We start from the raw sequence: 444550 nt of genomic DNA on the forward strand, positions 1-444550 counted from the left end.
TATCCTTCTTTAGAAAAATCTATTTCCAAATTAAAGTGTATGAGAGCATCATTACACACTGCCTGTGTGTTTTGCCTTGACCTTTCCCTATCTGAGCAATTAAAATGCAAATCTCTGAAACCATTCCAATCTTCTATGAATTCCAACTCTAAAATACTTCTTTAAAATATCCCTCCATTTACTACAAGTTAAATTATAAAAGAACCACCTAAGATTTTGAGAGTGGAGAAAAGAAAAAATGTTGCCAGCACATATCTTATGATAAAGCCAGCTGGATGAGGAGTAACTGGTACGTTTCTTTCCTCAAAGTGATTATGAATTTAAATTATTGTAAATGAATCAATCATACAACTTATTCAGTTAATACACCATGCTCTACTTGTTCCTACCTTAACAGGAAAATTTCAACAGTTGCACAGAAGGAGAAATTTTAAACTTGTTCTCCATTTGAGATTTTATACTGTAGAAAGTAAGGCCTGCCCTGCAAAATAATCTCACCCATATGTTAAGGAACCTCAAGTCGAAAGTGTAACACTAAACTAAAAAGAATGCTCTTTTTTAGGCAGTTTCTTACTCTAGTGTGATTTTCAACAAAATTTTCCAGTTTGTAGTAAACTCTCAAGAATCCCATCTTTACTCAAACAATCAGCACACCCCCTAACTCAGTCACACATCCTGAAGATAATATTAAGACTCTTTTGCTGTATACTGTTCACAGCATTTCTTTATTTCTGGTGATTTAAGATGCACAGATAAATCCCTGCAAGCTTTGAGCCTACAATGTTTATCTATATTCCACTGTAAAGAAATTCTCCCTTCTACAAGCTGACCCACCCTGGAAATCACCAAGTTTTTTGCACAGTTTTACAAAGTTTAGCTCTCTTTCATCATAAAACATTTTGTCTGATTTTTCCATGTGAGTTTTCTGCAGCACCTTGGTTGCAAAGCATTTTGCTTTAGAGTGTGTGACTTCACTAAGTTAAAAAAAAATCAAATGGCAACATGCTGGAATGTCCCATTTGAGGAAATTATTCTTCCCCAAGTTCCCAGTTATCACATTCCTGGAGTGCAGAGCAGGATACAGTATTAATTTTCCTAGTGTCACATAATTATAACATGACTTTCATATACTCACAACGTACACTAATTTTAAACATACATTTCCAGAAAGGATTTTAAAAATATTTTACAAAGAAGCCTTCACTTTTATGTGCCTATCATCTCTAGAAGGCCCAATTGTTTAGGCTTCTATGCATTTCAAAATGAACACTTGATCCATTTAGCAGTCCATGCAAGCAATACTACTGGAGAAGCTGCCATGTATATTTGCAGAAGTCTGCTTGACGCTGAACTTATTGTATTTGTCTTTCCAGTTCCTCAAAGACTTGACCCAGAGGATTCTGGAGGATTTAAAAAAAAAAAAAAACTACACCTAACCTCCTCCCCCAACCCGCCCTTAAAAAAATAAATAATAAAAAAAGCTGCTTCGCGCATTTGGTTGCAATTTGCATGCGTTTAATACTTAAAAAAAACTCTTCCTAAAAGAAAATTAAAACAACCACAGAGCACCCTTTCGCTTCGGAGGAAAGAAACGAACCGTTTCAGGCATCGCCAGCTCCCCAGGCTAGGCTATGACTCTGCCCCCGCGCACTACCGCCCTGCTCGGCCTGCCCCCAAGTAGCCCAGCCTACGGAGTAGCTTCTTAGGCCAGAGGACTCCGCCGGAGCCCGCTTGTAAACAGCCCTTGAGCCGCTGCTTCTGCAGGCCCCTCCGCAGACACAGGGCCCTCTCCAGCCGGCACAGCTCAGCCTCTCCCCGCGCCACAGGCTTCAGCCCAGCCCAACGGGCTGCAGCTCCGCGCCGAGGAACCCCGGATCCCCTCCGCTGGCCCCGCGCCAGCCCGGTCCCCTCGCCCTTCGCCCTCCCGGCCAGGAAATGGGCAAGTCCTGACTTACCTGTCATTACTTTCTACGCCATCTTGGATCCACTTGTCAACGTCCCCACAAAGCATTGTGGGTAAAAAAAACCCTTCTCCCTCACCCCCCCCCGCGCTTTTCCTCCACACCAGGAACAGAGCAACAAACAAAGTTAGGGAGGCCGAGGAGGGGGCGCTTGTGTTGCGAAAGCAATAAAAGGGTCGAGATCCGGGCGTGCGGGGGATACGGTGGTGAGGCAAGGAGGTGGTTGGCATCTTGTAGCCTATGGGTTCAGTCAGGGGGGAAAAGTTGGTCGCTTCTTGCAAAAATAACCGCGGGGTGTCTTTTTTTGCAGGCGGAATAAAATAATGGGCTCAGTACGTCCCATAGGCAGGCCGCGAGGCGAATTTTAGCCAGAGACCTTAAAAAAAGCATTCTTGATGTGTGTGTGAGTGTGTATATAGATTCAGACATATTAAATAATTTTCTTTCTTTTAAGATATTTTATTAACATTTTCAAGAGGGAAAAAAAACACAAATTACATATACACACATTCACAGTTTGTACTCCTTCGGGGAATCTGTCTCTTCATTTCAAACATCCTATACATTATTCTTATAGTCTACGTTTTATTAAAAAAAAAAGGGGGGGTATTAAATAATTTTCTGACCAACAATGGTTTAGTCAGGGATGTATAGGGTTGCCAGCTTTAGGTTGGGAAATTCCTGGGTGTTTAGGGGGTGGAGCCTGAGGAGGGCGGGGTTTAGGGAGGGGCGGGACCTCAGCGGGTATAAAGACATAGAGTGTACCTTCCAAAGCAACCATTTCCTCCAAGTGAACCGATCTGGGTCACACAGAGACCAGTTGTAATTCTTGGAGCTCTTCAGCCACCACCTGGAGACTGGCAACCTGAGGGATGTGCCACACGCTCCTACGCCTGCTTACTCGAAAGTAAGACCCACTGTATTCTGTATCATGCATGACATTGCAGGCAGCCTTGGAGCCTTTGCTCTGTTTAGTGATTGTATCTCACTGGGTCCGGGATCCCGAGTACTGTCAAATTGCTTTACAATTCATATAGATTTGAACTGCACACATTTACCAGAAATAAACAAGATGCAATTAGAAATATTTATAGACCGATGAGTACTTGATACTTTATTTAGTCCAAGAGTTGGAAGGTGATGACCATGTAGTCCAACCCCAGAAATCCAAAATGAAAGCAGTCCTGAGACATAGTTAGCCATCTTCTGCTTGAAAACCCCACCAGGGAGAACTTTGCTAATTATTAATTAATTAATTGTTTCTATTGGCTGGCAGCTCTTCTACTTGTAAATTTCTCCAAATGTGCAGCTGAAATGCACACTCCTGTAATTTAAGCTCATCAGATCTAATCTTACCCTCTGGAGCAGCAGAGAGCAAGGCTTTGTCCTCTTCCATGTGACAGCCCTTCAGGTACCTGTAGAGCACATTCATGTCTCCCCCTATCTGCAAAGATCATCTGAAGTATAAGGAAAGTGCCAGCAGTCAGTGCCTTTGATTATCAACGTAAGCTTACTCTTATGCATCTGATGCAATTATATATTCTCTGTTGTACTTCTCCAGAATCATATGACCAATTAAGTAAAATGTCACCGTTCCCTTGAAATCACCAGTATTTGGCCATGTATCTAGTGATTATGCTTAAAGAAAACAGAAATGTAATTAATGGTAGTTATTGCAAGTTGTTCTGTGTTTGGTTTTTTGCAGATAAATAATTGGCACACCACTTTCAATTTTGTTAAACTAAGATATTCAGGTTGCAGTTATAGATGGTAAATAGACGAGCAATAACTGCCATGTTCAGTTGTGCATCAGGACACAAATACTATGCATTTAAGAGATGGCATGGTAAGATCATGCACATCACCTGCACATCAATTAAACTGCCCTGTGTACGCTCTATTTCCAGGTCAGGTCTGCCTGTTCATCTGATGGCATACTAATGTGGGTTGTTTTTTTTAAATCAGTCTCTTGATGATAAAAAATAGACTAAGTGCTGTTCACACTTTAATATTTACCCTCTGATCAAACTTTCATTAACCTCTTGGTCCATTCATCATTGTGTTTTCTGTTACCTTAGAGCAGTCCTCATTCACCCTTTTTCTGATCTGTGCAGCCCTCATAACCACAATCTTGCCTTACCCACACAATTCAGTGTCTTCCCTACTATTCCATTATGACTTTGTCTACCATGTACATCCCCCCCTTTCCTCCTTCATACCTGAACATTCAAACTGCATGATTGGAATAAACACAGTAAATTAAGTAAACAGCATAACCTGAAGTACCTATATCGTCCAGCTTGCTAGTTAAGATCTGCCTCACAAGCCCTGCCCTGTGTGTTCCTGCCTTCGGAGGTGAGGTGAGTGGCAACCAGAGACAGGACTTTTTTGGTGGTGGCACCTCCCCTTTGGAATGCCCACCAAGGCTCACTTGGCACCTACACTGCTCTCTTAAGTACCAAAACATTTCTGTTCACCCTGGCTTTTAATTAAAAGGTCTTTTAACACCAGTTACACAGCTCATTCCTGAGCCCTGCAGTAGCTGGGGATAGTGGTTTCGTGGCCACTGCAGGGGAAAAGGGGGGCATTTTTTAACTAAATTAAACGGGGGGGAGAAGCCTCACAGAGAAAGGCGATGCTGCACCACCGCTGAAGCATAAGGGGGCATTCCCGGGCTGAAAGGGGTTATTAGTCTATCTACCGGCAGCGCTGCCCCCGGAACACTCTGGGGACGCCTCCTGGGATGTCGGTGCAAGCCTATGGCTAGAGGTGCAAGCCTTTTGGCATGTGATCAAGTGCAAGAGCCAAAGGGCTCTTGGTCCTTGGCTCTCAGCCTGTGGCCTTGATAGACCATGCTGATGGATATCAGACCTGCCCAGGACATTTTACTTACCTTTTTCCATTTATTTAAACTGTATTTTGTTCATTTAAATTGTATGGGTATATTTCTAAGCTTCTATGGGATCCCATCAAGGAGAAAAGTGTTAAAATGCTCTTAATAAATAACAGAGAAACACAAACATATAATTTAGACAGAGAAAAAAGAACACAACTCCAATATAATGGACTGGTTCTGGATCCACTGGGCCAGCTTACTCAGGGCCACAGGTTGCAGTCTAGGAGCTCTTGAGGGCCAGCGTGGTGTAGTGGTTAAGAGCAGTGGACTCTAATCTGGTGAACTGGTTTTGATTCCCCACTCCTCTACCTGAGCAGTGGACTCTAATCTGGTGAACGGGGTTGGTTTCCCCACTTTTGCACATGAAGCCTGCTAGGTGACCTTGGGCTAGTCACAGTTCTCTTCAAACTCTCAGCCCCACCTACCTCACAAGGTGTCTGTTGTGGGGAGAGGAAGGGAAGGTGATTTTAAGCCAGTTTGAGAAAATCAGGGCATAAAAACCAACTCTTCTTCCTCTTCACCATGCACCCTAGAGACCCACTGCCAGTCAGACCATGGTAGACTCATTATAAGACAGCTTCATGTGTTAAAAAAAAAAAGATTTTATTGTCCATCACAGAGTTGTGTACTTAACCCTATAGATCGTGGGTTTAAGTGTACTTAACTGGGTGTTGGAGTATTAGTTCATTTACTAATTTTGTTAGAAGAAGAATATTTCACCTTGAAACTCTTAATGGGTTAATTTCAATTACTACAATGCTTAATAGCTGAATATGTTGACAAAATGTCTATATCTCCCTTAAAGCAATTATGTAGAGTTAACTATTTATGAGTGAAGCATGAACTGCAAAGTTCAAAACATAAGCTACAAACAGCAGAAAAGATAAATTACCTACCAGTAAGACCTTCCTTTTGCCTTGCCCTGACATGTCAGGATGAAGTTTTCTTTAGAAGTATCTTTACCAAAAATCTAAATATCAGCCTTGATATAAAGAAGAGCATGTGAAAGGCCACTGAGTTTTCAAGGTGATGGGCAGAGCAATCCTATGGGGTGATACTTCTGGGGCAGCCGGGGACGGCACAGCTGTGCCGCCTTCTGAGCTGTTTGCTGCACTGAGCGCAGCAACCCGAAAAAAAAAAAAAAACCAAACTCTGTGAAACTGCTCTATACAGTTTCACAGGGCTTTGCCACCATTTTTGCTGGCACAAGTTCACCAGCAAAAATGGGTGTTCCTGGGGCGAAAAGGCTTAGGGAAAGTCAGCCCTGCCCCCTTTAGCACCAGTGTGAGGTCTTGCACCAGAGAAACACTGCCACCAAGGCTGAGCCAGTGCCTCATGCTGCCATGCAGCTCCCCAGCACCAGGGTAAGTGGCCTTGCAGTGGCATAAGTGCCCATTAGGACTGTGCAAGTGGCACGCCGCCGCTGGGGTCACACTGCCTCCAAACCCCTTTTCCCCCTTTCAGGATTGCACTGTAAACAGATGTTAAGATAAATGCATGAACATGCACCTGAAGATTGGCCACAGAGGAAAAAGTCTAGATGTTAAATTTAACGTAGCATAATAAACACCTGCCAGGTGTTACTCTATTGTACAAAAAGTGTCTTGTGACCCCTTCAAGATGATAGATTTGTTGAAGCATTAACTTTTAAAGGCTTCAATATATGTTAACCTTTAAGTGCCCCCAGGACTCCATTTTGTTTTTAATATAGTGTAAACTCCGTATACCGTTCTCTTCTCAGACAGTGGCTTAGATTTGGTTAAATTCTAGAAAGTAGTTATTACAAGCGGCTGTGAAATAGAGGCATTTGGTAAAACAGAATATAAGAAGAGAACATCATAGCCATATTGATCAATGCTGATATTTAATTTCTTTAACTTATAGTCTGTGCAAATGAAATTTACGGTCACCACTTGACCCTCCCAAACTTTGCGAAGTACTATGATTTTAGCCATTGTCTTTCCTCAGGAAACACCATTTTTTAAGTTAAAGGGCCAGTCTTGGGAATATTGGTATTTCAGTTAATGGGCCTGTGGTGGAAAAGTCCTGCTCTCACCTGCAGGCCCTACTCCACTGTGCCCTCCAAAGCTTTCACAACACTTGCAGGGGCTTTTTCTCTCTCTTTTCAACCACTGCCATTACCTGGTGTTTGTAGGAATTGCACACTAGGAGGGCCAGGACTCCCAGCTTCCCTTCTCAGTTCCACGGCCTTGCCTCTGTGTCTCCCACTATCTAGCGTCTGATTATCATGGAGAACACTTACTGCCTCGTGTGCCACTGGGGAGTAGCCACTTGCCAACTGACTGCCACTCCCCTTCCTCCTGGCACTTCTTTTAAAATAGCGTGTTCAAGACGGTGGAGGTTTATGTGATACAGAGAACCACTATCGGTATACAAAGTTATAAAGCATTTATTGAAAGAAAAATGCCCAAAGGCATATTCTCAGCATGGCACCAGATTGAGCAAGGGATTCAAAAGAAAAGGATAAAACGCAATTCCTCTGTCCCTTCCTCTGTCCATGTCCTAGTGGGTGTTAACATCAGGCAGGCTCTTTAGCTTAAAAGGTTCCAGTTGTCTCCTGCTATCCAGCATCTGGTTAGCACAGGGACAGCTTACTGCCTTGTGCGCCACTCAGGGAGTAGCCACTCGCCAACTGAATGCCCCTCCCCTGCTTCCCAGTGCTCTTTTAAAAATAGCATGCCTGTAATAATGGAGGTCTAATTGCTACCAGCATTAAAAGTTATGAAGCATTTATTAAAAAGGAAATGTCCATAAAGCATAATCTCAGCACAACCCCAGATAGAGCAGGGAATCTAAAAAACAACAACACTATTCCTCTGACCCGCCCTCTGCCCATGCCCTAGTAGGTGTTAACATAAGCCAGCCTCTTTAGCTTAAAAGGTTATAGTTGTTCTAAAGCAAGGTAAATAAAAATCAATGATAAAAAAAAATCAGATTTTTATAATTTTAACTGGATTTTTAAAAATAAAATGCTTCTAAACATAGCTTTTTGTTTAAGATACATTTTAGTCCAAAGAGTAATCATCATGAAATAAGGATTAGTTTTTAATTATGTAGCATGAGGCTGTAATGTAATGTTTAATTTTTTTGGTAAATGAATTCTATTAATCCATTCACAATGTCATGCTCTTCCAGAAGTTTCTGTAAGATTATTTTGGGTAGTTTTTCTATATAGAAGGTATTATCACAGTTGCTTGGTTTTGCAGTTCTTAAACTATGAATCTGTGTTTGCAGAGATAACATGCCTCTTCTTCATAGCAAAAATTCTATAAAATAAACAGTCGAGAAAAAGACCTTAATTCCATTGTTCCTTAGCAGACCTATGTACACAGAATCAAATCCATTACCTCTTAAGTGCTAAGTTTCCAGAGGTTCAATGAACAGAAGATTGTTTGGAGTGGAATAGATCTGCACAAGGAGCTAAGTGTTAGGAGGGAGGGGCAAGCAGTAAAAATGAAAGTAAAACCTTTTGAGCAGAATACTGCACGAGTCTTGAGATCTTCGTGTGTATAGCCTGAGGTTTATCATATTATTCTCTCCCTGGAAGAGAAAACATACACTGACAGCAGGCCATAAAAGAGTGTAGAAAACCATGATTTAAATCTAGTCTTACTGACTAGTGATTTAAATCAATTTGAGTTAAATCAAATCCACCCTGTTCTGAAGTAATTCCCATTACCTCAAAGCCTCTGCTCAGCGGTCCAGTCCTGCACATGGCTACGGCCACCTCCAGCAGACCTCAAGTAAGTTTTCTTTCTGCCTTGATGGAATCAGAACAAAAGAGTGCCTCCTACTCATGCCCAGTTTTATCATCTGTCTTCCTCCTCAGGCCAGGTCAAAGAAGCTTTTCCTGAAGTCTCAGGAAAAGGCTTCTGTAAGGATTTCAACCTCCAAAACTGTTTCCTGCTAGATGTTACCTGTCTAACTGGAGGGTGTGTGTTTGTGACCTGACCGTCTTATTGTGTCTAGCTAGGCCTACCATTTGCACTTATAAAGCCTCCTCGTGCCTATATTCCATCTCCTCGTGCCTATATTCTGCAAGAGAGAGAAAACTTTAAAACTCAAGGTGAAGGTTTTGCTCAGTTTAAACCTGAAGCGGTCAATTGCTGTGATAAGCAGCTAAGTGTCTTGTATTTCACTGGAAAATGCATTATCTTATTTAACCACCCACTCCAAGCAATGATACAACTCTGAATTAAAAATTTTTTTATTGTAAATGCTTCAATATTAATAATGAAAAAGTATAATAATGTAAAAAACACAATATTATATGTAGAATATATGAGAGTTAGATTACTTGAAAAACAGATTCTAGCAAATTAGTACAGATCTGGATACAGAAACACAGTAAAAAATTCAAAGATACATACCATCAATGAGTCATGTTGGGGAGTCTTAAACAAGCATGCCTGAGAAAGAATCTCCAACTTCTTACAATGTTGGATGCATATATATATATATACCTTCTAGAAGTTGCTTACCATAAGAATCAGTGAAATATTTGAGAAGGTTATAATATTCCCATGCATGAAAAGACATATTCTCATAATTCAAAAGACATAAACATTTATCCTTAACTTTGATATCATGTCAGATGGACAGATGACGTAGGAAATATAGATATCAAAATGTATTCTCAAAATAAAATTTCCACTTCACTCATCCTTCTTCAAAGGCTATTTACCACAAAGACAAATAAGTCATTATTAAATGTGCATATAATGCATTTCCATCAGACTTTAAAGCCAAGTAAAAACCACATAAAAACAACATAGACGAAAGAGTTCCCCATTCCCATTTGGGGGGCGGGATTTAAAAAGAGTTTAAAGAGTTTCTTTTAACCTTTTTTTCCCTTCTCTCCTTGCCTTGCACTATCAGCAAACCTCAAGCCTGTCTGGCTTTTGTTCCCAAACATCTGATTTTGCTGACTGCACTTTGTGATATCTCACTCCGTTCCAGGAAAATCAAAAGAATCCATTCAAATCTATGCTGAAGTTTGTTAACAAGCTATACTTTTAACTATATTGAAAACCATAACAGGCCCTCTCCTTTGACAAACGAAGCTTACAAACATGATGGGGAGGGGGCGTAGTTCAGTGGTAGAGCATCTGCTTGGCATGCAGAAGGTCCCAGGTTCAATCCCCGGCATCTCCAGTTTAAAGGCACTAGGCAAGTAGGTGATGTGAAAGACCTCTGCCTGAGACCCTGGAGAGCCACTGCCGGTCTGAGTAGACGATACTGACTTTGATGGACCTAGGGTCTGATTCAGTATAAGGCAGCTTCATGTGTTCATGTGTGTTCATAAAGGAAGATTAAATGAATTCACAATACAGAAAATATATGATAAATGAAATGTGGTTAACAATAAGACAGATAAGATTGCAATATTGCATGTAATATTAGCATTCTATAAGCAATCATATGTTAGTTGCTGAAATCAAATCTCATATCTTTATTTAGGTTAGTCAGTGTCAGATTCAAGTAGATTGATGTCATCAGGTTCAAGGAGAAGGTGGTGGTGCATGTAATTGGTCCAAGTCAAGCACACCATAAAAATCAATTCCATGATCTTGTATATGACTTCTCAGTTGGGATAAACAGTCCAGTTCAAGTACAGGAAGAGACAAAAGACTCTTGGCTGAATTATCATGAAAAGGAAATTTTCATTGAACACTTCAAAGCAATATCTGCATGCATACTCCACACCTAGATATTCTGAGTTGATATGGATAAGGTTTGTAGTTGGTCCGGCTATTGCCGTAATAATAAAATCATTCGATATGGAAACTGTTACAGTAGACATGAGTAAGCAAGGCATCTCTCTGTAGTGGAGTGTATGCTAATGAAGAATCCCAGGGTTCTAGGAAATGTTTCCTCCATTATTTCTTGAAACATTTCAGCCATGTCAGCCATGTCAGCCATGAGGACAATCTGTCTTAATGAAAATTGAGCCTTAATAGTATTCATGAAAACTGATAGGTTCAAAAAATGTATCAGCAATGTCCAAAGTACTTACAATTTCTTCAAGATTTTTCAAAAGAATTGCAAGCCACTATACCACTTTGGAGATGAGATTCTATCTTGTCTACAGCTGGAATCTGTGTGAACCTCAGTGGAGATTTTGACTATCTTTTTTAACACATCAAGCAAAGCATTCCCGTTACATTGTGTCTGGGAAAACTGCGGTGACTGAAACTTATTTACACAAACATCTGACAATTGTCCTTGAGTTCTCTCATACAGGTTTTCGCTGAGCAGGTTTGCAGATAACAGTACTCCATGCTGTAATGTTTACAAAAAAAGTTAGAAACATCACTGCTAAGCATCTTTTTGCTTTTCAGGAATCCGTATTGTAATAGTTTTTTTTCTCCTTTTCTCCTGTAAGAAAATTTTAGGTTTTTTCTCCAAAAGACAGTTGAAGTAAAAATATTAAAAAATTTCATTAAATGTCATTCAGTATTCAGAGATGTTTATTTTTCTTCTAGAGAAGTCTTGAGCTAGGAGCAGTCCGATGTGTATCTGTTGACACAATGTCTTGAACTTCTAAGAACATTAGCCTCACCCCTCTTAGAGCGAAGATAAAGTCTTAGAATTCTTCATTCACACCAACCACTTTCCAAGCATGATACAATGCCTATGCTCAAGAAGACTGACATAGATTTTACCTGGTAATGTGAGACGTCCAGGCTAATCCATTGCTGCATCTCTGTTGCATTTTTGATCACTCTACTTCAAGTATTGGAAGGAAAAAATACATAGTTGAAATGCATGTTCACTTTTTAGTGTTTTCTGTTGTCTGTTGATTTTGAGCTATCTTTTGCTTTAGCCACAAGTCTCTCAGGAGATTCACTTTGATGGCTAGTAATTCTTTCTTGACTTTTGACAAGAATTCAAGTAGAACATGACATTCAAGTAGAACATGACACTTGTCTTTGATTCCTCTCTTCATTCCCTCAGCCAGGAGTTTAGTCAAAACACATTTGTCCTTGTAATTTTGCATTCCATCCTACTACTATTTTAGTGGAGTATGAATGGCACTGTACTCCAGTTTTATGGCCAAAGATTTTGCTCAGACACTGCAATGAAGGACAGAGTTCATTCTGTGGGAAAAATGCTTGGAATAGCCATTCTTACAAAGTAAGTGAGTGTCTTGATTTCAACTTCTACTGTCCGGGTTCGAGTGGGAAGAAAATCAGTAGATCCCATGCATCTGTTGACTTGAACTAAAATATCAACTATTCCTTCTGAAGAAGAAAGAGGCCTGACTTCAAATCTAGAACAATGTTTTAAAACAAAAAAATAACTTTTTTTTCTCATATTAGCCCATCAACACATTTTTTCAAGTGTAATAATGTTGCATTCCCCGTGTCCGTCACCTAACCCAGAATGAGCTTTCTGGACTAGTTTAAGACACATATTACATGGAAGAAAGAAAAATTTCCCATCAGGCTTAGTTACTTCAACTTCCTCCTGTTCAGTTCTTACATAAAAGTTTTCTCGGGGTAACCAGGTAATTGTGACCTGGATGTATTAAGACACTGTACCAGATCTGTATCAAAAATAGACATGATATGACTCAGGTATGCACTGTGTGACTAGCCAGCTGTGCTAAATCATCTTACACCTGTGTGTAGGTATAGGGAAAAATTCCATGGCTTTTTGTCCCAGCTCAGAACGTCTATGAATTTCAGGATAATTTTCAACAATTTGTAGGAGCCCCGTGGCGCAGAGTGGTAAGCTGCAGTATTGCAGTCCAAAGCTTTGCTCACGACCTGAGTTCGTTCCTGAACGAAGTTGGTTTCAGGTAGCCTGCTCAAGGTTGACTCAGAGGAGAGTAGACATGTATCAGTTGTTCTTGTGCCTTCTGCACTGTGGTAAAAAACTTTTCTGTAGGAAAGAATCTTTACCAATATCAGTCATTTCAAATCTTAGAAAAGTAACAGTAGATTTAGCAATTTCATATTTTTTCAAATAAATAACATGCCCTCTCCTGTGCAACATTTTATTCTGAGTCTTCCAACTGTGAGGTAAGCACATGATGCTTGTGTTGCTTGCTTGTATGTCTGGAATCACTCTCATCTTGTTCAGGATGAGAATGTCCATGTTGAATATGTTGTACCTTATGCCCTTGCTGCAGTGGTCTCACAGGCCTCTCTTCAGCAGGCTCTTTATCAGTAGCAGCAGGTACTTGTCTATAAGGAGTTAGAGTCTCCTTTTCTGGATGCCCATACCAGTCAAAACGTCTTAGGCTGTAACCTTGCCTTCCTTCACGTGCACTTTTATCACTGCTTGAAGCAGTCTTCCATCCTTTACTGGAAGAAGTTTTAGGAGAGGTGGTATGGGGTTGTTGTCTAACACAGGGGTCGGCAAACTCATTAGTCAAAAGAGCCAAATATCAACAGTACAACGACTGAGATTTATTTTGAGAGCCAAGTTTCTTAAACTTAAACTATATAGGTAGGTACACTGTTTATTAACTTAATAAACTTTAATTAAAGTTTTAAGTCTTAATTAAACTATAGGTACACTGAATAAAACTTGATATCATACTTAATAGTGATCTTATTTATTGATAAAAATTAAATTGTAAGTCCCTGCCATTTCCCCGTCCGGAGTCCTCGTCTGGAGGCCTGGTCTACCACCATAAAGGCCTATTGGTAGACCTGGCCTCCGGCTGAGTCCCATTGGGAGGCCAGGTCTACCCATTGGCTTTCTTGGCAGTAGACCTGGCCTCCGGAGGCCCATAGAAGCCAATGGGTAGACCTGGCCTCTGAAGGGGGACTTTTACCCCCTCCTCGGAGTCCAGGTCTACCGCCAAGAAAGCCAGTGGGTAGACATGGTCTCTGAGGAGGGAAAAAAGTAAGGTATCCATAAAATTAAATCGTGACAATGACTGACAATGTGAACAATGTGACCAAACTTTTCTCTAGATTCACAGACGCAGTAAACACATGAGAACATAAGAAAGGCCGTGCTGGATCAGACCAAGGCCCTTCAAGTCCAGCAGTCTGTTCCCACAGTGGCCAACCAGGTGCCTCCAGGAAGCCCACCAGCAAGACCAGTGCAGCATCATTGTCCTGCCTGCGTTCCATAGCACCTGATATAATAGGCCTTCTCCTCTGATCCTGGAGAGAATAGGCATGCATCATGAGTAGTATCTATTTTGATTAGTAGCCATGGATAGCCCTTTCCTCCATGAACAGGTCCACTCCCCTCTTAAAGCCCTCCAAATTGGCAGCCATCACAACCTCCTGGGGCATTTAACCATGCATTGTGTGAAGAACTATATAGGTAGGTACACTGTTTATTAACTTAATAAACTTTAATTAAAGTTTTAAGTCTTAATTAAACTATAGGTACACTGAATAAAACTTGATATCATACTTAATAATGATCTTATTTATTGATAAAAATTAAATTGTAAGTAAGGTATCCATAAAATTAAAGTGGGTCTCCATTGAGGTGTAGATCTTGGGAAGAAGACCGGGTGCAAACGGGGGGAGGGACAGAGTGCAAAAAGCTCCATTTTGTCCTTGGGGAAAACCATCTTGTTTCATTCCGGGGTCGACAGAGAGCCTATCTGACACCTCTCGGCAGCCGCCCTGGCGCATCCTGGCCACCTCGGCCTCCCGCGCTCGCCTCTCCTCCTCCTCTCTGCCGCCGCCTGGCCTCTTTCCTTCCTTCCCTCCCCGGCCGTCCTGCCGTCCGCCCATCAGCCCCTCCTCAGCCTCCAAGGAGGAGGAGGAAGAAGAGGAGGAGGAAAGCGGAGGGGTGTCCTCCCCCCTCCCCTCTTGCTGGCGTTCTCCAGCGGAGGAAGGGAAGGGCAGGCCACGAGGGGGACTCGCTGGAGCTTGCAGGTGAGGAAGGCGGGGGAGGGTGTGTGTGTGCTGGATCGGGGCCTCCCTCCTCCCCGATTCTCGGGCCAGCACGTTGCAAAGATCCCCCCCCCCCAGGCGCGGCGGCGGCTCTGGGCTGGCGGAAAGGCAGAGAACTTTTGCTGGACTTCTGCGTGCGCGCAGAGCCCGGCCGGAGCAGGGAAGGGATGCCAGGCTCTCCTCCACTGCGACGTGCAGCCCCGATCCTCCGCCGAAGGAAGCCAGCCCCCCCCCCTGGGCCCTCCGCGACTGGGGAAGGTGGCTTCTCTCAGGTGGGCGGCCGCGATCCTGCAGCCCAGAGCCGCACTCAAGGGGCCAAAGAGCCGCATGCGGCTTTCGAGCCACAGTTTGCCTACCCCTGGTCTAACAGAATATTTCTGACCTTGCTGTTCTGATGCAGATGCTCCTCTTTCGTCGATAGGTGGGGTCCTCTGCTGGAATATCTGGAATATCTTCTTCATAAATCTTCCTGCTTGCTTTGCTCCTGATGGGCCAGGATGTTCCTTGGTTATCTTGCGATGCACAGATTTTCCTGTAGAATCTAATCCCAGACTTTAATAAACAGTGGTTATTATATGTGGAAATTGTTGCTGTCGAGGAGGAAGAGGAAGAAGAGTTGGTTTTTATATGCTGACTTTCTCTGCCACTTAAGGGAGAATCAGAATGGCTTACAATCACCTTCCCTTCCCCTCCCCACCCCACAACAGACACTTTATGAGGTGAGTGAGGCTGAGAGTGTGTGACTTGCCCAAGGTCACCCAGCTGGCTTCGTGTGTAGGAGTGGGGAAACAAATCCAGTTCACCAGATTAGCCTCCGCTGTTCATGTGGAGAGTGGGGAATCAAACCCAGTTCTCCAGATCAGAATCCACCGCTCCAAGGACTGACAAGGCAGTTTCAATTGAAGCAATCACAGCAAGACCAGTACAGGTGGGTTTTAAATGTCCCCATACCAATGAGAAATCAGCTTTCAACATCATCCCCACTTCAAAAGCTGCTATCAAACCTTCACTCTTTGCCAAACCTGTTAAAAGTTTCAGAAAGTTCAACAACTGGAACCACTCCATGTGCTTTCTTATATAAGTGTCCAATCACTTGAGGCCACATATTTGCTTCTTCAGCCCTAATTGACAGAGAAGGGTGTTCTGCTATCAGAGCATTTACCACTCGAACTCTAATCTCTGGAGAGTTTATTGGCATTGTTCCATCTATGGCTTTGATTTTTCTAGACAGCCATACAGCAACCTTCTTTGTATCTGGAGGTGTATCTCCAACCACAGCTTGAAGTTAACTTACTGGAATGGTTGCTATGCCTGCAGCCATGAAAGCTGGTGCCCCGAGCCCTTGAACACAATGTTGAATCATTCTGTTAAGTACTTGACTTTAAAAGTTTAATTCAGCCACTCTGCAACCTGCTGTCAATGCATTTATTTCATCTCTAGTAATAGGTAAAAATCCTGCTGCATATGGGTGGTCAGGCTGCCAAGCCTCATGAAATGGTCCATGAGGAGCTGGTCCTGGCATAAATTCTACTTGACCTTGACCCAGCTTGAAAATAAGTTAAAGAAATTACAGAATCTTGTAGATCCATTGGCCCATTGTTCAAAGTTATAGTTGGCTGTGCCAAAGCCTATTGTGCGTTGTCTTCTAGTTCTAATTGGCCTCTCATGTACCTATCTCCCAAACTGTTAGCAAGATCAGCCCTGGTTAGTATTTGAATGGGAGACCTCTAAGGAATACCAGGGTCAGACACAGAGGAAGGCAATGAAAGTCTCTTGCCTTGAAAACCCCACAGGGTCACCACAAGTCAGCTGTGTCTTGACAGCACAAAACAAGCAGTGTAGTCCTGAATAAACTTATACCCTTCTAAACCCACTGAAGTCAATGGGCATAGAAAGGTGTAACTTTGTTTAGGACTGCCCTGTAAAAAGGATCTGTTGTTTGGTGTTGTGGAAACCTCTCTCCTATAGCATATGTATGTATTTTAGGGTTTCATTCAAAGAGCTAAAAGGGAATGGGGAAAACTATAGTATGCATTCAGGAAAGTCTATCACAAACAGAGGATAATAACAATGTTATGGAAAGGGTATTATATGCCACCCTTGACTACTGTACTACCTGGCAGATAGATCAAGAATCATGATTGCAAAGTGGCCTACGAGAGGATGTGCTTTTACAAGTATGTGCACTTTTTATATAATATGCAACATGTAAGTGAAACAACACATCTAAAAGTAAAAGACATCATCATCATTAAATTTCACTCTAACCTGAGATTAATTTTTAAGGACAAGAACAGTTCTGCTATCACTTGTTGTAATACATTTTCTTGTGTTATCAAAATCAAATAGAACAGGAAGAAAATTGTGAGTACTGAATGAACTTCACTGATTTCTAATATGTTTCGGGTCACAATTCAAAGCTCTAGTTCTTACCTTTAAAGCCTTCAGTGGTGTACTCCCAGATGATTATGAGGTGAAGTGAGTGCCTACGAAAGACTGAGTGTCAGCAGAAGGTGTGTGAATTTTCTGTTTATCCCCCACCCACCCCAGCACTCCCTTTCAACCCCTGGAAAAATTATTCCTGGAATTTCTACACAAAGTGCTATGTATTATGAAGGACTGCAGACATTCATGGCATTGTGTCTACATGGGTCTGACAACTCCAGGAATCATATTTCCAGGGATCAAGAGAGACTGCTAAGTGGGGATGGGATGTGGGGGAAATCCAGACCCTCCAGTGCCTTCCACTGATGGCTAGTTGCAACCAAGTAAGGATCTTTTGGCTTGTGGTGCCCCATCTGTGGAATTTCCTTCATACATCAGACCATGAGACACCTACTTTTGTTGAAATGTAGGCATTAGATGAATAGTATTTTTCCTCTTTGCCAGCATGCATAGGCGTGAGATTTCCCCCCTGCCTTTGCTCTTGTGGTTTGGATTTAGTGTTGTTGTTTTTCATACTGTTTTCATTTCGCATTGACTATATTTTATAGCATTTATTTATTGGAGTTGAGCCACTACAAGAATCTTGTTGAGGTAGCATTAAAGTGTTTTAAACGAATAAAGCCGCAGAAGCAGCATTGAGTGGAATCAGCTTCATGATTGAGAGATTAATTGTAAATACTCCTTATCGTATAGAGCGGCATAGAGAATCATCATCAAGAGAAAACAGAAGAAGCTGGAGAGACTTACATGAGAGGGATATTATGTCAAGCTTTCAAAGAAAAAAAAAACTCTTCAAAGGCTTAGATGAAGAAAGGGAGCGAAATACTGAAAGGTAACTTACAAGCAGCCATGTTCCAACTTGTTCCCTATTCCCTTCTATCAATTTAGGACAGTAAAATATAAATTAATGATAACAGCAAGGCTGATCTTGCCATCTGTTTCAAACCTTGATTCCATTGCCAATTTACTCCTGAAATGAGAACACACATCACCATAATTAAGAAGGTGATATATATATATATATTAATTTAAGGGATTTTGGAGTTACTAACAAAACAGCTTGCAATGCATCCTTTTTATTGAAATCGCTGGGCTCAACTTAAATTTCCATATGCTTAATCTTGTCTCTCTCACCAAAATGAGCATATTTTCTTTAACTGTGCTGAATATGTTGCTTTCCAGCTTTAATTAAAGGTATTTTGTTGTCATGTCACATATGACTTATGGCGACTCCATAGGATTTTCAAGGCAAGAGACATTCAGAGGTGATTTACCATTGACTGCCTCTGTGTAGCTACCCTCATATTCCTTGGTGGTCTCCCATCCAAATACTGACCAGGACTGTTCTTGCTTAGATTCCAAAATCTGATGAGATCAGGCTAGCCTGTGCTATCCAGGTCAGGGCCTAATGACATATCAGACCATTAACTAGAAGGGGAAAAAATGAGAATTTCTCTAAGTTTTTGGAAAAAAATACTAGTGTGTTACTACAGTTTAATTCAATTCAAGTAAATTATTAGAGACATTTACCCACAGCAAAGAGGAAAATGAGCTACAACAAACTCCATGCTGTTCATTACATCATATTCTGTTTTAAAACTACCATACTAACGCATAAAATAAAAAATGATAACTGAAGTTCTATGCCTGAAATTCTCATACATACTCTGCCCTTCAATTTAACATTAGAATTACCTTGTTACATTTAATTATAAAAAGAATATATTAAAACATACTTGTACATCTGGAAAAACAAAAAGATAAGGTAGACAAATACAGAAATATTTGTTGGACACATCAAGAAAAACTGGGATAAATCAAAGGCCATTTCTATTACACAGCCAATATAGTTTTATTATGTTTATTCCATCAATTGCAGCAAAAATGTTATAAACTAAATGAATAATCAAAGGAACTTAATTGTCAACAATTCTTCAAGAGTGATTATGTTCTAGGTTTGTCCTGGGAGAGATGAAACAAACAAACAAACCCAAAAACAAATATGCAGTAGCATAAAGTCTCTTTCTATGACCAATTTTCAATGCCTCCCTAAAGCATTAAGGCTACTGAGGCATATCACTGCAGGTTATGTATCATCTCCTCTTTGGCAATGAGATGTGTAGTTTTGTTAACTAGAGCCATCAGTGAATTGAGCTTGTGAGACCAGTCATTGAGGAGGTTATTTGGGTCCTTGGGTTTCTGGAAGTTGATAATTCCTGCCAGCCTATCTACTTTTGCAAAGATGGTCTTATTCACCACTAAGTTGGATAAAAACTCCTCAGATTCCTGCAAAACAAGCAAACAGCACTAAATTAGGTACTTAAACTGAAATCCACACATCACAGTTTAGGGCTTAGAATGAAATTCTTTTGAATGTTTTCAAAACACAAGGATGGATCCAGTGAACCACAGACACAAGGACTAATGGCCACACAGGTTGGGAAGCTGCAGTAGGGAGGTAGAAGGGGGCAAGATTGCTTCCTTCTTTCTCTTCTGTCAGTGGGGCTGACCCAAGGAATAAATTCTTCCACATTTGGAGAGGACTCCTTGGAGTTTTTTCCAAAATGTGGAACCACGGGAAATATCTGCAACTCAGCACCTTCCGCTAATGAATCATGGGATTCAACCGATGTTGTTTGAAGACCAAAATAACATGATGAAAATCAAATCCCACTGAAATAAGGAACATGATCCAGCCACTTCAGTTTTGCTAATCTATGTATCGGGTTGTTACATTAGACACGGTTTTTTATAATACTGACTCTGGTACTGAAATGATATTGGTGCCCTCAAACACAATCTGCCAAGTAATAGTACAAGTCAAGATAAGTATCTTGCATAATGCAAGACTAGGACATGTACTTTGCTGAAGAAGATAATATGTATGCATAGTTAGATAAGCTTGTTCAATTACACAGGAAATTCAGAACCCTCATATTTATCCCCATATTTCTAGATGCCCAGGAGGCAAGGGGAGAATCAAGAACATTAATTGTATGTATAAATGGAAAAGTGTTAGACACAGTGAAAACAGGAAACAGATAAGTTGGGGTGGACACAGTGGACTGAGGGCTGTAAGGGATAAAGCTCTGTATGATGAAGAGATACATAGAGCATCTGCGGCTAACAACCTCCTACTGACTTAATAAATTTGGTTAAGTTAAATTATGCAATGGCCACACCACCCTTTGTGAATGAGCCCAGGGGACTCCAAGGCGTTATTCTGAACAGTCATTGTTTACCAATGTCACACTTTTTACCTCAAACAAAATTACCAAGGAAATCTGAACACCACTTACATCAACCGATAAATCCAGGAGTTGTGCCATTCTCTTCATAGTAATTCTGGTATAATATTTTGCCATTATTCTAATATTCTAAAAATAAAACATTAGAATTTAAGATTATGGTCAAGCAACCAAAATATCTCCATAAAATAAAAGTAGTAACAGAAACAGAGCATGCTTAGACTCTATAATGGTATATAGCTTGAAAAAAGAAATTATTTAACTTCAGGATATTAGAAAATGTACAAAACATACTCAGATTAATCATGCTAACACCACAGTTAGTAATTAGCTCAACCAGAGATCTGCAAGTAAGGTTTACACACATACACAAAGCAGCCTGAATCCTCAGAGGGTTAAAAACTTATGAAAGTATTTATAAAGGAAGTTGCAGTATGCAACACAGCAAATTAAACTGGCCTTTAAACTTTCCTAAAATATGTTAACTATATTTGGATATACTCAGAGGTGGTATAAGGTTTGTCATTAATCCCTGAGAAACAGCTTAACATGGCAATACAAAAGTTGTAATCAGTCCTATTTAGGAAAAAAAAACCTTTGTACATAGGATGAAAGTAGCTACTAACAGCATTTCTCACATTCTAATTAATGCTCTTAAGCAGGTTGTACTTACATGCTCCACAACTCTGTTTTTTAAATCTTTCCATCGTTTTTCACCTTCCTCTGTATAACCAAATACATCTGTTGCAGGGCTTTCTAGAGATCCTTCTCTTAATTCTTTTCCATATTCCTCAACTAAGACAGTCCAGCGCATCAATTCCATAGTAGTAAATAATTTTAAAAGATCTCTGTCAAAAAACAAATAAACCTCTGTAAATGGTTGGTAGAAATGTTTTTCTCTTATACTTTAAGATGGTGCATTTATTTATTTATTTATTGGTTTTCTATCCACCCTTACTCTCCAGGCCAAAGGCCAGGCTCAGGGCAGCTTACAACGAACAATCAATACAAAATACAATATACTTCAATCACTGTAAAATCACAAAATACTACAACAAAATCAGTAAAATACAGAGCCAAAACTAAATATAACAATAAGTAGCACTCTTTACAGTTTAAGGTCACTTGTAGGGCCTGCAAATAGCTAGAGCCTCCAACGTATCAGATTATAATCAGGCCATGGTAAGAATGGGGGGGGGGGGCAGCATAGATGACAACTCATAGCTGTCCTCAACCATAGGCCTAGTGGAATAACTCCATTTTGCAGGCCCTGGTCTCATTAGAAAGGAAGTTCCACCAGGCCAGGGCCAAAAAAGCCCTAGCCCTGGTCAAGGACAGCCTCATACTCTTTGGGCCGGGGACTACCAGAAGCAACCTTGAAGATCATAAAGCTCTGGGGGGGGGGGGGGTTTCCAGGAAATTTAAAATTTCTGGAATAGCTCCTTCTTTAAACAACTCATTAAACTTCTTGAAGACAGACACTAATTCACAGAAAGGAGTGCACCCACAGCGCCTCTTATCTGCAGGTCCGTACGTATGCATACTGCAGAACATAAGCCAAAAAAGTTACTAGAGTTTTGGTGTGATATAGACAAAATGGTTATGCACAAAATTGTGAATGCCAGTTCTTATTTGTACATACAATAATTGTGTACAAACTCAGGCATTAGGTTAAATATTGTAAATACTGACAGCTCAAATACCTTCACTGTATATTTCAATATATTTAAAATATACCCTTTAGGCATATGTTAATGTTCATAAGGAATGTAGATTTTGCACTTCAAGTAATGTTTGTACAGGGCCATTTTCCATTACATTCACACACCAACCTGTTGTCATAACACAATAGAGGACTGGAAAAGTTACATACTTATACTTGGCGATGTCTTCTAGTTTTTTATCACTGCTTATTCTATGCACCAAATCAGACTGCTCATTATCATAAGGTGATAGGATAACATAAAGAACCACACTCTTCAGTGCCTGTTTGAAACACAAAGAAGAAACTTGATTTTGCAGGGAAAGAGTATCATTTGCTATTAGGCATACTAGAGTGATTCACAAAAGCAGCAAACCAGGCTACCTACAGTAATGTTTTGATATACTCAGGGGACTCCCCAGGTATGCAAAAAAATGACAATGTAAATTTTTAAAAAGCCTTTTAACCCCACCCAAACACTAAAGGACAAGGAAGAACATAGAATCATAGAGTTGGAAGGGACCACCAGGGTCATCTAGTCCAACCCCTTGCGCAATGCAGGAAATTCTGAACTACCTTCCCCCCACACCCCCAGTGACCCATACTTCATGCCCAGAAGATGGCCAAGGTGCCCTCCCTCTCATAATCTGCCTAAGGTTATAGAATCAGCATTGCTGACAGATGGCCATCTAGGCTCTTCTTAAAAACCTCCAGGGAAGGAGAGCTTACCACCTCCCAAGGAAGCCTGTTCCACTGAGGAACAGAATGCTGAGTGCAGTTGAGCACCATGAAAGAGGAAGGAAGGGAAAAAACAGAGGGCTAGAACTTACAGATCCTACTGAGAATATTTGGATTCAGGGGGGAGACTTCTGAATCATTATTGCCTCCTGTGATTTCTCACAAGGCACTAGCTTGTTCCTTTTAATAGCTCTACCTCTAGCAATGTTTCACACATCACATGAAAATCAGGCTGGCTGGCATATTTACTGGGCCAGGACTGCAATGCATTTGTACTTAATCAAAACTGACGTGGGTGATCTACAGAGAAGACTGCAAACTCAAAGGCCTAATTTGAGAAATTCCATTTTTTGCATTTTACATTTTTGCATTTTGATCACACACTTCCTCCAAGGAACTCAGGTCAGCATACAGTATTCTGTGATCCTCCATTTTATCGTAACCCTGTGAAGTAGGCTTGGCTGTGAAAGATTGGCCCAAGGTCATCCAGCAAGCTTCCATGAAAGGGTGGAGATTTGAATCTGGGTCTCTCCCAGATCCTAGCCTGACATTACAACCAGTACTCCATGTTAGCTATCACGAGTACCCCCTAATCACCTGACTTGGGCCATCTCATACACAGACTATGCGTGGAACATTGGAAACAAATACCAGATTGGATCCAGACTAAATTTTCTGCTAACAGAAGGGGTGGTGTAATTTCTACCAATTCCTCTTCATTACCCCAGTGCTCCTTGGAGGTTTCCCATCCAAATACTACCAGGATCGACCTTGCTTAGCTTCTAAGATCTAACAAGATCAGGCTAGCCTGGGGCAGCAGACCCTCAAGTTGCCTTTAATGATGTTCCTGAGGGCCTCTGTCCACCAGGAGCAGTATTTCAATGAGATCAGTGGGCTGGAAAAGGGGAGGCAAGAACACTGTATTTCACAGACAGAATTGCTTTGCATAAGCAAAAAATTTAGTCTAGATTCAACACAATGTTAAAAACAGTGGAGGCAAGGAAGGATCTCTCACCAACTCATGCATCGTACAAGTTGCAGTGCTAGCTTTTGAACTAGTCCACAGATTTCTAGGTCACAATTTACCACACCCAAACAACTTCACCAACAACTTACTGAAGCCTCACAAAGTAGATACACTAAGGCAGGGCCCCTCAACATTTTTGAGCATGCAGGCACCTTTGGAATTCTGACACAGTATGGTGGGCACAGCCACAAAATGGCTGCCAGAGGAGGAGGAGCCAGCCACAAAATGGATGCTGCCGCTTACCACTATGAAGGTCCTTATGCTATGGTGCAGCTGCTACCAAAGAAATGTTTTTAAAAATCTGTACAAGCAATCAAATTTCCAATGGCCAATCAGAAGCCTTGCTGGGCAAAAGACCCACCTGGCCCTGCTCACTCTCTAAAAACATTTGGCAGGTGCCAGGAAAGGTGTAGGCAGGCACTATGGTGCCTACTGGCACCATATTGGGGACCCCTGCACTAAGCTAAAAAGACAAAATTCAAAGAGAGGAGAGCCAAGTTTTCTCAAAATCTGAATAATGGAAAAGGAACTTGTCCTACATCAGAATCAAAAGGGGAGGAGATTCAACCAACTGTAGAGCACTGACTTGGACGGCCCAGGCTAACCCAATCTCATCAGATTTTGGAAGCTCAACAGGGTCTGCCCTGGTTAGTATTTGGATGGGAGACCACACAAGGAAGTCTAGGGTTGCAGTGCAGATGCAGGCAATGCTAAACCACTTCTGAACATCTTTTGCCTTGAAAATCTTACAGGGTCACCATAAGTCGGCTGTGACTTGACAATACTTTCCACCACCACCAACCGACTGAAGTACAGGATCTGGAACCCCCAGAAAAGTGTGTGCAAGGAATCTGGTAAAACACCTCCTCTTCCTCCATTTTCTGAGGCAAAGGAAAGAGGCAGCACAATTTCACCCAATTCCCCCTTGTTAACGCAGTTGGTTACAAGGATCCCTCAACCCTCAGACAGGATTTTCTGGATCAACAGCTGGGGGAAATGGTGAAAGATTCTGTTTACCTGTTGCCATTTGTTGCCTTCAGCCTGAATGCAAGGAGTATCATAAATAGCTCTGTAGTGCTTACAAATGGAAAGATATGAACCTTCATGCTGATCCAGCTGAATCATTAAATTATAGTATTTCAGTTTTGGTTTCTGGAATGTTAAGAAATGTTACGTTAATACAGACACACTGAACTTGTCAAGAATGTCCCACAAGTGTTAACAGATAAATCTATTTCAAACACATGAGTATAACTGCATAAACTAATGCAGCACAAAATTTCTCTGACATACTTCTGTGTTTTCTTCCTGAAAAAATTTGGTGTTAATTTTCTTGCTAATAATTTGGGTTCGAATGTAGTCTTTCACAGCCAGGCAAAGTCTCATCTGTTCCAAGATAAATTCCACACGCTCTTTCTTTTCCATTGATCCATATGTTTCCACCTAAAATACAAAACATATTCAATAGATTATATATCCAATTTACCCCATTAAAAAATCTTATAGGTAAATCATAAGACGTGTCTTAGTAAGATATAAATCCTATATTATTGTGCAGTCAAGTTCATACCTTGGCTATTTAAACTTTTGGTGTAACTTTGAGCATAGCTGTTCTCAGAAAAATTAATTCAAAGGCTTTGAGCGCAATCCTGAAAGGGGGGGTAGATCCGCTGTGGCCGAGAGCAGCAGAGCCACAACACGTCCTCAGAGGCTTCCCGGCTGTGGCAGCCAACCCCCACCCTTTAAAAATAAAATTCAAGAAAAAAGGGGGGAAAGGCCCCATTGAAAAAAGCAAGGCTGCATCACCAAAAAAGGTGGTGCAACCCACCCACCCCGCCGCTCAAGTGGGTGTTCTAGGGGTGAAAGGGCCGTGGAAGCTGCCTAAAGAGAGGGGTCATTCCAGCTCCAAAGCAGGAATGGGCTGTGTATGATTAAAATCTTCCCCCCGGAACTGGATTTTGGGCTGCTGCCAGAGGGAGAATGAGAGAAAGTTGAACCAGAAATGCTAGTCTGGATCCAAGCCAACCTGTTTACTTACACTACATCCAGATTTTTGTAATGCGGAGAATACCAAACATCTGCTCAGTCATGAGCCCAATAAATGTTTCTAACCGCTAGTTTAAAATACTTTTGGGGCCTTATGAAATTTGATGTTGACCTCAGAATTTAAAGGTGTTTTACTACCCCTGTTGACAAACTTTATTCCTCTCAAGAAAAGTATCTCTTAATAGACAACTGGTGGCTAAAGAATAACAGAACAACAGAACTCTTCCAAACTGTTTTAATAGCAGTGAACTAAGCAATAAAAGCTATTAAGTAAATAAATAAATCCATTTTTCTATCAATTTCACAAACATAAGTCTGGTTCCTGAGCAAATTCAAAGTTATAACATATGCTCTGCAAACGTGAAAGTAAAATTTGCTTTATCCAGTACTCCTAGGGAATAGGGTTGCCAGTTATGCAATTGTGCTTGATTCTCAAGCTTCTTGCTCTGCCTTGCCTGTACCTAGTAGAATCCACAGTGATCAAACCCCTCCACTGGAAACACCATGGTGACAGGCCCCGTGCCTGACTGGACCCATCCACCTGAGCCATCCTACACAGCAGCAAATGGTCCAACTGGCTGGGAGCAGAGTGGGCTCCCAAAAGTTTGAGGCAGGCTGAGGGGAAAAGAGGCATCCAATGACATTAGCTGGCAGTGCCAGTTGCCAGAATTCCAGCGTTGGCTGGAGGAATACAGCTGGTCAGCAGAAGAGGTGAGAATGGGGCACACGAATGTCTGAAGACATAAGGGCATGGTGGCTGAGTGGGAGGAACTTGCCCTCTGAGCTATGTTAGCTAACTAAGTGTTCTGTGTAATCAAAGGCAGGTTAACAAAGCTTTTATCGTATACTGCAAGATCTAGGGCTAGAACAGAAGCTGTATCTGCAGATCTCGAAATACTACTCCCTCTCCCTCATTTATCTCTTTAAATGTGTACTGTACAAATCAGCTAGAGAAGTCCTAGATCTTGCCAGAACTCAGTTTTGACATCTGCTCACAAATCTGTTTTCAGGTATCAATGAGAACAGCACTATGAAGCTAGCAATCTTTGCACTGGCTGGCAGCTAAGCTTTGCAAGAACCTTTTTGGAACATATCACAACACACCCTGTAGGTCGTGTATTTTAATACTTCTGAAATGTATAGTTTTTTGCCAGGTAGCCAAATGATAAAACTTTATGTAAAAACAGATTTAAGAGTCAGTACTTATCAAAATATTCTTCACTTCATGTTAAACATTCCTGGACCACTACCTGAAGTTCTTGCAAAATTGAGGCAGCTTCTTTTACTTCACCATTCTGTTCTTTTATTGTTGCAAGAGTCTTTGTCAGCCGAGCCCTCTCAATTTCAACATAGATCTGCAAATAAATAAATATAAATAAAAATGAATAAAAATAATAAATAGTAGATTTCCTGTATATAAAGTGTTCAAGAATACTCAGTGAGCTATATTAGGAGCATGATCTTTCCATGCATGGCTACAGCACCTGTGCAGAGATCTCCACAAAGGGATATAGAGTATCTTATAAATTCTTAGCTGTGTGGATGGTCAGAAAAATCTAGGTTAACTGCATATTAGGGTGATGGCTTGCTGACCCAGGTGCATATTTAGAGCGCAAACATGGGAAATTAATGTCTGAAGAGGCTGCCATTCAAGCCATCACTTCATAATAAATTTGCAACACAATCCTAAGCTCACTGACTTTGACAGGCTTAGAAGAGTTAAACTGTTTAGGATTGCATTGTTGTTAATTCAGAATTAGCCTACATGCTCAAACACTGCAAGCCAGCAAAGTATATATTAAAAGAAACATTTTAAACTAGCATTTTGTGTGTCTAGGAACCATCTCTCAATTCCAAAAGACTGCCCCTTCTGTTGGTCTCCTAATTGAGAGCAAAAATGAATGGATGGCAACAGTTTACACACATCTTCTATTAGTTACACCTCAGAAACCTTAAGCTACAATAAACACAAAAGCAAATAAAGCGCACAAGATTATACTAGTTTTGCTGGTTGTATACCGAATAAAGGTTGTCTGTCTGTACTAGCAGGCTTTTCTTTGTCTTTATCTTAAATCTCCAATTAACTCCACCTTATAAACAAACTAAGAGCCCCATGGCACAGAGTGGTAAGCTGCAGTACTGCAGTCCAAGCTCTGCTCACGACCTGAGTTCGATCCCAACGGAAGTTGGTTTCAGGTAGCCGGCTCGAGGTTGACTCAGCCTTCCATCCTTCCAAGGTCGGTAAAATGAGTACCCAGCTTGCTGGGGGTAAAGGGAAGATGACTGGGGAAGGCACTGGCACACCACCCAGCAAACAAAGTCTGCCTAGAAAATGTCGGGATGTGATGTTACCCCATGGGTCAGGAATGACCCGGCGCTTGCACAGGGGACCTTTACCTTTTATAAACAAACTGGGGTTTCCTGTGCGATTCTGCAGGATGCTCAAAGCTGTGCTTCGTATCTGGAGCTTTATTTTTCCTTGTTTTAGCTTTTATTTAGGGCTCATTTTACTTGTTTATTATTACCTCCCGTAGCCCTTTTAAGTTAATTCAAGTTCTTATCTTTTTCGTTTTATTGGCTCTGTTCCCAGGTGTGATTGTAGCCAGTTCCCAGGTGTGAGATTGTAGCCTTATTCTATGTTACTTCACTTCTTCTCTCCCTTTCTTTTGTTCCTTGTCCTATTTTATCTTATATTTTAAACATTTTAAATCCTTTTAGCCTCTATTTGCTCTTTGGTCTCAGCCAGTTGTGTTAGCTCGCTGAGAAACAGCCTTTTCTCCTTGTTTGCTTCTTCATCAAGTGGGCGGAGGGATTAAAACAAAGGGTCCCTGTTCTTTTTCTGCAGTTTTTTTTTATATTCCTATTTATTTTTCTTCTCAAATTATTTTGCATCCTCCCCTCGGGCAGTGGGGGTGCGGTTTTACACCTGACCCACATATCATCCCATTTATTTGTAGGGCTTTTAATTATTCTCATTATTCTAATTATTCTACTTCTCCTATTTTTATCCTATCCTTTTCTATTCATTTATCCTATCTAAATATTCCTTTAGCTGGCCTTTTCTTTTACCTATTGTTCTTAATTTAATTTTAGCTTTATGATTTACCCAATAAATTGCAAGGAAATCATTTTCACGCTCCCAACGTGGCTGCTCATTCGATACCAATTTTACTTTATGCAGATGACGCAGCCCTTCTTTCCTGCTCGAGGGTGGGATTAAGACGTCTTCTCCAAGCCTTTGCATCACACTGTCACACCAATCTGCTTACTATTAATTATGCTAAATCAAAAATCATGTGTTTTCAGAAATATCCATTACGACAGAAAGTAAATCACTGAGTTCTAGATAGGCACAGGATTGAGCAAGTGTCAAATTTCAACTACTTAGGCTTGTATTTCCCCTCTTCCAACAAGTGGAAATCTCATTATTTTCATTTTCTCAAGTCTACTAAAGCACATCTAGCTGCAATTATGAGATTCTTTTATCATTCGGGAGAGCAATCGATTCCATTAGCTCTGGAAGTCTATAAGGTAAAAATTAGATCTTACCTGCTTTATGGAGTTCCTATTTGGTTTCCCACATTTTCCTCTAAAATAGAATCTTTGTAATCAAAATTTTTATGTGTCATCTGTCAAGCACCTAATTGTATCTCAAACTCTAACTTATACTTAGAGGCTGGTCTTAGTTCCATCTTCCTGTTAGCATGGAAACTGTGCTGAAATTCACATTTTTTTCTATTAGATCAGAACTTTCTTCCTGATCTTTTAAAATGGACTGAGCTTGACCCTTTCGTTGTCCTCTTGGACAAAGATAGTAGATGAAAGACTTTCAAGTTTACAGATTTCCTATCCAAAATTTTCCCTTGGACCTCCCTTTAGTAATGAAACAGATACTTACAGATTTGGAACACAGGGATGCCAAAAAGAAATGTGCACCCTCTTTCTGGGGACAAAGTACCCCATCTTCTCCAGTGCTACCAGACTACCTAGAATTCTTAATCATGCCAACCTTTCAAAGACTTTTCTTCTTGGCCAGACACGCCTTACCCCTCAATGAATTATTTGGCAGATTCCTAGATAGCCCATTCGAACAGAGAGTCTGCCCATGTGGAAAGGCAAAGACTGAAACACTTACCCATTTTTTTACTCAGTTGTGATTTATATTCTTCTATAAAATCTTCTCTTATAACTCCATTGATTTCACACTTTCCTATTTGTTCTCACGACTATCATTTAATCTATCTCCTGCCTAGTAAAGATAAGGCTGTTACTTTAACTGTAGTTTATTATTTAATGGCCACTTTGAAGAAACACCGAAAGTTATAAGCAAGTTATGCCTAAATGCTTATTTGCATACAGGCGCTCTTTTTGCACTGGAACTGGATAAACCAACTGGTGACTTGAAAGATAACTGTATATCCTAGGAATGAGTTCTAGGAGTAACAAACCTCTCAGCTCTTGAACACGGACAGCTTTTACCTTTCCTTCTGTAACCATGCGCAGTGTGTCAATTAATCGCAATTTGATTGGTAGATCTGTGATCTCTTCAACGTAAGTGCAGCACTGCTGGACCATTTTCGCAACAGCCTAAAATGAACAACAAAAAACCCCTATAATGTCGCATCACCACAGCCCTGCATAAATAGCATTTTTATTTATTAAAGCATCAAAATAGGCTGATTCTTAAACAAAGTATCTGTTCACATAGAGAATCTTTGCAAACACATAAAAATGGGGAAACATTACTAGTCACTTCTTTGGCTTCAATAAACATCAGCTTCTATTCGCAGATTGAGACCACACAGAACATCCACATCTCATAGAACACAAAACTATTTATTTTATTAGATTTTAAATCTGCCCTTTCCCAGGTAGGTCAGGTTCAGGGCAGCTTATGTTCAAGGCATAATTTCAATAACATTCCGTTTAAAATACAACCACCATAAAACAAATAAATATAATTAAAACCTGTAATATAAAATGGAAGATATTCTAATCGCTCCCATTTTAGCAGCTCTTTCCAGTACAAAGTTTCACTGGCAACACAAAGTTTCACTGGCAACACAAAATGAAGCACAAAAAGGACAAAACTCTCCCATCTGCTACTAGATCTCCTTTAGAAGAATTGTGTTTATTTCATGATTAAGGGATAAAATATTCAGAGTTTCTGTAATTGAAAATGAGACTTATTGCAGTACTTGAAAAAAATCTAACATCTCTCTTAGCTTAATGTATGGGTACTACATGTGGTGTTACTAAAAAAAATAGCTATAAACACCATGAGATTTCTGTATACCTGCAATTAGGAGGGCTTTCCCAGATGATACAAGTCTTTTGGAACTATACAGGTACAGCTGCTGTAGGAAATTTAAACAATCTTCAGGCAAGATAGCTTTTTCTTTTCTTTTTTAGAATACAGTATAAATTGAAATTTTAGAGCATTTCTGTTGGTATTACATTTCCCCAGCACTCAAACTACAATCGAGGCGGGTCGGGGCTGCTGATATTGTTAGATCTTTCAGCAGCTTTCAACACAGTCGATTATGATCTCTTAGATGACCAGTTCGCCAATGTTGGGATTCGGAGCACAGCCTTATAGTGCCTGTGCTCCTTCCTCTGAGGTTGGGGACAGAGGGTGGTACCTGGGGAGAAGGTGTCGCCACGACACCCTTTGGTGTGCAATCCTCTTTCCTATGTTGTTTAACATCTACATGTGCCCCTTTGCCCAGCTAGTCAGGAATTTCAGGCTGGGCTGTCACTAGTATGCTGAGGACACCCAGCTATACCTGTTGATAAACAGATGAACACATGAAGCTGCCTTATACTGAATCAGACCGTCAGTCCATCAAAGTCAGTACTGTCTACTCAGACCGGCAGCGGCTCTCCAGAGTCTCAGGTAGAGGTCTTTGACATCACCAACTTGCCTAGTCCCTTCAACAGGAGATGCCGGGGATTGAACCTGGGACCTTCTGCATGCCAGGCAGACCCTCTACTACTGAGCCACAGCCCCTCCCCAGATGGCCAGATGCTGCCCTGGACACACTAGGCTGTGATGAAATGGTTGAGACAGAGCTGACTGAAGCTAAATCTATCAAAGACGGAAGTTCTGTGGCTGGGTTGGGGCATCTTGGAAATGGGGTGCCGGCTCCTGACAGCATGCAATTGACATCTATGCCTGCTGTCAAGAGTCTGGGTGTGACTCTAGGTGCCTCCTTATCAATGGAGGCGCAGGTCACAATCGCAGCCACAGCGGCATTTTACCATCCCTGCCAGGCTAGGCAAGTGGTGCCCTATCTCTCCTGGCCAGACCCAGCAACAGCGATCCAAGCGAAGGTCACCTCTACGCTAGATTACTATAACTCACTCTACATAGGGCTGCTCCTGAGACTGATCAGGAAACTCCAGCAGGTTAAGAACACTGAGAGTGCATATTCAACCAGTGTTCCAACAACTGTACTGGCTCCAGGCAAACTACTGGATCAGGTTCAAAGTGCTGGTTTTAACCTTTAAAGCCTTACATGGTCTGGGACCATCGTATCTTCAGGACTGTCTCTCCTGGTACCACACCCGCCCCCAAGAGCATTACACTTTGCGAATACCAACTTACTGGTGGTCCCTGGCCCAAAATATGTCCAGCTGTCCTCAAACAGGGGCAGGATTTTTTCCGCCCTGACGGAACTCTCTTTCTAGTGAGACCAAAGCCCTGTGGGATCTTGCACAGTTCCACAGGGCCTATAAGACTGAGATGTTCCACCAGGCCTATGGTTGAGGACAGCAACAGTGTCCATCATAGCTGGCCTCCCTCTCCCTCTATAATCTCCATCTATACTGTTTCAACTGGGGACTCAGATCCCCAGGCTTGTCATAGGCTCCAGTGATGAATAATAGTGCCAACTGATTAATTAATAATGTTATTGTATATGACCTAGCTTTTAATTTATATATACTATGTTTTAAATGTGTATGTAGTATATTTTTATGATTGTTAGCCGCTCTGAGCCCAGCTTCGGCTGGGATATAGAGCAGGATATAAGACTAATAATAAATAAATACATTTCCCTCTGTATCCCTCTCCTCCACTATTCCCTCTTTCCCTCCTCCTGGCAGCCCCGATATCCTCTTCCCTTTCCCTTCTCTCCTTCCCACTCACCAACCAATCTACCTTTTATCTGCCAACCCATCTTCAGCTATGTGTATTATTTATTTACTTCATTTATTCTCCACCTTTCTGCACAATGAAGACCCAAAGCACTTTACATCATTCTCCTCTCCTCCATTTTACCCTCACGACCACCCTGTGAGGTAGATTAGGTTGAGACTGTGTGACTGGCCCCAGGTCACTCAGTGGGCATCATGGCGCAATGCAGATTTATTTATTTATTTAATTTATAACCCACCCTCCCCAGCAAGCTGGTTCAGGGCGGGTAACATTATTTTAAAAATAGCAACCAATATATATACAAAATAAAACCAACAATAAAATTCTAAAACCTAATGTGATGGCGCATCAAGACTAAAAGAGAACTGTAGGGACTGCTCAGGTGACACCCTTCATAATGTGTAGTTCCCACTCAAGGGAAGGAAGGGGAGGGGAGGCCAGTAAGCTGGTATTAATAATATGAGCTATTATAAGCGGCTGTCCTCAATTATAGGCCTGGTGGAAAAGCTCTATCTTGCAGGCCCTGCGGAAAACTTTCAAATCTCACAGGGCCCTGATGTTATCAGGCAAAGCATTCCACCAAGCCAGAGCCAGGGCTGAGAAGGGTGGGTGGGTAGTAGAGGCATGCCCAGGGACAGCACAGGCAGGCTGCCTTCTAATTGGTTTGCTGACAGGCGCAGCAAGCCAAAAAAGTTATTTTAGGGAAAATCCCATGAAACTGCTCCATACAGTTCCACGGGGCTGTGCCTCCCTTTTTGTGGGTGCAAGTTTGTGTTCGCAAAAGGGGGTATACCTGGAGCAAAAAGGCTTAGGGAGCTGACGAACATCACCTCCTTTGGCGCCAAATGCAACCCCTTGCACCAGGAAAATGCTACCATGGCTGCTGCACCAACACCCATGTGTGGCGCTGCTGTGCGGCTCCCCAGCGCCAGTGTAAGTGACCCCACACCGGTGTTAGTGCGTTTAGCCAGTGCAAGTGGCACTAATGCTGGTGCAGGGGTTACGCCGCCGCCTGAGGCCATTTGCCCCTCCTTGAGGATTGCTCTGAAAATAGCCATATCAAAAAGATGTAGGAAGATAATATTCTCATATTGCATTCTGGGCCAGAGATGTTACAATTAAAAATAAAACTGTGCCAGTAGAATATTAAAGATGACACTACAAGCACTTATGTGTAATCCTTATTTAAAAATCAAAGCAATAAATAATTTAGCTTTCAGACATGGAATAAAAAGACTAACACAGAAGCGGTAATGCAATAGCTGATAGAGAATCTCCTAGGCCTCTGGTTCTGGGTAGGGTCCACATATACAGTTGCCAGTGGCAACCAGACTTTTACACTGGCAGCCAACAGGAAAACTACTGCACCTCACATTTTTAAACATCCTCCTCAACAAAGGAAGGCAGAGTATGCCAGGTGAGATGCAGCATCATTTTCATGGGTTGGAGGGGAGTGATCACTGCACACAGAGGCTGCTATTTCCACCACCCTGTAAAACCCACTCACTGAGCATCAGATGTAAAAAGGATGCTTTTATTTTGCCCCTGTATAGCACAAAGCTAGAAAGCCTTGCTTTAATGGCTATTAGAACAAATGAGCTCTGCCAAGTGTAGCCAAAATTTCTGGAACCTAGTTTTTGGTTCCTCCCTTCCCAGTGTAATCTTACCTGTTTTAACTGACTTCTTCTCTTTGATAGAATAATAACATTTTCATTAAGGGCATCCCAATCTTTAGCTTCATAACACATTTTTACTACAGCAATCAAAATGCGAGATGTAGACACCATGTCAGAAGCCTAAAGAGAAAAACAAGTAATTAGTTGTAGATTATACTACTAATGTTTTTGAACTGTAAAGATGTTCAAAGAGTTGTTTTCCATCTACTTAAACCAGCTCAGTTCCAGAAGTAGCAAAAAAAAGGAGGCGGGAATCAATAGTCAAACTCTTTCTCCTTGACCTTCAGTAAAGACCACAGCAGGAGGACAATTTGGAACATCTAAACGCCGAGCTACGATACATAAACCGTTCTACTGTCTCAGACACAGTAACAACATGCTACTGAAAGAAAAAGATCCTTCACCTTCCTTTACCACTTGCAGATGGGGAGAAGCAAAGGATTTGAGTTCTGCAAGAAGCTGATAGCACAATATGTCTTGCACATTACATTAATCTAGAACAGGGATTCTTAACAGGAGCCATAACCCCAGGGGACGATCTACAAATCTAGGGGGGGATTTAGAATATTTGGAGCGGTACTTAAGATGGAGTTTGCTGGTGGCCATCACTGAACGTATGCCAGAGATATTTGTATCATATGCTTAAACCTTCAAAGCACCCATATATATATATGACTTCCTTTCTAGACTGCTACTTTTTGTCTTAATTTTCCAGTTATGTCTTGGGTGGCATTTGATGATAATGTTGCACACTTGGTGCTCAGTAGTGGATTAAAGATTAAGAATCACTGGCCTAGAACAACTGCCACCATCTGCTTTCCCCACCTCATTCATAAGGATGCACTGGCAGGACAGAAAAAAGCCAATTGTTACCATTTTGACCTTCAAGAGAGGCAGTAACTGCAAGTACAATATGGCTAAAAGGTATTCACGAATGACTAACTCCCATTACATGATTCTGGAATATGGGTAGAGAGGAAAAGTCAATAAATACTTTCTTTTTAAAGAACAGTTACTTAGTGTATGTCACTTACAGTTCGAGTCTGTTTCTCCAATGACAGCAAAGTCTCAATTGCTTCTTGAAGCCTTCCATCCTAAAATAAAAAACATATTGACCAAAATGAGAAAAAGTACTTTTAAATTAGAGTGTCTAGCACTACAAATTCAACAAGTCATTTTCAAAGTCAGTTTAGTTTAAATGACTTAAAGATACCTTGAGCAGCTATATAGCAGAGAGGAGGGACACAATATTCCAATAATAAAATCTGTATCTCTGTTATACAAACCCAATAATGAACTAAAGATATCAAGTCCTCAATCCAGCTAAAGTCAATCATGATTAAGACCCACTGAAAACAAGGGGGCTGAAGTTAGTTGCAACCAATTTTTTCAATGGGATACTCTGTACAAAATCAGTCTTAATGTACAGAAATAATCCTTAACATTCTCTGACCTAAGTTGGGGTTGGAAACGCTTATAAACATATAGTCTGACTTCCTGAATTCCGCTGTTCTATTGATGAAAATGCGTATGGCTCTGCGTAGATCTAGAGAGTGCCAAGCCCGTTCTCTTGGACAGGATGGCTTTGGGCAAAACGAGGGGAGGATGATCTCCTGAGCTCGATGGAAGTGGGAGTTTACCTTTGGGAGGAAGGTAGGATCTGGCCTCAGAGCCACCTTATCTTTGTGGAATACTCAAGAGTCCCTTTCGAATGGACAGAGTTCTCAGTTCTGAGACACACCTGGCTGATGTTATCGCGGACAAAAACAAAACCTTCATTCGAAGATATTCAAGGGAACTGTTTTCAATAGTTTAAACGGTTCTGTAGTGAGCGCTCTAAGAACCAGGTTAAGGTTCCAGGTAGGGAAGCGATGAATAGTAACTGGATGTGTTTGGGTGACTCCCTTCAAGAAGGCAACAATGTGTTGATGTTTGGAGGCAGGAACACCGTTGGAAACGGGGAGAACGGTAGTAAGGGCTGCGACCTGGCGTCTAAGAGTGGGTGCTGATAGTTTTAGGTGCACCCCTTCCTGAAGGAATTCTAGGATCTTGTTAACCCCTGGCTTCAGAGGGTCCACCTTCTTCCTACGCGCCCATCTCACAAACGCCTTCCAAGATGCATTGTAAATGCGCCGGCTAGCAGGTCTACGCGCTTCCAGAATGGTTGCCACGACCTCCTTGGAATACCCAAGTTCTAGGAGGCTCCTCCGTTCAAGTGCCAGACGGTCAGGCAGAACCACTGAGGGTCTGGGTGGATCAGGGGACCCTGCCGAAGAACTCCCCATGATGATGGGATCCACCACGGATCCTGGGGTGACATCTGACTCAATGTGGCAAACCATGGTCAGTGGGGCCAAAATGGGGCTACAAGAAGAATCTTGGCCTTCTCCTGTTGGATCTTGTGTAGGACGTCAGGGGTTATTGGCAGAGGGGGAAAGGCGTAGAGAAGCCCTCGAGGCCATGGACTCAGCAAGGCGTCTGTCCCTTCTGCCTTCGGGTGGCAATACCTGGAGAAGAACGTCGGTAGCTTGTGATTGGCAGCCGAGGCGAACAAGTCTATTGCTGGAACTCCGAATCTGCTGGTGATCTGTTGGAAGATGTCCTGGTCCAAGGACCACTCCCCTTCGTCCACGGTCTGTTGACTTAGCCAGTCGGCTTGCACATTGAGGACTCCCTTGATGTGCTCCGCTCGTATGGTTTTGATGTTGCACTGAGCCTACGTGAAAATCAGCTCGGCCTCCCAATGGAGGACCTCGTGCCTCCCTGCTTGTTTTGTCAGCCTTGGTGGTATTGTTGTACGTCCTCACGAGGACATGTGGATTCCAGATTATTGTTGAGAACTTCTGAAGTGCGAGCCTTACTGCCCTTAGTTCTAGAAGGTTGATGTGAAGCCTAGCTTCCTCTGGAGACCAACAGCCCTGGGTCATCTGACCACTGAGGGTGGCTCCCCAACCCTCCAGGCTGGCATCGGTTAAACAGTTAGAGCAGTTTGTCGTGAATGTTTTGGAGGCTGTTCCGTAGGTTTGCCTGGCAAGACCACCAACGGAGGCTCTGTCTGACCTTGAGAGTAGGAGCTATAGACTTGTCCCTCTTTAGGGTAATGTCTCTCTGAAATGGTCAGAGCAGCCATTGCAACAGTCTGGAATGAAACCGAGCCCATGGGACAACCACTATGCATGATATCATGAGACGAGCCGATCTGGATTTGGCCGTGAGTACTGCGAGTGAAACTATCTTTGCTACACGTTCCTGTGGCAGCGACAAGGAGTTCTCCTTTGGGTTTATTCTGACCCCCAAGTGAATCATGACTTGGGCAGGGCTCAGGGAACTCTTGTTGAAGTTACCCGTGCTCTTGAAGTACCTGGATAACTCTTGCTGTGTGTAGTAGGGACTGATCCCTGTTCTGAGCGCAGATCAATATGTCGTCCAGGTACGGATGTACCTAGATACATTCCTGTCTGAGAGAGGCTATGACAGTGACCAGGATCTTCATAAAGACCCGTGGGGGAGGGCCCTGAACTGGAAGTGGTCATGGCCATATACAAAGCAGAGGTACCTCCTGTGCATAGGATGAATAGGCACATGCAGGTACGCCTCGGTGAGGTCTAGCGCTGTCATGAAGGTGCCGGGCTGAAAGGATTCCACAATAGAGCGTAACGTTTCCATCCGGAAATGCTTGCTCTCCATCCTTCTGTTTATGTATTAAACTCTCCCTCTTCCCTGTCTTCTTCCCCGGAATCTAGGGTGGAGGAGGGGGAATCTCAATGAACAGCAGGGGAATGTTCAGCAGCTGTTGATTTCATTGCCACTTTTGTGGGCCATTGTTTGGAATTGGAAGCCCCCACAGAATTAACATTAATCTCCTCCCTTGCATTAAGGGAGTGGGTGGAAGTGGTGGAGGGGGACCCACAGGGACCCAACCAGGAAGGGAGGAATGCGCATTTGAAAGGCTTGAAAAGCCTGCCATTGTCTCTGCAGGGCCACATTAATCATCTCATCGGCCTCCTCCCAGGAAAGGTGGTGCCCGCCTGCCGCTTCAGAAGAGCGGGCGGGAACGTTAACCACTCTGGCCCGGATGGAAGTGGCTGCCGCCGCCTGAGCCGCAGAATCACTTGGAATCGTGCTCTGAGCAATCGGGGAAGAGTCAGGTGTCTTTTTCCCAGCTATCGCGCAAGCGTTCTTACCGCCTCGTTTCCTCCTTTTATGGCCCTGGTGCAGCAGCGCGCTTTTTGCACCTTTTTAGACTTCGGCTGCACCGGAGGTGACTCCTCACCGGTCTGCATCGTACTGGGTTGCTCCTGATTCCCTAAGGAATTCACGGCCATTGGGAGAGTCGCTGTCCTTTTGGGCGGATTGGACCAGCCCAGCCTGATAGTCCTCAACTGAGAGGAGATAGTCTTCCCTAACTGCAATGGCGTCCGCCATCCTGAAAGCCCTAACAACATTCTTAATTTAAGGAGAACACAAAGGAAGGGAGGGAAGGCGAGAATTGGATAAGGCAACAGAGGACTGGCGAGAAAGAGGTAAGACACAGAGAAGGTAGAACTTTTCCTAAACCTAGACCTAAGCTCAGAGCTGTGCCTAGACACTGCTCTCCCCTCAGAAGCAGGACGGAAACTGGGTTCTTGTAGGCTGTTTTCCCGCCAGCGGAGACAGGAAGTTGAATTTGGTCATGCCTCCCCGTATAGAGCAAGGAAAACACCAACAAGCTCAAGATGCCCTAGCCTCAGAGGAGAATGGCTTCATGCTGCTCCCTTCCCCAGTCAGGCAACCTGTGTGCCTGGTGGGCTGTCTGTTGAGAGGGGGTGGGGCCAGCATCCGCCTCCAGCGACGTGGTCTGAAACGGAAGAGGTGGAAGCATCTTGACTGGCTCCCCTTCCTTTGCACCCCAGGTAAGCTGGGCTCTGGGACCTTTGTTGGTCTTCCCCCGTCCTCTGCTCCCCATTGATGGCAGAGCCCAGCCCACCCAGGCTTCCCCGCCCGCCGATCAGCTGATTGACGGGCCTTGCCTTAGCTGGGGCAACTTTGCTCCCCCTCCACCTGGCTGCCCCCTCCTGGATTCTTTATCCCAGAAGGGTTTGGGCCCGTCGGGGAGTACTCCAAGGCAGCGGTCACCCCGGCGTCGAGTGGGTCGTTCACCCCAGCCTCGAGCTGCCCGGTGCTGGCTTTTAGAGTTGGTGCGGTTGCCGTGGCCTTGTCTGTCACCGCGGCACTGGCTTCTCCATTGCCCAAGTCTAGGAAGGCTGTGCCTGAGGTGGCCTCCACTACCGCAGGCCCAGCTGAACCCGGACACCAAGTGTGAGGAAAGTATTTACATACTTGAGATTCCAATAGATGTCTTTCTTTTGGAAGAAAGTATCAATATAACCCCATTAAATATATAGACTGTGAACGTATCAAACTGGTTGTATTGAAGATTTAACCCATTATATATTATGTTTGTCTATTATACGATTCTCCAAGAGGGAATTTTTGACTACTCATCTCACTCACTGAACTGGTTGATCATCACAGGATATAACTGTTTATCTGCTGCCTGATAAAAAGTATTTCTTATCAGGTTGCACTATATACAATTGCAGGAAAGAAAATCTGAGCTAAGTCTGGTGGAAAATAGAGGCCCAAAATACAGTATTAATGTATATAATTTTTGTATTTCATTCCTGAGTTTAATCTATATATGTTCTTGATTTTTAGCAACAATTATATGTTTTCAATGGTTTCTGGCTATAGCAATAAAATGATTAATTTTGCCCTAAAAGTTGTCTTTCAGAGGGGATAAATAACTCCAGAGTCAATTCTACAGAACACAATTACTTAATTATTTTGGCTAAGCAGGAAATTTCCTCCATCCCAACAGCTAAAGCAAATAGTGGACAGCAGTCCTTATCCTTGTCCAACATTCCCAGATGCCACAATGATAGCAGAAGGTTAGCTTACTTAAATGTTATATTACGGCACTATGGGAGGAAACTACTGAAGCCCATTAGGATGCTGCATTCCTTATTGACAGTTACCACTCTAGGAAGTAATCCTAGAGCATTTTTCTCAGAATGTTATAAATAAGGAAATAGGTTAAAAAAACCCATAATCCCCCTTTATAAACCTGGGAAACTGCAGGCTTATAATTTTAAATAAATAAGGAAAACATGCATATACTGCCATGCGCTCTTGCTATTACCAAATCATAGCAGGTTTATAACAATCTATTTTTCCCACTCAATGGGCACGTTGTGAAATGCTGACAATGTGACGGATGTATCCAACAGATTTATTTATTATTTCCATTTGTTACCCCACTCTTCCTGGCCAAAGCCAGGCTCAGAGCGGCTATTAAAAGCCATGGGGCAGTAACATATGTATGGTAGCAGTCTCTGCCAGCCACAGGCTATTAGGGAACAAGGACTTAGTATCACACAACTTCTTCATGCACTTTTGACTTCTGTTGGAAGCAAGAAAAAATTCTGTACAGTGAGCTTACCGCTTACATTATTGGAGTGGACTTACACTATGTAAAATGGAGTATAAAATAATGAGGTGTAAATGAGCTCAACGCTCCCCCCAAAAAGCATCACAATACAAAAGACGAACTGATTAATCTTAGAGCTCTTATGGTCTCATGCCTACTTGAAAAACTAACTACCCACCCCTGCATATTCGTAATGCCCTTCTCTACCTCTTCCCATTCTACTCGATCATACAATTTTCTTCCGGTCCATACAACCAGCTACCCGAATCAAGCCAACGGATCAAGTCAACAAATACGCGGCCAGAGCGCAGCCACCTAAATCTAGAGGGAGAAGGGGCCCTCCTCTCCCCCTTCCCCCACACTCCCAGTTCCGATGGATGGCCTCTTCGCACAGACAGCGCCGCCCATGCAGCAGCCTCTCTGTATCACTCGAGCTGGTTTCCTGCCGCTCAGGGATAAAACCGCTTCCACGAAATGGACCGCCCCGGAATGACCCTCTCCTGCGAACGGCCGGGCCCGCTCTGCGCTGCGGCGCCAGAACCAAGGGCCCGTGCGGCCTAGGTTGGGCCGCACCATGACTCAGCCCCTTCGGCGGGGTCCGGTGCCTTACCTGGGCCATCTGCTCGCACTCGGGCAAACGCTGGTCCACGGTAGCACTGTAATCCACTTCCATTTTCACAATGCGGCCATCGGCCCGCTCAGTGCCATCGTCCGCCATTGCTGGGTCTCGACTAGCCCCGCGCCTCTCCCCCCGGCCTCTCTCCCACAAACGCTCAGTCAGTGAACCAGTCAGATTCACCGGAACCGGAAACCGGCATACACAACCGTTTAGGCAGCTTCCACGACAGGCCGCCCCCACCCGCCCGAACTGGTATCAGGCACTGAGATAGCCACCTAAAGAAACGCTTCCTCGTCGGGGGTGGGGGGAGGCGCAAAAGTGGAACGACTGTTGGGGCTGGGAGTCCCCGCGCAGCAGAGGCGTTTCTGGGAGTTCGTTCCACGTTGAAGGATCTTGATGTTCCACCGACACAGGGTGCCGGTTGCAGAAGATACGCGGGGAAGGGAAGATTTAAGTCCGCAGAGAAGAAAAAGGCTTCGCGCAAAAGCCGCGTTTTTATTCTTTGCACATGCCATGCCCAGGCGCTTAAAAATAACTCCGTGTATTGACGTTCTCACGGCATGGTTCATGACGAGGAAGCCCCACAGACAAAGCGAGTTGGGGGCGCGCCTGAGCGGGCGGCTTTGGCGAAACAGGTTTGCTCGTCCCCCGGCCCCCGTTGTGCTGTGTCGCCGTCCGAGCTCAGGGGGCAGCTTTGGAAAATCCTTTTCTCCGCCTGAGACCTTGGAGAGGTGCCGACAGAATAAACGATAAATGAACGAGTGTATTCGACGCTTTCCCCGCGACTGCACAATCAGCCAGCACACAACCACCTTCCCCGCGAATTTTTATTAAGCGAAAGAAAATAGGAAAGGGGGTGGGAATATCAGAAAGAATACAGAAAAGCACAGGCGGACTTTGCCTTAAATTTGTATAAGGTTGTGAAGACAGAAGAACATAGTATTCATTTTCTATTTCTTTTCACCGTGTGTTTCTTTTTAAGAAGCAGTCTAGCTCCTTCAATTCCGCATACTAAAATGCTAGGGTTGCCAACCTCCAGGTACTAGCTGGAGATCTGTTATTACAACTGATCTCCAGCTGATAAGAGATCAGTTCACCAGGAAAAAATGGCCGCTTTGGCAATTGGACTCAGACAGACAGACAAGTTTTTATTGCGGCGTTGCCATTCTAAAGAAACTTAGTAAAACTATTTACATTTCACAATTATAAATTAATTTAAAAAACAAGTACAAAATACAGTACAAATCCATCGATTTGAGTTTTACTTTTCTCCCTAATTTAAAATTGAACTAATTTTTGCGGAAACCTTTGAAGGGCGTACTTTAAGAGCTATTGCACAAAACCCAGCTGTGGCTAATGTAACCTGTTCTTTTCCCCCCTCCAAAAGTGCCTACAATATTGCTGAGTCTGTGAGCTCCCTGGGGCCCTTTAACGAGGGGAGGATGTGCTTGGAAGCAATTGGACTCTATGGCATTGAAGTCCCTCCCCAAACAACGCCCTCCTCAGGCTCTGCCCCAAAAATCTCCAGGTATTTCCCAACCCGGAGCTGGCAACCCTACTAGCTGCACATTATAATAAACTATGGTGTGCTGAACTGTGATTTGGGACACCCAAATCCCCAAACCTAAAACCACTTTCTTGGGAGTAAGTAGACTTGTATAGGATTCTGAATAGCCCTGTTTAGGATTGCATTGTGAGTGTCCTTTGGCATGTCAGTCATTCTCTTCCTCAAGATTATTGTGAAGATAAAATGGAGGAAGAGAGAACCAGGCGTGCCTCTCTGCTCCTTGGAGAAATGGTGGGATTCTGGATCTATCATCTACAAACTGATACCAAAAGGCCTGAATGAGTCAGCAAATTGGATGTGCTGCATTTGACTGTACTAATCTGTACAAAAAAAAATTCTCTCCTTTCCTCCACACTATCTCTGTATAAGGCAATACATGGGGAGAGTGCATCCTCAATTAAGATTTATTAGCTGACTGTAGTAGGGATTGTGCTATTATTTATTCATGATTGTTGATGTTATACACATCCTGAAATTCTGGACACTATATACAAGGTAAGTTTTAATTGGAAATTTGGGATATTTCTAAGGAATGGTTGTTGTAGAAAGAATTCTTTTATGGGCATTATAACTTAAGATTTATTAAAAATATATTTTGACCCAGGTATGAGCCATGAGTCATGTTTTAAGGCACATTAACTATTTTAACATAAAGCTACACAGAATAAAAGGTAAACATGTAATTTCAATTTTAAGAAATTGGTTATTTATTAAAATAATACTAATTGGATTTTTCTCCCTCCAAAAGGCTTTTATATTTTTTACCTTGTACAACGTTTGTGTCAGGATGTGTATTGTAAAATTGTGTATGTATGACCACTGAGGAAGGCCTGTAAAAGGCCTAAACACGTCTGGTCAGATTTTGGTCATTTTATGTACTAACATCAACTGTTATGTGTTGGTAATATTTGTAATTATGTTTGTGCTTTTAAGGAAGCCTGTATTTTAGGCCCTGTGCAAAATATATAATAAAATACATTTATTGGTTGTTATATTAGATAGTGTTTAGCTCAACCTTTTTGGTTTCCACAGTCAGTATAAGACAGCTTCACTTGTTCATATGGTTCCTGCCTCAATAGATTAGAGGTAAAACCACACCAGGGCATTAGATGTTGCGTATATTCCACTGAATGCTAGACAGATGTGACACATGACACTTAAAAAGTTTTTGATCCTTTATCACACTGTTAGTGTGCAGGAATGAAAAAAGAAATACAGTGTGTTGTGTGTTTTAATTAATTGATGGCCATGCAGGAAGGCTGATATATAATTAGACTTCTACCTCCTTGTGTTTCCTGTGTGTGTGTGTTGCCTTTGTACAGATGCATGATACCTGAAATTCATTTTTAGATATCCATCCATTTTTCTTTTCGTTTCTTTTTCTTTTTTTGCAGTTGTCCACATTTAGGAAGGTTATTTTCAGGGATTTCTGAAAATATAGAAATATCTCTGTAGTCACAATTACAAGATGCCTCCTTTTCTCAATCCATCTCTTTTTCCATGACCGTGGGCGTGGACCATGCCAGTGAAACAGACAGGGTGTAAAGAAAGCATTGTCAATTGACACAGACTTTCCCCAGAACAGAGGGATGGTGAGGAAAATGTCAGACAGGAAAACAATGCAGAAAAAGAGTTACTTAGAAGCACATGGTTACCAACTAGTGCATATGGGCAATCTGAGGTAGGTCACTGGAGAAAGCTCATTCTTCCATACTACCTGGAGTATAGTGACATTTAAAGTGGGAAAATATAACTTAGAATTGTGTTGATGGGTGTTAACTGAAGTGAGGGAATATTCCCAAATTAATATTAACTCTCTTGAGTTTAGTTATTACTCATATCAGTTTTATATTAGAATGTTCATTGATTTTGGAAGATGTCTATGTACTCCTATTTGCTTGTCTCATGGAGGCTAACCGATGGTCAATGAAAATGGACCCTCCATGTCCTTACTACAGCTAAAAGACTTCTATTACAACACTGGTAAATCAATGGATTGAGGACCTTAAAACTCATCAATATTTGAACATATAGCATATAGATGGCAGTTGTGCATGGACTTGTATTTAGATATTTGGAAACCATTTGTAGAAACGTATGTCTAGATCCACCACCACTGTTACTATATTTTTGTCTTTATGTGTATTCTTCTTGGTAGTAGATACCTACTAATGATTTTTTAAAGGCAAGAAGCTGCTAGTGATGGGGAATGGTGAGCAAAAAGGGAGATGGTTCCCAAACCTGCTTTCAATATGATCAGTAAGATTTGTCCTGTGGCCTTCTACAGGGCATAGTCCTATCCCCAATGCTATTCAATCTCTATGTAAAGCTCTTGGGAGAAATAACTTATAGTTTTAGAATTGGATGTCATCAGTATGCTGATGACAACCAGCTCTCTGTCCAAATCTCCTAGTGAGTAACTGTCTGATTACAGTGGTTAAATGGCTAAAGAGCGAACAAACTGAAATGGAATCCTGACAAGATGGAGGTAATATTGATTGGGAAGGCTGTGGTCTTGAAGGGACACTGCTTTTACCTTCAGTAGGATTTATCTGACGCTTGCTCATTCAGTTAAGAGCCTGGGGATTATAATGGATCCGGCATTACTGCTGAAGAAGCAAGTTAATACAGCTGCAAAAAATGCTTTCTTCCCACTTAGTTTAGCCTAGAAGATGGCCCCCTATCTTGACCTGGCTGATCTGGCCACCTGGATTCATGCCACAGTAACATCAACATTAAAAAATTGTGCATGCTACATGGGTCTGCCCTTGAAGTCAGCTTGAAGACCCCAGTTGGTACAAAATGCCACAGCAGACGGCAGGTGGAGAATGGATATAACACCCATTCTGCTATCACTCCGTTGGCTGCTCATCAGTTATTAGTTTCAATTCATGATACTGGCTATCACATGGGCTTCATGGCCTTGCCCTCATATCTGCAGGACTATCCTCCTATGCTCCGCCATGACCGTTTCGTCTGAGCAGGACCTCCTGCAGGTACCACCCTGCAAATGGAATAAATCAACATAAGAAAAGCCCTGCTAAATCAGACCAGTGGTCCATCTAGTCCAGCATCCTGTCTCACACAGTGGCAACTAGTTCCTCTGGAGAACCAACAACAGAGCATAGCTTCTTGCTCTCACACTGCGCCTGAAAGTTGTCATGCAGTGTCTGCAAGGTGTTGGGGCTTTTAAAGGAGCCCAACTCCCAAATATTTTGGACTTTCTTGACCACTGAGAGAGTGTGACTAGCCTAAGGTCACCCAGTGAGCTTCCATGGCACAAGTGGAGATTTGAACCTGGGTGTCCCAGATATTTGTCTGACATTCTTAATCACTACACCACATTGGATCTTGAGGCCGACTGTTGTGTCGCACTGTGCTGAGCACAGGCCAAGTGATAACATGTCAGCGATAACTTTGCTTTGGGGAACTGATCCACTGGAAAAATGCTAGCCATCAATGCTGCTAGTTCAGCATAGGGGCAGCACAGAGAAAGTGCTTTGTTATGGCGCAATAATCTTTGCACCCTGTGGCCAGTGGAGGAAGCCTACAGCTCCTAATTCTGGCACGGTTTAGCCCTAGTTAGGAGTTTATTAAGGAAACTCCCCCTTGCTTTCATTTACACACACAAAAGCTGAGTAGAATTTAAATGTCCTTCTGCTCTACAGAATGCTGTGGTAGCTACTGTCATGTAAGCCTTTGCTTGTGCCATGACATAAGAATGGGACCTGAACTGGTTACTGAACAGGTATTTGTATAGTTTTTTGTTTTGTTTTTTTGCTGGCCAAGAACAACTTGTAGCCATGTGAAAAAGGAACATGATCTGAAAATTGATTGCACAGTATACTGTCAACACACCTGCATCCAAGTTGTAGCTTTAGTTCCTGTGTGGTGCGATATTTTATTTATTAATATCCCACCTTTCCGCCTCTAATACAATAAAGCCTAATAAAATCTAATAAATGTAATCAAATAGCACAGATTTCTTTTTTTAGATGCCTCAAGTCATAGTTTTGTTATAGCTTCTAGAGAAGACAAGCATTTTTTACTTTGAATTAAGTCTCACTGGGTTCAGTACATATACGGGCATAAGAATGCAGCTAGTTTGAGAGGTTTATCTATTCACTAGGTGGCAGTATTTGTCTCTGAACTCTGGATTACAAATCCTAAACTTGCATATAAATAGATCCAACATATTCAAATCTGTGAAATCATTTATTGTTTAATACAAATGTTTTCATATTTTTTAGAATAAATGTGTCTACATAACTGTTGTAACATTCTGTGGGCCAGAATCAGACTACTGTAGTAATAAAAAATGCCATTATCTTTCAAACATTTCCCGAATGACTAGGTAAACACTATTGTTAGTAGCTTAGTGTGATTATTAAGAATAAATTCTGAATAAAGTACTTAGGTTAGGACTGGTGATTTCCACACTGGTTGCTTGGATGTGTGTTTTTTCCCCACTTCCCCACAACACTGTGATGTTTCTGTGTACCTCCTAAGTCCTTTGAATTCCCAGCTTTGATTTTTTTTAAAATTTCTAGCACTTTTAGTTATGGAGATATGTCTTTCCCCTTATAACTCCTTCCCTTTCCTTTTACCTTAGAAGCTCATTGATTTACAAATCTGGAGCAGCAGAAAAAAATGTATTCTTCATTTTTTAGACACTAGGGATAAAAGAACTAAAACAAATTTTACCACCACCAAAGTAATTTTAGGATCCTTATCTCTAAGTAAACGAAACAGAGATTCCAAAGTATAGGGAGGTTTCTGACCCATAGTAAGTGGCTTAATATAGTAATCCCTAATATTCTTTTTAAAAAGGCATTCAAGCAGAACATAGAATGATGTATCAATCTTATTAAGGCCATAAGAGCAAATTCTATTAAAATAAGGCCTATTCAAAAATCTTCCTTGTAAGACCATAGAGTCTCCATAGCAAAAGGGGCTACAGAAGAAGAAGAGTTGGTTTTTATATGCCTACTTTCTCTACCACTTAAGAAAGAATCAAACCGACTTACAATCACCTTCCCTTCCCCACAGCAGACACCCTGTGAGGTAGGTGGGGCTGAGAGAGCTCTAAGAGCTCTAACTAGCCCAAGGCCTCCAGCTGGCTTCATGTGTAGGAGTGGGGAAACCAACCCGTTCACCAGATTAGTGTCCACTGCTCATGTGGAGGAGTGGGGAATCAAACCCTGTTCTCCAGATTAGAGTCCATCACTCCAAACCACCACTCTTAATCACTATACCACACTGGCTCTCTACACCACACTAATTTACAGGTGTAGTAAACCAATTTTCATTGGCACCTTTGGATACTTTTATTTTCTTGGCAGGGGGTGGAGCTCAAAACAAACCATGAATGTGATGCTGTAATTAGTTTTGCTGATAGTGGGGAGTTTTTATTTATGTTATTTATAGTCTGCCTTTCTCACAGGGACTCAAGGTGGATTACATGGAATGAGTCAGTACAATCAACAAAATGGAACATTCAGTAAACCATGCATTGGGATTGTAGAAGTCCGGAACCAACCAGAAATCTAAAAGATAGCACTGAATTATGGCATATGTATTAACGTGACTCATTAAGCAGTGCAAAAATTATATAATACAATCCTACTTACAGTAAGCTGTACACAGCAGTATAGACCACAGTACCTAATCATTTAGCCAAGTAAGGTTGTAAACAATTTTGTACCGCACAACCCAGTTACCTGGGCAAAAAGGCCCTCTTGAATAATTGAGTTTTGCATAGATTGTGAAAAGCTGGGAGAGTGGGAGCCTTCCTGACCTCGGGCAGGCCATTCCATCAGATGGGAGCCCCAACAGAGAAAGCACGTGCACGTGCAGTTGTTGATTTTCTCCATTTGTAGATTGGCACCTACTGAAGGCCCTGCTCAGAAGAGCGAAGTTGTTGTGGTGGAGCATAGGGGGAGAGATGGACCTGCAGATACGAGGGACCAAAGCCATGAAGGGCTTTGTATTTGTTAGCCAATACCTTAAATTAATCCCAGTAACAAATGGGCCGCCAATGGAGTTTCTGGAGAATGGGAGTAATAAGCATGCTCCATCTAGCTCCTGATAATAGCTGAGCCACAGCATTGTGCACCAGTTGGAGTTTCTGAGTTGATTTTGAGGGGAGATCAATGTACGGTGTATTACAGTTGTCTAGTCTCGATATTACTATGGTGTAGATCTAGGTGACCAGATCAGCTGTATCCAGGTAAGGGGCTATCTTACAGGCTTGGCTGAGTTGGTAGAAAGTGTTTTTGCAGCTTTATTAACTTGCTTCTCCAATAATAATGTTTGATCCTGTATAACCCCAAGGCTTTTAACTGAGTCATCAAGGGTCAGCTGAACTCCATCAAAAGCGAGGATAACAACGTCTTTCAAGATCTCTACCTTCCTAACTAGCATTACCTCTCTCTTTTCAGGGTTTAGTTTCAATTTGTTCACTTTTAGCAAGTTAACTACAGCAGCCAGTCAGCTATTTAGGACCTCTACCACATCACCAGAAGATTTGGATAAGGATATATAGAACTGGATATCGTCAGCATATTGATGACAAACAACCCCAAAACCTCAAATGATTTGATCTAATCTTTACATAGAGATTGAAAAGCATGGGAAATCGAACTCACGCTTTTGAACACCACCAGATAGGTCCCGCAACGATGACAACTGGTTTCCCACAGCAACCCTTTGAGTCTGATCTGTGAGAAATGATTTGACCCAATTCAAGGTAGATCCCCTAATACCAACTTCTGTCTCCAAGTGTCTCAACAAGGTGGCATGATCTACTGTATCAAAGGCTGCAGATACATCCAATAAGAGCAACAGAGGCACAGCTTTTGTCTACACTCAGACGGAGGTCATCAAGTAGAGCTAGCAATGCCATCTGTTCCATAGCCTGGCCTGAAGCAAGACTGAAAAGGGTCTAGAGCAGATGAGTTATCTAAGACGACTTAGAGTTGGTCCACTACTGCTCACTCAGTCACTTTACCCAGAAAGGCAATAATCGGCCAAAACACTTTTCTGTAGGGATGGTTTTTTAAGTTTCAGATGAATAACCACTTCTTTGAAGGGCTGAGGGAAGGTGCCCTAAGTTAGTGACTGATTTTATAATAGAAGATGCTAAGGGTTTGTTGATGTGGTCCTTCCATGATTTTTGCAGCCAGGATGGGCAAGGGTCTAGGGTACAAGAAGTGAACTTCACAGATCCCAGGATTTTGTCAACATCCATCACAGAAACTGGGTGAAAATGATCTATGAGTAGACCAGGTAGTGTATAGGCCTTTGTTCTGGTGTAACTATGTGTACTGCCTAGGGTTGCCAGGTGCCCGCTGGTGGCGGGCAAACCCCCGGCCATTTACCCCTCTGCCCGCCGACCACCTGAGGGTTGGGGGGCAAACATGGACACGCATGTGCATATGGCACACGGTACTTCCAGTTTAGAACTGGAAGTGCCTCCTCGCAAGGGGCCTTTACCTCTTAGTTTGAGTGGTAAAGGGCTGCTTTACCACTCAAACTAAGAGGTAAAGGCCCCTTGCGAGGAGGCACTTTTGGTTCTAAACCAGAAGTGCTGCATGTGTGTCGACGTGTGCACATGCAATTACAAAGAAAAGCCTCCTGCTGGAGGAGAGGAGGCACCTGGCAACCCTAGTACTGCTCTCTGGGGGAAGGGGAACAGTGTACCTGGAGTCCATGGGGTCTTGAGATCATGAGCCCAGTCACTGTTTCCTTATGCAGGTTGCTTTATTTACCAATCCAGTCTCCTGAAGGTATGGTTTACTTCACCCACCTTAGGTTTACATTACATAGAAGAGCCACAATATTGCAACCTGATTCCTACTTCTGCCTTCTTCTTCTCCTGCCATTTCTCCTTCCTTTTTATAGTCTCAGCTTAATGCTTGGCCCTTGAGCCAAGCTCCGCCCTCCTCTTCTCTGTTCCCTGTCCTGCCTCAAAACACCTGGGCCCAGAGACCCTTTGTTTTCCCATTCAGGCTTGCTCTCTGCCTCCACACACTTTGAGCTTCCTTGGCCAGACTGCCCTGTTGCTGACTGAACCTTTCAATGCCAGTGATAGTTTGCATTTGGAGTCTGCAGAAGGGTAACAACTATCCCTCTTCCCTGGCCAGTTGTGTGGGATTGGTGGAGGACCATGTAACCAGGCAGTGTTAGTTGGGCCAGACACACCACATCATTTTCCTCCAGTCATGTTTCTGTTATACACACCAGGTCAATTTTTTCTCCCTGTAACCTCTCATAGAGGTGTGCAGTTCTGTGCTTCACTGCTCTGGTATTGTACAATATTAGTGTAGATGTGGGGAAAATAGGGGCGCTTATATCATCGACTCTTGGGATGCTATGGAGGTCAAACATGCAGTGAGCATCCTTGCCAAAGACTGGACCTCTATGATAAATCCCACCCCCCATGCCTTCCAACTCCCACGCTGGGATATTGTATTCCTTAAACATCCTTTCCCAGGTAATAATTTCTCCTAGCTTCTATTAATAAACCTCCCCAACACCCCATAATCACCTTCTAGTGACCACAGAAATCTATGTAACAATCTAGGAGTACAGTCATGATATGCTGAGGTTAAAAGATGTCCAACAGCTATTGTTCTATGTCAGTACAGCTACTGGCTTCCAGGTAAGTAACTGGTGTAGCTCTCCTTCCCTACAGTGATGGTGTAAATCTTTCTGTTGTGTTGGAAATAGCTCTGATTTTTATGGAGGTATCCATTAAAATAATCACCCAATATGATTTTGTTCTATGTTTTTCCAGATAATGGAGAAAACATTTAGCGAGGTGTTAACTGCATTGATGGAAATTAAAATAATTTCCTGGTTTTCTGGCTGTGCCTTTTAACAGTCTTTATCAATATTCTTTTTGGTTTTTCAAAAGAAGTATGTTTCTGCAACTCAAGTAGTTGAGGGGTGGTTTTGTATCCATCCCCTTGAAAAAACTGGAAGGCACCAGACACTGGGTTTGGGGAAAGAGGGAAGGCTGCCTCATGCAGTACAGCCAGTGAGAGGGCTGAGAACAGAAAGCTACTTAAAGCTGTTCCCTTGTTGTCCCACCCCCCATGCCTTCCAACTCCCACACTGGGATAGTGTATTCCTCAAACATCCTTGCCCAGGTAATAATTTCTCCTAGCTTCTAGGAGACAATTTTCCACTGCAGCGCTCCCCACCCTTCCCTTCCTCCCTGTGGCAACGATATGGGATTAGCTGGTTGCTTTGGGGCCAAGCAGGAATGTTTTGGGTCCCTGTCTGATTGGCTGCAGTAAGGGACCTTTCTTCCTTCTGATTCACGTTGTTGTGGGGTTTATGGGTTCGTGGGATTATGTTACTTTCTTTTCGGTTTGACTGGGTTGTTATGTTTATGGATATGTATAGTCATCTAAGTAACGCTAGTATTCATTCTAGGATTCAATAAAGTTTTCATAAAATTGATAACCGAAACAATGCTATGCTTGTGGTTTGTAAACATGATTGTGGTTAATTATTAGGTATATATAATGGATGATGAGTAATAAGCCTGTGGGCTTATTCCCGACAAGAACAATACAATTGTCCCAAAGGGGTTGTAATAACAACAAAACATCATCTCTCTAAGGATTAATTACCCAGACCTGTCAGTCAGGTTTTGGCCTTAAGGAGAAAGTCTAAGCGGGCATTGTTGGAGGAGTTATAATTGCTTTCTTAACATATCCATGGATCTGCCCCAACTTTTACATGGGCCAAGATCCTGACATCATGAAGACTTTCATTTAAAGCTTTATTCCATTAGGGTACAGTAAGTTTTTGGTCTCTAGATGTGGTCTGAAACTGATATGTAATTCTGGATCAACTCTGGTACACTTCATGCCATTTCTTCTAGTCCTTCAGGTACAAGGCCATCTTTGGCAGTAGGTAATTGTTGTTTTATTTTTGCTATCCTTGGAAGCTGTGTTGAGAGGATGTGGATAAATCTCCATACGAATCACTGACAATGTCTGCCTTGTCCCACAGCCCCATTCCTACTAGAAGTGTGTTAATTACTTACCTTGTGGAAGGGTAGACATATGCCTGGATTTTATTCCTTTAAAGATGATCAACATGAAAGGAAATGTGCAGCACTAACATTTGTGCATTTCTCTTAAGGACTTAATGACTGGGCCTAACTCCTGTCTATTCCTTAGGGTTTTGGTTTGTTTGTTTGTTGTTAAGGAGAGGTCCAGACTGCCCTGCTGCATACAACAGCATGCAATTTGTGTGTTATGCTAAAGGGATACTAACAAGCTATGATATCCCTAGTTTCTTTTGCTTCAAGTGAGATTGTAATACCTCTCTAGGGTGTCTTTTTAGTTATTGCTGGTGCTTCTGCAGTTTCAATCAGGTCTTGGCCAACTACCCTGGTTTGCAAGAAATTCCCTTCTGTTTTTTTCACTAAACCCCTAGAATGAAAGATTATTTCTGGGATTTAGGGCTTCAGTCAGGTGGTACAGAGGTGGAGACCAGCTCTGCTTACAGGATGCTGCTTTCCCTGTTGCAGTACAAACCTAAGTTTCCATTGCTAAAGTAGAAGATATGACTGAGCTATGAGTGTGTTATACCCTTGGTTTGTCTCATGTTGCACTAGTATTATTTATAGTAATTTTGGGACACAAATGATTCATTATGGATTTTTTGATACTTCATTTGAAATGGCTTGTGAAACTGGGAATACTGGGGCAAATGCCCTTGATTCTATCTGTACTGTCATACAATGCAATGTGTTCACTAAGATGCTATATAAAATTAGGATTTCTAGGACCTTGTTCACATTTTGGCTGAGCCTAGAATCTTAGCTGTAGAGAAGAGGGTATCAACATCCACTACTGTTGGGTGTTGGAATGAAGCATATTCATTCTTGTGATACTACTGGTTCTGCTGTTGAAGGCCAAGATTGCACTCCTTGCAGCAGGGTCAGGATCAGCATACCTTGAGATGGGGCAGCTGCCAGGCCCCATGGATTCTGACAAGGCCCACTGCTACTGACTTCCTTACTAACACATCTCCTCTGATGCCTGCACTCACACCCTTCCACTGCCTGCTTCTGAGTGCTTTGTCACCTATTCTCCCAGCTGCATATGCTGCCTAGCACTGTTGGAGAAGGGCATATGGGTAGTGCACATTCCCGGTGGCCATAGTGGCACTCCTAGCTGCATCTGCCACCCAGCACCATTAGGGAACACACAGGCAGTTTGAGCTGCTGTGACTACAGGAGCACATGGGAGAGTGGGCAAGAAGGGAGGCCTAGTAATGGGTATAGGGGGGCCTGAGCACTCTCTGCCCAGGGTCCCCCAAAACCTGGAGCCAGCCCTGTCCTGCAGTTATCAGCTCTATTTGCCTAACTTCAATCTCTTAATTTTACTGGGTTTTTAAAAATAAAAATATTATGTCCCTCATTTCAACATAGTTCCCCCAATTATATTGGTCTAGAAACTTATTCAGTATTCTGAAATTGATTTGTGTAGTTATTAGCAGGAAATACATGAGACATATATATGTAGGCAATAACTGCTAACGTCTCTAGGCAGAGCAGAATTTTTAGTAGTAACACAGGGTTCTAGGGCCCTCCAAAGCTCTGTCCATCTTTCTAAGTCTAGCAAAATACATTGCACACATCATTGAGTGAAAAAAATTAAAACATTCAAACACATTTGAATACAATTAATAAAATTTATCTACTCCAGTTTACTCATTAACGTGTGTGCTAAAAGTGAATGGCAAGAGAGAGTTAGGGTAATGGCTTTTCCACTTGTGATTCTACTGAATATGCTAAGAAAGGATGACTGCTTTTCAAATTTAGAGCCCGTTAATATGAAGCTGATGAAAAGGGAAATGGGTGAAGTTGTCACATCCTGTTGCAGTGTTTGCCTGTCCCAGGCTGTCCTTCTGCATTTACACAGGTCATACGTTTCAGTGCCGAGTTTGTTCTTTTAAAAATCCATTTATATTTTTTGTGCTTAATAAAAATGGAATTGAAATGCTGTAATTGAAGCGCCTGCAGAGACTCCTTTTCCACATGGCAATGGAGCAGCAACAAGGCTTCCAGAGGGCAGCTTTCCTTCCTTGCATTTCCCCTTCCCGCTATGTGCCATAGTGGCCGTTCTCCACCCCATTCGCAACACCACCTCGCTACAAGGAGCTATTTCCAAGGCTGTTTTTTTATATATATAAAAAAAACCTGGTAATGGAAATACCGATGTACCATTATATGAGTATGCCAATTTCTTGTTTTTTTTAAAAAAAAAGCCCTCAAAAAAAGTCCCCTGGCCGCTGGCACTCGAGCAGAGACACGCTGCTTTGTTTAAAACGTTCCCTGCCTTCCCACTGCAGGCTCCCCATTGGTCAGATGGGGCCATCCTTCCCGCTGACGTCAGCCAAGCGCTCCCACCCTCGCACAGGCTGCTGCCGCAGCTGTGGAGACCAGACCCAAGGCGGTAGATAACGCGGGCGGCTTTGGTGGGGCAAACTGAGGCGGAGGCGCAGCCCACCGCAGCCATGCCCAGCGCAGAGCACCTGGGCTGCTAGTGCAGTAAGGAGGGGAGAGCCGGCCAGAGAGCCTTTTGGCTTCGGGAGTCCGCATCCCTGCTTGGCGGCCGCTGCGGGTGGCGGTCACATTGCGGGGCTGCTGCAGCCCCGTTCTGCCCTTTTTTTCTTTTGGGTCTGGCCCTCCAGGAATGTCTTGCTAGAACCGCAACGACGACAACAAAACAGGCCGCGAGGTTTATTTGTTTCCATCTCCCGAGCCACGGCTGTCTTTCCATTCATCGCGCTCGCGGTTGGCGCTTGAGACTCCTTTGTGCGGAAGGGGGGGGGGAGAGAGAGAGAGAGAAGAAGCCGTCACGTGACCCCCGTTAGAAGACGAGGGAAACGGGCAGCTCGAAGGCGCGGCGTTGCTTTCCGTGCCGGTGGGTCCGCTCCCTCGCGGGCGGCAGGGGTGGCGGTTCCTGCCGACGTCACCAAGCCCACCTTCTGCGGGGGGGGGCGGGGGGGGCTGCTGTAGAAGGCGGTTGGGGTTTTATTTCGGTTTTGCCACATCCGGGGCGCAGGAAGCCCTCGCGTTTCTCTTCAGTGGCGGCTCGGCATTGCGTGTGTAGGAATATGCTCATGAAGGAGTACCGGATCTGTATGCCTTTGACAGTTGAAGAGGTAAGCGAGGGCTTTCTTTCACCGCTTCCCTCCTGAATGTGACTCGAGGGGAGGGAGTCAATGGCCGGTTTGTTTAATGAGGTTCCTATGATTCATACAAATCATCTTCTTCTTCTTCTTTTAAAAACCTACTTTGTTCAATTGCCCTGACCTGGATGGCCCAGGCGAGCCTGATCTCGTCAGATCTCAGAAGCTAAGCAGGGTCAGCCCTGGTTAGTATTTGGAGGGGAGACCACCAAGGAAGACCAGGGTTGCTGTGCAGAAGAAGGCACTGGCAAACCACCTCTGTTAGTCTCTTGCCATGAAAACCCCAGAAGGGGTCGCCATAAGTCGGCTGCGACTTGAAGGCACTTTACACACACACACACACTTTGTTCAATTAAGGGAATCATATTTCACTTGTGGTCCAAGAAAAAAGTGAATACACCGATTTACTGTGTCATCAAAAGTCTCGATTGGCTACTCAGCTTTGGTAAAGACACATATGCAAACATCTAATGTACCCAGACATACTTCTGAGGGGACTGATTTCGGTTGAAACGATTTTTTTGCCCGGCCAAAGAAAGGCTGGTATTCCCAGCGATGTATTAAGAGTTTGACACTGTTATAAAAAATCCTGTTCGCACTTTGGCTGTGAAGACGTCTTCCAACCTTTTTTTAGCCATAGTATCCAAAAACCCTTTTAAAGCGATGTTTTTTATAACATTTCCAAACTCTTGATACATCGCTGGGAATACCTAGTGCGGTAACAGCCAAAGCTTCAACAGATAAAAACATGCTCCGCTAATCTCAACTTGTTTTTTTTTTAATCAGCTCCTTTCATAGTCCAAGTTTAGATGGTTGATTTTTTAAAGTTTTTGTGATAGCGTTCCCAAATAGGCTCACTTTTTCCTCCAATAAAATTTTTAATTTTTCCATTCTAATAATAAGAAATTTTGTTAAATGTGTGTAATTAAGTACATACCTGTATACATTACATATCTAAGAAAAAAAAAGATAAAAAGTAAGTATATTGAAGAGGGAGAAAACGTGGAAATGAATATACTGGTCATAGTTTGGTCATGTTTTTACTTGTTGAATGCAACAGGGTTAGGTATTATATTAACAGTGATTTGATACCTTTTTATTATTTTATTGGGGGGGAGTTAAACTGTTGCATATATAGTATCTCCCAGAATCCCTTCTAGCAAGTGACAATGCCTTAAAATTTTGAATATGAACCTCAGGATGATACAAGATACTTCTTTAATGGCAATTAAGGCAACTCTTATAAAAGTTTCGTTTTTGCTTTATCTTTTGGCAATGTACAAAATACATTTTAACATGTCTATAGTCCACAAGGGGAGCTTTGGATACATTTTTGATAAACCTTTGTTCTTCCTTGTGTCTTTCTGTTCTTTATGCAAAATCCACAGAATATTGATTAGAAAACTGTTACTGGATTATGTACTGCAACTATCTTTTTAGTTTTAAAAAATTACATATGTCATTGAGTTCTTATATTGAAAAACATTTCTAGGCTGTTGTGGCTTTGTCCTGTTGGAACCAAATTAGCAAAATACGCTGATAATAGCACACTTCAACACATTTGTGGACAATGGTAAACTAGAAATTCAAGATTTTAGTTATCTGATGCAAACTCTTGCATCTGTGCATAATTGTTGGATAACCCCACTTCAGTCCATCTGAAAGATATTTATGAATCATTTGGTCTTTGCTGCAGGTACTGGATGTTGTACACATGCATGAGTCTCACTCCTTTTCTACACTCCCCCCCCCCCACCAAATCAAAGCTCTGGTGCTGAAAAGAGCCTTGCAAATCCCACAACCACCTTGTAAATTGAATTTAGCTGAGAGAAAATGACTATTACATGGTTTTCTGTGTAAAAGAATGAACTGGGGTAAAAATTGTAACTTTTACCATAGATTTATCTTAGAATCATAGCTTTGGAAGGAGCCATACAGGCCATCTAGTCCAACCCCCTTGCTGAATGCATCATCAGCGTTTTGATGAGAAGTGTTATTAATAAGCTGAAAGAGATTGTGGCTATGAAAATTATAAATTCCATCATAATTTTCTTTCTGTGTTCTGTCCAGTAATTAAAAGTCTTGCTTCTGGAAAGTTTTGGGCACTTGTCTTCAAGTAAGTGATCTTCTAAAATTTAAATTGGATTTTTAAATTTAAATTGGTTTACAATAATAAAATATTTTTTAGAAAAAATCTATCTAAAGATAGTTTTCTATTTAAGGTACATTATAGTCCAAAGGTTATCATGAAATAACAATTAGTTTCTAATTATGTAGCATGAGGTTGCATATTCATTCAGTGTTTTTGGCAAATGAATGCCATTAATTCATTCACATTAATCCATTCACAATGTCATGCTCTTCCAGGGGTTTCTGTAAAATTATTTTGGGCAATTTTTCTATCAAGAAGATATCACAGATGCTTGGTTTGCTGTTCTCAAAACTGTTGAATTTATGTCTGCAGAGATAACATGCCTCTTCTTCTCGGCAAAAATATTATAAAATAAACATACAGAGTTGAAAGAAATACCTTAATCCCATTGTTCCTTTGCAAATCTATGTATGCAGATTCAACCGCCACCTCTTAAGTGCTACATTTCAAGAAGCTCAATGAATAGAAGATAGTTTGGAGTGGAACAGATCTGCACAAGGAGCTAAGTGTGAGGAGGGAGGGGCAAGCAGTAAAAATGAAAGTGAAACCTGAGCGGAATACCCCACAAGTCTTGGGATCTTTGTGTGTATAGCCTGAGGTTTATCATATTATTCTCTCCCTGGAGGAAAAAAATCTATAATAGCAGACTACCTGCAGCGCCTTATGTTGGAGGCAGATTTTGAGAGTCCCGTTCCTAACCAATCCACCCACCTGCCCCCCATCGGCCCAGACACAGATGCACACACATGGTTGTCAAAGCTGAGAAAACGTTATCGGGGGAGGATTGGGCATGGGAGCATTGAGCCTCTGTATCCACCTCTGGGCCAGCTCGGAGCTCAGATACTACTCACTCCTGCAGCAAGTTTCAACGAAGGCTGATCTTCAACAGGAGAAGCCATCTGACAGGGCCAGATCCATTATGAATGGAGGCTGAGTTAGCAGGTGAGCCCGTGGGTGGAGCGAAAGGACGTCAGTTGCATGCAGAGCTTCACCTGCTGGATGGCCTCCCACAGCAGTCTGTTGAGAAAAAATAGTATGCATGTCCACAGATGGACACCACAGGCATCCTAGGATGTTCCACCAGTCCAGTTGGGAGTCTGCAGGGGTGGGGTTTATGGCACTGATGCCACTGGCCCCTCCCCCTCTGCCTTTGCCAATGCAAAGTCTCTCTCCCCCCTGACTCCTGCATGGTGCTGCTGCAAACGCCGGCGCTCGTTAACAGGTCCAGCTTGTCATCCTCGGGGGGACTGAAACATAAAAGTTGTGAGTTGTCTTTGGGGATGCATAGACCTGTCAGTGTTGGGGTGCTGTTGTTGACCCCAACACCCTCCCTCCACGACCATCTGGAGAGGCCCCTTACTGCAGGGGATGGGAAGCAGTTGCACATCCATCTCATCCCCCCTCTTCTGCCCTCTCCCCAGAGCATCACACCCCCTCATTGGCGGGGACAAGGGGCAAAGGCAACATGTGGGCTCCAGAGCTCTTGCCACTGCCTGGCACTGATGAGCACAAGAGCTGCCTGGTTTGTGAGGGCTGCCAACCCCGGGAGAGGGGAAGGGGAGCTAATATGGTGGTTTGGGAGTACATTGCCCAGCTTAACTGTCATGGCATGGGCGCCCCATCAGATCCTGCCTGTCCATCTGTTGTACCTGAAATAGAACTTGAGTGGGAGGGCTCGGCGTTTGGCCTTTGCTCTCCTGGGAGGGTTTTTGTGCAAAGTGCCAGCCCTGTTGTGCAAAGTGTTCTCCCTGTGCTAGTGCCACCACCATGGGAGGTGCCCCACTTGCTCTAAGTCCCCATAGCAGGGAGCTGACAGACAGCATCTCAAGCCACGTGCACCTTACCTGCCAGAAGGTGTGTGCAGGGAGACTGGTGCTTATGAAGGGGGTAAGGCTCTGCTATTGGGTATTGCTGTGGGGGCTTGGCCCCCTTCCAGGCTGGTCCCATTGGCCAGCCACTTGGCCGGCTTCCACAGCTGCCACGGGCCTGGGGGCATGGCTGTGCCAAGGGAGGGCGTTTGAGGAAATGCCTATTATGGGGCTCTATGGGCTGTGTCATGATTTCATCTGGCGTAACTATGCTGGAGAAGGTGGGTGTTCACATGCCGAAAGCCCTCAGAAATCCAACTAGTGGTGACCCCACCCTCTGGAATGCCCCTTTTGGTGTCGGCGTGGGCCCCTGCAACAAACTTGCGCTATCATGAGAGTTGCTCCACCGCCCCTGCATTGTTTTGTTGTGCCACTGCAGCACCAGCATAAGTACCCTGCTGCTGGCGTCCCTGGTAGTTTGGATGGCACAAGTGGCACTTCTGCTACCGTACAGATCATGCCACTTCCTGAGGTGCTTCACCCCCCCTTCAGGATTGCACAGTAATACCAAAGATATTAAGATTTGCAAAGAAGAAGAAGAGTTGGTTTTTATATGCTGACTTTCTCCACCTTTTTAAGGAGAATCAAACTGGCTTACAGTCTCCTTCCTTTCCTCTCCCCACAACAGACACCTTGTGAAGTAGGTGGGGCTGAGATAGTTCAGAGAGAACTGTGACTAGCCCAGGGTCACCCAGCAGGCTTCATGTGTAGCAGTGGGGAAACCAACCGGGTTCACCAGATTAGTGTCCACCACTCATGTGGATGAGTGGAGACTCAAACCCGGTTCTCCAGAGTCCACAACTCCTAACCACTACACCACACCGGCTCTGCACCAAGCTGAGGCTGCATCCTTGTAAATACAGCCAGAGTTGTCAGTGGGTGTTTTGACTGTCTAGCTGTATAAAAGCAGCAATTAATGTCTGTTTGCAATACAAATGATCCTCATGGCATAGTTTAGTATTTATTGTTATATCATTTACTGAAACATCTGAGCATATATTTGCTCTTAGGATTTGACTGTTCTTAGCTGTACCACAAGTTCATGAAGCATGGAAGGAGGAAAAGAGGTGTTGTGTTGCTTAACACATTTCCCCTCTCTCCAAGGAAACCCAATATTTCCTTCATTCCATGCTTGCTGCCCATCTCTCTGCACCATCCTTATTCAAATTGTGCCACTGGAGTCCTGTGAGAAATAATATTAAGCACAGAATAGTTTTCAAGGGGAAGCAGTGAAATTACTACCGAAGTGAGCACCTTCTTCTCAAGCCCATTTATGGAATCCACCTTAATGAGCTCAAGCCAGCTGCCATCCAGATGTCAAGATGTGGCTTCTGAGGATGTGAGGTAGCAGCTGGTAAGCTTGATTTTCCTTAAGATTTCCTAAAGCTGTACAACACTACTTGAAAACAAGCTAGACAACAGTATGGCATCTCCCACCCTGCAGGATGGCTCCAATTTACTTGCCTCAAAGTGAGCTTGGGAACAATTGGTGGCAAATGAAAACTGCCTCGGATGATGAGAAGTCAGAGCTGACAGCACAGCTGTATCCTTTGGGAAACAGAGTCAAAATGTTGGATCCAAAGAGCACCAAACAGAGTTTTGATTGCAGAACGCATCTTTCCTGCCTCCCTGGTGCAATCCCCTACATTCCAAACTTCTCAAATGGTACTCAATAGCATTATGGATTTAACTACCAAACAGAGAGTTGCCAAAAAGAGGAAATGAGAACTCCAGGGGAAAGTTGGTGGCCTTTAGATCTGCTTGCATAGAACAAGCTGTGCTTCCAAGGTTCTAGGGGGATTGGAGGGTGCCAGTCCTGAAAGCTTTGTATGGGACTGGCTTGCATCTTGCTCTTAGCTGAAACAGCAGATAGAATGTGTATAGACTTTGCCTTTAGACATAATGAAGTTGTGGTTTATTGCTACAGGAATGAGACTAGGACGTCCTCAGGTTCATGTACTCCCCACTCCCTGTTTTGTCTGATTTGCTTTCATGAGAGTACTAAGCCTTCAGTTCCCACACCTCACTTGAGGGGAGGTGGAGCTCATAAACGGAAGGATTTCTTAATGACAAACCATAGTTTGTTGTTAACATTGGTCTGAATGCAGTGATGTTTTTCATCGGGTTACTGCACTTGTATTCCCAGCGATGTATTAAGTTGAAAACTTTAGCTGTGAAGACGTCATCCAACCATTTATTAGCTGTGGTATCCAAAAACCCTTTTAAAGCGATGTTTTTTTATAACATTTTCAGACTCTTAATACATCGCTGGGAATACAAAGTGCAGTAACCTGAAGGAAAGACAGACAATTCTGTATCTTTTCTCCTTGGAGAATTGCTCTCTCCTTCTCTGAGCATCCAAGGTTTTCTTAAGAAATATTACAATGGATAGCAAAGGTCAGTCAGTGATTACACAATGGAACTAAAACAAGGCATACCAAGATTAATGATTAATGAGATCAAAAGGAAAGAAAGACAATGAAACATTCCATCTTAAAGTCAGCATCCTTAGAGCAAACACTGGCTGTCTGTTACATAGGATGAGTGGATTATCAGAAGCTAATCCCTTTAAAGTTGCTACACTGAGGTGAGAAGGTGACCAGTACAGAAAGTGGACTTTGACCGGGAGCTTTCCATAGACCTAGAATTTATTGTGACCAATATTTCAATATGGCAAGAATCAGGGTTCTGTGGAACCAATATTAAAATGGCGAGGGTGTGGAAAACTGTTGTACGCAATGCCTTTGTGCCAAGGGCCTGCCCAGCTGACACGCAAAATACATACAAGAATCTTCTACAGTAACCCCCTTAGTCAGAGTTAAAATTTTTAAAATCAATTGTCTTCCAAGTTGAGTTCCCATTTTGAAAAAAATCAAGGGAAATTTAAGGATCATGGAGCCCAAATTTTGCTGCTTCAGAGCTTAAACAAAACTTTGTGCCCAGGGGTATCTTTGAGACCAGTTCCTGGGAGATCCCAAGCAGAAATATTAAAATAGTGCTGGGCTTCCCCTTCCACTTATTTGTTTCTTAGAATACTGATAGCATGGTGTACAATGGGTTAAAGCTCAGTGCTAACAACTTGCAGCCGTCCATGCAAATGGCAAAAGATTGCTTGGACTGAGGTAGTAATTAAAAAGGATGACATTTCCAGTACTATCCAAAGCAGTAACACTCTTCTAAGCCTTCCATGGATTTAGAAGGGTATAACTCTGTTTCACATGGCATTTTATTTAGTCCATGAGATGAAGAAAGGCAAGAAGTGCAATAACGCTGTAGACTCTGGTCCAGCAGAAGTGATACCTCACTGAGTAATTGTTTTCAGGATGATTGTGTTATGTTACTGCTCTGTGACTATTATTGCATCCAGTATTTTTATGTATCTTATATCTTAGCAACTTTTTGTCAGAAATAACTAAATCTCTCATGGTACTGTAATTTGATTTTCTGCTTTTGTTTCGTAACTTCTATAGCAAGGACTACACAGAATGGTGTGTGTGGGGGGATACATAAATATGTGCCTCTCCCTCTCCCTTGTTTCCTTTTTCATTAAAAAAAAATTATTTCCATGCCTTATTTGGGCCAATTGAGGTAATTCCTCTTAATTCAACAGTGGGCAGTACTGGGGTTTTGCAATGGGCCTTGGTTTGCTTCTGTTGTCCTGTCCAGTTTGAGATTTTTGTAAGGGTATAGTCTATATATAGGTTGGTATAGTCTCTTTTTTCCCTTGTTGTCTGATGATTTAAATCTTAAGGAAACATTAGTCATTATCCTTGGGATGTTAATACTATATATTTTTATCTTTTGCTTTCGGCAAAGAATACCTTAAATATTAACATATCAAGCTGCTTTATGCCAGCTAAGACAATTGGTCCATCCACCTTAGCATTGTCTACACTGACTCGCAGAAGTTCTCCCTGGTGTCAGGCAGAAAAATGTCTTTGCCAGTGTCTGCTACCTAAGTTAATTTGACTGGAGATACCAGGGATTGAACCTAGGACTTGCAGTATGCTGAGTTTGAGTTCTGCAGCTGAGCCATGGCCCTGAATGTTCTGTATAATGGAAAAGGTTTCTTCAATCAGAAAAAGATCATCTTCTGGGAAGAATATATAAACTTTTAGTGAAATTTGACACGGAAATGAAACAAGTCAAGCCATGCATGATACAATGGATGCAAAATATGGGTCAAGAAAATGACCTAAAAGACTGGGAACATATTTGGTCCAAATAGATCAAATTCACTTCTAGCCAGAGCCTCAGAGAAAACTGGCATAAACTGTTTTACAGATGGTACCTTACACCTAAAGATATTTGTAAAATAAGTAAAAATTCAGATGGACTATGTTGGAAAGGTAAAGAGGTCGACAGCACCTTTTTTCATTGTTGGTGGTCTTGCAAAAATGTTAAAAAAATTCTGCACAGAGATACATTAGGAGATGCAAAAGATATTAAAAAGGTTTTTTTTTGTTGGACTTCAAGATAATGTTATTAGGGATTTTACCATCAGATATTGAGAAAAATATGTCAGAGTTGTTCAGATATATGATCACAGCAGCAAGAGTGGTTATTGCTGCCAACTGGAAGCAAGACAGTATTCCATCAATACAAAGCTGGCTAGATAAACGAGCAGAATATGCAATGGTGGTGAAGCTGACAAATATTGTGAATAAAAGACCCAGAGAAGACTTTCTGAGGGATTGGAAGTTGTATTTATTGCAAAGTGGAATAAAATTTAAAAGTGGATGCTGTAGAAGATATAATTACTAACTGGCAGTCAGGCTGTTAGCAAAAACTATATAGAGTTCTGATATATAGGTACCGTATATACCCGTGTATAAGCCGACCCGCGTATAAGCCGAGGTGCCTAATTTCTCCCCAAAAATGGGGAAAAATTAGGCACCCGCGTATAAGCCGAGGGTCGGCTTATAACTCCTCCCCCCCCCCGCAGGCTTACCTGACCGGCTCCTGGCGGCGAAAAGAGGCGCGGGCCCGGTGGGGGCGGCTTTCCTGCAGCCGCAGGAGGCCGCCCCCAGGCCGCTCCGGGCGGCGGAAAGCGGCACGGGCCCGGCAGCCTCCCAGGCAGGCCCCGCTGGCCGCTCCCAGGCCAGTGGCGGGGGGGCGGCGGGGGGGCGTCGAGGACTGCCTGGGAGCAGGCAGGCCCCGCTGGCCGCTCCCAGGCCGCTCCCAGGCAAGCGGGCCGCCGGGGGGGGCGGCGGGGGCGGCAGCGAGGCCTGCCTGGGAGCAGGCAGGCCCTGCTGGCCGCTCCCAGGCCGCGGGAAGGCGAGCGGGCCGGCGGTGGGGGGGGGGCGGCGGGGGCGGCGGCGAGGCCTGCCTGCTCCCAGGCAGGCCCCGCTGGCCGCTCCCAGGCCGCGGGAAGGCGAGCGGGCCGGCGGGGGCGGCAGCGAGGCCTGCCTGGGAGCAGGCAGGCCCTGCTGGCCGCGGGAAGGGGCGCGGGCCGGAGGGGGGGCGGGGGGGCGGCGAGGCCTGCCTGCTCCCAGGCAGGCCCCGCTGGCCGCTCCCAGGCCGCGGGAAGGCGAGCGGGCCGGCGGCGAAGGATGGCGGCAGTGGTAAGTTTCCCTCCTTCCCCCTCCCCCCTCCCCCCTCCCCTCACCTACCGTATTGACCCGCGTATAAGCTGAGTTGGCTTTTTTCAGCCCTTTTTTGGGGCTGAAAAACTCAGCTTATACGCGAGTATATACGGTAGTTCAAGTTATTTTAGCACAATTTCAGTAATACCTACTATATTTAGTAAAAGGATGCTTGGTCAATAGGTAAGAAAAGTTTAGGATTTATAGTAGAAAAAAATTCTAATATAGTACAATGTTATCATAGTTTCTCTACTTATTAATTTTTCTCCATCACATATATAAAGTGTATAGGCTTTGCAGTCCCCTATCTCCAATTATAACATCTTTTACAATATATAATACATGAAAAACATTTATATAATAATTGAAATTAGGTTGATTTTAACATCGATTCAAATATTAACAGATATTTGTCTTGTCCAAGTAATGCAGTATGTAGTTTTGAAGTATGTATGTATGCATAGTGTTGTGTTTTTTGGAGTGTTATTGTGTATTGTACTGTTAAAAAAGAAAATAAAAAAATATTAAAGAAAAGAAAAGGTTTCCTCAGTTAGATGTAAACATCACGATGTAAACATAAAAACTTGGAACTGTTTCTAGATGAGCTCAGTAATTACTTTAAATGTGTTAATAGATTATATTTTTCTACTATATAATCAAGAGTTATGTAATTATTTATAATATCCAGGCTATATACACAGAGAATATAATCAATCCCTCAAACTATATTTTGAGAGCAGCGTAATTAAAATGATTTCCATTTATAATAAAAATTTGTTGTGCAGCCAGATAAGGAATAGCAGCAGGCTTTGCGTGTGTACTGTGTGCCCAGCTTTTCTGGGGTGTGTCCTTCTTCGGTATATTTTCTGTTTACATGTATGCAGGCTCAAATGTCAATGAAAGAAAGTGGTTTATGTTTTCCAGGAGGCCATGCTGGTAATCAAAACCATTTCAAGATATTTTACCAACTCCAAAGAACACACCCTCTCCATTTTCTCTGCTTCACTTTTGTCACTTGCTGTAACAAGAATTGGAGTATGTGTTCCTCATCCATTTAATCTTTCTCTTTCAATACTGGGTAGCAAACCACACAAACCCAACAGATCTCTCTGGAGTCTTATGAGATTCTTTCATCTCTCAAGAGTTTGGCCACATTTCAGTATCCCCTTCTTACATCAACCCAAGTAGGTGCTTGGGAGGCTTGGTGAGAGGAACAGCCCTGCTTGTGGAGTAAATATGCATGTACTTGGACAGTTTCAGAGGGTAGCTGTGTTGGTTTGCAGTAGAACAGTTAGATTCGAGTCCCTAGAAGGGCGCTTTGACTCTCGAAAGCGTATACCCTGAAACTCTTGTTGGTCTCTAAGGTGCTACTTGCCTCAAGTATAATTGATGTACTTGGACAGTCAACCATGTTGTCTGTTGCTCTTTACACACACTCACCTCATAGAACTGTTTCCTATTATACTCTGCAGCCTGTAAAATATACTGTGACAGATAAATTTTAACGTGACATTAATTTATATTTGATATATAGCAGAATTAATGTTGAGAAAAATCAAATTATTAGAGCTTTGACTTCTTAAACTCATAGGTACAGCCAGCAATGAGTTGTCCGCTAGGATAAAAATTTTCTATCTGAGATGGTAATTAGGGGAATGGTAATTAATATCTCAGAAGAAGTTTCTTTTAGTCAGAGCTCATCAGCCAGAGAAAAAGGACATTTTGTATTGAGTTGAAAGTTATTTGGATCTGTCTTCAAACTCTGAATAAAAATGGTTATAGAAATGCACATTACTTGCAGGCAATGCACAAAGGAAATAAACTGGCCAAATTAATTTTTAAAAATCACTATGAATTACTGAGCATAAGTAAATATTCCCCCCAAACAGGAATATTTTCAATAATATTTCATCCCTGGGAGTTCTATTTCTTCTTTTGCAGCCATCTATGGACCTTGCAAAGCCACCAGAATGTATTAGAATACTAAATACCTGCTTATTTGCCTAATGACTTCGCATGCATACTTTACTTTTCTATTTATACAAAATACACCCCTCCTAATTTCTTTCTCTTTGGGCAATGAGGCTGAAAAGGACACTGGCATCCTAGTTGAGGGCTTAGTTATAACTGTTTAAAAATAGAGTTTTGGAAATGCTAAAGCCAATAGAAGTAAAACAAGGAAAAAACACTAAACCCATTTGTCTTTTTTTTGTGATAGGATCAATTGCTGTAGTTCTGGGCAAATCATTTATAGTAAGCTTCCCTGCTCATAATTAGTAGATATTTCTGTGCCAACTTTATTTGTACATAAAAATGGAATAAATTAAACTGTGAACTGGTTCACACGGTGGCTATGGCTGTATATTCACACCCCTGCCAGAACAGCAAGCGGCATCAGAACAGGTGGGAATAGCATCTACACATCCCATTCCACACCTCTTCCAATGCTTCTCCTGCTCCCCCCCAACCCGCCCATCACGCCTGCACATTGCACAGAGCTCCCCACAGACTGCAACCACTATATATAGCATTGGGTCGCAGGGGAGGTCGAGAAGTGGAGAGAGGTGAGAAGCCTGAAGAGGGGGCTAGCTGCTCACCGGAGGCTGCCTCCCCACCAGAGAAGCGGGACCTGCGGAAACCTGGCTGGTGGGGAAGGAGAAGGGGAGGGCTAGGCAGCAAAGGGAAGGATGCTGCTGCTTCTGCCCAGCATTAGGAATTGGGGCTGGACAGGTGTTTGAGAAATTGACAATCAGGTGGAGGACAATCAGGTGGAGGAGGGATAAAAAGTGGAAGGAAAAGCAGGCCGAGGAGGAAGCATGGGGAGGGCACGAACGTTTGGCAAGGCCCTGTATCCTGAGGGTGAATGCTCTCCAACCAAGGAGACCAACACGTTCTGAGGCCAAGCTGCTTCCCCAGCAGAGTGCCCTGGGACCAGGGACACATCACAGGCATTATTGCTACATCATTTACCAATATACCAAGCCAGATGTTATGTCCTCCAGGTGGCTGTGTTGTTGGGGCCACTCTGTGTAGTGTAATAATTTCTAAATGTTTATTATAAGAAGGTTTTATGTGTGTGTGTATAAAGAGCCATCAGGTGCAGCTGACAGAGCAACCCCAGCAGGAAGCTTTCAAGGCAAGTGAGAAGCAGAGGTGGTTTGCCATTGCCTTCCTCTGTAGTCTTCCTTGGTGGTCTCCCTTCCAAGTACTGTCCCTGTTTAACATTCAAGATCTGATGAGATTGGGCTATACCATGCCACCTTCCCTCTCAAGAAGGTTTTATAAATAAATGCTATTATTTTTTTATTATCAACATCTTTTCAAACTTATTTGTGGTGGTACTCATTGGTACTAAGTATTGGCACCTTTGGAAGGGCTCTCCCAAATCCTGAGGGGAGAATTGGTGGAAATTGGTGCAACCTTCTGTATGAGTATTGGCACTTTTAAAAATAAATAAAAAGCACTCGATTTATGTGTTCTGATGGTTTTTTTAAAAAAAAAGATTGATCCTTTCACCTCTCCTTTTGCTTTGTAGTACAGAATTGGACAGCTGTACATGATCAGTAAACATAGCCATGAGCAAAGTGATCGTGGAGAAGGTGTAGAAGTGGTGCAGAATGAGCCTTATGAAGATCCAAATTATGGAAATGGTCAGCTGACAGAAAAACGAGTTTATCTGAACAGGCAAGTTCTTTGGTTATCCTCCTGTAATCCTTCTGTGTAGATGAGTTTTAATATTTTGTAAGTAAACATATTCCTCCACAGTTTGGCATTTTCAAGAAAAGGGGGAACAGAAGACCACTGTCACTTAAATAAAATTTCACTTTCATTGATAGCATGTTCCATTTGGAAACAGCGTGGCAGAGATTCAGAGTACCGGGACTAAAAATCACAATATTTTATTGTGTTTCACTTAAGGCAAAGTTTTCTGAAATGCCTTAAGTTTGACAACGTATCATTAATTAAATTCAGCAGTCTGCTTGTGTGGAAGGAGTCATCACAACTTAAAGCACTTCCCATACTAGTTTAGTTGTATTGTATGTGCTCCCCACTTCCCAAGAGATGAGAACTTACAAGAGCAGCAGCACTACCCGTGTATAGTTTCCTTCAGCTGCATGAGCACTGCAGACTTATGGAATCTTTGTAATATTTGAGGCAGGAGGGTTACCAGTATACAACCAGAACAGAAGACAAAGGTCATTTATGCATGGATACTTTCACTCATGTTCGCCCCTGGTCTGTCTTGGAGTTGTTCCTTGGAGTTATGTGTGAGTTTTCCCTCCATTAGAGACGATCTCACTACCAGCCCTTACAAATCCCAGGATTTCTCATCCCTCTATTAACCCGATTTTCAAACTTCCATCTCCCCTGAGCTCCATCTCCCCTGAGCTCAGCCAGCTTGAAATTCCCATGCATAAGGCAAAGTGCAGGACACGGAAGCTTGAGGGAGTGACATTTCTCTCACAGAAAGAACTACAGCCAATTACAAAGCGTGTCAAGAGGCAGGGATTCAAATGCTTCCAGCTTCCTGGGAGTTCTTTCTGAGCAGAAGAAAGGCATTTAGAAACAAGGGTTGGGTTTCTCTCCCCCCCCCCATTCCTTTTAGGGAGCTCCCTTTTGTTTTTGTTTTTTAAAGTGCTTTTTGACCTGGCACAGGTTTCTGCAGGGGGTGGGCCTTTTAGGCACTACAGCCATTTACAAAGTGGCATTTCAAGGGGCGGGAACTCAAAAGTTTCTTGTTTTGAGCTTGGAGACTGCTGGTGCATAACTTCTCAAGAAGAAAGTGTGGGTCCAGTGAGCAACGAACCTCAGGTAAAACTCCCATGCATAAGCGACCAAAGAGGCACACCTGTAGGTTGACTGAGGGAGACATGCAACCCAAGGTTGTTGTCAGGCTGGTGCCTAGCGGCCAAACCAGGTGGTGTCTCAAGGTCGACCTGTTGTTCAGTTCTAGTTTTGTTTCTAGTTTTGTTTTGTCTTACTATTCCCTGGGAACCAGTGTGGGTTGCCGTAGCAACCAGTAGTCGTCCAGAATGTTCACTTTTGCCCTTATATCTCCTGTACCCTCAGTTCTCCCCCCATTAGTATCCTTGCCAATTTCCAAGTCGGTTTCTGTAAACTCGTTGTATATTTTCCAATAAACCACCTTTCTATGGAAGGCCTGCCTAGAAGTCGTTTTGTGGGATTTTTCTGGTGAGCCCAGAGCTGACAGTTGTTCATCTTCAGCCACCTCTCTGCTCTCTCTCCTCACACAATTTTCACAGAGCATTCAGAAGTGGTTGGCAGCCTGATACATTTCAGTATTTACTGTGTTGCTTTACTTGTTTTTTTTTTATAATTTTTTATTGATTTTTATAATAAATCCAAAAAAGAAAAAAGAGGGGGGAAAAGTATACATAATAATAAAAGATAATAATAATAAAAGAAAGAGAAAAAAATAATACATACATATATAGAGCATACATTTCTGTTATTACATTGTTATACATATAAAGATATATATTAAGCTCTACTTCGAAAACCCACCACCCACCACAGTGCCCATCACCCATGGACTTCTGATGGGGTGTAGTGACTAATAAAAAAAATCACATTATTATACATTAATTAAAATCACAATGTACTATAATTCGTTAACTATATTTTTAAAATCCGTTTTTGCCAATTTATCCCAATATGCAGCGGCCTTTGACCACATAATTTTAAATTCCTCCATGTCTTTACCATGTAAAGATACTGTAATTTTGGCCATCCGCATATACATCCATAATTTTTCTCTCCATTCTCTAATTGAAGGTTTATTCGTTTGCTTCCATTTTTTTGCAATTGTAATTCTAGCTGCTGCAAAACTATATTGGCATATGACTCTATCACCTTTATCCAATTCTCTATTTGGAATACCCAATAAACAAAAAGCGGGATCTCGCTTAATTTTTACTTTAATCAAATTATTAGTTTCATTCATAACTGATTGCCAAAATCTCCTAATTTTTTTGCAATACCACCAACTATGCATAAACATTCCTATATCAGTACCACATTTCCAGCAAAACACTTTATCATCTTTTTTCATTTTACTTAATAGAACCGGAGTTATATACCATCTATAAAACATTTTGTATAAATTTTCTCTTATTTCATTCGAAATAGTAAACCTAAATTCATTTCCCAAAGCTTTTCCCAAATTTCCAAATCAATATTATATCCTAGATCTCTCATCCATTTCAACATGACCGGTTTAATCCTTTCTTGTTCTAAGTTCAATTCTATAAGTACTTTATAAATCCTACCAATCAATCCTTTATTACCTTTTAATAATAATGTCTCAAAATTGGACTTAGTATGGTTAAATCCCAACCTATTATCTTTGATAAAAACATCATTTAATTTATAATACATAAACCAGTCTTTTAATTGAAGTTCTTCACGTGTTTTCAATATCCATATCCCATCTCTATAATCTATCAATTCTCTATAAATATCACAGTCCAAATTTAGATGTGCACCTCTTCGCATAAAAGCTTCTATAGGATTTATCCAGCCGGGAGTTTTACTTTCTAAAGCGTCTTTATATTTATTCCATATTTGTAATAAGTTTTTCCTGATAATATGAGAGTTAAATTCCTTATTCACTTTCTGCTTCTCATACCATAAATAAGCATGCCACCCAAATCGCAATTTATATCCTTCTAATTCTAATAACTTTGGGTTCTCCAAGAGAATCCAATCTTTAATCCAGGTGAGACATGCCGCTTGGTAATACATTTTTAAATCCGGTAGTCCCAATCCTCCCGTCTCCCTTAATTCTATTAAATTATTATATGCAATCCTATGTCTTTCTTTACCCCAGAGAAATCTCAAAACATCTTTTTTCCAATCTTCAAATATCTGTACCCCTGTCACTATTGGTAAATTTTGAAACAAAAAAAGCATTTTGGGCAGTACCATCATTTTAATTACTGATATTCTTCCCCAAAATGATAAAGGAACTTTTTCCCAACTTATCAAATCTTTTTTTATTTGTTGCCATTGTTTCACATAATTGTCCTGGAATAGATTAAGATTATTATTCGATAACCATATACCTAAATATTTAACTTTATGTTCAATATTGAGTCCCGACTTTTTGATTAATGTTTGTTGCTGTGAAAGAGTCATATTTTTAACCAAAATTTTTGTTTTTGCCTTATTAATTTTAAAGCCTGAAAGCTTTCCATAAACCTCCAAAATTTTATTCCATCTGTCAAACTGTTCAAACGGGTCAATCAAAAAACATACTAAATCATCCGCATAAGCTTTAAGTTTATAATGATTTCTCCCTATTCTTACCCCTACTACATCATTAGATTTTCTAAGGTTGTTCAATAAAACCTCTAATACTAAAATAAAAAGTAAAGGGGAAAGAGGACAGCCCTGTCTCGTTCCCCTTTGAATTTCAATCTTTGGTGATAAAGACCCATTCACAATCAAATTAGCTGTTTGATGTGTATATATACTTTTTATGGCAGTTTTAAAACTACCACCAAAAGCCATATATTCTAATACCTTAATCATAAACTGCCAATTAACATTATCGAAAGCTTTTTCAGCATCCAAAAATATAAAAGCTATTGGTGTTGTATCTTGTTCCGCATATTCTAAAAGATCTATTACCACCCTAACATTTTGACTAATCAATCTTCCTGGTAAAAATCCAGCTTGATCATCATGTATTAATTGATTCAGTACTCCTTTTAATCTAGTAGCTAAAATAGCTACAAATAATTTGTAGTCAATATTTAACAATGAAATCGGACTATAATTTTTAACTTCCAATATATCAGAATTCACCTTTGGTATTAGGGCTATATTTGCTTGCTTCCAGGTTTGAGGGATAATATCTTTTGTCATCCCTAAATTCATAACTTCCAAAAGATAGGGGATTAATTGCTCTCTAAATGTTTTATAATAGTATGCTGTAAAACCATCTGGTCCAGGAGATTTATTCATTTTACTTTTTTTATAGCCTGCTCCAATTCATCCTTGGTTATTGGAGAATCTAAAAATTCTTTATTTTCTTGTGTTATTTTTCGGCAATCCCATTTGGCAAGATAAGCTTCCATTTCTACCTCTGAAACTAACTTTTTTTTATATAGATCTGTATAAAATTTCACAAATGTATCTACTATCTCCTCTTTAGTTCTTGTTATCTTGCCCTCCCTTCTAATTTGAATTATTGGTATTTTTTTATCTTTCTGTTTAATTTGCCAAGCTAACATTTTACCTGGTTTATTAGCATGTTCAAAAAATCTTTGTTTAGTATACATAACTTTTTGTTCAATTTCTTCAGCAATTAAAAATTCATATTGGTGTTGGCAATTTCTAATCTTATTTTGTTGTTCTTGTTTAGCCCCTCTATCTTGCAATCTACATAGATATCTCTCCGCCTGCTTTATTTCATCTAATATGCATTTTTTCTTATTCTCCCTTTCCCTATAATATCTTGTGTTTTGTTGGATTAAAAGCCCCCTAATTACTGCTTTACCAGCGTCCCAAACTATATCTTCACTGGTACCTTTATCCATATTTTCTCTAAAATAATTCGTTATTTCAGTTTTCAATTTGTCTACAATTTTTTTATTTTTTAAAAGAAAGTCATTAATTCTCCAGGGTTTGTAACCTCTATTTCCCATTTCAATTTTAGCTGATATCGCGTTGTGGTCTGACAACACCCTAGGTAAAATCTCAGAGTTTTCTAAATTCTGTACCAGACCCTTTGATATCCATATCATATCTATCCTGGAATATGTGAGATGTCTCTGTGAAAAAAAAGTATATTGCTTCATATTGCCATGTGTCAACCTCCAGACATCAAACATATCCCACTGATCTGTAAGAGCATCAAAAATCCCTGGTAACTTTCCTTCATTACTTGCTTTTTTCTTTTTCCCAGATCTATCTACCTTAGGTACCTTAACTCCATTAAAATCCCCCATCCATATCATTTTTTCAATAGCATATTCAGCTAATAATAGTGCTAAATTCTCATAAAATACCATTTGATTTATATTAGGTGCATATATTCCCACAAGCAATACCTTTTGTAAACCAATTGTTACCTCCAACAACAAGACTCTTCCCTCTGTATCTTGATAAATAACTTTTGGTTGTAATAAAGCAGGTATATACATAGCTATTCCATTGGTTTTTTTACTCTCGTTACAAGCCGTAAATAGAGTGCCCAACCTTGCATGTTCCAACCTGAAAACATCCTTTGGGAGTATATGCGTTTCCTGTAAGCAAATAATATTAGCATTAAATTTTCGTAAATGGTGAAATATTTTCCTCCTTTTGTTGGGAGAGTTCAATCCATTAACATTCCAAGATAAAACCTGTAACATATCAAATCTTCAGTTAAATCCCATATATTTCCACGGTAAATACATACTTGACTCCTACTACTGCAACCCCCCCTGCCCCCCATATCTATTCAATCTTCAGTCTTCGGTATCCTCATTTGGAGAGTCCTCTGATGAAGCTACTGGCAAATCTCTACCACCAGAAGCTTCAGATGCCTTTTCTTCTTCTGTGGATTCTCTAGTTGGAACTTGTTTAGCTGACTTGAGAGGTTTAACCAGTTCTGCATCATATCTTCTTAAAAAATGGTCTGCCTTATCCACTTCCGTGAACTTGAACCTTTTCGCCTTAAAGATGAATGAGACACCCTGCGGGTATTCCCATCTGTATTGGATTCCACTGAGTCTTAAACGCTGGGCAATCTCCATAAAATCCTTCCTCTTCCTCAGCAATCTTGCAGGTATTTCTTTCATCAGCCTCAATGACTCATCTCCAACTTTCAATGGTGTTTTGTAGTGAGTGTTAAGTATTAAGTCTCTGTGACTTCTAGAAAACAGTTGAAGCAGGCAGTCCCTCGGTACTTTATTCCTGGTTGCATATGCTGAATTTATTCTGTAGGCTGTCACAATCATCCCTGCAATCACCTCTTCAGATTATTGTAAAAAATCTGCCAAGAGAACCATCAGATATCCACGCAGGTCCCGATCCTCAATTTTCTCTCGCAATCCACTAATACATAGGGAAGATTCTTTTATCTTGAGCTCCATCATTGCCATCTGGTCATTTTGGGTCTCTTGTCTGTCAGCTACAGATGTTATTGACATCTCCAGGGTATCCACCTTCTTCTTAGTTTCTTTAGTTTCCTGTGAATTTTTTTTTAGCTTGGTTTCTACCCTATCTTGCCTGACAGCCAAGGATGAGATTGTGTCCTGCAAGGCAGCTATTGCAGCTGAATTCTGAGCTATAGTAGCTGTGTTCTGAGATAGCTCGTTTCATTTCTGTGACATCCTGATGGGTCTTAGTTAGCAGTTCAAAAACAGAAGTCAAAGTCACTTCATGTTTAGTTTTTAAAGGCATCTTAGCAGCAATAGATGTTGTTGCTATTGGAGAAGTTGTCTGTTTAGTTGTTTGAGTTATTTGAGTCACAGAGGACCGTCTAACAGGAGGCTGTACCACCAACTTTGTATCTTTTAAAATGTCCTTAATGTGTTTCTCTTTCTCACCCATTGGTGAGCCAAAAACGACTGGAGACTGAGGTTACAAGTCCATTATAATCCAAGGGAAAATAGGGGGGGGGCAGAAAGTTCCTTTTATTTCATTTCATTCAGATGAAGCAAACCACTTTGGAGAAGACAATCATTATGACCACTAAAAAATTTCTATGCTATGTCACTTGATTATTCTCCAATTCCTTTCTCTTGCTTCAGTGCTCTTTGGTTTTAAAAGAAACTTTTTTTTTTGAGTGCTTCACTCAATTGGCAAAAAGCCAAAAATCACAGAAACAGAGCGTAACTGAATTATAGATAATTCAGAATTGTCCTTCCCAAAACAAAAAACTGCCACACACCCCAAGTTAGTGATTTTTTAAAAATCAAAAGGAAAAACTTTATTGATAATCCAAGAAACAAAAAGTCAGGTCCCACCTCGCTCTCTCCTGCCCTCTTCTTTAAGATGGCGCCGTCTCTTCGGTGGAATCCGCCAGAGCGACCGCCGCCGATTTCTCGGCGGTTATCGCTCCCATGGCAGATCCGCCACCGGCACCCAGGACTGCATCCCCTCTTGCCCCGAGGGGTGCCGCTTGCGAGCTCTTCCCGGGGCTGATTTTGCTCCCCGTAGCAGCGAGCGGCAGGAGCGCGGCTTCGCGCTTACAACGGGGGGGGGGGGTTGCCCGACTCGGAAGTCACTTGTTTTTTTTTTTTTTTAAACACCTAATTTGTGGACAGATCAAGTAGGTTGTGCCAAGAGATGATTAGGTCAAGGTCATCAGTAGGTTCTCACTCCGAAGTAGAGGGCCTCTTAATATGGGTGATTACTCCCATATTTCCAGTAATTTTTGTGACAAAAAAGATAGCAGCCTGAAGTTCCCTACTCTAATCACTGCATATTTTGCGTGTAAACTGCTGTCAAGTCACAGCCGACTTCTGGCGACCCCAGCAATGGACTTTCAAGGCAAGCGAGAAGCAGAGGTGGTTTGCCATTTCCTTCCTCTGCACAGTCTTCTTTGGTGGTCTCCCAGCTCAGTACTGACCCTGTTTAGCTTTTGAGATCTGAGAAGATGAAGCTATACCATGCTGCCTTCCTTCCCAACCATTGCATATTAGTGCTCGCATAAAGACATATGAAAAATACATACCAAATCCCCAATAGGTAAGCTGAGCAATACAAACGCCAGGTTGAACATTTTTTAAAGAAAGAATGAACATATTTTATAGTGAGGAACACTGATTTTGAGAGAGACATTATTACCACAGGCCCAGCCCCTGAACCTGCAATGATTAAAGAATTGCAAGAGAAAAAAACAAAAACCAGCAGAAAAATAGTGAAGACTTGAAACAGCTACTGGTGAAAATTCAAGCAGAAAGTGCTAAAGTCGTACTACAGCTGAACATCAAAACAACAAAAGTGATGGCTACTGGGGGATTACTCAACTTTAAGGTTGACAATGAGGAAACTGACATTGTTCAAGACTTTCTATTCCTTGACTCCATCATCAACCAAAAGGGAGACTACAATCAAGAAATCAGAAGGAGATTGAGACTGGGAAGGGCAGCCATGAAGGAGCTAGAAAAGATTCTGAAGTGCAAGGATGTATCACTGGTAACCAAGATCAAGTTAATTCATGCCTATTAATATTCCCTATTACTAAGTATGGGTGTGAAAGTTGGACAATGAAAACAACTGACAAGAAGAAAGTAGATTTATTTGAAATATGGTGTTGGAGGAGAGTTTTACGGATATTGTGGACCACCAGAAAGACAAATAAATGGATATCTAAATCAAATCAAGCCTGAACTGTCCCTAGAAGCTAAAATGACTAAATTGAGGCTATCGAATTTTGGATGCATGATGAGAAGACGAGTCACTGGAAAAGACAATAATGCTAGGAAAAGTTGAGGGCAGCAGGAAAAGAGGAAGACCCAACCTGAGATGGATTGACTTGAAGGACTGTCATATAGAGGATGGTGCCAAGTTCTTTTCTGTTGCCCCAGAAGGTCAGGCCAGAACCAACAGGTTGAAATTAAATCAAAAGAGTGTCCATCTAGACATTAGGAAGAATTTTCTAACAGAGCGGTTCCTCAATGGAACAGGCTTCCTCAGAAGGTGGTAAGCACTCCTTCCCTGGAGGTTTTAAAGAAGAGACTAGATGGCCATCTGTCAGCAATGCTAATTCTATTACCTTAAGCAGATTATGAGAGGGAGAGCATCTTGGCCATCTTCTGGGCATAGAGTAGGGGTCACTGGGGGAGTGAGGGAGAAGGTAGTTCGGAATTTCCTGCATTGTGCAGGGGGTTGGACTAGATGACCCTGGTGGTCCCTTCCAACTCTATGATTCTATGACTCTATAAAGGAAACCACAGCCATCAGTTTGTAAGACTTGAGCAAGGCTGTTAACAATAGAACGTTTTGGAGGACATTGATTCATGGGGTTTCCATGAGTCGGAAGTGACTTGACGGCACTTAACACAGAGAGAAGGTTGATAATATTACTTTTATGGTGATCCAATGACACTACCATCTTTGTGGGAACTCCATTTGGCCTTAGGCAATATGATGTGGTCCTTACTTCCTGAGTGGATGGGGAGCTTATTGTGAGGGATTGTCTGTACAGGGTGTTTGGTTACCAGGGGAGAAGAGGTTGCATATTAACATTCTTGAATTGAGAGCAGTAAAATATGCTGTTAGCTCCCTGTCAGATATCCTGCAAGGCAAGAACATCCTCATTCAAACCAAAATGTAGCTGCTATATTTTACATAATCAGGGCAACACAGGATCAAGACACCTCAATTCAGAAGCCATGGAAGCCTGGCATTGGGCTTTAGGCCATGAAGCTTCACTCAGGGCCATATAAATAGCCAGAGTTCACAACTCACAAGCTGCTACACTGAGCAGAGTCTATATTTCAAACCACAAGTGGTGTCTCTGAGATGAATACATCCAACCCATTTTTGATATCTGGGGTACCCAGCAGTGGATTTGTTTGCTACCCAGGAAAATACCAATGCATCCAGGATTGGCAATGACCCTTATTCTGTTCCATGATTGGCAATGACCCTTATTTGATTGGAGACACCTACCAGTTTGTATGGTCTGGGACACTCTTCTACATTTTCCCTCCTTGCCCTTTGTTAACCAAAGTGGTATTGAAACTTATCAAGGACGGTTCCCAGACCATTCTAATTGCTTCCAATTCTGGCTTTCGTGACTTTTCAGGTTAGACCTAGGGAATTATATTAATTTGCCCACTGCACCCAATCTGTTGAGGTGCGGCTCTCTATTTCAACACAGTGTGTTGCACCTGCAACTCACGGAATGGAGAATAATGCCCAATTACAATTCTCCACTCAGGTTCAAGAAGTCTTAGTCCAATCACACAAAGTATCTACATGATGTTCTTTCATGAACAAATGGAAGCATTTTTCTACTTGGGTCTTGTCTAGGGGAATGTCACCTTCTAGATGCCCATTTCTTATTATTTTAGAGTATCTGTTTTCTTTGAAATCGAAGGGTTTATCACATTCATCCACCAAGGTTCATTTAATAGCAATTTTGACCTACCATCTCCCATTCGATGGGGGATGAGTGTTCTCTCACAGATTTTCTAAACAATTTTTGAAAGGTATTGTCGAAGGCTTTCACAGTCAGAGTTCATCAGTTCTTGTAGGTTATCCGGGCTGTGTGACCGTGGTCTTGGTATTTTCTTTCCTGAAGTTTCACCAGCAGCTGTGGCAGGCATCTTCAGAGGAGTAACACTGAAGGACCGTGTCTCTCAGTCAAATTTTTAAAAGGCTTTTTCAATATGTTCCCACTTCAAATTTAAAATGAACGTGGATCCCAGTTCAAAAAGCTTTCCATCCCTTGAGCAGTGGTACGCTCCTTGGCATGGTGGGGTATTGAGACTAACCTGTGAGAAGGGGTCACTTTTGGAGTCCAGTCACACAATGTCCAGTTATTTTCTGATGCATCCCTCATGGGTTTGGGTACTCACTGTGCAGGGGAAGTAGTCAATGACTTTTGGTCTGCCCATGAATCAGCACTGCGTATTAATTTATTGGAACTCCATGCCATCAAATATGCCTTTGCCTCTTTTGCAGGCTCATATTGGGAAGGAGGATCCTGGTGGCCACCAACAACACCTTGGCAAAGTACTACCTAAACAAGCAGGGTGGTACAGGGTCCAGGGCCTTATGCCAAGAAGCAACTGCTATATGGGAATGGGCAATCAAACACAGTGACTCCATTACAGCCATCCATACATCCGGGAGTACAAACATAGGGGCAGATGCCCCGAGCAAGGAACACTCCCTTGAGCATGAATGGTCTCTCAAAGAGGAATGCATCCATCCGGTGTTCCATGCTTGGGGATGGCCGCAAATGGACCTCTTTGCCTCAGCACAAAACATGAAGTGCCAGCTGTTTTGCTCCAGGGCAGGGAGGGACAGGTGCTCCCTGGAGGACACTTTTCAACTGAACTGGCAAGGCCAGAAGATATATGCGTTCACTCCTTTTCCCCTCCTCAATCATGTAGTAGGAAAATTGAAAGGGGAAGGAGCATCAGCGATTCTCATCACTCCTTATTGGCCCTCCAGGCTGTGATTCCCTATTCTGTGGATGGTGGCAAGGAGGCAGTTCATGCACCTCCCTTGCCACACAGACTTTCTCTACATAGGGCAGGTGTACCACCACGATGTGGGGAGACTGCACCTGATAGCCTGGCTAGTCAATCCCTAAATACTTGGCCTGATGACATAGCAGAAGTCCTCCCAGGTTACCACAAACCCTCTACAAGGAGATCTTATAACTCTAAGCAAAGCAGATTTGCCTTGTGAGCAGCCAGCAAAGGCTTGTGCCCTGAATTTTGCCTGCTCCTGGGGGTGTTTGCATAGCTATTATCCCTTAAGCATGAAGTATTGGCTAATTCTTCTATCAAGGTGCCCTATATGCTAATAAAGATTTGTGTTGTGTTGTTGTGTGAATCAAGGTGCACATGGTGGCCATTTTGGCTTTCCATGTGGGAGTTGATCATGGATCGCTTTTTCCAACATCCATTGTAAAAAATTCTTGAAAGGATTAAATAACCTCTTCTCCAGGGGGGCACCCTGCCCCTCAGTGGAGCCTTCATTTAGTTTTAAAAGGTTTGATGCAGAGACCCTTCAACCTATGGCATCTTGCAGCCTAACCATGCTTTCAGCCAAAACGGCTTTCCTGGTGGCAATTATATTAACTGACTAATTGTAGAGACACAATCATTTAGAAAATACCATAATCTGTTCATTTCTTTCTGGGGAGTAAAAAAATGGGGAAACAGTGTCTGCACAGTCCCTGTCTAGATGGGTGATGAATGCTATACGGATGGCTTATATGACATCTGGGTTGGACTGTCCATTTTCTGTCATGGCACATTCCATGAGGGCCCAGGCATTATCTGCGGCATTTGGTGCCAGTGTGGATATCAGGGGAATTCAGAGCTACAATTTGGTCATCCGCATCTACTTTTGTCAAACACTATTCGATCGACGAGGAGACAGCTGCAGAGTCCGCTGTGGAAAGAGCAGTGTTACAATCAGCATTGCTTTAAGCAGCCTCACACCCACACCCTTGATAAGTGAGCTTGCTGTTCTTCCCATGTGGTACTGTACAGAAGCCACAAAGATGAAAACAGAGTTGCACTTACCTGTAACTGCTGTTCATCGAGTTGTCTTCTGTGCAGGCACGCATCCTTCCCTCCTTCCCCACTGTGGGCTGCTTGGATTCTCATATTTCAGGCTTCTCCATTGTGGCAAGAGGGGAATTGAGGGAAGAGCACTCCCCCTCTCCCTCATCACATGCCCTTTTCAGCAAGAAGAGCCGGAGTGGGAGGGGGGAAAGCACTCTTAAAGCGACAGACTTTGTTAGAAGTTTGCTAGAAATTTCTCTGTGGCTGGCCTGCACAAGTGCAGTTCCCATGTGTGCCTGCACAGAAGACCACTTGATGAACAGCAGTTACAGATAAGTGCAACTGTTTTTCATCTCAATCCTTATCCTGATGGATTGATACAGCAATAAAGCTGTGTTATGAACAAGCCCTGGTGCCCTTTCCCCTTCATGTTCATGCCCACTCAACCAGAACACAAGTTTCATCTTTATGGCTTCTGTGCAATCCCACATGGGAACTGCACATACACAGGCCAGTCACGGAGATCAACTGAAAAGCATCTGGAAAGATCGGCTCCGTAGGAGCACTCCCACTCCCCTCTTTCCGTGTCCTAGTCTTAACGGCTTTTCCTGCCTAAAAGGACGCGTGACAGATGAGTGCGGGAGCACTCTTTCCCTCAGTTCTATTTCAGCTACCACAGGGAGAGGACATGTTTTTCAGCTTCGCATATTTTCCCCTTAGTGATTGCCCTTGAGATGATTTCTGTTCCTTTCTTCGATTGAGATTGTTCTCCATTTTCAGAAGATGACTTTATTAAAAGAAATGCCACAGTTGTGACACAAAGATGGCAGCCAATAATGAACACCAAGACTACCTGTTCTGCCTAGGTGAGGACCATATTGTGTCATCCTGTTCGTTCTGTGCCCTCTTCTTCTGAAAGCCAGGGAAGAAAGAGCCTCTCTTTATGAATAGTCCCTCCATCTGTCTCAACCTTAGAGGTGTTTCCGTCCTGTTGATCTGCAGATCTGCCACGTGGTCCTCTACCAACATCTTGGAAAACATTACTCTCTGGACCTGCAGGCCAGAAAGAAAGCAGAAGTAGGTAAAGCTGTTCTCTGATCTCTGTTCCAATAACATAACAAGTGAGAAGACAGAAACAGGGTTGCACTTATTTGTAACTGTTGTTCGAGTTGTCTTCTATGCAAGCACACATTCCCTCCCACCTTCCCTGCTGTGACTTCTCTGACTTATCTTGCTTACAGTGACCCTTAGAAGACTTTAAAGCTTATAAATTAATCTCTCCATGGCAGGCCTGCCTAGGTGCAGTCCCAATATGGATCTGCACAGAAGATGCCTACAACTTCGTTCATCAAGTAAAGTTGTCTACCATCACCCATTGAGCCCTTTAATAGGTTTTTTTCTCCTTTCACAGATGAGCCAGAAAGCTCTGCACCTCATCTGTGAAGGAGGAAAGGAGTGTGTTGTGGCCCAGACCTCGCCAGGCGAGGAATCATCAGAGGAAGAGCCAGACCAGGATGAACCAGTCTCCCCTGAGCCTCAAACAGCTGAGAGTCCATGCCAAAGTGAACCTCAGCAGGAAGAATCACATGCCAGCCCTGCTGAGAGTTCTAGAGTGGCTGCAGAACCACCTCACTTTGCTGACCCAACTCCAGCTGGAACTCAGCACACCTACGACCCCCCCAGCTCACCTGAAGCAGATAAACACCATAGGCAACACGGTAGAATGGAGCTTCAAGCTAAAAGATGCAGTACCCAATTAGAAGCACTAAGGAGACAGATGGAGGACTGTTAGTCTTCAGAGAATGACACCTGAGATGAGCAGAAAGCAGGATAAAGCTGTGCCTAAGACAAACGGGCGTTGGGAAAGCAACTTTGCAAAGAAGCCAGAGACTTTGCTGATAACGCTTCCCTGAAAGGACTACAGAATTCTGACAATTTGGACTGAACTATTGACCTTGCCCTTGTGTGTTGACTGTGATTCCTGTTCCCAACTCCTGGTGGCGGAATTCAATCTACTGTCGGGACCTCCAGCCTCCAGTAAGCTGAGACTCTGTAATCTGACCTGGCTCAGCACATCTTGCTTTCCCCATCGCATCTCATCTGTCACCAGGGAAACCAGCTCCTGTTTTCCTGGGAAAGATGACTGAAGCAACAGCTGCTGCTTTTGCTGACCTAATGGCTTGAAATCAAGCGTTACGGGACCAAGTGCAGCAATTGACCACAGCAGTTGCTGGGATGCAACAACAATTAGCAGCCATTGCAGCCAGACCAGCAGCCACACCTCCTGTGAAATGCCATGTGGCTCCTCCAGAGAAGTTTGGGGGCAGGGCAGAGGAGTTTCCCCGGTTCCTTTCCCAATGTAAGCTGTACATGAAGGTGCGGGCTCGGGACTTCGGTGATGACCAAACCAAGGTCATCTTCCTTTTGAGCTTACTAAAAGACCAAGCTGCCAAATGCAAGCTTTTTACAATGCTTCCAGGCAGCCTACGCTGACCCTCAGGCACTAGGGCGGGCTAGCAGACGTATCAGACAGCTGCGACAGGGACAGACTTCAGTGGCAGAGTACACCTCGGAGTTCCAGGTAATCAGCCTCCCGACACTTCCTCAGATGAAGAGGAACTAGAGGGAGAGGGCAGGATGAGAACAGAGGAGCAGCCACAGCAGACAGTGAAAGGAGTGAAAAGCAGGGAGACAGTGAAAGGAGTGAAATGCAGGAAATCTCACCGGGTCTGCAGCCTGGCAGCTCAGGAGAATCGGCTGTGTCTGGGGTTCAGCCACAGGTGGAATTACCTGGAGGGCCGCCGAGACCACTTGAACAGAGATGCTGGAAGATCAGGGCGGTGATAGAAAGCCGGTGTAAAAGTGCAAGGCTACAGGCTCTGCACAGAGCACTCAGCAACAATGAAATTGGGAATGCCTTAAAGCATAATGAGCAACAGCTGCTCTGCATTAAGATAGGACCTATTTAGGCAGGCAACAAGTTCAGCACTATGTGGGATCAACTTATCTGTTTGTAGCTACCTTGTGTCTCTGTTATTCTCTGGACTCCTGGACTTCTATTACCCTGACCTCGGAACTGGAACTGAATCTGACCTTGAATTTGGATTACCCCTCTGCTAGGAATTGGAATTGAACAGAACGGTACCTGACCTCGGACTAGTTTCCTGACTATACTACCTGCCTCTAGCCCTTGTATCTGCCAGCATTCTGGACACCTAACTTTTTATGAAAATCAACAGGACATTCATTAACAATGCAACTGTAACAAGAACTACTCTACTCTGAGGCCACACTGCTTTAGGGTGAGAGATATCCTCCTCACACATCACTTTTCACTTTTAAAATACTAAGTCTCCCTTGCTCGCACCAAACAACATAAGGCAGCACAAGCAACCAAAAAAGTTGATGTCTTTGATTGACAGTCTTCAGGAAAAAGTAGATACCTTAGTTGTAAGAAGGCTAAAGCACTGGTTGCTGCTGTTACACTGCCATCTTTCTGATCAGTTCTCCATATCAGCATACAGTTTGGGAGGTCATTAAGAAGATAAAGGAAGAGCAATGTGTGGGGGGAGCATAATTGTTATTGGTCTGCTCCCACTTTGTGGCTTACAATAGTATAAAGTACGGGAGGCAACTTATAGTCTGGGCTCTTATATAACCACAGTGTTGAATACCAGGACTGAGAGCTAGGGCGAGTTCCAGTTCCGGTTGAACTGAGAGCAGCATTGCAACTGAGCTCCGCTCTGCAGAGCGTTTACTCTACTTTTATCTTAGCCCTTTGCCTTTGTTTGAAAAATTATTTTATTGTTTTAGTGCCCAGCCTGCTGGCTGGTGCCTATAAATCTTTTTTTTCCCCTCGCCCCTGCAGGCTTGACAAGTTTGTTGTTGAGTTTGATGCTGAGGCAGAAGCTGGGCTACGCCTTATCCAAACAAAATTCTTGATTTAGCCGTGAGTGCAGACTCCTCAAACAAGCAATATCTAGGATAAACAACAATGATCATTCAACCTTTTGGCGGACCGTGAATTCTCTAAGTAAAGGCTATGTCAGAGTCCCCACATGTATCCCATCATCAGTCTGGGTAGCTTACTTCAAGAGCCTTTTCTCCTACTCTTTGGACAACCAAGGACTTATACCTGTAATACCTCCTATTTTGCTAAATTCCTGGCCAGATGTGTCTCCTAACAAAATTAAACTGCTCATTGACCGCTTATGCTCAGGGAAAGCCCCAGGTCCTGATCTAATCCCCTATGAAGTGGATAGTAAATGGTGGGCCGACATTCTTGCTCCTGTATTTATACAAATTAATGCATCAGGAGCCATCCCAAAATCTTGGAGACATACTATAATAGTCCCAGTCTTCAAAAAGGGTCAGCACTTTGACCCAAGCTGTTATCGCCCAATCAGCCTTTTGTCTTGCTTAGGCAAATTGGATTCCTCCTACTTATTAAAGAGGCTGTTGGATTGGGTTGAGAGTAATGACATCCTTGTCTGGGAACAGATTGGCTTCAGAAGGGGTTGGTCTGTTACAGACCATTGTTTAGTGCTCTCTCACTTAAAGGTAAAGGTCCCCTGTGCAAGCACCAGGTCATTCCTGACCCATGGGGTGGCGTCACATCCCGACGTTTACTAGGCGGGTTTTATGGATTTTAAAGGAGCCTTTGATGCCATCCTGAGGGAGAGGCTTTGGTTGAAACTATCAAATTCTACTATGGATAGGAGGTTACTATGGCTCATTCAACAATTTCATACTGACCTCACAGCTCAGGTTCACTGTGGCGACCAAGGAGAACTAACTGAGCCCTTTGAACTGGCCAAGGGAGTTAGAAAAGGTTGCCTCCTTGCTCCTCTCTTGTTTAATCTATATCTGAATGATATGGCAACCAATTTCTCAGAGTCTTGTCATCCCCCAAAGCTTCCAAGTCGTCCCACCCCAATTCTACTCTATACTGATGATGCAATTCTCTTGTCCCGCCCAAGAATTGGTTTGAAAAGATCCTTACAAACCTTTTCTGAGTTCTGCTCTAGGGAAGATCTTAAAATAAACCATCACAAATCTAAGATTATGATCTTCTCTAAGAGGAGAAAAATGCCTTTTTTCGCTGGGTATTAGACGGCTTTGAGGTTGACCAAGTCAAGGAGTTTGTTTATCTTGGCATTCTTTTTCCCCATAACCTAAATTGGAATGCCCATCAAAAAGCAGTCTCCAACAAAATTAAACCTGGGGTCGGTGCTATTGTCAACTTTTTCCATACCAAAGGTGGCAAATATATTCCAGGGGCTATTCAGATTTTCAATCTAAAAATAATTCCAGTTATTCTTTTTGGTGTTGCCATTTGGATAACTGTTGTCAATGAATCTACAGATTGTCCATTGCTTCAGTTTTCACGAAAACTCTTAAAAGTCCCTCGATGTGTTGCTGGTGTTACCCTTCACTCCGAGTTTGGCCAAATGTCACTTGAAGTTAGGGCATGATTGGCCGCCTTTAAGCTACAACTTAAGCTGCGCTTTAGCACTGAGGGGCTCCTAGCTTATCTGAAGCACGACCCTTTTAAATCCTCATGGCAAGAAATCTTAGATGAGAAATTGTCATTGTTGGGCTTCTCGCAGGATGTGTCATTAGATATTGGGAAAACTGAAGCTTTCACCAAAATTAAAAAGCTCATTAAAGAGCTTGATTATAACAGCACTACTTTTTGTGCTCGCCGCGTTTGCTCATCCCAGTTCTTTGGAACATCACCACCACGTGGTTTGCCTGCTTATACTTATTATTTGACAACTCCTCGTCTTTCTAGAGCCTTCTGTTTAGCTAGACTGAATGCTAACCCCTCTATGGTTATGCAGGAAGAATTTTGAATATACCATATCCAGTCAGGACCTGTCCTTGCTCTTCTGGCTCTATCGATTCATTAGCTCATGCCCTCTTGGAATGCCACTTTTACAAGGAACTTCGATCACATTATATATCTCCCCTTTTAACATATAAATCTAATGCCTCTGTGTCTGACATAATGCCTTTTTTACTAAGTGACAGGGATCCCAAGGCTACATTGTCAGTGGCAAGATTTGTTTCAGTTTTTATATCCCTCAAACATTAGATATATGCTGCTCAAGGAGCTTCTAAGGGATAAAGGAAAGGAATACCAGGACCATATTTGGCCTTTAGCCTTAAGAAGTTGTTTTCCTTAGTCATGGTTTCCCCTGTGACAGGAGTCACTACCTTTTCTATAAGCACAGTCATTCTTTAGATACATTAAGTTGCTTTGGACTTTTTCTTGTTACCCAAGATATATCTTTCTCTTTGCAGCAAACTTCCAAGCTGGGCAAGAGCTGTTGTCCCCAAAATATTTTATGTAACTGAGAAAGCCTGGAATTACTATCCTTACACAATTACAGGTAAGCATTTTGAAACAAATTATTATGAAAAGGTTTTTTTTAGAATACTACTTACTGTATTTTTCGGTCTATAAGACGCCCCCATGTATAAGACGACCCCTATTTTTTTAACCTAAAATCAAGAAAAAAATGGGGTCATCTTATACATGGGGGCGTCTTATAGGGCGAAAGAGTCCTGTCGGACAAAGAAGAGAGCCAGCGGGGAAAGAGGTCGGCTGTTGCTGCCGGCTTCCATGTATAAGATGACCCCCTAATTTTGAGACTTACTTTAAAATTTAAAAGGGTCATCTTATACATGGAAAAATATGGTAGATTTGTCATTTGAAGCTCCATTTCACAACCCTGAAAGCAGATTCTGCAATACTTTCTGAAAAGTCTGTGCATTTAACAACTATAAGATACCTCAAACACCCATAACAATAAAACAGAAACTATATGAAATAATAGCTACTTAAAAAATAAGCCAAATGAGTTATTTCATTTTTAATAGGATTCAGCTTTCTATATTTTATCTGATTTCCCAGACATTTCTAATGTAGGACATCTAATAGATTAATTTTAAAAATCCTAATCCCTAAACAATAGATCAAATGTGATTTGTAATTTAGCTCTTACTCCTTGTTCCCTCCTGTTCCAATGTCTACTCCTAATCCCGATTCTACATCTGGGTAACAAAAATGAGGGACATGCATCCTGGATAGGAGATACACTTCTGTGTGTGTGAAGAGGAACATGAGGTACAAGTGGGCCATAAATTAAATATGAGCAGCCAGTGTGATGTAGTGACAAAAAAAGCTAATGCAATCTTGGGGTGCATCAACCGAGGCATAACATCCAAATTGTAAGATGTCATAGTTCCACTGTACACTGCATTGGTCAGGCCGCACCTGGAGTATTGTGTGCAGTTCTGGAGGCCTCACTTCAGAAAGTATGTAGACAGAATGGTGCAGGTGCAGAGGAGAGCGACGAGGATGATCAGGGGCCTGGAGACCAAGCCCTATGAGGAAAGGCTGAGAGAGTTGGGAATGTTTAGTCTGGAGAAGAGGAGATTGAGGGGGGACATGATTGCTCTCTTTAAGTATTTGAAGGACTGTCACTTAGAGGAGGGCAGGGAGCTGTTCTTGTTGGCAGCAGAGGATAGGACTTGCAATAATGGGTTTAAATTGCAGGAAGAAAGGTACTGGTTGGATATTAGGAAAAAACTTTTTACAGTAAGAGTTGTTCGACAGTTGAATCAACTACCTAGGGAATGGTGAACTCCCCTCACTGGCAGTCTTTAAGCAGAGGCTGGACAAGCACTTTTCAGGGATGCTCTAGGCTGAGCCGGCATTAAGCAGGGGGTTGGACTAGATGGCCTGTATGGCCCCTTCCAATTCTATGATTCTATGATTCTATGATTCTAGGTACAGCTGTGCTGAACTGTTACATCATGGGAATCCCAACAAGCACCACTACATTCAGAGAACTGTGAGACAAGCCCCAATCATTGAAGAAATCTCTGCTGCCTTTCCCTTTCAGTATATCACCTCTCATCCTGCACCCCACTGCACTGGAAAATCCCCTGGGATGGCATGAGATCTGATCTGGGTGTGCTCTGAGAATTGCCAGAAATCACCCATCTCTTGTGTGATTTCTCACATGCACAGAGGAGAAACCTGCATACATAGGAGGATAGTTTCTATTGATTGTAACTACACTGCACTATGATATTACCAAAGATCTCTGAGCCTCAGGAGTGGGTTTTCAAGAGGTGCAGAGGGTTTCCATGGAAAGGAAATAATCTATTTCATGAGAGAACTTCACTCATAGTTCTCTGGATCCAATCCATAGTTCAAGGTAAGGGCCTTAGCTGATAGTATTGGCAGTTACAACTTCAAATAAATGCTAGAACAAATCACTGGGTACAATCCAGTTATCCTTAAGTGAAAGAGCTGTGGATCTTTCTTCCCTTCCCCAGCTGCCATTTCCAAGAATGTGAAAGTTTATTTGTGGGGTCAGATTTGGGTGGATTAATAGCCATATCAATTGATGTACGAGGCAGAAAGGATGTTTCATCTGCGTGGCTTCTATGCAGTCCCACATTGGGACTGCGCATGTGCAGGCCAGCCATGGTTAAAGATTAGTCGGCTTTCTAGAAGAATAGAAAGTAAGAGCGCCCCCCTCCCCTCGGGTCATGTAGCCTTCCCGCCCAAATGGTCACATGACCAAGGGGGAGGGGCGCTCTTCCCTCCAGTTCTCTTTCTGCTGCCACAGTAACAGAACGTGTCTTCAGCTTCTCCTTCTAATGGAGCCCAAAAAGACTCCTTTTTTCAAGAACTGCCGCACATGCGGCACCAAAATGGCTAAAAATGATTGTCACCAGGACTGTCTTCTCTGCTTGGGGGAGGGTCATATCCCTTCCTCTTGGAAGTCCTGTGCAAAGTTTACCTTGAAAGCGTTGAAGGTCCGATCTTCCCGCCTCAAGTCTCATCTCCATGAGGAGTCTCTTCGACCAGACCCCGGTGAGGGCTCTTCAAAACGCCCAGCAGATTCTAAAAGACAGGCAGAGAAATCCTCGGAGCCCGCAGCTAAAGTCCCTCGTCAGGAATCTCAGCATGGCATGGGAGGTACGTCTAAGCGCCATAAATCTTCTCCTCGTTCTTCTAAGGTGGCCAAGATCGACTTGCCCGCCAAGTTCATTGCCCCCGAGTCTTCGGATCGGTGCCCACAGGATCCATTTCGGAGCCGATCTCCTTCGGCGTCACCTCGGCGCCTATCGTCTATCGAGGTCAATGCTTCTCAGCGGCAGCCTACTTCGTCGCTGATTGTGCTCAAGGACTCGCCTCCTCTCAGTCCCTTGGCTACCCCCTCTGCTCCAGTTCAGAGCGGGGCCCAAGAGGAACGGCAGCTCTTTACCCAGCACCTCCTTCAACTCTATCGGGATGTGCCTATGCCGACTCCAGAAAAGCCCCATGCGATCATCGACGCCAGGGCGGAATCGACTTCTGTGGCTGCTTCCATCACTCTGATTCCTCCTGCCCCTATTGGCAAGGAGATTGATGCATCGGCGAAGGTCTCCGACCTTGAACACCACTCAAGTTCACGGCGCCGTTCTGGGTCAAAAACCCCTTTGGGTTCTGTGCGCGGCTCTGACTCTCAGCATAGTACTCGCCGCTGGTTGACCTCTTGACACCTGTCCGGCTGTTGACGCCGTTCGACATCTTGACGCCGGTTGGGCTCCCAATGTCCGTCTGGTCATCGACCCCGGTCAAACTCCCAACGCCTGTCCGGTCATCGGCGCCGGTCAAACTCCCAACGCCCGTCCAATTATCGACGCCGACCAAATTCCCAACGCCCGTCTGATCATATTCACTGGTTGAAATCCCATCGCCTGTCCGATCATTGATGCCGTTCAACTTCTAGAGGCCGATCCACTTCTCGCTGTCGATCCACTCCTTGACACCGACATTCTCGACGCCGGTCCAGCTCTTCTTGTTCGTCATCCACTTCAGGAACCTCCCACATGCTCTTTTCCTGAAGGCACCAAGTGGGTTTAGTCAGGGGAGGCTTTTGATATGTACTGAGGGCAGGCTTCATGTGCTAGTTTGTTTCTTCTGGTTCTTCATGTCCAGCTCTCTCTTTCTGAGCCAAACTATGTTACAAAGTATCTGTGCACATGGAGCAGCAAAATCCATGAAATAACTCCCCCAGCACAGTTTTTGCATGACAAAACTTTTTTTGGGGAGGCAGGAGTCCCCCCTCCCTGGTGGCACCATTCCAAGCCCATTTGGTCTCGGTCAGTCTCTCTCTCTCTCTCTCTCTCTCTCTCTCTCTCTCTCTCAGAGCCAGTTCCCCGCAGCTGCTATGTGAATGCAGGAAACATGGGAAAACAAGTGTAAACAAGTATAAAAATGTAATGTATAGTTTGGCTCTCTATCTGTTACATTTCTATCCCATTCTTCCTCAAAGAAGCTCGGGGTGGCATATATGGTTCTTCCTTTCTCCATTTTATCTTCACAACAACCCTGAGAGAGTGGGTGATATCCTACTTTAGGCTGGACAAAACCTTCAAACTTTGCTTAGTGATAGCAGGACCAGAGACTCACCCTATGAGTTTCATGGCTAAGTGAGGATTTGAACCTCAGTCTTCCAAAACTCCAACCATTACACAACATTGACGTTCCCCTTTCCTCATTACTTTAGAAGTGAAGAGAGACTGTGATCACTCCACTGCCAAAACAACTGTATGTGTGGTGGGATAAGGGAATTGGGCTCAGATGCAGTCCATCCTACTTGGGCAGGCTGTCTCTGATCCCAGTTTTTTCCTGACTACAATTGCTTTGGAGATAGTTTCAAAAATTACTGCTGACTAAGAGGGAGGCTAGACCCAGTGTGAGCCCATTCCTCTTCCACTTTCAACTGTATTTATCATAGTAGAACATAAAGGGTGAAGGGATGAAGGATCCATTTGGCCTCCGCCTCTCTCCCCTAATTCCTGGCATGTTTTCACTCTGAGTCCCAGGGCATCTTGGAACAGATGGGTGATTCCCCTTTCTGGTGCTAGGGTAGGCAGGAAGTAAATACACTTTTGACCCCACTTTCTGTTACCCGGCTAGAATCACCCTGCTGCTTCCAGTTCAGTTTTTCTCCTGCCTACCTAGAAGAAGGCAGCTCTGCAGGTTGCTCCTGCAGCTTCACTACCATCAGGGCAGCAACCCTCCCTTCCTCCACCGATCACAGGATCCCTCTCAACTCTCCTCCTTCCACTCCTACAATCAGCGGGGGAGGAATGGCGGCGTTGGAGCCAGCGATCGATGGGTACCTTGATCCCAAGGACCACATTGAAGGCCTCCTCTCAGTGGAGCGGCAGGCAGCAGATCTGCCCGCGGCTCTCCGGACCGGGCTCCTGCAGACATGGACCGGGCTCCTGCAGACATGGTTTTGCCCAAAGACAAAAAAGAAGACCGGGCTCCCTCGGGGCGGTAGAGCCCGGCACCTCCAAAGCCACAAAAAGGAAGTCGGGAGGCGGTGGCAGCAAATTGTCCTCTAAAGGTGCCGGCTCCTAAAAGACTGGCAGTAGCAAGGAACGCAACAAAGACGCCGCAGACCGGGCAGAGGTCCATTCAGCCCACACGGGCAACAAGGACCGCCCCGACAACTGTGCCCACCCCCAGGAGAGGTCCGCTTGGTCCGCACAGGCAGGGAGGACCTCCGGGAACCTCACCAGCGTGTGTAAACCGTCTGGAGTCAGCCGGACCTACCCGGACCATCACGGCTACTCGGGACCAGCCAAGACCAGCGGCAGATGCCCCTGCAGCAAACTGGTGAGCTACCTGATGCCCCTGCAGCAAACTGGGAAGTAGGGCCAATGGCGGCGGTGGGGGTGTGTGGCTCCAACACCCAGAGGACTTTCTAGCGTTGATAAGGAGGGCCCTGAGGGAGGAGTTCCCCTTCCTACAGGGCTCCAGCATGGATCCCCCTGTGGCAGATCGCCCCTGCCCAAGAGGCTACTCCCCCGAGCTGCAGAGCCGCCGCAGACACAGTCTCAGCAGAAGCCCTAGGGACTCTGAGGCCTTCGTCCTCTAAAGCTTCCAGGAAGGCATGGCCCCCACAGGAACCCAGCCATAGGGAGCCCTCCCCAGCCTCATCCAGAACCTCAGACTGTGAGAAAAGCGAGGAAGGGGAATTCTCCTCAGATGAGGAGGAGGAATTCCAGACCACACCAGAGCAGCAGACCAGGCTCTTCAAGACAGAGGATTACCAAAGCCTCCTGTCTAAGGCCATTATGGCCCTCGATCTCATGGACACCAGTGAGACTGGGGAAGAAACCAAGGCCAATTCCAGGCCTAAGGGGCCCCAGGAGTTCTTCCCCAGAACCCAACAAAGTGACCCCATTTCCAACAAAGTGACCCCATTTCCAGAGTTCTTTGAAATGCTGGTCAAGAGGGAGTGGGAGAAGCTTACCAAGTTGAGGCAGTTCCCAAACAACATGAGGAAGATGTACACCCTCGCTGCACATGCCATAGAGATGCTGAGGCCCCTCCTTGTCAACGCACCCATAGACTGTGCTCCAGTCTTCGAGCCTGCTTTCAGAGAACAGCGTGGACTCCCTCAGGGATCCATTAGATAGGCAAGAAGACATGGCCTCTAGGAAAGCCCATGATGCCTTGACAACCTCCATCCAGGCAGTGGCCACTCCTTCGCTCATCGCCAGGGCAGCAATCATCTGGGCCAGTAAGCTGGCCACTCTCATCCCCCCCCGACCACCGCAAGGCCGTGGAAGGCTTCAACAGAATTCAGAAGGCCGTCGCCTTCATAGCAGATGCCACCCTGGACTGCATGTCCCTCAGCACCAGAGCGGTGGCAGCCAACACGGTTGCGATAAGGGCGCTCTGGTTGAGAGCATGCCCAGTAGACTTCTCCTCCAAAATCATGCTTCTCGCCTACCCATGCCAGGGGGGGCACCTCTTTGGAGACAGACTGGAAGACATCCTCGTGGAGACAAGAGACAAGAAGAAGGCCATGCCCCTCAGCAGGGGAAGCTCATCCACATCCTATTCCTCTTTTCGATCCCACCACTCCCTCTCAAGACCCATGTCTGATCCCCGCCATCCTGCATGGCCATCCAGAAGGAACGCTCCAAGAGGAGGCAACAAGTTCACCGGCAACTTCCAGCCCCAAGGTTGCGACAAGCCAAGCCACTTCTCCAAACAGAAGAGACAGTGACGCTGGGCTGGTTCCGGTGTGGGAGAGGCTGCACCACTTCAGAAAGCAATGGGATCGTTCCTCCACAGACCTCTGGGTTCAGTGGATCATTCTCTCAGACTACCAGATAGAGTTCTTCCAAACCCCTTCAGTCCGCTTTGTTCCATCTCCCCAACCCAGCCACCAGGAGAAGTGCACAAGGACATCCGCGGCAATCCACCACCTAAGTTGGATAGGAGCCATCGAACCCGGTCCACACAAAGAGAGATCCTCAGGGATTTATTCTGTCTTTTTCACCGTTCCCAAAAAGAACAGGGATTGGCATGCGATCCTTGACTTGAAGTAGGTAAACTCCTTCATCCACGCCAAGCGCTTCTGAATGGAGACCCTACGCTCAATAATAGAAACTCTCCGCCCAGGGACCTTCATGACATCGATAGATCTCACGGAAGCATACCTCCGTGTGCCCATCCACACCAACCACCACAGGTTCCTCCGCTTCACCTACAATGGTCAACACTACCAGTTCAAGGCTCTCCCCTTCGGCCTGTCTTCAGCCCCATGGTTATTCTCCAAGGTACTGGTCACACTGGTGGCTCTCCTCAGGAAGGAGGGCATACACGTCTACCTGTTCCTGGACAACCACCTAGTCGCTGCCCCCACGGAGCACATAGCCACCCAATGCACACAGAGGGTGATCCAGGTCCTACAGTCCCACTGGTACCTGGTCAACTGGGAAAAGAGCCATATAACACCTTCTCAGTGCCTCCAACACCTAGGCATCATCATAGATACCAGGGTCAGCACGCTCTTTCTCCCCAACGACAGTACACCAAGATCTTCCTGACTCAGTGCCTGATCAGGGCCATGTCAGCTGATCTGTTGACCCTGGCACACCTGCAAGGTCAGATTATTGCCTGCACTGACGCAGTACCTTGGGCCCACCTCCACACCCGTCCCCTCCAGTGGTTCCTCAAGCCGCACCAACATCACATTGTGCAGAAAAGGAACATTTGGCTCACATTGCCATCACCCGTCAAGCTCAGTGTTCAATGGTGGACCCGACCCTCCAACCTTCGAAAGGGGCGTCAGTACTGGCACACCCAAATAGTCCAGGGCTTCACCAACGCCAGCTTGGCAGGCTGGGGGGCTACAGTCAATCATCGGATGGCTCAGGGCTTCTGGATGCAGCAGGAGAAGACCCTGCACATCAACCACCTCGAACTCAGGGCCATTCGCCATGCCCTCATAGCCTTTCACACAACGCTCCAGGGCACCCATGTTCTGATCCAAACAGACAATGTTTCAGTGAAGGCCCACATAAACAAGCAGGGGGGATCCAAGTCTTCTTCTCTCCACCAGGTAGCCATCCAGATCCTGAAGTGGGCGGAGCGACACCTCATATCTATCAGAGTGGAGCACATAAAGGGCAAGCTCAACTCTCAGGCCGACTGGCTAAGCAGTGCAGCGGCGGTTAAGTATATATAGCCTTAAAGTATATTAAATGCTTGCAATTATGTTAATTAAATGTAGTCTCCTGCCGGGAACATGGCATATATAACCGTGCAATGTTTTAATTTCACTGGAGGTTGGAAGTCAGATAGAAGTGGAGTTATTCTAGGGCGCTCAGCCAACGCGACCTTCACTAAAACAAACAAAGATTAGGCAGGAAAATTTCCATCTCTCCAGTGGGGGTAATAGAGATTCATTATAAGCACTGTCTTTCACATCCTTGATGTGACTTTCTCATCATATTATAATTAGCCATTTGTAGTTATCTTGCTTGACATTCAGAATCTGATTATTCATATATCTCTATATCAGTTAATTATATAACCTTGCAATAGAACCTTGCTGATATATTGAAGGAGAAATTTTGTTTAATATTTGAGATAGTTTTAAATCCTTAAAAAGATTTAGTGTGAAGATTGTAATAGATAATCACAGAAAGGGTTCCCATGGAGAAAAGGTATATAAGGGGTTGAAAATTCTAAGACGTTGGAGGTCTTTATTTGACTTCCCGAACAGCGGGTTCAATTAGATTGCCTCATTACTTTGGGTAACTAATTCTAACAAGGAAACATACCTTTTAGTGAGGTATAAATCCTATAGATTTAGTCACTGATAACAGTAATTGAGCTTCTTCAGCAGACAGATGATAGACAAGGGCGAATGGGCTCTTCAACCAGCAACGTCCCGCCAGATAGTCTCTTGCTTCGGCACGCTAGAGGTGGACCTCTTTGCCTCCCCCTCGAATGCCCAGGTCCCCCGGTTCTTCACGCACTACACCCATCCGAGAGCAGAGCAGAGCAGACTGACACTCTTCTGTCAAACTGGTCGGGGGACTCCTGTATGCCTTTCCACCGCTCCCAGTGATCCTAAAGGCCCTGCGGAAGCTACAACAGGAGGAAGCAACGGTCCTCTTCGTGGCACCCGACTGGCCACGCAGGCCCTGGTATTCCACCCTCAGGGAGCTGTCAATCCAACCCCCATGGAGGATCCCAGTAACTGTGGACGTGCTTCACCAAGGTCCACTCCTGCACCCTGACCCAGGCTGGCTACGCTTGACCATCTGGGTATTGAGAGGCAGCGGCTGGTAAACCTGGGATACGGACCCGAGGTGGTGGCCACCATGCTGGAATCCAGGTGGCCCTCAACCAGCAGAATATACAACACAGCATGGAAGGCCTTTGTGAGATGGGGCAGATGAAAGAACGTGGACCCTCTCAAACCATCCACAGGTGAAGTACTGCAATTCTTGCAGGACAGAGTCAAGCAGGGCCTCAAAGTCTCCACCCTTCGAAAACAGCTGGCGGCCATAGCCACAGTTGTCCCTACCCTGGGGGGCCACACCAATACAAGGCACCCACACATCATGTCCTTTCTGAAAGGAGTGGCTCTCATCTCACCACCGGTGGTCCACAGGTTCCCTTCTTGGCTGCTGCACATGGTCCTATCTGCACTGACCAAACCTCCCTTCGAGCCCCTCAGGGAGGTCCCTCTCAGATATCTCCACATGAAGGTTCTCTTTCTTACAGCAGTCATGTCAGCATGGAGAGTCTCAGAACTGGGAGCCCTCTCGGCAAGGAAGGGGCTCTGTGTGTTCCACAAAGACAGGGTCGTCCTCCATCCAGACCCCACCTTCATCCCCAAGATTAACACCATATTCCTCCTTCAACAGGAGATCTGTCTCCCATCCTTCCGTCCACAGCCTTCCCACCCCAGGGAGAGGGAATGGCGCACCCTCGACCTCAGACATGCATTGCGCACGTACATAGACCGCACCAGCTCCTTCAGGCAAGTGGACTCACTCTTCGTCTCTCCGTCTGCTCCTAATAAAGGCAAGAAGCCATCCAAGGCAGACATCAGCAGAACCCTGTGCAAGTGCATTGAGGAGGCGTATAAGGTCAGCAACAGGCCAGCCCTGCCAGGCATCACAGTGCACTCAATTCGCACCGCAGCCACATCAGCCGCCTTTGACAGCCATGCATCGGTCGAGGAGATCTGCAAAGCCGCTACATGGTCATCCATCTCGTCCTTCATCTGGCACTACCACCTGAATGCGTACTCCACAGAGGACGCAGCCTTCAGCCGCAGAGTGCTCCAGCATGCAGTAGATGAGGACAATTCCCACCCTCAGATGTTATAGCTCTTGGACATCCCGTCTGTTCCAAGATGCCCTGGGACTCAGAGTGAGAATGGGACCTTGGTTACTTACCGAGAAGTAAGTAAGTAACTAAGGTCCCATTCCCATGTGTTCTCTGTTTAATATACTGGCAGGACTGCCAAGAGCCACCATGGTTCTCCTGGGGCTCCCTTCACATACCATCTAGTCCCAACCTAAACATCAAATGAAAACAAATCTCATCTCTTGCCCAGCTCTTTGGGCCACCAAGAGTGACCAGCACCTCAAAAATGTTGTCCCCCTTAATCTCCTGCTCTATATTGATGTAGCTCTTTAACATTCTACTTTTTAAAAAAGGCATACAGATTACAGAACACCAACCTTGCAGAAAAGTGTATGGAGTTTATTTAATTCATACATGCCAAAATGGTTTATCATTGTTGAATTGGACTGCAGTAATTAAGAACATATATGGAATAGTGGTTTCTTTCCTCTAAGGATTATCCCTAATTTACGTTTTGTCTCACTTGGAAGAACGGTATTTGATCTTATACACTATACTATGAGAACCTATATACTATACTATGAAATTAGTACCCAGTTTCTCGATACAGCATCCGACTCCTGTATTTAACCAAAAGCAAAACTATTCTGAATGTCAGATAATCCCTCTGAGAAAAGATTATTCATGAAAGATATTTATTACTGTACATACTTGTAACTTGTCTGCAAATTTAAGATGGCCTCTTTTTTCTGGGTGTTACATGTGGGGGGACTATTCTTCCTTTAGGGAAATAGACTATGGTTTTTTTTGCTGATTTTTATTTTTTTTGCTGGTTAAATTTTGCTGAATTTAAATTACTTGCATCTTATTCATTCTAAACATAACCCTATATGTGGACAGAAAAGATTGATCTTTCTACAAACCTGAGAAAAGCCCTGGGTTTGCAAAAAATAATCTGAAACCTAAAATAAATACATTTTGTGGTGTGTGTGTGTGTGTGTTAAGCCTCCCTATTTAATAGATGCATTTTCTGTAGCTTTAAGAAGTAAATGCCTACTCAGAGGCTGTTATGGAGGTTCTTAGGCTACCATAAGAGTTTTGCCAGCCTTCAAGCCTTTGCTTCTGTCAGTAAAAGGCAGAGGAGGGAGGTGGGACAGCTTCCAGGGCTGTTTTGGCATTCGAGGGAGGACTTACCAGGGCCAGGGCCAGCAGCAACTGCTGACAGGCCCAGCTGTTCACTACTATTCAACAGCAACCACTGCACAAAAGTGAGTGTGGTGATTACAGTTTCAGACTGGGATCCGGGAGACCCAGGTTTATATCCTCACTCTGCCATAGAAGATCACTGGGTAACTTTGGGCCAGTCACACACTCTCAACCTAACCTCCCTCACAGAGTTGTGAGGATAAAACGAAGGCGAGGAGAATGATGTAAGCTGCTTGGGGTCTCCATTGGGGAGAAAGTTGGGATATACATGAAGTAAATAATAAGTATAGCTGTAGATGGGGGGGGCAGATAAAAGGTAAGTTGACTGGTGGGTGAGAAGGAGAGAAGGAAGCAAGGAAAGGGGAAAAGGTATGAGAGCTGCCAGGAGGAGATAAATAGGAAATAGTGGGGGAGGGGATACAAGAGAAAATGAGATGGCCCTCACAAGTCCTTGCATGACCCCCACTTTGTATATATATATGTCGAATGCTAAACTGGAATATTCCTGTGATTAGGTACAACTAGAAATAAAATAGAATAAGTCCCTCCCCGCCTACTATTGGGAAAAAAATTAGACTGTAAGTAACTTCTTTTGTGTGTGTAGTAGGTCATTTGACCTTTCTCCCAGCAAAAGAGCAGCCCATGCCACTCTCGAGTTGATGGATAGATCTCCTGTCTCCACCCTTGGTCTGTAGGCCCCATTTCTTTGGCAGCCAGAAGTTGTAGCAGAAATATCTGCTATCCTGGTACTTCAGTAGTACATTCTCTCACTTCTTCCCATCATTAGCTTAAGGCAATTAGAAATTCTGCACTCCTGCAGTATTCCATCTACAGAGTTCATATTGTCCATACTATGTGTGTCAGCACAATTCTTAATGCATCTTTGCATTTTAATTAAAGCAATGTGAGCAATAAAATAATGATGCCATTATTTTTCCTTTTCTTTGCTTTCCACTGGACAAACTTGGATCAGAATACACGGTGAGTTCTGCTTACTCTTTGTCATGTTAATTTATTTAGAGAGATGTTGTAGTAAAGCCAAGCAAAAGATTCCAAAATATTTTCTTCCATAGTGGCACAAATGCTGAGTAGAAGACAAATCCTTCTTTTTTAAAGAATGTTGCAGGTAATGTTAGGAGAACTTTATCAGTTATTTAAATAATGATAATTTCAGAAACTTGATATATTTGGGTGAGCAGTCACCATAATAAAAAGAAGTGACTATTTAAAAACGTGCCAGGGGGTAAAGTGCAGCTCATTGTTCATAATAGAGACAGGTTTAATTTGATCTTGTATTAATTTATAAAATGATAGTCTCTGGGTACAGGATCTGGGAAAACTCCATCATCAGCAGATAAAATTAAAGGAATTTAGCCACATAAAGGCTATTTTAGCCCCAGAAACAAATTTTAAGGCATAGGAGACCATAAGTATTTATTTGTTTGCAATATTTTTCCTGGTTTTTCAGCTCAAAAGGGGGCTCCCAAAGAGGATTCAACCTTAAATCTGTAAAAGGTGCTTTGGGAAGGGGTTGTTAGAGTAAGATCTCAGTCAAGGCACAATAGAAGAGTGCCTTGTTCTTGTCCTACTAGCCATACTGTGACAGCAGATGAACCTGTATGCCTGTTTCAGTACCCAACAGTTTGTTTTGATAGTGCCCTCATTGTGGTAAGCTTGTTCTACTGCCATTTGCATTCTCCATTGTTGCCCCCCACCCTTTGGAGCGGACTTGCAGATGTCATGAGGAAGATTCTATCCCTTCCTGCCCTTAGGAGGTCATGCCATTTGATTTTGTTCGAGGACTTCATAATTATAACACTGATTTCCCTCTTCCATTTGCGTAATTTATTGATGGCAAGATTGCCTGTTAGTTTGCTGTGCATGTGTGTGTATGAACTCTCAACTGGCTCCAGGCAAAATTTAATATAGTTTTGGGTGTATTGCACTGAACAGAATAACTTTCCGTTCAGCTTTTTTCTGCAATCCAAAACTTATAGGACTATGTTGCTACAACAAGAAAGTTCATTCTTTAAAAAATATATATTTTCTAACCATTAAAATACAAGCATACACTACATAACAACAAAACAAAAACAACACAATGCAAACATTAAAACCAAAATGAGCTTTAGTTGGGTGAACATACAGAATTTTGTTTTCATTTTGTAATCTACCTTATAATATGCTGTTTTAATTTTATGATGTTGTACATACTACTTTTTATACAATCATTCATCTCATAGGATGCTTTACATAATAAAGCTAGCCTATATTAAATCATGTTAATTCATTCATAACTGGTAACCAACTTGTTTGTTTTCTAAGAGAACCATAATAAACTTTCCAGTATAAGCTTGTATCTGAGCATTTTCATTTCTATTTATACTTTGCACTTGCGTAATAAATCTAATTATTTTTATACCTAGATATTTTATTGCTTCTTCTGTCACCTTGCATCCTATAATAAGTCCTACCATGTCTTCTTGTCTTGAAAGGTTCATCATCATCATTTATTGAATACAGTCAGGATAACAATTGCAGTAATACAATACAATTACCCCAACATTTATCGGGCTGTCTCTTGTGCCAACAACAATCTCCGTATTCTGATGGCAATATAACAGAACTTCGCCATTGTGTATGAGACAGTGGTGTTCTTATCTTTGAGCAGAAAATTTGCAATTGAAGTGCTAGCATATAAAAGAACTAGAGTACTCATGAAACCTGGCCAGCAAAGGTAGAATTAGGCAATTCCTAATATCCCTGTAAAATTCACAATTCAATAATATATGTTCAATTGACTTGATCTCATTAGCATTGCAGGGGCATAAACATGCCTCCAGGAGCCAATGTTGAAATCTTCCACTGAGTAGAGCCGAAGGGAAAGCATTAAATCGGGCTCTAGAAAAGGCCCATCAATACTTCGAAAAGGTGATAGTTGCTAAATATGAAGCAGGAGAGATTCCCGCCCATGACTTTAATATCCTATATGAATTTAGAAGGAGAGCTGTCTCATTTTGCATCTCAATATTGGTAAGGCAGTGGATTAATGTTTTTGCCCTTCTGAGTCCTAGTTCCAATAATTGTTCAGGGTCTATGCCTAACGTGAACAATTTTTTAACTATCCCTTCACTCCAAGTAGATTGAGGGATGAATGAAAGGAGGAAAGGCATTAAACTTGTTGGATGAAGGTGTACTTTCAGCCAATAGTTGATAATAATCATCCAAGCCCTAGTCTCCACTTTTAATAATCTTGCCTCCTGACATAATATTGCATTAGCGGTACATCTAGGAGCATTGAAGAGAGCCAGCATAAACTCTCCCCCTTCTGTACGATAAAATATGAGGATAGCTGCAGTGCACCTTGTGCAGAGTCAGTTACTGATTGAGCGTGAGCAGTCGTTCTTCCATTATATTGGAAAATAACACCAAGGCATTTGACACACTTCACCTGATCAATTTTATGTTCATCAATATACCACAAGGATCTTTTGAATCTATTATTAAAGCACATTATTTTTGTTTTGGCATAATTGATAATCAGGTGTTCCTTCTGTCAATGTAAGGCCAGAGCTCCCAAAGCCCATTTCAACCCTATTTTAGTCTGAGAGAATCACCGCATCATCTGCATACAGAAGTATTGATAACTTTCCCCCTGCCAATTTTGGTGCAGGGATATCTACATTTTGCAGTTGCTTTATGAGCGAGTCAATATATACAACCTTGTCTCACTCCTTTCTGGGTAGGGATTGATTCAGATAGATGGCCCTCCTGGCTGAACCTGACCCTGGTGTTCTCATGAAGTTGGATAATCAGAGCCAACAAGCATCTATAAATTGTAGAGCTAGCAAGTTTGGTCCATAAGTGACCTCTAGAGATAGTATCAAAAGTGGCTTTGAAGTCTACAAAGGCAGCAAATAGTAAGCCCTTGCCGATAAGTACATGTTTGTCAACTAGGTGGTGTCAGATTAAACAGTGATCAATGGTTGATCTACTGTGTCTAATGCTGGCCTGCTAATCTTCTAGATAGCCTTCTTGGTCTAGCCAATCACATAATTTAAGACAGAGGTGCTTGGCATATAGTTTAAAAGGCTGATAGGTCTGTAATTGGATGGGTCTATTTTGCAGCCCTTCTTAAAGATAGGGACTATTATGGCCATGCCCCAGTCCTGAGGAATTTGGGCTGTTTGATCAATGTAAGTGAACAACTCAGCTAAAACTGGGGCCCACCAATCAACATTCGATTTTAGTAAGTCAGGAGGGATGAAATAATAACCTGGGGCTTTGCCACGCTTTAGCTAAAGAATTAGTTGTTTGACTTCATAAGATGTTACTGGGGGGCATTGTGGAGTGGAGTCAAGTGAAATTTCTAATTGAGTATTAATATGTTGGTCTCTATATAGAGAGGAGAAATAATGCTCCCAAGACTCAGCAGTTATAGTATTGGCCATGTGAATAGTTACAGACTAGCAGCAGGTAGAGATTAATCTCCAGAAACCCAAGGAGTCTTTAGTCTCCACAGTCCTAATAAGAGCCGACCAACTGTCATCTATAGTTAGTCTTTTTTATTTCTTAAAAGAGCTTTGTATGTTCTTTTGCTTTCTAATAACTCCAATTTTGTATATGGTGAGAGGTTAGTTTTGAATTAATTAAAGTGTCGCAAAAGATTTTTCTTTGTGGTTACACATTCCTGATCAAACCAGTTCTTGGTTGGAGTCTTTGGGGCAGGATAAATTAATCCTGGTTTGGATAGTAATGGTCTCAAATATTAATAAGTTCCTCATATGCAACAAGAATATTAATATAGTTATCTGAATTTCCAGCGAGTCTGACATGGATCTCTCTACCCTGCTCTGTGTTTGCCTATTCATTGATAGCATTGCTGAGTTGTGGGCTCCATTTAACTTTAAGTCTTCCGGTTGCATTGATGCATCTAGATGTAAATGGGTGTCTGGGTGTCTAAGGTATTGAGTTCCAAACCCACAAGCAAGAATAAGAGGAAGGTGATCACTTTCTGGCCTGGGTTCTACTGAGAAATTCTTAACCCTTGTGGCCATATCATGAGATACCATTAAATAATCTATGGTGGAGGATTTAGATCAAGACCAGAAAGTAAATTGGCCAGGTTGGTCTCCCAGGGCAGCCCCGTTTAAAACAACTAGCTCTAATTTGTTAGCTGCCCAAATAAAGCTCAATCTGGCCATGTTTTCTACAGAGTCTAAAGAAGAACAGGGAGGGAAAGGATGTATACCCTCATCAGTAGGGGGCCAAAAGCAATACATACTGGCCAGTGCAGTATCACTGCATCCTAACCTAGCATTAAAATCGCCTCCAATTATCAACATGTTAGAAGGGTGTTTTTGGTTTTGATATATAAAATACTCCACTTCCTTCCATGTTGCTTTTATCTGTGCATGTGATTGCTGTGGGGGTAAATAAAGGTTGATACAAAGAAACTTTAATTTACTAAAGAATAGCAATGCTGCTACAGCCCAACTAGCAAAAAAAGGTATTTTCACATGTACCTTCAGTTGAGTAGACACAAAAATCCCCAACCCTCCACATGGTCTCCCCCCTTTAGAGCTTTGAATACTGTCTATAATCACAGGAAAATAATTAGGAATGTCAAATTCCTCAGTCATCCAAGTTTCCTGTAAAAAAAAAAAAAATCAAACCTGGAGATAAATTTGATAAAATCAAAGTCTATGCCCGTGTTGGCGAACCTATGGCACACGTGCCATAAGCGGCACGCCGAGCCCTCTCTGTGGGCACGCGCGGAGCTGTCGCGTCTGCCCCCTCCTCCGCCCCTCCTCGCGGCCTCGACGCAAGTTTCCGCCGTGCCGCAGCCAACTTTGTCGCTGGGCGGAGGCGGGGGCGAGGCAGCAGGCGTAGCGGTGATTGGTAAAAAGAAATTCCTCTCCAGTATTATCACCTTGCAATCATACTGTATCATTCTCCAAAACAGAGAATCGATTAGTTACTGAAATTCCTTCTTGAGTTGTCTTCTGTGAAGCTTTATTTATGCCTTGGAGCTAATTATCCATTTTTAGTTGTTTCCCAGTCTTTATTCTGGCCAGAGGGGTAGGGCTGTTGAAAAAAAAAATCGGTATAGTTCGGCTTCGGCAAAATTCGGCCCGTTTTTATTCGGGCCGTGCCGAAGTCCAAACTCCCCCGCTTCGGATCCCCGGAAATTCAGGGGGATCCAGACTTCGGGGGGAAATTCGGCCCTTGCGCGCCTTCAGGGGGCTTCCCTGAAGGCGCGCGGGGGCCCTTTAAACAGATCTGCGCTTCCCAGCTGGGAGGCGCAGATCTGTTTAAAAGGCTCCCCACGCGCCTTCAGGGAAGCCCTCTGAAGGCGGGCGGGGGCCCTTTAAACAAGCCCCTCTGTGCTGTCTGCGCAGGCAGTGCAGAGGGTTTCCAGACCCCCCCCCAGCCCTGCTGGGAGTCCCAGCAGGGCTGGGGGGGGGCTTTAAATAGATCTGTGCCTCCCGGCCGGGAGGCACAAATCTATTTAAAGGGCCCACTGCGCGCCTCCAGGGAAGCTCCCTGGAGGCGCTCAGCAGGTCTTCAAACAGATCTGCACCTCCCAGCCCTGCCGGGAGACCCCCCCCAGCCCAGCTGGGACACCCGGCAGGGCTGGCAGGGGGCTGGCAGGACCCTCAGAGGGTTTCCAGACCCCCCCAAACTCTGGGGAAGGGGGTGGGGGGTTGCCAATCCCCTGTGCCCAGCCAGCGTTGTAGGTGTCAATGCAAAGAACTTGACACAATACAACATATTCTCTTGTACTGTCCACTTTTCATACAGCTTCGATGCAGCTTAATTAGTTCTCTTCCTCAATTTACTACTGCAATGACTACTGGAAACATAGGCCATTTATTGGATGACAAAAGCTTCGAAGTTACCTCTCAAGTAGTCGAGTTCCTGGCCAAAGTCCTAAAGGAGGGAGAAAGAAGGAGGGGAACCCTCATTTAATTGTTTTTATAAAATTTACTGATGAACTGTGAATTCATTCCTTTTTTAGATCCATATCTAGCTGTTTTACCTGTTTGTTTTGTTACTATAAATGCCAATAAAGGTTCTGTATTCTAAAAAAAAGAAGAAGAAGTTCTATCGGGAGATGGTTTACACCTCACAAGGGTAGGAAAAAATATGTTTGGTGAGAGCCTCGCAAACCTGATCAGGAGGGCTTTAAACTAAATCCTATGGGGGAGCGAGACAACAACTTAAAGCCTAGTACCGTGTTGGCGAACCTATGGCACGGGTGCCACTTCCGGCACTCGTAGCCCTCTCTGCCGGCACGCGCGGTTCCTCCAAGCCGCTGGCCTTTCCGGCTCTGCCCTGCCCCAGATGGGGGAGGCTGTAGCCCAGGGGTGGGGAACCTCCGACATCATTGGCGGTGGCCCCCGGACTCTCCCACAGAAGCTGCCGCCATTGCCGCCACTGGAGCGTGCGTGGCCGGCCAGGTGGGTGGGAGAGCGGGGAACAGAAGCCGAGCGCCCACACTCGGCATGGCCGGCGGCTTCTCCGGCGCCCTCTGGGCCTGTGCGGGTGGAGGGGCGTGGCTGGCCGGTGGGTGCGAAGGAGGCGTCCTCTGCCCTACCCTGCTCGCCTCTCACTAGCCTGCCGCCGCCGCCACGCCCCACCGAGTGGCAAATCCAAGGCAAATCCTCCCATGCATAAATGGCCTCTTTCTTTTTCTGTCTCCCTCTGTCCTTTTCTTTCCCTACTTTTCTTTCTCTCCCTTGCTCCATTTCCTTCTCCCTTTCTCTTTTTCTTTCTTTCTCTCCCTCCCTCCCTTCCCTTCCCTTTCCTTCTCCCTTCCCTTCTTTCCTTCCTTCCTTCTTTCCCTCCAGCGGCTTCTCCGGCGCCCTCTGGGTCTGTGCGGGCGGAGGGGCATGCAGTCCTATTCCACCTTTGAAGTGCCCACAAGCCATCCTCCAAACACCTTTCCATTTGTCTTGATATGTAGAGAGAAAACACTAAGGAACTAGTTGCCAATCTCCAGGTACTAGCTGGAGATCTCCTCCTATTACAAGTGATCTCCAACCAATAGAGATCAGTTCCCCTGGAAAAAATTGCCACTTTGGCAATTGGACTCTATGGCACTGAAGTCCTTCCCCAAACCCCGCCCTCCTCAGGCGCAAAAACCTCCCACTCATGGCAAAGAGGAACTTGGCAACCCTAGCCTCTCCAAAATATTGTCGAAGGCTTTCACGGTCAGAGTTCATTGGTTCTTGTAGGTTATCCGGGTTGTGTAACCGTGGTCTTGGAATTTTCTTTCCTGACGTTTCGCCAGCAACTGTGGCAGGCATCTTCAGAGTAGTAACACTGTCCTTCAGTGTTACTACTCTGAAGATGCCTGCCACAGTTGCTGGCAAAACGTCAGGAAAGAAAATTCCAAGACCACGGTTACACAACCCGGATAACCTACAAGAACCCTAGCCTCTCCCTCTGGGCCCCCTCTGGGGGTGGTATTCAGGTTAAATTGCCGCATTGGCACTCGGCGATAAATAAGTGGGTTTTTGGTTGCAGTTTGGGCACTCGGTCTCTAAAAGGTTCGCCATCACTGGCCTAGTATGATGACAATAACTGGAGACGAGAACAATAAAGATTTGCAGGGAGTGGCATGTATGCGAGGAAACATAACCTCACAGGTAAGTACAGAAACGAAAACCTCTGGGCACATAAACCATGGATTCCGATGTTTGTACATTAATGCACAGAGTATGGGAGGAAGAACTTGAAGCCCTAATACAGGAAGGGGATTTTTACCTAATAGGCATTACTGAAACTTGGTGGCATGTCACTCATGATTGGAATATTAAGATTGAAGGGTACAACTTGTTTAAAAGGGATAGATAAGGAATGGGGGAGTAGCATGATATGTCAAAGATGTGTATACTTGTGAAGAAATACATGAATCTGAAAATGGAAGTCCAGTCGAGATTCTATGGGCAAAAATAAAAGGAATAAGACATAATCGTGATATTATGATGGGACTCTGCTATCGACCACCAAACCAGGCAGAGGACTTGGATGAGACATCCTAGACCAGATGACAAAGTTCTTAAACGGGACATGGTGGTCATGGGAAATTTTAATTACTTGGATATCTGTTGGAAGTCCAACTCTGCTAAAAATGCAAGATCCAATAAATTCCTGACTTGTCTTGCTGACAACTTCCTATTCCAGAAAGTAGACAGGGAAACAAGGGGATCTGCTATCTTAGACTTGATTCTCACCAACAGGGAAGAACTGGTTGATGAGGTTAAAGTAGTAGGCACCCTGGTAGTAGTGACCATGTAATCTTGGAATTTACAATCTTGGGGAAAGGAAAAACTGTATGTAGTCAGACATATAGGTTGGACTTTAGGAAAGCAAATTTTAACAAGCTTAAACTTATGCTGGGTAGAATCCCATGGTCAGAAATACTTAAGGAGAAGGGGGTTCAAGAAGGGTGGGAGTTTCTTAAAAATGAAGTACTGAAGGCGCAATCACAAACCATTCCTATGAGAAGGAAAAATTGGAGGAGCCTAAAGAGCCCAGGGTGGCTCCATAAACAGCTTTCTAAAGATTTGAGAAATAAAAAATACTTCTTTAGGAAGTGGAAGGAGGGCCTTATAACCAAAGATGAATATAAACAAATGACTAGTGCTTGTAGAGAGAGTGCTAGGAAAGCTAAAGCTCAGTATGAGCTTAGGCTAGCGAGAGATGCTAAACACAACAAAAAAGGGTTTTACTATGTACAGAGTAAGAATAAGAACAAGGACAAGATAAGCCCATTGTGGGGACTGGAAAGTGAAATTGTAACAGGAAGAGAAGGCAGAACTCCTCAATTCCTACTTTTCTTCAGTCTTGTGAGAGAAGCGGTGCTCAACATGGCATAAACAGAACACATGATGAAGGAAGGGATTTGCAGCCGAAGATTGGCATTGGGGTAGTGCACAAACACCTAGTTTCTTCAAATGAAACAATGTCCTCTGGGCCAGATGAATTGCATCCAAGGGTACTTAAAGAACTTGCAGATGTAATTTCTGAGCCTCTTACCATTATTTTTGAGAATTCTTGGAGAACAGGTGAGGTGCCATAAGACTGGAGGCGGGCAAATGTCCCCATCTTCAAGAAGGGGAAAAAGGAGGATCCAGGTAACTACTGACCCATCAGCTTGACTTCTATATCGGGAAAAGTTTTTGAACAAATCATTAAACAGTTAGTCCTTGAGCATTTAGAAAAGATGGATCTGATTACTAAGAGCCAGCACGGGTTTCTCAAGAATAAGTCATGTCAGACTAATCTTAGCTCCTTTTTTGAGAAAGTTACTACCTTGCTGGATCAGAGGAATGCTGTAGACATAGTTTATCTAGATTTCAGTAAGGCTTTTGATAAGGTTCCCCATAACAGTCTAGTTGACAAATTGGGAAAATGTGATTTAGATCCTGTTACTGTTAGGTGGATCTATAATTGGTTGACAGATCGCACCCAAGGAGTGCTTGTTAATGGTTCCTCATCCACTTGGAAAGGAGTGACTAGTGGAGTTTCCCAGGGATCTGTCCTGGATCCTGTGTTGTTCAATATCTTTATAAATTATTTGGATGAAGGAATAGAGGGGATGCTTATTAAATTTGCAGATGATACTAAATTGGGAGGGGTAGCAAATATGGTAGAAGGCAGAGCCAGGATACAGGATGATCTTGACAGGCTGGAGATTTGGGCTAAAACCAATAAAATGCATTTTAACAGAGATAAATGTAAAGTTCTGCATTTAGGTAGGAAAAATCAAATGCATAATTATAGGATGGGGAAGACTTGTCTTAGCAGTAGTGTGTGTGAAAAGGATCTTGGGGTCTTAGTAGACCAAACACTGAACATGAGTCAGCAGTGTGATGCGGTAGCTAAAAAGGCAAATGCAATCTTGGGTGCATCAACATAAGTATAGTGTCCAGATCACATGAAGTGATGGTATCACTTTACTCTGCTCTGGTTAGACCTCACTTAGAGTATTGTGTTCAGTTTTGGGCACCACAATTTAAGAAAGATAAGCTGGAACATGTCCAGAGGAGGGCAACAAAGATGGTGAGGGGACTGAAGACCAAGTCCTAGAAGGAAAGGTTGAAGAAGCTGGGTGTGTTTAGCCTGAAGAGGAGAAGACTGAGAGGGGATTTGATAACCATCTTCAAGTACTTGAAGGGCTGTCATATAGAGGATGGTGCCGAGTTGTTTTCTGTTGCCCCAGAAGGTCGGACCAGAACCAATGGGTTAAAATTAAATCAGAAGAGTTTCCATCTAGACATTAGGAAGAATTTTCTAACAGAGCGGTTCCTCAGTGGAACAGGCTTCCTCAGGAGGTGGTAAGTGCTCCTTCCCGGGAGGTTTTTAAGCAGAGGCTAGATGGCCATCTGTCAGCAATGCTGATTCTATGAACTTAGACAGTTCATGAGAGGAAGGGCATCTTGGCCATCTTCTGGGAATGGAGTAGGGGTCACTGGGGGTGTGTGGGAGGTAGTTGTGAATTTCCTGCATTGTGCAGGGGGTTGGACTAGATGACCCTGGTGGTCCCTTCCAACTCTATGAGTCTATTAATATTTCCTTCTATATAAATATTTTCTTCTCTCATTCATTACTTTATTATTATTATTGTATTCATTTTTGTAGGGGGTACAGAAAGAAGAAAGGGAAAAAACACATGGGAAAATTAACATTTCGTTTTGTGTCCGTGCCCAGGTTAACCAGTCTACATCTTCTTACCCCAGTATATGATCCCTTATAAAAATGCAAAATCTAATTGAGAATTCAAAGTTCCTTGCTACTTCAATTCTATTCTATGCTTCACCACTCTTTGCTAAAAAAAAAAAACTATTATAACCATTAACTTCAGCCAATATCTGAGACTATATTTCCATAATGAAATGCCAAACCCATTAAGAGTACAGTAATCCAGTCTGTTTGGAATAGCTTTCCAACTCTAATTTAAGTCTAACCCTGATCCCTCATTTCATATCCATAGTTATCTCATGTATATCTGTCAATAAATAATTGCCAACTCTGCTTGTAATCATCAATCTGCTTTCTTCGAAGCAAGTTCATTAGTCTTGACATAGTTGCAAACTTGTGCAATTTTGTAATCCGTTCTAATTCTGGTACATTCTTAGCTTTCCAGTACGTCATGAATAAGATTCTTGCTGCCATTGTTGCATATTGAAAAAGTTCTTTATGGTAAGATTTTATCTGAGTAGGAGTTATCCCAAGCAGCATATACTTAGCATTTAAGTCAAAGTTTGTATGTAACATGTCTTGGATTTCTTTATGAATTAACTTCCAGTATTTCTGAGCCTTTTTGAAGTCCACCATTGGTGAAAGAAAGTTCCTTCTATTTCCGAACATTTCCAATAGTTTGCTTGACTAGATTTATACGTCTTTTGCAAGTCTTTTGGTGCAAAATACCATCTGTAAAACATCTTATACCAATTTTCTCGAACAGCTTGCGACTTTGAAAATTTTACGTTGATCGTCCACATTCTTTCCCAAGTTTGCATTGGAATTATCTCTCCAAGGTTTTTGCATCCATTTAACCATGCATGTCTTGACCTGTTCTGGAGCTGTTTTGGAAATTAATAATAACTGATATATTTTTGATAACATGTGGTCTTGTGATTTAGTGATCATCTGTTAAAAATCTGTTAGCTTTCTGTTTCTTCCTGTCTGCTGATGGTTATTTCTTAACCCATGTATTACCTGGTGGTAAGCATACCAAGAAATCTGAAAATTTTCATCAAGCAATTCTTGAAAAGATTTAGTTTGCCTGTGTATTTTAATCAAGTCTTTATATGTTATATAATCATTGTTAGCCCTGCTTGTGAAATCCATGTATGCTTCTGTCGGTGACACAAAGCCGGGAGGAAAGGGACTAAGTATCCCTTTTAATTGATCCCACACTTTTAATGTGAGTTGGTATGTTTTCATCATGTCCCATTTTTGACACTATCTTAGAATTTTTAGTCCATAGTAGGTAATGAAAGCCTTGACCCAAACTGGCTTTTTCTAATCTGATCTTCCTGTCCTCTGGGTGTAGAATCCAGTGTTAACGCCACCAAGGTTGCAGCTTGATGGCACAGTTTCAGATTTGGTAATGCCAGACCACCTCTATTTTTCTCGTCCTGCATCACTGTGAATCTTATTCTTGGTTTCTTTCCTTTCCACACAAACTTGTTAATATGTCGTTGCCATTTTTTCATTATGGTTGCGCTTATGCTAATTGGCCAAGTCTGAAACAGAAAATTTAATCTCAGCAGAACATTCATCTTAATAGTCGCTATACGACCCATCCATGAGATTTGAAGTCTGTTCCATCTTTCAAGATCTTTTTCTATCTTGACCTATGTAGCTTTGTAGTTTAAGTCATATAGTGAGTCACTTCCTGCTGGCATTTTTATTCCCAAGTATTTAACATTCTTTTTTGTGATAGAACATTGTAAGATATTTTGTATTTCAGAAATTTCTTCATTTGATACATTATATAGAATCATGCTGGTTTTTTGTTTATTCAGTTTGTATCCAGAGTAACAATTGAATAAGCCTATCTGAAGTTTAATCTCTGATATTGATGCCTTCAGATTTTGACAAATTAATACCACATCATCTGCTTAGCTCCTGATTTTGTACTCTTGATCTTCATCTTTCAGTCCTTTAACTTCAGAGTTCAATCTTATCTTGTTAGCCAGCACTTCCATGGCTAAGTTAAACAACAAAATCCTGTAAATAAAATTCCAAGAGACATTGTCAAAAGCTTTTTCAGCATCCAAAAACAACATTGCCGCTCTCTTTTTCTTTGTCTTGATACGGTTAATTGCAGCCAGGACAACTCTAACATTATCTTTCATCTGTCTTTTTGGCATAAATCCTGTTTGATCTGGATGGATTATTTTCGGAAAACATCTCTTCAGTCTTCCTGTCAAAATAGTCATGAGAATTTTGTAATCAATAATCAGCAGTGAAATTAACTTCCTTGTTCTTCTTTTGGTATTAACAATATATGAGCTTCTTCCCAGGATTCTGGAACTTTTCCTTCCTGTAGTAGATCATTGAAAATCCTTTGAAGATGGGAGGACAAAATGTGTTCAAACGCTTTATAGTAACTGGCTGTCAAACCGTCTGGCCCTGGTGCTTTATTTGGGTTCAACTTCTTGAAGGCGTCCATAATCTCTTGCATCAAAACTTTTTGATTAAGTATTTGTCGATCCTCCTTTCAGAACCCCTTTAAGTTTGCCGAATGAATATGAGTCCAAATTTAATTGAGATGTGTCATTATTTTTATAAAGTTCAGCATAAAAAGTCCTAAAAATCTCTTGGATGTCCTCTTCTCTATTTGATAATTGATTGTCTTTGAAGACCGCCAATATCCTTCTTTTCTCTGATTCCTTTTTTAGAGTATTCAGTAGAATTGTTCCGGGTTTGTTGGCTTGCTCAAAAAATTTGTGACGTACAAATCATAGGGTTTTTTTTGCATATCTTCAGTTTCAATCCCATCTATTTGGTGTTTCAGGTTAAAAATTTTGAGCAAATCTTTTTTGTCCCCCAACTTTTGATGAATTTCTTCTACGTGGCATAATTGTTCATGTAGGTTATCCAATAAGAAATTTCTTTCTTTCTTTTGCTTAGATGCTAAGGCAATTAATCTTCCTCTCATATACGCCTTACTAGCATCTCAGACTGTTCTAGCCACCATTCCAGATGTATTATTCAGCTCAAAAAAAAATTTTAATTTCCTCCTGGCGCTGTTTTAAGATGTCCTGCTGGAGAAGCAAGTTGTCATTAATCCACCATCTTCTTAGACCTTTTATTTCTCCTTGCAGCTTTATTTGGATTGGGTTATGATCGGCAAAAGTTGCGGGTAAGATAGAGATGTCTTCCAAGTTGTTAAGCAGAGTGTTAGATATCCATCCTAGGTCAATCCTGGAGTATGAATTGTGTCTGTTAGGGGGGAAAGTATAGTCTCTCTCTTTTGGATGCTTAAATTTCCAAGCATCTGTTAATCTCCAGTCCTGTAAGAATTGAAAAACAAGCTTTGGCAATTTGCCCCTTTTAGTTTTGACCTATTTGTCCTGTTTTGTATCCATGACACCATTCATGTCTCCAACTATGAGCATTTCTCCTTGATGAAAGTTGAGTAAATCCTCAAAGAAATGTTTGAAAACCTTTTCCTTTGCCTGGTTCAGTGCATAGAAGTGCATTTGCAAACATATATTTCCTGTCATTGGCCCCTTGAGTTAATAAAATCAGATATCTACCCTTCTTGTCTTTTAAAGAGTCTATTACTGTATGTTTATTGCCCTTCATGTTTTGCAACACCTTTTTTTCAGTGGATGATGAAGATGACTATAAGGTGCCTAATTTATTACATTGTATAAATTCTTCATGAGAGTCCTTGATATGCGTTTCTTGCAGGCAAACCAAATCTGAAGTGGATTTGATGAGTTTATGAAATATCTTCTTTCCTTTAGCTGGAGAGTTTAATCCATTAACATTAATCGAAGTAATCTTTAAGTTCTCCATTTTACTCTAGTGTTGTAACTGTCCCTGTAACTGTTGTTCATCGAGTGGTCCTCTTTGCAGGCACACATCCCTCCCTCCTTCCCCACTGTGGCCTGGCTCACTGCCTAGATGGGTCTGAGTACCACGGTGGCAGAAGGAGAATTGAGGGAAGGATGCTTCCTGCCCCTCCGTCACGTGTCCAAAAGGGCAAAAAGGACCGTTGACGGAGGGGAGGGGGAGCAATCCTTGTTGCTAGGCTAAAAATAAGCTTTCCAAATGCTCCGCTGCAGGCCTGCGCACACGCAGTTCCCATGTGTGCCTGCAAAGAGGACCATTCAATGAACAACAGTTACAGGTAAGTGCAACTCTGTTCTACTCTCCAGTCTTCTGGTACAGTGATTGATTTTAGTGTTAATTACATATACTGATTAGCAGATAAACAATTAGTGATGTTACATATACAGATTAGCAGATGAACAATCTCACATTTAAATTCCCAAAGTACTCTTGGGTGTATGCCATCAGAACCTGGTTTTTAATTTCCCCAATAGGTCTAGAACTTTGTATCTCATCACCTCAGTTTGACTAACAGCGCATTCCTGAGATTCGGCGGGGAGAAACAGTGGGGAAGAGGTTCAGCTGTGCCGCCTCGTAAAACCATTCCCTGCACGCCAGAGGAAAAAAGCCTTTAAGTGGCTTTTTTTTGTAAAACGGGGTCTTCTCGCCCCATAGAGAAAAGTGAGGCTGCGCCTGCTGAAAAGCTAATGGCAGCTCCTCCCTTCAGCCTGCCCCGAGAATGCCTTCCAGGATGCCAGGATGCCTCCCAGGATGCCAGCTCAGCCTTCTACGCCGGTGGGACAGCAGCGGACGGCCCTGCCAGTGTTCTGGGGTGGTGCTGCCATGGCAGCATCCAGTGACTGGCATCCAGGCTTCCACACCGGCGCTGGGGCCACTAATGCTGACATAAGTAGCCTGGGCTCCAGCATGGGGCCCCTGAACGCCGGCACAGCGTCTTCCTGGCCTCTTAAGGGCTTTCGCCCTCAAGGCTCAGGAATGCACAGTCCGTTCTTCAGATTCTCTTCCTGAACAGTTGCTCTGACCTGGGTACATGCGCCATGCTTTCCACAGTGAACACAGATGCAATGAATCCATTGAGCTTCTTCTTTTAATTTTTTTTTCTTAGCTTCTCTGCTATCTCCTCATCTTCCTTTAGCAGTGCTTTTATTTCTTGGTCATCCAAAGGCCCAACTGCTTCTCCGACTGATCTTGTGCTCTGAATTTATTTAAAGAAATGCTTATTGTTTGCCTTGATGCTTTTAGCAATCCATTCCCTACATTCTATTTTTGCATGCCTCATTATTAAATTGCACTTCTTTTCCCTTCTGTACACTTCATTGGGACAGACCTTCCACTTTTTAAAAGAAGCCTTTTTGCTTTTTATGGCTCCCTTGACTTGGGCTGTTAACTGCGTATGCATTTTTTTAGACTTGACTGTACCTTTCCTAACCTGGGGAATGCATTCTATCTGGGCTTCAGTTCTTCCGTGCATCCATTAGGAATCTGAAAGGGGAGGATTGGTCCCATAACTTACTGGAAAGTTTCCTGGTGGGTTGCTGCCCTGGAGAACAGTTTGGACCTATAGCATTTAATATAAGTGTAAGTTTTCCTGTTACCTCCTTCTGCACTACTGGATTCTGGCTAACATTGGTGTGGGATGAGGTGATAGCTGATTTATACAAATACATGGTTATTCCTTCCCATTGTCATTTGTTGTCAGCCTTAGAATCATAGTGTAGAAAGAACTCTAAATATTAATTACTGGAAAACAAAGGCAGTCCCATACGTGACACAAAAATTCTAACTCAACAGAACAGTAAAATCATATTGTTGTCTGTGAATTCTATTCTTTAGTAATATTCACACTTTAGTCCTGTAAAATTCAAGGCTGAGCAAACTAAAGGTTATTAGTTACTGGAGAATTTATGGGGGAGGACACTTTCGTCCAACATTGAGATGATTTAAATTCAGTTTATATGCACATTTTGTAGGCAAGGCTGAAATATTTTAATGTTGAAGGGATTCAGAGAAGGTTTCTTGAAACCTTCCTCAAGTTTATGCCTGCAGTTTTTCCTCAGAATTGAAACTGGGGTATTCCCATTAGAAATAAGAATATACTGATATCTTTTCAATTTGGGAGCCAAGATAGAATATGTGATTGTCTCCAAAACTTAGCTTGTTCAATCGAATCCATTTCAGCACCCTGTATTCTGATATATGATATTAGAAGGCAGTTCAGGTGAGTTTTCAGTTGATTATTATTCTGATATGTGCCTTAAAGCAGCTAAAGCAACACATTAAACAGGAATAGACTGAAGGGTGTATATATTCAATAAGAGTGTCATCCTAGGCTTATCTAAGATTACCCTCTGAGTCTCAGTGATTAAATACAAAATATGGGCAGGGGATTATCTAAATTACATAACCAAGTTTCCCTTTAGTTTGTCCTTTTCAGATTCCAACTAATACCATCTCCAGTTTTAGATGGCAGATGCTATAGCATGGTACATAATCTGCTGGTCTATATGAGATTGGGAATGTGAGCTGGGATGAGATTGAGAATGTGAGCTGTTAAGGTAGAACTTTCAAAGAGAGCCCTTGGGGTCTCTTGATGGCTTCTGTATGTTGATTGTTAGGGGCAGGCATTTCTAATGGATGCTCTAAAATTTTTAAATGTTTGTAATGTATATGATCTTTTTAATCTGTTACCTACCTTGGGTCCCAGTTTCCTGGGAAAAGGCAAGCTCATAAATGTCTTTTTTTAATAATTAAAATTTATTGGATAATAGCAATAACAATAAACAATAACAGCAACTGAAAGAAGCAGGAAAAAAAGAAAGACAATCTTCATGATTTAAAATACAGTATATCTATATACACGATGAGACAACAACAGGATTCCTATGTTACAGCTTATTTCTTTGTCTTCATAATTATCGTTCCGTCCTGACTTGAGCACAGTGCATTCCCCTTTCTCGCTCATAAATGTCTTTTAATTAATTAATGCAATGTTCTATGGAACTGCTGGCCTAGGTATTTTACAGTGCAATCCTAACCAAAGTTATACGCTCCAAAGTCCATTGAAGTTAATGGGCTTAAAGGGGTGTAAATCTTTTTAGGATTGCTAGAAACCAGCATGCAAAGTCTCTTCAGAAATCCATATGGATTTTTTTCCTGTTCATTTATTGCATCCCAACTAATTGGAACAATTCTCTTGAAGCAGGTCAGTGCCTTTCAGTGATTATGCTATTAGAATTGACCCCTTCCTAAGAAGTGGTATGTTATCTTATTCAGTTAATCACCTAATAAGCAGGACACAACTTATTTAGCTTACACTAGTAAACTCTTTTTAAAAAATATTTATTCAATAAAATAAACAACAACAAAAAACATACAACAATCTTCATAATTTAAAATATGTGTAAACTTAAAAAATTAACAGAATTTCTATATTACAACTTATTCCAATATCCTCATTCATACTACCACACCGAATGCACGGTTTAGTCATCTGTAAAATAACTAGACTATCATTGCTGCACAATGTCCTTTTTCACCCTTAATTATAAGATTTTCCATTTTATTTACAGCTTGTAACCATACCTTATCTAGACTCATTGTATCACCACTTTTCTGATGTGTTGTTAACTTAATTAAAACATATATTTCTTTAACTTTAACCAACCATTCCTCTATCTTTGGAGTCATTTTTGGTTTCCAGTGTCTGGCAAAAGTCATTCTAGCAGCAGTTATCATGGGTAACCCCCATACATTGTTTATCTTTAGTTAGGTTTGGAACTAAATTTAACAAGAGTATCTCAGGTTTACCCAAGATGTCAATCTCCATTCCAACAGATAGGTATTTCACTATTTCAGTCCAGAACGCTATAGCTCTCTCACACTTCCACCACATATGTATAAAGTCTGCTTGTTTTACAAGTAAGCTCTTTTTATTGTATAGCTTCAAACCAGAATATGTCTACGCAAAGACTGGAGAGATTTAACTTTCCTGTTTCTCTACACCTATATTTATATGCTTTCAATATTAAATAATATGAGAGCAGAAATTACTGCTGCAATTCAACCCCTGCAGCAGTCAAGGTTGAGCAGTCAAAGTGGCTTCAGGGTTGATGTCCTTGACTCCATCAAATACTAGTAATTAGACAGTTTGATATCATTACAACAGTCAGTTATATTAGATATTTACTATATATAAAAGATTTAATTCTACTGGCAACTTAATACTTTAAGAACTACGGTAAAAATAAGCATAGTACCATTATTGTATTGAATACCTATAGTTAATAAAGCTAATATCATTCTAATATTCTTAGTTAAGTATTTCTCAGTCTCCTTTTACTGGACTGTCGAGAGAGACATTCTTTAGCAATTGAAGGAAACATTCCTTAGCAGTCGAAGGAGACATTTTTTTTTTTTTACTAAGGCTAGATGTCGGCTAGAGCTGGCATCCTTACATATTATGTAAGACTTGGCATATTTTCAAGGTCTCCACACTAAGTTTAACTGAAAACAGCTTTTGACTGCTTGATCTTATATTAGAGAGAGACAAGCCTCTGAATGGATTTTAATAGGAGCTTAATGATTCAGGAATGGGGAAAATTCTGGCTATTTACAAAACTATCATTAACTAAAAAATACACAAAATACAACATTTCATATGGTCCCATATGTCAAAACCTGTAACACTCTGACTTGCCATTTATTGTATGATCTTCACTTCTTACTATTCCCAGCACTCCCTTTTTGCAAGCTTCTGCTTTTAATACATCAAAGAATAAATGGATCAATCCATCCATTAATTCTCCAGTATTAGTTCACAATGGATAGATACCGCTTTTACCAGGTTGATAATTGCACACACATTTTATATGGAAGACATATACAGGCCAGTATAGCAACTTGTAGACAATCTAACCAGATTTTTGTATAATTAGAAATATACTATACAACCTATATACATGCCTGGTCTGATATATAATTGTCTATATATGTTTATATGTCTGTAAATATGTGCGTATGTCTTACATGGGATTCAATTGACCACTGAGTAAGGCCAAATAGGCCGAAATGCATCTGGCATGTGGTTACAGCGTATCAACCTTAGGAAATGCCATTGTGCTGTTTTAACTATTTTTTAAAATAATTTTTATCTTGACATAGTTCCTTAAATAAATTAATTATTTTATTGGGCATATTTATTTATTTTTCTCTTCTTGTTATGTATGTTAATATTTTGCTTCTATGCCAATAAAGGTTTGATGAGTGAGAAATAAATCAAATCTTCACTATTAATTTATTTATCCCACCCAACCTTGGGTACCCAGCATTGAAAAAATCCCCATAGACTTTAATGGGCCTGAATTTTTTGGGTAAACCTAGAAATAAGCCGAATACCCATATTTACTGGCATGGGTATTCGGCTTATTCCGGGTTTACTAAAAAAATCGAGCCCAATAAACCCAAACACAAAATTGACCAAATTTTTTTCACAACCCTAGGTGACACATCAAATATGGCCTATTTTCCAGTTTTCTCTCAAAAAAGAAGTATGTTTATGCAATTTCCAAAGGGCCAAATTTTACTAAGTTTGCTATATATAAAATACTAAAAGTGGCTTGCCCCTATGTGGATTATGAAGGCTGCAAAACTGGCCACCAACAGGTTGGGGTCCTTAGCTAGGGAGTTTCCAGATATGCAGAAAAAACATGACTTTGTAGCTTAACCAAAATGAAAAAAATCCATCAAAACCTGACATGATGAGAACAAAATGAAGATTACTTCAGAAGCGTTGATGGAATGTTGAAAACATTAGGTTACTATGCCACACTTCATATGCCTCAACAAATCCATTTTAATGGTTACTTGTATCTGTTATAACTATCCTGCCAATATCAGTGGCAGCAACAAAAGTTGGGTTGTTATCAACTCAGCCCCCCCCCCCCCCGCACTTGCGTACTCTCAGAAGTCTGCAAATTTAAATAATATAAACACATGTCTTGGAAGGCAATTTCTCCACACTTGCACATCAAGTCACAGGCTGGAGCACAGGGGACATAGAGGAGAGGAAAAATCTGGTAAGAGTTTGGCCACTTTATAAATCAAATTTAGTGCTTATGCTCACAAAATACAAGTGGTGTATCAAGAGTAACATTTGTACCACCACCACTGCTACCCAAGTATCAAGTTCTCTTTTATATGAGCACAGCAGTGGTAGCGTAACCCATTGCAATCACAAGGATCTAAAATGGAGGACCTGTATCTGGGAAGTCAGCACCAACATGCATTACTGTTCCCTCCTCTCATGGCATATAGTGCCCTTGCAACATTCTGTGGGTAGTCCATGGCAAATAACACACTCTGCAACACCAGCCAATGGTAGTCTGTCCCATGTCGTCCTCCCCTCCGGCCGCGCGGGACTCCCAGACATACCTGCCTGGTTGGGGGTCTCCCAGAGACGGGGCTGGGGAGGTAACGGGACACAGGCCTAACTTATCAGAGGCTGGCAAGGCAGACGAGCTGGGCAGTGGCCGAGCCTGGTGGCTCAGCGTCCTCCTGGCAAGCTGGCTGGGCATTGGAAGAGACGGTGCCACCTCCGCACTTCAGCTGACAGGCGGGGAGGAGGGCAAGCAGCAGGGGAGCCCAGGGGCCTGCGCTGCCGTTTCCATGATAGCCAGAGGATGCTGGCCCTGTGCAGCAGCTGATGGGTGGGGAAGAGCCTGGGCACCTGGAGCGGCAGGAAAAGGGAGTGAGGGAGGAATGGCAGCCTAACACAGGTGGCAAGAGTTCTAGGAATGCCTTGACAAGGATGGGTGGAAGGGCTAGGGCGGGAAAAGGATGTGAGGGCGGCCAATCATGAAAATGGCCTGAGATATAGGAGATCAGCTCACATCTGGCCTCTGCCACTCATTCAAACAAAGGCAAACCAGTTTTCTCAGACACACCCATTTGTGTTATGGGGCTAATACTACTGCCCACCATATATGGTGGTTGTGAGGGTTATGACAAAGATAATATGCATGCAGTCCTTTGAAAACTGCAATCTTGATTTTAAGTGCTATTATTATTTCTATACGCTAATTTCCAAATAACACAAAAAGGTATATGTTTTACATTATGTTATTTATTTAATAATAAGTTATTACTTAAATTATTTATAACCTGCACCTCCTGATGTGACTTAATCAACTTCATGCAGAAATCTGATCTTCTATTAGCACAAGCCCTGATAACAATCAGCAGAAAGTGTGCTTTGCTTGGCCAAAGAACACATCCACCATTTATTTTATTGAGGGCTCTTATTACTCCATTATATTTAACACTGAGTGCAACTATTCAGTTTCTGAAGTAACATGATTTCAGTGGAGTGGAGCCTTCTCTTATTTATGATCAAGCACTTATACAAACACAAAGCTCTAAAGGTTGGAAAGTGGAAACAAGGCACTCTTTAGTACTGAATCTTGTTTGTACTATGTTTTGTGACTGTGCCTTTCCTACTCTGAAAAACAGCTGGGTTTATTTTTACAGATGCCAAATAATTTCCAGTAATTCAGAATTACTGTTTCTAAGGGACAAGGCAACAAAGAATGCCTCTGACATCTGTTTGGATTTGCTCTGAAGAGTTCCCATTTGACACTGAAAGGAGCTGAAACAATGTTTTTCTTGGTGGTGAACCACAGGTTCAATTCAAATGAAAGGATGAAGTGCTATTATCTGACTTTGTCCAGTGTTTCTATTTCAGAACGCTGTAATCCCTTTTATCCACTTCAGATGCAATCACTGTGGAAAGATTACTATTACAATAGTCATCATATGCTGAATGAAAAAAATGCCATGTGTTTTTGGTTGTGTGCCTTTTAGTGCTTTGGCACTTGCCGTGGCTTGCTGTTCTTGCATTGTACTTCTTATCGCTATGGCAGCACTAATCAATCCTAACACTAAAAATAGCCCTTTAATTTTTTTAAAGATGGCATCTGTAGTGAATTTTTTGTATGCTTTCTCTTCTCCCTCCACCCAGCGAATATTCATGAAGGCTTCATAATTACACCATTCTCTTTTTGCTGTAATGCCTGTCCTGTTCCTGCAATTCACAGACAAAAATAAAGGCACCCTTGTAAACACCCCTCTCTCACTGTGATCACTACCTGAGCCAGCGTGACGGGAGAGCCAGCATGGTGGTGTAGTTAAGAGCAGTGGAGAACCGGATTTGATTCCCCACTCCTACACATGAGCGGCAGACTCTAATTTGGTGAACCGGGTTGGTTTCCCCACTCCTACACATGAAGCCACCTGGGTGACCTTGGGCTAGTCACAGTTGTCTCCGAACTCTCTCAGCCCCACCTACCTCACGGTGTCTGTTGTGGGGAGGGGAAGGGAAGGAGATTGTAAGCCAGTTTGATTCTCCTTAAAAGACAGAGAAAGTTGGCATATAAAAACTAACTCTTCTTCTCTCATTACACATTGCTGAAGGTCCTCTCTGCCTGCCATATGTTGAACAGGGTATAGATAGTCAACTATGGGGGTGGGGTGAGGTGGAAGTAAATAATTTTGCACTTATACACCTGCCTTTACACTTCTGGGCACTAGAATTAAAATGCATCTGACTTCCACTCACTAGAGATCTGGGAACAGAGTTACTATGGCAATTTTGAAAGCTTGTTGGTTTGATTCAACTATTCCCGTTTCAATTTGGCCTCTCCTCTGTGTGAATGAAACTTGTGAGTCTTTATTTTCATGCTATCTTCTGGTTCCTTGCATCAAACTTTCCCCAAAAGATGGATTCATTTTTCAATATTAGTTGTGTTTCTCTAAATCAGCATTATACATATAATATACATACAAATGGTTATGGCGTGCATAACACGCACATGTTCACAAAACTAATGTTGCAGGTCACTTCAGGCATCACATGAAAGCATGATTTCTATGATTGGTGGGGTTGTTTCAATACAGTAACTGACTAGGGTTAATTGGGGTTTGTTGAACAAAAATATGAAGGATATAAAATCGGAATGTTAACTTTAGGTAGTCTTACAGCCCAGTCCTAAGGGGGGGTCACAAACTATAAATAAAATAAAATAGAAAATTTTATAAGTAAGGGTGAAAAAGGGGAATGCATTGTGCTCAGTCAGGACAGAATGATGAATATGAAGACAAAGAAATAAGCTGTAGCATAGGAATCCTGTTGTTATTTTATTGTGTATATAGATATATTGTATTTTAAATCATGAAGATTGTCTTTTTCCCCCTGCTTCTTTTAGTTGCTGTAATTGTATATTGTTATTGTTGTTCTCCAATAAAATTAAAAAAAAAATCCTAAGGGGGGGATAGTTGGTTGATGGCCAGGGACGGCGCTGTCATGCCACCTCCTGAGAGGCTTCCCAGGCTATAAATAAAAAATTTAAACTCACTTTTTAAAAATTCCCATGAAATTCCCCAGTTGAGTTTGACGGGGCTATGCCACCTTTTTTGCAGGCACAACTTGATGTCTTCAAAATGGTGCATTCCCAGGGTGAAAGGACTTTGGAAGCTGTCTAAAGGCAGCTCCGTCCCCAGGAACGCCCCTCTGAAAGTCGGTGTGAGACTCACGATGGAAAACGCTGCTGGGGAGGCAATGCCAGCACATGAGGCTCACGCTTACGAGTTGCTCCCTGGAGCCGGCATAGGTCGCCCTGCGCCGGCGACTGTGCCACTTTGGATGGCGCAAGTGGCACAGACACTGGTGCAGTGATCACACCGGCTTCCATGCAGCTCCGCCCCCCCTCCTTCAGGATTGCACGGTTAAATATGGAGGTGGGATGAAAAATGAAAGATGCACCTGGGATAGGGCTGTAAAAGGTCATGTGTTTACACTGAAAAACTTCTAAAAATCATCCCCAACCTCTTCCCAAAAGGCAAATGGACCAAATTAGGAACAGTATACTAGGAAATCTTAGGAATAGGAACTGTCTCTGGTAAATATATGGACAATTGGAGCATATGTAATTTCCCAAGTTCCTAGGAAAATGCTAATGTATTAGCATCAGCTTTCCAACACCTACATTTAGGAATCATGGGTCTAAACACATTGTTTTCCCTGAGAGGTCTCGAGACTTGAGGACTGCCTGACACCTGAAGACAAGGCACAAAGTTCCAGGGAAGAATCTGATCCTCTACATGTTATTTTAGGTAGGTGGGGCTGAGAGAGCTCTAACAGAGCTGTAACTTGCCCAGGGTCACCCAGCTGGCTTCGTGTGTAGGAGTGGGGAAGCAAATCTAGTTCACCATATTAGCCTCCACCATTCATGTGGAGGAGTGGGGAATCAAACCCGGTTCTCCAGATCAGATCTGATCCCAAGCCCATCCGAGACTGGCAGAAGGGGCTCTGGAGGTACCTCATTTTTCCACATGGAATGTGGAATTTACCTAGCTGGCCCTGGTCCCAAGTTGGTAGACCCCACTTCTCCAGCTTTTTTTTTACCATTCTCCAATATCAGAAGAAGAAGAAGAGTTGGTTTTTATATGCCGACTTTCTCTACCACTTAAGGTGTAACAGGCAAAGATTATATAGGAGATATTGTCGAAGGCTTTCACGGTCAGAGTTCATTGGTTCTTGTAGGTTATCCGGGCTGTGTAACCGTGGTCTTGGAATTTTCTTTCCTGACGTTTCGCCAGCAACTGTGGCCGGCATCTTCAGAGGAGTAACAGTGTTACTCCTCTGAAGATGCCGGCCACAGTTGCTGGCGAAACGTCAGGAAAGAAAATTCCAAGACCACGGTTACACAGCCCGGATAACCTACAAGAACCAATTATATAGGAGAGTTTATAGAATTTTCCTAGTAAAGTTCATAAGCACAGTCTTATTTAGAGGCTTGTCTTTCATTTAAAAGTGAACCAGCCTAAACATTTTCTTGCCAAGGACTTGTACTGTTGTATTCTTGTGCCAAAGTCACGGTCTGCAACTTTCTGTCCTGGAATGTTGCCATTTTCAGAAATACTCTTTCCTTTGAACTTTTCACGCTTATCAGAAATGCTTTTGCTCATGACCTTATCTAGGTACTTTTTGTTTTCTGCTGACTGTGAACTATTGATGCAATGTAATAATACAATGTGATTTTATATTGAGTTTTAAGTTTTATAAAGGAAAGGAAAGATTCATATTTATCGTATTATTCGGGAGATGTGAATGCTGGTAAAATCCAACATTATAGAAACATAACAAAGGCACAAACTGACTGTTTAGTACATGTGGCTATGGTCAGCAAATGACCTGAAAAGGACAGGAACTCCTTATATGGGTAAATGCAGAAGAATTGCTGCCCCAGGTAACATACAGTTCATGTGCAGGTTTGCAAAAAAACTCTCAAGATCAGATAGACACTGATCTTGAAGGATATAAAAGAAGGAGCTTCCTAGCCAGTAAGTAGAGAGTACCTTACAGGTTAGAACCATCTGGCCTAAATGGATCTCTCCATCCCTTGCGTGGATCCTTGCGTGGATTAAGGCTCTTGGAGCTTTTCAGTCCTCATGGACTGGAGGAGCTTAGATCTTTCCAAGTCTTTGCGTATACATGAAGGTTCTAAGAGCTCCCTATAGATCTCTCCCTCCTTTGTTTGGAGGCACTGAAAACTCCTTGATACTTGCATGTACTAAGAAGTTTTCAGTAAGATCTATCAAGCCCTTATAGACATGGAAGTTCTTAAAACTTCCTTAGACTAAGGTCTTACACAGAACTCTTTTGTCTTTACATGGCTTTAAGCTTTACATAGTTTTCTAGTTCTGGCAAAGCTAGAGATGGCATGCACACACACAGATCTCTCTGATCTCAGCATAGATCAGAGGATTCTCAAACAAATGGAAAGACTCATAGACTCAGTCCTTTCATAGGCTGAGAACACTCAGAGATTTCTCTATAGTTTCATAAACCTGGTCCTGGCATGGACTGAAAATATGCTCTATAAGCTCATGACTTCAGTTCTTTCATAAACTCATAAATAATCAGAGATTTCTCTAGCCATTGCATACACCAAAGATATTTAAAGACTAAAATAACACGTAGAGGACCTTAAAGGTCTATTCATCCTAAACATGGATTGGGAACTTTCAAGCCTCTCTAGTCCTGCTGTACTGGGGAGGTTCACAAATGACATGATTGGGTAAAGTATGCCTATTTATTTTATGATATTCTAGATACTTTGAATTAAGATGCTTTTAACTAAATCAGATCTTATTCATTGCACTAACCATTTTTACAAGATTTCTGTAACTGTTATATTTTCTGAATGAAAAGTTATTACTGTTTTAAGGTTTGAAACTCTCATATAGAGGTATGGCGATTGTTTAAGATTGCTTGCATACATGAACAAGTTTAGACTCATAATGTCTGAACTTCATAACATTTTTAAGACTTTGTAACCATCTACATGCATACATACTATATTATATAAACTGTAAATACATATACATATTTTTCATATTTTTGAAGCAATTCAATAAAAAGCTTACTCCAGTAAGAAAGCAGTTGAGTCCTGCTTATTAGGTGTCTAACTGAATAAGATAACATACTTCTTCTCAGGAAGGGGTCGATTCTAAGAGCATAGGCACTGAAATGCATTGACCCGCTCCAAAGGGAGACTCAAACCGGCTTACAATCACCTTCCCTTCCCCTCTCCACAACAGACACCCTGCGAGGTAGGTGGGGCTGAGAGAGCTCTAACAGAGCTGTAACTTGCCCAGGGTCACCCAGCTGGCTTCGTGTGTAGGAGTGGGGAAGCAAATCTAGTTCACCATATTAGCCTCCACCATTCATGTGGAGGAGTGGGGAATCAAACCCGGTTCTCCAGATCAGAGTCCAACGCTCCAGACCACAGTTCTTAACCACTACACCATGCTGGCTTCCCAGAAATAAGAGTCCTGTACTGCTACCACCATCAAAGTGTTATATATCAAGTCTCTGGTGGTGGTGGAGGAAAGCCAGGATACATTCTTCCTCCCACAAATTTGCATGGTCATGATTCCAGAGCAAGTGGGAGGAGTAACCTATTTTGGGTTCCCTCCATCCACCATCAAAAAGTTCTCTTCATTATAAATACCAATATTCTGTTTAGTTCTAGAATATCAATATATCAATACAACATTGTAAAGATAGGTTGAGCAGCTTGTCTGAATTTACATTAAGCGCGCACACACAAGTCTCTGGCTCCTTCCCTTATGGAGATATGCCTTTTTCCTTATTTCTCTGCAAGGGAAGAGACTAGAGACGAAAGAAAGAAAGAAAGAGAGAAAAAGAGAAAGAAAGAAAGAAAGAAAGAAAGAAAGAAAGAAAGAAAGAAAGAAAGAAAGAAAGAAAGAAAGAAAGAAAGAAAGAAAGCTCGGAATTCAGACAATCTGCTCAACCTATCATAATGCTATATCAATATAAGCATGTGCAAAAAATTAAAGAGTGCTGGGTTGCCACCTATGATGCCACCAATGACAACAGCACCCTTCATTGAAAATCTTCATTTTTGAAGGCACGTGTGGGGAAAAAATAAACTAACTCCATAAAGAAAATTCAAAAGGAGGGCAGAGGTGCAGAAGAACCATGCCTAAACCAATTCCAACATTTACGGATCAACTGCCAAGATAATCAGGCATAAATCGAGCATGTGGAAAAGCCCTTAGTTACCCAAGTTTGTTTCCATCTTTTTGAGCTGGTTTTGACTCAGTCTTCTAATAAAGCTATTTCCTCTACAGGTAGGCCATATCTCTCCCAGTCATTCCTGGCATTTTTCAATCAAGAAGTTCACAGAGTACCCTCCTTCAAGCTAAACTTTAAGCATTAGCAGAGTGCAAATGAGTAGGTGTTATTTCACAACAGAGAGTATATAGAGTAGGTGTTATTTCACAACAGAGCTTTCTCTGCTCCAGCCAAGATCTGGTTGGGTTTGAATGTCCCCTGGCAAAATCCTCACTGTTCCATGTTTTTATCCCCTGCATCCCCCAACCTCATTCCACTGATTTGAGAATAAGGAAGCTCAGGGAAAGCTCCTGCTTTATTTGAAAGATATTCTGGGGTGGGGTGGGGGACAAAGAAGTCTTATAGGTCAAAAGAACATTATACATTGTAAATCACAGTGCAGTTAGAATGCAGTTTTAAAGCAACCTTCCTGCAGATAGTTCAGAAACCTGATTCTCATGCATTTAGAACCACTTTTCTGTTCTTCCGACATGCATGCCAACCATGGGAGAGAGGCTGAAAAATAAGTGGCATGTGCAAATTTGGCTTCTTTTAATATTGATGTTGATCAATAAAGATCTCCCAGTCTAGTGCTCTTCATATGAAGCAGCAGGTTTTATACAGCATTGCATGGAAATCAGTGCAATGGATGACTGATGTTGTGTTATGAAGCCATGAAGGTAAAATAAGTTCAAAATGAAAGGGGCAGAAAGTCCAAAAAGGATACAAAGCCTTGCTCGGGATGAAATTGTTAGCATTTAGATGCTGTATCTAGTTTTCTTGAAGGTTTAAAAGACAGGAAACTTGTGATGTTTAACAGTTAAAATGCTATCTAATTCCTGCACAAATTTATGGCATAATGTTACAAACGTTTAAAATCCATTGAAAAGGAGGGGGGTGGATCACCAGTCTTAGATCCTTCTGAGCTAGAGAACTGCCAGGACCCACGAAGGGCCAGACCAAATGATTTTGCGGGCCTTAAACGGCCCCCAGGCCTGACGTTCCCCACCCCTGGTGTTTGGTCTACTAAGACCCCTAGATCCTTTTCACATATGCTACTGTCAAGACAAGTCTCCCCCAGCCTATAATTATACATTTGATTTTTCCTACCTACATGCAGAACTTTGTATGTATCTACATGGAAATTCGTTTTATTAGTTTTAGCTCAGTTTTCCAGCCTCTCAAGATCACCCTGTATCCTGGCTCTGTCTCCAACTGTATTTGCTACCTCTCCCAATTTAGTATCATCTGCAAATTTAATAAGCATCCCCTGTATTCCTTCATCCAAATAATTTATAAAGATGTTGAACAACCCACGACCCAGGACAGATCCCTGAGGCACTCCACTTGTCACTCCTCTCCAAGAGAATGAGGAACCATTAACATGCGCTCTTTGACTGTGATCTGTCAACCAGTTACAGATACTGTACACCTAACAGTAATAGTATCTAGACCACATTTTACCAACTTATCAACAAGAATATTATGTGGAACCTTCACTCACAGCAAGTCAAAATCTGAGAGAGAACTGGTAAAAACAGTTCTATGGATAGTATATAGCCCCAATGGATATTTAAACAATGAACAAAAACTTTGATAGTCGCTGCTGGAAATGCAAAGAAATAGATGGGACTTATTTTCATTCGTGATGGTCCTGTAAAAAGAAATTAAAAGTTCTGGATTGATGTCCACCAAAAAATGCAGAAAGTGCTTAAAACTAACTTCCCTCTAGACCCAGAAATAACGTTACTAGGAATATTACCGCCGGACAATGAAAAAAACAAGAGGGAACTATTTAGCTATATGCTAACGGCAGCCAGAGTCATAATAGCAATGAAGTGGAAACTAGAAGTAATTCTAACAATATACAACTGGTAAGAGAAAATGGCAGAAAATTCCGTGATGGCCAAGCTGACGCACCTGCTGAACAAAAGATTACTGGGAGAAAATGGAAAATTATGAATATGCAGAAATGTAATATTTTTGAGCACGTTCAGAGATTCAACATGCTAAAAAACAAATAGCCAATATTAACTAATCTGTGTATTAGTTGTGATATAAGTTTTAGTAGAAAAGTGTAATTAGCTTAAAATAGTTTACAGTGCATTCCTGAGCTTTCGGCGTGCAGAGACGGCATGGCAGAGGCGCTGCCACGGTGCATCCTAAGCAGTTCCCTGCCCGCCAAAACCTTGAAAAAAGCCTTTTTGCAGCTTTTTTCTTTTAAAATGGAGCTTTTCACCCCATTGAAAATAGCGAGACTGTGTCTGCTAAAAAGCTGGCGCAGCCTCGCTCTTCTCCGCGCCAGCGTACACGGGGCAAAAGGGGTCAGGAAACTACCTACAGGCAGCCTGCCCACCAGAATGCCCTGGGAACACCCCCTGGGATGCCTGCATGGAGGGCCCCAATGCTGGCGCAACCCCTTCCTGGCCTCCTGAGGACTTTCACCCTCAGAAGTCAGGAATGCACTGTTAGAATAGTTGTATAAGATATATAAGCAAGGCACAAACAATATGTTCTTTTAAAATCTTTATTGTATGTTTTCAGATTAAACAAGCAAATATATATTTTTGTTATTAATTAATTAACATTCAAGATAAGAAAATAGCAATATATGTAGTACAGGCTTAAGTAGGGTGTAACTAACATATGTTGTGAGATTAAACAAGTGGAATTACACTTTGGATACTGTCCCGAGTCAGCATGCCCCCCACCTTGGGACGTCAAGACCCGGGGCCACCTACCTTGACCACAGGGGAGTCGTGGGAGACAGCCGCTGGAAGAAGAGAGGGTGACAGGGCAGTGAAGTGGCAAGAGCCATGCCGCAAAACAGCTGCGACGGCCCCACCCGTCTGCTCACACTCCAAAGCTGAGATGCGCCAGTGGAGCCCAGCTCGGAAAGAGCCAAACGGGCACGCCAGCCCAAGGCCCCCCGACACATGCACCCACAGAGGTCTTGCGTCTCTGGGGGAAGCCCTCCCCAGCATCTGGCCCATCACTGCCCAACAGCTGAGAGGAGGGCAGGCCCAGGAAACAGCCCGGGGATTCCCACGGCCAGGCAGGCAGACGAGCCTAGAGGAGGCAGGGCTAAGGAGAGCCCCTGATAAAACCTCCCGGGTGGGAGGAGCCAGGGGGGTGACAGGATGGAGCCAACTGGGGAGGGTATTTAGGGCTGGCGGGTGCGGAGGCCGAGGAGGATTCCTCAACTGGGTGATTTGGCTCGACTTGTGGAGAGCAAACCTGGCGACAACAGAAGGGGAAGACAGCTCTAGTTCCCCCTCTGAATGGTCTGAGACCAAGGAGGCCCCACCTGGCAGACTGGCACCTCCAAAAAGAGCGGCGGGCACCGACACCTGCATGGCGGAGCTCCACAGATACTAATAAATTAACATTTCACTTATGAAGATAACATTTCACTTATAATTCATGTAATACAAGATTAAATAGGGTATAATTAATATGCATTTTATAATTAAATAAATTAAATAAATGTTATTGCAATTTATAATAGACTCAAATAACTAAGGGATGGTGGATATAAATTGAAAGGCACATTTGGTAATGACTAAAATAATGTTTGTTATGGGTATGTCATGTTATGTTAACTTGTTTTTGTTAATGTTATGTGTACGTTTTATCAGAAAAAAATAAAAAAATGTTAAAAAAAGAATATTATGTGGAACCTTATCAAAAGCCTTACTAAAATCAAGATCCTCTGAGAAGGTTGAAAACCTTGTGTTGTTTCTGGGTGTGGGTGTTTTTTTGTTTTTGTTTTTGGTGCTTTGTAATTATCGTTAGCTACCAATGTTATTATTAGATATAGTAATGATGGATAGATGAACTGATGATACCATTCGAGGTTGCTGCTGTTCTGATCAGTATTTTTTTTCTTTGCAGTGTTCATTTTTACCCAAATTCTCCATTCACATAGAGACAAAATATGAAGACAACAAAGGAAGCAATAATAATGTAAGTGTGACCTCTTTTTAAAAATTAAATGTGAAAAATATGTAAAGGCGTAAGTTACATTGAACATCATGGATGTTTGAACTGAGCTAATATTTAGTCAGCCATATATGCATCTCCTCCAATAGTTGTATAAAATTGCTGTGGAAAGGGGAATTCATGTGTGTAGTTCTCAATGTGTAAAACCAAACAGAAAACAGGTAAAGGAAGACCTCAGACTATCAGAACTGTGAAGGTACACAGTACCAGATGTCAACAGCAAGAATTCAAAGAAAAAAGAATTTTGCAAAAAATGTATATAAAATTTATGAGAAGTGAAATACAAAAATAATTATATTTGTGTCACATATCAAGAAATGAATTCACAGTAAGTGATTATTCTTCACTAATACAAGAAAGTCACACAGTCAAATGGCAAAGAATTCTTCAGTGCAAGACAGGAATGCTGGCTGATAGTTCCTGTTTCAATTTCTTCATCAGTCCTCACAGCCCATAGCTAATGAAGCCTGTTGTAAGCAGTTACAAACACATAATAAACCTTAGCCACTACAGAACAGTAACTTAAAGCATACAGTACAGAATAAAACAATTTATGTTAAATTCAAAACCAGGCTTTGCCTCCAAACCAACTCTCAGTTTCAGAAGGGCTTGATCGCTTAGAGATCAGTTAGTACATACTGACATGAAATCACAGTCTTTCCAGCTGAATTTAAAGGGACATTACAAATGTGGGAGCTGTATTAATTGCAAGCAGGCAGCTCAAATTCAAACTTTCACTCATCCAGTTAGTCAGCGTATCTACACATAGTTGGTATCATTTCACCAGTTGTAACTCAGCTAATGTTATCTATATGTTACAATGTCTTTGTGATTTACTATATGTAGGCATGACTTCTCACCCTTTAAAACGGGTGGGGAACGTAAGGCCCTGGGGCCATTTAAGGCCTGCAAAATCATTTGGTCTGGCCCTTCCTGGGTCCTGGCAGATCTCTAGCTCAGAAGGATCTAACACTGGTGATCTGCCCCCTCCCGCGGACAGGAATAGCCTCGATTCAAGGCAGATGTGAGTTTGTTTTGCTGAGAAAAGGAAGTTTCCCCCCCCCCTTGCAGAAGAGTCGTTAGCTATGGAGCTGCTAGGACTGCCCAACAAACTGTGGTAACCCTTTCCCACCTGGGCCATGGAGAAACGTATTCCCTCTGTACTACAAGAGGGCTGGGGGCAGAAGTGGCAACAATAGAGGGGTTAAAGGAGACAGGGCCAGAATGTGCAGGGGGGCGGCGTGTTCTTAGCCAGTGTGTCCTCATTTCATCCCTGCAGGCGGAGGTAGCAGGAGCCGGCTGTAGAATCCGGCCCCGACCATGTGGAGCAGGAGCAACTCCGGCATGCGGCTGGACAGCTACGCCTGGCTGTTGCAACAGACCATCCTGTGTCACCAGGTGGGCGAGTGTGCCACAGGTTGGATGCCTGCCTGCTTGCCCGTGCCGGGGGGGTCATTTGGGGCAGCTGCCTGCTTGGGGCTTGGTCGGCTAATTTTTAAGTTGATAATTTTGTATGGGCCGTGAATGATGTTATAAATATCCAAATGGCCCTTGGCGGAAAAAAGGTTCCCCATCCCTGATCTAACCCATTATTTTATTCAGTTTCTTTAATTAAACTAATTCCTCTTCAGTGGCTAAGGTTTATTATGTGTTTGTAACTTTTTACAACAGGCTTCAGTAGCTATGGGCCATGTGGACTGATGAAGAAATTGAAACAGGAACTATCAGCTGGCATTCCTGTCTTGGATTGACAAATTCTTTGTCATTTGGCTGTGTGACTTTACTTGTATTTGTTAAGAATCATCACTTAACCGTTAATTCATTTCGTGATGTGTGACTTTGTAAATAGCTGTTATGTATTTTCACACATTAGGTATTGGTGTACTATGGACATAATGGAGGGTGAAGAGGTTAGCACAGATTGTTTGTGGCTTCCTAGAGGCACCTGGTTGGCCACTGTGTGAACAGACTGCTGGACTTGATGGTCCTTGGTCTGATCCAGCAGGGCCTTTCTTATGTTCTTATGATTATAAAACATTAGACATCTTTTAACAAACTGTTGAGTGTCAGCAGAGTCAGAAGAGAATTGTTTATCATTTCCCAGTTTCTTTTTCAGCAGAGAGCTGCATGAGCAGACTGAATAAGGAAATGACATTTCCATACCCCTCCACCCCAAGTGGAGAGTATGTCTAAGGGTCAAACTGACCATAGCATGGGTCTTCTGGTATTTGTTTCAATGCTATAAAGCAGCCATGGTGGATATTATTTAGATCAGGGTACAGTTCTAGGGCAGGGAAGGTTTAACAATTTCTTCTGAACTATTTCCCTGATAGAAACTGCCTTTTATTGGTCCTAATGGAGCTGCTAATAGCAGATGGGGGTATCTATCAGAGAATGAGCACAAAAGGGAAGTAGTTGAATACTCGGTGGCCTGGTGTTGCATACAGGCAGGGCCTTCAATCACAGCAATATAGAGGTGCTGGACTGAGCAGGGCCTGAAGCTAAGTTTGCTCTTGCCGGGGGGAGCCAGCAACGCAGAGATAAGCACAAAGCAAATACCCTTAATAAAGGAACCAGGTCACTCACTGACATGAGTTCCTTGTCCTCAAGGTCTTGACTGCAGGCCACAGGTCTTCTCCAGAATTCCAAGGCATGGGACAGGAAACAGGAACCTAAAGTGAAAATCTTCTCACAACAGAGGTTAGCAGGAATAAATCTCTGCCACGGTTATCAGAGTCAGCAGGAATGCAAGAACGTTGCTCCCACATGGGGAGCTAACCTCCCTTCTTTTTGATGAATAAGACTGGAGCTGAGGTAGGAGAGGTGGATGGACAAATGAACCCACATTCCAGATTCTTCTTCAGGAACTCTTGAAGCTCCACTCCAAATCGATAGCGCTGTCATAGGGGTGGAGAGGAGGGAGCTGGTCAGCCCCCTTTTCTTCAAGCACATCCCCAAAACCAGCGTACTGGTCGGGGAGCGTAGGCATTTTTGTACTGGGGGTTACTGTGGCGAGCATGGGTTCTGGAGGACCTGTCTGAGTCAGAGGGATCTGAACTGTTCATTGAACCCAGTCTATAGCAGGATTAGCCTGGGCCAACCACATCATTCCTAACATGACCGGAAACCGGGGCATCTGTACCAGATTGAAGGAGAGCTGCTCTTGATACTGCTGTATGCACATTACCAGGGGTCCCGTCTCTTGCATCACTGGTTCGGACTTGACTAGACGGCCATCAGTGGTCTCCACCATAGCTGCATTAGCCTTGGGCTGCATTGGCACCAGGTTCTGGTGGGCAAACTCCAAATCCATAAAACAACGGAGTCAATCATGGCTAGGACTTTTTTCGTCGTTGGTCTGACAGGCATATCTTGATGGGGAGGCGGAGTGTTTGGTCAGCAAGTGCAGCTGTAGCCTCTTCATTCTCCGCCAGTAAGTGTGGGTGGGAGCAACGTGTTGCATACAGGCAGAGCCTTCAATCACAGCAATATAGAGGTGTTGGACTGAGCAGGGCCTGAAGCTAAGTTTGCCTTTGCCAGGGGGAGCTGGCAACGCAGAGATAAGCACAAAGCAAATACCCTCAATAAAGGAACCAGGTCACTCACTGACACGAGTTCCTTGCCCTCAAGTTCTTGACTGCAGGCCACGGGTCTTCTCCAGAATTCCAAGGCATGGGATGGGAAACAGGAACCTAAAGGAAAAGCTTCTCACAACAGAGGTTAGCAGGAATAAATCTCCGACATTATTATCAGAGAGGGCAGGAATGCAAGAATGTTGCTCCCACAAGGGAGCTTAACGTCCAGCCTCACTTTTATTGTCTTCTTGATCCTCCAGGTGTGTCCTCTCGTTTGCCGGCTGTAGCTCTTCCTGTGGCAACTTATGTTGTTTTAGCTAGCAGCCTAGCAGACCGTCTTTTCTGCTGCAATGCCAATCTAGCTTTTAATCTTCTTTTTTCCACTGGTTGAGGAGATTCTGGGGGGCATAGGTTTTCCTTTCCCTGTTCCTGCTCTTAGGCTTTGACGGACAGGCTTCTGGCTCAGAGAGCCGGTCCTGTTGTTCCGGTAAGCAATCTGAGGGTGTGGTGCCTTGCTCTGTTGTTTCTTCATCTTCTGAAGAGTAAAGCTCAGGCTGACTCATGACACCTGGCACCGCAGTCTTGATCCAAATCAGCCCCCATAGCTGCTTTTTAAAGGTAAAGTTTCAGTCAAAAGATCCAGTCATAGATCTCCCACATAGCATGTAGTTTGCATAGTTGTAAGAATGGGTTCAATACTAGCAAACTAGAGTTGTGAAGCAATTGACAAGATCAGAATTCAGGAGGCATCCATAAAGGCAAAAATTTCTATTGATATTGTTATTAATAACAATACTATAATTTGTATAGCACAAAAATAAGTCAAGTATGGCATACAGACTTTTAAAATATAGGCTCTTACCTGAAGGCAAAGTCTCATCTTGCTTTCTGTTGCATAAGTGGACATTAATGCTTGGAACTCTGTATGTAACTGAGTTTCAAACAGAGCTTTAGAACAGAGCTTCCTATTCTAATCTTATATGCAAATAGGGAAGTCAGCCAAATCTTTAAATACTTAAATCCGGTCACTGGAGCTGTGAGGGGACAAGACAGGTTATCACAATCCATGGATACTGAGCGAGAAAGAGACTGCTTTCCAAAATGTTCTATTGGAGTTTTAATTTTTCTCCTTAGTCCCTTTATTTATTTTACCTCAGTAGAAATGAGACACTAGAGGCTTTTTCAAGTTAACAATCAAGTAACAGAGGTTTATTAAGCACTGTACAAGGGATGGACTTGGAGGGAAAATGATAGGTAGGGAAGGTATAGAACCAGAGCTAGTTTATAAGTTTTACTACAGAGAAGGCATAGATCTTAGATGGCTTAGTTAGCACAGACTTACAATTCTTAAATTAAGTTTCCAAATTCAGTTCACAGAACTTCCTATAGATGTTCCTATTCAGACTCTGCTGCCTAGCTAACAGGGAAGTATGGAGATTATACAATATCCCCCCTCCCCTGAGAACATAGAAGTAGAAGAAGAAGAAGAGTTGGTTTTTGTATGCCGACTTTGTCTTACCACTTAAGAATCAAACCGGCTTACAATCACCTTCCCTCCCCCTCTCCACAACAGACACCCTGTGAGGTAAGTAGGGCTGAGAGAGCTCTAAGAGAGCTGTGACTAGCCCAAGGTCACCCAGCTGGCTTCATGTGTAGGAGTGGGGAAACCAACCCAGTTCATCAGACTGGCGTCTGCCGCTCATATAGAGCAGTGGGGAATCAAACATGGTTCTCCAGATTAGAGTCTGCCGCTCCAAACCACCACTCTTAACCACTACACTATGCTGGAGTTTGTTCCTCAAATCTCTCTTCCAGTTCTCTCTATAAATCTACCCCATTTTTGTGGCAGTAATCCCTTAACAAAACCCTGTATCTGGAATAGGCAAATCTGAACCCTCAGGTTCCCAGCGTCAAAACAGCTACTGAACTCGCAGGTTACAAAACACAGACTCTCTCCCTTTTTCAGAAAAGAGAGTGAGCTCCCTAGCGCCACCCACTCCCTGTCAGTTTTTTTTTGAGCTTCTCTCAAGGATTAACTCTTTGTGCATCATACAGGTCTTTCTACAAACCTTTAAAAAAAAAACCCGAAAATGATAAAAGGAGTCCCTGTAGCTTTAAGCAATAGATTTCTTCAGTGGCTGTTGCTAGGCAATCACCACATTCCAGGCTTCAGTTTCTGTGAGTAAAAGGCAGGGGAAGGGGGCAGGACCCTTTCGAAGCCTATTTTGACCTTTGAAGGAGGACTCACTTGGGCCAGGCCTGCCCAGGGTTGCCAGCTCCAGGTTGGGAAATTCCTGGAGATTTTGTGGTGAAGTCTCAGGAGGGGAGAGTTTCGGGAGGGGAGAGGCCTCAGCAGGGTATAATGCCATAGAGTCCACCCTCCAAAGCAGCCATTTTCTCCAGGGTGATAGATCTCTGTTCAGTTGTAATTCCGGGAGATCTCCAGGTTCTACCTGGTCCCCACTGTGAAGAAAGGTGGGATTAAACTGAAGTAAATAATTCATAAATATAGCTGAAGATGGGAGGTAAATAAAAGGTAGGTTGGTGAATGCTGAGAAGGAGAGAATGAAGCCGGGAAAGAGAAAGAGAAAATAGTGTTGGGAAAGGGATAGAGGAGAAAGTCAGGTGCCACTCCGCAACTCCTTGGGCCATTGTTTCCTAGTTAAAGGCTGTCGGAGGGGAGCTTAAGACATGGGCATTTGTCCCTTGCAAAAAAAGAGAGAAAGCAATGCCTGCAATGCGAGGAGCTTATCCTCAGGGAGGTGGGAGATGCCTGATGCTGAGTCCAGCTTGATACCCAGGTAAACCAGCCACATTGTAGCCCCCTCTGTCTTTTCCTGTGCCAAAGGGCCCCCCAACTCTGCAGCTAGACTCTGAAAAGCCCCAACCAAGTCAGCACAGTGCCCTAGTACCAGCCTCCCCCAGGAAAAGGAAGTCATCCAGGTAATGCATGACATAGGGTGAGCCCGCCCTAACCTTCGCTGCGCATTCTAAGAAAGTACTAAACTTCTCAAATGCTGTGCAGGCCAAGGAGCACCCCTTGGTCATAGCTTTGTCCACGTACCACCCATCCCCGAACCGGAAACCTAGCAAACAGAAGTCATCCGGGTGAACTGGCAGCAGTCAAAACGCTGACTGGCTATCACATTTTGCCAGCAACTCCCGGGGGTCACATGCCCTTGCTAGGCATACCACCTGATCGAATGAGGCTTACTTTACTGTGCAGTACTCCTGGGGGATGGCTTTGTTGATAGATGTGTCTTTGGGGTATGAGAGATGATGAGTGAGGCAAAATTCCCCTTTTAAAAAAATAAATTGTTAATGTTTTTATATAACACATACCATTCATACACTTCACACATTCCTTTAAACTCCATATCCATGACAAGATCTTCCTCGAATAACAGAGTGGAGCTGATATGTTCTATAACAGTTAATGCATTTCTTATTAATCTTAACTTACATATATATTCTTTACAAAAATAAATACATAAACCTTTCTTCTCTAACTTACATTAAATCTAGATTATTTATCTGTAATTATGTTGACTTAAAACATTAGTACTCCTAAATATAACTATCTTTCAAACCAGATATTTTCCCATGTCCAATCTACTGTCTATTATTATTTCTATACATAGTTACCTATGTAGTCATCAAACTTTTCAGTGATAATTAAAATATGGATAAATATATATCTAAATCTAAATATTTATTTAGATATATATTTATATCTATATATCTAAATCTATATATATATCTAAATCTATATCTAAATCTATATATATATAAAAAAAGGTAAAGGTCCCCTGTGCAAGCACCGGGTCATTCCTGACCCATGGGGTGACATCATATCCCGACGTTTTCTAGGAAGACTTTGTTTACGGGGTGGTTTGCCAGTGCCTTCCCCAGTCATCTTCCCTTTACCCCCAGCAAGCTGGGTACTCATTTTACCGACCTCGGAAGGATGGAAGGCTGAGTCAACCTTGAGCCAGCTACCTGAAACCAACTTCTGTTGGGATCGAACTCAGGTCGTGAGCAGAGCTTTTGACTGCAGTACTGCAGCTTACCACTCTGCGCCACGGGGCTCCTATCTAAATCTATACCTATATATATTTCTATCGTTATTATTTGTTGTTGTTATTGTTGTAATTAATGTATTAACCCCCGCGGCATCTTTTTGGGAACCACCCCCAATGGGGACACCCTTAGATTAGGTAATGGGGCTTCTGTAAATGGGCCGGCTACTCGCCCCATTGCACACTCCTTTAGTACCTTCGTGGCTACCACCTCTGGCATCTCCTTGGCTGACCATAGGTTCCCAGAATCCTTGGAGACCCATGGACCCATAAATGGGATCTGAAACCCCCCAGCAAAACCCTCCCCAATAAATTTAGCCACATCCCTAAATGGGTATCTGTCCAGTAATGCCCCCAAAGCCAACTCTCTCAGCGAGGATGGATCATTTGCTGCTCCCTGCTGTGTTACTGGCTCCCCCGTCCTTGCAAGCAGAGGACTGGCCTCCCCGAAAGGGCTGTTGTGCCCCCCCTCACACCCTTTGTGCCCTGGGGTGGTGACCTGAACAGAGCTCACAAATGTGCTCAAACTTGCACTTTGCTCTAGAGCAGGAGCAGGAGCTATAGTCTCAGCACACCTTCTTGAAGGCCTCCCTTCTAGCATCCCACCTCCCGCCCTTTCCATTCTCAGCTTTCCCTTTTATATGTGGGTTAACCACGATTACAGGTCATCAGATTCTGAAGTTCTAGTTGTACATTAATGTATTAGGAAATGCACCTATGGGTCTGCCAAGAACATAATATGTTGCTTTGAAACTGATATTTTTGTCCTTTGAATTAGTTCATAACGCTCACTTTTGAAGTTTAGGAATTTTTTAATGAATGTATGACTACTAGAATGTTAAAAGTCTATCTACTTTAAATCATGCAGATATTTGATAATGAAGCCAAAGATCTTGACAGAGAAGTCTGCTTTATTGATATTGCCTGTGATGAAATTCCTGAGCGCTATTACAAAGAGTCTGAGGTAAGTGAAGTATTTTATGCTTTGGATTGATTTTAGGGTTAGCAGGCAACTGGCAGGAGCTCGGAGGAGGGACATGAGGGGGGTCCACAGCATCACATGCACTGTGACAGCACATCTAGGGAAAACCCAGAAGTGACTAGAAATCACTGGAAACTCTATCGTTCTCTGCGATTCTTAGAGCTTCCTGCTGTCACCTCCAGGTTTTCCCTGGAAGTCACATCACAGCACACATATTGCTGAAGAGTTTGTTTTTTTAATTTTCTCCCACAGCTTCTTGGAGCGGCAGTGGGCAAAGCAGATTACCAGCAGTTGGCCTTCCGTCATAGTGGGAGGCCTGGCAACCCTAATTGTTTTAGATTTAATTTGCAGAGTGCAGAGAGTCCATAAAGGCAGAGAGTGCAGAGAGTCCATAAACTACCCTGCAGAGTAAGTACTGTCACCTCAGGATAACTAACAGTGCAATCCTAAGGGGGAGGGAAGCCATTAGGAGGAGGTGTGACCCCAGTGCTGGCGTAAATGCCACTTGCATTGGCTAAATGGGCATTTATGCCGGTGCAGGGTGGCTTCCATCAATGCTGAGGAGTGGTGCAGTAGCACCACGCATGGACGACAGCACAGCCACAGCAGCAGTGTATCTCCAGCGCAGGAGCCGAAGGGGCGTTCCCGGGGCAGAGGTGACTTTAGTCAGCTCCCTGAGCCCTTTTGCCCTGGTAATGCCCCCTTTTGCTGACACCAACTTGCAGCTGCAAAAATGGTGATGCAACCCCGTGGAACTGCACTGAGCAATTTCACAGGACTCGGGCGAGGTTTTATTTCTGCCTTGCAACTGCAGTGCAGCAATCTGCTCAGGAGGCAGCTCAGCTGCACCTTGGCTGTGCCGTCCCTGCCACAACTACCCCCCCCCTTTTGGATTGCACTTTAAGTCAATTTTTTCATTCTCTCTAGTGGTAAGGAACATCTGCAGATGTGTGGAGTGGATTCCAACATTGTTATCTACAGTAGGCTCTTGGGGCCTAAATAGACAAGAGGATGGGAGATTTATTTATTGAGAACATTTTTATGTTACCTCTTCAGAAACAAGGTGGTATACTAAATAAAAATAATAAAAATAAAACATTAAAAGATATTCATTGAAATCCAGCAGTTAAAAAGCTTCAGCCCAGCATAAAAACATAGATCATAAAAACAAACCACAAGCAGCTTAAAATAGCCACAATGAGTGTCAAAACCAGAGAATACAATCAACATGAGTGGACAGACAGTTCTAGTGCTTCTCCTAATATCTGATCCTATTACTTGAGAGAGCTGCTTCCCTCCCCCTCCCAATGCTCCAGGAATCCTGTAAAATAGAAGAAAACCAGACCTGGAAGCCTTAAAATGCTGCCCCCAAATATTTCTGGAATTTTTGGTACCGAATTATCAATATTCTGAGAATCCCTAACATTGCTCCAGATACCCAAATATATCCAAACTGGAAATATCCAAATGCATTTCCCTACTGCAGCTCAGTAGCAGAACATCTGCTTTACATGTAGAATAATTTTCAAGTCCAGTATCATCTTAAAGACAACAAAAGTTCCAGGGTATAAGCTTTTGTGAGCTAAAGCTCACTTCATCAGATTCAAATAGGAATGAAGCTCCACCAGTCTAATATCCAGGTCAGAAGGTGAGGGGAGGGGTGTTACAAGGAAGGGCCAGTTGAAGATTCTCTGCAGGAGGACTGCCACTCTTAGGTCAGCAATGGAATGTCCTGGAAGATTAAAATGGTTTCGGAATATTGTGATGTTTTATATCAGACTTATGTCCATGTATTCTTTTGTAGAAGAGCCCAGTGGCGCAGAGTAGTAAGCTGCAGTATTGCAGTCAAAGCTCTGCTTATGACCTGAGTTTGATCCCAACGGAAGTTGTTTTCAGGTAGCCGGCTCAAGGTTGACTCAGGCTTCCATCCTTCCAAGGTTGGTAAAACAAGTACCCAGTTTGCTGGGGGTAAAGTTTAGATGACTGGGGAAGGCAATAGCAACCACCCTGTAAACATAGTCTGCCTGGTAAACGTTGTGATGTGACGTCACCCCATGGATCAGTAATAACCAGGTGATTGCAAAGAGGACTACCTTTACCTTTATTCTTTCGTATCCCCTGACCTGGATGGCCCTGGCTAGCCCAATCTTGTCAGATCTTGGTAGCTAAGCAGGGTTGGTCCTGGTTAGTACTTGGATGCTAGACCACCAAGGAAGTCCAGGGTTGCTACTCAGAGGCAGGCAATGGCAAACCACCTCAGTTCGTTAACGTGGCTTCTGTGCAGTCCCACATGGGGACTGCGCAGGCGCAGGCCAGCCACGGAGAAGATTAGAAAGCTTCTGGAAGAGTCAGCTCCCTAGGAGCACTCCCCCTCCCCCGTCAGAGACCAAGCCTTAACGACTTTTCCCGCCCTCAGGTCACCTGACGGGGGGGGAGCACTCTTCCCTCAGTTCTCTTTCTGCCGCCGCGGAGAGAACAGCTATTTTCACGATCTTCCTTTGCAGTTTGTCTGAGGTAAAGTAAATCGATTTTTTTCTATAGATTTCTTTCCTCTTACTGCCTTTTAATTTCTTTTTTGGGAAGACGTGTTTTTTTCGGAAGAGTTTTATGGATATGGCACCTTTTAAAAAATGCCGCTCCTGCGGCCTTAAAATGGCGAAAGCGGATGAACATCATGATTGCCTTTTTTGTTTGGGGGAGGGCCACATTGTGGCTACCTGTAGGCCCTGCTCCCTATTTACTGACAAGGGTCGCCGTGAGCGGGCCAGAAAACTTAAGGCAGCCCTATATGAGAAGGCCTTCCAACCCGATTTGGAACCCGGGGGCTCTCTGTCAACTTCTAAGAGGCCACTCGATACCCCTGATGTCCCTAGGGCTTCGTCTGAACCAACAGCAAAAAAACATAAAGAGAAAAAGAAACATCTTGTTCACCTCGAGAAGGGCTCTAGCTCCAAGGGAGGGGGCAGCCTGCAGTTGGCGCCGACAGCTTCGGTGTCGACCAGAGAAATATCGACTCCGGGCTCGGAGCCGATAGGAACGAGAGCCAGGGCATCGTCTTACTCGCCGCCCCCGATTACGGCGTTGTCAGCTTCTCCTAGGCACAGAGCGCCATCCAGAGGTTCCAGTCCCCAAGAGTGAGATCCAAGTCGCCCAGGGCCGGCTCGCCTGGGGACCGGGGCCGTAGCCCTACCAAGCGCCCGCAGAGTGCGGTAGCACCTGCTTCAGGGCGTCCTCGAACCCCCTCGCCCGTGGGGGTCGAGGTGGACCTTTCGTCTTCGGAGGAAGACGTCATGGAGGTCGGGGAGGTCGTCGCTTCCGATTCGGACGACGTTCCAGAGAGAGATCCCCCAGGCATGATCTATCGCCCACACGTCCAGGAATGGAACCCTTATGGGTTTTACCCACCGCCCTGGTACACTCCGTTCCCATACGGGGGCCTCCCGTACGCCTATGGTTACTATCGGCGCCATGCCGACTTGGGTCTTCGACGTCATCCAGGAAGCGACTACGCCTGCTCAGTCGACGTCGAGCATCATCGTCGCGGCTCCGACCATCGCGCAACGAGGTCCCTGAAGGGTGCGGTCGGCGCCGAACCCGATCGTCGAGCGAAACGACTCGACTCCATATCGGCTTCGAGGGCACAAGACCCTTTGCCATCGACGTTGACTGCGCCCATTGGCCCCGACCACAGGAGCGTTGCCTTGGCGCCAAGGCAAGTCCGTGAGGTCGACGTCGACACAGACCAAGACTCTGAGGACTCAGAGGATACTTCCCTCCCATCCCCCGATGATGCGGTGGGGGACCCCACACCAATATCTCCTACAGAGGATGTAAAGTCTTTTTCGGAGTTACTGCTCCGTTTGGCTAAGGCTCTAGGTCTGCATTCGGTTCATTCAGATCCCAGACCTTCCGACCCCATTATGGGGGTATTGTATAGCCCAGATGCAGGACCCCCCAAGTTACCTATGGTACAGGGTATTAAGGAGGTGGCTATGGCATCTTGGCACAAACCGGCTTCAGTGGTGGCCTCAATCAAAAAGGTTGAGAATTTATATAAGGTTAACGAACAGGAATGTCAGTTCCTTTATAAGCACCCTCCCTCTAATTCTATTATTACCGAAGTCCTGGCAGCAAAGTACAAATCGGGCGCCCACTCCTCTCCTTTAGACAAGGAAGGCCGTAAGCTGGACGGCTTAGGCCGGAAGTTATATTCTTCGGCATCTTTGGGTATCCGCATAGCCAACTACGGGGCCCTTATGGGGCGTTATCAGATGTTCCTCTGGGACAGGGTGGCAGAAGTCTTTGAGTCTCTGCCTGATGATAAAAGGGCTCTCTTAAAATCCATCCAGCTGGAGGGACAAATATTGGGAAAGAACCAGATAGCTGCCTCGAGGCATGTGGCGGACTGTTCGGGCAGGGCTATAGCTTCTAGCATAGCTCTAAGGCGTCACTCATGGCTCAGGGCATCCTCTCTTGCCCCTGATGTTAGGGCGCGCATAGAGGACATGCCTTTTGATGCCAAGGCATTGTTCTGTGAAAACATTGACGAGGTTTTACATAACCTCAGGAAACAAAAAGCGACAGCTAAATCCCTAGGGGTTACCCTCCAATCAAGCCATTCTTACAAACCCCGGGCATATGTCAAACAGTCTCAGCCATATTTTCAGGGCAGATTTAACAGGTCCCATTCTTGGGGGTATCAGCAATCTCAGGCTAACCCACGCTTCCACCCCACTCCCCAACAAGGGAAGAGATACAATCCTAAAGGGAAGGGCAGGAAAGGTAATTACTTTCCTCAGGACAGCACAACAAGAAGGGCCCTGCCTGACTATCAGTATATGGTGATAATGCCATGTTTGGAGACCGACTCTCTAAGTTTTTCAGTAAATGGTTGCAGATTTCCCATGACTCCTGGGTTTTGAATGTAGTTCAGCATGGTTATTCTATCGAATTCCTTTCTGTTCCTAAGTATACTCCTCATATTCATCAGTTCAATACCAAGCCGGTCCAACAAGGGCTGCTGGATGAGGTGCATTCCCTGTTACACAAGGGTGCGATCCAGGCTGTTCCAGCTGACGAGGTTTTCTCGGGGTATTATTCCAGATATTTCTTGATTAACAAGAAGGGAGGAGGAAAAAGACCTATTTTGGATCTTAAAGGGCTGAACAAGTATGTGCGCTACAGGAAGTTTAGGATGCTTTCGTTAAAAGACGTTTTGCCTCTTCTTTCAGGTCCTTTGTGGTTCGCCGTCTTGGACCTGAAAGACGCTTATTTCCACATTGCCATTCATGAGAATTTCAGAAAATATTTACGGTTTTGGTGTGCAGGTGTAGCTTATGAGTATAGGGTGTTACCTTTCGGACTTTCCTCAGCTCCACGTACCTTCACCAAAGTCATGTCCGAGGTGGTAGCCTGCCTTACCTTACAGGGGTGCTGTATATTTCCGTACCTCGACGACTGGCTGGTGGTAGCCAATTCACAGCAAGATTTGGTACAATCAGTAGCCATTACCACCTCTACCCTCACGGAATTGGGCTTGGTTATAAACTTCGAGAAATCTCGATTAGTCCCTACGAGATCCATAGAATTCATAGGTGCAGTATTGCGGGCGGACTCTCAGGCAGCTTTCCTTCCTCTGCCCAGAGTCCGAGCCTTACAGAAACTGGTGGGCTTTCTCACACTACAGAGGTTCCAAAAGGCTGTGATCATTCAGAAATTACTGGGATTAACGGCATCCACCACGATGGTGGTTCCATTTGCACGGCTCCACATGCGACCATTACAAAACTGGTTCTTAAGAGCTTTCAAAATGAATGTGGACCCTCAGGGGAAGAAATTATCGATTCCCAGGTACATCGTCAGATCCCTCGAGTGGTGGGGAGACGAGCTTAACCTGCTTAAGGGGGTGCGCTTCGGGGTCCTTGCGCATGACGTTCAACTCTTTACAGACGCCTCTCTAGGGGAGAGCTCACATGGGTTCCCTCTCAGCAAAGGGCCGTTGGACTCCTCCTGAGGCTTTGCTGCATATTAACATCCTAGAGATGAGGGCAATTAGATATGGCCTTCTTTCTTTTGCAGACTTTCTGACAGACAAGGTCGTCCTCATCGCTACAGACAACACTACCGCAAAGTTCTATCTGAACAAACAGGGGGGAACCATCTCCCTAGCTCTATGCAGAGAGGCTATCCTAATCTGGGGATGGGCGATAGAGCATCGGGTGTCCCTCTCAGCTATACACGTAGCGGGAACCTCCAATATAATGGCAGATGCCTTGAGCAGGGATACTTCGGAGGACCACGAGTGGGCTATACCCCTGGTTTTCCTTCAACCCATTTTCCTACAATGGGGTTGGCCAGAGATAGATCTTTTTGCCTCGGCAGACAACTCAAAATGCGACCTTTTCTGCTCCAGGGCGGCTACAGAACCGGGTTCCCTGGGGGACGCGTTTCAGATTCACTGGGGGCGGAATTTGCTGTACGCTTTTCCTCCAACCCCCCTAATTCACAGGGTAGTAGGGAAAGCTCGACAAGAAAGGGCGGATATGATCCTGATAACTCCTTTTTGGCCAAAGAGACCTGGGTTTGCCACCCTATGGGGCATGTCTCGTCGCATGTACAGGAAGCTTCCAGACACCCCATACCTCCTGGAAAGGGGGTCAGTTTTGCACCACAACCCCGCATCACTCCATCTGGTAGCCTGGAGGATCATGCCGTGACCTCTTGGTCGGACAGGGTAGCTCACATTCTCCTTTCCTCCCGCAAACCCTCCACCAGGAGAGCTTATGCTCTCAAATGGGCAAGGTTCTCCTCTTGGGCCTCTGGTTTGGGGATTCAACTGCAAAGGGCTTCACTGCCTTTAGTATTCGACTACCTTTTATCCTTAAAGGATGGTGGGCTATCGAATTCTTCGATTAAGTGTCATTTGGCAGCTATTTCATCTTTCCATGATGGTATAGATTGTGCTACTTTGTTTTCCAATAAACTTTGTAAAAAGTTTCTTAAGGGACTGGACAATGTATTTTCTCCAGTTCGAGCTCCTGTCCACCAGTGGAGCCTTTCCTTAGTTCTTTCCCACCTTACAACTAAACCCTTCGAACCTATGGCATCAGCTGACCTCTCTCTGGTGTCATATAAAACAGCTTTCCTGGTAGCTGTCACTTCAGCTAGGAGAGTCAGTGATCTCAGGGCTCTGAGAGCAGACCCCCCTTTCATGAAGTTTTTTCCCAACAGGGTAGTCCTGAGGCCTAGTTTATCTTATCTCCCAAAGGTGGTCTCCAAGTTCCACCTGTCCCAGGACATCACATTGCCAGTGTTTTTCCCGGTCCCTACCTCTCCAGCCGAGAGACAACTCCACTCTCTGGACCTGCGCAGAGCTTTACTGTTTTACTTGCAAGCAACCAGACCGTTTCGTAAAGATAATAACTTGTTTATTTGTTTTAGCGGTCCAAGTAAAGGGAAGGTAGTCTCCACACAAACCCTATCACGCTGGGTGGTTTCCGCCATCAAGTTGGCATATCAGTCAGCAGGGGTAGATTGCCCCCTTCAACTGCATGCACACTCCACTAGGGCCCAGGCGTCTTCGGCAGCCTTCAGCGCGATGGGCGACATCGAAGAGATCTGCAAGGCTGCGACATGGTCCACACCGATGACCTTCATTCACCATTATGCCATTGACGTCAACTCCAGGGCTGATGCGACTGTGGGGAAAGCAGTGTTGAACACGTTATTTCGTTGATCACCGCACACCCACCTCCACAGTAAGTGAGCTTGCTATTCTCCCATGTGGGACTGCACAGAAGCCACGTTAACGAAAAACAGTGTTGCACTTACCTGTAACTGTTGTTCGTTGAGTGGTCTTCTGTGCAGGCACACATCCCTCCCTCCTTCCCCGCTGTGGGTGGTCACCGTAAAAGCGTGTACTCCCCGCGGCGGCGAATGGAGAACTGAGGGAAGAGTGCTCCCCCCCCCGTCAGGTGACCTGAGGGCGGGAAAAGCCGTTAAGGCTTGGTCTCTGACGGGGGAGGGGGAGCGCTCCTAGAGAGCTGACTCTTCCAGAAGCTTTCTAATCTTCTCCGTGGCTGGCCTGCGCCTGCGCAGTCCCCATGTGTGCCTGCACAGAAGACCACTCAACGAACAACAGTTACAGGTAAGTGCAACACTGTTTTTCGTCTCTTGCCTTGAAACCCCTATAAGGGCACCATAAGTTGGTTGTGACTTGACAGCACTTTACACACATATTCTTTTGCACAGGGATGGCCTGTTTGTCTGATGTAGAGAGTAGAAGGGCATCACTGACACTTGATAGAACATGAGCAGAATGAACATGATAAGATAGGTGAATGAACATGATATGGCTAGTGTTGTTAGGTCCGGTGATTGTGTTGTTAGTGTATATGGGGACAAAGTTGGCATCTTGGTTTAATACAGGCTCTAAGTCTGTGTCCATGTTAGGTAGTGCATTATTGTAAGTGAGAAGTTGTTTAAGGTTAGGTGGCTGTCTGTGGGCGAGAAAAGGTCTATCTCTCAGTGCCTGTGAGAGAAGAATATCATTATCCAGCACAGGCTGTAGGTTGAACTGGTTTGAGCTGTGAGCTGTATGTGACCATCAGTGGTGTTCTGTTGATGTTTTCTTTGGGCCTATCTTGTAGCAGGTTATCCTTGGGTACCATCCTGGGGTTGTCAATCTGTTTTCTGTCTACATCAGGTGGGTACTATAATTCCAAAAATGCTTCTGAATTACAATACGCACCAGCTGTAGACAATCGTGACTTTGATAGATCAGTGGGCTATCTCAGTATAAAGCAGCTTCATGTGTATGTACAGGAGATGACAGATGGGCGGCTTAGTTATTCATGAGAAAATAGATCAGTTTATCTGGGCTCTGTGTGATTCTAAGCAGCTTTTGATCCTGGCCACCATCTGCATTTCTAAATTTGTATAGTTTAACATCTGATGTTTGATTGACTTCTGTCTGCCTGCTTGATCTTGCTAATTTTTAAGTGATTAGGCTTAGTCAGGTTTACGTTAGGTACCATTACTTTAGGTAAAACATTTGTATTGCTATATTGCTGTTTACTAGGGAGAGACTACATCTGAGAGTTTATAGGGGGTCAAGGCACAGCTCTGTGACAGAGCACATGCTTCCTATGTGAAAGTTCCCTGGCTCAGTCCATGACATTGTCAGTTAAAGGATCTCATCATCTCTGTTTGCCTCTAAACCCAAGGGCAAATATACTCAATGAACAGATCAAAGAAAGAAAACTGGACTTAAGGGATGCTTACTACCGGGTGAGGATCCGGGAGGGAGATGAATGGAAAATTGCATTTTCCTGTTACCTAGGCCTGTTTGAATATAATGTCATGCCTTTTGGATTGGCAGTGGTCCTGGGGGTCTTTATGCAAATGATCAATGAGGTGTTCCATGATTTGTTGTTTAAAGGATAATTCACAGTGGGTAGCCGTGTTAGTCTGTTTGCAGTAGTCAAAAAGGGCAAGAGTCCAGTAGCACCTTAAAGACTAACAAAAATATTTTTTGGTAGGGTATGAGCTTTCGTGAGCCACAGCTCACTTCTTCAGATTCTTCACATTCTAGCTGTATCTGAAGAAGTGAGCTGTGGCTCACGAAAGCTCATACCCTACCAGAAAATATTTTTGTTAGTCTTTAAGGTGCTACTGGACTCTTGTTTAAAGGAGTGATTGTATATCTAGACGACATACTTATTTACACTAAAACCAAGTAAGAACATGTGGCTTTGGTTAGAGAAGTCTTGCAAAGGCTCAGAGATAACCAGTTGGGTTCCAAATTGTCTAAATGTGAATTTCATAAGGATACTTCGCATTTTCTAGGGTATATGGTGTCTCATAGGGGGTTGTCCATGGATCCAGCTAAAGTGCAGGCTGTTTTGGAATGGAAAATCCCCACAGCACGAAAATAATTACAGGGATTCCTGGGTTTTGCAAATTTTTACCGTTTCTTCATCAAGAATTTTGCCCAAGTACCGTATATACTCGTGTATAAGCCGAGTTTTTCAGCCCAAAAAAAGGGCTGAAAAAGCCGGCCTCGGCTTATACACGGGTCAATACGGTAGAAGGAGGGAGGAGGGAGGGGGGAACTTACCGCCGCTGCCGAGCCACCGCCATTTACTCCCGCCGGGAGGGGTCTTGGGCAGCCTCTCTGCAGTCGCAGGGAAGCTGCCCTGCCCCCGCGGGCCCCCGCCGCCATTTTCTCTTGCCGGGAGGGGTCTTGGGCAGCCTCTCTGCAGTCGCAGGGAAGCTGCCCTGGCCCCCCCAGCCCCCGCCACCATTTTCTCCTGCCGGGAGGGGTCTTGGGCAGCCTCTCTGCAGCCGCAGAGAAGCTGCCCTGGCTCCCCCAGGCCCCCGCCGCCATTTTCTCCCGCCGGGAGGGGCCCTGGGCAGCCTCTCTGCAGTTGCAGAGAGACTGCCCTGGCCCCCCCCGGCCCCCACCGCCATTTTCCCCCACCGGGAGGGGCCCTGGGCAGCCTCTCTGCAGTCGCAGGAAGGCTGCCCCGGCCCTCCCCGGCCCCCGCCGAATTTTCCCCGCCGGGAGGGGCCCTGGGAGGCCCCTGCCCGTCGCGCCGCTACCGCCCACGCGCCTGGGCGCCTTCCTCCAGCCGGCAGCGGCCTGGAGGGGCCTCCTGCCGGCCCAGGAAGGACGCGCCGCCGCTTCGCCGCCTCTCCAGGTAAGTAGTGGGTTCAGGGGCTTTTCCCCCTCCCCCCCCTTGGATGGCACTGGGGTCGGGATGGGTCGGGAGGGCCTGGGAGGCGGCGGGAGGGCGACCTGGGGCAGGGGCCCTGCGCTCTAAAATGGCGGCTGCCATTTTAGAGCGCAGCATTGCGGGTAAAGGAAATTTCTTATTGCCCCTCGGCTTATATGCGGGTCAATAAGAAATTCCCTTTTCTGGCCTCTAATTTGGGGGGTCGGCTTATACTCGGGTCGGCTTATACCCGAGTATATACGGTAGCCCTCCCCTTAACTGACCTATTAAAGATGAAAGGTCAGGGATTGGAGGCTAAGCAACCCAATGGCAGGCTAAAATGGACTCCTGAATGTCAGGACGCTTTTAAAAGACTAAAAGGGGCTGTTCACCCCAGAACCCATTTTGAGGCACCCAGATCCTGAAAAGAAATTTGTGGTTCAGGTTGATGCTTCTAATGTTAGGCGGGATCCTATTACAAGCAGGGGAAGATGGAAAGTTAGCCCCCTGTGCATATTTATCCAAGAAGTTTACAGAAGCGGAAAGAAACTGGGAAGTTTGGGAAGAGGAGGCGGCAGCCATAAAACATGCATTATCAGTATGGCGTCATTTTTTGGAGGGTACGGATGTTCCGTTTGAGTTGTGGACAGATCATAAAAATTTGGAGGCATTAAAACACCCCCGCAAATTAAATGCAAAACAATTACGTTGGGCTGAATTTTTTGCCAAGTTCCAATTTGATTTAAAACATGTGCTGGGGAAACTAAATTTCCTGGCAGATGCTCTGTCTCGTCTACCACAGCATGAGAGTGTAAAAGAAGAAGTGACTGATGTAGTATTTACTCCGAAACAATTGGAATTGTCAGTTACCACTAGGTCCCACATCAAGGCCCAGGGGAAAAAACATTTTAATTCCCGAGAGTTTACAGGAAGTATTAAAGGGTGCGGGATGGGCTGATGAGGGGGGGGGGTCATGTGAGGTCGGAGTTACAAGAAAAGAATGGATTTTGGTTCAAGGGTGACAAACTGTACGTTCCCCCCAAGGCTCGCATTGAGGTACTGAAGCTGAGCCATGATAGTAAGATGGCCGGTCATTTTGGGTTCGTAAAGACCCTGCATTTGGTATGGAGGCAGTTTTGGTGGCCCTCTCTTCGACGCGATATAGAGGAATATATAAAGGGGTGTCCAACGTGTGCCATAGTAAAAAGAGCTGGGGGCAAATCCCATGGGTTATTAAAACCTTTGGAAACTCCCTCAACCCCCTGGTCTGTGATGTCAATGGATTTCCTAACAGATTTACCCTTGAGCTGTGGTAAGACAGTTATTTGGGTGGTTACTGACTTATTCTCAAAGCAGGCCCATTTTGTGCCTTGCAATGGATTGCCAGCTGCCCACAAACTTGCGTCTATGTTTATCCAACATATTCTACGTTTACATTATATTCCACAGAAGATAATAGCCAACAGGGGGGCACAATTTGTGTCAAAGGTTTGGAGGGAATTCCTAAAACATTTGGGGGTGTCACAAGGGTTATCCAGTGCTTATCATCCACAAATGGATGGTCAAACAGAGAGACGAAATTCGGTGTTAGAATGTTATTTAAGGTGTTATGTAAACTATCAACAGGATGACTGGGTGAAACTCCTGCCATTTGCTGAGTTTGCATATAACAATTCAGTACATCATAGCATGGGGTACTCCCCATTTAAAGTGGTCTGTGGTGTGGATTTCCCACCATTAGCAGTCTCAGAGGGGGTTGCTACTGCCTCTCCTGATCTATTTCAATGGTCAGCTGCTATTAGAGAATCATGGCCCTGGCTGGTACAAAATCTGGAGGAGGCTAAAGCTGCATACAAACTTCAGGCAGATAAACATCGTGCACCTGAATGGGATCTGAAGGTGGGTGACAGGGTTTATGTTTCCACCCAAAAATTTAAAAACCGACAGCCGTGTAAGAAACTGTGCAACGAGTATGTAGGTCCTTTTCCAGTGAAGAGGATGATCAATAATGTCACAGCGGAATTAATACTTACAAGATCCCTTAAAGCCATTCATCCTATGTTTCACTGCAGCCTCTTAAAACTAGCTACCTTTTCAGACAAATGGCATCCCCAGGAGGCAGAACTTGTTCCTATCATGATTAACAATGATATGCATTTTGAAGTGTCCAAAGTTTTGGATTCCAAGGTTCACAAGAATCGTCTGCAATATCTGACAGACAAGTTTTTATTGCAGCATTGCCATTCTAAAAAGCTTAGTAAAACTATTTACATTTCACAATTATAAATTAATTTAAAAACAAGTACAAAGTACAAAATACAGTTTGTATTTGAGTTTTACTTTTCTCCCTAATTTAAAATTGAACTAATCTTTGCGGAAACCTTTGAAAGGCTGACTTTAAGAGCTATTGCACAAAACCCAGCTGTGACTAATGTAATCTGTCCTTTTCCCCCCCTCCAAAAGTTTCTGCAATATTGCTGATTCTGTGAGCTCCCTGGGGCCCTTTAACAAGGGGAGGATGTGCTTGGAATGCGCTTCTTTGTAGCAAGGACATCTTAATAACACATGAGCCACTGTTTCCATTTCTCCAGTTTCACACGGGCAAAGTTTTTCACTAGTCGGAATCCTTTTAAAACGCCCCTCTACCATTGCTGAGGAGAGAGCTTGAAAGCGAGTCAGTGTAAAAACTCTCCTTAAACTTGGACAGTCTAACTGATACAGGTATAATGCTGGAGCCACTTTATACTTATTGTTAGCTGAGATCCTATATTTCAGGCAGTCTGCAATATCTGATCTCATGGAAATGTTCGCCTTCTTCGCATAATGAATGGTAAATGCTGATAAAGTATTAGCAAAAAAGTTAGTTGTTCAATTCCACACATCCTATCCAGACAAGCCCAAGAAGGGGAGGTCTGTTTTAGGGGAGCAGAATGTCATGATTGTTTGGTTTCAATGCCTGTTATGATGTATATAGTATTGTTTGGTTTCAAAGCCTGTCATGATGTATATAGTAATTCATTTGTTTTGGTAACCAGATCAAAAGGTTGGATTGCTTGAGCTATAACCTGAATCCCGGGCGGGAGTTGGGAAAGTGGAACAGTGTGTGTGTGTGTGTGTGTGTGTGTGTGTGTGTGTGTGTGTGTGTGTAAGGGAGGGTTTTTAGAATTCACACAGCAAGGCAGAAAAGTGGTCTTGAGGGGGACAGATAAGACTGAAAGCTTCTGAGTGAAGAGAACACCTGGCCAGGAGGGGGATGGAATCTGGCTCTGGCTATAACTGGAGCCTACTGGAATGAAAGTCATTAGAGTCTTTATGCTGTACCAAAGCTCTGAGTTTTTCTGAATGCTCCCTGGAATCACAATAAACCACTGGTTACTGCTGAACAACTACTGGGTGCCTGGAATTATTGGAATATTATCGGGACAACGAGAAAGCTCACACCCTACAAGTTTGATGTAATTTGCTTGGAAAACAACCACTCCGGCTGCCTGCCCCCGTCCCCTGCAGAAATAGTCTTCCACAAAAAATAATGGAGCTGAAATTTTTCAGAATTAAAAACACACAAAAAAAATCCAAACCCAAATTCCAAAATGGTATTGGAGACCCAAATAACCCAGAATACCAGCATGAAAACTGTTCCTGAAATTCAAATCCTAAGAATACCATTTTTTTTCTAATGCACATGCTTAAACTACAGCTGAATTCATTTCAATTTCAAAAGTAATTTGTCATGCAGAATGGGGTGTGTGCTGCTGTTAGGGAAAATCGGATCCTAAAGCTGCCTTCTTTGGAAACTGGCCATAATGTTTTGTATACCTCACTGTTAGGAACAGTGTAAATTCAGTCTTTAATGAGAAGAATTTTAAAAGGTTAAAATAGGATTTGGTGCTCTGCTTCCACGCCATCACAGATATGTGTTGAAAACAATGAAACCTACTCATGCTGAACAGTCACAGGATTACAGCCAACATCTGTCTAGTTCAACACATAATAGTTGAGCAAGTACCACATTAGCAACCATTTTTAACTACTTGCTTCAGAATCTCCCTTTCTTCCCCCCAGTGCGTCTGCAGATATAATTTATGAGAAAACTCATTCTGACAGAATAATTTTGCTAGCAAATTACTCTGTGTTTTCAGCACTTTGTAATGCCAAGTGCAAGATGTTTTAAAAATAGCACTTTCAGTATCAAGTGCTAACAAAGCAGAAATATTGCTGCCTCTATGCATGATTTGCAGTTAGGTATACTAAGTGCTGAATGTAATTATTGTCTTTTGCTGGTGGTGTGTATGTGTGTTGAGAGGGGAGCAACTGTGCCTATTTTGATCATATATTTTTTCAAAAATGTTTTCTGACTACACTGAAGAACTATTGAATTGACATGGCTTTCCTAAATGAAATGAGCACTTAATTTGAAAAATATGAAAGTATGAATAATATCAGTCAAGCAGAATTGACTGAAACATCAAAAGCAAACATCTGTCATTCACAGTAATGTTTCCTGCAGTTTTTTACCAGGACTCCATTTTAGAAGGCATCTCTGAAAAAATCATATCTACATTTCTTTAAACCCAACATATTTCATGCCACATCTAAAGTAGAAGTAACACCAACCTTTGATCATACCTAGTGCACCCATGTTTACACCTCATTAACATGGATGTTAAAAGGGCCAGGCCAATTTGAAAGTAGAAGAGTGGCAAACTGACAAACTCACCTTATTGGTTCTTGTAGGTTATCCGGGCTGTGTAACCGTGGTCTTGGAATTTTCTTTCCTGACGTTTCGCCAGCAACTGTGGCAGGCATCTTCAGAGTAGTAACACTGAAGGACAGTGTCTCTCAGTGTCAAGGGTGTAGGAAGAGTAATATATAGTCAGAAAGGGGTTGGGTTTGAGCTGAGTATTGTCCTGCAAAAGTATTGTCCTGTAAGTATCAAGATAATGTGCTAATGAGGGTATGGTATGTCCTTCAGTGTTACTACTCTGAAGATGCCTGCCACAGTTGCTGGCGAAACGTCAGGAAAGAAAATTCCAAGACCACGGTTACACAGCCCGGATAACCTACAAGAACCAATGAACTCTGACCGTGAAAGCCTTCGACAATATTTTTAAACTCACCTTATTTTCCAGTACTACCCAAATAATGCTGCAACTAGCACATGTGTTTTAGCCAGGGTTGCCAAGGTGGGGCTTGGAGATCTCCCGGAATTACAACTGGTCCCCAGACAACAGAGATAAGTTCCCATAGGGAAAATGGCTGCTTTGGAGAGTGGACTGTATGGCATTATACACTACTGTGGTCCCTCCCTTCCCAAACTCCACCCTCTCTATGCTCTACCGCCAGATTTTCAGGAATTTGGCAACCCTAGCATTAGCCTCAAGTCACCAGAACTCTCCCTGGAACTGACTCTAGTGTATAGCTGTTAGTAGTGAACTTGACTGAAGGACATTTAGGATATGTTATGTTGGGGACAATAGGATAGCCCACTACCTGCTCCTCCCCAGCCTAAGAATCTCTCTTGATCCCTGTTTCATGCCCACAAAAGGAACCACAGAAAGATCTCATTGGTGTTGCTCCATGAAGCTGCTTGGCTGTGAAGGTTTCAAGCCCAGGTTCAGATGTTCAGGGGAATGGAGGTGGCAGACCTGAGGTAGAAGGTAGACTGTACCACTTCAGACTGCATGTGGAGGATCACAGTTAGGAATGCTCCCATGTGTTTAACATTTATGTTTAGCTAATCATAGTCTGTTTTGTACTGTCAGTTTAACAACTCTCTGGTGCTGAAGCTACAGTCTTTGAGTCTCATCAAATTTAACAGGTTTGAGAAGTAACTTGAACTTTGTCTGTTGGTACAGTACTTTGGCTACCTGCTCATAAAATAATTTGATAATATTCATTGGCAAAAGCCATGACCTTAAAATAATGGATGGGGTTTTCCTGCTTTAGTTTCATTCATAAGGTATTTCTAATCAGCTTCCTTCTCAATGAATACATTTTATTATTGTATTTTATTATTGTAGGCTGACTTGAGTGCCTATTAGGTGGAAGTGTGAGGTAGAAATGAACAAAAAAACTAAATAAAATGCTCTTTAGTGCCATTAGATAAACTCGTAGGCAGATTATAAAATACTGGCAGAAGAGGACACTTTTTAGAAACAGAAATGTAGAGCTTTTATTACCCACAGCGTACACATTCATTTTTCCTGTCTCACTGTGGCCTCTAGGAAAACTCTTTGTGCACGCTTCTATAGAGTCGAACCTGAGAAAGCCCAAATTAGTTCCCACCAGTGTAACAAACAAGAAATGTGTAGAAAAGGAAGTTTCAGGCCATGATCTTAAGACTCTGGCATGCATTCTGTTGCATGCTCAGCAAGAATGCAGAGATAAAATGGCGCTGGTGTCAGATTTCATTTGGGGTCTTCTGAGAAGATGAAACATAATGGAAACCATTCACTTAAAATAGGGGATAAAATGTCTATTTAAAACTAAATTGATCCCTGAAAAGGCCAAGAATCAGTAGGATAGGAATACACCCTCCCAAAAAAGTGAAGTTTCTTTCATTATGTTGGTATAGTTTTCAAACTAGCAATGCTGGATTTGGTTGGAATAATGGTTGGAAACTATTCCCAAAGATGTTAATAAATGATTGTATGCATACAGCCAATGTCTGATATAGAAGTTCAACCCAGGAGTGACATATCTAAATTCAACACTTATAGATTGTTTATGCATGGGAGTTTTACCTGGGGTTCGATGCTTGCTTGACCCACACTTTTCCATTGTGAATCCAAAATTTGGTATGTACCAGCGAAGTCACCAAGCTCAAATCCATAAGCATCTCCCTGCCCCTTGAAAACACTGCTTTGTAATTGGCTGTAGTACTTACTGTGGGAAAAATGTCACCACCACCCCAGCTCCCCTGTCACGCACTTTGGCTTATTGTGCTTACTGTGAGAAAAACATCCAGCTCCCCTCTACCCCCGGTGGAAACCCAAGTGCCATTTTACAAAACAATTTCAAAAACTGGTGCTCTTTAAAAGGAATGGGGGAGGGGGGGCCCAATCATAATTTTAAAACCCTTTCTTATGTGAATGTCTGCTTAGAAAGAACTCCGGGTAGAGACAAAAATCAGGAAGCATTTGTGTCCCTGCCCCTTTAAACGCTGCTTTGTAATTGGCTGTAGTACTTACTGTGAGAAAAATGTCACCACCACCCCAGCTCCCCTGTCACGCACTTTGGCTTATTCCACCCAGGCTGATCTCAGGGGAGATGGAAGAATCGGGTTATTACAGGAATAGGAAGACCTGGGATTTGCGAAGGCTGGCCAAGAGGTCATCTCTAATGGATGGAAAACTCATGCATAACTCCAAGGAACAACCAAGTCAGACCCGGAGCAAACTTGAGTGAAAGTACCCATGAATAAATGACCATTGAGTCATACTGGGTTTAAGCCTGTTGGAAAAGCTCAACCTACTTCACCATGTGCATTGGAAACTTAGGGCCAAATAGCGATGCCAAAATAATGCCCTACTTGTTGCTAGCAGGGCAAAGCTCTTGCAGTTTGTGTTGCTGTTCCATATTTTGTGCTACCGATACAGATTTATTCTCAGACCGTTTTTTCCCTCATTAAAAAAAAAGGTCTTTCTTTTATAGGATCCTAAATATTTCAAATCAGAGAAGACTGGAAGAGGCCTATTAAAAGAAGATTGGAGAGAGACTCAGCAGCCCATCATGTGTTCCTACAAGTTGGTGTCTGTAAAATTTGAAGTATGGGGACTTCAAACTCGAGTAGAACAGTTTGTTCACAAGGTGAGTGAAAGATGGTGCCCCAGCTCAGCTCTTATCTTGTGCATTGTCAGCATATGCATAAGTCAGGGAGGTGTGTGTGGATTTGATTTCATTGTTTTTGATTACATACTCTAAATGATGAAGGGTGAACAGTGTGAATGTGAATGTTCATTTCCTTTGTATGTGTATTTCTTCCTGATGCTTGGTAACTTGGTTCATGCTCAAAGCCTTCCAATAACAAGTGTGCAGTTGTTACCAAGAATTCCTCCATATTTCAAAGGCCTTAGAAGTAATTCCATCTACCTTTGAATTATGCCTGAATTCTTTATAAGTTTCTGATTTGCTTTTTGGATAATATTTTTCTGCAGTGAAGCCTGCCTAGGAGTGTTATACTTTAAAAGCAGCTCAAAACCAAGAAATACATGTGTTTTCTTTAAAATAGCAGTTTTATTACAGCTCTCATTAGTAGATAACTGATTATTTAAACTTAACCCAAGCGGAGAAGTGAGAGTGTCACTGATAGCACCATGTATATGGTTTGTTGGCTTATCGTTGTATGTGCCCTTGCAAACTCATTGATGTTTTTAGGAGGCCATGAAAGACAGAAAAGTTGTGCAGGCTGTGGGCTCAAGAATTGAGATTTTAAAAAATGGCGTGATTACTTTACATGGTGTCATGAGTTCTACCTAGTTGAATTCAAGGGCAACAATACTTTTATTCAACTGAGTAGAACAGAGACAATCTGTACTTTCAGTCTACACATGTACATTTTTAGGCTTTTCTGGTTATTTCTTCCTTCAGTAATACTCCATCAATACATGAGAGCTAGGAGAGTAAGCCAGCAAAAAAGCACTGGGGAAAACTTAGTACTAACCACAAGCCTTCATCTGTGATTTAAGCTTTAGTGTTAGCCAAATTGCTCAGTTATGAATATTTATATGGGGAATTAGCAGATCAATAGCTAGCAACAGGCATAACTGCAGGATCTAACCTGTGTCTACCAGAGTCCGTTCCGTGTTTCAAGGAATAAGGCGGAGGCGGTGGTTTTGCTTTTAAAAGGTTTACTCAATAATATGTACACACGCAGACAAAATTACATATACACCACACACATTCAGAGCCTAGGAAATAAAGGTTGTAGAATAGAGACGTTCGCCAATGTGGCAGTTTCCCTTTGAAGAGGGGTAATATTCACCTGATCCTGTAGAGGGGATGTCTGGGGTTTCGTGCGGCTAGAAGCAAGAGAAAAATGGGGTCAGGGATTCCCGGGGCTTGACCAGCAAGGCGGGAGGGAAGCGTGGTTGGGCTGCGCAAAACCCACACCAGCAGAGTGACAGCACGTATGAGAGGGGTAGAAGGAAGCTAGGGTATGGATGAGAGCGACCCCAGTTATATTCTTTCTGGGGGTGGGGGAGTTGGGTTTACCCCCTCGTGGTTGCCAGAGCGAACAAAGGCAAACAAAGACCTTAATGGTCGGCTGCTAAGGTGGGGCAGGGGGGCAATTGAGACAGGCTAACCTAAACCTATTGACTGCGCAATTCTGGGAGACTCGGGAGCCGGTCGTTGATGGGATTATCGAACTGGAAACAAAGAAGTGAATAGCTGCGTCCAGGTGAGTCACTTCCACAATGCCGGAGGTGCGGTTTTCTGGAGCTGATATCTCGGTGCCTTTTGATGAGCCATTAATCATACAGATGGAGGGGTGGGTGCTGGCTACGTGTCTAGTTGTTCCTTGCGAAATGGCTTCTGCTGGAGACTCGAACGGGGTCACAGGGAAATGGATTCCCTCTGGTTCATTCAGAGGGCCTGCCTGCCCTTGGTCCCTCCTTGCCTGTTTCACTGGATAGTGCGTAAGCCCTTTCCCTTGCGTTTGGGGCTTGGCATACATCTGGAACTGTGGTGACACATGTCTTTGCGGTTGCCATGTAAATGGTAATCGTTTGGCAACAGTAGTGACTTTCCTCTCGGTAGGGTGGCTCTCTCAGTTGGGGGATCTCTGGTAAATTGTTCCAGTGTCCAGTCTTACCACTATCATTTTATAGCCAGTTGTTATTTAACTCAGTAGGCAGTATCTGACAAGTATAGCAGCATGCGTGCCTACAACCAGGACTATTTGTGTTATATACAGGGAAATGCCTAGCACCTTTACGAATCTGTTCAGTATGGCATCACTAATTGGTTGTAAGACTGGCAGGATTGAAGCATTACCTATAATGATATCAAAATTTTAGACACTGTTAGACATTAAAAAATATATTTTAAAAATTATTGGGGTGTAGCAAAATAATCTGCAAAGTACAATAGTCACTTGTGGAGTCCCTCCCTACTAGACTCCGCTCCTGCCGTCAGGGTAACACTGGAAGGTCGGGTAGGTGGGACCTCCTCGGCCTCAGATCACTCCGAGGGAGAGTCTGAGCTGCCCTCTCCCTCGGAGGAAGCCAGGGTCGTGGCCTGCAGGCAGCTCGCCCAGCCAACCCTTGCTCACTCTTCAGCCTCAGTACTCATTGCCCTTTTATACCCTCTTTCCTGGGCTTCACCCCTCCCTTTCTATCCCAAGCCCCACCCCCTCAGTCCATATAAGGACAGAGAGAGGCTTGCTTCTGCCTTCTCCTGCCCTTTGCAACTGCAAGCCCACCTTCCCCTGCCCCGCCCTATCCAGGCCCTCCCGATTTTCAGCTGGTGAGATGGCCCTTCGCTGGGGCAGAGAAGCGCCTTCTCCCTCCCAGCCTCCGTCGTCTCGGTTTGCCCCACCCCATTGGGGTTAGGTTTGGGCTCCTGCGGGGGTGAGGAAAGGCCCTAGACATCCCTGTGGGACTTGGGCTCGGGACATCACAATTTAATCAGATGCACAATATCTTGCATTGTGTGTATTTCTAGTATTTAAAAATAGGTGATAAATAAGGTTTTTAGATGCAGCATCCCCCTTCCTATCTGCATATGACTAAAAGGAAAGCAAATGTCTAGGTGAGTGTATTTTCTTGTTCATGTGTGCTTCCTAGCAGTAGGATCACTTTCCACAGACAGAAAGTGTAGCAAACCTCATATAAATGGTTCTAAGATTTACCAGCATACAGTCTTGCCATTCAGAACATTTGTGGACTTAGACCTAGTGAAAACGTACTGTAGAATGTTATTTCTGATTATTATTTTTTACAGAGGTGTCCTTAATGTTGTTCTGATTTACAGGTAGTCAGAGATATATTGCTGATTGGTCATCGACAGGCTTTTGCTTGGGTCGATGAGTGGTATGGTAAGTAATTTGTTAATTAAAAATGTACAAGTAGGAACCTGCAAGGACTTGTGGGAAGCATCTCAGTATCCCCTCCCCCACTATTTCTTCTTTCCCTTTCTGGAAAGCCCTCATAGCCTCCCCTTTTCCTGCTTCCTTCTCTCCTTTTAGGGTTGCTGACCTCCAGGTGGGGCCTAGAGATCTCCTGGAATCACAACAGATCTCCCAACTACAGAGATCAGTCCCCCAGTTAGGGTTGCCAGTTCCAGCTTGGGAAATTCCTGGAGATTAGGGGGTGGAGCCTTGGGAGGGCAAGGTTTGGGGAGGGAAGCAATTTCAACAGCTGTTTTCTCCAGAAGACTTGATCTCTGTCATCTGAAGATCAGTTGTAATTCCGGATGATCTCCAGCCCCCACCTGGAGGCTGGCAAACTTGTTTCCCATGGAGGAAATTATTTCTTTGGGGGTGGAGTCTTTCTGAGGACCTTTCTGAGGTCCCTCCCCTCCTCAAACTCCATGCTCCCCAGGCTCCACCCACCAAATCTCCAGGTATTTCCTAACCTGGAATTGGTAACCCTATCTCCTTCCCACCCAACAGCCAACCTGCATTTATCTGTCTTAAGCTTCCTCCCCAGCAGCCTCTACCTAGGAAAACTAGGGCCCGGTTGTGTGGGCCAGGCCCACTGGCATTGTAGGGAAACCTCAAGGACTTGTGGGGAGGCACCTCACTTTCCCTTGTATTCCCTCCCCTCCTCTTTCCCTCCTCCTACAACCCCATATGCAACCCCCATATCCTCTCCCCTTTTCCTGCTTCATTCTCTCCTTTTCAGCCATTCATCAACCTACCTTTTATCAGCCTCCCATCTTCATAGAATCATAGAGTTGGAAGGGACCCCCAGGGTCATCTAGTCCAACCCCCTGCACAATGCAGGAAAATCACAACTACCTCCCCACCCCAAAAACCCCAGTGACCCCTACTACATGCCCAGAAGATGGCCCAAACATTTTCTTTTTTATTTCCAAAAAATTGACTTTTTGCATGGCTTCAACATGTCTAGAAATATTGCTTTTCTGTTCCCCTCTCCTTCATTATACTTCTGTAGTTACCAAAGCGCTGAAGCAGAATTGGCCACTCATACCTGCCAAGTGAAGATGGAAAGTTGCCCTGCCAAAATAATCATACTATATATATTTCCATTTAGAAATTGCAACCATAGCAGTGGGTGTATTCACTCTGTTGCACTTGCATTTTACTGGGAATTCCATTTTTGCATGTAAATTGCTGCCACTGGATAATATAAAATTAGTTTAGTTTGGTTCTCTGGACTAATACTTTGCTGCTAAAGAAAAACCTTCTTTCAAGTACATTATTGAATTGTCAGCACACCTTCAATATTTGTTACAAATGTTAAGCTAGATATTCAATTGGGTGTGCAAATCAATTGATTCTACCACATGAATTCTCTGTAAGGTAATGTACAACAGCTGAGGATTTGGCCTACTGTAGAAATGAGGAATCTGCTGACTGAAGTGCAATATTGTGCACCAATCCCCAGCCCTAAACTTGTTCACTCATAAGAATTGTTTACTCAGACTCAGTGGGTCACTTCCAGGTAACCACACTTAGAATTTCAGCCTAAGAGCGCAATCCTGAAAGGGGGGGGGTGTACATCTGCGGCAGCCAGGAAAAGATCCACGACAGAGAACAAAAAGAGGGGTTTATTAAATAAAAGTACTGAAAAGGGGGGAAATGCCCCATTGAACAAAGCAAGGCTGCACCACCAGAAAAGGGGATGTTGCCAGGGCGAATGAGGTTAGGAAGCTGCCCAAAGGCAGCTCTGCCCCCAGGAACACCCACACACACCAGTGCAGGCTTTCCCTTCAGGGAATGCCCTGCTGGCACTGCTGCACGGTGGCAGGGGCCGGCAGCCCCCAGACACCGGTGTGTTTGCCCCCACACCGACGTAGATGCCACCTTTTTCCGTGACATGGTGGCACCTACGCCGGCATGGGCTCAAGCCAGCTCCTAAGCAGCTTTGCCGCTGCCCCCTTCAGAAATGGGCTGTTAGAGGCTATTTACCTTTGCTGCAAGGCAACATTACTTCATCATTTGTTATTAGCTCAAATGTTGTAAATGAAGAGCATGTATTGCGTCTGGGAAAAGTGCTTCTGATCATGCAATTAACGGTGCCTATAAGCTTCATTCATCAAAGCTTAATGCTCCATTCTAACGGGGTGGGGACATTCTTATACTAAAATATGGTAATCCCTGTCTCATAAAGTGAATAGATTGTGTTAGGGCTTCATGTTACAACCTGGTAAGAAACTGACGTGCTAAACCAATAGTTTTGGTGGAATCTATTATTTATTTTTACATTTTATTTACAAAATTTATATGCCACCTTTCTGTCCTTACAAGGGCCACCAAGATGGCTAACAATTTAAAACATACATAATAAAACCACATTTTAAAACCATTAAAATCAACCCCCACCAAACACATGAAAACTATTAAAACCAGAGTTAAAATACATACAACACATAAAAACAGCAATTAAAACATTAGGAAGGAGGTATCACTGAGGAAATGCCAAACAAAATTACAAAGTCTTCACCCACTGGCAGAAGATGGCAACAGAAGGGGACATATGAACCTCCCTGGGGAGAGAATTTCAGAGCTTTGGTGCCATGACCAAGAAGGCCTTCTCCCATATTTCCACCCACGCAATCTCAGAAAACAGGGGCACCCAAAGCATAGCCTCCGAGGATTCCTTAAGGGAGTAGGTATTCCTTCAGGTATATTAGTTCCAAATCATACAGGGCTTTGAAGGTCAAGATCAGCACCTTGAATTGTGCCTGGGAAGAAATTGGGAACCAATGTAGATTGGCCAAGACTAGAACTATATGGCCCCTATGACCCACTCCAGTCAACATCCTGGGAGCAGCATTCTGTACCAATTGAAGTTTCTGAACTCAATTGGTACAATTCTCAAGGGCAGCCCCATTACAGTAATCTAATCTAGAGGTAACCAGGGCATGCACCACATTGGCCAGATCTTTTCTGCCCAGGAGAGGCCACAGCTGGCTAACCAGTTGAAGTGGTAAAAGGCATTCCTGGCCACAGCTGACATCTGCTTATCCAGCAGTAGGCCTGGGACCAAGAGCACCCCAGGCTATGGATCTGTTTCTTCAAGGGGAGTGCAATCTCACCCAGAACAGGTGATACCTTACATTTTACATTAGAATATAAGATCTTTTCCTAACAGAGGGTATCACAGTCCCTCTTACATGGGTACTCAGGGAGAGAGAGCTTGCTTGTTTGTTTGCCATAATGTTTATTTAGAATTTTAATTTTCTCCTTCTTAGTGCCCTTTACTTATTTTATCTCAGAAGAAATGAGACACCAGAGGCTTTTTCAAGTTAACCACCAAGAAACAGAGAGTTATTAAACACTGTACAAGGGATGGATTTGGAGGGGAAATGATAGGTTAGGAAAAGCGTAGAACCAGAGCTATTTTATAAGTTTCACTTCAGAGATCCTAGATGGCTTAGTTGGTTCAGTACTGAATTCTTAGATTCAGTTCACAAAGTCAGTTCAGTTCCCAGAACTTCTTATAGATGTTTCTATTCAGACTCTGCTGCCTAGCTAACAGGGAAGTTGGAGACCATACAATCCTCTTCCTCAGAGAAACACAGAAGTACGGAGATTTCTCCTCAAATCTCTCTTCCAGTTCTCACAATAGATATACCCCACTTTTGTGGCAGTAATACCTAAACAACAACACCCTGTATTTGGAATATCTCCTTCCCAGAGCCTATTCCCTTCCAGTGACCTGAGAAAGGGTCCCTTTCCTCCCAATCTCTGCCTGTCACTCCACAGGATTTGTTTTACACCAGTTTAGGAAAATCTGAACCCTTAGGTTCCTAGAGTGAAACACAGCTACTGAACACGCAGGTTACCAAAATCAGAATACATTTCCTTTCTTCTGAACAGAGAGAGTTCCTTAGCTCCGCCCACTCCCTTTCTCTGAGCTTCTCTTAAAGATCAACTCTTTGTTCATCACAGAGGGCTTTTCTGCATTGTAAATATTGGGCATGTTCCAAAGTTCTGCAGGACTCCAGTGCACACATGGAGCTTCACTGTTCAAGGGCTGCCTATTCTCTTCTCTGGCCTTTTCTGCATTGTCAGTTTCCTCATGTCCAAGTTCCTGTTTCTTTGGGAAGGGGGGGGTGTTCAATTCCCCATGTATTTTGCTCTCTCTAGTGATAGATTCAATATAACAGAAGATTAAGCCTAAACACCTGCAGATTTAAACAGCAGCTTTTTACATGTGATATAAAGTTGTTCGATATCGAATCTACCACTAGAGGAAGCAAAACACGTGCCGAACTGAAACACCCCCCCCCCCCAAGAAACAGGAATTTAGACATGAGGAAACTGACAATGGGGAAAAGGCCAGAGAAGCGAATAGGCAGCCTTTGAACAACGAAACTCCATGTGTGCACTGGAGTCCTGCAGAACTTTGGAACATGCCCAATATTTAGGTCTATTAGATAGCTCTAGAATATAAACTACAGGTCTACCTAGATGTATCTGGGCATAGCTTTTATAGAGTTTAAAATATTACATTAATTCATTGGTTCACCAGTACTCAACTATTATCCCATAGAGCAGGGGTGTCAAAGATACGGCCCACGGACTGCATCAGGCACGCTGAGGGCTTTATTTGGCCCATGGAGCCGAGGCAGTCAACCCTGCTTCTCCCTCCTTCCACTCTCGCTGCGTGCTCACCAGCCAACAGGGCCAGATCTTAGTGGGGACTTAGATACACAATTGCAAGCCAGTAAAAGAGCTCTTTTCAGCCAAGAAGCTTCAGGTCGTCATCACCCTGCCCATCCTCTGCCTTCCCCAGCCCCAGAGAGGACGGAACAGTCAAGTCCGGAGCCTGGGTGAGGAGGAATGAGGCACTCTTCTTGAGCAGCAAGCAGGTGAGGCACAGCACTGCCGATCCTGACAGCAGGGGGGGTTCAGAAAGGCAGCAGGAAAGAGGGTCGCCACCATGACTCCATGCAAGATCCTGGTGGGGTGCTGCCTTCTTTGTAGCCCACCATTCTCTTTTCTCTCAAAGCTCCCATCGCACTTGTTTTCCATCTCCCCTTCCAACCTCCCCTTTCCCCTCCCCTTTCTTGCTGTAGCCCGCCTTCTCTTTAGCCCGCCTTTCTTCCCCCCTCAAAGCTGCTGTTATACTTGCTTTCCATTTCCCCTTCTAGTCTTCCCCTTGCTGTAGCCTGCCTGCTCTTTCTCTTGCTCTCAGGGGCTTCTCTCCCGGCACCTTTCTTTTTCATTTTTACACCGGAACACACTGAAACAAATAGATTGTTGCTGGAAGAGAGCCAAGGGCTGCAAAGGTACCGGTGAAGAGGAGAAGGGGGTAAAGTATGAGGAGAGATGCAGGCTGGCCGCCTATGTGATCGACACGGGTTTTGCTACCAGCCCTGGCTCCCCTAGCCAAGGAGCCAGTGAGGTGGAAACATCACCACATCTTGCCGTTTGTGAGGATAGAAAGCTGCCACTGCTATTGTTCAGCCTACCTGCCGTGTATATTTATAGGGCACCTATCACGACTGGCTGCCCTCTCCAGAGCCCCAGCTGTGTTGTAACATAACTGAGTCAGGTCAAATAACTCAAACCACTTTTTTAATGAAAAGGTTTATTAAGAAATAAAAAGTCAAAATTAATTAAAATGCGAGTACAGTAATCTTAAAGGCACCCTGGCAAAGAAAATAACAAAGTCTTTCTAAATATATTTGCAACTCTACTACATAGCTGAGGTTCCTTACTCGTAAGCTAAGCTGGTTCAGGCCTTGGTTTCTTGCATTGCGGCATTGCTGTAGTTGAGCAGAATAAAGTGCTAAAGCAGTTCAGGTGATGAAGATAGTTAACATAGAATAAGCATGGGTAAACTTATGGCAATCTGGACCCTAGTCAGATGACCCATGATTTCCAATCAGAAACGGTGGTACAAAGAAATCTCTAGATGGTTCAGGCCGGACTGTGCCCTAGGAGTGAAGAGTGAGATTATCCCCCCTCCCAACTTCCCACAGATGAACTAGCTTCCAATTAGGTTGGTATGTTGGCCCGGCCTTGAACGGGTCTTATCTGCCTGCTAACAGGCTGCTGGTGCATCTTGTTATCCATGGTCTCTGCTAGGCCTCCACAGCTACAAGGCAGCAGTTTCTAAGCATTCAAAATGGAGAATAGTGATGCTAAGCTAAAAGCTAACACAAAATGGCTTTTCCTGTCTTCACAGCACCCCTTTCCTATTTAAAAAAAGAATTGCCTACAAATGCCTCATAAGGAGACAGCTTTATAAAGCAAGCTTTTGCTTGTGTGTTAAAAACTTTAATACAGGTGTCCAGAAAGGGAGGTATGTACAGACAACTCCCTTGAGAGAAATTGAAATTATTGCTTTTTGGAAGCAAAAATGACTGAAATGCTGTTTGTTACAGAATTAAATGCACACACAAATGGGGTTTTCTAGGAGGCGTGGTAAATAACACATTTCACAGATGACCTTAATAGGATACAGTACATTGGAGCTAGTATTGATCTTTCAAAATAGGCTTGTTTTGGGGAGGAGTTTTTCAGCTTTTTCTCCATTTTTAGTTAACCAGCCAACTGCAGTAAAAGTGTTTCATCAAGTGGCACCAGCACACCAGCTTACGGGAGCAAGACTCTGATTCCAGCCTAGAGCCTCTCAGATAATGTACAAGTGTAATTATTCATTAACAATTCATGGAAGTCAGCACAATTTATTCTATCGTTTAAAAGAGTTGTTGATTATATATGTATATTATATATGTATATAAAAATATGTGTATAATATACAGGGACATTATGTTGTACTTTTCCCCCACTTCAAAAAATATGTAGATCCAGCTCTGCCAGCCAAGGCAGTCACCTTCCAGTCCAGATCAAATTTAATGCCAAGGACCAGAGATACATACTTTATAGAAGACACAGGGAAAGCTAATTAATGATATTATTTTTTTACTTTATTTTTTACTTAAAATACAAACACGCTTAAAACAATAACAAAAATAATATAATTAATTGACTTTGCCTGTGTCTTCTATTAAGTTCATCTCTCCAATACCAGGCATTGCATTTTATGGTATTTATTTGTTTGTTTATTTGATTTGGTACACATGGCCCAGCCCAACCAAGTTACATTTATGTCATATCTGCCCAAGTCGAGTCTCCAAAGATCAACAGTCAGATTTTGCCGGTATGTGCCTGGCAAAATTTTCTTTCAAATCACACTTTTATACTCTAAATGGCTCATCAGAAGGGGATCACCCTGGGGAATATACTTACATGGCGGGCTCTCGAGCCAGTACCCTTGACTATATGCTGGTGTGCTCTCAACTATTGTTAATGGTAAAGTCCTTCCAAATTCTCCCTTATTTAGAGGGAGATCATTTTCCTTTATGCTTACAGGTCACTTTACCTTTAGGGGACACCCACCTTAGCATTCTTTATACAACGGCCACATCAGAATCTAACCCAATGGGCAAACGTATAAGATGGTCGAATGAGCTGCAGTCTAAATTTAAAGATCACCTGTCAGCGGAGGAGGACGTATATTCATACTGTACAGCCTTTTTAAATCCAGCCCCAGATCAAAACCCATTAATACTCTATAGGGATTTTATTCAGAGATTAAGACCCTTGCTTTTTAGCTCATGTCAGCAACGAAAGAGGCCGGTAATTAAATCTAAGCCCTGGTTTGACAAGGACTGCCTTGAAGCAAAAACAGCCCTTAAACAAGCCTATAGTAAGTTCATCAAAGCTCAGGGTAGCCAAATCAAGGCAGCTCAGCAATCCCTTGTCCTGCATAAAAAGATGTACAAACTCTTAATCTCTCAAAAGAAAAAGGAGCACTTTAAGGAGTCTTGGAGATTATTGATTAAAGCGACCAAGGCTAAAAATACATCTGTATTCTGGAGGCTAGTCACTGGTAGCAACTGCAAGAAGAACTCACCTTTAGATTCACATGTGGCCACGGATAGGTGGGTCATATTCTTTCAGAGCCTTTATGATGACGTGCATCTTTTGGCACCCTATAGTCCTGACCCGTCAAATATTCCCTCCTGGCAACCTGTCTCGTTAAATGAGGTCAAATCCCATATTAACCAACTAAGACGGGGTAAAAGCTCCTGGATATGATGGTATCCCCCCAGACTTTATCAAGGAGAACATAAATTGGTGGGCTCCCTTTCTTTCCACACTGTTTACCCACATAGACTCCACTGGAAGAATCCCTAAAGACTGGGGGCTGGCAATAGTCGTCCCCTTTTATAAAAAAGGAAGTAGAAAGGACCCTTCCAACTATAGGCCAATTAGTCTCCTAAATGTCATCAGCAAATTATACGCAAGGCACCTGCTATATAAATTAACCCTTTGGCTCAATCAAGAGGATATTTTGGCAATAGAACAGGCAGGCTTTAGGGAAGGGAGAGCAACGATAGAGCACTGCCTATCTAGCAGAGAAATATTCTAATAAGGGACAACCCTCTTTATATGCGGCATTCATTGATTTTAGGGCAGCATTTGATTCGATTGCCAGACCTTTACTCTGGGACAAGCTCGAAGCCTCAAATTTAGATAAGACTCCTGATGCTGCTGTGAGCCCTACATGAACAGACAGCACTGAGAGTCAGGTGCAATAGAAGAGGACATCTTACTGTCCCCATAAACACCTATAGAGGAGTTAGGCAGGGCTGTTTACTCGCCCCCCTGCTATTCGCCTATTATATAAATAACATAGTCAGTTCCTTGAATGCACCGGATTTACATCCACCTAAACTAGCGGACAGGCATATTCATATATTGTTCTATGCCGATGACGCGGTACTTCTTTCAAGAACCCCAGTTGGCCTAAGGAGGGCGCTAGTGAGGGTGGGAACGTTTTGTGAGAAGGAATGCCTGACAATTATGACAAAACAAAAGTAATGGCTTTTGGTAATTGCCCCAATTAAAGGAGGTGGAGCATAAATGGCCATAGGTTGGAACAGGTAACCCAATTCAAATGTCTTGGAAAGACAATCCAGGCATCTGGCTCCAAGCTGGCCCATAATACCTATGTTGCCAATTTAGGGGAAAGATCAGCCCATTCAATAATAAATTTTCTCCGGACCAAAGGGGCACACTATATTCCAGCAGCCCTTAAACTTTTTCAGGCGAAAACTCTAGCACAAATGTTATATGGAACACAACTTGACTCTCCACCCTCATGTCTTATTCCCATTGAACGAGTGCAATCCAAGTTTCTTAGAACTTCCCTGCAATTGCCAAGATGTGTATCAAATGCTATGATCCGTTTAGAAACTGGCATGATGAGGCAAGGGTTCTCTTGTCCTTGCTTTATCTCTGGCTGAAAATTAATTTCAACCCTAAGGGTCTTCTTCCATTGATTCTTTGTGATACCTTTAGGTCAAAGTGGATAATAGCCATTGAAGACAAACTAAATAACCTGGGTTTTACCCCCTTAGCACTACTTCAATTAGGGTGGGATCAAGCTAAGTCAACTATAAACCAAAGGGTTAAAGATATCGAGCGACAAGTAGATTTAGCAAGAGTGCCCTTATTTATGGCTCCCCCCAACTCCAAATTTATCCTTGCAACAGCAACCTATCTCCGTTACTTAGACATAAACAAATATAGGAGGGCTTTTACCTTGGCTAGGTGTGCAGCCTTACCCTCTGCTATGTTAGAGGGGAAATTTAAGAAGATACCCAGGGCAGAGAGACTATGCCCCTGTAAATCCGGGGATTTAGAAACCACTGAACATGTTCTCCTGAATTGTAACTTTTACACAATACCCTGTTCTAAGTTTATCGAGCCCCTCATACTGAGAATGGGATCCGACAGGGAAAGAGAAAAGATAGAAAAGCTCCTACAAGGAGATAATCCCTCAATCACCTCTCAGGTAGCAAACTTTTGTATGGCAGCAATGAAAATTTGTTGCCACAGAGTAGTCTCTTAGTCCAAGTGGCAGATGTAACTTGGATGTTATTTATTTTATTATTTTTATTTTTTAAAGTGATTTAAGACTCGGACTGTAAACCTTTGTTGGTAAGACCATTTTAGTCCATGTATCTTGTTTTATCTGGCCAAGGGCCGCAAATAAACAATCTATCTATGTCATATCCAACCCTCATAACAAATGAGTTCGACACCCCTGTCATAGAGAGTTTGGTTTACATAATCTCTGAAACAGAACTGTTTACAGTGCAGAAATAACAAAGGCATGTTATAAAGAATATTCAAGATAAGTGAATCCTTGAGCTGTTCCTTAATCTTCTCCAGGAAATCTTCTAAATTCATTTTTAGAAGATGTTTGCCTCTAGTAAATGTTTGTACCTCAGCAACTTTTTGCCTCACTGACTTCACAAAAACTTCCCCGTTTCCAAGCTTCCTTATCCCAGTCTCCTTATTCTTTGATTTTCCAACTTAACCTTCTTATACCTTCTTTAGCTGGTTTAATTGTCTTTATCAACAGTCCTTCATAAAACTAGTTGGCTTCTTACTTTTTTTGGCTTTTGCTAGAAAGATTATTTCTCCCTAGAGTGTTCCCTGTTATTAAAATCTGGATTGAATTAATAGAAAATCCCAACATCTTGAACTTTTTTCAGATATGACTATGGACGATGTTCGAGAATATGAGAGAAATATGCATGAAAAAACCAACATTAAAGTTTTCAATCAACATTCATCTACTGTGACTGAAATAGAGAGTCATGCCAAAGGAAGTGTATGTCATGTCTTTAAAAATCTTGCCCATTATCTGGTGCAAATAAAGAACAATAATATAGATCATATTCTGCACAATAGGGATTCCTGTAGGAACAAGCTTCATCACCAGAAATCATAATCCTAGATTCTTTTTATGTCCCATTTTCATAATGAAATTAAACTGGTCTTGGCAAACGTCAGGATGTGTCCAGACATACATCACTGGAATGGTGAACCCAATGTAGAAACACACTTACTGCATTTGTTCAGATGCAGTTCAAATCTTTACGGTCTTACTGTTTGCCGCTGAAACTAGCTGTGCATGTTTGTAATTTGTTAGCTACCTATGACCTTCCATTTACAAAACAATCTTTCAGTTTTTGTGATATTTATTTAAAAAATGACAAGAAACAAACATTTAATACATGATGTATCGTTAAATAAAATGGTAGATAGCTTTCCTCAAATATGGAGGGAGCAGGTAAGACAGTCAACTGAAACAGTGTCCATGTCACTGATTAGTATATCTGCCACGGGCATTCTGAATGAAAGAGGATGCTGAGCTTATCCCTCTGATGAAATATGTACACAACATCTGTATACAACCTTGGATGTATTAATTGCTCTCCCAATGAAAACGAAATTATCAGGTTTGGGCTCAGTTAATTGGGCGTACCAGGAACCAATTTTTAATGCTACTCCTCTGGGTGAACAGGCACATGGTTCTCCAGCATCTATGCAGCTCTTGAAGCAACAGCCATTGAAATCTGCAGTCTGATAGAACAATCTGACAATGTATGTTCTGATGCAGCAGTTTCCCCCAGGCACACGTTCTTTTGTGCACACAGATCGTCTGTCTGTATTAAAATTATTAACAACTTGTATGTGTACAAGGAATCATATGCTGAGCTTTGGCTTAAGTACTTCAGAGCCATATTGAGCACCCAGGTTGCATTAATCAAATAGTAAAAAAGAAACAGGTAATGGATGCGGGGTCTGTCAATAATCCAGTAGACTATAGAGGGGCTTTATGTGAAAAGATAATTTTATTTGCATGGAGCATGGTGAAGCCACATGGCTATATTATGCAATATCGTGATTATCAGTTTCCATTACCTGACCATTGTATCCTTCTCACACTATTCTGCTATATTTCTATATTGTGTGGTTGGTTTGGCTTCAGTCAGCCTTTAACATTAAATTGATGAGAAGCCACTAGCGGCCTCATAATATTGACACCAATGCAAATTGCTCTCTTCACAGTCTTTTCATGTAAACCTCACACAGAATTCATGTAAACCTCACACAGCATGAAGTGCCAGAAGTGATGTTGCCGTGTCAGGGCGAGACTGTCAGCCACCCTCCTTTTTCCAGCCATTTCCCCCCTACTGGCCAACTGATCGGCAGCAGGGGGCAGTAGCTGGGGGTGGGTGATCCCCCACCTCCAGTGGGGGAGGGCTAGCAGCCCTACTTTGACCTGATGCCTTACAACTCTCAGGTGACCTTTTGCTCAACTCACCCTGAATTTTGAATTAGTAGAGGGGAAATAACCAACAATATTTCTCTGGAATTTTGTAGAGGAAAAATTATGGTGAGCTAATTCTGCCCTCTGGTGGAGATGTGCAGTGATAATTTAACAATTTGAATGAAAGCCAAAGGTCTTTCACTGATAAAACAATGAAATCTTCTTTGGCCTGACTGCACTTGCATTTTGTAGTGGCCATTATTAAGTAGTGTAATTCCTTCAGTCTTATTTCCAGCAGTTGAATTCTAACAAATTTATTGCTTTTGTCAGTATATCAGGGACAATCAAGTTACTTTCCACCCTCAGATTCTTCTAATTTAAACTGGGATCATCTGCCATCAGTGAGTTCATTGTGGTATGAGGAGAATGACCAGATGGAGTTTGGGTTTCCTTTCATATACTTATGCTGGTTTGAATGTTTAACAGTTCATGGAGAAATAACATTTGGTCACTCCCAACAGAGATGGGAAATTGTTCCAGAATTCAGTAGAGGGTTGCCACCCAAAGAGCTCTAGAAGAAGGAACATATTGACTTGGATTCAGCTGAGTTTCACTGCCCCTCCCTCATATTCCAACCTAAAATGCCCCCTGAAATGCTGCTCCTATGGGACTGGGGACTCCCTTGAACAGCATGAAGGGGTAATTGAAGGTCTCTAGTGGGAAGCTGGAATTAGCAAAAGTTGTCCCTCCCATTTGAAGAAATCCTCCCCTGGATCCAATCCACTGGGAGACTAAGAAAATTATGTCTTATGTAGGTCAGACTGTTATCAGTACTTTCTTAGAATATACCTTCCTTATAACACATTCAGTTACAGGTATCTTTTGCAGTTACAGTGCATTGCTTTTTCTCATTGAATATCTCTTAAATAAATAACTTTGAAATAAGGATCATGAGGCAAACTTAGGTATGGGCTGACTGGCTAACACACCGGAATGCCCCTTCACTCACACACACACAACACATAAATCTGACACACTGAAAATCAGTATGTCAGGGAGAGACGCTAGGGTAGATAGTTTCTCTAACATCTAATGATTTTCTACCAAAAGGGGATTTAAAAACAACAACAGAGGAACATCCAGTCTTTTGAGATCCCACTTGCAGTCTGAAATGGCATAGTCCAGACACAAGTGGAACAATAAACAAAATTATGGAATTGTACTTTTGAGATCAGTGTCAACATTCCAACTGATTTAAGTGAGATATCTGTAAAGAATTTGGATATCAAGGGTTCTCTGTCTTAAAATGCCTTATTTGGAAGTATATATAGAAGAAGTAAAGAATAGGCAGGGCATCATGCCAACAAAAACAAGGTGCCTCAATAATCATGCTTAACACATGGTATAGAAATTATTTTGAATTTCCTGGCGTCTACTTCCTAAACTGCAATATTTTGCCTTCTACTCCATCATAATGTAATCTATAAAACCCATGTCAGTTATTTTTTATAAAGCACTCTAAAGCACCTTTGCAAAAACTTTCAGTAATTTGAGAGAATAATAATAGAAACAAAGAAATAAATTGTTTGCGTGTGTTGGGCCTCATCTTGCTCCCATTTATATGTGACTTCTGTTCTACACAGACATTAACAAAGCAGCCCATCACTGCATGTCTTAATACTGATGACCATGTGAGAATTGTTAAACAATTAACAGTGTACCCCTAAGCAGAATTACACTTTTCTAAGTCTATTGAAGTCAGTGGTCTTAGAAAGGTATGTTTAGGATTACACTGTACATTACTCCATTTGTCCAGCAGCTATGAGAATCAGAGGAACTGTGTCTGAAATGTAGCACAGCAAATTACAGTGGCCATTTCTGAAAATGGTGAGCCAAGCTCCCCTTGAGTCATAATATATTCATCTACCCACTGGAATGAGACCTTTGGATTATCATTTATACATACATTTTATAATGGAAATAAATTCATGCATTGGTTCTAACGTTCATTTGTCTTTCTTTTCTTCTCATTGAAGACATGACTATGGATGAAGTCCGAGAGTTTGAACGAGCAACTCAGGAAGCCACGAACAAGAAAATTGGGATCTTCCCTCCTGCAATATCAATCTCTAACATTTCCCTCCCTTCTTCGATCCGCAGTGCTCCTTCTAGTGCTCCATCCACTCCTCTATCCACAGAAGCACCTGAATTCCTAACAGTTCCCAAAGACCGACAACGAAAAAAATCTGCCCCAGAAACTCTCACGCTGCCAGATCCAGACAAAAAAGGTCTTTAAATCCAGCATGTTGTGTTATGACACATCATACCTGACAGAACAATATTTGTAAAGCTTATAGCCATTCTTTCATTTAAACAAATTTGAGTAATCTAGATGAATGACTCCTCCCCCCTCCCCCCGCTTGTCCCTTAAACAGTTAGGTAAATGCATGCAAGAACATAGGTCCTGTGATCTAATTCCCAAACTAAAGCTCTAAGGCATATGACAGTTGTTGCTATCAACACAAATTTAAATAGCTTTCAAAAGCAAAATAAGCTCTTCGTACCAACTGTAGTAAATGCAGATAATTCTCATATATAGAGAAACAATATTTGTGCTTGGAGGTGTAGGGATTTAATAAAGCTGGTAAGGATATCTTAAAAGAATGAGGGACTGTTTAGGGACAGGGTCAAAGGACAACATTTCTCATTTCAAGCTATTATAGATCATTTTCTAAAGTGTTTAAGGTAGACTCAAGCTGAGTCGGCTTTAAACAAAACATTGGAACTGCTTCACTCTGAAAAACACTTGAATACCAACAGTAATTATTCAAATTTTTGTTTTACTGACTATCTCAGGATTTGGGGTGTAGCTAATGCAAGCTTTAAGCTCTTCAAAGAACCAGAAGAGCAATTATATGTTAACTGTGCAATTCTGAAGGGGGAAGGTGCCATTGGAGCTGGCATAACTGTGTGCCGGAGTTCGTGCCACTTTGTGCTGTGATAAAGTGGCTATGCCAACAGCACGTGGGCACTTATGCTGGTGCCAGGGAGCGATGCATCAGTGCGGGCAGCAAAAACCTGGAAGTGAATGCCCATGCCGGTGTGGAGGTGCGTTCCCGGGGTGAAGCTGACATTAGTCAGCTTCCAAGCCCCTTTCACCCTGGTAACGTCCCTCTACACTGCAGCATTGCTATGCCAGCAAAATAGCTGGCATAGCCCTGTGAAACTCCATGGAGAAGTTTCAGTTTGTTTGTTTTTTAATGCCTTTTAAACTTTTATTTTTTGGCTGGGAAGCCTCTGTGGAGGCTGTGCAGCTGCGCCGTTCCCGGCTACCATCTGTCTACCCCCACCTTTAGGAATGAGCTGTAAATCCCTTGAACTATTTGTATATTGCAAAAAACATTATGACTTATTTGTTGTACACAGTTGTATAACTTTTCTATTTTAGTATTTATTAAAGCTTAGTAACTTGTCATGGACAAATCTTTACCTGATAGAGTTTAGACTTGCTGCTTCCTCCTTCCTCGGCAAGGGTGGTAGACCCATTAAGATGGTCTGCCCCAGGCAGCTGATGGATCCTGATGGTTCATCTTCGTGGCTTCTGTGCAAGCACACATGGGACTGTGCATGTGCAGGCCAGCTGTGGAAAGTTTATTTTAGCTTCTAGAACTATCGGCTCTGCCAAGTGCTCCCCCTCCTCAGCTGCATGTCGCATTTTCCTGCCCAAACGACTGCATGACTGAAGGAAGGAAGCACTCCTTCCCTCAGTTCTCCTGCCACTGCAGAGAGAGGATGTGCTTCATTGGTTCTGCTGTTTCATCTTTGGAATTTTTCTGAAAGCCGAAATGAAAGGAAAGAGTAGGAAAGGGCCCTATTTAAAAAGTGCCAAAAATGTGGCATGAAGATGGCCCAGAATTATGCCCATGTGGATTGCCTTATGTGCTTAGGTGAAGGGCATATTCCTTCCACATGCCGTTTGTGTGCCCTGCTTACTCCCAAAGCTCAACAGAAGCAGGCCACAAGATTAAAGGCATCCTTATGGGAGAGATCATTGGGGGGCCCTGCCACCTCGGAGGGTGCAGAGAAGATGGATTGATTGTCCTCGGTAATTTCGTTCCCATGGTGTCAGCAGCATCCGTGCCAAGAGACAGTGCTCAGACATGAGCTTCTTCAGAACCACCTACAAAGAAAGCAAAAAAAGTATCTTAAGGAAAAGTTGAAAGACAAGCCCAATCAGAAGTCTAAGTCCAAGGCTCCATCTTTGTCAGCACCGAAGGACTTGGGTCAACGCCAGTTGCTGTCAGTGTCACCTCAACACTGAGGATCCCTGGCACTGAGCAACCCAACGTGGGGCCGCAGCCCACCTTCGCCTCGATGTCAGACCACCCCGGAGCATAGTACTACCCCTTCATTGTCAAGCACTCTCCATGTTTCACCTGACCAGGCAAGCATTTCTCAATCTCCTCATCGAAGTCAATCCCCCCAGCATCGGGAGCATTCGCCGATTGAACATCGCCCACCATTTCCTCAACTCCAAGACCACCATCAGATCCAAAGTCCCCTTTGATACTGATCACCTTCCCCAGCATATTCTCAAAGCCAAGAACTCCATCACTGTCATGGGGCCGACCCGGTTCACCATCATCTGATGATGACGTCATGGAAATCCCAGGCATGAGGCTGATGGATGGGCAGGGTGACACTCGCTGCCTCACCATCATGAAGCCCACAATAGAGGATACAGACACCAGTGGTACCTTCAACATTCATGTGGGTATCACTATCCTTGTGTGTCTCCATGGAGCACCGGTGACCCTCCCAACCCAGCTCCAGTGAAAACCTTGACATCAAAGGGACAAGACAAAATCCAGCACAGCATTTCAATCTCAAGGGTCCACAGCTCTTCAGTGGCACATTACCCACTGCCATTGGAATCGGAAGAGGGCCTACAGCAAGATTCTGGAGAGGAACCTGATACTAGTTCCATGCCATCGCCAGATGATGCAGTTGGGGATGCTACCCCAATTTCATCACTGGAGGACATAAAACTATACTCTGAACAATTGATCAGAATGGTGAAAGCCCTTAACATAACTACAAAGAGTCAAACCCCATTATGGTTATCCTCTACACCTCTGACCCTGGACCAGTGACCCTACCCATGGGCAAGGGCTGAATGGACATTATCAATACTAACTGGGCTAGGCTAGCCTCAGGCACCTCCTTCACAAAGAATCTTTATAAAATTAGGAAGAAAAGGTGAGATTTCTTGTTTCACCACTCAACGGTGAACTCTATGGTGGCTGAAGCTCTCTTAGGGCGATATAAGCCTGGTTTGCACTCATCACTCCAAGACAAAGAGGGTCATAAACTAGATATGCTAGGAAATAAAATCTATATGCCCGGGGCCCTGCGTCTTAGAATTTCTAACTTCCTAGCATTAATGGGGAGGTGCTTATATTTTCTGTGGGATAGGATGACCCAATATATAGATACCTTGGCTGACAACAAGAAAACGCTAGCAAACGTCTTGCAGATGGAAGGAATTGACTTGGTCAGTGGCAGCTGAGCACTGCCAGATATGTTGCAGATAGCTGCAGTAGGATCATGGCCTCCTCCATCATATTAAGGAGACATTCCTGGCTAAGGGTGTCAGCCCTCGCACACAATACAAGGGCAAGGGTAGAGGATATGCCCTTTGAAGGACAAACACTGTTCCGCTAACAGACTAATACCTTTTTAGATAAGGAAGACAAAATCTAATGCAAAGTCACTGGGTATTGCTCCTCAATCATCAACCTTTTATAAACAGATGTACTTTCCTTACCATGGCCCTCAATACCAGAGGCCTTATAGGTATTCTAGTGGTCAGTATCAACAATCCCAGCATCAGCGCTCCATCTCAACTTCCCAACAGGATAGGAACTTTCAACCTAGGTCAATGGCTCACAAAAGAACCCAGTCCCCCCAGCTCGAGCACTTAAAAGGAAGGTGGCATGATTAGCTGAGGCTACTATATTTGGGGACAGGTTGTCCATTTTTCTGCCGGAATGACAAAAGGTTACAATTGATGCTTGGGTTCTCAAAATAATAAAAAGTTGTTATTTTTTTTGGAATTTCAGTCTTGGTCTCCTTGTTGTCCTCCACCATCTACTGTTTTGAATGCACCCCCACTGTTGAAAGACGTGGTGGAGATTTTAGCCAAGGAAGCCATTAGGAGGGTGCACCCTAATGACATTAGCAGGGGATATTACTTCCGTTATTTTTTGATAGACAAGAAGGGAGGTGGTAAGAGACCCATTATGGACCTTCAGGGATTGAACAATTTCCTCCTTATCAGGAAGTTCCAAATGTTATCATTGTCAAAGATAATCCCCTTACTAGAAGAGCGGGTTTATAGTCTTAGACTTAAAAGACTCATACTTCCACATTTCCTTCCATGAGGACTGCAAGAGGTTCCTCAGATTTGTATGCGAAGATCAGCATTATGAGTTCAACGTCCCTTCCATTTGGCCTGGCCACAGCACCAAGGGTTTTCACAAAATGTCTCATCGTGGTTGCACATTTGACCTTGGAGGGATGCTCAGTGTGCCCCTATTTAGAAGAAAAATAAGAGTTGGTTTTTATATGCCGATTTTCTCTACCTTTTAAGGAGAATCAAACCGGCTTACAATCTCCTTCCCTTCCTCTCCCCACAAAAGACACCTTGTGAGGTAGGTGAGGCTGAGAGAGCTCAAAGAGAACTGTGACTAGCCCAAGGTCACCCAGCTGGCTTCATGTGTAGGAACGGGTAAACCAACCCGGTTCACCAGATTAGGTTCCACCGCTCATGTGGAGAAGTGGGGAATCAAACCTTGTTCTCCAGACTAGAGTCCACTGCTCTTAACCACTGAACCACACTGGCTCTCTTAGACAACTGGTTATTTACTTGAACTTGAAAAACCTTTAATGGCATAAGTACTGGTTATTTGTAGGTAGGTCACCGCACGCCTTACGATCAACACATTACCATCTCTGGGTTTCATTATTAACTATAAGAAGTCTAGATTGCAGCCCACTCAAGACCAGGAGTTTATTGGGGCAAGGTTGGACTCGGTTGCTGCAAGGGCATTCCTCCCTGTCCAACGGATCTGTTCTATTTAGAATCTAGTTTGACACTTTACCAACCACAGGTTCCAAACAGTGCACTGTATTCAGAGGCTGCTGGGGCTCATGGCCTCTACCACAGCATTAGTTGCCTTGGCTAGATTGCACATGAGGGTATTGCAAAACTGGTTTTTATGCAAATTCAAATCAAACGTTGACCCCCAGGGCAAGTGCCTATTTATTCCCAGGTCTGTTCTAAGGTCCCTAGATTGGTGGGCCTCAGAGGAAAACTTGTCTGGAGGAGTTCCCTTCTAAACTCCCCATCCTCAGGTGCACCTTTACACTGATGCCTCACTGTCAGGCTGGGGCGCTCACTGCAAGGGGTTACATGCGCAAGGCCTGTGGTCACCATCAGAGTCTAAGCTGCACATCAATTTGTTGGAGCTGAAAGCTATTAGATTTGCTCTTGTTTCTTTTTCAGCTATAGTCGCAGGGAGGTCAGTGCAAGTAGCTATAGACAGCATGAGTACAACATTCTACATTGCCAAGCAAGGCATCATGGGCTCTGTTGCTTTATGCACAGAGGGGATGTGTGTGTGGCAGTGGGCCATCTGGCACAATACAACATTGATGGCCATACATATAGCAGACCAAAACAATATGGTAGTGGACATCCTGAGCAGGCAACTGGAAGACCAGTATGAGTGGTGCCTCAACATCACCTACTTTACTCATGTGTTCAAAATGTGGGCACTCTAGAAATAGATTTATTTGCCACCCAATAGAATACAAGATGTCCCAGATACTGCTCCAGAGCTGATATGGGATGCCAGTCCCTAGGGGACGCGTTCCAGTTGAAGTGGACAGGACCGTTCTTTTACATATTCCCTCAATTCCCCCTGTTGAGCAGGGTCATAGCAAAGGTCAAAGTGGACAGATCCAACTGTATCCTCATCACCCCATGTTGGGCCAGGAGGGTCTGGTTCATGATGCTGTTGAGCCTGGTCAAGGGGAACGTTGTTCTTTTCCCCAACTCACAAGAATATCCTCTTCAGAGATTCCCTGTACCACCACAATATAGAATAATTGCACCTAGCAGCTTGGAGGATCGCCCAGTAAGCCTGAGGTCAGATAGGGTGGCACAGGTCTTAGTGGCATCTCATAAACCGTCTACTAGGAAATTGTATGCAGCAAAATGGCTACTTTTTCCATGTGGGCATGTGTGAGGGGCATTGTTCCGGACTGTTGTACACTACTGGAAGTGTTTGATTATTTGCTACCTTTAATTGAAGTATTGGCAAGTCCAGCATCTTTCAAAGTTCTCTTGGCAGCTATTTCTGTGTTTCACCCAGAGATTGACTTAGAGTGTGTGTTTTCTAACCCTCACTCTAAAAATATTTTGAAGAGATTGGACAATCTTTACCCACCGGTGTCCCTACCTATGACCCAGTGGAGCTTCTCCTTGGCTCCGTCCCAGCTGATGGGTGCTCTATGTGATTCCATGGGTTCTGTTGAGTTATTTCTTTTGTCTTACCAGATGGCATTTTAGTGGCCATAACATCAGCCAAAAGAGTGAATGATTTGATGGCCCTCCGCCAGGATGCTCCTTTCACAAAGTTTCACAAAGATAAAGTGGTCCTTAGGCCTAGCCTCAGTTTTCTTCCCAAGATAGTGTCCAAATTTCATATGTCCCAGGACATTGTGTTACCTATCTTTTTTCCTAATCCGGAAACAAGGGCTGAGAAGTCTTTACTCCCATTGGACGTTCAAAGAGCCTTATTGTTTTATTTAGAGCACCCAGCTGGGTTCAGGAAACAAGACAGTTTATTTATTTAAGAGGTACAAATAAAGGAAACAATGTTTCTCCACAGACTATCCCAATGGATAACCACAACCATTAAGTTGGCCTACCGGGGCAAAAGTCAAATGCTCCTTTCAGGTGAAAGCCCACTCAACCAGGGCTCAAGCTGCTTCCTCCAAGGTGGACTTTCATGACAGCTGTAAGGCAGCTACATGGTCAGTGCCTTTGACCTTCATCAGATACTACTCGATAGATGTCGACTCTGCACAAGAAGCAGTTGTAGTAAAGGTGGTGCTGCAGTTACTGTTTCATTAGCAGTCACACACCCGCTTCCTTGGTAAGCAAGCTTGCTATTCTCCCATGTGGGACGGCACAGAAACCATGAAGATGAAAAACAGTTGAACTAGCCTGTAACTATTCATTGAGTGGTCTTCTGTGCAGGCACACATCCCTCCATCTTTCCCTGCTGTGGACTGCACATTTTAGCCTGCAGAGTGAAATCCGTGGCAGAAGGGAGGAGAACTGAGGAAAGAGCTCTTCCTCCCCTTCAGTCATGCAGTTGTTTGGGTGGGGAAATTGGACGCGCAGCTGAGGGGGAGTGCTCGGCGGAGATGATAGTTCTAGAAGCTAAAAGAATCTTTCCCATGTGTGCCTGTGCAGAAGACCACTCGCTGTACAACAGTTACAGGCAAGTGCAACTCTGTTTTTTCTTATTGGCACCTGGGGATTTTCTCACCTTGGCTGCTGATGATTCAGTTGAGACCCTGACAGCTCTCTGGAATAGGAGATGGTTCGACTGTTGACACAATTGCTCCTAAGCACCCTCTCCCCCCACCCAGACAGAGCCAAGTAGTCTCCTTGGTTCACTGGGGAACTGATGGTAATGAAAAGGAGGGATGATGGCTAGAGCACAACGGGCAGAAAATTCAGAGCAAGAATGATCGAACACAGCATACAGCCCATATTAGAGCCTGTTCTGTAGCAGTGATGATGGCAAAAAAGCCATATTTCTCCACAACCATTGTATCTGCACATAATTCTCTAGCTGAGCTGTTTAGTGCGGTACAGTGGCTTTTATAGCATAGTCTCAGGGAGTTGGATGCTGACCACAAGAAGGCCCACTGTGATCAATTTGCTACTTACTGTGCAGACAAAATCACCCAGATCCGCTCTGGGTTAGATCCTGGCGTGGATGCATGTTAAAAAAAATGTACCTTTGGCACCAGCTTGTCCAATTTATATGGATACTTTTCAGCTTGTGTAGCCTGAGGATATGGTCAAGATCATTGCAGAGGTGAGACCTACCACCTGTGCTCTCAACGCTTGCCCTTCCTAACTGATAAAAGCTGGGTAAGGGGAGTGGTAAATGCTTCCTTGAGGGTGGAGGTTGTTCTACCCGTGCTCAAGGAGGCAGTGATTAGACCTGTTTTGTAAAAACCTTCCCTAAGCCCTACTATGTTGAAGAACTTCAGGCCAGTCTCCAATCCTCTATTCTTGGGCAAGGAGCTTGAGTGGTTCTCAGCTCCAGGGGCTCATGGAAGAAACTGGTTTTCTGGACCCATTTCAATCTGGCTTGGAACAAAGATGGCTTTGGTTGCCTTGGTTGATGACCTCTACTGAGAACTAGACAGGGGAATGTGATCCTGCTAGTTTTGCTGGATCTCTCACCTGCCTTTGATAACTATGTATCCTACTGAGCTGCCTCTCAGCGCTGGGAATAACATAGGGCACTGTGTTACAGCTCGCCATCACAAAAAGCAATTTCCCCATTGGAAGAAGCCACTGGCTGGCCCTACGGCAGCAGCAGCGGCACCTTTCCGGCCCCCGGTCCCCAAACCTTCACTCTCCCCTTCCAACTGGTGTCGGCTTCCCCTAACCTCACCCAGAGGACAGCAGAATGGCGGCTCCTTCAGTCACCATCGCCTCTACCTTCCGTCAGCTTCCTCTCACTCTCCCTCACTCCCACGCCTCCAACTGGCACTGGCTTTCTCCTACCTCACCCAGGGAACAGCAGAGTGGCGGCGGTTCCTTCCGCCAGTCATTGCCGAAGTCTCCACCTGCCTCCCCTCCAGCGGTGGGACAGTGGGACGCCGTGGTGGAGGAGTGCAGAGTCATGCCGTTGCCTCCACCCGCCAGACCCCGTGTCTCTCTCTCTCCCCGGCGGCGCGCTTTAACGTTCCATGCGTTCAATTTTTTGAACACGCAATCAAAAGATGTGCTATAGGGGAGGGACAAAAAATTTCAGAAATACCCATGTGTTAACAGCCAAAGTCAGAGGCATAAAAGAAGAAGTGGAACATAGGAAGACAAAATGAAGAGGCAGACTCTTCATCTTGACATTTCCTTCTCCTTTTTGTGCCTCTTCCCTCTTCCCAATGTACTGCCAGAAATTCCTATTTCCTGAAACTGCCAAGGAGGAACAGAAAATATAGGTTCCTTGAATGCTTTATTGCCACTTCAGGTCTAGCCACAACCTCATGAGTTTATAGCTTCCCAGCTCTTGCTAGAAACAACAGGGAAGGAGGACAGAAAAAAGGTTGTAGAAGAAGAGTCAGCTGTGATAACATGAAAGAAACTCTTAAGTTTGGCGAACAAGCCACTCAGAGAGGGAAGGGTAACTTGGTCCATCACTTTCAGCTGCCTTCTCAAAGTAGCAAGATGGCAAATATAAAAGTTGACCAGGGACTTAAAATAGCACAGTCCATATTCCCCCACATTTGCTAGTGAGTGTTATAATTGCGCTGTGGTGTTTTATCAGCTTTTATCAGTTTTAACAATTATATAGAGGATTCCAAACCTTTGTCATAGCAGGTCTCCTCAAGTCTAGGCAAAAACAAGACTGTTTAGCAAGCAGTGTCTGACATCCATTCCAGCATTGCGAGCAGGCAAATTAATAGAAAAGGAAGTAAACATAGATTAATTATGTCATTTATTTGTTAATTTAAATATTTACCCTACCCTCAATCCATAGCCAGTTCTCCAAAAATGGGCCCTTTGAAAGCAAAACCTTGTAGGAAGTTCTTCCACTTGCTTACAACATAGTTTATCAACACCCCACACGAGACAGTGACCCTAGCTAACAGTAATTAGAAAGTTGGGGCCAAGGGAACAATTGTTGGATGCACAAAACAGGGCTATGGGGTCAGAGAGGAGCTGTGCCTGGTCTCACTAGACAGAGAGTTCCACCAGACCAGGGCCGAGAAAGCCCTGGCCCTGGTTGAGGGCAGCCGGACACACTTCGGACCAGGTACAACCAGCAGGAAGTTATTTGTTGAGCATAAGGCTCTTTGGGGGGCATACCGGGAGAGACGTTCCTGTAGATACAATCTTCCCAGACTGTTTAGGGCTTTAAAGGTTAATACCAGCACCTTGAACCTGATCCAGTACTCCACCTGGAGCCAGTGCAGTTGCTGGAGCACTGGCTGAATGTGTGCTGTCAGCGGGGTCCCAGTAAGGACCCTCACTGCTGCATCCTGGACCAGCTGGAGCCTCTGGGTGAGTTTCAAGGGCAGCCCTACGTAGAGCGAGTTACAGTAATCTAGCCTGGAGGTGACAGTTGCATGGATCACTGTGGTTGCATATCAGGGTGGGAAAGGTAGGGCAACAGCTGCCTTGTCTGGCAGAGTGATAAAAAGCCACCTTGGCTACATGTGTGACCTGTGCCTTCATCGACAAGGAGGCATCCAGAATCACACCCAGACTTTTGACAGCGGGCACAGGTGTTAATTGCACACTGTCAAGAGCCAGGAGCTGGCGCAACTTCTCTGGTCCTCCCCAACCCAGCCACAGGACCTCCATCTTTGATGGGTTTAGTTTCAGTTGGCTCTGTTTCAACCATTTCGTCACAGCTCCCAAACAACTGGTCAGTGTGTCCTGGGTGGTATTTGGCCAGTCATCCATCAACAGGTAAAGCTGGGGGTCATCAGCATACTGGTGACAACCCAGCCAATACTCCGGACTAGCTGGGTGAGGGGGAACATATAGATGTTAAACAACATAGGGGAGAGGATCACTTCCTTCAGAACCCCACACACCAAGGGATGACGTGGCAATACCTTCTCCCCGAGCGCTACCTTCTATCTCCAACCATGGAGAAAGGAGCACAACCATTGGAGGACTGTACCCAGATCCCAGTGTTGGCAAAGCGGTGGTTACAGCCTACTGAATTCCAGGGAGGGGGAGGAATACCTCATGTAATTTACCTGTCTACATTCAACAACTTAATAGACAAATCTCTAGTCCTGGTTTTACAGAGCACAACAGTGTTTACAAGGTGATGAGAAAGTAATTTGGAAATCTGTAGTGGTAAAGAAAACTGTCAGCCCCTGAGCTGCTTCTTTTGTGTTAAGTAGATCTTAAGAGTTTGTTCATTCCTTAGCTATGGTAAGTAAAGAGAAAGGCAATATGCAGCACACTTCGACATACACTGGGAAAGAGAGTAGATCTCACTGTCTTGGTTGTAGCATCACTCTTCAGTCTCAGGAATTAGTATCAGACAAGGGGTTTTCTCCCCTTTGTCACCACTTTAAAAATTATGAGCCATTTCTTTTCCAGACACAATTATCCAACCACTGTCCAATTACTGAATACATAATTTGTTAAAACTGTGTGTACCGGTAATCCTTCACAATTCTTTTGATGCTTTAAATGTTTAACCCTTTCCAAGGTATATCAGGTCTTTGTTGTGAGTGGCAAATATGTTAGAAATCTTTGACTGGAGTGAGATTATACCTTTCTACCGCCAGAGGCATATAGAGGTGTAGATACAGATCTCAGGATTTTAAAATAAAAAATAAAATTAGTGGATGTATTTCTAGAAAGCATGGAAGCATGATCTTGTGTGTTTAAAGGTGTAAATGACTTAAGCCTTCTACTAACTTTCCAGTGGCTCCCTATTTAAATATTAGATACAAAGGTGAATGTTTAGAGGTGTAGTGTTAGTAATGGAAGGGTGGTGAGGGAGACAGAATGTACTCTGTGGGGATGCAAAATTCGGGAAAGGCAACATAATCCAGTAATTATGGATTCAATAAGCATCCCACTTAGCTTCATGTCTTTTCTCAATTATTGTCCATTTTTTATTTCCCCCCATCTTTCCTAAAATCCTGATGTTGTGTACCACTGTTGTAAAATCATTTTTCTTACTATTCCAAGCTTTTCTGAATACAAAACAACCCTAAATCTGCATGTGATCATTGAGAACACACAGGTGTACTGCCCCTAAATAAATTGTGGTGATCTCTATATGCATATAAATATATTAAGCTATTCTCTTCCCAATATTTTGCACAAATCAATAGGACAAGACATTAAACAGTTTTATTGTGCTGAGTCCCCCCCCCACTTCCTATGGTATTGTTGTACTACTTTGACTTGAGAATAAGATCAAGCATTTGTGCTAATGAAGAAATGCCCATTTTAAAGATAGCAGTTAAAAGATTGCATAGTACAAATGTGAAAAAGAGAAAGATAATCAGCTTGCCATGGGAAAAAATAGCAGTACACACGAAACTGCCTTATACTGAATCAGACCCTTGGTCCATCAAAGTCAGTATTGTGTACTCATACCGGCAGCAGCTCTCCAGGGTCTCAGGCAAGAGGTCTTTCACATCACCTACTTGCCTAGTCTCTTTAACTGGAGACGCCAGGGATTGAACCTGGGGCCTTCTGCATGCAAAGCAGATGTTCTACGAACTGAGCCACAGCCACTCCCCTAAAAATGGTCTCTTCTGTGATACTTCCCCCATTCAATGCTGTAGCTGTAAGCATTCATTCAGTTTAGGTATGATGTCAAAATCTGGTGCTTAACAAAAAGACACAAAAGAGTTTTAATCTATTGCACATCTAAATGATGGCTAGCACAATCTGCCTCCTGCTCCCTGTCTTTATACTGATATGGGCTAATGGGGAAAAATCTGTTACATTTCTGGAGAACTGAGTGATTGTATGTCCTATGCTTTTCAAGGACCGCACAAATCATGCTTGGTTTTTCTTCATTGCTTTTGCCATTCATCTACTGATAATGATTTATTTAATGGCTTTCATTGTCTTTCATTGTCATATTTCCAATGCAAGTGTAAATAAATCAAATTTCTAGCATATTTTTGTTGCACTAATATGTCTTTTATAAAAAGTGGCTAGGCTTCATGTCTGATTTATCTCGATTTGTACAAAATCTGCTCTTATGTTTTTAGATGTGTTTGCAAGGAACAGACAGATCTGTCTGTCAACATTTTTATTATTTGTTTTGTGGAACAAAGTCATTGTAGTTGGCATTATGTTTAAAGTGCAGTGCAGCAGAATAAAGTTAAAATGATATTACATTGCAATGGTGTAGTCTCTTTGCCCCTTACCATGACTGGCAAATTGTATATGTTGAAGCTCTGTTAGAGCCATTAGGAAGTGGATTCTGTAAAGCCAACATACAGTTACCAACTTCAATGAACCATTCCTGCCCTGAAGGCAAACTCCCGAAATTGTCAGCAGAGAAGTCCTAGTCTTGACATTACTTTCCAGCACAATATATTAATCAAGAAAGGAAGGGTGTTCTTTCTTCTTTAAAGCTCCACTGTGAGAATTTCCATAAGGACAGATCCATACTTCACATGCTTGCTGCCGGAAACATACAGCAATTAGGTTTGCTGCATAAAGTGTAGCCAATATGTATGCTCTTTAGAAACCTGACTAGCCTCATAGGTGTGTAAAGTCATGATCATATATATTGTCCATGTCTTTGGTCCAGGCATCGCATTTTCTACATAATCTGTTAAGCCACCGTTGGATACAGTTATGTTCTGCTGCTCTTCACATGAGTCATGCGTCTTTCCAGCCAGTTATACCATTGCCTTCAAAAAGACCCAAGAGGAAAATAAATCTACATAAATGAGACAGTGAGTCATGCTGTGATCCTCACCCTGCTCAGACTTCAGTGGTGCTTCTCCAAAGAGACAGCTTGAGATGGCCATATTCAGTCTCATTTGGATTTCCCTTTTAGTAGATGACAAAAAGCGAACCCATGAGGACTTGTGGGAGGCATCTCATTTCTCCCTCCCCCACTATTTCCTTTTTTCCTTTCCTGAAAGCCCCATAGCCTCTCCCCTTTTCCTGCTTCCTTCTTTCCTTCCCACCCAACAGCCAACCTATAGTTATCTGCCCCTGTTTTCAGCTATCCCTGCCCCCCAGCAGCCTCTATGTAGGAAAACTATGACCCACTTGTGTGGTGCCAGCTACTAGGCCAGGCCAAGTTGTGATAGGATGACCTCAAGGACTTGCGGAGTAGCACCTCATTTCCCCGTGTACCCCCCTCCCCACACCATTTCCTCTTTCCCTCCTCCTGGCAACCCCGATAATCCTCTTCCCTTTCCCTGCCTCCTTCTCTCCTTCTAAACCATTTACCAACCTACCTTTTTTCTGCCTCCCATCTTCAGCTATTTTATTATTTATTTCATTTAAACCCCACCTTTGTCCACAGTGGGGACCAAAGCAGCTTACATTATTCTCCTCTCCTTTTTATCCTCACAACAATCCTGTGAGGTAGGTTAAACTGAAATTATGTGACTGAAACAATATCACCCAGTGAGCTTCCACAGCAAGATGGGGATGTGAACCTGGGTCTCCAAGACCCTACTTTGAAGCTACACCAGACTGAATTTCATTGGGTGGCTGCTGTGAACAATAGCAAGCAGCCAGGCCTAACTGAGTCATCCATGTCCAGTGGTATCAAGTCACCCAGAGGTTGCTGACAGGCCCATGCCTGACCCCAATGAATCCTCACTCAAAGGCCAAAACAGCCCTGAAAAGCACCCTGTCCCCTGCCCCTTACTCAAAAAGGAAGCCTGGAATACTGTGGTTGTCTAGCAACGGCCACCGAGGGTGTCCATTTTTAAAGCTGCAGGCACTACTTTTATCATTTGGGGTGTATTTTATTCCCCAATGTATTTTTTTTTTTTTAGATTTCACATTTTTCTGCAAATCTGGGGTGTTTTCAGGCATGTAGAAAGACCTTTCTTGCCCATTCAGAGCTTCAATCACCAAATTTAAGTATCCTCAGATTTGGCCAACTTGGCTATTAGAATATGCAAGTGAGGACCTGCAAGAAACTTGTGGGGAGGGTGCATCCCTTCCCCTTTGCTTCCTTTTCTCCCCCCTTCTCTAACAATCTTCCCCCTCTTTCTCACCTCCTCCCCTTCTATCAATCTTCCCCACTTCTCACCCCCCCATTTCCCCCACCTTTTCCCTGGGAATTTTCCCCTCTCCTTCCTTGTCAACCTACCCCCTTTTCTATGTCTCCCCCATCCCCTGCTCTGGTAATCACTCCATGCTCCCTCCTTTGCTTTTTCCCCTCTCCCACAACCCCTTTTCCTTCTCTCTCTTCTCCCTTCCCCCACTCCTTCTCTTACTTTATGGCTGTATGTCTTTCCCTCTCTTTCTAAATCATGCCTAATGTCACGCCTCTCTTTTTGTAATAATACACAATGGTTTGCTGCACTAGAACTTTAAAACATACTGTCATTTAGAATACATCAAATGTTTGCACTTCATATCTGCTAGTAAATGCAATAGGGGAGAATACATGAACTTGTTAAGTGGAAGTTGCTGTCATTATTCAGACTTAATTTAGATGACTTATGTTTCATAAAGGCTTGCTCTTGACTGTTTCCCCCCCAATTATGTGGACAGCATGATCCTTGAATTACAGTTTCCTCCACTTTTTGAATGTTACTTATAAAAATGAGTTTGTGTTTTATTTCTGAGGCAATCCTTGAGTTTGAATGTTGTGTATTATAGAGGGGTTTTTTTTGCTGATAGTGTTACTGTTGGTTAGATGAGCTAGTTCCATGAAAGGAGGACCAGGTGCCCTGTGTTAAAGAATACAAGGCTTAACAAGGAATGCAAGGCCTTCTGTTAGGCCTCCATTACTTAGTTGTTGCTTTGCAGTTATTTATTATTGTTTTAAAATCTGCCTTTTCTTACATTTTGTTGTAAATAAACTACCAAACAATCTTTCCAAGACTGCTTGTTTTCCTTCTATGAATTCATGCAACAAGCTATATTTATGAATTTTTCCACCTCGTCTTCTCTACAGAATCCTGAAATGAGACAATACCTGATTTGCTGAAACATTATACATCTCCAAATTAATATGTTCATTAATACTTTTGGTACCTCTCAGTTACAGCTAAAATGTTACATGAGTGATAATCCCCATGCCACTCTGAACTTTGTTGCAAATGCAGCTAGAACTTCAACTTGAAATTGACCACTGATGTGCGCCTATAATAGTCTGTTGTTTGAGATTCTCTGGGATCAAGACCTCAGTTCACTAGACTTGGAGAGTCAAGAGTGAGATTATTTCTCTTGGTTGTACTCCATTTGATCATTTGATCATTTAAGAAACCCACATGGATGAGAATTAAGGTTGCCAACCTCCAGATGGGGCCTGGAGAGCTCCTGGAATTAGAATTAATCTCCAGACAACAGAAATAAGTTCCCCTGGAGAAAATGGCTGCCTTGGAGGGGAGACTCTATGGAATTATATCCCCCTGAGGTCCCGCCCCTCCCCAAACCTCTCTCTCCCCAGGCTCCACCCCCCAAAATCTCCAGGTATTTCCCAACCCAGAGTTGGCAACCCTAGGGAGAAGTCTAGAATCTTTTTGTTTCCTGAAGGTCATCTCAGATGGATGACCATTTACAATATTCCTGCATGCTTGCTTGTTAATGCAATATACATTCTAGTCTTCCAAAGGAATTGGAAAGGCATGTGCCATCTTATCATCAGTGGTGAAACAGAACCAAACTAGATATGACAAGACAGCCACAGTTTCTATTCATAGGTCTGCCCCCATTCCTTTAAAAAGTAAGGTTGGGCAAGTTCTATATTTTATACTCCTCCTGTGCTTTAAGATCTCTTTTCCCTGACAAGCTCCAATGCCTACAGGAGAAAAGTCACTGCCCTGACAGATCATGGGAGGTAAAGCACAAAATTTACAGAGGTCTTTGATGCCAAGATTTATAAGTTGTCAGTTCTACAAAAGTTTTTTTTAAAAAGTTTAAAAGTTGCTCAGGCATTTAAGAGTAAGCTTATACTCAAAGATGGCCAGTGCCACTGTGAATACTGCCATTACAGCTGCACTCTAAAAGATACACGCTAACGTAGTTATTCATAACCGAATGAAATAAATAAAAATTAGAGTATTGTCGAAGGCTTTCACGGTCAGAGTTCATTGGTTCTTGTAGGTTATCCGGGCTGTGTAACCGTGGTCTTGGAATTTTCTTTCCTGACGTTTCGCCAGCAACTGTGGCAGGCATCTTCAGAGTAGTAACACTGAAGGACAGTGTCTGAAGATGCCTGCCACAGTTGCTGGCGAAACGTCAGGAAAGAAAATTCCAAGACCACGGTTACACAGCCCGGATAACCTACAAGAACCAAAAATTAGAGTGTTTCCTTAAAGCACAATTCGTTTAATCTAAGAATTAGTTGAGTTGTATTCGATATCAGGTGGCCACTGGAACACTATACTTTTGTGAGTTCCCAGTTGTAAACCTGTTTCTGCATTCAAATCTCTAAGACCCAATTGCATCTCAGCTGCTAAAGGAGTACAGTAAAATACAAGACTTTGATGAAAATACAGACAGAAGAACCGAGTCTTCAGTATACTAGTATAGTATAATGTGATAGCGTAGCATTAGTGTTATATTTTGTCTTTGGACAGAAACATACAGCAAATAAGAACAAAGCACTTCCTCATGGGTCGCCATGAGTCGGAAGCGACTTGACGGCACTTAACACACACACTTCCTCATAGAAAAAGATGCACATCATATGTGATGAATGCACAAGCATCTATTTTGATGTGTTTATATGTGCTGTCTGGCTGTGACTTTCCAAAACAGGAAAACGGAGACGTGTGCAAACACCCCATCTACAATCTATATATACTCTGTCTACATTTTCCTTCTACTGAGGTGGTTCCTGTTTGGTGCGAGGAGAGCTGTGCCCATCACCACCATGGCAGTTTACCGTGGCAACTGAAATCATGCTCCAGCAGTCAATGGACCCCTGGGAACAGCTTATGAGGCAAAATTGAGATTTGAAATTGGGAGGGGCGATGACACAACCCCTCACCCTTCTGCAAGCAGAAAAGGAGGTTAGGCTCTAAGTCACTGTCTGTGATGAAACTGATCAGGTTTGAAGTTTCTCTACTGATCTTAAACTGTAATGGAGCTGATTACAATCTTCCACAAATGGAGCAATTTCAGGAAAGCAACTTTCATGCCTCTTGATAAACAGCTGCAGGGAGTAGGGGGGATTAGTTTAACTGAACCTCACTCAGCCCCCACCGTGCCACATGACATATTGTTTTGGAGGGTCTCCCAACCCCTAGCACCACCTTTTTGAGGGGCACAATCAGCTGGTGGGGGAAGGGTGGTAAAAATTGCTTCTGCAAACTTGCTACATCTTCAGAAACTTGGATCCAATCTAATCTGTCTTGCACCAATAAAAGCAGTTGCTTTGGGGCTTCTAAAGAATCTTCAGCCAAATGGCTCATCATATTAGTCTAACAAAGGAGACTTAGATTTTACTAAAATTCAGTCACAATATTGTGTTATTTATTTATTTATTTATTTATTTATATTTTATCAAATTTATAATCCGCCCTCCCCAGCCTAGACTGGGCTCAGGGTGACTCACATAAAACAGATTATAAGATACAAATATGTTAAAACAGTAGTTAAAAACCAGCCCATACAGTCAATAATATATAATAACGTATGTCCAAAGAGTGTGACAAATAGACCACAGCAAAACCTGCTGCATTCCACATCCCCAAAGGTGGAATGATTCAAGGGGTGTGTGTGTGCGTGCCGGGTAGGGAGGCCAGCATTGATGGAAACCAAACATAGCTGGCCTCAACCATAGGCCTGGTGGAATAGCTCTGTCTTGCAGACCCTGTGGAAATCTCTGAGGTATACTGAAATACTTCATGAAGGCGCCAGAGTGGTATAGTGGTTAGGAGCAGTGGACTCTAATCTGGAAAGCCGGATCTGATTCCCCTACTCCTCCACATGAGCAGTGGATTCTGATCTGGTGAACCAGATTGGCTTCCCCACTCCTACACATGAAGCCAGCTGGGTGACCTTGGTCTAGTCACAGTTCTCTTAGAGCTTTCTCAGCCTCACCTACCTCACAAGGTGTCTGTTGTGGGGAGAGGAAGGGAAGGAGATTGTAAGCCGGTTTGATTCTCCTTAAAAGGTAGAGAAAATCAGCATATAAAAAACCAACTCTTCTTCTTCTAAGTCTGCTCCAGCTTTTAAAGGTCTGTATCCCAGCAAAAGGGAAAAATACCACACAATTTAAATGAAACGTTCCCTAGAGTCAAGTTTCTCAGGAGGCAGTATGTTTAATTCACACATATTTCTGAAATAATAGAAATGCTTGTCTTTGTAAAGGATGTTCATCATTTCTGAAGCCATTTCTTTTATCAGATGCAGCAGAACTCATCTACATTTAAATGAAACCTCTTTTGCATGATCAACCATCCATATGACTGTTTGAAGAGCTGTGGGGAAAGCTTTATTAATATACGTCAAAATAATGCATACCATATCCAAAGAAAACCTGCAGATCTAACCCTACCTACTTGAAAATATGTAAACACCCTCCCCCAAGGAAAAGCGAGAAAGATGCAACAGGTGGCAGACTTTGGGCACATTTGTTAGCTATGTATTTGTTATTTTTATATGAAAATGGTACTTTCAAACCAACCTGTATATGGGAGGTATGTAAATAAGTGCTTTAAGGTTAACGTTTTCTGAAACATCTCCAGTATCTTTATTTTTAAATGTGCAGCCTTACTGTCATTACCAATCCTCAAGACAGCATGCAACAATTCAGAGATCACATTCACACATATCAGACTGGCTCATGGTTTGGTGGGGCCCTGGGCAGAAAGTGCCCAGAGCCCCTTCCATCCTCTGACCACTACCAGCCTCCAACTTATAAATTCTTCCTGCTCACTGACCTCCATGCCCCCCACCTGCTTGTGTACCCTTCTTCCATCTACTCGCGAGCCCTCCCACTGCATGGGTTCACAGCTGCCCACAGTCCCTTTTCCCAATGGTGTCAGGCAGGGCACAACTAGGAGTGTCACTACTGTGGCTGCCAAAAGTACCACCACCATATACCACTTGCACAACCTTCCCCAGCAGCACTGACAAATGGCAAGACTGGTCCAGGGAGTCAGCAGCAGTGGGCCCTGCTAGAAGCCTTGGGCCCTGGCAGCTGCCCCATCTCAGGGTATGCTGGCATCGGCCCTGTGCACCTATATATAAAAAACAATAACTCCTTAAATTAAAGATAACAATAGCAGTTCAAAGCTTAAACTCAGCTCAACCACTAAGTCCATTTATGCTTGGTTATTAGCTGCACAATCCCAGCGGTACAGCCCTGGGGCTTTTTTTTTAGTTCTCATGAATTTTCCATCCTTTAGGGGTCACCCCATGGCTGCCTTGCACTTGTCCTGAATTTCCAGGAACCTGTTTTATCGCAAATTTAAATTTTGCCCGAGCCATTGTGAAGCAAAATTAGTCAAAATTCATGAATAGTAGAAGCTTTGGGATTCTCTGCTCACATGCCCCACTCTGGTTTCCCCTCCCACTCCTCCTTCAGCCAGGCTTCCTCCAAACCCTTCTGTCAACTTCCCCGAAAGTCATCTCCCCATTCATGTTTTTTACTACTGTTTCAAGTTTGACTCCCACATCGCGCGCCCCTTTTTTCAATTGAAATTTTTTTTGGCTCCCTTAATGAGAATAGCTGTACAGCAAAATGACATTATATGCCTACTGCCCGGCTAGGTCCCTTTTGTATTCCTCCCCACTCGCCTACCCACACAGATAAGGAATTTTATTAGAAAGGGGGTGTTCAGTGAGTTTTGTCTGAGCTCCCCTTCTGATGGAATTTCAGCACGTCATTGCTGATTTTTCATGCTCCCCAATCGTTTAACGCCACATTCCCCCCCCCCCATAGTAGAGGTTTTCAAGCGTTTGTCCATGTATTGTAGGAACATTGTTATTATAGCAGGGAATGCTTATTGATTATAATTGTACATTATTATTCCACAGCACAAACACTTCCCTGTTCTCCATTTTTTTTAAATTTCCCAGTATATCAATATACTGATGTTATGATAGAATGAAATGAACGTCTGGGAGCATTTTCTGTGACATGACTGGGGATTGATTGCAGGGTTTTTGTTGAATTTTTATGTTTTTGGTTTGTCACAAATGGCTACTTTGTCCACTCAAGTGAATCCTCACAATGGGGCTGGTGAAGGTAAAATCACATTTGGACATAACAAAAAAGCAGTTTAGGGGGGAGGAAATGCTTACCCTGACGCCAGTGGGTATTTTTAACAAGCATTGTATTGTACAAACTATGAGGACCCCCCCCCCCCAATGATTATGTCCCTAGTAAATAAGAGTAGGCAATACGCTTAACAAAGATTGGAATCTGGGGCTGTGTAGGGTTGCCATCCGCCCAGTGGGTCCTCAAGCTCTCCAAGAATTGCACCTGATTAGCAGACAACAGAGACCAGCTGGTTGATTATTGGTGAGATTCTCATCCTTTGTTTCAGAAATGATCATTCAACACAGCCAAGCAATATTTTGATAAATGTATTCTCATTCCTGCCTACAAAGAGCTGCAGCCAACGAAAGCACATATGCTTCAATCCCCCCTCACAATTCCATTTGGGGAATTTACCTCCCGATCATGGGAAGGGGGGTTAGGGAGCACAAGGTCTTTCGCTTGGGAGATCTTATTTGTTTTGGTATTAATTGCATTAGCATTTTATCGCTAAAAATGCACCCTCTCTCTTTTTTTTTTAAAGGTGAATTCAAGTGTTGGTGTAGTGAGCTCGGGTGCGATTCTTCCGGTTGGGAAACTAAATGGCCACTCTAATTTTGGCAAAAAAGGCTACTCAGTCCACAAAAGAGAATCCACAGCAAGGGCTAGGGGGGATTTTTAGACAAATCCTAAGGAGATATCTACAACGTGCATGCATGCCTAAAATTGAGAAAGGGGCGTGGTGAACGATGTAACGAGGATGACACTGATGGTAATCACCCCCAATTGGGTTGAATACCGCATGGTTAGGCTTATCAAGCATAAGCCCTCTCCAATCAGCCTTGGGCTTTCTCCAGTTAAATCGCACCCATGAATAGATTTTTTAAACTTCGGATCAGAAAACTGCATCTAGCAAGCAAAGGCTTACCCCTCAACTTGTTTCCTATGGTCATCTTTGGAATATAAAACTCAGTATAGAAAAACATGCCCTTGAACATCTACAGTGGGGATTGCTCTTGTTCCTAAGGAACCACACCTAGGATTAAGAACAATACCTGGGCAACTTCAGGAAAGCTGAAGTTCAGACAGCTCTGAAACCTCTGCAATCCTGTGTATGCTCACTTGGGAGCAAACTGTATAGAAGACAGTGGGCTTTTGAGTAAATGTGACTCAGGTTGGGTTATAAAACTGCAGTTCTCACACAGTTCTGCTACCATCTGTTCACCTGATACATGTTTCACCATAGCTCTTTCGAAAGTAACTGGGCTGCAAATCCATGCACATTTGTATGCATTCCGTAGTTCTTCAATGTGATCTGTGGATCATAATACAGAATGATCCTGATACCATACAATGGCCAAAAGCCAGAGCTACAGATCAAGAAGTTTCCAGTTTAATTCTTGCCTTTGACCTAAACTCACAAAGTCTTGAACAAGCCAAAAATTATTCACTTCAGCCGTTCCTCTACAATATGGGGATAATAATATAAACCTACTTTACAGGGCTGTCTAAAGGATTACGAGATATATGGGGATTTTGCTCTTTGTGGACAGCAGAAGGCTATTTGGGGGCACTTTCACACAACCTTCTGCTCTTTCCAAGCATGACTTGTGGGACTCACAGAGCTTTCCCCTTTTAGACAAAGCAAAAGAAAATTCTTCTTTTCTATGACTTGAAGGGAAAACAATGGGGTAGTGCAAGCAGAGCCTCTATGTGAGAGCTCTGCCTGCTGCCAATCCACAGAGGGGCTCCAGCATCCCCTCATCCCTTTATTTGTTTGTCTTTTGTTCTGGTTAACCTCTGAGCCCTGGTATCCCTTTAACCACAGCTCAGCTGTGAAGCAGGAAATGTGTGCTGCTGAGGAGGGCATGCAATTTGTCACCTCAACATTTTTGCATTTTGTGCTGGTGGCAACAGTAGTGCAGAGACCATCTGTGCCCATCTTCACCTTGTTCACTGCTGCTTCTAGAGCAGAAGTGCCATTTCATGTTCTAGTGTAGCATTATGTATGTGAAGCATCCTGAACCCGTGCGAGCACTGGGTCATTCTTGACCCATGGGGTGACATCACATCCCAATGTTTACTAGACAGACTTTGTTTATGGGGTGGTTTGCCAGTGCCTTCCCCAGTCATCTTCCCTTTACCCCTAGCAAGCTGGGTACTCATTTCACCAACCTCGGAAGGATGGCAGGCTGAGTCAACCTTGAGCCGGCTACCTGAAACCGATTTCCGTTGGGATCGAACTCAGGTCGTGAGCAGAGCTTGGACTGCAGTACTGCAGCTTACTCTACTATTTATACTACTACTGCCCTAAATGTCTTGTTCATTACAGCTGGGATCCAAAAATCCGGCTAAACAAGGGGTGATCACCAGTTCCCTTGCACTCTTGAAAACCTGCTCCAAAGGACTGGGAGGCAATTTAGAGCAGCCTTTGAAAAGGAGATGTGAGGTGGACTGCAGATGGGCAGATATTGGTAGGGTGACCTCTGCTTGCAAAACAGGATCTTTGGATACAAGCTCCTGTCTTTTAGTAGGATGGCTGCTTCCCAGTCAGTTCTGGAGCCCCAGTCATCTCATTATGGCATCTTAAGGTTGCTCCCTTTTTAAGAAGAGCTGCATCAAATTTACCAGCAGGTATTTAACTATATTTACTGTGTTTATTAAGAAAAAAATCCCAGGATGCAATTCCAGAACAAGGAGGAAGAACATTTTATGGAAAGCACACAAATATTTGTTCCGGCAGAGTAAGGGACCAAAGCAAAGGAGAATACTGCTCATCTGGCAGCATCCTAAGAACTACAAATGTGGCCACTACACTGCATCATGCTAGCAGCCAACCCCACCAGTTAAAAACACAAACACAGGTAGATGTATTGATCTATTGGGGGGAGTCCAAATAGTAACATAATCTATTTACTGAGATCAACTAAAAAGACATGAAGTATTGAGCACAATTTTGAATTCAGGTTAGATGTTAAGCAAAGCATCCCCAAAACAGCAGGGGTGGGAGAGAGAAAGATTTTCAGGTCAGGCATGATTTAGGAGTACCTTGTCTGCAGTCTGCAATATTAAAAATGGAACAGAGAAGACTATACCTGATACAAAAAAATCTATGACTGAGACAGAGCTGAATAACTGCCTTTAACGTTTCAAAATGAAACTAGCCATTTCTCTTTCACCCAAGTAAGCCTTTAACCAGGCACTGTCTAACCTAATTACAACAGCATAATACCCAGAAGATACACTTCTGGGTAGCAGTGATTTTGAACAGGATCTTGGGGTGGAGTGTAAGTTAAATAAGAGCAGCCAGTGTGATGCAGCAACAAAAAAAAGTCTAATGCGATCTTAGGGTGTATCCACAGAGGTATAACATCCACATCACAAGATGTCATAGTTCCGCTGTACACACTGCATTGGTCAGGCTGCACCTATTGTGTGCAGTTCTAGAGGCCTCACTTCAAAAAGGATGTGGACAGAATCGAGCAGGTGCAGAGGAGAGCCACGAGGATGATCAGGGGCCTGGAGACCAAGCCCTATGAGGAAAGGCTGAGGGATTTGGGCATGTCTAGTCTGGAGAAGAGGAGGTTGAGAGGGACCATGATTGCTCTCTTTAAGTATTTGAAGGGCTGTCCCTTAGGAGGGCAGCAGAGGATATGGCTCGCAATAATGAGTTTTAATTATGGGCGGAAAGGTACTGGTTGGATATTAGAGGGGGGAAATTTACAGTAAGAGTTGTTCAATAGTGAATCAGCTTCCTAGGGAGGTGGTGAGCTCCCCCTCACTGGCAGTCTTTAAGCAGAAGCTGGACAAACACTTGTCAGGGGTGCTCTAAGTTGATCTTGCATAAAGCAGGGGATTGTACTAGACGGCCTGTATGGCCTCTTCCAATTCTATGATTCTATCACACACACACACACACACACACACACACACAAAGGTCAGAAGTTAGAGCAGCCAAGAACAGTTAAGGCAAATACAACAGATTTGAGAGAAGGAGACAAAACACAGATGAGACATGACACATTTGGTTATGATTTTTAAGGGGAAATTAAGCATTCTGCCTCCCCGAGGGAAAATCTCACTTGTAACAATTTTGGGTCTGAGGGTTATACTCTGATGTAAGTCAAGCTACATTGGGGATTCAAGGAACTGAGCGACAAGAAGATTGATGAGGAGTTTTGCATCCAGGGTTTTAAACAGTCAAATGAGTCCTTAAGGTTGTTACAGGCTATGGATTAATTTAATTTCCTAAAGTATAACTTGAAATATCAAGTCACACATCATCTCCCTATGCATTTAAATTATCTTGCTATGTGGTCACAATACCTATAGAAACATATGTCTGGCCTACAGTAAATACATTCCCTATACATCTGTTGAATCTTCATATTATCAGTCAAAGTACCCTAAGGGACACTTTGGGGGGAGCTGTGTGGGCAAAAGGGAATAGCTTTCACTAAAGCTTGTCTTCGAGGACAGTCTTCTGACAGAGTCCATTTGTACAGGTTTGATTCAGGTTTAGGCGTGGACCAGGTTCAAGACCCAACATTCCAGATGTTTCACTTACTAAGAGATGGTCTGATTGGTGTTAGGGACTGTACTTAGGCAACTTCCTAATGTTCTGAGACGAGCTTTGGAGACGGTGACCCAAAACTCATTCAGGAGTTGAACTCCTGGTATTTAAGGGGTAACAGAGAAAACCAATAAGGTTTGCTTTAATGTCAAAATGACCAGGCAAAGAGATACTGGGTCTTTACTGGAAGACCCTCAAAACTGGAAAAATCAAGAACTGCTTTGGCCAGGATGATGTCAGTTTTTGGTATGAGAGGAAGATATCCTGAAAAGGGTATAAGTGACCGGAGAGCTCTACAGAGGGAAGAGGCCTATGGTCTTTCTCTTTCAGGTTATCCTCTACTTTCTAAAAGAATGCTGATATAAATTATCTCAATCGGACTGCTTCAATTAAAGCCAACTCATTTTATTATTGCTCTTGGAAACTGGTGAGATTACCGTAATCTGGTATTACAAACAGTTAGCATTGTGGTAAGAAGAGTCAGCATCGAGGTACAATGTGTAAGAATTTATTGAGATTTCTATTTTGAGGGAATTTGTCTTCTTTGGTTGAGATGAGCTAGTGGAGTATTCCTGTTTGGGGGGCTTTATCTTCTTGGGTTGAGAGGAACAGTTGAGTATTTAATTCATAAAATCTGAGGGTTTTGTTTTGTTGGTTTTTTTTTTTTGAGAGAGTTGATCCTCTTGGATTGAGGAATCTGTAATAAGAAGTTGAAAAGCAGGAATTAACTTTGTCTTAAAATCTTCATTGTTGCAGCTGAAGTAAACTTCGTTAAGTAACATCTAGATTGTGTCTGGCTCTTTTTACACTGGATTATAATTCTTTTATACTAAGGATAAAAGATCCCTTGAAATTCAAAGTTAGCCTGGGAGCAGACAGGTTAACCGATCTTGTGCCCTAGTAGGAAAGCCAAACAAGAAACTACACTGTGTGTTGTCTAAAGATGAACAGGCTGTTTTCCCCCTTTGACAAAACAATTATCTTCAACAGCACCTCCCTTATATACCTCATTCTTGCGTTCTATTAATCTTCAATCCTGGCAGCCCAGCCACACCTTCCGGTACGGTAGCCGACCCGGGTCAGTCCGCTGCAGCAAGAACAGCGCCAGAACTATACAATTTTTAGTCATTCACAACGTCAAGCTCTCCATACAATTTTTAGTCATTCATACAATTTTTAGTCATTCACAACGTCAAGCTCTCCATACTCGTGACAAACCTCTACAATGACGCTGGAGTCCAGTAGCCGCTACACCCCGTATTTGACGTTTCTACTTTGCCGCCGCACACTAACGCCGCTCTAGCCAGCGCCTCTCTGTCGCTCGTTCACTCCAGCACTCCCTATGAGATTACTTCTCCCTACGGGGGTGGTGGCACCGCCCTCTCCTAACGGCGCGTGCGTGCGGCGGTTTTGCGCTCGAACGTCCCCTCTCCCCGTTCGAATCCCCGCCCCTTCCTTTCCAACCGCCGAGAGAAACTAAAAGGAGGGAAGTTGTCTCGCGCGTTGTATTCTTCCCCCCCCTGCCCACTTCTGAGGGCTGGTTTATTGTTACCGGCTGTGTTTCTCGCGCGATCTTGAAGATGGCGGCGTTCTGTGAGGAGTTCACGTTGTGTACTGTGGCCGGTTCCGGGGGCTGTGCTCTCCCCCAGGGACCGTTGGGGTTGGAGCCGGACGGGGACCGCGTGTTGCTCACTGACCGAGGCAGGACGGTCACGCTGTATAAGGTAAAGAGGCAGTTGTTGCCCCCGCTTTCCCCCTCCGGGCCTTTATGGCTCTGGTTCTGCTGCCCGTGCTGCTTACCTGCTCTTTAAGTGAGAGTGAATGAGAAGAGCCAGACTCCTATGACACGGGTGTGGTAGGAGTGGGGGGGATCCTTTTTGCAGGCATTTTTGTATGCAGATCCAGTTCTGTTGCAGTCATTGCACTATGTTAATTGTTCTCTTCACTTTTAAAATCCCCTTTTGCTCTACTTGTTCTCCATCTCGTCTTCACCATTATCAAGTAAAGCCTACCAGGCAGGGTTGTTGTAAGGGTAGAACAGAAGAGGGAAGAACCATGTATGCTATTTAACAGAAGGTGGCGTTCAAGCTTTATTATATCACGCTCAATAACATCATGTCATAACAGTTGATAGCTTTGTTGGTTTCTTTCCTCTCTAAGGTTTCTGACCAAAAACCGTTGGGTTGCTGGTCTGTCAAACAAAGCCAGGTCATTACTTGTCCAGCTGTGTGCAATTTTGAAACAGGAGAATTTGTTCTTGTCCACGATGATAAGGTATGGAGCTGTTGTTTTAATTAATGTGACTGGTATGCAAGAAATGCTGTATTGCATTCTGTGACCTAATTGGGGACAGGGTAAAAGGCGGAATAGCCTGGAACAGGCATTAAACAAATAATAGTACTGAAAAAAACCATGACATGCCTTAAAGATCCTCCAGAACAATATTTTTGAAATCAAAACGTGGAAAGTGTGTGCATTTGTTAACCCATTCCGAGCCAAAATGCCTTCGGAACACCGCAGCACAGGCATTAAATAATAGTACCACAAAAAATAATGGCATGCCTTAAAGACTTTCCAGAACAATATTTTAGAAATCAAAACACGGAGAGAGCACACATTTATTAACCTTTTCCAGTGTCCTTGAGGCATGCCACTGTTTTTTGCGGTAATTTGTTTAATGCCCGTTCCGGGCCATACTGTGATGTCTTGAAGAAGAAGAAGAGTTGGTTTTTATATGCCGACTTTCTCTACCACTTAAGAGAGACTCAAACTGGCTTACAGTCACCTTACTTTCCCCTCCGTACAACAGACATCCTGTGAGGTAGGTGGGGCTGAGAGAGCTCTAAGAACCATGATTAGCCCAAGGTCACCCAGCTGGCTTCATGTGGAGGAGTGAGGAAACCAACCAGATTAGCATCCACCGCTCACATGGAGGAGTGGGGAATCAGACCCGGTTCTCTAGTAGAGTTCACTGCTCCAAACCACCACTCTTAAGTACTACACCACGTTGGCTCACCACTGTTTTTTGTGGGACTATTATATGTTTAATGCCCATTCCGAGCTGTTCCGTGGTGTTCTGGCAGCATTTTGGCCCAGAAAGGGTTAATAAGTGCACCTCTTTCCACATTTTATTTCTGAAATATTGTTCTGGAGTGTCTGTAAGGCATGCCACTGTTTTTTTGTGGAACTGTTATTTGTTTAATGCCCGTTCTGGCTTTTGCCCTGTCTAAGTGTACTAGATATGTGAATGCGTGTGATTATTTTTTACCAAGCTTAATTGAGTCTTTACCAGGAATATAATGAAGAGCTTTTTGTGTCCTAATCTCCTCTGTACATTAGTCTCCAGCCTTTCCAAAAGTGATAGAAAATCTTATGATCTCAAAGTCACGTGCCAGGAAGAGAGGGAGCCAGAGTTATGACTTTGTATGTATCAAAGCTAGGATTGTATGCAAACAGACGCAGGAGTCATAACACCCTTGGTCTCTGCATACGCTCACTAGCAGCAGATCTTTCCAAAAGGCAGCACAAAAGTGACAGCTCAAGAGGGACTTGTGACCTGGCAAGTGAGGCTCTGTGTCCCACCTTAGGGTTGACTCCATGGGTACAAGACCAATGGTCCCATGGCATTATCCCTTTATAAGAACACATGAACCTGCCTTATACTGAATCAGACCCTTGGTCCATCAAAGTCAGTATTGTCTACTCAGACTGGCAGTGGCTCTCCAGGGTCTCAGGCTGAGGTCTTTCACATCACCTTTTGCCTAGTCCAGGGATTGAACCTGGGACCTTCTGCATGCCAAGCAGATGCTCTGCCACTGAGCCACAGCCCCTCCATGTGGAGAGTCTGCAATATGAAAAATAGCTTATTTCTTCAGCATACATTTAGGAGTTAACATGTGCCCTACTGCCATATTTTTATCTTGTTCATGTTTTTATATACAATATTGGTTAAACAGCTAAGCATCATAAAAAGTAATGCCACAATCATATATGTACTTAAGTTGAAATAAACAGGCTGATTTCCATATACACAGAATTAGAATTGGACACTAAATCTTCCTACTGAAGGTGGGTTGTTTTTTTTGGGGGGGGGGGTTTGCACAAGGGTTAGTGCAAAAGGGCAAAACTATTTTGTTGCTCTCCCTCCTCTGTCTCTTTAGCAACTAGCAGTAAATTTGCACTGGCAGAGGTCAAGGCAGGGGCTTTGTTTTTTCTGTTTTACTAACGTTGATTTGTTGCATTAATATTTGTAATTTTAATGTATGTAATTTTCAAATGCAGGGAAACATGGAGTAGAAATTTTTAAAATGCATTTGTTTTTTGTGGGTGTAATTCTGTAAATGTACCTTGGCTCAGAGGATTCTGGCAGTTCTGTAGGCCTGTTGGAGTTATACTCTATGTGGCATATGTCTGCACATGCATGTGTACTCTGGTCAGTGATGTGGGTTTCCGAAATTTAAATAAATAAAGTATTTAAATATTAGCAAAACAAGGCAAATACACCATGTACAAACCTGAACTATGTTCAAGGACTGGGTTTGTCTGTGCTTCATATCCCGTGTTTAGCCCATCAGACATGATTGTTGCACAGCACAACAGCCCTAACAATGATAAATAGACTATATTTACATATGTGGGGTGGAAATTTTTCCATGGAGAAATATAGCACAAACAGATTCATTCTTTCAGCGTCTCAATTTTCATCTGATGTTCACAGATTATTCTGTTATCAGATATGGATCCTTATATTTGCCAAAAAATGGCACTGTATGGCCTGGTGGCCAAGAAAATCAGGGTGAAGCAAATCACGAAAGGTGGTAAAGCTAGATAGAGCATTTTAATTTCTTAATTTTGTTTTTTTATGGTTCTGTACATTTTAACCTGTTATATTATTATACTGTTTTAGGTTGTAATGGCCTATGGCCTTATACAATAAACTTGACTTGACTTAGCAAACAGATTATTGCTCTTTATTAAAATGGTACATTTTTAAAGGTTTTACAGATCTGGAAAGAAGATGACACTAATTTGGATAAAGTATTTAAAGCAACGGTAAGTGTTCATTAGTGTAAAACTGTAGAAGAGGACTTTTTGCCATATCACTCTGAGTAGCTGGTCTATTGGATCCTGCTTAATCAGTCTGAGTACTTCCCATAACACTCTTCCTGTTCTTACTCAAAGACTTTTTCCCTTATCTTTGGCCTGGCCTATGATAGTGAATGCAGTGGGCATTGCCATCTTTCTGGTAGAAGGAATAAAAAGTAAGGTGGTGATTCCCTGTTGGCACATTGCCTGGGATCCTGAATCAATATGAAATCAGTCTTTTTGCTCATTCCTCTGCTGTGATCACAGGGTCTACTTGTGCTGCTACATTGTTGGCACTACGTGCAATTTAAGACAGAAGGAAATCAGATCTTTGTGAGGAGCCTGATATAGTAGCAGCCAGGTTTAAGAGGGAAACAAGACTAGAGAAAAAATAATTTCTATACAGTGGAGCGTAGAATCCAGCCCAGTATTTTCACTTTTAATACTGTTTACCTAACCAGAATTGTAATTTAAATGCTGTCCTAATTGAGTTGGTTCAGAGTTCAAGCAACTGTTTTAATTATTTTGTATTTGTATCCTCCCCTTTTCAAAGAGGTGCAAAATGAACTGCATGAGATCTTCAGGTAGTCTTCTATCCAAATCTTGTTAGCTTCAGAATTAGAATAAAAGCATTGTTCTCTCTGTGTCATTAGTTAATGGAGCAGTGAAGTTGGATAGAGTAAAACATTTTTGCTGATTGTTACAATATTTATTTGTGGGTTTTTAAACCAGGAAACCTGGTTTATTTCCATTTAAACTGCAAATGAATAAAAAATAAATTATGAGGGTTTTTTATTGTGTTTTTGCAGCTGTCAGCAGATGTCTATTGGATACATTCAGTGCCTCATGCTGAACCCCTGGTCCTGTTCAAGAATGGTGCTGTTAAGAGTTTGGATGTTCTGCTAGCAGCACCTCAACAAGAAATTAAAAATGTTTTCTCAAATGAAGTGATTAGGTAAGTGCCATAGTTTGGACTAGCTTCACAATTAAAAGATCAAGTAATGGAGGAGTCATTAATGCAGGTCACTTCCATCCTCACAATTTTGTAGTGCTATCTTTTATTTCCTGTTCATTACTGCAAGTTAAACAAAACATTGCTTCGTAATAGTTAACAAGCCTTAAAAGCTGCTCATTTAGCAAATAGTGCAAAACATAGAAGTGGACCTTAATCCAAAGAGTTCAAGGCTCTTGCCATCAGCCTGCCAGCTTCTTACTCTTTCATCAGGACTTAGCCACTTTGTAAAGGAGGATATGTGAAATCCCACTCACTGGTCTGTTCCCATAAATTTGTACTTAATATTGAATATTTTATGTATGTAACTGACTGTAAGCTGACTTGAGTGTTCTTGCTCTTAGGAGGAGGAGGGCATCTTGCAGATTGGGTAATTCCCACTGGTTGCTTGGGGAGGCAGGAACAAGGTTTCCATTTCCTGTTTCCTTGAGGGAATCTTCCTCTCTTCTTCAGTTCATTTCCTGACTCGCTAGGGGAGAGCAGCAGCGAAGCAGCTCCCTTGCAATTAGGTCTCAGCATTAGAAAACTTCCCTTTTGTTCCTATTCAACCTTGCTACCTTTTCTCTCCACATACTCTCCTCTCAGCTTGCCCTATACCTCCCAAGCTTGTTTAGTGCCTTTTCTCTCGCTGTTTCCTTCCCTCCGGCAGCCCCCCTTTTTCTTGCCAAAACAAGCTGAGGACGACATTATCTCCGATGGGGACCACCTCCTGGGTCTCCTTGTGCCCAGGAACCACCAAGATGACGAGCCCTCCTGCAACCGCAATCGTGGCATAACGGAGGAAGGGACCAGGGGTCAAGTCGATTGCATCCAAATGGAAGAAGACCGCAATGCTTTAAAAAGCCGCAAAGAAGGCGCCCCTGGAATGCATGGCACACAAGGCTACCAATGTGGCACCTAGTGGCCTCGAGGGTATGCCGGTGGCAGCAGACAAGACTCCACTAATCCAGAAGTCTTCGACTTCAACAGAGGTTGCCAAGAGGGGACCCCCCTGCACCAGCAACAGCTACATGGGGGATCTTTGATCTGCATGTAGAAATTGTTAGGAACGCTTTAAGGGCATTCCAGCTACCCTCCCCTGCTCCTTCTATTAGGGTTCGCAGGGTTCCACCTCATGCTCCCCTCAGCAAGGGTCCCAAGACCAATTGGACACCAGGGTGGGGATGCCTTCAAATTACAATGGGCCCCAGGGACCATGGCACACCAAGGCGGCTGGGAAGGCCGTTCCACCTGCCCCCATTTTAGCCTTTGTGAGCAGCCTGCCTCTTTCTCCCCCCCCCCCCCCACTGATGAGGATAGAGAAAAGGGAGAGTCCTCAGAAAAGGACACACCTGTAATAGAGGAAAAACAGAATAGATTATGTAGTGGTGAGGACTTTCAGTCGCTCTTGACCAAAACTATTGCGGCTCTAGATTTATCAGAGGATCCTGAACTAGCAGAGGAACCACAGGGCAAGAGACTCAGGCCTAAGGGAGTTCTTCCCCAGACTCTCTGGTCTTATTAAAGCTGTGCCATGGCAAACAGGCAATTCTCAGACACCTCTAAAAAGTTTTATAATTTCGCCAAACATGCTGCACAGCTACTGCAGGTTCCCCTGGTAGCCGCGCTCCAGTCTTCTGACCTCTTGGCGGAAGACAGGTTGGGTTCTATCAGGGACGCTTTAGATAGCAAGTCTGATTTCGCCTCCAAGAAGGCGCACGAGTGTTCTGCTCTGGCCATGAACGCAGCTGCGACTTCAGCCCTTGTCTCGAGAGGCTATAGTCTGGACACGCAAGCTACAACAGCTAATACCAGCTGATGATAGAAAGGCCTCAGAAGCGATCAGTTGCCTTCTAAAGGCCATTACCTTTCTGGCAGATTTATCCTTTGACATGATAATGTTTGCAGCATGTGCCGTGGAAGCCGGCTCAGCCAGTAGGAGGGCATTATGGCTGAGGGCATGGCAAGCAAACTCTCATTCTGAGGGAATTCTTATGGCATATCCCTTCCATGGAGATAAGCTGTTTAGGGAGAAACTCGAGAGAATCCTGGTTGAAACCAGGGACCGGAAGAAAGCCATGCCTAGACACCTGTGCAAGGAACAGACCTAGGGTGTCAATCAAGATGTGATTGACACCCTCTTGGCCTCTAGAAAACCGGCCAACCCCAGAATCTACAATGTATCCTGTACAGCAGCAGATCTAAGGGCCAGAGGCATAAGGTGTGGTCAGGAGCAGTCCAAGTTGAATGCCGGGTTGTCTTCAGGTTCCAAGCAGCAGTACCAAAAGCGTTATCCAAACGAGGGGTCAGGGTCCAGTCTGGGGTCTGAGTCACATGATCTCAGAAACAGCCAGTGTTCATAATCAACGCTGAGTGTCAGCAACAAATTGTTCCCATAATGAGTCAGCCACAGTAGTCTGCTTAAATAACCCTGAAGTGGATCAGCTGCTGCACTTTACCTGACTCAGTATTCTCTGCCTGCTGAAGCTCATTAACCTCATTGCAGTCATCTGGGAGTGTCCTTTGCTGAGCTTATAGTCTGGTATTTCTTCTCTGATCATGTAGCTATTCCCTGAGTCTTTTACATCTCTGTTGCAGCAGCTCTGGGGGGCTTTCTGGCACTTCCTGAGGCTGCACAGGTAAGTCCCCTGTGCTGGCAGCTGTAGACAAGAGAACGCCCCTTCTGCCTGTGGTGGTTCAGCCTGCTGCAGCTGCTCTGTTCCACCGCCTTCCTCTGCTTCAGGGTCCTCTTCATCTGAGGAAGCCTCAGCAGACTGACTCATGACACAATGCTTACAGGAAGGCATTTGTCCGTTGGTGCCGCTGCAAGCATGCGGACCCCTTAAAGCTGAGCATCAGTCAGCCTTTCTACAGGACGGAGTACAGCAGGGCCTCAAGGCATCTACACTACGCAGGCAGGTAGCCACCGTAGCCTTGAGTAACAGGCCTCCTGTTATTGACACATCCTCACATCAAATCATTTCTAAAGAACGTAACACAGACCAGGCCACCCACAGTCCACAGATTTCCAACTTGGAGGCTACACCTCGTTCTCTCAGCACTCACCAGTGCTCCCTTCGAGCCCCTCTGAGAAGTCGGACTCAAGTGGCTCTGCATGAAGACACTGTTCCTGACATTATGTCAGCACGCAAGGTATCCAAGCTGGGTGCCCTGTCAGCAAGAAAGGGCTGTCTTCCATAGAGATAAGATTCTCTGCTTGGACCCTACATTCACCCCTAAAGTCAGTTCCCTTTTCCATAGGCAACAGGAGATCCTCCTTCCTTCTGTCCTCACCTTCAGCACGACAAGGGGGAGTGGCACACCCTGGACCTACATCGGGCCCTACACATCTACATCAGGCGTACTGAGCCTATTAGACGATGAGATGCACCAAACAAAGGGAATACAATGTCGAGAGCAGCCATCAGTACCACCATCCAGCAGTGCATCAAACAGGCATACAAGATGAGTGACATCCCTATGCCCCCTGGAATTACGGCTCACTCCATTAGAAGCTCAGCCACCTCAGCTGTGTTTGACCGACAGGCATCACTGGAGGAAATATGCAGGGCAGGATAATACACTACTAGGGGTTGAAAACCTAGATCCATAGCCTAAGATTAGCCCTCTTGAGATAAAAGCTCTCATTTCTAGGTTAAAAAATGGTAACGCTCCCAGCCTAGATGGTATTCCGCCTGAACTGCTAAAAGAAAATATAGACTGGTGGGCCTCATTTTTGGCTCCCCTGTTCACTTATATTGATTCAACTGGACCTATCCCTAAAGATTGGGGGATAGCTATAGTAGTTCCAATTTATAAAAAAAGGCAACAAAAGAGACCTAGAAAATTACAGGCCTATTAGCCTTTTAAGTATCATAAGCAAGTTATACTCTAGGTATCTATTAGATAAATTTGTAATCTGGCTTGAACAAGAGAATCAAATTGCACTAGAGCAAGCAGGTTTTAGAGAGGGAAGATCTACAACAGAGCACTGTCTGACATTACAGCTTACAATTGAAAAGTATGTGGCAAAGGGCCCAACTTCTTTATATGCTGCCTTTATTGATTTAAAGTCAGCTTTTGATTCTATCTTAAGGCCCACCCTTGGCAGAAAATGGAAGCTAATATAGACAGACTACTTTTCTTTTTAATCCGAGCAGTACGTGAACAGTCATCACTTAGAGTGAGATGTAGTCCAAACGGCCATTTTACCAATCCAATAAAAACTTCTAGGGGTGTTAGGCAAGGGTGTCTTCTAGCACCACCATTCAATTATTACTTCAATGACACAGTAAAGATTATGAGAGAGGTTAACTTACATCCACCTAAACTAGCTGACCGACATTTACCAATCCTGTTGTATGCAGATGATGCTGTACTGTTATCTAGAACACCAGTTGGGTTGAGAAGAGCGATGGATAGGTTTGCAGCTTTTTGCGAAAATGAACATCTCGTAATTAACTTTGATAAAACCAAAGTAATAGCATTTGGCTCGTACCCAAAAATTAGGAAGTGGGTTATGAACAGGAGTAGGATAGAGTAGTGATTGGAATGCAAAAGTAGGAAACAAAGCAGAATCAAATGTTGTTGGCAGATTTGGGCTAGGAGCACGGAATGAAGCAGGAGAAAGCCTCGTAGAATTCTGTGAAGACAACAATCTGTTCATTGCAAACACATGTTTCAGGCAACCAAATAGACGATTGTATACATGGACATCACCAGACGGCCAGTATGAAAATCAAATAGATTATATAATTGGAAGCAGAAGATGGAGAAGCTCTATTCTCTCGGCCAAAACAAGACCAGGAGCCGACTGCGGTACAGATCATGAATTGTTAATATCGAAAATCAAGATAAAGCTTAAGAAAAATACCAAAACATTCATAGCACCAAAATACAATCTAAGCAATATTCCCGAAGACCATGTAAGGAACAAATTTGCATACTGAGTTTAAGTGAATGTAAACCTGAAGAACTATGGGTGGAAACTAGAGATATTATCAAGGAAGAATGTGCAAAGACTATTCCTGTAGCTAAAAGAAAAGAAAAACCTCGATTGATGTCTGAGGAAACTCTTAAAATTGCCAGAGATAGACGAGAAGCAAAAGTAGAAGGTGACAGAAATAGAATCAAAAGTCCAACGTTCCAGCAACTCGTGCATAGAGACAAAGAGACCTATTATAATAACCAGTGTAAAGAAATAGAAGAGAACAACAAAAAAGGAATAACAAGAGATCTGTTCCACAAAATCCAAGAAATCAAAAGGAAATTTAAAGCACGGTTAGGCATGCTGAAAGATCAGCATGGAAATACATTAACTGAACAGGACAAAATAAAGAAAAGGTGGGAACAATACACTGAAGAACTATACAGAAGAGATGACAGGATAAAAGATTCTTTCCAAGAAGAATCTTTTGAAGAAGAACCTACAGTTTTAGAAAGTGAAGTGAAAGCTGCATTGAGAGCAATCGGGAGAAACAAATCACCAGGAGCAGATGGGATATCAATAGAGCTATTCCAAGCCACAGAAATGGAGTCCATCAAAATCTTGACAAGAATATGCCAACAGATATGGAAAACAAAACAATGGCCCACAGACTGGAAACGATCCATTTACATTCCAATGCCCAAGAAAGACATCAAAGATTGCAACAACTATCGGACCATCGCATTAATTTCTCATTCAAGTAAAGTGATGCTCAAAATCTTACAGCAAAGGCTGTTACCATATATGGAACGAGAAATGCCTGATGTTCAAGCTGGTTTCAGAAAAGGAAGAGGCCCTAGAGATCATATTTCAAATATACGCTGGTTACTGTAGCATACGAGAGAATTTCAGAAGAAAATCAGCTTGTGTTTCATAGATTACAGCAAAGCTTTTGACTGTGTGGATCATGAAAAGCTATGGCTGGTTTTAAAGGAAATGGGTGTGCCGCTACATCTGATCGTTTTGATGTGCAATCTGTACTCTGGACAAGAGGCCACAGAACAGAATATGGAGAAACCGAATGGTTTCCAATTGGCAAAGGTGTCAGACAAGGATGTATTATCTCCCTATCTCTTCAATCTATATGCAGAACATATAATTAGGAAAACTGGATTAGATTTAGATGAAGGTGGAGTGAAAATTGGAGGAACATTAATAATTTGAGATATGCCGATGACACTACATTATTGGCAGAAAATAGTGAAGATTTGAAACGACTACTGCTGAACGTTAAAAGAGAAAGTGCCAAAGCAGGACTACAGCTGAACGTCAAGAAAACAAAAGTAATGACTACAGGAGAATTACACAACTTTAAGGTTGACAATGAGGAAATTGAAATTGTTCAAGACTTTCTATTCCTTGGCTCCACCATCAACCAAAAGGGAGACTGCAGCCAAGAAATCAGAAGGAGATTGAGACTGGGAAGGGCAGCCATGAAGGAGCTAGAAAATATTTTGAAGTGTAAGGATGTTTCACTGGCCACCAAGACTAGATTAATTCATGCCATCGTGTTCCCTATTACTATGTATGGGTGTGAAAGCTGGACAGTGAAGAAAGCTGATAGGAAGAAAATAGATTCCTTTGAAATGTGGTGTTGGAGGAGAGTGTTACGGATTCCTTGGACTGCCAAAAAAAACCAGTGGGTTATAGATCAAATCAAGCCTGAACTGACTCTAGAAGCTAAAATTACTAAAATGAGGCTGTCGTATTTTGGTCGCGTCATGAGACGACAAGAGTCACTGGAAAAGACAGTCATGCTAGGAAATGTTGAGGGCAGCAGGAAAAGAGGAAGACCCAACAAGAGATGGATTGACTCAATAAAGGAAGCCACAGCCTTCAATTCGCAAGATCTGAGCAAAGCTGTCAAAGATAGGACATTTTGGAGGACTTTCATTCATAGGGTCGCCATGAGTCGGAAGCGACTTGACGGCACTTAACACACGCACACACAGGATAGAGCAAGTTAACAAATATAAATATCTAGGGGTTGTTATCCAGGACACAGGATCAATGACAGCACATTGCAACTTTTTATCTGAACGTGCGGCAAGGTCAGTACATTCCATTCTAAAGTTTTACCATTTTAAGGGAGGCTTTTATGTGCCAGCGGCCCTGAAGCTGTATCAAATTAAAATCTTGCCTCAGTTGCTATATGGTGTCTATCTAGGTCCCTCTATATCTTGTTTAGACTTTCTAAAGATACAGTTTAAGATACAGTCTAAATTCCTTCACGCTATTTTGCAGGTCCCCCCTGTGTATCTAACACAGGGGTGGGGAACCTTTTTCCTGCCAAGGGCCATTTGCGCATTTGTAACATCATTCGGGGGCCATACCAGGTGTAGATCTTCCGGTGGGGGGGGGAGAGGCTAGGGTTGCCAGGTCTCCAGCCACCACCTGGAGGTTGGCAACCCCAGGGCATACCACGCAGAGAAGGCCTGGAGGGCGCCCCCGCTCCCCCCCTCCCCGGCGGGAGGGCAGCCAGCGGTGTGCCTGAGCAAACGAGGCCCCAGGGAGGGCTGCCCTGCACCGTGCCTCCACGGCAGGGCCCCAGAGCTCCAGAGGACCACAAAAATGTCCTCGGGGCCGCATATGGCCCCCGGGCCTGAGGTTCCCCATCCCTGATCTAACACCTTAACTTGACTGGAGACTGGGGTAATGCGGATTGAGGCAAGAGTTCTTCTTCAATCAGCTTATCAATGGCTTAAGATAAATAAAAATGGAAGAGGACTACTTCAGCTGTTAAGCCAAGAATCTTTCCAGCCTAAATGGATACAGGCAGTTAGAAACCATTTAGGGAGAGTGGGCCTTTCTTCAAGTGAGCTTCTGAAGTTAGACTATGAACAAGCAAAAAGCTTAGTTAAACCAAAGATTGAGGATGTAGAGCAACAACACGATCTTAACAAGACACCAGGTTTCAGAGCCCCTATGAAATCTAAACTTATGGCCCCAGCCCCTTATCTTTTTTGTAAATACAAAGAAGCCCTATATCTAGAGAGACTCTGCCCATGTTCCATGGGAGAGATGGAGACAATGAAGCATGTCTTTTTTTGATGTCCATATTATAGTGATCTGAGGGGTTTGTCTATCCTATAATAGTTAAGTTTGTCTATCCTATAATAGTTAACTGCTGAATTACAGTTGATATTCAAACTAAAGTCAATGCATTTACCTGGGCTGAATAAAGACCTTGCATTCATGGCTCATTACCAATGCTGATTTCTCCACAACCATCTCTCCCCTGGACATCACAGACTTCTGCATACCACACCTAATCCCATCACGCCGGCTATTCACATTTACATACTGTTAACATTTACATATTAATGCTTGTCTGTATTCACTCTCCTCTACTTAAAGACAGATGTATTCACATTCTAGCTGTAACTGAAGAAGTGAGCTGTGGCTCACGAAAGCTCATACCCTACCAGAAAATATTTTTGTTAGTCTTAAGGTGCTACTGGACTCTTGCCCTTTTCTACTATAATAGTTAAATTCACAGAAAGTCCAGAGCAGGTATGGCTGGATAAATTATTAATTGACGATCTCAAAACAAGTGGCCAGTTGTTGTGTTGGTGTGATAAAAGCCCGGAGCAAGAAAAAGGCCGATAGAAAGGATAAGGAAATTTAATAAGTATAGAATCTCTGCTCCAAGTTTTATACTGCGAATAGTATTTTATGTTTTTTATTTGTCTTGTTACCAGTTTTTTAAATGTAAGGTTTGAGATTTTGGATTTGTAGCATGGCAATGCAATATAATATTTACTGGTCTATGACTGTAGTAAATTATTATTATACAGGGCAGCAACATGGTCCTCCATCTCCACCTTCGTTAGACACTACAAACTGAACACCTGTTCTTTGGCCGATGCTGCCTTCAGACAAAGGGTCCTGCAAAGCGTGGTGGAAGGTGACTAGTACCCACCTGGGAATGGGACACAGCTCTTAGAGGGCCCAATCTGTAAGATGCCCTCCTCCTCAGAATGAGAATGGAACAGTGGTTACTCACTGTGAGGGGTCCTTCTACTCTGAGGCAAGGAGGGCACCTTGCCCTCCCCAAATGAAGAAGAAATGAAGCACAACAAGGACAGAAGTGATGTCACACAGAATGCACTACTAGTCTAAGGGCCAGTGCTAGGCCTGGACCCAACAAATTAAAAACAACAACACTGTATAGTATCCTCCACTTAACTTTTGTTTCCTTTCACTCTGCTCTGCACAGTTGAGTTCTTTTGTTCAGTTATTGTTTTTTCTATGTTCCTCTAGTTCCTTCCTGTCTTTATTTAGCTTGGAAAGTTATTGAACTGAAGAAGAGGGGGCGATTCCCTCAAGGAGATAGTAGTTGGAAATCTTGTTCCTGCCTCCCCGAGCAACCAGTAGGAATCACCCAATCTGCAGGATGTCCTCCTTGCCTCAGAGCAGAAGGAACCCTCATGGTAAGTAACCAGTGTTAGGTTTTCAGATAAAAAAGACAGGATAAAATTTTTTATAAACTTTTGATTGGATCCTACAAAGTGCTAGTTGGGAGGCAGTCGCAGATTCTGATCTTCCCCACATGCCCTCTCTCTAGCAGCCTCTTTTGAGGCATGTGTCAGGGGACCCATATGGACTCATCTTGCAACACAGGTGGTTGTACTGAGGTAGGAAAGGGAGTAAGCAAAATGGTCCCCCTCTACCGCTCTTAGGCCAGTGAAGCCTCTTGTGCCAGCAGAAGCACTAGTAGCAGAAGAATGGGCAGAGGATGTCTGATTCCTCCTCTTGATTACACTGCTCCATCCTGTATGATATGGGTCCCTGGACTTCTGGTTCATATGGGTCCTTGGACTTCTGGCATCTGCTTTTTGTGCTGGAAGATGGGAAATGTAGGTGGAAAAACCTGTTTCCATGAGTACCTTGCAGTTGCACTTCATAAAATTAAATGTGCATTTGAATCAGTATTATTGCTTATACTGACATTTGGGGAGGCATTTGAATTGCTAAAAATGCTTTGTTGCTTTAAATAATGTATTCAACATTTTATTTGGCAGTATTTTAATTGTCTTCTAGTAATAATCATATAATTGATTTTTAGATGGAGTGAAGCTTTTGTGGAAGTAGAAAAGCCTTTTGTTGTATTTATTACTGAGCAGGTGAGTGTTTAAATGTTTTAAAGCAGCCATCTGACTTTGTATGACATTGTAAGGCAGTTTGCATTAAACGTTCATTGGAGTTCAGATGACAGCAGTTGTGTCCATTTGTGTGTCTGTTTGTGTGTCTTCTGTAGTAGAAAAGAGCAAGAGTCCAGTAGCACCTTAAAGACTAACAAAAATATTTTCTGGCAGGGTATGAGCTTTTGTGAGCCACAGCTCACTTCTTCAGAAATCTCATACCCTGCCAGAAAATATTTTTTGTTAGTTTTTAAGGTGCTACTGGACTCTTGCTCTTTTCTACTACTGCAGACAGACTAACACGGCTACCCACTGTGTGTCTTCTGTTTCACATTCTTACCCACTCTGTGATGAAATAGTACTCCTTGTACCCATTCAAATCAGCAGTTCCATCTGGTTAGTAAGGCTGACAGCATGTACATATTCCATGTTTTCATTTGATGTCTGGGTTCTCTCTCTTTAGTCACAGCAAGCTCCTTGAACTTCAAACGCAGCCTTGACTTCACAAATTGATATGATATTTGGGTTAACATATTTCTAACAAACCTGTTGAATGTCTTATCTAAGTGACCTTGTAGTAACAATGGACAATCAGAAATTGTGCATTATACATGCGCTCCTCAGAAATCATACTACTGTTCAATGGAAGAAATGTTGCTGTTCCTTTGGAGGATTAATAGAGGTGATACAAGGCTCTTCTGTGATGTCATACCGCTTTTCTAATTTTTAATTCTCACGATATTTAAATAGGTTATATTTAATGAACTGCCAGTGAAAGGTGCTGGCAAATACAGATTATCCCTCTTTGTCTAGCAATCCCTTTTGACCTGCAGAAAATGATGCCTGGGCTTGCATAGACATACATCTGTAGAATCTACTTGCAGAAGGGGGGAAGTTCTCTCTCCTTGCTACAGCTCCTGAAACCCATGCATTATCAACTACCACCTTTCAAAAAGTCAAGAGGGATTGCCAGAGGAAGGAAAAATCATGGGCATTGCACTGGTGGTTGGATACAACCCAGTTATTTATTTGCAAACATAGAAATAATCTGTCCACATTGAACATAAAGAACAGCCTTTGTGGGGACTGTTTCAAACTAATTAGGAAATAATTCTTGTTATGTAAGAAACTGTGGCAAATCTTTACAAGCTGAATTGCTGTCTCACTTGCCTATATCCAACCATACAGTTAAGTAAACTAAGAGCAGTGATTTCTTCCCCCACCACATACAGCCCACTGAGTCCCTTGAATTTTTTGTTCCTGGGGTGAGAGGATTTTAGGGGAACTAGCAGAAATTGCCACCTGTTTTAAAGAAAACTTAAGTGCCCTTAAATTGTGGGAATGTGCTGCTGATGTTATCATATGAAGCTCTTTTATACCAGTCAGACCTTTTCTTTCACTGTTGTCTTGCTGATTAATATTGTGTTGTGATTGCCTTTTCAATAAGAGCATCTTGGATTAGCTGTTCTGTATTTACTAATACTTCTGCTAATGTTGCTCTTAAGCTTTAAAATATGAAATTTGATATATGATGCACATAACTGCTAGTATCCAGCTGCACTGTCTTTTATATGTTCAATTGTGTGGAAAATGAAAAAGTCTAGTCTTTATTTTCAGGATGTGAATTGCTTCATATATGTTCAACACTGTAATCCATATATCCTTCACAAGTTTAAACTTGATCATGGAGGCGAGTCATCCACTCTACTGAGCTTTGCAGTATCTTTGAAAAACAAAGTTGTCACACTCCTGTGTTTGTGTAAGTAATGTAGTATATTTAACTGTTTAGTGCACATGAGCATGCATGATGCTACTTTTACTCCGTGTTTTGCAATTAGGCTTTATACCAGTGACAGACATAACCGTAATTAACTGGACATCCAAAAATAATTTAGTTTTTTCAGTCATTGTTAAATATCAGTCATAAAGCTGTTAGTGGAGGATGTTACATGAGAATAGGGCGAACTAGTGTGTGTCCTGTTGGTATGGTGTTCCTAGCTATGCATGCAAAAACAGAAAAGCTGATCCCTCTCCTGCCCTCTTGACTCCACCTGGCAAGTAGTGTCTTAACCTTGACTCAGTGGGAATCTTTTGGCAGCTGACGATTGCGTGCATGTGCTAGGCAAGGGTCTTTCTACCAGTTCTGTACCTTGTTTATATTTTTACAGATTCCAGTGGATGTGTTTATAAGGTTCTGGTCCCACTACAACAGAATGACTCTGGGGAACAGCATATTTTACCAAAGTCACTTCTGACCAGACTTGAACAATCTGGCACTCTTTTTAAGTGTGCTTCTATTGCCATTCTTGATAAAGATCATATTGCTGTAACGGGATGTTTGGATTCCACAGATGGAAAAGTTAAAGGTAAGGCAAATTGTTTCAAGACTGAACAGCTGGCCTAAAATTGCTCAATTTGTTTCCGCTAAGCAGGAAGGAAACATCTAGAAAGTATGCTTGGATATGGTTGAATCTGAAAGTAATATTTTTCAAGCAAAAGCATTTTCATTTACTCAATGTGTGTTTGTGGGGGGGTTGAACATTTTCATGGATTTTCTGCTTGAGCTGCAGCCCATATGCTACAACACTATTCCTGAGGGTCTTTCCAGCCCCCAGGAGCAACTAGTGTGGGGATGGGAGAGTTCTGCAGAATGTGGGACTTCTGATGATGGGTTGGAACATACAAGTGTGTCACAGGGCAAGGAGGGAGGATGAGGAACAGGGCGAGCTGAGAGAAGAAGCTCTATGGCAAATTTGGGTTTACTTCTTCATAATGTGTGAAATGGTCATGAAATCCAGCCAGCTGCTCAATGATGCTGTATTTTCATAACTACTTAACATTAAAAATAACAAATTTGTACATTATTAATGGGTGTGTGTGTTGTGTTTTTTTTTGGAAGGAGAAAGTGTATTTTGCAAGTAGGTCCCAAAAAGTATATTAAACTTAGAATTGCATCCCACTGCAAAAAAATTGAGAACAACTGACAAGCTAATTACAAAAGCAAAAGTTATTGGGAAATAATTAACTTGTAATGAATTACTTTAACTTCTGCAGTGTAAGGTTAGGGTACTATAAATCTGAACAATTCACTGAACAATTTTCCTCATGCTTATTTGGGAAGACCAGGGTCAGCTTGCAATTTAAACAAAATTAAAACAAAGGAAAGTAATGACTACTGTCAAAAACAAAAGCCCCTTTTAGAGGTGTAAGTAAGTAGCAAGCCTGGAACCCAAGTGCAGTTCTTGAAAGGAATTTTACATAGTAAACAGTACAATCACATGAAGGGATGGTTCCTGCAGCAAGCAAGATGAAGTCACAGGTGGTCCTTTGCTGCTAATGACTTCTGGTTTCTGCTAACTTATTATAACCTGCAGGCATCTCTTATCAGTAGGGTAAGTATTACTGTGCTGTTTGCTAAGCCCCTGACTACTGCAAGACTAGGAGAGGAATGCTCCTCTCATCAGGCTTTGTTTGCATGATGAAGTAAACATCAGCTTGTAGTCATATGGTGGCTTTCTTGGCTTCAAGGAATATTTGATGGTGGTCAGCGAAATACACCAATTGACTGTATTTGGTGAATTGAAAGTGTACCCGCTCTAGAATGGAGAAAGATTAAGGAAAAGACATGTTGCTTGTCATCTGATAAATCATGCACAGTAGAGAAGGAAAAGACATGTTGATTGTCATCTGATAAATCATGTACAGTAGAGATGAATTACACAGCTGAATGTTAAAACAGAGGTTTGTTGAGTCTGTTTTAACATTCATAATACTAGCCTGCGTCGCTACTAGTTGTTAAAAAACATACAGTGAAACTGCAGTAATTATGGCAGGTAGTTAATGGAGAATTTCTTAACGTATTAACTACTCTTTTTGTTGATTTTGGGATATATCGCGAAAATATTTTTAATACATCTCAGTTATTATCTGTGTATGGGCAAATATTTTTAATACATCACAATTGCTATCTGCATGGGCAAATAGCATGACTTTTACATCTCTTTATTTTCCTGTTTGTAGAAAGCATTTCCTTATGGAATATAAAGTTTCAAACACTGCAGGATTCTAAAGAATTGCCACTGGGATCCACTGGACAGGTAGGCTTCAATATTTGTTTCTAGGGACATAGTTAAATTTGCCATAGCTAGTTCACAGTAGAAATTCATATATAGATCATAAGGGAGATTCAGTATTTTCTTAAATATTTGGTCTGAAAGAAATAAAATACTATGACTGTTTTACATAAGAGGATATTTTTGTTCCTGGGGTGAGAGGATTTTATCTCTCTATCTATCTATCTATCTATCATATACACACACACACACACACACACACACACACACACACACAGAGTAATATATATCAGCTAGTCTTGCTGATATTTACGATTCTCCATCTCATTCTTTATCAGTTCAGCATTTAGATTAAAAAAACATTTGTGGTAGGCCAAAAGAATGTCTAATGTTGGACCTATGCTAGTTCTCTGTTTCCTGCTCCAGGTCACTCTCAGTAATATGTGTTTATAGGGTGACATTAATTTTAGTCCCTTCTCTGTGAATGAATGAAGTTTCCTAGGTGCACTTGAGCTTTTATAAATTTCTGTGTTAGGGCAATGGCAGTGAAAATTGACTTTAAGGAGGTACACTTGTTCATTGAACTATCTACAGGGACTTCAAGCAATAGTTTATTTTTTAATGATTTATATGCTAATCTTTCACACCTGTGGGCATGCAAGGCATCTCACAATAACAATTACATAGCATTAACATCCATAAAACATCAACTATTGCATCATAAATAGTTAAATCATAACTGTAGTACGTGTGCAGCTGGTTGAATGGTGTTCTTTACATAAAGTTAGGAAACTATGGAGGAGGATTCTTTTGGAACATAGCATGATAATCAGTCATCTTTATAAATATGTATGTGCTCAGTTCTTACAAAGAGCTATTATGACTTTCAAAATGCCTAATTCATGTTAGTAAGATCTGAAGCTAAAGGTTGGAAGAAGCTTCATTTATGAACTGGAAATCTCAGAGTTTTGTAGCATCTTAGATTGCAGGTGTGGCTTCAGTGTGAATAAGCAACAGTTCATTAAATGGTATCAGCTTGCTTACAGTGTATTCCATGTTTTCTAGTGTTGGTGTTATGGAGACAGACTCTTCGTAATGCATGGGAAAGAATTAAAAGTAATTCTGTATAAGTGTGAAACATCATCCTTAGCTGCTGCTCTTGGGAAAATCAAGAGTACATCAACATCAGGTGAGAGCTTAATTATGCCGTTTTAGTTCCGTACAATGGACTTACCACTTCTGAAAAAAATGCATGTAAAACTACTAAATTCAAAAGGATGTAACTTAGGGAAACTTGGTATAGTAGAAGGCATTTTTGTTTGGGTTTTCAGTTTCAAACTAACAGTGACATAATATCCAGCAAACTGTTTTAGTTTCTGTATTCTGTCTATTTCTCATGCTTAACTGTCTCCTTAAGTCTGGTCAAGAGAAATGCTTCCTGGTATATATGTTGAAGAGTTAAGATGCATTGAGTTAAATATCCTAATGAAGAGCTCTTGATTTTGTTTTAATTATTTACATTGTACCATCAATATCTGTGGCCCTTTATAGAGCAATGAAAGCAAAACACAGATTGCTAGCTTGGAGGAGTTAACTCAAATTCAGGTCAAGGAGCAGAAAGCAAAGAGGAGTAGAACAGAAGTAAGGATAATGATGGATGAATGCATGCAGTGCTCAACAAATCCCATATTGCCATGAGCCCTAGTATTTTCTGCAGTGATTTTATTGTACTGTGTCTCAGTGATCCTCAGAAGTACAAACTTATTTAACATTTTGCATCTGAATGTTTTGTAGTATGACACAAATGTCAATTATAAGCTTGTCATTGCTTGTTCATATGCAAACTTAACTTTACATCATTCAGTGATGGTTGATTAATTTATTTTTGTAATCAGTTGCTTTCTGGCACCATTTATTAAAAATTTTAAATTACTGAAGAAATTATGAGAAACTGGGAAAGTTTGGTTAGGATTAGAGGTTAGCTTTTTGTTGTGGTAATAGTGTTCTTTCATACTAATTTATATACTACAACACTTTTGTCATAGCTTTAATAAAATTATGATAAGTAGTGAAGAGTTTAGGAATAGCAATAATTAGAAAATATGATCACCAAAATAAGAAAATACGATCACCAAAATACAAAACCCAAAGCCTGAAAAATGAGTCTGGATCCTAAATTTTTGGGCTGGGTCCTGGAGCCAAAGATGATTTGTCAAGGTATGAACATTTGTGTTGTATGTACTTAGACTTTGATTCAGTCAGGGATAAAGCAGGTGTTAAAGTTTCATGAAATACCTGAGGTTTGAGCTGGGATTTGGGTTTGGGAGAGAAGTGTGGCCCCATGTATGGAGGCTGTATTGTGCAGTGGTTAGAATATTGCACTAGGATACGGAAGACTAGAATTTAAATCCTGATTCTGCCACAAAGTTACCGGTAACTGGGTCACCAAGAGCCTTTCATCCTTTAACAGGCTATTGGGAAGTTAAAATGAGGAAGAGAGAACCATGTACACTACTCTATATAGATATAAGCACAAAAATCTTTTGGGTATAATTCAAATATTTGGTAAAGTCCATATTAAGTGTTGATATAATCATGATTATCAGTTTGTTTAGATCATTGGTTCCCAAACTTTTCCGGCCACCGCCCCCTTGGTTCCACAAACTGAACCCCAGCGCCCCTACCCAACAACACAGTTGAAGGGGCTCACCTCTAGCACCCCCCTGCTGCCCCTTGCCTCTTATTGCCCCCTTAGGTAATCCCACTGCCCTCCAGGGGGTGGTACTGCCCACTTTGGGAACCACTGGTTTAGACTTCTTGCAGCCTTCATAGCCTTTCTATTGCATTATGCATATGATCCAACTCTGTTTTTATAATATAAGAAGCATACAAATTGAATAAAGCAGGTAGCTTACCTGAAAGAATAAGATCGCCTGGTTGAGTGACCTTGGTGAGTGAAAGAATTATATGTCCTAAAGCCTGGAATTCATGATAGCTTACAAGTCATGCTCCCTGGTATCAAATACATAGTAAGAAGAGACCTATTGTGCTGGACTTATAATGCTTGATCTTGGAAGGGAGGCATTTTCCTCAATGTCTCTTTATCTGTATAGTAAAGCAGCCTTAGCTTGGCATATGTGGATTCTCTCCATGTAAATTTGATTTTAATGTATTTGTGCTAAATTAAGAATTCCCTTTAAAGTGGTTGTTCCATATTATATGTTTCTGTGTTCAAATAATGATTTAAAATCCTGGGGTGTTTGAATTTTTAAAAATATTGGGTTGGATCCCATAACTCCTTTTCACCAAGTGAGGAGTCTTACTTCAGATAAGGATTGATCTACCATTTAAAACTACACATATCTACCCTTCAATTTTTTGAAAAGCTTCCAGAATGTATGACCACAGCTCCTGCTTCCCTCTCTTCCTTTCTTATGTCAATAATGTAATCTGCTGGGAAAAGACTGTATGGATTGAATTGTGGCATTGTAAAAACTGAGTTCCTTGTTCAGTCTTATATTAACATGATTTTCTCCTTGGGAGATGCATTTTATATATTTTTACTTACAGAAACAAAGTCTCTGTCTGTGAACTGGAATATGCTTCAGGAAGATGGCCTGTTATGTGTACAACCAGATCAGCCTGTACCTGCCAAGGGTGCATCTAAGAGGCTTGTATGTTTCCATGCTATTACCTCTCTCTTTCTGTAATGTTATTTAATAAATATGTATTTAATATAAAGTGTACTATCACTTTAGTCTCTGTGTTCCAGAGAACTAGCAGTGTAGCTCTGGGTTTAAATCTGTGCCATCTGAACATTTCACACAGCTGATAAAGTGAATGCCGGCTCACAAAATCTTGTGTCCCCATATTTGTCTTTAAGATGCTAAAAGACTGTTATGACTTAAGGCCTAGAAACAAGTAGAACCATCAGAAAGTAGTGCTTTTCAGTTCCCAACACTGAGGCATCCCAAAGGAATACTGTGGCTGAACACTGCTGAGAGATGTAGGAGAATCACAGCCAGGGTCATTCTCCCCTCAGCATGGCCATGGTAGTCTCAGTCCTCAAGGCTGCCTGACTGATCCAGATCAATTTATTTAGAATATTCATATGTTCCCCTTTCTCCAGAGAATCTCAAGACCCAAGGTGGGTAAAGATAGTATAGAACAATTTGATGAAGAGGAATATTAAAGCAGAACTAAAAGCATTAAATGCCAATCTTAAAACATCTCATGCCTCCACCAGCAGGGTATTACCCCTTTGCCAAACACACTGCTTCATCCAAAAGCGTTTGGATCTGTCCAGCCATCACTCTTTCAGTAACTTTACTCAAAATAAAAGTCCTGTTATTATTAAAATCAGCTGGAGTCAGTGATGGCATATTACAAAACAGCCAACAGGCAACCCTCCCCAAAGATGAAGTTATTATTAAGCTTATCTAATTGACCTGTTAGCTTGTATTAGAGTGTCCTTCTATGTGCTTGGCTTTAGTGATCACATTCAGTACTCATGTAGAGACAAGTTACCGACTGACTTAGTAGCCAACTTAATCTACTAGAAAAATCTCTACAACTAATTATAATGTAGTCATGGTTAATGTTGGAAATTGGCTAATTTATGTGGAAGGAACTATGGAACTTTATTTCTCTGGATAATTGTTCCTTTGCAGTTGAGGTCAGGAAGGACCACATGTGCAAAAACACAACTAGAAAGCCTAACAGTGGAACAGCTTCTGTTAATTATAAAGGTAAGTATGAAAAATCCTTCTTAAAAGTGAAAGGGAAAATTACTAGGAATCATCATCCTGAGAGGCATCCTGAGTTCTTGTATTTACCTTTGTGCATGTGTATGTTTGCATGAACCAAATGAACTGTCCCTTGAAACTGTTGTGCAAGAGCAGTAGTTCACATAGAGTGCTAACAGTCTGTTTCCTTTTGGGTGAAACAGCAAATTGAGTTGTATTTAGGTCATGTGAGTTTTATCAATTTCATATTGATTGGTATTACAGCAACTAGACATATTTTTGTGAATAAATCTAGCACAGCTAGGTTCCCACTGAAATTAAGGGGTTTTCAGCATTACAAGTTATATGAGATATTGGGTTGGATCCAGTCAACTTTTCTGCTGGTGAAAAAGATAGGAGGTATCCTCTGACCATCCAAAAAGGCTATGCTGAGAAGTATGGGACCTGCATGTGACAGGATTGTTGAGCCTCTGTCCTTCCTCAGAGGGTAGCCTGCAGAAGATAGTCCCACTGGTTAACGCTGCATCAAGATGGGTTTTTTAAGCCCCTGAGGAAATATCCTCTTCAGAGAATCAATTAAGCATATGTAGCCTGTCATGGTAGGATGTATCAAGCCCTTTCTTAAGAGACAGCGGAAATCTTATCTTGTGAGCGCTCTCTTTCCCCTCTATCCACAATATACACAAATAAATGGGCTCTTGTTCAGGACAGAGTTTGTTCAGAGATAACAGGGAATTATGTATGTTTTAAATTGTTTTTCACCTTGGCAGGCCTTGGAAGGGCAGAAAGGCATGTTCTGTACATGTTGCAAGTGTCTTGGCTGTGATAAGACAGGCCAGAAACTATGTTCTACTTTGCACATGACTTCTGGGCCCTTGTTTTTGAGCTATCAACTGAACTTCAGTTGAGATAAGTCTGCACTCCCTGGTGTCCGCCTCTGATACCTCTGATAGACAAAGAGCGCACTAGTACAAACGCCATGTGGGATGGGGGCTGTAGTGTGGGGAGGAATTGGTTGAGATTAAAAAAGAAAACTGGCTGGATCCAATCTTGTCAGATCTCAGAAACTAGGCAGGGTTGACCCTTTCAGATATTTGGATGGGAGAACTCCAAGGAATACCATTGTTGTGAACCAGAGGCAGGCAATGGCAAACCACCTCCAAATGTCTCTTGCCTTGAAAACCCCACCAGGGGTCACCATAAGTCAGATGTGACTTGATAGCAAAAAAAAAAGTATTTGCGAGCATGAAAAAGGGTAACTAGTATTTAAAGTCCACTTGATTAAAAATGTGCTCATTAAGTACTTGTATTAAAATTATTAAAAGAAAACTGCACGTACCAGATAGTATCTTCCTTGAGGTATTCCATTTAGTGTGAAGGGAGAGGTGGAAATATGTTCTTAAGATAGTGGCTTGGATCATGTAGACCCATTCTCTTGCATCAAGGGAAGGCTTTTAATGCCAGAGGAAAGTGCCACCACCAGCAGAACTGATCCATGGGATCGAGCCCACTGCATGCTGTGTTGTGTAGGCGACAAAAAGCAAAGTGTACTTTTTTCTTCAAAACCATTACTTTAAATCAACATGAATTTGCATATTGTCGAAGGCTTTCACAGTCAGAGTTCATTGGTTCTTGTAGGATATCCGAGCTGTGTGACCGTAGTCTTGGTATTTTCTTTCCTGACGTTTCGCCAGCAGCTGTGGCAGGCATCTTCAGAGGAGTAACACTGAAGGACAGTGTCTCCCAGTGTCAAGTGTGTAGGAAGAGTACACATCATCACACAACCTTTATTGGCATAAACATCAAGAAAACATTGTCGAAGGCTTTCACGGTTAGAGTTCATTGGTTCTTGTAGGTTATCCGGGCTGTGTAACCGTGGTCTTGGAATTTTCTTTCCTGACGTTTCGCCAGCAACTGTGGCAGGCATCTTCAGAGTAGTAACACTGAAGGACAGTGTCTCTCAGTGTCAAGTGTGTAGGAAGATATAGTCAGAAAGGGGTTGGGTTTGAGCTGAGTCATTGTCCTGCAAAAGTAATGTGCTAATCATTGTCCTGTAAGTATCAAGATAATGTGCTAATGACGGTGTGGTATGTTAATATGGAACCATTGTATCCTGAAGTGACCCCAAAGCACTGGAGAGCAACGGCCAGAAGCAAGGCTTTTCAGTTCTTGTAACTCCACATCGATAAATATTTGTTTGATCAACGCAAAGGCACTATTTTCAGAGAGCAGGACCAAATCATTAATATAAGACCAATGACTGAAATTTTCTTATCAATGAGGGCCAACCAATCAGAAATATGGTACTCAGCGAGCATAAGGTAAATAAGGCTATTAGGGTCACATCTAAAATGAAGACGTAGCCAAAATTTAATCGTTATCATCCAGGCCTTAGTTACTAGACGTCTCTGGTTCAACTCCAAGCATATGGCCGCATAAGATACGCAGGCTGGAAGCCCTAAAAATTTTCTCAAAGAACTTTGCTTGAACCCGTTCAAGCAGTGCATTGAAAGCAGAGATCCAGATTGGCGCACCATATAGTAATCTAGCGCAGATTTTTAAATTAAACATTTTAAGTACAGCAGGAATAAACTGGTTTCCTTTGGTAAAAAAGAAACAAGAAATTGCAAGAGCTGTACCATTTATAGCTTTTGCCGTTTCCCTAACATGAGTGGCCCAACTAAAATTATGCTGAAAATGGATGCCAAGATATTTAAAGCATTTAACCTGTTCAATGGATTTATCTTGGAAGGTCCATTTAGTGGGCTTCTAATTTTTCCTAAAAACCATAATTTTAGATTTTTCAAAATTTAGGGATAGTTTATTTCTAGAACAATAAGTTAGAAACTGATTTATCCTTTCCTTTTACCTTTTATCCCTTAGAAGCTCCTTGATCAATTGATCTTGAGCAGCATATATCTAGTGTTGGAGGGTTATAAGGACTGAAACAAATCTTGCCACTGACAATGTAGCCTTGGGGTCCCTGTCGCTTAGTAAAAAAGGCATTATGTCAGTCACAGAGGCATTGGATTTGTATATTAAAAGGGGGGAAATATAGTGCGATCGAAATTCCTCGTAAAAGCGGCATTCCAAAAGGGCATGGGCTAATGTGTCAATAGAGCCAGAAGAGCAAGGGCAGATCCTGTCTGAGTATGGTATATTCAGAATTCTGCCCTGCATTACCATAGAAGGGTTAGCATTCAATCTAGCCAAGCAAAAAGCTCTACAGAGACGAGGAGTTGTCAGATAATATGTATAGGCAGGCAGACCACGTGGAGGGGGTATTCCGAAGAACTGGGATGAACAGACGCGACGAGCACGAAAGTAGTGCTGTTATAATCGAGCTCTTTAATGCACTTTTTAATTTTGGCAAAAGCTTCAGTTTTCCCAAGATCTGATAACATATCCTGCGAGAAGCCCAGCAACGCCAGTTTCTCATCTAAGATTTTTTGCCATGAGGATTTGAAAGGGTCATGCTTCAGAGAAGCTAGGAACCCCTCAGTGCTAAAGCACAGTTTAAGGTGGAGTTTAAAGGCGGCCAACCACGCCCTAGCTTCAAGTGACATTTGGCCGAACTCGGAACGAAGAGTAACGCCAGCAACACATCGAGGGGCATTTAGGAGTTTTCGTAAGAACTGAAGCAGTGGACGATCTATAGATTCATTGATGACTGTAATCCAGATGGCAACACCAAAGAGGATAATTGGGGTAATTTTCAGGTTAAAAACCTGAATAGCCCCTGGAATATATTTGCCACCTTTGGTGTGAAAAAAATTGACAATAGCACCAACCCCAGGTTTAATTTTGTTGGACACTGCTTTTTGATGGGCATTCCAATTTAGGTTATGGGAAAACAGAATGCCAAGGTAAACAAACTCCTTGACTTGGTCAACCTCAAAGCCATCTAATACCCAGCGAAAAAGAGGCATTTTTCTCCTCTTAGTGAAGATCATGATCTTAGATTTATGATGGTTTATTTTAAGACCTTCCCTAGAGCAGTACTCAGAAAAAGTTTGCAAAGATCTTTTCAAACCAATTCTTGTGCGGGACAGGAGAACTGCATCGTCAGCATAGAGTAGAATCGGGGTGGAATGGCTTGCAAGCTTTGGGGGGTGGCAAAACTCTGAGAAATTGGTTGCCATATCATTCAGGTATAGATTAAACAAGAGAGGAGCAAGGAGGCAACCTTGTCTAACTCCCTTGGCCAGTTCAAAAGGCTCGGTTAGTTCTCCTTGGTTGCCACAGCGAACCTGAGCTGTGAGGTCAGTATGAAATTGCTGAATAAGCCATAGTAACCTCCTATCCATAGTAGAATGTGATAGTAAAACTGATTTATCAATCTTTTCAGTCCAATTTTAGTGAAAGTAGGACTGCATCGTCAGCATATAAAAGCAATGCCACATGCCTGTTCCCTATTTTTGGGCAATGACCATCTATACCACTCAAGAAGGGGGCCAAATCATTTAAGAAAAGATTAAATAAAGTTGGCGCCAGGACGCATCCTTGCTTTACCCCAATTTCTGTTGAAATCTTGGGGGTTAACTCACCCTCAGTAGAGCACCTTATCTGGCAAGTAGTTCCAGAATGTAAATTTTTTAATAGAATTAAAAGACGTTTATCAATCCCCATATCATACAGTTTTTTCCATAGCATAGATCTGGGTACAGAATCGAAGGCACCCTTTAAATCTAAAAAGGCAGCATGTAATTTAGGCCCCTTCCCTTTTTTATATTTGCCTATAAGATGGTTTAGAACGGCACAATGATCTAATGTTGATTTGCCATGACAAAAGCCAATCTGCTCCGATCCCAGGATTTGTTGATCTACAATCCAGGTTTTAAGCTTTCTCGCTAAATGGCTGGCATATAGCTTCCCAATGGAAGACAAGAGGCTGATTGGCCTATAGTTGGAAGGAAGCTGAGGATCGCCTTTTTTAAAAAATAGGGACTATTATAGTGTTTCTCCAGTCATCTGGTATAACCCCAGTTCTATCTATAACCATAAACAGGGCTGTTAGGAAGGGAGCCCACCAATGATGAAAAGATTTGATAGCATCAGATGGAATAACATCCGGGCCAGCAGCCATACCCAGTTTAATAGATGCTATCAAAGATTCAACCTCCTCAAGCTGGACCGGATCCCATTCTGGGCACTCGGTCAAATTGGGATAAAACATTTCATCCCGGCCATCACTACCACCCTGAAAAATCATATTCATGCCAGTCACCCATAGTGATCACTCCATTAACCAAGCCATTGCTCCCCAATGAGTTAGCAATTAATGACCAGAATTTCTTTGAGTTATTCCTATTTGTTGCTTGTATGAGGGATTCCCAATTTTTTAACATAAATTTGTTTTGTTTATTTTTATATAAAAGGTGGATGGCCTTTTTCAGGTCGAAATACTCCTTTGGAAGTTGCAATAAATTCAAATCTCTATAACGCTGGTAAATTGATCGTAACTGACATTTCCACACATGGCATTCATTATCAAACCAACCAGATATTGGCACATCCCTATTACGCTGTTGCTGTTAGGAAGAGTAATATATAGTCAGAAATGGGTTGGGTTTGAGCTGAGTCATTGTCCTGCAAAAAGTATCAATGGTAATGTGCTAATCATTGTCCTGTAAGTATCAAGATAATGGGCTAATGAGGGTGTGGTATGTTATTATGAACATGCAAATTAATTAATTATTGACATGCAAATTTAATGAATTTGCATGTTCATAATTGAGTTAAAACTCATAAGATAAATGGACTAAAGTTTAGTTAGGTAACAGTCCTACCTTTTGATGGGACTATTGAATTTTTCCCCCCAGAATTTTTCTCCAGATGTAATTGAAGAGAAGCTGATGAACTTTTTGTCCAGTGCTCAGATACCAGATTTCCAAGTCTCTATTGGTAACATCCTATTGGCGCTCATGAACAGATGTGAAGCAGAGCCAGCATTTTATCCTTCTAATTGCCTAGTGCAACTGGCCCAGATGCAAGGCCTCTCTTACAGGTGACTTCTGATCTTTCTTAACAAAATGCAAAGTACTAAAGGTTTCAAAAATTGATTAATCTATTAATTCTGATTACTCCCAGGAACTTTTGAAAGATTTCTGTGAAAGAAAACAATATTAAACAACTCAACTAAATAGATCTGGATATTGACTATTTCTTCTGTCTCAAAGCTGTTTCTTCTGTCTCAAAGCATTTGCCCAGGCTTAATGACAGTTGCCTTGGAGAAAAGAGATGTATGCTTGCTACAGCTGTGTCTGCAGCGGTTTCCAGACATTCCTGAAGCAGTTACCTGTGCATGTCTGAGGACATTTCTGAGGTACATGTAAAATAACTTTACCTACACTTCAGTTAATGATCATTCTCATAAGAACTTCTTTCAGCTACTAAAATTTTTTCAGATTCCTTTGTAATAAAGGGGTCTTGAGAGAAGGCATACTTTGGAAAGCAGTATCACAGGTAGAAATTATTGCATGCATATGCTTTGTGTTATTTTTCTTTTGTATCAAAATTGTTGATAATACACATTGTTTCAGTTAGCAAATGTCATTTTCCATGCAGAAAACTCATTCACTTTTATCTATTTTATTATTTATTTTTAATTATGTCATTTATGGTCCTCTTTTCTCACTTGACTCAAGAGGGGAAAAGGCGGATTATAAATAACATAATTAAAAAAATAAGAGTGAGTCAATACAATCAACAGGATGGGACATTCAATGAACAATGCAATAGGAATTAGGATTGTAGAACCAGCCAGAACTCCTGTTGTAGAACATGACAAAAAGTATTCTAATCCTCATAAAAATCTTGGCAACATGTTACATGTAGGGTCCTTTACACAAAATGAAAGTTGTGCTTTTCTGTCTGTATTGTACATTACGAATCATCCTCTTTATTGAAATATCAATTTCAGGGGTATCTTTTAAATGTCATATTCAACAAATATCAGTGTTCCAACTGTATAAATTTACTTTCTGTTTGCAGCCTTGGTGATGACAGCCTTGAAAAAATGAATGTGAATATAGATTCTGTAACTAGTTACATTGATACTGCACCTAACAGAAAAAAGGAAGATCAGTCTAAAGTGATACAGAATGGATTCAGTTCTGAACTCCTAGAGGAAAACAGCTGTGATGCACAGTTAACACAGAAATCTCATGCAGTAGATACAAGTAAATTGTGCCCTGTTGGACCACAAAAAGCCACATTACTGTATCCTTTGACCACTAAGAAAAAATGTTCTTGATGGACTTAACTTTTTCCCATAGTCAAAGAATGCTTTTGCTCAGAACCGCATTCTGCCAGTCTGATATTGTAGCTTGATTACAAAGATAGTTAGCTCCTGTTTATCATGGGGATACCATGACCCAAGTAGACTAGTCTTTAGTATGTATAATGAATTATATGAATAGATCATAATGTTTAACTGGATATAAGCATGCACGTAAAGTCACAGGAAAGATACTCTTCACCTAAAAAGGTTGGTCAGAAGCTGTCAAGTTGGTTCCTTCATTCCTCCAAACTTTTGCTGATTATTTCCCCAGGGTCTTTCTCTTGACATTAATTCTTGAGGGCTTTGGTGGTCTGGGCTTATGTAAGTAAAATGCATTGCATATTGGCAACAAAATCCCTCTGAAGCTCTCACGCTGATTTTGAGGTACTGACCTAATCGTTTGACACTTTTCTCTCCCCACCCCCCTCTGCTCTCTACTGGCTGAGGATTTTTAGAAGTGCTCATAAACCAGTGATCTGTATGTTGAGGGTCCCCTAGGACTTGTGTGCCTTTGCTTCACAACTTTGGAAATTAATTCCTTGGAGCTTTGATAGTCAAAGCCTGTTCTCTGAGACAATGCAAGGCGTTTGATAATTAATTGATAATTAATAATTTTTTTGTTCATTCTTTTAAAATAGTTGAATTTTTTATTATATGACTCTTTCAGGTAGGGTTAGATACAAATCTTAATCCATGTTGATTCTTGACACAATTAATTTGAACCTTATGCAGTAATTCCATTCTGCGTTCAGCATACAGTGAGACCTTTCTTTTGCCTCATTTGAAAGATCTGTCAGCTGAACAAGTCATTGTAAGTAATATTCAAAAAACTGTTTCTTTCTAAGTAGCATTATTCTTTTTCTTAAAGCATTTGCCAAAAAATGTCCATTGAGCATCATGCAGCTCTCTTAACATAGGGAAACTCAAATTTGATAGCTGTGACAGAAAAGACACTTGTGATTATTGTTATCATCACTGCCCTTAAATAGTAATGTAAATTCTTACATTGATTTTCATAGATGGAGAGCCTTCAGAAGTTTAATGTCTGCTTTTTCCTCCACCCTACTTTCAGTTTTTGTAACATCCAGCCTGATGAAGAGTTCTGATGGACTTGAGAGTTTGCACACTGTTCTGTGTCATTTAAGCTGGCCCTTAATTAAAAGTGTTACTTGGACTATGTTCAAGATAGAACATAAACACCACATTTGAAGTAGGTTTCTTCTTTCTTTCTAGTTATTTCTCCAGTATTTGCAGTTCCTCTATATGAAATGCAGTGAACAAGCTACTACAAAACTTCCTGGAATGTTTTGTCCAACTATAAATCAGGTGAGGAGAAAGCTCTAAAACTTGCTTTGTTAATCCATTCCAGTCATCAGTTTGTTTACAGATGCACCTATATGAATCTTGCTCTTTTAGCTGAAGGGATCTAATGTGTGCATTCCTGTGCATGTTCAGATTTCATTCCTGCAGAATGGGTTGGAGGTGGGTGACTTCTTTGTTTGCATTAGTCCTTCTCCCATTAGCATTTGTGTGGTTTATGTGCCTAACAATAATCAGGTCTGCAATGCATTCTGGTACATTCACAGAATCATTACTAAATAACAACATAGTATCAGCTAACTTTCAACAGCCATGCGTGTTTAAATTTAGAATGCCTTACATTTATAATTGTTGAATGTGTTAGAAATTTGTAGCAAAAACTTAATGCATGCTGGCTTTTTATTCTGTGCTATGGTTTTGTTTTCAAATATCTGTTCTGATGGCAGTCTCAGATTTAACCACCAAACTATCATCTTTATGCTGTGTTGCTCTTGATCATCAGATGGCGTCTGCAGTATCTGTAGTATGTCACATGAGTGCTACAGCTTGTGCATGTTGATACTGCTACTTTTTATCATTACTGGAATTTTCATTGTTACAATGAGTGCGAGTGGGCAGGGAGAAAGTGAAAATCTGAAATATAGAGTCCTTGAGGTGGCCAAGCATCTCCTGTGCCCTTGGTGTATAGAAAACAATTTTTTTCTCTTATTCCCCCTCTCCAAAAGTAAGGCAGGTGTCATTTAAAGTGCTTCAGTAGCATCTTTTTGGTTCAATAGACCCACAAAACAGATAACAATAAATAAAACGCAATCATAAAATCAAGTAAAACACAAAGGGTTAGATCTAGTGATTTGTCAGTGGTTTGACACAGATTTTCCCCTTGTGCCCCCACCCAAAAGCAAGAGAGTTGATTCTAAGGTCATGGGATCTGTGTAGAGAGAGAGGGAGAGTTTAATACGGTCCAAGACCAGCATAAAAACATACCAGGGATCTGTGTAGACTAACACCCAAGTGAGTTGGAGGGAGTTGCTCTGTGGAGGGGGACAAAATTGCCTGTCCTCCCTCTTTTGTCTACTTTCCAGGGGTTGAAAAGGGCAGCTGGGGAGGAAGATCCATGATCCACCACAGATTGGTGGATTCAACCCAATGAGCACAAACACATCCAGAAGTTCCTATACTTATGTACAGCGTGTGTGTATACATACACACACAATGTTCAACAGAACAGTCACTTGATAAAACACCATGAATTTATTTAGTCCTCAAAAGCAGTCTTGAAAAGAGCAGTCTTAAAGTATGGAAGAAAAGACTTGGTAACAGCTCTATATAATTAATACAGTTGAAAAGAAGATGAAAAAAAGTTGCTGTCTTCTGTAAAATATTTACTGTGTTTCTCAGTGAAACTTATGGCAGATTACATAGCAAGTCAATAACAGTCCATATGAAGAAACTTCTATTAAGCACAGTATAGTTCAATACTATCAATATGAGGAGATAACTAGTAAGCAATGTACTAGGATTACTGAAATCTAAATTAGCATAGCAAATTAGGCATGATACAGGGAGTGGATATAATGAAGAAAATTGTATTTACATCAGTCACAAAAGTGTCAGAATTTCAAAATATATTTCCACTCTAAGGCTGTTAAAATACATTTGCACTGAAACTATCCAGTCAGCTGGACTAAAACACAAATGTGCTGAAGATTGGGCACAGTGCTGTTTGGTTTCACTCCACAAATGCTTTTGTAACACTTGTTTCATTTTCAGATCATGGACTGGATGTGCCTGCTCCTAGATGCTCATTTTACAGTGGTTGTAATGCTTCCGGAAGCAAAAGGGTTGCTTTCTAGCCTGCACAAGTTTGTAAGAGCCCAAGTAAGTTTCTTTCCATTGACACTTGAAACATGAATGTGGTTTTATTGTTGTCATTATATATGGCACAGAAACCCACAATAGTAGTCATGTGGTGTAGAGATTACATTGGTCTTGTTTTAAGCTGTACTTCACATGCTCTGTCAAGCAGTTCATGTTGACTTGTAGTCAGTTCTTGAAAACAAGTTTTGATCACTTGCTTCCTTTTTTAGGTTCATTTTTGCTCTGAACTGAACAAGATTGAAGGAAGTTTGAAGGAATTGCAGAAAATAAACAACCCAAAAGATGTGGGCTTATATTCCATTGAGGTTCTAAAACTTGTTTGAGCATGTCACGTGTACTTCATAAAACTGTTTCCACAAATCTGTTCTATGGGTCTGTGTTTTTTTTCTTTGCACACCATTTTGAGAACTCGGCTGGGGTTGCTGGTTACTTCGGTTGTTCTTTTCTCATTTATGTTACTGAGAGCTTCTGTTACTGATGATCAGTGATGGTATCCCCAGAAATGGTTCTGGTTGCAATTTTCGCTAAAGACCAAGTACACAAATGTTAGATCAAAATACATAAGGCAGTGATCAAAGGAAAGTTACTAATCCATTCTTTAGAATAATTTTTTTCATTTGTGCTTGCAGCAAACCAAATCTGTAGATTTTGCTTCCAAGCTAATATCATAGATCCAACTGCAGGTAATTACTGTTCTCAAGTTAAAACGTATACAAAATATTGTCGAAGGCTTTCACGGTCAGAGTTCATTGGTTTTTGTAGGTTATCCGGGCTGTGTAACCGTGGTCTTGGTATTTTCTTTCCTGACGTTTCGCCAGCAGCTGTGGCAGGCATCTTCAGAGGAATAACACTGAAGGACAGTGTCTCTCAGTGTCAAGTGTGTAGGAAGAGTAATATATAGTCAGAAAGGGGTTGGGTTGAGCTGAATCATTGTCCTGCAAAAAGTATCAAAGGTAATGTGCTAATCATTGTCCTGTAAGTATCCAGATAATGTGCTAATGAGGGTGTGGTATGTTAATATAGAACCATTGTATCCTGAAGTGATCTGTTAATGTGTGAAATCCAAAGCTAATCTGCATGGCTATTGTTGACTGTAGTCTTTGTTAGTCTGGAGGTTTTCAGGACAGGAAGCCAAGCCTTATTCATTCTTAAACTCTCTTCTTTTCTGTTGAAGTTGTGCTGATGTTTATGAATTTCAATGGCTTCTCTGTGCAATCTGACAAAATAGTTGGTAGAATTGTCCAGTCTTTCAGTGTCTTGGAATAAGACCCTGTGTCCTGTTTGTGTCAGTCCATGTTCAGCCACTGCTGATTTCTCAGGTTGGCCCAGTCTGCAGTATCTTTCATGTTCTTTTATCCTTGTTTGTATGCTGCGTTTTGTTGTCCCGATGTAAACTTCTCCACAGCTGCAAGGTATACGATATACTCCTGCAGAGGTGAGAGGGTCTCTTTTGTCTTTTGCTGATCGTAGCATCTGTTGTATTTTCTTGATGGGTTTAAACACCGTTTGTAGGTTGTTTTTTCAAAGGTTTCTCCATCCTATCAGTGACTCCTTTAATAAATGGCAAGAATACCTTTCCTATGGGAGACTGTTTTTCCTGTTTTTAATCTGCAAGTAATGATTAGCACATTACCTTTGATACTTTTTGCAGGACAATGATTCAGCTCAACCCAACCCCTTTCTGACTATATATTACTCTTCCTACACACTTGACACTGAGAGACACTGTCCTTCAGTGTTACTCCTCTGAAGATGCCTGCCACAGCTGCTGGCGAAATGTCAGGAAAGAAAATACCAAGACCACGGTTACACAGCCCGGATAACCTACAAGAACCAAAGTATACAAAATACAGTCACAGCTATAGGTTTAGATCCTACGGGTAGCTTCCCTCTGCTTACACATCATAATCCTCTGTTGTGGAGCATCTTCCTCCAGTGCTTGGTGCTTTCTGTTCATGCAAGACACAGCTTTTTGTACCAGTGAACCACACTGTACAAACAGAAGAAAGTATAGGATTCAAGTCACTGCAAAAATCAGCCTAAAGATTTTCAGTGGCGATCCATCGTAGAGGTAGAAATTGCAAAGCCCTAGCCTGTTTACTCAGAAGAATTGTGTGGCAGCAGACAACACATGTCCATAAGTGCTGCTCTCAGCTATCCTCTGCCAGGGTGAACCAGTTCTGGATGCCTGAAAGCTCTCTTAAAGCAGTCTCATCACCCATTTACTCTGCAAGTAATACTGTGTCAAAGCACTATGTATAAATAAAATGGAACCATTGAGGAAGTAATTGATACAGTGAATCCAGAACAGCATCCAAAACAACTGGGTAAAACAGTCACTATAATGAAGGCAAAATCAATCCTGCTTCCCTTGATTACAGGGGGGGAAATTTCCCCCAGGCTTTTAAGTTGGCAGCTGACCTTGATCCATACCATGACTTTCATGTGTGTTAGGTGCCATTAAGTTGATTCTGACTTATCTCAACCCTATGAATTAATGACCTCAAAAACATCATTAACAGCCTTGCTCAGGTGTTGTATACTGAAGGCCGTGGACTACTCTAAAATAGCCACAATTAAGTATGCAGTTACACCAGACTGTTATCTCTTCATTCGATACTATGCCAGAAATTAATTCAAAAAGAATAGTTATAATAACAGAAAATACAACTTGCATAGCAACAAAACTGCCATACCCACAAAGGCCCTACAAATCCATTGCTACCCACCAATCACAATGTTGTGCCTGGTGATACCCCCACACAACCCATATATAGAAGGTACCTAGTAGGAAGTAATACCAGCTTGATGTCTGGCAACCTTTTCCTCAAATCCACTCCACCCTGTTGCATGCACTAATTTGTTGCATGAAGCATCAGCCTGCCTGGGTTTATTTGCCAAATGCATAACTCACAAAAGTTATATCAGGGATAGCAGGCAGGACTTCAGTGCCCTGGTAGTTCAAACAAAAAACTGTTGCATTGGGAATAATATAAGGCAGGAAGGAATAACCTTGTCATGCACACATACACCTCCCAGCACATTCTCACTATATGATGGACATTAAAATACCTCTTCTCATGAGTGCAAGATGTAGCTCAAGGGGGTTTAAACCACCCTCCCTAGCAGTCTCCTTTGGAAAAACAGCAGTTATGAGGGACAACAGGAATTTAATGTTATTCCAACCATAGGAAGTAACCAGTTCTACAGCCTGGGAAAAGAAATTATGTACAGGAAATCTATATCTCCTTCTACTCACCCTTAATTTAAAAAAAATCTTCATTTATACCCCACCTTTCTCCCCATTGGGATTCAAAGAAGGTTACAGCTTCTCCATTTTATCCTTACAGCAAACCTGTGAGGTAGGTTAGGCTGAATGTGTGTGACTGGTCCCAGGTCACCCAGCAAGAAGGCAAGGGTTCAAGTCTCACTATGGATACAATACTGTGTAAGGGGCAAGTTCCAGCCTTAACAGCACTAAAGTGAGTGAAGGTAGGTCTGTTGAGCGAGAGCCAGGCCCTGCGGAATTCAGCACAATTCCGCAGGGCCTGTAAGACGGAGATGTTCTGCCAGGCCTATGGTTGAGGGCAGCAATGGTTCCATCATAACTGGCCTCCCCTGCACTTATCTGTACCATCTGTTATTATTCGGTGTAATCCTGGATTATTTTACCCACCTCACCTTCCTTACCTGACTTGATGGATATCTCTACGCCTGAAGGGTGCCTGTGGATTTGTGAAATTGAGTAATTTTTAGATTTGACTAAAATTTTAACAGGGTGCTATAACCTGTCAGCACTTGCCCTAACGAGAACCACTAACCACAGCAGGAGACGAAGTTGTCCAAAGAAGTTGGTTTAATGGTAGCATAGGTAAGCAGAGCATAGAGAACCCAAGACAGCAATGGAGGAAACTGGCATGCACCTGATAATATAAAGCATTGCAAAAAGCACTCAGCAGTACAGTCTCATGAGATTATTTCGAACACAGTACAAACAGTACAGAAGCGCCGCTGTTCCCACGGACATCTGCCGGCTTCAAAGAGACCAGGAATGCAAAACAATCCTTGAGGAAAGAGTCAGTGAGAAAACGAAACCAACTGAAACACAGGCCTGACATTCTGCTCCCCTTAGGGCCCCCTCCCTTTCTGCAAGGTGGATGGTTTATGAGGGTAGGCGGTGTGGAAGGCGTGCACTAAGTGTGGGGCGGAGACATCTCGTGCACGAACCCATTCACCGTAGGCAGGGGGGAAGTGTTTCCAACGGACCAGGTACTGCAGAGAGCTGTGACGCACACGAGAGTCCAAAATCTTTGACACTTCGAAATGCTCCTCCCCCCACCACCACCATCACAGGTTGCTCAGGAGGCGGTTCCGGGTGCCAATCTGTGGAGCCAACATGATGCTTGAGGAGACTGACATGGAAGACAGGGTGGATACGCCTCAAGGTTTTAGGGAGAGCCAGTTCCACAGTGACGGGGTTAATTATTCGGGTAATGGGATATGGCCCCACGTACTTGGCACTGAGCTTATTACATGGTTGGGTGGACCGCAGATTCCTGGTGGAAAGGTACACTAAGTCACCAATCTGAAAGTCTTTGCTGGGAGAGCGATGCTTATCTGCTTGAGCTTTATATTTGCGTTTGGCCCTGTCCAAATTCTTTACTAGCCAGGGCCAAGCGGTGTGGATAGTTCGAGTCCAAGAGGCCACATCAATATTACCCTCCTCCCCCGTGACATTTACACAACCAATAGGACCGAAATCCTGACCATACACAGCGTAGAAAGGACTAAAGCCTGTAGATTGATGCACAGCATTATTGTAAGCATATTCAGCAAAAGGCAACAGTTCAACCCAATCATCTTGGTGATAATTGACATAACAACGTAAATAACATTCCAAAACAGCATTGACACGCTCAGTTTGCCCATCCGTTTGGGGGTGATAAGCACTAGATAAACCCTGTTCCCCCACCCAACAACTTGAGAAAGGTTTTCCAAAATTTTGCCACGTAGGTACTTCCGTGGTCGCAAATTATCTTACGCGGAAAGGAATGTAGACGGAAAACATGTGACACAAAAAGGCGGGCCAACTTGGGGGCGGAGGGTATACCCGCACACGGAACCAAATGTACCTGTTTGGAAAACAAGTCAGTAACAACCCACAGTACAGTTTTCCCTTCACTGAGTGGGAGGTTGGTCATGAAATCCATGGCAATCACTTCCCAGGGTCTGGTGGGAATTTCCAGTGGTTGCAACAGTCCTGGGGGCTTGCCTTGGGACCGTTTGACAGTGGCACAAATGGGACAGCTGCGAACAAAGGAATCCACATCAGTATGCATGCCCACCCACCAAAATTGTCTGCGCAGCAAGTGAAGGGTTTTTAAGAAACCAAAGTGCCCTGCCGTTTTAGCCCCATGGGCCATTTGCAGGATCTCCCTCCAAAGTATTTTAGGCACGTACAATTTCGAGTCTTTATACCAACAACCACCCCTTTCCAGCAGGCCTGGGGGTAGTGTCTGAGCAGTGCGCTCGGCTAGGCATTGAGTACGAAGGGAATCCAGGAAGGAGTCGGATAGGATCACCCCCCCCTGCAGAGGAGGGTGAATTAGGAGCCGTCGGCGGTGGTGGCGGAGTGGGGGGGGGAACCGGTTGATGTGGGGCACTGGTGATAGGTGGCACGGATGGGCCTGGTGAGGGAGTCGGCTTTTTTTTTGTCTGACGCTCTGTGGTCCACTGCTTGGGTCTGGGACTGGAGCAGAGTTTGGGACCGAGTCTTTACAGCTAGAACGGGTAGGGCTCCTCTGTGCGCTGGGGTGAATAAGGAGTCTGTAGGACGGTCGATCTTTCCTGGATATTGGGGAAGCCTGAAAAGAGCATCAGCTAGCCCATTTTGCTTTCCAGGCACATGCTTAAGTACAAAACGGAATTGAGCGAAGAAGTCAGCCCAACGTTGTTGTTTTGCGGACAGTTTGTGGGTCCACGTGAGGGCCTCTAGATTTTTGTGATCTGTCCAGACCCCAAAGGGGACCCTGGAACCCTCCAGAAATTGCCTCCACGTAGTGAGGGCATGATGGACGGCTGAAGCCTCCTTTTCCCAAATTGGCCAGTTCAGTTGAGCGTGCGCAAATTTCTTCAAAAAGTAAGCACAGGGGTGAAGACCACCGTCAGACCCCCTCTGCAGAAGACCCCCCCCCCATGGCCACATCAGATGCATCTACTTGTACAACAAACATTTGGTTTGGGTGGGGGTGTTACAGTACAGGTTCAGAAGTGAAAAGCTGCTTGAGGGTTGCAAAAGCAGTTTGACATTGCTCAGTCCAATGCACCTTGGCGGTGGGTAACGTAGCAGAGACCCCTTTACCCTTAGTTTTAAGAAGGTCGGTGATTGGTAGCGCCACTTGAGCAAAGTTGGGAATGAAACCACGGTAGAAATTGGCAAAGCCTAGAAACTGTTGCACTTGTTTGCGGGTGGAGGGAAGAGCCCAATCAAGTACAGATTGTACTTTGGCAGGATCCATACTGAGGCCCCGATGAGAAATTATGTATCCCAAAAAAGTCAGTTGTTCTTGGTGGAACTCGCACTTAGATAACTTTGCATAGAGTTGATTATTACGGAGACGTAACACTTCTCTGACCAGAGTAATGTGTTCATCCATGGATTTAGAGTAAATAAGGATATCATCAAGATAAACCACCACGCCCCGATATAATAAATCATGGAGGATCTCGTTAATGAGTTGCATGAAGACCCCCGGGGCCCCTTTTAATCCGAAAGGCATCACGAGAAATTCATACATTCTGAAGCAGCTAGAGAAGGCTGTGAGGGGTTCGTCCCCGTCACGAATCCGGACCCGGTAATAAGCCTCAACCAAGTCCAATTTGGTGAAAATGCGCCCCTCACGTAATTGCCCCAAGATATCTGAAATCAACGGTATGGGGTAGGCATTGGCTTGGGTAACGGCATTGAGTTTTCGGAAGTCAATACACAAGCGCAAGTCACCCTCCTTTTTACGGACAAAGAAAGCAGGGGCCGAGTTGGGGGCGGTTGACGGTCGAATGAACCCTCGAGCAAGATTTTTATCCAAAAAGTCACGCAACACAGCACGTTCGGAAACGCTCATAGGGTAAATCTTGCTTTTAGCCAAAGTGCAGTCTTTCACTACTTCGATTGCACAGTCCGTGGTATGGTGGGGGGGCAAGGCATCACATTCTTTTACATCAAAAACGTCTTCAAAGTCTCGGTATACTTCAGGTAATGGGGTTGGCAACAAAGTATCGGGGGTTAAGGCTGGATTGGGTGGAGGTACAACCACAACCTCACGCCGGTGCTGTTCACATTTAGGGTTGGTAAACGTAATCGTTGGTAAACGTAAAACGTAAAACGTAATCAGCCTCCCAGTCTATGTAGGGACTGTGTCCTTTGAGCCAATTAATCCCCAAAACGACTTTGTATCGGATGGGAGCTATGGTAGAGTCTATTTGCTCCCAATGGGAACCGATACCCATCGCCACCCCCCGTGTGCGACGGTCGACTGGCCCACCTCTAAAATGGCTACCGTCCATTTGAGCGAATTGGACGGGAGCCGGTAGGTCTTCGGACGTGACTTTTAGGGCTGCAAACGTGGCCTCATTGATTAAAGTGCGCCCGCAGCTGGACTCTATGAGTGCCTTGACACGTATTTGGGGGCCCTTTTTATAGTGTTGTAACACTACGTCCACATAAACAGTGTGTTCAACTTCACTCACCATAACAGGAGCCTTGGGTTTTGTAGGAGATTCTGCAGGGGTCTGTGGGGACGCTCCACTCACCACAGACCGCACCCGTTTTTTGACAGGTCAAGAGGGAATTCCAGATTTAGGGCTGGAGAATTCCATTGATTATCCTCGTTGGAAGAAGGAGAGCTGTCCCCCACTGGGGCACTTGTAATCCGGGACCCTACGGGGTCGATTGGTGCTGGAAGGTTAGACGATTCTCCGACGTGAAGTGCAGAGGGTGTGGGTCGTCCCGGCGCTGCGCTGCGGGTGGCCGCGGTGCCTCTGCGGTGAGGTTGTCCCTGAGCTCGAGGCGGTACGCTTGGTCGAGTGGGTTCGGGACGCTGAGGACAAGCCGCTGCAAAGTGACCCATTCCACCGCAAACGAGACAGGCCCCTCTCTGGAATCGAGACTCGCAGCCCAGAGGGAGTCGGGTTGGTCTCCGCGGGTTGGGAGTCGAAGGTTTGGTGGGCGGCTTTTGTCCGCCCTTCTCCTTGGCCCTATTTCGGACTAGCGAAACGAATCGCCGGCAGCTTTCAACTTCCTCAGCCAGTAAAATCCAATCTTTAAGGGTATCTGGGTCGCCCCGCATATAAGACCAGTTCAAAATGTCCGGGTGTAAGGCTTCACGAAAGTAGTGGATAAGGGTAGCTTCAGGCCAGTCCACTACCTTACTCGCGAGTCGTTGGAATTCATCTGCAAATTCCCGAACTGGGGAGGAGCCTTGTCTGAGTTGTAAAAGTTCCGCTTTGGCTCTTTCTCCCATGAAGGGATCTTTAAAGCGCCGTCGCAAGGCGAACATAAAATTGTCGAGGGAGCGAATGGAGCGAGGGATGAAGATGGGATAAAAACCCAATAAATAAGCAAACAAAAATTATGTTTTGGTAAGGTGACAAGGTTTCCTGTATGACTTTCAACGTATCATCTAAACGGTGCTTGTATGCTTTACAAGGCTACACATGCTTTGTTCGCACAGCTGAGACCCATAGCCCTTGCAGACATTGTGGAGGTGTGCTAAGCTCTCACGGCCATTTTGCATGCATTCTCAGTTCCCCTGTGGCCGCTGGAGGGTTTTGTCAAGCTTTTATAAAAATCATTTGATATATTGCTGTAGCCTGATAACTATTTGTTTACTAGATCCTGTGAATGTCCAGGTTCCATTTTTTTTTTAAAGTCTCAATCCCTTTTTGTTGTGGAGACCCAAGAGGAAAGGCATATGTGGCGATCATCCTTAAAAGCCTTGCTTCTCCTCCAGGGCTCTGTACCAATCCTTGTGATTTAGGCCTCATGGAAATCCAAGTGATTGTCAACCAATCAGAGCTCATGGAACGCCACTGGATGGGAGGGGGGGAGCCAGCCTCATCTTAAGAAGGGTAAAGGAAAACCTTTTTTCTTTTAGATAGGAATTTTGTGGCTCTGGATCGTCAGCTTAGCCAGGCTTTTATTTGGCTTTTTGGTTAGGGTTTGAGTATCCGCTTAGAGAAGAATGCTTATTTTTGTGTTTCAAATAAGCGTCCTGTTAAGGACCCATCATTCCTAACTGGTGTGTGTAGGCTGTGTGTTAAGGTGCTCTGTGAGAGAAAAGAGCAGCTTTGAACCTGATGAGGTAACCTGTCCAGAGAAAGGGGAATCAAATCTCCCCTCCAGTTATTTACTTTATTTGAGAGCCAGCTTTACTTTATATATTTAAGTTATCCACACTTCATATTTACCTCATTAAATGCTTTATTTTCCGTTCATCTTCAGCTGTGTCTTGTCTGTCTAAGTCAAACATCTAAGAAGCAGGGTCTCTATTTGCCTCACATATAAGTACAACTTTCGTCTTTCAGGTTTCTAAATAAGAGACCTTTAGGGTGCACATAACTTACATGCTACCAATCTTTAATTTAAAGCTTGTGTCCCTCTTTATTTGATTGTGGTAGGTTGGGGTATAAAGAATCCATAGGAGAGGCCAGAGTGGGGGACTGGATATTCTTCAGTACAGGAGGCAGCTGCCTCAGAGTCCCCCCACCCCACAGCCTCCGCAGCATATCTCCACAGTGAAAAGGGCTTTGGACTGCTTTATAAATGAGAGCTGGGAATGCAAATTATTTAGTATAATGATCTATTTACAACATTTTAGTTATATGTGAACTGCTGATTTTTAAAGATGCCTTCCAGTGTCAGGGGAAATAGCACATGCTGGCAGGGGAGGGCTGGGATAAGGAAAAGGGTGCTGTGAGGGATACAGGGTGAAATGTAGACTCTCAGACTGAGGAGTTTTGTCAGCCAATGCCAGCAGGCAGTGGGCGGAGTCTGGTGAGCTGACAGGAGTCTTCTTGGAGGGAGGGAGAAGTTTTAGCTCTGAACTCCCAAACTGTGCAGTTGTGTGTTGAGACTCTTAGAATCTGTGCGTTCACATATTACCTAGCTTACATTAACCAAACCTGAGTGGTGACAAAGGGAAGATTGGGGCAGAGAGAGAAAACCCTTTCTTCAGTCACAAAGTGGAAGGTGGCTCCTGAAATAGGGAGACTCCTAATTCAGTGTTTTGGGGGGAAATATTCGTTTTCCACAAGGTGTGGGCAAATCTGAGGAGTGGGAAAAGTTGTGGATAAACCACTCTCTAGTGTTCTCTTTGCTACGGTAAACCGAGTCCACGCTGAGTATAATGAACAAAGTCTGAATATTTACTGAATAGCCTGAAGAGTCCGTACTGAAAATTAACTACTGCGCCTGTAACCATTCAAGATTAGAGCTGTTCCTAATCAACTAAGCTTTGTGCCTCTCTTGAAGTAAAGCATTCAATCTATCTACCTCTTTGTAAATAACAAATTTCAATTTATCTTCATTATAATAAAATCAGCTACAGCCTCTAAGCCTCTCAGTTTCATCTGGGGGGAGGAAAGGGAAGCTTTCTCTCACACAAAGGTGACAAGGTGTGGGGTTTAAGAAATATTAAAAACCTTCATGTTTATTGGTGGCAGCAAATTTGTGGGGTTCAGGGAAGACGAACCCTCACAGGTGCTATCATGGATGGAGCCTTCAAAAATGCACTTTTCCACCTATGCTGCATACAAATATACTTTGTGATCTTTGCCAAAAGATCATACTAAACCAGGTTTGGGAAGAATCACAGCAAAGTGGGGGGAAACTTGGAAAGTGGGCAGTTAGGAGACAATTTTGTGTAGATGCTCCCCCTGAAAAGCCCACTGCAGTATGGATGCCAAACCAGAACAAAACCTCTGTGCGGAACACTCTTGCCTCACTAGTGTTGCAGTGAAATTGAGCCTTTAAGTATGCAAGGCTTCAGCCCCATAACTAGGACAGCCCCATATCCAAGCTATAGACCTCCAGGCAGGAGTGCTCCTGATGTGCTCCATTGGAGCCATGTGGCTATGGCTGAGCACTGGGGGCCTTTCCACTTCTCCATGGACATCAGTGGGAGTTTAATAACTTCTGATATATTTTTTGGGGGGGCATCATTATACCTGGGGGTGGGGCAAAGCTTTGCCTGGAGGGAGCATAGGATCAGGACAAAGCTGCCCTCTGATGTTCAGTTCCCATTTTTGATTAGTGGCCATTCTATAATTTGTAGTTTTGAACATGTAAGGGTTTATTCCCGATCCTATCCTTGTCTGGCAGGTGTAAACTCAACAATAGGGTTGAACTGTTAATCTTTTTACTCAAAATCATAGAAACAGAGAAACATAGGGAAAGGAGTTGTAGATTCCTTCAGACCTTTTCGGTGACCTGGTCTGTGTGTCCTTTTTAGAACTGAACAATTGTAAGAAATATCCAGAGTGGGCACTGACCTCTAGAAGCCTGGGGCAGTTTTAGAAAACTTGTTTGATGCTGTATTTGTTTAAATGAAGTGCCCCAAATTATAGGCTTGGGCTTTGTTTCTTATTTGGGGTTTGCAGCTGTAGCCTTTCTGACAGAGCTAGAGTCAAGGTAAGCTGTTGGTTTTATGCAAGAAGTTTGGGTGTGGGAGAGAAGAACCATAGCAAGGAGACTATAATCTTGTGGAATGTGCCGTATGTACAAAAGGCCTTTATAACATTTTTGACTGTAGAAGAATGGCACAATGATACCATGTGTCTAGAACTGTTGGGGATAGAACAGTATTTTTTAATCTAGCCTTCAGCATAACATTTGTTCAGCATATGAACTCTTCATGATTTAAATATTATATGATGTTAGCCAATGTGATGTAGTGGTTAAAGCATTGGACTAGGATCTGGGAGACCCGGGTTGAAAATTCCCACACTGCCCCATAGTGGTGGTTTGGCAATTGAAGCCACCGGAAAAAGTCCTGGTGGGCTGATGGCATAGGTGACTACCACCACCCCACTCCCCAAGCAAGGGGCAGCCTTCATCACATACTAGCCAGGCAGGCATTTCTGCAAGCTGGTGGCCCCTCACCCCATGCAGGGCAGGCGGCAGCTGGTTACCGCATGAGCAGCCAGCCCAAGCCCCGTGCAGAGGACACACTGGGCCCAGCCCAAACCCGCATAGAGCAGGGAAGGAGGCGCCTGGCACAGCCAAGCCTCCCATGGCAAAAGAGGCACCTGGCTGAGCCCCACACAGTGAAAGGGGGCCGGGTGGGCAGGCAGGCTCTTTCTCCCTTTTGGGCAGCTGTCCTGGGCCTGGAGCAGGCCATGAGCAGGGCCTTTTCCCAGGGCCATTTCTCATTCACAGTCTGCCCTGGCTCCTTTGGTTCCCCACTGGGGAGAAAAGTGGTGTATAAATATCTGAAATTATCTTTTTGTGCTTTATTTCTACTTAAGCTTTGTGTTGGAAACTTCCACAGAAATAGCATTTAACATTTTGATTCTAATATTAGTAAGTAGAAGTCCTAGGCTGCAATCCTAAAAACAAAACAAACCCAGCTTTGAGGTGAGTTGTTATCAATATGTCGATGATACCCAGCTCTATATATCCTTACCCAAGTCTCCTGGTAATGCAGTAGAGGTCTTAAATCACTGTCTGGCTGCTGTAAATTGGCTAGGAGCAAACTAGCTGAAACTAAATCCTGAAAAGACATGTAATGTTAGTTAGGAAGGCAGAGATCTTGAAGGATATTGTGCTCCCCACATCTGATGGAGTTCAGCTGACCCTTGCTGACTCAGTTAAGAGCCTTGGAGTTATACTGGACCCAATGTTATTGTTGGAGAAGCAAGTTAATGCAGCTGCAAAAAAGGCTTTCTCCCAACCCATCCTATAAGATGGCCCCTTACCATAAAATGGCCCCTTACCTTGATCTGGCTGATCTGGACATCTGGATCCACACCGTGGTGACATCCATACTAATCTACTGTAATGCACTGAACATTTGTCTTCCTCAAAATCTATTCAGATACTCCAGTTGGTGCAGAATGCTGCAGCTCAGCTATTGTCAGGAGCTAGATGGAGCATGCATATTAATCTCATTCTACAGTCACTCCACTGGCTGCCCATCAGTCACCGGGCTCAATTTAAAGTATTGGTTAACACATACATAGTATTGGTTAATACATGCCTCGCCCCCTATGCACTGCCACAACAGCTCCACTCATCTGAGCAAGGTCTTCTGCTGGTGCCAACCTGCAAATTGACAAAATTAACAACTGCCTATACATGTGACTTCTCCGTTGTGGCCCCCGCCTTATGGAATGGCCTGCCTGAGGAGGTCAGGAAGGCTCCTACACTCCTGGCTTTCTGCAAACTGCGCAAAACTGAACTGTTCAAGAGAGCTTTTCTATGCAGGCAATAGTGTTGCACTGTACTAAATAATTCACAAAGTTACTTAGATAAGTTATTAAGGACTGTGGCCTATGCTACTGTGTTTAGCTTACTGAAACTAAGATCCTACCATGTAATTTTTGTATAATTTAATGTGTCATGTTAAGATATGTGTGTGCTTTGCCTCAGTTCTGTTTCTAGATTTCTGATTGGTTCTACAACCCTCATCCTATTATATTGTTTATTGAGTACCCCATCCTGTTGATTGTATTGATTTACTCTGTGTAATCTGCCTTGAGTCCAAGTGGGAAAGGCAGCCTATAAATGACATAAACAATAAATAAACATTTTAAAAGTAAGTCCCACCAAAAAACGTGACTTCTGAGTAGACCTGCTCAGGATTGCTCCTCCATTGGCTTAGGTGGAATATACTTGCACATTATGTGACCAGGATCAGAGCCTTCAGTGTTCTCAATATAGGTTGCAGTGAGGCTGGTCCAGGCTCCTAACATTTTGGCATCCTGCAGTGTATAAAATGAATATCTTGTCCTGTTGTATTATTGTATATAGGTTGTATTATTATTGTTAAGGTCTGTGACCACAATATTAATAAATTGACTGACTGACTATCTTGTCTAATGTATGTTTAGGTAAGACTTTTTTGTGTACTGTGTTTGGTTTTGAAAATCTGGTGATACCACGCTTGCATGTGATCTATATGCAAAGTCTGTACGTGTGAAAGTTGGAGGTGGAAACAGGACTGTAGGTCTATGCAGGGAGTCACATTACTCAAGAGCCAGTGTGGTGTATTGGTTTGGAGCGTTGGACTCAGATCTGGAGAACTGGGTTTGATTCCCCACTCCTCCTCATGAACAGTGGAGGCTAATCTGGTGAACTGGATTTGTTTCCCCACTCCTACACACGAAGCCAGCTGGATCACCTTGGACAAGTTTCAGGTCTGTTAGAGCTCTCTCAGCCCCACCTACCTCACAGGGTGTCTGTTGTGAGGAGGGGAAGGTGATTGTAAACTGGTTTGAATCCCCCTTAAGTGGTAGAGAAAGACGCCATATAAAAACCAACTACTTCTCCTTCGTCTTCAACAAAAACCATGAGCATTTCTATACCATATTCAAAGTGCTTCAGATAACACTGTCAGCCATCTTTGGTCAGCATTACCTCAGTAGAAGTTGGATGCCGTGGAGGCTGGATCAAGATGAAGGATTAGGAAATCTCTCCTCTCAGTAGCACAATAACATGGCACTATTAAACTCCAGAGCTAGATGAGGAGCTTCCTATTCACCTGTTTTTGAACGTTAGAAGAATGTACAGATAATGCAATTGATCTGTGCTGAGGTTCAGGTTGCTCATATAACTGTGAACCTGAGTGGTACAACATAGACAGGGGTGTGTGTATAACTCTCTCGCTGTATGGGGGAAATTGGGATTAGAGAAAAAAAGGCTTTGGAGCACTTTTTGGCTCTGCTCGCTTTACAGCTTAAGGAGTGTGTGTGTGTGGGGGGGGTGATGTGACGTTAACTAGGATCAACGTTTTTTCTCCAATCTTGGCAAGGCTCCGTCCCCCCCAAAGCAGTCAGAATCCTTATAAGCTTAGAGCAACATGGGGTAAGGGAATTAGGCTGGGGGGGGGTGCAACTCTCTTCTTGTGTTAGGGTTGCTAACCTTCAGGTGGTGGCTGGAGATCTCTCGCTATTACAACTGATCTCCAGGAGAAAATGGCTGCTTTGGAAGGTGGATTTTATGGCATTATTCCCCATTGAAGTCTCTCCCCTCTCCAAACCACAGCTTCCTCAGACTCCACTCCAAAATCTCCAGGTTTTTCCCAACCCAGAGCTGGCAACCCTATCCTGGGTACTACCCTGCTCAAGATAGTAGTAGATAGCATTTAGAAGCTTGATCCAACCCATTTTCCCTATTTTCTTACTTTTTTCTGTCCTTTCCACCCACTACCTTTATTTGCCCACAGTCTTCAGCATCCCACTTCCATCCCCCTGGCAGCCTCTCCCTGGAAAACTCTCTGCGTTGCCGGCCCCCAGGTAGGGTCAGGCCCAGCTGCACAGTGGGCAACTCACAAGGACTTGTGAGGGGCACCTCACTATCCTCTGTGCCCCCTCCCCACACTATTCCTTCTTTTCCTCCTCCTGGCAGCCCCCATATCCTTACCATTCCCTGCTTCCCTTTGTCCTTTCCACCCACCCATCTACCCACCTTTTATCAGCCTCCCATCTTTAGTTATCTTTATTATTTGCCTTTCTGCACAATGGGGATGCAAAGCAATTTACATAAATCCCCCATTTTGCCCTCACAACAACCATGTGAGGTAAATTAGGCTAAATGTATGACTGGTCACCCAGTGTGCTTCTACAAGAGTGTGGATTCAAATCTTGGTCTCCCAGAGCCTAGTCTGAAACACTAACCAGCCTATGCACTGGCTTTCTTGGGGGGACACTGTTGTTGAACAGTAGCAAGCTGGGCCTCATAGATAGGGTTGCCAACCTCCAGGTAGTAGCTGGAGATCTCCTGCTATTACAACTGATCTCCAGCCGACAGAGATCAGTTCCCCCGGAGAAAATTGCCGCTTTGGCAATTGGACTCTATGGCATTGAAGTCCCCTCCCCAAACCCCGCCCTCAGGCTCCGCCCCAACAACCTCCCGCCGGTGGCGAAGAGGGACCTGACAACCCTACTCATAGAGTAGTTCAACTCTTGTGGTAGCAAGTCACACAGTGATTAGTGGTGGCTCTGTTACTGATAACTCCTCCTGCAATGGCCAAAACAGCCCTGGAAAGGATGCTGCTCCTTCCCCCTGCCTTTTACTGGCAGAAACCAAGGCTTGCAGGCTTTTTATTTTTACATTTCAGATTTTTCTTCAAACCTGGGGCAAATCTGTCCTATGTGTCCATGGTCCCAATCTCACGATTTAAGTATCCACAGATGGAACCATGTTGAGAATTATATATATTTATGATGGTAGTGGAGAACTAGAACTGAAAAGTGGTGGCTTGCTTAGGACCACATGGTATGTTCATGATTTCATACTCTGACATACTCTTACATTATACCAATTCTGCAGAAAGTAAAACTGCAGGCAGTAAATTTCTTAGAGGCTAAAAGTTTTTTTTTTTAATGTTATCACACCCCCACAAACACATGAACATATGTTCACGTATCTCTTAAACTCAAGATTGTCTGAAACGTATTATTGGAGACTTAGAATAACTGTACTATAATGCCAGATGTATATGGGGAACTGTGGTTATAATACATGAATTTGCAGCTGGTAGGGCTAACATGTTTCACTTTGGGATACCAAGTGTATAGGGCAAGCAGAAATTGTATACATGTAAATCACTTGAGTGACAAACTTGTACATAGCCTATGATAGAACCTTTCTCAAATTTAGCTTAACATTCTCAGTGTTGTTTTTGTGCTGAAAAGAACAAAAAGTCACATTACCTAAACAGTAGAACAAAATGTTGTTGACATAACATGGTGGATCTTAGTGAGATTATGCAAGCAATCATGTATACTTTCGAACATAATTTATTTCATATATGCATTCACAATTAAATGCCTATTGCTGAAGTTACTGTTACCTGCTTCTGAATTATTACTTGCTGTTATACTAGTCACACCAAAACTTCTCCAAAATAAAAGACTCAAGAAGATGCTTGAGAAGATGATTGATTAAACAATCACTTGTTTTCCATCTCTAGTCACCTGGATTAGGGACCTCAGGATTACTGAACAAGCAATTCCTCCAGACCTTTAATATTTAGCACCAATGTTTTAATGTTGAAACGATGCATCTGACATGAGTTAAATGTCTTTGGTGGTCCAGTTATGCTACGTAAATAAGATTTACATATATTCATTGAAATTTCCTATGCTACTAGCAGGATGATACATTAACACTGCAAAATGTTGGTTATTCTTTGGTTCTTGTAGGTTATCCGGGCTGTGTAACCGTGGTCTTGGTATTTTCTTTCCTGACGTTTCGCCAGCAGCTGTGGCAGGTGCCTGCCACAGCTGCTGGCGAAACGTCAGGAAAGAAAATACCAAGACCACGGTTACACAGCCCGGATAACCTACAAGAACCAATGAACTCTGACCGTGAAAGCCTTCGACAATATGTTGGTTATTCTGTTTACAGAGTTGTTGAAATGCTGGGCCAGTCTTACAAAGTAAAATCTTCTTAAAATGACACCCCTTCCTTCCAGGCAGTTTTCTACCCTATGCCTGAAAAGGCAGAGAGTGGGGCCTGCTCTGGACATGTGGCAGAACACTAAAGTGGCAGAATAGACTGCACCATTTCACATTGCAAGTGAGGGATTGCCTTTCTTATAATGGAAAACTAGCATAGTATGGAAAGGGCTAGGCTGGAATCTTTCTCCTTGATATGCTACATTTTTTAGCTGCATGGAATATTTGGTGGTAGAAAGTGTCATCGATTCACAACTGACATATGGTGACTCTGTAGGGTTTTCAATGCAAGAGATGAACAGAGGTGGTTTGCAATTGCCTGCCTCTGTATAGCAACCCTGAATTTCCCTGGTGATCTCCCATCCAAGTACTAAGCAGGGTGAACCCTGCTTAGCTTCTGAGATGTGACAAGATTGGACTAGCCTAGGCCAACCAGATCAGGGTGTGGCATATTTAGAGTATATGGCAGGTATTACAAATGTGAGTTTTCCTGCCTATTTCAAATGAGATAGCCCCATCTAACTCACTCAAATTTATACACTAACTCATTTGGCTACATGTGAAGACCAGGCCTATATCACACCTTAATGAGGTGTGGATGAGGGGAGCCAAGTCTGGAAGGTGTAAAGAAAAGCACTCCTCAGTACACAAGGATAGGGAAGACCTGGATTCAAATCCTCCTCAACCATGAATCTCTCAGGGTGACCTTGGGTCAGGCATTCTCTCTTAGCCTAACTTACCTCTCAGAGTTGTGAGAATGAAATGTAGGATGGAAGAATCATATATGCCTCCATGAACTCCATAGAGTAACGCTGAGAAAAATATAGATAAATTATCATTCTGTTTGGGAAATACAGCCAAAGTGCTGTATTCCGTGAGCAACACTCATGGAAGTTCACTGTTTCTTGTGGATGTTGTTGTGGTAAGCTGTGAAGCTGATTCTTCATGTAATTAAGGTAATGAGATCTCCACCTTAAAATTTCACTAGGCGTGGACACTTGTTTTCCTGTTCTTAGCAGCAGAATTAGGTTCTTTGATAAGAGGCGAAAAAGTTATTTCGCCACTAAGAAGAATCTCTTAACTTATTTATGTACTGTATTATGTCAAATCTAGGCCCACAACTATTACATTAACAGTTAAAGTGACTAATTTTCAAAATGCTTCCAGTTAATTATGCAGATTTTTAAAAACCTGCAATGCTAACAAAAACAGGAATTGCTGACACAACCTTACAAGTTGCATTCCCTGCATAGGAAGGAAAGTCACTTTTAAGGGTCAAATGCAACACATGCAGGCATAATTTAAAAACAAAGACATTGGATTTTTAAAATGTAAAAATAATAGTTATTATCAAACCTTGATAAATGTGTATAACACATATGTATTTTATCAGTTGGCAGCTGTAACCAAATCAAATGACAACATAATAGCCTGATATGCACTCGAAGGACGTGTGTATTGTTGATTTGGGGGGAGGGTTTAAATAAATGGATATTTCACTCTATAGGGCATTGACATTTTTGAGTTTTTTTATCTTTTGGGCATGCATATAAACCACATTCAAGGTAATATGTGGCAAGCTGAAAACTACATCCTCTGTGATATGCAAACAGCTTTATGTATACAATCTCTTCCTGCAATATGCAACCAGCTATGAAATATTTTGTACTGAGTTCCTGTAATATTTGTAACAGAGAGCAAGGCACTCTGGACATGCTGAAATGTGCTCCCTAATTGCTTTGCTTGTTTCAAGTGGGGCCTTGCTTTAGAAACCTGTTCTCAGAGTCCCTGGCTCAGATGAAGCCCTTCCTTCAGGAGTGTAAATCAAGGGGAAAGCCTTGGGAGACAAATGGAGAACTGCATTGTGTGGGGAGGGGGACAGAATACACATATGCACTAGTGTACCATAATAGCAAAGCTAACAATCATTAGTCCCTGGTTCAAATCTCCCCTCTACTGTGAACTCCCTTTTGGCAAGCCACACTCTCATCCTCACCCAACATCCCACCTTTACAACAGGGGGATCATAACATTTCTTTAATAGACAGGGAGATAATAATATCTATCTCACATACAGAACAATGAATATGAAGTGCTTTAAACATTTGGACATGCTGTGCAAATGCTAAGTATTTCAACATACAGAGACTTGTATGATTTCACATTTTTTTAAAACACAAGATAATTTGAGATGCCTACTTCTTGAACTAGAGTGTGATGGAGGTTAGCTATGTTGGACAGTCTAACTAGTACGGGAGTAACTAAGGCTGCAATCCTGAAGGGGGGCAAAGCTCCTTAGCAGCCGGCCGTGACCTTGCGCTGGCATAGGTGCCACCTTATCATGGAATAAAGTGGCTCCTACACTATCCCAGGTGCACACATGCTGGCTCCGTGGCTCCCCAACAGGAAATTCCTAGAAGGGAAAGCCTGCACAAGCGTGGGCATTCCTGGAGGCACAGCTGCCTTTAGGCAGCTTCCTAACCCCTTCCGCCACAGGAATGCCCCCTTATGCTGCAGGTTTGCTGTGCCACCTTTTTGGTGGCGCAGCCCTATTGATTGCAATGGGAGCATTTTATTTTATTGGAATATGTTTTTAATTCATTTTCATCGGCTGGAAAGCCTGTGAGGAGTTGGCGCAGTTGCCACTGCAGATCTACCCCCTCCTTCAGGAACAGGCTGCCCGTGTGTCCCTGGAAGCCAGGGCCCTGCTTTGCTGCTGAAGATGTGAGCAGGTGCTTAGGGCAGCCCCTAGAGGTGACGATACCGATAGGAGAGTAATGCCTGGTGTTGCACGTAGGGTTTCACTTCCAACCATTTTAAAATCAGCCTCTATCTGAATTAGTATTAGAACCTCACCCCCAGGAGCAGTTTTAAATCTGTATGAATTTCAGTGAAGTGATATAACTGAGCACTAGCTTTTTGCCTTCAGGGCGAAAAGGACCCTGCTTGCTGAAGGGGAAAAAACGGTTTGTGGAATAACCGTAGCCATTTATGCATGGGAGGTTTTGCCTTGGAGTTGCTACTCTCCAGATGCACGTTTTCCCCATTCAAACTCTCAAAACTCTGCATGGGGGGCTTATGTTGTTGTTTTGAGAATTTGGATGGGAAAGATGTGCATCTCGGCAGCAGCAAACCCAAACCTCCCGTGCGTGAACGGCCTGTGCATGGGGAGGGGGGGAGTTGGCCCTGTCGCTGCGGGTTAACAGGTGTCTGGCGCTGGCGGTGAGGGATGCTGTCTGAAGGGCTGGCCAAGAGCCAGCAGGCGCCGGGCCTCGACGACGGCTCGCGGAAGCAGCGATAGCGCCACAGCAGCAGCAGCAGCAGGCCATCAGCGCCCTCTGGCGGCGGCCCTCGGCCTAGCAGGTAGGTCACGTGAGGCGCTGAGGGCCTGCCGCCGCCGCCGCTTCCCCCAGTCAGAGCGGAGCGAGCCGAAGCAGAGACGAAGAAACAAGATGGCGGCCGGTGGCGATCCGGAGCGGGACGCCGGCGATTCGGATTGAGCCCTCGGCCCTCGCTGCTCGGCGGCCCCCCTCCCTCCCTCCCTCCCTCGTCCAGAACTCTTGCCGCGGGGCGGAGCTCCCCCGCAGCCAGCCGCCCGGCGGGATCCCGAGTGCCCCCGCCGCCAGGCGCTCCCCACCCCCACCCCCTCGGCCAGCGCCCAGCGATGCGGGGCCGGCGAGGCAGGCCGCCCAAGCACCAGCAGCCTGCGGCGGCGGCCCCCGCCCGCCCGAGCGCCCCCGCCCCGCCCGCCCCGCCCGGCCCCACCGGGGGGCTGAGGTCCCGGCTGCGGGGCAGCAGCCGGGGCAGGTGGGCGGCCCAGGCGGCGGGGCCCAGGCACAAGGGGCTCGCGGTGGCCCAGGCCGCGGCCGCCGCCACCCCCTCCCCCAGGGGGGGCGGCAGGAGGAAGGGCGGCGGCGGCGGCGGAGGAGGAGGAGGAGGAGGAGGCAGCAGCAGCAGCAGCAGCACCCCTGGCGGGGGAGGCAGTAATGGCCGGGGCAGGGGCAGGGCTGGAGCGGCGGCGGCGGCGGCGGCGGGGGGAGGCGGAGGCGGAGGCAGCCGGAGCAGCAGCAGCAGCCAAGGCAGGGCTGCTTCTTCCCGGAGGAGCAGGAGCAAAGTGGTGTACGACGACCATGAGAGCGAGGAGGAGGACGAGGACGAGAGCATGGTGTCCGACGAGGAAGAGGAAGGGGACCCGGCGGAGAAGCACGACTCCGAGGAAGAGGCGGCGGCGGCGGCGGCGGCGATGGGAGCGGACGGCGACTCGGACTACCCCGAAGAGATGGAGGACGAGGATGATGCCAGCTATTGCACCGAGAGCAGCTTCAGGAGCCACAGCACCTACAGCAGCACCCCAGGTAGAGGGAGGGAGTGCAGGCGGGAGCTGGTTGCGCCAGGGAGGGGAGGGGAGGGGAGCCTCGCGCCCGGCTCCCTCCGCCAGGGCAGACGTGCCCGGGGCATCGGGGTGAAGGAGAGAAACGCCTGCTGGGGAGAAAGGGAGCTTTGGGACCCTGTGGAGGAGGAGGAGGAGGAGGTGCGGGCAGAGAGAGAGGTGAATACATTAAGCGTCGTCGAAGCACAGAAACAGGGATGCGCGCCACAGAAAAAAGGTGGGCGAGTGGGTGGGGAGCAACCCACAAACAAACAAACACGGAGAAATAAAAATAGAGCGAGGTCCTCCCAGTGCAGGCCTATAACCTGTCGTGCTGAGGGGAAATGATGTTTACCAGCACCACAACCACCAAAGCGTCAAACGACTAGTCTGACATGATGCCTGTTAGCATCAGTTTGGGATTCCAGATTCCATAAATGAGGAATAGGAGTGGTCGTGCACAACTCCCCCCCCCCCCCGCATATATGCTTGAAATAGAATGGTTAAATTTTAACGAAAGTGCATTTGGTTAAATTTTGGTCCACTTTTTTGGGCTTTTTATAGCACTTTAAAAATCGAATAGCTGCAATTTTCCTGCAAAGTTTGTGTGAATTTCTTATTTCCTCTTTCCAGTTTAACTACTTTTTAAAATGAGCCGGTTTGTTGCCTGTTTCTTCAGAGTGTTTTTAGGAGGCAGAGCTCTTCCTAGTAATTTTAGGACATCTTTTGAGACAAGAAATCTAACTTGTCATGCTCATCTTTTTAGACATTGCTGTTACTTGCCAGGTTTAGGGTTTTAATGGTAGTATGATGTCTCATTTAACATTTAATAGAGTGCAATATCTTTCATTTTTAGAATGTAAATAGAGCAATTTCTGCAGCATATTACATCTGGTGGTGTGCTTGAAAGTAAACGGGGCAACTGTGATAGCTAAGTGTTTAAGCAAACAGCTAAGTATCAGGATTGGGACCAAGTTATTCACTGATGAATTGCTGAGAAGACTAGTAAGGGCTTTAATAGTTGCACACTTTTTGGAGGAAAAAAAAGAGGCAATACAGTTTGTTTTTTGCAGGATGTGTTTAAAGTCACTGGCTGTGTGAAATTTACCAAAGAATGGGGCATTTTCTTGCTTGCATCACATCTTCAAAAGGATTTTAACACTTCTATGTTTTAACATTAATTGTAAGATTCTGTGGGGTAGTCTGTGATGTACTGAGGTTTATTGGTTGCTGGGTGACTTTCATGAAGTTGAGCTTTCCTGCTAAGAGAATTCTATGGCTGTAAATTAATTGTATATTAAAGTTTACTGTAAGGCTTGTATGGCTATAGTGTTCTCCTTTCAGTCTCTTTATTCTGTTTATTTATATTCAGGACGAGTCTCAGTTCAGTACCTTTAGAAAACAAGTGTTATGGATGTTGACTTTGGTGATATATTTTTAGCTTGACTGTAATACAGTTTTAGTCCAAATTCTGCTTTTAGCTTATTTCTGGTATCTTAGATTTGCATCTTATTGGCATGCTAGTTATTTAAAATAACGTCATTGATGTTATAGACAACTAACAAGAAAGAGAGAACTTTCTTATATATAAGGTGATAGTGTCAGTATTTTTTAAAAGTTTGTTCAAGGTAATGATATGTCAGTACGGCTTAGCAGTTAACAAACAGCCAGCTTTGTGTTAGACTTTTTTTGTGACTGATCCTTCCTTTCTACAGATGTGGTTAGGGTTTTCTTATTGTTTCAGCGGCCCACTCGTTGGGTGTGAATGGGTAGATATTTGTCGTTCTTTTCTGATTTCCCTTCTGTTCCCTTATTTGGGTTAGTATTTTTGAGGTGTTGAAATTTTGAGTGTTAGAATTTATTACCTGGGATTGCAGGATAGCAAATGTCTCCAACAGTTTACTTTGGTTTCTGTTTTGGTATTGACATTATTTTCTTATTGTGAGTCAAACACCATAACTGACGACTCATATCAGTGGGCTTGTGAAGCATGAGGAGAATTTATTTTGCTTGGTAAAAGTTCACATTGTTCTGATGAGCACTGTACAAGAATGGCTTAGTGTAAATGTAATGTTCTTCTAGCCATGGCAAGTGGCTTGCTAGTGTTCTCCCCCGCCCCCCACCTTTGCTTGCAAATTCCCTTTCCCTCATTTTTTAATCATTGCACATTAACATCGGTATGGTTGCATGAGCGCAAACCAGAGTTTCAAACAACTGGCTATCAAAAACACTGGTTTTGTTATAATTCATTAGGTTTTAATAGCATATGGAATTTGTGTTTGAAGACTTGGGAAAAGAGAAAAAAGACTTCGAATTGTGCAAACTAGCTGGATGCTGCTGACCTAACTATGATTTGGTTTGAATATTACACCTAAAAGTGCGGGCAAGCTTTTCTTTGCTTTTTAAAGGTAGTTTCTTGCTAGTGGTTGTCATAGAAGGTTAGAATTTTATGAAGCATTTGTGTTTGCAGTAACTCAAATGCTTAACAATTGTGTCATGGGTTCTTTGGTAATGAGTATGCAAGAACGGAAAGCTGAATAAATTAACTTTAAGTTCTAAGCCACCCTTCAAATTAAATTAATTTTAACTACCATACTTAAAGATTTAGTACTTTATGTGTGTGTGTGTGTGTGTGTGTTAAGTGCCATCAAGTCGCTTCCGACTCATGGCGACCCTATGAATCAATGTCCTCCAAAATGTCCTATCTTTGACAGCCTTGCTCAGGTCTTGCATATTGAGGGCTGTGGTTTCCTTTATTGAGTGAATCCATCTCTTGTTGGGTCTTCCTCTTTTCCTGCTGCCCTCAACTTTTCCTAGCATGACTGTCTTTTCTAGTGACTCTTGCCTCTCATAATGTGACCAAAATATGATAGCCTCAGTTTAGTCATTTTAGCTTCTAGGGTCAGTTTTGGCTTGATTTGATCTATAACCCACTGATTTGTTGTTGTTGTTTTTGGCAGTCCATGGTATCAGTAACACTCTCCTCCAACACCACATTTCAGAGGAGTCTACTTTCTTCCTGTCAGCTTTCTTCATTGTCCAGCTTTCACACCCATACATAGTAATAGGGAATACGATGGCATTAATTAACCTAATCTTGGTGGCCAGTGACACATCCTTACACTTCAGAATCTTTTCTAGCTCCTTCATGGCTGCCCTTCCCGGTCTCAATCTCCTTCTGATTTCTTGGCTGCACTCTCCCTTTTGGTTGATGATGGAGTCAGGGAATAGAAAGTCTTGAACAATTTCAATTTCCTCATTGTCAACCTTAAAGTTGTGTAATTCTCCTGTAGTCATTACTTTTGTCTTCTTGATGTTCAGCTGCAGTCCTGATTTGGCACTTTCTCTTTTAACTTTCAGCAGTAGTTGTTTCAAATCTTCGCTATTTTCTGCCATTAATGTAGTATCATCAGCATATCTCAAATTATTAATGTTCCTCCCTCCAATTTGCACTCCACCTTCATCTAAATCTAATCCAGTTTTCCTAATTATATGTTCTGCATATAGATTGAAGAGATAGGGAGATAAAATACATCCTTGTCTGACACCTTTGCCAATTGGAAACCATTCCGTTTCTCCATATTCTGTTCTGTGGCCTCTTGTCCAGAGTACAGGTTGCGCATCAAAACGATCAGATGTAGTGGCACACCCATTTTCTTTAAAACCAGCCATAGCTTTTTGTGATCTACACAGTCAAACGCTTTGCTGTAATCTATGAAACTCAAGCTGATTTTCTTCTGAAATTCTCTCATATGCTCCACTAGCCAATGTATATTTGCAATATGATCTCTAGTGCCTCTTCCTTTTCTGAAACCAGCTTGAACATCAGGCATTTCTCGTTCCATATATGGTAACAGCCTTTTGGATGCACACCGTAACGTGGTGAAGGGGCTTGTGCCTGTGTCAGGGAAGCTGCGAGCAATACCGTAAGGGGTCTAGACTCAAGAGGCTAAACTCTTAGCAGAGTCACTCAAAACGGAATGGTCTCAGCTGAGACACCAGACGAAGATGCATCCACCGCCTCCTTAAGGGATCAATGGCCACATCTGCAGAAGAGAACAGGCAGTTCCAAAGCTGATGAGGGTAGAGGAATCCTTGAAGGTTAGCTACTGGGCAGCGGTAGTGGAAGGTGACACTGGCGGACGATCTTTCGTAGATAACGGCAGTGCCACTACAGCTAACCCTGGTTAGCACTGTGCAGAAGAAGGCACTGGTAAACCACTTCTGACCAACCTTTGCCTTGAAAACCCTATGATGAGACAATCCAAAATAGAAAAAAGTACTTTATACTAGGAGTTAAATTTTTTGTCCTTGTATATTTGGAAAATGGAATAAAAATATTTATATGCCCACTTTTCTCCCAGTCATCCTAGGACTCAGGCGGGTAACAACAGTGTAAAAACAATAATAGTGTAATAAAACTAAAACAATTTATGCCCCAACCAGCTGGGTATTCCACCTTTATCTGGGCTCAGGTTGCCCCAAAATCTTTCTTGAATAGCTCAGGAGGATAGAAACCTCCCTGACCTCTTCTGAGCCCAAACCATATATTTCAATTTGTCCCAACATTTGTTTCATATTTTGAAGGGGGGGGGGTGTTCTATGGTTTAAAAAAATTCAGGCATTTTACATCTTTAATTATGTTGGCACCTAATAAGGTGCATAACACTGCATTGTGAATAGGGTCCATCATGACCTCTTCCCCATTGAAAGTCTGCTTGCAAAGAATACAAAAAGACTCAAGGATAGTTCTAAGTTATGTACAGGAGTAGCAGCAGACAGCAGGTGGGCTTAAGACAGCTGCACATGGTTCTGTTCTAGTCTCCTGTCCTCTTGAGGTTCTCACAGTATAGGATTCACCTGTTGAACACAGTGTAATCACTGAGCCAGTACTTACCCATCCCTTGTAGGCAGTTCCACTGAAACTCTGTCTGCAGTTTCTGCTGGGTTTGCTTCATGGAGCTGTGATACTGTAAGCCAAAAGTGTCAGGAGTATCTGAGTATCATGAGTATGTGGCCAGTAGAAGCAATGGTTAGGGTGGCTGATAGTCACCCAGAAATACAGTTTTGTTCCCACTTGCATGTGCACAAGACATTGCACTGACATTACAGTGATGTACTGCTGGGAAATCTCCAAGGGAACCCCCCCTTCTGTACTATGCATACTTGCCCTATGCCGCTGTGTGGGCAACATTTCTAGCAATTGTTAAGGAAGGATTGTTCAGCCAGTACACAGTAGCTGTATATTGAAAGTGGGGGGAGATGTGATAGACATTTGCAGCAGTTGAACGTTGAGGCATGGAACATTCTTCTCCTGCGCAGTCATGTGGAGTGCATCATCCTCTAATTCCCAGCTGGAAGAGTAGGGTATAGATACCTGTTGGGTATGTATTCTGAGGAGTATACCTGTAAGGAGACTGAGGAGACAAGTGGTACCAATATACTCTTCCTAGGTTTATTGTCCTAGCCTGGTTGAGTAAACATGAGGTCAGAGTGGTCTAGCCCCTGCCATACACTCTGTCATCTGGGATAAGGGTGTCATGGTTTGGTTTTGTATACTTCTTAGGTGTGCAGTGATTGGCTGCAAAGTTAGTTGGAATTTTAGGCTCTGCTGAGGCTGTGAAGGCAGGCCAGGAGGCAGTGGGGGAGCCGTTGTTTTTAACTCTCATTGGTTTCAGTACACTGAAACCTTGATGAACCATGAGCTCCTCTAATAATATTGACAGGTGGTGTTACATTTCTAATAACTGTGCAGACACTAATGTTCACTTCCCCTTTCCCACTTCTAATAAACATTTGTATGTCTTAATGCAAGATTCTTAGTTGTGTCCTGTTAAAATTGCTGGAATTTTTTTTTTGTGGTAGTGACTTTGACAGTCAAGTCTACATGATTGATTTAGAGTTTTGCACATGTGTCTTCCACAAAATATATACTTTATATTGATTTCTCTTAAGATCTCATAAGACTCTTGTGACACTCATTCACCATACAGGCACATTTCTGCAGGGGGCTGCAGTTTGCTAGCAGGAGCCAGAGGGGTTTTATATACTCTGGCAGTATAGGAATTGTCCACACATAAGATTGTGCTATGAGAGTGCCTATTATGACAGGAATTAAAAATAGACTAGGACTACAGTCCTATGTACACTTTCAAGTAAATCCCATGGAACTTATTTCTGAGTTATACAGGCATTTGGCTGTGAGGGGGCCTCTAATCAAGTGGAGGAATAATGACAATGAAGAACTGGAAATATGCAGCTCTGAACTGCTATATTAGTAGCGTATCTGAGAAGAACTTAGGCTTTTAGTTGGGCTGGGGGGAGAATGGCAGGGCCAGAGAACAGTGTAATACTATACAATATCATTTGAGGATTTCTATCTTGCTACTGCTTGCATGAAGATTTCTATCCTGCTACTGCTTTGCATGTAGTGGTTTATAAATTAAAGCAAATAACCACAAAAGCATCAATAACAGCATTACAACATCAAATGATCCACAAAATATATAAGATACAAAAACCGTAGCAGAATGCAACTTAATCAATAAATGAACCTGCTAATACATTCTTCAGTTTTCAATGCTGTATGTATTATTTGGGAATGTATTCTCATGTGTTCCTTGTGTTTTCTCAGGGTTTTTAAAATGCTTTAAAGGTCTGGTGTTTGTGTAAGAACTAGCGTGCTTCTATGAAATTGTTACAAACTGAAAACTGAAGTGTAAAAATTAGGGTTTGTGATTCTAATGTGATACTGAGGCATGTGATCAGGCATCCAGGAGAAAGTGATTTGTGTGTCATACTGTGAGCCTTTTGTTGATTTAGCTCTGCCTGTATTCTTTACAAAAGAGGTTACAGGGTATAAGACTGGGGTAGGATTCAAAGCTGCATTGAATGGGGAGTTTGCTATTGATCAGTGCTTTAATTACTGAAATGAGAAATTCCAGAGTAGGCACCTGATTGCAGATCACCCCCTGATATCCAGAAACTCATCCAATAATTCCAGGTAGGTAGATGTATGATTACTGAGTTTTGAGATAAAACCTTTCTGAAGTTGCCTGTAGTACTCCGTTACCTGTTTGCTGCAACTAGACTGTGAGAAAGACTGCAATGAGAATTTTAATTACTGATTTTAAAAGTTATTAAACTGAGACTACACTGTCATTTTTCTTCTCCTGCTTGTTCCCCCCCCCAGTTCCCCAAAGAGAGCATTTTAAAGTATATATCTTACTCAGATTTTCTGTCTACTACTCTCCCTTGTCACAGCTAACATTTAAGAGGAACCAAAACACGTAAATAAGAAGAAAATAGTAAAGGAGAAACTGTTATGGAAGGGGCCATAAAAGTGTGAGTTCAGTCAGTAGGGGATTTTCCTGATTAAGAATGAGCTCCTGAGCTGTCTTGCAGCTTCTCTTTCCCCCATCTCTTGTGAAACAGTTGAGAGAAAGACTATTTGCCCATTTCCCCTTAGCTTTCAGTAAGGAAAGGTGCTAGAAACTAGCTTGTTTATCCTCTTTTTTTTGTAACTCTTTATTTTATTAACTCTTTATTTTAAGTTTATTTTATAACAACAACAAAATAAAAATACAACAGTAGGTTAAACATCATACAGTTGAGATATGTTTCAATATTCGGTTCCAATTAAGAGAAGAGGATGACTTGCTCTACCGAATTTAAAACTATATCATCAGGCAGCAACTTTGGTCTGGATTAAGGATTGGATAATACATCCAAACAATAAGAGCACTAAATTAGAACTAACCGACTGGCAAGTGGGACCACATCAAATTTTATGGGGGGGGGGGAAATCCCAAAAAACAGTTGGAAGAAAAAAGAGATCACCCGATTGTGGACAACATGATCGCTGTGTGGAATAAATTAAAATCAAGACTAAGTCCCAATCCTCCACTAATGATGGCACCATTAGTGTTTATGGTTCTATAATGGATAGAAAAAAGTATGGATCTATAAGATATGGTGACATAATAAGAAAAGATGAAACATTCAAAACATTAACGGAAATTCAGGAAGATCACCCACAGATATCTTGGATGACATATCATCAATTAATATCGAGATTTAAGGAGGACTGTACAGTCAGAGGTAAAATCAGAAAAGAGACGGAATTTGAACAATTAATGAGTAAACCACTACAACATCTTTTAGGAAAGATCTATAAACTCTTAATATCGTTTAATACAGAGGAAGAACAAGTTAAAGTATGCCAAATTAAATGGATGGAGAACTTAAATGAAACGATAACGATAGAAGAATGGGAACAGATCTTCCAGAAAAATTCTAAGTTTACTTTATCCCAAAGTATTCAGGAAAATTGCCTAAAGATGCTGCACAGATGGTATATAACGCCTAGCGATATTCAGAATATGAACAGCAAAGCTTCGGGAGTCTGTTGGAAATGTCATAAAATCAGAGGCACCTTTTTCCACTGTTGGTGGACATGTGAAGTCGTGCAGAAATATTGGAAAAAAATTCATAAGAACCTCGAAGGCATTGTAGGACAGAGCATAAAATATGATCCCAAACTCTTTCTTCTGAATAAAGCACCAGACACCATGAATGAGGACCAACAGATTGTATTAAAATATCTTGCAACAGCGGCAAGAGTAGTTCTGGCATCACTTTGGAAAACAAATAAGATCCCAACACTTCAAGCATGGTTAGACAAGTCCCTAGAATATATTACTATGGCACATTTAACAGAATACATGAAAGTTACTACACGAGAACAGAATCATGGGAGATGGAGATCCTTTCATGAATTTATCAAAAACACCAGACAAAAGATCTGATCAAATCAAATTACTATTAGGTTAAAAATATGGAAGACGATATTATAAAGAGGGGTAGAGACTGTTAGATATCAACAAAATGATATGTAAATAATATTATTTTCCCTTTCCCTATTTTTTCCTTCTGTATATTTACTTATTAATAATAAAATAATGAAAAAAAATATTTGGTTCCAATATATGTTCAGATATTATACATCAGTGCTTTTTACTGAAATCGTACCACTTTGCAGAACTTAATAAATGCAAAGTTTCGTGGGCATTGTTTACTTCGTGATGCCCCCTTTCCCACATATTCTAGAAAAGGCAGCCATCTATTTTAAAAGTTTGTAGCATAAGATAAGTTATTTATTACTTTAAGTTGTGAAGATACCTTATCTAAAATTAAAAGGTTCCACACCTTCTCATACCACTGCCCAGTAGAAGGCATCTTGGCTTTTTTCCAGTATGAGGCAATCAGAAATTTTGCTGTCAGTAGCAGTATTGAATTCAGTTCCCTTTTTTGGGTAGAGAGCTGTTGTATATCAAATTTTTCTAGTAGGACAATTAAGGCATCATGAGGGACTTTGTATTGCATGATTAATTCTATCTCTCGCAAGATTTCCCCCCAAAATAAACTAACTTTTGAGCATGTCCACCAGCAGTGTAGAAAATTAGCTGAGTTGCCACAGCCTTTCCAGCATAAACCTGAGTGCCCTGGTGTGATATGATGAAGGCGAGAGGGCGTGAGATACCACTGGCTCAAGATTTTATAAGCTAGTTCTTTAATGTTGGTAGAAGCTGATTTAAGAGGATACATCTTCCAAATAGATGTCCAGTCATCCTCAGAGATATTAAATTTATTTCTCTCTGCTACTTCTTAGTATATGAAGGAATCAAAGGAGAGTTATCTTTAAAAGTTTTGTATAAAATTGAAATAATACCTTTACAATAAGTTTGTCTATTCCGTATCAGTGTCTCAAATTTTGTCAATGGTCTTGTAATACTTTGTTGGATAGCTGGTGTTTGAAACAAATGCAATAATTACAAATATTGAAACCAGTGAATTTTACTGTCACCCATGATGTCTTGTAGTGATGACCTAGTTTTTAATGTAACTTTTTCGGACAAGTATTTTAATCTGTAGATGTTTCTTTTTTTCCAAGTGTTATAGAGGCCTACGTTCAGTCCAGGTGGGAAAAAGGTTTGGCCAGTTATTGTAGAAGCCGGTGAAATCTCTGGAGCCAAGACTTTCCTATTATCCCAAATTTGCAGTGTAGTTGCAAGGAAGGGATTCTGCTTTATTCCTTTTGGTCTTGCTAAGTCTTTTTGCCACACCAAGTCTTTTAAGGGGACTTCAGGGCTATAGCTCTGTTCTATCTGAAGCCACGGAGACACAGAGCCAAGCATCTCAGGACTATGGAAGCCATCAGTAGGTCCTAAATAATGTAGTATATTACATGTTTGGGCTACCTTGTAATAAAGATTAAGATCAGGTACATTTGGCCCTCCTTTGTTTGCTGGTAGCATGAGAGTATGAGAAGGGATTCTAGCTTTCTTATTATTCCAAATAAATCTATGTAACACCTGTTGCCATGTGTTCAACTGTTTTCTAGAAATAAACGTAGGGAGTGTTTGAAATAGAAATAAGAGTTTAGGAAATATCATTTTAATTTGATGAATTAGCATCATCCAGGTTAGATTAAATTTTGTCCATTCAGCCGTTGTTTGTTTGAGTTTTTTAATGAGAGTATCATAATTTATCTGGTTGAGACACTATAAGTTTGGGGAAATATTAACCCCTAGATATTTCCAGGATATGGGATTCCATTTAAATTGGTAATTTTATTTAATATAGTCTTCTGTTTTCTGTGCTACCTTCAGTGGTATTAGTTCTGATTTGGCATAATTTATTTGGAAGCCTGATAATTCCCCGTATGTTTGTAAAATGTTCATTATAATTGGGATAGTAGATGTACAATGGGATATGTAAAGGATTATATTATCTCCAAATAGGCTAATTTTGTGATGTAATCCATTGATTTTTATGCCAGTAATGTCTGCGTTAGAACGCATGGCTTCTGCTATTGGTTCTATTGATAAAGCAAATAGCAAGGGAGATAGAGGACAGCCTTGCCGAGTTCCTCTCTGTATTTCTGTTTCTCTAGATCTAAAATTATTCACTTTAACTTGAGCTGTTGGTGAGTTGTACATAGCAGAGATTACTCAGAGGAAGTCCTCCCCCAAACCCATATGAGATAAATAAGAATGTAAGAAGACTCCCTCTAAGGCAGTGGTTCTCAACCTGGGGGTCGGGACCCCCAAGGGGGTCGCGAAGTGTTTTCTGGGGGGTCGCCGCCACTGTCCTGGGACAGCCCCCATCCCGGGCTGTCCAGGACTAACCCAGATGCCCTGTAACCCTGATCCGTCTGCGAGGGCAGGGAAGACCCCAAGCAGAGAGGTGAGGAACTGGCTGACCGACAGCCAGAAGGAGCCGGGCTGCAGAGATGTGGCGGCATGCCACCGCACACCAGCTGAGAGGCGGGCGGGTCAGGCCTGGGCGCGGTCACAGCTGCGCTGGGCGGATGATGCGGCAGGATGTGTGGGAGGCCAAGGAAGCTCCCCTGGCTCGGCCAGTTCAGGTCTCGGAGGAGAAGAGGACGGTCCCCCTTGAGGCCGCTACAGCCACGTTGTTTTTACTTTTAGCCGCGCTTGGGTGGGGCAGGAGCTTCAGCCTGGAATCCAAGTGTGCATGTCTGTAGTGTGGCTTCGCTTTTCTGCCCTGAGTCATCAGTTCCGCTCTGGCAAGGCTAGGGGGGAGAGAGTCGAGGTGCATGCTCAGTTCGGGATTTCCCCCTCGAGCGCACAGGTTCGGTGAGGCGCAGAAGGAGCGGTGACTGGCGGAGGGGAGAAAAAGGCACGAAAAGTCCGAGCGGGATAAGCGGCCCTCGGCTCTTTCCTGGCCCTTCGCTCTCGGGAGGTGATTAAACGGAACTCCGCTTTGAGGGATAACTGCAGTTCTGTGCACAAGCAGTGTCCCAGTCACAAGAGAGGGGGTTTCCTCGCGAGAGCCCCTGCCTGCTTGGAAGAATTTTTGGGGAGAGAGGGGAGGACAAGGAACGCAGTGCATGCTCAGAGGCACTCTTTCCTCCGTGCCAGGAAAGGTTGCTGCGCCACACAGTCACAGCCGCTGCGCAACAGGTGGTAGTACCGTTTGCTTGTTTGTTTTAAACTTTAAAATTTAAAGTAATTATATATATATGGATACCCTGGACTGCCAAAAAAACAAATGTGTTTTCTTTATCCTATTGAAAATGTCATTTATGCAAATTTATGCAAATGTGACGAGGGTCGCAGGTTACTTGGCAATTGTAAAAGGGGGTCGCGACTCGAAAAAGGTTGAGAACCACTGCTCTAAGGGATCAAATGCTTTTTCTGCATCTCCAATATTGGAAGAAAAGGATATCCCTCCCCTTGACTTGCCTAACTCCTCAGAGGACTTAATGGTGCCTAATGAGTATATAATGAATGTTATTGCCATCTATGAGGTACTGCGGAACTTTGGCACTGTTTTACGCTTGTCCTCTTTTCGTTTTGAGGACTTCTGTGCTGCTCTGGTAAGTCAGGAGCAGTGTACACTTATGGCAGAAATGCATATAGTGCTTTTAAAAGCTGTTTTACGTGAAGAAGACACTTCGAATACTACCTTTGGACCTGCTGACCTCAAAGATAGGACATTTTGGAGGACTTTCATTCATTGGGTATCTACTCTCACCACCCACGCCTCCTCTCCTTTACATCAGCCATGCTTCAGCCCAGCAGCTGGGTTTGCAAAGCTTTCAGGAGACTGGCCACTCTTATATATGCAGGAAAGAAGCAGCTGATTGAAAAGCAGCTGTGTTTGAAGATCTCTTTCTATGGCTACAGCTCTGCTGGGTCCTAGAGAGAGTCTTTTCCTGTCTTGGTTTAAGTCTTGTATTATGTGGCATTCCCGTCTCCTACTGCAGCCAGGCTTCAGGAGCTAATATTAGGTTTCTTGAGTGAGTTTGTGCTTGGAAATTGTCTAGCGCCCTAATGCTGGCCATTCTTATTGAAGCTGAAGAATTTTACTGTTGGTAAAACCTTTTCTGAAAATAAGATTACAAACTGCTAATTGAAACAATAGTTGGGTGTATGTTTGTGTTAATCTCCACCTAAGGAAAATCTGACAGGTTAATACATGACAAGGCCAGGAAATGTAGTGTAGTGAAATAAAACATAAACTTGGGTTTTCCATCAATAATGGAGCGTATTCTAGAGCAGGTTAGTCCTTAGTCTTTCCACTCCATAGGCAGGGTAATCTTGTAGAATTGTTCTGGCGAGATGCAAACCCCCATTTCATGCCATACCTGTTCTGCTGAAGCAGCATTTTCAGAGAGCTCCAAAATACCCCTTCTGCTTTTTTCTTGCCTGCAAGAAAACAAAGGATTGAGGATATCATATGTATGCCCCAGTGATGCTTTCCCTGTAAAATGTCCTCATGCCAATTTGCCGAGAATGTTAACTCCTTTGAACTAAAAAAAAATCAAATGGACTGTCCTATATTTACTGTGACTCAGTTTTAATTTTTCAGCCTTCAGAGAGACTTTGGATGTTATAGCATCTGCAGCAATTTGGATGTGAAAGTACTTAGTTGTACTTGCTGCAGTGCCTGAAGGGGATTTGTACAGGATATGATTTTTGAGCTTCAGAGGTGCTTGCAGATCTCTTCCTGTGCATGCTCCTCTTTGGACATTGCAGGAGCAGCACAACTGGAAGTGCAAGACACTTACAAATCCAGATGATTGTAACTTCAAACCAACTCTCAGTGAGACAGCTTATTTTTGCGACTTATTAGAGAAATGTTGTAGCTTCAATGCAAAGAGCTCCTTATGTGAGCAGAAGATGCTTCCACTTTTGCAATGAGAGAGGTTCCTGTTTTCTGCTGATTCTCCCCATCAACTCCAATTTCTGACGGCAATCCCAATGTAATTTCAGAGGGTTCTCCAACTCTTTGAACCTATCTGTAGTCTCTCACAACTCCTTAGGAATAATCTACTGATAAAACATTAATTACAACTTTGAAGCTGTCAAGCTTGTCTGTTGTGTTCACAATTACATCCATTTCTGGTTACTAATTTTATGAAATAGTTAATCTTTAGGAAAGGACGAATTCCCACAGAAAAACAAAGCACTAGAAAATTTTCTACCTCACATCTCTAGTAGTAGGCATATAGCATTGGAGAAGATCATGGGGAAGATTTATTCTTGATATTGTCTATTTATTTATATGTGCACCAGAGTGGATTTAATTCACTGATTAGTAAGACTAGATTTTATTATTTAAATCACTAGTTAGTAGGTAAAAGGTAAAGGTCCTCTGTGCAAGCACCGGGTCATTCCTGACCCATGGGGTGACATCCCATGGTTTTAAAAGTTTTAAAAGGCAGGCACGGAGTCCAATCCACTAATGCTCTGGTCGAGCAGCGGAACTGCCCCCCTTTATCCCACCCTTCTGCTTTTATAAAGGTAAAGGTCCCCTGAGCTAGCACTGGGTCATTCCTGACTCATGGGGTGACGTCACATCCCGATGTTTCCAAGGCAGACTTTGTTTGCGGGGTGGTTTGCCAGTGCCTTCCCCAGTCATCTTCCCTTTACCCCCAGCAAGCTGGGTACTCATTTCACTGACCTCGGAAAGATGGAAGGCTGAGTCAACCTTGAGCCGGCTACCTGGAACCGACGTCCGTCGGGATCAAACTCCGGTCGTGAGCAGAGCTTTTGACTGCAGTACTGCAGCTTACCCCTCTGCACCACGTAGGACTATATTTAAATCATGGTTTTCTACATAAACAGCACTTCTCATGATGTTGTTTCATTTGGGCCACCAGACCTTGTATTTCTTTGTTGCAGTGTTTGCATTTTGCACACAAGCCTGCCTTACCCATAGGTAGAAGAACTTCATGAAAATATTCTCTTTTACAGGTAAAATAGGTAGAAGAACTTCATTAAACTATTGTTTTTTAGAGCCTGCTGCCATTATAGTTTTTTTCTTCCAGGGAGAGAATAGTATGATAAACCTCAGGCTATACACCAGGGGGGTCTGATCTTTTGGCTTCCCTGGGCCACATTGGAAGAATTGTCTTGGGGCGCACATAAAATGCACTAACACTAACGATAGCTGATTCATAATGTTTTAAGTAAGTTTACAATTTTGTGTTGGGCCCAAGGGCCGCAGTTTGGACAAGCCTGCTATATACACAAAGAGCCCAAGCCTTGTGGAGAATTCTGCTCAAAAGGTTTCACTATCATGTTTACTGCTTGCCCCTCCCTCCTCACACCTAGCTCCTTGTGCTGATCTATTCCACTCCAATCAATCTTCTATTCATTCAACTTCTTGAAGCTTAGCACTTAAGAGGCAAGGGGTTGATTCTGTGTACATAGATTTGCAAAGGAGCAATGGGATTGAGGTAATTTTCTCAACTCTGTATGTTTATAACTTTTTGCTGTGAAGAAGAGGCATGTTATCTTTGCAGACACAAATTCACAGTTTTGAGAACTGTAAAACCAAGCCTCTGTGATAATATCTTCTAGATAAAAAAATCCCCCAAAATAATCTTACAGAAACCTCTGGAAGAGCATGACATTGTGAATGGATTAATGGAATCCATTTACCAAAAATTGTAAACATTGCATCAGGATACAGCTTCATGCTACGTAATTAAAAACTAATCCTTATTTCATGATGAATAACCTTTGGACTATAATGTATCTTAAATAGAAAACTATCTTTAGATAGATTTCCCAAAAAAAAAACATTTTATTTAAAAAATCTGATTTAAATTTTTAAAATTTGATTTTTTTTAAATTGTTGATTTCCCCCCACCTTGATGTGCAGACACCAGTCACACCCCCTGCATTGAAATTAGGATCAGTGTTTGACTGTTATAAAGGATCAAATAATGGTCAAATATTTTAAAACATTGTATTTTTTTAGAACAACAAAAAAAGATTCTAAACAATGAAGTTTGATTCTGATGTTAACTGTAATAAATTAATTCATAGTTATTACCAGACTATAACTATTCCCTTCTGAAGCAAAAAGGAAAACAGAAGACCAAGAACTTATGTATCTCCGTCCTTTTGTACTCATAAGTCTCTCCCCAGATACAGGAACAACTTTCAAAGATTATCCTGGACTGAAAGATAGAGCTGCCCTGACCTGGATGGCCCAGGCTAGCCTGATCTCGTCAAATCTCAGAAGCTAAGCAGGGTCAGCCCTGGTTAGTATTTGGATGGGAGACCACCAAGGAATACCAGGGTTGCTGTGCAGAGGAAGGCACTGGCAAACCACTTCTGTTAGTCTCTTGCCATGAAAACCCCAAAAGGGGTCGCCATAAGTCGGCTGCGACTTGACGGCACTTTACACACACAAAAGATAGAGCTGCAGACCTCAAAATAAAACCTGCTTCTCTGGTCAGTCTTCAGGTCCAATAAAATTCAACAAGAGTCAGCAGAACTGATGCCAGGAACCCACAGTGGGAGGGCAACTCCATAGATTCTCCCAAGCCTGGATTCAGTCCATGTCAGATCAATGGTGGTCTCAGTATGGCTGCTCCATGGGTATTTCACTGAGATCTCTCATCCCTGGTGAGACGGTTTCTGATTTACCCAATTTCCAAGTAGCCAACCATGATGCAACAAACATGCTGTTGATCACCTGACAGATCGGAGCCAATAAGCCTGTGTCTCCACAGGAAAAATGCTCTGGTGCTGACTCTAGTTTTTTCATAGTGCCCAAAAAGAAAAGAGATTGGAGGGCAATTTTAGATCTCTGGTTCCTCAGCAAGCACCCAGAGATGCTCAGAACCATTGCCAAAACTCTACAATCAAGGGAACTTTCTCATACCTATAGATTTGATGAAAGCATACCTCCATATACCCGTCTGTGATTTATTGAACTTTTGGGGGGCTTTTATCAAAAAACAATTTAAAAAACCCCACATAAAACAAAGTGACAGTATCGGTTAGAAACAAAATTCTGTTTGGCTATGCTTGTTTGTTATGGGAGGTGGGTGGTAAGAGAATAATTTTTTCATGCCTCAGGGACTGAGTACTGCAGAGTTAGGGGGAAAGCAGTTGTCATTCCTGGCCTTGCTAACAAATGACACTAATGAAATTAAAAAGTAAGCTGCCACAATCACAGTAGCATTGTTACGTTATATACTTGGGTATAAGCCGACCCGAGTATAAGCCGAGGTGCCTAATTTCACCCCAAAAATGGGGAAAAATTAGGCACCCACGTATAGGCTGAGGGGGAAATGCAGCCCCTCCCCCCCGCAGGGTTACCTTAAGGCGGGCAGGCGGTGGTGGCCCCTTCCCTGCGGGCCAGGAGCGGCCCACGGGGCCTCCTGCACACAGGGGGGGGCGCCGCCTGCCCGCACGCCTTCCCTGCGGTCTAGGAGCGGCCCGCGGGGCCTCCTGCGCGCAGGGAGGGGGCCGCCGCTTGCCCGCGCGCCTTCCGCGGCGGCGGCGGCCCCCTCCCTGCGCGCAGGAGGCCCTGCGGGCCGGTTCTGGCCCGCAGAGAAGGTGCCCGGGCAGGCTGGCGGCCCCCTCCCTGCACCCAGGAGGCCGCGCGGGCCACTCCTGGCCCGCAGAGAAGGCATGCAGGCAGGTGGCAGCGGCCCCCCTCCCTGCACCCACGAGGCCGCGCGGGTCGCTCCTGGCCTGCAGAGAAGGCGTGCGGGCAAGTTTCCCCCCGTCCCTCCCCCTACCGTATTGACCCGCGTATAAGCCAAGTTGGGCTTTTTCAGCACTTTTTTTGGGCTGAAAAACTCGGCTTATACACGAGTATATACGGTAGTTTCGTGAAATACTTGATTGTAGTCAGATAACAGATGGTCAGTTGATGGATCAATGGACTGGTATGCCAACTCTAAATGAAAACTGACATTGGAAAAATTTACATGTTAGTAACACTTTAACTTTATTACTGGAAGTCCCCAAATTAATGAGTTCCAATAGACATAATGACCATATACATTGTTCACCTCTACTAATATATAAATAAGAATTGAAGTAACTTGATGGCACTTAACACACACACTCAGACAGACTTTTCCCTCTTGAGGCTGAAATTTTAGAGGTGAGAACAAGACCTTGCAAACAGGGCATGCTTAATCTGGAATCCATTGGTACATGTGCTGTGATGTCATGGCATTGTACTTTCATCTAAGGGTAGAATAGCTCTGCCTCTAAGGTCAGTAATTTAAAGCTAGGATTCTGAAATACAGACACAAAACTCATGAAGAGCTGCAAATTACAGGATCACTTGATTGTGTAAGAGTTTTTTTTAGCAATTCTTCACATTTGTTGTATAATACATGAGAAGGAGTTTTATTTTCTTGGTATCTTTTGCAGTGGATATTGTTAAAGACAAAACTGTGTGGTACTTTGAAGTTGGCATGAAATTATTGTACAGAAATGTGAATTAAGGATTTTACAGTCTGTAGTTTTTGGATTTTTGTGAAAATTGCATATTTACAGTTTAAGATCACTACCTAAGTAAAGCAACAGTCTTCAGCAGCTATTGGAGATCTCTGAAGGGAAAATGTTGTTTGCTGAGCAGTTAAACCTTTTGCACAGAATGGGAAAGGATGACAATAATAATGTCTGTCTGTTTGCGGGAACCATTTGCAGCTAAACTGCTTCTCCTACCCTCATCCCAATTCACCAGAGCAGTCTTCTTTTTTTTGTATCCAGAATAATTAATGCATAGTTAAGGTCTTTGTTCCTTTAAATGGGGAATAATGTATGATTATGCTTAAATGTAGACTAATTTCGAAAATCCTATCATTATGAACATGACATATTTTGCTTCTGGGGATAAATGTCCTAATGTGCAACACAACTGATATTAAAGAGATAGAAAGCTTTGATACATTCCTCATACCAATGCATCATATTTTTTCTATGAATTTTCCCCTTAAAATTTACAGCTTTTTCATACTTGTGCTATGTTCTCAAGTTTTAAAATATGTATATATTCTGATTTTTGCAAAATAGCAAAAAAATCATCTGGCATTTGTCGCTTTCATTTCCATCTGTGTATTAACAACTGGGTTGAGATATTAAAATTATATTATGTGCTTCAGGTATGAATTTTTATTTGGAATATATAGGAAAATAATGATGAAATAAACGTACTGATTTTAGAAATGCATCTATTACCTTATTTTTTATAGCAATTTTTCTCTGGTTTTTACAAAGAATTTCCACAAACTTGTTAGCTTCAAAAATAATTCAAAATGATCTTTTAGAAGTTTGGGAGGGTGGAACTGGGGCACTGGAATTCTGCTTGCATCATAACAAGTAAAAGTTAAATGTGAACTGGGGTTTAACTACATTTCTTTTCCATTAATGAAACCTTACTTGTTCCTTTTGTTTATAGGGAGGAGGAGACAAAGAGTACATCGTCCTCGTTCTCCAATATTGGAAGAAAAGGATATCCCTCCCCTTGATTTGCCTAAATCCTCAGAGGACTTAATGGTGCCTAATGAGCATATAATGAATGTGATTGCCATCTATGAGGTACTGCGGAACTTTGGCACTGTTTTACGCTTGTCCCCTTTTCGTTTTGAGGACTTCTGTGCTGCTCTGGTAAGTCAGGAGCAGTGTACACTTATGGCAGAAATGCATATAGTGCTTTTAAAAGCTGTTTTACGTGAAGAAGACACTTCAAATACTACCTTTGGACCTGCTGACCTCAAAGATAGTGTAAATTCCACATTGTACTTCATAGATGGGATGACATGGCCCGAGGTCCTGCGGGTATATTGTGAGAGTGACAAGGAATATCATCATGTTCTTCCTTTTCAAGAGGCAGAGGACTACCCTTATGGACCAGTTGAGAATAAAATCAAAGTTCTGCAGTTTTTAGTGGATCAGTTTCTTACAACGAACATTGCTCGTGAGGAATTAATGTCGGAAGGTGTGATACAATATGATGACCATTGTAGGGTTTGTCACAAACTGGGGGATTTGCTTTGCTGTGAGACTTGCTCAGCCGTGTACCACTTAGAGTGTGTGAAACCACCTCTTGAAGAGGTACCAGAGGATGAATGGCAGTGTGAAGTCTGTGTAGCACACAAGGTGCCTGGCGTAACGGACTGTATTGCTGAAATCCAAAAAAATAAACCATACATTCGACATGAACCTATTGGATATGATAGAAACCGACGGAAATACTGGTTCCTGAACAGGAGGATTGTTATGTAAGTAAATATTATGGAAACAGTAGCATGTGTAATAGTATATGCCTTTTAAACCTGATTATAAAAAAATAAGTAGTGTTTTTATTTTGAGTGTGGGCCAAAATTAGTTGTATATTTCCATGTAAAATCTCCAGATTATAATTTGTTTTAATGGGGAAAAGTATGGTGCCCATGGCAATAACCACAGTTGGAAAAAACTGATTTGCCTTGGATCACAGTTTAATATTCATGCTTTAAAAAATTGAGATGAAACTGTATGAACCTGGTGAAAACAACAAACTTGTGCTACTTGTTATTGTTTTGTGATAGATGTTTGGGGGTTTTTTATTTGAGGGAATGAGATTACAATAGCATTACTTACTGCCCATTTGTGTGAACTGGAAGTTTGGTTGTCCTAGTGACTGTCCTAAACAATACTGCTGCATTCAGTATTTTTGTGAAACCATTCTTTCCTTTCCATCTTGCACTGAGCTCCTGAACATAAACAGTTTAAACCCAGGCAATAGCTTCATGTAATTGCAACTGTCATTATGGGGTAATTGTGTAAAACATGAGAGCTAGTGATGAAATGCATTCTTTGTATCAGCATTATTATGGAATCCTGAAATTATAAGCTGCATCTGAAAACAGTCCTCATGATCAAATGACAGTAGATGCTGTTTCCAGTTTTAATAAGATTTGTTTTAACAGTAGTTCAAAAGGAAGATCACTGACTCTTTGTAGTAATTAAAATTTTAAGAGCCCCTGCTAAAATCAGAAAAACCGCAACTGCAGTAGAGTTACTAATACAGGACACATAAATAATCTTCAAAGCATTGCAATTTTCATAGCTGTTGTGTAGTGAAAAACAACAACAAAAAATAAAAGAAACAGCCACGACACAAGTAAAAGTCAAACCCTATGAGCCAGCATGTGAGCAGTGTACCTGCATGTGGTATCCAAGTGCCAGGGGCTGATTCTTTCCTGTCTGTAGGGTCATTAGCATATTTTTTGGTGTTAGTGGTAGGACACTTACTGAAGCATGTAAAATGCTTTATCAAGCATACTCTTTTCATTGTCACAGTTGTTGATTTTTAGCAGCCCTTTGTTTTTAAATTATAAAATAAAGCCTTTTCAGTTGTAGTGTAGCCTTGTGGTTCTGTACCTTTGGGTAAAAAAAAAATGTAGCCCTGAATAGAAGGGGGACTTTTCCTGCTTGACTGGTTTTAGCCTCAGTTGGCCCAGTTGAATGGCTGGAATATTTTGGTGCAAGATCGTAGAGTGGAACCTTGTAATTAGGCATAGCTTAATTCAAATGAAAAGCCAAACCAGGTTTGATGCTACAGGAACGAGCTTCAGTCTTGCATTGCGCCCTCCTGTGTTTTGTAGTTTTGCTCTTTGGGCCTAAGTTACAAACTGGTTTACAATTGTTCTCCAAACCAAAATTGCGCAAATTCTGCTGTGGAAGAGAACTGCAAGCCATAGTTTGCTGACAGCCAGAGAGTGTGCAAGTCTGACGTTTGTGTATATAATGCCAAGCTGTGGCTTGACAATATTTCTGAAACATCCCAGAATGTGATTTGCCTTTATAATGTTGTGTCTATATTAATATCTAGAGTTTGGGTGCATTGGAGTCAGGCTGCAGCATCATTAGAAATGTATTGTGCTCAAACTAGCCAGTTGTTTATTACAATTGACAACTGGTTAAAGCTTAGGATTGGAATTCAATACTATCATGTTACAGATGATATTTTCACAGTTCCACTAATAGGGGATAATAAAATACAGCACCCACTTCCAGGAGCACTACAAATTAACCTCCTCACTCCAGTGTCACACTGCATCTTGCAGCATGGTGGCCGAGCCCTGCTATGCAGAGATGTTGCAGCAGACCAACAGATAAAGCAGTTGGAGAGGTAGGCTGGGTGTGATGTCATGGAGAGTCCTGTCTGCTTGCTCCATGAGCAGCCTTGTGACTCCAGTATTTTTGGAAAGTTGGCACAACTTGGATGTGTGTATGATGCATTGTGAGTATAATTAGTGCTGTTCATAGACCTGTAAGTAATGACACTTGGGTAAATTGAATTTATTTGACAGGTTATTAGACATATGGCTATTTTCTGTTTGTGTTCTGTTTGTGTTGGTGGATTCTGTTCTGCTAATGGATAATGGTACATTTTCTAAAATGTTACCCTGTTTATTCTCTTCCTTACTTGGCAAAGTTTGTTGAATGCCATCAGGCTGCTAAAGGCTTTCTAGACATACTGTCTATTACTGTCATATATTCATATCACCAATATACCTATAGCCATTTGTTTAAAATAAAAGAATAGTCTAAAGGAATTAATTAATGGAGGGGGAGATGGCATTTTGGCTAAAGCGCTTAAATTTTGTTTTGTGTGGGTACTGTGCTTCCAGGAGCATTTTTTATTATTTATTTAAAACATTTCTATCCCATACTGTTACCCTAAGCAAGCAGTCTCCACTCTAGTAGGGGGAATTAGCTGGAGACAGAGCGAGAGGGGGGTAGCTCTGATATTCACTAAATCTCTGGAGAATCTCTGATATTCACTAAAAGTTAACAGCTTTAAACCACTCCCTGGCAGCAATATGAGCAAGATCTTACACACACTGATAGTTATGGTCCAGACTACAGACTCTGGGTGAACACTCTGCAGTGTAACCATCTGCCACAGCCCATGCCGAGTTGGTAATTCCAGTCTTCTCAGCCTATACTTCAGTTTAGCTTCTCTCCCTGCCGCAGTCAAACGCTGGCTGGTGGGGGGAGATGCTAAACTGAAGCCTAGGCTTACTTGTAGCGCACCCAGACTTCAGTTTAACATCCCTTCCCACAACAGTCAAAATTCGGTTGTGATGGGGATGCTAAACTGAAGTCTGGGTACACTGCAAGTGAACCTAGACTTCCATTTAGCATCTCCACCCCCACAGCTGGAGTTCGACTGCGGCAGGGAGAGAACCTAATCTGAAGTCTAGGCTCGCTTTCAGCGCACCCAGACTTCGGTTTAGCATCCCTCCCCACCGCAGTTGAACTCCACATTGAGTTCAACTGTGGTGGGGAAGCTAAAGTGAGATCCGCGCTGCCCGGCTTCTCTGGACTTTGGAGAGGCCCGGCGGCAGGGATCTGCCTGCATGTTGGCTCCAAAGGTCCAAATTTGGGGTCAGTCTGGATTTTGGATGTCCAGATACGAGATACTCACCCTGTACTGCAGTGCAGATACAATCCCTAAGAAATATAGTGCCTTGTCAAACTCAATATCAGTAAGGTTGCTTTTCTGCTTATATAGAAAGATGGCAGTCATCATCTTTGCCAGAGTTCTTCTGTTAATGAAAAACATTAAATAACAGACAGGCCTGTTTCTTATGCAATTAATTCATATTCATGCAATCAGTCAATTCCAATTGCCTGTTTTAGAAATGTCAGTGAATACATAATTTCTTGTGGAGAAGAGACAGACTGTGTTTCTCATTAAGCAAGCACCTACAGGAGAGAGAAGGTTTAACCAGCATGATCTCAGAGTCTGCCAGAGAGCTTTTAAAATTACCCATGTATGCCATAAGTTGACTGTGACTTTACAGCACTTTCCACCACTACAAGTCATTGATAGAAGATGCATAATGACTTGGATCCAGCCAACTGCAAATGGAACAGAGATTGAAGACGGGTTCTTCTCGCTCTGGGTAGGAGGGCATCTTCAGATTTATTTCCTTCTCTTGCTCAGGGAGGCAGGAACAAAAAACTAAACACTTCCTGTCTCCTGAGGGAAATAACCCCTCCCTCCTCCTTAGCTCCAGTTTTGTTTCCTGCCTTGTATAGGGAGAGCAACTTGCATAGCCCTCTGCTGTGTTTAGGGATTTTAGGAAACTTGCTTTAGCTTATTCTTCTTGTCTTCGTGCTAGTCCTTTGTGTCTCCCATGTCTAGTCTGTCATCCCGTCTTTTGTTTGGTGTTGCTCTCGCCCCCTATTTGCCTCACGCCTAGGCTAGGCAACTAATTTTTCCCGCCCAAACAAAATGGTGGAGACCCGCAAAAACGAGTATATCTCACCAGCAGATTTAGATCCAGGCTTGCTTGTGGCGACCACGTAAAGTCAAGACCAACCCTCTTGTACTTATGGAGGCGATTTGACTATGCGGGGAAAGGAGTCTGACACCAAAAGTAAGAAATCTGGCTTGACTAAATCAAAAGATGCCAGAAAGAAAGAAAAGAAAGAAAGAAAGAAAGAAAGAAAGAAAGAAAGAAAGAAAGAAAGAAAGAAAGAAAGAAAGAAAGAAAGAAAGAAAGAAAGAAAGAAAAAGGGACCTTCTGATGGTCCAAAGCCTAGCAGCCCAAAACGTAGCGAGTGGCCCACAAAGCAGTGCCGTGGCTTCTAGCCCCACTTTTAAAATCAGGTGACGCGGCTGCTAGCCTTACACCCTTGTGCCTTGGGTCCGCAGGCGGCGAGGTTGCTACAAAGATGATTGGCGTGCCTGCATTTTTAAAATCAGGTGGCGTGGCAGGCGACGAGGCTGCTACAAAGACAACAGGCGTGGCTCCTAGCCTTACACCCTTGTGCCTTGGGTCCGCAGGCTGCGAGGCTGCTACAAAGACAATCTACGCGGCTGCTAGCCTTACACCTCTTGCACCTTGGGCCTCTTCCAATACTTCCAAGGTGGAACTTGTCTTTCTAAGGGCACGTGAGGCCTCTGCAATGGCGATTAACGCCTCCATCACCTCCGCCCTTATTTCCAGAGCCGCCTTAGTGCAGACACACGTGTTGGGTCAGCTTATTCAGAGGATAGCATTAGGGCTTTAGAAGGAGTCCCTAGGGTACTAAGAAGGGTTCCCTTCCTGGAAGACTCTACTCTTGACACCGTGTCCTTCTCGGCACAGGCATTGGCCACACAATCTGTAGCCAGGAAGGCCTTATGGCTTCGCCCATGGCAAGCCGACCCACGATCCAAAGCTGAGCTTCGGGATTTCCCTGCCAAGGCAGCAAGCTCTTTGGGGATCAGCTGGATTCCATACTCATGGAATCTAAGAAGAAGAAGAAGTCCTTGCCCAGAAGCGTGTGCAGGGAGCACGAGGGTTACTCCTCTCATTCATTTCGCTCCTTCCACTCTCTCCCCCGATTCCGCTATGACCAAAGAAGGGGTCAATAAGTGCTTTCCGGAGGATCCTTTCGCAGGGGAGGCCGCTTTTCTAGAACATCACGCTACTCACAGTTTCAGACAGATCGATGCGCCAGCAGCTCCTGCCCAGCGAAGCAGTGATGCTACCGCAACTCCAGTGTGAGGACGGTTGAGCCTCTTCTCCACCTGTTGGACAGCTGCCCAAGCAGACCACTGGGGATTTCAGATAGTCAATCAAGGATATCTAATAGAATTCTCCCATACCCCTCCAGATGGCCTCATCCTCCCTCCCTGACCTCTCAAAAGAGACAAGCCTCTTCGCACTGCCATTGCAGTGCAAACATCTTATGGGCAGTCAGGCTATTGAACACATCATTCCATCTCAACATTTCTTAGGTGTATACTCCGTGCCTTCCGTGGTCCCCAAGAGGAACGGGGGGCTGGCGCGCCATTCCAGATCTGAAGTTCTTGTGACGATGGTGGCTCTAATTCGCTAACAGGACATACTTATATGTGTCCTATCCCAGGATCAGAGCTACTCACATACACAGCTAGTTCTGCGACTGCGGGAAGATCACAGGTTCTCAATCAACCGGGACAAAAGGTATCTGGAGCCCTCTCAAAGGCTTCTCCACCTGGGAGTCCCAATAGATACAACCAAATCTCCCTCATCCTAGCCAAACTTTCTACCATAACCAGACAGACTTGAAGGGCTCCGGCTGTTTGGCTCATGGCCCTTGCCTGGCCACCGGGTCTTATCTCCTGCATTCTGGCAGTTCCTGGGCCAGGTTCCATGCGCGATCTCTGCAGTGGTTCCTTCGACAAAGCCTCAGTTGATGGACCACAATGGCCTTCAGTGCTTATACGTCTCTCCAAGTCAGTTATTCACCGACACAAGCATTATTGGGCTGGGGAACAGCTTCCTGGACCAGCCGGCACAGGGATTATGGAGACTAGCGGAGAAAAGTCTAAACATCAATGCCCTCGAGATCAGGCCATTCTAAATCACTCTGGGCCTCAAATCTCAGGCAATCACCTACTCATCAGGATGGTCAACGTGTCAGCAAAGCCTCATGTGAACAAGCAGGGTGGGTCTCGCTCGTCCTCCCTTCGCAAGGAGGCAAAGCTAGTCCTCACCTATGCGGAGAACCATATGGTCTCCATCATGGCAGAGCATATACAGGGAACCCTGAACCTGCAAGCGGACTGACTAAGCCATCAACATCTGGACAAGGCAGAATGGGAACTGAATCAGGAAGTCTTCCTTCAGTTAACCCAAACTCCCTGTACCCTTCTAGTGGACCTGCTCGCCTCGTCCCTCAGTCATCAACTCCCGAGGTTCTTTTCCTGCTACCAACAGCATGACGTGGAAAAGACAGATGCATTCCTGACACCTTGGCCTCCGGGACCTGTTTACGCATTCTCTCCGCTTCCTCTGATTCCAAGGTTCTCCGTCGCATTCGCCTCCTTAAAGCCACAGTCTTACTAATCACTCCGGGCTGGCCAAAAATGGCCATGGTACCCAGCCTTCCACGAAATGCCCTTTAGGAAGCCCTGGCGGCTTCCGGTCAGGCAGGACCTGCTGCTCCAGGAGCCCATACAGACCCAGTGTGGTACAAGTTGACCACTTGGTCATTTAGAGGCGAGGGTTGTTAGCGCTCGGGTATGATTCCGACATCACAGACACCATTCTGGCATCACGACGTCCTTCCACTCACCGCATTTATAACGTCATCTGGAAGGTATATGGTTCCTGGTGACGGAGCAGGTTGATAGGTCCACTCAAACCAAAGTTGGGTAACATTCTGTCTTTTCTCCAGGAGGACCGACGACTGGGCCTAAAAGCCCGTAACCATGCATAGACAGCTGGTGGCCATTGTTACTCTGGTTCCTCTTGTTTTGGGATACCCTCTACCAAAACACCCTCATATAAAGGCATTTCTAAGAGGAGTTGTGGCCACTTCCCCAGCAGTGGTTCATAGGTTTCCCCCTGGAAACTTCATATCGTTTTTTCAGCTCTCACGAGATCACCATTTGAAACTCTTTGTACAGTAGACCTCAGGTGCTCAGGATGAAGGTCCTATTCTTAAAAGCTATAACCTCAACATGCAGAGTCTCAGGATTAGGAGCATTATCCATCAGGCCCAACTGATGCGAGTTCCATAGGGACAAAGTGGTCCTCTGACTGGGACCCTACAGTCATCACAGAGGTGAATTCCCGCTTTCTCGGGGACAGGAAATCAGGCTGCCATCCTTTCTCCAGACCCAAGGTGAGCACGGGAAAGAGACTGGCACTCTTTAGACCTCAGAAGGGACCTGCGTATATATATTAAGCGACCTCAGATCTGCGGAGTGGCAGACTCTTTATCACACTCACGGATCCCAATAGGGGAAAAGCCATTTCCAGAGCTTCCATCAGCTACAATATCAAAACACTGCATAGCACAGGATTACAAACCCAGCAGCTTACTGGTTCCGTCAGGAACCACGGCTCACTCCATTAGAAGCACAGCCACCTCAGATGTATTCAACCATCATGTATCAGTCGTGAATATATGTTGTGCAGCTACTTGGTCGTCCCTTTTCGACGTTGGTGCGCCACTTCTTGATCGACCTCCTTTTGTCTGCAGACACTTCATTTGGAAGAAAAGTGCTGCACAGTATGGAGGGAGTAACTAGACCCACCCGGGCATGGGACAGAGCTCTTGTAAGTCCCAATCTGAAGATGCCCTCCTACCCAGAGCAAGAATGAGCCTTGGACTACTTATTGTGAAGGCTCCTTCTGCTCTGGGGTATGGAGGGCATCTTCCCCTCCCTACAATTAATTGCAGCAGCCAAATTTAAAATAAATAAAAATAAATCAAGCTTTATTGATCTAAAAGTCATCTACAGCAGACTACACAGTATTCAAAAAGGATGAGGCAATGACATGTCTCCCATTCCTTCTTTGACTCTTACAACTAAGTTCTTGCTCTAACTTATAGTCCTCTAGATGTTGTCATGCATGTTTGAATAAACTCCCGTTATTGCACATTTAGGGTCTTCTGGTTGGACCTGTGGAATTTTCTGTTTTTTGCCTTCCTGTCTTTATTAGTTTTCACAGCTCAGAAACTACTGGTGCTAAGGAGGAGGGAGGGGTTATTTCCCTCAGGAGACAGGAAGTGTTCAGTTTTTTGTTCCTGCCTCCCTGAGCAAGAGAAGAAAATAACCCAATCTGAAGATGCCCTCCGTACCCCAGAGCAGAAGGATCCTTCACGGTAAGTAGTCCAAGGCTTGTTTTCTCCTTTTCCCTTCCCTCAGCAGCCTGCTTTCCCCCTCCAGTTGCTCCTGAGGGTTGGGGACTCCTGGGAATGGTGTAGGATGTTCTTCAGAGGGCTGCTGTGGGAAGGGTAAATCAGCAGCAGTTGCCTCTCCACTTTTGCTCCACTTGCATATAATTAGGAGATGGGGATTTCTGTCATTTCCTATTAGCCCCTTGTCCATCATCTCCTGCCAGTCTCAAGAATTCCTTAACTCTCCAGGAGCAACTTTGATGAGGGGAGGGTGAAACGCAGTGATGTGGAAAGGGAAAGTGAGTGACGGTCCCTTTTGTGAACTCTACTGTGTTTAGTAGAGGCTATGTTTTGTAGAGGCTACTGAGGCTATCGTATTTTGGTCACGTCATGAGACGACAAGAGTCACTAGAAAAGACAGTCATGCTAGGAAAAGTTGAGGGCAGCAGGAAAAGAGGAAGACCCAACAAGAGATGGATTGACTCAATAAAGGAAGCCACAGCCTTCAATTTGCAAGATCTGAGCAAGGCTGTCAAAGTCGGAAGTGACTTGACGGCACTTCACACACACACACACACACACACACACACACACACACACACACACACACACTGTGTTTAGTGCATTGGATCCAAGCCAGTGCTTTTACTCCAACCTAGGTAGTGCAATCTGTCTTTTTGGACTCTGTGGTCAATTGGCAATACCTAGGGACTAAACATGCACACCTTTCTTACTGAACTTTATTACCCTGCAATCATAGCTGCCAAATAAGAGTGGCTTGGACTAGAATAATCCTAAACTAGTGATGGCGAACCTTTTAGAGACAGAGCGCCCAAACTGCAACCCAAAACCCACTTATTTATCGCCAAGTGCCAATACGGCAATTTAACCTGAATACTGAGGTTTTAGTTTAGAAAAAACAACTCATCCATTCACATATTTTGCATTAAAAGAAAAACACAATAACAGAGCTTTCAATGATACAAACAACTTTTTATTGAAAGGTAAAAGTTTGCATTTGGCACGCATCTCTCCAGGACTCGTCCTCTGCTCAGCCACCGGACATTATTGTACATAAGTAAACAATTATACTGTGCCTGAACCTCAAGAAGTGCTTGAAACTGTCGACAATTCAGAGCACGAGCCATGATGTAATTCACCATTTTTGTGACATCTTTGAGGACATCGTCAAATTTTTTGAACAATTAATGTGATTTTTGCTGTTGTGTGCATGCTGATAATTTGTCTACCCTTGGCTCATACTTTGTAAGTTTGAGAGCAACACATGCAGCACTCAGGTCATCTGTTAGCCTGTTTCTGGTGTCAGATTTGATATAATTCAAAGCTGAAAACAGCTGCTCACAAGCATAAGATGATCCAAACAAAGTAAGGAAAGCAATCTCAAGTGCTTTCATTGACTTAAAATTATTTGGCAGAGAATTCCACACTTTAAGGATTTCATTTTCAGAACTAACTGTGCTGTCCCTTGGCATCCCTTCTATCTTCTCAAGTGTTTCACACAGGTCATAGAATTTATTTTTCCAGATAGAGCTTTCTTGAAATTCTATTAGCTCCATTTCCAGTTTTTCTAAATCTAACCAGTGTAGGCAGGAAAGATCAAGTTCTTCAAATTTGGCTTTATCTGGAGAAGTAAGAAAACACAGGGTTGTCTCCATCTTACGGAACTGTAAAAATCTGTTACTAAAATTCACCTTTACAGTTGCTACAATGCTAGAAAATTCCTTGTAGATTTCCTGATGGCTTGTAGGATTGTCTGCAAATGTTGTAGAATTTTCTAAATGCTTTTTTAGACGGATGGGGCCCCAGACAAACTGAAGACGGACTGGCCCCCCGACAAACAGCTGAGCTGCCCTGCAGCTCAGCTGAGAGGGGGGGCCTGGCAAGGTGCTCGGCCACAGCCTCCCGGTCCAAACTGAAGACGGGCGGGGGGCCCGACAAACAGCTGAGCTGCGGCCTCAGCTGAGAGAGAGGGAGGGGCTTGCCCCAGGTGCAAGGAGAGGGAGGGTGCCAGCGCAGGCTTGGGGAGCATGGGCTTGGGGAGAAGGAGCACCGCCCTCAGCACCCTCACCACGGCAACACGGCACAGCCCTAGGCAGACACGACGGGTCCGCACGTGCCCACAGAGAGGGCTCGGTGTGTTGGCTGCAGCACGCGTGCCATAGGTTCGCCAACACGGTCCTAAACTGTGACCCATATAAGCATGGAGTAATCCAAAATCTTGCATATAGGAGATAAAATATTGTTATGGGTTGTTAAGATGGATTATTCCTTAACCCAATAAGTAGTGTATGATGACAAATCCTTAGATTTCACTGAACTCTAGCAACACACTAGCAATATCCCTGAGATGGGTTGCTGTCAGTATTGTCAATACAAGCACCTTGCATCCAAGTTTGGTCTTCAGGGTGGGGTGCTTCTACTTTCTTCCTCTTCTTGGACTTCTCAGGCTCTTTGATATTCTTCCTGCTTCTGTAAGAGAAAGTGACATTCTACATATAGTGCAAATACAGGCAGGGTGCAGTGTGAAATTGAAGTTAGGGAAATTATATGCAGAGAGGAGGGGAAAGGGGACAGATTTGCCCCTCCTGCCTGTTCTGTCAGCAGGGCTCTTCTTATGGAAAAGCCAGAAAGAGTGTATTTTACCCCCTTCCCTTCCTTGTTGTATCTCACCAACCTGCATGGCTGTTACTCCACATGGGTATCACCACCATGGGAATTAACTTTATGAGATTCAGAAATGGCTGCTGAGAAGTTCGGAAAGAACTGACAGATCAATTGATTTTATTCTTTTATTCTACAGTCTGCAAGCACATTTGTGGTGTCTGCTGCCACATTTGTGGTGTCTACAGTTATCTTTTATTCTACAGTCTGCAAGCACATTTGTGGTGTCTGCTGCAACCCAAAATAGAAGATTTGTCACTGTACCCTGAGTGCTTTCACAGGTCAGCCTTACCTCAAAGATCCCACCTCTCCCTGAGATGGAGAAGTGGTAGAGTCAGTAATGACCAGCAAGGCTGTCTCAAATTTTGGGCCTCTTACATAATGCCTATGTCCCTAGTGCTGATATTTCCCACATTTTTGATAAATCTAATTATCTGTTTTATAGTACATTACTCAGTTTTGGTAAACAACCTTATTCTAAGGATAGATGTATTCCTTCTATTAAGACTAGCTGTGCTGCTTTAAAACCTAGCGAAACACCAAGTGGTAAAAAAAAAACACCTTTAAGCTTTCTTCGTACCATTTTCTTAGGAATGCTTAGCTCTTGTAGGAAACAGGCCACAGAATCGCTGCATCCTGGTGTAGGTGATCTGCTTCTCCAATCAGTGGACAAATCCTAATAAACACTTATGTGAATTTTTGAACATCTTCGCTGAAATTAGTTTTGGATAGGAAGTATGGGGTATTGTATAAGAATACATTCTTTTCATTTAAGTAAGGAACATGGGAAGATGGTGTTTGTGATCAGTGGTAGTAAGTTCTAAAATAATGTAGCAAGTCATTATGACAATCAATTTTGGAAATCATATTGATGTTTTAGCAGTGATTCATCATAATGGCCTTTTTAATGATTTAGTGACTAGGTTTGAGTGAATTGAAAAAACATGTCAGTTTACAGTAAACTCTCAACTATTAAGTTGTTAATCTTCCTGTTTATTTTTCAAAATAGCATAGTTATATATCGTTTATCTTCATCTTTTCTCATAAACAATTATTCTAATCCTCACAGAGAGGAAGATTCGGAATGTGAGAGAGATAAAAAAATTTGGTACTATAGCACAAAAGTCCAGCTGGCGGAATTAATTGAATGCCTTGACAAAGATTACTGGGAAATTGAACTCTGCAAAACTCTGGAAGAAATGCATGACGAAATTTATCGGCATATGGATATAACAGAAGACCTTACCAATAAAGCACGGGGTAGCAACAAATCTTTCCTTGCTGCAACAAATGGTAAGAATCTGCTTAACTAAATCCTGAATTGCTAGTTACAACTTTGTATTGCCAAACACATCCTTTCTGATTTGAATTTCATTAATTCCTATCTCACCAAAGATGATTTTTTTGAAAGAAAGTCTGTACAAATAAGGAAGGCTTGGTTTTATGAATTAGATTTACACAGTGAAGTGACTATTCCCTGAAAGCTCCTTGTATAGTAACACTGGAATGTGTAAATTCTTCAGGCTTATTGGTTCTTGTAGGTTATCCGGGCTGTGTAACTGTGGTCTTGGTATTTTCTTTCCTGACGTTTCGCCAGCAGCTGTGGCAGGCATCTTCAGAGGAGTAACACTGAAGGACAGTGTCTCTCAGTGTCAAGTGTGTAGGAAGAGTAATATATAGTCAGAAAGGGGTTGGGAATCATTGTCCTGCAAAAAGTAACAAAGGTAATGTGCTAACCATTGTCCTGTAAGTATCAAGATAATGTGCTAATGAGGGTGTGGTATGTTAATATGGAACCATTGTATCCTTCTTCCACTGTTAACAGTCATGTTTGGTCACTCTTTGAACAGTTACAAGAATTTCTACATTATCTTTGACGAACATAGTATTTTCCTTCAGACATCATAGTTGAACCCTCCATTTCCTCTTCTTGGTATGGAGGTTTTACATCCAATTTCATCTATTTGACAGCTATTTCCTAGATCTTGTTTTAATCTCAGCAGGTGTTCATGAGGTTTCAGTTACATTCTCAGACTTGTTTGGGCTTTGTTCTGAACATAGTTTAAATGGGATATTTTTAACCCTCTAGTGGTAAGCTCAGTTCATCTTCATGGCCTTTTTGCAGTCCCACATGGGATCTGCGCATGCACAGGCCAGACTTCTAATTGGAAAACTTCTAAAATTAGGGAACAGGCTATGAAGTTCCTGATAGATTCAGGGCCCCAGAAAATAAAGTCTCCATCCACCATGTCGGTGCCTCCACTGCAGTCTCATAAGGTGAAAAGAGCTCCTTTGGGCTCAAAGAGAGCAGGTTCTGAACCTCCTGTGAAGCCACCAAGAAGAATTCCTCCTCTTTGAAACTCAAAGAAATTGGGCTCTAAACCTTCAAAAAGTGGGTTGTTGGGCCCATTGACTTTGAAGGCACCCTTGCCTCTGAAGCAGTCTTCGACTTTGACCCCTCAGGGTCAGAAGCTGTCTCCTCCTAAGGGAGTGGAGCCTGTGACCTAGGGCGCTGTTCCCCATACAACGCCAAGCAGGTCGGATACTTGCCTGAGCCTGAAATATCCATTGGCTCTTAGCATCGGTTCAATACCGGCCGTGCAAACCAAACAACCTCCTGTGCCAATGGAGTCTCCTATCTACAGCCTCCCATCACGTCCACTCAGGGAGAACATGAGTCCAGGTCACAACTTCGATCACCTCATTTGGAGGCTTGAGTCTTCCTCATAGTCTTGACGTCGGCATCAAGGTTGGGAGACGCCGACCATGGACAAGCCTAAGACTCGCTTACCATTGGAGACATTCTCGTTGTTGGAGGACAACGTTGTGGAGGTCCCACTGGGCCACTCCAGTGGCAAAGATGCCAATGAGGTTCAGTGTCAAGACTTGTGCCATGAGCTATCTCTGGATCTGGGCTACAATGCGGATCACAGCTCTCCACAATGAGGACTACATCCTCTGTGGGGCTGCTGCCAGGTGGACAACCGCCATTGGCAACAATGGCAGAAGGATTTGCCTTTGACTTCGACCATGGAGTCGGAGCGCCCACTTTCAACATCGAACATGGAGTTGAAGTGCCCACAACTGACCCTCAGCGCACAGTCTGAGTCAGAGGGGAGGTATTCTGAATGTGGATTTGCCTCCATTCCGTCTCCTGATGACATCTTGGGGGAACCATCTCCAATCCCCCACTGAGGACACAAAGTTATATTTGGAAATGCTTAATTGCCTGGCCAAGGCTTTTGGGCTCAAGGTTATCCCCTTGGACCTGGTGCCAGATGACCCCATTATGGGTGTCCTTTTTTCCACCAGTTTGGGCCCAGTATAGTTTTCCTGGGTTAAGGACATCCGTCAAATTGCTGATACCCTGTGGTCCATGCCTGCCTCTAATGTACCATCGGTCAAAAAGATCGAAAATCTTTACAAGATTAACCAGGGGGAGGCCCAATTCCTCTACCAACATCCTGTCCCAAACTCAGCTGTAACCAGAGTCCTTGCCAAAGCCCAGGGGACAAACCATTCTGCCCCTCTGGATAAAGAGGGCAGAAAGTTGGATGTCATGGGCAGAAAGATACATTCTGCTGGGGCACTGGGTTTAAGAGTGGCCAATTTTGCGGCACTTATGGGCTGCTATCAAATGTTTCTGTGGGATTGGGTTGCCCATCTTTTTGATTTCCTCCCTGAGGAGAAGGCCCAGGTGGGAAATGTCCTCATTACTGAAGGGTCAAAACTCAGTAAATACCAGATTTCTGCAGCCCACCATGTGGCAGATGCTGCCAACAGAATCGTGCTGCCAGTGTCGTACTGCGCAGGCACTTCTGGCTGCACTCCTCCACTCTGTCTGGAAATGCCAAGGCATCCGTTGAAGACAGGCCCTTCAACGGAAAGACATTGATTAATGATAAAACAGAGATGAGTGGCTAGATAATATCTGCAAGGACTGGGTTACTGCCAAGGCTGTTGGCATTACCCAGGCCACACCATCCATTTCCTACAAACAGAGATACCCCAAAAGACAACAGAGCTATCAGAACAGGTCTAACATTACCAGCCATACAGCTATCCTCAACAGGGGCAGAACAAGCCCTTTTACCCCCAGCAGCAGACTAAAAAGTACCAACCCAAACAAAGGGGAAGGAGAGGTGGTCAGCCCCTGACCACTCTTCTTACAACAAAAAGGCCTTGGCATGACTGACCAACCTTGTTATATCTGCTGGTGTTACTTTATTTGAAAGGCTGAGTGCGTTTTATGTTAATTGGTGCTCTATTTCTCATTATGACTGGGTTTTGTCCATCATTTAAAAACTTTTTGGAATTCTACACTGTTCCTCCGTGTGGTTCTCCTCTTCCCCCTCAGGGGACAGACCCACCTCAGTTGTGCGCTGAGGTGGAATCTCTCCTTGAAAAAGGTGCCATTGTGAAAGTGCCCGTCAGAAGTACAGCATGATTTTTATTCCCGCTACTTTCTGGTAGATAAGAAAGATGTTGGGAAACGGCCCATCCTTGACCCGAGGGCCTTGAATAATCACTTCAGAGCTCGCACCTTTCGGATGCTGTCCATTCCCAAAATCTTATCTCTCCTGCAGATGGGATCTTGGTTTGCAGTCCTTGACCTTAAGGATGCATATTTCCATATATCCATACCCACACTGTAGAAAATATTTAAGATTTTCATGCAATGGCCAGCACTACCAATATGCTGTGCTGCCCTTTGGCCTTTCCACTGTACCTGTGGTGTTCTCTAAATGCATATCAGAAGTGGTTGCCCATCTGACTGCACAAGGGTGCATGGTCTTTCCCTACCTTGACGACTGGCTGCTGGTGGGGGATTCTTTTACAGCTCTATCAGACCAGGTGGCTATGGTCCTGAAAACCCTTCAACATTTGGGCCTGATTGTGAACCATGCCAAGTCTAGGCTAACCCCCACTCAATCCATGGAGTTCCTTGGCTCTGTTTTGGATTCACGGGCAGGGAAGGCTTTCCTTCCACAATCTAGGGTAAAGTCCATCGCTCACCTTGTCACACTTTTTCTTGCCAGGAGTTAGGGTGCAAAAACTACTAGACCTGATGGCTTCCATCACAGCAGTGGTCCCATATGCCAAGCTGCACCTCAGACCACTGCAAAATTGGTTCATACAGAAATTTAAGATTAATGTGGACCCCCAGTAGCGCTTGTTGTCTATCCCTCACACTATACTTAGGTCCCTTCATTGGTGGCTGGATTAAGGCAACCTCTTGAAGGGTGTTAAGTTTGGAATCTCCTCACATGCTTAATAACTGTTTTCTGATACCTTCCTTGGGGGATGGGGGAGCTCACTGTCAAGAATTGTCAGACCAAATTGCAATGATTGATCTCAAACAAAAAGAAACTTGTATTCACATTTGTGGCTTGAAAGAGAACCCTGAAGGAACAGACCTAAAAGCTTTTCTAAAGGTACAGTTGGCAGAGTTTTTACTGGAAGATGAAGAAGTTGTGGAAGGAATGATTATGACAGCCTACAGGATCAACTCTGCTTTTGCAACCAAAAACAATGTGCCAAGGGACTGTTTAATTCAGCTTTTTTCTAGATCCTACCGTGATCTTATTTTAAACAAGCACTACCAAAATTCTCTTACAATTGAAGGCACAGCTATGAGAATGATGAAAGAGATTCCTGGAAGACTACTTAGAAAAAGAAAAGATTTTTCAGAGATTGTTGAAAGATTGAAACGCAATGAAATCCAATACAGATGGGAATTTCCACAAGGCATAAGCTAAAAGATTTAAAAATATAGATGTTGATCAATTTTTAAGAAGATATGATAAAGATCTCCACAAACCAACAAAACAACTTCCATCTAAAGATCTTCCTGAAGAGGATAAGGCGGCAGAAGCAAGTGGCGGGGTACATCCACCAGAAGAGGACTCCCAGTCAGACGGCAAAGAAGGCTGAACTTTTAAAAAAGGGATCTAAAGGGAACAATAGGAGGGTGGGAGGGGGCTGTAATAAAAATATGAGTATTAATTTTGGAAAATAAGAAAGGGGGTTTATCTAAGGATATTTCAATACTGGAACAATTAAAATTGGGGAAACTTTTTGCATCTTGTAATAAAAGAAGAAAAATTAATGGAATAGCAATGTATATTCCTTTGGCCTTGAAACCTAAGATTATATATAGTGATAATGAGGGGAGACTTTTGTTGATAGAAATTGTATGTGGTTTTCAAAAAAATATTGCTGGTTGGTATTTATGCGTCTAATATAAATCAAAAAATATTTTATAATAATATGGCATCAATTTTAGCTGAACATGCTAAAGAAAAAATGATTTGGATGGGGGATTTTAATGGGGTAAGGGACCCAAAGCTGGACAGATCTGCAAAGAAAAAAAAAGGGAAAGTCTGAAGGAAATTACCTGGTATTTTTAGTGACCTTGTAGATTAGTGGTCAATGTTTGATATTTGGAGATTGGTAAATGGTAATAAAAAGGGATATACGTATTTTTCATTTAGACATCTTACTTATTCGAGAATAGATATGCTATGGATTTCCAAAGGAATAATAAATCTATCAGATAATGTGGTTATTTTGCCCAAGGTATTGTCAGATCATAACGCTCTTTCAGTCAGGGTTAAATTAGGAGACAGAAGACACTGGCCTTGGTCAATTAATGAATCTTTATTAAAAAATAAAAAAGACAAATTAAAAAAAAAAAATATATATATATATATATATATATATATATATATATATATATATATATATATATATATATATATATATATATATACACACAAAAAATTTATGATAATGTAGATAAGGGAATAATTGATGAGGTAGTATGGGATGCCGGCAAGGCAGTAATCAGAGGACTCTTGATACAACAAAATTCAAGATGGTTTAAAGAAAAGGATGCACTAAAGGAAAAAATATTAGAAGAAATCAGACAAGGAGAAAGACAGTTAAGAAAAATACAAGATAAATTACTTAAACAGGAACAGATAAATAATTTTAAAAAGTTACAAGTCCAATATTAATTTTTAATAACTTCAGAAATTGAAAAAAAAAGTTTAACAGACAGAGATTCTTTGAACATGCTAATAAACCAAGTAAGCTTCTTGCTTGGCAGCTTAAACATAAAGAAAAAAGAGTACCAATATTGAAAATTTAAAAAGAGGGCAAATTATTAATGGATAAACAAAATATTATGGAAACCTTTGTAGATTATTATACAAATTTATATAGGAAAAATCCATTTCCAGAGAAGGAAATAGATGTCTATCTGAAACAATTTGATTGGGAAAAATTATCACAAGAAAATAGGGAGCTATTAGACTCCATGATAACTATGGAGGAACTAAATGATGTTATAGGTAAAAGTAAATTAAATAAATCTCCAGGTGCGGATGGATTTACAGCATCTTATTATAAAACTTTTAAGGAACAATTATCTCCACATTTATTAAAAGTAATGAATTCTTAATATTGTCAAAGGACAGAGTTCATTGGTTCTTGTAGGTTATCCGGGCTGTGTAACCGTGGTCTTGGTATTTTCTTTCCTGACGTTTCGCCAGCAGCTGTGGCAGGCATCTTCAGAGGAGTAACACTGAAGGACAGTGTCTCTCAGTGTCAAGTGTGTAGGAAGAGTAATATATAGTCAGAAAGGGGTTGGGTTGATCAAAAGTATCAAAGGTAATGTGCTAATGAATTCTTGCTTGCAGAATGGAGCCATCCCTCAAACCTGGAAACAGGCAAATATAGTATTAATACCAAAAGCATCTGTTAGAAGTAAAGAATTATAGACATATTTCATTACTGAATAATGATTATAAACTTTTTGTAGCTATCTTAGCATCTAGATTAAAAACGGTTTTAAATCAGGTTATACATGAAGATCAAGCTGGTTTTTTACCAGGTAGACTGATTAGCCAAAATGTTAGAACAGTGATAGATCTTTTGGAATATGCAGAAATAGTTAAAATCCCTGTAGCTATGATGTTGTTAGATGCAGAAAAAGCTTTTGATAATGTGAATTGGAATTTTATGAAGAAAATATTAGAGTATATGAGCTTGGGAGCAAATTTTAAGACAGCTATTGAAAAAATATATACATACCAATCAGCTAGTTTGCTGATTAATGGTACATTATCACCACACTTTGAAATCCAAAAGGGCACCAGACAGGGTTGCCCTATTTCACCTTTGTTATTTATCTTAGTGTTAGAAGTTTTATTGAAAAAGATTAGACAAACTCATGATATAATTGGATTCCAATTTGGGAGAAATCACTTCAAGATTAAAGCTTATGCAGATGATCTCGTTTGTTTTTTTGACTAACCCTATTTGTCAAATTGATAACTGGAATAAAACTGTAAAGGTTTATGGAAAGCTCGGAGGTTTTAAAATAAATAAAAATAAAACCAAAATATTGGTTAAAAATATGACTCTATCACAAAAGCAAGAATTATCCAAAAAAACAGGTTTTAATATTGAACACAAAATAAAATATTTGGGTATATGGTTAACGTCAAATAATCTTAATTTGTTTCAAAATAACTATAGCAAGTTATGGCAACAAATGGTCATAGATCTTTAAAATTGGCAAAAATTACCCTTATCATTATGGGGTAGAATTTCAGTGGTTAAAATGATGGTACTACCTAAGATGCTTTTTTTGCTTCAAAACTTACCAATTCTAAAAGGAGTACAAATATTTAAAAGTTGGAAGAAAGAAGTTTTAAATTTTTATGGGGTAAAGAAAGACATAGAATAGCATATAATAATTTAATTGAATTAAGAGAGACTGGAGGATTGGGGTTACCAGATTTAAGAATGTATTATGAAGCATCTTGTTTTGTGTGGTTAAAAAATTGGATCTTTTTAGAGAATCCTAAACTATTGGAAATCGAAAGATTTAATTTACGTTTTGGATGGCATGCATATTTATGGTATGAAAAAGATAAAGTGAACAGAGAATTTTATTCTCATATTATTAGATTTGGTTTATTCCAAATCTGGAAAAAATATAAAAGGTTTGTGGAAAATAAATCCCCAGGATGGGTCAATCCAGTAGAAGCTTTTATGAAGAGAGGTATACAATTAAACTTGGATATGGATATTTATAGAGAAATTATGGATTGTAAGGAAGGGGAATGGTTTTTAAAGAATAGAGAAGAACTTAAAATTAAAGATTGGTTTATGTATTATAAATTAAAAGATATATTTAATAAAGATAAGTTGATGGGATTTAGTAAAAATAAATCTAAATTAGAAATTATATTAAGTAAGGGAAATAAAGGATTGATAGGAAAAATATATAAATTATTAATTGAATTAAACTTGAAACAAGAAAGAATTAAACCAGTGATGGTAAAGTGGATGCAGGAACTAGGATATAATATTGATTTGGAAATTTGGGAAAATCTCTGGAAAAAAGAGTATACATTTACAATCACTAATGAAATTAGAGAGAATTTATATAAAATGTTTTATAGATGGTATATAACTCCTGTGATGATAAGCAAAATGAAAAATGGAGAACCAGACCTATGTTGGAAATGCGGAATTGAAAAGGGAACCTTTATGCATGCCTGGTGGTTGTGTAAAAAAAAGAAAAGTTTTTGGAGAAAAGTTCTGAAAGAAACCAATAATTTGATTAATATTAAAGTAAAAAAAAGATCCGGCTTTTTGTTTATTGGGGATTCCTCAAAGTAAAATGGATAAATGTGATAGAGTAATAATGCCAATATAGCTTTGCAGCAGCAAAAATCTTAATAGCTAAAACCTGGAAGCAAATAAATAAACCTTCAATTATTGACTGGCGAGAGAAACTATGGATGTATATGCGGATGGCCAAGTTAACAGATTTCCTACATGGAAAAGATATGGAAGAATTTAAAATAACATGGGCGAAGGTCGTCGCATATTGGGACAAACTGGCAAAAATGAATGTTACTGTTTTCATTAATGAGTTATAGAGATATACGTTTATATCTTTATATTACTGTTATGAATAACTTCATAAACTGTTAAGACACTTCTCCGGAAGTCTGGTGATGGGTCACTGTTTTAGGTGGGTAATGGATTTTAAGGGTACTTTAAAATGTGTAATCTTTTAGTATACTATGTAGTTAAAATATTTTGTATGTACTCTTTTGTTTTGTTTTTTTCTTCTCTGTTTTGTATTATTTGTTTTGTTTTATATTATAAAAATAAAAAATTATATATATAAAAAAGAATTGTCAGTAAAAGGGAGGTGGTCACGTGCTGAATCACGTCTGCACATTAACATGTTGGAGCTTAGAGCGGTCAAATATGCTCTCGCTTTTTTTTCAGAGCTTCTCATTGACTCCAGCGTTATGGTGGCCACCGACAACACTGCCACAACATACTACCTCTGCAAGCAGGGGGGCACGGGGTCCCTGGCACTATGCCAGGAGGCTACAGAGGTCTGGGAGTGGGCAATTGCCCACGGAGTTTCCATCATGGGTATCCACTTTGCAGGCATATCCAACGTGGCTGCAAATGCCATAAGCCGGGGCACCTCCCTACAACACGGGTGGGCCATACAGGGCATATACATCCTATCCATTTTTTGAGCAACATCTCAATACAAAGTGCTTGACTATCTGCTCCAGGGCTGCAGCAGATGCCAAATCAATAGGGGATGCATTTCAGGTCCAGTGGAGAAGCAGCTTCATGTATGCTTTCCCCCCATTCCCTCTTCTGGGAAGGACAATAGCAAAGATCCAACAAGATCGGGGCCCAGTCACCTTGATCGCTCCTTACTGGCCCAACCGACCATGGTTTCCCCTTCTGTGGAAACTGGCCAGGGGATTGTTCCACCACTTCCCTCCACAGGAGGAACTTCTGCTAGTGGACAGCGTTCATCATCATGATGTGCCCTTTCTCCATCTGACCCCATGGCTCATCCTGCCATGAACCAGTGGTCGGACAGGGTTGTAGATGTCTTTTTAACATCCAGAAAACCTGCCCCGAGGCAGTCCTACAATTCTAAATTGACTAGGTTTTCTCACTGGGCGGCTGACAAGGGTATCTGGAGGGAAAGTTGCTCCCTTTCAAATATATTTGATTATTTACTTTCCCTAAAAGATTCTGGCCTCTCCAATGTATCTATTAAGGTACATCTCACCACCATCTCATCTTTCTACATGGGCATCAATTCAGGCTCTCTGTTCACCCCCACTGTAAATGGTTCCTTAAGGGTTTAAATAATATCTAATATCTACCCTTCATTGTAGCCACCTGTAGCTCAATGGAGCCTGTCTCTAGTCCTGGAACAACTCAGAAACCGTTTGAGCCCATGGCCACTCGCCCTCTGGACGTATTGTCCTATAAGACGGCCTTCTTGGTGGCCATTACATCGGCCTGACGAGTGGGCGATTTGAGGGCACTCTGACATAACACACATGTTACTAAGTTCCATCATGATTGGGTGGTCCTTGAGGCCCAATCTACAGCATGTCTCTAAGTGGTCTCAAAGTTTCATTTAACATAAGATATTCTTCAGTGATCAGCCTCACACCCACCTCTGCAGTAAGTGAGTGTGTAGGACTGCAAGAGGCCACGAAGATGAAAGCAGTGTTCCTTACCTGTAACTGTTGTTCATCGAGTGGTCCTCTTTGCAGGCACACATCCCTCCCTCCTTCCCTGCTGTGGACTGACTCACTGCCTTGTGGGTCTTTCTCTGCGGCGGCAGAAGGAGAATTGAGGGAAGGATGCTCCACCGCCCCTCCGTCAGTTGTCCAAAAGGGCGGGAAAGACTGTTGGCGGAGAGGGGAGCAATCCTTGTTGTTGGGCTAATTTTAGAAGCTTTCAAATTAGAAGTCCGCGGCTGGCCTGTGCATGCGCAGTTTCATGTGTGCCTGCAAGGAAGACCACTCAATGAACAACAGTTACAGGTAAGCAACACTGTTCTTCTTGAACTGCACACATTTCAAGCCCTCTGACTATTTTTGAGTTATGCAGCCCAGTAGTCAAAATATTACCAACATCTATCTTATTTTCTTTTTTCCTATTTTTTTCTATTCCTTCCAGACATCTTTTGACTTGGCTTCTTCAGTTTCTAAATACAGCATCAATCTTTGGAATAAATACTCCATTGTTTGTTCGGAATCAGTTTGCTTAATGTTTTATAAATTAAAGTGATCTTTACAATTTCCATTGTTTTATGGAAGAAATGGGAGGGAGAGACCATCTGACCATGTTTTACAGTACTTGTTGCCTCTCTTTGAAGAGACTTAGTGATCCTGTATTTTTCAAAGCTCTTATCGCCAACCAAATTGATTTCTGGTCTTGTAGCTTTAAAAACACTGCAGCAATCGAATTGAGAGCAGAATGGGTGAGACTAACCATATCCCCTTTTAGAGAGCCTTGAATGTTGTTTGCTATAAACTTGCAACTCACTTTTATTAAATCTGTGTCCATTTGTAGCCAGATTCATATTAGAGACACCAATTTGTAGAACTATTTAGGCACTGTACACACATACTATCAAGCCTTCAAATTATTCTATACAATTGCTACTTATTTATTCATTTTCTCTAACATAACTTACTAGCATTTGATATTGATTTTTGTTTTGAACAAGGGTATACTGTTAACACTCACAGCTTAAAGATGGGAGGTACCATGAAACCAGTGCAGTTCAAATCTCACTTGTACTTTGACAGCACAATCCTATACAGAGTTACTCTAGTCTAAGCCCGTTGAAATGAATGAGCTTAGACTGGAGTAACTCTCCTTAGGATTGTGCTGTGAATTTTGCACTCAGTTGCTTTATTACACAGATTGTATAATGGGTCAGTGGCACAGGGTGATGTTTCAGGAAGGGGAGAGGAGCCAAGCTCTGTTACACCCCACAGTGCTTGCTGCCTGGTTCTTCATGCTCTGATCTTCAGCTTTTAAAGCTTGCATTAGTGTCTGAGATTTTATTTTTTTACTTTAGAAGAAATTCTGGATGCAATCAGAATCAGAAAAGGAGAAATACTGGAGGACAAAAGCTCAACCCCTGATGAATCGGAAATTGAAAAGGCCAGTATTGAGAATAAAGACAACACAGATACAGATACCATCAAAGAAGAACTTTCAAAGCAGCAACTAGATGTAAACAAAGATACACTACCAGAAGAAAGTTCTGAGAAAGGAAGAAAGGAAGGTAATGACAAATAATTCAATCAATGTATGTGTTGCAGTGCTATTCATTCCATGTCTTTTTAAGTGTTTTACACTTTATAATCTGTTAACATTGTGGAATTTTAAAATAGAACTTTATTAAACTTAATTAAGATCCCATAATAAATTAGTAGAAATATACATTAACAGAAATATTCCAAATAACATTAGACTGAGATCTTTATACTCCAGTTAATTACATCAGTTGAGCAACTCCTGGGAAAAAAAAAGGTTTGCAAAACTCTATTCCATCCTTCTTTCTTTTTAAGAATGTCAGTTGGATTATCAAAAAGGTTTCTTTACATTTCATGGGATATTATCTGACTTCCAGTATCTCACGAAGGTAATTCTAGCACCTGTTATCATACGAGAGATCATAGTTTGAAATTTGTTTGGAAACATGGGTATATACAGTATTTTTCGCTCCATAAGATTCACCTGACCATAAGAAGCACCTAGTTTTTAGAGGAGAAAAACAAGGAAAAAAATATTTTTTAAAGACCTGGTGGGGGGTCTTGAAACTCCTCAGCGCTGCCATCCCAGGCAGCACAGAGCACTTTCAAGACCCCCCGCCTGGCTTCCAGGGAGTCCCTGGAACCCCGGTGGGGGTCTTTAAACTCTTCTGCGCTGCCTGGGATGGCAGCGTGGAGAACTTTCAAGACCCCCCGCCCGGCTATCCCTGGAAGCCGGGCGGGGGGGTATTTAAACTTCTCCACGCTGCCATCCCAGGCAGTGGCAGAGCACTTTCAAGACCCCCGCCCCTGTCCAAGTACTGACCATGGCCAATCCTGCTTAGTTCCCATGCTCTGATGAGCCTGGGCTAAACTAGCCTATTTGGGTTGCTCAACTCAAAAATAAGCCGTGCTTTATTTGGGGGTGTGTGTGTGTTTCCTCCCAAAAAAGTGTTCTTAGCATTGCAGCCCAAGCTACATATTAGTAGATTTCTACAGCTAGAGTTACAACGCCATAAACTGTAAAGTGAAAAATGCCTTTCTGGGATAAATGCATTGTTGACAGTGCCAAAGCACACCACTCCTAGGGTTGCCAACTCTGGGTGAGGGAATTCCTGGAGATTAGGGGGTTGAGTATGGGGAGGGCAGGGACCTCAGCAAGTTATAATGCCATAGAGTCCAGGGGAACTGATCTCTGTAGTCTGGACATCAGCTGTAACTCCTGGAGATCTCCACCTGGAGGTTGGCAACCAAACTCCAGTTCAATTTTTCCTTAAGAGCCTGTTACTTTCTAAATCATATACTACGCTGGCCAATGGCCGTAACAATAAATGGAAATGGAAATCATATATATAGGTTCTAGTTGACAGATACCTGAAGGAATGCACCTAACACACTAGTTGATTAGAGCAAAGGGAGCCATTACACAGATTGCATGATTCCCCCTCCCCCCATTATATTTGCTAAAACTCAGATTTATTGCAGCTATTTTGCAAAGTAGCAGCTAAAAAGAAGGCAGCTGGAAGAGAAGGGCTGTTTTAGCTGGGCTCGATTCCTTTCCCTTCTTGGCTGAGAGGCAACAAGAGGTGCATCGCCCACCCACACTCTCCTCTCCAGCACCTGCGCCTCTACCTGTCGTTTCCTTGAGCTGGACAAGGAAGTTCTCAATCAAACAGCCCTACTCTAGGGCACCTCTCAATCTCACCGTGTTGCATTTGGGGATTTGTAGTCTTCGTTCCCTGGCAGGCCACCCCAAGGAGCAGAGCCCAGGCAGCGCAGAGCAGATTACCCCCCCCCCCGCGCGCGCGCGCTTCCCGGTCCCGAGGCTCAGCTGTTGGGCAGGGACTCTGCACTGCGCTGGGCGGCTGGCAGGGGCCTCCTGCCCCCAGCAGGCTGGCGGCGTCCTAGCCGGCTCCCGGGGCGGCCCGGCTCTGCGCCACGCTGCATTCGCTCCATAAGACGCACTGACATTTCCCCTCGCGTCTTATAGAGCGAAAAATACGGTAGTTTAACAAGATGGCCTAAGAGAAATAGGGAAACCCATACATAAACCTCAATTCAAGAAGTCCCATGTTACAGTGTAGTAAGCTGCAGTACTTCAGTCAAAGCTCTGCTCATGACCTGAGTTCGATCCCAACGGAGATCAGTTTTAGATAGCTGGCTCAAGGTTGACTCAGCCTTCCATCCTTCCAAGATTAGTAAAATGAGTACCCAGGTTGCTGGGGGTAAAATGCAGTTGATTGGGGAAGGCAGTGGCAAGCAACCCCATAAACATAGTCTGCCTAATAAATGTCGTGAAGTGACGTCACCCCATGGATCAGTAATGACCCGGTGATTGCCCAGGGGACTACCTTTACCTTTAATCTACAATTCATAATGTCTGCAACCGATAACCATTATTTTTTTGCCCATCTGCACGACCACCACATACGCAAATAGTTTGCATTTGGTAGTTTGCCATAACAACGTCATACGATTTTAAACATTCTTTTGCTTTTTTGTGTGGTGTCTAGTACCATTGATATAGTATCTTCATTGACTTTTCTTGAAATTTGAGAGAAATAAAAATATAAACTATGAGTAAAAATAAATTTCCATTCCCCCCCCCCAGAATTTAATATTTCAAGTATTTTCCCCATTTAGATTGAAATGATTTTTTTGAGTTGCTACTCTCTTTATACAGCGTCTGCACCTTTTCCTCCCCCCCCCACCCCACTTGGCCAACCTGAGAAATCAGCAGTGGCTGAACATGGACTGACCCAGACAGGACACAGGGTCTTATTCCAAGACACTGAAAGACTGGACAATTCTACCAACTATTTTGTCAGATTGCACAGAGAAGCCATTGAAATTCATAAACACCAGCACAACTTTAACAGAAAAGAGGAGAGTTTAAGAATGAATAAGGCTTGGCTTCCTGTCCTGAAAACCTCCAGACTAACAAAGACTACAGTCCACAATAGCCATGCGGATTAGCTTTGGATTCCACATGTTAACAGATCACTTCAGGATACAATGGTTCCACATTAACATACCACACCCTCATTAGCACATTATCTTGATACTTACAGGACAATGATTAGCACATTACCTTTAATACTGCAGGACAATGACTCAGCTCAAACCCAACCCCCTTCTGACTATATATTACTCTTCCTACACACTTGACACTGAGAGACACTGTTCTTCAGTGTTACTCCTCTGAAGATGCCTGCCACAGCTCCTGGCGAAACATCAGGAAAGAAAATACCAAGACCACGGTCACACAGCCCGGATAGCTTACAAGAACCTCTTCATTTATATTTATCTTTACTATAGAGTTTAAATTAATTATTTTTGCTCATTCTTAAAGTTCCTTCCAAAACATTTCAGAAAATATTTATGTATATCTTCGTGGCCTCTGTGCAGTCCCACATGGGATCTGCACAGGCCAGCCGCGGAGATTTTTTATGTAGAAAGCTTCTTAAAGGGACGACTCCCCCTCCCTCTCACCCCGTTTTCCGCCCAGCAACAGCTCTTCCCGCTGAATGGTCACGTGACAAGGGGAGGAGTCGGCCATCCCTCAGTTCTCTCTTCGCCGCCGTAGGAAGAGAACGTGTAGTGAGCTTCTGCTTGCATTCTTCGATCTTTTGATGTGTGAGTTATATATTTTCGATATGGCTCTCTTTAAAAACTGTGTTTTGTGTGGAACTAATATGTCCCAAAATGACAACCACACCAAGTGTGTTCTTTGCCTCGGTGAAGGTCATATTACTGAGTCCTGCAAGGTTTGCAGCCGCTTCACTCCCCGGGCTAAACAGGGCCATGAAGCCAAACTTAAGGCCTTCCTATATGAAAAGGCCTTGAGACCCTCCGGTCCCCTCCAGAGCCCCAGCTCCTCAGCCGGGAAGAGAGTGGCTTCTACGCCTTCAAGAGCTTTGAAGAGAAAATCCACTCCTGCTCCCGCCGCCTCTAAGTCCATCGGCTCCAAGCGCAAGGGTTCCAGGGGAAGGTCCCCTCGACGCTGAACTCCGTCGGTTCTGAAGGAGATGGAACCGAGAGATCACCACCGTGCATCGTCCCCTAAGCAGGGCACTTTGTTGGAAGCAGTGACGGCTCAGACCTTGGCTGAGAAGCGCTGGTCTCCAAGACAGCACGCGCCATCGCGGGAAAGGTCTCCTACACGGGTCCAGTTTAAATCCCCACGTGTGCCCTCTCACCATGAGGAGGGAGCAGTGCCAATCCAGATCCAAGTCCCCGCGCAGTTTGACAACATGAGGGCAAGGCCATGGGTACGTCACCCAGCCGTCGCCCGCCTGTCTCCGATGTTTGAGGAATCTATCCCCATCGACATACCTTCCAGCTGGGAATCAGTGCTCTTTTCTTGGCACCGACGTTCTTAGTGGGGTTTGAGCCATTGTTGGGAGTCGGAGGAAGAACTTCATCCTCAGCTTTGTGTCGCTTCACCACGATACAGATCCCAGTCTGCAGCATGGAGAGCCGTTCCTGGGCTGAAAGAGGTTAGGACGCTTCCTAGAAGCAGCTCCACCCCCAGGAATGCCCCGGGAACGCCTCCCAGGACGCCGGTGCAGGGAGATACACTGGGGAAACACTGGTGGGAGGCCATACCGGCATCCAAGAGCCATGCTGCTGCCATGGTCCAGGGGGGCTGGCAACCTATGCCAACATCTGTGCCAGTTTGCATGGCGCAGGTGGCATGGACGCCAGCGTAGGGGTCACGCTGACTCCTGTGAGGATCCAGCCCCCCCCCCTCAGGAATGCATGGTTAATCTCAGATGTCTTCACATTTTCACAGATTTAGTATCTTAATTTGTTATAACAATTCTACCAGGAATGAAACCAGTTTGGTCTGAAGAGATACAATTGCTGATTATTTTCTTTACTCTTTTGGCGATACAGATGTTAGAATTCTATAATCATAGTTAATAAGACATGTAGTGTGATATGATCTAACATCTGTTATGTTTATCTTTGGTTTAGGGTAATTATCATTTTCTACTCAGTCCAAGTTCTTGGAAGCATCTTTTCTCCAAAAAAACAGTTTATTGTTGATAATAAAGGCTGCATAATAGTTTGTGTGAAGGTTTGATAGAATTTGGGCATCAGCCCATCCAGTCCTGGGGCCTTATTTTTCTTTAACTTGCCTATTGCTGTTTTCAGTTCATGAAGGGTAATCTGACTTTCTAAGATTAATTTATCACCTTCTGTTAATTTTGAAAGCTTTGCGCTTTTCAAAAAAGCCTCAGTCTCTTGATCAATAGGTTCCTGTGATGCATATCATTTTTTAATAATATTGCATACGTTCATTCATTATTGGTGGAGAATGTGTTATTCTATTTCCTTTTTCATCTTGGATTACAGCTATTGTATTATTAACTTTCTTCTTCCTCAATTTATATGCTAAACTTTGCCATACTTGTCTCCATGTTCAAAATAATTTTACTTTTATATAGCATATATTTTTTCTGCTTCCATCACTTTCAATTTTACCTTTGCCTCTTTAATATTGTTTTGATATTTTTTATGTTCCTACTCAAATTTCATTATTTCATCTAGCCTTGCCATATGATCTGCCTCACATTTCTTTCTAAGATATGATGATGTGCTAATGGCAAACCCTCTAAAGGACTTACCTGCTTCCCATATAATGATTGGTGAACTATCATTATGGCTGTTTAACTGAAAAAATTCATGGAGTTACATCTGTTAACATTTTGTAATCTAGGCAGACATTTTCTCACTGCAAAATCATCTGTCATTCTCCAGTGATGTTATGCATGGTGTAGGCAGCTTTAATAAACTTAACTGATTAAGTAGCCCTCTTGGTAAGCCAGTTTTAAGAATATCTATACTGCTCTGTTACTCCTTTTGCTGTAGAACCAACAGACTTGGATAAAAGTAGTTCTTCAGCATCACCTATTGGAGGCAACATCACAAATACTTCTGTGGGAGAGACTAATGCCTCTGAAGGGAAGAACATAATGGGGTATGAGCCAGAAATGGGCGATAATGAGTCAGAGAAGAAATCGGCAACAGAGGTCACTAAAGATGTCTCAGGTACAGAGAGCCCTGTTGTAGTGAAATATAGAGGATATTAACCATTTTTGTTATATGATTGCTAGCTAAAACTATCTGTGACATTCACTATTCATACTGCTTGTTTGCAGTACCACTACTGGCTCTGCAACGTGCTTGTCTCAAACTGAGTTACTGAGTGCAGTATTGTAGATATGCCTGATGTTTTGTTGGCCTTCGAATACTTAGAATTATCTTAAGTTTAGTGCGCATTTGCATAGCATCTGTCTGTGCTCTTTTAAATGTGACTTTATTTTTACTTTGTTATGAACTCTAATATTTGTGAGCATTTTCAACAAAGATTTACGGAAGGCCTGTTTAGACTTATGAGACTGTTTATACATTATTTAATCGACCAGGTGCAATAAAGTTGTTAGGAGAAGTGACTAATTTTTTATGTGACCTCTTTCATGATCCTCAGTTTCCAGACTCTAGTTCATTTTCAGTCTTCTGTGCAGTCCTCCATTGGGACTGCGCATATGCAGGCTTGCTGACTGAAGGTTTTTACCAAGCTCTACCACTAGGGGTATAGCACATCAGCTCCATGCATCCGTTCCCACCCAAAGGCGGTCACATGTCCTGATGTTGCTGCGTCCCCTTCCCTCAGTACTTTTTTTACCACAGTTGGAGAAAGAGCTTCTACCGCTGCTCTGTCTTTTTGTTGGCTAGAATTTAGAACTTTGGCCTACCAACCAGCTATCTACTTTGGAGGCTGGAGTCATCTTCTGTCCCTATCCACCCCTGCAAGTGTGGTGGTGCTGAGTTGGGTCTGGATGACCCAAAAAAGTCTCTTCAAGAAGTGCACCGACTGTGGTGCAAAACTCCTGCAGACTGACAAACATGCACTATGTCTATTCAGTCTCGGGGACAGTCACAACATGGCCGAATGTAAAGTGTGCCAGAAATTTACTCCAAAAGCTAGGAGTGATAGAGCTTCAAAACTAAAAGCCGCTCTTTGAGAGAAGGCTCTTCGGGCTTCCAAACTGTTCGATCCAACATTGGTCTCGAAGCCACCTTCAAAACCATCTCCGATCACCATCCTATCCAACCATTCCAGCCATGGTACTGAACCAAAGAAGCTGTTGGCTAAGTCATTGTCATCGCTGCACTGCTCCTCTGAACCTCTCTTGAAAAGGCCAAAATCAAAGGAGAAGAAGCGGGAGAAGTGCAAGTCAAATGCGAACCGCCAACCATCAGAGTCAACTTCGATTCCAACTGTCGAACCTGTGGAGAGAGCACTGCCTCCTCCCAGGACCCCGTCTCCACGTCTAGCTTCCTCTCGTCATCCATTTGCTGGAGGGGAGGCAATCTTCGAAGGTGAAGCAGCTTCGATTCCAGACTTAGACTCTAAGCTGCTCCCATCCAGGTCCAACAGTCAAACCACCGGCTACCCTGCCATCAGCCTGGAGATATGTCCCTGGCCTATCTGGCCCAAAGGGGAGAGTAGTACGGTCAACCTCCGCTTCCCTTGTCCCATAGTGAACATCATCTAGTGCCACAGTCTACAGCTTTGAGGGGTCCTCCCTCCCTACTCTTCGAATCCGAGGGTCAGAAACCAGAGGAGATTCTGGCTAAATTGGATACCGGATCCAATATCGCCTTGGATCCAAGCCCGGATGAGAGAGTCAATGTCACCTCCACAGTACCACCAACAGAGGACTTGAAAATGTATGGGGAGCAGACTTCCGCTAGGGCAGCTGAGCGAAGCACTCGTCTCCCCGGGGGCTCCCAGAGGGGGAACCAAGAAACGTCTTAAATAGGGGTGTCAACGCGCCCCTCCCGATTCCTAAATAGTGGAATGGGTATCAGGAAATCTCCTGCAGCCGATGAAGAGCGGTTTGACTCCTGAACTCTCTGAGTTTTACGACTACGGAGATTCAGTAGAAGTCCCGCCAGCTTGAGGGGTAATAAATCGCCGCAGACGTCTCTTTGGAATTTAGGCTTTGCTCTCCCCTATCTATTACCATCTAGCAACTATACAGAAGCAAGAATACCTACTCTCCTAAAATCTGAGTAAGTTTAAAAGAACTCCTTTGTTTTACCTGGATTTGGAAGTCCCAGGAGACTGCTAAATACATCAGTCGAATCCGTATCTCCCCACTCAATGTTTAAATGACTCTTTAAAAACAAGAAAAGATCTGATAACCCAGCAGGGATCTTATCAATTTGATCAGTGGGAAGACATAACAACTAAGATTTTTGAAAGACGCTTCAGTTGCCAATCACGAACTACTATGTATAAAGGGGAGGGAGGAGTGGAAACCTCCCCCACCCCGAAGAGTAGTCTTTCTAACTAAACAAAGCCTTCCTGCCACGTCCTTCCCAGAAACAATCTATCATCACGAGAGAGCCAGAGAACTTGGAATCGGAAGTGTGGTATTAGTGTGTAACTGGCAAATATTTCCCAAGTTCCTGACCACAAAGAAGATGAAAGGTCTATGACTCTGATTCCTGCAGCACCTCCTTGTTATTTACTACACTGGAATTAGCCTGGATCTAATTAACTGAGTTTCAACAGGAATTTTCAGAAGTAGCAACCATGGAATATCTGATTACACAGATGGAACAACTCTCTGCTTTGATTAACGTTTCATTTCAATTTATTAATCAAAAACTGGACATCATCTCAGACGATCTTAAAGACCTAAAAACCCAAACTATCACAATGAGATCAGAGGAGATACTAGAGGGCCCTCTGGTTGACAAGAGAGATGAAGAACAGAAGAACCCTGCAAAGGAAACGAGGAATTACAATAAACAATCTGCAATAGCCCATTTGACAACAATGGATTTGAATGTGTGTGATTTTGACTTCTGTCCCCTTAATCTGCTTGATGAACTTTTCAACACCTGCTTGGAGGATTTAATGAGTAGAAAAACTGGGGCTGTCAGGATCTTTTTATTTGAATTAGGGATGGAAGATATTGCAACATGGATTTACTATGGAAATCATCTATCTGCAGAAGAGACTTTACCAACAATCTCCAAGGATGCTCTTCGACAATTACTGCTAATGTGGAAAAGAAAGAAATGCTGGAAATTCCGGATAAAGGGACTAATTTAAAAGCGTCTAGTGTCTCTTCTGGATAAGATCGAAAAGGAACTGGTTAAAAGGATTGGTTATAATGGAAATAGAACTATATAAGATATCAATTTACTAGAAAAACAATATGTATTAAATGAGTGTTAGGGAGAAATGGAGGACTTACAAAATAATTAATTTTTAATGGAAATAATCAAATGCTTTTTATTATACTAATCCATTTATTATTAGTGAGATTTGCTATTTCTCTTCTTGCTTTTATTCTTATTTCCTTTTTTCTTTTTTCTTTCCTTTATATGATATTACTAACTATTAATCTTTTTTTCTTTGAAAAATATAAATGTCAAAGAGATCAGTAAATATTAACAATAGTATCAGGATTAGAATTTTGTGCAAAAGAGATTACTAATTTATCACAAGATGAAGGGAGGTGTAGGGGAAGTCAACAATTCTTGATTATATATAATTTTTTTTAACAATGTTACCTATTTGTTTTTACTTTTTACTGTTTATGTCATTGTTAAACTATGTGATTAATAATTTTGGAAAAATAATAAAAAACTTATTTAAAAAAAGAAAATGTATGGGGAGCAGATGCTCCGGACGGCTCGTTCTTTGGACACTGAGGTGTCTACGGCTGAGTTCCATCCAAAGGACAAGATCCTAGGACGTCTTTATTCTGACTCACCAGGAGTCATAGCCTTTCCTTTCCTACAGGGGCTTTTAGAGGGAGTCCAGGACATTTGGGGAAAGCCAGCCTCTGTACCTGCGTCCTCTAGATGCGTGGAAGGCTACTATTGGAACTGATAGGATTCGACACCATTCCTGGCCACTTATCAACCACCATCATCCCTCATTACAGAGGAACTCCATTCCAGAGGTCGTCCCACATACCATTCGGCTCCGACCAATAAAGAAGGGAGGAAGCTTGATTTCCTGGAGCCTATTTGTCTGCTACAATGGGCCTACAGGTCTCAAATTATTAGGCCATAATGGCCAGCTACCAGTTATTTCTTTGGGAGAAGATGTCACCTTTCCTAGAGCAACTCCCAGATGAAATAAAATAGCTGGCCAGGCTACTACAGATGGAGTCTATCCACTTATCTAAATAACAGATAAATGCTGGAAAGCATGAGGTCGATGCTGCTGCAAAAGTCATTATGACATCTGCAGTAATATACAGACATGCATGGCTTAGGTCTACGGCCTTATCACTTCAAACCCGACAGAAAGTTGAGGACTTGCCATTCGAGGGGTTGAAACTGGTCTCCCAAGGCACTGATGATTTCCTGACACAAGTAAAAAAAAAAACAGACATACAGCCAAGTCATTGGGCATCACTCCATCTACTCCTGCCACTAACAAACACCGGGCGTTTTATCATCAACAGTGGCAACCTTACTACAAGGACCAGAGGTCTACACATTATGGCCATCTGCAGTATCCTGCCAGACAACCTCTACCGCACCAGTCGACTGCCCAGAGGAGAAGTTCCTCTAGACCAAAGAAGAATCACCAAGGTCCTTCACCCAAGGATGGGCATCGGTCCTTTCAGAGGCCAACCTTCTGACTAGTTCAGAATTCCTCAGAGGTCCTTTTTGGCAACCAGTTGTCACAGTTTTGTGAGGCTTGGGGCTGTTTCATGGCTGATAGTTGGGTTATGTCCATTGCTTCAAAAGGGTACAGCTGGAGTTAAAGTCCAGGCCAGAGTGCACTCTGGTCACATATGCCTGAGTTGGCAAAAGAGGTTGACATTCTGCTAAGTAAAGGGGGCTATTGAGCAAGTGCGAGATTCTGACAACCTTGTGGGGTTTTACTCCCACTTCTTTTTAGTTAATAAAAAGGATGGAGGCAAGAGGCCCATCTACATCTGAGAAGGCTAAATTGTTCACTCTTTGGTAAAAAGTTCAGAACGGTCTCTGGTTACTGTTTTCAGTTATTTAAAAAAGATCATCTTGGTTTGCAGTTCTTGATCTTAAAGATGCTTATTTTAACGTAGCGATTACAACATCATAGATATCTACGTTTTTGATATGGTTCAGTGGTATACCAATACAAGGAACTCCCTTTTTTGTCTTTCCACAGCAGCCAGGGTGTTCACAAAGTGCATAGCCCTGATTGCCACCCATCTTTGGCTACAGGGATGTACGGTTTATCCATATCTGGATGATTGGCTACCAGTAGCTGACTGGGATCCGCAAGTACAAAACCACCTTGATATAACAGTGAGAACCTGTCAGAATTTAGTGCTAGTAATCAATGGGGGAAATAAAAATTGATCCAACCAGGGCTGCCCAGTTTATTGGGGCTGTCGTGGATGCTGCCTAAGGGAAACTTAATGCAAGACACTTATACTGGAAGCTTTGTCTCTGGGTGGAAGGTAAGAACCCCTTTATTGAAGAACAAGGTGGTTATAGAGAAGGGCGGTCCACTATGGATCACTGTTTGCTCCTTGATCATTTGATAGCTAAATATACATTTGGGGAAAAGTCTTCTTTTTATGTTTCCTTTGTTGATTTTAAATCTGCCTTTGATTCCATCTCCAGAGGAATTCTTTGGGCTAAACTCGAAGAGACGGCTTTAGACAAGCGCCTTTTTCTGATAAAAGCTTTGTACCAAAATACTGGTATTAGGGTTCGATGCGGTCCACAAGGTCATCTAACAAATTTGATTAAGACCAAGAAGGGAGTAAAGCAGGGATGCATACTTGCTCCTCTGTTATTTCATAAATGATATCAACAGGCATCTCAAAGATACGCATTTCCATCCCTCAAAAGTTGGTAATAGGCATATCTCATTTCTGCTTTCTGCTGACGATCTAGCTATATTTTCCAGAACTCCAGTTGGCATGAGAAGAGCTTTGTGTGCTTTAAACTCTTATCGCCATTGATCAGATAGTGATCAATGTGGGTAAGACCAAAATTATGGTCTGTGCGAGGAACCCAAACCAATATAGGTGGAGAATCAATCAAAGGGAGATTGAGCGGGTAAAAAAAAGGTAAAGGTCCCCTGTGCAAGTACCAGGTCATTCCTGACCCATGGGGTGACATCACATCCCAACGTTTCCTAGACAGACTTTTTTTATGGGGTGGTTTGCCAGTGCCTTCCCCAGTCATCTTCCCTTTACCCCCAGCAAGCTGGGTACTCATTTTACCGACCTCGGAAGGATGGAAGGCTGAGTCAACCTTGAGCCGGCTATCTGAAACCAACTTCCGTTGGGATCGAACTCAGGTCGTGAGCAGAGCTTTTGACTGCAGTACTGCAGCTTACCACTCTGTGCCATGATTGAGCAGGTACAGCAGTATAAATATTTAGGGGTGGTATTTCAAGCCACTCAAGCTAGGACCTTGCATATCAACTATGCTGCTTTAAATGCCCAAAAATCCTCTGGTTTAATTCAAAGATTTTACTGGCACAAAGGAGGGCGGCATATTCCGGCTGCAATAAAGATCTTTAAGGCAGGGATGGGGAACCTTTTTCCTGCCAAGGGCCATTTGCACATTTATAACATCATTCAGGGGCCATACCAGGTGTAGATCTTTCGGTGTGGGGGGAGAGGCTAGGGTTGCCAGGTCTCCAGCCACCACCTGGAGGTTGGCAACCCCAGGGGAGGCCACACAGAGAAGGCCTGCAGGGTGCCCCCCCTCCCAGGTGGGAGGGCAGCCAGCGGTGGGCCCGAGCAAATGAGGCACCAGGGGGGCGCAGCCCACAGTCAAATGGCAAGGGAGGAAGGAAAACAGAGAAAGAGGAAAAGGGAGGGAGGGAGAAAGAGAGAGAAAGGGAGAAAGAAATGGAGAGAGGGGGAGAAAGAAAGAAAAGGATGGAGGGAGACAAAGAAAGACAGAGAGAGAGGGAGAGAAAGGAGAGTGACAGAAAAAGAGGAAGAAAAGAGAGAAAAGCCTTTCCCCTGCACACACGCATGCCGGTCCCGTGCAACTGGGCCCCAGCCTCCCCGCCTCCCCCGCCCACACACACACACACACACCCAGCAGCGCACGGAGCCCCATGTGACTGGGCCCCAATCTCCATGCCCTCCCCCCAGAGTCCACAAAAGGCCCCTTCCCAAAGCCCGATCGGCTCCCGCATGCATGCTCTGCCGCCTGGAGCCACCGGCCTCTTTCCCCCTCTCCCTCTCACTGCTCAACAGCTGACAGGCCTCCGCGGCCGGGCCCCAGAGCTCTCGAGGGCCACAAAAAATGTCCTCGGGGGCCGCATATGGCCCCCGGGCCTGAGGTTCCCCATCCCTGCTTTAAGGCTAAATCCCTTGCCCAAATTACATACGGAGCACCATTGAGCATTACTGGCAACATAACCATCCTGGAAAGGGTACAGTCTAAGTTTCTCAGGAAAATCTTTCAGGTGCCGAATTCTATCTCAAATGTAGCTCTGAGAATTGAATCGGGGATGATCTCAGTTGAGGCCTGCAAAGAGGACCGCTTGATGAACAACAGTTACCAGTAAGCAACACTGTTTTCTACCTCAGCAAGGAAGGTGGAACTGGATCCCGGCATCTCTTTCTAGAGGCAACGTCCATCATTCATTGGGCCATCGCACATCAGTGTTGAATAAAGGCTATCCACATCTCAGGCGAGCTGAACATTAGGGCAGATATGCTCAGCAGGTATTTCCCTGCAGCACACAAGGGGTCCATAGAAGATGTTTACCTGGAGCTCATATTACAATAACGGGGATACTCAGACGTCTTTGCCACGGTGGCCAACACAAAGACTCTCGTCTCTTGTTCTGCTCCCAGGCTGGAAGTAGGATCACTGGAGGGTACATTTGAGATATGGTGGCAAAGGTTCTGCTATGCCTTTCCCCTTATACCACTTATCCCCAGAGGTCTGGGGGAAATGATGTCAGAACAAGCCAGAGGGATCATAGTTACTCCCTTTTGGCCCAGACAGATATGGTTTCCATCCTGATGGAAATGTCACAAGGGCAGTACATCAGGTTCCCATTGGTCCCAGATCTATTGTCTTGGGAGGGCAGTCTTCACCCCGACATCTCTCGTATCTGCATCATAGCCTGGAGAGTCTAAACAATGACCAGTTCTCTGCAGAAGTGCATGACATTCTGCTGCAAGCCCATAAGCCTTCAACAAAGTGGTCTTACGAGGGCAAGTGGGCTTGCTTCACTAAGTGGTGTGAGGAGAAGAAGAGTTTGATTCCGGATGAAGTGTCTTTAGTTGGTCATCTTTGATTACCTGTTGGCCATTAAGGCAACAGGCCTGAGTTTTATATCTGTGAAGGTTCATTTGGTTGCCATTTCGGCCTTCCATGAAGGGGTAGAGGGTTCCACAGATTTTTATTATAAGACCTCAAAACAATTCCTAAAAGGTGTATTCAATTCTTATCCAACTAAGACACCCATAGTCCTGCAATGGTCATTGTCATTGGTGTTGGCCAAGTTGATGTCAAGGCCATTTGAGCCCTTGGCTACAACTTCACTTTGATTATTATCGATGAAGGTTTGCCTTTTGGTAGCTATTACTTCATTAAGGACGATAAGTGAGATAGCTGCTCTCAGCATGGATCCTCCTCCCTAAAGGTGTTTATAGTATCCAGTTTATGCCCAAAGTAATTTTGAAATTTCATCTAGCACAGGAATTAATTTTGCCAACTTTTTCCCCAAAACCAACATCACATAGTGAGAGGATGTTGCACACACTCTGAGATGGGCTCTATTGTTCTATTTGGAAAGATCCAAAGAATTTAGGAAAGGATTCAACCTCGTTTGTGTGTCACTCTGGCCCGAACAAAGGGAAAAAAGCAACCCCCCAGACATTGACATGGTTAGTCCTCACCATCAAGAGGTACTTATGAACGAGCATTTCTTCCTTGCCCATTAACTCTGAAGGCCTATTCGACCAGGGCACAAGCATCTTCAGCAGCATTCCTCAATGGCGTTCCCTTTGCTGGAGATCTGCAGCGCTGCCATGTGGTCATCAGCAGTGACCTTTGTCAAGCATTACGCCTTAGACTTGCAGGCGAGAAGGGAGACCCAGATGGGAAAGCCCATCCTGCACTCCATCTTCAATGCCTAATAAAATTTATTTATGGCTATTTTGCCTGATAAAACAGAGACAAGCCTTACAAAGAATAAATTTACAGTCCAAGACTAATACAGTTATGCAACACCAGATTGTACATTTTCCAAATTTGATCAGAGAGATATTCTAAGGCGACATACCTGAAGCGCACCTGCACAGTATTTTGCGACCTGAGTGGTAATTGGGGAATCATCTCCCAGCAAAAACCTTTTAGTCCATTCACCCTCTTCACCAGCACCCATTTTCCCAATAAGAGGTTCAATAATCATGGAGCGGGCTGTCTTATAAAAAGCACATCTGGAAAAAAAATGTTCAATGGTTTCCAATTCCCTTGCATTGCAGGGGCAAAATCTCCGCTCTAGGCATCTTCCCTTCTAAAATGGCAGAAGGTAAGGCTGCACATCTAGCCATTGTATATGCCCTCCTGTGTGAATTCATTTCCGGGGAGTGCATGTAGGCAGCTAGTGTTAAGATATACCTGGAATAACCGGGCACTATAAATGTAGGGAAACTCGAAAGGTCAATCTTTAACCCTTTGCTTATAACAGATCTAGCTTGGTCCTTACCCAGCTGTAAGAGTGCTGAGGGAGCAAGGCCCAAGCTGTTTAGTTGGTCTTCTATAGCAATGTCGACCCACCACCATGGTGAGAAGCTTGTTAAAATCCCAAAGGGGGTCTGCACAGAAAACTGAAAATGAAAAACAGGTTTCACTTACCTATAACTGATGTTCATTGAGGTCTTCTATGCAGGCACACAACCACTCCCTCCTACCCCACTGCGAATTCTCCTCCTGCGACAGTATGGGTAAGAGAAGCTGGCAGCTCAGTAGGAACTGAGGAGGGGGGTGCAGCAGCATCAGGACACGTGACTGCCTTTGGGCAGGAACAGATGCATGGAGCCAACGCGCTGCACCCCCTAGTAGTAGAGACTGATAAAAACCTCCGGTCTGGGTCCCCAAAGGTTGGGTGGGAAAAGACTCAATTAAGTATAGAAATTGTTTATTTTAAGGTGCTAATGTCTATATTTGAAACGATAAAAAATTATAGTAAAAGAAAGCACAAATGGCAGCTGCTACGGGTTAATAAACTGAAAACACGATCCAAATGCGTTTCGGCCCCCTGGCCTTCATCAGTGGTCTAATATAATTGCTTTTAATGCACACATATACAAAGTACAACATATATGACAGTATTGTAGTAGAATTATAACAACCCAGGTATGTGTGTAGGGATGTATTCCAATTTGACTCTGTGCTCAATATAGTCTATAAAATTAAAGAGCCCACTGCTATGGAATACATACTACTTGTTCTATTTCTGGGCTGTGTTAGCCTTCCATACAAGGTGTGCATACCAGTATCAGCCAGATAAACAGATAAACCTCCAGTCAACAGGCCTGCACATGCATAGTCCCAATGTGTTCCTGCACATATAAGACCTCAATGAACATCAGTTACAGGTAAGTGAAACCTGTTTATCTTCTAGTAGAGTATTTTTGTCTGGACTGATGGAAGGATGGTTTATTCCTTTTAGGCAGCTTGATCTATCCTGGTCAAACTGCTTCAGAAAACATAACTTTCAGCTATTCCCGCCTCTTCCATTTGATCTGTTCTTCCAAAGCTGCTTCACCATAATCTTTGCTGGTTCTTAAGTAAAGGAAGGGTGAAATTTGGTATCAGTATTAGGCATCGTCTACCTAACTGTAAACCTAATGGGACCAAATATTCTTTTAACTATACAAATACCTACATAGTAGTAGTACAAATTCAGTGAGTCTAGCTTTTCTGAGCAGCTTTCCTCATCTTCTCTGAGAATATTATTTCCACTTAAGAGCACCAGTTCAGTGTGTTTTCCTTAGTTGCAATGGGCTTCCAGCATTCTCCTCTCTTCCTGTGGAGGAGATGTGCAACACCAGAAACAAAGTAAGACGAGGATCCTGCAGATAGACAACAGAGGCCAGTCCCAGAATCTTCACACATGCTTTCTTGAGAAAATATTTGTTTGTAATCTCAAATGTGCTGCTGGTAGGGCTGGGCTGTGTTCACAGGAATTTGCTTACGTGGGGCTGGGGCTTTCAGGGTAATTAAGAGAGCAATCCTAACCATGACTACTTAGAATCCTATTTAGTATATTCAGTGGGTCTTACTCCCAAGAAAGTGTTTGTAGGACTGCACTGTTAGAGATGCTCTATATAGCTTCCCTGTTTCAGTGCCATTTTCTTTAAAATAGGGTTGGGATAATCTTTTTTCTTTCCCAAGACCATTAGATGGGAATAAAGCTCCCTGTAAGAAGGTAGACTTGCGGATAAGTCAACAAAGTTGCTGCCCTCATGCACAGCCATTGTAGACTTCTGCACACACATAAAGGCTGAAAGAAGAAAGGAGGCTGCAAGGTCTTAGTGTCTGACCATCTATGGTTGGAGGAGCAGCAGGATCTGGTGATCATCTCTGATTCCATCATCTAAGTTGCCATAAAAGAGTGGGTTGTAATCCAGCAGATCTTCTCCCATGTGGCATAGCAGCGCTGGGGAATTACCTGATACATCTGTTGTCCATTGTGCAGCCACTTAGAGATTGTTCTTACTTGCCATAGGCAACTGGATGAAACTATTTATAAGACTGCTATAAGGGAAAAAAATACCAATTCCTTATTATGAGGGATGGGAGTAGATATACGCCATTCTTGTGGACTTTCTCTCCACCCATCCCTGATCTCCTAGTGAGGGAAGCAGTGGGTGTTAGGCACCAACCCAATGTTGATTTAATTCTGTTGGCTACTATTTATTTTTTCTGTACACATAGGATTGCAAGGGAAAATACACTTTCGCATGACTGAAGTTATTCAAAATAACTTATTGATGCAGTCACAGAAGTCACCCCTCATCTTCTCTGCTTCAGAGTCATAGAGAGCACACTGAGATCACTTAAAATAGATTAACACATGTCTGGAGTAGGGATTCTATTCCATATTGAGATTAAAAGATGTGACAGATCAGAGTGAGTGCAAAGTAGGGGTTTAGAGTCAAGAGTGTGATCTGTTGTGATCCTTATTAGAGAAAATTTGTGGTTGGATCCAGGGCCACTCCCCCACACGCACACACCACTTGACTGGTCTATGGATTCCCTTTTCCAGATGTTACCATACAGCATTTTACACCATTCTTGAGGAGGGCTGTCAAACATTGAGAGGCTTGGGGTGGGGGAGGCAGGAAAGAGATGTTCTTTGTCTTGATGGGTCAGAAGAAATGTCTATATCTGTATGCAAAATTAAACATATGGTACGTTTGATATGTTAAGCAAACATTGGGATTTATCTTGTGTTGGCATTTCAGCAACTTCAGACCAGAATTTTACTTCCGTTTTTCAATCTGAAGTGTTCTTGCCCTAAAGTAATTATCTTTTGTAGATGAAACAACTAAGACTATTTCTAGCCTGGATGTCAGTGCATCTACTGAAGCCCTCTTGCCAGATTCAGAAAACACCAGTAGCAGTGAGCGAAATTCTATGCAGGATGAATCTATGAAAACATCTGATGAAATGGAAAACGTTGAAGGAGGATCCCAGAGCTCAGAGGAGCTAGGTAAAAAATAATGCAGCCTGTTACCAGCATATTCTGGTCTCATTTTTAATTGCATAATATCTGTGTTTTAAGAAAAATGTATACAAATTTCCTTCCTGTGTATCACTTGCTCAAATAGGTTTTTTTTTAATAGGGGATAAATCTAATGGTGAAAGAAGTGAATCTCCAAGCATGGGAAGAGGCACCCCAGGATCAACACGAATGGTCACTAGGCTACGTAATCCTGATAGCAAGCTCAGCCAGCTGAAAAGTCAACAGGTTGCTGCTGCTGCACATGAAGCGAATAAGCTATTTAAAGAAGGCAAAGAGGTTGGGAGTTCATTTTAAAATTTTATTTTAAAAACCCACAAGATGATATTAATTACTTTAATATCACTCTTTTTACTTTACTTTTACTTTAATGCGCTCTTGCTACTAGCACAGCCAAATGAAGAATGCCACCTAGTAGCTTTCATTAGGATACCAAGACCATTCACAAATGCAACAGACTTTGCTTTATTAAACATGCTATTTCATTTTTTGGCCCTAGAATACAAAATTATTTGTTGTCATGGGTCAAGAATCCCTGTAAGCCTGCCTTGATGGCTAAAAATGAACTCATGAAAATGGGAAGGGGGAATTGGGACAATCATCTATCCCCCCCCTCGCCACTGGTGAAAGTGCCATCTACCAGTGTTAAAAGAGCATTGGATCTAACCCACTGTTGTTGAAACATCAATATTATAGTTCTGAAGATCATTTTAAATCAGGAGTATAATTTTAATTTTTTTCCCTTTAATAAGGTCCTTGTGGTTAATTCCCAAGGGGAAATCTCTCGATTTAACACCAAAAAAGAAATAGTGATGAAAGGAAACATCAACAATTATTTCAAGCTAGGCCAAGAAGGGAAATATCGAGTCTACCATAATCAATATGCCACAAATTCATTTGCTTTGAACAAACATCAGCATCGGGAAGACCATGACAAGAGACGGCACCTCTCTCATAAATTCTGTCTGAGTCCAGCTGGGGAATTCAAATGGAATGGATCTGTTCATGGGTCCAAGGTTCTTACAATATCCACTCTGAGGCTAACTATCATTCAGCTAGAGAACAACATCCCGTCCTCATTCCTTCACCCCAACTGGACTTCCCACAGGTGAACTTACTTGTGTTTTTCATCATATTTCTGTAGTATTATATACTTGATATGGAAACTGTTATGTTTGTACTACTAAGGCCATTTTTATAACTGCTGGTCCAGTGTTTTAGTCATTTAAGATATTTTCATGTACAGAAGAAACTTAAAAGGTTTCATATTTTTGCCACTGTAGGTCTAATTGGATCAAGGCTGTTCAGATGTGTAGCAAACCTAGAGAATTTGCATTAGCTTTGGCTATATTAGAGTGTGCAATTAAACCAGTTGTCATGCTGCCAATCTGGAGGGAGTCCTTGGGGCACACCAGGTAAGGTGTAAGTCATAATGTATAACTGAAATTCAAATGATTATGTAGCTGGCTGGAAGGAATAATGTATGGCATTATATTTTCTGCATTATTAGACTACGTAGAATGACATCTATTGAAAGAGAAGAAAAGGAGAAGGTTAAAAAAAAGGAAAGAAAGCAGGAGGAGGAAGAAACCATGCAACAAGCAACATGGGTGAAGTATACATTTCCCATCAAACACCAGGTATGGTTTCAGCACAGCAGTCTTGGAAGTTTAAACATTTTAGTTAATTTGTGCTGTCTTTGGTTTTCTTTTTAATGCAGCCATTTAAGTTCAAGCATGTAGAATAGGTAATATCATCATAGGATAAATTAAGAGAAGGAGAGAGCTTGATTCTTACTGGACTCTTTGTTCCCGCTCCGAGGAAGGAGGGCATCTTGATCATTGAGTAATTCCTACTGGCTGCTCAGGGAGGCAGAAATAATTTTCCACTTCCTGTCCTCTCGGCAGCCTTCAGTTTTCCTCCTGCCTAGATAGGGAGCAGAAGCAGTAGAGAGGGTTCTCTGCAGCAGCTGCGGAGTAAGTACAGGGAAATTTATATTCTTTCAAAATAATCTTCATTTCTATTACACACACACACACACACACACACACACATATTCTAATTTTAAACTTAAATCTAACTAATTTCTTCCCTGATTTCTTCTCTCTTCATTACTTCTTACTTGCTATCTACTTTTAACAGACCCACAAAATGGCATCCGGAGATGAAAGGGAGTCAGACGAATTCCTTTGGGCTAAGGACCATTTATCATGTCTCCTCTCCTTTAAGAGGCATTTCAGCCAAGAAATGCCGGGCTTCCACCATCACGATTTAGCAGAGGAGCTAGGTGATGAGGAAGAGACCATCACAAGTAAGCACAGCAGGCCTGATGCACCATTAGAAAAAGGCGCATAAATGCCACGGAGCTCAGGAGCAACTTATAGCTTCGAGTTCATGTTGCCTGGAGAGACTCAGTAGACTGGTGAGCTAGACAACTTCATTTCAGCCCCAGCCTCAGTACCAGTGTTCTGGCAATGCAGTGATTCCTCCCTCCCCAGGGGGTCCGGGAATCAGCCAAACATCCACTTCAGAGATAGCTCTTATTTGAAAAGAGATAGTTGCCCTCAGGGAGGAGCCGCATGGATTGCTGTCTGCCTCAGCCGCCCCATCATCCAGGGGCTCACCTTCTTCACCATCTAGCCAATATATATACCATTTGTCCCCTCCCCCTAAGGAGCAGTCCTATTCATGGCCAACAAAAGCTGCCAGGAAGGCAATCGCCGAGACTGAAGGTTGCAGCAATTGTGATCCCTATTCCACAGCAGGGGAATCTGATCAAGAAGGAGGGGAAGAGGGCGAGTTCTCCTCTGAAGAGGAGGAAACTGTAGTGGATGACCAGCAAACTAGATTGTTTGCAGGGGACTATTTCCAAAATCTCCTCTCTAAGGCTATAATCTTAGTGAAGATCCAGAGGATGGGGAGACTCCCAAAGGCAAGGTGAGACCTAGGGGTCCCAAGGAGTTTTTCCCTAAGACCAAGACCCCTAGTAAATCAGTCCCATTCCCAGAATATTTTGAGACACTTATTAGAGAGGAATGAAATAAACATATGGCCAATAGGCAGTTTCCCAATAGTACTAAAAAATTCTACAACACGCAGTCAAGCTCCTACAGGTCCCCCTAGTGGATGCAGCATTGTTGCTTTGCAATCCTCAGAGTTAGTATCTGAAGACGGCATGGGTTCCTTTAAGGATCCACTAGGGAGAAGAGCAGACTTCACTGCTAAGAAGGCACATGAGGCTAGAGCACTATCCATTCAGATCTCAGCAACAGCAGCCCTCATTGCCAGATTGGCTATAGTTTGGGCCAGGAAGTTGGTCCAGCTAATACCATCTGAGGATAAGATAATAATGGAGGGAGCTAACAGGTTTCTCAAAGCAGTTACAATTCTAGCAGACACCACTGTTGATTCCTTAATGTTTGCATCTAGGGCAATGTCAGCTACCGCAGCCATTAGGAGGTCTTTTTGGCTAAGGCCATGACCAACTGACTACTGCTCCGTCAGTGGTTATGACTTACCCCCTTCAAGGAGGCCACCTGTTTGGTGACAAATTAGATAAAATTTTAGTTGAAACCAAAGACCAAAAGAAAGCCATGCAAGGCATGTTAGAAAGGATGGCAGGTAATCAACTCCATCCTTGAACTCCTTTCAATCTTATCATACCTTGCCCCAGTTTAGAGGGGACCAGAGACAGGGTTCATGTCAGAGACAGGAAGAAGTTTCTTTCATTGAGGGGGCCGTATCATCAAGCCAGCTCAGTTTCATCAGAACAGATCTGATCAATCTGAAAAATTTCCCAGACAAAACAAGCCATGACAATTCCAGTGGGGGGACGCCTTTAACATTTCATCACACCATGGACCATCCTAACATCGGATCAGTGGGTCCAGCAGATTGTTTCCCATGGTTACCAAATAGAGTTTTTCAAGATTCCATCAGATCGTTTCATACCGTCTCCAAAATCAATCAAACCAGAAAAGTATGAAAGAACCATAGCCACAGAGAGACACTGTCCTTCAGTTTTACTACTCTGAAGATGCCTGCCACAGTTGCTGGCGAAACGTCAGGAAAGAAAATTCCAAGACCACGGTTACACAGCCCGGATAACCTACAAGAACCAACCATAGCCACAATTTGGCATCTACTACAGATAAGAACTATAGAACCAGTTCCCGCAGAAGAACGTTTCTCCGGCATCTATTAAATTTTTTTTTACTGTGCCGAAGAAAAATGGGGACTGGCTGGATACGGGACCAGAAACACATCAACAGGTTTATACATCAGAAACACTTCCAGATAGAAATGTTGAGATCCATAATAGAAGCCATACGTCCAGAGGCATTTATGACATCTGTGACCATGACATCTGTTTGCAGGGTGTCAGAGCTAGGGGCCCTTTTGATTAATAAAGGATTATGTACATTTCGCAAGGGTAAGGTCATCCTCAGCCCTGACCCGACGTTCATTCCCAAGGTGAATACTACATTTCACAGAGGACAAGAATTGCATTTACCTTCGTTTTGCCCAAATCCTAACCATCCGAGGGAACAAGAATGGCACAAATTGGATTTAAGACGTGCCCTGAGGATATATATTAGATGAACCACAGACATCTGAAGGATGGATTCATTTCAATCACAGTGCTTAATAAAGAGAAGAAACTATCCAGACCAGCCATCAGCAACGCAATCAAACAATGCATAGCATAGGCATATCGTGCTAGCAAGCTTCCAGTCCCCATTGGCATTATGGCACACTCTGTTAGGAGCACAGCAACATCTTCTGCCTTTGACAAACAAGTCTTCGTGGAGGTGATCTGTCATGCAGCTACCTGGTTGGCAGTGTCCGCGTTCATCAAACATTACCGTTTAAATGCCTTTGCATCGGCTGATGCTGCCTTTGGGAGAAGAGTTCTTCAGCAAGTGGTGGAAGATGCATAACCCACCCAGAAGAATAATAGTTCTGGAAGATTCCGACAATCAAGATGCCCTTCTTCCTCAGAGCGGAAACAGAACCTTGATTACTTACCATGAAGGTTCCTGCTGCTTTGAGGAAAGGAGGGCATCTTTGCCCACCCTGGACAAAGATGGACTGAGCCAGCATGATGCGTCAAGAAGATATAGAGACAATTAATTCAAACCAGAAGCGAGTTAAAAGAAAGCCCTCTCCATTAAGAGTTTTTTTCTCCAACTATTGTTACTGTTCTCACTCCTCCTTACACTTACATCTTTTAACAGTTCTGATTTGAGTCTTAGTTATAATCATGTTATAGTTAACAGAGTTATTTCCTGTCAACCTTAGTTTGGAAAGTATTCAAACTGAAGGCAGGCCATTCCAACTGAGAAGACAGGAAGTGGAAAATTAGTCCTGCCTCCCTATGCAGCCAGTAGGAATCACCCGACAATCAAGTTGCCCTCCTTTCCTCACAGCAGAAGAAATCTTCATGGTAAGTAATCAAGGTTCTGGTAGGGGTGTGCATTAAAAAATCGGTTTTTTTTTTCAGATTCGGGTATATTGAAGCCAAAGAATATCAGTATTTTTGATATCCCCAAATTCCAATATCGGTATGGTGTTCGGATTCAGGTTTTATTCGGGAATCTGAAATTATTCAGCTTCTTTCTAGGCTATGGGGATGTTATACTGGGGTCAGGGGGCTGTTTTTAAAGCTAGAGGCACCAAATTTACCGCACAGCTGCTGCTACTGGTCCACAGAAGAACCCCTAAGTTTCAAGAAGATGGGGTCAGAGGTCCAATTCTGTGGGCCCCCGAAGAAGGTCCCCATCCATCCTCCATTGTTTCCAACGGGGGACTTTTTTTCTCCAGGGCAAAAGCAAAGAGGCATGCCTGCAGCAACCATTGGACAATGCCTCCCATGCCAAGGACCAACACAGGCCCACAAAAACCAAAGCAGAACCCAAGAATCCTAGCAGAACTATAAGCTAATGTGGCAAGCCTAATAGAACTAATAGCAAACCAGAGAATCGTAGCAGAACTAAAGCATGGGGAGGTACTTTTGCAAGCCCAGCAGAAACAATGTCAAACCAGATAGTCCTGGTGGTGTTTTCTTTTAAACAACCAAGGGCAATCCACAGAAGCCCAGCACAACAATCTTAAGCATAGGGGGCCACTTTCACAAGTCCAACGGAATCATGGGAAATACACAGAAGCCCAGCAGAACCATCTTAAGCACAGGGGGCCACTTTAGCAAGCCCGGAAGAACCAAGGGCAATACACAAAAGCCTAGCACAAAAGTCTTAATCACAAGGGGGCTGCTTCTGCAAGCCCAGCAGAACCCAGGGCCGTTCTGGCAGTGCAAGCCCCAAAAAATGCACTTTAACAAAGACAAATGTAAAGTTCTGCATTTATGTAGAAATAATCAAATGCATAATTATAGGATGGGGGAGACTTGTCTCAGCAGTAGTGTGTGTGAAAAGGATCTTGGGGTCTTAGTAGACCAAACACTGAACATGAGTCAGCAGTGTGATGCGGTAGCTAAAAAGGCAAATGGGGTCTTGGGCTGAATCAACAGAAGTATAGTGTCCAGATCACGCGAAGTGATGGTATCGCTTTACTCTGCTCTGGTTAGACCTCACCTAGAGTACTGTGTTCAGTTTTGGGCACCGCAATTTAAGAAAGATGTAGACAAGGTGGAACGTCTCCAGAGGAGGGCAACAAAGATGGTGAGGGATCTGGAGACCAAGTCCTATGAGGAAAGGTTGAAGGAGCTGAGTTTGTTTAGCTTGAAGAGGAGAAGGCTGAGAGGTGATATGATAACCATATTCAAGTACTTGAAGGGGTGTCATATAGAGGATGGTGCCAAGTTGTTTTCTGTTGCCCCAGAAGGTCGGACCAGAACCAGCGGGTTGAAATTAAATTAAAAGAGTTTCCGTCTAGACATTAGGAAGAATTTTCTAACAGTTAGAGCAGTTCCTCAGTGGAACAGGCTTCCTCAGGAGGTGGTGAGCTCTCCTTCCCTGGAGGTTTTTAAGAGGAGGTAAGATGGCCATCGGTCAGCAGTGCTGATTCTGTGTCCTTAGGCAGATGATTAGAGGGAAGGCATCTTGGCCATCTTCTGGTCACTGTGAGTGTGTGTGGGGGGGAGGTAGTTGTGAGTTTCCTGCATTGTGCAGGGGGTTGGACTAGATGACCCTGGTGGTCCCTTCCAACTCTATGATTCTATGAAAACTAGTGTCGAACCAGTGAATCTCCACAGTAAGGTGGGGGGCACTTTTGCAAGCCCAGCAGAACAAATTGCAATGTACAGAATGCCCAGAAGAACCCAGTGCCACTGTAGCAGTGCAAGATCAGCAGGACTAGTGCGAATCCAGAGACTCACAGATAGCTGCCATAGCAGAATGTGATAATGGAATGTTGTCTTGCTCTGTTAATAAGAGGTAGGTTTCATGAAACAAGCCCAGTCCACAAGCAAGTGACATCTTTGGTAGAACAAAGAGAGAAATACAGGTACTTGTGTTTTAGAAGGCATGGTGGCTTCTCTTCCAAAGATGCATGCTCCCCCCGCCGAATCATATTATAGGGTCATTTTGGACATTGGTTATTTGGTCATATTGAGCTTTGTGTTTAGCCAGGAAATAGAGTTGCAACTGTTTCTCTGGGTCTTCCCTTATGAGGAGAGGCCACTCATAAAGTCATACTTGCCGATGATTACTCTGCTAATTAGTTTCTTGGTAGGGAGAGGTGTTAGGGAGAGCCTTCTTCATGCAGATTGCCTTGACCTTGTGTGCCCAACCCTTCTGCCTGGTGGGATGGAGATAGTTCAGTTAAACTGGCCATACCCCTTGCTTGCATTGAGTCAGTGGAGACAGCTTCAACAAAGAATGGCTGTTCGTCTGTGTCCACATTTCCATTTTGCACTGCTGCGGTGCTTTTGGTACAGTACAAAATTGGTTATGCTTCCATGCTCATGGTTTATTGTGTAGACAGGGGAAAATACTCAGAACTGTTCAACAAGTTCTCATTTTGCTCAGGTGAGGTTTCATATTAGAAAATGTTATTTAATCCTATACAATTGTCAGTATTTTGGGATATGTTTGTGCTAGAATGTCAGGGAATATATTTCTGTGGACTTGCAACTGGGTTTTTTTGGGGGGGGGGGTTGCTTCCCTTTGCTGTTGTACATCTAGTACAGAGTTCTCCAAATTCCTTCTCTTTTTGTCACATGCCATTTTAGTTGTAGATCTGGCAGTAGAAAACCTGTACATTTTATTCCTCTATAGGACCAGTATATTTTGGCCCTTTTAGATATAATGAATGAAAGATACAGGTCTTTGACAGCATGAATAGTTCAGTCCACAGTGGCTTATAATTTAAATCACAAGAATTTAGCATCTGGGGATGGAAGAGGCAATTTGAATTTATTGTAAATATGTCTATTTAGCATCTTGTGTATGACTTCTAATTTAACGGCCTTCCAGCTTTACAGTACTTTAAGCTGCTCTATAAGGATGCAATCAAAAGCCACATTAGGCATTGTTTTATTTTACCATTGTAGCAGTTCTGGCTGTTAGAGAAGCCACTTCAAACAGTGGTTTCTGATTTTGGCTTGCTGGTAAATCACAAAATATGGTTTGTCAATTTAGACGTTGCCCCAAGCCATAGTTAGCATTAACCATGGTTTTGTGTGGCATGATGTTTTACTTAAGCAAGTGGGTGAAAACTTGTTTCAGTAGTTTCCAGTTCGAGCAGATCCACAGAGAACAGATTTTCCTATGCATAGGAAAACTGAATGGAACTTAACAATAGTGTAACTGTTGTTTAACTCAGGAATCAACTGGGGGAGATTGAATTAAAAAAGAATCAGACTTTAAAAATAATTATATGATTAATAATTTTCCTAAAGAAGAACAGTTATGCTTGAAATGTGCTTGGAATTCTGGTAAGCAGTTTGTTGCTTAACAAGCCCTGCTCCCCTTCTCTTCTTTCTGATTATCACTTGGTTGGGTCCCAGCCTAAATGTAAAATATTTTCTTGTAATATTTGTTTAGAACTCTATGAGTTTCTGCCACATGGTCAGGGTTGGGCAGGGCCAACATACCCTTCAGGGTCCTTCTTGGAGGCCTTGACAGGTTTTAGATAAGGGAAGGGATTAACAATACCCTAGGTCTTCCTCCTCTCTTTCTGTTGCTCTCCCCAGTAGCCAATTAGCTAGTAGGAGGGCTAGCCTTCTCCTAGGCCTGAGTCCCTGGCCCTAGTGAGGGAGATTTCCTGGGATATCCCTGTCCTTCCTTCTTCCTGCCTCCTTGAGGGTTGCCCCACCCTCCTGGGTTGATTGGCAGGAGCAATTACCAGTTTGGTATGACTAGGGTACCCAGCTTGTTGGGGGTAAAGGGAAGATGACTGGGGAAGGCACTGGCAAACCACCCCATAAATATGGTGCCTAGTAAACATCGGGATGTGATGTCACCTCATGGGTCAGGAATGACCCGCTGCTTGCACAGGGGACCTTTACCTTTATGACTAGGCTAGGCCAGCTTCCAGCCTTGTACTCTACCTCCTTTAAATGGCTGCACTGCCTCCCCCCACCCCAGCTGGCTGGTGCTGCTATATTTAGACTCAGAGCCACCCGATGTGGTACCTGTTCTTCTCTTGCTGATGAGGCTGCATTGGGCATGCCACAGGCCTTTTGGGCAGGCTCTACTTCAGTGGTCCTACCAGTTGGAAGGCAGGCTGCCCTGCTGTGTTGACTGACAGGTGGGGCCAGATTCTGCTGTGTGCAGGCCATTGCCAAGTAGGCTGCTCCACCTGGCCCTCTTTCTCTTCACCTCTGGTAAGTATGGGGGTGTTGAGGCTGCCCCCAGACAAACCCATTTTATTTGTGGATGGTACTGTAATATGTGTAGCTGTTCAAATAAATTTATTTAAAAACCAGTTTCCACAATTTTTAACAGGTTTGGAAACAAAAAGGAGAAGAATATAGAGTAACTGGATACGGTGGATGGATCTGGATTAGTAAAACACATGTTCATAGATTTGTGCCTAGATTACCTGGAAATACTAATGTTAATTACAGGAAATCACTACCAAGTAAGTATAAGAAATCTTTATTTCACAAATAATGTATTGCCATGTTCAGCTGAGTTTTATTTGAATAAATTAAACTTTGCAGCCAGATGGGAAACTTGACTCTGGTAATTGATAAAATTCCCTTGGTTCAACAAGGAAAAACATTTTGAATCTGCATTCTGCATATGATGTCCTTAGCATAGAAATGACTGCTTTTACTTAGGCTACAGCAGTGGTGATTGAGAATTGTTTTTTAGTATGTCTCCTAGCCAGTCACAGTACCTGAAATCACTAGTTCCTATTTTGGGGGTAATGAACAGTGCTATTACTATTCAATGAAATAGCATTTTAGAAATAGCAAAGAAAAATGGATGCTCAAATACAAATTCTTCTGCTGCTTCACTCAGAATTCTGAATTTTGGATTCTTTGAGGTGCTGCTGGTTTACATTTTAATTGGTGGCTACATTTCTGAGTTATTGGGATTAGGGTTAGAGCAGTTTTATATTATCCCCTTTATAATATGTAATTTCTTTCCAGCAAAGAGGGATGATACCATCTCAGAAAAACAATGTGAACTGAATAAAAGAAAAAATCCAGCAAAACTAAAAATAGAGTTTGGCTCCTTGAAGGACAAAATAAAAAATTTCCATGAACTACACAAGAAGGACCAAAAAGAAACTGAAAACTCCGAGACCACAAAGAAGGATCAAATAAAGGAAGAAAGTGAAATGAAAGAAGAAAAGGCTGAAGCTGGCAACAATTTGGAAAAATCAGATCATGCAAAAGAAGGTAAATAGGCACTTTAATCATTTGGTGGGTGAATATTTAGCTTTACATATGTTGCTAGGGAGAATCAAACAATCTAGAAAAATTTAAGTATATCTAAATATCACTAAAAGCTCATTCCTGAGTGGGGGGAGGCTGTTCCGTGGTGGCTGGAGGCAGGTCAATAGCCAGCACAACAAGCCAAAAAAAGAAATAAAAATTATTTTATTCTTAAAACCCCATGGAACTTCCCATACAGTCCCACAGGGCTGTGCCTAAAGGCAGCTCTGCCCCTGGGAACGCTCCTCTGGACACTGGCGCTGGGAGATTCGCCAGGAAAAAGTCATCGGAAAACAGCACCAGCATCCAAGCACTGCCCTGCCGCCGGGGGTGGGGTGGGGGCAGTGTAAGGCAACTTATGCCAGCGTCCGTGCCAGTTTGCTTAGCGCAAGTGTTAATCAATAATTTATTTGCAGTCATAGACCATCAAATAAAGTCAATTTGCATAGTTAAATAGTATAGGATGAAAACAAATACAAAATAGATTTGCTATTAAAATGGTTAAAAATGTCAAGATTATCAAGGTGTATAACTAATTAATATCCAAACAAATACTAAATGTGGGTAAAATTAGAATGCTTGATAATATCCTAAAGTTACAAAGGCTAAAACTAGAAGGAAAAATAAATAAACAGGTATTCAATCTACAGGATCAAACAGTATTCATTTCCTTAGAATTCGGCACCTGAAATATTTTCCTGAGAAACGTAGACTGTACCCTTTCCAGGATGGTTATGTTGCCAGTAATGCTCAGTGGTGCTCCGTATGTAAGTGTCATGCACGCCAGCATGGGGGGCGGGTCACACTGGCTCCTGTGGGGATCCAGCCCCCCTTCAGAAATGAGCTGTAAATATATGAATGTTATCTTAGAGTGCAATCCTATGCAACGTTACTTCATTCTTAGCCCATTGAAATCAGTGGGTTTAGAATGGGGTAACTCTGCATAAGATTGCACAGTTAAGCACATATCCCATTGGTTCTAATGAGACTTTATTCCCCTTTATATAATTTCTTAGGGATTTGATATGCATGCTAATTCTGTGATCAGTATGGTGGAACATACAGTTTATGCAATTTTTTAACATTCATGTACAAAAATACATGATCAACTGCAACTTAGATCTACAATTATACACATTCATCACCAAATAGCTTACTAATTAAAAATAATTTCTTTGCAGTGGATCAAGACGTTGATGAAAATGATAAAGATATCAAGGAGGAACCTATGGAAGTAGATGAATCAAAAATGGATACCTCTGTAAAATATGAAGAAACCCCCATCAGTGCAGATTTAATCAATGTCAGTGAGGGTTTTCACTTAAGAACTTGTTATAAAAGGAAAGTAAAAACATCAAAATTAGATGGACTACTTGAAAGGAGAGTGAAGCAGTTTACGCTGGAGGAAAAACAGCGACTAGAAAGAATAAAGTTTAAAGCTAGCACCAGCTCTTCAGGTTGTAAATCTCTGGGTACACAAAAGAATGTAGATGACCTACAAATAACTAAGGCAGCAGATGAAAAACAGATGGATTTAACTTCCCCAAATGGAACCCATATTTCAGGTACAAATCTAACTGAGGATCCAGTTCAGGACCACTTGTCATCTGGCAATCTCTGTGTTACCAAAACCAGTGAATCAGTGCAATCTTTGCCATATTTGAATAGACTATTAGAGGGGGAAACAGTTGTAGCTTCGGTTCATTGCCCTGATACTCAAAACTCAGTAGTGAAGGATACTAATGAAAATAAGTCTGAACCAATGGATACAGATAAAATTCGAACACAGAGTAAGGGAACAGAGATTGATAACTCCATCATGAAGGATGCTAAACCAATAGAAAGCAAAGAAGCGTGTGACATCTTAAAAGACACCGCAAAATGCTCAGAACAAATAAATGCAACAGACGCTCAGTGTGAAAATGTTCAGCCAGTGCTTACTGAAAGCATTTGCAAAGGAGATGTTGTGTCTTCAACTGCGGAAGGGCACGAAGCATTAAAATATGAAAAACAGGACTGCAGTTTAGAAGATCACTCTGAGGTGCAAGCAAATGCTGTAAAAGAGGGTACTCAGGAAAATAATGAAGAAACATCTGAAAACAAAATGTTGTTAAATCAAAAACAAACTCTTGGAAAACTAAAGCCACTACACACTGAACTCATTTCAGAAGAGGCATATGAGGCCCAGATTCCTGACATGATTGGAGCAAATATTATTGATGAGGTAGTGAAATCTAAAATAGCTGAAACAAATGGGAAAAAGCAAGACCAGGAAAAGTTTGTCCCACCAAGTTCCATAAACAAATGCTTTGATCAGTTAAAAAGTATTGCTGACAAAAATAATAATAATAAAAATGGAGAACTAGATATTGGAACAGAAAAAGAAAAACCAACAACATTTCGAATTAATGGAAAAGATGCTGAATTTAAAGTATTGTCTAATGATGAATGCTTAAAAAGAGAGTCAGTTTTACAGACTGAAAGTAATATTGATTCCATAGTCAATAGTATTAATAAAAGCAATCCTTTAATGAAACCATTTTCTTCTAATGAACCCATAAAACCATTTATGAATGGTGATATTGCTTTGGAAAAAACAGATGAAAGAAACAACTTGGACAGTGAGTTGTGTGCACAGAATGCTATGGATTTGGATGGTGATTCTGGAGACAATGTTTCATCTCAAGATAATGTTTCCCAGTTTACTCAAAACATTGGAAAGAAGCAACATTCGCCAGAAAAATTTAGTCCTGTTGATAACACATGTGTGCCAGCCTTACAGTCCTGTAATGAGAACAATATATATAGGAAAACAGAAAGCATGGTAATTGACCCTCCTTGTGTCAAAAAAGCTGCCCTGTCACTTATAATTTCTGGAGAGGAATCTAGCTTGAATAACAAGTTCGCTGATCAAAATGGACTACAGGCCTTCAGCAAAGTTGAAAACATCAATGGAGAAACCACAGTAAAAGCTGTTGTTACAGAAGTGACCACCACATCAACTGTTTCTACTGAATCCAAAACTGTTTATAAAGTATCAGAATTGACACCCACCAAGGATGATAAAGAAACCATGGTGTCATCCTCTGAAAACTGTTCCATATCCACTACAACTACTACCACCACAACCACTGTAACAAAGCTTACCAGGCCTCCTGCAGACAGTGGTGCTGATGTGATTTCAGTAAAGGAGCATAGTAAAACTGTGGTTACAACAACAGTGACGGATTCTTTGACTATTCCAGGAGGAACCTTGGTGACTTCTATGACAGTCAGCAAGGAATATTCCACAAGAGACAAAGTGAAGCTGATGAAATTTTCAAGACCTAAAAAGACTCGTTCTGGAACAGCCTTGCCATCTTATAGGAAGTTTGTTACGAAAAGCAGTAAGAAGAGCATATTTGTTTTGCCCAATGATGACCTAAAGAATCTGGCAAGGAAAGGAGGGATCAGAGAGGTTCCCTGTTTCAACTACACTGCAAAACCTGCTTTGGATATTTGGCCATATCCATCCCCAAGACCAACTTTTGGTATCACGTGGAGGTACAATGTTAATGACTCCTTTTAAAAGTTACTTTTGAGCGGGAGGGTTTTCAGTATGTAAACCATATTCGTATAAATATTTGTAGCCTGAAAATTTCGCACTTCAGTTGTCATTCCTTTTTAAATCTTAAGCCTGCATTATTTTGTTTCAAAGGATTGTACTCTATTTACAGCATTCTCCCCCCCCCCCAGTTTTGTTCATGTAGGAGAGCTCCTAGCTCCTGTACTGTGATTAGTATATACAGTAATTAGAGCATTAGAGTAAAAGTGGAGGGGGGAAAGGCACACTGCCACTGGGGCCTCTGCACAGCTAACAGTTTCTTGCACCTTCCATGGGCAGGTACTAGGTTTCATATGAGATGCTTAACACCTCCATAGAGAACTAGCCTAAAAATTTCACCTCATTTGATTGGAGCCTGTTTAAAAAATTGTGTAGGTAAATCATTTGAGTTCTTGCAAAACAGATAACCATTTTCTGGTGTCCTACCTAGACAGAAGACGTGACACAAGATGTTATAAAATAAGTTTATATCTGCCAACATTTGTTTTGTCAGTAGTCAAGGAGTTTTCCAAAATTTAATTGTTATGAGTTGTTTTCTAAAAATTAGCAATGCTGGTTTTCTCTAGACCCTGCAAACATTAGAAACCCCATATCTTTCAAAGGACTGCTAAATCTGAGTTAAAATTTCTTTCGTAGAGGCTCTTGCTTTCATGTACACCATTGCTTCAGTTGGATAAGAACATAAGAAAAGCCATGCTGGATCAGACCAAGGCCCATCAAGTCCAGCAGTCTATTCACACAGTGGCCAACCAGGTGCCTCTAGGAAGCCACAAACAAGACAACTGCAGTAGCATCCTGCCTGTGTTCCACAGCACCTAATATAGTAGGCATGTTCCTCTGATACTAGAGAGAATAGGTATGCATCATGACTAGTATTCATTTTGACTAGTAGCCACGGATAGCCCTATCCTCCATGAACATGTCCACTCCCCTTTTAAAGCCTTCCAAGTTGGCAGCAATCACCACATTCTAGGGCTGGGAGTCCCACAATTTAACTATGTGCTGTGTGAAGAAATGCTTCCTTTTATCTGTTTTGAATCTCTCACCCTCCTGCTTCGGCAGATGACCCCGCGTTCTAGTATTATGAGAGAGGGAGAAAATCTTTTCCCTGTCCACTTTCTCCATACCATGCATAATTTTATAGACCTCTATCAACAATACAATCTCCTTTATTGGCATAAAATCACAACATGGGGTGTCTACATAGTAACATAGAATTGTTGCAGTTGAGCATTTCTGACAAGGTTAGAACATAGATAAAAAGATGCTAGAATTAGTAAAAGCCCTCTAATTAACTTGCTGGCGAACATTCACAGCAAGTCTCAAAAATTGTGCCATTTTCTCCAATGTAACAGGAGAGTGATTATTCAGTAACAAAAGAGCATTAAGAAAATCAGGGGAATTTGACTTTTTTGTCAAAATAGGGCCTAAAAATTTGCTGCGAATTTCTGCATAAAATCTACAGTGGAATAAGACATGTACAATTGATTTAATGCAGTTATTACCACAGGGGCAAAGTCTCTCTGGATGGGGGATTTTCCAGAATCTTCCTTACAAAATCGCAGATGGCATGACATTAAATCTGGCCAGGGAAAAAGCTCTGCGTTGCTGAGGGTCGTAAAGATGGTACAAATATGGCGTAGGCTCATATATATTAAAGGGAATCCCTAAATTTAATGGGGAGCAAGTCCTGTTAGCAGCACTATTGAGATTTTGAAATCCAATCTCTCATAATCTGTGTTTTATTGTTTGAAATGCATCTGTATCCGAGCGCATTAGCAGCGAATCCAATGGTAAACCAATGGATTTAATTTTACTCTCAATGTGAGCTAATCAGTTAGAGGCGTGTGATTCCATGAGCATATGGTAGACAAGAGAAGAGGGATCAGCCTTGAAATGTAGGTGTAGCCAGAATTTAAGTGTGATAAGCCATGCTCTAGTTTCAAATAGCACTTGACCAGTTTCCAAGCACAGAGCTTCATAAGGAACACAATTAGGCATACCCAATATTTTACAAAGAAATTTAGCTTGGATACATTCGATTGATTGTTCAACTGCTCCAATCCCTATTGGGATGCCGTACAACAGCTGTGGACTTACTTTAGCATTGATAACCTTTAGTGCGGCTGGAATATATTGATTCCCTCTATTAAAGAAAAAGCGAGTGATAGCCAATGTGCTGATTTCTGCTGTTTTTGTTGCAAACTTACATTGAGTTTTCCAGCCAGCATTATATTGAAAGTAAATGCCAAGGTACTTAAAATATTTAACCTGCTTCAATGAATTACTACTAATTTCCCATCTGAGTAATATCCAAGATCTCAAAAACACAAGTACTTTATATTTCGCATAATTCCATGCAAGTCTATTAGTAACACAGTGCTCGTGGCAATGGTTCAATAAATGCTTCAAGCCAACCCTTGTGTGTGACAATAGGGACTGCATCATCAGCATATTGAAAGAGGGGGGCATAAATAGAATTAAGTTTAGGCCAGTGGCCATCAACCGCTCCTAAAAAGGGGGCCAAATCATTTAAGAAGAGGTTGAATAAGTAAGGAGCTAAAATGCATCCCTGTTTAACCCCTTTATTGATGGTAATTTTGGGGGATAATTTGCCTATCGGGGAGGACTTAACTCGACAGCTCATTGAGGTGTATAGACTTTTAATGAGAAGTAGTTATCAATGTTCATTCCAATTAATTTATCCCATAATAGATCTCTTGATATGGAATCGAAGGCACCCTTTAGGTCCAAGAAGGCTGTATATAGCTTAGAGTGGGTTTTCCTAGAGTATTTATTAGCTAGGTGTGAAAGAACAATGCAGTGGTCTAATGTAGTTTTCCCCTGGCAAAAGCCTACTTGTTCTGGGCCTAATATCCCATATTTGGATATCCAAGCTAGAAGTTTGCCCAGGTGTTTGGCATATAGCTTCTGTACTATGGATAAAAGATTTATTGGTCTTAAGTTGGATGGAGTTGTATGGTCTCCCTTTTTATGAATAGGTACCATGATGGAGACCTCTATCATGTCTCCCCTTAACCGTCCTCATTCCAAACTAAACAGCCCTAAGTGTTTTAACCACTCCTCATAGGGCAGTTGCTGTAGCTTCCTGATCATTTTGGTTGCCCTTTTCTGCATTTTCTCAAACTCTGCAATATCCTTTTTGAGGTGACCAGAACTGTACACAGTATTCCACATACATATAAATTAAATTTGATGCCATTGTCGTCACTGTTGCCAATTGGCTCAACCACATCCCTCATTAAGTTGCTGGCAGCACCACAGGGTATTAAGTCCCCCCCTCTGGTTGGGTCCATGACCAACTGTTTGAGGGCATAGTCATTGAGGATGTCTATAAATTTTACTCTTTGGCTTAACTGGAGCATGCATTTATCCAATCAATATGAGGGTAGTTAAAGTCTGCCATTATTACTAATTCATCACCTTTGGATGCTTCTTTGATTTAATTCTGCAGCTCTAGATCACCCTGAGCCTTTTGGTCAGGAGGCCGATAAAACGTCCCCAGTACTAAATTACCTTTGGGGCCTGGTATTGTCACCCACAAGTATTCTGTGGACATCTGCCCTTTTTATGGTTTCTAGTTTATTAGACACTATGCCCCCTCCCATACACCCTTCCCTGTCATTTCTATAGAATTTGTATCTGGGGATGACTGTATCCCACTGGTTCTCTCCCTTCCACCAGGTTACTGTAATGCTCACTATATCTGTGTTTTCCCTTAAAACCAAGCACTCTAACTCCCCCATTTTCGCTTGGAGGCATTCAGCATTCGCATAGAAACACCACCAGCGCGGTGTGGTTAAGAGCAGTGGTTTGGAGCAATCTGGTGTTGCTTGTGTTACCCTTCACTCTGAGTTTGGCCAAATGTCTCTTGAAGCTAGGGCATGGTTGTTTGCTTTTAAGCTACAAGTTAAGTTGTTTTTTAGCACTGAGGGGTACCTAGTTTCCCTGAAGCATGACTCATATAGATCTTCATGGCAAAAAATCTTTGATGAGAAACTGTCACTGATGGGCATTTCATGGGATATGTTATCAGATCTTGGAAAACCAGAAGCTTTCGCTATAATAAAAAAGCGTATCAAAGAGATTGATTATGACAGCTGATCTCAATTGTTTTTGAATACCACCACCACATGGTTTGCCTGCCCATACCTACTTTTTGACAATTCCTTGTCTCTATAGCTTTCTTTCTAGCTAGACTAAACGCTAATCCTTCTGTGGTTACGCAAGGCAGAATTTTGAACTTACCATACTCGGGAAGACTTGTACGTGCTCTTCTGGCTCCATTGACTCATTAGCTCATGTGCTCTTGGAATGTCATTTCTATGAGGACCTTAGAGCACGATATCTCTCCTCTTTTGATACATAAATCCAATACCTCTGTGTCTGATAGACTGCCTTTTTTATTAAGTGATAGGGATCCCAAGGCTACATTAGCAGTGGCAAAATTGATCTCAGTCCTTATATCCCTCAAACATTAGATTCAAAACTATGCTGCTCAAGATCAATGTATCAAGGAGCTTCTAAGGGTTAAAGGAAAGGTATTTTAATTACTTGTTTTTGGTGTCTTAACCCTGGAAATGAAAAGTGTCCTGCCCTCTATACCCTGTGCCCTTCCTGTACTGAATAAGGACCCAGCGCCCTGGCTTCCTTGCCCTGCTGCTAACTCACACTGATGCTTAACTCGCTCAGTACTCCTGAAGGGCACACAGATCTACTTTGCCCTGATAACAGGATTCTTTCCCCACCCTGTAGGGTCGCTGGGACAGCTCTTGTGCTGATGCCTTTTGGCTTGTGCCTCTGGCGAGGAGGAGCTTTGCAATTTAAATGCTCACAACCTCCACCTCTCACACACAGCACCACCCATCACCAAGCAAAAACCCCTCTTTAGCAGGCTACACACACCTACTCACCCTCAAACACAGTCTTCTCACAGCAACCTCAGTTAATGCTCCCCAGCAGTTTTAGGAAAGGCAAAACCAGCACTCACCTTGCCAGTAGCTCTGCCTCTGTCAGAGGATAAGAACATATCCCTTTGCAAGACAAGAGTATCAGTATCATAGCAATCCATTAGACACACATTATTATGTACCTTATTCAAAATTATTTATAGTCCTCATAAGACATTTCATATAGGGTATAGAAAGATACTGTTTACAGTCCTGTAGGAAAATGTAATATTGTATGATGTGGTTATTAGTTCAAGAAATACTCATTAATGCTCATAAACTTGTAATTAGCAGGGTTGAACATGCAGTAATAAAGGCCAGCAAGTGCCACTGGTTTATATAAAAAGATACCATATATAACTGAGGAAAGTAACAGACTCCTGATATTATGAAGTATGTATTTTATGACAGTAGAAGTGTGCTGTATTAGACTTACTTTATGAATTTCTCTAGATACCGGCTTCAAACCGTAAAATCATTGGCAGGGGTGAGCCTTATGCTGCGGTTACTTTGGGCATGTCTAAGGTGGGATGATATGGCAGCCAAGCCCCTCCCGGGTGGAGGAACTACACGTACAGGTAGTCTTTTAAAGGAATACTTATTGTTTGTTTACAAGTTCACTGGTAATATGATGCCTTCAAAATTTGCTGACATACTACATGTTTAGGGAATGTTTGTATTTATGGATGCCACCCCATGGTTGGAACAGGTCTGTCATATTGGAACAGGTTTTTTTTTGCCATAACTAGAACAATTCTTTGCATTCAGGTTTTGTTACAGTTTTAGGACGTAAGCTGTTTCTTTCAAGTACGCCCTCCAGCTAACCTCACCAGAAAAGTACATCATAGCAGTGATGTACATCATAACACTTACAAAAGTACATCATAACACTTACTCAGTTTCTCTTGATTTAGACATTCAGAGAATTTCATATGTCTGCAAACCCAAGTTCTGACACTTAAACAAAAACATATAGGAGAACCCCAGGGTAAGGTTGGAAGACACAATTACAGCAACCTTGCTGAAGCTAAGCCAGTCTGGGTCTCATCAGTGCCTGGATAGGAATCTCCTGGGAACCCTGCTTGCATCATTTTAAATTCCATGATGGTGGGATATAGAGACAATCAACAAATAATAATATTCAGATACACCAACAATCCTCTATTGTGTAAAATTATACAGGCTCTGGGTTCCATTTAGCAGGGAATCTAGGGTACTGTTACAAAGTCTCATCTCTTTCATGAGATCTTTTGTACTCACTCAAGAATGAATATCCTCTTGTCAGCTGATAACCACCACTTTCAGATGTGTTTCAAGTTTGTAAGCCATAACTCTGCTAAAAATAAACCTGTAGTTCTGTGTTTGGTACAGAAACATCTGAACGGTGTAACTGGCTCTGTATCTGTGAATGAAGTTAAGCTGCCATAGTTGTTGATCACAATGTTAGTCATTTATCTGGTAAACATCTTCAGCCACATTTATATGTATTGCTACAATCCATAACTTCAACATGTTACTGAATGAGAGTATCTTATAGAATTGCAATTCAATAAAATGTCATCCTTTTAAAAATTATACTTCTAATTAATTGAAGTTATCTCTGTAGCAATGAAGATGACCTTTTGATGAAAGACCAATAATAGCCCATTATTTACCAGTAGTTTTGAATTATAGCAGTTTGAGCCATTTAAAAGTAATAGGTGGTTGTGTTAAAATTGTGACCCAAATCTGTGTTGCTTTTTACTAAAATTCAAATAAGCCAAGATACTTCAGAGTAAGTTGTCCAAAATTTTGTGATGAGATCATTAAAAAAATTTAATTTATGAATAAATAATATTTTAAACTGTTGTAGAAACATCAGAAACAGAAATTACAACAACTGAAATAATCAAGCGGAGAGATGTTGGACCTTATGGAATACGATCAGAATACTGTATACGGAAAATTATTTGTCCCATTGGAGTTCCAGAGGCCCCCAAAGGTAATCTGGAGAACCGGATTTGATTCCCCACTCCTCCACATGAGCGGCCGACTCTAATCTGGTGAATCGGGTTTGCTTCCCCGCTCCTCTGCATGAAACCTGCTGGGTGATCTTGGGCCAGTTGCAGTTCTCTCCGAACTCTCTCAGCCCCACCTACCTCACAAGGTGCCTGTTGTAAGTAAGGGAAGGCGATTGTAAGCTGCTTTGAGACTCCTGAAAGGTAGAGAAAAGTGGGGTATAAAAACAAACTCTTCTTCTAAATTTATTTATAAAAGTGTCTCAGATTACTCATAGAGGACTGTGAACACACAGGGAGATGTTATGTTATTATACCGTTCATTAATATTTAAGCTGAAAATTTATGTTTTTCTAAAGAAACTCCTACACCACAAAGGAAAGGTCTTCGATCAAGTGCACTGAGGCCTAAAAGGCCAGAAACTCCAAAGCAAACAGGCCCTGTGATCATTGAAACTTGGGTAGCAGAGGAGGAATTGGAACTCTGGGAGATAAAAGCATTTGCTGAAAGGTAAATTATTTGTTATTTATTCAAGTGAATGAAGACAGTTACTGATTTCTCTGGAACAAGACTCCTTGTACTAGAAGAAAAACCTTTCATTAACAGAACAAATGTATAGAATCCAATCCAATGTATGAATGCGGGATACTGCTCCCTTAGCTTTGCTCTTTTTTGGCCTTCAGCATCCAGTCTTCATACTTCCTTGCCTAGGCGTTACCTTCCTGCTTATTCCCTTCCTCCTTTTGGTGTTTTTCCTCAGTTGATTTATTTCACTACAACCAGGCCCAGGATTTTTAACTTGCTATATCATCTGTCCAACTACTTTAATATCTGTTCCCACTCAGCTTTCTACATCCTGGCTTCTGTGCCTCATTCCTTTCATACCATCATGTGGCTCAGTTTGTAGAGCAACAAGAAAAGGGGGGGGACCAAATGGAATTCAACCAAAATGCTGATTCCAAACCGAAGAGGTTGAGGTGAAAAATGCTAAAATTACAAATATATAAATTTTAATAAGGTGCACAATCAAGTTAAAAACATAAGGCCTCTAGCATAGGCAAGACTTTCACATTCAATATATACAAACATAAACACCTGCAATGTACAATCTTACATTTTGGTCAATGTAAGGTTGTACATCGCAGGTGTTTATGTTTGTATATATTGAATGTGAAAGTCTTGCCTATGCTAGAGGCCTTATGTTTTTAACTTGATTGTGCACCTTATTAAAATTTATATATTTGTAATTTTAGCATTTTTCACCTCAACCTGTTCAGTTTGGAATCAGTTTGTAGAGCATCTACTTGGCATGCAGAAGGTCCCGGGTTCAATCCCCAGCATCTCCAGTTAAAGGGAGTCGGCAGGTAGGTAATGTGAAAGACCTCCGCCTGAGACTGGAGAGCCGCTGCCAGTCTGAGCAGACAATACTGACTTTGATGAACCAAGTGTCTGATTCAGTATAAGGCAGCTTCATGTGTTCAACAGCAAGCCATATGTGATTTCCCCACCTGTATTTTATTGTGATCCACTCCAGGCCTCCTTTACCCATCTTAGCTTCATTCCTGTCTCTTAGTCCAGTACTGATTTAGTTTTTATCAAAATGGCATTCACTGGTCCTTCTTCCCATCTCTCAGTTTTTCTATTTTGCTTCCATGATTTGTTCTTTGAAAAGCGCAGCCAAGACTTACCTTCAGCTGCTCATTGCGGGCACAGGGTGCAGCTACCAGCGCAAAATGGAGCTTAGCAGCTGGGGAGGTTTCTCCCAGTTGCTTCTGTCCTGCCTTGTGCTTGCCGGGTCAGTCTGCCCCTCCTCACCTGGCAGCATATTGGTGTGGCGGAGGGGAGGTGGGCTGCTGCACAGGGAAGGGGCGGGAGCATGAAGAAGGCACACCTGCATGCTCCTCCCCCCCCCCAGCCTATTTAGGCCCTCTCCCTACCAGCACTCAGCTTTGCATGTTGGCCCAGCAGACAGGAAGGAGTATTCAGAGAGCACAGCAGCGTCTTTTTAGCTTCTGTGTAGTGCTTTGAATGGAGTTCAGGGCAGGAGAAGGGGCGGATTAGGCGGCAGCAGCGGCGTTCCTGCTAGACCCACAGAAAGATAAGTTAATCCCCCCCTTTTTGGTGCTTCCTTGGGTTGTCTGGGGCTCATGAGGCTGCTGCTCTAGCTGATCCTTTACACAAGGGACGTAACACAGCAGTCAAAACCCCTCCCCCCCACCACCACAATAGGCGGTAGCACTCTTCAGTTAGGAATAACTCTTCCCCCCTCCATTCTTCGTGCAGGATCAGGGCAGTGTTTTTGCCTTGCAGCCAGCACAGTGGAGCAGAGCAGTGCCTTTTTTGGCAGCAGTTAAAGTGCATTATTTTAATTATTTCTTTATTGAGATTTTATCCCACCCTCAACCCCGGTGTTAAGGGAAGTAACACATGTCTCTGCTCGGGGTTCAGTATCTCACAGCAGGATTACATCTAACCACATGAGATGACAGTTGTCCATAACAGCTAGCGGCATGAGGGTGCCATATTCACATAAAAGAAACTGGGGCAAGTGATAGCCAGTAGTGCATGATAAGCAATTATTGGAGCCTGCTAAAATGTGATGGTCTGTTACATGGTCATAAGATGGGAGTGGGCACTCCGGAGACAAGGGCAGGCCGCCTCTGGTTCTAGCCCCTCTCTTTTTTCACTGGCCCTTCCCTTCCTTCAGTCCAGTCAACTTGAAATCTTTCTGTGGCTTTCCTGTGATAGTTGTAGCCAAGCTAGCTAGAAGAACGCACAATAGGGGGCAGAGTGGCCGGTCCTTTCTGACCCCCTCACTAACCTTAGGGTGTCACCTTTGGTGGTCCCTAAGGACCCTGGGAAGTATAGAACCAGGATTCAAATGTCCACTCTTATCATGATGCTCACTTGGTGATCTCAGGCTTGTGCCCAAGGCAAATCACCACTGGACCCCTTCCTGGACAGCCGGTGGCAACATGGCAGCAGTGGGTTATGCAGGGAGTATTTACCTTATTCACCCCCTCCACATTTCGCTTGTATTCGTGGGCCATGGAATGTTGCTATAACGGCAGCTGTGTTTTCTGGCCAGTCCCCCTAGCCACAGTCCTCCAATACCCAGCTTCTATGAGGCCTTGCAACCAAACCCTGTGGTACTGCATCTTTTGGCCATTTCCTTTTCCAGTGAGGCATGGCTACCCTGCCTCCCCACCCCATCATTAATTCACAGAGCAGCAGGCCCTTCAGGGCTGGAAGGCACCCCCTTCCCTCCTCGACTGCCTGATTCCCAGTGGCAATAGCTGTCTCTGTCCTTGTGACACTACATGGCCACCTTCTTGCGGTCCATCATTCCAAATTCGAGGGAGAGTGATTTACAGCCACCTTTGGAGTTGCCCCTCTTTTCTTCATGGCACATTCCATGCAGTGAGCTTGTCTCGGCTTCCGGCCACAACGGTTCCGAAGGGGTTCTTGAAGGATGTGACATTTTTTCTGAGTGGTACAGCTTTCCTCCAGTTTCCACATTGCATGTCCGCCAGCGGGTTATGGCCAGGGGTATCTGGGCACATTCATTTGGGTTCAGGGTAGCCACTTTGGCAGCTGGGAATGGTTTGTCACCCAATGACATCAGCAATATTGGTTGCTTTAAGTCCCCTGCATACAAGGCTTGCATCTACTGGTAGAGCAACCATACCAGGTGACTTATTATGCCTCGTTCTATCTGGTCCTTTCCCATTTGCTCTCTTCAGGTTCCATGAGATTGGCGTGGATTGTTGAACACAGTATGCGTGGGCCTTTGGGCTAACTACAGTGTCCTCAGATTGGGCATTTTTTTTTGCCTGAACCCCTGGCTGAGTATTGAATGTTTCAGCCCTTGTTGCAGGCTTTGGATTCCTTCTTGCCTACAATGTTGGGCAATGGCTGTGTGCCTCCCCCTGGATACTCTTGTGTTCCAAATTGGCAGGAGTGCCCTACCCAGCAGGAAGGAGAATGACCTGTCGCTTGACATTGTGGCCAACCTTTGGGGCTACGTTTGAGGATACCAGCTCCCAGTGGATTTGGTCCCGCCTGCTGGACAAGATTGTGCGGGACACCTTTTTTCTGCAGAGGTCCTCCTTGCCAGAAAGAGTGTGCAGGATGGCAGGCGTTTGTGGATCAGTTTATGGTTTGGTGATACTTCACCTGGGCATTTATTTCTGGAATGCTGTGCTGTAAGGCTGGAAGGCATCCACTTGGTCCTGTTGGGGTCAGGACCTGTGGCTTCATGGAATTTGGGACTCTCTCCTTTGTTGGTCACAGCAGTAGGAGCGTTGGTGGGAGCTGGGCGGTGGTGCCCTGCTGTTTGGCAGTTTTGGCATTGGGCCAGATCCATTTATGGGGAAGATGTGCCTGCGTGCCTGTCTTCCCTTGTTTGGGGACCTCCATAAGGGGTCTTGGGGTTGAGTCCTAATACTGATACCCAGCTGAGGGGCACCATTTGGCTCCACTCCCAGGTGGCGAGGGTACCACTTAGAGATCTATGTCCTAGTGGAACCACTTTTCCACTCCATGGTTGCCCCCCAACACTCGGGTTGGGGATCGTTTCATCAGCCGACAGGGTGGTTCGCCTGATGCCTGGATCCATGCCCTATGTTTCACCAATGCTCCATCTGTTGTAATCAATAAAGCTGTGGCCTTTGTTTACCGACTTCTTGGTGTTATGTGTTTACTTTCTTCATTTCTACATGGTGCTGCTCATGCACCCTTGGGACTGCAAATTTTAAGCACAAGGCAACTTGACTACTGATTTTTTTTCACCAAAGGTGTACTGTTTGCATAGATTCTGTTTTGCTGATATATTGCATACTGATAAGTTAGAATGTTCATGGAGATACCATGATACACTGGTGGGAGGGCGTAAGTAATTCAAACAGGCAGAGGAAAGACATTGAAATGTTCGTCATGTTGCTGATGTAATTGTGAAAATTTCTACTAGTACCTCTGTCTAAAGAATAATCTTGAAAGTAAAACATGCTATCACTGGGAAATTTTGTTTTGTAACATATCAACAATGTAAGAAATAGGTTCATGTCATATAATATTGGCAGTATTTAAAATAATTTGCTTTGTAATTACTTTACAATGCTCAGTACTAATTTTCCATTTGTCTCTTTGGCAGAGTGGAGAAGGAAAAGGCACAAGCAGCTGAACAACAGGCTAAGGTTAGTGAACAGAAGAAGGCTGAGGAATTCAAGGCCCAAATGGAGGCTCAACTAAAACAACAGCGATTGGCTGCCCAACAGGTGGGGTAGCCTCTTAGTCCCGCCTGTTGAAGTTTGCATTGTTCACATTTGTTCATCATAAAATCAGCATGGAAGTGTCTCCCTCTTTGACAGCATTGCTTAACATTTTAATATAATTTTACAAACCCATATTCCTAGTGGGAAACTTTGCCACTGTATTAAAATTTTCCTATGTTGTGCTTTTTATAATAAGTGTTTTGTCATATTGGATAACTCTCTTAGCATTGTGCTGCTTCCAGATTGTTTTGCAGAGGTCACCAGGATTCTTACAGTGCATTCCTAAGGAGAGTTACTCCAGTCTAAGCCCATTCATTTCAATGGGCTTAGACTGGAGTAACTCTCCTTAGGAACGCACTGTTAATTTTCTTCAGCAAGAGGAAAGTAATTTTTGGCAGCCTGCCAAGTGTGGAACTAGAGATGCTTCCATGTTGGAGTGGAAATTAAATTCTTAATTTGATATGTGCCTTGTCTGGCTGCAAACACAACCTGTTAGTTGTGATTTGTGCATGGAGGCATGAAAGTTATAATTTTCCTTGTTTATCTAATCAAAAGCTATATTGTTCCTTTTCTAAAGTTCTTTCCCATCTCCATTTTTACACATTAAATACTGTTTGTGAATCTAAATATCCAGTAAAATGCCTTTCCAGTTTAAAAGTCCATTCCCTAGTGCTGTGTGCCATTTAAACCAAATTACTCTTTATCCATAACAGCATTACAATATAGAAATACTACCAAGCACTCTACCATTATTGTGGCTGGAGTGTTACCTGGTATTGGGGAGGAATTTACACTATTTCAGACTTGCAGTCTTCATTAAGTTGATCTGCATAATCAGGTTACAGTGTAATCAGGTAATGCCAAACTCTGGCTTGTTTGAAAGGCAGAAATAATTGACTGCTTGTCTGTGTGTGAAAGAAGTAGGGAGAGAGAGGGCCAGAGCTTGTGCAAATAAGTCTGAAGTCCCTACAAGATTCATTCTTGTACTGGTAAATGATCGTTTCCCATCATGTCAGGACTAGGCTGTTGTATTTAGCAAAATAATAGTTTAGTTCTTTCAGAGCCTTCTAGCAGTCTATGACTTCCAGGTAAGCGAGCATAGAGAATGAAGCCTTGGGACACTTTATCTTGCCTTGAGTGAGAGGACTAGTGTTGGTGAGTGTGCTATTGCTAGCAGCTCTTTATTTTACTTCTGTGTTTACCTCTTCTAGAAGCGACTGGAACAACAAAAGCAGTTGCCGGTGGTGTGTGGGGCCTCTACAGCTACAATAACTAGCAGTACTGCAACAACAGTCTCTGCTCCTCAGAAAGTTGTAGTAGGCCCATTACCGCGCTCGGTACCTAGTGGAGCCAAAGTAGTACTTGCTACTAAAGTGGGATCTCCAGCAACAGTTACATTCCAACAGAACAAGAACTTCCATCAGACTTTTGCTACCTGGGTTAAACAAGGCCAGTCTTCAACAGGTAAAAGAATGTGTTAGTAAAAAAATGTTAAACCCCCCCCCCCAAAAAAAACCTCCGAGCCATTTCTTGCTAATGTACTTAACACTACATTTTTATTTATAATATTGGGGCTCATTCGTGTTGTGGGCAGGATCTCAAGCAATGGCCTGCAGGGGGTGTGGGAGACCACTGCTAGGTTTGCAGCTGAGAATTGCTCATATGGAGATGCTCTCTGCACAACCTGGCACCATCACGCGGGTCACATAGCGACTACACAATCTTGCAGATTATTCTGGTCAGCTTGCACTTGGAATTGTGCCACTCATGCATACAGAACCTTTGCACTAAATGCTGCAGAGCTTTTGAGCCTAGCACTGGCTGCTCACATTACTGGAGATGGTTTATTTGTCACCCTCTCAGTTGTTAGTAACTTTATAAACATTAATCTTGTTCCCTGGCCCATTTTCTCCCATAATCAAATCTGACTTATTTAGCATTTCTTTGTAGGGAAGATTTATTTAGAGTACACAGAAATTTATCGTATCTGCCGTTTTCTATAATAGCATCATAATAGTTGCTGCCAGTGAGAAAGTTAAAATAAGAAGCATGTGTGTACATAGATTTTCTCAGGTGAGAAAATTAAAATAAGCATGTATGTACATGTGTGTGTGTAAAGTGCCTTCAAGTCACAGCCGACTTATGGCGACCCCTTTTTGGGGTTTTCATGGCAAGAGACGAACAGAGGTGGTTTGCCAGTGCCTTCCTGTGCACAGCAACCCTGGCCTTCCTTGGTGGTCCCCCATCCAAATACTAACCAGGGCTGACCCTGCTTAGCTTCTGAGATCTGACGAGATCAGGCTAGCCTGGGCCATCCAGGTCAGGGCTGTATGTACATACATAAGTGTAATTAAGTCGCAGCTAGCAAGGGATTTTCAAGATAAGTGAGAAACAGGTGGTTTGCCATTGCCTTCCTCTGCAGAGTCTCCCTTGGTGGTCTCCCATTTAAGTACCGACCCTGCTTAGCTTCTTGGGGATGTGGAATGGTAAAGTATACTCTGACAAGATCAGGGGGTACTTTACCATTCCACATCCCCAAGAAGCATATAAGTAATCATTTAAAAATGCATTACTGATTTGCTAGAAACAAAAACTGACAACCATTTCTGTTTTCTTAGCCACGAGCACAGCAGCTACATCAGCAACAACAATTTCCAGCAGCGGTCAAACTTTCCAGATTGCAAGCAGCCCGGTAACTATGGCAGGGAAAGTGTTAACAAAGCTGCCTCTGCCAGCAAACAGCAAAATAGTGGCTGTCAACGTACCAGCCACTCAAGGAGGTAGGAGAAAAATGTTGGCAAAAATTTAATTCTTTGTTTTGATATTTTCCCAATAAAATTATATTGGATGTATTTATTTTAAAATGAGGAGGGGTTCAAGCTCTTAATTTCTCTAGTGGCAATTAGTTCTGATTTGGTACTAGTATCTGTGATACTCTTGTACTGACCTTGGTCATTTTCTGCACTGTTACCTTTTACTTATTACCTGTTGGCTTTGGAAATCTAATTGTTTAAAAAGGATACTTTCAGACACTAATAGAACAGTGGCTCCAAGCTTTTATCAATATGAAGGAAAATTTGTAAAATGAGTTCTTGTGCTTTGATTGTTGACTAAAGCTGGTTATATTCTTATTTTGTTACTTAATCAGGAGAGGTTTATTAGCAGTTGGTGCAGGTGAGACATTGGTACTTTCTTAACTGTGGTTCAGAGACCAGGAGTGAGCCCGCAGGATTGCATACTGCTGCTAGCTCAGACTTTCCTCTCCTTAGAGGCAGTTCCTTCCTTCCACCTTCATTACAGATCTGTTCTTTTGCTTGTTAAGAACTTTTAAGAGTCTGGATGGGTCTTAGATCCTTTGGAGATAATTCATATTCTTTGATTCTATACAAGTTTGAAAGTATTCACAGTAGTCTTTGGTAAGACAATGAGGGAAGAGTCCTAAGTTGGGCTACACAGAAGTAAGTTCTATTATTTTCATGAAAGTGTTCTTAGGATTGCATCCTCTATGAAAGTATTCGTTTAAAAAAAACTTCCTGAAAAGGCTTGGTACAGTTTCAAAGCCTTGACCTCTTTTTTTAAATCTGAAAAAATCCCTTAAAATGAATCATATAGTCTAAAATACCAGAATTAGTAGATGTATTTATTTTTCGTTTTATTACAATATTTCAGTATCATATACAATGAAAAGAAAAAGATTTTACAGAAAACTGAATACTTATTTTAAACAACCTACAGTTCATATTCTGTAATCATTGGGACTGCACATGGGCAGGCCAGCTGCAGAATAGAAGTTTCTAGCGTCTAGGCTTAATAAGTATTTACGTGTTTCAAAGTTCAGAATGGTTTCCCTCACCTCAGTTATTAAGTTCTTCACAATAAATACTTGGTCCTCAGTTTTGGACCTTAAAGATGCTTATTTTCATATTTATATTCACATTGCTCACCAGAGATACCTCCCATTTTCATTATGGTTCAGAGATTTTTCAATATTCGGCCCTCCCTTTTGGCTTGGCAACAGCCCCTAGGGTCTTCACCAAATGCATAGTGGGGGTGGTTGCATATTTAAGAACACAAGGTTGTTCAATTTTCCCCTACCTAGGCGATCAGTTTATCACAGCATCTTCTAAAGAATTAAGGGAGCATTACCACCTGCCAGAACCTAAGATTGGTAGACATGTCCAAGTTAGACACAACCCAATGGGTGCAGTTCATTGGGGTTCCCGTTGATTCTCTGAGGGCCAAGGTTTTCCTGCTTAGAGACAGAGGTCTTGCCATTATAGCTGTAGTGTGCAGGTTTCTTCGTAATAGATGGCAATCAGCCAGATCAATCCCGTAATTGCTGAGCCTGACTTAGCCTGCCAGGCTCCATATGCATTTCTTACAAAACTGGTTAGAAGGTTTGACCCATCAAGACATTCTCAAGGTCAATGTTTCTCTATCCTGAAGGCAACTGTAAGATCTCTACTTTGGTGGATTGATTATTCTAATCTTTTTGCTGGTATTCCTTTTGGTTTCTGGATTCCCCAAACCACTCCTACCACAGATGCTTCCATAATAGGGTGAGGAACACACTGTGAGGGCATTTCTGTCTATGGTCGCTGGTGTAACCTGCAGGACAAATTATACATCAACATACTTGAGTTACGTGCGGTCCGCTTTGCCCTTACCTTGTTTGCAGATATTTAACAAAACAGGAGGGTATTGGTCCACATGGATAATACTATAACCGTGTCCTACGTAAACAAATAGGTGTCGAGGAGACCCGGTCTGACCTCCGTCAAACCAGTTCCTCTTTTGGTTCAAAAGTCACCTAATGTTTTCCTAAGAAAACCCAAAACACCCACTGGGCTCCAGAATTCCTCCTAAAACACAGTGTAGGTAGGTCTGCCACCAGCTCTCAGTTCCAAAAGGCTTAGCTTTATCAGGGATGAGCTGAGAGCGACTCTTCCCCAGCTAATTTCCAAAAGACCAAAGACAGCGCCACCCTTGCAGAGTAGAGACTCTTTCAGGGAAGGGTAGCTATCAGCAAACGTTACAATAGGTAGGTGGCTCCACACACAAGTAGGCACTAGGAATTAGCCCTGAGCCCCAAAAAGGTTTCACAGACTTCAAGGTAAAGTCCAAAAGTTTATTTTAAAGAAATGTGCTCATTACAGAAAAGGAAGATATTCGTGAGGCAGATAGCATAAAACAAGAAATCTTAGCAATCTCTAACTTCACAGTAAATTCCTAGTTCAGGCAAAATAGGCAGGGCTTGCAAGAAAGTTACAAAGACAAAGACTTTAGTTGATTCAAAGTTACCAGAGTCCAAAAGCAAGGTTTGTTTCCATCAAACAGCGTTTCAGTCATGCACGTTGTCCCTTAAGGGGGACGAGTCACAGAAGTTGATGAAAGTTGAGGACATTCCCGCACGTCCCAGCTCCATGGTTTTGGATCAGAACAGGATTCATATTTATCTCTTCAATCTCATCAGGTGATGGCCGGTCACCCAATGGAATTGCTGAGAACGCAATAAGCTTGTAAATTATTTAGCATGTCATCTCTATGCCTTTGAAGCTAAGGATGAATTTGCATTTCTGCAGCAATGCAAAACATCTGGGCTCTTTCAGGCCCTAGAGATGCCAGGCCTCTGGCAGAATTGTCACCATGAGAACAGATAGCTGATTTACAATAGGAAGGCTTGCTTTGAAGTGGAGGTAGTAGTGCCTCCGGCCTTCACACCTTCCCCCCAAAATGAAGTGGCTTCCCACGGGAATGGTTTGTGAGAGAGCTGTTTTGGTCATCAGCTCCCAGAGTTTTGATATTAAAACATAGCAGGCCTAAGCCTAGACCAATCTTTGGTAATTTAAAAGAAAAGGAAAAAAAGAAAGGCTACTTTTCTTTACAATAGGGAGGCACCTGATCTCAGATGCTGTGTTCAAAAGCTTTAGAAAATTGGGAGGTTGCGATACAGAACCATATTTCCTAAGGGCCATCCAAATAGCAGGTGCCCAAAATTCCATAGCTGATATTCTGAGCAAGGTTTGCCAGTCTAATCACGAGTAGTTGATTCAGGATTGTTATCTATGTCTGGTTTTCGAGACCTGGGGGTTTCCTCAGGTGGACTTTTTCTCAACTAGCTCAACAGCAAAGGCTACAATTTTTTGTTCGCTGGTGGGGAGTGACCCCTCTACTATCAGTAGAGGATACTTCGAAATCCCCTGGAAGGGTCATCTGTTTTATGCCTTTCCTCTCTTCTCACTCCTCAGTAGGGTTCTAGGGAAGATAAAAGCAGGCCAAACAGACTGCATCTTAATAGCTCCTTTTTGGCCCTGCCAGATATGGTTCTCAGAGCTTTATAATTTGGCGGGATCAGACTATATAATGTTCCCTTAAACAAGGTCTTTGGTAACGTGGGGACCATTGTTGCACCACAACATCAACCACCTTCACCTGATGGCATGAAGGGTGTCTTCACTGGCCTAGGATGTATGCCCGCTGTTCAGGGCATTCTTGTCCAAGCCAGAAAACCCTCCACCAGATATTCCTATTCTAGGAACTGGGAATGATTCAACAAATGGCTACAGAAAAAACCTCTCCTCAGTTACATGCCCTCTACCAGAGGTACTAGAATATTTACTCTCCCTTGCCCATAAAGATCTGGCTGCTTCTTCAATCAAGCTTCACCTTGCTGCCACTTCTACTTACCATGATGTAGGTGTTTTTTGTTTTGTTTTTAGTTGAAGGTGCTTCCTTATTCTCACATAGGTTGGCTCAGTGTTTTCTTGGGGGTTAGTTAACATTTTTGCCCTGACCTGGGTGGCCCAGGCTAGCCTGATCTCGTCAGATCTCAGAAGCTAAGCAGGGTCAGCCCTGGTTAGTATTTGGATGGGAGACCACCAAGGAATACCAGGGTTGCTGTGCAGAGGAAGGCACTGGCAAACCACCTCTGTTAGTCTCTTGCCATGAAAACCCCAGAAGGGGTCACCATAAGTCGGCTGCAACTTGACGGCACTTTACACACAGTTAACATTTTGCCCCCACACCTAAGGTTGTTTCCCCAATGGTCATTTTCCTTAGTCCTGTCAAAACATATGGGAGAACCTTTTGAACCATTGGCCTCATGTCCTCTGGCCTTACTGACCAGGAAAGTAGTGTTTTTGGTTGCAGTCACATCTGCCAGGCAAGTTAGTGAGTTGTGTGCATTAATAGTTTGACCATCTTTCCTTAAGATCTTTAACGAGTCATCCCTCACCCCAGTTTAGACTTCTTGTCCAGTACTTCTTTTGAGTTCTTGGTCTCAAAGTTTCACCTGGCTCAAGAGGTGGTGTTACCAGTATTTTCCCCCTCTCTTCTACGAAAACAGAAAAGACCCTCCACTTGTTAGGTGTTAGAAGACTTCTTTTATATTATAGTCACAAAACCAAACAGTTAAAAATCAATGACCTTTTTTAATTTGTTGTTTGGCCCCAAGGAAAGGAAAAGCTGCTTCTCCACAGTCACTTTCTAGGTGAATGGTGGCTGTAGTCAGATCATGTTATGAAGCTGCAACCAAGCCCTTTCTATTAGATGTCCATACCCACTTCACCAGGGCACAAGGTTCTTTGTCTACCTTTCATCGGAGAGCTCCAATCTGTAAGGCGGCAGCTTGGTCAGCTGAAGACACTTTTGTAAAACATTATGCACTAGACCTGCAATCAAGAAAAGATGCAAAAGTGGGAAATGCAGTCATTGTTTCAATGAGAGCTTCACCTCACTTGCTAAAATCCCAGTGGGGGGCTGCATTGAAGATGGAAGATGAAAACAGGTTTGCACCTACCTGTAACTGTTGGTTCATGGGCATCTTCTGTGCAGACACACATTCCCTCACTCCTGTCCGGCTGTGAACTCTCTTATTAGGCTTGTCATGTTTTTTGGATGATATTCTGAGAGTTCATGGCGGACATGCAAGAACTGAGGGAAGAGGGTGCCACTCCTACTGAGCCCATGACAGTTTAGGTGAGGAAAACTGTTGTGCCTGCTCTGGAGGGAAGCCTTGGTTCCTAGGGAAGCTAGAAACTTCTATTCCATGGCCAGCCTGCATGTGCACAGTCTGCACAGAAGACAGTGATGCACAACAGTTACAGGTAAGTGTGAAGAGTTTAATCATCTCATATATTCCTTTAATTTTTTCTATCCATAACTGCTGCATCAGAAATGTATCTTGTTTCCAAAATCTAGCAAGCACAATATGGGCAGGTGTGATTAAATTTAAGAGAACAACCTGAAACTTTCTTGGGACCATTGGAACATAATTTAATAGTAATACGTCTGGTTTTAATGGGACATCTGTACTATGACCTAGTTTAAACTTTCCTGATTATTTCCCAGTATTTCTTTGCGTGTGAATACCACCACCACATGTGTATAAAGTCTGAATTCAAACATTTACAGTACCAACATTGAATTAGTAGGTGTGTCAATGCATTCTTCTTTTCCCATTAGGTGTAGTTCAAGTACAGCAAAAAGTGTTGAGTATCATTCCATCAACTACTGGAGCAAACCAACAAACCTTTACTTCATTCCAGCCAAGGACAGCAACTGTAACAATTAGGCCAAATAATACAGGGACTGTATGTACAACTAGTGCATCACAAGTAAGATATTTTGCTTTTTATCACAGTGATATTGGACCCACTTTAATTACTTTGGAATGACTTTAAATTTAGTAGGATTAGTAAGAGTGTTGCAGCTGTGGAACATAGTACTGGCTGAGGACTATCCTCTTACTCTATCTTCTTGGGGCTGAATGATGGGTTGATTTTCTGCATCATGCATTTTAGTTAAATCACAGTGGGATAACGGCCCACAGTGGTAACAAGGTTGCTCTCAGGGCATTAATCAAGGGTTTACATGGAACCAATTTCCAGTGTCAGAACTAAGATCCAAAACTTCTATAGCAGTAAAAATCTTGCTTACCATAGGGTAGCAACAGCCTGCACCTGCTCATCTATCCTTTCTGTCTGCCCATTTAACTTAGATTAGTGGAAAGAGTTTTTAGATCTGATGGCATGATTTCCAAGCTGACATAAACTGTAGCTCATGCAAGTATTTTACTGTAAAGTAGCCCAAGGGTAACATTACATAAACAATAAAATTTCAAGAAAGTTAACAGTGGTGGAAGATTTTCAATGTGGATTCAGAGCATATACATAAAACAAAAAGTAAGGATTTTGATTAACGGAAAATTGACCGAAGGGCTACAGATCGATAAAGGAACAAGACAAGGAGGCCCGCTGTCACCATCGTTGTTTGATATAGTACTGGAAGTGCTTGCAAACAGAATAAGAAGAGACTCCAGAATTGAAGGTTTACAGGTAGAAGGAAAAGAATTTAAATTGAAATGCTTGCAGATGTTGTGGTGCTGACTATTCTTAACTCTCAAGAATTAATGGACTATCTTATGGAACGTATTGAAAATTATGGGCTGTTTGCAGGAAATAAAATTAGTAAGATAAAGATGAAAATAATTCTAAGCATCTCTCGAAACAAGAAGAAGATGTGATAGGATCTATCACAGCATGCAAGGTGACAGAGGAAGAAATAAAATATTTGGAAATAAAAATAACAGGGCAGAATACCACTTTGTTTAAAGACAATTACAAAATGATGTGGGAGAAAATTGAAAAGAATCTGGTGAGATGAACAAAATTAAAAATTTAATGGCTGGGAAGAATCTCAACAATCAAAATGAATGTTTTGCCAAAACTTAAACTGGCAACATTTGAAATAGAAAATTATCTGGAAGAAAAGACTCTGAAATGTTGGCAACAATGAATAAATTTGTTTGGAATGGCAAGAAACTAAGAATAAGATTTAATAAATTGCAAGATGAAAAAGGAAGAGGTGGCCTAAAAGGTAAAGGTTGTCCCTGCGCAAGCACCGGGTCATTCCTGACCCATGGGGTGACGTCACATCCCAATGTTTACTAGGCAGACTATGTTTACAGGGTGGTTTGCCATTGCCTTCCCCAGTCATCTACACTTTACCCCCAGCAAGCTGGCTACTCATTTTACCGACCTCGGAAGGATAGAAGGCTGAGTCAACCTTGAGCTGGCTACCTGAAACTGACTTCTTTCGGGATTGAACTCAGGTCGTGAGCAGAGTTTTTGACTGCAGTACTGTAGCTTACCGCTCTGCACCATGGGGCTCCTAGAGGTGGCCTGGCTTTACCTAATTTGAAACTGTATTACCCTGCTGCTGGACTAGTATGGTTATCAGATTGGATCAAAACTCCAGAAGCAAGCTTAATGAACCTGGAGAAGTTGGATATGAAAGAAGGACTACATTGCCAGCTCTGGATGAAAAAAACAATCAGAACCTCGGCACAACAAGATAAAGAACATGTAATCAGTGACAGTCTAATGAGGCTATGGGTGCTAAATAAAAAGAGACTTTGCCCAACTCCTTCACCGATAGAAGCATACTATGATCGCTCAGAACGAAAACGTAATGATTTTATAAGATATCAAGGCATGATTAATTCACACGGTGAAATTAAAACATGGCAGACAACAAAAAAGGAGAATAGAAATTTAAAATGGTTAACATACTGTCAATTGACCTCAAGTTTAAGAAAGGATTGGCAAAATGCGAGAAATGACAGAACTTGAAAGCATGATTATGAAACAAAAAGATCATCTTCTGGGAAGAATGTACAAAATGCTACTTACCGTATTTTTCGCTCCATAGGACGCACCTGACCATAAGACGCACCTAGTTTTTAGAGGAGGAAAACAAGAAAAAATCTTGTTTTCCTCCTCTAAAAACTTGTCTTATGGAGTGAATGCCAGCTGGGCGCTTGCGCGTCTGGACGGCGCGAGCCGGCATTCCCCACCCCGATGGCCAGCTGGGAGGCAGGCGGGGCCACACAGAGCCGGCTGGGCGCCTGTGCGTCAGGACGGCGTGAGCCGGCGCACTTGCCCAGCCGGCTCTGTGCGGCCCCGCCTGCCTCCCAGCTGGCTGTGGGGCGGGGAACGCCGGCTTGCGCCATCCGGACGTGCACACGCCCAGCCGGCTCTGTGCACCCTGCCCGCCTCCCAGCTGGCCGTCGGGGCGGGGAACGCCGGCTCGCGCCGTCCGGATGTGCACGCGCCCAGCTGGCCTGTACGGCCCGCCCGCCTCCCAGCTGGCTGTCAGGGCGGGGAACGCCGGCTCGCGCCGTCCCGACGCGTACGCACCCAGCCATCATTCACTCCATAAGACGCACAGACATTTCCCCTCACTTTTGAGGAGGAAAAAAGTGCGTCTTATGGAGCGAAAAATACGGTAAATATGATACTGAGCTGGAGCAAGTCAAACCATGTATGGTGAAATGGATGCAAAATTTTGGAGAGAAGATACCGATGCAACAAAGAGAGCAACTTTGGACTAAACTGATTAAATTTACAGCAAGTCAAGCTCTTAGAGAAAACTAGTACAAAATGTTCTTTCGTTGGTACATCAGACCAAAAGACATCCAAAAGATTAATAAGAAAGTGAATGGTCATTGTTGGAAATGTAAGGAGACAGATGGGACTTTCTTTTATACATGGTGGTCCTGCCAGAAGATTAAAAAATTCTGGTGTGAAGTCCATAATGAAATTCAAAAAACCTTAAAAGTTAAATTTGCAATGGACCCCAAAACTATGTTGTTAGGAATATCCACAGCTGTCATTGTGAAATCATCAGAAGAGTTATTCAGATACATGACCACAGCTACAAGAGTCGTGGTCTCTACATGGTAGAAGTCAGAAGAATGCTCTGGTCTAGAAGATTGGAAAGACAAATTAACAGAATGTGCAGTGATGACCAAGTTGACAAATCAAGTACATAAGAGACCCAGTGAAGAGTTAAAAAAAAGAATTTGTAACGGTGTTACCTATATGAATTGTGAAAGATGTACAATAAGTGGGAAAAATGAAACATGTACATTTAGTATGGAACTTGGTTAGAAATTATTGATTATAAGTGTGTTAATATCAAGGTTAATTTAGAGGAGAACTTTGTAGAGAAGCTCAAAATGAGCTTGTAAAGTATTATCATTTTAGAGAATGAATAAGTAAACAATAAGATGAATATTCAGTGACAAAAGTTAAGATAGTATAATAATGGCAAGGTACCAGTCCCTGTTTTACCCAGGTATAGATTGCTTTTTTATAGTTTAGATCTAATGCTTTTGTATTGTGTCTCATTATGTTGACAATTTTAGCTTGTATGTACATCTGTTTAGGTGTTTGTGTTGTTGTTTTTTGAAAAAACAAAATAAAAATATTATTAAAAAGAATTTAATGGACAGCATCAATAACAGAAAGGCAAAGTAGAAGGGGAAATGAGCTCTTTAAATAGCAGCAACCTTATAACTTTTGAGAACATTGTTCATAGATGGGTCTCATGTATGGGTCTCATGTTTTACAAGATGAAGTTTTTATGTATTTGCTTTTGTCATGAGAAAAATAGATGATTTTTTTTTTTACTTGCATAGGTAATATCTGGGACTCCTCTCCGACCTGGGATGACAGTTATAAGGACACCTCTTCAGCAGTCAGCATTAGGAAAGACCATAATTCGAACACCTGTGATGGTACAGCAAGGTATTCTCCCAGCCAGTAGGTCAATTTTGATTATAAAACTTCCAGTGTGTGAAATCCATGGTTTGTTTCTTCATTTCATAATTATTTTATATCATCCTCATTAACATCTGCATTTAAGGGCTTTATGTTACATTACTGATTAAAAAATAAATGTTTGAAAGGGGCTTAGGCTCAATCAGCCCTTGCAATATTAAAGTCCCTTAGGACATTTCTTTGCATCCTGGCCAATGCTATAATGAAATTCCATTAATCTAGGATAATTCTACAAAATATACTAGGTGTGTCCTACTTATAAATAAAATATTTGGTGAAATACGCAGAGGAGAAAGCTCTGATTTTAGATGCCAGTGCAAAGCATACTATTGAATGTATTATTTTAGTCCATGGGATTTGCTAGCTGGGAGAAACAATAATTAGGGGTTATGTTTTAATGTGATTTGTTTCAAAGAGGTGTTTCGTAGTAGGAATCCTTTTTAAATGACCAACATTGGTGCCTCTGTACAGGTCAGAGCCAGCAAGTAGTGACTCAGATCATCAGAGGGCAGCCTGTTTCAACAGCTGTATCTAGTGCTACCACAGTGTCTACAAGTCAGAAGATAGCAACAACTTCAGGGCCACCTTTGCAGCACATGCAGCCACAAGCCACACCTCCACACCCTCCTCGTCCTCAGCAGGGTCAGGTGAAACTTACAATGGCACAACTCACACAGCTTACACAAGGACAGGTAAGCAGTCTCAGTTTTGGTGTCTTTCCAAATTCAAGGGTATGCCTTTATGTGCATATTTGAAGTTAATTTGATAATCTAGTTAGAAAATAAGATTAGATTAAAATCTTACCTTGATAGTAATATTTATCTTGTCTTGTGCATATAGCTTTGGCTCAGTTCTAATTTTAACTATGTTTGGTTTCCATTCTGTTGTTGAAAAACACTTCTGTCTCTGGGCTGTGTTTTTGATAACTCTTGATTTTCATGTGTAAAATTTGTAAACTCCCGAGTTTGGCTCAGCTGTTGTTTAAAATATGTCCATTGTTGACTTCACTTAAGTTAGAGCATATCAATAATAATTTCTCCACAAAGTTACACTTTTCATATTTCTGAGACACTATTGTAATGCTATTGTTACCTTTCACAACCTGGGGCCCACATGCCTGCAGAACGCTGTCTCCCAGTATCAGTGTATGTGGCAGCTTCAATTATCACAGCAATGCTTTTTGATTGTTCCAACCTTCACAAGGGTATGTTCATCTTTACGGCTTCTGTACAGTCCCACATGGGACCATGCATGCACAGGTCTGCCGCAGAGATGGAGTTTGTCAAGTTTTCTAGCTCTTTCTAAAGCTGTCAGAATACTCCTCCTCCCCTCCAGCATGTGCTGGCATTTTCCTGCTAAAACCAGATCTGATGGACACAGGAAGAGTGCTCCTTCCTCAGTCCTCTCTTCACTGTTGTGGATGTAGGACTCTTTCCTTCTAGCTCATGTTTCAACTCAGTACTCTGATGAGAGAAGTTTTTTTCCATTTCTTTGAGGATGGCTGTTTTCAAGAAGTATGGGGAGCACGGGACAAAATATTCTGATGACCATGAGCGTTGTCTCACTTGGTTCTTGTAGGTTATCTGGGCTATGTGACCGTGGTCTTGGTATTTTCTTTCCTGACGTTTCGCCAGCAGCTGTGGCAGGCATCTTCAGAGGAGTAACACTGAAGGACAGTGTCTCCCTCTCTCTCCTCTCTTTTGCTTCCTTTTCTCTTTTTCTCCCTCTCCCTTTCTTTCTCTCCCTCTCTCCCTCCCTCTTTCTTTCCTGCTCCCTTTCACTCTTCCTCACTCTCTCCCATTCTCTCTTTCCATTCTCTCTGTAGCCAGAAGTTGCCGTTTGTTCTTGCAAAGAGGATTGGCCCCTCCCCCAGTCCAGATCTGGGCTGGTGAGTCCGTTACAGGTTCACCAGCCAAAGCAGTCACCCTACCCCACCCAGTTTAAAATTTTAAAAATATGCCAAGGATCAGAGACACAAACTTTATAGAAGACACAGGCAAAGCTAATTAATGATTTTTTGTTTTATTTTTTAATTAAAATACAAGCATGCTTAAAACAATAACACTCTTACAGTATTTTCTTTTATTTTACACTGTTATTGTTTTAAACATTTTTGTATTTTAAGTAAAAAATAATATCATTAATTGGCTTTGCTTGTGTCGTCTATAAAGTTTGTATCTCCGGTACCTGACATTAAATTTTACACATGGCCTGGCCTAGTGACATTTATGTCATATCCAGCCCTCACAACAAATGAGTTTGACACCCGTTATACTGTCTATCTATATTTGGATCACTGGCTCTTCATAGCCCCTCACAATCTTTGTTACCAAACCATGTGGCCTTAGCTGTCTCCACTTTAAGATTTTTAGGATTGATAGTCAATGAATAGAAGTCCACAGTATTCCCCTCACAGACTGTTTTCTTTATAGGGGCTGGTAGAAGAATAATAATTGATTTTTATATGCCGACTTTCTCTACCACTTAAGGGAGAATCAGAATGGCTTACAATCACCTTCCCTTCCCCTCCCCACATCAGACACCCTGTGAGGTAGGTGGGGCTGAGAGAGCTCTAAGAGAGCTGTGACTAGCCCAAGGTCACCCAGCTGGCTTCATGTGGAGGAGTGGGGAATCAAACCCGGTTCTCCAGATTAAAGTCCACTGCTCCAAACCACTGCACCACACTGGTAGGATTCTAGGTTGGGTAAAACTTTCTTACCTTAGGGCAGAGCAGTCATTATTCAAAAGTTAATGCATGGGTTTTATTCTAACAGGTTTCAATCGGCCAAAACTATGCAGAAGCTGTTGGGTCTTTGGTCTCAACTATGGCAGTGGTGCCATTTGCCTGCCTGTCTATGAGAACCTTGCAGAATTGGTTCCTTCATAGGTTTAATGCCATCACTGATTCACCATGGAAAAGATTTTCAATCCCTTGATCTGCGCTGCGATCTCTTTCATAGAAATGTAGAGCTGGAAGGGACCTCAAGGGTCATGTAGTCCAATCCCCTGCACAATGCAGGAAGTTCACAAATACTCCCCAGTGACCTTTGCTCTATGCCAAAAGAAAGGCAAAAAACCTCCTGCATCCCTGGCCAATTTGGCCTGGAGGCGAATTCCTGCCTGGTCCCAAAGTGGCAATCAGCATTACCCTGGGCATGTAAGAAAGAGACATGACAGCCAAGCACTGACTCATCCCTTACTGCTGTCCGTCTCATGATCTGCCTAAGTTCACACAATCAGCCTTGCTGTCAGATGGCCATCTAGGCTAATTTAGACAACATGCAGGTATGTCCTTTTTCTGAACAGAGAGGACCTGATTCGCATAGGTGCTCTCCTGCACCACAATGTACGATTGCTACACCTCACACCATGGAGGATCGCAGGACACGCTTTTGGTCTGACGGTGACTGAGTTGCTCATTTCTATGCATAGACCACTAGCAAATCCACTAGTAAATCCTATGCCAATAAGTTGGATAAATTCTAGCAATGGTCGTCCACAAGAGGCATTCGGCCAGAGTGTTGCCCTTCACTTGATATAATTGAATGTTTACTAAAAGATAAAAGGTTTAGCTGTAACATCCCTAAAGGTACACTTGGCGGCTATTTCAGCCTTTCGTGACAATGTTGATGGTTACTCTTCTTTTCATGTAAGATGTTGAAAAGATTTCTGAAGGGTTTGTTTAACACGTACCCTCCAATTCCCCCTCTGGTTCCCCAGTGGAGTCGCTCCCTCGTTCCATCAGCTTTAACGTATAAACCATTTTACCCAGTGGCTACATGTAACCTGTCTTTTTTATCTTACGAAATGGTATTTCTTCTGGCCATCACTTCTGCATGAAGGATTGGAGAGTTGAGGGCACTAAGTTGTTCTCCCCCCTTTACTAGATTTCACAGAAATAAAGTGGTTCTACGCACAAGCTTAGGTTTTCTTCCTAAGGTAGTGTCTAGTTTTCACATGTCACAAGATGTTGTCCTTCCTGTGTTTTTCCCCTCTCCCACCTGCCCAGAGGAACAGACATTGTACACATTAGATGTGAGAAGGGCATTGCTGTTTTATTTACAACAAACCAAAGGCTTCCACAAATCAGACAGCCTGGTGGTATGTTTCTTAGGCCCAAGAAAGGGATGTACTGTCTCTTCTCAAACAATCTTTCATTGGATAGTCTCGACTATTAGATATGCCTACTCATTATTCAAACTCCCTTTCCAGTCAAATCCCTTTCCAGTCAAGGCTCATTCCACCAGGGCTCAGGCTGTGTCAGCAGCATTCACAGTGTTAACAACATGAGTATTGTTGTCAGACATAGACTTATTGAGGAAAGTAGCTTTTTGATAAGTATTCAAAATATTCTGCTGAGGTGTACCAGGGAGCAATTCCTTAGGGTAAAGGGATGAAGGGAATAAAGGATGTATTATAATCTTTAAAAACCCGAACAAGGAAAATGCCTTTTGAGTTCAAAAATTTCCTATTTCTTAAAAGCAAACTCGGGATAAATGAAGATCCGAAAGACACTAGGACTTTTTGAACCTGATTGCAACCATTAAGGCATTCCAATGATTTAACGTCTGTTTGTCTGGTGTGCTGACCGAAGAGATCTCTTAAATGTTTCCGGATAAGGAAAGGCGACCTCCAAGAGGGAGTAACTCCTCTATATCTACAAATCTGTATACAAATCATATTGGGTTGCAAGGTTAAGTTGTATGGCTTCTGTCTCAACTTGTCCCAAGCCTGGTTCTTCAGAGGGGAGCCCCCAGATTTATTTCCATGGAGGGTAGAGACACGGGTATTGTTAGCTGCCTTGGGTCCCAGTTTAAATGTTTTAAATAAATAAATTCTGATCTGCCAGCATTAAAATTAAATGTTCCTTCTTCATTGTGGGTTAGAAGTAGAAGGTACTGGGGGATGCAGATCTTTCTCTTGTTCTCCTCCCACCCAAGAGTCTTTTTTGACTATAAGAAAGTAGATCCCCTTAGTTGTGGGATGGAGGGGTGCTGCCCTTAGGGTGGGAGGGAACTAAGTTGCCCTGTCTTCCCTCTTTTATCCAATGCAATTAAATATATTAAGTGCAAAAAGGTGTACAGTGAAAACACATACAACAAACAATACACAAAATACAAAGGATCAAAAAGATAAGGTGCGTACTAAATGTTGTTGCTTATCAATGACTTGACAATTTCTTTTACAGAGTTCAAACTTCCAGGTAAGTGCAATTGTCCAAAAGATTTGAGGACATAGGAACAACTAGAACAGCTGGAAAAGATTTCAGATGAAATCTTTTCCAGCTGTTCTAGTTGTTCATATGTCCTCAAAACCTTTGGACAATTGCACTTACCTGGAAGTTTGAACTCTGTAAAAGAAATTGTCAAGTCATTGATAAGCAACAACATTTAGTACTTACCTTATCTTTTTGATCCTTTGTATTTTGTGTATTGTTGTTGTATGTGTTTTCACTGTACACCTTTTTGCACTTAATATATTTAATTGCATTGGAAATTAGTGTTTTTGTCTTCTTCATACTATACAGCACAGAGCCTTCTTTTTCTGGTTTTCCCTCTTTTATCAGCACTGCTCTGCTGAAGGAAGAGGTAGAAGGAGTGATTTACCGTATTTTTCGCTCCATAAGACACACTTTTTTCCTCCTCAAAAGTGAGGGGAAATGTCTGTGCGTCTTATAGAGCAAATGTGCGCACAGAGCTGGCTGGGCGTGCTGGGAGGCAGCCGGAGAAAGCCGCCTCGCGCCGTTCCAGCGCGCCCAGCCCGCTCTGTGCATCCGCCCAGCCCGCTCTGTGCGCCCGCCCACCTCCCAGCCTGCTCTGTGTGCCCGCCCACCTCCCAGCTGGGAAGCGGGGTGGGGGAGCACAGAGCCAGCTTGGCCCGCCCGCCTCCCAGCTGGGAAGCGGGGGGGAGCACAGAGCCAGCTTGGCGCTCCCGCCCGCCTCCCAGCCTGCTCTGTGTGCCCGCCTCCCAGCCCACTCTGTGCGCCCGCCCGCCTGTGCGCCCTCCCTCCTCCCAGCCTGCTTTGTGCGCCCGCCCGCCTCCCAGCCCGCTCTGTGCGCCCGCCCGCCTCCCAGCCTGCCCACCTCCCAGCCCGCTCTGTGCGCCCGCCCGCCTCCCAGCCCACTCTGTGCGCCCGCCCGCCTCCCAGCTGGGAAGCGGGGGGGAGCACAGAGCCGGCTTGGCGCGCCCGCCCGCCTCCCAGCCCGCTCTGGCGCCCACCCGCCTCCCAGGGCATTCACTCCATAGGACAAGTTTTTAGAGGAGGAAAACAAGATTTTTTCTTGTTTTCCTCCTCTAAAAACTAGGTGTGTCTTATGGAAAGGTGCGTCCTATGGAGCGAAAAATACGGTAACCCCCTTCCCCTTGCTTAGGGCAGCCCCCAACCTGCATGGCTATGAGTCCAGGCAAGTCCCTTGTCCCTGAGAATCTACTTTTCTGGATCATTTGATCCAGCCAGATCATTTTATCACAAGTTGTTTTGAGGGGTGGAATACAAATGTTTTAAAGCTTAAACAATGGAATTTAAAATAGTGTTGCTGTATATTTTATTGCTTTTGCTATGCAGGAAAAGCCAGGTCAGCAATTCTCAAAAGAATCTAAGGAAGTATCTTATTAAGTTTAAATGCAAAACACAGTAAGGCAAAGGAGTGGAAGGTTGCCACGTTACCATATCTCTCATTCCTACATTCTTATATTAGCCCAGTTGCTTTTACCAAGATGTGCAGCGGAAATATAGAAATTGGGAAGCAGCTGTGCTCACATATGACAGGATCCAAGACATAATGCTTAAAAAAATCTGTAACTGCTTTCAAATACACTAGTAAATTATATCACTGAATCTGATTTTAGGAGATGAAAAGTGCTAAAATATTTACAATGTTTACTTTGATTTTAGTGCATATTTAATCCTATATTATTTTGATTACCTAATATTTGTTGAGAAATATGTACACAGATCTAGCCTCTAAGTCATTTGGTGCAGGTTTTTAGAAACACAGGTAAAGATCGAGAGCATATTATTGAGCCCTCTGTATCATTTAAATTCTGTTACTTCTTGATGCCATAGATCAATTTTTGGGGCGATCCTTTTCTTCTACATAGATATTACTTGCTCTGTTTATTTTCAGTGCCTGACACTTCTAAGCCCATTGACTTCAGTGGACTTAGAATGGTGTAGCTGTTTAGGATAGCACTGAAGCTCCCTGATCGTAAGCCTTCTCCGTTTCAACTTTTATAGTGCAGTGCAACCTTGGGGAACCCCTGTTGATATTAATTACTTTTGATTTTTTTGTTTTTTAGGGTGGCAGTCAGGGTTTGACTGTGGTAATTCAGGGACAGGGCCAAACAACAGGCCAGTTACAGTTGATCCCGCAGGGTGTAACGGTAATACCAGGACCGGGACAACAGCTAATGCAAGCAGCTATGCCAAATGGTACAATTCAAAGATTTCTTTTCACCCCATTACCAGCAGCGGCTACTGCAGCTAGCCCAACGACTACAACAGTTTCCACTTCAACATCAGGTAGCTTTTTATATATGTATGTTTGTGTGTGTTAAATAGCAAATCTGTTAAATAGAAAATGCATTTCAGCTACTCATATTTAAAACAGTTTTGTACTTTAAATAAAAGTGATTACATTAGAAAAATGCTTTTAAGGCTTAGGAATGAGTAATGCTGTGTAGATGTTGCACTGGCTTCTTAAACCAGAGGAGGAAAATTGCATCTTGAACTTTTCCTCTGGCTTTGAACTAAAGGTGTGCTTTTGGCTTCCCAGCTCCAGGAGGACAGAAGCAAACTTCCCCAGCTCAGACACAAACACAGCCAGTGCCAGTGCTTCCGCCTGCTGAGCCCCAACCTCCGAGTCAGCCCCAGAGCATTCAAGCTGCATCTCAGCCCATAGCACAGCCACAGCCGACCCAATCTCCTCTTCAGGCTGACGCCCATGTTCCACCTGAAGCTCAGACTCCAGCTTCGCTTCCATGTCCAGTTATCTCTGAAGCACAGCCACTGGCAGAGCAGCCTGCTTTCACTCCAGCTGTTGTTCAGGCCCCATCCCAGAGCCACGTGCAAGGGCAGCCTTTAGCTCAAATTCAGAACCAGTCACAGACACTTGTACATCCACCAACTCCACCCAAAGTCCAAGCTATACGGCCGGCTCAGGTGCAGACCACAACCCAGGATCAAGTTCAGATGCCACCACACACCGCCATACAGATTCATACTCCACAGCCCCAGATTTCAACTTCAGTTCAGACTTTGTCTGTTGCCCCAAACTTAAACCAAGTTACCGTACAAGCTCAATGCCCTCCACTGCAAATTCAGCCGCCCCAGACAAAGGTGATTGCTGTACCCCAGCTTCAACAGCAAGTCCAGGTATTCTCCCATCTTCAGCCTCATGTCATGGCTCAGATAAAGGCCCAGCAAGGCGGAATGCCCCAGCAGATCAAGCTTCAGCTGCCTATTCAGATTCAGCAGGCAGGTCCAGTTCAGGCTCATCAGATTCAGAATGTGGTGACCGTCCAAGCCGCCAGCGTTCAGGAGCAACTGCAAAGGGTTCAGCAGCTCAGGGAGCAGCAGCAGCAGAAGAAAAAGCAGCAGCACATCGAAATTAAACGGGAACACTCCCTTCAGGCTTCCAATCAAAGTGACATAATCCAGAAACAGGTAAAGTTATCTGAAGGAAACTTAAGCCTTCCTCAGGCTTAAGTCATCCTTCAGTTTGCATGCTAGGTGGGTTGTGTGTGCATGAGGACCCCTTTGGCCTATGAATTAGGTTAACCCTCAGGGTCATTCCTTTATTAAACCACAGTGCACATCTGGCTTTGTAAATATAGCAAATGTTTTAAATAATTCTGTAATACAATGTTCTGTAGCATTTGGATCATTATTTACTGCATTGTTCTTTATTGCATCTTCAGATGGGAGGGGAAGGAACTTAAATCTGACTGCTCAGTCTTCTGCAGCATTGATACAGAGCAGACTTACTAGAAAAGAGGCACTTCAGAACAGTGCTATAGAATATTTGTTTTGGGATTGTCCATGCTTAGTTTTCACTTGTGTATCTAAAGTATGCTGAGGCAGTTGTACACAGGTGCCACATAGTGACAGCTATAACTTCACCTTAATTGTTTTGTTTGGAGCTAGAGATGGAAAATTGTGGAGCACCTTGGAGTCGGGGTTCAAACAGAATAGATCAGACAAAGGAGTGTCTCCAAGGAGTTTTTTTGAACTGTCCCTTCCATCCTTCCCTTTCCATCTAAAAGCTCTTCGTTAGGTTGGTTGTTTCTAGAGAATTGGTGGAGCCCGACAGACCCTCTTCTGCGGTTAGGCTTAGATGTCTTCTCACCCTTCTGTTGCTGAAGCCAGGCGAGGAGCCTTTCCTTCTGGACCTGTTCAGACTTTTTTTCTTAGCTGCCCTCAGCTGAACATAGGGTGAGCTTCATTCTCTCTGTAGCCAGTTCGCCACCTGTCTTGCCTTCCTCTTGTCTCAGACCTCTTCAGGTTCACAGCTGAGGGAGGCAAGAGTGCCTATTTCCTGCCCTCAAAATAACATAGATTAAGGCTTAACAAGTGAAGGCCACTTTCATTTTCCCAGTCATTCATTTAAATCTCTGCAGCGTTCTTGTTCTGAATTATTTAAAGGTTGTCAAGGGGCTCTTTAGTGTTGCTTCTTGCTCTCTAAAGTTTTCATTGCATTTGTTTTTCTGCCTTTAAGGTGGTAATGAAACATAATGCTGTGATAGAACATTTGAAACAGAAAAAGACATTGACCCCTGCTGAACGTGAAGAGAATCAGAGGTAATGCATATTTTTATTGATTAGATGTCAAATGTACTTGTTGCCTGTGTCAGTATTTTCCTTTTTGGTAGCATTTTGCTGGTTACAGTTGGCCTACTTGTGTGTGAGAAGTTGTACTTGCAGATAAACAGCCACTGTAGTGGCTGACATGGATCAGGATCTCTTATGGTAATGGGCAACAACTGGCTGGATTTGTTAGGAGAGCTGCACTACGATAGGTAAACAGGAAGGAGAGGTGACAAAAGATAAGAGGAAGAAGCTATATATTCCTGCGTATATTACTGCCTGGTAACCATTATGTTGATTTTAATATCATAGTAAAAAGCAGGAAACCTTTTCCAAGCCATACCTCTCATTTTTCAGTAAATAAATGAAATCAATGTTCAGCTACTTTCCCCAAACACTTCCTTCCTTCTGCTGCACTGTATTTTGCTGCACATTTACGTATGGACTTGATCCGCTCCTCCATACGCTAGTATTTTTAAGTGTTCTTGGAAATGAAAATGGTAGAAAGGAAAGAGCATTGTCTGAAGGCGTGTGATGCAGCAACCTCGCTAAAGCTTAGCAAGTAATGGGTGTTCTCGATGCCTGGATGGGAGGCTGCTTGGGAATCACATGTCTGCCACCTTGAGTTCCATGGTGAGGGAAACAGGAGGCATTCAGTGTAATAAGCAAAGTTGTGAATATAGAATATCTATTAATCGTGTGTGTGTGTTTGTACTGTAGACTATGCTAGAACACACTTCGAAGTACTAAAATAACTAGGGGGGTGGGCTCTGTGTGATGACAACAGAAGGTGGCATGGTCTAGCCCAATCTCATCAGATCTCAGAAGCTAAGCAGAGTCAATACCTGGATGGGAGGCCACTGACTGCAGAGGAAGGCCATGGCAAACCACGTCTGCTTCTCACTTGCCTTGAAACTCCCCTGTTGGGGTCACCATAAGTCTGTTGCAGCTTGACGGCACGTACGTGCATACATACATGTGGTGTAATTCCTACTTGAGATGTGTTGGGTTGCAGCTTTAACCCCAAATTTGAAGCCATTTTCACCTGCCTTTAAAGTTAAATGTGGTTAACATCGTCTTTCTGCTTCTTGATCACTTCACAATAATAATACCCTTTGTATTTCTTCTCCAGAATGATAGTGTGCAACCAGGTAATGAAATATATTCTAGATAAGATAGATAAAGAAGAAAAACAGGCAGCTAAGAAACGAAAGCGAGAAGAGAGTGTGGAACAGAAGCGTAGCAAACAGAATGCTACCAAACTCTCAGCTCTGCTCTTCAAACATAAGGAACAACTTAAAGCTGAAATATTGAAGAAGAGAGCACTTTTAGATAAAGACCTACAAATTGAAGTGCAGGTAAAATTATTGTCCTTCATGAGTTGTGTAGATTTTAGAGACTTGGCTCATTGTTTTTGTAGCCTGTGGCTTTAAGTCTATAAGACAAAGGTAAAGAGTTTTTACCATTTCACCGTGTCTTCCTTTTCTTCTATTACTCTGGGTTGGTGGACCAAGAACTCTGATGTCCTGTTAGTTTATTTTCATACGGTTATAATCTTAATTTGGTTGTTCCAAGTGGGTTTAATACAGTTGGAATTTCATGCATACCACAAAGCATGGTAGTGATTAGGGGATGGTAAATGTTTCACATGTTAAGTGGTGACCTGTTGCTCCTTAGCCACCTTGCTGTGGATTGGTACTGGATAATTAATATATTTGGCTGGTTTCTGTTTCTTAAAAAAGATTGTTAATTACCAAGCCAGATGCCTTTTTCTTCCTTTGCGCTGAGAGTGAAACTAATTTTAAAATGCTGTGAGTTTATTTTGGCACCTGCTATAAAAATAGAATGGTGTGATTGAACTATCATTTTTGTAGTTGTAGAGTGTTGGATCGGAGAGCCAGCGTGGTGTAGTGATTAAAGTGTCAGTCTAGGTTCTGGGAAACCCAGGTTCGAATCCCTACTCTGCCTTGGGCCAGTCACACTCTCAGCCTCTACCCTGGCAAGTATTTAGATGGGAAACCCCCAAGGAATACCAGAGGTGTGACGCAGAGGCAAACAATGGCAAACCACCTCTGAATGTCTCTTGCCTTGAAAACCCTGCCATAAATCAGCTGCAACTTGAAAGCAAAAAAAAAGAGTGTTGGATTAGGACTGGGGAGACTTGGGGTTCTGATTGTATCACCAGGGGGCCTTTGGCCAGTCTCTCAGCCTAACTTAACTCACAGGGTTGCTTCCTGGAGCTCCTTGAAGGAACAGAGGGATAAAAATGGAATAGATTGAGCGTTAGTACTGAGGCTGGTATTGGATTAAAAATTTGTATTTTGACGATGGCTTTCTTTTCCTTTTTATTTGAAACCTGCTGCTTATAAAGTCTTCAGGTCTCAGAAACAAATGCTTGGGTATTATAAAATTATATATATTAAATATGACAATCCAGAGCTATTTATTTGTAGTCTGAACATACTAATGGGTTTGACAAGTGTTTTGAGTGGTGCAGATTCTACCTTAAATTAATTCAATATTAATTTGCTGTTGGTAAATCCCAGATGTTGGTGTGCATGGTATCAAACTGCCTTGTGCCTTGGATTTCATATTTAGCTTATTTTCTCCATTTGAAGTAAGCTGATCAATTTCCTTCACTTACTTTTGAAATTCCCCTGTGTTACAAGAATCACATAGAAGGGAGTTCACAAAATACAAATTCGGTTGGCTGCTACTATCAATTTTACATAACTGGGTTTCATACAGATTTAATGTTGTAATCAAGATGGATTACTTTTCTGCTTCAGCTCACTTTTCTGCTTTGATTTTCTTAGGAAGAGCTAAAGAAAGACCTGGCTAAAATTAAGAAAGAAAAAGAAAGGGCCCAGGCAATGGCTGCAGCTGCTGCTGCCATACCTCCTCCTCCTCCACCGCCACCTCCTCCTCCTCCTCCACCGCCACCACACACTGCTAGTGTTGCATCAACAGCCACAGTCACCACTTCCATTTCATCCCACAAGAGAAAACGAGAGGAGGAGAAGGAGTCTTCATCTTCAAAATCTAAGAAAAAGAAAATGATTTCTACTACCTCAAAGGAATCCAAGAAGGACACAAAGCTTTACTGCATCTGCAAGACGCCTTATGATGAATCTAAGTGAGTGGTGCATGTTAAAAGTCAATATCATGCTTTAGTTTAGCTTCAGTAAATTCAGAGATCAATCCTAATCAGGTATACTTAGAATCCTAGTCAGGTCTGTTCAGTGGGTCTTACTCCCAGGAAAGCGTTCTTAAGATTGCACTGTTTGTTGCCTAACTTTAGTTCAGTGGTGGAGACAGCTACAAGAAGTGGGGTTGGAAGTTCTAGAAATCAGAAGCTTATGCAATCACTAAGAAGGTACTGAAGATTTAAATATTCAGGATTCTATTTTTCAGTGCCAGTCTATTACCTTTTGTGATTCATATCTTATCCATTTGCATGTTTCCATTTTATGACCTCTCACATTGCACATATTTTATTTTGCTTTTATTCTTTCCTTTATTGGCTGGTCTTCCATTAGGCTGTGTGCCTTCTTGAAAGATACTTTGTTGTATATCTGCATTTAGGAAATAAGCATTTATTCTTTAACCTGCAATAGAGATTCCAAGTTAGTGTGCTGCAGTACATTTTGTTCAATATTTCAAGCAATTTCTTCATGTTATTAAAATTTTGCATTTAGTTTTTTGTTTAAAACCAAATATTTTGGGTACATCAAAGTACTTAACAGAATAAACTGCAGTTCACTCTAAAAAGATTTTGTTATAATAATAATAAAAATTCCCATATATACGAAGGTCCCAGAAGGTGTTTTGACTTGTAGTCACTTGCGTTTGGGAACCCAAGTATTAAATGTTGTTGTTATTTGAACATTCCTTAAATTGCTGAACAAGCAATTGATAAGAGGTAGAAACAAACCCTTCAGCTATGATCACAGTATCAAAATGAAGTGTCAGTTTTGAATTTCTACTAAAAGTAAATTTTGTGAATAAAGCATACTTTCACTAAAATTCAAAATTGACACTTCATTTCGATACTGTAATCATAGCTGAAGGGTTTGTTTCTACCTCTTAAATTGCTTGTTTAGCGCTAATTTCTATAGCATTCTATAGCCAATATTAGAATGTTTGCTGGTGGCTATTGCATATTTATGGATGGGAGATACCCATATCTAGTCTGCCATTTCTTAAACTGTACTTTATAGAGGGCTTTACGAATGCATATACATTTCTATTGTATATAATTGAGTTCTTCAGCCTCTTTGGTTAGTAATATATTGAACATCGTTTAGAACATGGCTTATAGCAGTATTTTTTCATGGACTTCAGTAAATGTAGAGATTAAATGATGACAGCTGTGTTCTAGCAGAGTGAGCAAACATCATTTTACTGAGGTACAGAAGTTAGAGCTTAACACTGTAATTCAGTCTATCTTTTCTCTATTACAAAATACAGTAAAGGAAAACTGCAGCTTAAGTAATAGATTTGAAATTAATTTCGCTTCTTGGAAGAAAAAACACACTGCGTATGATCCCCCAGACTCTTCTCCTGTACATTTTTCATTTGTTTTAAATAGACTTGTCTACAAGTGAATGGATTGATTACTTTGTATTTATTTTTTAAAATACAGTGTTGTAAGAAATAAAAGGTAAAGGTCCTCTGTGCAAGCACCGGGTCATTCTTGACCCATGGGGTGACGTCACATCCCAATGTTTACTAGGCAGACTTTGTTTACTGGGTGGTTTGCCACTGCCTTCCCCAGTCATCTTCCCTTTACCCCCAGCAAGCTGGGTCCTCATTTTACCGACCTCGGAAGGATGGAAGGCTGAGTCAACCTTGAGCCGGCTACCTGAAACCAACTTCCGTCGGGATCGAACTCAGGTTGTGAGCAGAGCTTGGACTGCAGTACTGCAGCTTACCACTCTGCGCCACGGGGCTCCTTTTGTAAGAGATAAGAAGATATTTATTCTTCAGTTCTGTATTCTTGGACAGTTTCTAAGGAGATCAGATAATGTTCAAATTATGGGTCAGGGGCTTGGATCCAGTGATGTGCAAGTGGAAATATAAACAGACTTAGCACAGTTCCACTTGTGCAAGATCTTGTACAACACCTAGCAGTTTCCTCCCTATCTAGTATAGACTGTGTAAACACCTACCTCTTTGTTTCATGTCCTGTTCACTAGTTGCAAACAGGTACCTAGTTTTTCGACAGTTGGTTCAATAAGTCATAAGTCTGTTTGTTGGTGTTTTACAGGTTACCTCACTGCATTCCTTCTTAACTATAGAGTACCATTGACTTTTTGCATATCCTTGTTCTCACAATGAATGCCTGCCAGACAGATGCTTCAGATGTCTAACTTTGCTGTGTTTCAGCTTTCCTCAAATACAGCCATTTTTGGGGTGGGGGTGAATTAGAAACTCATCTAGGAGTGGGCTTCTAATCTACCCCCAATCACTGCATGGGGGGAATTCGATCTAGACAATTTTAAAAGAAATCCTCAGAGATTCATAGAATGTTTACACTAAAACAAAGCAGACATTGTATTATAGCTCATATCTTGGCCTATAGGCAGCACTAAAAATAATAATAATCATGAATCCACTGCTTTGCAGTGCTGCAATAACACAAAAACATGGATTGGAACTACTGATCCTCGTGGATCCTCATGATTTTTACATGAGGTTACCCAAAACTCATTGGAAGATTGCATATTGCATCCATGTCAACACATTGCACAATAAAAAGCATGGATCTAGGGCTTTGTGCTCACTAAGAGTGTATTTCTAATTCACCCCCCATTACCCTCCAAGTTGCTAATGGCCTCTGATTCATTTGAATTGGCTACATACGCAGTTTTATGAAAACCCAGTGCAAACCAATTTGGCCTATATTCACAGCTGTTCAGAATGAACCAAATAGATTGAGTCTGCTTAACACTTTTGAATATGGTATGTTCAACAGTTTATGGTGAAATTTACAATGTCCCTAATATGGTATATCACCCGGAAATTGGTTGCACAAGCTCTTGCACAAGCAAAAATGTAAGTGGGAATACACTCAGATTGGTGGTGAAAACTGCCAAGTTGCAGCCAACTTAAGGTGACTCTCTTGGTTTTCAAGGCAACAGATGAACAGAGGCCGTTTGCTTTTGCCTGCCTCTGCGTAGCAACCCTTGACCGTCTCCCATCCACATAATAACTAGGGCTGACCCTACTTATCTTCCTAGATTGATGAGATTGGGCTAACCTGGGCCATCCAAGTCAGGGCAGTAAGATTAACTTAGTGCAAACAGCTGTTGGGGTCTTTTCTTGAGTTTCTGCTTGCCTAAGAGCTCTAGCCCAAGTAGAAATTTTGCGCTGGATCCAACACTATATATTTAGTTACAGTAATGGGTCTTGTTGGTATAATGTTTTTACTTTCATGAGATGGAAGTGTGTTAATAAATCATACTACGTTCTAGAAATGTTATCCTATATAACTGTGGTCTCCGTGTAAAACTCTAAGATGGCCTAGGGCTAAGGCATGCAGGGCGAGCATGTAGGAATCATAGTGATGTTCTTAGTATTTAAAATCTTGATGGAAAGTAAGACAGGCAAATCAGTCATGAGCCAAACTGTATTGCCATTATCAGTTACTGACTTGGCTCAAGCAACATGACAAATTAGGCTTTGCCATCCAAACCATAGTTTAATCGTGGTTTGGAGGGCAGGAGACAAGATGTAGGGGGTTACCGCACTTTGTATTCCCCACGATGTATTAAGAGTTTGAAAATGTTATAAAAACACCGCTTTAAAAGGGTTTTTGGATACCACCGCTTATGAATGGTTGGAAGACGTCTTCACAGCTAAAGGGGCCAAACAAAGTGCAAACAGTGTTTTTTATAACGTTTTCAAACTCTTAATACATCGGTGGGAATACACAGAAAGTGCGAACAGTATTTTTTATAACATTTTCAAACTCTTAATACATTGCTGGGAATACAAGTGCGGTAACCCCCTTAGTTTGTGGTTTGGAAGTAATTATAATAGAAGTGATAATGATAATAGAAGGTTACCATAGAAGTGTTTCACATATTTAAATATGAAGAGAGGGGGAAGGGAGAAAGAATGTGTGAGATAAGGTTCATTCCCTGGGCTTATTAACATAGGAAGAAACTACAGTTTGCTGTTATCAGGCCTTCCATGTAGCAAAGGCGTTTAGACAGTAATTGTTGGCTGGGACTTCTGTGGAAGACAAGCAGGAAAAAAGGGATAATCTGAAGATCTTGAAGAACTTGTAGCTTCTTGAAGAACTTATAACAGAAGAAGAATTCAGCAATACTCCAAAGAGTTTAGTGGTACTTGATGGAAATCATAGTAAGACCTATGTTCCATGCCTAACAAAACTAAGTTTTTACAAAGAGAATGGATATTGTGTGGCACTGCGGCAGAGTTTGGGGTTAGAATCAACCACTCTGTGTGTGTTAAGTGCCATCAAGTCACTTCTGACTCATAGCGACCCTATGAATCAATGTCTTCCAAAACATCCTATCTTTAACAGCCTTGCTCAGATCTTGCAAATTGAGGGCTGTGGCTTCCTTTATAGAGTCAATCCATCTCTTGTTGGGTCTTCCTCTTTTCCTGCTGCCCTCAACCGCTCTACAGGTAGATTAATAATAATGTTAATTAAAATACTATGCAAAAGTAGGGCAGTGAACTGAAGGTCACCCTGAGGATATATTCCATCAGCTAGGGTCATTTCTTCTTCACCATAATTCTTCTAGTCATAAAGGTGGATCCTGTGATCCATGCATGGACTGGAGCTTGTGAAACCAAACTTTCTCACCTTCAGTTTTAACTCCCATGCCCTCAAAATGCTGTCCCTGGCATTCAAGGGACTCCAAGGAATAACACAGGGTGCAGTGTTGGAAACACAGTGGAAGAGGGGAATTGTCTCCCATGAATTAGTCCTTTGCCAGGAGAAATAATCCATAGGATCTAACTCAGAAAGCTTATGGTTTTGTGAGGTTATTGATGGAATTGAGGTTTTTTTTAAACTGTGGTCTGTCACATAGTGTTGTCAGAATAGATATTCTGAAAGGAATAGTTTACATTTTTCAGTTTAAGATGTCACATTCCATTGTTTTCAAACTGAAATTTACAATTTACATCTACTTGTCCCATTTTCCTTCATGTCATGTTATACCAATATGTATTTTACACATGGCTGGTATGCATGCTCCTTTTAGTGTACCTGTAACTTCTAGTTGTGTGTGCGCTTTGCTTGTTTTTAAAAACAGAGAGCTACATTTTCAAATCTTAATGTTCCACTGTGTTCAAATGGTTTGTCAGCTACAATTTTGAAAATGTAGGCCTTTTTTTGGGGGCCTTGTCTTTGTGGAGACATTTTGCATTTTTCAGAATCAAATGCATATTGATTGACCCCTTTTAAACCCAATTGTCTACAAAATAGGCACCAGAGAACTATGTACACTACATCAGTATCAGACATTAGCCTTAGAAGCTTAGCAAAGTTGGGAAATTAAGTCAGAACATTTCAGAGAACAGGTTAGTAAGTGCCATGCCATTTGAAATGACAATTACATTGTCATTTTCATTGTGAATACTTTTAGGTTCTATATTGGCTGTGATCTTTGTACTAACTGGTATCATGGAGAATGTGTTGGCATCACAGAAAAGGAGGCTAAGAAAATGGATGTGTACATCTGTAATGATTGTAAACGGGCACAAGAGGGCAGCAGTGAGGAATTGTACTGTATCTGCAGAACACCTTATGATGAGTCACAGTGAGTTCTGACAAGAACCTCTTATTGAATATTTAGGTAGCAAACTGCTCTGAGTTTGTTTCTTAAACAAAAAAAATAATTGTTCCACATGTTGTATCTAGTGATGTGACTTTTTAAAAGAAAGTAATCTCTGAAATATTACTCTGAATCATGTATGTTTAATACACACAGTAAAGGAGGCTTTATTGTTAATAAAACATTGTGATATTTAAAGTAGGCTAATTCACTGACCTGTTGCAACAAGGTTCTGACAAAATACCATCATAGCTGGAGCTCCTAATTTATTGCATTCTATGTTGTGTTTGATTTAGACTAGAGAAGTACTTATAATAAAAGATATCTGGGTAGTACTGAGAAGTCTGTTATGTGTACTTTCATAAAATATTGCAGGGATCTTTATTCCAAATTTCTGCAGACATATGAAAAACAGTTAAACAGAGTAGAAAAGAAACCTGTGATAATTCTAATTGCAAAATGTTTGATTTTTTAAAACTCTGTTTTGTTCCTTTTAGCTTCAGAATTGCTTATGGCTGAAGATATTTTATTTGCTTGAAATTAATTGTCTTTGAGAATGGTGATACTGGCAGTTTTACTTCACAGTGAATACTGTTTAATTTTTGTTAATACACGGATAGCTTAGTGAGCATGTGTAAAATTTAAGTAACCTGTTTAAATGTAATATAGTTGTTCTTTAAACCAAATGAAAGACTTTCATAAAGAAGAAAGGATGTTAAATAGCTGTCTTTGGAATCTTACAGATTTTACATTGGCTGTGACCGATGTCAGAACTGGTATCATGGGCGCTGCGTTGGTATTTTGCAAAGTGAGGCAGATCTCATTGATGAGTATGTCTGTCCACAGTGTCAGTCAACTGAAGATGCTATGACCGTACTCAGTCCCTTGACGGATAAAGATTATGAGGGGCTGAAGAGAGTCCTACGTTCATTACAAGTAAGAATAAGCACATTTAAATGGGCTTGTACTAGATGGTTACCAGGATCAGGGTGTGGAACATCATCAACATATCAAACATTAACAATAAAAGTAATAATTCTAAAATTAAACAATAAACCCCAATTAAAAATGCTTAAAAACTCCAGATGGCACTTAATTTTACCTGTTGTGCCCGGAATAAGCAGCAGGTTGCCCCCCCCCCCCAATAATGAGAATAACATAGAACAGGGGGGGATAGGGAGGCCAGCAGAGAATGATATCTACAGCTGTCCTCAACTGTAGGCCTGGCAGAAAAGCTCTGTCTTGCAGAGCTGTGGAACTCTTTAAGGTCCTGCAGGGCCCTGATGTCATCAGACAGAGCATTCCACCAGGCCGGTGCCAGGGCCAAAAAGGCCCTGGCTCTCGTTGAGGACAGCCGCATACTCTTACTGTGTTACTGTGATAGGATCTAATTAGTCTGCGAAGGTGAAAAGCATGCCTGAGAGAGGTGTACAAATACCTCTGTCCAGGAATGGACTCAGACGCCACGGTCTCTGCTGCAATGTCAGAGTCCGTCCCGGCCGTCAAAGCCAATGGCCTAAGCACAGAGGCCTTTCTGGCTTCCTCTGCCAGCCCTAACCAGAAAATCCCAGCCCCACTTACCTACTGGGGGGGCAAGAGCCGTTGCCCACAGCACCCACAGTTCAGGGGGGTACTGGCCCTGCCCCTTCGCCAACTCAGTGGAAGGTGCAGCAGCAGAACCCTCCTCCCCAAGGCCAGCAGCCCTGCAAAAGGACTGGCTGCCAGGCAAGGAGGAGAAGCTGCTGAATGCCTACACCTGGGAGGCAAGATCCCAGGTGGAGGGAGCGAGGGAATGCCAGCAGAGCTGGGGAAGACAGCTCTTGAGGAGCCCTGGGAGGACCGGGAGAGCCAGACCCAGGCTGTGACAACCATTGGTTAACAGAGGCACAGGGGGAAAGGAAAGCACCTGGGAGAAAGGGGTGAGGGCTAGGATTAAAGGGGGAGAGAGGGATAAAAGGCAGCAGAACAAGCCATACCGGGGAGGAGAGTGGACTGAAGCCTGACCCTGAGAGAGACCAGTAGGCAGGTGTCCTGGGCAGTCTGAGATAGGAGAAAGGTGTCTCCAGGGCCTCTGCCCTTTCTGAGGCTGGCTCAGGTAGGGGAGCGCATCATTGGCAAGACGTAGGAAGAGGGAAAGAGCTCAGTGGGCGGTGCCCCGACTTACAACCTCCCTCTAAAAGCAGAGCAGACTGCTTCACAAAGCTGTCCAGAACGTTTGAAACCATGGAAATACATGCAATACCTATTTCCTTATCAAGGCTGAATTGATTTTACTGCTTTAACAACATAAAAGGCATCATTTATAACTAAGTGTATAAAATTGTACTGTTTGGCACATTTATGAAATTTAAAAGTATAACTGCCTTTCCCCCCCCTGTATAAGCATATTTGCAAATATATCCAGTATTAGGGATAGGAAGATGCAAACTGCTTCCTTGGCACGTGTATCGTAATTTTTTGCCATTGAGAAGTAGGAAACAATAAAAGTTGAACATAGAGAACACACATCTTATAGTAAAGTAAGTATGTTTGGGTGAAAAGAGTCCCATACATCCATCTTGGGGCTGGCAGCACAGCATATTTGGATAGTAAGTTAAACTTTATAACATTGAAAACACTTAATTTTTCAGTAGTGTATTGTCATACTGCATATTAATTGTGGACAACATTAATAATATTTAAACAATATATGCTTGAAAATACCTTGTATATGTCTACACAGGAAAATGAAAGACAAGTCCAGTGGCACCTTGAAAGACTAACTTAAACATTTATTCCAGCCAAGCCAGAGGATGCATGAAGTGTACATCCATAGCCGTCATCTATACTTGAAGTTACAAGCAAGATAAGGGTAGGAGTGGGGACATGTTAACAAAGATAAGTCATTTAGCTTAAAATGTTTCTGCTGGAATAAATATTGTTAGTCCTTTAGGTGTCTCTGGACTTTCATTTTACTGTGACTAGCACTGCAACCTCTGAAGAGTACAAGAATTTGCATTATCTAATGCTGTAAATTGTCTTACGTGAAAATCTTCATACTACACATTCTGGTTACGTGTAGCATTGTATTAAAAAGCATTTCATTCATTCCAAAAAGAAGAAAAAGTCCATAAGAGTTTTGTTCAGCACTCTACCAAACTTTCAGTTTTACCATTGGAAAACTTGAAAAAAGCCTTCAGGAAAAAATAATTTTTCAGGCCTTTACATTTCTGCCCCATCCTGGTATGATGGCAGCTCACATATTTTAGGCTTAGAGTAAAAGGGGTTGATTCAGTGGGTGAAATAATGCATTTTGCCACCTTTTCCAAAACAGGCTCACAAGATGGCGTGGCCATTTCTAGAACCAGTAGATCCCAATGATGCTCCAGATTATTACGGCGTCATCAAAGAACCGATGGGTGAGTGTGTTCTTGGTCATCTGGGTTTACTTGTTTCTCCTTCAGTCCCCTTAGTTACTTGTCTGATAGTTAGATTACAAGACTGCAAATGGGATCTGTCTCTTAAAAATTATTTTTGTAAAATGCTTAGTTGAAGATGCTACATAAGTTGTTGTCTATTGTTACTTTCAAATTAATAACAAACTCACAGAGCTTTAGCTTAGAAGAATCTTAATTACATAATGGAATAGCTGACTTTTTTGTATGTTTATTGAGAGAAAGAGATCTGTACATTTTTATGATGGGAGTTCTCTAGTTTCAAAATCTGATAAATTTTATGTAGCATCAGCTTCCCACTTCACAAGTAAACATAAGCAGAGCCTGCTGGATCAGACCTCTGGTCCATCTATTCCAACATATCGTTTTACACAGCACCCAGTTGGTTGCCCTGGTGACAGCTGTATTCATGTGGGGAAATGTTGTATGTTAACAAACCTGTGAGGGTGCCAATCTGCCATAGTCATTACATTGTGAAACAGCCTTTGTAGAGAAGTTTGCCAGATGTCATCCTTGGGTCCATTGTGCTAGGTGGAAAATGTCTTAGTTTCAGAAAGTAGTATCTGGTTTTATTAGTGCCGTGTTTTTAGAAGCAGTGTTGTTGCTTATTTCATATAGATACATTGATTTTAGTAGTTTTCACTCTGAAGGTTGCTTTGAGTATATTTTTATAGAAATTTTATACATGCATTTATGTTTAAAATAGAAATACATTCATGCAGCAGCCCTCAGGGAAGGCTTTGTTTGCTAAGGAGTAGAATGGGAGTGTAAAGTGAATGTTGGGGAAGACTGTATAGGTTTGAAAAACAGATCTGTTCCCTCTGAATGATTAAGAAGCAAGGTTTTGAATGGTTTCTCTCTCTGTCCGTCCCCTGTCCCCTGCTTTTATCTGCTTTTTGCTTTCCATTCTTTGTGCTCACTATGCTGGTTACAAAACTGGATCCTTTGTCACAGTTAGTTCTATGTGTGGCTGGCTGTGCATGTCAGTGGCAACTAATTGACATATCTTGACAGTGTTCTGAAATGAAATAACAAGCAAACCGTATAAGCCAAACGAGCTACAAATTAAGTATATTTATATGTCCTCTTTGCTTAGAGTAATTTAAGAAAGGAAAACAAAGGCAGGATTATAAGGATGTCAGATTCAAGTAGTCTTTAATAGGAATGCAAGAGAGCTCATTAAATTCTCCATAAACGAATCATTACACCCTGATAAGACGCACACCCACACACTGAATGTTCAAAATTGTTCTTATCAGTTGCAAAGAGGAAGGGGGCAGTTAAGGGTTTTATTTCATTCTGTATTCTTTACATTGTGATTTGTAAACTGCCTTCAGCCATGAGGAAAGGCAGGATATAAATATTTTAATAAATGAATGAATGAGCAAAAGTATTTGCTAAATGATCCTACCACTCTTATTTTATTGGGCTTCGCACCCTTCCACATGACATAACACCCTAAAGCAAATGTTAATAAAATTTTAGTCAAGTAGGTGTGTCTTTCTGTTCCTGCATGTTTTTAGGGTATGAGGATAATTGTATAGGTTACTGACATCTTGTTTTTTATTAACATTTCCTTATTTTGAAGACCTCTCCACCATGGAGGAAAGAATACTAAACCGTTACTACAAAAAAGTGACAGAATTCGTGGCTGACATGACCAAAATTTTTGATAACTGTCGTTACTACAATCCAAGTGACTCTCCTTTTTATCAGTGTGCAGAGGTTCTTGAATCCTTCTTTGTACAGAAACTAAAAGGATTCAAATCAAGCAGGTAAGCTACCTTTATCCCTAACACATTTTTGTGGTATATGGCATGACATGTGTTTTAAGTTCCTAGTTTTAAAGTCTGTTTTCTCTCAGATCCTTTGGCACTAAGCTAGATCTGTAAAGGAACTAAATAGGACATGATTTAATTTCTGGCTGTCTGAATTTATTAAAGGCATCATTGTGAAGAATCTTTTGTTCAATTCTTTGTAGTATAGTGAGACAGGATTTTAATTTTCAAGGAAACTGAATACTGGAAATAGGCAACCTGGTCCAGTTTTGCACATTATAGGGATGATGCATCTGAAATGATAAGAGGGACAGAGCAAGAGCTAAACTTTAATACTTTTAAGTTCCGTGGATTCCAGTTGAGAGTTAAGTGCTTGCTAAAGGTTATCCCCTTGTAATCAGTGCAAGTTTAGTCTGTTCCATTTTTCTCAATAGTATCCTTGGGTTCATCTTGGTGAAAAAATTCCACTTCAGTTCCTGAGCAACTAGAGTCACTCCTTCCCCCTTTGGGGGTTTCACACAAGGGGCTCCTAATGATGTTTCTGTCTGACAGTTCTGGCTCCTCCCTAGAAAGGTCCTGCAGGCTCCAAAGAGGAGTTTCACAAAGCCTTGGAGGAGATACCAGCATATCACATCTGCAGCTGCTGCTCAGAATAGTAGCTGTAGTCTTTTTGAAGATGTGTTTGTATTACCTTCAGGGTAGTTTTCCAGTAGAGGGAATGATATTGCAAGGGAAAGCAGCAGTCGAGGCAACACTTCTTCAGAATGTCAGTCATTCTTTTTCATCCTTTATTTTATTACCAACTTTTCTTTGTGTTTGGGCACTAGCTTCCATTGCTGCTTCATTTAAACCAGACATGTTCTTTTTTTGCAGATTGTGATAACTTTAGTGTGACCTTTCTAACTGGAATCAGAACTGGATGTTTTGCTTACTTTTTCATTGTACAATGTCATTCACGATGTCATTCACTTTTTTTTTTTAAGCCACATTTGCTGTTGATCTGTAAAGTATGCTTGTGGAGGCACTCGTTTTGCTAGTAGCTGTGTTAGAAAAAAGATGAATATTGTATCTGTTGAAGTTCAGTGATACTCATGGAAACAATGTAAAATCAATTATTTCCTTACTATAATAAAAGCCATTAACTTACAAAAGAGAATTTGCTAAATTCTAACAAAAATTGGTGTTTTAAATTTGCATTCTTACCAATAAGTATGCATTTATTCATACCCTTCCCAAAGCAGTGTAAATTAGCCACATATTATACGCTCCTCTTTCTCAGTGATATTATGTGACATTTCTGGGTTTGAGGATATTCCAGTTGAGCATCATGGTTTTTTGTACAAAATCAAAGATGTTTCTGTAGCAAAAGGTCAGAGGTTCTTTCCGTATCTGTCTACAAAAGATGAACCTCAACAACAACATGGTTACCTTCTCAGCTGAGTGGCTGGCCCTTGGCATCTGCTTAAAGCAGAAGAGGTCTCTTACATGAAGGGTGCTAAATTGTTCCCTTTTTCTGCATTCTGCAGGTCTCATAACAACAAACTGCAGTCTACAGCTTCTTAAAGTTTCACGTGTTTCCCTAACACAAACAGCAAGAATCTGGTTGTCTGCATTTTTTTTTTTTACTTGGGAAGCCAGAGGTTATTAGTCAGGTTGTCCTGACAACATCTTGATGTAAACTGCATTTTTATCAGTCACATCAGGTTATATTCTTGGCTGATTTTTGTCCAAAGGACAAAAGAATGAAAATCAGCAACATCGTGTTCTTGTCAAGATCAAATTATGCTGTTGTAGCAGACACAAGAGAACATTTTGTTGAAGGACAAGAGGGAAAAGAAGCAAGAAATAGAAGATACAGTATAATGGGGTCAAGTTCTAACTCCATGGAAATGTCACGTCCGTTCTTCAGTGAAGAAGCTGGTTTAAAGTCCACACAGGGAACTTTTGACTGTATTTATTTATTATTGCAAAAGGACGCTTTTTTATTGCTGCCCTCATTTGTCAGCTAATTTTTTTCTTATAAACCCCCCTAGCCCCGGTTATATGTAACCCATTCTGTATCTTACCATGATTCCTGTAGGTAAAAGTACAAGATGACCTCTAGATGTCTTTTCTTTCTATGAAAGGAGCTGCTATGTACACATGTGCACAAACAAACTGGGAATCAACAATGAGTTTATCATTCATGGTAGATGAAAACAATTAAGCTTGCATAAAAGTTGGGCTGAAGTGGTCGTGGACTGCAGACATTTTTGCCTTGAATATAACAGTACAAGTTGTCATTTACTCTGCACCAGACAGATATGAGTAAAATCTATTTGAAGGTATCTTGTTTGTAAACATTCGTCAGATTCTAATTTTTTTCTTTTGTATTAAAAATTCAAAATATGGATGTATATTAAAACAAAATAAATGGAGATCATTGGTCTCTCCACACATGTAGGTGTCTTTTGAATGTTCGCTGACGTGTTTGTGAGATTTTGGCGACTTGTTCTGAAGTGTAAGTATCCAGAGATGGGAAGGAAGGGGAAGTGGGGAAGTACAGAAAAGCTGCAGGTGTGATTTTACTTATTTTTAATGAACTAAAAAGTCTATAATGATGCCACAACGTTTGCATTGATGATAAAGGAAATTGTACAAGAACTTTAATTGCCCATTGATAAATGAAGAATAAAGAAGCAATGTGTTTCATTTTGTGTCCTCTGTACTGGGAAAGATGTATAAAAATAAATCAATAAGGGAAGCTGGGGTTGATTAGGGTGTGTGGGTTGTTTTTTTACTGCTCGCTGACCAGTTGTTTGCACTGCTGATGACAATAACTGGGTACATCATAATCTAGCAGCAGTTAGTTTCTGTAGCTCTGTATCAATTTCGACTAGATTTTGCACTAATTCAAAATTTTGTCCTTCAGTGATCTGGAATTTATCTGACTATAGATAAGCTTTCCTTGGGTTTAACCTCACCCTGCTATGCAAGAACCTTTTCTGTTACTGTGTTAAACACTGCTATTGACCACAATTTTCTTATAAGTACCGGCTCAGGTGTACAGATTATTTTGGGTTAATTTGGCCTAAGAAAACCTATGTTTTTGTACATAGCTGCTGTAATTTAACCAATGTGAAATCAAAAGGAAGTTAATTGTCCATTGTGAAAAGAGCATCCATTTATGCTTCTTAGAAACTAGAGGGGGGGAAAGAGTACTGTGTTTTAGAATATGTTGTCTTAGGACTTTTTACAAAAAGATGCTACATATTGTATGCATTACGTGTATAAAAGAAGGAATTTTTTCAATTTTAATCCTACAAATACTGTCTTCTCAGTATTTCTGTAATATTCGTACATATGGCTGACATTGAAAAAACCACATTGAGACAAGACATTTCCTACCCATAGACTGTTTTTAACAAATTGTGACAGACTGAAGAATAACTTTTGTACATAATAGGACATTTCATCTTAGACAAATAAAGTAATGTTGGACATCAGATTTGGTGGAGTTACTAAAGAAACAGTAGTTGTTTAGAATAATCTGTGTAGCACTAGGCATTGCCATACTGTGCAAAGGTTCTTGGGGATTTTTCATATACATAATTATGAAATGAAGAAAATGCTACTTTCATACACTTTTTACCAAGCCTCATCATTTTTCCTACTACTTTGTAATATATAAAGACTTAGCTGTATCAACTATGGTAATTTTTAGTTTTTTGAAAAGTTTTATTTATGAGCCAGTGTAATGTGTGTACATTTTAAATGCCACTGCTGTAAAAGGAATAAAGAAAATGATACTTTCCTTGGTTTTCTAAATCAAACAATGTGCAGAATATTTGCTTTCTCTACCCCCCCCCTCAGAACACCTCCGTTCATTATTACAAACTCTCAAAATGTTCACTTAATCATGTTTTAATGTGAATATAAAGTCTCATGAACCCACCAAGGTTACTTCTTAATCACAGCTCCTCAGTCAGATAGAAGGATTTGCTGTTCCATGCCTACTAAAGTTCTAAAGTTTCCAAATGCTTGTTTGGATTAGGGCTTATTAATTAATGCTCAGCTTGGAATGATATCTTCTTGAACAGCTGCAGCATGCTTATATCACTATGAAGGATATGCAACATAGAGTGAAATTTTATAAGTGGTCCTCTGAGGTAAAAACCCTGTGAACCTGATCCATGGGTTGGATCCAACACATACATCCCTTGCCCAAGTAGAAGGCATCTCAACTCATGTAAGGGGGAATATGCAATTTCCATAGATGATTACAGGCTCCCATACCACATCCCATACTGTTCCCAGTGGTTCCCTAACCCAACCCTCTTTTGTGTGGGCAGAGAGGCTGCAGCAAGAAAGATGAGATGGGAAGAAATTGTTCCATGTGTAGAAGCAGTCATCTGAATCTCAATTTAGGAATAGAAATATATTGTAAGATCACAACAATTTAAAAAAACTCTTATTGTTGGTAGCAAATTTGTTATGAGTTGCTAGTTTCAGTTAACTGCTTACTTTTGATTTCACATAAACAGCCACTCTAAATTTTATTTCATTTGAACTTTAATTCAAAACCAGTGTGGTTCTCTTCTGAGTGATTGGCATGTGTAGAGAGAGGATCAATTAAAACAGGAGTGTTTCCCAGAATTTTAATAGCATTTTGTGGATTTATTAAAATGTTACTGTGTTGCAAATGTTCGAAGGTATATTCACTACTTTCCTTAATTTTGTGTGTGCAGGATCTCATAGTAGATTTGTGACAACAAAAGCAAACCAATTTGCCAGTGAGGGGCTAGTCTAAGATACTCTGGGCAGTTAAATAAGCAACTATTTAACAATCCAATGACCCAATAGTTATGAACAGAACCAGTCTTACCAATGTCATCCTCTACTTCTATCCACTCATAGAAGGGTGGGGATAACTGCAAATGTAACCAGGGTTTTCCCTCTAAAAAGAAAGAAAATGGACTCGGAAGTGAAATTTAACAGTGTCTGAAATATTTATAATGTGATAATACAGGGTCAGCAATGGTAAGTCAAACCTATGAAGGAAATTTACTGTTACTACCTTCACTAGGAGAACTGAATCTGTCTGTAGGCTGCAAAATGGTTAACAATTAAAAGTGGCATACTAATCTACAAAAGATTACAGAGGTTGCTATATAGAGAAGGTACCTTTCTGAGTCATACAGGAAATTTGGCAGCAAAGGGAGAGGAAATGTATGCCACAATTTACAACATTTGAGGCAAGTATTTTAAAAAGCTGAAGAGGTACAAGCCTATTGTTTTTGCTTGTTTCATAGATTTCTGAAACCTGCGATTCGAACCAAGAATACAGGCATTGCATTTTAAAAATTACAATCAGAATTTGAGAAATGCAGAATTGACAATAAAGAAAAAGAAGTGGCCCCTTTACCAAATAATAGTGCACAGTTTTTTAAAAAGCCTCCTTCCAAGGGGAAGGAAAGACTGCTTTTGCCAGCCTTCTACGATTTTGGTCCTGATCTATGTGCCTAAAACTAAGAAAATCTGCATATCCCTGTATATTTACTGAAAGAGAAATCTTGTACAGTTCAGTAAGCTTTCCAGAGTATTACGCTGACAGCCAGTGTAGTAGCAAAGAAGACTGAGCTGTGAACTAGGAGTGTAGTAGCAAAGAAGACTGAGCTGTGAACTAGGAGATCTCCAGTTCAGATCTCAACCCGCTGTGAACTAGGAGTGTAGTAGCAAAGAAGACTGAGCTGTGAACTAGGAGATCTCCAGTTCAGATCTCATCCCATTGTTGAAGTCCCTGGGTGACTTTAGACAAGCCTTTGGGTTGGATCCCTTACACAGAGTCATATGCCCCTATGTAAGAGGCTGTTCCATTAGTGGAAGAAAGAGCTTTTTTGTGCCCAGAGAAAGAGCTTTGCATTGGAGGAAGGCACATCTCTATTAGCAGAGTGGATCCACAAGATCCATCCCACTATCAGCTGTGTACACGTGAATATAATCTGCAATAGAGGAATAATATGTATCCATCTTACAGGGCCATTCTAAGAGTTACTAAGATAATGTCTGAGAAAAGCACTGTGCTTTTAAAGTGTTCAAAGAACCACAAAAAGAAGAAAATAGCTGCTAGTGTTTGCAAACACTTGTGCTAAGAGTTCACATGGTACTCTAATAGGTAATATCTATAGCAGCTGGTTGTACAACTTTAGAATTTAGATTTGCTTCTCGTGTGCAGTACTTGAAGCATGAGATGTAAAATAGTCCTTCCATGAGTGTAAGGAGCAAAAGGACAGCTGTGTAAATACAAAGACGTTTATTGCAGCTACTAGTTTAGTTACTTGGAAGATGCACATAACTGAAAAATAAAGTTCAATCAAAACAGGCGAAGCAAATTTAATATACATAAGAAAATGCTTTGTAGGTAGAATGCCTGGATCAAGTAATAGAACTGGTTTGCAAAAATCTGCAGTGCAATTGACACTTTAAAACTCATTTCTGGATAATTTGTTTTCTGAGGTGCATGGACAGCTATTGCTTTATTGAGGCATTGTCAAAATTAATATTTGGAGAATGAATTGCAAATACTGTATTATACAATTTTCCCTTTCTGCTTATAATGGAAGCTTTATAGGGGCTGGTAATCTGGCATCACATGCATAGAATATAGAAATATACCTTGTAGAAAATAGTCTGAATAAATGTGGAGAAGAGTAGTCGGCACACTCCCCTCTTCCCCCACCCATCCGCCTCCCACTTATCTGGACTACTGCCAGGAAGTCTCATGACAAAAATGCCTTCATTCAAGTTATGTTGGAAAATTTTTAACTCTGATATCTTACTGTAATGTCATTTTCCCCACAGTATCTTAACTGACTTCATCCCTTCACTTAGAAAATGCATTAACCCGTTAGAATATCATGACAGATCTAGCAAAGAGACATTTTTCATTGTGTTGTGCCAGTGTACAGTTATAGTTTTTCCTAGGTAATTCTAGCCAGTGCTCATAATTGGATGGTTACAAAACCTAATGTCAGTGGATGCTAGTGGATTACTCCATTCCTTTTCCATCTCATCGAACAGTCTTATTTCCTTGTCATTTTACTCTTACTTATCTTTGCTCTCCTCTCTGTAACTTGAGTTGAAACTCAGTTTTTTAATTGCCTGCACTTCCCATGCTACCCAAATCTAACTGCCTTGACACAACATTGACACAAATTCTTAGGTATTTTCCTTTTAGAGTGGCTAAATCCTGGAAATTATTGCCGATTATATAAAGTCTGAACTTTTAGTTTGTATACCTAGTTCTCACTTTATTCATTACCCCTATACAAAAAGCAGCTTTACACAAAGATTTAATTAAAATCTCAAATCTTTGAATGATTTGTTTTCCTAAACAATCTGCTAATGAAACTGGCCAGCAAGCAGGTAACTATTTGCATATTCAGTTCATGTTTGTAGTGCAATCACTAGATGAAAACGTTGTTTACAAAAGAGGCTTACTCTGGAGAGAGAGCGCTATGCTACTTACACCATGCTCTGCATAGCAGGGGAGAATTACATTTAAATGGAGGATAACTCTGAGCACGTAGGTTTTGTGTGTGGCCAAGAGAAGGTTGAAACACCCAGGCAAAGTGATTTCTCTGACTAAACAGAAAGGAGAAGGAATTTTTTTTCCAGTTGCAAATGCTTGTGGTTGTAAAGAAGCAAAATCCATATAAAGTAATGTAGTTCGATTTGAATCCAGTAGACCTTACAGACCAACAAGAGTTTCAGTGTGTAAGGTTTTAAGAGCTCCCTTCGTCAGACACAGTAAAATAGAAGTATATGTGAATGTGAATTATTTCACAAGTTCAGAACAGTGGACTCCCCCCAGGGCTGAATGGGGACATAGGATGTTCATTTCACTACAAATGCTAATTTTCTGACCCCAAGTATTTGCCCTCTGCTCTAATAAAGCTGATTACAATACATTGTACCTTTGCATCTTCTACAAGCATTCTTTACAACACCCCTCCCATCTTCTGACTATGCTAAAAGGACTCAGATTGCCACTTCTACTGTGTCTGATGAAGGCAGCTTTGACTCTTGAAAGCTTACACCCTGAAACTCTCGTTGGTCTCTAAGACCAACACAGCCACCCTCTGAAACAATACAGTAATGTAGACAGTGAACTCTAAAAATTAATATGGTATGCTTGGTAAACATGGACAGTTGCCTTTTTAGTTAGCAAGTAAGATCAGTGTTTTACTGCAACGTGTAGCAGAATTTGAACCATCTAAATACCGTTTGAATTTGTTTTCATACGTTAATTATGAGGGTTTGATTATTTTACAAAATTATACATCATAGTTACTTTCAAACAAAAACAAATTTGTGCTTGTTAGGAAGCATATATCATAACATTTAGTTGTTCACATCAATATTTGCCCAGGTATTCAGCAAGAACTGTTTGTAAAGTGTTGATATTTCCAATAAAGCTGAGAGATTCAGCTTTTGATTAAATGCCTGTCCCCTAGAAGTATTATGGTTAAAAAGGAATATTGCTAAAATAGCAAGAGTAGATGCCCATCAATGCTTACATTAAGAGTAAGAAATTCCAGCAGAAAAGCTGTGTGCCTTGAAATACATATTGCAGCATTTCTGTGGGCATCAGATTTAGGCTGTTCAAGCCAACGAACGCATGTGGCTCTGTACCCCTTTACGTTTCGCCATTAAGCAGGACCAGAAGACTGTTTTTTATAGAGAAGGTATATCAAATTGTGATGAAAGCAGGAGCCATTTTTTTTCCTGACAGGACAGCCCCCAAACTACTTGGATCGTGGCTGTACTGCATCCTCATCTGCAGGTATGTTGAGCTGCTGCTTGAACTTTCCGATCCCTCCTTTTGTTGAACCTTTTCACGTAGCTACTCCCACTCCAAAGCAGCCCATCTCCAGGTCTCAAACGCCCCCTTAGATGCTCTTGCAGAGCTCTCGGTAACTGCCGTCTCCTGTGGTAGATGTGACCCATCACGATGTATCTGCTGCCTGCAAAATACAAGTACCTCTGAGTGAGTACCCACACCATTGTGGTGTAGTAGAGTGCTGGATCTGGAAGATCAAGGTTTGAATTCCCACTCTGCCATGGAAGCTTGCTAAGGACCTCAGGCCAGCTGCAAACAGTCACCCTCGCCTACCTGGCATGGTTAACATGAAGACAAATGGAGGAGAGGACAAAGATGTAAGCAGCTTTGGGTCCCCATTAGGGAGAAAGGCAGGATGTAAACGAAGTAACCACTGTAACAGTCAGTGGTTGGGAAAGAAAATGTGATGTGTTGAGCCTTTGGCTCATGTGCTTGACCTCTGCTAAAGCTCTACAAACAGTTTTGGATGGTTTTGACTCACACAAAGTATTGTCCATTTAGGAGAAGATCCCTATTATCCATTCCTTCAGCAGTCATCCTATTTCCTCTGTCTCCCAAGCTGTGGGATCACTTGCTAACAACACTCCATGTCATGTGACTCCTCTAACAAACCCTGTTACTAAGAAGTGTTTGCTGCATAGCAGTGAGACTGATGGAACACATCCAAAAGGAAAATGTTCCTGATGTTAAAATTCTAAATGTATATTTGTTACTAAGTCATACCTGCCTCATCAGCTTTATTCGATTAACTTGAAAATAGCTGGGAAATAAATATTTGGATTGGAGCTCAAGGTGGTGTTGAAATGGGAGGGTTGGCTCCGACCTGCTTTTCTGTTGTTGAAAAAGGAAGGAAGCATCCTTTTTGACCATACCAAAAGGGTACGCTGAGAATCACGGGACTGTAGCATGGAGGGGGAATTGGGGTGAGATTCAGTGAGAAAGGTAGCAAGACCCAACCCATTGTGTCCTCCCACTTTGTCTCAGGTTGTTCTTAATTGTGCCCTGATCAGGAGCAGAATTTCAAGGAACTCAGGGAGGCTGCAGTGGGGTGGGTGAGAGGTGGCAGGACAGTCCAATCAAGTTGAGTTTTGCTCTGCTTTCTATACTTTTGATCCAATCCAATCCTCATTTTTTAAACTATTTCAATAACTAAATGCACAAATTGAAATGGCTTTTCAATGTTTTTAGGATCATCGTGCCTGTTCCTTTCATATAAATTAAGTCAAAAGTGCCCCCTTCCCTCCTCCCCAAAGGTAACATGAACAAAGAGGATAAAAGGATATAGTGTGTTACCAAGTTTGAAGTCTGGACAAGGTTTGCTGCAATAGAAGGCATCCACGACTAGCAAGTGAATTCGAAAGAAGAAGCCATCAGGGTTGATGAACAGGCGATTAATCTTGTACAGTCCATTGCTGTTTACCAACATCACCACTAAGCGCATCCCTTTCTGCACCACATTGACATCATGAACAATCCCATTCACCACTGTTTTGAAAAAGAAAGGGAGGGAATCCAGTGGGCTAGTGTTCCTTATCTTGTAATGATGTGAAGCCAGATGAATCTAGCAGGAATCATAGATCATAGAATTGGAAGGGGCCATCTAGTCCAACCCTCTGCTCAATGCAGAGCCTAGAGCATCCCTGAGAAGTGTTTGTCCCTCCTCTCCTTAAAGACTGCTAGTGAGGGGGAGCTCACCACTTCCCTAGGTAGCTGATTCCACTGTCGAACAACTCTTACTGTAAAACACTTTTTCCTAATATCCAGACAGTACCTCTCCGCCTGCAATTTAAACACATTATTGCAAATCCTGACCTCTATGGCCAACAGGAACACCTCCCTGCCATTCTCTTAAGTGACAGCCCTTCAAATACTTAAAGTGAGCAATAATGTCCCTCTCAACCTCCTCTTCAGACTAAACATTCCTAACTCCCTCAGCCTTTCCTCATAGAACTTGGTCTCCAAGCTTCTGATCATCCTCATCACTCTCCTGTGAACCCGCTCCATTCTATCCACATCCTCACATTAAACTGAGGCCTCCAGAACTGCACACAATACTCCAGGTGCAGCCTGACCAATGCTGTGAACAGCGGAACTATGACATTTGATGTTCTGCCTCTGTTGATGCACCCCAAGATCGCATTAGGGGTTTTTTTGTCCGTGCATCACACTAGCTGCTCATATTTAACTTTCAGTCCACCCGTACCCCAAAATATTGTTCACACACACTTCTACCCAGAAGTGAATCCCCCATCCAGTATGCATGTCTCTCATTTTTGTTACCCAGATGTAGAACTCAGCACTTGTCCTTGTTGAATTGCATCTTGTTCACATCCACCAAGTTTCCAGTGTGTTCAGAGCGCGTTGAATTATATTTCTGTCTTCTGGTGTGTTCGCTGCTCCTCCAAATTTGGTGTCATCTGCAAATTTAATGAGTAGTCCCTCCACACCCTCATCCAGATCATTTATATTGAAAAGTCTGGGCCCAGAACTGAACCCTGTGGCACCCCACTGGACACCTCCCTACATTTAGATGAAATGCCATTGACAACTACTTTTTTTAGTGCAGTTCTCCAACCAGTTCCCTATCCACCTAACTATCCTACGGTTCAGTCCACAGTCCTCTAGTTTACCCATCAGAACATAATGAGGAACCCTGTCAAAAGCCTTACTGAAATCTAGGTAAACAACATCAACCACGTGCCCTCGATTCAGTAAGCTCTTCACTCAATCAAAGAAGGAAACGAGGTTGTTCTGGTAGGACCTGTTGGCAACAAATCCATGCTGATTTCCCTGGATCACCAAGTTGTCTTTCAGATGCTCACAGATAGATCTCTTTAATATCTGCTCCAGTATATTCCCTGGGACAGAGGTCAAACTGATTGACCTATAGTTTCCTGGGTCATCCCTCCTCCCTTTTTTGAAAATTGGGATAATGTTCGGCCTGCTCCAACCTTGTGGCACATCTCCCGTCCTCCAAGAGGTCTGGAAGATGATGGACAAAGGCTCTGCAAGCTCTCTAGAAAGTTCTTTAAGCACACGGGTGTATACCGTCTGGCCTGGGGGATTTGTACTCATCCAGTGCAGCCAGGTGCTTCTCAACTACCTCTCTGTACATGTCAACCAGCAGCCCAGATGCTGTGCCCTGCCTACTATCATCTCTAGATGAGACCGTTGTCTTTTTCAGGAAAAAACTGAGGCAAAATAGGCATTGAGCCTTTCTGCTTTCTCTCTGTCTTCTGTCAGAGTTACTCCATTTTCAACCAACAGTGGGCCTATGGCCTCTTTTTCCTTGCATTTGCTCTTCACATATCTGAAAAAGCTTTTCTTGTTGTAGCGAGCTTCCCTGGCCAGCATCAGCTCACTGTGAGCTTTGGCCTCTCTGATGGCTGACCTACAGTGCCTAGCAACCTGCAGGTACTCTTCTTTAGAGGTAAGTCCTTGCCTCCATTTCTTGAATATGTCTTTTTTATCCCTTCGCTCTTCGTGGAGTTCTATGTTAATCCACATTGGCTTCTTGGATCGTCTACCATGTTTCCTTTTTGTTGGAACAGTGAGGGCTTAAGCTTGCAAGAGCTCTTGTTTAAGACCCTTCACTTGGTCCTTTCCCTTCCAGCAGTCTTGCCCATTGAATTATTCTTATCATGCCTCTGAGTTTATTAAAATCTACCCTACCAAAATCTAACAGACGCATGTGGCTATGAACTTCTTGATCCCCCACAGCAAAAGGAATTGTAGGAGGACATGGTCAAAGGTCCCCACCACCTTCACCTCATCTACAATCTCTTGCCTGTTGGTTAATATTAAGTTGAGTATGGCTGAGCCCCTTGTAGCTACCTCTACCAATTGATGAAGGAAGTTGTTGGCCAGGCAGGTGAGGACCTTTTGTGACTGTGGTTGCTTTGCAGAGTTTGTCTCCCAGCACAGCACACATCAGGGAAGTTGAAATCACCATAACTACCAGCTGTTGCTGTTTGGATACCCTGTTAAATTGCTCAAGGAGGGCAGCATCCCCCTCCTCACCCTGGTCAGGAAGTCTGTAGCAGACTCCAACCACAATACTGTTTGTCCTTCCTTCCCTTATCCTCACCCACATACTTTCCACTGGGCTGTCACCCTCCTCCTAGTATTTCTTGACAAGCAATCCCTCTCCTCACATACAGCACCACTCCACCACCTCTTCATCCTTTTTGTTTCTTCTTGAACAACTCATATCCATCCACTACTACATTCCAGTCATGGGAATCATCCCACCAAGTTTCTGTAATGCCTACTAAATCACATCCCTCTGACTGCATTAGAAGCTCAAGCTCTTCCTTATTGCCCAAGTGGTACATAGACACCTGAAGCCCCGTACCTTTGTCTCCTTTAGACCCATCCTACCCAGGTGGGCCTCTGCTGTTAGCTCTCCTTCATTTAAATCCCTACATTGGTCATCTCCTTCCCCTTGCAGAATTAATTTAAAGCCCTCTTGATGAATCTCTCCAGGTTTCTTCCAAAAACATACTTTCCCGACCATTGCATGCTAGTAGGTTGTCATACAGAAAACCTAACCTGTGGTCCCAGAACCCAAATCGCTCCTGCTTGCACCACCAATGCAGCCAGTGGTTCACCTCCATTATCTTTATTTATTTCGTATCTATATTTATTTCATCCTGATGTAGCCAGATAGCTTAGAGTGGGTGTTTAAAATGGTACGTTATAAAAATCGTGTCTTGATCTAAATTGAATACAAAGAATTACCATATTATAACCTTTTTTAAAAAAGTTACAATATATGACTTGCACACATGGGATGTTGCACAATAAAACTCTAGAAGTCTGCTAGATATTTGACCCGAGAAAGATGTTTTTGAGAGCTCCTGTCCTATAAAACCATAACAGCTTGGAAGGTGGCTGTAGAAAAGTTGCTCAGCATTTTCCAGGAACAGCCCCATCCACAGAAATACAGAAAATACAGTGAAACTTTACTTACTTTCAGTTACCATAACCCCTCCCCTGGCACATTGGCTCCTAAGTCCGCTCACAAGTCACAAGCAACTAAAATGGGTCATTTAAAATTTACCACTACATGGTGAAACATAAAGTGGAATGAATTGGAACTAGCTGGGACTTTAGAAAAGGAGATACTTCTGTTGTGAATACCAAAGTAATTATTTAGTGCGTACTGTCTGACAATGGCTTACGCTGCCCCAGGCCTGAAGGAGGAATTGTATGGGCCAATAATAAAAGCATGCAGAGTACATAAGCTATGCCTGGCCAGGTTAAGTGGAGCTGGATGATCTTACCAAATTCACTGGTACAGTAGGCCTCCACCTCCTCATGGTCCTTCCTGCAATCAGTCAGGCACACCTCTGCATTGTCAGCTTCTAGAACAAGGACAAGAACCAAATGGCTGGATGTTAAAGCTGTACTTACTCATTTGGGGGGGGGGGCGTTAACAGTTAGAGTGCTCAAGCATTGGAGCAGACCAGCACATTAATAGCAATGTTCAGCTGCATCTCAGTAAGCTCCAACAGGCCCCTCCCTTTCAGCAGTTCCTGCTATAATTGTGCTGTCAGAGGATTTTGCCCTTGTGTCTGTTGCTCCTCCCTGCACATCATAAGGCATCTTGCTTCTTGTTTCATTTTGAGCATCCTGTGAACACACTATTGAGCTTTGTGAGTATACCCATTAGAATTCTACAGCCGAACATCAAGAACACAAAAGTAATGACTACTGGGGAGTTACTCAGCTATAAGGTTAACAATGAGGAAATTGAAATTGTTGAAGACTTTCTATTCCTTGGCTCCATCATCAACTGAAAAGGAGACCTCAACCAAGAAATCAAAAGGAGATTGAGACTGAAAAGGGCAGCCATGAAGGAGCTAGAAAAGATTCTGAAGTGCAAGGATGTGACACTGGCAACCAAGATCAAGTTAATTCATGCCATAGTATTCCCTTTACAGTGTATGGGTGTGAAAATTGGGCAATGAGGAAAGCTGACCGGAAGAACGTTGATTTGTTTGAAATGCAGTGTTGGAGGAGAGTTTTACGGATACTGTGGACTGCCAAAAAGACAAATCAGTGGGTTCTAGATCAAATCAAGCCAGAACTGTCCCTAGAAGCTAAAATGTCTAAACTGAAGCTATTGTATTCTGGTCACATTATGAGAAGACTAGAATCACTGGAAAAGACAATCATACTAGGAACAATTGAAGGCAGCAGGAAAAGAGGAAGACCCAGCATGAGATAGATTGACTCTATAAAGGAAGTCACAGCCCTCAGTTTGCAAGACCTGAGCAAGGCTGTTAATAATAGGATGTTTGGAGGACATTGATTCATAGGGTTGCCATACATCAGAAGCAACAGTATATTAACACACACATTACAATCCTAAATAATTTTATTACATCTTCCTTCCTGTAGTTATTGAACAACAAGGACTTTTGTCATCTTATAAAACAGAATACAAAACCAAGAGCAAGTGAGGCTCAAGACAAGTAAGCACGATTAAGATTCTCAACTAGTTATCCTTCAGCTTGGAAAATATCCCACACAACCATAATCACACGAACTGTTTCTGTTTTGATATAGGAAAAGAAGGCTGACTCAGGTACGCAAACGACTGATTCTTCTTTAACAAACAACAAGCAGGACAGCAATCTATTCATATGTGAAAGTCAGAGGCTTGGGTTCCCACAGTAAATTTCTGCTGATGGAAGGGATTTCCATCATCATAAGGGGACTTATTTGCCTCTGCCCTCCCAGGGCTGCACCTGAGTGACAGATGACTCCCGCCCCCAGGAACAACATGAGGGAGGAGTTAGATGTCTGCAGCAGGATGGGAGGAAATGGCATTGCTCATATTATACCACCTTAACCCAGCCTTAACTATATCAAGTCTGTTTGTGTTAATGTTAGGGAAACTGCAAACTTCTCAGCAAACATATTCGACATATGAATGCACCATGTTTGCCAGCTACAATCACCTGTGAGCTGAGTGGCCGATCTAGTCATCTGTCCACCATCCACCTTGAATAGCAGTCAAACATCTTTTAGCCATGCAATAGCTGCAGTGGTAAAGTTTCATTTCCTTGTTGTGATTGAGTTTAATAGCCTTCCCTTGCAGTAGGAAATATTATTTTACCTAAGGCATTGAAGGGGAGGGATTTGGGAGTTTTGTTTTATCTGATTTTGATCTGTAATGTTTTAATTACTACCTGAAAGCCTCCTTGAGGAAAAAAAGGCAGGGTGCAAATGAGGGTTTCCACAGATTAGGGTCCAGGGGGCCACCCTATCGCCACCAACGGCTACCCTTTGTGAGCATCCCTGGAGGAATTAGGAGAACCTCCTCAGTTGTAATAAAAGGTCATCAACCAAGTCTACCAGGGCTGTCTCAGTGCTGAACCCTGGCCTGAAACTGGATCGGAAGGGATCTAGGGCTGCTGTTTCATCCAGAAAATCCTGAAGCTGCTCAGCCACTGCTCGTTCAGTCACCTTTCCCTGGAATGGATGGTTTGACAACGGGCAGTAATTGGCTTAGTCCCTCTCATCTAACAATTATTTTTTCAGGAGAGGTGTTAGGGAAAGTCCCGAAAGGGAGAAATTAATGATTTTTCTCAGGGCTCCTCCTACCATCTCTTTGCAGGCTTTCACCAGCCAGGAAGGGCAGGGATCCAAGGAGCAGGTAGTAGGTTGATCCTCAATCAGGACTCTGTCGACATCAGCCTGGGAGAGCAGGCTGAAGGAGTCCCAAAAAAGGACCCAGCATGGCAGGCAAGCCAAACTAATCTGAATAATTGCACTGGCAGTGAACTAGTGGATGCAATGGAGGTGGAGAAGTAAGATCACTTTGCTGCCTTCAGCAATACTTCATAGGCTTTAAAATGGGCTCTATAAAATGTTCTCAGTGCTTCATCACCAATCTGAGCCAGCATTGCCCTAGCCATCTAAGCGTTCTCTTTGCATCCCTCAGCTCCTCTGTAAACCAGGAGGTTATGGTGGTTCAAGATCATAGTTGGGAAGTGCTGGGGAGCAAATCAGTCAATGGCTTCCTGCAGGCCTAAATTCCAGATCTCAGTCAGCTCATCAAGAGAACTACTGGCAGGTCCAGACAAATCCCACAGAGCATTCTGGATACCAATTGGATCCATAAGTCTCTGCGGGTGAGCATAAATAAGCTCATCGACCCGGCGGGAGAGAGGGGCAAAATTCAAATCGACCTTCACAAGGAAGTGATTTGACCATGGCACTGGTTCACACAGAACCACAAAACTCAGATCAACCCCTGCCCAAAAGATCAAATCCAGTGTGCAGCCTGCTTCATGCTTGGGGGCCAAAGCAACCGGGGAGAGTCCCAATGTTGCCAAGGCAGCCATGAAGTCTGAGGCAGCCCCTGATGAGGTGGATTCTGCATGATCCTTTAAGAAGCCAATCACTTATCCATAGCTACCAGTGTTCCAAAATGAAGCCCTCTGGAATTAGACCCAAGACCCTGACCTAACTCAGTCCTTGGCTTCGGTATTTTCTTTGCCCTTTGTCCGTTCTGACCATTTGGTTCAATTCAGTTTGCAGCTCTGTCAGTGCTTGGCAGGACATCATCCAAAATGAGTAATATCTGATCAAATATAACACCTTACCCCCTTTAGCAGCTTGTTGAATCTTTCTTGCAGCTCATGTTCTCCAGCAGAATTCAATGTTGTCCTCCTCCCCCTCCCCCCAAAAAAGCTGTAGAACTGATCCCACAACCCCAGTATCATCTAGACTTCTATTCCTGGTATTTCATGGTATCCAAGAAGGATGTAGATTTTGAGATGCCAACTTTTTAATAATCTCCTTTTGAGATGCCAACTTTTTAATAACACGGAGGTTCTTTGGCAGATCACAGATGCCTTTTTTCTATCACTGCTCAGTCACTGCACAGGAAGTTTCTTTGGTTTGCAATAGGAAAAGAGCCCTTCTAATCCTAGATCCACCTTTCAACTTTAACACAATACTTTTTTATCAAGTATTTGGCAGTAATTGTAACCTGCCTTCATCTGTGTATTACAGTGTTACCATTTATAAACAACTGGCTCCTAGGAAGGAATATACCCAGTAAGTACTTTGTGGAACTTAACAGCCAATTTTCTCAGTTTTCTTAGACTGAATATCAATCACAAGAAGGCCCACGTGGCACCCTTGTGACATCTCCATTTCATTGGTGCCATCTTCAATACTAGGTTATTTTCTATAGAAACATGCAGAGATGAACATGCACATAATTCCTGGAGATGTTGGTTGTACAAAGGGATCTGGCATCCCACTCCTTCAGGGCAGGATTGTGCAGATGGCAACAAACAATTTGGCCAAATTATTTTACCTCAGCTTCTTGGTGATCGAGCTTTGGAACTGGTACCTTCACAATATTTTTCTACCATGTCAGTTTTCAAACTCTAGCAGGCAAGGTAGCTCATGCATGGTCAATGAATTCTTCCTATCTGTCACACATCTTCAGGATATAGACCTACTTCCATGGCAAACTGCTTGAGACTGGTCAGCACAAATTATAACGTTTTCTGCAGCAAAGGAGGTCTGAATCCCTAGTTCTTCATGAGTGCATGAAAATGCAGAGTGGGGGATGACATGTATGCATTTTGTCCTCTTCACCTACTTCTGAGAATGTTATACAAAATGCTGATAGATCATCTGAATTGTATTTTGATTGCCCTTCATACATCATCCTCTGAAAACCAATACATTCTCTCAGGGCGACAGCAAATTCCTTCTTCACAACATCTGTGTTGTGCATCTGATAGATCGTAAGTTTCACAGCAGCCTCCCAAGCATTCGGGAAAGGCCTCCTAAGTACAAGAACAATTTGATTCAAGTCCACTAGCACCATAGAGACCAACAAGAGTTTCAGGGTATAAGCTATGACTCTTGAAAGCTTGTACCCTGAAACGCTTGTTCGTCTATAAGGTGCTACTGGATTCAAATCTTAACTGTTCTACTGCAAACCAACACAGCTACTCTTTGAAATTAAGTACAAGCAAATATGCTTCCAGAAAATGTTTTTACTTTAATATTACTACATAGCATTCATAATTAAATCAACTTTAACACACTAGAGTTGCCACAGTTCAGTGTGAATTAATGCTACCATGATGCCACTTGTACTGATGCCTTTTGTGTTAACATTACAGCTATAATTGAACTAATTAAACAGGGTAATTATTGAAATTTTAATTAAAATTAAAATTATTCTAATTAAAAATATCCCAGGCTAGCCTGATCTCATCAGATTTCAGAAGTGAAGCAGGGTCGATCCTGGTTAGTACTTGAATGGGAGACCACCAAGGAAGTCCAGGGTTGCTACACAGATGCAGGGAATGGCAAACCATCTCTTGCCTTGAAAACCCTATGGGGATGCCACAAGTTGTCTGCAACTTGACAGCACTTTACATATAGTGATCTCAATCACCTTATGAGTTTAGCTACCTGATCCTTGTGCATGTTTACTTGGAAGAAAGCTACACCAAGTTCAGTGACACCCACCCTCTACATCACTGTGCATGAACTTGCATTAACTTGGTGCTTACACTGACATCACTAAGCACCATTGGTCTTTCCAGGAGTGGTGAATCCCATTCTTGCACTTCCTTACCTTCCTTTAACACACTGAAGTGATGCAGTAAGCTTGATGTCTGCCGGTTTGTGAGCCAGAAGGATAGGGTGATATTTCTGAAGGAATTGCTGAGTTTGTAGTAGGGATTTACCTTGCCAGGTCGATTGAGGTGGTACAGGCTGCCAGGGTACTGGCCAATATCTGACTCTGTGTTTTTGAAAGCGTAGACTTCAGCCAGCAGCCTGCCTTTATGATGGGAATGTACAGGTTGGTAGAAATAGGAAGAGATGCTGTTGGTGGCTTCCAATTGAAGCCTGTTTGTATGCATTCGATTGGTTTGACTGAAGTAAGCAGCAGGAAGAGTCCTCTTCTTGTGGCTCTCAAAAGGAAGTCCCTTGATGTGGTGAACAGGTTCCTTCCTCAAATCTGTGTGGCTCTCCACTGCATTTTTTACCGTTTTCCTTTTGTCCAAGAACAGCAGATGTGGATCAATTGCTTTCACTCTCTTCAGGTCACCTGGAGGCTGTGGCTGGTCCTCGGCACGATCATCTCCCACAATGCTGTTGCCTTTTAACGGAGACTTACTCTGTCTGGGGGTGGATCCCACTGGTCCATAAGTATCTTTACTGAATGACTGGATGGATTTTCCAGCATATAGAGGCCCTGCATTCAAATAAATGAGAGATTAAATGCTAGAGCTGTGATCCTAGATTAGGGTAAACAACCGCCAGGTCACATGCCAACAACATACCAGCCCATTTTGCCAACATAGTGTAGTAGTTAAGGGTGGTGGACTCTGATCTGGAGAGCTAGGTTTGATTTCCTACTCCTCCACACGAAGCCTGCTGAGTGACCTTGGGCTAGTCACAGTTCTTTCAGAACTTTCTCAGCCCCACCTACCTCACAGTTCAGATCCCTGCTTGCCGTATGCCTACTTGGGCCAGTCACTCTCTCTCTCATGCACGAAGAGGAGAACAATGTACACCACCCTGAAATCCATGGAGAAAAAGTAGGATAAAAAGCACCACTACTTCCATCCAAGTCTAGTGAAGGAAGATTTCTTGGCCTAACTGGACATGCACTCTGTCAACTTATCACTTGCCTCTTCTCTTGTGTGCCTTTTTAGTTTGTAAGCTTGAAAGCAGAGCCTAAATCTCATTATTGATGTGATCTGATTTAGGAGAGAATTGTCTGAAAAACAGGATAGGAATGAGAGAAATATAATAATAGTAATATGAATTGTGATGATGAAGATGATGCAAGCAGGCCATTAGCTCCTTCCTGAGCCTCACTATGGTTAGGGGAGTTGTCATTTTTGTTAGGATACTAGTCTAGGATTGAAGAGGCCAAACCAGGTTCCAATCTCTGTTCACTGGGAAATTTAGGGCTTCCCAATCACAGTACCGTCCTAAGCAGAGTTACATCCTTCTAAATTCATTCAAGTCAATGGGCTTAGAAAGGTGCATCTTGGCTTAGGACAGCACGGCTAGTCCCCAAGTCTAATGTAGCCCAGTGCACATGACAGCCTAGGGTTGCCACCTCCAGGTTGGGAAATACCTGGAGATTTTGGGGATGGAGCCTGAGGAGGGCAGGGTTTGAGGAGGGTAGGGACTTCAGTGAGGTTTAATGCCACACACTCCACCTTCCAAACTGGCCATTTTCTCCGGGTGAACTGATCTGTGTCACCTGGAGATCAGTTGTAATCCCAGGAGATCTCCAGCCACCACCTGGAGGTTGACAAACCTATGACAGCCCCACACATTCATTGAACATACAGGAAGGGAGAGCAGGAGTGAACACACTGCCCCCAGCTCTGTGCCAACCCTGGTCATCTGCAGGGGCAAACATGGGGGGAAACTGGCTATGCAAACTCCCCTTCCCCTGATCCAAAACCAGCGCCTTGGAGGAAGGATTGGTTTCAAATGTAAAATTAAATATAACAACAAAAGTAATATCCTTGTCCTTAAGTGACACAGTTGTAGATAGGATTGCCAACTCTGGCTTGGGAAACTTCTCAAGATTTGGGGGTGGAGCCTGGGGAGGGCAGAATTTGGGCAGAGGAGGGAGTTGTTCAAGTATGTGATTCCATAGAGTCCACCTTCCAAAGCTGCCATTTCCTGCAGGGGAACTGATCTCTGTAGTCTGGAGATGAGGTATAATTCTGGAAGAACTCCTGACCCTACCTGGATGATGGTGACCCTATGTGTAGGTGAGGGCCATCGCTGGAACAACAATAACTGATTTGGGCGGCCGTGGTTTCACTCCACGGCAGCAGTTCTTACCCTGGGGATGGGTCTCAGCTGCCCAGTGAAATGATCAGTTTTGGTTTTGTGCAGGTGCAGTGAAATTATGCCAGTGCAGGATGTCACCAGGATTAGGCCATTAGGCAACAGCAAGAGGCTTTTTATTCTGCCAATTTCTAGAAGCATAAAGTTATTAGTCACTCCAGAGGCAATCGTGTTAGGCTAGGCTGCAAGGGATACTCTAGCATCTTCCTGTTGAACTATGACCCCTGGGAAGCGCAATGCAGAATAGTCCAGTTGTGGGCAAGCAAAAGCATTTCCCCCCTTATTTTTGTTATAAATTAAAAGCACAATTTATAAACAAATCCCACTCTAAAAAAGGAATACTCACTGTCCAGGGAGCATCCGGCGAGCAAGGTTCACATAGCATCCTGATCAGATTGTTTAAAAGTCCCTGACAAACACAGTTATTTGGTTTTCCCATCCATGGGAAATGTCAGCTGCATTGTCAGCTGCATTGCTTAAGGCTTGTCACCAGCAGTGTCAAGTAATTCTTTAGTCTGAGATTTAGAGCCCTGACTTTCACCACTCAGCTGTCTGAGAACACCACAAAGAACTTTAAGACTCCTGTACAAGAAATAACCCCGTGTTAGGGTTTGATTGTAACCATGTTTATTCAGAAGTCCCATTAAGCTCAATGGGACCCTCCCAATGAAGTATTCTTGCTCACTTATATCCTTACAATATTTTTATCTTACTTTTTGAGCACACACATCTTCCACAGATCCTAACATTTGTTAAAATCACAATACAGTGCTTAGGACGACACTTTCACATTTGGATTTGTAGATACACAGCGTGTTTCAAAATCTCTCCTAGTTCTTTATTTCTTCTTCAGCTTGCAAACAACATTTCAGTTACGAGGTTTTTGCCAAGGTAATTATTTATTTGAAATATTTGTAACCTAGGGTGGTGAACAAAGCAACAAATCCACCAAAAAGATGAATCAACACACAGCTTAAAATTGCAGACAAATCTGCCCAGTTTCTCCTCTACCAAATGCCCTCTGAATTAAAATAATCTTACACACCTCCCTAAACACAGCAAGAGAAACTGCACACCACACTTGGTCTAGAAAGCCATTCCACAGGACTGGACGACAGAAAAATCCTGTGACCTAATTGTTGCCATATAGGCAATCCTAAGAGAGAGTTCCAGTGGTGCGTCACGTATATCAGGACATGGATATATCAAGGTGGCTTGCACTCAAGCTATTTTACATGGATTTATTTATTATTTATTTATGACTGACCCAAGGTCACCTAGTCAGTTTAATGGCTCAGTGGCTCTCACTGGTTAAGTAACTCTCCTGTGTAGAAAAGCTTTAGAAAAGTTTTTAAATGTACGTAACATTATAAGTTATATTTTTAACCCTCCATTTATCCAAGGAGCTCAGGATTGCACACATAGGGTGTTAACACATGGTTAGGTAGACATATGTTTGTCCCTGTTCTATCTCATGCTTATCAATCCCGCATTCTAAAAATTGAACGCATGGGGCAATGGTGTGCCGGTAGGAGCCACCATCACACTGCGCTCCTCCACCCTGTCGTGCCCTGGCTTGGAAGCCACCACCGCTCTGTCTCTGACAGGTGAAGGTGAGGGGAAGCTGGTGGCAGGTGGAGGCCAGGAGCTGCCATTGTTCTGCCTCTGACGGGGGAGGTGAGGGGAAGCCAGTGGTGGATGCAGGCGGAGGCAACTGAAGGAAGTGCTCCATGTGTGCCAGGCTGCTGGAAGGGGGTCTGAACCCCCAGCTGGTGCTGGAAGGGGGGGAGGCGGAGGAGGGGGTGGGAGCAGGGGGAGAGAGAGAGGCGAGGGGTCCGGGGGCCAGAACGATACTGCCCCCGCTGCTGCCGGGCTGGGCAGTGGCTTCACCCGGCAGGGAGTCGACCCAAGCGCTTAAATGCATCGGCAAGCACTCACAACGGCAGCGAACTTTACTTTTAAAGTGGGACAAAGCAGAATTTGGATAACCTGGGGAAGTTTTGGAAGGAGGTAGGTTGATCCCACGGCCAAGAGACAACCATGCGTGTTGACTGCGGGGATTTGCCACATTCGAGGGAGAATCGCAGGACTAAACAGCCATGCGTTAACGCCCATAGTTTTTCTCCTTTTTGAGCCTCACAGGTACCCCGTGAGGTTGGTTAACTGAGAGGCTTACAGGCCCAAAGTCACCCTGTGAATTTAATGGCTATGGGGATTATAATCATAAAAATACCGGGCTCTCTCATTTGCAAGCAGTAAAGGTGGGTAAAAGGAAAGCCCATGAGAAAGAGCTGACCTTTACAAATGAAAGCTCAAAAATTATAGGAGGTTCAATTTGGTTCCCAGTTCCTTATTCACATTCTCTAACTCCTTATTTGTGAATCTAACCTCAAAAATGGAGGATATTTTAAAAGCGCTACAAAAGAAACCATGGACCACCACATATACTCCCCTGCATTCAGGGGACTCTGCCCTCCAAGTGGACATATACTCTTTCCTGGTCCAAAGACCAGTTCTTGTGCGAACTGCTCCAAACTGGGGTGCTCCCAGGACAAATGTAAATTCAGAAACTTTGGGAAGCTGTAACCCAAAATAATCTTTGGACCTCCCCAAATCACACATTACCAGACCCCAGAGACTGTAATCTACAAGGGACATGCACTGGGGCCCAGGCCAAATGCTGGTTTCTGGCACCAAGGGCTTCTGTTTTGATCACCTCCAAGAATCTTTATTGGGAAGAAGATTTGAATAAGGAACTGGAACAGCCGCATGCCCTCTATACCCCAAAATAAGCTATGGACCACCTCATAGCATACACGCCCACATTCAGGGGACTCTGATCTCCAGGGTGGACCTAGGAAATGTGAATAAGGAACTGAGAACCTGAAACCAACTTCAGCCTCCTAAAAATTAGGATGCTGAAATACCAGTCCCCCACCCCCCAATTTAAGCAGATTGCCAACACAAAGCAGACTAATGCCACATTTTTATTACACTGGAGATGAGACCTGGACAAGCCTTTTGGTGGGTGGGTCAGTGTTTACATTACCCCCTCATTACAACCTTTCTCTCCCTCCCCTACTTTCCAGATTTAGATTGTCAATATATAGAGTATTTGAAAAGCAGTGTATATGTACATAAATCCTACATGGATTGTTTGCAGCTCCCATTGTTCAGGGTGGCTGCTGGTTAAGCTCCAATTCCTAAGTCTCCTGATTGTTGACTTCATCATTGACTGGTCTCTTTCCCATGACAACAGCTGGTGAGAGTAAAGATTCCCTGCTACCACCCACGAAGGCAGAACATTACCATGGAGGGAGGAAATCACTGTGAAAAACAGAGAGTGAAAGGTCAGTGTTGGCTTTTTCACCTAAATATGCTGACCAGGTTTGTTTTGTTTTATTATTCCTCCTTTCTTGAAAATGCCCTAATTTTTGTGAATCTTCTGTTAGGTTAAAACTATCTGTCTTATTATAGCATTCAAAGAGATAAAAACTCTAATTTTCCATCAAATAACAATCTACTCCTAAGTTACAACTCATGAAAGTAGCCTCCAGACCATGTCTTCTCAAATTTGTATGTCCCTCACTGTGAAGCTCATGGTCTGAGCTATGAAGAAAAGGGAGTCTAGTGCAGAATATATCTTATTTATTTATTTAGATATTTTTGTCCTGTTTATCTCCTCAGTGGGGATCCAAAGTGACTTACAAATGACATTGTCCTTTCCTCCATTTTATCCTCAAAACAACAACCCTGCAAAGTAGGCTAGGTAGACATTAAGTGACTGGCCAAAGGTCACCTAGCAAGCTTCCATGGCAGAGCGGGAATTCCAACTGGGTATCCCAGATCCTAGCCCAACACACTATCCTCTAGGCCTCACTTTCTCCATTGCCCTACTAGGAAGCCAGCCAGCCATCTATTTTGACTAATCAGATATAACAATCCCCTTCTTTTTGCAGGGAGTTTATGAAAAGATTCACAAGTAGACAGGTCTGTGGCCAAGGTGGGACCAGTGGCTGTACCATCCCACCTGTAGCACTGAATAGTCTGGCCTAAGATTAAAAACAAGCAAACAGGCAATTTGTGATATAAAAGCTTCCATTGAAAGAATGAAAGCTTGTTTTTAGAACAAGAAAATGTCTATTTAAAACATAACACAACACAATGGTGGCCAGGTGTCCCTTTCTAAGGCAAAGTACTCCAGACTCCATCAACCTCACCTGTCCAGCTCTGCTCACCCAAAACTCACTCCAGCTCCGAGCCCTGAGGAAATAAAATGCCCCTTTAGCAACTATGACTGTGCCCACTGGAAGGGTGTTTAAATGGGATAAATGGTGTCATTACTTAGGGAAGTAGGTCAAAAGCTTCTGAACTTCAAAAATGATTGTGGAATCAGAAATGTATAAAATGAATAAAACAAAGTCCATAAAAAGTGAAATATGGGGCTTGAATATTCCCCATGAATGAATATTCCCCCCCCCCATTTATTTGAGGTCTAATCTGGGGATGTAACAGTACCTCCTCACAGGGCAGGAGATAGATTATAGTCCGGCTGTGGCTTTGGAACTCCTATCCAGGCACTAACCAGACCCCAAGTAGTTCTAGTTTCTTGTGATATACCTTTAGACCTGATAAAGTTGGGCACTACTAGTGGCTAATATTACTGTCTCCAGAAAAGACTTGCCTTGCTGAATTTGTTCTAGCTATTATTTCTGGGGTGAATAGGGTTGCCAGGTCCCTCTTCGCCACCGGCAGGATATTTTTGGGGCGGAGCCTAAGGAGGGCGGGGTTTGGGGAGGGGAGGGACTTCAATGGCATAGAGTTCAATTGCCAACGCAGCAATTTTTCTCCAGACGATCTGATCTCTTATCGGCTGGAGATCAGCTGAATTAGCAGGAGATCTCCTGCCTACTACCTGGCAGTTGGCAACCCTAGGTGAATGCAAGGTGATATGACCTGAAGCGGGGCCTCTGATTTTCTGCCTTGAGCCTCCAGATGGAGACAGTCCTGGTAGGCAACTTAAGCTACTTACCTCACCGTTTCTGCCCAAGAGGAAATAAATAAATGCATCCTGTATTAAACTATTCATGTACAATGACTCTACTGGGAACTGTGGGACCTCTCTTCACTATTACAAAATACGAAGCTGCCCTAGAGTATGTGAACTCTGCCGCATTTAGGAACACTTCCTACGGCAGTTCCTGAACTCTGTTTATAAAACTCAAAGGCTAGATACAAATATATTTTTAAAATAAACATAGCTCATAAGGTAAAGCTGCCCATCCCAGCCATTCGCAAAACAGAAGAACAGGCATAGAACATGAGAAATTAGGTGGGGAAGGAGAAACTCTAGGCAGGTGGAAGCCAACGGCTTAATGAAAGCTATCTGCAGTGCCATCTGCAGCAGCACCCTTCTAAGCGCACTGAAGTTAATGGGCCTAGAAGGGTATAACTCTGCTTCGGACTGCCCTACCAGGTGCCTAGTGCTGCAATCAGAAACATACTTATTAGGGAATAAGATCTGTTGGATTAAATGGTACATTTCTGAGTAAATACACCTAGGAGAGGTGAAACGTTTCGCACGGCTGAGAAGGGATTTGAACTGGAATCTTCTCGATCCTAGCTCGCACACTCTAACCACTATGACACGACGACCTTGTGCCTGCTTCATATGCTGCAATGTACATTTGCTTTGTCTCTGCTGCATTTCAAACAGGTGCCTGCTTTGAGCACACACCTGAAACAGCCTTCTTACAGCAGGGGAAACCGAAAAGCCACATGCCACACATATCAGAATTAAAGGCAAATTGGGGGTTGGGGGAGATGAAGAAATGAGATCAGCAAGGAAATCACAGCAGTGTTAAGATTTTGTCGGTGTCTGTGAAGTGCCCCCTCCGGACATCCAGTGTGACAGGCAGGCAGGCAGGCTGAAAGGTTCTCTCTCAGAATCTTGGATGGGAGCGACCTTCTGCAGCTCAGGGCAAACACTGAAGGCCAAAGTCTGCAAGAATAGAAACCCCTTACCTGCCCCCAAGCTGAAGGAGGAGCCCACGGTGAAGCACAGGAGCCAAACAGTTCTAGATGCCATTGCAAAGGAAACTTGTTTCACACTGAAGTGGAGCCAGTCTCTCTCACACACACACATTCTCTCTCTCTCTCTCTTTCTTTGGCCCGTCCCCCTGTTCATGCTAATGAGAGGCATCCTTAGGGGAAACGGGAATCAGTCACTGGCCAAGCTACTGGAGCAAGACCGAGTTGCTCCAGTCCCCAGTTGCCTGGATCGCCACCTCTTAAAAAGGGACATCACTTCCATTCAGCCCCTCTCCCACCCAGCAAGGACCTGACAATGGAAAAACTGCTTCTTAGCTTCCTGCAACTAGGGTGAGTCTCATAGATTTCTGTGACTGTCTGTGTAAGATTATTTTTATTCCCATGCAACAGTGACCATGGGAGGGGAAGGCTGCAGGGTCTAGCCTGATCTCAGCAGATCTCGGGAACTAAGCAGGGCCGGTACTTGGAAGGCAACGACAAACCACCTCTGCTTCTTACTTGCCTTGAAAGCCCCTTGCTGGGGTCGCCATAAATTGGCTGCGACTTGACAGCACTTTGTGTGCGCGCACACACACACAACAGTGACCGCAAACCGAATGAGGAGATTCCCCCCTCCCATCACCACCAAAAAAGTACAGTTTGTACTTGGTGAATACGTCATACTGTCATCACTAATGACGCTTTCTAATGAGATGAATTAATAAAAGATATACCGGTATCCATCAACAGTTGTTAATAGTGATAGCTAAATGGAACATTCATGAGCAGATGGAGTATACCTTGGAAAACCGTATGCTGGGGACAAACAGCCTGGGAGGGCTGTGAAGTCTATGTGAACTTCTCAGAAGTACCTGGCTAGCCACGACTGGAAACAGAATGCATAAAAATAATGTGTAGGAATCCCAGCCCCCGCCATCACGTACCAGAGCTTAATTCAGCTAAAGCACCTTCCCTCAGCCTCAGACAGAGAGGGGTAGGGGGTGGGTACCACCCTAATCCTCTCCTCTCCTAGGGTTGCCAACCTCCAGGTGGTGGCTGGAGGCCTCCTGCTATTACAACTCATCTCCAGCTGATAGAAGTCAGTTCCCCTGGAGAAAAATGGCTGCTTTGGCAATTGGACTCTATGGCATTGAAGTCCCTCCCTAAACCCCACCCTCCATAGGCTCCACCCCAAAAACTTCCCGCCGGTGGCGAAGAGGGACCTGGCAACCCTATCCTCTCCCCTAGCTCTTCTCCCTTCTGAGCTGGGAGCCTGAGCAGGTCTGTCCTCCTTGGCTTCCTCCCTCAAGCCTTTCGAAGGCCCGAGCCAAGTCTGTGGCCCCCCTCTACCCAGAAGCCTTATGGGGGTCTGGCCAAGCCTGTGAAAGACCAATAGCACCTCCTGAGCAATTTCTGCCTCATTATTCCCCTTCCCAATAGCTGATTGCCAGACAGCTGGCCATTAAAGGGCCATCTGTCTATGGGTGCCTGACTCTTACAGGGCCAGGTGCCTTTGATTAGCTGGCTGGTGTGCCGCTCTTTATTAGGGGCATCAGCCACCCCACCCCACAGCCCTGTGAACAGCTGAGGAAAGGGGCATGCTGCTGTTGTCTCCACCTCCCCCAGGCATAAGAAATACAAATATTTTATCTCACTTTTCAAAGAGTGCTTAAAGGGCACTTGGAAGCAGAAACATTATCGAGGCATCCATTAACAAGGGCAAATCTGAAAGCACTGCTAGTTGTGACCTACTTCCAAAAGGGAGTGCAACTCCATCAATATAGGATGAACCTCCCTAATCAGGCAAATTATGACCTGGTTTGGATAAAACATTCCTTTCCTGTTGGGCGGGACGACTGGGAAGATTATGCCCTACTACCATATATACCCGTGTATAAGCCGACCCGCGTATAAGCCGAGGTGCCTAATTTCTCCCCAAAAATGGGGAAAAATTAGGCACCCGCGTATAAGCCGAGGGTCGGCTTATAACCCCTCCCCCTTCCCACCCGCAGGCTTACCTGGGCTCCCGGCAGCAAGCGGCGCGGGTCTGGCGGCGGCGGCGGCGCGGCCCGGCGGGGGCAGCCTCCCTGCAGCCGCAGGGGGCCACCCCAGGCCTCCCCGGCCGGCGAGAAGCAGCGGCCCGGCGCGGCCCGGGGCAGCCTCCCTGCAGCCACAGAAGGCCGCCCCAGGCCGCTCTCGGCAACAGGAAGCGGCGTGGGCCCAGCAGCGGCGGCGACAGTAAGTTCCCTCCTCCCCCCTCCCCTCGCCTACTGTATTGACCCGCGTATAAGCCGAGTCCAGCTTTTTCAGCCCTTTTTTAGGGCTGAAAAACTCGGCTTATACGCGAGTATATACGGTATGAAACAAAGTGGAGGTCAAATACTGAAAATCCTGCAGAAAACAACAATTTAGTAGGCATTGATAAGGTGTAGAAGGTGTGTGTGTGTAATGACTGTTGAAATAGACTATGAACATTTTCAGAGTACTTCCATAGTAGCTGTGAGAAACCCCAACCCAACTTGTGTTCGATGTGTGACTCAGCACTCATCTTAAAAGTGTGTGGAGGAGGAACTGGCTCCCAAGCATGTGTGCTGGTTTGCCCTCCCTCCCCACACACGCTGTTTTTAAAGTGAGTGTTGGGTCACATGTTAAACAAGTTGGGTTTTAATGTATTTTCGAGTCCAGGAGTCCCCAACCATTTGGCACATTTGGAATTCTGACACAGCATGGTGGTCGCAACAACACAATGGCTGCTGCAGAAGGCAGAGCCAGCCACAAAAGGATTGCCACAGCTTCACTTCAATAACACAGTGCAGATCCATGTGCTGTGTTGGCTGTTCCTACCAAAGCAACTTTTTAAAAATCTGCGCAGCCAATCAAATCTCTAATAGTCAATCAGAAGCCTTGCTGGGCAAAAGCCCTCCCTGGTCCCGCCCACTTTCTAAAAATACTTGGTGGGTGCCAGAAAGGTTGTCGGCGTGTACCATGGCGCCCATGGGCACCACGTTGGTGACCCCTGGTCTAATCAGACTTGATGTTCCTGCCAAAGAAAATCCTCCCAATAGGCAGGTTCATATGGGACCAAGAAGTCTTTTAACAACCTTGCTCCCTGTCCACATATAGGTGATATGGCATTTTAAATTATGCCCAGTAGCAAATAGGTAGCTAATATCATTTTATAAGAACTGGAGATATCTTCCCGATTAGTTCACATCAGATCATCACAGTCAAACACAGTAAGATTGATGGTCAAACATGTTTGCCATGAAATTCATGATATCCCTACAAATAAAATGTTGTAGCATTAGAAGGAAAGATAAAACATGAGCAAACCAACTGAACAAGGAAGTAAGTGGTGGAAAGGCAGAGAAAAGAAAGGGAAGACTGAATAAGATAGAGTTCTTTAAAGTTTTGCTGGCTGTTTCCCTCCCACCTCATAGGCATCCTCTCTGGTCTGTTTCAGCAGCTGGAATTCCTTTTAGTTTGCCAGCGCAAGACCCCTACTTTGAGATTGCCAGAAACAAATTGGTGGTGTTGGGAGGGGGGTTCCTTCTCTGCTTTGGCTGTAAAATGGCACTCCATGCTCCCCCATTCACCATCTGCCCACCCTCACCTTTTTTTTGTTTTGTTAGCAAGGAACATTTTAACGATAAAATGATAAATCTATAAATAAAAATGAAGACAAGAGCAGCTGAGGGAAAGACACAGCGTTCCTCCCCCCCCCCTTCAGGCAATTAACCACTGAGATACCCAAATGGGGAGGAGGGAACACTGGGCTTTTTCCTCGGCTGCTCTTGCCCTCATTTCAATTTATAGATTTATCATTTTATTGCTAAAATAAACATGGCAGACAAAAAAATTAACAGGCTTGTGGCCTGGGTGTGGTTCTCTGCTTTGTTAAAATGCTACTGGGCTCATTTAAAAAAGCATCCCTGAAATGGGGAGTGAACACAGTTGGGCAGATTCTACCCCACACCCACGGGTCCCCTTAAACGTATGAAACCTTTTTTTTCCATTTGTGAGTGATTACCAATGGAAAGATGCAATGGAAATGAACCTGCCTGTGTTCTTATAATGCCTGCATTGAGCTAGCCTGAAACAATTTGGTTGGGGGATGTTTTTTCCAGACCCATCTCTGCTTTGGCTGTAAAATGGCCATGCGGTTAATTACAAATGCAAGAATCCCACTGCAGGGCTGACAGGGCTAGAGCAGTGTTGTCATGGGGGAGGGACTCAGACGCTCCATATTTTGCTGGGGATGACTAATTGAGTGCGAGTAACACCTGGAATATCTTCAGGGCAAAAAGCCCCCATGCATACAGTTTTGAGAATTCTGATCAGAAAGAAGTGCACCTGCTGAGCGGCAAACCCAGCGCAAATTTCCTCAGCATAAATGGCCTATGTAAAGGGAAAAGGAAGGAGTTGAGGTAAAAAGGTGTGAAGCCTGTCATAAATCTTCCAAAGGTGAATTCTCTCTCTATGCGACAGGTTAGAACAGAATTAGCAGTTAGCAGGGCTGAAGAGTTCTGATTTTAAATATCTGCAAAGGGAGGGGGAGTAAAATCATGTTGGAGTAAACCAACGAGAGAGAGAGAGAGAGAGACCGTTTATGCATGGGAAGTTTGCTGGTCTGCAGATGCAGTTTACTGATGTGAATTCTCAAAACTCTATGCATGGGGGTGTTTTGCCCCGAAGAAATTCCAGGAGTACCTTATGATCAATTATGCATCCCCAGTGAAATGTGGAGCTTCTGAGTCCCTCCCCTGACAACACTGCTTTATAATTGACTGTAATGTATTTTTTTAAAAATACGTTACCAGTTCCTGCCAGCCCCGCAGCAGGATTCTTTCACTTTAACTGAACCGAGTAGCCAGGTTTTTTTATTTATTGTTGTTACAGCCAATGGCCAGCATAGAACCGAGTAGCCATTTTACAGCCAAAGCAGAGAAGGGCCCAGAGAAACACTCCCCCAACCAATTTGTTTCTGGCTATCTCACTGCAGGGATCATAAGAACAGGGAGGGCGGAAAATCAATGTGGATCTGTTGGATCCCTGATGGAAGCACTGGTTGTAAAACTGACCAAGGGGTAGGGGAACCAGCGCAGCTCTGGTGCATCCCCGATGGAAGCACTGGTTGTAAAACTTACCAGGGGAGGGGTAATCAACACAGCTCTGTTGTATTCCCAGAGGTCTGAAAACAGGGGGGGGGGGGAAATCAGCCCAGCTCTGCTCAATCCCCAAGGTCTGAAAACCCTCACTGTGAAACTGGCTGGGGGGATTCTTTCATTTTAACTGAGTCGAGCAGTCATTTTACAACCAAAGCAGAGAATCACACCCAAACTCTCAGGACACAAGCATGAGTCCCCCCCCCCCCATTTTTTTTCTTAGGGAGTGCAAATTTAGCGGGAAAAGAACACTAAATATATGAATATAAATGAAGAGAAGAGCAGTTGAGGGAAAGATCCGGTGCTCCCTTGCCCCCCCCCCCTTTGCACTCGGGTAACTAGGTGGTTAAAAAAACAGGTGGGGCAGCTGAACAGGAAAAGGACACTCACTGTGAAAGTGCTCAAATAAGCAGCCTCTAGTATTCCAGCTATGAGAGGGGTTGGATGAGGGCTGGGAAGGACCAGTGGGAAGGAGGAGCAAGAGTGGTGGGGTATGGGGAGACAAACCCCTAGTTAAACCTATGCACAGAAATGGCAGTGATTTGCATCAATTTGGGCTTGATGCAGAATTTAAATTTGTGTCAAAAACAGCATCCTGAAACCGCAGGGAAAGCGCAAGGTGGGAGTGAAGTGACTTCTGAAGGTCGGAAAAATCATGCATAACTCCAACGAAGCCCCAGCAGTGACCGCAACAACTACCCATGCATAAATGGCCAGAGAGAGAGAAATGAAGGAATGAATGAATAAAAATGGTGTTGTGGCAGACTCAGAACAAAAGAAGGAAAAAGACGAGAGAACAGGACAGTGTTCAACAATAGTCCTGCAGAACTCTTACTGCTGGGGAAATTATTTTTGACACAACAGGAGACAAATAAGAAGGGATTTAGGCCCAAAGATAAGTGGGCATACAAGTCTTCTTTTGCTAATATATGCTTCCCTGCAGGAATCTTATTCATAGGGGAAGGTTGTGGTGTTTGCTCTGAAGATGGAAAGTTGCTGGGAAAGGATCCCTTACCTGTGGGCAGCTCACTGTTGCTTGACCCTATGTATGCTCACTTAGAAAATAACCCTACTTACAGCCTGATCCTATACATTTTATTTATTTATTTAGTTAATTTATAGTCCACCTTTCTCACAATGACTCAGAACACAGTGTAAGTTAATGCAATCAGATGACTCATCTAATAAACAATATAATAAGACTAGGATTACAGCAATTTGAAACAGCAAAAGTCATTACACATTGTATGTCAATGTAGCAAATGGTATTAAAATGCAGTAAAATCAGGATAATATATACAGCAAACAGATAATACATAATTACAGTGATCTAGTCCACAGTTCTGTTTCTTTTATAAAAGCTTATTCTTGAACCATTGTATTATCATATAGCCCTGTTACCTTTATAAAAATACCCTCTTAAACCATTTTGTTTAACATAGTTTAAAGAATGTCAGTAGTGTGGGAGCTTTCCTGACTTCCTAAGAAAGGCCATTGCAAAAGATGGGAGCGACAAAAGAAAATGCATATGTATTGGCAGTTGTTGATCTTACCCACTCGTTGGGTGGCGCCATTAAAAGCCTGGGGAGGAGGAGGAGGAGGGGGAAGAAGGAGAAGAAGGGGGAGAAGAAGAAGAAGAAGAAGAAGAAGAAGAAGAAGAAGAGTTGGTTTTTATATACCAACTTTCTATACCACTTAAGGAAGAATCAAACCGGCTTAGAATCACCTTCTCTTCCTCTTCCCCCAGCAGACACAACCTCATCTTATTTACACAAAAACAAAATAAGAATGCCCAGCAGAGTTTTAGCTACAAATGGTATGACAGTTTGAAAGCTTTGTTTTGAGTGACAGAGCTTTCTGTTTTCTTTGCAGAAAATTCACAGAGGAAAGAAGGTTGTATTTACAGTTTCAGGTTTCAGTAACTGGCAGAAAGACTCCCGTTTTTTTGGGTTTTTTTAATTCTGCAAGCTATGTAAAACAGTTGTTTGGGATGGCATTTTTATACAGCTAATACAGCTAATATAGAAGAGAACAACAAAAAAGGAAGAACAAGAGATCTGTTCCACAAGATCCAAGAAATCAAAGGGAAATTTAAAGCACGGTTAGACAGGCTGAAAGATCAGCATGGAAATACATTAACTGAACAGGACAAAATAAAGAAAAGGTGGGAACAATACACTGAAGAACTATACAGAAGAGATGAAAGGATAAAAGATTATTTCCAAGAAGAATCTTTTGAAGAAGAACCTACAGTTTTAGAAAGTGAAGTGAAAGCTGCATTGAGAGCGTCGGGAGAAACAAATCACCAGGAGCAGATGGGATATCAATAGAGCTATTCCAAGCCACAGAATCGGAGTCCATCAAAATCTTGACAAGAGTATGCCAACAGATATGGAAAACAAAACAATGGCCCACAGACTGGAAACGATCCATTTACATCCCAATTCCCAAGAAAGGAGACATCAAAGATTGCAGCAACTATCAGACCATCGCATTAATTTCTCATGCAAGTAAAGTGATGCTCAAAATCTTACAGCAAAGGCTGTTACCATATATGGAACGAGAAATGCCTGATGTTCAAGCTGGTTTCAGAAAAGGAAGAGGCACTAGAGATCATATTGCAAATATATGCTGGTTACTGGAGCATACAAGAGAATTTCAGAAGAAAATCAGCTTGTGTTTCATAGATTACAGCAAAGCTTTTGACTGTGTGGATCATGAAAAGCTATGGCTGGTTTTAAAGGAAATGGGTGTGCCACTACATCTGAATGTTTTAATGCGCAACCTGTACTCTGGACAAGAGGCCACAGTTAGAACAGAATATGGAGAAACGGAATGGTTTCCAGTTGGCAAAGGTGTCAGACAAGGATGTATTTTATCTCCCCATCTCTTCAATCTATATGCAGAACATATAATTAGGAAAGCTGGATTAGATTTAGATGAAGGTGGAGTGAAAATTGGAGGGAGGAACATTAATAATCTGAGATATGCTGATAACACTACATTATTGGCAGAAATTAGTGAAGATTTGAAACGACTACTGCTAAAAGTTAAAAGAGAATGCCAAAGCAGGACTACAGCTGAAGAAAACAAAAGTAATGACTACAGGAGAATTACACAACTTTAAGGGTGACAATGAGGAAATTGAAATTGTTCAAGACTTTCTATTCCTTGGCTCCACCATCAACCAAAAGGGAGACTGCGACCAAGAAATCAGAAGGAGATTGAGACTGGGAAGGGCAGCCATGAAGGAACTAGAAAATATTTTGAAGTGTAAGGATGTGTCACTGGCCACCAAGACTAGATTAATTCATGCCATCATATTCCCTATTACTATGTATGGGTGAGAAACCTGGACAGTGAAGAAAGCTGAAATGTGGTGTTGGAGGAGAGTGTTACGGATTCCGTGGACTGCCCAAAAAACAAATCAGTGGGTTATAGATCAAATCAAGCCTGAACTGACCCTAGAAGCTAAAATGACTAAACGGAGGCTGTCGTATTTTGATCACATCATGAGCCGACAAGAGTCACTGGAAAAGACAGTCATGCTAGGAAATGTTGAGGGCAGCAGGAAAAGAGGAAGACCCAACAAGAGATGGATTGACTCAATAAAGGAAGCCACAGCCTTCAATTTGCAAGATCTGAGCAAGGCTGTCAAAGGTAGGACATTTTGGAGGACTTTCATTCATAGGGTTGCCATGAGTCGGAAGTGACTTGACGGCACTTAACACACAACACAATACGGAATAGGACTGTAGTCTATGCCACAGTGTATGCTATATATTATCTATTTGTTGTATGTCCTGTCTTGCCCTTACAGCATTGTTTTTACTTCTTGTAATCCCATTTTCTGCATTGCTTGACACAGCATGACTGATTTTTTTGCACTTTTATAACTTTTGTAATCCTAGTCCTATTGCATTGCTTATTAGACCTCTAGTGCTATTTGGGTACGCTGTTTTATACCATGTAATCCACCTAGAGTCTCAAATACAAAATTAGTAAATGAATAATAAAATATGAATAAACAGCTAAATAAATAAATAAATGATGATGGGCTCACCACCACTGTACTGATTTGCCCCTCAATAAAATTTTCTGGCTACAGGCCTGGGTGATACAGAGATGAGGAACACAACTGTAGCTATCCCTAGTACTGTATGTCCATGAGAGGAACAACTGGGCTGGTGAAACAACTGTCTGTAAGGCAGCTTGAAATGGTACAGGAGTCAAGCTTGAATAAGAGAGCAAGAGAGCTGACAAACCCACAACAGCCAGGTGCGCACTGGTCACTGCAGCTGTTGGTTGAGTTGTAGGCTCAGCAGGTGGTTGGCATCGCATTGTGAATGGGGTCCATGCTGGTCTGCCTGCAAAGAGTCAACAAAGGCACATGGGCAGTAATGACCAAGCTTAGGACTACTCCTTCAAGTAAGCGTAGTCAGCGGGCTCATGAGGCAAGCCACGGGGGCTCAGAAGCAACAGAAATAATGGAGCTAGCCAAGGTTGTATGATGGGAGGATTGGGAAATAAGAGGAATAATATGGTCAAAAGGACGAGAGAAAAAAGAGCAGAGCAGAGCAGAGCAGAACAATCCTAAGGAGAGTTACTCCAGTCTAAGCCCATTCATTTCAATGGGCTTAGACTGGAGTAACTCTGCATTGGATTGCACTGTTGAGCAACAGTTGAACATGACCAAACAGAGGAAAGAAAAAAGCCAGAAATAAAGAAAAAATGAGTCAAGATTACAAAGTCATTATAAGGTCTAATAAAAGGAGAAAATTAGTAAGAAGGAGGAGGAGTTGGTTTTTATATGCCAACTTTCTCTACTACTTAAGGGAGACTCAAACCGGCTTACAATGACCTTCCCTTCTCCTCCCTACAACAGACACCCTGTGAGGTAGGTGGGGCTGAGAGAGAGTGACTTGCCCAAGGTCACCCAGTTGGCTGAAAGGCTGGCTGGAAGAGAAGTTGGGTTGTAAAATGGCCATTGGCGGGGGTGGGGGGGAGAGAGGGGACCAGGGGGCGGTGGTGACGTTTTTCACAGCAAACACTACCGCCAATTACAAGGCCGTGTTTTCAAGAGGCGGGGATTCACATAGTTCCGGATTTTTGCTGGTGATTCTGCACTGTTGATGAGACTCCAGGGCTTTCTTCAGGACAAACAGCATCATGCATAGCATTTTTTGAATTCTGACCAGAAAAGCGTGGGTCAAGAGAGCGATGAACCCAAGGTAAACCTCCCATGCATAAAAGATCATAGAATCACTACTGTAGGACAATGATATAAGCTCAGGGAAAGAGGATCAAGTTAAGCAGGCAGGATACACTCAGCCCAGGGCAGAAGGTGCATCTCCAATGTGGATTTAGAGTGAAGCAACAGCAGAACTTGCATCTCCCCTTGCAGCTCCAGGTCGATCTCCCTGCTGTGAAAAAAAAATACTTGATGATTTCTGCACTTCAAGCTGTTTTTAAGGGCATAAGAGCCAGCCAGGAAAGCGTTTTTTTTCCTCTCTCTCTGCCACCAGTTGACAACCTTACCTATTAGCACTCTAGTACAGGTGAAAACAGCTTATTTTTAAGTAAAGAAAAGTCCATTTATAATTAAATTTAAGAATAGACTGCCAGCACCTAGGAAAATAAGAAAATGTACGTTGAATTATAAAAATAAATATGTAGATGGTTCAATAAAACGATTAGGTATCTGTTGGTGATTTTTTTTTTCATTGTTCACATTACATGCTCGGATGTGTTGGGCGTGGTACAGGCATCTCAAAAGGAGATGTACATTTCTTGTACTCTGACCTGCACATATTTTTGTAAGATCCGGTAACGTGGATACAAAGCTCTCCTTTTCAGCTAGGCTAGTGTTAGTATATGGTAGTATATCAACTTCTCATACATTCATTTTTATGGGACGTCAGCTCCGCTTGGATTGCAATGGGTAGGAGAAGCAAGTACGAAAGAAAGGTGGGCTGTATGGGGAGGCATCATTGCAAGATCCCTTCTGATAATGTTGCCCCGAGTATCTTCTGCAAGGGGATAATTATGCAAAAAGAAATGCTTTGTGATTTTACTCGTGAGATTTTTAAATTCGCGTACTAATGTTATTTAGTAAGGCCTCAGCAGCTGCATCATAGTTACCCAACATTCTCCCGGGTGCAAGATCGTGCTTGAGCTACAGCCCATCTCTTGAACGCGTAGAGTTCCCGGCTCTTAATCGTCCCTCGCTAAAACAACTGCCTTGAATCGGGCTCATGCAGCGTTTTCGTACATATGCAAGTCCTCACTACAGTCTATATCTTGCTACATATGAAGCCAAGATTTGCATAATTAATATAAAACTGCGACAGAAAGCCGAGCTCAGAAATCTTCTACACAGCCCAAACGCTCTGCGAATTTTAGCCTCGCTGCAAAATAAGAAGTAACGACCCAGATGGGACTCGAACCCACAATCCCCAGCTCCGGAGGCTGATGCCTTATCCATTAGGCCACTGGGTCACCCAACAAAATACGCTGAGCGCCGCACTCTAAGGGCCCCGCCCGACAATACGTGGCCCCGCCTATTTTGCGTTACTTTCTTTTCTCCCAAATCCTTCTTCAGACGCTGTCGAAATAAACTCCACCCCCTGCCTGCTGTTCGCCAGACGCTCTAACAGCCCCCGCCCCCTATGCTCGCCAAGCCACTAAGCTTCGTCTTAAACAGATTGCTAACTCCGCCCCTAAAAAGACAGGCATTACTGCGCAGGTCAGGCTAACCTTGAGCTTTGTTGAGCGGCGGTTGGTCGCTTGTCGGGGCGGGGCGACGCTTGGCGTGAAATCCGTTGCCTCAACGTTGCCGGGCCCCTGTCGGCTGGCGTGGTCAGGCCCCCCCTATTTACTCTTTAAAAACCTGGGCGGGGACCCGGTTCCGGTTTCCCCCCCCCCGGCCTGGCTGTTTTATTTTTGGTCTAGAAGCTGTTTTTCAGAAGTGACGTTAAAATTGTATTTAGCATTTCAGCTGCTGTAATTTTGACGTGAGGATGGTTCGCAAGCGCATTTTGCACGACCCAACCTAACCACGGTTTTTCTATTGCGCTTGACAACTTGGCATTCTTCCTTCAAAGAGTCGTGTAGCGGTAAATAAATCCCATAAAGTGTAAGGGAGCTTATTCCAAGTAAGTATGCATAGAATTGCAGAGGGCTGACTTCTAACTGACTCCATCATCAGTGTACCACAAGAAGAGCCTTTGTATATGGAGATTTCCTTTATGCATTGAGTTCCACAATTTAATCAGTTATTGAGTAACTAAGTTCCTTCATTCAGCCATTATTTAAGAAATGTTGGATGAGACTTAATTATACCCAAAATTGGGTGGGACCCGATAAATAATATCAAATGGGAGCCGCTGGTTGGGATGTACTAAAAGGAATGACAGGATTGCCCATTGGAAACAATGGGAGAGGCTTGAAGGCCCATTGGAGATAAAAGAAATCAGGAATACCAATTGACTTGCATGGGCTCTATTGAAATACATTACAGGACAAAAACAGTTGCAAAGAAAATGCGGAAAGGATTTTCAATGAAGGTCCCTAGGCCCAGATAGATAACTCTGGAGCTGGAATGACAGGTCACAGAGTGGAATGACAGTCCCTGGGAGTAGCAGAAGCATTCTGGGACTGGAATTACAGCCCCCAGAGTGAAACGACAGTCCCTAGGAATAGAATCAGTGTTCTGGGGCTAGCGGAATAACAACTCCTGGGAATAGCAGAAATGTTCTGGGACTGGAATGACCATCCATAGGAATAGAATCAGTGCTCTGGGACTGGAATGACAGGTTGCAGAGTGGAAAGATGATCCCTGGGAGTATCAGAAGTGTTCTGGGTTTGGAATGACAGCCCCCAGAGTGGAATGATAGTCCCTAGGAATAGAATATAAAGAACTTACACACAGCGCCTAAAAACTGATTCCCAATGCCATCACACACACACCAACAAGGGCACTTCATAAAAGTGAGCAGGGAGGAAATTGGGAAGTTGTAGGGAAGGTACATACAACCCTAAACCTAGGGCTTGAGGCCATGAAGCACAGATTCAAGGAGCAGAGCAAGGAGCCAGCAAAGCTAGGAGAAAAAGCCTGCAGGGTGCTGCAAGGGTTCTCAGAAATAAACCAGAGTTTTGACCAGCAGAGATCTGGACCAGGGATTTGAGGAACCATTTGCTGGGTCTGGGGGGTCCTTCTATTATGAACAGAAGGATGGCAGGGTAGGTGTGAGTTTTATCATTCCAATTTTGGATTGGGCCAAGATAAAAAGTTTAAACCCCACTGGCTAGTTTAAAGTTAACTGCTGTCAAACTTTGGCAGGAAAAATTGGGAGAAATACATTGATTAGGCTACTGTGAGCCAAATCAGCATAGGCACAGGGAGCCTGGTTGAGGCAACATGATTAACATACTTTAATTAAGGTGAAGTGAGCTAGAACTTCATGGACAAAAATCTGGATGAGGTAACGTATCTCCTGAAACCAGATGGAGGGCAAAGTAATGACTTGAGTGCCCCTCTTGGTTAAGTGAAAAAAGGAAGCGGAACTGTGTGTTAAGTGCCATCCAGTTGCTTCTGAGTCATGGTGACCTTATGAATCAGGGTCCACCCCAAACATCCCATCGTTAACAGCCTTGCTCAGGTTTTGCAAACTGAGGGCCGTGACTTCCTTTATAAAGTCAATCCATCTCATGTTGGGTCTTCCTCTTTTCCTAGCATGATTATCTTTTCCAGTGACTATTGTCTTTTCATAATGTGACCAAAGTACCATAGCCTCAGTTTAGTCATTTTAGCTTCTAGGGATAGTTCAGGCTTGATTTGATCTAGAACCCACTGATTTGTTTTTTTTTAGTGGTTCATGCTATCCTTAACACTCTCTTCCAACACTACATTTCAAAGGAATCTACTTTCTTCCTATCAGCTTTCTCTAATGTCCAGCTTTCACACTCATACACAGTAATAGGGAATACTATCACATGAATTAACTTGATCTTGATTGACACACCCTTACATTTAAGAAACTTTATAGCTCCTTCATGGCTTCCCTTCCCAGTCTCAATCTTCTGATTTCTTGGTTGCAGTCTCCGTTTTGGTTGATGATGGAGCCAAGGAACAGAAAGTTTGAACAATTTTCTCATTGTTCACCTTAAAGTTGACTAATTAGTAATTACTTTTGTCTTCTTGATGTTCAGCTGTAGTCCTGCTTTGGCACTTTCTCCTTTAACTTTCAGCAATAGTCGTTTCAAGTCTTCGCTACTTTCTGCCAGTATTGTAGTATCATTGGCATATCTCAAATTGTTAATGCTCTTCCCCCCCCCCAAATTTTCACTCCAACTTCATCTAAATCTAATCCAGCTTTCCTTATGATATGTTCTGCAAACAGATTGAAGAGATAGGGAGATAAAATACAATCCTGTCTAACAACTTTGCCAATTGGAAACCATTCTGTTTCTCCATATTCTGTCCTAACCGTGGCCTCTTGTTCAGAGTACAGGTTGTGCATCAAAACAATCAGATGCTGTGGCACACCCTTTTCCTTTAAAACCAGGCATAACATTTTATGATCCACACAGGCAAAATCTTTGCTGTAATCTATGAAACACAAGCTGATTTCCTTCTGAAATTCTCTCGTATGCTCCAGTAATCAACGTAAATTTGCAATATGACCTCTCGTGCGTCTTCCTTTTCTGAATCCAGCTTGAACATCAGGCATTTCTCATTCCATATATGCTAACAGTCTTTTTGTAAGATTTGGAGCATCACTTTACATGCATGAGAAATTAATGCAATGGTCCAATAGTTGCTGCGGTCTTTGACGTGTCCTTTTTTGGGAATTAGAATGTAAATTGACTGTTTCCAGTCTGTGGGCCATTGTTTTGTGTTCCATATTTGTTGGCATATTCTTGTCAAGACTTTGATGGTCTCCGTTTCTGTGGCTTGGAACAGCTCTATCCCATCTCTGCTGGTGATTTGTTTCTCCCAATTGCTCTCAGGGCAGCTTTCACTTCACTTTCTAAAACTGAAGGTTCTTCTTCAAAAGATTCTTCTTGGAAGGAATCTGTTATCCTTTCATATCTTCTGTATAGTTCTTAATTGTATTGTTCCCACCTTTTCCTTATTTTGTCCTGTTCAGTTAATGTATTTCCATATTGATCTTTCACCATGCCTAACCATGCTATAAATTTCCCTTTGATCTATTGGATCTTGTGGAACAGATCTCTTTATCTTCCTTTTTTGTTGTTTAAGCACTTCCTCAGTCATCCATTGAGGCTTTTCATTTCTTTTGGCTTCAGGAATAGCCTTTGCGCATTCTTCCTTGATAATCTCTCTAGCTTCAACCAATAGTTCTTCTGGTTTACGTTCACTTGAAAGTTATGCAGATCTGTTCTTTAAACTATTCAGGATTGTTGCTTAGATTGTATTTTGGCACTATGAATGTTCTGGTGTTTTTCTGCAGCTTTATTTTAATTTTCGATATGAAACAATTCATGGTCTGTATCACACATGAACACATAAAGCTGCCTTATACTGAATCAGACACTTGGTCCATCAAAGTCAGTATTGTCTACTCAGACCGGCAGCTGCTCTCCGGGGTCTCAGTCAGAGGTCTTTCACATCACCTATCGCCTGGTCCTTTCAACTGGAGATGCCAGGGATCGAGCCTGGGACCTTCTGCATGCAAAGCAGAGGCTCTTCCACTGAGCCACAGCCCTTCCCACAAGTCAGTCCTGGTCTTGTTTTAGCAGACAAAATAGAGCTTCTCCATCTTCTGCTTCCAATTATGTAATCTGTTTGATTTCTATACTGGCCATCTGGTGAAGTCCATGTATACAATCATCTGTTTGGTTGCCTGAAACATGACATTTGGTTAATGAAATAGCAACGTCCTTGGGCTGGGCAGACAATTTTGGGATATGTCGGGATATGTCAGGATATTGGGTGATGTCTCCAGTGTTGAAAAGTCTTTTGTTATTGAGAAGGATATACCATTGAGCTGGGGGAGATTGCACTTTTTCTGCTTTCGTTGCAGTAGCTCTTCTTCATTCCTGAAAATTTCCAATGTCATGGCTCAACGCAGGTGCCTTATTGAAATTCCTCAAGTTTCAGATTCCCTGGCACTTAGGCTGGAAAGGGGGGTGCCTATTAAAATAACTAAATCCAAATAAGAGGGGAACCAAACTATCTAATGGATCTTGGCTGAGGGAGGGCGTGGAGTCCTCACACATGAATAAAATGAGTTTCTGAATCAGGCATGACTGTATGACTTAACATGTTGTTTGTATATGTAAGCACGTATGTACCTGTAAATGAATGTCGGGAGAGAAGGTGGGCATGGAAATGCATTTAGTACAGGCTTTCATCATTCCTGAGAAACCTGTAGATTAGTGAACATTTTCTTGCCTCATTTGATGAGGTTCAGATCATCCAAGGTACCTGGTGTGGAACGACTTTACTCTGTAAAAAAATAGACTATTATTACGTGTTTGGCTGCCAACAGGATCTTCTTGGCTTGATGCCCTATTTGTACATTCCGCTGAGGTTCTAACACCTAACAGGGCCTGAGAAAGAGAGTAGAATTGTCTAGAATGAGCTATAGATATAGATAATATATTACAGTGGTTTTTGTTAGGGTGCGTAGGTGACAAATGGTGATCTGTCATTCTTTGTACCATAATTGCCTGTCTCTGAGTACCAGTTTCACCTTGTTAATCTGTTTTTTTCACTTCATTGGTTGGAGACTGGAGTTTTAAGAATGCCTGATGTGTCTGAGATGGATGTGTTGTAGAGCATGGCTGTAATAATGAATTGTGCAGTGTATTCTAGATGGTAGACAGGTAATTCATAGGAACTTACATGTTTGGGGTTTCATTTGTTCTTGCACAATATACAACCCACCAAGACATATGTGGCAAGGTTTATTATTCTAATCCCCCTTCCATAGCACAACTAACCAGCTATGCTTCCCCCCTTCCCATCTGCTCGCATAAACATGGGAGCTTTTTCTGACCAAAGCGAAGGAAAGAAAAATGAACGAGAACTCTGAAATGCAGCCCACCAAGTCCAGTTTTACAGCCTGTCTAATTTTAAAAAAAGTAGGGGTCAAAGGAAGCCAGTATGGGCTGGTATGGTTGCCCGGTGTCCTATTTTGTATTGGGCAGTACAGTTTTTTCACTTTCTCTGGGGGGGGGGGGGAAATTGAGAATAGAATGAACATATAAATGTCTGGTATTTTCTGGTATTTTCTAGTTAAGACCCTGCTGGAAGAAAAGTGGCATAGCAAGTTTGGGCAACTTAGGGCTTTTATGCATGGGAAGTGTGCGTTGGGTTTGCCGCTCTCTAGATGCCCAGTTTCCTCATCGGAATTCTCAAAACACTATGCACGGGGGATTTTTGCCTCGAAGAAATTCTAGGAGTACCTTGTGAAAATGTGGAGCTTCTGAGTCCCTCTCCCTGAAAACTCTGCTTTGTAATTGGCTGCAGTATATTTTTTTGAAATACGTCATCAGTCCTTGCCAGTCCCTTAGTGGGATTCTTTAATTTTAACTGAACCAAGTGGCCAATTTACATCCAAAGCAGAGAAGGGTCTGGACAAACACCACCCCATAACCAACCAATTTGTTTCTGGCTATCTCACTGCAGGGACCATAAGAACATAAAAACACAACCACGGTCATTTCCATTTCATTGTTCCATCAGTAATGTTTCCCCAAACCTGAGCTAGCTCGCAACTTGACCTGAACAGGATCCACTCTCAGGTCTTGGCAATAGACTGAAAAGAGTGGGGTTCTGGTTTTGTCTAGCTTCGAAACCCGAACATATTGGAAGCTACATTAAAAAATAAAATACAAGATGTAATGTAGATTGTTGTGAATAAACTAGCCTGATCTGGTCAGATCTCATACCTGGGTCATGATGCAGAAACAGGCAATGGCAACCACCTCCAAATGTCTCTTGCCTTGATAACTGCACCAGGGGTCGCCGTAAGTCAGATGTGACTTGACAGCAAAATGTGTGTGTATACATGGAGGTTTTTTTAAATCAAATATGGCCATTATTTTTGTTGAAACCCTCTGGCAACTCTATGGACTGGTTCAGAGTTTTAGTCAGAAATTGGCCAAAGTGGCAATTCTCATCTTCAGCTTTGAACGCCATGGAAGAGGGAATAACATTAAGAAATTAACAGTTCCACCCTAAACAAAGTTACAGCCTTCCAAGTCAATTGGGTATCGAAAGGTGTAACTCAGCATTGGAGTTTCTCAAACTCTCAGCAGTTCGCAGTGCTTCACTAATAAACTGCGTCCAGATTGGTGCATTGCAAATTATCGAAGCCAGCTATAGATCCCATAACAACTCAGAAGAGAAGCAGCAACTGCTAATCCTGGTATAAAACTCTCGAATTACAAATTTGCGAGAAATGCTGGGACGTGTAGTTTTGTGACATCGGCCGCCTAAAGGGGCGCAGTGTGTGCTGGGACATGTAGTCCGGCGGCTCCCAGGGACTTCGCTCCTTGGCGTTAAGCAGAACAGTCGCGAGATGCGAGCATCACGACGTCACCGTCCCTCCGTCGAGAGCGCGAGGCTGGAGCGTATGTTTTTCAAACTGGCCAATGAAGAGTTTGCTTTGACTTGAATTCACCAATGAGTGAGCGAAGGCGGTCGCAATTTAAATCGCGCCTCGAGGAGTAGGCCAGTTTAAGAGTGGAAGTGTTAGTTGCGCTGTGGCGGCGGCGTGGTGGCTGGTAAGGAGGGGGGGACGCGGAGCTTGCTTTGGCCGCTCGTTGCCTCTGAAAGCGCGGCGGCAATGAGCGGAGGCCGTTGAGAACATTTGGTTCAAAGGGACAGGAAAGCAGTAGCATAAAAGGGCCTTAGTTTGGGGGAAGGGGAGAAATAACGCAAATACGATTTCGCTGAATAAAATGCAGTTTTAAAAACGGCGTTTTATTGCTTCTGCTTCTGCAAGTGGTTTGGGGAGGCGACTTTGGTTGAGAGTTCGGAGGGTGTTAATTGGGCTTAAAAAAAAAAAGTTAGCGAGATAGCGTAGACGCGTGGAGGGTTTAATTATTCGCTTCCTGGTTTTGAAGAGAGGCGTCCTGGAAGCTTGCTTGGTTTAAAAAAAATCCGGGAAGTGAAGCTGTGGCTTGGGTGGTTTGAGTTTAAATCAGTGTGGAGTTCATAACTGTAACCAAAGGAATTCTGTGAGCTGGGTTGTTCCATTGTTAAAGTGGCAGTGATGGTCTTATTGGTGATTGCATTCTGCTTTCTTCTCCCGTTTAAAGATACCGCGTATGAAACTTGTTAGTTGCTGGCAAAAAAAGATACTAAGAGCTTCTGATGCATTAGCATTTGGTTATCGCTTCAAAGAACAAAATAAGCACATTCTTGAATGGGATAACTTTTTAACCCCAGCCACAGTGATAATTGCTACACAAGGGGATTCACTGAACTCTGATACAATGAAGTGTTGGCATTCTTAAAATAAGTTTTTAAAAGCCATGTTGGTTTCTCAGTTAACTGCTTTTTAATTATAGCCTTCTCAAAGATTGGTATCTGAGTTAAATAATGCACAAATTTAGTCTTGAAATTTGTAAGAAGTCTAATATTGTTTTCACTTTTTAAAGATTTGGTAGTATCTTACTGTAAGCGAGACCACAATGTCTACCAACGAGAATGTGAGCGGAACAGCAGCTGCCCGTTTGAACAGATTCAAGAATAAGGGAAAGGACTCCACTGTGAGTAGATGGCCGGCTGACTACAGTCCACAGCTTTCCTTGTCCTTGAAGATCAGGTTTTAAATGCTTTGTCTTCCTCAGGAAATGAGGCGAAGGAGGATGGAAGTCAATGTGGAGCTGAGGAAAGCCAAAAAAGATGATCAGCTGCTGAAAAGAAGGAATGTTGGCACGTTCCCTGATGAGGCCACCTCACCTCTGCAGGAAAACCGGAGCAATCAGGTAGCTGTCAGTTTTGGTGGAGCCTTCTCAGGCTTTTGTGTCTGTAGCTGGACATTTTCATTAGTTATGCAACTGTTGGACACTCCGTGTATCTGACAAAGGGAACTGTAACTCAGACAAGCATTAAAGTGTTACTGGGTGGACATCACTTTAACATGGTTGCTACTCCTGTACAGTGTTTGGACAGGAGTAGCAAAACTCTTGACCTAAATTTCCAGGAAGAAATTATGTCAGAGTTGAGTATTCTTTATTAGAGAACTTTTGAAGTGTCTGGAAGTAAGTCTAACATTACTGCCATGAAGACAGGTGTACTTATGCAAAAGTATTATGGTTGTGACTTTGTAGCTCACTGGCTCTTTTGAGCAGAATGCTCAAACATTTGATGCATCTGTCTGATTCTCTTGTAGGTCACTGCCCACTGGTCTGTTGAAGAAATTGTTAAAGTTATTTACAGTAATAATGCAGAACTCCAGCTGCAGGCCACGCAGGCTGCCAGGTAATGGTGTGGGGCAAGGACTATTCCTTGCTAAGGGTGTGCACTATTTTATTTTCGTATTTGGGTTTAATAGACCTGCATTTTTTTTAGGGGTGGGGGGAACAGAATCCCTGTACTTATATGGGTTTGTTGTTGTTTTTTGCTTTTTCTGAATATTGGAAAATTTTCAGGTCCATTAAACCCTATGGAAAATCTTTGCGGGGCTCTGAGCAGCAGTTTTTTAAGGTAGAGCCACCAAATTTGCAGCATAGCTGCAGGTGACTCTTCTTACAAAAACCTCCAACTTTGGTGACGATTGGGTCAGAGTGAATCTTATGGGCCTCCTAATTTTCCTCCATTGTTTCCAATGGAGTACGGATGGGGGCACCCAATCTTCACCAAACTTGGGGGGTTCTTGTAAGGAGAGTCACCTGTAGCCATGCTGCAATTTTGGTGGCTCTGCCTCAAAACAACAACCTCCTCTCCCCCCCAACCCCACAAATATAGTGGACCTGAAAAACCTGGGCAAAATTTGGCTTTTTTCGGCTTTGCTTTTTCCGCTCCATTTAAAGGTTGCCTGTTTTTGTTGAAATTATGGGACGCTTTCAGCCTGGAGGTGCTAAGGGAGTGGGAAAATATAGGGAAAGGACTAGTTTACTTCCAGAGCAAGTGGCCATTACAACTATGGCTTTAGAAAAACTGAATAGGGAAGAAAACATTTTAACATTTTATCTCCAGGTAAAACTAGATTACTTTTAAACTAAGAATACATTACCTGTAGATGAGAGAAATACTGTTTTGTCACTTAACAGCAAGGAAGACAAGGTTCCTTCCAAACCACTCCCTAATAATAATGGTCTGGTGACCACTTGAGATCTTGTTTGTTCAACAAACCCCTGACATTCTGTAAATCTTTTTCATTGCTTCTTAGACCTCCTCCCTTGCAGGGAGAAGACCTACTGTTAAAGACATTTCTTTGCTCTAATGTGGGGTCCATCTATCCCATAAATTTTTTTCATACATAGGTTTGGGAGATATAACCAGTTATAAACTGCCTTTCTCACTGAAACTCAAGGCATACTGTAACATTAAAAACTAGCAAAATACTGTAATCCAACATGCAGTTCAGTGCAATCTGCCTAAAAAGTTCAAACATTTAAAACAGCAATTCTGATCCTTTTTTAAAAATGCCCTCTTGAACTATTCCATTTTACAAGCTTATAAAGTGTAAGTAGACACTGCCTGTTCTTGCTTGTAGGAAACTTCTGTCCAGAGAGAAGCAGCCCCCCATTGACCAGATAATCCAAGCTGGCTTGATTACGAAGCTTGTGTCCTTTTTGGGAAGAGTGGATTGCAGCCCTATTCAGTTTGAATCGGCTTGGGCCCTGACCAACATCGCCTCTGGCACATCTGATCAGACAAAAGCTGTGGTAGATGGTGGAGCAGTACCTGCCTTCATTTCACTGTTGGCTTCTCCCCATACTCACATTAGTGAACAAGCTGTGTGGGCTCTGGGAAACATTGCAGGTAAGCTAATGCAAGTGAACTACTGGCCTCTTACTGAAGATGTGGCATATGCAAAGAGAAAATAAAGTAATCATTTTGTTGAAATGGGCTGTCATCCTATAGATACCCACTCTCTGTGACTGGCTTTCCATCTGGTAGAACTGCCAGGGGTACTCGCCACATTTCACCAGCCAACTCCCACTGGAAACAAATTGGATATCAGATTGGGGAAAATCCCTCGATATAGGAGGGTTTTTCATTGGAAATTGTGCAGTTCTTGCAATGTTTGAATTGAGCTTAAGTTCTGTAGTGGCCATACTGTGAAATGGAAGGGGTTTAATGGATTGACTATCTTATTTCAGGTGATGGTTCTGCCTACCGAGACTTGGTAATTAAGTATGGTGCTCTGGACCCACTGTTGGCTCTGCTTGCAGTTCCTGATCTCTCTTCTATAGCTGTAAGTGTCTGAGTGTTGCTGAGACCTGGACTACAAACAACCATGTATTAAGCTGTGGCCTAAATGCCTAAATCGCTTTCATGATCACTTTCAGCTTGGCTACTTGCGCAACGTAACCTGGACCATATCAAATCTGTGTCGTAACAAGAATCCCGCACCACCGCTAGATGCTGTTGAGCAGATCCTTCCTACATTGGTTCGCCTACTGAATCACCATGACCCAGAAGTTCTGGCAGATACGTGCTGGGCTGTTTCTTACTTGACTGATGGTTCAAACGACAGAATTGAAATGGTGGTAAAAACCGGACTGGTTCCGCAGCTGGTGAAACTCCTGGGACGTGGAGAAATTCCAATAATGGTAAGATGGTTATAAACCAAAATTACTGTGTTTTGTTAATGTTTCATAAGAACTGTTAGAAGTCTTGGCTTTTATTAACAGTCACCATCTCCACTTTGTTCCTAGATAGTAGTATACTTATTAATAGGAGGTTACTTATTAAACATTAAGTTCAGCAGTAGTACTTTGTGGTTGGCTTTCGTTAATATAGTTCAGATGACAGGATTCATCATGGACAGGTATAATCCTCCTCTTAATATAGAAGTGCCAAACTTTTCCCCTGAGTTCATAAGGCAGGGGTGGGGAACGTCAGGCCCGGTGGCCGTTTAAGGCCCGCAAAATCATTTGGTCTGGCCCTTCGCAGGTCCTGGCAGATCTCTAGCTCAGAAGGATCTAAGACTGGCAATCCGCCCCCTCCCGTGGACAGGAATAGCCTCTATTTAAGGCGGATGTGAGTTTGTTTTGCTGAGAAAAGTAACCTTCCCCCCCCTTGCAGAAGAGTCATTAGCTATGGAGCTGCTAGGACCGCCCAAGAAACTGTTAATCCTTTCCCACCCGGGCTGTGGAGAAACGTATTTCCTCTGTACTACAAGAGGGCTGGGGGCGGAAGTGGCAACAATGGAGGGGTTAAAGGGAGTAGGGCCAAAATGCACGCGTTGTGGGTGAGGTGAGTTCTTAGCCAGTGTGTCCTCATTTCATCCCTGCAGGTGGAGGTAGCAGGAACCGGCTGTAGAATCCGGCCCCAACCATGCGGATGGCTAATGGTCTGTTGCACCAGCAACAGACCATCCTGTGCCACCAGGTGGGCGAGTGCGGCACTAGTTTGATGCCTGCCTGCTTGCCTGCACCGGGGGGGTCATCTGGGGCAACTGCCTGCTTGGGGCTTGGTTGGCTTATTTTTAAGTTGATAATTTTGTATGGCCCGCGACTGATGTTATAAATATCCACATGGCCCTTAGCGGAAAAAAGGTTCCCCACCCCTGTCATAAGGGATTGCCATGAACTGTGCTATGTTAGTTTTAGTATTGTCCAAGAGCTCAAAGTCTGTTGTGCTGTGTTGACACTCATCCTTGGTGCAGGGAACATAGATGAAAAGAGAGCAAATTTATAATCCCAGCAGCTTGCTTTCCAAAATCCATGAATGGAGGAATCAGTGAAAGCATAAAGTCTGTAGCATGGTCTCTGAAGCTTCTGTTATTTTGTGCTTGGATTAGCTTGTTGCCACATTGCTAGTTTGTAGCTGCATTGCGACAGCCTCAAGAGCTTAGAGCAGGGGTGGGGAACCTTTTTTCTGCCAAGGGCCATTTGGATATTTATAACATCATTCGCGGGCCATACAAAATTATCAACTTAAAAATTAGCCTGCTATATTTGGTCAAACGTTTAGCCAAGAGGCACGACCGGAGACAGCTCTGAGTGTCTGCCACATAGAGCGACTTGCTTTTGAGCTCTGCTTTCCCCAGTTGGGCCCAAGACATTCAGGCAGGGCAGCATCCAAATGATTTCGCAGGCCTTATACAGCCCCCGGGCCTGACGTTCCCCACCCCTGGCTTAGAGACCAACTATATGCTTAATGTCCATGACTGAAACATCCTATTTTTCTTCTTTAGATATGTCAGTGCAATTTTAGGTACCTTGATAGGGTACTAGTTTAAACTTGTGGGCAATTTATAGGGGTCTGGTCATCTGGATCCTTTCCCATAGGTAACGGTGTGGTGACAAGCTTCAATGTAATTCTTCAGTGGTACTAAGCTGACAATATGTGAACCTACAAACATGCTGCAAAGGCTTATTAAATGCTAAGTGTGTTAAATAAAATGAGTGACCTGGTGGTTGCTTTGTACCAAATAACTTCTCTGTCCCAAACTCTCTTCCAGACACCCTCCTTAAGAGCAATAGGAAATATTGTAACTGGTACTGATGAACAGACTCAGGTTGTAATAGATTCTGGTGCACTTGCTGCCTTCCCTGGCCTCCTTACTCATCACAAAAATAACATCCAGAAAGAAGCTGCGTGGACCGTGTCTAACATCACGGCTGGCCGGCAGAACCAAATCCAGATGGTTGTGGACCATGGGCTTGTCCCATGTCTCATTAGTATATTGAAAAAGGTACTACTAACCAAAATCCAGCAGTTGTTCTTCATGCCTTGTTTTTTGGAATAGCCCTTCAACTTCAAGTATATGCTAATGGGATCTGAACTTGGTGAGACTGAGAAGGAAAGATACCTTGAGATTGTAGTGGATAGATCAATGAAAGTGTCAATCAAATGTGCCATAGCGTGGAAAGGGCAAATTCTATGCTGATTATTATTAGGAAAGAGATTGCAAATAAAATGTCCAATATTATAATGTGTGTGCCTTAAGTGCCATCAAGTCACTTCCAGCTTATGGCAACCCTATGAATTAATGGTCTCCAAAGCATTCTGTTTTAACAGCCTTGCTCTGGTCTTGCAAACTGAGGGCAATGGCTTCCTTGATTGAGTGAATCCATCACATGCTGGGGTCTTCCTCTTTTCCTCCTGCCATCAACTTTTCCTAGCAGTATTGTCTTTTCGGGTGAGGCCTGACATCTAATAACGTGACCAAAGTACAATAGCCTCAGTTTGGTAATTTGAACTTCTAGGGAGAGTTCTGCTTTGGCACTTTCTGCTTTAGTTTGTTTTGGTCATCAAGTCACATCTGACTTACAGCGACCCCAGGTGGGGTTATCAGGGCAAGAGATGTTGAAAGGTGGTTTGCCATTGCTTGCCTTCATGTCACAACCCTTGTATTCCTTGGAGGTCTCCCATCCAAATACTTGCCAAGGTCAACCCTGCTTAGCTTCTAATAGCCTGGGCTATCCAGATCAGGGCTGCTTTAATCTTTATCAGTAGTCATTTCAAGTCTTCACTATTTTCTGACAGTAATGTGGCAGAAATGTTTGTTCTACCAATTGCTGCTCCACCTTCATCTAAATCTAATCCAGTTTTCCTTATGATGTGTTCTGCATATAGATTGAACAGATACGGAGATAAAATTTATCTGGGCTCTTATATTCTTTTACTAAGTTATTAGCAGTTTGAGGAGCAATGGTAATACAGTAATGCCAGTTCTGCTGGAATTCACAAGCACTTCCCCAAATGTTTGTCTTTTCCAAATTAGGTGTCAAAAGTTTCTAAACTTTCCCAGGTCATCTACGTAATCCTCTTCCTATGTTCAAACAGGGGGACTTCAAATCACAGAAAGAAGCTGTATGGGCTATGACCAACTACACAAGTGGTGGAACAATTGGCCAGATCATATACCTTGTTCAGGCTGGTGTGCTAGAACCGTTGTTAAATCTTCTGGTGGTTAAAGATGGCAAAACTGTACTGGTTATTCTGGATGCCATCACTAACATCTTTATGGTAAGTCAGTGAAATGACAAACTATAGGTATTCCAATTTTAAATTTTCTATGAATTCTTAGAATTCTACCCTTCAAATTTCCAAAGCCTGAAGCCCTCTTAGATATTTTGCTTCCATTTTAAGCACACTGATTGCTGCTTCCTTGGCAGCAAGTTCCAATAATGGCGAACAACCTCCATAGCCTGCTTAAGGCTTGAGCTACTGTTTACATCTGAATGCATTTCCTGACACCACTTCCCCAACCATAATATTACTTCTGATAATCCTTTCACCATAGGCGGCTGAGAAAATCAATGAAACTGAAAAGCTTTGTATCATGATTGAGGAATGTGGCGGCCTAGACAAAATTGAAGCTCTACAGTCTCATGAAAATGAAGACGTGTACAAATCTGCTGCAAATCTGATTGAGAAGTATTTCTCATCAGAGGTAAGTAGGCAAATATCCAAATGCTACCCATGTGCTCTACATGCAGTGGGTGGAAACTTGACAACCTGCTCTGTGCCATTGAGCTAGCAAGAGGTCATGCTGATGTGAAATGTCTGCTCTTGTGTTTCATCATGGCATGTGGTAACCCCTTATTGATCCATGCAGCAAATATGGCCAGTAGTATTGTAATGCTTGGTTGCCTCTTAAATGTGCAAAAAGCAGCTGGATAGAGAGCAGCTGACAGTTCAATGGGATGAACTTGTCACTAACTTGGTTCAAAGTGTCTTATTGCTACGCTTCTTTGCAGGAAGAAGAGGATGGGAACATTGTTCCAGAATCCAGTTCTGATGCCTATACTTTTCAGATTCAAGATGGTGCCAACCCTTTTAATTTCTAAATGGTCTATGACAAACCAACCTCCACTCTTACCTTACTACTTCCACTGATCTTCTGTACTGCCTTTTTATATGTGAAGTAGCACTTTGTTACTTCTTCCACTGATTTTCTATACTGCCTTTTAAAAATGTGAAGTAGCACTTTGTTACATCTGAAACTACTTGAAATGTTCACTGTATAGAACTTTCTTTACCAACTGTTTGTCCTTGATATAACTGTGTATTCTCTACCTCTTTCTGAATTGTCTGTCAATGAAGGATTTCCATATGTTCTTCATGTTGTATTTGTGAGACTGGAACAGCATTCAAGCCTTGATCTCCAGTGGCTGCCTACTCCACCCTTCATGCTGGCTTGCAGAGTTGAAGTGGCCCTAGCAATGTCTTGGCAAAATGATCATCGCAATGGAGTTCTCACTGAGAGCTTAGTCTGCTTTGGAGAGAACCCTTCAGCCACTTTTTTAAAAGTATTTGTTAAAATTGGATTAAAAATGGTGTATAACTCAACCGTTCTTGTCAAAACTTTTTCCCCTTGTGCATGAAGCTGGAATAAAACTTCATAAGGAAAATAATTCCCAACTATGAATGGAGTGATTAATTACCTGTACAAATTTATGTAGGTGACTGCCAGCCTTTGCCTGCTCTACACTCTTCAGAGGTGGAGAAAAGCAATGTGTTTCTACTACCCATCCTCTCCCTAGCTGGCTTCCTGAGGGGAGGTCTGTCTCATTAGCAGACTGGGTTTGGGGTATCATCTCTGGGCCTACAGGCCTATCTACTAAGTTTTTGTCATGTTACAATTGATCACTTTAAAAACTTAGTCACAAAAATTTAATTTACCTGGATTTGGTGTTGCTAGTACTCAAAACTGAATTTTTCAAAACTGAATTTTTAAACTGGCATCTGTGGTTGTTCTTTAAGAGCAACTGGATGTACTGACCACAGTAGGTGGTAATGTTTTTATCTCCATTCTGTGACAAGTTTTGCCTGCTGGTTTCTATTCATCTTGTTTTTTCTGATGAACTGGCAAGCCTAGACTACCTATTTAAGACCAAAATAATCTTATTTGGTGGTGTTCAAAGAGTGGAAGATGATAAAGTATGTTTCCTCTGATGAAATGTTAGTTACATAAATGGGGAACCACATCTTTAAGTGACAATTTATCTACCTTAATACTGATGGTATCTGCAAGTACAAATTAATGCATAAACAAGCCATAATGTGTTTCCAGGAATTTTCAGAGGTAGATCAGTGTTCAGCTCTTCTTCCTTACCCTGCTATGCAAGATTGGGACAGAAATGAATCTCTTAGCAGGCTGACTACGTAGGGGTGGATCCAAATATCATTTCTTTATGACCCATGTTGCCCTTATTTGTATTTAAAACAATAGGAAGTATGCACTAGATATGAACTCATTCTGTTCATACCCTCACTTGTTGTTCCTGTTTGTGGTTAGGGAGATGAAGTGAGGAGGCTGTATCAAGAAGGGAAATTGGTGTAGTCCTGCTTTCCTTCTCTTGAAGTAGCTCTTAGATGATGGCAGCACTTGCACTGCGGGGTTGGGGTGCAGGTGATCTCTGCTTTATTTTCCTTAGGGCTGCAGCCTCCCACAGTATGTCTTACTACCTTCCAGGAACACCCCAGAAGTCCCAAGCACAGCTTTGCAGGGGAAAGGAGTAAAAAGCTGGATGCCACAAACAGCTCCCATTCATGGTCCATAGGATCCAACAATATGTCTTTTCATCATTATGTACAGTCATTTCTTATGCAAGAGTGG

General features: G+C 42.8%; 7 protein-coding genes and 1 non-coding gene across 9 annotated transcripts in view; 4 read left to right on the top strand and 4 right to left on the bottom strand.

The window, feature by feature from the left end:
• HELZ (helicase with zinc finger) overlaps positions 1-2004 on the bottom strand; it is a 217260-nt gene extending 215256 nt beyond the window's left edge. For both annotated transcript variants that reach the window (XM_056851923.1, XM_056851917.1), the window contains exon 1: positions 1956-2004. The gene's annotated coding sequence lies outside the window, so the exon portion shown is untranslated. The remainder of the gene's footprint in view (positions 1-1955) is intronic.
• Positions 2005-19168: 17164 nt separating this feature from the next.
• On the bottom strand, positions 19169-42001 carry PSMD12 (proteasome 26S subunit, non-ATPase 12). Its single transcript, XM_056861805.1, has 11 exons — positions 41874-42001; positions 35829-35888; positions 34786-34914; positions 30439-30546; positions 27210-27314; positions 25207-25356; positions 24931-25065; positions 22320-22432; positions 21120-21294; positions 20498-20575; positions 19169-19484 (listed from the first exon to the last, which is right to left on the bottom strand). Exons 1-11 carry the CDS (start codon positions 41979-41981, stop codon positions 19275-19277), a joined length of 1371 nt encoding a protein of 456 aa, XP_056717783.1. The 5' UTR covers positions 41982-42001; the 3' UTR covers positions 19169-19274.
• Positions 42002-56522: 14521 nt separating this feature from the next.
• Positions 56523-178494, top strand: PITPNC1 (phosphatidylinositol transfer protein cytoplasmic 1). Its single transcript, XM_056861326.1, has 10 exons — positions 56523-56643; positions 69811-69959; positions 88793-88881; positions 101374-101381; positions 133594-133665; positions 142224-142319; positions 160706-160861; positions 164027-164090; positions 174767-174885; positions 178368-178494. Exons 1-10 carry the CDS (start codon positions 56596-56598, stop codon positions 178371-178373), a joined length of 807 nt encoding a protein of 268 aa, XP_056717304.1. The 5' UTR covers positions 56523-56595; the 3' UTR covers positions 178374-178494.
• Positions 178495-205715: 27221 nt separating this feature from the next.
• Positions 205716-240004, top strand: NOL11 (nucleolar protein 11). Its single transcript, XM_056866894.1, has 18 exons — positions 205716-205859; positions 206296-206409; positions 209131-209187; positions 210030-210175; positions 220267-220324; positions 221960-222101; positions 222511-222708; positions 224363-224439; positions 225481-225604; positions 227986-228089; positions 229086-229163; positions 234983-235167; positions 235360-235485; positions 236154-236381; positions 237175-237253; positions 237676-237768; positions 239533-239640; positions 239850-240004. Exons 1-18 carry the CDS (start codon positions 205716-205718, stop codon positions 239961-239963), a joined length of 2175 nt encoding a protein of 724 aa, XP_056722872.1. The 3' UTR covers positions 239964-240004.
• Positions 240005-261574: 21570 nt separating this feature from the next.
• Positions 261575-390202, top strand: BPTF (bromodomain PHD finger transcription factor). The gene is made up of 32 exons (XM_056866895.1): positions 261575-261671; positions 280937-281759; positions 293891-294114; positions 305771-305980; positions 311826-312005; positions 324523-324696; positions 324830-325005; positions 325479-325834; positions 326010-326141; positions 326237-326366; positions 334635-334770; positions 335288-335539; positions 336757-339118; positions 344603-344727; positions 346002-346130; positions 346506-346656; positions 351299-351422; positions 352631-352883; positions 354038-354199; positions 359883-360034; positions 363901-364024; positions 364514-364734; positions 371342-371564; positions 371818-372707; positions 373759-373841; positions 374980-375205; positions 376664-376983; positions 382475-382648; positions 383407-383599; positions 385977-386061; positions 387686-387872; positions 389402-390202. Exons 1-32 carry the CDS (start codon positions 261596-261598, stop codon positions 389436-389438), a joined length of 9090 nt encoding a protein of 3029 aa, XP_056722873.1. The 5' UTR covers positions 261575-261595; the 3' UTR covers positions 389439-390202.
• Positions 390203-396684: 6482 nt separating this feature from the next.
• Positions 396685-415730, bottom strand: C1H17orf58 (chromosome 1 C17orf58 homolog). Its single transcript, XM_056864828.1, has 5 exons — positions 415654-415730; positions 407381-408004; positions 402042-402122; positions 398050-398241; positions 396685-396880 (listed from the first exon to the last, which is right to left on the bottom strand). The coding sequence occupies exons 1-5, from the start codon at positions 415715-415717 to the stop codon at positions 396690-396692; spliced, it is 1152 nt and encodes a 383-aa protein (XP_056720806.1). The 5' UTR covers positions 415718-415730; the 3' UTR covers positions 396685-396689.
• An 11519-nt stretch (positions 415731-427249) lies between these two features.
• Positions 427250-427322, bottom strand: TRNAR-CCG (transfer RNA arginine (anticodon CCG)). Its single transcript has one exon. It is a non-coding gene; the product is annotated as a tRNA-Arg (tRNA).
• Positions 427323-435493: 8171 nt separating this feature from the next.
• Positions 435494-442793, top strand: KPNA2 (karyopherin subunit alpha 2). Its single transcript, XM_056858021.1, has 10 exons — positions 435494-435572; positions 435654-435791; positions 436199-436287; positions 437525-437793; positions 438135-438229; positions 438324-438587; positions 440444-440677; positions 441772-441954; positions 442232-442381; positions 442689-442793. The coding sequence occupies exons 1-10, from the start codon at positions 435495-435497 to the stop codon at positions 442776-442778; spliced, it is 1590 nt and encodes a 529-aa protein (XP_056713999.1). The 5' UTR covers position 435494; the 3' UTR covers positions 442779-442793.
• The last annotated feature ends 1757 nt before the right edge of the window (positions 442794-444550 follow it).

Source organism: Euleptes europaea, chromosome 1 (assembly GCF_029931775.1).
Source record: "Euleptes europaea isolate rEulEur1 chromosome 1, rEulEur1.hap1, whole genome shotgun sequence".
NCBI lineage: Eukaryota > Metazoa > Chordata > Lepidosauria > Squamata > Sphaerodactylidae > Euleptes > Euleptes europaea.

Excerpts from the sequence above, each read along its gene's own strand:
- PSMD12 (XM_056861805.1), bottom strand. The coding sequence starts at position 41,981 with ATGGCGGACGATGGCACTGAGCGGGCCGATGGCCGCATTGTGAAAATG. Across the intron at positions 35,889-41,873 it reads AGTGCGAGCAGATGGCCCAG|GATGGAAGGCTTCAAGAAGC; the intron begins GTAAGGCACCGG and ends TTTTTATTTTAG. Across the intron at positions 19,485-20,497 it reads TCCTGGATTTATCGGTTGAT|GAATCTGAGGAGTTTTTATC; the intron begins GTAAGTGGTGTT and ends CTTGTTTTGCAG.
- PITPNC1 (XM_056861326.1), top strand. The coding sequence starts at position 56,596 with ATGCTCATGAAGGAGTACCGGATCTGTATGCCTTTGACAGTTGAAGAG. Across the intron at positions 133,666-142,223 it reads ACAAAGGAAGCAATAATAAT|ATATTTGATAATGAAGCCAA; the intron begins GTAAGTGTGACC and ends TAAATCATGCAG. Across the intron at positions 160,862-164,026 it reads TAGAACAGTTTGTTCACAAG|GTAGTCAGAGATATATTGCT; the intron begins GTGAGTGAAAGA and ends TCTGATTTACAG.
- NOL11 (XM_056866894.1), top strand. The coding sequence starts at position 205,716 with ATGGCGGCGTTCTGTGAGGAGTTCACGTTGTGTACTGTGGCCGGTTCC. Across the intron at positions 225,605-227,985 it reads CAAGAGTACATCAACATCAG|AAACAAAGTCTCTGTCTGTG; the intron begins GTGAGAGCTTAA and ends TTTTACTTACAG. Across the intron at positions 239,641-239,849 it reads ACAAGTTTGTAAGAGCCCAA|GTTCATTTTTGCTCTGAACT; the intron begins GTAAGTTTCTTT and ends TTCCTTTTTTAG.
- BPTF (XM_056866895.1), top strand. The coding sequence starts at position 261,596 with ATGGAGGACGAGGATGATGCCAGCTATTGCACCGAGAGCAGCTTCAGG. Across the intron at positions 335,540-336,756 it reads ATCAGATCATGCAAAAGAAG|TGGATCAAGACGTTGATGAA; the intron begins GTAAATAGGCAC and ends ATTTCTTTGCAG. Across the intron at positions 372,708-373,758 it reads GTGACATAATCCAGAAACAG|GTGGTAATGAAACATAATGC; the intron begins GTAAAGTTATCT and ends TCTGCCTTTAAG.
- C1H17orf58 (XM_056864828.1), bottom strand. The coding sequence starts at position 415,717 with ATGGCATCTAGAACTGTTTGGCTCCTGTGCTTCACCGTGGGCTCCTCC. Across the intron at positions 408,005-415,653 it reads CTCCTTCAGCTTGGGGGCAG|GGCCTCTATATGCTGGAAAA; the intron begins GTAAGGGGTTTC and ends ATTTGAATGCAG. Across the intron at positions 402,123-407,380 it reads CTTCAGTGTGTTAAAGGAAG|AAGCTGACAATGCAGAGGTG; the intron begins GTAAGGAAGTGC and ends TCCTTGTTCTAG.
- KPNA2 (XM_056858021.1), top strand. The coding sequence starts at position 435,495 with ATGTCTACCAACGAGAATGTGAGCGGAACAGCAGCTGCCCGTTTGAAC. Across the intron at positions 435,573-435,653 it reads ATAAGGGAAAGGACTCCACT|GAAATGAGGCGAAGGAGGAT; the intron begins GTGAGTAGATGG and ends TGTCTTCCTCAG. Across the intron at positions 436,288-437,524 it reads CAGGCCACGCAGGCTGCCAG|GAAACTTCTGTCCAGAGAGA; the intron begins GTAATGGTGTGG and ends TCTTGCTTGTAG.